Genomic DNA, 568,253 nt, shown 5'->3' with positions numbered 1-568,253 from the left:
AGTTAAGTGGGTATGGGCTTCTTTTGGGGGTGATGAAAAAAATTCCAGATTTAGATAGTTACACAACATTCTTGAATACACTAAAAACTACTGAATCATACACTTAAAAAAAACTAAACTACAAAAATAGCCCAATTGCCAGTTGTTTTGTATTTAGATGTCTTCCCATCTTAGCTAACCAGCAGCAATGAATGGATTTTAGACAGCAGTCAGAGCAGATTCTGAGGACTTGGGGGATTTTGCTTGGAGTAAATGGTAGTTATTTCTATTCTTAGGAGGCTTGGTCTTTGTCCCCAAATTGTAAAAAAAAAATGGTCTCAAAGCATAGAAATATTGGGGCTGGGGTTGTGGCTCAGAGGTAGTGTGCTCACCTACCATGCATGAGACACACTGGGTTCAATCCTCAGCACCACATAAAAATCAAATAAAGATATTGTGTCCACCTATAACTTAAAAAAATATATTTTTTAAAAAAAGAATAGAAATATTTTAATTCAATTCAAATTATTATTATTATTTTAATAATATGTGGCCTGCAATTCTGTATATGAATTCAGTTGGAAATGAAAAATATAATCTAATCTGCAGGTTGGTGTTGTATGTAACTGCTGGAATGGGTGACAATTGTACTTTTAACCAAGGTATTTAATCAAATGTAGCTCTGAATCTATAATTTTCATTTAATTGTTTGCATCAATGTCAACTATCCTAAATAATGCATTTATTTAGAACCAGTTTGCATAAAAACATTAGATGAAAACTGATGCTTAATAAATCAAATCAAATTTTAAGATATTCATTTGACTAAGTTCGTTATCCTATTCATTATGCCTAATAGTTGTGAGGAAGGGGAAGTCATGGGCCATGGTCCTTGGTTTTTACAGTTTGGATGATCAGACCTGTGGAAAAAGATGCTGGTAATTGTGGACCAGATACATGAAGAAGAAAAAAGAGAGGCTGTCATCCTCAGCCTTGGAAAGATCTTATTGTTAATCAAGCCATTGCATTCCATGAAGACAAAGGATTTTATTAAAATGGGAATGAAAATTTAGGCTTTATGTCCTCTGGCAATATGGAAACAGGGAAGCAACTTGCTTTTCAGCAAGAAAGAGTAGGTATTGGAACACAGTATGGAAGACTTCTGGCCTCCAGAAATGACCCTGACTACAGAAATAAATTTTTCTGCAAATTTATTACAAAATTAAAATATAGGAAATATGCTGTAGGGTTGAAGAAAAAATAGCCAAACAATAAAGTATAATAAATAAAGCTCTGAAAAAATAATAATAGCCTAGAAGACTGTATGAATTATCTTCTATGATTATATCATTTCAATATCACCAGAAAAGTGGTCATCTCTTGCAATACATCTGATAAGAGTTGCCTACACTGAACAAGTGTCAGGCAGGGGGCAAGTCTGATTCCAAGGCCCAGTGGATAGAAAAAAGTGTCCATAACTCCATTTTGCATTTTCTGCATTGTTTTTTTTGTATCCAGATTTCAAATTTTAAATTTTCTAATGGTTGAAGTAACTTCCTTATACACACGACTTTGAAAATTGCAATGTTTTAATTGGTTCACATTAAAGACTCTTAGAATCTTGAAAAAAGTCTTTCCAGATGAGCAAGAGGTTGGATAAATGTAATGACATATGGTTTGTTTTTTATAGCTACAATATGCGAAAAATAGTAGCATAACACATGTATTCAATGATATATATGTATTTATACATATAAATATATATTCTGCTTATAAATTATGACATAAGATTCTTTTGTACAAATGTGATTTTGTTTTCTTTCTCCTTCTTGTTCCCTTTAGGAATAAAAATAACAACTGAAACTTAGAACAATTTTAAACATCTCATTATGCCAGAGATCTTGCAAAAGATAAAATCAACGAATGCAAAGCCACGATGCTGCACTATCTCTTGCACAGACTCGAAATCGAGCTCAGCTGTCAACAGGGTCTCAGAGCCTCAGGGCAGGAAGACTGTCCACTGATCCTCTGAGAAACCTCCCCTCCCCCAGCAGGCTTCCTCCAATCATTCCAGATGGATGGGTCATGGACCAACTCTTAAATATCTCACTGGAAGGGTATTTCTCACATCCTCTGGCTTCCCCTGGAAATTCTTCCTTTATTGCCCCTGAATACTTGAGCCCATCAAGTCAACGCAGAGATGTGAAGGAGGGCATCTGATGATTATATTCTATGGACTCAGTTTTGAATTTTCAAAAGACATTATTAAGTGAACTCAGAGCTTTTTATCTTCAAAGCTAAAATTAAAATAAACCTCAATTGAGGCAAACATTTCCCTCAAATGCTGTATATAATTTTTTTCTGTGATCTTTTTTTTAATCTTTTGAAGGTTTACACCTATTTTCAGAAAACCCTTGTTATACAGAAGAGTGTTCTAACCTAAAAAGAGCACTGCATATTGCAGTTACCTCCAAGAATAAAAACTGGACTGCAGACTCTTGAGGAAAGTTTGATCCCTTCTGTGGATTTCTCATATAGAGCAGAGGTGTAGCAGAGATGAGCTTTGTGTAATACAGAGAAGGAAGCTGCAGCCTGAGTTTCATTACCTCTGAATGGTGGCTCACTCTTCCACTTTCCCCATGACCTAGGTCCTGTGCTGTGCTTCCAGTTTACTTGCCAGCTCTGTTGCCACCACATGTCTCTGAACTGGACTGACTTTGCCTACCTTCTATTTATTAACTGAAAGGTCAGACTTTTTAGCTTAAAAAGTGATAACTGATTCATTGGTGCCACTCCTCTATCCCCATAATCATTTTATTGTAGTTCATTTTATTTTAACTTTTTAGTATAGAAAGTTTCAAACATACCTAAAGAAAGCAGAACCAGATAATAAACCCTGTTTACCCATCAGTCAACCTCAACAATTATCAGTATTCTGTATTTTCTATCCTTCTATAATCACATTTTATACTCCTCTTTTAAAACTATTCCTTTTTTTTTCTTTTAGGTAAAATTTACACAAATTGAAATCACAAATCTTAGCTTTGCTATTTTGACAATTGGATAAATCTGGCAGCACATATCCTTATCACAATATAGAATATTTCCATCTTGCCAGAAAGTTCCCTCTCAGGCAATCCTCTCCTATCCTCTTCCAAGAAGCAACCAGAGCTCTGATTTTTTTTAACCTTAATTTTGCCTGTTCTTGAACCTCTGTATATGATGCACCGAGCATGTAGTAGTTGCTTTGTGTGTCTAGCTTCTTTCATGCAGCATGATGTCTGTGTGATTTGTCCACTTTGTTGCCTGTATCTGCTGCTAGTTCATTTTTGTTGTCTTTAAGTCGTGTTCCATGGGATAAATTCCTTAGCACTGTTTGCTTATTCTTTCTCTTGCTAATGGAGAGTTCAGTTGCTTCCAGTTTTCAAATGTTGTAATAAAGCTTCTTTGAACATGTTATACAAGTTTGGGGAGACACATATATTTATTTCTCTTGGGTGAAGTAACTAGAAGTGGAATTGCTAGATCAAAGGGTAGTTGTACATTCAGTTTAATCTCTTTTTCAAAGTGGTTGTTTTGTTGCTTTTCAAACTGCAATTTTATTGAACAGGTATTTCAATTAAATGATCAAAACTGTCCAATAATATAAGATATGTATATATATATATATATATATATATATATATATAGAGAGAGAGAGAGAGAGAGAGAGAAGTATTTTTGCATCCTGTTCCTGTCCACTCACTGTCCCTCAGTGCATGCTACAGGTAAGCACTTTCATCAGTTTCTTGTATATTCTTCTAATTTTTAATGTAATTATGAGTAGATAAACATATGTTTGGACTCCTCCCTTTTCTAGCACAAAAGATAGCCTCCTCTGTACAACCAGCCGGCACCTTCTTTTTCCAACAAAAACATATCTTGAAGTCTTTCCATATTGAAAAATAGAGAGCTTTCTCATTTCTTTTTCTAAATAGTAATCAACAGATGGCCTCTTGGATTAGTCCTACTTGTTACTATTATATATGGTACTGCGGCAAAGATCGTTGTACCTGTATCATTACATAAATATGTAGGAATATAGGTTGTATAATTTTTCAGAATAGTGCTTAAGCCTTACTGGGCTCAGAAAAAGGTATTTCTAATTCTCCTAAGTATTACTAAATTGATTTCCAAAGAGCTTGTAATGCTTTGTACTCTCACCAACCATGCATGGTTGCCCATAGACTTGTCACCAGAGTGAACTATGAGTGTGGATCCTGCCATTCTCAAACACTTCATTCTTGGTATCTTTAATGACTACAGAAAACTAAGGTTTTGTGAGGTGAGGTTCTATGCAGAACCTGCTACATATTTATGGTGCCAAGTTGCAACATCATTGTCTAAAAAATTAGAAAATTTAGACTTGTCTAAAAATTATTAAGAATTTAAGATGGTACAAACAGCATTAAGGCAAGCACAGACCCTCTCAGTGTGGGCCTCTGTGCAAATGTGCAGGTTTGAACTCAGGGAGGTCCTTGGTACTAAATATCATAAAAAGCACAAAAATCTTTGAATAAGTAGCTTATTTTATCTTATTATTGATGTAAATTTTTGCATTGTATTCCATAAAACAAATTTCTTTTTATATTATTTTCATCAAGTCAAATTGGCATAGCACAGATTTTATGGGGCAATATCCATTGGAAACTTGGGTACTCCCATGCTTCCTGATGCAAGAACTTTAGACTACACCACCCAGAACTTCACTGCTTCTGGAACAAGCTTTGTATCATCGGTAATATAAATTCAGGGCTGCTACCATTCTACTTCTCATCTAAATAACCAAACAACTGTAACCATGAGCATTGAAGGCCAAGTAGAGCCTGGCATTAAGACAGTTATGAAAGACCTGCACATCCAATTGCACTTGATGTTTGTTTTTATTTCTGACAACAACTTGCCATTAAGAAACCAACTTGTCACTCTTAGGATGAAGAGCAGTGTACTTTCCCTTTGAGTTCTTAATGTTTCTTCATTCTCAGAATGCTTATCTGCACTGTGTTGGGGCCCAAACATCAGTGTTATTGGACTGGGGATGAAGTTAGAGGAAGATGCCTGAAAGAAGTTGTGATAATTACTTCTGAAGCAGTAGAAACCAAGCATTGTGGAAGAGAAGAAAAGTGTTTGGTAGTGAAATGTTGGCAGAGGGTACTTACTTAGATGCTGGTGCTGTGTTGAGGGTCTTTATGTATACCAGCTACAGAGCTCCCCAGTGAGGGCTGCTCCACAGACAGGTAGTCTGACAAAGGAAAGAGTGAGGGAGAGGAAGAGGGAGAAGGAGAAGGAGAAGGAGAAAGGAGTAAATAAATGAGTAAATCTCAAAAAAAAAAACACCAAGAAAAAATAAAGCGGAATGTGTCAAAACATTTCACTAAAATATAGCCATTATGCTCATAAAGATTGTAGTCAGAGAAAGGACAATTTAATTATATATTAAGCCAATCCACACTTTGAAGCCATTACTGCATTCATGTTACTCCAGAGGGATCTAAGGCTTGATACCTTTCTCTGCTCTTTCGCCCCCTCTGCTGGTAGTGCCAAGAAGCAGTCCTCAGATCAACCCACCCACAACACCAGCAAGCAGGTGAAGAAAGTGAGATAGATCATTTATACAGCTCTATTTCTCAAACTTTAACATACGTATGAATTTCCTATGGATTTTCTGGGTATCTCTTTAATTTAAGGTTCCAATTCAGTAATTCTGGGTGGGACCATGAAATTCTGCATCTGCAACAAGTTCCCAAGTGATGGCTGGTCCTTGGACCACACTTTGAATAGCAATGCTTCATACCATCACTAATCAGCACAGAAGCCCCTCAGTGGGGTTTCCCAATTTGACATGATGCTTTTATATATTGCCTTTATGTAGCTCTACATCCAGCAGTTGGTCTGAGGCACAATTTGAAAAGCTCATTTGGAATATTTCTTTAGTAATTGGCTTCTCAATGATTGACTTCCATACATGTCATTGTCATATAATGTATTAGAATTGTGGAATCTAGTTACAAAATGTCACAATGATTTTGTCTATGGAATATCAAGTTTTATTTTCAAAGGGACATTTAACCACACCTCTCATTTTACAAATCAGTAGCAGAAGCACAAAGAGAAAATGTTACTAAACCAAGGTCACACAGCTTGTTGATAGCAGCAGGAGTAAAATTATGCTGATGGGTTTTTGTGCTGTCTGACCACATTGTTCTGCATTTTTCTTTTCTCTGATATGACCAGAATCATATTTGGGACATTCTATAGATCACTATGGGCCTATATGGCAAAAGCATGAAAGTTTGGAAATAAGACAATAAGCATCTCACTTCAACAGCTTTTCTCACATCTCATTCTTTTGTAACCTAGTGATCCACCTTCCTATCAGTAAAGTTAGGCCTTAAATATTCAGTCAAAAGAAAAAGAAATACTAGATCCTATATAATTAACATCACCTATATTTGATGTTTGGTCCTTATTTTTTCCTTTATCCTCTCTGCCCAAACCCAGTTTATTCAAACAAGACACATTAGGTTGTAAATGAAGCTCTTTCAAATTCCCCACAAAAGTAACACAGATTAATTTCATATAGCGGGAAATGCCTTAAGTGAATTATGTGTTATTTGAAGAGAAGAATGAATGATTGATGATTCAGGCAAATTCATCATGGCTACGGAGCAAAAGAAGGACTTGTAAGACCCTCAATTGAGGCCATGGTCCTCAATAGCAAACTCACTTTAGAGATCTTAAGTGATTTTCATGCTTGACCGAGAAAATGAGTTTTCAAAACTGCCCTTTCCATTTCCAACAACAACAACAAAAAGGCACAAGAGTAAATAAAAAGTTTCCGGGTCTCTCTGAGGTCCCAGTAGGATGCAGATGAGTAAAACGAGTGGGCGAGGGAAATCATTTGTAACAAAACCTCATTATTTACAGATGAGAAATTTATATTGTCAGCATAATATCTGTGAGGCTAAACAGCTGGAGAGTATATAAAAGCAGAGCACTTGGATGCCAAACAGCAGAGCTCAGGGCACAGAGCACATCCAAAGTTCCAAAGAGGGCCCACTCTCTCTCCACCTGCTCTGCCCACACCACTCCATCAGAAGGTAAGATTCCTGTTGGATGATTATCAAATTCTAAACCTGTTTTGGGGAAGTGTTAAGTATTTTTAAGAGAGCAAAATGTTGTGAATTGCCTTGATATTCTTCTTTGATTTTATTACTAATAATACGCAGGCTAGAATTGAGATAAAATGTGATATCAAATATATTTGTACCTACTTTAACAAAATGAAGCCACAAAGTGATTCAGAGAAATTATCCTATGTGAGGATAGAAAATAAAAACAAAGACTCAGATGGATGCACTTGTTACAAGTCTTAACTGTTTTAAGAACTGCATGTTCAAATAAGTAGAAATATTCTGGAAAATGAATACTTGTCCTTGTATTTGATAGATGTGTGAACAGAAGGTGCCTTTTAAACTCAGAAATGTGTCCATTACAGAGGCTATAACAGTAATTGTTCCTTATCAATTAAAATCTCTTGTTTTCCAAAAGAGCAGTTTCAGTATCATCTTTCAAATATTTGAATTTCTGATGTCTGTCAAATAATCAAAGTCCATGAAATCAGTTGTTTGTAAATAAGACGTAACATAGCTGGTGCGGAGAACAAGTATCATTTATTATTGTGGATTTATTTGAATGGTTATGATTAAAACCATAAATTAATAATTAGGTACTAGGTATTGAGGACCAATAGTAATAATAAAAACTCAAGTAGCTATACTCTAAAATGAAATTTTAGAACATCTCTTTAGAAAAAAAATCAAGGTACTTATTTAGACTCTCAAAGAAAGAAAATAAATTTACAAAGATCCTCAAGGAAGTAAATGATTAAGTAGTGTGTTTTTCAGTACATACTGGGGTTCTGTTGTGAACCAACCAGTTTTAAAAGTATTTATATGGCCTAAAAAAATCAATATATTTAGGAATGTAATACAATGTCTTCTTTCCTAAGTCTAAAAGTCTTCCTAAAATGGAATATTATTATTACCATATTTCCTGTTTAAATTTTGCTCTCAAAAAGCAGCATACTCTGTACTTAGGCTATATACTGAGGGGGAAAGTAATCCTAAATTTGTTTCTTATTAAATAAAATTTTGATATTAAAATAACAATATTTAATTTCTCAACAATGATGTTCAAACAGTGAAATATCTCTATTTTTTAACAATTCTGTCAACTTTCTAAAATGAATGAATGAGATTTTAAAAGGCAGTTCTATCAGTAGAACTCAATATAGGATAGCATTATAGGGATTTGAACACTCCTTTCTGTTTCCTTCTTGTTCCATCAGCTCCCACGTTGGTAGAACACCACATGCTCTAAATCTGCCCCAATAGAAAGTAATAGGAGACATGGCAAAACCTGTAGGGACTTTGGGTGAAAATCATTTACTCAAAACTAAATTGACAGTTTTCAGTCTTTTACATGAAACTTTCCAAAAGAGGTATAATCCTCTATATTAAAAGGTGGTGACTTTAAGTTTTAAATATTCCTGAAAGATATTATAATTGAGAGTTATAATCAACACTAACTAAATAGATGGCAAAGTTTCTGAGGTTTGCCAACTGGTTAAACTGAAATATGGCAAAATGCCAAATTAGTAATTTAATGCTAATGAATAAGAAGGGTGAATGCATAATTCCCATTATGTTGCTTTGTCTAATTGGCTGCCTAATATATAAGTACTAAATATTTCAGAGAATAAATTCACCTCTGCAGGTATTATACTCTCTGTGTTTTAGTGCCAGAGATAAATAGTAAATATGGCAAGAATGTTAAAGAAAAGATTGATAGTTTAAAATGATAATATTTGTAAAATCCTTATTCCAAACCAAATGTCATTTGCTAAAAATACTCATTCAATTTATTTATGGATAAACATAATGAATCTTGGATTGAAATCCCCTTTTCTAGAAAAAAAAGGAAAGAAAGAAACATGGTTAAGTTTGAAAGAAGCAGAGAGAGGTTCATGACAAATAGTGGACTTGAGGTTTCCATTCAGAAAGTAGAGGCTCTTGCTCCACAGGGGTATTCTGCCCCATATTTGTAAGTGCCTGTCCCCATTCACACCACATCACCACATCCTTGGCATCTTATGGCTGGTGATATAAGGATCACGAGGCATCTGCTTGTGATATAAGGATAAGAAGTCTGGTGTGTCCTACAATTAGGGCTTTGGTGTCACCGATAGGAAAAGTTATGTCCTGGACTGAATCCAATTATGAAACAACCTGGGGACTTCCAAGACTTCAGAAGCAAGCACTAATTTCCTTTATGATACTAATTTCTTAGTTTCTTAGTTGTGATTGTTCAAGTTGCTAGAAGCATTAGTTCTTGTTGCAAATTGCTTGTCTTTAAAATGATTTTTTCCCTTTAATTTAGAACAGGTCAAAGCACCCTAAAATACCTCAAATCTGTTGGCCGCTTTATAATTACAAAGTCTAGACCAAGTTACACTATTTAAAATATAAATGAATAATACATCTGAACCGACAGCTGGTATGCCAAGTTGTAGCCTGAGGCTGCTTTAAGATGGTTGAAATGCAGTATAATGTAAATGCTTGGAAGTGAAGGACTATTAATTGAAAGCCAGACTGATAGTGAAGGGGGTAGCATTATGGATAAGGTGCCATTCAGGCTAACCATATGTGGCATATCATCTACAGTGGGAATTTTAAATGTTTATTGTGGACATCTTTTATTTCAAGTCTGGAAATGAGCCTTTTAATCATTAACAGAAGTGTGCTACATTAATGAAAAAGCTTAATGAAGGAGCACATTTTTTTATATATATATTCTTTTTTTGCCTCTAAAAATCTAGGGAAATTTTAAGATTATTTGGAATTAAGATAGAATTATAATCAGAATAAAATTGATCAGATTAGCTTTTCTTTCTTCTTATAATATTTGGTGAGTCGAAATCTAACTCCCCTGGCCTGACATGTTTATATAGGGTTGCCTGACCCTGCCCTTTTCTTCCCTACTCCCTGCTGTGTCCTGACAGGCAGCAAAGATGAAGAACATTTACTTTGTGGCCGGATTGTTTATGATGCTGGTGCAAGGAAGCTGGCAACGATCCCTTCAAGACACAGAGGAGAAAACCAGGTATTAAATCCTTACACTTTAAGTAACATAGTACTGTGGTTAGAAGAGAGACTGGGAGAACAGGACAGGTGAGTGGGATCTCTGGAATTTAGAGCACATATCCTCCATACTTTTCAAATGCTTTATAGTATGATGGTGATAAAGACAGTCTTTTCTGGAGTATGGATCAGAATATGTGTTGTTTCACAATCAAAGGGGTGAGGGACCTGGAAAAACATCTTCAGGGAAAATTACAGCTCTTTGAATTCTTCAGATGATCCAATCTGATCTATCCATTCATTATCCATGTACTGCACAGTAGATTATTTTAATTATTCTCACTAACTCTTTTCTCTTTTTACTCCTTTTAAAAATAACATTGTTCTTTTCTAATTGTAAAAATCATACATGTTCATGATGGAAAATTTGAAAACTATGCAAAAAAAAAAAAAGTTAAGTGCTCAAAATTCCACTATCCAAAGAAAACTATTCAAAATAGAGAAAAGTGGTATATTGCTTTGGGTTCTATGTATATTGTATTTAAATATCTCTCAACTTATATGGTTTTGTAGCATATTTTTTTCATTTAACATTGTGTTGTTAGCTTTTTCTTCTGTCATTAGAATATCTATTAAACTTATGATATTTAACAGTTGCATACTATTTCACCCAAGAAATTTTCAACCTTTATTTAGTTATTTCTCTTCTATTGGACACTTAAAGAGACCTTCAAGTTTTCTCGTGAAGAGTACTACAAATAACATTTTTGCATATACACTTTTTCCTGAGTTCCTTATTATTTTCTGATGGTAGATTTGTAGTAGAAGAATTATTATGTTCAAGCGTTTTAATGAGTTTAAACCTTTTTTAGTACCTTGCTAAGTTTCCTTCCAGCAAAGCCATATACATGTGCATTGCCATTAGCAATATAGAAATATTTTATTCTCCCTAATATTTAATCAAAGCTAATTTGACAGGTAAAAACAGTATTCTATTCCTGGAGTACCAATCCCATTGAATAGTTCCACATATATTTGCCATGCCAACCAACTGTTGATTACTGGCATAAGAATTATCCACTATATAGTTTCAAATTAGCAAGTGATCTTTTTTCATGTCTGTCTCTGAACTTTTAATTTTCTTTCTTCCACCATTAGCTACCACATAAATAGGTGATTGAGCTATATTTTTGTATTAATATATTCAAAACAAGCTTGGGAACATAAATGTGCTAACCAAAACAAATGATTTGTGATTCTTTACTCTTTTAAAATATTCAAGTCACTGTTCTTTTCTGTCATTATTAGCATTACCATGAGTACATTCATTAGCTGAAAAGGGATTTATTTGATCCCATTTCAGAAAATTAATGAAGTCAGTTAAGAAACCTGTTACTAGAATTCAGAATAAGAGTGTATTCAACTATGAGATTCCCATGAGAAGCAAAGGTCTCACTGAAATACCTATTGAAACAGCTGCATATGACTCATGTGCTTCTCGAATAAGCCTACTTTTGGAAGGTCTTGTGATACACCTTTCTCTGTTCTTCACAGATCCTTCCCGGCTTCACAGACAGACCCTCTGAATGATCCTGACCAGATGAATGAAGACAAGCGTCATTCGCAGGGCACATTCACCAGTGACTACAGCAAGTACCTAGACTCCAGGCGTGCCCAGGACTTTGTGCAGTGGCTGATGAATACCAAGAGAAACAGGTCAGAATCTAAATCTGGTCCAAAATTTATACACAAATGTATGAAACTTGTCCAAAATTTTTTTTCATGACCTTTTAAAGTCATCACACTTTTCTAGTAATTCCCAAAAGCCCTTTCAACTTTGATTATTCTCAAGTTTGGAGAGACTGTCCTTTGAATTAGACGTCTAAATGTCTCACTCTTCACCCCTCCAAATGCCTTACCCAGACTCCAAGGGCACAGAGACTTTATTTTCCCAACTGTGGTCTTAGTGATATTTACTCTCATTCACTTTTACCTAAAGTTGAACATGAATTTCTGTGGACCTGCAAGGTTAGGAATTTAATTTCTGACAAAAGAGAGAGCAAATTCCATACTCCCTTTTGGGGTTCAAACCCATGACTGTGATCACATTAAAATGATCCCCCCGCCAAGTTAATCGTGGTAAGGAATGGAAACAGATGCATTCCTTTTCTTGTAAAAGAAAATCCAAGATATGCATTTAAAATTACAGCCTAGCTAGCTGCATGGCATAAAGAGAGAAGGCGGCAAATAAGAACACAAACCTATCGTAAGGCATACATTTTAATGTTGGATTTTCTTTGACGAGTGTTGGGGTTTTGCTGCTCCTAGGCTACTGGAGAAAATTATCCACATGGGTTTCACAGAGATGGTAGAATTTCACAATTTCTTTGGAGGATGGCCCACAAGGAGAAGGGAGTTATGCATACAAAGTAGCTGAAGGAATCTTAAGAATCAGGAAAAGGACATAGATTTGTCTGGATGGAAGGAGAAGGAAGAAAGGAGTGAGAGCAGAAGAGAGAACACAAGCAAGTAGGAGAAATAGGAGACATAGAGTTGTCAACCAAAGTTAACCTTCAATGGGAGGGTCCAACTGCAGGAAAGTCCGCCGTCAAGGTCAGGGGAGTCACTGGAAGACATCTCCGTCGAGGACTACATGTAGAGTTACGAAGAAATCTGAGAAATCACAGATTTAAACAAACGAAAAACACTGTCCTCTTTTTCTGTATGGAAATGCCACAACTTGGTAAATTAAAATATAACAATCCTCACTCTGCGGTGTTTGCTATATGTTTAAGATGAAACCTTCCGGAGGCAAATTGCATGCTGGACAGACGAGAGCAGCAGATGCCTCCTCCCCAGAGTACTCTGCACAAACTTGTGCCTGATGTGGGATTATCTTCCTTGTTTTCCTCCTAGAAGATCACACATTTTCTTTAATCCATACTGTGTGATTCTTTCCATGACATTTGGAGATGGTCCTTTGCTTTCCTTTGAATCAATCAACTAACGATGACCCTGTACATACTAATAACAAATACCTAACTTGCTGGTGAGTAGCAAAGCACAGTGGATAGCCTACATCTATTGAGAATAAAGTAACAAATAATGCAGCTTTAATCCGCAACGGCACAGGTGAGCAGGGGAGGTGAGAACAGGTATACTGGGAAGGAAGGTCATGCTTTGGTCATTTCCTAAGTGCCATTGGCCCTCTCCCACTAGTCTTCAATCCAGATCATGAATATAACTTCAAAATGAAACCCCAGCCACCTGAATCTCCCAAACTCACTAAGCCTCTATGTTCATCAGATCCTAAACCTGAGGTTGCCACTGCTTGTAAGTGAGAACCATATTGCCAAAGAGACAAAGCTTCCACTTAACTCACATTTCTTTCAGGAATAACATTGCCAAACGTCATGATGAATTTGAGAGACATGCTGAAGGAACCTTTACCAGTGATGTAAGTTCTTACTTGGAAGGTCAAGCTGCCAAGGAATTCATTGCTTGGCTGGTGAAAGGCCGAGAAAGGCGAGAGTAAGTCTGTACATTCTTATCTGACATTTTTTTCCTTGATGCAGAAAATTTAATAGTATAGTTATCTATATATGGATCTGGATTAAAGAAGCAATTAGTATAGTCTCATCAACAAAGACCATAACCTATATTGATAAGGATTAATATAAAAATTTTGCAACAAGCATTAATAATGAGTACAGTAGGTTACATTTTTATTCTCCACTACTATCATGTATAATTGGATATTGACTTTCCAGGTGAGGACAGAAACATTTGAGAGTAAACATTATGCTTTTGAAAACCTCACTAGAACAACAAATTTAAATGAGTACTGTCCCAGGAAAGCTGAAGATAAGGAAAAGAAACACATAGTACTGAAAACTTAAAATATTTCATTATTTGAATAAAATTTTTATATTTAAAACTTGACTTGAAGTAGTTACATATATACATATGTGATTAACATATATTCACGTATGAGCAGATATTTGGATTAGTGTGTGATAAAAACTAAAAACAACCAAACATAAAATGCTAATAAAATGACACTCAGGGTACAGAAATGTCCATATATTTAAACACATACTTAGTTTTTTGATAGGATTATCATATAGATATCCATTAAATCAAAATTGAAAATGGAACTAGGATCTTTAGTTACTTGCTTAGATCTTACACCACGAAGGACCCCTACACTCTTTGTGACTATTTTTTATTAGCATTTGAAATATAAGAGACATGAAATTTATGTTCAACACTGATTTTTAAATTGAATTTGGAATATAGATCTTAAGATAAAAAGGAAATAGTATGTGGCTAATTTTTAAAACATTAGCAACCAAACTTGCAAAACCAATGGTAAATAGTTGTTCTTGAGCGTATTTAATAGTGTTATAAGGGATATTAAAAATTCTACTATGACAAATAAGAAAAAGAGAAAAATTGGAACCTTTAATACTTACCTTTTGCATAGCTATCTTGACAATTGTTGCTTTTATAAAATGTAATATATCTTGTTGAATCGTAGACAAGTTAACAGTCTCAACAATAGCTCTGTGTTGCTAAAATCTTTTAAACTACCTGGAATTTTTAAAAAGGGCATAGAATTATTTGACTTGATTTCAAATCCCTACTCTGAAACCTTCTACCTTTCCATCAGTCACCAGCTCACAAGCATCCCATGAGGGGTTTGATAGTAGGCCCTCTACACATAGATTCCTGAACCATATTCTAAACAACTCTCACACGTGTTGCTGGTAGTAGGTAATCCATACACATTTATTTAAAATATCTATCCAAACACCAACTTTAAACCTTGTTTTCTTAGTTTCCCAGAAGAAGTTACCATCGTTGAAGAACTCCGCCGCAGACACGCGGATGGCTCTTTCTCAGATGAGATGAACACAGTGCTTGATAACCTTGCCACCAGGGACTTCATCAACTGGCTGATTCAGACCAAAATCACTGACAGGTGACAGCTCGTTAGCTAATTCTGACAAGCATTAAACCTTTCATAATCATTGATCATCATACTGCTACAAGTTGTTTCCTGTGTGAAGGAGAGTTTGACTCTCCTGATATGTGATAAAATTTTGTATTTTTAAATTAGTTAAGAAAACATCATTCTGTTTTTCATCATTATAATTTTTTATCCACTAACTCATTTATTCCAAAAACCTTTACTGCCTATGGGAGTTAGAAGCACAGATATGAATGAAACATGGAGATGTGAAGTCACATATTAATGTAACAATTGCTATATGTCCAAATTGTCACATATGCTGAAATTTTAGCACAAAAATAAAATGTCAGTATATGTGGTGTTATTTGCTTCATTTAATAAGCATAGTAATAACAATTAAATGCAAATAACCACTAACTTGGTAGATTTTAATTATTTCTCTAATTTTTCATAAATTGTTATATTTTATGATGGGCAGACTTTAGATAAATCATCTTTAAATGAAAATATGTCATGTGTCCAAAAGATTGGGGGATTCACAGATGAAGGGATCAATAAACAACTTTTATCAAAAATCATTAAAATGTTTTCAACATAAGTTAGCTATGTCTTCTGATTATGATAATATGTTAAATCATTGTTTTTATTTTTTATCTGTAGGAAATAACTATGTCATTATTCAAGACCATCTTCACACCATCACTTGCCAGCCACTTGGGATGTTTGAAATTTTAAGTTCTGTAAATTTAAGAGATGTATTCTGAAGCCATATTGCTTTGCATGCCAATAAGTGAATTTTCTTTTAGTATTGTGTAGCCAAAAGATTGTAAATGGAATAAACTATTGTCAGAGTATTGCTAAATTATCAGCTTTAAAATATAAAAGTACTAGATTCTTTTATTTTCTTCTTATTTTGAATGAAGAACCCCCACCCATTTACATTTAGCAGTGCAATTATTTTTCTATGATATAATTTGTAAATGTAAATTATTGAAATCACAACATATCTGCATCAGAATAATAAGAGAAGAGACAATCTGGCCACAGTGATGAAACTGAAAAGAGAACTTCCATCTTGAAGCCTTCATCATAAAAATGTTCAGCTTTTAATGTATCAAACATAGTTATAAATAAAACTTTCAAGCTTCTTTACCATTGTCTTTATTTCTCTATCCGCCTACTTCCAACACAGTTTCTGCCTAAGCTGGTAACCTAAAATTCAAAACTAATGCACAAATATGACTCCATGTTTTGAATGATTGCAGGATGCTTTAACATTTTGAGCCATCATTGAAAAGCCAATGCTTTTTATATATAAATATTCATTTCTGGTTTATCTTGAAATAGCAGGTCAGCAGGCAGTATTAGACTCAAAAGGCAAATCTCTCCAAGTGCTCTGTAACAGCTGACACTTTCTAAAGATTCAGCCTGTCCCCTGTTCATTACAGTGGCCCATACACATACATATGCATACACCAGCACACATCCTATCTAGATTGGATATGCACACCTAGTCACTTACCCCCAGCCCACTTTATAAACCTCATCTCCCAGTAGACACTCAAGTTTGTCCAAAATTCCCTATACCCTGGTTTCTCTATTCTGCAAGGGCCAATATCTTAGGCCAGCCTGATGCTGATTGACATGCCCATGGTTATTTCCATCTGTCTTTCTCTATCTCAATAGCTCCCATAAAATTACCCACCAATAAGATTCCAAAGTTAGTAAATTTATTTTTATACTTTTATCAGCAGTAGTGAACTTGAAGTAATATTTTAATATTCATTTTCACTCATTTATATATGATCAACCTTTCCTGAGTTGAATGGAAAATTTAAGACTAGAATTACCTAAGTTAGTCTAGTGCTAGCTGAGGATCCTGCACAGTTTAAGTTCTTTGAGTCTAAGTTTCTTATGTGAAAAAGCAAAATTAAAACCATCTCAGCACCATCATATCTTATAAACATCTTTATTCACAACCCTGCATTTGCTTCACCATGAGGTTCATTAATAACAGGATACTAAAGACCTAAACATGAAACTTCTCAGGACAAAAAGTACCTTTGTATGTGTCAAGATGTGTCAGTCTCTCCAGACCAAACCATGTCTTACTCCAAAGCATTTCAAAGGGGGAATCTAACAAGCTACATAAAGTAATATCATTTTAAAGTAAAAGATGGCTATGCTGATTGTTAAGGCATTCAACGGGTAAGATCAAATCCAGAGGCAAGAAGTCCAAAGGTAGACATGTCAGGAATAGCTCATGATCTTTTTCTTTCTGGTCTGCCATCATTAACAAATGGTTTCCCCCCATGGCTACCTCAAGATTAAAAGATCGCTGCCCCTTCTTCCAGCTCCTGTCTACTTTCTATGGAATATGAAAAGGAAAAGACATAAGAATGAGTAGAAAGGGAAAGATAATATAGAGGGAAAAGAAAAGAAGAATAGGAAAGAACTAACAACCAGAAAAGGAATGCACCAACTTAAAGAATCAACAGATTTTGAATTATGTTTTTTTACTGGTTCTTTTTAGTTTATACATGATATTAGAATCCACTTGACATAATAATCAGAGCATGGAATATATCATGTTCTATTGGATGTACTCAATGGTAAGATTCACTGTGGCATATTCATGTAAGCACATAGGAAAGTTATGACCAATTCATTCCACCATCTTTCCTTTTGGCCAGAAATATAACCCATGATGCATTCTGACAACAAGATAGGCTGATAAATGCTGTATTTCAGCAGGATATATTGCATCTCTCACAAAACCAAGACTCTACCAGTAAGGAAAAGGGAAAGTGAATATTATGTAGGCCACTAAGATCAAAAGGCATATATATTACCACAGTCAGGACAGAGACCCAGAATTCCTTTTACTATCACCCTTTGTAGTATGGAGCTATTTGGCGTTATTTAAGTTCAAACTGCTTGACAAACCCTAGACTCGCTCTGAATACAGTGAATAAAGGTAAAATATCCAACAAGAAACATGTTGGAGAGTATTCAGTATGAGACTGATACAAATATTTTATATCTTTAACTACAGAACTAAGATCAAATAATTAGGATAAAGAAGTAAAGGAGGCAGGTGGAATGAGCATATTGTGTTTTGTTAATGGAAAACACTATGTTAATATTCATACTTATATAAAACAATATTACAAAATTGAGGCTAACAGAAGTCATATCAATTAGTATAAATGGATTTTAACCACGTATTAAGAAAAAGATTACCAGAATAACAAATAATGCTAAATTCAGATAGATGCATGCAGTATTCTAAAGACACACCTAAAACAAAAGATACAGAAAGATTAAAATGAAAGTATTAAAAATAAGTGCGAAAAGAAACCAGTCAGTTGTAAATATCAACAATGAGGAAAGTTGGTTCTTTGACTAGATTAATACAATTAATAAATCCCTAGCAAGACTACACAGTAAATAAATAAATTACCAAAATGCTTTTATTAAAGTAGACATTCCTAAAGTTCTCATTGACAATAAAGCATTTATAAGAATATACTGTATTGGGGTGGCTGTAGTTCAGTGGTAGAGCACTTGTCTAGAAAGCACAAAGTCCTGAGTTTGATCTCCAACACCTCACAACAAAAGAAAAAGGCAAAGTCTATGTAAAATTTTATAAAAAACTGACACCAGTAGATATTTTTTTTAAAAAAATTTACATAAACCAGTTTCCATAGAAGAAATGGAAGTATTAAGGATTATCCCCTGAAAAAGCACCATGTCCAGATCTTTTCATACCTAATGTCTACCACACTTTTCAAACCCAAAGTTTGAACACTTAGATTAAATAGACAAATTCCTCAAAAAATCCATTTAAATAAACTCACAAAAACAGGGAAAAATAATAATCTTGTCTATTATGGAAATTGGTTTGTTATTTTTAAAACCCTTTTCAAAAAAGATCTTCATGCCCAGATGGCTTCACAGGTGAATTCTTCTAAACATTTAAGAAATAAATAATACTAATATTACATAAACTCTTTAAAACAAAGGGAAAAGAAGGAGTATTTTCCAGTTCATTTTACAAAACCAGAATAACTTTCATACAAAAATCTGATAAAGTTTTCTCAAGAAAAGAAAACAACAGGTTAATCTGACTCATGAATATAGATGAAAAATCCTCTATAAAACACCACCAAATCAAATACATCACCTTATATAAGGAAAAATACAGTGTAGATAAACAAGTTGTATGCTAGCAATTCTGTGGCAGTTTAGCATTTGCAAAACAGTTTGATGTAATTCACATTACCAGAAATAAAAAGAGAAAATCATGGGATTGTTTCAATAAATGTTAACAACACACTAGTTGGCATTCAAAACCTATTTATGATTTTTTAAAGCTTTCAGAAGCAGTAATGAAGGTAAAAACAGAATTAAATTAGAAAACAAAGCAAAAAACAATAGGACTAATAAATCAAAAGTACAACTTTTAAAAGAAACCACAAAATTACTAGCTAAGAAGAAACAATCTATAAAATAAAGAGAGTTGGAAAACAAACTGAAATAGGAAACTAAAACAAGGTGACTGAAAATTCTCAACAAATACATTTGAAAATCTAGAAGAAATAAGTAACATTTTTAAGAAAATATAATTTTTTAAAAATTGACACCAGTAGATAATTTTTTTAAAAAATTTACATAAACCAGCTTCCATAGAAGAAATGGAAGTATTAAGGATTATCCCCTGAAAAAGCACCATGTCCAGATGTTTTCATACATAATGTCTACCACACTTTTCAAGAGTGGTAATTACAATGCTATGTGAATTGTTCTAGAGGCTAAGGCGGAAAAGAAAATAATATTCTAAATACTGTGTCCTCATAAAGTGAGCATAACATCAATAGCTAACTTGATACAGATGGAAGAAATATAAAAAAGGAAAGTTATATGGACTAATTTCACCTATGTGTAGTAATTTTTAAATTCCAAAAATAAATGGAATACTAGTAGAATTCAATGGCATGTTTAAACCATTAATAACACACTATGACCAAATGCAATTTATTTCAAAATTGTCAAGGGTGTTCCATATAAGGAAATCTACTAATATAATATAATGTATTAAGAAATCTTAAAAAATATTTTATAAAATCCATGCAATGTATATGTGTTTGATAAAAATCTATACCTATTCCTCATAAAATTCTGTAAAATGGAATTAATGCATTATATGTTTATATCAAATATGCAAAGGAAGAAGACTAAATGGTGACAAGAACATGAACAATTGGAAGTCTCATATACTCTTGGTGGTAGCATAAAATGAAACAAACACTTAGGAAAATAATTTGGCAATTTCTTACAGTTAAATGTATATATACACTTATGTATGTGTAAAATAGAAATATGTAAACAGATATGTGTTAGATCCTCAAGGAAGGGCCCAGGGTTGCATGAACTCTTTGGCAAACAGCCATACTTGACAATCATCTACTTCTCTAGACACAGGTTGACATTATCTGTTGATGGAATATATATAAAATACAGATGTATACAGCAACCTAAGTCACCATGCACAGGATATTGGTTAAAAGAATCAAGTTAAATGGACAAAATGGAGACTACATTTTCATTAAATTATTTGAGCAAGGATGTCTTTAGTTGTTTTCATACTAGCCAAAAAATTGGAAAAACAACCCTAATGTCCATTAACAGTAGAATGGATAGAAATGTTTGTATGTTCTTTAAGTCAGGTTTTTCATTGCTGAGACCAAAAGACTTGATGAAAATGCTTATTTGGTTTACAGTTTCAGAGGTCTAATCCCATAGATAGTTGAGTCCAAAGCTCTAGGTCCAACGTGAGGCAGAATATCATGGCGGAAGCTGGTGTAGAGAAAGAAAGCAGCTCTGAACATGGCAACAGAGAGGAGGGGGGGGGGCAGGCACTGTGTTCACCAAGGACAAAATATAAACCCTCCAAGGTTTAACCCTATTGACCAACCTCCTCCAGCCACACCCTACCTAACGAACATGCCTACAGTTACCATTCAGTTAATCCTTATTAGTGGATGAATCCATTGATTAGATTACAACCCTTATAATCTAGTCATTTCCCCTCTGAACATTCTTGCATTTTTTGACACATGAGCTTTTGTGGGACACCACATATCCAAACCATAACATATATTCACACAGTGGCATATTACCCAGCAATACAATAATGAAACAACATGGATAAATCCCACAAATAACATGTTTCAGGAAAGAAGCCAGACACAAAATAGAACTTACTACATGATTCTATTTATATAAAGTTTAAGAATAGTACAAACTAAGCAATGGCTGCAGAATAGCTTAGTGGTTGCCTCTGGGGGAGGGAGGTGTAGAATTTGAATAGAAATAGGAACAAGAGAGCATACTGACATGGTGGAAATGTTCTGTTTCTTGATTAGGGTGTGCTGCATACATTTATCTAACATCATCTAAATGAACACTTAAGATCTGTGCATTTCACATTATATAAACGATGTCTTATAAATGTCTTATAAATGCATTCAAGAATGTAAAATATTTGAGTAAAACAAAATGAAACTTCAGTGGGATATCATTTCTAATTTAAAAGCTTAAGAATACCTTGTGTTGACAAGGATATGAGTCTACAGAACTTTTCAAACATGGCAGATGAATGTGCAAAATATTACTATATCTCTTACAAAGGGTAATTTGATAGTATTTACCAAAACTACTCAACAGCACCAGTTCTAGAAATGCATCCTATGAATTTCTAACACATCCAGAAACTAAAAACTACATATAAATTAGTTTATTCTTTGTGGATATTGATCATCCACTGTGAAAAATCAGAAACATCTTAAATACCCTGCCATAGAATACTGGTTGAATCAATCAAGTTATATCTACTAAAATGAAGAATTATGTAACCATTATTTAAAAATGAGTATCTGTTCATACAGTTCCAATTGCTTTTAAGTATCATTATTGATATGGTAACTTTGAAATTCCTTTGTGTGTGCTGTGGAAGAGAACAAATGAGTAAATTACATTTGAGTTTGTAAGAAAACAGGGTTCTCATTGTACAAGAAGGTAAAAACCAATATGGAATAGGAAAGGTGAGGAAAGACAGCACAAATTTGAATTGTAGATATAAGTATAAATATGCATGTACATGAATATATGTGTGTTTATGTACTTAATATATTGCATTATTCCATCACTGTGACATAATACCTAAGAAAATCAACTTTAAGAAATACAGATTTATTTTGGCTCATGGTTTCAGAATCACTTGACCCCATTGCCATGGGTTTGTTGTGATACAGGGAACATGTGGTAGAACAAAATTGCTCAATTCATGGCAGTCAAGAAAGAAAGAGACAGGACCTAGGGATAAGATATACCCTTTAAGGACATTTCCCCAGTTGACCTATTTCTTCAAATAGACTGTACTTCCCAAAGTTTTTACCACCTCCTAATAGCCCCACCAGCTAGGGACCAAGCCTTCAACACATGAGCTTTTGGGGGACATTCCAGGTTCAAACCACAGTGTGATATCACACACACACACACACACACACACACACACACACACCTTAGTTTGAGGTACTATTTTTTACTAAAAAATCAGAAACTCCTTGAATAAATGCTCAATCTAATTCCTCAATTACATAAAGGACAAGGTTAATTTGAAACATTTTGTGGTGAGAGAAAATAAAATGACGGGGACAGGTACAAATAGGATAATATTACTAATTGATGGACCTAGAATGAACACTTCTTAGAACTCTTCTTTCAACTTTTTCGTTGATTCTAGTTTTCACTATCTAAAAAATTCTTAAATACTCATTACCACTTGTAATTGCTAAAATATCAACTCATTACTCTATGATATGACAGATGTGGGAAAAGAAGCAGGCATATTTTAACTTTTTTGGTACCAATTGTTATTCAGAGTAACCAAATCGTTGATAAGAGACAGATTTTTTGATAGGATTTCAACTAAATACTAAAAATGAAATTATAGAATTTTAAAAATCAACATTTTGCACACTCTAATAAAATAATAGAGCTTGGGGCTGGGGATGTGGTTCAAGGGGTAACACACTCTCCTGGCATGCGCAGGGCACTGGGTTTGATCCTCAGCCCCACATAAAAAAAATAAAATAAAGATGTTGTGTCCACCGAAAACTAAAAGATAAATATTAAAAAAATTCTCTCTCTCTCTCAAAAAAAAAAATAATAGAGCTAGACAGTTGTGACTAAAAGTTTCTAGAATCATTAGGGGGAAAAATGGATGAGGAATTCAGACTGGCCACATGGGAACCTGCTAATGGTTACATTGTGTGATAGAATGTACCACCCAGGCTACTCCTGTCTAAACAATCAAAACTCAACCCATGACACCTCTCAAACTAAATATGAGGTAATAATGAACATGGGGAGCTAGGAACCAAATGCAAAATGTGCTATATTCTACAAACAGTTTCCCTATCAGACAATTGTTTAAGCAAAAAAAAAAAAAAAAAGAACAGATTTGTTATAGAATAAGAGACACAGTAAAGACATATCAATCAAAGGAATTGTGGACCTTATTAGGAACCTGTTTCAAACTTTATAAACTCATTTTGATCAAACTGGAGACATTGGAAAATAATTTGGGTGTTAAATGATATTAAAGAATAATTGTTAATTGTTTAGGGTGTAAAATGACCTGATATAGGTATAAAAACATACATATATGTGGGATATATGGAGATAGATGCATATTAGGAATTAAGAAATTATATAGATTTGCTGTCAGTTACTCCAACCAATCACTGCCTCCGAAACAAACAGCGAGGCAGAGTAGATAAGACAAAGTTGGCAAAACGCTGATACTTATTGAAGTTGGTTTGGGTGGTGAGTGATCTCACTGGGAACATGGATTTGGGAAGAGAGGTGTACGGTTGCCTTTCCCCTCAGTGGGAGCCCGAACCAGAGCACAACAGGATGAGAAACAGTGATGGATCAAGGATGACTCATGAGTCTTCAACAGTTGGGTAGAATAGTCAAGGTGCTACATTAGGTAAGTGAGAGTCTTTACAGTTTCAACATTAAAAGTAAAGGTTCATGAGAATGCAAAAACACAAATTTCAGAATAGCAGTTAACCTCAGGTTGGGAGTCAAAAGGAGAAGGAAGGGAGACTAAGTACAGGGTTTTAATTCTTATGGTATTTATTTATTTATTTTTAAAAAATTGTTCTAATCGGTTGTATATGTTAATAGAATGCATTTTCACACAACATACATAAATGGAGTATAACTTCTTGTTCTTCTGGTTGTACATCATGTAGAATCACACTGGTAGTGTAATCATATATGAACATAGGTAATAATATCTGATTAATTCTACTATCCTTCCTACCCACTCCCTTCACTCCCCTCTGCCTAATACAAAGTACCTCTATTTTTCCCTAACACCAAATCCTCTTATTGTGAATTAGCATCTGCATATCAGAGAGAACATTCAGCCTTTGGTTTTGGGGGATTGGCTTATTTTGCTTAGCATGATATTCTCCAGCTTCATCCATTTACCTGCAAATGCCATAAACTTATTCTTCTTTTAGGCTGAGTAATATTCCATTGTGTATATGTTCCACATTTTCTTTATCCTTTAATCTGTTGAAGGGCATCTAGGTTGGTTCCATAGTGTGACTATTGTGAATTGAGCTGCTATAAACACTGATGTGGCTGTGTCACTGTCGTATGCTGATTAACTTCATATTTTAGGGTTAGTGGTCAATAGATGGGTGTTTGTTTAATTATGTCTTTATCATCTTTTCTCCTTCTCCTTCTTCTTCTTCTCTTTTCCCCTCCCCTTCCTCCTTCTCCTCTTCTTCTTTTTCCTTCTTTTTAAGTTTAATCAATAAGTTCTGTTGCTTCCAAGATCAGAGAAACCCATTATCTGGTAGCTTAAAATTATGAATCCAATGAAGAGCATCTTCAAATTTGTGTTGATATTTAAACTGTTTTGTAATTTAAATCACATTTAATGTTCACTCAAAATAAGTTTAAATGTAATTTATGATGGAAAATTACTTGTTTTTTCATTGTTAAAGCAATAATAAAAATGTTGATAAGCTAAAGTACAAAATAAAAATATAACACAAATTATTACCTAATGTGAAGATATAATGTTTTGTTATATTTTCTCTGAATTTTTAACTTAAAATAGTAAGCAAAGCATTAGAGTTTCAGCAAATACAGCGTATATTTAATCTCCATATCTACTTTTTCAATCCTTCCCAGGAATTAAAACTACCCCCAAAATAGTGTTGTAGTTCCCATGAACCATTAGTCTTTAGGTTACATATATGTAATATAAACCTACACACCATAATATTTTGTGTCTTTTAAGATTTTACATGAATTGTATCCAATTTTAACTGATTTATATATTTTATGTTGCTGGAATCATGCCCAGGGTCTAGGTAAGTGTTCTACCACCAACATATACCTGTACCCCAGTGTCCTATTTTATCTACAATTTCAAAATCTTTAATATGTTAATACTTCCTTTGATTTTAAATCCTCAAATCTTTATTCATTATGACTCATAAATATGTACTTTCCATTCATGGAAATAAATCAGTTTATTCTCAACATCTCTGCCATTACAAACAGTGAAAATACAAACAATAAAAAGTTACAAATTCACAAGTTTCTCTAGACTATACATCAGCCAGGAAATTGCTGATGTATCAGGATTGCTAATCTTCAATTTCCTAGGTTCAATAAATGTCAAGGTTTCGTATTCACATTGAGATACCGAATATATGAAACTGCACACAAATAGCAAAAGGACAGATATCTAACAGAAGGTTGCCAAAGAAAGTTAAAAAAATATGTAGAAAAATAAAATGAAACATCAATTATTATTATATTACTGACAATCAGACAAATGTGGATTTTAACAATGATATTATTTATAGCAAGATATTGGCAAAAAGAGGAACCTCTAATGGCATCAAGGCTGGTGGGTTTTGTTTGAAAACAGAACATCATACACAACTAATGGGAATGTAATGATCTCCATGTCTGCTTTAATGTCTTGAATGTATCATAATAAATTACACAAGAAATAAGGAACAAACAGAGAGAAGCAAAGGCTACCAAGTTCCAAGCTGGTCATGAAATACCCATGAAGGCAGAACAATGGTAACAATAATTGTCTGTGATTTGTAGCTGCTCTGGTGATTCCAGGGACACTCATAACAACTTAGTTCCTCTCATCAGCATGAACACTCTCCTGGTATGATAGATGCCTACACAGGTTGTATTTCATATATTTATGTTTAATTTGACTTTAATAATCTGCAGGTTGGAGTGTTTAACAGCACATGGGTCCACACGTACTTTAGAGCTGCTACCGTGATCCTTGCGTCTTAGTTCACATCTTCAATCTTATTTCAACCTCTCTTACCATCTTTTTTACTGCACCCATCTCTCCCTTCTTCTGTTACCTGAGAGGAACAGTTAATTTCATAAAACAATTTTGAAGATTGAAAAAAAATAGCAGTTTGGGGTGTTTCCCAATAATTCATTTGTAAAAAGATGAAAACTTGAATTAAGAAACAAATAGAATCAGGAAGGAAGAGGCAGGCAAAACGTTAAAAAGATGGATGGACACAAGAAGGGAATACAGCAGCTACATCTTAGATTCCTGGTTCAGCATCTAAATGGTGTCATGTATCAAAGAATAAATACCAAATAAGGAGCAGTGTTTAAAGGCTGGAAGGAAAACAGTAAGTTTAGTTTAGCACATATTAAAAAAAAGTTATATATCACTTCCATCCCATGAGAGTGATTTTGTTTTGTTTTGTGAGAAGTCTTGTTGTCTCTTATGAAAGAATGGCGGAACAGATAGGATTTTAGTGGACTAAGAAGAGACAAGAAAGTGAGGGTGCAGGTAACAAGAGGACTACTGTGGTCCTTCACAGTGTGCCAGGAAGAGAGGGAATGAGGGCAACAGTGAGGTTTGCGCATAAGAGGAACACAGGGCAGTGGTGTGCAGTAGAGAGGTGGGTAGAGAAGCCATACCAGAAGATGAGACAGCTTACGAATTGCTCAGATCAAAGTAAATAGCAGGGAGAAGTTGATAAACAGAAGCAAGGGGCAATTGTTTGTTAACTGAATATTTGTTGGTTGATTTAAGATGAGATGAAGAGAACAAATTCGTATGTTCTCTCAGTCTTGGCAGACCACATGGAAAATTAATTGGAAAAAAAATGAACATTAAAAACAAAATTGTACTTTCTCTTCTTGCAGAGAGTACCAAAACAGGGAAGAGAAGCACAGAAGTCATAATCAAATAGCATCCCTCCTGGCCACATATGTCAAATTACGTGGGTGACAAAATTCTACTTTAAAAACAATACAATGTCAGAGACTTTCATAGGGCATAATAAGAGTTTCAATCACACCATGCTGAACACTCATTTAGGAGTTTTCTCTTTACACATGATTTCCCCCAGGGAAATTACAGGTTACTGCCAAGACAGAGAGAGCTTGTATCTCTTCCCACCCTCCCACAAGGTTTTTTTGAGTGATCCCTCTCACTTTTCTAACAATTATAATTTTGTTCTTGCTGTTTGAAAGCATGTTCCTCTGACATCTGGAACAAATACACGGCATTTCTAGGAAACCAGCCTTTTTTTTTTTCCAAGAAACTTACATTTATAGTAACACATCTTCCTTGAAAAATGCATGACACTTCAGTTTCTTCCATCTAGAGAAATTGAGCATGGTACCACAGCAGGTCAGCATGGCAAGATAGAGATGAACTTTAAAACCTGGCAAACTGGGGCTTGAGTGTCAGCTCTGCCGGCAACTAGCTGTGTCCTTGCACTACTCCAAGCCTCAGGAAAGTGGCACAATAATCCCTGCTTCTGGGTTTGTTCTGACCAGCAGTGAGAAAGCACCGTCCAACCTCATAGTGCAATACCTGGCACAGAGAACCCTTTTGATAAATGAAATCCTCCACGACATAAATTATATTAAGACAACTAATAAGAAGTTATGTTTCCATTGCAGTTTTGCTGAGGCTTTGGATGATAGGAACCTAGTTCTAGGAAACCTTTATAAATCCAAAAAAAAAAAAAAATAGCCTATTACATAAAACCAGTACATTCAAGATGAACACAGTTATCTTCATTAATAAATGGTATCCACTTTTTTTTTAACTGTTGCTGTACAAATCACCACAAACTGAGTTGTTTTCAACAGTACAAATACATTACCCTACAGTTCTGCAAGTCAGAAATCCAAATGGGTTTTTGTGGACCAAAAATCAAGATGCTGGCGGGGCCATGCTCTCTGTGGGAGTTATGAAGGAGAATCCACGCCCACACCTTTTCCAGATTCTAGAGGCAGTGTTATCTGGCCCATGTCAGCTGTCCTCAAAGCCTGTGACTGCAGTCTCTGTTCCCTTCTTTTCTTTCTGGCCCCAGAACCTCCCATGTCCATTTTATAAAAACTTTTCTGTTTACATTGAGCCCACCTGGATAATCCAGGAAAATCTCCCCAACTCAAGATCCTTCCTCACATCTTCACAGTCCCTTCTCCAGGCAAGGAAACCCACCCACAGTTCTGGAGATCAGGACACGGACTGGTTTGGGAGGGGCTGGGATCCAGCCCACCCAAGACAGAGTACACAGACAGGACATAGAGAAAGTAAAAGTTTGACGGTAAACAGCGTAAGACATATCGTAGAATGTCATCTACACGAGAAACAAAAAGGAAATGCCGTGATTTAAACTGCAAGCATGATACTGGAATAAGATAAGAACCAAGTTTTGCTGTTTATTTACAGCTGATCAGGACTGGAGCAGAAATGCAATTACCAGTTTTACAAAGTGAAGTAGGGGATGGATTCTGTGGAGCAAATATTTAAATTACAAAAATAATAGAGAGGGAAAATAAGTCTGAAAAATAAAGGAATTACAACTGTGTCGCCTAGGAGGGGGGAAATAGCATAGATCTTAATAATTAGTTGCAAGGGTGTGAGGTGTGGGCCAGAGATAATTAGCAGGGAAGGTTGATCATGTACTCTCCATGTTCACAGAGAGCTAAAAAAAAGAGGAAATGAGCCAAACTGCAGTGAGAAGCTGGGCTTTTAAAAAAGGAAGTTCTTGACCATGAAGATCAGACTACCAAGGGAAGCTGTGTAATCTCCATCCTTAAAGAGCTTTAAAAATAGTATAAACAGCCATCTGCACAAGATGATTTATGCATTGACCTTCAGGAGGCGGGCCCGATCATCTCATGAAGTCCCTTCCAAGTGTGGGATTCTATGATTTAATCAGTATGTGATTTTTCTCAGCTCTACATTTTGTGAGATAACCAGCAGATGGAAGCCACAAATTCCCCAACATCATACCAAAATCATGGTTCCTCACACTGGTAGGGCCCAGTCAAGCTTGCCAAATTGGCATCCATTGTAAAAATCATTGAAGGACCCACCTCAAACATTTATTTATCTCCTCGTGGGTGTCTGGACCACCCAAGTCTGCAAAATATAGGTAATCCTTATTTTGATTTATGTGCATTTAGCTTTGACATGGCATAAAATGAAAGTTGCATGCATTGAAAGTATTTATCTGGTTTTGGAACCTGAGATGGCAGCTCTCAAAAAAATGTTATCAGAGATTTACAAACCCTAGTCTAAGCAGAAATGAGGCTGATTGGACACTTACTGTGAAAAGATTTACGGCTCACTGTGCCTTAGTGCTTCTCACTTAGATAACAGATGCAGCTCTCTGTATATGTTCATTAGTTCATCGAACGGATATTCGAGCGCTGACTGTATTCTAGGTTTAGTACAAAGCACTGGAGAATGCAGCCATGGGGCAAATACTGTCCTTCCCTCACAGAGCTTAGAGTCTCTTCCAAATGGACAAGCCATTTTGATGCAGTAGTAAAAGCTGTAATGGTATTAGGCACACAGTGCTATAGGATAACGCAGGAGCAGCCACCAACGCAGTTTCAGTGGACCTGAGGGGATTTTCTGGAAGAACTGATGCCCAAGTTGAGATCCAAAGGATCCTGCGAAGCAATTTCCAGGAGAAATGAAAAGTGTAAAAGTATTTCACAGAGAGGGTACAGCCTGGCCCAGAGGCTAGAATGCTAGGGCATGGGAAGTGTAGTCATTGGATATAGCTGGAGCGTGGAGAGTGGAAAGGGAGCATAAAAGGCAGGTGGGAGAAAAGAGAGCAAAGGAAAGTCAGGAAGGGAGCTTCAGAGGTCATGAGAATCCTCGAAGACTATGCTAAAGCATTCCGGCTAGATATGAAAGTAATAAGCAGCCTTTGAACATAACAGATAAAATTCGCCCTTTCAAAAGGCTTATTATGACTCTTTTGAACTCAAAAGAAAAACATTTCCATCTGCTTCAGTAAAATGAAGGGCTTATCGGAAAGATAATGGAAATCCAAGTAGCAACTGAACACCCGAACAGAGTAAAGCAACATCCTGGGAGAGGAATGTCGGGGTCCTTCTTGGTCCATCTCTCATTGCTGCTCCTTTGGACTTCATCCTTCCTGTTTTTCTAGCTTATATTGATGGGAACCCAAAATTCTTGAATTTTAAGCTTTCAGGCTTGACTACCCAGAGTTAGACTGGCCTGATTCTCTTGTTCCAAAATTCAAAATCCCAATGAAAGGAATTAATAGATGCAGCTTCAATTTGGATGCTCCTTTTTGGACCAAGGAGCAAAAGCCGGAGAGCAGAGGTATACAGCAACAGAGAAGCTACACCTGCAGCCACCTGGATGGAGAAAGGGGCTCCTTCTCAGAGATATAAGGACTGTCTTGCAGATTAGTCTGCATATCCATGCAGCAACCTAGGTTTGCTTGATGGGGGAGACTGTAGGCAGGGAACCAGCATGGGGATGGATGTGGGTGTGCAGCTTGTACCTGGGTCAATGAGGAGGGTCTCCACTGAGCCCAAGAATTGCACAGCCTCACTAGCCACAGCCCAGGGCAAGTTCTGCACTTCCATCAGGCTCCACAATCCAGAGAGCAGGTTTCTCCAATTGTGTTCTTTATTCAAAACTATAACTGCTGGCAGGTTCTACGCTCATATATGAATTTTCAATCAGCAGGCTCTTATTCAAATGGTTCTTTTGTTTCTTTGTGTTACTAAAAAAAGTATGACAGGTTGGCATGCTTGTTTATGTGAATGTCTGGAACTGAAATTTCTCATACTATGGATCACTTTATAAGCTACCATATATAATGTTCTGTGAAAAAGGAAAATAATCTTATACTTGTTAAATTTTTCCTTAAATTAGTGTTGGTACATGATGTATAGACCTTTTTATTAATGAATAATAATTTACCTCCCTCGAGTCTTCAGCAGATTTTAATTTCTGCCAATAGACACTAGGTTGAACCGTATTATGCAGTTATCCATTTATCCACTAGATGGCACCATACATCTTTTCTTCTAATTTTATCTAGCTAAACTAGCTTTTCAGAAATGAGATTTGTATTTTTGTTTTTGTTTATTGTTTTCCAGAGAAACTATGGCATTTTTGCACCATTTATTGAATATCCATTAGCATCACTACTTACTTGTGATACTTCTTTGCATCATATGCTGAATTTTAATTTATGCTAGATTTTATTTCCAGGGAATTTTCTTCCTTTATACATTGATCCTTATTAAGAACCCCTGCTATTTAAATTTTTCTTCTTTTACAATACTTTTCAATACCCAGTGTAACCACCATTCTTCCTCAAGTATCTCTTCATTTTCAAAATATTCCTTATCCAATTAATTTGTTCAAATAAAATGCAAGTCCATTAAATATTGTTTAAAAGGAAAGAAAGAAAGAAAAAACACTGGCCCTTTTATTGAAATTGTCAATAAGCTCAACAATAGCAATAACAATAATAAATTTATAAGTTAGTTTTGGAGGAAGTTATGTCTTTATATTTATTTCCTTCAGTAAAACAAATATTTCTGAACCAGTGATATAAATATACAGAGTTCATGGTATATGTGTATGCACATGCATGTTCATGCAAGCAGAATAATTGCTATAACAGGAGAGGCATATTCAAACATTCTTTATAAGAGGAAAATGAAGAGTCTTTTCATATCTATAGCATATTGCTTAAATATATTTATATAATCCAAATGAAATATTCTACTCCATTTAATACATTTAAAATGATTAACAAATGAGAAAATACTCATAATAAAAGGTTAAATAGAGTTTATGTAAAATTATACAAGACAACAATTTTGTTTAAAAAATAGAAGAAATATACTAACACTTTCTTTTGAAGGCACAATTATAACTGATTCATATTTTCTTTGTACATTTCAGGATTTTTCACATTTTCTACAGTGACATGTATAGTTTTTCTACAATCAGAGATGAAAAACTAAATTCTCAAATTTTCAAATAATTTGGCTTCATAGAGATTGTAAAAGATATGACATTTTCTTAAACAGAGTAAATCATTGCTCAATTTTTAAGAATAATTGTTTATTAAATAAATACTCTAAGTGATATTCAAAGTAAGGAAATCTTGCATAGCTTAAAGAGGAACTATCTCTGATAGTTTTTCTACCCACGTTCTCCAGTATTGGCCTCTGGGAAATTATGTGACTTATGCTGGGTCACAGTTATCAGAAATGCTCATGTAGGACATTCTTCCTCACGTCCAACCTGTCAGACTTTCCCTTGAAAGAATCTTCACCTTTCAGAAAAAGACAAAATTCATAAGTCCTTAGAGATTCTGCCATCAAGACCACTTTACCCTCTTAAAAACTGCCACTATTCCAAAACATATTTTGTTCATATGGATTATATCTATGAATATTTAACATATTCAAAGTTAAAACAAATTTCTAAATAAGTTAAGAGAATAGTCCAACTAAAGGTTAGAAAAAAATAATAATTTTTATGAAAAAGACCATCTTTTCCAACATGGGAAAAAATATACGTAAAGGTAAGTGGCATAGTTCACAATTTTTGAGATCTCTAATTTCTGACTTGAAAGAAGTTAACTGCATCCCCAAGTCAACTTCTGTACTCAATCTTTATGCTATTGTATGTTAGATAGCTTCTGGAAAACTCCACTATACACTTGCTTGTTTGACAAAAGCAAAAATGGCAAATGACATCTTAGTATTGTTATGAAAATAGTTATAATCAGAAAAAGATCTTGGGGGAAACTCAGTGATTCTCAGATCACACTTTAAGCTTCATTGCTTCACTGAATTAAACTTATTACCATCACCCCCTGTTCTTTCTTTCTCTCTTCCTTTTTTAATATATTGAACTAAAACTGAAACATAATGAGGAGAATAAGAACACTAGCATAAAAATCATGGTCCTTGCCAACATGGAACAACTGGGAGAATATGTAAAGCTATATCAATATGTTATTCGCAGGCAAAGAGGCTTGTTGAGAGTATCTGTAGACCAGCACTACTTGGTTGCTCCTTGTTATGTTTTAAGAAAATTAGCTTAAAATTTAAAAGAGATGCACTCTTTCTATTTCTCCCTACTTCTTGGTGAGTTTGGGATCTCCATAGCTGATGCTTTCCAGTATCTGCTTTCTCAAGCCCCAGGAAGAGGGGCTTCTTCTAATTATGTAAACCTTCCCTTCACTTTGCTACCTCATGCATTTGAGTATATTCTTAGATTTTCACCATAACTACTAACCCGGCATAATCTCAATTTTAATTTATTTAAACATAAATTTACTTCTCTGTCCAATAACCACTATTTTTTTCAATTCATTTCCTGTACCTCAATTCCAACAGCCACTTTACCCTGCAACAAACACCCTCAATCTATCAATCCTGCAAGATTTCCCTAGTTTTTTCCTGCAATTTCACTCCCTTCCCCCATTATCCATCTTAAATTTGCCTCCAAATTCTTTGGCTCTTGTTTTATTAAATTCTATTGGGTAAAGTTCAATCTTGGATAAATTTCAATCTTGGCTAAATTCAACATTCTTTTGAGACTATCCTGGACAACATAGTGAGATTCCTTCTCAAAATTAATAATAATAATAATAATAATTAATAATCAACTTTCTGCCTACTCTGTGCCTATACTTGCATGGATGACCATTTCTCATCAATTATTTATATCAACACAGATGCCTGACCATGAACACAATGAGGGCGTTGAACATGCCCAGTGATTATATTGAATTTTTCTAAGTCGTTTATGGTTCTACTCCCCCATGAAACTTTTCTACCTTCTCTGTCCTCAAATTCCAATACCCCACTCTCAGTTGATGACTTTTCCTCCTGCGTAAATAAGAAAACTGAATCAACCAGAAGACACCTCCACATCCACCCACCCACCTGCGTGTGTGCATGTGTGCTTCACTCCCTTTACGGACTATGGTTGAGCCATCCATGTTTCTAAGGCCAACCCCTGCAATATGTGCTACAGTCCATCTGCTCTAACCTATTCAAGTCATAGCTCCAGAAATTCTCTCTACTGTCTCATCAATTTATTTCTCTCTTTTATTTCTCTATTCCTTCATTTAAAAAAAAAAAACTTTCTTCTTCCTATTTTTCAGCTATTGCACATTTTTTTTTCTTTTCCTTAAGAAAAAAAAAAAGAAGAAAACAAAAATCTCCTTGATAGAACTAGCTACACTTGACCAACGGACAGTCTCTAATTTATCTCTTCCTGACCTCTACCGAACCTACTCTAATCACATTTTTGTTTTTATTTTGTTCTCCAAATTTGCTCTTTCCGTGTTCATCAGTAACCTCCATATTGCCAAATCCATGGGTCAATTCTCAGGCCTTGTCTACCTGGAGCTATTGGCAGCATTTGGCAGAGTTTGTTTTCTCCTTCTTCAAAATAACCTCCCCTTGGATTCCAGATGCTCTGTTGTCCTGATTTCCCTCTGTGGGGTAGCTCTGAAGGAAGCAAGGAGAAGAATGTTGGTTGAACTGGAATTCTACAGATCTCTGTAGTCACTCAGAAGTCATGTCAGGGAGAAAAGTAGTTAGAGAGGTTCAGGTGGCTCACCTGGGATTGAAAGAATAATTGACCTTTGTGTGTGAGAAAATATCCCTGGAAGATACTGTGGGTGGACAAACAGATACTAGCATTTAACACATCAGGCTCTGATGATCAGGGATCCAGGCAAGAGGCCAAGGGGTGCAGTAATAGTAGGTAAGAGTAAAAATCAGATTGGAATGTGATCGGAAATCCCAACTTTAGTTTGCTATCAGGATTGGACCAATGGTAATACCACACATGTATTTACTACCTAACTTTTGTAAGTGACTTTCCACACCTATTATTTTATTTCTTTACAATAGCCCTGGACAACATAGTTACTTTTTGTCCCAACTGCATGGATGAAGAAAATTACACAGTTTTTATCAGAGTTGAGACTAGAATCCAGATCCAAGAAAACCAAGAAGCAGCTCTTAGGCAGCATCAACGAAGGCACTAATACAAAAATCCCAGGCAATGGAGTCAGAAGCATCAGATGGTTTGGTCCAGAAAGACTGAGGAATCATGAGATCTTGAGACTGGGTGCCAAATATGACTGGGTGTAGGGCTGCGTAGGATTAAGTACCAATAATGATAAGCCAGTGTCAGTGAAAGGGGCATGTCCCAAGAGCCAAAGCTCAAGTAGAAGCAGATGAGCCGAGCTGAGTTCAGATGGCGAGAGCAGCTTGGTTCATATGGCTGAGGGGACCCTACAGAAGTGAAGGAAGCTGAGTGATTTTTGACAATCATCTCAGTATAAATGAAACCACAGTTCCCTGTAGAAGCTCTGACATTTACCTCCTGGAGTCTTGGCCTCCAGCCTAGGGAAGAGGCAAATATTCAACTAATAGGATGGTCATTAGAAGCTGAGTGAGGGATAGGTAAGGTGGAATACTTTCCTGTTTATCTCGATCATCTGAAAGATTTTAAATAGTTCATAGAAAGCACACAGCCTTTTAAACGTAGAGCAAAATAATCAACACAGTTATTTCTTTATCATGTCATTGTGACTTCTTCTTGGAGCAGGCTACTTGAAATTTCAAGCATAGCAGGTACATTGGACAAGCGTGACCCATGATGAAATCCTAACACCCCTGTTTTTGTGACTCACCCCCCTTTCACATGTGTTCAGCACAGTTGACATTCCCTCTACCAGTCCTTTGGTAGAGCTTTCACGAGTAAGTATCTCAGGACTTTTCTAGACTTGTTCAGATGACTATGTAAGGACAAGGACAAGTCCCTTTAGTAACAAATAAATTCAGTAGCTGGAATTCCTTGCCTAATCAGAAGCTGGAACTGATTCAGCACTAAGCCTCCTCCCGCCCTCTTGCTTTCTCTGCTCTACTGTGGACCACTTATTCTCTACTTCTCCATTTTTGCTTTCCCCTCCTAACGTGTTCTTCACAGCTTGCTAGTCAGTTTCTGGTCTGGAGCCAGAGCTTGAAGAGAGACATAGTAAGGGGGCTAGAAAAAGTCCTTCTCGAACTGGCTTTGAGCTTTCTGAGCCTGGCCAATGTTTGCAAGGTCGGTCCTTCATTGGCAGTTTCATAGGTATCCTGAAGGGTCTCTGCTGGGCCCCTCCTCTCTAATCCTGAAGTCCTGGGAAGATGCATCTTACTGTGGGTAATCAAGGTAGGGGACTGACCGTCCCAGTTTTATCCAGAAATATGCTAAAGCACTAAAATACCCACATTCTGGGAAACCTCTCAGTTCTGGGTGAACCAGAATGGCTGGTCATCATACTTGTGAATCCTTCTACAGCCCATAATTACCTGGCATCATCTCCAGCTTCTGGCTTCTGATCCTTCATCCTTTTATGGTTCCATTGGACAAACTCATGTTGAACTCACACTGACTCACTCACTAAAGTGCCACACACATCTCGCCCACAGATAGTGTTTCTTCGTTCTTTGAATCCTGGAGATGTACAGTCTCCATCCTGCCTGGATTCAATATTCAACATATTCAACAATGTGATCCATAAGCACAGGATAAGCAGCTCCCTGTCCTCTCTCACTGCCTCTTTCATAGAGAGTCTCAGGATTGTCCTGGGCCCTATAAAATGCTCTCCTTACCATAGCCTCTGAGAAGATTCAGCAATGGCCAAGGGGATTTGAGGGACATCCAGTTTGGGATTTATGAGAAGATGCATATTCCTCATATATGTGGGCAAGTCTACTGAACCCTTTATGATATATCTGGGGAGCCCATGAATTACGCAAACCAGGCAGTAACCTACCTTGCCTGGTCTGCTATATACTGAATGAAAATAAAGACTTTTTAATTAAATCACCTTTAAAAGAATTAATAATTATAAAATAAAAACATTAAATAAAAAATAATAAATTTTAATTAATTAAAATTTTAAAATAAGGATAGTACTTTACCATGTTGTCATATCTTTAACTTTTTAAAGATACAAATAGGGCCCTAGTCCTCTGAGAATCCCAACCTAACTTCAGCATGTTTCAGGACCCATCAAAAAGATCCATGGAGGTCTACCCTTATTAAACCTGGGATAAAATAGGATGGAGCAACTATTCCTTCCAAATAAATTATTTCAAAATTCTCCTGTTCATCACGTCTTCCCATTCTGAAATTGGCTGAGGTGATTTGAGTCATGGGAAGAGAATTTTGCATACTGCGATCTGGCTATGGAATCTCACATCAATTCTATCTTGGTGTCTCAGTCTCTAACTTCAATTTTAACACTCTATTACACAAGAAACAAAATAAAAACTAACCCAGTAGGTGGCACCTGCAGAAATATATGCAGAGCATGTGTGGCAGATTGTATTTTCCAAAAATGGCCATAGCAATATTTATGTTCCCACATACTCTCCCAGAACCTTGACATCCTTCCATCAAGCAGTGGAATCTATTCTCTTCCCTTTGAATATGGAACACCTCAGCTACTCACTTCTAACAAAGTGCATGTAGTAGAAGTAATGCTCTCTTTACTTCCTAGATGAGGTTTTTAACAGCAAAGGGGAAACAATATTGCTTCTGGCTGGTGTTTCTCTCTCTCTCTCTCTCTCTCTCTCTCTCACACACACACACACACACACACACACGTTTTTAGGACCTAGTACAAGATGAAAATGAGCAGCCCTCTTTTCAAAATTAAGACATCCAAACCAGTAACAAACCCAGGACCCTCAAACATGCACAGATCACAAACTCATGAAGCCAGCTCTGCTTACCCTTTAAAACAAGCCTTCATGTTGAGAGGAAGCCCTGGCCAAATGGACAGGGTCAAGTTGGTTGAAACCTTATGATATATCAGGTGAGCCCACAAATTACCTTAGTCATGTGCAGCTATCCAGTGATAACTGCCTTAGCTTGTGCTGGTATAACAAAATATCATAAAATGGATGGCTCAAGCAATAAACATTTATTTTGGAGTTTCAAAAGCTCAAGAGGGTCAGGTTATACTGATTACCCTGTTCTTGTTTTACAGAAGGTTATCTTTTTATGTTCTTAGAGATTGAGGGTGAGCTAGCTCTCTGACCGCTTCTTATAAGTAGGCACAAATTCTATTCAAGTGTTCCACCATTTTGACCTAACTATCTTTCAAAAGTGACACCTCCAAATGTCACCATGTTGGGAATTTGGTTTCAGTGTTGGGGCATGAACAATCAGTAGCCTCAGAAATACCCTGAGCCAACAGCCAACAGCCTATGCATGAGCAAGCACTCAGATGGTAACAGGAGCCCCAGACTCACTTTTCTGGGTGGCATTCCAAGCCTCACAGAAAAGCTTTATCCAAAGAACCCAAGAACATGATGAATGGTTCCTTCTGCCGTATTGAGGCTGTTACACACTATTGTAGCTAGAGTAGCAGATTTTTTAGACATGACTTAGACACACAGTGCCGCAGTCTGGCTGGGCACAATCAGGAGCCACTTGTCAAAAGAAACTAACTTTATTTTTAGAACCACACACGCCAAACAAAACAGCCTCTCAGGAAAAACCCTCAGAGCCTCAACTGCCACCACTGGCTTTCCACAAGCCTCTCTCTCCCACACCCTCCTGCTCTTGAGGCCGATTGGCTGGGTCACGTGGGCGGAGCCAAAAAAGTCCCCCAATGAGCAGCTCCGTGGTCTGAAAGGGCAGGGAAACAGCCCAATGAGCATCACCGCAGAGGAGCCAATCAGCTAGATGTTGCTGGGGCCGCTGTGAGCCAATCATCAGCCGGCAGCTGGAAGTTTGCTGGGGCCCCTTCGGCTGTGGCTCTCAACAACACAGCCCAGTCAAACCTGTCCTTTCTCTGCTACAGGATCATCTGTCCACTGGTGCGTCCTTCAATAATACCTATGTCCTCTCCAGTGTTGTTGGAAAGTTCTGAGTCTCTAGATTACAACACACTAGCAACAAAATCCAATTGCCTCTGCACCCTCTACTGCCTAAAACAGCCTCTTCCTCAGACACAGCATGGAACCACCAGAGTCCTCCACTAAAGGCTCTGCAGCATCTCTCACAGGACTTGAGCTACAGGACATGAGGACCATTGAGATGACCCAGCCCTGATTCCACAGATAACCTTTTAGATACAGCACCACTGAAATGAGTCCCCAGTTTCACATTGGGAGTTATGCTTTCTGCATACGCATCCATTAAATTGGCCAGATGGAGTAGACACAGAGCTTATGCCTCATCTATATTAGGGTTTCTATGAAAATGAGAGTCAGAGTCCCAAACTTCAAAGTTATGAAACCCAACCTTTTCATTAATAAGAACCACAATCCAATCTGTGATCACATACACTCCTTTTGACTTAAATAGCTGTTGGAAGTCCATGACTCTGTCCCTTCTGCTCGCTTTTTCCAGTGCCTTTGGGAGTCGTATCTTTTGGAATTTAAAACACTCAACCCAAAGCAATTTAATATGCCATAGCACTCTAGAAAAGAAGTATAAAAATAAAAACTCTAACTAGAAGGTTAGGCATTTTTTTTAGGTTTTACAAATTATGAAACCATGACCACTGAAAGAAACTCATCCATTATACAAAATGATGTTATGAGTTATTTTGAAAAATGTAGGAATGTTCTCAAACTAAATGATGTTCTTACCATAGTGAACTTATTCCATGCAGCAACTTGCTGAATTATCTGCTCAGTTCTTGTTAGTTCTCCAGATCAGCTACTCCTAAGTAGCCATTTTCCCTGACTTTTCCTTTCAGACATATACAAGTTCCTAGGCCATGTAAAAATTAACTTACATAACACACACTTTTTAAGAACCTAAATATTCTCAAATCTTAAAAATATCTCTTCCATTTTTCTTTGGTATCTAGTTGCCAAACAAACTCAAATTCAGACTTCTATGAACCTTGTTTTCTGTACCCAAACCACATCGATCTTCCCAAGGGATTATGTTGAATTAGTTAAAAAAAAAAGAAAGAAGAAAGAAAAGGAAAAGAAAGAAAGAAGACGTTTTGCACTGCACAGCTCTTTTCTCTTTTATTTTTCCTGAACCATGACCAAAGTAAACCAAGCATGATCATAAAGAAAGGTCATCGAAATATACTTCCCATTTCTTAAGGGATCCTTCATATTGCTGTAATATTTCAAAACAGGAATAGTAGTGTGTTGTGAAGAAATATAAAGTCTTATCTGGAAAATCCAAAATCAAAGTGTTAGAAAAAAAAAAACAGACACTGCTCTGTCCAGTAGTGTACAAGAGCTATTAGTCAACTAAATTCTGTTATGAAATAAGTGAAAATATTTTTAAAGCACTTTGGAATGTTTTCACAGTACTTATCTCTGAGCAGTCATTCAGTTATGTTTATTAAATAAAGTAATATAGCTTATCTCTTTTTTTTCCCTCCTCAACAACCTTTCAGGTTGGGCAATACCATTGCTATTACTCAAGAGAAATCCTAGAGTTATACAGCCACCACTGTGTCCAATGTTCTCCAAACCTCACATACCTGACATGATATTCACCCATTAATTCATCCTTGAACTCTTCAAAGCCAAACTTTTTGTGAAAAATGTATCAAGGAAAGCAGTTTAAAGGAGAGCTAAGCCAGATAACTCAAACATGCTCTTACAGAGTGAGTGATAGAATAGAGATGAACTGCTATGGAACTAACAAGGCTTCCTGGTGCAACTGATCCTTACCCGAACCCTTAAACCAGAGATTACCTGATGAAATTGTTTTAATCCAGTGTGTCTAAATCAGCATTTCACAAACTACTCTTAAAGGAACACTAGTATATATCTTAGTAACAATAAATTTTCTGTGATGACAGTATTCCAAACCACAGCAATTGCTCTGTGGTTTGACCTCATATTTCATTCACTGCCAATCATTTAATTTGGCCCACTGTTTCACCAATGAGCCTGTGAATTTGGCCATTCAGAATTATACTGTCATCCTTTGGCTCATATATGCAATGAGACCTCACAGGTGGCCTGGTGGGTGAATAATCTGCCTGTGGGACTCAATGACAAGACTTTGGAGCAGAGAAAATACCTGAGAAACATTGCATTACATCACAAATTCACCCTTGCTGTTGTGAATACCTTCGGTGGTTTTTCTGAATTGTTTTAGGAGAAATTGGACATTCTTTGGATGGATATAGTAAGTGCAATTAAAAAAAAAAAGAATTAATTTAAAAAACAAACCAGAAGTGATAATAACTTGGATTGTTCCATATTTAAGTAAGAAACCAAAACGAACTTATCAAAGTGCTTTTTGAAGTTGTACAAGGCAAAATCGTCTCTTCTCTAGGGTGAGACCAAGTAGCACACACTGTGGAAAGCCACTCGGCTCCCACAGCGTCTAGAAGAACAGAGAGGAGTGCCAGTGGGTTGTCTGTTTAAAGTAGATAATCCGAGAAAAGAAATGTTGAAAGCTGAAATCAGAATTAGGTTAGTTTTTTTTAAAGTGTAAATCAAGAAAGAGCCTCCCCAGGTATCTCCCATGGTGCGCAGCAAGCAGCCAAGGCCTGATAGCGACCTTGAGAGAAGTGCACTCCTTTGCGAATTAGAAATTTGGCAGCAACCTACGCAGACCCACCTTTTTAGTTTGTTTCATGTTGTTTTTATAGAAGTCTTAAATTGGCACTTAATAATTTCTACCCCCAAATTTTCCCTCAGGATAAAACTGTGGTCATGGGAATACTTCATGGGAGTTCTAGGGCTCTTTATGCTTTCTACCTTTTTAAATGTTTGGAGCAAGACAGCACATGTTCGGAGTGAGAGGGTGTCCTGAGAGAGTGCCCTCTCCAATAGGATGGGTCCGTCTCTGGGCCTTCTCCAACACCTGAATGGACTTTCATATTAAATATCATTGAATGTTCTTTATTTTAGATATTTTATAGGTGCCATTTGTCTCCTTAAGACATTATGCATCTTTGCTATGTTCACACTGAGGCTTCTACAACCAGGAGTCTGCACACAGATATACCAAATATTTGTTGAGCCTTTGCCTCACACTGGCCTCCCATGTTACTTATTGGCTACTTGGCAGAGCACTGGGACTCTTGTTTCTCAAGTACCAAAACCCTGATGGCCACGCCTGAAACTCTGACCCCGCTGCACCTGGCTCAGGACCAGAAAGCACTGCTGTGCCCCAGCAAAAGTCCCAGTTCTCTGCTGCAGCTCACAGGAAGGTGACAGCCTCTTTCTCTTTCTGCCACACTTCTCTTTTGATTAAAGAGGGAACCAGGGAGAGGGAAGGAGAGCAAACAAAGGAGGAACAGAGAAACAGTGCTAACTTGTGATGGCTGCAATGTTACTTGGAAAAAAATATAAGCTGCCAGAGAGTAGCCCGTTCCTTTGCTCTTTGTTCCTTCATCTATACTTCTCCACCTTTATTTTCTTGGCACTTTTCCTAAACCACCTTTTTTTTAAATTTCACAACAGGGTAAAGAATAACCTTGGGCAAAGAATGTTTGGAAAAATTCTTGTTCTTTTCATCTTGCTTTGAGTCCCCCAAACCACATGAAAGCATACTTTTCCCACACTCAACTTACCACCTCATCAACTGCCATAGGGGCACTGGCCCATGACACCTCTGTTGCCACACTTCACCAGTCCTCCTGGTGCTAAGGTGGAAACAGGAATAAGATCACAACACTATTTTCATAGCCTTGCAACTGGGAAAATCAATCTCTCTCTCTCTCTCTCTCTCTCTCTCTCTCTCTCTCTCTCTCTCTCTCATTCTGGAGTTTCAAAGTAAGACCAAATTATATTTATTTAAAATACAACTTTCACGATTTCAGTAACAAAGGATATTGAAAGGAAATTTTTCAGCCATTTTTGGCATTTTGTTCCATTGTTTCATACTATCAACCTTCACTGATTCAGTCTGGCGAAGAAGTAATAAGTGATTCATTTTCTTAGCATTTTAATTATAAGAAAATTTCATAATTGTACACAATTTCATGATTGCATGCAGGCAGGTAATCTTGTAATTGCATTTACTCACTTAACAAGTGTTTTCCAAGCATCTCCAATATACCAAGTATGTCAGGCTCATTTTAGGTACTAAGGATACAGGAGTGAATATGATAGTGTTTTGCTTATCTATTGCTGAAACACAAATCACCCCACAACTTAATTCTTTAATACTAATTTGCAGTGACCCCTAAGAATTTAGCAGTTTAACTGGACTCAGCTGATCAGTGCTCACTTGGGATGATTCAGGTAGTTACGATTAGATAGTTGGCAGCACAGTCATAGGAAAGCCTGACTGATCTGGATGTCGAATTGGCTTGCTTGCTTATGCCTAGAATGACTAGGGGCAGTCCAGAAAATCAAACAACTCTTTCTTCTCCCCCCAACTTCCTCCCCCCACCCCTGCCCCAGTATGTACTCTGCAGACATTACTAACTTGGGCTTCTTACACCCAGGCAACCCCAGGTAATTGGACTTCTGAATTCCTCCAGAGCTCAAAGAGACCAAGGCAAAAGCTGCAAGGCTTCTAGTTCCAGACCTAGTTCTACGACCTAGTTCCAGAAGTAATGCAGCCTCACTTCCATTGAATTCTATTAGCTACATAGGACAAGCCCAGATTTATTGTAGGAGAGAATGACCCAAGGCCGCAAAAGCAAGATAAAGTAGTTTGTTGGGGATCATCCTTAGAGACTAACTAGAAACTTTTTAGAGGTTAAATAAACACTGGACTCACAGTTGTAATCCTGATGACTAGTTTTGGCTTGCACATGGTTGTTAAAGTGATTTTACCTTTAAATACTAAACAGCAGGAAAACAACTGAAATCACTATTACAGAGGATTTTTTTAACTTATAAAAGAAAGTTATATTTGAGTTACAATTTGGTAGTTGAAAAGTATGGGATTTTTAATGGAGTACTCAACTAAATACTATGCATTAAACAAACTGATTCTGAAGAATTTTTGAAAATAAAAAGGGCTAAAGTGGAAAGCAGAGCACATAGTGATATATATAAAATATTCATTCATACACACACACACACACACACACACACACATACACACACACACATTTGTGAAAATAAGACCAGAAAAGAATACCATGAACATGGTTAAGATGGTTGGGATATGGATAAATTTTTTTCCTTCTTTGTCCTTTTTTCAAATACAATGTGCTTGTATTGTTTTTATAACAAAAATTATAATATAGCTGGACACAGTGGCGCATGCCTGTAATCCCAGTGGCTCAGAAGGCTGAGGCAGGAGGATTTTGAGTTCAAATTGCCTCAGCAATTTATCAAGGCCCTAAGCAACTCATCAAGACCCTGTCTCTAAATAAAGTATAAAAAAGGACTAAGGATATGGCTCAGTTGTTGAGTGCTCCTGGATTTAATCCCTGGTATGTAATATAGCAGATAACAGATATAACATTCTAAGAGGAAAGGAAAGTGAAGAGTTAACTTTTACATTTATTTCTGGAACTTAGGCTTTCTAAGACCATCACAAGAAGCAAATAACCTTGAATCCTAATATAATACTTGGTTGAAATGAAAATAGAGGTTTCATAGTGGCTAGAGGTGGGGTTTATAGAACTTCAAACACTGACAATCTTGTAAATGAGGAGAAAGGCAACAGGGTATTTCCTAAATTCTCTTCTGGGCCGAAACTGTACCTCAAGACAGAAAAGAACCCAAGGTTCCTGGGAATTGCCCTGAAACAATAATGTTCTTAAAATAGAAATGCTTCTGTCATTGATACTTACATTGTGCCATTTGACTTACATTGTGTCAATTCCAAAAGAAGTTGTCCCAAATTTTCCAAAAAGATGTATATAAGTAAAAGAAGGTGAAATAATAAATAGAATCAAATATGCCGATCCTCACAATATATGAGAACAAAAAAATCAAGGTTATCCATTGGGAAATTCCATATCTTGCAACAATGTTGAGGAGAATATGCTTTCCTGGATCACAATGGTTTTATAGATGGAAATAGGAAGGTATTTCAGTTGGAGGAGCTCATGGGTGGTAACCGAAATTAAGAATTTAGTGAACACTGTACCAGTTAGATGAATACTGAGCCGTGGCTAATCTGATTTAGCCTAAAACCTATGTGACAGACAATGACATACAGTACAGAAACCAAGATTTCAACTCACACTATTCACTTCATTTCTCAGACCATTCAAGGCATTAAAGTATAGTTCACAGCACCTTCTCAAGATGCCTTCTTAGGGATGTCTGTTAGTCATGCACTCCATTTCTTCCTCAGAAGTAGAACCTCTGATTTGGCTAGACACCTGGATGGAATAAAAGAAAACATTTCCTAGGTGTGGCCGTGTGTATAAATTCTGGGCAATGAGTTTAGTGGTAATATTAGAGCAACACCTGGCAAATGTCCTAGAGGGAGGCAGTGTGCCTTTTTTGTTCCTTCCCTTTTCATGAAGCAATAATATAGATGATTTAGCAAGAGCTGAAACACCTGTTTTGGACCATGGGTGGGTAGGCTGACAGTGTGGGACTAAGAAGAGACAAAATCCTTGTTGATCATGGTGCTTCCTTAACAATGACAAACTGCCTGTGTCCGGACTCTAACCTGATCCAGAAACGACCTTCTGTCTTACATCAGTTACAATCATTTGGAGGTTTTTCTGTAGTTGGAAGCCAAATATACCTAAACCTGATTCAAAGCCAAATTGCTTACATTCTATATTACTAAATCCTCCTTTTCTAAAACCCCCTAGAAAAACTCCCTGCTCCAGGAACACTGCTCCAAAGGGATTTTCTTTCCTTTGCAAGAGAAAACATTTCTACTCCCCAGTGACGAGCTTCTTGTCACTCCACCCTCTCCTTTCGGCCCGACCCTTAGGCTCCAGCTGCTTGTATTCTTTTTCCACGACTGGCTGGCCATGGTGGGGCCTGTTTGGAAGGCAAGAGGGGAGGAAACCAAACAACCATGTCCAAACGTCTCTTTAGGAGGAAGGGATCAGGAGCAGAAAACAGTGGAAAACTCATATATCAGAAACTTTTGGTATATCACACAACTTTTGTTGGCAGTGAAACAAGGCATTTTTTCAATTTGACAAGATGCCTTTTGACATGTGCAAATAGCTTTACCAGAAATCCTTTTCCCCCCTTAAGATTATTTCCTATATTGAATAAAGAATTAAAGAGGGAAAATTTGCACAGCTTTGGGGAATAACATTAATTGAGAGAGAGCAATCCTGAGAAGTCTTTTCTTTCTTTTAGCTTTCACATGTATATGGCATTTGAATGCGTGACTTCAGTTTATCTTCTGAACAAGCCCCTGATGGCAAACACCAATTTCAAATATAAGCTTTAGGAGTAGTTCTTCTACCTTCTTCTCCCTGTGCAGTTGAGCCATAGCCACAATGAATTACAATGGATTTGTAATCTGAGCAAAAACAAAACAAAACAAAACAAAAAACTCTCATGTACTTCAGGGACATTTGTTCCTGTCATATAATTTAGACGAAGGTGACTGATGCACAAAGCAGTGGAATAGAAAGCATGGAGTTAAAAGTTCACCCCATTCAGTGCAACATTTTTTGATTACCCTGATATACTAGCAGGATTCAAAGAGCTGCAAGAGTGGCAGGTACCTGTCTACCTCTAACCCAGCCTCCTTCTTGCGTGGTTGGAACTTCTTCAGTCTACTGGGGCCTAGCAACCTATCATCCCAGATCAGCAGGGCATTATTGATGTTTTTCCAGAGAGCCTGTTGTCAGGCCATTCTAGCTGTAACAGCACACAGCCCATTCATGGCTAGTGCCAGTACCTCTGGGGGTCCAGTCTGCTGCAACCTTCAGCTGTATGAAGACTACCCTGTCCACCAATGGGATCTCACTCTCCCTACCACAAATCCAGCAACTGACTCCACAGATGCTGAAGAAGGTTAGAAGAACTTCTCTGGAGGCTTCCTACTTCCCCCCTTCCCAGATCCAACCCCTAAACTGGAGTTGAGTGGGTTGTAATTAGGCATATTGCTGTAGTTCTAACACAGAAGGCATAAGTCTAGCCTCACAGAGTAAATTACTCAAATCTCAGTTGAATAAAAGGCTAGACATTAACATATGCCTTCTCAAGATGCAACCAGAACTTTAGCCATCACAAAGAAAGCCAAGATCTGGTCCAGAACAGTACCAAGGCATCAACAGTGACCACCATGATTGCTGAGTAGCCCTGAAACCCCTGATACCAATTCAAGGGAAGGACACTTGGGAGCTGGGCAGCAGGGGCTTGGGAGATTCTGGAGTCCCACTGGCCATCCTCTCCAAGGTGGATATGGCCTGAGAAAGTACAGTTTGCATTTCATTTTGCACAACACATACACTGACTATATTTGTCATGAAGCGTACTTCCTGCCAAAAGTATTTTTCCACCACCAAGTGTATGGGTTACTTATGACTTTAAGTATTAGAGTTTCCCCATATCTTCTTACCAATAGAAGCATTTTAGTTGCTATAAAAGGCTAATAAGAACATTTCATCATCTACAAGAGGAAAAAAAATTTGCAAATTCCAGCTTTTTTGTATATATATATATATATATATATATATATATATATATATATATATAAAAGCTGTCAATGGACCTTTAATTAATTAATTAATTTATATGTAGTGCTTAGAATCAAACCCAGTGCTTCACAAATGCTAGGTGAGCGCTCTACCACTGAGCCACAATCCCAGCTTTTTTTTTTAAGACAACTACTTGTGCTTAGTCTTTTTATTGTTTTAGAAACCCTGTTTAAATCTCATTAAAATCATATTTTCCATGAGGCTTACAATCAAATATTTACGAGAAAACTGACTGGGAAATATATCTTTACCTTGACAGGAAATGTGAGGAGATGGGGGAGGAGACAGGATATTTAGAGAAAGTCTATAAACTCATGAAGCTCCTCTTTAGCTCAGCAGTGGATCTACAGTTTAGGACTTTGCCCCAGCCCTACCTCTAGAGAAAGCCAAGCCTGAGGGAACCTGATCAGAGAAAGCACAACAGAAGATTTCCCAAAGATATAAGGAACTTCTGACTGCAGTTTTCCAAACAGGTTTGACCTGTCTCACAATAGTGATAGGGTCAGGGCTGTCTGGACCTCTTTGGAATAAATTAAATGTGTCTTGTAAAAGCATCTATTTCTACGTTTATATCTTCTGTTAAAGTCCTGAGCATATATGTGTACATGTGTGCATGTGCATGTGTTTCCCAAAAGCTAAAAGAAGAGAGGATCATTTTTATTTGGGTAAAGAAAGCTCAGGATATTTGCTGCAAGTGGCTATTCCTCATGGTGTCCACAACCCTTCTGTCTGGACAGCCAGTGAAGATCCTCAGGGAAGAACATGGCGCTGGCTGTTATAACTGAATACTGCTCCCTTTGTACCACTTGCACATTGCTCTTACTAGGCATTAAAAAGTCTTCTTTTTCCTCTGTATCATTGGTCTACATGTCTATTTTTTTTGCCAATATCATGCCATTTTTGTTATCATTGCCCTGTAGAAAATTTGATCAAAGACTTAAACACTAGAACAGAGACCCTGCACCTAGTAGAGGAAAAAATAGGCCAAATCTTCATTATTTCGGCTTAGAACCTGACTTCCTTAACAAGACTGTAAGCACAAGAATTCAATCAAGAATCAATAAATGGGATGGATTCAAACTAAAAAACTTCTTCTCAGCAAAGGAAACAATCAATAACGTGAAGAGAGAGCCTACAGAATGGGAGAAAAACTTTACCACATTATACCTTAGAGCACTAATCTCCAGGATATATAAAGAAATCAAAAAACTTGACACAAAAAAACCCCCAAATAACCCAATCAATAAATGGACTAAGGAACTGAACAGACACTTCACAGAAGAAGAAATACAATCAATCAATAAATATATGAAAAAAATATTCATTGTCTCTACCAACTAGAGAAATGCAAATGAAGATTTCATCTCACTCTAGTCAGAATGGCAATTATCAAGAATTTAAGCAACAATAAGTGTTGGTGAGGATGTGGGGGGTGAGACTGCTGGTAAGACTACAAATGGGTGCAACCACTATGCAAAGCAGTATGGAGATTCCTCAGAAAACTTGGAATGAAACCATCATTTGACCAAGCTATCCCAGTTCTCAGTTTATACCCAAAGGACTTAAAATCAGCATACTACAGGGACACAGCCACATCAAGGTTTATAGGAACTCAATTCACAATAGACAAACCATGGAACCAACCTAGATGCTCCTCAACAGATGAATGGATAAAGAAATGGTGGTGTATATATATATATATATATATATATATATATATATATATATACACACACACACACAGTGGAATATTATTCAGCCTTAAAGAAGAACAAAATTATGGCATTTGCAGGTAAATGGATGGAGCTGGAGAATATCATGCTACATAAAATAAGCCAAACCCAAAAAACCAAAGGGAATGTTTTCTCTAATAAGCAGATGCTGATCCATTAAGGGGAGAGGGTAGGGAAAAATGAAGGAACTTTGGCTTGGGTAGGAGTCGGGGGGAGGGGTGTGGAAAGGACGGTGGAATGAGGTGGATATTATTACCCTATATTCATGCTCCATTTGTGTACAATGTGTCAAAATGCATTCAACTGTCATGTAGAACCAATTAGAACAAATTAAAAATAAAAACATCTTCTTTTTCATGTGATATCTGTATTTTAACACTCAGATCTCCACCTGACCACTTTTTCACTTCCTTTATGTCTTGCCCAAACATTGCTTTCTCACTGGGCCTTCTCTGATCACCCTATTTAAACCAATATTTCATCTCTTTCTAAGCTGTTATTTCCTATTCTCTCCATTTATGTTCTCCTTAGCACTATTTCATTATCATTAAAAATTTAATATTTGATATATAATAAAGAATTCCCATAATATATATGTTAATTTTAAAGCATAATAGCAAAATAAACATCTATGAAATCCCTCACCAACTTGAGAATGAAAACATTTTAAATGCCATTTTCTTTTTCTCATAGTATCCCTAACATGTGCATCAGGAGAATGTTCATTGTGATAGACATAATTATAACATAAAACTGAAAAAAAACCCACAAATACCTATTAACCAAAGAATGATTACATGAATTGTAATATATTCACCCAATAGAATACCCATCAGTGGAAATCAATGAACTACAGCTATACACAGCTGAGCCCAGAGAAATCTTAGAAATATAATCAGTGAAATAATTAAGTCCCGAAGATTAAACAGAATTAATACCATTCATATAAAGCTCTAAAACAATGTTATTAACATTAAGCTGAATTAATTTTAGCACTAGGAGACACATTCACCAGCATTATCTTAGTTTATTTTTCAGATAGGACTCTTCCAATTTCAACATATATGTACATACTATATTATAATTTTTTTAAAAAAACTACTAGTTATTAAGCCTTTTAAGTCAAAAAATTGGGCCCAAACTTAACATCTTTTGTTCCTTGCCTTCCATATAGAACTAAGTCAGGTAACTTTGTCTTTGGATATGCCTCTTGGATTTGGTTCCAATTGCCACCCTAGGCTCTCATCTATTGTTTCTTTAGACCAAATCTTCAACCTTGAATTCTGGATATTTTATACTTTACTAACTCACCTCACTCTATCCATAGAGCATCTTTCTCTGAGTTATCTAACAGAATATTGGTTTGATATTTATTTCAATGATGGACATAGTGTAATTGATTTATCAAATAGTTTGAATGTTAGGAGTTTAAGCCTGAATTCAATGATCTTGAGATAAATCTATCTTTTTAGTTATTTTTGGATCAGTTCTAGAGTCCAGTCCATTTTTATATAGTTAAAACTTAATTCCCATAGAGTCTCCTCTCTTGTTCATAGTTTATGCTGCTTGATCAGTGGACTGAAACCTGTATGGCAAAAGAGGTGCGATCCTCCCCTTTTAATATCTCCACCTTCCCGTGAGTAGGATGGATGGAGGAATAAGGATTATAGGAAGGAATGAGAGTCCTACTTAATGCATGTTATTATGGTTTGCTTGGTTACACTGATTATTTATCCACTCACTCAAGGTGGTAGGAATTCAGATCCTAGCTCTTTCGGACACAATGTCTTCTTATGGGAGGGCCCACTCCCCACATGCTTCTGGGAATATCTGATCCAGACCAACTTATTCCAGTGCCTTCATTCAGCTGTATACTAGAGATGGTTCATACCATCTCTAAAATTTCAGAAATTTAATGAGCTGGTTTTTAATCCATTGATATCTTGAAATCAGCCATGGAAGGAGAATTCCCACTATAAAAATTGTCACAAGGCTGGAGTTATAGCTCAGTGGTAGAGTGATTTCCTAGCATGTATGAGGCACTAGGTTCAATCCTTAACACTGCATAAAAATAAAATAAGTGAATAAATAAAAAATAAAATAATTTAGGCTGGGGTTGTGGCTCAGAGGTAGAGTGCTCACCTAGCATGTGTGAGGCACTGGGTTCAATCTTCAGCACCACATAAAAATAAAATAAAGATATTGTGTCCACCTATAACTAAAACATAAATTTTTAAAAATAAATTTTTACAAAATGTCACAAAATTTGTAACTCCAGTCTATTTTTTCTCTCTTATATTGTTAATTGTTAAACTTTTGCTAGTATTTTCATTTCTTCTCCCAAGTGGGAAAATATATGAGTACAGCACATATACTATATTTACTAAAACGTCTGCAGCTTTCATCTTCTCTTCATCCCGAAGCCAGCCCTTGGGGTGTGGTACTAATAAGATGGATGAATTCTAACTAATGTACAAAGTTTTCAAATGATTCAGAGGAAAATCACCCACACTTTCCTCACCCAAAGTGCATGTGCCAACTACAGTACTGCTACCCCTTCACTCTACCTTGTCATCTCTAAATCTTTTCTCTTTCTGCTCCAATTAAGATAGTAGCCCTTCAGTAATGAACTGCCTGAGAACCCAGGAAAGAAATGTTCATCTTCTTTTCTCACTTTAGCACACCCTTGACCTCTGGAAGCAATTCTCTCATAGCCCCCTTCCAACTCAGAGGGGGGAAGTACTAACATCTCATGTAGACATCCCTCCCAAGACCGTGTCTCTCTGATGATTGTTCTGGGGCCCCAGTTTTTAAACTATTTTGGACTGAGGAATCTTTGTTCTCTTAAAAAACATTTAGGACCCCAAAGAGTTTTTGTCTGTTTGGGCCACATTTATTTAAATTTACTGTATTCAATATTAGAAAGAAATGTTCTAAACACAGAAGCAAATGTTCTGTTAGAAATCACAGTAATGACATCATATTTTAGGCGGACTCTGGAAATCTCCCCTGACATTCATGAGAAAGTGAGAGTAAAAACAGAAAATAACTATACAGTTTCAGCCACATGAAGCTCCCATTGAAGTTCTTACATTACTTTAGAATCCCCTATCAACTGTTGAGAGATAATCTCCCATGATTCTCATAAGTTTCTGCTTGCCTTGCAAGCATAGGCACCAACTGTCTTTGATCAAGATTTATCTTTTCAGCTCCATAAACATACATTGGAGAAAAGATAGCCTCTTCAACAAATGGTGCTGGGAAAACTAGAAATCCATACATAGCAAAATAAAATTTAACCCCTATCTGTGGCCCTGCACAAAACTCAATTCAAAGTGGATCAAGAACAAGACCCTGTGCCTACTAGAAGAAAACGTAGGCCCAAATCTCCACCATGAAGGCTTAGGAAAGAAAGTCCTCAATAAGACTCCTAAAGCACAAGATATAAAATAAAAAATCAATAAATGGGTTGATAACAAACTAAAAAAGCTTCTTCACAGCAAAGAAAACAATCAAGAATATGAAGAGAGAGAGAGCTGACAGAATACACACTGTACATGCAGATGTCCATTGATTTATTCATATTGCCATGTGGGAATTGCGGTTTGGTAAACTTAGGGCAAAACTGATGATTTTCTGGCTACTGTTATAGCTGGGCATAATAGATTGTTCTTTGTTTCTGATCTGGGAGTCTCATATCTCCTGACAGTATTTATGACTGTAGTAAACTAACCTATTAGCTTCATAGCTTAGCTTCAAGAACTCCTTCATAGTTCTTGATATCCATGTTTTGAGAACCATGGTCTTAAGAGATTGTTCTGTGTTTGATAAACTCATAAAAATAATATTATCCCCATGTACAACACTGAAGAATTTTGGGAGTCTGGGGGTTTGTACAAAATGTATTATATTTTCTTTATATTTTGCCATTGTGTTGTGATAGAAATATAATACAATGTATGAAGAGTAATACTAGATCTTGAATTTCCATAAAAATTTCAAATAAAATATTCAGAAATTTTTAAGTGAGAAACTTAAACTGTCTCACTAGTACTCCCTGTCACTGAGGCTAGAATAAGTTTTTTTAAAAAATTTTTTTACTTGTCAATTAACTTTATTTTATTTATTTATATGAGGTGCTATAATCGAACCCATTGCCTCACACATGCTAGGCCAGCACTCTATCACTGAGCCACAACCCTAACCTTAGCTCTAGAATAAGATTTTTAAATGACTATTTCTTCATACTCTTTGAATTTGACAAGAAAACTTCATTCTCTTAAGTAGATATAAATTTTAAATTATTTACTTAGTACTAGGCAAGTATTTCCAAAAATTGAAATTACAAATAAAGAATCCAAAGGCTTTAGTGAATCAAATATTAAGATTTTATATGAAAATTTTAGATACAATTGAATTTTCCATTTTATGCTAATTATTGATTGATGAGTAACAAATTATCCCAAAACTCAGTGACTTAGAAGAAAAATTAAAATTGTCTCCCATAGTTTCTGTGGGTCTATCATTTAGAAATGGCCTACCTTGGCATTTCTGGGTTAGGCTTCTCATAAGATTGCATTTGAAGGCTCTATGGAAGAGAGAGGGCCTGTTTTCAGGGTGGTTCATTTATATAGTTGGTATGCTACTCTGCATAATGGCCCCCAAATATGTCCATGTTCTAGCCCCTCAAATGTATCAACAAATTGTCTGACCTGGAAAAGAGCCATCTTACTTTGTGGGATGTGATTATATTAGGATCTTAAAATAAGAGATTATCCTCGGGCATGTATTATCCATATAAAAGCATTATAAGATCTCATATAAAAAGGAAGCAAGAGGACTGGGATGAGTAGAAGAAAATGTGAAGACAGATGCAGGAGAATGTGGCAAGTTCAGAAAAGGATCATGAGCCAAAGAATGCAGGTGGCATCGAGCAGCTGAAAAAGGCAAGGAGACAGCTTCTAGAAGGAATTACCCTGTCGACACCTTGACTAGCCTAATGAGAATGATTCTGGACTTTTGATCTTCATAACTACAAGATAATACATTTGTGTTGTTGTAAGCCACTGTTTGTAGTCATTTGTTATAGCAGCAATAGGAAACATAATACAGTAGCAAGTTGGTGCTGGGCTCTGGCAGGGACACTCAGTTTCTTGCCATCTTGGTGTCTCCACAGGGCTTCTTGAATGTCCTCCTGGCATGGCAGCTGGTTTCTCCACAGCAAGTGATCTACAGTGTTTTTCATGACCTAATCTTGAATACAACACTTCAATATTTCTGCAGTATCCTACTGTGCCGCAGTCTGGCTGCAGCAAAATAACCGGGGGGTGACGAACAACTTGAGTAGATTGATACAGCAGGAGTAGGAGCCGTTTATTCCAGGACAGGAGCAGTATTTATACATTCCACACAGCTTATCTAATTAGCATAAACTAGATACATCAGTCAACCAATAAGGAATCTCCACACTTAATGGCTCGCTTTTGTTACTTCTCAAACCACTCCCTCTGGCATTTTGCCAGGCACCATCCAGACTTGTTTACGAACTTTAACATTCCCCTGGCAAAATGCCAGGTGTTATTTTGACTTGTTTACAGACTCTAACACTACTGGTTACACAATGAGCCCTGCTTCAAGTGTCAGAGGACAATGGAAAGCATGACTTTGAGGAGACAAGAATCATTAGGATCCATTCGAATAATAGTTCCCACACTAAATTTCTTAAATGATATTGAAGTTCCAGTTTACAAGCACTTTCATGTCTTATATAACAGTCACCTTGTCTATTTTCCATGCCACTGAACAGCACATCAGCCAGAAATAGACACCAAATATGTGAAGAAGTTTGGGCCTATAGATCTCAGGTGCCCTATCCAGGCTTCTCTGACAGCAACCCCCTTTCCCTTCACTGTTGGCCTGGAGTTGGACAATACTTTTTTAGCACCTGCAATATGAATTCATCCAGCAATTCCACAGACCTTATCATGGTCTGTATTTCCAATAACCAAACCTGAGATAAAGGCTCATGTGCATGTAGCTTATTTGAAAAGTGAGTCCAATTAGGACCCGAGAGAAGGAAGTAAAAAAAAAAATAGTGGAGGGGAGAATGGGGAGTCAATAAAAGGATATATTTACAAATTGAATATCATTCTGAGTAACTGCTGTTCAATTCCACAGAATCTTCTGGGGACTCTGTAAATGCATCTTAGAGAGTACCAGGTGATAAGAAGAGCAAGCATTTATTCATTGTTCCCACCACCTTGGTGAAAGATGACTCCATGGGTGTTCATTTTTCCACACATACAGGTTGAGCACATTGAAGAGGTCAAGCTGGTCGTCACAGGAGCCCAAAGCCATGAGGCAGGAGAGAACCCTTGAGGCAGGAAGCATGAGGCACAGTAGAGAGTCTGAAGGCACGGTGCTGTCAGGTTGCACCTGTGGGAAGCTGTTAAGTCTGTGGAATTTGTTAACATTATAGTGACTGAAAAGGTGGCCTGAGAGGATTTGTAGTAATCTAAAAGTGGGGTTCAATATTGGCTCTTTGCCAGGATGGGTGGTCTGTAACAGACTGGTAAAGTAGAAATATAGAAATATAGATGTCCAGATGGCAAAGTGCCACCTTGTTCATGCTGAGCATGCAATGTGGTTGGCAGAGAAGCAAGTGCTATATGCTTCTCCATGGGGAGCTCATGGGTCTCTGTCTTCCATGGAAAGCAGAAAGGAAAGTCGTTTAGCCACTGAAGACCTAAATGGTACACTGAAATGTCTTAATAGTGAATCTGATAAAATGGGAGAAATTTACTACCACATTTGTCCTCAGTTTGGGGGCCTCAATTGCAAATTTTAAAGCCTAAAAAGACAATGCCAGTTATTTTTCTGTCAATAAGCATATTCTGGATCATCCAAATTGTGTGTGTGTGTGTGTGTGTGTGCATTTGTATGTGCACATCTGATTTTCATGGGAGCTTTAAAAGTGGCTGAAAGTTTTTTGATATCCTTTCCATCAAGAAATCAAAGGGTGGGCTCCATACTTCCTTGCCCTGAATCTGAGTTCACTTTGTCCCATTCCAGCCAATGGAATATAGCAGAAGTGACATCACATGGTTTCTGAATCTAGACTGGAAAATGTGAGGCTAGTTCTACTTTGCAAGCCAGGAAACTTGGAAGCTCCGAAATACCATATAAACTTCCATGCAAGAATCTGATCACCCTGAGAATCCCACGCTGGGGGATTATATGGAAAATCATGTATAGAAGCACTGTTGACAGCCCCAGCTGCAGTTCCCAGGAACAGTCAACATCAGCAGCATCTGTCTTTGCAGCGGAGCTCGAGGTATCCTGGAGAAAAGATAAGTCATTCCCACTGTGTTCAGTGAGAATTCCTGACTCTGAATCCAGAAACATAATGAAATGAGAGAACTTTTGAAGGAAACAATATGTTAAATGAAGGAAAAATGACATCAAAGCATGTTGTAAGATGAAAGATATACAAAAAGAAGTGGGAGGGACTGGGATTGTGGATCAGCAGTAGAGCATTCGCCTAGTACGTGTGAGGCACTGGGTTTGATCCTTGGCACCACATAAAAATAAATAAGTAAAATAAAGGTATTGTGTCTGACTACAACTAAAAAAAAGTTGTTAATGCTAAGTTGTGTTTTAGAGTTCAGATGGTTTTGGTTTTATTTATTATGGAAATTAATTTGGGTTTCTTAGTTATATAAAACATAAGCAAAAGGAACTTAAAACTGATAAATACCATATCCTTATTATAATAAAAAAATTTAAATCAATGCTGATAATGTCCACAAAAATATTGCAGTCAAAGGTGTACTTAATAGTCATATATGAGAAAATGCTTTTTAAAACTCTTTTCAGCTACCTCTTGCTTAAGAGCCTGAAAAAAAAAAAAAAAACCACCATACTGTTTATATTCTTTGAATTAAATTCAAATACAACTGTTGGAAATATAAGGTTCTTCACAATATACCCCCAAAATCTTGTGTCTTTTTTTTTTCCCTTCTCTTTCACCCATTCATTCTGTGTTCTGTACTAAGCTTCCCTTAGCTTCTTCCCATATCCTCAGGAATTTCTACTACTCTATAAGGACCTTGCTCCAGGGCTACTTTCTCTGTGAGATCTTTCTGGAATCACCATAGGATTCTGTGGTCCTATGATGCATCTGCCAGGAAACAGATGAGACATCCAATTGGCTGACTTGAAGACCTTACTGGAAAGGATCTGTGACTTTTGGTAAACTAATACAGGTTTTGGATATAGCTGGGGCTCTCAGCACTCTACCTCACACTTCTCCCCTCCTCTGATCTTCTAGCAGGGTCCCCATTGGCTAAACCCAACCAGAAGTCAAAGGGAGGAACTGTGATGTTTAATTTTGCATTAGCTTGAAGGGCTAAGGGACACCTCCTTACCTGGTAAAATGTTACTTCTAAATGTGTCTGAGAGACTGTTTCTGGAAGAGATTAGTGTTCAAATCAATAAACAAATAAAAAGTTCACCTTGCCAATAGAGGTATTTGCTCTCTGCTCTGTCACACCCATCTTCTACTGCTCTTGAACATCAGGACTCCTGGTTCTTAGGCCTTCAGGACTTAGACTGGGACTTACACCATTAACTCCCTGTACCACAGCTTTCTTGAGTCTGGGATGAAGACAATAGATCATATAACCTCAGCTTCTATAAGTGTGTGAGCCTATTCCTCATAATAAATGTCTCTGTATTTATATCTATACAGACACCCAGACATCTAATTAAAGCAGTAATGATATCTTCATATAGGTATAGGTAGATAGGTAGGTATATAATATCTGTTCCATTTTTCTGAAGCACCCTGGCTAATACAGGAACATATAGATTAGCAGATACAGCCCATATAGATCATCTCTCTCAGGGAAAAATGAAGTAGAGAAAGATGGAGAGTAGACACAGAGGTTCAAAAGAATGGAAGACTCCCAGACTTCCATTTATACTTCAATGACATTCTGTTGTCAGGATCAGTTTTCATGAGTGTTTTCCCCTGGGATATTTGTGACCCTACCATCATTAGCTCCACATTCTCTCAGTCAACAAAGAGTTTGGAACAAAACTTAATGTCTATTGAATTAATAAATTAATAAGGCAGTGATATGGATATACAAAGAACATAAATGATATTATTGAATGTTCCTCAATTTTTATTTAAAAATTTTCTCTTCAGTTGTTTCATCCCTATCTTTGGGAATCCAATCATTTTATTGGTATATATTAATACAGTACAGTGGGTTTCATTATAACATATTTATACATGTGTATAGCATAAATTCATCAATTTCATACCTCATTATCTTGTGATTATATCTTTTAAGAAAAGCCGCTATTTCTATTGTATTTTTGTTTGAGTCATGTCAATGAGGTTTTATTAATTTCGTCTAGTTAAGATTACATCTTATAAGAAGTTTGCTTTAGTCTTATTTTGAGGGCAATTCAATTTACAAAATATGGTACATTTGTGGCAAATAGTTTAAAGTTTTCCCTTCAGTTTTGTACTGATTTCCGAAATTCCTTTACACTATTTATATGGATCTTGTCAATCAAATTTTTTCTGTAAAAGAGATTAATAGAGGAATGCTTCATTATAAGCCTTCCAGTTTCCGTGAATGATTTTTAGTATTCTGTAACACTTTTTTGTAATTAAGATTTAAATACCCAATCCCTCAAGATTTGCCATACAGAGAGCTGTCAATCAAGGAATTGGCAGGCTCTATGAACTGCATGATGAAGTCTTTATCCCTACTCTCTGATGCCTTCAAGACCAGCTTTTTTGAGCTGATCCTTCATTTCACATGTCTTAGAACTCACTCACACTTCTTATGCTTGGAAATGTAACACACAAAGTGACAACGTAATCCACAGCTAATAAGTTAGCGGCTATAAAAATGAACATCCACATTAACTTGCCAAGCATGGAGGATGGAGGTGTTACACTGTACTCGTGTATATATGTCTGCCAGGGCAATAGTACATATGCCTTTGGAGATGCTTCTAAGTTATGCAGAGAAGCTGACAATAATTCTTGAACTTTCTTGTCAGGATCCAGTTTCATTTAAGAGCGAAACCAACACCATCAAAACACTTGGCCATGATTAGCCACAATTCAGCCGGAAATTGAAAACATGAAAAACTAGCCTTTGGGTTGTACATTTTGGGGAAATAAGAGTGTATCAGTCCATGCTGTGATGTCCTTCTTTAGGTATAAGCTTCCCCTCAAAAAAAAAAATAATAGCACTGAATGAGCTCAGAGATCTTTTCTGCATATTTCAACTCATTAAGTGGTGAAGCAAAATGAATTAGTTACTATCATTATTTACGGAAAAAAATTTAATCTAAAATATGTCATTAGTTTAAGTTTAAATACAATTCAAAGTTTTCATTTCCATTAGAAATATAAAAAATTTAAGATTTGATTTAAATAAATATAACTAATAGTTAAAATAATAACAGGTCAAAATTTGAACTCCATACCATAAAACGGAAACTCTGCCCATGGAAATCTAATTTATTTGTTTATTTTTTCTTTCTTTTTTCTTCATAGCACTGAGGATCAAAACCAGATCCCTTGTATGTGTTACACAAGTAGTCTACAACTGAACTACATTTTGAAATCTAATTTGAAATTTACTTATCCCACAGAGTAGCACAAAATATTTTATGTGTATATTTAAACATTTGTAATTATATATATATATATATATATAGTGTATAAATCTATATATTTTATATATAATATATGTCAATATATATTATTTCAATGTATTATAATGGCAAATATTGTTTTTATAAGCAACAATAATCTTACCCTCTTCAATAGGATTTTTTTTTTTTTTTTGGTACCAGGGACTGAACCCAGGGGCACTCAACCATTGACCCACATCCCCAGGCCTATTTTATATTTTATTTAGGGACAGGGTCTCATTGAGTTGCTTAGCGCCTCACTTTTGCTGAGGCTGGCTTTGAACTCACAATACTCCTGCCTCAACCTCCCAAGCTGCTGGGATTACAGGAGTACTCTGCCGTGCCTGGCCCAATAGGATACTTTTTTTAATCATGTAAGCCTGTGTCACACAGGTGAGGGAGAAGCATCTCAGTCCACTGGTGAGGTGAGTAGAGACTTGTGTGGAGTGGAAGCAGAGCTGAGTGTTGGGGAGGAAGAAAGCCAACATCTTAAGTGATATAGTACATATCAAATGATGCTTGTTTAAATATCTGGAAGAACCCCTCAAGGTAGCTATATTATTTCCCCATACTGATCCATATGAGAAGACTCGGGAAAGCTAAATAAATTATGTAAGTTGACAAGGCCATTAAGTTGTAAAACTTGGATATTAATCCAGAGCTAATTAAAAATGTGTTGTTTATTATCCCAATCTTCTAATACACAGAAATCAAAGCAGACTATAGTTTCTGCAAAGATAAAAGGTGTGCCCACAACACTATTGTGTGTATATTTAGTGTCTATTCGGAACCAGGAAGGCAGTGTGTTGGGTTCTGGGAATATAGTAGGGAACAAGACAAGGGTTCCTACCCTCATGGTGCTTGCAAACTACAGAAGTTTGCAGAAAAGCAAAAAAGCAATGATAATAAGTGTGTCAGGGCTGCTGGGAGAGAACGGTGAAGGTACTAAGGAAAACCAGATTTGGGGAATCTGTGAAGGCAACTTGGAGGAAGCTGCATATAAGCAAAGACTTTACAATTGAGCAGGATTAGTCTAAGTGCAGGAAATTGTAGATACTGTGGGCAGAGGGTAAGTAAGGTATTAGTTAAATAAGATCTAGAGAAGGTAATAGAGTAAGCCTTGGGCATTTGTTGGGGCAAGAACATCCTAGGCAGAGCAACTGCTCCTGAATGAGCAAAGGCCTAGAATGAAGGGCAGGGTGGTATTAAGAAGGTAGTGGGGCTGCTGGGGAGTGGAAGTAACTCTGCAAAGGAATTTACATATGAACGCAATCAAGGAGTTAGAGATGATAGGATCACACTTGCATTCGAAGACTTTTTCTCTGAGCAGAGTCTTGAGAATTGATGAAGAGTTGGGGAATGATTCAAGTATGGAGCCTGGAGTCAAGAGCTCAGCTCCCAGCAGTTGTAGCCTGCAATCCTAAGGCACTAGGGACTGGGAAGTGGAAAGGTGTCCAGAGCCATTCATGGGCTGTGTATGTGAACTATGAGCATTTGAGTTCTGGAGGGTACTGGACTGACGTTGCTGCTCTGACTGGGCTATGCAATGTATGTGTCTTTTTCTCTTGCTCTGCCTATGATCCCCATACAGCACCTGAGATGGGTATGGCTTTCCAAGATGTCAATCAATCTGCTGACCACGAGATGCCACCAAGCAACCCCCTGGAACCAATCCCTTGCTTTATTTGGGTAGAACTTTCTCTAATGTCTTCCCCCCCAATAAATAGGAGGGTTTCAGGCATGCTCTCTCTTTTTTGCCTGCCTCTCTTGCCTTTCTCTGGCCTCCCTTGTGGGAGCTGAGGTCAAGGAGCCATCAATGAACCCCATAAAAGGTATTTTCTGTATCTGTGTGGTTATTCAGTAGCCAGCCCAATTCACCTAGAATGACCCTGACTAATTGAGTTGTATGTCGTGGCAGGAAGGCCAACTCTGGGGACTGGTTTGAAGGAAGGAGAGCGCAGTGTAGACTGCTGGAGAGTATTCCAAGAGGAAAGCATTGAAAGAATGCAGATCAAATCCCATCCATGGAACTCCCTGGGGGCATATTACCACCCGCCCACACCCTCCTGATGAAAACAAAGACTTATTATGAGCCCAGAGGTATAACTCTTCCCTTGAAAAAAAAAAAAAAATGGCAACATCCAGAGGGGAATTACCTAGTAATAAAGTGGTGAAGAATTGTAAGGAGTTTACCTTTGAAGGGGTTGGGAGCCCTAAGAAGCCATTCTTTTCTCTCGGGTTGCAGTCCTTCTGTGATTTTGTGTGGGTTTTGTTGTTTTTTGCTTTCTACAAAATGAAATTTACTGTGTGATTAATGAGCCTGTTAGGCTTCTCCTCAGGTTTGTGCTGTACCATGCCATCAGCTGCTAATTAATTCCTTTATTAAATCTGTCTATTAGAGGCACACAAGTTGAAGAAGATTATTAGCTCTTTAAGATAATTCAGAGTTGTGAATTTTACTGAATCTGAGACCAAAATATAAAGGCAGGGGTGATACCTTTGGGGTATTATCCATAACTTTTTAACCCCCACCCCAAACGATTCATATATGTTTTAGAATTCTCATTGTCACAATTAATTTAAATTATTGTCATTCACATTTTATTAATTCTATATGATAGCTCTTTCTGTTCATGTATAGGGTAGTTTAAAAATTCAAAGAATTTCTTGTTAAAATATTGAAATGAACTAGATATTTACGTCCCCCCAAATTCATTAATTGAAACTTTCATCCCCATATGCTGGTATTTAGAGACGGGACTTTTGAGACGTAACTGGGTCATGAAGTTGGAACCTTCATGAATGAGACTAGGGCCTTCTATGAAGGGCAAGAGGCCTACCCCTTCTGCCATGTGAAGATATGGTGACAAATCAGCAGTTGCAACCCTGAAGAGCACTGTCCACAGAGCATGTTATGCTAGCACCCTAACTTTAGACTCCCAGCCTCAAGAACTTGAAAAAATTAATTTGTGGTTTATAAACCACCCATTCTGTGAAACTTTGGTACATCAACCCAAACAGACCAAGAGAAACAGTCTTCAGTGGGATAAAGGAAGATTTCCTAAACCTCCTCAGAGGAACTCACCTCCTACACAACACAATAAAGAATTGTTTCATAAAATGTCAGGAACTTCGGGTTTTCTGATAAACTAACATATTTTTATAATTATAAGGTTTATATTTAACAACTGAGTAAAAATAATATAATTACATCTTCTTTCATCCATCACTGGTTTATCATAGTATTTTACAGCTTATTTTAAATAGCTGTAAAATATTAAAATATTTTTAAAATTATTTTAAAATAATTTTTGAAAATATTCTTAACTGCTCTCTGTCACTATTGCAATGTCAAATTTGTATTTCACATAATACTGAATATGTTATTTTATGAATGGACCCTAGTAATATTAATTGTATTATATTTAATTTTCATTTTTGTAAGTTAAAAGTGATGAAGGACCAGTAATATCACATGGTTTGACTATATTCTTTCAATACATGTTTTCTTCCCCTTATCAGGAGGGATCAGTAGTGACCACTCAATCATTAAGTTAAATGCCTAAAGCAAAAAAAAAAAAAAAAGTATTCTTTAAACATTCATTGAGAGTCGTTCACCAATCTATAACTTCACACATGGATGGCTAGATAGATCAGAGGGTCAGAAATTAAATTTCAAAGGGCTACAGTTAAATATAAATAAACTATTTACTAATCAATGCTTTTCAAAATAATAGGAAGGAGAAGATTACTACTGAAAACTGTTCTCCAGCAACATTTATTAGAGTACAAAAAAAGCACAGAATATTTATGGAAATCAGGAAGATCTACAGATTTTAATCCAAGAAACACTTTCCTCAAAAGTGAGAACACTTTGGAGGCTCCTTTTCCAAAACAGGAGGGGCCAGCAGGACCTCAGCAGTAGAAGTCCAGGCACTTCGGTTTGTGAGTCTCTGAGGTGAGAAACAGGTTACACCAGCTGAGAGCAGAGGTCCCCAAGAGGCTAAAGCTTGCCATGTTCTGCACTTAAGCTAGCACACCAAGTGTTCCACAAAATCATCAGTATGAACTCTCACCATTTACACTGCTTATGAAATATATTTATATAAAACTCCACACATATTTAGCAATACAAGTAGTTAGAATTTCTAGTTTTCTTCTATCCATATGTGCATTCCTCTTGAAAACCCAGAGAAAGAAAAAGAAAGTTATAAAAACAGAAGAAATGGACTTTGCCCATCAAGGAAGTATATTCTTTCTGGGAAGAAAAGATGAACATACATGAAGAATTTGAGAACAATTCCCCTCCTCCCTGGGGTCATTTGTTATTACAATATACTTCCTTTTCCAATAACCCAAACACTGGCTGAGGAACACTGTTGAATAAATACTTCTCATAATCTCCTTGTAACAAATGAGTCCATCTGGGTAACCAATTTAGCCCCTTCATCCTAATCAAAACTCTTCTGACTTTAGGGTCTATTTTAATCTAGTTTTTTTATGACAGGGCAACACGTTAGAAATTAAGAAAATAATGCTAATGAAAAATTATGCAAATAGCAACTCTGTTTATTCATTGAGCCCACCATGTTCCTAGAAGTAATAGTTTTAGATATTTTATGCTTTTTCAGCTCTTACAACACTGCTTGCAAAATGCTTCTCAAAGAAAATGTTGAGGCATAGCCTGAATAAACAAACTTCTAAGGTCACAAAGCAAAGGGGACCTTGAGCCCATGTTCTACTACACCAATGTGGCTCTCAAATGTTACTGACCTGATAAACCAGATATTAGAATCTGAGCATTGTTGCTTTGTTTTTGTTTTCATGACCATAAAAGTCTGAAATATGCATTATCACCTAAAGTTTTCAAGCTTTATAGAGAAAGTTTACAACATATTTTCAATTTTAAGTGTTTGCTTAGAAGAGAAAAATTCATAATGCACCTACCACCCAGGAAATACCATCAGTACATTGCACTCCCTTCTGCCTGGATCACATAGAATTGACAATTCTCTTTCATGTTTTGCAAAACAAGCTGTTTTATTCTGGTAAAGTTGTCCTCATTCCTGGTCTCAGCTCCTCAAAGGGCATCTAGAACTATTGACCCTAGGCCAGTGAGCATTTGTCCAGCTTTCTTCAAATGGAAGCCCATTCATGCACAGCTTTCCAGGACACTGGAATGTTGGTCCATGTCTTTTCCTCTCCAAGATACACTGTAAATATTTTTAGACTCTGGGTCATATTTTTCAATACTTTAGTCATTTTTGTGCATGTCTCTGCTCATTATCTTCCTATTTCTCCATGTCGTGTAATATTCCTTTAAGTTATCTTTTTCCAAGGAACTCAAAGAACTTGATGATTCAGCCCTCCACCCACACATCTGCAGGAGGCAAGAGATCTCCTCCCTATTTTTTTGAGGCAAAAATTGTTTGGCTCCAGAGTAGCTCTGTTTTTCCAGCTGTCAAGCAGCAGCTGACCAGATTTTTTTTTTCCAACTCATTGAAAATTGACATGCAACAAAGTGTGTATGGCATGGCAGGGTAAACGCTAGGTCTCATGAGAGCACAAAAGCAAAATGGAATCTGGAAACTCATAAATCTCATGAGTGGCAATGGATCTAGGTAGAGAGATGGTCTTAACAATTTTACTATGTGCCAGGTAGTAGGCTATCTCCCAGGAAGAAATGGAATAAACCTAGTTTCTGCCTCTCAGGAAGAAGAGACACAAATGAGTCAGCGTATATTCCTTTGGTGAAGCTGTAAGCACTTAATAAACAGCTCTGATGCACCAAACATTATTCCAGGCCCTGGAAGTACATCAATGAGCAGCACAGACAAAATCCTTGCAGATTATTAGATATGAAAATACAATATAGTTAATTATATGGACCCTAGAGTCAGTCTCCAGAGTTCAGTTTCTGGCTATGTAATACTGGGAACATTTACCTTTCTGTGCCTCAGTTTCCTCATCTGCAAAATGGAGGTGAAATTGGTACCTACTGCATAGTGTTGTTATGAGGATTAAATGAAATTATACAAATAACGAGCTTGGAGGACTCTTTAGTACACATTGGGCCCACTGATTTTGGATATTACTTTATTACACAGTAATTACATTCTATAATTCGTCATTACAGAATGATGAATGCTTTATTAAAAACAAATGAGAAACAAAGCTTTTGGAGAAAACAGAGTCAAAGTACCTGGCTAGAACAGTGGTGCATGAGGTTTCTCAGAGAACATGGCACCTGAGTCCTCCATACCAATGAAGACCTAGCCCAATAAAAAACAAACAAACAAACAAAAAACAGAATTCTTAGCAGGGGACATATTGTGTTTGAAGATTCAGAAGCAAAGAAGAGATTGCATTTCAATTTTCAGAAATGCAAATAGCTTAGTGTAGGTACTAAGAGACTGGACAGGACCTATGAGAAAGAAGGCTAATGAGTTTGGCAGCCATGCTTTATTAATGTTTGTATTTTTAAAAACTACACCAGTGCTGGGCTAGAGTAAACCCAGTCAAAGCTGGCAACACAGAGACAACTGCTTCTTCCAATAACTCAACAGATAGAGGGTTTTGGACATATCCTGCAGCAAGGGAAGCCACTAGTTTTAAGCTGGAAAGTAGAAGAGGTTGCCCTGGAGTGCAATGGCTAGGTGACACTAGTCAGAAGAGGTTGGGCAGAGACCTGGACTGCAAGAGATGGAGGCCTGAGCAAAAGTAGAAAACAAGCATCAAGGGATGTGGACTGAGAAGGACATACTGAAGAAGTCAACGTGTGGAATAAGGTGTGATTCCTATAAAGGAAGACTGCTGAGTTCCAGAGGTGGGCAATATAACTGGTGGTTCTTTTCACTAAGGAGGGGCATTATAAAAAAAGATCAAATTTCATTAGTGGGGGAGGGATTAGTCTTGGTAATGATTATCTCACTCTAGCTAAATTGCATTTGATAAGTCTCTGAGTCACAGGTGGGAACTTCTAGGAGACTCAGATTCCAGACTCGAGATCCCAATAGGAGAGACACATGGAGAAGGCATCAGTGTATAAATTTATTTGAAGTTCTGGGAGTAGCTGAGATGACTCAATTCTATCATATTATTAAATCTCCACAACTCTGTGAAGCAGGTTGTGTAAAAATGAGCCAAGGGCATATAATGACTGGATGGCAGAGCCAGGCTTGTCTGACTATAAAGTCTTTACTCATTTTTCCCTACTGCCTTCCAGGTGGCATGGTGAGTTATTGGAAGAGGCAGTTGTCTGTGTGTTGCCAGCTTTGACTGGGTTTACTCCAGCCCAGCACTGGTGTAGTTTTTAAAAATACGAACATTAATAAAGCATGGCTGCCACACTCAAAGCAAGATAAGAAAGACAGGAAGTCCCTAGATCATTCCAATGAAATATGTTCAGGGCAGAGCCGAAAGTATGTGCAGGGCATATTTGGCACAACTTTTAAAAATCAGGAAGGATCTCTTAGCCTCAAAAGTCCTGATAAAAATGCATACATCAATCCTATCAACCTCTCCTCAAATTTGCTTAAATCTGAGTAGATGAAGTTTGATAGTACATAAAGAGAGGAAGAGGTTGAGTCTTTGCCTGAGAGGATTGGTTTGAAGGAAGTATTATAGAATGGTACAGTTGGGTATAGAAGAGACATTGATAAAGAGATAACAAGACCTGCAGGAAGGAACTCATGAGAAGCCAGGAAGACAACTACACTCTGAACATCAGACCTGTACCCCAGGGGATTACTGTGGCTACCTGGAATTCTAACTTATTTCCTCAATTCTCCCCCCCCACCCAATGTTTGGGGGAAGGTCAATGAAGGCTGATTATCTCTGATATTTGATCTTGAACTTTGCTAAAAAAATCTTGGGTGGATTAGCAGCTATAAATGAATTTGTAAACTATGATCCTGGTGATATGTCTGACTTGTTCATCCAGTACACTGCCTTGCATAGTAAGCTTTGCAATAAATGTGGGTCATCCTTCAGATTCTCTTGAGGTCATTTTGAGTTTGTTTGCCAACATATTAATGCTAAAATTCTGGTGTATGTGATAGAAAGTGTTAAATAGAGACAAACATTTCTAATGAAATCTTCAAAAAGTAGCCATCTGAACATGAATGGTTTTTCTGGACCCCACCAAAGTAAAGTTAACAGATAAGCATTTAAAAAAATCAATAATAAGGTCTTTTTAAAAGACTGCCTAAGTCTTTTAGCAATGGCCTGCATTTCCAAGCATCATTGCATACTATGACTACTATAATCAAATAGTGGAGAAATATCATTCAAAATTATTAAGAGTATGTGGCTGATAAAATATGACATAGTTTGGGGGCATTGAATAACATAGAGACCAACAAATGAGCCATGCTTACTGCTAAAACAACAGAGTAGGGAAATGACATAATTATTATCAAAGTTGTCTGAAGACGTGTTTTTCTCCAATGGCTGCATCCATATTCTGCATTGTGGAGAAAAAAAATGAATAAAACCCAAATGAAAGCAAACAAACTCATTTTTTTTTTTCATTTTACTCTAGCAAGGGATTTAGCCACTATCACATGGCATTTGACACAGGTAGAAGAGAGTGGGCAAGCTTTATAAAGAAAAAGAGGAAAGCTTCAGGTCTGCTTTGATTGGAATCTGAAGACATGGAGACACAGCAGGTAGGCTCAAAAGAAGCAGTGAATCTTACAAGATTGGTGTGGGAAGCTTATAAATCTTTTCTGAATGTCCTGATTGGATGCAAGGATTTTTTAAAAAAATAGGGGAATCTGGGGTTGTAGCTCAGTGGAAGAGTGCTTGCCTCGCACGTTTAAGGCACTGGGTTTGATCCTGGGTTCGATCCTCAGCACCATATATAAAAATAAATAGATACAAATAGGGATGCAGGCAGTCATTGACCGATTCTTGACCATTCTGGCCATCACATTGCTAGAAGTTGTAGATCGGGGTCCAAAGATCAGATATGTTCTCGCCATTGTCTGTGTGCATATTTGATTCTCTCAGTATTAAGATTTCAGAGAATAGCTCCCCCAGAGTGAATTCAGTATTTCTATCCTATGCTGGAACCATCCCTCTAAAACATGTAATGATATTCTGCTGATCTGGAGTAATGTGCACGTTCATGTTGGAATTGTGTGTATCTGTACTCTCATTAGAGCAACACAGTCTCCAAGGAAATAAAAATTGATTCTGGGGGCAAGAAAATATTATATATAATCTTCATACATAGAAAGAATTTGTGTGTGTGTGTAAATGTGTATGTGTGTGTGTTACATACAGTACATAAACAAATAGAGTATATTTGTAGTGTTAAAATTTTGTGACAAGTAGTTAAGGAAAACATATCTAAAAAAAGACTTGAGGCAGTGGGATTAAAGTAGGGAATAAAAAATAAAATTGAGTAAAATACCATACTACCTATGTAAATACTACCACCTAAAAATAAAACAAGGTTTTTCAGCCAAGAAGTCAAACAACATCTGACCCTTCCTGTTGACTTGCGTTTGCCTTGTAGTTCCTGGCTTTTCAAACATCCTCCTCTGGGGTTTGGTTTCTGTTTGAAGGAATACAGCTATTATTGTTTTTCCTCTCAAAGCATGAGGAATATCACCGAAGAAAGGCATCTGCATATGCCATGGCAAAGGCTGCCATATGGCTTCACTGAGAAGATCCAGTAGTCATGATTTTCCATCCTGTACCTCTTTTCTGAAGGGAAACTCAGGCAGCAGAAACCAGACACCAGTCCCAAAATTGTGTGATGTAGTAGTTCAGTCCTACTCCACCATCTTGCCAAGAAAAAGAAGAGTCCTAAAAGAAAAAAAATTTCAGGTGAACATTTACTTCACTAAAATTACCATGTAAACTTTGTAATACTCCAACTGAAAAATAAATAACCAGATATTTTTAAATGGTAGGTAAGATGGTACATTTTGTATAATATGTATTTTGCCACAATTTTTAAAAAATGAAAGAAGTGATAGACTTATTTTTCACAATAGGTCAGTAATATGAACTTTCTTACCTATTATCATTATTCATAAAACAGCATTTAATAAAATGAGGATAAGGCCCTCTCACATATGATTTTCTCATTATGTGATTCACCACTCAAAGGAAAATACTATTGGTCCCTCCCTTGGCAAATTAGAGGTCTCTTTTTGGCTTAGTTTGGGCCCTGCCTCCAGTTTTTCTACTGGTCCTCACTATCCTGAATTACAGCAGCCACAGCCTAGCTCTGCCACTCCATTTCTAATCCAATCCCTCTCTCATAAACATCCACTCAGCAGCATATCTACATGTGTTTACAATTTGGAAAACACTAAGAAAATGTCACCAGAGCTACAGCCACTGTGTAAGAATCAGCTCTAATTATTTTATTCATTTCCTCAATCCATCATGTATTTACTTCATAAGTCAGGTGCTAATATGAGCAAATTTTTCAAATTAAAAATAACCCCACAGATTATCCAAAGGATATCATCAAAAGAAGGGTGCAACACTCTTTTTACCCCTTGGCTGGTGTCTGTTCTAACCAGTAGGAAAATACTTGTATTGAGCCCTGAGTGTAAGAAGAACCCTGACTTGGTATTACTCATGGTAGGTCAGGAAAACATTATGACCATAGCTGGGAAATAGTGTTCATAGAGTTATGTTTACAAGTATAAATAAACATGATGAATTATTTTACAAGTTGCACATAGAGACACACTTGCCCAATTAATTTTGCAAAATAATTTCGTGTAAAATTAGCTCTTCTCTTTTTCATCCTGTCTGGCAGACACTATTATCTGATTCTTATACCAAAAGTTCAAACTAAAAGTTGGATTTCCTTTCCAGGAAAAATTTTCAGTGGCTCTCTGCTGCATCCTCATTATTGGAGTTAAATTTGAAGAAAATTTGCAGGGCCAAATTTCATTTCCCAATTCTCTCTAAAGTCCCTATATTCCAGAAAAACTAAACTAACAGAAATTCTCTAAAGATCCTCTACCTTTCTTACTCAAGTTTTTGTGTGTATGTTATGCCTGGAGTCTAAAACTTTCTTTCACATAGTAGAACTCATAGGATTGTCTAAGGTAGCTATCATCTAACATCTATGCATGTAGAAATGAGTTTTATAATAAATAGGTTCAAACCAGAGCACAAACATGATAATCTTCCATAGTGTGGTTGGTAAATAAAAGAGAATTGAACAGAAACAGGTGGAGTCAATGTTGAAGATGATCTCAAAGAGGTGAGTTTCATTCTGAAGTCCAAAAGAAATCAAGATATGGAATTTGGTCCTAGGGTATCAGGAAGTCATTTCCACACAGGAGTTGCAGAGTTGCTTAGGAGGAGAGTAGATGTCTTGTGTGGAAATACACACACACACATGGAAGTATCTTACAGCCTTTACTTGTCCTGCAGAGATGAGGGACTCCCCAAAGTAACTCCTCAGCAGCTGTAAGGACCCTTCCTTCCCTTTTCTTCACATGTAAGGTCCTATTTCTTCCAGGCATTCAAAATTCTAGTTCCCAAGAGCACAGAAAAGACTTGATGTTGTTAGATTTTCTTCATCTATCATTTTAATTTTTACTTATTCCATGACAATTACTGACTACTAATATGTTCCCAACACTTTCCTAGGTACTGGAGACAGAAAAATGGCAGAGAAAGATGAAGGGATAAATGGAACTTTTGTAATCTCCATAAGGTAACAGCTTGGCAAATATGTACTATAATGGAGTTGTATATTTTCCCCCATCCATTCTGCACCCTTTCCTTTTTGTAGGATGACATTAGGAGACAAATTTGCAGAGAGCATTCTTTATCATCCAGGTTTCTTTGTTTTCTGTCCTCAGTTGAGCTCAGCTAATGACAGTTACCAGCACTCTAAAGAAAGGAAAGAAGAGGAAGAGTCTGCAGTAGTTGTTCCTTCTGCTCTTGTCTGCTTTGTTGTGCAGCAATCTGGCATTGGGTGCATTCCTCCAGGGCCATGGCTCACTCTGGGTAGTACCAACTCCAAAACTCAGGTTCTCAAAAGGGGCAGTTAACATAAACAGTTATAAGTGGGCAATGTGGTAATTTGAGTGTTTGACCTATAATTATGGTGGTTAATTTATCATGAATGTATTAGTTAGCATTTCATTGCTATAACAAAACACCTGCGATAATCAACTTATACTAAGGTTTATTTTGGTTCATAGTTTTGAAGGTTTTAGTCCATGATCAATGGGCCCTATTGTTTTGGGCCTATAACAAGGCAGCACATCATGGCAGGAAGCATATGGCAGAGAAAAACTGCTCACATCATAAGAGGAAGTAAAAAAGAGGGAAAGAAGAAGAAACCAAAGTCCCACAATTCCCTTTGAGGTCAGGTTTTTAATGACTCCACCTCCTCAAGAGTGCACCACTTCCCAACAGCACCACAGGAGACACCAGGCTTTTCACACATGGACCTTTGGAGGACATCCAAACCATAACTATGAAGTACTTAAGAACAGAGTAGATGTGCAATCTATTGAATTATGGTTTGATTTAAGTACTCAAGAAATCTAACTTAAGTTTTCATAATAGGAATTCATGGCCTCTGTCTCAGTCTGTTTTCTGCAGCTAAACAAAAGTAACACAGACTTGGTAAACATAAACAATAGGATATATATATGTCTTGTGTGGAAACACACACACATGCAAGACCAAACAGCCATGTCTGGTGTGGTCTTCTTGCTGCATCATAACTCAGTGGGGGGCATCACACAGCAAAGGAACAATCAAGGAGTGAGGAAGGGGACTGAATTCCCTGCTTCTTGTATAATAAACACACTGCTATGATAACTAACCCACTCTCATTCACGAGGGCAGAGCCCCCATAACTTAATAGCCTCCTAAGGACCCCGACTCTTAATGCAATCTCAGTAGCAATTAAATTTCTTTTTTTAAATTTATTTATTTATTTATTTTTTACCATAAGATTTATTTATTTTTTTTAGTCCTACATGACAGCTGAATGTATTTTGACATATAATACATACATGGAATGTACATACATCAATCATATTGTCTATTCTATTCTGCTGCCCTTCCTATCCTCCCTACTCCTCCCCTCCTCTCCCATCCTTTCTCTCTATCCAATCTAATGTGACACACTTTTTTTTTCTTTTTCTAATCACGACATCATATATGTCTTCTGTATAACAATGAGGTTCTCCTTCCATCTTCCGTGCAACTCCCCTTCTCCCTCTTTTTCCCTCCCACCTCTCTTCCCTATTTAGTGGTAGTCTTCTTCTCATGCTCTTCCTCCCTATCCCATTTTGAGTCACCCCCCTTATATCAGAGAAGACATTTGGCATTTGTTTTTTAGGGATTAGCTAACTTCACTTTGCATAATCTGCTCTAATGCCATCCATTTGCCTGCAAATGCCATGATCTTGTTATTTTTTAGTGCTGAGTAATAGTCCATCATGTATAAATGCCACATTTTAAAAATCCATTCATCTATTGAAGGGCATCTAGGTTGGTTCCACATTCTAGCTATTATGAATTGTGCTGCTATAAGCATTGATGTAGCTGTGTCCCTGTAGTATGCTCTTTTTAGGTCTTTTGGGTATAGTCCTAGAAGGGGAATAGCTGAGTCAAATGGTGGTTCCATTCCCAGCTTCCCAAGGAATCTCCATACTGCTTTCCAAATTGGCTGCACCAATTTGCAGTCCCACCAGCAATGTATGAGTGTACCTTTTTGCCTGCATCCTCACCAGCACTTATTGTTGTTTGACTTCATAATGGCTGCCATTCTTATTGGAGTGAAATGGTATCTTAGTTTTAATTTGCATTTCAGTAGCAATTAAATTTCAATCTGAGTTTCAGAGAGAGAATTCAAAACGCAGTAACCTCTCACCAAGTTCCCAGACTCAAGCTAATTAATAGACCCAGAATGCTTTGTTTAAAGAGTCAGATATTTTTGAGGAAGGACCCTGAAGTGCTGTCAGAGTACATACATTAAGTTTTCTTCTAAGCCTTCCCCAGATAGACACGATATACAGCTAAATTTGAAAATGCCCTGTGATACGGGATATATTCAGACATTCCTAGAGGTATTAAATAATGGTTCTGGGTCTCTGTTAAGTTCTGTGGTGTTAAAACACCTCAGTGTGTGTTAGTGTGTGTTAGTTCCCTTTTGAATTGAAGCAAATTACCACAAACTGAGTGGCTTAAAATAACACAATTTTAGTATATTATATTTATGGAGGTCAGAAGTATTAAACATGTTCAACAGGAGGCATCAGTGGGCACCATTCCTTCTGCAGGGTCTAAAAGAGACCACTTCCTCACTTTTCCCAGTTCCTAGAGACTCCCTGCCTGCCTTGGCTCCTTTGTTCCATGAATTACGAAAAGATACTAAGGCAGGAAATGCCGAGTGGATGGCCTGGTAAGGTACCTCCACATCAATACGGAAAGCTAAAGTGGTGCTGCTTTCCTAAGAGCAGAGATTAGGGCCACTCTCCGAAAACTGAAATAGGCAGTTAATTGGATTCCTATCAATTAACTTGCTGTTCAAATTGTGCAAAAGTAAGATGGATTATGGAAAATGATGATGTTTCAGTCTCAGCTGCCACTCAGATGTGGTAACTTTATTGTGGATCAAAAAATATGATTCTAGCCTTTGGAACAATAACCTGCACACTTCTTTCCTTGAATGTAAAAAACAAAACGTATGGACAGCAGTGTCTTCTCACCATTTTTTTTTTTCAGGGCTACACAACTCTTTTACTCTCTGTCATAAAATAGTTTCCCAGGACTTTGATCACCTTGATATCCCACATATCATCACATTGGTTCATTGTGCTGGTAATACTATACTAAATGTAGCTGGTGAACATGTTTCTTACATGATTTAGTAAGACAAAGGCACTCAATAGAGGACAAAGCTTATGAAAATGTAGCAAAATTTCAAAGGATTCCATGGTCTACAACATGTTAGGCCACCTTTTCTAACATGAAAGATGTCACTAAATCATTTACATTCATCCATCATAAGGAAGAGCAAGATTTGCCAAAACTCTGAATTTGATAGACAGTATATATTAACATTGGGTTCACTCTTCCAACCACTGCTCAATAATCTGTAAGGTAGTCTGTTTTGAGTGGAACCTGGAGTGAAAGAGGGCTCTACAGCTCTAAACTCTAGTGCAAGTTGTCCCGCTACTTAAAAATTATGACTTAGCAACACAATGTTATTAGGAGTAGCAGTGGAAGCCAGGGATGCTGATACACTCGGACAAGCCCCAACAGGAGAGTCACAGATCAAGGATCTTAGAGCAAAGCCATACCCTCTTTGCCAATTTATTAATTATCTACAATTATAATAAATTATACCAAAACTTTGGAGGCTGTCTTGAAAGTGAGCTACAATAGCCAACCACTATTCACTATTTCATTTGCAGCCTGTCTTGTGCTACCTGGCTCTGTAGAGCTTGAAGGCATGATCACAAAACACCAGGTGCATTAGTGTGAGAGGGCTGCCATAACAAATTACTACAAAATGGGTAACTTCAATACAGAAACATATGTCTCACAGAACTGAAGGCTAGAAGTTTGAAATCAGGGTGTCCACAGAATTAGGTCTTCCTGAGGTCTGTGGACAGAAAGTTCTACTACAAGCCTTTCTCCTTGACCTGTAGATGGCCATCTTTTCCTTGTTCCTTTTTACATCATATTCCTTCTATGGGTACCTCTCTATGTTCCTAAGTGTTCCCTTTTTGTAAGAATACCAGTCACATGGTGATAATGAATTCATTTTAACTTGATTACCTCTGTAAAGAGCCCATCTCCAAATAAGATTGCATTCTGAAGTCCTAGGAGTTAAGGGTCCAATATATCACTGGAGTGATGGGGGAGGGGAGTAGAGAGAAGCACATAACATCAACATCAAGTAACTACATAGTCTAGCTACCTGAAATGAACAGAACTTGACCCACCAAAAAAATAAATAAAGTTGGGCATGTGCAGAAAATTTTAATTTTTTGGTGAAAAGGGTACCTGGTGGGAGATGAGTCTACCAGGTCCATAGGACATGAGAAAATCATTGGCACAGAGACTCCATAGTGCCTTCGATTATTGTGCTAGTGTCTCTCCCTTGATACACTCTATAGCCCCTTGGAGCATTCCCTGTAATGGGCAACCAGGGAGGTAGAAGAATCAGCCTTTGCAAAGAAATCTGGCACTAATCATTAGTGGATGGCTTGTACACCAAAGCCACTCTCAGGGATGTCTGAAGTCCAATGGAAAGGAAACCTTACTAATGGACAAAAATCTGCTTTTGTTTTGCATGGAAAAAGAGATGGCGTGATACAATATCCACAATGACTCATAAGTAGTGGCTAATGTGTCGGCCAGCTGGTTTCTTAAGGACTTAGGATAAACAATGTTGAGAGACTGGTGACATGAAAAAGAGAAGTATGTGATAGTCTCTTGAAATGGGCATAAAAAGTGAAGATATTTGTGTCCTATGGAATGTCCCCAGAGAACAGGATGTCAACCAACCTCCCCTGAGCTGTCCCAAGGCTTGCTAAATGTTCAGTGCTATGGTGCAGGCATGCAGATTAAGCACAGGCTCTTGATGCACCTTCCTCAGCCACTGGAAGAGAGAGGCAGAAATGGATCAAAGATATTTGTGAAACAAAATTGAAAGGAATTTGTTGCTCTCTTAATCCATTTTGGGTAGCTATAACAGCATAGCACAGACTAGGTGGTTTATAAAGTGATTGCTTATAATTCTGGAAACTGAGAAGTCCAAGGTCAGAAGACTACATGTGACAAAGGTCTTCTAGCTGTGGCATCCCACTGTGGAGGTGGAAGGGCAAGAGAGCAAACAAGCAGGAGGGGACTAAACTGACTTTTATTACAAGTCCACTCTCCTATTACTCAACCCACTCCCAGAATAATGACATTAATATCTTATTGGCCCCCACTTCCTAACGTTGTTGCCCTAGAGATTTAAGTTTCCAACACATTAATTTGGGGAGCCATATTTAAACTATAGCAGTGACCAAACAAGTGAATGTAGCAGGAGACTGAAGAAAAACGAAGATGTTTGAAGTGTTTAATTTTTGTGAATTCTGAATGGAGATGCTTTTAATGAAGACAGAGGTTATCAAAGAAGGGTGGAATGAGGCTGATGAAGAAGACAGAGTTCAGTGTGAGCTCCTGGAGTTGGGAGTGAGTATATTTATGAATCATAATCAGCTAGTTGGCAAGGGGGAAAAATGCCTGAGTTCAGATGCAAAATCTGGTTCGGAAAAAAGGAATGGAATCTTGAACTTCTTCATAATCATGTGTTCATGACCCACAGGACTTTGCACTTTCAGTCTTTTATCTCTAACATCCAACAGACAGCTTTTGCTTTTCTGCAGTGAACAAGCTGGAGAGGCTTAGAGGAGAAAGGAGTTCTTATTCTCATGAGAGAAAGAAAAATAGAAAAAAAAAAGGCAAAACTTGTGTATTTTATACTGAGAGAGTTTAGAGCACTGATATTATCTGTCTTGTCTACTTTATCTCCACCACCTAGAAGAGATTTTGTCAGGTTGTGACCACTCCAATATTAGTGGCTAAGTGGAATAAATGGGAAAATGTGAGAATCAATAGATAAATGAATGAATGAATGAATGAATGAACGAAAAACCTCCAGGGCACAAGGTGGAAGCAGGGTAGGAAGAAACAGGTGACCTTTTCTCTGCTCCAAAACTTCTTTACAAGACTTAATGATGAGAGGTTGTATAGATTCGTGGTTAAGAACCTGAACTCTTAATTGAGATTCCATATCTTCCTAGCTGAATAACTTGGCCAAATTATTTAGCCTCTCTGTACTTAACTCCCTCCCCTGTAAAATGCTTGGTAAACACTTAGCGTAGTTCTTGGAGAAAAAGTAAGTTCCACATAAGTGGTAGTATTACTTTTGCCATCTTGATAAAAAGGTAAGCCTACAAGACAAGAGGAAATTTCCTGAGGAGGTTAATTAAATACAGATATGGAGTCTCTACCTGGTATTCAAAAGTCAACAGTTACCTCCTCTCCCTCTTTACCTTCCAGATTGCATTAAACACCACTATTTTTCGGTGCCCGGCTCCTTAGCAAGAAAACCTGCAGATCTGAGACCCTTTAGCTGGGCAAAGGACAGAGGCCTGGGTTTTCCTTTCAGCTACTAGCAGTGAGCTGTGAAGGTTTGCCAAGCCCCATGTCCTCTCTGGGCCTCAGTTTCCTCCTCTGTCCAGGCCAGGCGGGGCTGCAGGAACTGATCGTCAAAGTTCTTTTGGGCTAAGATGTTCCGCTGTGCTCCATGTCGCCAGTCTCGCGTTCCCCCGGCGGCTCCGGCTCACCGCGTCCGCAGCGCTCACCCTCACCACTTGAGCTGCCGCCCAGCGCCCCGCACTGCCCGGGAGGTGCCTCGCGGGCGCCCCCGGCCGGAATGGCAGGGTCCCACGTCCGCGCGCCTTCTCCCGCGCCCTCCGCCCCGCAGCCTGCCCGTCGCGCCTTTATACTGAGCGGGCTGGAAGCTCACTAATGTTTAACTCGGGGCCGAAACTTGGCGAGCGCAGGGTGAATCCGCGGCCCAGAGCAGGGGAGCAGGACGTGGGTCTGAGCAGCTCGCGGTGACTTCTGCCTGCGCTCCTGCTCCGAAAGCTCAGTTCCGAGCAGACGGCGACCATGAAGGTGAGTGATTAGCACGTCTCCCACCTACTCAGCCCCAGGGTCGAGTCGTAGGTGCTTCTTAGCCAGACTCTCCCCAAACTGCCCAGAGGTTCGCGGAAGAGGACCCGGGACTACCATTAGGCAGAAATCCCAGGACCGCTCTAACAGGTGAAGGGAGGTCCCAGAGCTCTGGCTTTGCTCTCCGATCTGCAGGTTTTCTTGCTAAGGAGCCAGGCACCGAGCCCTGGAAGTCCCAGAGAGCCACCCCAAAAAAATGCACGCTGAAACCCTCACTTGGCTTCAGACCAACAGGGAAGAGAAACCCGCACTAAAGTGTGCAGAATCCAAACATTCAAGGGCGCCCGCCTTACCGAACTCCAAACCCTTCCAGCTCACTGTCTCCCTCTTCTAACTCACCCACCTGTAAACCCCGCCGCCGCTTAGGCAGCTCGGGCCCCGATCCTCCTACCCAGTCTGGGGCCAAACGCTTCCCTCTAATTGGACGTGATCTGACCGACTTGCAGACACCATGGAAGGTTCTCCTGGGACTGCTGGGTGCAGCTGCGCTTGTCACCATCATCACCGTGCCCGTGGTTCTGCTGAACAAAGGCAGTAAGTTTGAAACTTTTGAAAAAGATAAGACAGTTGGAGACCTGGATCAGGTTTCCCGGGGGGCTCAGACAGTGTGCCAGGGCGTCGCTAAGAAGGCTTCCGGGGTTGTAGCTGCATCTAATCTAGCGACAAGATTCACTTCAAAGGGTCTCCAGAGTTTCGGCTGGCTGTGAACCTTGCAGCTGCCACGTTTTGTTAGTTTTAACAAACGCATACTTCCTGAAATTAGGAGAAAGGCAGGATTTCTTTTTATTAAATTTAAAAATCTTAAATTTAATTTTTCAAAAGGTTTATGATTATGATCTTCTAAGAAAACAAAGTAGTGTTTAAAGATCCCAAATGTTGCAACTAGATGTCTTAAGGGGTGGAAAATTTAAAAATGAAGCCAAAGACAATGCACAGGGAACCCATTTTTGTTGTTGTTGTTGTTGTTTTATTTTTCTCCTTCAGGAATGATGAAAATTTCATCAATTTGAGAATCCGAATGTGACTATTTCACCAATTTAGGAATCTTGAAGAGCTAAATTATAAAGCTGGTGTGCATGACAATCTTCAGAGGGATCTGGTATCAGTGATGTTTTAGTGTACTATTCCCTTTAAAGTCACCTGTTTGTCTTTTTAGCTTGCCTCAGTGTTCCAGTTTAGGCCTAGATTTTGATACAAAACATTCAAATAATGAAATACACACGCTTGAATACAATCACATGATATTAACTAGCTTGGGTTTCCTCTGGCCCTTCTTTTTCTTTTAAACGCTTACTTTCATTTTAGCATTATACATTTACTAAATTAGTCAGTCAACTGAAACATTCTTTCTGGATGGTTGAGTCAATGAGGAAATGTAGTCAGTGCTTGCATACAAGGGGTCTCCATCCAGATTTCAAGGTAACAATTTAGAATTACTTTGTAAAACTATGAAAAATATGCTGCCCTGCAATTGAAGCAAAGGTGCCAGAAATTAAATAATAATAAATTGACCTATTGCTAATGACATTTACTTAAAGAAAGTAGTGTTTAAATTAAAGTGGTTACTTTAGACTACAGAGGGACAGACTTCAGTCCACTTATGTTTGATTGTTTCTGTTGCATTATTAAGTTGTAATTATTTTCATGAAATGACACTTTTGTATATTTAAACAACAACTCATGCAAAGCCTTGTGGGAAAAGGATAGCTCATTCATATCAATAAATATTTATAGGACTTACACATTATGTTCCAAGACTGTGCTAGTTGCTGCAAATTTAACAATCACATTTTATAGACTACTAGAAATATACAAATGACTTGTGTGTGTGTGTGTGTGTGTGTGTTTTGTGTGTGTGTCTAGCCTGTTTGTCTCCAAAACATCATGAAGGCATTAAAGCATCACTGGAAAGATGGATAAAACTGTAATTATTGGAACCTCCCTTAAGTGAAATTAGAGGGAATGTTGTACTTTGATAAGCCACTTGAGATGGGGAGTGAATTTGCCGAGGGCCCTTCATCATGCAGCTGCCTTCCATGGGCTTCTTTGAGTTAACTACCAAGATTTTCTTTCATTGAGTAGTGTATACAGACCTGGGAGGAGCTGTCTCACCCTAAACAGCACCTAGTCTCTCCTCCAAATAAAATTACAAGGATGTTTTCTTGAAGAGGACTTCTAGAGAGACTCAGGTCTCCACCTAACTACTCTAATTTAGGGTTCAAATTATAGAATGCTTGAACAAATTGATCAAGATTTCCCAGGAGATTGGGCACTCTCCTGGGAAAGCCAGGGAAGACTTCTCACAAGAGGTTTCTTTTGTGGGGAAACTTTAATAGTTAGAAAATGTGAATGACTGTGTGACAACACAGAGACAAAAAATCATATCCTCAATTCTTGGATCCTAAAAGGATCCACAGCCAAAGAGGAGGGTAGATAGCAGGAAACGGAGTTGGATTTTAACCTGTAGATGATGCAGAACTGCTGGAGAATTTTGAGCATGACTGGACTGTTAGGCATGACATTTGGAAAGTGGGTTGAAATAGAGCAAGACTAGAAGGAAAAACAAGGGAAATGGCATAGGACTCTTAGGGTATAGATTGCAGTACTGATTCTATATAGCTATTCAGAAATGTGAAGGACTAGACTTATGTAATTGATTAAAGATAAAGAGGTAAGGGGGAGAGTAGATAAGGACCTCTCTTAAGGAGGAGATGTGGTTTCATGGCGGTTTATATAAACTTCCCATTTTGCTTTCTTGTGTTTCTTAATTTCCGTCTATATATGTTTAGATACAAAACGGAAGTCATTTGTTTCAACTCCTGCCTTATCAGAAGGGACAGAGACAAAAGCTCAGGAGTGCAGCATTTTCACTTAATCAGCAATACCTTTCCTGGGCGGTGCCATAATAAGAGATTCTTATAGAGAATCCATAACCAACCATCAAGAGATGCTTCTCATATTATCTATCAAGTTTTAAGCAGGAAAGGGAGAAAGAAAGAGACTGGGGATCTATAAAAGGAAGGAGAAGGGGAATGTAAGGAAGAGAGAGAGAGAAGGAGGTTTAATAGAAAAAAAAGACCTAGATGATGTGAAAACAAAGAATGAAATTGCTAAAAGGAAGGAGAAAGATGCAACCCCACGCTCTTCCTCTGAGAGGTTAATTTAAGAGAAGGTCAAGTGTTTCCATAGGAAATGCTGAGTTTAGTTAGCAGAACTAACACACCGGAACAGGAGGGAAATGTGGACAGCAGTTGAGGAGAGGCAAAAACTACTGGTATTTTTTTTTTTTTAGAATAAAAATGTCTTGAGGTTAGAGGTTAGAATAACAACTGCTTGCATTTCTCCAACATATGTACATGTGTATTACTAAAAGCATATACATATATATATAATCATCTCCATTTGTATATTTACACATATATACATATATATATATATATAACTTTTAGTTACATGTATATAAAACTTTTAGTTTTATATATATATAACTTTATATATAATCATAATTTTGTTTTAAATTTTTCACTTATTATAGATGAAGATTGCCTATTTGAACATTCAGGTTCCCTGAGAATTAGCAATAAAACAATTGTATGGAATTATAGAAATCCTAATAGCCTAATGATAAACTCCCCCTCACTCAGTATTTGTGATTCCTTTACTTCCCTTTTTTGCATTACATGCTGAGATTTGAAATACTTGGTTGCCAGATAGTTTTATTATGGAGTTGTATTATGGAGTTGGGAAGTATCGCTATTCTTCTTTTGTTCTTTTGTCTGCTTTAGTAGTAAATTTCCTCAATACCTTCTTTCAGTTCATAAGAAATTTGCCTGCTTACCCACCCACCAGTAATAAAAGAAAACCCAAATGTGAGGAGACAGGAATAATCAGAGAGAGAAAAGATAACATCTATGAAGTTTGCCTGAGAAAGTCCAGGATCGATTCCCAGTTGAAAAGCACAGAAATAAGTCTGAATGAAAGCTTTGTACATGTGGAGGACAGCTTCTAAACAGCGTGGTCTGTGAAAGCTCTAGTTGATTCCGGGGAGCTGCTCAGTTAACTATTGTCAACTTTTGTGAGCGTTCCTGCAGACAGGCCAATGATTTCGGCTTTTGGTTCCCTAGCCATAGTATGCGCCTCAACTTTCTGTGTCTTAGAAATCTTTGCCTGTCTTCTCAAAAGGGTCCAGAGAGGCAGAAAGGGAAGATTGTTTGCCCAGTTAATGGTCAGAGAAAGAGCATAAAGGGACTTCCTAGAGCTGGCTCAGTGTCCTTCTACTTTTATGACTTAAGAAAGTGCTGAGGCCCAGGGGGGAGGTGCCTATAAATAACCTGTAGGAGCAGCTTCTTGGTGGAGGGGAAGGAATGTGAGGACTTGATAGTATTCAACAGGTTTTCACTGTGTGCCAGATATCGATTGGGCTGAGGGGCTTCAATATATTCCCCCATGTAATCCTTAAAATAACTCTTGGAGAGAGGTGCTATTATCATCTCCATTTGTACAGAAGGTTTGTAGAAACTTTGAGAGGATCAATCACTGCATAACAAATTACTCCAAAGCTTAAAACAATATTGTCTCATATTTTGTGTGGGTCAGGAATTTGGGAGTGGCTTAGCTTGGTGTCCTGGCTCAGGATCTCTCCTGAGGTTGCCATCTAGCTCAGCTTCCTGTTAACTGAAAGCACAGCTGGAGCTGGAGGACCGTGTCCAAGCTCACTCACAGGATGCCTAGCTAGAGTTCCCACCCACCCACAGCAAGGGCCTCAGATAACAAGGGAGCTTCCTTCCCTTGGAATGAAGGAGCCAAGAGAGGATCTAAGCAGAAGGCCCCAGTGTCTTTTATGACTCATCCTCAGAAGTGGGAGCTGTAGCATCCCTTCTGCTGTGATCCCATGGACCAACTCTACATCACATCAATGCCAGGGGCACTACACAAGGGTGGATATCCTTGAACCGTTTTTGGAGAACAGCTGCTAAAGAAGTTAAGGAACTTGCTCCATATTCCACAGAGTTAAGATTCACACTTGGACATTTTGACTCTAGAGCTGATACCTGATACTGATAAACTTCACATCATTTTGTTAGCTTGTGATCAAATATAAGCTTCAAATATATGATCAACTTGGTCCTATTAGCGTAATTGTTTCAACTTCTCCTTTACAGTTATATGATAATTTCGTGATTGCTAATCCTTAAACTTTAAGTGTTTTGAAGAGAAGAGTCTAGCACTAGTGCTTATATTCCTATATAAAACTGTATACAGGCAACAAATTTCAGCCTAAGAATGACATTGCATGCTTTTTCGTTTTCATTTTCTTATTATTTACTTATTAATTTATATTTTAGTAGTGCTAGGGAGTGAACCCAGAGTCTCACGCATACTCTAACCCTCTGTCTACACCACCAACCCCCAACATTCCATACTTTCAGTAAACTTATTAAGTAGTATCCATATTTGCTTTCATTGTATTAAATTACACTTTTCTTTCTGATGCAAAATATTTTATTTCATTCGGTCTTCCCAGAACATACACTTCATAGACATATATTTTTTTTTTAAATTTTTATTTGTTCTAATTAGTTACACATGACAGTAGAATGAATTTTTACACATCATACAAAAATGCAGTATAACTTCTCATTCTTCTGATTATACATGATGTAGAATCACACCAGTCATGTAGTCATACACACACATGAGGTAATAATGTTCCATTAATTCTACTATTCTCCTTTACCCTCTCCCTTCCCTTCACTCCCCTCTGCCTAATCTAAAGTACCTCTATTCTTCCCTAGTCCCCGCTAATTGTGAAAATTGGCAGATTATTTGTGTCTTGATATGCAAGCTAAGATGAAGTCACCCACTGGTAAAAAAAAAAAAAAAAATGGTGAGCCCTGTTGACTGCTGTCACAGCAATCAGTAGGCTCCACGCACACAGAAAGTCAGCCCTGAAAAAGAGAAAATATTAATAAACATATCAGAGAAAATATTCAACCTTTGGTTTTTTGGGATTGGTTTATTTCACTTAGCATGACATTCTCCTGCTGCATCCATTTACCTGCAAATGCCATAGTTTCATTCTCCTTTATATACTTGTGTATATATACCACATTGTTTTATCCATTCATCTCTTGAAGGGCACCTAGGTTGGTTCTGTAGTTTGGCTATTGTGAGTTGAGCTGCTATAAACATTGGCATGGTTGCATCACTGTAGTATGCTGATTTTAAGTCCTTTAGATATAAACTGAGGAGTGGGATAGCTGGGTCAAAATGGTGGTTACATTCCAAATTTTCTGAGGAATCTCCATGCTGTTTTTCATAATGGTTGCACCAATTTACATTCCCACTAGTTATGCATGAGTGTACCTTTTCCCCATATCCTTGCCAACATTTATTGTTGCTTATATTTTTGGTAATTGTTCTTCTGACTAGAGTGAGATGAAGTCTCAGAGTAGTTTTCATTTGCATTTCTCTAATTGCTAGAGAGTTGAACATATTTTCATATATTTTTTGATCCATTGTACTTCTTCTGTGAAGTGTCTGTTCAGTTTCTTAGCCCATTTATTGATTGGGTTATTTTTATGTTAATTTTTAAAGTTATTTATATATCCTAGAGATTAATGCTATATTTAAGATGCATGTGGTAAAGATTTTCCCCCATTCTGTAGGCTCTCTCTTCATGTTATTGATTGTTCTTGTGCTGAGAAGAAGTTTTTTAGTTTGAATCAATCCCATTTATTGATTCTTGATTTTACTTTGTGAGCTTTAGGAGTCTTGTTAAGGAAGTCAGTCCCTAAGTCAACATGGTAAAGATTTAGGCCACTTTTTCTTCTATTCTAGTATAGTTTAAGGTCTGGTATTATGATGCCTCCTGCTTCACTTTTCTTACTAAGGAATTCTTTGGCTATTCTGGGTCTCTTATTTTTCCAAATGAATTTCATGATTGCTTTTTCTAGTTCTATAAAGAATGTCATTGGGATTTTAATAGGAATTGCATTAAATCTGTATAATGCTTTTGGTAGCATGGCCATTTTGACAATGTGAAGTCTGCCTATCCAAAAGCATGTGAACTCAGGGGAACTCAACCACTGAGCCACATCCACAGCCCTATTTTGTATTTTATTTAGAGACAAGATCTTAGCATCTCACTTTTGCTGAGGCTGGCTTTGAACTTGTGATCCTCAGCCTCTCAAGTTGCTGGGATTACAGGTGTACACCACCATCCCAGTTTTTTGGGTTTTTCTTTCTTTCTTTCTTTCTTTTCTTTTCTTTTCTTTTTTTTTTTTTGAGGCTATTTTGAATGGGGTAATTTTCCTAATTTCTCTTGCAGTAGATTCACCACTGATGTATAGGAAGGAACAAGTTTGATTTATGGGTGTTGATTTTATATCCTGCTACTTTGCTGAATTCATTTATTAGTTTTATAAATTTTCTGGTGGAACTTTTTGGATCTTCTAATTATAGAATCATGTCATATTCACATAACTATAGTTTGAGTTCTTCTTTTCCTATTTATATCCCTTTAATTTCTTTCTTCAGTCTAATTGCTCTGGCTAGAGTTTCATGGACCATGTTGAATAGAAGTGATGAAAGAGGGCATCCTTGTCTTTTTCCAGTTTTTAGAGGGAACGCTTCCAATTTTTCTCCATTTAGAATGATGTTGGCCTTGGGTTTAGCATCTATAGCTTTTACAGTGTTGAGGTATGTTCCTACTATCCCTATTTTTTTTAGTGTTTTGAACATGAAGGGGTGCTGTATTTTGTTAAATACTTTTTCTACATATATTGAGATGATCATATGATTCTTGTCTTTAAGTCTATTGATGTGATAAAGTCATTGTTGTAAATTGATTTCTGCATATTAAGCCAACCTTGCCTCCCTGGAACGAAACCCACTTGATAGGGTGATACTACTTTTTTAATAAGTTTTTGTATACAATTTGCCAGAATTTTATTGAGAATTTTTACATCTATGTTCATCAAGGGTATTGGTCTGAAGTTTTCTTTCCTTGATGTGGCTGTGTCTTGTTTTGGTATCAGGATGATATTAGCCTCATAGAATGAGTTTGGAAGTGTGGCCTCCTTTTCTGTTTCCTGGAATAATTTGAGGAGTTTTCATGTTAATTCTTTTTGAAGGTCTTGTAGAACTTGGCTGAGAATCTGTCTGGTCCTGGGCTTTTCTTGATTGGTAGGCTTTTGATGGCATCTTCTATTTTGTTGCTTGAAATAAAATAAACAATTATTGCATGCCAGATCTGTTTATATTGTGTGTGTCCTCCTGATTTGGTTTGAGTAGGTCATATTTCTCTGGAAATATGTTGATGTCTTCAAGATCTTCTGAAATGTGACATGTATTATTATCTTGACTTTTTATACTTGAGGAAGTTTAAGCATAGGAAGTTTAGGAGCGTGCAAGTAAATACTGGATCTAAGCAATCAAAATCTGACTTCTATCCTTTCCTGAACCTGCTGGTTCTCATAAATAATTGAACTTAGGAAATGCTTTGATTGTAGTTTTTCTGAAGTTAATGTTTAATCATTGCTTTATGGCTGGATGATGATCCTTTCATTGTTGTAAATCAATATCTTGTAAATATTTTTACCTTTAGTCTTCACAGCTCCATTATGACCTCCAAAAGAAGGTGCGCCTCTCAGTTTGAGAATAACCTGAAACCACAAAGTTAGGACTTCTGAGCTAGATGTTTTATTGTTTTCCAAGTATTGTATTTTCAGTTTTACGTTGTGCTTCAAAAGTACAAATTCATAGGAAGTTTTTTGAAACTTAAATATAGACTGTTTGCTTTCTTCAACTGTACACATTAATGTACACACTCCTTAGTTATTTGGTTTGCTGGGTAAACAAATAGAGCTATGAGCTTAGGCCACTTGTTTCAGTATCTAAAGCCCAAGAAGAAGTCATTTAAGGCAGAGCCAAAGCCATCAGGGATTTTGTTCAGGTATTCTGTGAGCCATGGAGGTTTAACTGAGGAAAAAAGGGAAGGAGGGGTAGAGTTCAAGTAGTACCTATCATCCATCCCTTCTCTGATTAAGTCTCCTAAAACTAAACCAGGTGAATCTTGTAGCCCTAATCCCATCTCTGTGGTAGGGACCTGCTTTTCTTAAGTTCAGGACTATGAGTTTCATGGGTGACTCATTTTTCTTTTATATTTCTTGATTCTTTTGCTCCAGACAGGAAAACTTCTTCAGTGTGAAATTTAAAACCCCTTCAAAACTAAGGTCTTATAGTGATGAAAGGAAGTATTTGTCAATTCAACAACATTTTTTGAACAATTATTGCATGCCAGGTGTTGTTGCAGGTGAGAGGAAAATGGTCCTCAGTGGTTCAGGTGAAAAACCTGCTCCCTTGGGCCTTACACAGTCCATGGGGCAGTCGGATGATGAGCAGAAACAATTTTGGATGATAATAAGTGCTACGTCAAAAAGAAAGTGGGTTAGAAAGAACTGAAGGATTTTGTCTTCTCTCTTATTCCAAGTATGGTTTTGAGCTACCAGAGAATTTAAGCCTAAGTGTAGCATGATCTTATTTATATGTCAAAAATAGGTCTCTGACTCCTATATGGATAATGTTTGGGGATAAGGGTTGTCTAAGTAAGAGATGATAGTGACTTGGACAAAGGTAGTAGCATTGGAAATAGAAATCTATTTTTTTAATGGGATATATTTTGTAGGTAAGACAATGTATAGGAATATGAAGTAGGAGGGAGGGAGAGGAGATAAGTATGACTCCTTGAACAGCTGGCTACCTATCCAAAGTGGAGGATTTTCTCTAGCTCCCATGGCCATGCTTCCCATAAAGGCTAATCTGCAAAGGTTCTGCTCGACTACCTCCCTCATCCTACCACATCAGGCTTCCCCTTTCCAAGACCAGGCTCAGGGAGCCCTCTCTAGTCTATTCTGCTAACACAGACTTGTCAATGGATTGTAATTCTCCAAATCAGTAGGTATGTATTGAGCTTTTAGTATATGCTAGGCACTTTGTCCCTACAGATATAAAGATGATAGTTATGGCCTTGTTCTCAAATAATTCATTATATTAAAGGAAACATTAACTACAATCAAAAGAGTTAAGTGCCCTTCTAGTAAGTGAGCAAAGTGCTACAGAAGCATTCACAAGCAAATGATAAATTCTGTCCAGGAAAGTCTTTATAGAAACCAACCAAGCATAAAGGGTTAATAATTAATGGGCCTGAACATCATCCTTCCAATCCTCCAGCTGCCACACTGGATCCCAGGCATGAAGTTCACCTACATGTTCAGTTCTCAGCAATTTACAGCCCCCTGATTCTATACAAAGATGTTATCAGCTAGCGTGTTTTTGGATGCAAGTAACAGAATACCGAACCAGAAAGTGTTTAGCTATAAGAGTTTATATTGTTATTATTAGCATTTATACAATTGTAAAGTGAGTACTTTTTGAATCTGTTAATGCAGTGATCAAACATTATCCTCAAAGACCCAAAGGGACTCAACTCTGCTATCCTCAGACTACTGATTTGTTCCCAAGCTTGTCCTCTCATAGGTGGGCATGGCTGCTATAGCTCAGCCCATCACTTGTTCACAGGGCTCTTTCACAAGGAGGAAGCGGATGCTCTTCCTCATTCATGGTTTGCCCTATTGGAGTGGGAAGACCATTTCTAAAAGTCCCCTGATCTAAGGCAGAATTTCCCTCAGGTTTGCTTTATTGGCTGAATTTGTATTCTTTGTCTGTTTCTAAATTAATCACCAACATAAGGTATGTGTCATCATGATTAGACTAGATTAATCAGGACTCACTTTTCTGGGTCTAAAGAGGAAATTCCTTAGCCCATAGAAGGGGAATTGAGACTTTTGAAAGTCAGAAAGGGGGTGGTCTGTGCAGGCATATCACATATCTTTAAGTTAGAAAGATTTGATTTTCCAGAAAATGAACAGGCATCAAAGTAGCTTTTATCTCCAGAGACTTAGAAACTTTAAGTCTCTTCTTCCTTTCTTTCCTGTCTATCTAGGTTTATTGCAGAGTTGTGTTTTTATTTTATTTCAAGAGCATTTTGATCCCAGTATTTGCTTTCTCTTACCATTCAAAGTGATCAAAAGTAGGAAAGAATTGAATGCATAATATTTAAGACTCATGCCAGGTGCAGTGGCACACACCTATAATCCCAGCAGCTTGGGAGGCTGAGGCAGGAACATAGCAGGTTCAAAGCCAGCTTCAGCAAAAGCAAGGCACTAAGCAACTCAGTGAGATCCTGTCTCTAAATGAAATACAAAATAGGGCTGGAGATGTGCCTCAGTGGCCAAGTGCCTCCTGAGTTCAATCCCCAAAAAAGAAAAGCAAATCTAAGACAATTGAAGCAGTCAGAAACATATGAAGGGAATTACTGTCAGTTTGCTTATTAAACTACATGTAAAAAAATTAAAAAAAATAAACTACATGTAAACTATAGTATTTTATCCAATTCATAATGAAGAAAAGTGGCTGAAACAGCACAAAATGGAAAAAGGTTTTTAAAAGATGATAAAAATTAGATCTGTAGAAGGTAACTCAGGAAAGTAGGACCCGAAATAATTAGTGGTCATAAAAATAAAATAAGAAAACAAATAAAAACAAAATATCCACAATATCTAGAAGATACAGTTTAATCTTATAATGATACTAAAATCTAATGGATGACTCAAATTATTGTTGACAAATTTCCAGGGGAAAATTAATCTGCCTGCTGTTGATTTCATCTCAGTAAAAGTGGTTTTACTGTACTGAAGGAAAATCTAGAATCTGACATCAAGTGCTCCCTTAGTTATGCTTGGCAATGCACCAAATTATTTCCACTGCTCACTTGGCCACTCTCTGGGTGGATGATTCCACATATTCCTTTCCATCCAAATCCCCTTCCACGTGCTCATTCTCAGGTGAGGAACTTGCTTTCTGTTTGAATAAGAAAACCATTTGAAAGAGCTTCTTCAGCTCTTACCAGCTCACCTGTGCACTCATGTGCATCTTCCTCTACTCAAGACAATGAATGAACCACCTAGTGCCCATCTAAGGCCAGAGTCTCTATTTGTGCACTGGATTCCATCCCTTTTGTTTACCCCAAGACAGTTCTCTGTTACCTGTTGCCCATCTCTTTTTGATCATAAACATGTTATAATCTGTCACATCCTTTAAAAAAGGAAGGAAAGCATCTCTCTACACCTCACATTTCCACTATCCTATCATTCCCTCTATTTCTTAATTGCAAAACTTCTCAGTTTTCTGTTATTATTGTCTGTACTCTCTTCTTTGTCTCCCTTAAACCCAAAAGGATTATTTCCACTGCACCGATAAAATAGCCCTGTTCCTGTCATGGCTCCTACTTTTCTCTGTGTTGACAAATTCAGCTCAGTTCTCACTCTGTCCGTCATGCATGCTCATCAGTTGATCATCCTTCTACACTTCCCTCTAGGTCTTAATTTTTCTTCTACCTCACTGTGTGCTGCATTCCAACCTTTCTTAAGGAGCTCCTTCCTCATGTTTCTGACTTCTATCATTGGACTACTCCAAGGATCCCTCCTAAGGCCTCAGTTCTCTTCATACTAGATGATATCATCCACTCCCACAGCCTAAAATACCATCTGTAATCTGACAAGTCTTAAATTTTGTCTTCAGACCAAACTTCTTTCTTAAACTCTAGATGCTTATATATACAACTACCTACTTGACTTCTCCTCTTGTATATGAAATTGGCATCTCATAATGACAGCTCTCAAACTTCTTTCCCCGCTAAGACTCACCCCCAACCCTTACTACATCTTATCTGAACAAATTAGCAATTTCAGTTTTGCTATTACTGAGGCCCATATGCATGCAGTTTTCTTTGATTCCTCTCTTTCAGTCACAGGTAACTTCCTCTTGTCAGAAATCCTATCTTCTCTATATTCACATTTTTTCAGGGTTTAACTATTCCTTACCACCTCTACTGATACCACCCTGGTCTCCAAAACCCCCACCTTTCACCTGAATTAGAGCAAATAGTTCTCTGTTTATTTTCTTAATTCCTTCACTGTAACAGACCAGGTGATTGTGGTAAGCAGAATTCTAAGATGGCCTTTAAGACTTCCTTTACTCGACTCTTATGTACTAATCTCTGAGATTGTGAATTTGATGGATTCTATTCTTGTGGTTGGTTTTGTTATATGATACAACCAACTTTAAAAGAAGATTATCTGCTTGGTCCTTACAGAATCATATAAGCCCACTAAAAACAGAGTGTGTAGCTGGTTATAGAACACGCAGACAGAGACTTCAGGGATGGGGAGGATTTGACATGCTATTGCTGACAAGGAAGATGAATGGGGCCATATGGCAAGGAATGTGGGTGAGTCTCTAGGAGATTAGAGAAGCCCTAGCTCATAGTCAATGAGTGGATGGAATCTTCAAAATCACAATTTCAAGGCACTAAATTCTACTAACAGTCTTAACTTGGATGCAGACTTTTCCCCAGAGTCTTCAGATAAAAACTCAATTTAGCCAAAATCTGATTTTAGCCACAAAAACTTTGATATTCCCTGAGAAGAAGATCTAGCCATGCTGAGCTAGACTTTTGACCTATAGACTTCTGAGCAAATAAATGGGTGCTGTATTAAGCCACAAAGTTTGTGATAATTTGTTGTGCAGCAATAGAAAATGAATATAGTGATCATATCTAAACATAGGTCTTTCTCAGAAGAGAGCCATTCAGTGGCTTCCCATATCTCTAAAGTCAAAACCAGAGCCCTCATAATGACAAATTGTGAAGTTGGAGCCCACCACCTGTCTGAGCTCCTGTCCCACTTTGTAACAGCCTCCCTCAGGGGCTTTGGACCTGCTGATCTTTCCGCCGAGATCCTCTTCCTATGGACCTGCATTGTTCACTTCCTCCCTATCTTTGGGTCTTGGCTCAGATGCTCGCGTATTCATAGGGCCCTTGCAATCATCCTGTTGAAACTGGCAACCTCACCAAACTCTTCCTTACCCCATTTATTACCTCCATAGCACTTATTTCTGGCTCCTATGCCACTATTGATTTTTTTGTTCACATGTCTCTCCTATTTGCATGTAAGCTTTATGACTGTATTGACTAGAACATTAAATATGTTCAGTAAATATTTGGTGAATTCAAGAAATTGTCTTAATAGTTCACACAAGAAAAATAATTTGGATAAACATTTTTCAACATTGCAGCAATTCTTATTAAAATGCTTATGTTCATAAATAAAAGGTGAATCATCCAGTGCTAGATCGTGCATGCCTACTATTTATAGAGTACAGTGCGAGCTGCTGTTTGATAAAGATATGATACATTCATCCTCTTGGCTTATATATCATCTGATTAAGAAACAATTTCAATTAAGTGTTTAAATAATGATATAAATTGCCTGATCAATTGGTCGTATCTGGCATAGAAAATAAGCATCACTGAGTGCAGTGACATATACCTGTAATCCTAGCTACTAGGGAGGCTGAGACAGGAGAATCGAAAGTTCAAGACCAACCTGGTTGTCTCAGTAACACCTTATCTCAAAATAAACAAGTGAGGGCTGGGGATGTGGCTCAAGCGGTAGCACGCTCGCCTGGCATGCGTGCGGCCCAGGTTCGATCCTCAGCACCACATACAAACAAAGATGTTGTGTCCGCCGAAAACTAAAAAAAATAAATAAATATTAAAAAAAAATAAATATAAAAAAAACAAGTGAAAAGGGCTGGGGATGCAACTCATGGCACTGGTAAAGTGCCACTGAGTGTTGCAAAAATAAAAAAAAATAAAATATGAGGAAGAAATAAGGAAATAAGTAAGGACTAAGTAATAAGGGCATGTAATAAAGACTAAGTAATCAAGAGGCATAAGAAGGGGTGGTGAGGAAATGAAGACCACACATAGAAATTCCTTATTTTAAAAGTTTGTCAGTAGCATAATAAGAAAAATAAGAAATGGCTAAGGAAGGCACCAAGATCAGGAAACTGTTTCTTTAAGATAGGCACACCCTATGCTGCACTCTTTGGACAGGGCAGAAGTAAGCAGTGGAAAGATGGAAGACTCTTGAAAGGGTAAAAATGAAATGAAAAGGAATTCCCATGGAAATCAAGAAGCCAGGGATCCGAGGCACAGGCGGCAGAGGGGCGATCAGGAGGAAGTCAGCCTCTCCCTGAGTTCTAAGCAAAGGGTTAAACAGTGGCAGGAAGGATAGGTACCACAGAAATGAAGAACGTGGTAGAAGATTGGCCCCTGAGGTGGCTTTTGCTGTAAAAGCAATCACTGACTCTTTGTGTTGGATACTTTATCATCTTTTCAAAATGGATACAGCATGGCCTGCAATTCAGTACTGTGTCCTGTTTGGAATCTAGGGAGTAGGGGATTAAAAAAAAAAAAAAAAGGAAGGAAAAAGAGATTTGTATTAAGGCTTACCTGACTATATTTTAATGAGATTAGGGGAAAGATGATGAAAGTTACTGGATCTATCATGGAAAAGAGAACGAGAGGGATACAAATTGCCATCCAGGAAACCGCAGGGCTGCCATACTTAATGCAGTCCAGAGTGAAAATTCTAGAGTTTTTAAGAGAACTGACACCCTTTTTGACTTCAGAGTCCTAGAACAAATTAAATTTCAATTTCTATTTAAATTAGTTACAAAAGTTAAATTCACACTTGCATAAAATCTAACTCATCTCCACCAATTCACAAAGGACTTTCAGCATAGCATTAACAGTTACTCCCCTAGGTACTTAGAAAGGTTTAGAAGGTTGTGAACACTGGCCTCAGATTCACACTGCCTAGTTCAAATGTAGTTTGGTACACACTAATCATGAGACTATGGCTGTGCCAGTCTGTGCCTTAGTCTCATCTGCAAAATGTGATGAGAGTAAGAATAATAAATCAATTGAGAAAAATATACAGTGTCTAGAACTGCCTCCACTCTATAAGAATGAACAAATATTATTCTTTTTTTTTTAAATTTTTTATTGTGGGTTGTTCAAAACATTACAAATTTCTTGACATATCATATTCCACACTTTGATTCAAGTGGGTTATGAACTCCCACCTTCACCCCATACACAGATTGCAGGATCACATCATTTACACATCCATTGATTTACAAATTGCCATACTAGTGTCTGTTGTGCTCTGCTGCCTTTCCCATCATCCACCCTCCCCCCTCCCCACCTCTCCCCTCCCCTCCCCTCCTCTCTCTCTACCTCCTCCACTGTAAAACCCTGAGGGTCTCCTTCCATTACCATGCAATTTCCCTTCTCTCTCCCTTTCCCTCCCACCTCTCATCCCTGTTAAATGTTAATCTTCTTCTCCTGCTCTTCGTCCCTACTCTGTTCTTAGTTACTCTCCTTATATCAAAGAAGACATTTGGCATTTGTTTTTTAGGGATTGGCTAGCTTCACTTAGCATAATCTGCTCTAATGCCATCCATTTCCCTGTAAATTCTATGATTTTGTCATTTTTTAATGCAGAGTAATACTCCATTGTGTATAAATGCTACATTTTTTTTATCCATTCGTCTATTGAAGGGCATCTAGGTTGGTTCCACAGTCTTGCTATTGTGAATTGTGCTGCTATGAACATCGATGTAGCAGTGTCCCTGTAGCATGCTCTTTTTAGGTCTTTAGGGAATAGACCAAGAAGGGGAATAGCTGGGTCAAATGGTGGCTCCATTCCCAGCTTTCCAAGAAATCTCCATACTGCTTTCCAAATTGGCTGCACCAATCTGCAGTCCCACCAGCAATGTACAAGTGTACCCTTTTCCCCACATCCTCACCAGCACTTGTTGTTGTTTGACTTCCTAATGGCTGCCAATCTTACTGGAGTGAGATGGTATCTTAGGGTGGTTTTGATTTGCATTTCTCTGACAGCTAGAGATGGTGAGCATTTTTTCATGTACTTGTTGATTGACTGTATGTCCTCCTCTGAGAAGTGTCTGTTCAGGTTCTTGGCCCATTTGTTGATTGGGTTGTTTGTTCTCTTATTGTCTAATTTTTTGAGTTCTTTGTATACTCTGGATATTAGGGCTCTATCTGAAGTGTGAGGAGTAAAGATTTGTTCCCAGGGTGTAGGCTCCCTATTTACCTCTCTTATTGTTTCTTTTGCTGAGAAAAAACTTTTTAGTTTGAGTAAGTCCCATTTGTTGATTCTAGTTATTAACTTTTGTGCTATGGGTGTCCTATTGAGGAATTTGGAGCCCGACCCCACCGACTGTAGATCGTTATATATTTTTTTAATCCTTTTGTTTCTTAACAGTCCTAGAGGGCAGATACCGTAATAACATTTACCCTACATTCCCAAAAGGCTTGCCTAGCAAATACAGGAAAAAGGTTAAATTCTGTGGCACTTTTGATGTGCAGCAATTGTTTTTCCTTGTATCCTGGATGGCAAACATTTATCACAAAGGATAACCTTGTAAATTTTATATTTTTATAAATATTTCTGGAAAGTTCTTCAATGATTCAATCTGGAGCTTTCTACTTCCCTAAATGCTGACACTCTCTCATCAATTTTCTTTTGAACACCAGCAGATCATTCCTAGCTTGCTGTAACACCCTGCATTCATGTCTCTACACCTATTTTTGAGAATTTGTCATGAGAAACCAGTCCTGTGCCAAAATAGTTGCATGTTTCTCAAGCTTGTGGGTCACGTATTGTACACTTCAAGTTTCCACCTTTCAACTGTTTCTCATCATTTTGGATTATGCTGGCCCACTGCCAGGTCCTTAGTGGGGCATAAATATCCTAAGAATTAGTTTGAGCCTTTATTGTTACTTATTTCCAGAAGAGAGAGTCCTATCAAGGGAAGAGGGAGTGACTATAATCAGAAAAAAAGTTCTGTTTTGTTTTAATTTCAAAAAGAAATGAAGCAATCCTGCCACCTTATTCAGGGCTGACTTCCTGCATGCATGGAACCTCCTGATTGCTGTGACAGCAGTCAACAGGGCTCACCATTTTTTTTTTTTTTTTTTACCAGTGGTACAGGTGGTTTCATCTCAGCCTGCATATCAAGACACGAATAATCTGCCAATTTTCACTTTCCTGCTCTGTATTTTGATATTGTTTCAAGGCCATCCAAGTTTCAACAACATCTGTCTTTTAAAATCAATCTTGAGAATACTTTTTTTTTAATTGCTCACAATTTTGAGGAGTGCCCAAAATACATGGGTCATTAAAATACAGCAAGGGTTGGCTGCCTGGTTTTATAAGTAAAATTTTATGGGAAAACAACCCCACTCACTTACTTATGGGTTGGCTGTGATGGCTTTCAAGCTTTAAGGGCAGACTTGAGAAGCTGTATCCAGAGACCACACAGCCCACAAAGCCAAGATGTTTGTCATCCAGCCATTTAAGAAAAAGTGCATCTAGTGTCCCAGATGTTATCTCAATGTAATGTCCTCCTACTGTCCTATTAAGAATGTTTGCAATTATTTACATAGTGAAACTTAATTGGCAATTATTTTATTGTGGTGAAATTCTTGATCTTCACATCACTGTTAGGTGCTCTGGGGAAGAGACTCTTTAAATATATCTTTGTATCCTGGTTGGCCAGATGTTGTATTCTTACAACAGATAGAGACCTTCTTATTTATAGGCAAGGTGTGTCAGTTCTTATATCATTTAGGATACCGTGGCAAAACAAAGGTCACATTGGATATTTCAGCAAAGGTATTTAATATAAAATTTAGGTTTTTAATATAAAAATTGGTTGCACAGATAAACAAGCAAAACAGTAATTCTGAGGTAATCCAGAGGCAGTAATTGCAGGAAGGAGCTATGATGAGGGCTTGGGAACAAAGAGAAAGAAGAGGAACACAGGCCATCTGAGCTCAAAACTTTCAGGTGTGTGGTACAACCCATTGCTTCTGGTTCCACTGATAGGCAAGCTGAAGCAGGTTAAATGGATATTACAAAAGACAAAAGAAGGTAGATCCTGGCCAGGTGCTACTTCTGTTCACATGCTGGCAGGACCAGCAAGAAAAATGGGGTCTTTTATCTTCTCCTATTAGTGTCTGATCTTTTTCTATTTTTCCACTGTTGATAAAACGAAGCCTGCAGACTCATAATCTTGGAAATATAGCTGCAAGTCTCCTTTTCAGCATTATTGGACAAAAAAAAAAGGCATATCAACGACTAAAAGCACAAAAATGACTGGCACAGGCTTAGAAAAGTGAGCTGACCCTATGGAAGGCAGACTGGAGGAGCTTCCATCCCCAATCTATCTAGAGCCATCTGGCCAGGCCTGCTGTTCTCCTAAACCAAAACCACTTGGAGTTCACATGTTGGTGCTTGAAGCTATTGGTTCTTGTTTTTGTATTGTCCTGGTATTTATCCTTTTATTCAACAATTATTTATTGATCATCCATATGCCAGGCAATGTTCTATATTATAGTAATATAATAGTAAATAAAATGAACAGCAACAAATCGGTGCCCACATGGAACTCTCCTGCAATCAAGGGAGGCAGACAGTAAAGAAGGGAATAAGTAAACTATATGCTACATGGTATCACTGCTAAGGAAAAATATAAAGCTAGAAGGAGCAGTAGAGCATGTCCTAGGAGAGGGGGCTGTACACTAGCCCACAGAAGGAAGGCATCAGTTAAGTAAGATCTGGAGAAGGTAACAGAGCAAGCCTTGAGCATTTGTTGGGGCAAGACCATTCGAGGAAGAGGATCTGGTAAATGCAAACTTCCTCAGGCAGGAGTGGGCCTGCTGTGTCAGAGGAAGAGCTAGGAGGTCAGGGTAGCTGAGTGGAATGATAAGTGAGTAAGAAAAGAGGTGAGGCTAGAACTGTGCCTGACTGCCCCATCAAGTTGTTCCCTTTTTTCCAGACTGTTGCTTATCTGGAAAATGCACCTTGTACCGTTTGGCATTTCAGATAGACATTTGAAAAGACAATGTTCACATTCCCAATAAAAATTTCATCATCTAACACTCTGGTTCTCAAGTACATGTTTATAGTACACAGTTCCCATATTTACAGATTCTAGTTAAGGGCAGCACATTTATCAGATGTCACTTGATGAACCTGATTTTTTTAATTATTATTATTGAGAAGGTAAATCTGCTGATTGTGACATTATTCTGAAGTCCTTTATATATAATAATCAGAGAGGGCTGGTGTTGTGGCTCAGCGGTAGAGTGCTTACCTAGCATGTGCAAGGCCCTGGGTTCGTTCCTCAGCACCACATAAAAATAAATAAATAAATAAATAAATAAAATCAGAGAAACATCATTCTTCATAAATCCTCTAATTGTATTGTCAGTGTTTCCCTTCATTCCATAAACTGCTGCCTTATACAATGGATGCAATGGATGGTGTAAGGCATGTCAGAGAGAAGATGTGATATTCATTAACACCTAGCAAGTCATTAGATTGCACTTGTACTGGATATTTTCTCAGTGTAATGGCCTCCTACTGCCTTATTAGGAATGTTTGCAATTATGAACACAGTGAAAGTTAATTGGCTATTATTTTATTGCAGTGAAATTCTTGTTCTTTACATCACTTCTAGGTGCTCTGGGGAAGAGATTCTTTTTTAATTCATCTTTCTATCCTGGTTGGGTATAACACATGCTTTGAGCAAAGCAGTAATACATACTATAGCACAGATATAGGGCTTGCTAAATTCTAGGTCCTGAATTAAGCACATTGCAAACATTATCTCATTTAATCATTTCAGATCCCTGTGTGCTTAATAATGCTATTATTTTTATTTTTTTAAATTAATAATTTGAGACTTTAAGAGTTCATCCTAGTCCATTTGTGCTGGTACAACAAAATACTGCATATTGGGAATTAATAAACACCAGAAGTTCATTTTTTTTAATAGTTCTGGAGGTTAAGAAGTTCAAGATCAAGGTGCCAGCATTCAGTGTCTGAAGAGGGTCTTCATGCTATGACCTCACATGGCAGAAGAACAAAAAGGCAGAAGGAGCTAAACTAATTCCCTCCAGTCATTTTATAAAGCACCAATCCGTCCATGAGGGCAGCAACTTCATGACTTAATAACTTCCCAGAGCCTTTCCTCTTAATACCAAAACAGGGATTAAGTTTCAACATGAACTTTGAATGACATTCCACTACTTGTCCCCTCACATTCATGCCCTGATGTGCAGGAAAGACTCTTTCCATCTCTACAGTCCCCAGAGTCTTACCTCATTCTAGCATCTACTCAAAAGTCTGAAGTCCAGAGTTTCATCTGAATCACAAATGGGTGAGACTCAAGATAAGATTCATCCTGAGGCAATTTTTTCACCAATTGTAAGCCTGTGAAATCAAGAAAGTTATTGCTTCCAAGAATGTCTTCCCTGTTTTTGTAAGCAAGAAGAAAGACATAACAGATCCCAGGTGAGTCCAAAATCCAACAGGACAGGCAACAGGAAGAGGGTATAGTAAATACAAACTTCCTCAGACAGGAGTGGGCCTGCTGTGTCAGAGGAAGGTTTGAGAATAACCTTTGACTCCATGTTCCACTTTTCAGACACACTGGGGTGGGTCCCCAAGGCTTCGCAGAATCCCACCCCCATGACTTTGCTAATAAGCACAGCCCATGCTGCAACTCTCATGTTGAAGTCTTGTGTCTGTGGTCCCCAGGCTGGCACTGCACATTCATAGATCTGCAGTTGTGAAGTCACTTGGGAAAGTGTGTCCCAAAGGCTCCAGTAAGCACTGCCCAAGTTGGGGCTTTCTGTAGTGGTCTCACGCCTGTGACACTTCTCTGCATAGACCCCAAGTCTCTCTGAGGCATCCTTTGGAATCCGGATGGCAGTGGCCATGCCTTCCCAGATCAGGCACTCTGTACCTGCAGAAGTAGACTAAATGCCACCAAGGTTTAAGGCCTGTATCTTCCAGAGTGGTCATCTGAGAAATTGTTAGGTCTGCTCAAGACACAAATAGGGCAACTGAGGAGCAGAGCATCACAATTCAGGGAACTTGAGTCAGTGCAGGACAGTGGATGCTGAGGTACCATGGGCAACCCGAGGCCCGTCTTTTGATACAGTTCTATCCCCTAGGCTTCAGTGTTCTGGATCAGGAATGGGAGGCACCAATAATTTTCAAAATGCATTCAGGTTTATTCTTCGTGTCTTATTGAATAGTGCTATGGTTTGAACATGCCTCCCAGAGTTTATGCTTAGGAAATTTAATCTCACTGCAAAAGTGTTGGATATGGGACTAAAGGGAGGTGTTTGGGTGATGAGCACTCCATACTCATGAGCAGGTTAATGTTTTATTGAAGGAAGTGGTTTGTTAAAAAATCGATTTTGGCTCCTCTTTTTCTGTCTTGTATACTTTCTTGATATCTGATGCCTCTGTCATGTGATGACACAGAAGATCCTTCTGAGAAGTGGTCTCTTGATTTTGGACTTTCAGCTTCGAGAACCATAGGCCAAATAAACTTCTGTTGCTTAAAAATTATCTAGTCTGTGGCAATATGCTATAGCAGCACAGAGAAGACCAAGACAAATAGCATTTGTCTTCCTTCTATACACACTACTCTCTTTATCAAATAATTGCTTGGCCACACCCTTGGTATTCCAAACATGATTTTTTCCTAGCAAAACTGACACTTTTCCAAATCCTTAAATTTATTTCCCTTTTGATTATAAATTATATCTATAATTCATTTCACTCTTCTCATATTTTATAATAGGCAGTCAGAAGAAATCACAGAACACCCTTAACAATTTGCTTAGAGAATTCTTCAACCAAATGTTACAGTTTGTTCCTCTTAAATTCTGCTTTCCACAAAGCCCTAGAGCACAGACACCATTCATCCAAGTTCTTCCCTACTTTGTACAAGGGTCGCCTTACCTCCACTGTCCAAAACAATATTCTTTTTTTTTCTGCCTAAACCCTCATCAGAGTGACCTTTGCTCTGCATATTTCTACCACCATATTGATCGTGACCACTTATAATAACTTCTCAGAAGACTGAGGCTCTCTCTACAGCTCCCCTCTTCTTTTGAGTTCTCACCAGAATCTCCCTAAATGCCCCATTCATAGTGATACTGGCTTTGTCTAGCATGTACTTCAAAACTGTCCCACCTCTACTCATGACCCTGTTCCCAAACTCATTCCACATTATCAGGTATGTGTTTATAGCAGCACTCCACTTCTGTGGTACCAATTTCTGTCTCAGCCCTTTTGTGCTGCTATAACAGACTACCTGAGACTGGATAATTTATAAAGAACAGAAATTAATTTCTTGACCATTCTAGAGTCTTGGAAGTCTGGGAAGTCAGGTTCCCTGCCTACTAACATCCTCCTCCATTAAAGGCACCTTCTTGCAGCTGCTTTCTCACATGGAAGAAGGTTGAAGGGAAAAAAGACCTAAGCTAGTTTCCCCAGCCCTTTTTAAAGGGACTAACTCATTCACAAGGACAGTGTCCTCAAGATTCAATTCCTTCTACAAAAGGTTGCACCTCTTAAAACTACCACAATGGGGATTAAGTTTCAACATGAATTTTGGAGGAGATATCATCACTGAAACCATACCAAAGGTTTAGTAATTTTTCCTAAGGCCCTAAGGCAATTGAGTGAGCCTGTATCCAGATTCTCTGATTTCAAAACCTCCAGCTACTCAATCCCTTGTATTTTTTTGAATCATCAGAGATGAGTAGTAGTTTGTACATGTTGCTGGGTAATCCAAACACAGGATCTGAGAATCCTTTCAATCAGTTTCTTCTACTACTGTATGGATTTTTCTGCCTCTGTCCTCATGTCAAGGCTAGTTTGATAGCACAAATTCTGAAGTGACACCCATTTTATTTCTTATACCCATCATAGATAAACCATCAATGTGGAATGTAAAACTGATTATCATAGGGAGCACAGGGACTCCATAACCAGATATTTTTTTGTCTGTTTTTAACAACTTTATGCTTGTATGAGCTATAAAGAGCACATTTCCTGTTAATGTATTTTATTAGTCTTTTTTTACCAAAAATATTTTATCTTTGTAAAGTAGAAAGATTGTAAATCAGAGTTTAAGACAGATTAAAATATTTTTGTATGAATGGACATATGAGTATTCAAAATCTACTGTAATTACTCAGTAAATAATTGATAAAAACATGAAACTACATTACTTTCATATTTGGGCTTTATTATTCTGGAACTTCTTTTACTCAGAAGTAATTTTGATCCTAAAGCAAGGATTTGTTAAGATACCACAGTTTGATGAGAATTTATCATGAGGTTAAACACTTTAAATTATGTTAGTTACCTTTTATGTCTGATAAAAATGTTCTTTTTTTATGGTTCAATGAATAGTTGCTCTACCCCCCAAAAAATAAAGCATACTGTTACTAACCTTTTTCTTTTAATTTTTAATTAAGGAAGATTTGAATCTAAGATTTCTGCATGAGATGATGGGTAACATATGATTAACTGCTTTACTTGGCTAGCACAGTGCTTTGAACTGATAAGTCAAATGAACGACATGTCCCAGGCCGCACCAGGAAAACCACACAAGCAGCCAAAGACCTTCATCTGTTGCTGCAGCAGTGCCCTGTCAGTGAACAAGTAGACGAGGAAGAAGAAACATGAGCATGTCCTATAAGAGTTTGACAGGATAGGTTGGAACTTGGCAGCAAACTATGAACTTGCTAAAGGTCAAAACCTGGACTTGGCACTCACATCTCACAGAACTCGCTTATCTAGATGTTTCCAAACTGTCTTCCAATGTGCCCTGCTTATCAAATGGCAAGGCAAAAAAAACAGGGAACATTTGTTGCTCTACTTGCTCCAAGTTAGCCATGCTGCTCTGGGACTAGGTAGCTAATAGAGAGAAACCAGGTTACAGGGTTACTGTAAAGCAGTCGAATGAATCTGACTCAAGCCAAGGTAGGCGTAAACCTCACAGGATGCCTTGGCCTTAACAAGAGTGTGCCATCAATCGTCATAACTGGGACATTGACAGATGGATGCACAGAGGCCATCGTGAACAGAAGGGAGCCAACTGTGGTAGAGATGATGGTGTAGAAAAGCCATGGGCTGGTGAGAGAAAAATCCAGGGACATCCCAGGAGGGCAGGAGAGGTAAATGCTCAGTGAGGAAGGCATTGTGAGTGCAAAGTGCAGCCCTCTGGGCACTGGGCGACGTCATGGGAATTTGGCCTCAGTTTTTTCCAGATGTAAGTATGTTGCCATCAAAAACCATGGGCAAGTATAATTGCAGCACATAGCACTCAAATGAGATAGTACATGTGTGATCTGTTATAGCTGTTCAGTTCATTCCCTTCTCACAAAGTCAAGAGCCAGTGAGAGGTGTTCTATGTTGACATGTCTGTTTTGTCATATGTTCATATATGTATGCATGTACACATAGATATATTGTTCTCTTTTCTGTATGTTCAGGTAGATAACTACATCAATAGATGAGAATAGAGTTGTGAATGTCTATGACCATCTATACCTCAATTTATACTAATTTGGATTGTGTTTTTTGTCTATTTTAGACTAACAGTTATTAACAGCAGGGCATTTTTCAATAGTACTTACCAGATAATACTTGTTTTATAATCATTAGATGTATGAAAAAATATCTGGGTGCATGCAAACAGTTGAGGGCATCAGTGAACAAATCCAGTTTCATGGTTACTAGCCCCAGTGTGAGTTCAAATAATATTTTCTGTAGCACAAATACTTCTTTACTTCTTGTTTTGACAGTTGACAAGCCCAAGTGCTGATTTCACCCACTTTCTGTATTTCTGCTAACTAGCATAATACCTTACTTTCAAACTTCCATAATGTATTTAACAAACTAGGCTTAAGCAAAATCAACAAAGTGATCAAGTGAAATGTAGCAACGTTATCTATTGAAGCAGAAGGTTTTATAGGTAGGTTCAAGACTATTGCCAGATAAGGTCTATAGGGATAAAATCTCAAGACTACCTTTTGAAAGAACATTTCCTGTTAGAGAATTACCTTCCCGAAAGCTGTGAAAAATTAATAAGACAAGGTGCTATTGTAGTAGATATAGGAGAGCTATGATGGGGCCAATTGTGGGAGTGAATGTTATATATGGGAAAATTCAAAGATTTGGGAAAAGACGTTAAGCTCTTTGTCAGCCTCTGGGATTGTGGAAGAAAAATCACATTGGTTCAATTGTGCTTGTAGGAAGAAATCCTATGTTAATCAACTAAAACTTTTTTTGTGTGCCTGCACACTACATCATTAAACTGTGCTAGGTGTTGAGAATTGATGCAAAAAAAAAAAAAAAAAAAAAAAAAAAAAAAAAAAAAACCTGTCTTAAAAAATATACAGCCTAGCTGAATAGAATACTCAAGCAGGCATGGAAAATAGTTATCAATATAAGTCATGAAATAACAGTAAAAAAGCAAAAGTCAGAGGAGGCAGAATTGAAGTCTTCATGAAAGAGGTAGGAGTCAGAGGGTAGCTGGTGGTGACAAATAAGAGAGCAGTTGAAGACATCGCAGAAAACTGACTTGGGACAAGAAGTAGAGGTGAGAAAGGGGGAGAGGGTCTCCTGGGTTTAGTGTGCAAATCATGAGCCAGGACAAGAGTTTCTTCAGGGAGTAGACATGAACCTAGAAGAGAGAAGCTTGTTGGACGGAGGAGGTTGCCTGTTTTAGTCAGTTTTTGTCGCTGCTGTGACTAAAGAATCTGACCAGAACAACTGTAAAGAAGAAAGAGTTTATTTGAGGGCTCACGGTTTCAGAGGTCTTAATCCATAGAAGGCCTTTCCACTCCTCAGGGCTCCAGGTGAAGCTAAACGTCATGGCAGCAGAGGGTGGCAGAAGGATGCAGCTCACTCACATCACGGTGATAAGAAAATAGAGAGAGGGACTCCACTTGCCAGATACAGATATATACACCAAAGCCATGCCCCAGTTCCCACCTCTTCCAGTCACAGGCTACCACTCCAGTAAATCCCATCAGGGATTAACTCACTGATTAGACTAAGGCTATAACCCAATCATTTCTCCTCCAAACTTTCTTGCATTATCCCACGTGTGGGCTTTCTGGGGACACCCCATGTCCAAATCATAACACTGCCAGTGCCGGCAAAGGCATTTCTGCCTTCCTATAGGCAATGGAGAAATATGGAGATCTTTGAAGGAAATAAGCACCAGGTGAAAGTGATATAAGAAAAATGTCTCCAATGATGATGCAGAGGATGGATTGGAATGGATGAAGCTGATGGCAGGAATACCTGGAAATAGATTTTTCAGGAAGAATCGGTAGGTTCAATTAGATGGAATTGGTAGGAAAAGAGAAGGAGATATCAAACATGTTTCAGATTTTGAATTTAGGTCCCTAGTAGCAGAATATAGAACCACACAGATGCCACCAAGTTCAAGGAAAAGCAGTGAGACAAAGAAGGATATCTGAAAGGTCTGATCAGAATGTCTTAAAGGTCTCTGAGGAGCAAGAGGGCTTGGAAATGGACCTCAGGGACTCAGCAGAGGGTTATCTAGTCTGTGCTATCCACTAGAATACTTAGTTCCATGTCCACATGTAGGTATTGAACTTGAAATGTGCCTAGTCAAATTGAAACATGCTGTGAGTGAAAACTCACAGGTTTTAAAGAATTAATATGAAATAAGATTGTGTAAGAACTCATTAATGAAATTTAATATTGATTACATGTTGAAAAAAATATTTTGGATATATTGACCTAAATAAAATATGCTATTATGATTCATTTTATCTTAAATGTTTTTCAAGTGTGGCTCACATTTTGTTTCTATTGGAATTTGCTAATCTAGATGTTCACATTGAAGCTTATCAGTACTGTGAACACATACATATGCTTTATATGTATGTGTTAATTTTTTTTTTTTTTTTTTGCCATACTGGGGACTGAACCCAGGAGTGCTCTACCACTGGGCTACATCCCTAGCCCTCTTTATTTTTTATTTTGAGAAAGGGTATTGCTAAATTGTTGGGGCTGGCCTCCAACTTATGATCTTCCTGCCTCAGCCAACCAAGTCACTGGAATTACAGGCATGTGCCACTGCACCCAGCTTAGTTAAATGCATTTTGGTATCAATCATCAAGTATGAAATATTTCAAAATGTGCCTTGCATGAGTGTATCTCTACATTTTCATGAGCACTTATAGAAAAGGAATTCTATCTCTTCCTTTGATATTATAGAGATCCATTTGTTCATTTTATCCAAAGCTTAGGTTATTACATAGTATTGAACATTGCATTCTTTTTTTTCCTTCAACCAGCCGATGACGCCGCAGCTGACAGTCGCAAAACTTATTTGCTAACTGATTACTTAAAAAATACTTACCGAGTGAAGGTTTACTCCTTGCGGTGGGTTTCAGGTAAGAATATTTTTTAATGGAGGTGCAGATTTTTATGCTTATTTTCATCCTGGTTAGCTTGGGTTGTGGGGTACTTTTATGGCACTGAGAAGATATAATTCTTGCTTTTAAAAACTCTCTGGAGAGTATTTTTTCTTCTACTTAGGGTGCAAAGGGAAAGAAACAAAGAATTTCTTTGACATGGAGTATCAAAAGTTAAATGCAAATTAAAACCTTGACATTAATGATGGAAGAACGAACAAGTACTAGTGTAATAGTCACCATTTATGTTTTCCCAACCTAGAGATATCTAGTCTTTTTGTGAACCAAATTTTTAAAATTTATTGCATAGTTTTTAGCTTAGGCAAATGTTTGACAGCAACCTGAAATACTGATGTGGCTCTTTTCTCTCTTCAGATCATGAATATCTCTACAAACAAGAAGATAATATCTTGCTATTCAATGCTGAAAATGGAAACAACTCCATTTTCTTGGAGAACCGTACAATTGTATGTTTAACCATATAACTAAATCATGCATGAAATTCTGGGGATTTTTTCATGAATTCTATCTTGTTTTCCATGAGCACTCTCCTTTCTCATTCTGTTGGACTTTCTGCAGCATACAACGCAGTGGATCTTTTTCACCTTCAAATGCTCCCTGTCTTCGCTACTTTTTAGTCTCCTTTGATGATTTCTTCTCCTCTGCTCATATATTTACATGTAAGTGCTCCTTACAGCTGTCTTTACTCTCTGGCCTCTTTCCTCACTTTGTATCTGTTTGGGGTGATTTCATGCACTTCCACAGCTTCTGTGTTCTTCCCTCTAGTTTTTGACACTAACCTCTTCCCAGGATCCAAATTTCAATTTCCAATAGCTAGCTGGCTCCTTCCCAGGGATGACCTGCAGACCTTTTAAATTCACTATCCCAAGCTTAACTAGTTATCTCCGCTTCACTGTCAAAAACATCTTATTTCTTATTCTTATAAAAACATCTTATTTCAAGTTTCCAATCTTGGTAAATAACCTCTTAATTCTCTTCCCAGTCAGTTAAACTAGAAACATCAGATTCGTCTTTGACTCTCCTGACATGCCCTATAATTAGCTACTCAACAAACCCTATCAATTCCCTGTCCAGTACTTCACAGATTTCCATTTCCTCTTGATAGTCTTGGTTTAAATCCTCAGTTAATCTTATGGTAGTGAGTACTCTAACTTGTGCATATCTATTCTGGAGACCAGATCACATAGCACTGCCCCAATCCAGCCTGATACAAGTCCCCTGCATGTGTTATTTTAGACATTGTGTCATGATTATCTTTAAAAAAAATGATATTATCACTTCCACATACAAAAGCAGGTCATAGTTCCATGTCTTATATTTAAGTCTCAACTCTTCCTAATTTGATGCCCTTGCTCCTTCCACTTTGTGGGCACACCCCATGCTATATTCAGGTTACCCATATCCCTTAAACATTCCTCAAACCTCCATACTCTTCCCCACACCTTGGGTTTTGCTCATGGTGCTCCTCCTACTGAGGAAGTTCTCTCTCTGCTCCCAATCCCCACCCTCACAGCCATCTTTCCTTGGTTAGATTTAAACCTTTCTAACACTGATCACTTGCCCACCTCATATTATGGTCTTCTGTGTGGGTTACTGTGCCATCTCTCCTGGGTGCTCCCAAGGCACACACCATGTGTCTAGAAGAGCACCAACTATGTAGTAAGTGCTCAGTGATGGTGGTTACATTGTTCAACTTTTCTTTCTTCTCCTTGATTGACAGGAAGAGTTCCCACATTCCATTAGTGATTATTCAGTATCTCCTGATGGGTTGTTCGTTCTCTTAGAATACAACTATGTGAAGGTAAAAAAAAATGCTTTCTGTGACATTTAAAGAGGTGGATGAATACGTTATTTTGTAACTAATTTCAGTGTATGCATGTTTTAAGATGGAAACCTAAGTAATTTACTTGTCACCTAAAACTCATTAATTCAACACCAAAAAATTGTTCTTATTCATAAAAGACAAATCCAACTAATGTTTCAAAAGAAAAAAATATTTTCATGTTTTCAAATACTATGAAGTATAATTAATATTGAATTGTAGATACTTATAACATAAGTTAGTAAAATTTAAAAAGGCATTTATTGTATAATTTTAAAGTTAGTATACATGTCTGACTTGTACATTGGTTGATGTTACTCCTTATATCTTTTGTCTTAGCTTTACATTTAAGATCTTCAGGAAATATTTACTTTGAAAAGTTAAACCACTCATTCTCCGGCAAAGACTCTAAGATGCCTCAGACCTCCTCCCAGCCTTCACATTCCACCATATACAACCATTCTAAGGAAGAGAGCCTCTAATCTGACCACAAAGGTCCTACCAAAAGCACTCAGTCTGCTCCAGTCACTCATTCAATGTGGAATTCTCACACACTCAGGAAAAGCCAATGCTTGATCACACCTCCTCTTTATGTTTAGCATTAAAAATAATCAATGATAACTTTGCAGCTTTTTAGTAATTCATGGAGTTGACAATAGCTGTCAAGGATAGGAAGTTTTAAGACATGTAGGAAAGATTGGAAACCTGTAGAGATACTCTGTATTGGAAATGAAATACAAAGCTGGGAATTCCCACCCCCGACTTTTACTCTCTGGGACAAATAATATCAAATGTCCTTATCTCACACACCAACACTGCTGTACTCGGGCCAAGCAAAGCGTTCCATACTCCATTTACCATCTCAGGATGGAGACTCTCAATCATAATATTTACCGTGCATCCACAGTGCTGAGCTCTGTTTCCTGGATATGAAGACTCTCTGATTATATTCTGCTAAGTCCATCAGCTATAAGCAAATCAGAATCCTATGGCAACTTCAGCATATCTATTTTCAATTAATGGATTTGTTTGTGTAAACCAGTGCTTCTTATAACTACCCATAAGATAAAGTCACTTGAAGAACTTTTTAAAAATTCTCAGTGTCCGGGTTCAATACCAAGGTCAATAAATTGCAGTCTTTAGGGTAAATCTGGCATCAAAATTTTATTTAATGTTATAGATTATTCTAATGGGAAACCAGAATTGAGAACCACTGAATAACAGTTGTCCGTGTTAAAGACTAACATTTGAATTTAGTGCATTATAGTTATACATAATAGTAGGGTTCATTTGACATATTCACAAAGGCATGTAACATAGTTTTCTCCATTTTTACCTCAGTACCACCCCTTTCCTTCCTGCCTTCCCCTTACTTCCTCTACTCTACTAGTCTTCCTTCTGTTTGTTTAACAGAGTTTTATGGGCAGCATAAATGTCTTCATGACGAAATCTCAGGAAACATATTCAGAAAAAAGAAAAGGCTGATTCTATTACATTTCCTTGGGGCTCACTCTCCAGTGTTCTTTTGCCTTCTCCAGGATAGACTCAGTGCATCCAGAATTATCGATTATCACTTCTAGGTAGTGACCGCAAATACATGAGTCATAAATAACTGAGTAAATGGGTGTCATCCTCCAGCCTGACATAGAGGCTATCCCAGCATCTCCTCTCGTTAGCTTGTGCTCTAGAGATTATAAGTGTCTTGTCATCTACCACATGCGTGCCTTACTTTACACGCATTCTCATGGATCTGAGACTGTTGCCATAGTTATCCCCCTTTTCCTAGAAAGAAAATGGAAGTTTAGAAAATAATCTTGCCTGATGTTACACAGTAGAGACTTAAATACAAGTTAGAAGACTCCAAAGCCTTCTCTTAAACATGATTTTCCTTATCTTTACATTTCAATTTCTCTTGGATACCATGTTCTTTGGCCCATTCTCGTGGCAGTCTCCACTATGAAACTCAGCCCAAGACCCACTTTTTTACGTAAGCCTCTCTCCCTCCCTGAGACCTGATTTATGATTCCTGCTTCTCCTCACTGGCTTCATTATATCTCTTCGCCCATCACACTGTGATTCCCTGATGGTAGTTCACTTGCCCATATCCCCCACTGCACGAGGAGTTGCTCTGGGAGAGAAATGTCTAGAAGATAATAGCTGCCAGTCTTCACAGACTAAATAGACTGATGAGTCTGTTTAAGAGATGAGGTAAACATACCAAATATTTTGCATTTCCTTTTATACCCACGATAGTTTTGTCATTCCAAAATGATCTCAGCCCTTAATATTTCCAGCCGATACCACACCTTTTGGCTTAGCAACTATTATGCTCAAGGTTGCCTGGAAACAAGTATGGGGTGTTTCAGAATAATCCAAGATTCAGGGCAGGGGGGAAATGTGTGACGTACGAGAAGGGAAATTTGATGAATAAATACTTGTTAACATGGGAACATAAGGGGAGGAGAAATGACTAGTAGTTATGGGTAGGAGCCCTAACCTTGTGTCTCAGCTCTGCTATCATGTAGCTAGTTGTCCGTGAGCTGGTTGCTTATTTCATATATCTCATCCTCAAGGACACTGTTTGAACTTTATTGTAATTTCATTTATTTCTTTTACACCTACCATGTAGCTCACACTAGATTCAAGTTATGTAAAGATACGAGTAAGACCCAATTTTTACATGTAAGAGTATGGTGGGGAGCACAGACATATGGACAAGGAATTTCTTTTAAAATGTTTTATGTTTATTATACACATAAAGATTATAATTTTATGAATACAAAGATCTCATCATATACAGACTCTTTTATCTTCAGTCATTTCCCCATTTTTTGTTTGGCTCCCCAGAGTCTAGTGTATATCTCTCCATATTTTATATTTTTCTCCTTGTTCATATAACTGTGTGAAAGTATATGGGGATTCTTTTAGTTATTGCTTATTTTACAAAAATAAGATTCTATTTCCATTCTTTTATGTAAGTTGCATTTCTTAATGATACCATGTGGAATTCCTTCCAAATCATAGCTCTAATTTATTTTCTAAAGAAATTAATAGGCTTTATATTTTTAGAGCAGCTTTAGGTTTCCTGAAATTAAGCAGAAAATTCCTAGATGTTTCTCATCCCTTCTTCTCCAGTTTTCCCTACTATAGACATTTTGCATTAATTATGGTACATTTGTTACACCTGACAAGACATAGCAATACATTATTATTAACTCAAGTGAATAGTTTACATTAGGGTATGGTCTTTGATTTGGGTAAATGTATGATGTGAATCACCATTATAGTATCATAAAGAGCAGTTTCACTGTGCCAGAAAGTCCCCTGCCTTCAACCTATATGTCCCTCTTTATCCCCTTTATCTCAAGCAACCACTGATTTTTTTTTTCCTGGTTTTGTCCTTTGGTCTTTTCCAGAAAGTCATATGGTTAATCCAGTGAACAACATTTTGCATTGGCCATTTCACATAGCAATATGTGTTTAAGGTTCTTCCAGTCTTTTTTTGTGGCTTGGTAGCTTATTTCTTTTTTGCTGGTTTTTTTTTTTTTTTTTTTTTTTGGTGGGGTGAGGGAAGGGGGAAGTTCCAGGGATTGAACTCAGGGGCCCTCAACCACTGAGCCACATCCCCAGCCCTATTTTGTATTTTATTTACAGACAGGGTCTCAATGAGTTCCTTAGTGCCTCACTGTTGTTGAGGCTGGCTTTGGATTTGCGATCCTCCTGCCTCAACCTCCAGAGTCACTGAGATTATAGGCGTCTGCCACGGTGCCTAGGTGCTCATTTCTTTTTATCACTGAACAATATTCCATTGTATGAGTTTATTACAGTCTGTGTATCCTTTCACCTATTGTTGAAGAATATCTTAGTTATTTCCAAGATTTGTCAATCATGAATAAACTTTCTGCATATGTTTGTGTAAAGGTTTTTCATGTGCGCAAAAGTTTTCACTTATTTGGATAAATAACAGGGGGTGCACTGGAAAAATTATTTGGGAATTAGTGTTTTATGTTAAAATTTCTTATTTATGAATTCAATTTGTTTATAAAATGTAAGATTTCAGACTTTTATATCACTTTTATTAAGTTTTTTCAAGGAATTTTTTATAATGTATTAGCAAAAATGTTCCAAATATTCTCATGGTCTTTTGATGCCTGGAGAATCTGTTGTGATGTCCCATTTTTTGTTTCTGATATTGGACGTTTGCATTTTCTTTCCTTCTCACTTTCCCTATGTTAACCATTTTACTAGTCTTATAGAATCACTTTCTGATTTTATCGATTTTTCTCTATTATGTGCTTTCTATCTAGTTATTGCTCTCAAATTTATTTCTTTTCTTCTAGCTACTTGGTGTTTAGTTTGATTTTCATTTTCACTCTCTGCAGATGGCTGTTAATAACTTGATGATACTTGTATTTTAATTTTAGTACATATTACTAAGTAGATTTCAAAAAATCTATAGCACTTGGCATTTTCACCATCAATCTATAGAAGTAAACATTTTTTTCCACGCTGCTACCGGTAGAATCATGTCTTGTAAATATTGTGCAGGTCTGTTGGGTAAAAAGTGACAATTTACATTTTCCTAAAGAGACACTCTTATATACTATGCCAAACGCTAGGGCTAATGTTGTGCAACAATTGATATAGCTCACTTATTTTTATCACTTTGACACTTTGGTCCACTGTGTTGCTGGAAAGGCTCCTTGGAGGAGAAGATGCCAAAGCAAGGTTATAAGTGAAGATCAGAGAAGTTTGTACCAGATGGCTCTAGGATACTTAAAAACTCTAAAATTCTAGGAATCTAAATAGAGAATTATAATATTAGTGAAATTTGAGAGTTACATACAATAACATCTTACCATACCTGTCCTCTTAAGCTCCCATAGTAAGTGACCAAACTATTAAGATGTGCACAATCCTGAAATGTTTATTTTCTCTTTTAGCAATGGAGGCATTCCTACTCAGCTTCATATGACATTTATGACTTAAGTAAAAGGTCAGTGAAATTTCTCCATGAAATCTATGAGACTTTTCTAGTGTACTTTGTTTTTTTAAAAAGGAAATCCCACTGTAAGTTATTCTTTTGGTAATATTTCCTTTTATCTTTTTTCCAGACAGCTGATTACAGAAGAGAGAATTCCAAACAATACACAGTGTATCACATGGTCACAAGAAGGTCATAAATTGGTTAGTGAATCTCTCCTGACATCAGAAAAATATTGACCCCAATATTTCATATGCAGAAGTCACTAACCCTGACATAAGGCAGACACCTTAGGAAGCCAATAATTCACTATAAAATATAGTGCTATTACCCAAGACAATATTTTACTAATCTGACATAATAAATACAATTCATGAAAGTTTCCAGATTCCTATTAGAGAATTATTTGTTCTCTGGAAAAATGCTCATTGAACTGAAGTTCTAATTGTCTATTGTGCTTAGATATTGTTTGAGTGTCACACCTGCTTTCTGCTAGTTTGGTGAACTTCTGAGTCACTCTAGATATCTTCATATTCTGTGGTGCAAGGAGAGTGTCAGAAGTCCCCAAAGAATTTAAATATATAGATGAAATTCTTATCTGCAGCGGAACTTCCCTCTCCAAGAATGCAGCTGCACTCCCCTGCTCCCACCCAAAACAGAAACCCACAAGCTCATATCATATCGTAGAAGAGGTCCAGTCTGCTACTTCTCTGCATACTTTAGCATGCAAATTACAATATTTGTAAGCTTCTTATTTTTAACACATTAAGAATGTTTTTAGTATTATTTGGGGATTATGGTCTGTGTAGTTCTCATTTAAGAATGGGACGGAGGGAGTAAATGTCTCTTGCTCAAATTGACTAACTATGGCAATCCTTAGACTTCTATAGATAAAAGTATTTTTAAGACTCCAGGATAAAATATAGCATGTTATTATTGATACCCAATAAATTTTCCCATCTCTTTTAGGCATACGTTTGGAACAATGATATTTATGTTAAAATTGAACCAAATTTACCAAGTCAAAGGATCACATGGTCGGGAAAAGAAGATGTAGTATTTAATGGAATAACTGACTGGGTTTATGAAGGTAGGGACTAACACTTTCTCAAATCAGAAAACCTATAAGTTTTTAAAAATACTTAAACATTTTTTTTAAAGTCGAGGACACTTGATGGGATTCAAAATAAGCTGCATTTTTTAAAATGTCATGAATCTAATTTAGAACTCACAATACCAGGTATCTCACGGACCAACAATGTCTTCACAGTAACCAGGGCTGCCTCTGTCCCAGTGGTCTCACAATGCTCCACTTGTCTTTGGTTAACTGTGACAAAGGGCCTTTCTGTGTAGGTAACTTTTCTGGCTTTAATGAGGCACAAAAGTTCCAGATTAATATCAAATGTTTCTCTAGTGAGACCAACCTAACCCAGAAGTTTCTAAGGAAAAGTAATACCCTCGTAACATTCAAAAGGATGCAAAAATACTGTCTGGTGGTTGGCAAGTATCAAGGAAGAAAGAGTCTGTTTTATAGAGAATCTGTGTTCACTTGAACTTGGACAAATTGTGATTTTTCAATTTTAAAGAAGAAAAAAGTAATTAGAAAGGCTTAGGAAAAAATGAGTAAAAGAATAAAACTAAAAGAGTTTAAAAGTAACATTCTGTTTTCAGGAAAAAGTTTTAGAAACTATTAGGAAAGCATTTGAGAAACTTAGAAAATATTAGGAAAACATTTCCACATCTACAGTTGCCAAGATAAAAGGCATGTTGAGGCTGTTCCAAACTGTTCATGAGGTTTCCTCATACTTATTAGAAAGACTCATCCTTATTTCATCCTATTATTTCTTCTCTTCACGCTTAAAAAAATATAGTTTTAGTTGATGATTTAATTTTGATGCTTATCCTGTCCAAGTCAAGTTTGATTAAAGGATAACATTATAAGAACAACCATAAACATTATTAAAAGAAAGATAAATTTCCATTGTCCAGAAGGAAGTGTTTGAGTAAAACTTTTAATGAAATTTACTAATACTAGCTATTAAGGGTTCTTTAAGAGTTTACATAGCATGGCGTAGGTAATATAGCATGGTGTAGGTGCTGTGACCCTCCCTCAGGAAGAGCTGGATTCTCTAAGATAAGAACACAGATAACATGCAACATTCTTTCTTTTTGATAGGGTATACTGGGGATTGAGGTCAGGGGCACTTGACTACTGAATCACACCCCCAGCCCTGTTTTGTGTTTTATTTAGAGACAGGGTCTCACTGAGTTGCTCAGCACCTCGCTATTGCTGAGGCTAGCTTGGAACTCACAATCCTCCTGCCTCAGCCTCCCAAGCTGCTGGGATTACAGGTGTGTCTCACCACGCCCCGTACATTCTTTCTGAGGTAGATAATTTTTATGTATTTATAACTAAGCCATTACGTATACAAGAATGACTTCACAGCTCCAGTGTGGCCCTTTTTCTAAAAATGGCTCTTCAGTCCACAGAGGTAACTCATTATCTTATCAATATGGAAAAAGAGCCCATACTGTGGCACCCGTCTATAATCCAAGTGGCTCTGGAGGCCAAGGCGGGAGGATCAAGAATTCACAGGCAGTTTTAGCAAAAGCTAGTCACCAAGCAACTCAGTGAGATCCTGTCTCTAAATAAAATACAAAATAAGGTTGGGGATATGGCTCAGTGGCCAAGTGCCCCTGAGTTTAATTCTGGTAACACACCACCCCCCACCACCAAAAAAAAAAAAAAAAAAAGAGAAAAATATATTCTGCCTTCCAAATAAATAATAGTTGAAACATCACCTGTACCTATATGTACAAGTAATTTTACAAACCAAAATCATGCTTTAACTGTACTGATTTTTTGCCATTGAAGCTGTATTGTAAACTAGAATCAACAGGTAAAAGATGAGGAATGAGATGTCAACTCAGTACATGAAGAGGTTCTGAGTGGAAACTTGACTCAGTCAAAAGGCCTGCATTTTTAGGCAATTTACTAAATCTCTTGAAGCCTCCGTTTCCTTCTTTGTTTAATGGGTTATGAACAGACTCCTTGGGGGATCTCTGTGAAGAACAAGTTAGTTGTGTTTTATAAATTGTTAATGACTATAGGAATGTAATTCAGTGACACAGGCATGAAGCCATTAAAGAGGGAACAGGCTGCCTTTCCAAAGGAGAAATACAGCATGACTCAGATCTGACCTGGGTTAGTTCTTGCTTCTACTAATTATTGGCTTTGTGACCACAGGCAGGTTTCCTACTCTCAGTAAGCCTGCCTCATTGTGTTCATCTGTACAGTGGGTTATTGTGAAGATTACCTGGCACAAGTGCCAGTGGTTATCAATGTCTGGTACATAGATAGCACACCAAATGTCAACTGCTCATCAAAATAATTCTTACAGTTTATTGTTACAATTTTGACTGCTACTGCTGCTATTGCTATTATTGAAAATGCATTTTTTAAATATTTATTTTTTAGTTTTGGTGGACACAATATATTTTTTATTTTTTATTTTTTATGTGGTGCTGAGGATCAAACCCAGTGCTCCACACATGCTAGGTGAACACTCTACACTGAGCCACAACCCCAGCCCTGAAAATACATTTTTAAGCAACTTGTAAAGATGTCTTGCCGTGGTCAGACAAGTGATTGAGATACAGAATTTCCTAGCCATACATTCTAGTTTCTGTGCTTTTGCGTTTATGTCTGCATTCATATCATCACATAAGACTTGTGGGTTAAAGTAGAAGTCTCCATTCAGTTTACCTGAACCTTCCATTTCCAGCTGGTGATAGAGGGTTAGACATTTTAAGAGCCAGAGATTGAAAATCCCCTGAGTCAACCTCATTACTACAAGGAGGAGCTGCCTCTGTCAGATACTAAGAACAAAGCCAACAACGTACTGCAAAGCAAGATCTTTATTTCACTTTTTTCCCTTATGACCTTCCTCCCTCACCCACCAGCATATACACCAAAGGAGGGTGTGAAGCCAAGGGAGTCTTCAGTTTCTAAGCTGGGCAAAGGAGATGTTTCTCAGTAGGGGTCTCATGGAGCTCTTGCCATTCTAAATCCATCCTTCCCACACCTTGTTTGTGCCAAGAGTAGTAAGCTCTGGGTACCATATTGGTTTGATAGCCTGGAGCTATACACCACCCACCAGTACCCTGCGGGCTCAGTACAAACTCAGCCCAGTTGGGGAGAGTATGCTGGCATGTTGACTGTTTGAAAATTAGAAAGGAAAATCAGCCTCCTGTGTGAAATTTACTTTTAGTATGTTTTGAGGCATAAATTTAGAGGATTACAAGATAAAGAAAAAATGTAGAGCTTATATTAAATATTGCATGCTAAAATATTCTAAAATGGTCCAATGGGTTACTTATTTTTACAATCCAGATATATCCTCAAAGATTTTGTTTTCATTCATTTGTATTACTCTGATTTTGGAAGCCCAGCAAAAGCAAAATGCTTCATTAGTTGAACTCTACTGTAATTACTAAAGCTAATGAGAACAATATTTTGAATGCCAAAGCCAATTTATCAGCTACTTCTTGTAACAGAACAATTTATGTCTTTTTTCAGAGGAAGTCTTCGGTTCCTACTCCGCTCTGTGGTGGTCTCCAAACAGTACTTTTTTAGCATATGCCCAATTTAACGACACAGAAGTCCCACTTATTAAATACTCCTTCTACTCTGATGAGTCGTTGCAGTACCCGAAGACGGTGCAGATTCCATATCCAAAGGTCTGTGCTCCCGTTCGTTCAGTGGTTCTGTGATTTGATGGGAAGAGAATGGTTGCATTTAATCCCTTCCTGCTAATGAAAATATTGTCAGTCTCTCTTCAACAGCTTGCTGTGATTACTCTTGCTGTAGTCAACAGCATCTGGCAATTTTAAAGTATTTTTATTATCCCAGGAAAGAGTGTGATTTAAGGTTTTGTAATTTCTCCAAAAACTTTGAGAAATGACAAGCAGAAAAAGATGGTGAAAATGCTTTTGAGAGAGGTAGGGGGATGAAAATGTTTGAATGAAGGAAAAGAGAGGCTGTAATTGAATCAGAAGCTCATCTCATTTGTGGAAGTTGGAATGTGCCCGAGATGAAGTTGAAAAGCTTGGTTATATATCAGATTGTATTACTAATTAACGGGCTGCAGTACATGACTAGTTTTAGTGATTCTGTTATAGATTTGGCACTAATGTAAGTTTTGCACATCCTACATTTGTAATAATAGTGTCACATCTCGATTTTCAAGGCTCTTCTCCACCATCTAGCATGCCTGTTTATTAAAATTGAGAGCTTGGTTAAACAGTACAAATCAGGGGAAGGGGAGGCTAGAAGGGAGCCAGGGATTCTTCATTAGTATTATCATAATAATGGTCACAGTGTCATCTATCAGAAAATCTAATAAAGTGATTTTGCTGTAAGCAATTTGGAAAAAGAGATTTTTATTTTTACCAACTCACTTAATTTGCTTTATGAAAAGCTGCCATTTTAGGAAGGGAGAGGAAGTTAAAAGGAAAAAAGATCCGAGACTAAATATGGAGATGTGTTTTCAGTGGAATGTTATTTTTTGATGAGCAAAACTGGCAAAAAAGAAAAAAAAACACCATAAAATGCTCTCACTATAAAAAAAATCATATTATTTCTAACTAATCTGTCAATAGGATATCTGTGTGTGTATGTGTATATTTAAAAAGACTTTCTAAGCTTTGTCATAATATTGACTATAAGACTCTAACATGATGAACCTGGATGTGGAGTAGAAATGGTGGCTGCCTAATTAGCATCATTGGCTCAGGTACTAATTTTACTTGGTGGACTGTGTCTTTGGCAGAACACAAGGTGCTCTTCATAGAGACCACCAAAGACATTTTGTCCTAGGGAGTCATGGTATATTTGCGAATGATTGAATTGATTTTAAGAGATTTATTCTTGCTTACATGATGTACATAACTGATGAGTGTATAAACGTTCATTATTTAAATGGCAGAGCTTTGGACCTTCAAGTTTTACACATACACACACACACAAGTACATAATATGTTTCTGCCTGAATATGAAAAGGTTCCATCTCCTGACTCTCCCTTATGTTCATTTTATTCACATTAAATTGCTTTAAAGTGTCATTTGTTATAATTTTAGGGCCATAAAGCCCAGCCATTTTTGTGTAGTTTTAAGTTCTGTAATGACTGTATGCATGTGTGTGTGTGTGTAAATATGTGTGTGTGTTTGTGTGTGTGTGTGTGTATATATATATAGTATATATATACCAATTCCATGATTATTCCTAGGCAGGAGCCGTGAATCCAACTGTAAAGTTCTTTATTGTGAATATCGACTCTCTCAACTCCACCACCAGTGCCATTTCCATGGAAATCACTGCTCCTGCTTCTGTGTCAACAGGGTAAGGCTCTTTGCTTCCACACTTGGGCTGGGGACAGTTCCACACTTCCTAGGAACATGTTTCAAACATGAATGGCAGACTCAGTCGCAGCATCCCTTTGTGTCAGCCAGACTGGCACTCATTCATTCTTCCACTGAGGACTCCTTGTTGAATCCCTCCTCCATGCCTTCAGGCTAGGTCCAGTTCTAGTGGTAGACATGCACAGTGAACAGGGCAGTCGGAGTAACAGGTGTTGTGCAGCCCACACTCAAATTAGAAGAGGCAGACAATAACCAGATAAACAAATAACTATAAAATGCCAGGTGGTGATCAATGCTGTGAGGAAAACCAAGGCAGGGCAAAGGCAATGTGCTGGGTGAGAGGAGGTTTAGGAAGATCCCTTTGATAAGGTGAACTGTGAGCAGTGATTGAAGAAAGGGAGGGATTGGTCCACATGGATACCTGGGGATGCAGCATTGGGCAGAGGGAAAAGCACAAAGGCCCCTGGGGCAACACAGTGGGGGGCCTCAGAGGAAGTGCAGGGAAGCCAGTGACTGGAGCCTCCTGACTGAGCAGAGTGTGGTAAGAGATAAGGATCTCACAGAACAGTAGGCCATGGGCAAGACCTGAAGCAGTTCAGAGAAACTGGATTCAATTTAGGAACCCCCATGACCATATCGTGTGCCCCACAATGTCATTGCTTCAGTGACCCTGGAACTTTGAAATATTGCCATTAAGCATCTTCAGACACATTTATTTTCCTGTAAAGAAACAATGCTGGGTGCAATTTGTGGCTACCTAGTAAGTTTTTATTTATTCCCATTTTCGTTATGTATATTGGCTTTGTGATTGTTTATAAATAGGAGCTAGGATATATTGAGTGCTCACTGTGGGCCAGATGTAGGACTTTATCACATGCCAGATGTAGGACTTTATCTCTCTTTCCAACTGTTATTACTGTATGCCTCTTTTACAGATAAGAAAGTGAAGCCCAGAGGTTAAAAAAAAAATGGCCAAGTAGCACTCTGTATTCAAACCTGTTTTTCTGGAGATATTACATACAACTCCTCCCCCGGCCCCAGTGAATACAGATAGTGCCCTCAGATTCCTGAAGGCATTATCAGAGCAACAGGGAAGCATCTGATTTCTCTGGGGTTATGTTAACTATCAGACATGCTACGATTGTGCTCTCTGATTAGTATTCTTTAGCTTGGATAGAAATATCTGTATACACTTATTTATTCCAAGAGGGGACTCGATTGCCAGTAAATTAAAAAAAAAAAATCCCTGACTTTGTTCAAAGGTGTAAAATTTTACTCAACAGTTCTAAAGTTGACTGGTTCCATCCAGGGACCTCTTCAACACTGATTGAAGACTACTATTTACAATCCCAAGCATGTGCAGGGAAAGTCTGTGTCCTGCTAGCTCTTATAATCAGGGACAGATATAAAACATTCAGATAAATTTCTGCAAGAGTGAGGTGACATAACATAGGCTGGAGGCATTCCAAGGAAGGGAGACAGGTTTTCCATGACCCCCCCGGGTTCAAGGAAAGCATCCTGAAGAATGCACAGATGGAGCAGTTATGATTCCAGCAGGGCACAGAGAAGAGGAAGGGCACCAGGGTGGAACTAACAGAGCGTGGGAATCATGGGCTCTCTGGGGAAAGCCCAGCAGTGCCTGGTATGACCTCTTGATCTACAACCAAAGTCTGTCTGCAGAGAGGATAGATAAGCCATGGGCTCCTGCTAAGAAAAATATTCCATCTGGAAGAAAGTGTAGATCTCACCAGTTTATAAACTTTTATTTAAGGACTCGGAAAGCTTTGCTCCCGTGAGATATTATTAGAAATGCACAAAAAAATAAATAAATAAAAATGGACAATTGCCACTTGTGCTGGTGAGGCTAACCTTGCCCCCCTCTCCTCCTCTGGGAGTCCCAAGAGATGAGGTCAGTAGGACTTGGAGGAGTCCCAAAAGATGAGGTCGGTAGAACCTGGAGGAGTCCCAGAACACAGTCAACTCCACTGTGAGAGAGCTGAGGCTCAGACAGGCAAAGTCATTGGCTCAACTCTCACAACAAGTTATTGTGGGAAATGGGAATAGGACAGAGGTCTGTGCTTCCCAGGATCAAATAACTAAATAGTGGAGTTAAAATATATTGAGCGCTTGTGGGCCAGACTAAGCTCCGTGTTCTGCCCTTACTCTCTCATTTATTCCCCGTGAACAGCCTAAGGGGTCATTTTACAGCCATCTCATAGATGATCCCACTTAAAAATCACTTTCCAAAGCACAGTTTGTGAAGTGCTGAGCTCAGGAAACTTATCCAACTTTAAGGACTTATTTATTGCCCTCAATGAATTAATCATTAATTCTTTCTGCTTTGTAGTTCTTTAAGCCTGGGGCTGTCTTGTTCACTGTGAATGTTTTATGTGCAGGACCCAGGGAATCCATGAATCCATGTAGGTTATGCCACCTAACAAACTGCCTAGCCCTCTCAGCTGTGTTACCCCCTCATTCACTAGTTCCAGGAATGGGTGGCTTTGCTAGGACCAGCATTGTCCTTTCTTCCTCTATCCATGTTTTCCTCATTCAGTTTCCTGTTATCCGTGTCCCTTTGTCAAAAGAGCTTCCAGCAAGTGAACCCCTGTAGGAGGATGAGACTGATTGTGGTTTTGATAGAAACTAGCAGAAGTAGGTAGAAATGGGTGGATGTGTTACTTCTGTGATAACAAGTGAGAAGGGCATCAGGTCACTTTTCCAAGAACACTGGCAAGCCTCTCTGCTACCCTTATTGGTTTAGTGCTAAGGTTGATTAGTTAAGCTGCTAATGTGTACTGGGAGTTTTTAGAACTCAAAATATGAGAGGAAAAAGCATATAATGAAAAATTATAAAACTCCTGTTTTATTTAGAGCAATACTTACATTGCCAACTAACGTAAGACAAGTTCAACAGGGTAGGAACCAATTTTAAGATTTCCAGTGCCTAGCAGGGTGCCTAGGACAAAGCTAGTACCCATTTGATATGTGTAAAATAAACTATTAGATGTGTGGATGGATGGATAAGGTGGGTTTTCCTGGTGACTTTGTTTGTAGAGCTTATGAGAATTCCTAAGCTCCAAAGACAGCCTTCAAAGTGACTTTGCCTAGCAATCCCTCTTTTCTATCTCCCCCCAAACATCTGTAAATTCTTTGACTTGAGAAGGGTGTGTTTTACTGAGGCAACCCCACCCAACATCTGCCAATGGCTCTGGAGGCCCATCTAACCGGGATAATGACATACCCTACCAGTGTTCTCTCTGCGCCTGGGGGACACAGTAGATAAAGACTTGCTCTCTGGAATAGTGGATGACCTTTGGACTATAAGGTCATCAACTCTGAGATTGTCACTGGAGGAAAACTAGTTCCTGGAAAACTATAACACCTGCAGGAAAGGAGGCAGATTAGGGCTTGAAGGCTACCAAGGCTGCATCCCTAATATCTGCTGTGTTCCACTAGCCCCACCCATTCCTCTTCTCAGTGATTTGTCAGCAGACCCAAGAGGGTTGGCATCCTTATCAGAGCAGAGGGTGGCATGGAGCCTGAGGCCAGCACTGGCAGTACGCCTGCTTCCTCTGGTGATTCACTGAATTAATCACTCCACGATTTAAAGTTGCTCTTAGTAGCAATTTTCCCTCCAATATCCTTTCCAGTTAGTAATGCATACCTTATTTTAAGTAGCCTTCATGTTTCCTAAAAGAAACATTTACACAAATTAGGGGCATGAATATCACCTAAGAGACTTTATTAAATGCCAACACTTTGCAAGGCTTTGTGCTAGGACAGTCACTCTACAAGGAGAGTCCCTGTAAGTGTGATATTCAAAATCAAGTCCCTCTCCGTGAATGCAAATGTGATTTGCTTTATCCAATTCAGTCTACACCCAACTTTCTAGTATAAATAAATAAATAAATTTCATTGAGTGAGGAATGTTATGCTGAAAAGGAACAATGAGGTCAAGCTAACCAGCAGTTTCCCAGAGTGTCAGGCAGAGCCTGTGCCTTGGGAGTGAGCGTGAACAGGAAAGCCAAAGCCAGCCCAGCCACTTGATCTGAAAACTGACTCCAACACTCTGCAGTTGGGTGATCTTGGGCAAGTTACTTAACCTCTCTGCACTTCTATTTCCTCATCTGCAAAACATGAACTACAAGGACACAGGTGGTCATGGGTTTTTGTCAACCACTTAGAACATTTTCTGGCTCAGAGTAGATACCATATGGGTGTGAACTCTTATTGTTATGTCCAGAAATTACTCTGTTGCATTAGCATTTAAATCAACCATATTCCCCTCGGACAGATCCAGCTCCAGAAGTTTGAAGAGCTGTGGAGTCACTGTGTCTAACTCTGGTAAACAGTCCAGGCTTCGAGGAAGCCGCACCTGCAGCCCCTCTTCCTCCCTCCCCCAACCACTATAGAGAGAAAATATGCTCAATATTTGCCTCTTTCTCTTTGCAGAATAAAACCAGCACGTAGCATGTAAAGCGTAGTTGAGAGTCTGCTTGTTGAATGTTTCTGGTGTGAAGTGGAGTCTTAAACCTTTCAGTAAAAAGTTCAGTTGAGCCATTGGTTTATATCTTTTTCATGACCCTGATATCTCAGCCTGGCATGATCTTGGCTCAGGGCTGCAATTGAAGAGAAGTGTGTTTAGAAGAAAAGTCAAAACTGACTGTTTGTTCCACTGATGAACTGCCTTTGCTGAGCACTCACAGGGTACAGAGTACACCGTGGGCCGTGGAGAGTGGCAAAGGTAGTAGAGGATCCAGGGTCATTAATCTTTATCTAGAAATGGGCAGGAAAGATGGTTAATGCACGTGAGTTTCCTGGCTGACTTCCCAAATTCCACTACTCAATGTTTTCAAATAGGAATGGTTGTTTTACAGTGCTTATTTCTAAACTGAGGTATAATTTATGGCTTTTAGTAGATAAAGCCACTTAGTACCAGTGACTCACTGACCATGGAAAAGTGTTCCCTTGCCCCCCCCCCCACCCCACCTTCCTTTTCTTCCACCAGAACCCTTTGAAAGGGGAAAAGTGTTTCTGGATCCCAGTTTCCTAATCTATGCCCATGGAATCCTACAGAATTTTGTATATGGTAATAGAAAGCCTTTTTTTTTTTCCTTCAGAGTGAGAGGTATATGATTTTAATGATTATATGAAAGGTTTTTGAACAATTGTGTAGAATTCGGGTTAGCCCACTAGGGTCCATGGGCTAAATCCCATCTTCCACTTGCTTTGTATCATCCATCCACAAGAATATTATTATGTTTTTTAATGGTTAGGAAGAAAACTCAAAGCAAAAATATCTATTTCATAGTGTGAAAAGTATAGAATAGTTACATTTCATCTTTTTTTGGAAGCATAGTCACTCTCATTTGTTTTAAGTATTGTCTGGGCTTCCATGCTACAAAGACAGAGTTCAGTGGCCATGACAGAGAACATAATGATTAATACACTTACTATCTAGCCCTCAGCTAAAATTTCCTTACCCCTGGTCTAGAAAGTTAATTTCAATAATCTTCATTTTCTGTCTTCTTTTTCATTTTTCCATTTTTCTTTGCAAGGATTTATCACCTCCTGGATAAGATTTATTTGCCTTCCCATCCTCTCTTTGATGCCTCTATGTTGTGAACACAGATGAGTTAGATTTAGACGAGGCACCCTTACTCCCAGGCATGCAAAGAGGCACTCTCTGGTTCTACAGCCTGGCAATTTGTGATAAGCTCTGTGAGGCTGACATTTGGTATGGCAACAGGGGTTTCCAAGAAAACATCATTGACCAGGGACACTTAAGCTGAGACCTGAAGAAATAGGATGTGACAGTCATTTCAGACAAATGGGAAGAGGAAGAAGGCTGCAGAGCCCCTTAACAAGCAAGAAGAGGGCTGAAAGGGGAAGGAGTTGCTATGTGTGGAATGTGACCCTCTGCTGCATGAAGGGCTTTGGTCTTTCAGTACCTGCAACCTGCAGAGGGAGAGGGTGCAGGCACAGTGACACCAGGAGCATTAACCCATGGAGTGTCCTAGAGAATCTGGGAGGGGCCTAAAGTGCTTTATCCTAAGGCCCCCAGTGCTCATATTTGTTGTGTGATTCAGTGTCTGTGAAGGGCGTGGAGACAGGAACCCATCTCTGTGAGTTCTGAGGAAGGACAGAGCTATTTAGAACACAACTCAGGAGAGGTGGGTTTTTTGTTTTTTTGTTTTTTACCCTTGGAGGGCTGCATTCCACAAGAATATAGTCTGTTTGGAAAGCCAGCTGTCCAGAAGAGAGGACAGGCACCACTGGGTGGGGTTAGAGCAAGCAGAGCATTTTAGAAAGTTTGGAGTGGACCAGGCGCTAGAGAGGAGTGATTTGTGAATAGTCATCCAAAATCATACTGGAGGAGGGGCAAAAAGGGAAAATTAAAGAAACTATCCAGAGCACATAACGTTAGGGAGTCTAGCAGCACAGTAAATTATGAATTCCATGCATTTCACTATAAATCAGAGAGGGGTTCCAAAACTGTTTGCAGGTATGTGTTGGGGAGGATGCATTGCTAGAGCTATCTCTATTTGTATAAATTTAAGTTGAAATATTGCAGGGCTTCTTAATTTCTTCACAAGGTTCATGTTTTGACTCTTGAAAAAGGCTTTTATTTGTTGTCATTTTGGGGGTTTTAGTACTTTTTTTTAAGGATATAATTCTTAGATTTTCAAAGTTCATGGAAGTGTGAGTCAATTTTTTTTCTCCATTTGAAAATGAAGTTGAGAAAAGGGTCAGCTGCAGTTTCACACTAATAGGAAGAATTTTCTGGAGATGCACGTCAAATTACCAGAAAATACTCACATCTCAGCCAGTGTATTGTTCCCTCAAGACAACAGAGAGGAGAGGAGAGAGATCACCCTCGACTCCCTGGTACCACCAGGGCCACATTTAAGACTCAGTTAATCCTGAGCATATGGTTCTAGTCGAGTATGTTAAACCACTGTGGGATTTTGCTACAACTTTTCTTGTGGGATATATTTTAATTTCCATTCAAAATTAAATTGCACTTTAAGCTTAAGGAAAGGTAAAACATGATGGTATTGAATGGTATTCTTACCCACTAAAAGTTCTAATTCCCATTAGGATTGATTTATTTTTACTGAGTAAAATGTTTGTATCAAGGTCTGGAACAAATTCATTCTGTGTTATGTTTCTCCCACCACCACCACCCCAACCCTCCTTCCTTCCTTCCTTCCTTCCTTCCTTCCTTCCTTCCAGGGATCACTACTTGTGTGAAGTCACATGGGCTACACAAGAAAGAATTTCCCTGCAGTGGCTCAGGAGGATTCAGAACTATTCTGTCATGGATATTTGTGACTATGATAAGAACAACCTTAGATGGAATTGCATATTGGTAAGATTGGGTCAGGATACTCTGCTTGTCATCAGTGTAGACTTTAAACTCGAGTAATGAATGGGAATCAGGAAATGAAGTTTGATTTTCTATTCTCTCTGACTCCGTGTTCAGCCCTGAGGCAGTGATCAGTTTGATGATTAGATCACCTGATATTCATTAGGGCTTCTGTTTCACCTTCCCTCTCTACCCATACTGTTCAGTTTGGGTTTGATCTCTTGGGAAAGGGAAAGGAGGTGACTGGAATGCAGAAGGTAAAATCTCATGTCAGTATTCAAAAATGCAAAGAGGACTGGGGGCTGCAATTGCAACAAAGTGCATTGGAACAGAGAAATATAGGATATTGAGAATGACTGGCTGGATATGTAAGAAAAAGAAATATTGAGGCAGGAAATCCATTACCATAAGCAGGAAACAGCTTTAGAACTTAAATAAATAACTACCAGCCTGACAGGATGGCAACACTGAGGCAGACTTAGGGTTGATTGACCTTGAAGTCCTGGGTTTCAGGGGGAGTCCCGGCTTAGGAGACCGTGAGCAGAAGACCATGAGTCAAAGGGAACCATAAAGCCCCTTTGGAGCCAGCAGCCTCAAGAAGGGTAGAACCCAGACAAGATTTGCTAGCATATAACCAGGCCTCTGCAAGCCTCCCTGTCTGGTCATGGGCCTGTGCCTATGCACCTTCCTGCCTGCTCCCCTTCCTGGCTGAGCACAGGAAGATTCTCACCTCAGAGAGCTTGAGCACCCCATGTCTTGACTCACTTTATTCATTTATTTATGCAAGAAACATTGAGTGCTCTCAAATGTATAATGTTCCAAGCTCTGTGCTAAGCCATGCATATTTTAAAAAATGATTTAGACAGCATTCTTGTCCCTAAAATGTTTCTGTTCTGGTAGGGAATTCCATTACAAAAATAAATCATAAGGTAAACTGTTTATTGAGCACTTATGTCATGCCAGGCACTGTGGAGACTGAGGCTCAGGAAATTTAAGGAGCTTGCTCAGGTCACAGGACACAGCTGAAACTCAAACAGCAAAATCCAAGCTCTTTGCTTCCTGCTCATTAGATCCCTGTAATGTTAGAATATTGTGCCATAAAAGCATCTAATCAAGGTATAACCCACCTGCCCCCAGTAGAGACATCCCTCAGGCAGGCAGGGTGGGACAAGGAGTAACATAGGAGAGACATAGAGGAGTCTGGAATAAGATGCCATATATGAGTAGATAAGGGCAAAAGGCTTATCTACACAGAGGGCTGTGCTAAGTATCTAGTGTGAATAAGTTGGGGCATAAGGGACTGTGGTATTTATGACCAGGGGCGGGGGACAGAAACAGGGGTGGACATTGAGGATAGAGATACACACGCTCAGACTCAGGTACGATTCTGAGTTTGGACTTACTTGGTAAGAAATAGGGACAGTGTAAGGTAATAAATCAGAGAGTGTCATAAAGATAATATCTGTTGCCAAATGCGGTCAGCTGGAGGCTTAGCAGGGTGGATAGTAGGCCCGAGGGAGAAAAGATAAGCAATGTCCAGAAGATCATGTCAGTGGACCAAGGAAAACCTGCCAAAGACATGAACAAAGGCAGTCATGGTGGAGAAGGTCAGAGAAGTCAAAGAAAGGGGCTGAGGAGGTTGACTGTGAGCAGTGTAGTAATCTAGAAGTCCTCCCAGGTGTCTGGCATGGGTGGGTAGAAGGATGGAGGAACATGAACAGGCTGGTAGAGGTGGAGAATAGAGAAGGAAATTACCTTTGGTTCTGTACGTGTTGAACTTCACACATCAGGAGGGCAGTGTAGGGGGTAGAGCTAGGACAGAGCTCTAGGCAAGAGAGGGAAATGATCTAATGTAATTACAAGAAAAATACTAACATAAAGGAAAATAGGTGAATGGAGATAGTTTTCAATTATTTTATTAAGTGTAATTTTGTTATATTACCACAGATTATGGCTAAAGAATAGATGACATCATCTCACTCCTCTCTGAAATGCTGTCCTTGTGTTTTTTCCCCTTTCTAGGCACAGCAACACACAGAAACAAGTTCTACAGGCTGGGTTGGAAGAGTAAGTACTATGAGTTACAGGATTTTATGTGTTAAGGGCCAGCTATGCAGAGCTATTTAATGGGTAGGCATTGTACATTAGGGACCTATGTTATTTGCTATTAATAGAGATGTCAGTTGACCTGTTTCTTAAATATTGGAGATGGTCCCTACAGAGCTATCTCTTTATGAAGGATATAGAGCATACTGAGTTGGAAAAAGTAAGGGGACAAGTGAAAAACCCAGAGCAGAGCAGGCAAAACAAAACACATACTCCAGGCAAATTGTAGCTCCCAGTCAGTTAAAAAGCAACCATTGCTGAAAGGCAGCCAAGATGCCGAATATGCTTGTTGACCTCATATTTGAAGTTATGTGCTTTAAAGGCAGAAAACACAGTTTCCATCCCAGCCTGGACAAATGCCTAAGGAGATGTGACTACAACTAGCAGAAACTCAGCACCAACCACACAACGCCCGCTACGCACCTCTCTTTGGAAGAAATTGTGCTCGTGTGAGTTCACACTTTATTAGGCACCCAGATGCAGAGCTTTATCCAGGAAAGCATGGTGACCCTCGGAGACTTCTCATGCTTCCCAGTCCTGCTGCATTATATGCACATTGCTCAGAATTACCAGCCACATATTGCTCGAAACCATGGAATGGAACGCGTACATGAAGGAGCTCTAGCCATCGAGACACCCCATGTGAAAGATGAAGACTGACTCGCACCTAATTTTTGTGACCACTTCTATAAATCCTCCTTGGAGAGGGAAACAAAGCAACACAAAAATGGAAAGATTTCACAACTCTTGGGTCATAGAGGAGAGGGCCCAGTTCGGGAAGATGAATCCTTCCGGGGGGCTCAGAGCTCTGAAGCATTCACATGTCCTTTTTCTTCAGGCATTGATTGGGCAGAGGGGAGACGTTTGCCAACATGAAAAGTGGTTTCCTCCATGGCAAGAGACACGCTACACTTCCTCACGACTCTTTGAAAAAAATATGTTTTTTCCTCTCTGTATTTAACCAGACAGATGCCACTTTTCACACATTCCTACTAGGCACAACTCCATCCAGGGGAAACAGGGAAATGTATTAAAAAGATAAGGCTGTGAACACAGGTCTAGAGAGGGGAATGTGTTTCAGAGCTCTGTAATGAGAACACCAAGTGTACTGCACGCCTCAGCTTGCTCCATAAATGAATTCACTTGAATCACTAAATAGAAGAGGGAAGCGTGTTTCTTCCTTCCCAAAATGGGAGCTGATGAGAGAGGAAACATCGAGGGCGAAGTGAACCAACAATTTTAAAAGACCATCTCCTACCTGCTCTCAAATGCAGCTAGGAAACAGAAATCGTAAAACAACGTACTCCTTTCGGGCTTGGAAAGACACTCTTCTACTTAGGCTACATTATATTCTGAGCACTATCTTTAATTGAACAGTAAAAAAAAAAAAAAAATGAAGATTTTATTCTATATTTCTATGCAACCTTTTTTGGGTAAATTGTTGATCATACCTCACAAAATGAAAAGGCTTATAATAAAAAGAATTCTATGAATGCTTCCACATGAAGTATACAACAGGCATTCCTATGGTATCTCGTCTAGAAATGGTTAAGCCTGGATTTCAAAAAGAAATATGTGTAAAAAGAGGAACAAAAAATTCCCCCAAACTACAAAACCCCTCCAACCTGAAGCAGGCAAAGAATAATATGTCAGTTTTAGGAAAGCACCTTTGTGACACTGAGGAAAGTTACATCTTGAACAAAGGTGGATGCTGGGAACACACTGATCCTTGGAAGTCACTGTCCTTTACGGAGAGAGGATACCCTAAAATAACAGGAGCTATTTATATTTATTGAATGTCCTGTGCAAATGTCTTTATATGCATTCTCTTATTTACTCCTCACCAAAAAAAAATTACTTAGGGGTTTGGTCTTTTCATCCATATTTTATAAAAGAGACCTTCTAGCTGCATTTGGGTTGTAAATGAAGCATGGGATTTTGAGCATAGGTTAAGAAAGGACTTTGTGAGACTAAAGTTGGTACTCAAATAATACTTCTGCAAAGTAGATATATATGTGGTGCTTTAATGTTTAATTGCTGTCAATTATTTTCTAGTTTAGGCCTTCAGAACCTCATTTTACCTCTGATGGCAATAGCTTCTACAAGATCATCAGCAATGGAGAGGGTTACAAACACATTTGCCATTACCAAATAAACAAGGAAGTGAGTATTCTTGTGTAATTTGTTTCAAGTTGACCACCTTGTTTTGAAAACTAATTTGAAGAAGAAATCATTTGGTAAAGTCAATTAATGTGGACAAATAGTCCAATTTCAATTCTTTTGTATTAGAGTGAGGTGGAATGGGACGTGGACACCCCAAAAGAAATCTCATTCCTATTTTAATTCCTGACATAAATTATTTAATCCTCTACTTACCTGTAATCAGAGAGAGAAAGAGTCTAATAAATCTCTTATTTAAAAAACCCCATCAGGCCTGCACATTTATTACAAAAGGAGCCTGGGAAGTCATTGGGATAGAAGCTCTTACCAACGATTATCTGTAAGTATGCTAATAATTGATAGGATATAAATCCATTCATCACAATCTAGCCCTCTTTGCACAGAAGTAGGGGAAAAAAATCTCTGAAAAAAATACAGAGTAGTCTATCTGGAATGTGTTCAATACTTTTTTCTTTTTAACATACGGAAGCCTTAATGATTTTCACATATGCGCAGCAGATTTGATGCCATGCCACCAAGCAGCTCTACCTCTTGCTCTTACCTGCTTTACATCTCAAGAGCTGCAGCCTCTTGCTGGATCGTCCCTGTGCACTAGCACTCGGCGTTCTGTGAGCCTTCAGCTGGCACTGAATGTTTGGAAGGCTTGGAAAGGCAGTGTTATCTGCCCATGCCTCAGCCTTTCTCTTTGGTTCATGGAGAACTTTGCTGACGCTATCCACTACCCTGTGAGCTGGTGGCAGAGGGAATGTTATTCTCCATTAGAATCTTAGGCACTTGTATGGTTCTTTATTGGCCTCATTAACGGAGGAATTTTGCCACTGCCCGAAGTAGTTTCTAAAGCCCCTTTCCAGAAATGGTTATGCCACTCTCTGGAAAGATGGGGCTCCTGACATCTAGAAGTTGATGGCATAAGACAGAAAATATGGAAAACAGGACTGAAAACAGGGTTTCAATTTCAGGCTGCTTGTCCAGTTGTATTTTTTCCTAAAAAAAAAAAAAAAAAAGATTATTTTGAGCCTTCACTTGTCATTTGACTTAAAGAAGAAATCCCAGGATTAATTTTGCTCTGTTAGGAAAAACATGTCCTTTGACAGAGAGGAGGGCTTCTAGGTGGGGGGCAAAGATGTGAGGATGGCTTGTGAGCACTCTTGGGCCTGCTGCTTGACCTCAGGGGACGCTTCTGATATTTTTAAAAAGCAGAATTGATATGTATTTCATTTGTTTTTTTTCCAGATACTACATTAGTAATGAATACAAAGGCATGCCAGGAGGAAGAAATCTCTATAAGTAAGAGCTCTGTCAAGTTATGGACTTCAATCATGTTTTGCCTATGAACAATTTGTAGACTCCCTTTAAAAATTTTTTTGTCTTGTCCTAATATTAAATTAGAATTGCTGCCAACTATTTTTATTCTCTCATAAATCAACCTGCGTGTCACTAAAGAGAATGAGTTTATTAGCTGTTTTGTGACATTTCCAAACAATGGGAGATTTGAGGTTATTACTAACTCATATAATTCACGTTAAAAAAAAAAAAAAGAAATTGGAGGATGGTTTTGGTGTTCTGAATACTCTAAATCTAGAGTGTGACATTATTCAAATTTTTTTCCTCTCCTTGGTCCTTTCATTGAGCACTTACTTTCCACTGTTGGTTTTACAGAATCCAACTTAATGACTACACAAAAGTGACATGCCTTAGTTGTGAGCTGAATCAAGAAAGGTGTCAGTACTATTCTGTGTCATTTAGTAAAATGGCAAAATATTATCAGCTGAGATGTTCAGGTAAGTTGACGCCCACTGAAAGGTCGGGCAGAGGCTGCAGGGACTCGTGGTCCTCAGGAGTAGCTCCCTCCACTCCCTCAGCTAAGGTGACCCCTGTCTCAGGGCTTCCCTTTACCACCCTCCTGGTCCCTTCTTCCCATGCCCAAGATATTCCTTCCAATGTCCAGTTTGTAAACCATTGTTTCTTCTCTGCTCAGTCCTCTCCTTTTGAACCCCGGGGGGCTGTTGTAAACACCTCAGTCCCTTTTTATCCACTCACATTTAAGTGGTGAGTTTAAAACCACTTTTACTTTCCCTTTGGAGACTTACTTCCTATATATTCCTTCTTCCTTCTTATATATCTTCTATATATGTCTTCTCTACAGATTGTGCATTTTCAAATATTTATTTTATGAACTCACCCCTTTAAATGAGAAGCCATGACTAGTGCCTGTCACTCAGTGTGCTCATAGCTTTATCTTCTGTTGCTATTGCTATTATTATTTATTTATTTATTTTACAAATGAAGAAACTTGGGCAAGGAGAGACACAGCACCTAGTGTAAGTTGCACAGCATCTATAGAGGATTCACACCCAGGCCTCTGCCTCCTGAGCCCTCTTTCTTTTTAAAATTAAAATTATTATTATTATTATTATTATTATTATTATTATTATTATTATTATTATTATAGTTGTTAATGGACCCTTTCTTTCTTTCTTTCTTTCTCTCTTTCTTTCCTTCTCTATTTATTTATTTATATGTGGTGCTGAGAATCAAACCCCAGTGCCTCACACATGCCAGGCAAGTGCTCTATCACTGAGCCACAACCCTGGCCCCTGAGCCCTCTTTCTAAAAAATTGAGTGAGGCTACCTCTTAAGTGAGAGAAGGAATGTGGATATTCTGAAAAGAATTGTCAAAATGGCAAAAAAAAAAAAAAAGATGACTCTGAACAGTTTTCTGAATCTTTCTTCCCAAGTGTATTTTCTTTATTATTTATTTCTGTGGTTCTTCGCCATCGCTGTTTCTTGTCCCCCTTTCTTGGGTGTGTACTTTATACTAAGCACTGTGCTAAAAGCTGTATATTCATGATCTTGTTTCATCCTTAAGAAAATTGGGCAAAGTAGATATTATCATCTTCTTCCTTTTTTTTGTAGTGAGGAAATTGAAGCATACATTCTGTTGTCTATGTGACTTAGGAGGCACAGGGCAACTCAGCCAGTATTCAAACCCAGGTCTGGATAGTGTCTTCACTGTGGTTTCAATCAAGTATGAAAATTAATATTATCATCCAAATGCATCAGAATTAACTAGCTCACAAAATAGCTTTTCTATACATTACCTTCCACTCTGCAACTACCACAGTTGGGATAAATAGTGAAGATATGGGCTTGTGAGAAAAACACTTTTCCATGCCAGAAGGAAATCGCTTATCCAAGTCAGGCACTGCAGATGTGCTTCCTGGCTCCGGGACTCCTCAGGAGTGGGCATGATGGGGGACCCACCCTCCTTCAGGTGCGGCTGGCTCCAGAGCTCGGCTAGCCTGCTGCCCAAAGAGTGCAGGGTCTGGAGCTGCTAAGATCAGCAAGGTTTCAGAGTTTCAGAGTGGGGAGGATGGCAGCTCCCATTTCAGCTCAGTGACAAGGAAATGCAGCACAGAGGTGGTAACATACTCAAGCCCAGCAGGGCAGAGGTTCATTCCCACCTCATTCTACTGAGCCCTGTTCCTTTGCAGTAATACACCTTGTATCCAATTGCAGTTATTTTAAGGATCAACTACCACCATTTATTAAGTTTCTTATCCACTATGATATTTATTATGTCTTCTATCAAAGGTAAATGGTAATAAAAGAGAGATTTAAAAAGTTATGTATGGGGCTGGGGATGTGGCTCAAGTGGTAACGCACTCGCCTGGCATGTGCGGAGCACTGGGTTCCATCCTCAGCGCCACATAAAAATAAAAATAAAAATGTTGTGTCCACCGACAACTAAAAAATAAATATTAAAAAATTCTCTCTCTCTCTCTCTCTCTTAAAAAAAAAAAAAGTCATGTATGCTATTCTCATCTAAAACATATTTTTCCCTGATTGTGTTAACAGGCCCTGGTCTGCCTCTCTATACTCTGCATAGAAGTACAAATGATCAAGGTAATTTCTCATACCTCACCCTTCATTTGCTTGTAGGAAAGTGCATGTGAAGAGGACTAACATGTCCTTAGCATTGTGTGTTTTCCCTTGGCTTTAAAGTATCTTCACAACAACCTGAGCAAAAGGTTTATGACCCAAAGTATGTACAGTTCAATCCGCGCATTTTGTGTTTGCTGAGTATTGCATTGGTCATTATTGCATAATCTAAATTCTTCACCTTGCAATGAATTTCTGTTGCTTCATTTATTTACTCAGTACTAAGAGTCCTGGAAGATAATTCAGCTTTGGATAAAATGCTGCAGGATGTCCAAATGCCTTCAAAGAAGCTGGACTTTATTATTTTGAATGAAACAAGTAAGTTAAATTTCTCTTGGAATAATACTTTTCATGGAAACACCAGTAAATATGACTACTGTGATAATCTGAAAATATATCTTTTATATCATATAAATATAATTTAGAAGTTTATTTTTCCAAAAAATGTTCTGACACAGATCTACTACTTTTGAATTTTTTCATCGTAAAAAAATAACAGCACCTTATATAAAATATATTTTGTCAAGAGGAAAGATGTTTGGAGAAAATGCACTACTATTAATTCAGTTTTATCCTGCTAGTAACTATTCTACGGGTAGCTATACATTTAATTAATGTCATCTTAATATGTTTCTCCTTTAAACCAATAATTGGAAAATATCTGAGATGATTATAGTTTCAAATTGGGGCTCTCTATAAAGGGCTGAAATTCAGTCTCAAGAGAGAAATCTTTATTTTTTCTATACCTCCTCCCCTCTCATAGTTGTCATATGACTGGGCTTGGTCGACTAATCCTGGATCCCATTCACTGAGAACAGTAGGTTTCTTTGAGTAGGAAATTGTGTTTGTTGGTTAGTTTTCATTTCTCCACTAAGGGCTAACAACTTATAGGGAAGGGAAGAATCCATCTGGGTTCATTTAGCCTGGATGCTTTTTATAAATTTTGCATATAATAGGAAATATTCAACTCATTTCATTTTAAGGACAAGACAGGCCCTTGAGAGTGTAGGTACTTCTGAAGAATATCTTAGGATAGGGGTGCTCAAATAAAACATGCTTGTGAGTCACCTGGGAGCTCGTTAACATTTACATTCTGGCCCTGCGAGTCAGGTTGACTGTCCAGGTTCTAGCATTTAGAGTAAGCTCCTAAGTGATGACGGTGTTTTCAAACCTCTAAGTCATAAACTTAGAGCTTCTCAATGCTGACAAGGCCTGGTGCAGAAGCGTTGAGTACTGGATGTGACATTCTATTCCAGTTGGTAAACAGTGGGGATACCTGAAGGGTTTAGGATCAGGGAAGCCACATGAAAGGGAAAACTGATAGGGATTGCAGGGTAGAGCTTTCAGACAAAAGAGGGTCTGATAGGAAAAGAGGGCTAAAGGGGGCATTCAAGAGAAGCGAGCAGGGAAGGTGGAGCTTTAAGATTAGAAAGATACCCTCCCCTCAAAGAAAGGACCATCTCTCTGCACAAAGGTGGAACCTTTGTGTCTCAGCATCTTCTAATGAGTGAGTGCTGACTCACAGAGCCTCAATCAAATATAAACATCATGGGCAGCCAATAATTTGATATTTCATTGAAATTATATTATAAATTAACTTCAAATTTTGTTCTTATAAACATATTAAATTAGAAAACAAACATATTCAGCAAAATAAGAATTGAAGATTAATCTACTTGTATATTTTATTCCTAAATCTTTCTTTTGTCCTTAACCAAAATAAAATCAATCAAAATCAAAGCAATAAGACAAAAAGGAAAATAAATGTAGGAAAGAGCTCTAGAGATCAGGAATTTTTCATTTTTGGCCCACAATTTAAATCTCCCAAAGCTATAAATAGTCATTAAAATCTGGAAAAACGCTTAATCTTTTAGATTTGTTAGAAAAACTCATCTTTCATTTGAAAGCAAAGGAAACCAATTCATTATTTAAGGACAAATCTTATCAAACTGACATTAAATCAAGCACAGGGAATCAAACAGATCCGTGGGAGATCATACAGAATGTACTCAACAGTTTGCTCCACATAAGCCCGATTTCATTCTGTGAAATACGGAGCTGAAAATGGGAACGCAGCTCTGCGGTCTGGGATGGCAATAGGAATTATAAAAATGTTATTAAATCAGAATTTTAAAATAGAGTTGGGGCCAACTACAAATCCTAAACAGCTTCAAGGAAATTCAAGAAGAGGAAAACATTTTGGAGGAAAACTTAGAACATAAGCCATAAACAAACTAGATAAGTAGATCAGATGCCAAAGAACAGAATCATAAAAACAAAACATTAGAAATTCTAAGATGCACTTTTATTTTACAAGGCACCAATGTATTCGATAGATACTTTAAAGACAACTTTATTGTCTTAATATTAACGAGTATTTTAACCTGACAGTGTTTTTATATCTTAAAAACATGCTGAATCCAAGCAGCTCGTTTTCTTTTTTCTATTCTAATTTAGCAAATTGTTAAACTCTAGACATGACATCACTGACAGAGATAAGGAAAGAAATCTTGCACTAATAATTGTTCTTATCTCACTAATTGATTTTTTTTTCTTTTTAGAATTTTGGTATCAGATGATCTTGCCTCCTCATTTTGATAAATCCAAGAAATACCCTCTGCTATTAGAAGTGTAAGTTCAAGAGGAGAGAGCAATTTAGTCTTAAATGTCGCTTTTTTTTTTCCCTTTGCCCAGTACAGATTACTGAAACACAGAGCCAAATGCAATCTTTCTTTCTCCCCAAATCACTGATTACTGTTTTCACCTTCATTTTGCATCCACAGACTCCAACCTTGTATTTTCTACTCTCTTCTTAATAGGCAAGACAGACACTTTTCTTCTATTATAATAGCATATATTTTTTTCTTATGATTTGCTTCCAAAAATCCAGGGGAGTTCCACAGGAATTCTCAAGTTCCCATGCTTGTCCTTAGCTCTATACATTTGAACAAGCAAGAGATGGTATTAACAGATGTCCCAGACTTACCCAAACAACTCCCATTGGTCGCCTTTGACTCTTTTAAGACTTGAGCTTTCTCTTTTAGTTCCTGAAATTTCACTGCCAGGCATTGTCTGTTCCTTTTTATAATTTTTTATTTTGTAAAGAGGAGGAATGACGTAGCAGAGTGTTCATTATGATCCTAAAGTCTTCAAGTCTTAGAGAAAGTTCTGGAATCATGTTTGTGAGTTCTGAATATGACAATATTGTAAAATGTTTTTATTAACTGCTAGGTATACACTTTAAAAGTGCCCTGGTCTCACCCTTAATGCCACAGTCTTCCCATCATAGCATGTATTATTTCCTTTATAAAAAACAAAAGTGCTGGGGCCTGCTGTGAGCCAGGTGCTTTCTGTGACTTACTTTATTCATACAACAAACGGATGTGGTGAGTTCTGTTGGTCTATCATATGGAGGAGAAAACGAAACTCAAGGGAAAAAAATTTCTGTTGTCACTAGAAAAAAAAGCACAGATATTAATATCAGACATAGCTTTGTGTTTCTCTATTCACAGTTTTATAAAACTGAACATAAAGCACACACACAAAAGGAAAGATGGGTATTTTAAATTTCTGATGTGCTATTTGACTTTCTTAAGCTTAATTTTGGTTTAATGAATTCAAATTCATCTGTGACATTGATTTATATTAGGCTATATTTACAATTCTGAAAAGCATCCTTTAAAATATAATAGTGATGTTTCTCTCTCTTCTTTGACATGCCTGTAAATAATTAAGAAAGGTTAAGAATAAAACAAAAAGGTCAAGTTAGCACCCGTTTTTGGTCAGTTACTCTCCTCCTTCTCTTTTTTAAGGTCTTTTTGTTGTTGTTTAATAATTTGGTCTAATCTCAGGGGTAGATAACTCTTCAAGTCTTAAAAGACTCAAGGCAACCATTGGGAGTTTGGGTAAGAGGCAAACTCTTAATCTACCAAATTTAGCATCATTGACAGGACCAAGGCATTTCACATGTTACTAAAAATGGCTGGGTATGGTAGCATGTGCCTGTTATCCCAGCAGCTTGGGAGGCTGAGGCAGGAGGATTGCAAGTTCAAAGTCAGCCTCAGCAACTTAATGAGACTCTGTCTCAAAAAAAAAAAAAAAAAATTAAAAATTAAAAAGGACTGGGGACCATGCGGTGATGACATGTAAAGGAGATACAATGTTCTATAGGTACTGCCTCTTAATTAACAAACAGCAGCAAAAGTGTTCAATAGAGACTGTCCACCCAGCTGTGAGTGGGGTAGACTATAGTCTGTGAATGTTGCAAATATGAGGGAGTTAAACTTGTTACTAGAAAAAATGCCAAATAACATAACCTATTTTCCAATACAAGTTTGTATTTCTTTCTCCTTTGGACTTTTAGGTAATAGCATTTGTGCCTACCTTGATTCATTCCACAGTGATGTGCAAAACCCTAGAGTGAGAAACTCTGCTGGGTACATAGGGAATTCCAAAGCATAGGGTGTACAGAGTCCTCACGGAAGTTGCAACCTAGGAAATAAATAAATGCTTCAAGTACTTTAAGCTGAGATGGAAAAATATAGTCAAAGCTGCATTTATTGTCATCATTGTTAGGTTTTCATAACAAAATTTCCCTATCGCCACTATTAGAGAAATTATTGTGTAATACTTTAAAATTGTTGACTTCTGAAATCTGGGTTTGATAACAATCTTCAAAGATAAAACTAATGGCATCTTTGAAGGAAGTACACAGGCATTCCAGACATGTTGTCAAGTTTTAGAGGAACCATTCTGGATACACCAGTGGCTGGCATGATTTCAGGTTCACAATGGGGAAAGATACATGCATCTCCTCTACAGGGAAGACAAACACAAGCTTTTGATTTGATCTGGGGACTTTTGACTTTGAGACTCTTTATTGAATTTTGGGTCTTTTCACAGCTACGCAGGCCCCTGCAGCCAAAAAGCAGATGCTGTCTTCCGACTCAACTGGGCCACTTACCTTGCCAGTACAGAAAACATCATAGTAGCTAGCTTTGACGGCAGGGGAAGTGGTTACCAAGGAGATAAGATCATGCATGCAATCAACAGAAGACTGGGAACATTTGAAGTTGATGATCAAATTGAAGCAGCCAGGTGAGTGACTAGGAGATCAATTCAAAGGACTTCTGACTTCTTCCCCCTCGATTTATATTTTGAAGTTGTAAAGTGTAAAAATTTAAAATGTGCTGGGATAAATTTGTAGTCTTTTATCCTTGTGGTAAAGACATTATGCTTGGGAAAAGAACAAGGTATGTCATTATAGATTTATACGAAGGCAAAAAAAAAATATTTCCTAAATATCTCTTTGTAAGTGATGCTAGAAAGGAGTTGGCATATGTGCTACTACCTTCTAAGAATGGAGATTTGAAATTCATCAAACACACTGAGGGATAAATGTACCTGAGCAAGCCTATCCCTTAAGAGTCAAGGATAAAGAGGAGGTCAGTGTGCTTTGACATTGTAGGGGGTCACAACTATGAAGTCCTTGGAGTATCTTCCAGAGTCTGGATGAAAGTGACTCTTCTGTTTTGAGATAAGTATAAAGCATACCCATCAGGGTCACAAATATGAAGGCTTCCTTAAGTAGGAATCACATCTCATTTTTGGCCTCTTATGGGGTTATGAATTGATGTGATCCAGCTTACGAGAGATTTTAACCATGAATGATGAGTACCCCATGATCTGCACGTGATGTGGGCAGCGATTTACCCACAGCTTTTGTAACTGAAGCTGCATAACTGTCCTAGGAGGTGGGAGTTCTTACCCAAATTTCAGGTGAAGAAGTGGAGGCTCTTAGATTAGGTAACTTGTCAAGGTGAAAAGATTTGAACCCAGTTTTATTCCAACTCTTTTATTCAATTACATTCAACTAGTAAATGGGAAATATAATCTTTGAGTTTCTATAACCAACTGCGTGGATATCTGGGGAAGTCTGATAAGTGGTGGAATTTGAGATAATGTTGTGAAATCATGGATCAGGATATGCAGAAAGATCCTTGAATGATTAAAGGGATAGGGAAAAAATGCCTTTAAGAAAAGTAACAAAGAAAAAAAGAGAAAATGGTAAACAAATAACTAACTAAATAAAATACAATAAATATTTTCATGAGTGAGGCATTGACATTTTAAAAATAAATTTGTATCAATCCACATGTACTTTATATGTGAGAGGGCATATAAAGGGCCTCTCAAATCTGACCTACAAAAACCCTAATATTGCAGAATTACAGAATTGAGTTTCCATAGTATGCAACTCAAGTTTGAAAAAAATGAGATGCAGTATACAATGGAACACTATTTCAGCAATTAATCACAACTAGAGTAACATAGATGAATCTCACAAATACACTGTTAAATGACAGCAAAGCCAGACACGAGTGTACATCCTGTATAATCCGATTTATGTGACGTCCAAAACCAGGTACAAGTTCACCAACAAAAGGGTAACATTTCTTTTTGTCCTTTTGGAAGGAGGGAAATGATCTGGAGGCTGTGGCCATGCACAGGCCATGATTTCAAGGGCATGGTCCCTTAGAAAGCTTTATCAAGCTGCACACTCATGATTCAGTGAACACATCTGCATGTCTGAGTTCTTCAAGTTTAGAGAGTTTGACATACAGAAAATGAGTTGAAAACTATTTTTATGTTCCCTAATGTTGCATAACTCAGAGCCTAGGATATGTATCATCAACTGAAAACAAAAGAGCTCCCAAAGCCACATGCAAAAGCCCCAAATGTTCCATTTGCTAGATTTTTTAATTTAAAAAGTGCCTTTTGATGTAAGGCTAGGATTGAGGAATAGAGGCAAAAAACATATTTCTCATTTCTTTACTTGGATTCCAACGCTGAACACAGTTTAGTGGCAAAAAGACATCTTAATCCACCAAGGAAAAATTGCTTTCTTTTTAATGGTGCTGAGCTAACTAATCAACACCCTGCATAAGAAGAAAGTTATTAGACAATGGTGTTTAAGTTCTCAGGTGGGGGCCCAGATATATTTCTAAGCCATACCCAGATGTTCTTCATGCCCTTGTCTTTCCCCATTGTAGGGGCAGATGCTCTCAAACTGAAAAACATCTGGAGAAATTTAAATTCAATTATGTAAAGAAAAGTGCATCTGGGCTGCAAATTTTTATATAAAGCTGTGAAAAAAACTGCCAAGATTTGTTTTCTGTGAATCATACACACACACGCACACACACGCACGCACACGCACACACACACACACACAATTTTTATGGACTCCACTCCAATGAAAGCAAGCTGTGTTCATCTGGGTCTTAAGTTAGCATGGCAGGCATTTGTCTCAGGTGGTTTTTGATTGCTGGCAATGATCCATCTTAGTTTCAAATAGACTGAAAGAGATAACAAATGGCTGGTCTCACATTTGCGTAGTTATCTTTGTTTTCTATATACATGGTATAAAATTGATGCATAGACTTCTTGTGTTTCAGACAATTTTCAAATATGGGATTTGTGGACAGCCAGCGAATTGCAATTTGGGGCTGGGTGAGTAGTTGTTGGGTGGGTGAAGTGGTGTGCATTCCTTAGTGGATATAACCCAGAGCAGGTTCATTTATCTTTTGTATGCAAATATTTGGAGATGAAAATCGTGTCTATCAAGTCTTGTATCTCTTGACAGTAATCCTCTAGAGTCTCTCCTGAGCTAGGCTTGCACCTTCAGCTACTGTGTTGAGGGAGGGAGATGAAAAGAGAGGAAGGGAGGGAAAAAAATGAAGAGAGGAGGAGGGAGTGAGAGAGGGAAGAAGGGAGACTTCTTCTCATGAGTCAGTTGTGTTTATTGTTTTTATTTCTTTCTTTTTCTTTAATTGGCACTACCCAATTACCAGCATCAGCAAATGTCCCATGCTTTCCCCCTTACACTTACCAAGAAAAGGCACCGGGGCTCTGAAAGTGTAGACTTTAGATACTGCCCAATTAAGGCCAATTTAAGCCTCCTATACCATGCTTTCCTTCTCTAAAGAGGCACAGTATATAAAGATGTGAGAAATGTGGAAACTGCGACTCGCTTACCATATGTCCTTATTCCTTTACCTCCATAAAAATAACTGTTTCCATTCTTTAGTCATATGGAGGGTACGTAACCTCGATGGTCCTGGGATCGGGAAGTGGCGTGTTCAAGTGTGGAATAGCTGTGGCACCTGTGTCTCGGTGGGAGTACTATGGTATGTAATTACTGTCAGATACAAAGAAACAGCAATTGTTAAATTGCTTAATTTTTTCGTAACAAAATCATTCCTTTTAGAGTTTCACTCTATACAGCAAATAATTTGAGTTTCAGTGCTTCTGCCACAAATAATAGCCTGATTCATCTTAGAGGTTCTTCATGGATAACTATAATAAGATGATCTCATTTATTCTGCTCTTATGTAAGCTTGAGTGATATTATGTATTATCTACCCAATTAGTTTCTTATCTACAAATTCTGTTTTCCAAATTGCAAAACAGCCTCATTGCTACATTTCTCAAATAAACCTTTCTTTAACTTCTTATTTTATTTTGGGACTTCCCATATTAGCAGAATAATGAAAGTGTGTGTCTCTTTCCCTTTGGGTAAAAGTCAAATAAAAGCTAGGCTTTAGATAGAAGAAGAATAGGACACAAGAATTTCCAGGGTTTTTCCCCCACTATCACTTAGTAGGAGAAAGATATTGTAGACTATTATCTTCATCGATGAGAGAATATTATTCTAGAGGGCATGGTAATCTGTAAGATGATAATGGACAATGAAAGACTAGATCTTCCTCAGAAGTGGGGAGATGTAGTATTTTCCTGGATCTCTTTGTCCCCATCTCAAGCCATTTATGTAGTGTAAGAATAGAATCACTGATAATAAATATGCTTGTTAACTATTTCACATTGTGATATATGATAGTACCATCAGACCTGTGGAAAACCCTTTTTCAAAGTCTCACTCAGTCAATGGAAGTCAATGGACAAAATGCATCTTTCTGTTAAAAGAGTTGGAGGGCATAGTTACTATTTGATCTGCACACAATGGAATTGTTTTCATACAACACTTTTCTCCTTGAGATTGGTTATGTTAGATGGCTTGTTTTTGGAGACCTCTGGTGGTCAATAAAAAAATAGAAACAGTCTGTTGAGTTTAAAATGTATTACAACAGACACTAGTATGGCTGTATTAATAAACGTGGCTGTATAACCAATGTGATCCTGCAATCTGTACACGTGGAAAAATAAGACTATGTACCCCATTTGAATCAAATGTATGATATGTCAAGATCATTGTAATGTTTTGAGCAACTAATAAAAAAATTTTAAAAAAAGAAGAAAAAATTTTAAAAAATGTATTATGTATTAATGATATAATTATGTATTAATGATAACAAACAACTTCATTAAGTGTATATGGACCAGCCTAATAGAGAGGAACTCAATAGTTTTTATATGTGTGCAAATTTGAACAAGTTTATTTAAAGATTGGATAAAAGGAATACGTAAGTGGTATTTCAAGGCATATTTCTAAAAGTTACGCATAAATTTTAAATGTTATTTTAAATTTTAGGCCTTCCCACAAATATAAACCTGGTCAGCATAAATAATAAAGGGGTATTGTGTTCTAAGACAAGCAGAAATGAAGTCTGCCACTGTTTGGGAAAAAATTGTTTTGCTCTTAAAGCCCAATAAACCCTTATCAAACACACAACCTAAGTTATTAATATTTAAATGTTAGAGTTTATAAAGATATTTTATGAAGATCTTATATTTTAAAATGGCTTTTTAAATACTGTAATTTTACAGCTGAGCATGGTGGTGCTTAACCTGTAAACCCAGCAGCTCAGGAGGCTGAGGCAGGAGGATCATGAATCCAAAGCCAGCCTCAACAACTTAGCAAGGCCCTAAGCAACTCAGCAAGACCTAGTCTCTAAATAAAATATGAAAAAGGGCTGGGGATGTGGCTCAGTGGTTAAATGCCCCTGGGTTCAATCCCCAGTACAAAAAAAAAAATTATAATTTTACATGAGTGTCCTCTAAATGAATAAAATTACATATAGTCTGTATTCATTTTAAACAAAATAATAAAACGTTTTACTCATTTCTAAAAATATAAGGAAAATTTTTTTATTTTAACAGAAATGGCAAGAATACATGTAGAACAACTAATATTCTGCAGTGTAGTTTTTAATCTACAATGTCAACCATTCAAAAAAGATTAGCATGTTAAATTTTGATGATTTAATTTAAAGAATTAACAGAATCAATATTTATATACTTGTGCAGTTAGAGGACCTTTAAGCCATTAACCTACATAGCACAATGGCAATAGATCATGCTTATACTTATTTACTGTAATCTGGTCACTTAAGGAGGCAGCTTTCCAAACAGTTATGTCAGACTTCTAAGGTCATACTGGAATTTGGCCACACACACAAAAAAAAAAAAAAAAAAAGAAAAAAAAATTCTCACTGATATCTTAGGGCAAATACATATAATGTATGATTTTATTTTTTTAATTGGGCAGGAAATATGTTTAATTATCAAAAATCACCAAACCAATTATGCAACCTGTTTTTCACCATGTTTATAGATAAAAGAGCTTATGTCATTCGAGCAGACAGATATTAATGTAATCTGTTTCATAATACTCAAGTGTTATCACACGAAATTGAGACCTCTCCACAAAATTAGAAAAACCAAATGTTTAACTTGCATTGTGATAGAGCAGCTAAGCCAATATGGGACTGATAGCTGAACACTTTCTATTCATTATAGTGAATACCAACCTGTCAAAACATATATATGATTTAAGCAACCAACTAGTAATTGATCATTGTTAGGGTATTCCAAAAGGATTTGTCTCACAACCAAAAAACCGAAGGTGACTCTTCGAGCAAGTCTTACTTCACATTGACTTTCTGCATGTGAGTTATCGATTGAAGTAAATATCATTTAGTTTGCTTTCTCTCTGCCTCCATCAGAGGACTGTGAGTGGGTTAGGGATGAATCTGAAGAGGGCTGAATCTAGGTGAGCTTTCTGGGAATTAGTGTCTCTGGCTACATAACAAGCCAAATCTGGAGGGATTAATTCTGAGGGAAACTATATATATACACACACATAAACACATATATCTCAGTACTTGAGTTACGATATAGGAAAACAAACTAACCCAATAAACGGGAAGAAAAGTTATTACTGTAGGAATTAGTTGTTTTTTTCCTTTCACTCACAGACTCAGTGTACACAGAACGTTACATGGGCCTCCCAACCCCAGAAGACAACCTTGACCGTTACAGGGTAAGAGATGTGAGCTATGCACATTTTATAACCTATTTATAAGTGGATTAAGAACTGTTTAAGTGTATCTATTCTGGAAAAATATAATTTTTTTTAAAATTTCCAACAAAATTCTTGTTAAAAAGAAATAACACAGGTGGTTTAGAGATAATCCAATAGCTTCCTCTACTATATTCTGCATAATTACAGTCTTTATCGTATGCTATATAGGTCACAATATGCATTCATTTAGAAATACAAAGCAACACCAGATAATTACTTTAATTATAAAAATTTCAGTTTAGAAAACATATCAATTTCAACATATTCCTTTAGAGATCGTAAAACTCTTTAAACCTTTAGCTAAATATTAAAATTTCTCATAGTATTATCATAATTAAGACATATCTACAAGCCTATAATTTTCTTACTCAGAGCCAGTTATGTACACTTTTTTTAAAACACAAGATTTGAGTAAAGCAAATGAGGGGTTGATACAGTTGGGCAATACCCTGGAAAACCCTGACCATAAATTACTGAAGAGCATCCAATAGGCTGATTGCTTAAAGGCAGAGCCAGTGGGCAGGTTTCCCTGCAGATGAGCCATAGCATTTGAAATACGGTCTGGCAGCAGCAATCACTGGCTATCATTGCTAACAGAGACAATGCCAGCAAAGCCGGAGTGTTCTCTTTGGTGCCACCTTGATGCCACCTGAAGTATGAGCTATTAGGTATGCTTCCAGCATTTGGATCTTTCCAAAATTTTTCTGATTCGATGTGTCACTTTCCTTGGTAAAAAACAAAAAAAGGAAAATAAAAAAGAAACTAAAACTTACAGATGACAAGGTAAATTATCTCTAATGCTCCCATTCTCCAAAGAATGTTCAAAAGGCTTCCTGAGATAGTGAATTAGAAAGAAAGACAACAATCTGAGGAGATCATTTCTGCTCATCTGTGTCATGATTCAATGCATGACTCTCAAGGTATTGAAACATTGCTTGGAACACTATTTGTCCATTTTTTGTAAGGCGGCATCATTATTACTGTGTATTCTGAAACCATCTGATCAAAATGTAATAATATTAACTCAAAGTCTTTAAAAGTATAGACAAACTAGTTGTACCTGTTACTTTCTACTTAATAAGCAAGTCTGTCCATCGGGTGGGTGGAAGTGTGTTTGGGGTTCGTGCCTGCAGATGTTTTCATCTGTATTTGTCAGTCAAGATAGAAAAGTGAGGCACACAAATCATCTTTCCCTACAAGGCAGTCCCATAACCAGGTTTTCCCCATTTCTGTCAGTGCTCCCATCTGATACTTGACACTCAATTTCTTCCCACTCTTTCTCCTCCACACAGACACCCTTTCTTTTCATAACCGCCTTGCAGCTGTCATGTGACCTCGCTCCTTTTATATCAGAAACCCAGCTTGTTTCCCCTTAGCTTGTCTTTCCACGTCAGTCAGTGACCCTTTCCTGTGTGCACAACTACATCCAGTCCCCGCTCTTTGGCCAGGTGGTCAGCCCCCTGATTACAGTGATCTGGTTTATATGGAGGCTCACTGCTCCATTTCTGTAGCTTTCCATTTTGTGACAGTGCCCTCTGCCCCTTATGTCTGATCTGTCATTCGCTCTCCATCTCCATCTGTTAGGGAACAGTGGAGAAGCATCTGCTTTTGAACCCTGGGTTGTTTTCTTGTATATCTTTTAATCCCCACTTGATTCTCTCTTGACTTAATCCTTATTTTGTACAGGATCTTCCCCCTCTGTAGCAAGGTTATTCAAGGTTTTCCTCAACATGCTATTCTTTGGATTCCCCTGTATAAAGTACAAAGCCCCAAACCTTTTCTGATTCACCATAAAAACTTGAAGGGAAACATTGTGATGTAGGTTTCATTTCCCATCACTTCTCTCATTTTATAGCTTGACTTTTTTTTTTTTTTTTTTTGTAAATGGCCCATTCTGAATACTTAAGTTTGATTGCCAGAAGACTTAAACTTGATTATCCCAAAGTACTAAAAGCTTCTGAAACATTAGAGGTTACTTCCTAGATCTTGCCCCCAGACTCTAGAATGAGAAGTCAAAAGTTTATTTTGATGAACCACATTCTTAGGGGACATTGAACCCTGAAGCCCAGGGTCAAGTCTAAACCCTGACATCTAAGGAGGTACCTCCGTGGCACCTGCCTTCCTTCCTCAAAGCACATCAGGCCTGCAGTGTATTTTCTCTTAACCAGACTCCCTATATAATTATATAGGGTAATTAGTTTTCATCTGCCGTTTCAATCTGTATTTTTTTCCAGTATTTTCTATAGGCTCTCTTTCCCATTCCAACCCCCCTCTTCCCCCCACCTACCCCCCATGGTGGTGGCCATTTTCATCTCTCCCCTTAGGTGTTCACTGCATGAGGTAGTCATGTAAATAGAAGTCACTTCCTACTGCCAATGGCAACACACGCACACTGGGTGCACAAAGTCACTCTTACACTTCACTGCACAGATGGCACCCGAGGACTGTTTAATCCTTCCACGCCAGGAGTCGGGTTTTCTTGGCACGAAATTTATTGCTGGCAATGGACACATTAAAACTGCCAGTACCAGGGAGCTAAAGGTTCCCAATGTGTTACTCAGAGGAATTATCTGGGAGGGTGATAGTTAAGGTGGGCAGGAGAAAGTGAGGCAAATGCATTAGCGGAATTGTCTCCACTGTGGTAAGTTGCTTCCTCCGAATGTGGAGAACTGAATCTATGTGGAGGAACTGAATCTAAGTTCCTATTTTTGGTGCACAGCAGGCTTTAGAATAAAGCTGCCCTCCTTTGTTTTTTAAATGAGCCTGTGCTTTTGTCTCTGGCAAGAATACATTCAGAGATTCTATTTTCCTCCAAGGCCCCAGCTGCCCCTCTGGACCCCATCTTTTACTTTTCTTTCCCAGGTTGCTTCTCTCTCTCTCTCTCTCTATCTCTCTCTCTCTCTCTCTCTCTCTCTCTCTCTCTCTCCCTGCTCCCTCCCTCCCTCCCTCCCTGAAAAGACAAAGAGGACAATTTCTTAGAGGCTTTTGCCACCCTGTGCATTTCTTCAGGTCAGAAGGAAATGTTTTGAAAAGGAGACCCCTTTAGTCTGGAGCAGTGACTCTCTTCAGTATATTGATGATTAGACATGTCCAAAGGGTGCAATCAGCAAGGCCTTGATCTTCATCCATGTTCTGGGTTAAAAACCAATCAATACAGCAGCCAGAATTAGAACCTTTGAAGGAGAATGCAGTCTTTAATAAAACTCAAATTAGGAAAAGATTCATGATGAGGTCATTAATGACCTAGATTTGGAAGAATGTAGAGAAACCTACATCGATGAGAGGAACATGTCTTGTGAAATAAAGGTCCTATTTACTGTTGAGGAAAAGGAATTCTGAGGAACCCTTCACACAGCTGAATGCAGCAGGCAGAGAAGCTGTGTGATGCTGTGAGCCAGCACCCATTGGAGGCTGCCCTGCACTTCAACTGCTAAGCATTCAACTGGGGCTTAGTTCAACCACAGGGAGAACCCTTTCCCATTCTTTCAAAGCTGAAATATAGATAGGGGACTCCAGGACTAAGGCTTAGATCCAATGCAGTGGCATAGCAGAGAGTCTATAAGACTCTTTGGGATCCCTTTTAAAGGATACAAAGAGCTCAAAGAAGAAAGAACTTCATCTCCCTAAAGCTCCAAGGAGCTGGTCCCAGAGGCTCTAAATTGTCAGCCAAAGCAGAAGAGTGACAAATCTGAACTAATGAGTAGTGTAGATCTGTGGACATGTTTGTGCGATCAGTCTCAGTCCAAAACAGACAGAAAGTGTGACAGATCCTAGCAAAGGATTCAAGGGAGGCAACTCACTACCAAACAGCGGGCTCAGCCACCTCTATGAGTGAGCTCCTGAGTAGCACTGGTGAGTGCTGTCTTAGATGGCCAATCATCACAGTCATTAGCCAAACCTGCAAAAGATATTAACATTCACCCATTTAGGGTTCAGTTTATCCCTTGTAGGTAAAGAAAAGCCAAGACTTAGGGGAGATGAAATAAAAGTAGGTAATAAAACATGAGCTTGAATATGACAAAGTAGCCAACGTATGTGAAAAACACAATTGTGACTGTGGAGGCCCAGGAATTTCATATATAATTCTGTATGTCAGGAGCATGTAGGGAGGGACAGGGGAGTAACCAAGAAGTTATGGTTTCATTTTACCTCCTCTCCAACAGAGGGCATCCGGTTCCAATCACTTCATTCATTCTTTTAATTCATTTATAAAGTGCTTCTATGGCCAGACACTATTCTATGCTCTTTATGTGGATAATCAGGTTCAACTCTCCCCTAAATCCTTTAAGTATTCTAATTATCTCCATTTTACTGGTACAGAAACTAAGGCACAAAAAAATGTTAAGTAACATATAGATACAGAGGATTAGAAAAGGGAGATGGCACCATCTGAATCCAGTAGAAAAAGATGGAAGAGGGCAGAGAGAGGCTCTCAACAGATTCTGCAGAGGGGAGAGGCCGAGCAAGGAAGTAGACAGGTGAGTAAGAAGTGGAGTGGTTTTCCAGGGACACAGAAGAAGGGCTGAGGGAAGAGCAGGCCAAATGGTGACCAAAAATGCAGGACATAAAACCAGGGAGGAAATGGGTTTGCGAGTACTCTGAGAGAGAAGTGCAAGATCAAGGGCAAGAGAAATGGGGCCCAAGTCCTGAGCCTTGTTGCCAAGAGAAGAGGGCAGCCTGGAACACACAGAAGGGACTGATTTAACTTGTAGAGGAGATTTATTTTGCATTTTGCTCAAAATTTGATAGGCTTTTGGCAAGTGTATGAAACAGTCATAGATTTGGCAGTCTTCTGCTAGCAGATTTGAAATGTTCAATCCTTAAGAACTGCTGCATCGTTAGGTTATGCAAAACAGGGTGCAATTTTGTAAATATGCCATCTTGTACTGATTTGACATTTGTTCTATTATCCCAGAATATGCCAAAGGGAGAGAGACCTTCAGATTTAAGCCAAACCTTAACTTGTTTGTGGAGTGCTGATAAAATGTTGACTGCTGTGTGATCTTTAAAGAAGCCAGTGTTGCTTGTGAGGCCTGAGGTAGAGCCCCCTGTCTGGGGTTGATGGGAGCTCTTTCCTTGGCATCTCATGGGTGCAGTTGTTTGATAGATGTAAACAAGTAAAACATCTGATATAGTGGGTTGAATTCACTTTTTCGTAAATGTTTTCTGTGGTCTCTGCTGTGGCATTAATGATGCTTCCCAAATGGTATCATTTAATATTATTTATGGGGCATTGATTGCAAGTTAGAAGAATTCATAGAGCAAACCAGTAAATCCAAGGTAATATCTTCCTGAACTGGAGGGTTGTTGTTCATTAAACCCAGTGACAAGAGCCTAGGAATGGCAATGAGCTTTTTGGCCATGATGTGAAATGACAATAGAATATGAATATCAGGGATGTGGACTTTGGAGTTAGAAAGATCTGTACCCAACTTCTGTTTCCTCAACTTACCCACAGTGTGAACCTGAGGAGGTCTCTGCACCTGAGTTTCTTCATCTGGATAAAGGGAATTATTAGACCTACCTCACAGGGCTTTGAAAATGATTACCTGAGACCCCCATGCCTGCCATGAAGCAGCTTTCAAAGCGTGGCAGCTGCTACCATTCCTGTCCTCGGGAAGCCATGTGTCCTCACGGGTCTAGATGGCACAAGGAGCAGCTCACAACTTGTTAGACCTTCTATTTCTCGCGGTGCTTTCCTACTTTCATCAGCTCTTTCTTTTATTTCAAAAATACAAAGATTTATTTGTTGGAAGGTAACTGAGGAACCAGCATGATCCAACAAGCAGCTACAGATGGTTCTTCTGGGGGATTGAAGGAAAAGCTCCTCACAGAGATGCTGTGGAATCGGCACTGCCACTGGACCAATCCTTCCCACTTCTCTTTGCCAGACTGTTGCTGGCAGCGGGGCTCTCCGGAAGTTTCTAGCCTCAGGAGAGCGCCAACTGCACCACCATTGCATCCTTGCCCATTTATCACTCTGAGCTTCCTTTTTAGTAGTTGGTGATAGACTATTCGGCTTCTAACTTAGTCATCCATTTCCTTTTTTATTTTTGTTTCCATGGATAGGCAAAGGGGGATCATCCTACTTGGGTGGGTTAAAATAGCACCATTAATTTTTCATGATCATTAATCATACCTAAACGAACACATCCGATTCTTTCACGGGCTTTGTGTGTTACCTTCACAGCTTAAAGTGTGCCATACAATGGACAGTGGAGTCTTAACTGAGAAGCCAGAATATACAGTCCAATAGGGAAGGATCGATCAGTGGTTCCAGAGTCAAAGTAACATAGCTGCATTTTTGTGGGGGGAAAAAATATTCTCTGCAGCCTGAAAGCTTGTGTGTGTGCACCTCCCTGCTGCCTATCTGCCTCTCAAAGGTCCCTCTGGAGGCCTCTCCCAGTGAGCAGGGGAAATGTGCATTTGAAATGGCACACTTATCTTGCAGTTGCAGGGGAAGCTTTTGTTTTATTTTTCTCCTGCTGCATTAAAGTATTTGTCTTTCTTTCTTTGTAGTGTAATATTGTTAATGTAAAACAATTTGCATCATGACACTTTTATCACAGTTTTCGTCTTTTTCTCAGTATGTTGCATTTCTCACCATGTCTAGTTCATCACAGCTACAGTGTGTACATCACAACATTTATCTTAGGCTCAGGGTTTTACTTGTTTATAAAAATTGTCTTCTTTCAGCCTGTATTCACTCCATTTAAGAAAAAAAAAAAAGGCAGCCAGAAACTGTTTTGGTCCAAACTCCAGTAGTTATCACATTCCTTGCTAAGTGTCCTGCGTATTTATATGTCTCCTAACTATTACTCTGTGTTTCAATGACATTTCTCAGTTTCATGGCACAGGGAGGTTGTAGGAGCAGCTTTTGCTGTTCATGCTGCCAAGCAAGGCAAGCCCGTGAGGCTGCTGGAGGTGAGGTGAGGTGACACAGTGTATATCTGGGTCATGTCTCAGTGTTGAGGTTGACTATCTTCTGTGAGCAACAGCTAGATTTAACTTGGGGAGAAAGAAGGTGGGAAGAAGTCTGCATGGGCTGAGAGCGTGACTAGCAGAAAAGATCACTGCAGAGGACACGAAAAGGACACCTGGTCTAGCAACTCCACATACTAATGTTCACTGCTAAGATGCAGGACTCAGCCCCTCTATTTTCAGCTTTGAAAGGTGTGCTACAGTGTCTCTTAGGGAGGTTTATTTTGACCATTTCCTCTTGGAAGGGCAAAAAAATTGCTCAGTTTTATTGCTACATTAGGTTATATATCACCTTCATAGTCAGAAAATTTGCCTCCCAAATCTCAGCTGTGTAGACCAGACTCTCTTCCAATTATTTCAATGTAAGAAGGCATGGTGTTTCATGAGCCAGGGTATCCACTATTATTATGTACTTCAAGTTCCAGGACAGTTAAATAACATTTTATTTCACACTGTTCCTTTGCTGGGAGATAAATCATAAGCAGCTTGGAATTTTAGAAGTGATGAAGTGCAACACAGAAAGTAAAGGGGGTTTTGCTATCAGACTTTGTCCAGTTCTGACAGTTCCCATATATGTATCCTGATGCAAGTTACTTACCTTTTGAATTTCAGTGTCTCCACCTATAAAAACAGGGTTGATAGGAATCTGTTTCACACAGGTATTGTGAGGATTCAATATAACAGTGCTTTCTAACTCCTTTGTAAAGCTTAGCACAGTGACAGGCACAGAGTAATTCCTCAATGGACAATACCTATTATTACTAATGGCTATCTCACTGAATTTAAAAATGAGAATAATTTACTCTGCCCAAATTGGCTGTTCCCACTGACTGCAAAACAAAGTGGAAAAGTTCATATTAATTTTGTTTAATTATTTAATTGATAAATATTTAGTACTAGTTAGATGAAAGGAATAAAGTAATTAGTAATATAGAGAAATTCCTTCAATTGCAGATTTTATAGTTTAGTGGAATACAAGTAAATATTGATTGACTAGATGAAAGAATGAGTGGATAAATGAATGAACAAATGATGGATAAGTGGATGGATGGATTTATACATGGACAGATTTATATGGGACATCTCACCAAGTGAAAAGTTTCTTAGAAGTAAGGTAAATTTAAGGTGTACCTTTTAATTAGTTCCAGGTGTTTGTTCTAGAAGTTTGTGAATACATTCTCAATTTGGGTCAGAAATGGAATATGTTCAGGATGAGTGGGGACTAGCCTGCACAGAAGTGTAAGGGCATTTGTTCTGAGCTAACCAGGACAGGATGATCTTGACACAGTTTGGGTAACTCTGCCTGAAAGTTGTAGACAGAATGTCTTTTACCAGAAACACTGTGTCACACGATTCTCACATTAGCATCAGCAATTTAACCTAAAAAAAAAAAAAAATCTTTTACTATGCCTCTTGATTCCTTATTTCCATGAGGGAGTAAGAGGAGTTATTCTTATTTCCATTTTACAGAAATCAAGGCTCAAAATGCAGTTGCACACCTCTCTGATTTGAAGCTGAGACTAGAATACAAACACTCTGACTTCACCCCCATCCCCTTCCTGCTTGACTACCAGGACTCCAGTCAATAATATTAAGCTGGTATTAGCTACAAAAATATAAACTTTGGTTCTTATAAAGTATCACCAAAGTGCTGCAAGACTTGCTGGCTGATTTTAAACTCTCTCTCTCTCTTTCCTTATCCATCCCATCACAGGACAACCAAAGTGGACTCTGGCTCCCCCCTCCCTACCTCTGTCTGCTATTTTAATCTTCATCTCCACTTTGTAAATAGCCCCAGAATAGAACCAGATGGCCAGTTCTCTACCTCCAAAGAGTTTTTCATCAAAAACCTCTTCATTCTAGAAGCCCTAACTGACACAAGTCATGAAGCCATCTTCAAAAAGCTGATCTTCCATTTTTTTTTTTTTTTTTTGGTCCTATTTCCCTAGCTGACTTAGATATGACTTGAACTAATAGCAGCATTTCCTGCATTACAAAGAATGAAGCAGACAACAACAACCCACTGATTTTCCAAGGCCATTCTTGATCTTTTTCACCCTTTTCCCCTCCCATATGGTACATTTGTCTAGGTTTTAAACATCTGTTCCGAAAGAGGTAATGTTTGCTTTTCATTCAGAACCTAGCAATGTGGACCAAAGTTCACATGACATATTGCAGAGTATGTTTAGTTGCAAATGCTATGTACAGGCTCTTTGAAATGTAGCATGTATGGCACCATGTGACACATGGTTGCCATGGTAATACACTTTTTGGCTGAACTACAGCAGAAGCCCATGGAACATACATTGCTAATATGAGGCTCTGCCCTGTGCTAATGCATAGGACACAGCCAATCTGCGATCTGGGACTCAAGGGGTTTTGCATGCAGCCTGGGTGGCAGGTGCCCTCTTCCTGCATGTGCAGGGAAGATGTAGCATCCTCCCTTTCCAGTCCTGTCTCCCAGGCACAGGGCATGCTGTGCATTCTGCCATGCATGAAGACAGCATTTGCTTGAATATCGGTTTGCTATATTTTGTATCAAAGGGGGCCCCAGCTGAAAACATTTTATTTTGTAAACTTAAGTGAAAAATCAGTTTATGGCAGATCCTTTTTTGAATAATGACATTCTTTTTCCCAATTCCAGAATTCAACAGTCATGAGCAGAGCTGAAAATTTTAAACAAGTTGAGTACCTCCTTATTCATGGAACAGCAGATGGTGAGTTTCAGTTAATTAGACTTTTTAGTATCACAGACAGGTTTGCAATTTCACTACTGACAAAACAAAAGCATGAGGGGCAAGACTGTTACATTTACTTCAATAAAACAGTGTTGCTTTCCACAACTCACTTGTCTTGGGCTAAATGGGATGCTGAGTCCTAGAACTTTAAACAGTCCCTTTCTTCTGTGTCTTTCCCACCCTTTGGTATCAGAAACTGGAGAAGCTATTAGCTACTTGATGTTTCCTTTCTCTTCTTGCAGATAACGTTCACTTTCAGCAGTCAGCGCAGATCTCCAAAGCCCTAGTGGATGCTGGAGTGGACTTCCAGGCAATGGTACAGAAAACTTTGTTCAAGGGGAGCAAAGTGGCTGGTGGGATCTAGTTTTCTCTTTGGAGGATACCTCTTCCCAAAGACATCCCAGGAGTCAGGGACAGAAAAGAGTTTTTATTTTTCCAATGTAAAGTCAGAGAAGTGATATGCCTGAGTCATACATAGAGTGATGTTCAGTGGTATTAGAGAGTGTGGGGTTGAGAAGCACAATATTGCATATCCTGGGAGTGTCAAAACACTGCTCTCCTGTTCCTGTGATTGTTCAGTCTCTCCCTGTTTTGATTCAAAAGTAATCACTTACTCAGTAAATGTGTGGCAGAGTAATTCTAAAGTGAAACCAGCATGATAATAGCTCAGCTCAAATATGAAAATCCATTTCTGTCTAGTATGTATTACTAGCCTTTGTAACAACAGTAGGATGTTAATAATCAGCATGCTTCAGATTTTGTGATTGCTATGTTATCTTTTGTTGAACAACCACAGACAATAAACAATGAGGCTTGTTTTACAAAGTCAGAAATGGCTAGAGCTGTTGTCGCCTGTACAGAGGATGTTTCTAGGTATTTAGTCAAATTCATTTTCTGCATTAGAGATTTTCAAATTAAGAAGAAATACATATGCATACATACATACATATACATACATACCTATGCTAAATAATTTGGGTAAAATGCAATAATTTAATTGCATAAAATAATTTAGGTAAAATGCAGCTTTCTCATCTATTGAAAAAAAAAGGACTTCTTTCTCTCTCTTCTAATATACATGATTTTCTCTGTGCTCAGTTTGAATGGTGCCTGCTATATAAGAATGGGACAGTTAAGGAATACAGAGAAAAACTGGCATCTTTTTGGCCAAATTCTCCTAAGAGGTTGAGCTTTATTTTTCTACTATTCAAAGCAAAACTCATGATACTTACAGCAGTTTTTGAGAGTTAACTTGTATCTCCAAAATATATGTTTGCCTGGCAATGACTTCCCAATTATTTAATAAGGTGATAAATTTTGCCTCAGGGGCTGGAGTTGTGGCTCAGTGGTAGAGTGCTTGCCTAGCATGTGTGAAGCACTGGGTTCGACCCTTAGCACCACATATAAATAAATGAATAAAATAAAGGTTCATCAACATTTAAAGAAAAATTTTTAAAAATGTGGCTCAGGTCAGAAACTCCTTCTATATAAATGTTAGATTTTTTTAAAGGCCATTGTAATATCTAAGTGTTTGAAAATAACCCATTTTATTTATTTATTCATTCATCCATTCATTCATTCATTTATTTTAGATGTTGATGAACCTTTGTTTTATTTGTTTATTTTTATGTGGTGCTGAGGATCGAACCCAGTGCCATACACATGCTAAGCAAGTATTCTATCACTGAGTCACAACCCCAGCCCCTACTTTTGACTTTTGACTTCATTTATGTTAAACATATAGTTCTAATATTGAAACAGATTTTTACCAGTTCCTTAGTGACATATATTAGGAAAGTTGCCTTTTAAATTTTCGTTTAATATAGTTTATCTTGATAGAGTATAGAAAAATCTGACACTTGACAACAAATAAAATAGGTGGTCTTAATGAGTATATATGCCTGCATTGGGTGATTTAAGTGTCCTTTGAGTCAAACTTGAAAGTGGGTTTGGATATTTTAATTAGAATTTATATTTGCTTAAAGTACTATTCAGTTAAGCCAAATGCACAGTAGATTTTCTCAGCACCTGTTAAAGAGGATCAGAGACTTCTGCAGGACAGAACAACATGACTTGGGAAAGCTCTGGAGAAAAATTAGACAGTTTTTGTGATCATAATTCAGTTTATAAACTATTTCAGGCATCAAAACACCCTGTTTTCTACCACGTATGTTCATGAGAGCTCTTTTGATTTTTTTTTTAAATGGATGACTTCCTAATTCTGACCTTTTTCTTTCTTTCTCTAGTGGTACACCGATGAAGACCATGGAATTGCTAGCAGCACAGCACACCAGCATATATATACCCACATGAGCCATTTCATAAAACAGTGCTTCTCTATACCTTAGCACCTCAAAACAGCATACCATTTATAGTTCATTAAAAAACATTTTGTTCTCATTATCTCAAAACTGCAATGTTAAGATGATAATCTTTAAAAATGCACTAAAATGAAGAAAATTAAGGTTACCTTTATTTCCAAATTTCATACTTATGTTCATAAGTAAGGACTTCTGTCTTCATGACAGATTATTACCTTACAGAAATTTGGATTATTCATTCTGGTTTTATTTATCACTTAAAATCATTTCCATGTCAGCTGCTGAAACAACAAATATAAATTATTTTTATGAGAGCTTTGCATAGGTCCCCTGGGTAACGTTTTCATTTTTTTCTGGCTAGTCCAAATCTTGTTCTTTTTTTTAAAGGGATGACAAGATGTGGGCAATGATGTCACTAGTGCAGGGACAAGAGTAGAGGGTATAGGGAAAGGAGCTAGCAGAGCATGGCTACAAACCCAGGTCCAAGCACGCCAACCCCACAGGATACTGTCAGCTCCCCTCCGAGAAGAGCTGTTCGCAGCCAGACTGGCACAGTTTCTGAGAAAGACTATTCAAACAGTCTCAGGAAATCATATATGCAAAGCACTGACTTCTAAGTAAAACCACAGCAGTTGAATAGACTCCAAAGAAATGCAAGGGAAACTGCCAGCAATGTAAGGCCCCCAGGTGCCAGTTATGGCTATAGGTGCTAGGAAAACACAGCAAGGGTGATGGGAAAGCATTGTAAATGTGCTTTTAAAAAAAAGGACTGATGTTTCCTAGTGAAAAGAGGCAGCTTGGATCTGAGATGTGAACACATCAGCTTGCCCTGTTAAAAGTTGAAAATATTTGTATTTCAAATTCTAACATGAAGGAGTTCTTGCATCAATTTTTCTTGTTTCATCTCTTTGAGGATTTTAATTGAAAAAAAACTTAATTTCCTCGGATTCATTTTTTTTGAATGGAAAATAAACTAGAACATTTGTGTTATTATTATTTCCATTCTATGTGCTGTGGAATTTCTCCTGGTCATTTAATAAATGTACCTTCATTTTTCAGAGGTTATGAGTTGTGTTTTATATCAGATCTAGATCACAGTGGCATATGGACACATTTATCCAGAAGGTTCATGTTTATTTTGTTAACAATCCTGGACTAGCATGTAAACGTGGAAAGAGCTCAGCTTTTATTAAAAAAAAAAAAAAAAACTGTATACACATAGTAAAGTGTTATATTAAGCATCTCATACAATTTTAATTTAATACATACAAAATTTCTGTTATCACTGGGCATAGAGGCATATACCTGTAATCCCAGCAGCTCAGGAGGCTGAGGCAGGAGGATAGCAGGTTCAAGGCCATCCTCAGCAACTTACTGAGGCCCTAAGCAACTCAGTGAGACCCTGTCTCAAAACAAAAAAGGGCTGGGGATATGACTCAGTGGTTCAGCACCCCTGGGTTCAATCCCTGGTACAAAAAAAAAATCTATTATCAAAACACAAAGCTTTTGAGAAATAAATTTAAAATCATATTGGTCATTTATATAATACATAATTTATAATTTCATTCTATGGAACTATGAGGAGGCTCACATTAAAAAAAACAATATTAATAATATAACCATACTAGTTCTGACAGCTCAGTAAAAGTGAATAAAAAAAAGAAGCAAGTTATCACTTAAGTATTTGACCAGTTTTTTGGTTGAAAGAATTATAATAATGAAAGTGTCAATTTAAGATGCCGAATTTGATCTAGCAATGTCTATATAACTGAGAAAACATTGTTTTTTGTTTCAATTATCTGCAAAACAGCCTCATTTTAAAAAGTAAAAATTACTTTATGAATTTAAACTCAGCTTCGGACCAATTTGTTAGATAAAGTTATCTCAGAATGAGCTATAGCATAAAAACCTAAAATGGAAAAAGCCTATCAATTCAACATGAGATTGGTGAGTCATGCATACGAAATAGAGGATCTGAAATCCAGCTTCAACTATATTTTCAGAGCATGCTATCAAGTCACTTTACCTTATCTCCTAAGTCCCACTCATCCCTTGGAACCATAAACCAACATTCAACTCTGTGGGTTTCTTGTCATTATTCTATTTTTTAATATATCTCCATTATTATGAACAGCTGGGACAATCTTTGCAGAGTTCTATATCAAGGAAGACCAGTGATATGTTCACACCCTGGACAACATTAATTCATAAAATCAAATTTATTAGAAATTCTCCTTTTATCTTAATTGAAAATTACATATTATACAATGACAGATACTATATTAATATCTAAATCAAATACTGTGTGATATTTGTAAAGTATCAAAATTAAATGAATTTATTGTTCTCTTCATTTCTAAGCATGTTGAACATTTTTTTCCTTGAGCCCAGAGTTAATAAAAAAAAATCACAACACATATTTTTCAGGCAAAGGGGGCTATACAAGTGCTAATGATGTGAATAAATTCAAAGAAGTTTTTATTTGACCTTCATAGGATAAGTTTTACATTTTAGTAAGAGTTTCAAATTTGCCTATTGGAAAAGGAAGATGAGGAAATTGATAGATTCACTAGACCCACTTAACCTGAGGACAAATGTGAAACAAGAACTAGTCATACCACTAAAGATGTGCAGACTTGTCTCCGGTTGACAACTGCAGGCTCGGCAAACTAGTGAGTGACTAAGACTTCTGTCACCAACAGCCTGTGAGAGTGCAACAGAGTCCAGGGGTGCATGCACCAAAAGAAGGGAGAAACAGTTCACGTCTCATCTGTAGATACAGGCTCATTTTTAAAGTTTCTATCAAAACTTTCAGAAAATCACTTTAAATTATTTTTGAACATTTTTTATTGGAAACTTGGCTAAAAATAATTTCATATCTTTATGCTTTCTTAAATAGAAGGCACAGAACATAATTCGATGCATTCAAGATGACTCAGAGCCGCCACCATAAAGATCAATCATCACATCAGGCTGTATGATATCCTGAGGGTATATTTCCTTTCATATTCACAGGCTATCAGTTCCACCTTTTGGCATTTGCTGCTTTTTCTCTAAGTTGATGTGAGAATACTGACTTATAAGACTACTCGATTTGTAAAATATTTAAGATTCAATAAATTCTAAATCAAAAACATACCAAAACACAAGCATGGCTTTTTCCATAAAGGAAGAGAATTTTGTTGTGCTAACTTTATGACAAGTTATTTTAGCAGTGTCCAAAAATCTTTTTGCATGCATCCTTAGTGACCTGGAGTATGTATTCAGGATGTCTCTGGGTTACAGATGGTTGAGAATGAGAGAGAAATGAGAGATATAAAGTATAATGTCACTCACTATCCAAAGAAAAGCTCAGAGCTTGGTATTAATAAAATCAATGTTGTGTTGAGTAGGAATTTATCATCTATGCACATCATCTTTCTGTGTAATATTAATATTTGACCCCAAGAATTTAATAAAAATAGAAATAACTTTCTTGCTATTGAGAAGGGAGTTTTTTCCTAATGTTTACAGGCTTTAAACTTCAACAAAATCAACATTCTTATTCTACATAGCCTTTCACTGAATCAAGTCTATAAGTACTTCAAATTGTTGAAAGAGCATGTATCAGTATGGTGAGATGTGCAATCATCTGACAATCAAAACCCTTAGTTACAGTCATCTCTTGGTATCCACAGAGGATTGGTTCCAGATTTTCTCATGAATATAGGTATCAGACTCTGGGGATATTTAAAATACTTTATATAAAATGACATAGCATATATAGTCATATATTCCTATATACTTTAAATCATCTCTAGATCACTTATAATACCTAATGCAATGTAAATATTACGCAAATAGCTATTATACTACATTTTTAAGGGACTGGTGAAAAGAAAACTAAGACTGTGCCTGTTAAACATAGACACATTTTTTTTTTCCAAATAGTGTTCATTTCAGATGGTTGCATCCTCAGACGTGGAACCTGAGGATTAGGAGGGCACCTGTACTTCTTGAAACCTCTTTTATCCAAAGCCATGACATTTGTGAGTAGGAAAAAAAAGGGGAGGATTTAACTGGGTAAGTTTGCTTACCAATGATAACCTCAGAGAAATGGGTGGTGAAGAAAATATAGCATATTGAAAAGAAATATTATTCGTCTTAACCTGATTTTGATTTTGGTTCCATGAACCAGAATGAATACTCCATAAGGGGGAAGATAGTCCCATCTAATGTCTTACTGGACACGCAGCATCCTGCAGTCAAAGTCAGATGAACCAGGGTTAGATTATCAGTAACTGATGACTAGTGAAAAACATTTAAAGGACATTACTAAGACTTTTTCAACTCTAGCACCAACATACCTACCTCAAACGATTGTGCTTATTGAGATTTATGTATCTGCAATGTCTAATGCTCTCCTTTCATGTTCTCCTTCCTCCTAGTGACATTTATCTGGTGCTTCTCCCACCTTGATAGCCTCATGGATTGCATAGGTTTTTGCCTTAGGCTTCTATATCCTTGGGCACTGGACTCATAAAGGTGCTTAATAAGCATGGTTTTTGTTCTGATACATGTCAGTAAGAATCCATTTTGTTTTTTTAAACTAAGCCGAAGCATCTTCTGACACATTTTACTTTTGTTCTATCAACAGCTTGTGCTAGCTGGGTAAACACCAGAATTAGAAAGAGGGGTAAAATACCACTGCTACCTTCAAGGAGCTTAAAAACAAATGGAAGAAATAAGTCACATAGCAGAAACCACATGATCCTACACACACCAATAATGAAGAAGACCTAGAACAAAGCAAAGTGCACAGTAAGAATAAATGATATTGTAGGCAGAGGAAGGTGGCTTCTGAACTTTCATGAGGCAGACATTGGCTGAACTTCATACCACACTTAGAATTATTTAATAGTCTCAGGCTTCTGTGCTTATGCCATGCTTTTCAGAACTTTTTTTTTTTCAAATACAAATCTCTGTATGTGTGTACATACATATATAAAATCTCCATGTATAGAAGTTCTACAAAGAAGATATTCCAACAAAACTAGGATATCTGGACTAATTCATTAAGAACCCCAGGAGCCCATTTGATTTCAATACTAATAGAAATTTAGAAACTATTCAGAGAGAGTCTATTTGAGACTATCTGAGAGTCATTTTAGAAGCAGGATCCTCAAAGGAATGATTCCATTCTTTCCTCCACTGTATTCTCTACTGTGCTGTCAGATTAATCTTTTCAAAAATTCATGTCTCTCCATTACTAAGAGCTTCTTAATGGATAAAGTTCAAATATCCTAAAATAGAATTTGACATCATTTATAATGTCTCCATCTTCTGTTTTTACCTTTTTTATTTTTTCAAGTCTCACTACCTTCCTAACATTGCACCACCCTGGCTCCATGTACACTACACATCAACTATGCCAGGAGTAGTTACTGCTACCTAGCTTTACTGTTTTATCTTTATTTCAATATTGACATGGGGCTGAGAATCTCTGCAGTTACTGAGTGTACTTCCTTCCCCATTTCCATCCTAATTCATATGCTAGCTCTTCTATAACATTTTATTCAAACCCTGTCCTGCTCAAAGTTCCATCCTTGGGTTATATATCATTTTAATATACCACCAAAATAGTGAAAAATTACATTTTATTATAGCCATATACCCAACTTACCCTTAGAAGCAAAGGTCATAGTCCTGTTTTCAAAGTTCCAGAACACACAATAGTGCTCAGTATACTGACAACCAAATTGGAGGGACAGCATATCAGCTGGCTGCAGCTTTCTGTATAGAATATCTAAATAAGATCTCTAAAGAAGTATCAGTAATTCTTGATTACTAGGCTTTTGACTTGAACTACCCTCTCCAAGTAGATATTTGGAAACTTGTCATATTACTTAAATTACTTTCATAAATCTTTCAAGTGGTTAAAATCTCAAACATTACACTGCATAAATATATAATATAATAGAGACATACTGAACAAATTGTAGAGCAATATTACATAATAGTAGAATAAGTGCTCAGGAGTAAATAGGCTAAAGTTAAACAGAAACAGAGGTAGGTCAGTGCAGATAGGAATAAACCACACTTCTAAGAGTCTAGAAAAATCCAAAAATACCTAAGGAGGGTCCTTTAACAGATTATGGGTCTAAACTACACCAAAAAGACATTCCAATTATAGTTAGGAAAGACTTCCCGATACTGTATGCTGTTTAGTAGTAGAAATTACAATGTAAATCCAATAGTCAAGAGAGAAATACTAATGAGCAGGTAAAGTTCTGAATGTACTGATCACAGTACAGTTCCAGATGACTACAAAAGATTAACGGTCTGATGTGAGCTTTATAACAAATTGAAGGGAGACAAATTTCAGGAAACTCTTCCTCATGGATTTAAAAAAAAAAAAAAACACAGGATTTAAGGAGTTCCAATATGGGAAATTCTGATAATGACCTTGAAGCCTCTTTCTGGTTCTAACAGCAATGTCATTTGCACCCAAGACATGGTACTCCAGGAAAATGAGAAAATACATTCTTATATAGTTCTCATTGTTTTTTGTTCATAAGTTCAAATTATCTGACTATTCTTGAAATCTTTACATCACCAAGGTTTCTTATACTTGGGGATGTCTAAATTTAAATATTACATTCAAACAAATAAAATGTTCTACATGAGCCATGTGTGGTGGCACATTCCTATAATCCCAGTGGCTCCATAGGCTGAAAGCAGAAAGATCACAAGTTCAAAGCCAGCCTCAGCAACTTACCTAGGCTCTAAGCAACTTAGTATGACCCTGTTTCAAAGTAAAAAATAAAATAAAATAAGGGATGGGGATGTGGCTCAGTGATTAGGTGCACCTACATTTAATCCCCAGTACTATTCCAAAAAAGTTCTATTTTGATTTTGCTGTTAATATGAAGGAAAAACAAAGACAGGACACATTGCATCATAATTTAAAATATACAAGGAAATTAGTTAGGATAAATATTTATTTCCACATAACATCTGTTTTGAAAAACAATATCCTAGTCACATTTACACATTACTTAAACTTTGCAATAAATTACATTCAATATATTCAGTAATTCTGACCAGGAATCTGAAATTAAGAGTAAATATATAACACTACATTTTTCTTATGTTTTATATGATTTCAAAATATTAGGATTAACATAGAGATAGCATTAAAATTCACACAGGAACAAAATGACTATAAAAATACTCAGAAATACAGAATTTCATTGAATATGATTGCTTATTCAAATCAGTGATCACATGAAGTTTTTAATTCACTGTGATCATTTTTAACTGAACAGTTAGTAATATATTAAAACACTAGGAGACTGCTTTTGGGACTGGCTGGTTAAATCATAAAATAATGGAAATGTTTACAGTGTATATCAGTATTATAAAATACAAAAAGGCAACCTATTTAGAACAGAAAGTTTCTGTATTTTTTTCTTCAGCATTTATAAAGACAAACTTTTTAAACTGCAAATTCTTCTTCCCATAATTTTTTGACTCATGTTCCATTTTTAAAAAATGACTCCTTCAAGGATTGTGAGGAAAATGTTTTTAGAAGGTATCAAAATGTGAAATCTATTGGAGGATTTGTTGCTTTTTCCCCCTTATTAGCTTAATCACAAAAAGGAATTTATTCTACTTTTCGTGTGCATGTACAGAGTACATGATTAATAGTATATAAAAGCCAAGGGGCTCAGAAATATTGTAAAATTGGACATTGAAATATTTTAAGTGTGATGACCACTGATTACTCAAATTTAGTTTTTATTCATTTCACATTCATCTAAAATGAAATTAAATATTACATTTTTTTGTAATGCTCAAACCCTTAACTTTCCTTCCTCTTGCATAAGCTTATTAAATATGGATTATTTCATATGGACTAAAATATCTACAGAAACTTCTCAAACAGAATCTGAAATTTTCACTTAAAAGATTGTTTTTCCACAACATGCATTTAATTAAAAAGTGGAAAAGAGCTTTGCAGAAAAAAAAATTACAATTGGAGACCTTTTGGTCTTCATTAGAACATGATTCAGGACCAACATTAAGCAGTACATGACCATTAGTAGCAGAATAACTGTACAGAAGTGGAATTTCATGTATAATAATTTATCTTGTGTTACTCCACAAGTATGTATTTATAGGTTTATTTGGAAAACATCTCTTGTCAACGGGAGAGAAATTTAACAGCACATTTCTGATAAATCCCACAAAACCATTACAAAGTTTTTCTAAAGCATTTCATACAAGCCTAATATTTGATCATGTATTCACAACTTGAATTTTAAGCAAATACTAGTTGACTCATTGCATTAGTATCTGATTGTTTTTAACAAGCTGTGAACAGGTTATAGATTTTTTTTTTCAAATGACTGTAAGTTTTGGTTACATATAAATTCTTAAGTATTAAATGTTTCATATTAAATCAAGGAAGTGCATAAATATTATTATTAAAAATGCTTTCAAACTAACTGTTTGATTGTTTTTTTAAGTAAGTCACTAATGCTAATCTATAAAAATAAAAAGAAGTAAGACTACCTTTCAAAATTCTTCTGAATGAAATTATCAGGCATCTTCAGGTTACTAAAGTAGGAAAATACAAACTAGGCAAATATGACTTATCTCTTTAAGAAAGCTATTGCTCTCATAAAGCTGACAATGAGAATTCAGTGTTTATAAATGTCTTACAGCAAGGAACACAACACGGATTCTTGCATTAGCTATTGTATCTGCTCACAAGGTTGTCTCACTTGCTCAGAAGGTTAAACACAGAAATGAAACAAGTATTGCACTACTTACAGTATGAAGGTGGATTGGGGATGAGAAACAGAATTTACAATACATGATCAAAGCAGTTTTATTAATAATTGTGACACTCTCCTCATATATATGAAAAAAAATAAATTGAAGATCAAGTCATAGACAAGTCTCCCTGTCAACACCTTTCCCTGAGTCAGCTTTCTTCTCTTTTCGGCTTTCAGTGCTACAAGGGAAAAGAAAGAGAAATTTATTACTGTAATCCAGCATGGCTACACTGAGATTTGCTTGCTTTACACACAAAACCCATCAACCCCCAAGCAACACAAGAGCCTGTAGGCATTGCTCTCTCATGCTTCGAAGCAACAATTAAAATCCTCTGCACTCATTGAGATAGAAACCAAGAACTGCAGAGAGGGGGAAATTCAAAAACAGACACAAAAAACAAAACCCAGACATTTTAAAACAGTTCTAAAGCATGCAAGATTAATAACATGATCTACTTTTAGGAAATGAATCATTGATGATTGTTGAAAATGCCAGTCATGTCCCATTTTAAGATAGCACTAACACCAGTAAATGACACAAACAAGATGCTGCCAGAGGTATTTCTGGACTCTGCATGTGGCCCCTCCGTTGCTTCGCTTCACTTCACTTCTAGAATAAACTCATTCCTGAATGGTTTCTGTTTAATCTCACCTTCTAATCAACTTTACTGATGGTAAAGCTGGTAATGTAACTCTACCATTTTTGTCTATTAGGTCAATATTTTCTCACTGTATATTTTTCCTACTCTTCCAATGAAGTGTTCATGGAAAATTCCAAAAACATGCTCAAATACATGAAGCTCACATAGAGAGTGCTTCCAGTAGCATGGAATGCTTATTCCCCTAGTACCTCCAGTGCACAGCAGAGCCCTCTTAGTGGAGGACATCTCTGTGCCCCTCGCCACTGATGACACAGGATAACCTACAACCAGCCTCTGAAGCCCTAAATTGGAAGAATCCACAGCATTTTATGGTTAACTTCAACCCTTAATATACATTTATGAATCAGTTGAAGGGAAGACATCCTGGGGTTTTATAACTCTTCTCCAAGTTATAAAGTAATCAAACTCTGTATTTCTATGGGTCTTCCTATGCAGCTTTCTCAGTGGTCAATAACTTAGACACATTCTAAGAGTATGTTTTTAAAATTGTTTTTCCTCCAATTCAAGCTAGAAACAGCCCTTCTCAGTTGTCACCACCACCCGGCACCATCAGGTAAGAAGTGCCGGAGCTTCTGCCATCTGTGGCACGCTGCCAGTGCTCAGAGCTGGTGTGAGCGAGTGTCTATGGCACCCGGGTTTATGCCTGCCACACTTCTCAGCACATACTCCTTACAGGTCAGAGCAAAGCAACTTTTTTTCCCTTTTCTTTTCTCTTTCCATGAGAAGAGATGACAGTGTGCACATGATGTGTTGAGAGTCTTAACTCTGTATTTTTAACTCCTCTATCTGTATGACTCACTTTCTTCTACTTTAAATTTCTTTTATATGACAAGTGTCGGATATCCTGCTTTCAACATTTAACTTTTCCTTGGGCTTTACCTGGCTCCCAAATTCTTCTGCCAAACAAAGCCAATGTAAGAAGGCAGAATGGGCAGTGCAGGGACCCCTGGGTTTGGAGTTGGAAGATCTGGGTTCAGTTCCTAGAAGCTAAGAATGAGCTGCATGACCTTGTGACAGTTATTTAATCTCTCTGAAACTCAGTATCTTCATCTATAAATTTGAGTTTTGTACCAATGGCCTCTAATTTCTCTTACAGCTCAATTCCAGCATACTGACACTGGTATTTCCATTTCCAGTGGACTCTGCCTTATGAAATATTTAACAGGAACTTGTGAAGGACAATTGTACTGGCCTCTACAACTGTACAATTCCTATGCATATAATACTTTGGAACATAGGAGGCGGTCCATGACCTTTTGATAAATGAATGAGTTCTCAATGGCACTGTTAGTCACCAGGCAGTGAAGAAAAAAAAATCTGATTATCAACTTGATCCACAGATGAGCTTCCTTCTGGTCTGCTTCAGTTATATTGAGTCTTTTGGTTATAAAAGACTGTTTTTCCCTCATTAAAATTATTGGTTTTGCTATCAAATTAGATTTCAGCAAACTATGAAGCAGAAATTTTATAACTAGTTCAAGACTTCTGTGAAAAATATTCTTAGTTTGAATTTTCTTTTTGTATGGCTCTCCAGATTCCCTATTAAATCACTGTTTAGATGCCAGTCAATTTACTGCTTTAATTATTACAGATGCATATTACATATATATTATGTATTATTGCAAAAAACATACTGCATATCTGTTATGTGCCAGACATTCTGCAAAGACCTAGGAATACAATATAGATAAGACTATCTTTGTACTTGAAGAGTTAAAATTTAAAATGTAAGCAAGTAGTATTTCAAGAGAGGAAAAAGTGACCCAATACTGTCATGCTGCTAAGAAATCTATGAAGCTGTTACTTTTTGGTTGTACTAAAAGCAGTTATTATGAACAATATTTACTGAGCAGTGATTAGAGAGACTAGGCCTAAGAAATCAGAGCAAAGGAGAAGAATCCAGGATAGAATAAGATTGTGGGGAGTGCAGGGGTAGGCTGGGGAGGGAGAAGCAAAAAGAAGTTGCCCCAGAGCCCACCCTCTGCCACCAAGGCAAAACCAATGTTCCTTTCCTAGCATTGACAGGTACCTTCCCATGAAAAGTTGATTGTGGGCATCAGTTTTATAAAACACAGCAGTTGCTCACCTATTCTGATGCAATGTGGTCTTTAATGAGACCTATTTCTACCAATCCATCACATAAGCTTCAGAGGAGCTAGTATGTATGGGACTATTAAACTAAGATCAAAAGGAGACATCCTATGGATGAGGTAGAACTTGTGTTTCATTCTTAGACTCTACTTGTTGTCAAACTAGGTAAAATATGTTTGGCAAGTGTGAATGTTAATGAATGAATGAAATAATAAAATATTGATGAAATAATTACTGCTAAACTTTATTACAAAGGGTACCTAAGCTTCTCTGAGTCATATTATAGCCAGGGACAGGAAGGAAAATAACTGAGGGGACTGGATCAAAGGCTGCATTGAACCAGCTTAGGTCTTGAGAGATACAGGTCCTGGTAACTTGACATCTTAGGCCTCTTTTTTTTTTTCTTTTGGCCAATGAATACTCTAACAGGTACCCACTTTTCCTAGTTTCTGGTTGTTATACTTTAGTGCCTTCAACAGATACCAAGAGAAAGTGGTAGTTTTGGCACCATATTCATTTTATTAGGATTGGTGGTTTTAGGATTTCTGAAAGCCACACTCTGTTACAGTTCCCACAGTTAAAAAGATGAAAGATGTTAACCACTCAGAAAGAGATTTTTCATGAGAAAAGCCACAGATTGTATCACATGAAAAAGTAAAGATATCTGGGTAAACGTTCATTCCATAATAGTTTGAACCTCAAGTCAGTGGGAGTGTATATTCAAAGAATGAAAAGTGGTTCTATCAAGTGGTTCTATCAAGGTTTAAAGGATGATCTATTTAAAGTTGGACCTACTAAAAGCACATTACACTGTTTACTAGAGTTAATCTACTTCTGAAGTAATCAAGACATATTTTAAAAAATATGACTAGGTTTCTCTGGTGGAAAGCATAACTTGACTTTAATACTTAACTTTAAGAAGTACTGAAAATTCATGCCATAAAACCTTTTACTTGAACCAAAGAAAAACAGAGAAACAATTTGGGACACGCATCTTTTTAATTCAGGAAGAAAAGCAATCTACAAGATTATTTCAAATTCTACAGATATTTCCCACAGCTGGCATTTTACTTCTTACTTTGAGCTCATCAACTTGGATTTCTTTGTTTTGTTTTGGTTTTGGTTTTGGTACCAGGGATTGAATTCCAGGGCACTTAACCCCAGACCTTTTATTTTTTATTTTTTACTTTTTATTTTTATTTTGAGATAGGGTCTCACTAGGTTGCTTAAGTCTCACTAAGTCACTGAGTCTGGCTTTGAATAAGCAATTCTCCTGCCTCAGCTTCCCAAGCTGGCCTGGATTTTGTATTTTAAATGTATATATTTTCTTTTTATTCTAAGACTATAGCAGATATTTGGGGGAAAGGATGATAAAGCATGTTTTAGAATAAAACACTGTTGCTGCTTGACCCAAGCAAATAAATATGTGGTGGTTTTGAAGCCCTGTTCAAAGATATCAACCAAAGATCTTGGAGACATTCCACTGAGTAATTTATATTAATATCCTATGGAGTAAGTCTTGGAGGAGTTGAGAGTCAGAGAGACAGAAGAAGACAGAGACAGAGAGAGGACTGCCACCCAGCCCCTGGGGTGAAGACTCTTCTCATCCACTGTTTGTCCTATTTATTCTGTCTGGTGTAGAGGTGACACTGAAGCGGTATGACATTTTGGGGTGACAAAAGCCAGCAACAAGAGATATATTCTCCAAGAATAAAGTAGTCTTGCTTTCTAGTCCATGTTTCCAATTATGACTCATGAAGTCAGGTAAGACTTGAAGGTGGGAATGCTTCATGGTAACATAAATGGAATCTCTGAGTTTCCATTTATTAATTTCCTAATTAAAAGGACAAATTTTCTATTCCCAATCTAAAAATTTAATGTCAGTACTAAATACAGTTCTGTGAGATTTATTGGTTTATATATGTTGCATTTGTATAAGTTGTGGATGGAACAAAGTTTATTCAAGTTTCAGAGCCACTTAAAGAGCTGACTAGTAACAGCAGCAGCATAGAACTCAGTCTGATACTAGATCTGAGCCCAAGACTTTCTATGTCTTTTGCCTCCCCAAAATTCACACAGAAGACACAGGCTGATCGGGTTTCCAGAAGACACCATTTAACATAAGTAAATGCAGCCAAGGAGTAGGTGTAAGGGAGAGAGTCTTACCTTTGGGGAATCAGCTTCTAGAGTGATTAGGAAGGGGAGCTTATGACAAAATGTAATATAAAAATTAAGTAGAAAAAGTTAATTTAAAGTTATGAGAATAAAGAAACTTAATAACCATAACACCATCCCAAATTGCTTCAATTGCTTTCTAATAAGAAACACTAGCATAGCAAAGGAATTCCTTTTTCTTCAGATTAGCAACTGAGAAGACAGGATGGTATAGTTTAGATTCTTATTTATAAATTCTGGAAAATTCAATAGAACATTTCATTACAATTCTTGATATCTGAGGACATACCTATCCCTCTGCATGCACATAAAATCACCAGAGACAACTCTAGGGGTTGTTCGCATATTTATAAATAAACAAGAATGGGTAGAACTTTTGAGAGCCAAAAGTTTCAGGGTAAGGAGGTGAGTAAAAATTTTCAGGGACCTGAGATAGGGGACTAGCAATATACTGAACATAAAATCCCCACTGTATGTGATATCTCTTTTCAAAAAGGAAATAGGAAGTGGGAAATGTGGGCACACATCTGAGGGGGTCCAGGGTGGGTGATGATGGAATACAATAAAATCATACAGCAAAAGAGTAGGCCAAAATAAATGTCCAAAAATGCCATGCATTAGAACTCACTTATACCTCCATTTCCCCCCACTGTGCTAGTTTTGGAGTGAGCTTTTTATTTTCAAGTGAAATGTTGGAAAACATAATAACATTTGTAAAAAAAACAATTTTGACCATTTTCAAAATGAATTTTCTGAACCATTTTAGATATAAATTTGATAGAAACCAATATCATTCTTTCGCTAGTAGATTGATTTCATAAAATAATGAGAAACAGTACACCTCATTATCTTAAAATTCAAACCTTTTAGAAGGAAAGCTTGACTCCTTATCTTTTGAGTTATCGGCAGTTATCAAAAGGTTCCTCCACAAGGCAGTCTTTGACATTTCATCGGAAATATTGATCACAGATGGATCATCTCTAGTTAGGAGTTTACCAAAAAATGAAATAATAAACATTAAATAAGTAACTGGGTTATTCAAGGACAGAAACTAAATATAGGACAATTTTATGTCTATATGAATTTTTTTCCATTTTTATTATGGTTAAATACGTGTAATATAAAATTTACTATGTTAGCCATCTTTAACTGCACAGTTAAATGTTATTAAATACATTCATAACATAAAACCACTGCCCCTATCCATCTTCAGAACACTTTCCATCTCTTAACACTGAAATTCTATGTGCATTAAACAATAAATCCCTGTTCCTCCTTTCCCAGGCCTTAGCAACCACTTTCTGTCTCTATGGTTGTGACTACTTTAAGGGCCTCATATAAGTTAGATAAAACAGTATTTATCTTCTTGTGTTTATTTCATTTAGCTTAATGTCCTCAAGGTTCAGCTATGTTGTAGCTTATGTCAGAATTTCTTTCCTTTTAAGGCTGAATAATATTTTGTTGTACATATGTACCAAATTTTATTTATTTTACAGGATTTTTAATAATCAAAAATTAAGAAATATGGAAAGACTCTCTCAATTATTAGAAAAACTCAAAAGATCTAAAGAAAAGATTCTAATTGTAAAAATACAGGTTTGGGCTGCAGTTTCTTTCTTTTTTTCTTTTCTTCTTCTTTTTTCCTTTTCTTCTTCTTTTTATTTTTTTATTTGGTGGAACTGGGGACATGAACCTGGGGCACTCTAACACTGTGTCATATCCTCAGTCCCTTAGTTTCTTTATTTTCTTTTTATTTGGAGATGTTATCTCTAAATTGTTTAACCTGTGATCTTCCTTCCTCAGCCTCTGGAGTCTCTGGGATAATAGGACTAGGACACCACACCTGACTGGGCTGCAGTTTTTAAAAATTTGTTTCACATAACAGATTAGATTCTACATGTGGACTGCTTAGGCTCTTGCACCTGGCATTTACTGCCATGCAGATCCCTGGTCTGCAGGTGTGGGCCCTGCAGTTGCTCCCACTTACTCAGTAAGCACTGAGTTCTCACAATGATCCATATCGAGCTTTATGCCCCCTCAACCTCTACTTCACCTCCTCCATCTTGCCCTGGCTCATTCAGCCACAATACAATGGCCTCCTGACCACTGTAGAACACTAAAGGTTTTGGGGCCCCTTGTTCTAGATCTTTCTTCTGCCCTCACAAGTATTTCATCCCACTATATATAACTTCCCTCTCTTTGTTCCAACATCACCTTCTCAGGCTCTTGTCAACCACTCTAATTAGAATTGCTATTTCCATCTCCTCATACCACACCCATCCCTTTTATTTGATATTTGCCTTCACTGCAGTTTTCACCATCTGAAATACTATATTATATTACTTGTTCATTTTTTTAATGTTCTGTCCTCCATTTCTACTCTACTTTAAATATAAATTTCATAAGGATGTGATTCTTGATCATTCATTCATGTATTTGGTACTCACTTACGTGATAACTGTTTTTTAACAGATGAATGCAGCCTGTATCTTTGGCAGAGCTCTTTCTACATATCTAGGGTAACCTACAATATCAGAGCCTGTACTATACCTGATGCTTTTATTACATTTTAAAATGGCACCAATTATAGGTTACATCCAGGATGCTGCAAAACATCCCCAGGGGTAGAAACAACCAAATGGCAGTAGCAATTAATTATCTACCAAGTGAAATAAAGTTTCTATAACAGAAAATATCTCTCTTTTTGCTATGTGTAGGTAAAACTGCTATGACAAAAATCATGTCCTATAGAAGTCCTAAGCTGACCTCACAGGAACCAAATCAGTGGTTGCTCACAAGAGGGCAACAACTCAACACTGAAGATGGAAAAAAACAAACAAACAAACAAAAAACTTGGGTCTCTACTTTACCCAATCTAGAAAGGTGCTCTTTAATTCCTTTAATCTGCCTGGAAAGAGAGCTTCCTAGCAACACAAAGCATGAGATCAACTAATTTAAAAAGAATCATCATGTGAAACACAAATTTTTCATGATATTACATTACAAGGGGCTATGAGCAAGAGTTTAGAAAGTGCTAGATTAGACAAAGTCAAACTTCATTTTAAAAATCCAGTACTACTTAGATTAGTTCATATGCAGTTGTACATTGTGAATTTTCAAACTGGAATGCAATATGGAATGTTTTCCAAACTTATTTCATTATCAGGCTCTTCTGGGAGTGTTACCCCATGAGACTAGGTTTCCATAGAATACATTTGGAAATATACTGGTTCCACTAAATCAAGAGGATTTTAGATTTTAAGTGTTGCAGAAGGAAAAAAAAAGAAAGAAAGTAAAAATGCCTTCTATACTTATACTCACTCTTAAGTGCTATGTAATTTTATTTAAAACTTTTTAGGAAATATGATTTTAGAATATACCCTAAAGCTCCAAAATATTCCTATTTTGTCTTTAACACTATGACAAATTCCTCCCTCAGTGGAAATTATCCCCTGTTGGTTTTTTTTTTTTTTTTTTTTTTTACTGGCAAGCCTTAAATTATCCTTAAGAACACTGAATCCATAAAATTGGGTATTAAATGGTACTTAAAATAGAATTTACAAGAAAACTAAACTAAACTATAGCAAGAGAGAGGGAGGGGTGAGTGGAGCAGTGTGTGTGTGTGTGTGTGTGTGTGTGTGTGTGGAGAGAGAGAGAGAGAGAGAGAGAGAGAGAGAATATTATTGGCCAAATACTTGCAAAAATGTTTATTACAACTTATAAAACATTTTTTTCCTATTGTATGTAAAGAATATTACCATATTTGTGGGAATTGCATAAATCTTTCATAAAATGATTAATAGAACTTATTCCTCTAGCTCAAGAAATAGATTTAACTTTTTATTTTAAGGGGTAAATTCCCAGAGTTAAAATATTGACCGGTGATCAACTTGGTGAATACCTATCTCATTTAGTCCAGAAGTGAATCTTACCCCTGTCCTCTATTTGCTCCTTTCTAAGACTATGAAAGGATTCTTTTATAAATATCATAAAATATGAGAAGAAAATAGTTCAGACAACAGCTCCTACCCCACATCATTTTATGCTACTTGGGTATAGTCATCCAGTCAGTATGGGCAGAACTTAGTATTGGAACCTGGTTAATCGAATTTCTCGTTTCAGTCTCTCCTCTAATACAACTTCAGCAAACATCTATGAGCATCCACACAGTGTGAAATTCTTAGAGTACATATCAACATATTCTATTACTGACATGGATGTGTTTTTAAATGTATATCTTACCTATAATGCCCTTCCAGTGGGAGCTGTACTGTGCCCTCATCCTCCATAGCTAGCATACTTTGTTCCTCCTGGAAAGACAAATGTAAAGTATATAAAGTGAACCTGATGAATCTCCATTTTACATTAAAGAAGAAACACAGATTAATGTTTCATTATCTCATTAACCTCAAGACCTTCCACTTTGTTTGCATTTATTAATGCCAGCACAGGTCCTTTCAATAAAGCTTAGCTACCAAGAACATAAGTAATTAATGAGAATCTCATAACACAAAGTAATTTAAATGCTAACAACAATCTCCTTCATGTCACTCAATGTAAAACATGGTTAATTTCCAAACAGACTTTTAAAAAATTAATCTAAACCTTACAAGGACAAAAGTGCGGGTAATATAATCAGTTTTGTTGTTATAAAGTTGAAATTACATCCCAGAATGCTTTATTAGGAGGAGATAAAGAATATATTCAGAGCAGTAGTTCTCAAACTCTACAGTAGAATTACCTGGCAAGGTTTTTAAAAATACAGATTGCTGGGTTCTGCCCTCATATGATTCTATAGGTCTGAAGTAGAGAGGGCAAAAAAATTTACATTTCTAATGGGTTTCCACTTAAATTTGACTATGCTAGTCTGGACACCACACTTTAGAACAAATGCTACAGACTTGGAAGGATATAATAGAAAATATCTTCCTATAATATATGCATCAAAACATAGGTAAGCTTGGTGGCAAAACAAATTGAATAGTTAGACTCCAGTCAGATGCATCTTTAGCTTTTGTTTATGCTTCATATTTCTTCTTACAACAATAACATTTCACCTTTCTCCAAAAGGTAGAAATGCTTTATTCACAAAAGTATATCTTCATATATAATATTCTAAACTATATCTTTGAAATGAGGATAATCATATGGCTACCATACTAAAATGTTCTCATTAAATTTTCAAATAATGTTATCATTAAACTTTTTCTCTGTACCCAGTAAGAAAGTTGTCTATAGATTACAGCTCTTATTTAATGCTCTTAATTACAGCTCTTATTTATTTTCAAATGGGTCAACTGGAATTACTCCAGTTCAAAGAATTATTTAGAATATTTAAAAATATTAGGTTATTTTATTCTATCTTCAAAATGGATTTTAAGATGTACAGACATGAAGAAGTAGGTGATCCTCCCAAAGTGGGAATTGATGACAAAAAAAAAAAAAATACAGATACAGATGGCCCTGAAGGCTCTTCTCCTTTCCCCTTTCAGTAACTTAGGAGAGCTAAACTTCCTTAACCCAGCTTAACCTATAATAGCTGCCAGAGAGATATAACCTTTAGCTGATGCCATTATTCCTGGAAGGCAAGGTGGTACCTGGGGTTCTTTTATTCAAATCTTGGCCCTTCACTTGCACAATCTGTAATCTGAATGTCATATTCCATCTTTCTTGTTATTTATATAGGCAAAGTGGTTTTTAGTGACTCTTCAGCTAACCTATGAATATGTCATGTGATGTGGGGATAGGCCTCATTCACTCTTGCATCAGTCTCCCAACCTACTGGCCAAGGTAGGGCCCTCTCTGCAGGGGCCTTGGTTGTGGTGCATACAGAACCTCTATGCCCAGCCCAGGCTACGGAGCAATGGAGAGGCCAGGGTGCTGCATAAGCTCTGCCATGCCTCTGCTTATACATTCCCCCTCAGACACTTTATGTTATATTTTTACATGGTGGGGCTAATGGCATAACCCTGTGCATTCCAAGAACCAATTCTATTCTCTTTCTCTACTGTTTTTAAAGTATTTTTTTATTTTAAGGCCCTTGTATTTTATTACTTATGTTTTACACATATTCTCCTTGTCATTTGGCAGCACTATTAAAACTAATTCAAGATGAGTACAATCCTATTAGTTTAAAGTAACCCATTTAAGCATAAGCAGAGCTAATCTGCAGCCTAGAATGAGATATGCCTTGCAAATGCAATAAAAAGATTGTATGGAATACAATACATATATCATATTAATTTACAAGCACATCCTGGAACCCATGGGCAGAGCATATGTATCCTTTCAGGTAGAAAAGGTTACTTCCATGGGAGAGGTTACCTTAATGCACATGGAGGAGCCTAAAGAGAAGACATTCAATGATTCCATAGGCTATGTAAAGAAAACCAAGATATAAACAAAAGGTAAATCTGTCCTTAGTTGTCCAATAAGAGGTTAAGACTGTCACATAGTATCTTTTCTGGCCAATTCAGAAAAGAATGTCAAAAAGCTAAGGATGTTTAACAAAGAATAAAATGCAAATAAAGTTTAAGAGAAGAACAGGTTCATCACCATGTAAGCTACCTGGCAGCAGAAAAATGAAGAATCACTATTCAATCCAACAGCAAAAAATTGGGCCAAAGCATTATGAACAATTTTGGTTTTTCTTCAGATGATTTTCCACTTTTCTCTCAAATTGCTTTCAATAATTATTTTGCACTCTGTGGCTTGTTAGCATGTGTGGGCTTTATACTAGTCATAATTCTATCCAAACAAAAACTCATCACCTCTAAAGATAGCATTTCCAAGCCATGCTTATCTGAAGAGAAGGGTGGCAGAGCAGCCGCTGCCTTCAGTGCCAGAAGGGAGCTGGGTGGGCCCTGGAGCAGGGATGGAGGGCCGGCTGCAACCCAGGCAGCACTCTGAGGGAGCCAAAAATTGTGCCTTTCTGGGGAGGAGCAGTCAAATCAGGCACCAGTCATCACGACAATCACAACTCAGGTTATGTCAACCATGCAAGCAGAGAGAGAATAGCATAAAGCTAACCAAGTATCCACCACAGACACACCTCAAAATGAGTTCTATTCAGCATTTCTTTTATACGGAATCCATCAAGAATATGCTGAGTTCTATGTCGTGGTAGAACCCAGTTGTGCGATGTTAAAAGGATGAAGACAAAATTTACCCAAGAACATTTGAGGGGTTTCTTCAATTTGATTAAAGAAATATTTATAATGATTTAAATGTCATCTTTTGATTAAGATAATAAAAGAATTTTCAGACACAAAATAAGTGAACTGCAATTAATGCTATGTCCAGTAAAGGGAAGGAAAAGTTAGGCTTAGAAAAAAAAAATCTACTCACTAGCATCCCAACATTTACTGAGCATGTACTATGCTCTAGTCACCCAGTGAACAAGAATCATCCAGAAACCATTAATAAATTCATTAAATGAATATGTGTTAAGCATTATCTACGTGATGGGAAGTCCGATAGGCACTGGGTTACAACCATGAAAAGAAAGATATAGACCCTACCCTTAGAGGATATGAAGGCTCACCATGAGAAGTACAGGAGCAGAAGTTGTAGAATGGAAGAAATTGTAGGTAGGAAGAAATAATGTGAACCAAGCATAAAATGAAGGAATAAATAAAACATGTTTTCATAGTAATGAGCAACTAGCCTGGTTAGAGCCAAAGGTCTGTGTTGAGTTCAAGGGGAAAATAAAACAGGAGTCAAATTGTGGTGTATTTTGATTAATAGGAGGATATATATCAAGTTATATCATGAATCTGAATTGTATTTCATAAAAACATAAAAATTCTTATTCCCATATTGTGACACCTAACAAATTCTCTATCCTTTAATTATTTTTTTACCTTTAATGAAGTAGTAACATCTCTTATTTTATCCATTTTTCAGCAAAGTCTGTATCTATGTAGGAGGCTTCGAATATTCCAAATTACAAACAACAAAGAACAAATAGCAACTCTAAGTATCTTTGTGAAGATGCTTACAGTACAGAAGATAGAAAATATTCAGCAATTTTGTAATCTATATATCTTAAGAAATGGAAGAGATTTCCAAATTCAAGTTCAGTTCCTTTATTTTATCCAAGAAGAAAACAAGGCCTACAGAATATAAGAAGCATCTAGACATTTCCTTTCCCAACTAACAGAATAGGTGCTACAAACATGTGATAACAATGTCATATTTATAAGGATTTTTTATGATTTCCAATGTAGAGACAAGCCAATACATAAAATACTAACAATGAAAGCTTAGAAGGAAAAATGGGAGGATTAATATAGAATTCATATCATATAGAGAGACAACATATATTTTTCATCAAAATATTCAATTCATTGTCTCTATATATGAATTATTATAAATACTAAAGTGAAAAATTCTGTAGAGTTACCTTGTACTTAGAATTTGAGTATATTCTGGAGATTCAGATTCTGTAGTTTAGGAAAGGGCTTATCTCAAACTTTATCATGAATCAGAATCCCCTAGAGGTCTTATTAATACAGAGCACTGGCCCCTCTACTCAGAGTTTTAACTCAGTAGGACTCGGGTAAGGCCCAAGAATTTTTATTCTAACAAACTGCCAGGTGTTGGCTGGTGTAGCAGAGGTTGTGGAATCACATTTTTGAAAAACTACTGCTTGAAGAAGGAGAATAAGCTTGCCACATCTTAAGATTCAATTAGAAAAGATATTTGTATAATAATTAGTTATCCATGCTTTCTAAATCCACAACCCATCCTGACCCTTCTTAATAGTAAGACATTTTCTGTAATTTGCTTATTGCACTTGTTTTTTTTTTTTTTTTTTTAATTTCTTGGAATTTTTCATGAACCCATTTGATACAAATCACAAAGCCCTACTTGTCTACTTTTTCTAACAGTGTATGTGTTAGAGTGAACCCTCAGTAAATCAAGAAGTCTCAATCTGATACCTTCTGCCAAATTGAATGTCCAGGGTTTAGCTAAGCTTAACCCCATCACCCTCTCTCCAAGAGTAAACATTCTGTGGAGTTTTCTGCTTTTAACAATAGTCCTTTTGTCAAATGTGTACAATGTCCTAGAGAATATTTAAGTAGGAAGAAAGGCATGTTGGTACTCTGAGCACATTTGGACATCCAGAATTTGATTCTGCAGTCTTCCCTTTACACAGAGCAATGTGCAAAATGTCAGGGTTCCAATATTCATTTCTACCCTGATTATAATCCTTTCTTTCTAAAAACTGAAGCATATGCATATGCATATGCATGAAGTACATGAAAATTTGGAACAGAAGCTCTGCGACCTTGGACTGGCCTGTGTAGCTATTTATTCTGCTTAACTCATTATTGAATTTTAAGGTCAAATGAATGCTTTTTCAGTGCCATAAGACCATAAATGGGCTACTGATAGGAAAACCCTAGAGGATAAAGGTACAAACTTGTAACTATCACCAAAAGGACAAGAGGTGAGCTCACTTTAAATTCAACTCTCAGGGAGCTGAGACATTTCTGCTATTTACTATCTTGCCAGATCATGATCAAAGTTACTCAATTAATTTGAGCAATTGCAGAAATGAAACAGTTCTGCAGAACTTGTCCATTTGCCACCTTAATGCAAAATCTCCTGGAAGACTGGGCCTTGGTACAAGATGCCATAGTTAAGAAGATCACATCCTCTAGTGGAGTCCTTAAGCTCAAGAAATAAAATATCAAGATCTAGGCAACCAAGTAGAAAATCAACCAGAGATTTAACTTTTAGTGTCATCCTCCTTAAATCTTCCTACTCTCTTCCCTGATCCTACTTTTTAAATGCTAATCCCAGGTTAGAACATAAACATCTATAAACTTTCTTTTCTCTCCCCAGTTTGATGCAGAATTATTTGCCTTTGCAATAGTGAGAACTACATTTTAATGTTCAATTGTAGTTTATTTTTTGACTATTATTGATTTTCTTGTTTCTTTCCATGTAATGAGGATCACATGGAAGTCTCACTATATTTATCTATTTGAATTTTAAAGATCCATAAACTTGTCTGATGAATGTATTACAAGATTTTTTCCCCTCTCAACTTTGGAGCTGAAGGATTTGGCCATAAAATTATCCCAATAAATCTTTAATCTATTTTTATATACTTGTAGAAAACATGAGTTCTAGGAAATTTAGGGACACTAGTTACTTCTAGAATTTTTCATAATCAGAAGAGAGTAAATACCCATTAGATTATAGCAGGATATAATGTAAAAAGGTTAGAAACTAATTATATAGAATTCCTACCTAATGGGATTAATAAATTGCAAAATGGATATAGGGCACATAAATACAAATGCCAAATATTCACAGCTTTGAAAGTTGGGCCGTGGAAATAGCTAATTCTATGAAGTTTATTATTACCATCAGCTTTGTCTATTCTATTTCAGAGACAAAAGGAGAATCTGAAACTTTCAGTCATAGTAGGGAAGAATATTAAAGATAACATAGGAATTACACAGCATTTTTTCGTTTTGAAAGTTCTAAATTCTAAGACTGAAGTTCTAAGAGGAGCAAAAATGTCTCATGATGTGATGTGGCCTAAGATGAATGCTAGAATGCAGTGATTATACATAGCTGGGAATATTGCTATCTAGTTCCACCAGTAGCAGTAAAGACAAGGCAGGTAAACAAAGTAAGAAAATACAGTCATAGTAAATTTTAAGTTATTGCCTGAATGTATTTAATAATAGCAAAATTATCAGAGAAACTATAGAGAAGCTTGTGGCCAATAAGCTTTTTTAAAAATTCAATTTATACATTTAAAAAATTTTAAACCAGTGTATTTTAATTGTACATTGTACTGGGATTCATTGTTAAATATTTGCACATGCACACCTTCTCTTCAAAATTACTTTCTTTGAAAATTTATAACTTCTTAGAAATTGTTTTCAATCTTAATAATTTTAATTACATCAACTATGAATAATTTAAGACATTAAAATTTCAATAGTCTGATGTCCATCTTATTTAAATTTAGCTTGTGCCAAATTCTGTCATATTTTTCTTGAATAATACCTGAGGGTAACACAGACATTTACTGACACTCTAAAAAGAAACAAGAGATCCAAAATATACTAGTTAAAACATTATTTTTAAAAAATGTCTAATACTTAAATCAGAATACATTAAACTTAGAAAAATAGAGAACTAATGACAATTTTATAATATTTAATATTATATTAATATACTAGAAGTATGATTCTATATATGCCTTCTATACATTTTGAAAAATTGAAATATTTATACAGAAAAAATATATCATCGTGATCCATCTATGTGTGAAAATCTATTGACTGCAATGGAATACCATAAAAAAAGAAAGGAATTATTATTCACATTATGTAGCCATACTGGTAGAAAATTCTGAGCAGAAACTTCATTAGATTTGTGGCTTAATCTGAGTTCACTAAATGACTAAGCAAAACTTAAAATTCTTGAAACATTTACAAATGAATTACCCAATGGAAAGAACATATCTAAGACTTTAAAAAATATTCTATAATTAAAAAACTGAATACATTTATTAACCACCTATAAGAATATTGAAATAATAATGTTCAATTCTCACAAAATATTCCTTAAATCTTATTTATATTTACATAGAAATTTTGTTTTACTTTTACAATCTATGAGCTCAATCATTCTGCTAAATGTTGTATGAGTTCTCTCTCTCTCTCTCTCTCTCTCTCTCTTTCCATTTATACTTTGTAGTTTTTATATACTTTTAAAAATGTTATGATTAGTCTTCAAAATAGATCCAAGCTAACATATTAACTTTATAAGTGCCCTAAAACTTACAATAAATTGTTTTAACATATGAAATAGAATCAAATAAGTAGTTCATGAAAATAAATAGAACCCAAAATGTTTCTCAAACATTATTCAATCTTAAATCACTTTGAATGCAAATCATTTTTCCTTTTAAGCATTTCATCTATTTCAAACCTAACTGATTTTTCACTAGAATCTTCTGATTAAAATTTTGTTCCCTAGAAAATACCATCAGTAATAACACATCTCTGTTCTTCTCCCTCTCTCTCTCACTCACTCATTTCTCTCTGTCTTCACATTTTCAACGAAAACATAGTTATTGCATGACCATAACTTGTAAATGGTGAAGCATCAACAACTTTATGCCATCTATAAGTGAGAAATAATAATCCTTATGATTTGGAAGTTAATTAAGCACAAAGTATTTGTATATTTCATACAGATTGGTTTCCTAAGGTGAGATCTTGGTGCCCTCTGTCTCTGGTTAAATCTTCATGATTTTAAAAACTGAACTTCCGAATCTGTCCATCATGGTTGTTTGTAATAACTGTCTAATGATAACTATACTAATTTAGTTTTGCAAGGAGCAACTGATTTTCTTTTCTTTCTTTTATTTTTCTTCTTCTTCTTTATGAGACATTGCTTTTTCTCTGACTTACTTCTTTTTCAGCATCTTCTAGTTTCTTTTTCTTACTCTCAGGCATTAAATCATCCAACCAGCTGAGTTCTCGTTTGGTAAATAAGAAGTCCATCAACTTTCTTACAAATACCAGGGCTAACACCTGAAGAAAATAATAAAACAGCTTAAGATTTAAAGAATAAAAGTGGGAAATATAGATTCAATTATTTTTGGTAGAAATGAGTCAGTTTGATTAGGGCTGACATTAACCTTGAGATGAATATGTATATTCATGTTGAGAATTTTAAAAATTACATCATTAAATTCACTATAGTTTTTGAAGTATTTGAAACTTCTTGGAAATATTTAATTAAATTTCACTTAAAAATGCCCCTGATGCTAAATTTTGAAAGTTTATATTTTTTCACCTAGGGTAAATTACCTCATATTATAACAAACATTCAGAATAATATAGACAAAACTAATATGAATCAAATTCATGATCATTTTCAGTCCCTATCTTTGTCACTAATTTTAGTGCCAAAGTTTATAGTAGGGTTTCCAATGGTTGTTCAAACCCCATACTAAGGTTTCTAATCAGACTCTTTTGTTCCAATTTTAGTTCATGTGTTTCCAAAGGGACCCCAAAATCAGAGGAAAAGAGTGGGTACAAGTTTCATACCATCATGGGAAAGACAATAGCAGCTCTTGAAACTTTTATTATCCACAGAAGGCCAAGGCAACTCATCTGAATAATTGTAAAGAGATGAACTTTTCGGAGTGGTACATGCCGTAGATATATAAAATCTGGTTGATGTTTTGCAGGCATCCAGAAGAGCTTTATCCTATCAAATAACTAAAAGATTAAGCAGACTAAATTACATTTAGTAATAAGACAACAATAGAAATAGAAAGGCAGATATTTAATACAGTCCCCAAATTTTAGGTTGACATAATGTATCTGTGATAATTGGACATCAATGAGATTGATACACCACACTGAAATACTACAATTTTAGTTTACAACCGCACAGGTTGTAGAGTATAACAACAGTAATGCCAGTGCTAAATGCTAAATAGTAAAGCCAAAGTCAGTGCTACCTTGGAGAGTAGAGTCCTGAGGGCAAAAGGTCATCTTTATTCTTGTCACATCACAATCTCCTCCTTTTCCTCCACAAATACTGGGGATTCCTGTACTCCCAAGCTCAGTTCTCTTCTATCCTCAGTTCTCATCTTTCCACTTTAACATACTTCCTGATGACTCCCAAACTGGCTGTCTCCCTCAGTTACCTCTCTGAGTTCCAGACCCCACCCAGATGCTGTGGAGGATGTTCTGAGTTCCTTATTTGAACTCTGCTCCTTTTGCCACTTAGATCCCCAACAATGGTTTTGATGCTGTCTTTACAAACACAAACTTTTTAACCATAAATATTTAACCTATATAAGAGACAAAATGATTGGATTATGAGATCTGTGAGCCAATCAGTGGATTAATCCTCTGATATAGATTAACAGAAGTTAACTGTAGGTAAGTAGGATGTGACTGGAGGAGACAGGTCTTAGGGGTCCTGCATTTGGGGTGAGCTCTCTTTCTCTCTCTGCTTCCTGGTACCATGTCCTGAGCTGCTTTCCTCTGCCATGCCCTTCTGCTATGATGTTCTTCCTCACCTTAAGCCCAGAACAACGGAGTGAGACCTCCAAAACCATGAGTACTAAATAAACCTTTCTTCCTCTACAGTTGCTCTTGCCAAATCTTTTGATTATAGCACACACACACACACACACACACACACACACACACACACAAACTGACTAAAAACCGAGGAGGAAAGATAGTAAAGGATTCAATAGGTTGTATCAAAACAGAAAAAGTACTAAGTGCTAGTGTTCTAAAACACAATGAGGTGACTATAGTTCAAAATGACCAACTATATATTTTTAAGAATGGCTAGAAAAGAAAAGTTCAAAGACTCAAAACACAAATGATAAGGGGATGAAAATGTTAATCACCCTGATTTCATCAGTGTGTATTGTATAATATAATCAACCTCATATAGATGTACAATTTTGTGTTATTAAAAATTTTTAAGGTTTGGCCATTCAAAATTCACAAAGTTCTTGGTGACAGAGATATCCAAAGAGATCATTAAGATCAGGTTTACTTATATTCATAGTTTAAATTGTTTTTTCCATATTGGGTATGCTTATCCTCCATTAGCATTCACCCCAAACCTCCAGTAAAATCTACATATACAAAAGAAAAAAAAAGATTTAATCTATATAGATTTTTGTTAAAAAATTGTTTTCCAGAGAGAATTTTAACTTCTTGACTAATATACTATATTGCACTGTCAAACCATTTATGGTTTTTAATCATATTTTATTTGAATTATTTTACATAAATCAATGTTATTTTCTGTTTCAATTTTGCCATGTAGTAGCATTATTTTTGACTGCATTACTGTTGTGCTTTGACTTTGAGGCCATTTTTATCAAGCACCCAAGTTAATAAATTAAAATTTCACCAGAAGCTTAAATCTTCCTTACATTTTACTTAGTAACACTTTGTAGTGCATAGTAATTTTATTTTGTGGTGGTCATTTTAGTTTTTCTGAAATTTCTGCCATTTTCAGTTTCTGGCATGAGGTTATTATTTAGAAAATACTATGACTTTCAATCATAGTCACTGTTCTTCTTTGTGCCATTTCTACAATAATATATGTGTTGTTAAAAGGGTAACATTAAAATTAGCAATATTCTTAGTTAACTTATAAGAAAGAACTAGCAGTTTTCATCATATATTTCAAAATTACTCAAATCTGCAGAGGAACAACTGACCATAGTCAAACTGTTAGGGTCCTATTTTACCAAACCCTATTTGTTCATATACTAGAAATTCCAGACTCAATATATACCTCTGTCCTTCTGTATTCTATCTTACAGAATGCAGGACCTTCCTCTGCCCATTTATCTAAACCAGAATCTTGTGCACATTAATTCATCCAGTGTCCATTCATTTACCTTCCAAAATACTTATGGAAACTTTCTATTAAGAGTACTAAGTGCTAAACTCATTCCTGGTTCATCTCTCTCCATACTGTCCATACACATACCATTAGGTCTCTTTATTTAATACTTCTCAAATACCTCTTAAAATTAGAAATCATTAAGCATACAAATAAAACTTTGGGCACAGTGAAGATAAGAATAGGGGAGAAATAAAATCCTTTGGCTTACAACTGAAAATTTCCATTTCTATACAACTAATTTTCCCTAACTACCATTTCTCCATTTATGAAGCTATGTTATTGCATAAGTGTACTTCAGTGTGTGGGTGCTTCAATTGTTATTGTTTAAGTGGCACATTTGCTTTACTTTGGATTCCCAAAGTGTTAGAATGAATATAGATGTGGTTATATATCTGAATACGGAAACAGCGTTCATGAGAACACTGTGATCTGTTTTTTCTGCCATGTTTCACATTGAGAAACCTACATAAAAGTTTCTTAATATTGCCCATAAGGTAATAGATTTCTTCAATGTATAGGGTAACAAAGTAACATATTCCTTGAACCATAGCTATTTAACACATTTAATTATTATTACTCATGATAGATGTATTTTAAGTTTTGCATTTGGCTTTTATTATATCATAATGTCAATATTCCATTTCCCTGCCCAGTTAGCTACAATTCCCATTAGGAATTTCAACTGCTGAGTGTGGAGCTCACTTAAATTTTCACTAAGCTTGTTTCTCAGTGTGAGATGCTATTTGTCCAGGTGTACCCTGTTTTGCTGTTCATTTGTGTATTTAAAACTCATTTTACTTAACTCATGGGGCTTTGTTAATGTTTTCTTCAATTTTTATTTCAAAGAATCACTTCCCAAATAATTCCAAACTTGACATTCTTGTTTAATTCTAAACCACATGGGTATAAAATCATATGAGTTGAATTAGGGGGGGAAATCTGTTGAAACCTATCAAAATGATTTTACTTTGTTTAACTTCTGCTGTTGTATTTATGTGAGCCTGGGGCCTAATAATAAATACTTTTCACTTACAGATGAAATTAGTACTCATGGAACTTTTGCCAAAGGCAATTTAAAAAAAAATCAGAAAAACAAATAAATAAAACCTCTTCCATACTCTTCTTTATCTGCCTTACCAATTCAGTTCTACCAAAAGATACTTTAAAATGAACAAATGAAATTATATCCCAGGAAAATTTAAACACATAACACTTCTCAACCATCCCCCTCTCCCGAGTTAATTTTACCCAGAGTCAAGATGAACAAAGACATACAATCTTTGTGTGTTCAGTGATTTTATAATGACTTTGCATTGAAGTTACACCTCAATTCTGTTACCTAGCACTATCCAAAGGCTTACATGCTGCTATTCTCAAAGTCAGAAACTGGCCATTCACTCAGGAACAAAGACCCATGGTGCTGTTCCTCAGTCAAGTGACTGTTCTTCTGTATGTTCTGAACAGCAATGGGACCAGCTATGTCATAGAAAAAGCTGTAATTTATATTTTTCTCTTAGGTAACAAAAAAATAAACTACTCAGTGAATAAGGCTTGAATTTAATCTCTTTTTCAGGAATATTGAAGTGGTTTGGCTAAATAATATTAAGTTATAAAATAAGATTATTCAAAGGCAAAATTAAGTAGAAATCTGTATTCGTTTTTTGGAGCTGCCATAACAAATTATCACAACTTTCTGGTTTAATACAATAGAAATTTATTCTCTCAGAGTTGCAGAGGCCAGAAATCTGAACCAGAATGTTGGCAGTGCCATAATCCTTTTGAAGGCCCTAGGGAAGAAAATTTCCTTTGCCTCTTCCAGCTCCTGGGGCTCCTGGCATTGTTGCCTTATGGCAGCAAACTTCCAATCGTTTCTTCCACCTTCATGTAGCCTCTCTTTCCTGTGTTTCTGTGTGTCCTCTTCTCGGCTTATAAGGACCCCAGTTATTAGACTGGGAGTGTACCAAGTATCTGATTACATCAGCAAAGACCCTATTTACAAATAGGATAATATTCTGAGATTCCAGATGGATGTGAATTTTGAGGGAACATTCACTATCCAACCCATAAAACATCATAAAAGAAATAAGCAGGAAGAATTTGCCAATAGCATCCACAATTATTTAGAATACACTTATAGAGGGTTTTAAATGTGTCCACAAATTCTTTGATACTCTTATCTTTGAAAGATAACATCTTAATTAATTTCTCTGTGCTCAAAGCTAGACTTAGAGTGTACTTACCTTTAACAAATAGAAAATGTGAAGCATGACTACATGCAATTCTGGAGGGTAAGTCAAAAGTCATTAGAACTTCCTCTCTCTGGGAGTTAGCTTCCCTGTTGTGAGCACACTTAAGTATCCTATGGAGAGGCCCTTGTGGCAAGAAAACTGAAATCTCCAACCAAAATCCACAAAGGAATGATGCTTCTTGCCCATGCCCATGTGATATGTCATCCTGAAGTAAATCTTGAAACACTGTGGAGGCTCCAGATGTCTGCAGCCCTTGACAACATCCTGACAGGCCCACATGAGTCATCTTGAACCAGAACCACCCAACTAATCTGTTCCTGAATTCAAGACCCCCAGAAACTGTGAGCTTATAAAGATTTGTTGTTTTGAGCTATGGGATTGTAAAGTAAATTTTTGCCAACCACGGAAAACTAATACAGTGCCTAACACGATAATTTAACCAATATTTTAACAATGTATAAAATTTCTTTTATATTTGAAACTGCCTTACCCTATATCTTAAAAAATAATTCTATAGATACAGTTGTAATAACAGAAAAAAATATAAAAGGAAAACAAATCATCCAGGATCTCACTATCTTAACACATTTTTTCCTCCACCTTTCATTTTAATCCAACTCAATCTATTAGCTTTATAAACATATGGTAGGTACTTTTTCACTTTGTATTACATCATAAGTATCTTTATCATATTACCTTGGTAGGCATCATAATTATCAATGTTCAGTGACTGTCTAATTGCTTACTCATTTTACTGCTATTGGATAATAATAACATGTATTAGAATGAGCATTTTTGTGCATATTTTTCTATTGTCAGGGATAGATGTCCATAAATATGATTAAAGTGTCAAAGACTATAAGTATTTGGATATATCTTGAAAGGTACTGCTGTTAATATCAATAAAAGGTATAAATGCTAAACTTCTTAAAATATTAATATATTTATGGTAAATAAAAGTACCCTAAAATTAAGAACATTGGATGCTGAAGAGGGTCTTTTTTAACTTTTGCAACTCTGAAAAGTTTGAACAATTTAATTGTGGTCTGAAAACCACTCTTCAGATGATGTTGTTTTCTCAGCTGTCATATGACACAACATCAACAAACCCTAAGATAAGTCATGACAGATGTGCCTGTAGTACTGTAAGTAGCTTACCTGAATTCCCTTTAGAGATGAAGCACCCATATAAAGAAATACTCCATATAGCACTGGCATGGGAATAAACTGTAAAAGAGCAATTAGAGAAAAGGCACAAATTATTTTCCAATACATTGGCATGCTGTTTTTCATTTAGCCAAAAGTGGGGGTGGAAACAGATACAAAATGTATTTTTGAAGCAATATAATACAGAACCAGAAGACATGGATTCAAATCAGACCTTTAGCACTTTGGAAGCTTATGTAAATTATTTAAGCTCTGTGCATTAGTTGTTCACTATCTAAAAAATGATGATAACAATAGGGTTCTTATCAATATGTAATAGGTGAAAAACTATTTCAGAAACCACATTACGCACAATAAATAAGAGTTTTAACAATTATTAATATTTTTATTTAACAATAAAAAATAACTGATATGCAACTTGAAAGACAATTTAAATTTTATTTCACAATGGCAAGATAATTGGATTAAAAGAGGAAGAATGGATCTTACACTGAAAAGTTGTTCCTAGATTATAGTAGATATTTGTAATCATGTGTTGTTCATACTATCTCTTTTTATTGAAATAGCTCATCATCATCCACCTTTATAATTACTTACACGACATGAATTAATTCTTGCAAAAATTTCAGTGATTAAATACAAGTAAACTTGTGAAAATTATTAAATAATTCAATTAAAATTTTCAAATTACAGGCAACTAAAATTAGTTATAATTTATAGTGAAATTAACATAATTCAGAAATATCTGCCAAATTACATGACAAAATAAGTACTATGTAGTGCTCTTCAAAATGAATTAAAATATTTTAAATGTAAAAAAGTAAGTATATGTAATGATGATGTCCATGCAATAGTATGATGGAGCACTTAAAGTATAAAACTGGATATTTGACCACAAGCATGGCTATGCTCATTTCTACACAGCTAACTTATAGCAGGTAATATTAGTTGCTAATATATCTTTCCATTGATAAAAAATCAGAAACTTCAGTTTGTGAAGTACCCTAAAAGTGAATTCAGGTCACAGTCAATCAGAAATGAGTGATGTTTTTCCAAAGCTTGATCATCATTTCAAAGTTATTATAATAGTTTACACAATGATTTTTATTTTGCCATTGAAAATCTTTATATATCTAAGGATTCTAAACTATAGGACATAATTTCTTCCCTTCAGTTTAAGAAGAATTGCATAAATATGATAAAAAAATTCATCACTTTCATCACATGCCATACAATATTTGTAATATGTTCCTTAGATTCAAGTGAAATCTTTAAATATGCATTTTCTGCTTTCTCTCAAACTCATAAAAACATTCCATTACCTTCAGAATGCTGGTCATAAAGACGGATGATCCCATGAGAATAAAAATCATAAGCCCAGTAACCCTTTGTTCCCGAATGCCAAGAAATTTGGGTTGTTCTCCTGGAGCTGAACATTCTGATTCCAATTTCAGGCTGTTGACATGAGTGATGGAAAGGACTGTGGCAGCCACAAACCATGGCAAGCCCATGATGGAGCATACTCCAAGCATGACGGCCACCATTAATAGATCCAGATGGTACCCACAACCTTTCTGTTAAAAAGCAGAAAGAAAAGAAACCATCAATAAAACAGCTAAAGGATGGCCTGATTGTGAATAGAATCCTCATCCTGATAATATCCCAAAGGCCCTCCACAGTGGATCTTCTCCAGGTAAACTCTTAAACATTCTTCCAGTTGCTCTCTGATATCTCAGTGGGTGGCTTTCCATTGGGAAGAGTAATATCATAGAACCAAGGCTCCCTTTTTATGCTCAATTTATCTCAATATAGTGTGATCTAGTTCAAAAAGTTTTTCTTTCAGCACTAGAAAAATATCAGTCTTTCTTAAAATGCTAGTTTTTATGTTTTCTATCTCCTCTGTATTTCCATTCTGATGTTACTAATCTCCTCTGTATTTCTACTCCACTATCATTAACCTCCAGGTGTTGCAAATTTAAGTGCTTCACAGAAAGTTTAAGAAAGGAAAATAAGTGGGATAGATATGAGGAGGCTGATATCAATAGGTGATTAGGTCCATTCTCTGAGGGAGAACTCGAGGATGGGCAAGAGCACTGCTCCCCTCTCTCACTGGGTCCTGCAGGAACTTAAAGGGTAAAACCTCTGAGGTAGCAAAGAGTTGGCCTATTTTATGTTCCAATTCTTATTTTTAATTTTGCAAAGATACCACTGTATCAGAGGCAGTATAATAAAGTGGTTAAAAGAATAGGTTCTGGAGACCAATGGCCTGGGGTCAAATGCCAGCTCAACCAATGACCTTAGGTATATCTCTTTGTCTATTGTGTCACCTATCTGAAAACTGGTGATGATAACAGAAAGCACATCACTGGGTTGTCATGGGAATTGAATTATTTAGTTTTGAAAATCATTTAGTATTATGTATGGTCTATGGAGAGCACTCAATGAACATTAAGTACCATTGCATTCTAGCAGTTGGACAACACATTTTTCTTTTGTACACATTTTGTTTCAATGCTCCTCAATAAAACTATGTTTCTTAAGAACAGATAATCTGTCATATAATTTCTCAATATTTCACAGTTTCTAGCACAATAATTAACACACATGAAGTAACCAATAAAAGTTACAGATTGACTTGTTTTAAAAGGAAATATATATCATTGAAACTTCTCTTAGAATTAAACTTAATTATTTTAATTATAAAATAAGATATAACAGTTAAATTTGGTCTGACCATGAGCAGCAGTGACCAATTCTTCAATAAAACAACTTTGGCATTTTTGGAGGCAGTTTTGTCAAACTACAAGCAGCTTATAGTTAATACAAAAGCTCACAGAGTCTAAAGTATGAATCTTATTTGTTGCATATCTGTCATAGTAGCATTTTCTGTTATTTTGTTTTGTTAATTATTTTCTTTTAAAAAAGATTCTCAAAGTTACTGGTACTTCCTTTCTTTTTTGTTTATCCCTGCTAAATCATTAAAAATGACAAAAGGGGGGGGGAATCCACCTAACCCCCCCCCCCCACATCCCCATGTTGTCACCAGCTCAGTGAAGCACTTCCTTGAGTCAACTGATATCTGGGGCAATGCTACAGTTCACTAAAATGTTCACTAGAACTATTCCCCTGATGTATATGATTCTGGAAACTTTCTTTTGTAAGCAATGCAGGGAAGATTTTCATTAAAAGATTTGGAAAATGGGAAGAGAATCCTGGTGTCAGCATAACCTAAAAGGCAGTAGGAAGGTGTTTTACTAGGGCTATAATGTGGTCCCTTGACCCTTCTGCAAACATTTTGGAAGATGTGCTTCTGTCATATAGAAGTCAAATTTTGATTCCTTTAGAGTTTGCCCTAAGCAGTTCCAGAAATGTTTTGTCTTTGGGACTGAGAGACAATGATAAAGGTGAGTGAAGGATCTACCTCCTTAAGGCCCTAAATCTGAAGGAATGGTTATGAATGTGCCCCTAAAGCTTGTAGCAAAGCTGTGGTGCTGCTAGGAGAGGATGGAGGATGTAAAAAGTTCTGGAGGCCACAAGATGAATATCAGAGTCTAGTTTGTGCTTTTAGCACATCCTGGACTTGCTCAGGAACCATGTTCACTACAATTTAATAATGGGAGGAAGATCTTCCTTATGATGGAGATTTTCTATAACTCCTATTGAGTGATTTTATAATGTGATACAATATGAACAGTGTAATTCTGGAATGATGAAAATGGACAAAACAATTTTTTCAGAGGGAATAATTTCCTTTTAAAATTTAGAAAGCTAGCTTTGTTATATACAAATATATCATTAAAAAAAAAAAACAAGACAACTTCCCCCTCATTATGCCATACAACAATGGGGGCATCTTGATTTTATGCAAACCAAAGGAAATAAAGTTGTTCTGGCACTTCCACTAATTAATCAGCAACTTTATTCTTGCCTTTCATTAGAAGTGCCTTTAAAAACTTGGTCTTTGTAACCAAATTATTAGCTGATAGGCATGCCAGCCAAAGGGAACTATCCCTTTGTCAGAGAGAGAACTCTGCACCTTCTAACATATTTCTGTAGACTTTTTTTTCTCAAATAAAGACAGAACTGGAGTTTTTATTCTCACATTCATCCATGAATCATGGAAAATGGACATATGGGAGGAAAAGGGAGCATAGCAACAGGTGATGCTACACCAGACCCCACTAAAACCAACATGCAGCAAGACAAGAGGCCAGCCAAAAGGACCATCTGATACCCAGATGCCACTGCTGAAAAAATTCATTTCAAAGCTTGGCAGCAATTTCCTGCATCTGTCAAGTTAACCACATAAAAGACTATAGATTGACATGAAGAACCAGGCTGACAAAGAGGGCAAAAAAGAACATATCAAATGCCATAATCATCAAGAGAATGTGGTGCCAAATGAATGTTGCAAACGCATTCATTTACTCAAGTGATCTGGGATTGTATTGCTGTTTATTAAAAATGATGTCAAGAGAAGCCTGAACTGTCTACAGAAACATGTAGAAAAGCCCATAGTTGTATCTTAACAGAAACTTTCTTTTCTGCAAGATAATGTCTTTCTCTTTACACTTTCTGAGAGTAAGCTTAAAAACAACAACAACAAAAAAAAAAACAAGCTGTTACTTTCAATGCTTTTTAAAGAGATTCCATTAACCTATGCCTATCCCACTTCTATGAGGAAGAAACAAACAAATATACAAATGCTGGAGATGATATGGATTTATATGTATAACTATAAGTAATATATGATACTTTTCATTTCAGATTTTCACACTTGCAGCTTCTTTCACTCTTCATATGACCCAAAGGATCATAAGATGCAATGAGTTAGAGTTTTGCTTATTTTGTTCTCCCTCATTCTTATTGCAATGAGTCACTTAGCCAGTGAGTTAGGCTTAGCCTATGTAGATCAGCAAGGTTTGTATATGTAGTAACACTTATGAAATGATTTTTTTTTTACTGGCATGAGAAACATTGTCTAAAAGAAAACTAACTACTAGTTCTGATGATGAAATTGAAAAGATCTAAAATATGTTTGGAAGAGATAAAAACAAATTAATTCTGGAGTGACTTAGAGTTATGATATAGACTTAGATAATAGGATGTAGAATCTACAAGGTGCTTGGTATATTAACTAGAAAGGTACAGTAACTAGAAAACAAAACTCATTAAAAAATTTTCAGGGAATGTTCCAACCAGAGCAAAAACGTGTTTTCAGGTAAAAAAAAAAAAGAAAAGAAAAGAAAACTTACGAAAGCTGAGATGTGGTGAACTTGTGGTCTGGAAGTATATTCAAGAAACATTTTTTTTGTGTGTGTGAAAATGTGGTTCAAGCCAAAGTCAGGAGTTTTTGCAAATGTTTCAGTGAAGCAGCAGGAAGGGAGAGCGGCCATGAAACCAACTGTTTTTCTAAGTAAACAGTGTTCTAAGAGGTGATATTTTTGTTGTTGTTAACAAGAAATCAGCAGCAAAGCAAAGTTAAAGAAGACAAGGGTTATAGAACAAAATTAAATGTTCATTGTGGATAAATCATGTATCCAATGGAAGAAACTTGTTTTGAAATTATCTACATCCAAGAAGGACAGGGTGCTCAGGCTCAGAGTAACCAAGACCCCACTGACTCCTCTACTGATAGCAATACCACAGAGCTCAGAGTCAAGCCAGACTTGCTCTGATACTAAGTCCAAGTTTCTGATACTAAGTTTCTGATACTAAGGGGTAAAAATATGAACCTTCTGAATACAAAGTTACTTATTTACATAATACAAAAAGTTTAATTATGTAGCTTCAGGTTAATTTCAGTGACAAAAATATTAAATGTTTTAGTTCTGCATTTCCATCCTGTCAATGAAAGTATATGAAAGGACCACTTGAAGAATGTATTACTATATTCTGGTTATTCTACACTGTGTGTACAAGGGGGAGAACAGTATGTAGATTTTGGAGCTGTGATATTAAGGGCCTACAATAGGCTGATGAAGAATTAGGAGCAAGAACAAAGGCTAGGCAATTCATGAGGTTGAGAAACCTCAAAAGGGCCAGGATACAGAATGGCTCAGAAGGTAATAACACAGAAAGCAAATCCTCATTTACTTCCAGTTTGTTTTAATATGACTCCATTAGTACTTGGAGAAAATACTGTCTGAATCAGTTTAACTGATAACCTACACACAGGGTAATATTTCAGCAAAATCAATGGAATTCTACCCTTATTATAAGGGCTAAAGCAAACTTCTTTTGAAAGGTAATCAATGACTGAATGGCCTACTTTCTGCTTACAATATCAGTCTTTTAGTTTATTTTTTTTAAATGTCATGTAATTATATGCCGTCACTAAGAATGAAAAAAAATTACATTGCTGAAATGGGATGATCTCCACAATAATATTCTTCCATGAAAAAAAAATGAATATATATGGTATGAAAATACATACTTAAAGCTGGGGCTGCAGGGTTTGGGCTCAGTAGTAGAACACATACTTATCCTGTGTTTGATCCCCAGAAAAGAAAGAATGAGAAAGAAAAACAGAAAGGCGGACAGATGGAAGGAAGAAAAAGATAATATCTACTTAACTATATATCAAAATGTAAACAATATTATCTCTAGGCCATAAAATTATAGTGTTTTTCAACTTTGTCCTTTAATTTTTCATATTATCTGATTTTAAATCAAAATCATGTTTTAATTTAAAATCAGAAAACAGAGATGCTTTTAGTTTTTTAAAAAATAAACAGGTGTTTAGTATAAAATGTTTTCCTACATTTTAGAGAATTGCAGGATAACACAATGTTTAACATAATGTTCTAAAACTTGTTTTATAGGTCTACTCAAGTAACTATGTAACATTATAATAAAAAGTCCTGGTGATGCTTGATTTTGTATAATGCTGGTATTTTTAAGGAAATGTTTTAAAATTATTGATATTAAAAAATGACACTATTAAAGGCTACTCAGGAGGCTGAGGCAGGAGGATCCAGAGTTCAAAGCCAGCCTCAGCAACAGTGAGGTTATTATCCAAAGTACAGGTATGAAGACATGAATTGATGTGAATATACTGTATATACAACCAGAGATATGAAAAATTTTGCTCTATATGTGTAATAAGAATTAGAATACATTCTGCTGTCATATATAAATAAAAAAATCTAAAAAAAAGTGAGATGATGAGTAACTCAGTGATATCTTATCTCTAAATAAAATGCAAAATATGGCCGGGAATGTGGCTAAGTGGTCAAGTGCCCCTGAGTTCATTTCCTGGTAACAAATAAATAGATAAATAAATAAGGAGACTATTAAACCAATCCATCTAAACTTATGAGAGCAAATTATTTAATTTTAAAAAATTTTCCTGTAAATGGGATAATTTGACTTCCTTCTTTCCTATTCATATTCCTTTTATTTCATTCTCTTGCCTGATTGCTTTGGCTAAAATTTCTAGTACTGCATTGAATAGGAGTGGCAAGAGAAGACACCCTTGTCTGGTTTCTTAGAGAAAATGCTTTCAGATTTTTCACAATTCATAAGATTTCAGTTGTGGGTTTATCATATATGATTTTTTTAATTGATGAAGTATGATCCTTCTAAATTCTTCAAAGCTTTTATCATGAATTTTATCAAATGCTTCTTTTGCATCTCTTGAGGTTAACTGATGTGTTAATGAAAACAAATAAAAATTTAAAAAGTAGAATTTTCCTGCCAGTTTATGTCCCACTGATAGTTCAAAATGGCCATGTTGGGAATAGTCACACTATGGAAATCAGCACATATGGTAAATATGGGTCTCCTTTTTTTACATAAGAGAGCTGGTTGTTCACCTGGTATTAAACTAGACCAACACTCCACTGGTCTAGTTCATAAGATTTTATGAGATGTTTTAAAATATATTTCGTTAATAATTGAATATTTTATTTAATAAAAACCCTAAGTAAATTGAATTAATACCTTTTAAACATTCAGCATCTTAAGTTATTTTCTACAAAGAGAATGAAGAAAGCTCTTTAAGATAGATGCACTTCCTTAGTAAGATTTATTACAAATAATTATGCTTTCTTATCTCATTACTATATTCACCAAAAGTCTAATTTTTTAATCATTCTAATATATTTACAAAATCCATGATTTCTGTTACTCTGAAAATGATTTTTCCCCCATAGAATAAGTGTATGTGAGCTGGCAATCTCCAAACCCCAATGATACTAAAACAAAACAAGATTGAACATGTTCTCTTTTTACAAGGACTTATTTTGATTATTTTTAATCATTCAATGACTTAATTGATTTTATTTAACTCATTCCTTTAAATGATAGTACTCATATCACATATCTAAGAAAAATTGAATACCAGTGAAAAATGGTTGTTCAAAGTAGCAAAATGGTAGGGTCAGAATATTGTATATAAGATATATCCAAAATTAATTATTCTCCTTGTAAAAAAAAGCTATCAAAATTTTCCATAGAATTAAAACAATATCACTTAAAAACTATTAATATTTGTGACTGAGTTTTGTTGTTATAGGCATTACAAACAGAATAATGATTAAAACGAGAAATATCTGGACATGTAATTTGTTCTACTAATTAATGCAACGCAATTGCATGTAATAGGCATAGTTAGGATCAAATAAAGGAACAGAGAATCCCAGATGTAAGATAAGTTGTTAAAGCTGTACTTAACCGAAATTACTTCATTAAAGTATGTTAAACATGCTAAAATTAGAAAATTGACAATGTTTTTTTTTTTCCTCAGTCCTGAAGGTAAGATTCTAAGACTAATGCTTACCCAAGTGCTACTAACAAATTTTTCATTGTATTTTAAGATAAAGTGTCTTGCAAAACAATAAAAATTATGAACCCCAATGGTCACAGTGGCACTAATCCAGCTGCTCAGGAAGCTGAGGCAGGAAGATCAAAAGTTCAATGCCAGCCTCAGCAAAAGCAAGGGGATAAGCAACTCAGTGAAATCCTGTCTCTGAATAAAATACAAAATAGGGCTGAGATGTGGTTCATTGGTCAAGTGCCCTGAGTTCAATCCCTGGTATTCCCCCCAAAGTTATGAACCCCAAAATATGATTTTAGTATTTCAATGTGCAAATGAATACAGAATACAGGCAAAGTTGATTACTATCAGTTAAATCAGAATTACTTATTTTGAAATTGATGTTAAAATATACCTTTAGCTTATGCTCTTTTCTGTTGATGATGACAGCTGTAATCTGTTGGTCCATAAAAATTAGAATAGTACAAAGCAAAGCTGGAATTATAGCAGCTATTACTGTCCACCATGGATTTGGACCTAAAGGTGTAACAAACCAGCCACGATCATCTCTGGTAGGCTGAGGAAAATAAATGAGTGTACATATTAGCAGCTGGATTAATAGATACTGAATCAAATTAAGTCTTAGAAATACTACCAGGAAATCCCTAATTATAAACTGGCAAACTGAGTGGCCCATAATTAATATTCATGGTATTCATGAAGCATTTATAAGATAACAGTCATCACTCTAAGTGCTTTAACTATTTTAACTCATTTTTTTTCTTCACAACATTCTAAAGATGATTAAAAAAAAATGAGGCATACAGATCTAGTAAATTGCTCAAGGTCCCAAAGTAAGTAACAATAAGTAATAGAGATGGAATTTAAACTCTGACAAATTAGCTCAAAAATCTATATTCTCAATCAATACCTGCAGTAAAAAAATCAATATTTACCCTTTACAATTGGAAATTTTATTTATTTTAACAAATAATACATTGACTACTCTTCTAAAACTGATACACAAAGATAACTAGGTCAGAACCTTCTTTCAGTTTAGAATCACCGAAAGACATATAAACAAAATATTTCAATAGAATGTAGTCATTTATTTTAGATGTAGGCATAGGCTATTGTGTGAAGATGGAGTAATAATTTTGTCACATCAGAGGCTCGGGATAGGGTTCTAAACATGAATGATGCTGAAGAAGAGTCTCAAAGAAATTCATTCTGGCAACAATACTATGAGGAATTTCCCACCCCTGTTCTACAAATGAGAAAACTGAGGTTCAGAGAGGGTTAGTAACTGGCTCAAGGCCAGAATTCTGTTCTAGGCCTATCTTAATCTATTTTTCAAGCCCTACTCACTGTCTCAAGATAATGCATTTCCCTTAGCTTCAAAATCCTTCCTGATCTTTTAGAGTGTTGATTTTATGGAAGTTGACAGGAATTTTTTTCAAGCAATCCTTGGGTTTTTATTTCTATGATTACTATTTATTTTTAATACTAAACCAAAGTTTTAGACATACTACACGTAGCTAATTTACTGCTCTACTGATGTATATTATATATTTTCATGAAAATAAGAAGTGCTAAGGTTACAGACTTCATCTTGATGAAGATTGAACCTAGAGAAAGGGAGAGATAGATGATAGATGTTAAGTGCTATGATAAATTCACCTTGAAAACACTTGGTACTTGCAGTTTTGGAGATGGGATCCCAATGGCATAGTCTATTAAAACCATACACAAAATTGTAAGAAAGACAGCAAAGTCACTCACTATGGATCGAACCTAAAAATAATAAGAACACTTGTCACTTGAAGGAGCTATAAATACCAATAAGTACTCAGAACACAATCTAGAGTCACACTTTATAAACACTTTATGACATAATATCATAATATATTTCATGTATACTATAATATTACCATTAGGTCTGTCAGAACCTGAATATATATTTATGTATCTCTGTCATTTCAGAGAGTACACACTTAACATTTCCAGAATAAAGAATTATGGAATAGATATAATGGTGGTTGTGTTGTTAAAATACCTACTTAAAATCTAACTTTATTATGAACCTGGGTGTGTAAAAATTCAGAACACAGAATAAGGTTGCATGGACAAAATTTGACAAAATTTTAGGACTCCTTTTCAAGTCCACGGGAAACATTTTAATATGATTAGTCAAAGGCATTGTAAAATAAAAGTATCTGTTTTTATTGAAGAAGCTCAATGTTTTAGTTTATCTGTGATACAAGTATGGCACTTAGTTTATCTATGATACAAGTATGGCACTTGGTAATATAAACAACAGAGGAGGCAAATTTAAAATTTATTCAATTTTAAATGTATTCTGCATAAGCCAGTTTTTCAAGTTATTTCTCTTTTAAAAATCCATTTTTGAGCAAATATCCTTACACAATTATTAATAAGATCTGTTTTTTTCTTAGGATCTTTATATACACAAATAATTTTTTAAACACTTAAGATTACTGTTTAAACTTACAAAAAATAATTTTGTATTAATCAGATTAAGCTTAGTGGGAAGAAATTAATCTTCCACCTTAGGGAAGAAAGAGACTAAAACAGAAGCCCTTTCTGAAGGGAACAGTTCTTGAAACATTTTCTCAGAAGAATTTTTATCAAAATCTATAGCTCAACCATAAAAAGCTTGTTTCCTTGTTTCTTATACTTTTTTTTTTTTTTTGGCGAAATCAGACATTATAGGTGTTACTTTGCAGTGTTAAATATTGAACTAAGCTGTTTCTCTGTTTACTTTCCTTTCCAAATATGCAGATGCAAACATGGAGGGTTAGGGGGAGGGACTGACGCTTTAAAAGCCGAAAAAGAGAATAGTGTTCCAATAAGTCTTGCAGGGGCTTCCCCAATTAGAGAATGTAAGAGTGGTTCCTCTGAGGTATCTGTCAGGTTGGAATAGTTCCCACTGTTCACTGGGCAAGAAAGTGACAATCAGTAATGCAGTGTGTGCTTTGAATTTCCAAAAACCTAAGTGGGAAAGTGGGCGTTGATCCTTGAGGCTGGCAGGAGAAAAGCCTGCAGGGCTGGTGCCCTCCTTGGCACCTGAATCACAAAATGCTTCCTTATCACCCCCTCACCCCACCCCGCCTCTAACCTGGCATGCCATACAAAAGTCCTTTTATAGCCCCTTTCCTTCCATCACTTGCTCTTTCCTTTGTCCTAAAACATGTAGGACTCCATAACATGCTGTATATTGGCTTACATTTGGATTAGGAAAATTACAGTCAAAGTACCTTAGTTGGAAAATACCGGCTAGTCTTGAACTGCTTCAGAGTGGCTGACATTGTAACTGTGGAAAAGAACAGTATCACTGACCAGAACAGAACATCTGGCACATAGGGGTGATCATGGCCACAGGCTCGTCCAGCATACTCTCCATGCAGTGATTTGCACTCCTGCCACAGGAAATAAGGCAAATGGGATGTTAAGAAAGAGCTGGGCATTTTTTCTTTCAGAAAACAACATCTCCCAATCAGCAGCAGCTTAAAACAACTGAAGCTTTTCGCCTGTGATTCTCACAAGGATTAAGCAGATATTACAGATTCTTTCTGATTTCCGTTTGGATAGATAAAGAGCAATATCAAAGACATAGTATGTAAAATTTTAAAACAAACTCCTTTTAAAATGTTTATTCTTACAAATTTAAATTTAAATCTGCAAGACTACTGATTCATCAAATTTCTTAAACCTAATATCTACTAAGTTCCTGACACCATATTTATTAAGAATATGATATATTTGATAGTGAATAGTTACCAACATCAGACCCAAGGCCAAAGCATTTGAGTGCCTCAATTTAATTAATTGCACACCTGCCCTATAGTATATGTAGATGTGATTATTTGTACTTCATTATCTGAGGAAACTGAGGTATAGAGATATTAAGTAATTTGTTGTGGCCTCACTGCTACTGGGTGTCAGAAAAGCTGAGATTCAAATGAGATTCTTGTAATGGAAATGATCACATATTAAAGAACAATTATTCTGAAAAATTACCTACTCTACAACCACCTGGAAAGACAAGCAACAACAACAACAAACTACAATACATAATTATTAAAATGAAATTGTGAGTCAGAGATAGGATTCAATTTAGATTAAAGAACAAGTGAGCAAAAAGTTACTTGAGCAAGATAAACTTCATTTTTACTATGACTTCCCCACAATCTTTATTTCTGCTACTGTATTTCCATAAACCCCTGAAAAACCATTTCTAATTTCGGCCTTAGCCATGAGGTGGCAGCAAAGTCAAAAAATTTTTCCTCAAGAAAAACAGCATTTTAAACATCAAATATTTTGAAAGGAAAAAATGACTTTAAAGAAATTTGGGTTTTTCCTATTTTAATTTGATAATAATCTTACTAAATTATATTTTATTTTAAGAATAAAGATAAATAAAGAGAAAAAAAAGTTAAATGCTCCAGTGACCTTATTGGTTCTTGAGGTATTCTGGTCCCTGAACAGAAATTAAATTGTGCAATAGTACAAAGAGATCTTAGAGAAAAATATGGACTGATCGATGGATCAGCAACAGAGTCTTCACAGTGAAACAAACCTCAAATACTGGAATCCTTGCATAGCAGAACAAAAATACCTTTAAAAGATTCTAGAATACATCACAAGTAGCTACAGTGTCATCTGAAAACAAGCAAACAACAGCAAAATCTACTGGAGGGTAGACACCTGATCCTAACAATCCTGAGAAATATGATTGAGACACTTTAAACTGTCTAAAAGAGTCTGTCCCCTATTCTAAACTAATTGTGGATACCTTTCTTGCAAGCTGAATTCCAATTATCATGTTAAGCTAGTACAGAACACAATAACTTGGCTAATTGAAAAAACCACAGAAAAATCCCCCAGGCCTTAATTATAGCTTTAATTTCCTTTCTCTCAAAACTCTATAAAAATAGATAAAGTAGCAAAAATGAATCCCTGTGTTTTTTTCAGTCTATGCTTCTGCTCCTGTCCAGAAATGCTGGAGAGCAATTACTAAGCAACATCATGGGTAAGCAGAATGGCTAAGCACAAAGAAAAGCTAAAAGTTCCATTATAAGCACATTATCTATTGATTTGTGAGCATTTGTGGGCTTTTTGCAAGTATAAAAGTCTTCAAAATATTCCTTGGATTTGGCCAGGTCTTATCCTCAATTCTTAAAACAGATTCCATTTAAAGGATCATTTTTCTCTCTTATAATCCATAATAAATTGCAAAGACTGGTCTCGTTATTTTAATTCAAAGAAAATTTGAAAATATTATTTATTTTTTTCTTGCTTTCAAGGAGACAGGATGCTAACATAAAATATGCAATTATGAACTACTATGTTCAATATTTATTTTCAGCATTATATCAATTGTACTCTCAACACACATGCACACACACACACACACACTCACTCACTCACACACTCAGCAAATTCTGAAATTTAGAAGTCAAAACCAATTCCAAATCCTGCTCTCTTCTTTTGAGTCTAACATATGGTTTCACTTACAATGGGTTCTCAAAAAATTCTTGTTGACAAACTGATTTCCACTAATTACTCTTCAAACACATTCTAAGTTTCAACAATTCTATAAGTTGGCAAAAAATAAGTTGATAAATTATTAAAGCTGGCATGAATGTCCTACCCCTAATATATGTACAAACTACATATGTAATTCAGGCACAAAAACATTTCTTAACCAATTGCTAGGTAATTATTTATGAGTATTGTAAACTTGCAAAGGGATTCCTTAAAATGGCTGATTTTGATATATATGTCAAACTCAGATATATACATATATGTGTGTATATATTTTAGCTTGCCCATAAATATTTAAGATAGAAATATTTTTTAAAAACAATCATCATATATTTATCAAATATTTAAACCTTAGTCTACATATAGCAGTTTGAGATAATCAAAGAAAAGTCCTTTGACTTTTTCTCTTGCTTAGTTAGCAAGGTATAGATTATGATTCATGAGGTATTTAACAACTCAAAAATAAACAATATGGGACTTAGCAAATGAATAATAGGTAAATTTAATGTTATAACACTACTCATAAAATATAATAAACTTTAACTGCACTTTATTAATAAAATTCTTTGATGAATGTCATGATTATACTGAGGAAAAAATCAGTATAAGACAAATTTTAATGTTCTTCGCTGACTTAAAAATTACAGGTTTTTGTTTTGTTTCCCTCCCCTCCCACCACCATTATATAGCATTCTTTTTGGTGATAAGAGCTATAGCTGGTCAAGATTAGCAATTACCCATTGTAAAACTGCTTTTAACTAATGAAAAATAATCTGAAAATTCTGCCAGAATGTTAATACCTAATAAAAAAACTTCTTCAAAAATAAAAAAAGAAAAACCCACCAAGTATTATCTTTGCTTTGATTGCAAAAATATTTTTCACCATATTCCACTTGATCAGAAAACTTCTAGTATCAGACAGTAAGGAATGGCTAGTCACATCAATTGTGCTGTAAATCTTTTAGAAGATTATTATTTCTGATTTGCTAATATATAGAATGAATTTTATTATTTAATATTAAATTATTCTAATAATATAAAGCACGTTAAATAATTCAGAGGTGGGATTATTTGGATTTTCTTGTTGAAGAGAGCATCAAGATAAAGGACACAAACAAGGGGCTCTTTAGATACAACACAGTTTACAAAACAGGAATGCAGATTGAAGAGCCACTGCTGAAAAAATCCACCATGTTCCCATGCCTAAATTCTGAATAATTCTTGGTTAGATCATCCTTTCTTTTACTGGCCAAATTAAATGATTCTGAGCAGAACAACCTGGCAATTTTTTTCCTCATAAAAAAATAGATGAAAAGGAATAAACGTTAACTGACAATTACAGAAGAGAACAACAAGAGTAAGTACAGGCTTATTCTAGAGAAAATAACTATCATAAGAATAAAGGTAGTAAAATTTAGGTCAAGAAGAATTTTAAATGGAAGATAAATAATTTGATTCTGAAAGCTCACATTTAGTGTTTTAGAAAATTGAGAAAATAGACAAAAGGTCACATAAGAATCATGTTTTGAGTTTTGTATCTGTATAACAACAAATAAAGATTTCTATGTTCCACTATCTGGCCCACTTACTAAAATAGCATGTGTTTGATCAAATGAACTAGAATTCATGCAGTTTTGTGTTGATGATCACAATGGAATTTGAGCTTACATAGGGAGGTAAAGTGGCTAAAGCTTTGGATTGTAATGTTTGTAAATGGGAAGAATTGAAAAGAAACTAGAGCTTCTCAGAGATTTTAATGCTTATAAAAAGCAGGACACTTTCAGTTTTTCAAATGATAAGATTTCACTGAATAGAAGTAAAGAATGCAAATATAAATGTAAAAAGAGATGCACAAACATTAAAATAGATAAAGAAGAACTAAGAAATGCAACTGAGAAGAAAGCAAGCAAAGAAGGCTAAGAAAATAAAACAAAGGCATAGGATTTAACACTATTGGTGAAAAATATGTTGGTCACCTTTCTTGAATAGAAGATGAGAATAAAATGGAAACAAGAAAGCTCTGTGGAGGGTAGTAACAGAATTCTGTTAAGAAAAGTGATTTTGTCCACCCAAAGTATCCCTTCCCCCTCTATATATTCTGAGCAGCTGGAGCCGTGTATCAGAGTAAAGTAAAAACATTCTGGGTTCTTTACATGGAAGGCAGATTGAGTCATGCCATGTGATTTCATTTAGGTCAACAGCACTCATATTTAAAGTACTTTCAATTCATCACATGACTTAAATATTTGATAAATATATAATGATTGTTTTTTAAAAATAGTTCTATCTTAAATATTTATGGGCAAGCTAAAATATATGCACACATATTGTTCTTTTTATGTGTGCCTTCAGAGCATTTCAGGCCTACAAACTATTAGAAAAACCTTTTCATTTGATAGTGGGTGAAACCCCGGCTTACTGATGGATACCTAAAATGGAGGAATTTAAAGTTATCCCTTTCAAAATTTTATGCATTCAAAACTTTTACTTTACTGGCAATAATTGATTCAGAATGTCAATCAACAAAAATAAGTGATTCAAGATAGGATTTATTTTTCAGTGGTTTACTTACTGACACAGTCAGGTTCTCCCAAATTATGTCAGAGGCTGAAATATTGGATTCCCTCCATTCCTTCAATGTATCATTGCTGGGATTATGTGGCTCCACACAGTTACATCTGAAAAGACAAAATAAGGTCTTGTCTGAAATAGCTTTTTGTCACAGTACCCAAAACACATATGAAAATGGTCCTTTCTCCCCACTCACAGAATTTCTCCAGCTGACAAGCAATTAGGATTGACTATTCCAAAAATCAAGACAGATATATTTCTGTGATACTCGACCACTCTATAGTATTTCCTGGAATGAGAGGCCCTAACATAACCACTTGCCTCTAAATTATACATGAAAAAATTTTAAGCATCCAAATCTATTGTTATACCACTTACCCATTATAGTTAATATTGTATAGCCATATCAATTTTAAAAATATAAGTAAATCATATTGTCAAGATAATTTATAACTGCTATGAAATTCAAAATTAGAGCCTGAATTAAGTCAGAACCATAGCTATCTCAGGATGTACTATTCTTTGTGAAAAGTGATAACCCTATTAAACATCAAATAATCAATAAACAATTTTTTTTTCTGAGTGCCATGAATACAATGCCATGATCAATACTAGATTCTTTAAAAAGAAAGATTTGAGAACAGTTGTATTTTTATGCCATATAAAATACAATTCTGGAGTGAGATGAAATCTTAGAGTGGTTTTGATTTGCATTTCTCTAAATACTAATGATGATGAACATTTTTTCATATATTTTGTTGATTGATTGTATATCCTCTTCTGAGAAGTGTCTGTTTAGGTCCTTAGACCATTTATTGATTAGGTTATTTATTTTTTTGGTGTTTAGCTTTTTGAGTTCTTTATATATCCTAGAGATTAGTGCTCTATCTGATGTGTGAGGGGGAACCAACCTAGATGCCCTTAAATAGATGAATGGATAAAAAAAAATGTGGCATATATACACAATGGAATATTACTCAGCAATAAAAGAGAATAAAATCATGGTATTTACAGGTAAATGTATGGAGTTGGAGAAGATAATGCTAAGTGAAGTTAGCCCAATCCCCAAAAAAGCAAAAGCCGAATGTTTTCTTTGATATAAGGAGGCTAATCCATAGTGGGATAGGGAGACAAGCATGGGAGGAATAGATGATCTCTAGATAGGGCACAGGGCTGGAGGGGAAGGGTTATAAATGCTGGTGGAATCTGATGATCATTATTATTCAAAGTACATGTATGAAGACAAAAAATGGTGTGAATATACTTTGTATACAACCAGAGATATGAAAAATTGTGCTGTATATGTGTAATAAGAATTGTAATGCATTCTGCTGTCATATGAAAATATAATCTGACCACATGTTATTTATAACTTTATAAGCTATTGAGAGAGAATATAAGCAAAGACAACTAACAAAAGTATGGCCTTCTACATGAACCTCAATTAATGAATAGTTTGTTTTCCAAAAAGTCATTCATATTCCTGCTATTTTGCCATTCAGAATGCATTTTCTAAGAGAAACATTTTGTAAATGGTGGTTGGGCTCCAAGATAATCCACGTATAGTACCAAAGATGAAATTTCATTGGAATCCTGTTTTAGTTGTTTTGATATAACTGTATAATCTAACCACTATTGCTAATATTATAGCTGTGGGGAAAATTTTATAATTTATACTTGGTAAACCTCTGTGTACCTTAGCCACAATCTCTTTTCATCATCCATATCAGGAAGTTTGGCTGTTTTGCTTTTCCACCATTCTTTCATGCTTCTCAGAGTAGAGGGACTATTATTTTGAGAAACTCTACTTGATCTGGGCAAGATGGACAGGCATGGTTCTTGCTCTCATTAAGGGATATTAGAGGATTCTCCAGCTGGGCTCACTTGTTGATGGGTATCAGAGGCCAGAGGAGTGAGGAAGTTTTGACAAGGGTTTTAAAGGAATGGAATACACAGGCTGTAGCTGCTACAATCAGCTGCACCGGCCTGTGTCAGCAGAAGGGAAACAAAGACACTGGAGATGTCTATTACTAGCCTAACAGACATTGATGAATGCAAGTTGTGCCCAAGTGCCAGATTGGTTGTACATAGTCACAGAACACAGGATTTTGTACTAGACAGCTCTATCATTTACTGACTGAGACCATGGGCAACTTACTTAACCACTCTAAATCTGTTTCCTCATGTGTGAAATGGAGACAAAAAAGCTTACCTACCAAAACTGTTGTGAAAAATAAGTAACATGTAGGTACCTCTGGAACTATGCCTGACATCATCATGCTCATCATCACTACTATTTTCTGGTTCATTCTTCAGTCTTGTACAAAATATAAAACTCAACTTTCATCTTGATGTAACATAAAAGGAATCCTAGTGCTTTCTGTAATATGCTAGCACTCTCTTTGCTTTGCTTCAAAGTAAATATATACAGTGAGCCCTCCATAAAACAGGTTCTGCATCTGCAGATTTAGCTTAGCCATGGATTGAAAATATTCTGGGGGTGGGGACTGCCTCTGTAACTGAACACTTACAGACATTTTTTCTTGCTATTTTTCCCTAAAGAATACAGTATAATAACTACTCACATAGCATTTACATTGTATCAGGTATTATATGTTACAGAGATGATTTTAAAAATACAGGAGAATGCAAGTAGGTTATATGCAAATATCATGCCATTTTATGTGAGGGAGTTGAGCATCGGCAGATTTTAGTATTTGTAAGAGGTCCTAGAACAAATCACCCAAGGATACTAAGAGATGACTAAGATGTAAAAGAGAGAAAATATGGCCAGTTTATTGTAGAGGAAACATAATAAGGGAGAAAGACAGCACTATAGTAAAAATGAATACACCCTTGTGCAAATGGGTATACACACATACATATGATTTCTGTAGCTACTATCTGTATATATAAATGTCATGCATATAGCTATATGCATGATAGGAGGCACTTTATGTTTTCTAGGCTAATAATTTAATTTCCATATGATATTGAGGGAAAACCTAAATATTTGGTAACTTATCCAAAAGCCTGTGCTGATAGAATTAGATTTGAATACATCTCTTTGACCCTGTAACTCCTGCTCTTTCAGCTATAATATGATGCTTCTAGATGTGACTTGGTGCCATTTCTAACAGTATAGTTAGAAAGTGAGGAGACTTGAAACAAATGAAGCAACCTACGTTGTGCTATGTGTTTCTCCTTGTTTTGTTTTTCAGGACCTATGTGTCCTCCAAAGCACCATGTAGCCTTGCCTTCATATCATGACAACTATTTCACCCCCACCCCCCTCAGTCCTGATGTCCAGTGTCATATTTCTCTTAACCCCATATAAACCTGGTGATATGGCTTTCCTTTCACCTTGTTTGTCATGTGTACCATTCCTCAGGCCATGTTCTCTGCTGCCCAAAGTAATCATATGTGCTAGTGGATAAAAGGGCATAATGTGTAACTGTATTCCTGGCTGTGTATTTACTTTTACACTTTAACTGACTCAATGAAAGTGCTAAGCTACAAATACCATGTAAAAATGGCAATCTCATAGGAGAGACATTTTTGCACAGCTAGGTGTTCAAGTGGATGTGGGTTATTTACGCCTTTATCAAGACTCTCTCTGGCAAATAACTTTCCTCATTTGTAAGTCAATTCCAAACTGGAAAAATATGTTTTCATCTAAAATATTTACTTTGTATATCACAGACATCAAGGATAGCCAAGAAAGCCACTGTTCCTTCCTGAGTCAACATATCTGATAACTGGAATCAGTGGACAGTTCTCAGAGGCTATATGATTGTGTGTAAAGTTTAAAAAGATCTCTGTGCCAATCCTTGGTGGCCCAAAGAAGGGTCCTGACTGTTCAGTTCTTATGTTTTTAAACATGAGAAGCAGATATTCTGACTCCATAAATTAAAAATGAAATGAGAAAAATATCATTTTCTATCATTTTCTGTACCAATAAACTTGGTCCAAATTATTCTAATTCCAACTATAAAAAAGGAAGAAAAGTACATTAGAAATAACACATGAAAAGATGGAGTTTGAGTTCAGAAAAAGTTCTTCTGCTAATCTCATCCAAAATAATTTCTAGTGATTCTCACAATACGATAGAAGAATTAACACGTGCACACACACGCGCGCGCACACATACACACACACACAAATTCTTTAGGTGCATACTGTCACTTAGGATACCAGGGCATCCAACCAAATTTCTTATGTTCATTCAACTAAGTGATTTTGTACAAGTAATTTAAGCATTCTATGCTTTGATTTATCTATAAAGAGGTGATAATGATAGTAGTCTACTTTACAGGGTTATTATGAGGATAAACGAGTTAATACAGGTGAAAATACATATTGATTAGGTTTTAGGTATCATCGTTAAACATTACAGTTACCATTGATTATAAGGTAGAAAGGGAAGTATCTGTACTTCACTGTTTTTACTTTATTTTACTTCTCCACATTTTTTATAAACACCAATTTAAAATGCCAATAAGTGATATTGGATCACTTGGCTTAAAATGCACTTTTTACCAAAAACATCCTCTGCTACCCTTTACTACCCACGGAAAAGCATGTGCTCTAAGCCATCTTGTTTGTCTAAATGGCTGCAGAGTGATTAGATAAACATTATAATTAAATGCCCTCATCCAGAAGTCTTTGCTTTGGTTTCTAGGCTAATGGAGGTGATCAGTCTTCCTTACACAAGAGAAGCCTGCGGCTGCCTTCTGGAAATACGGTTTGGTAAAACTCCCTTCACCACTATTACTAATTTTAGTCCCCGGGTTGCAGATGCTCTCCTTTTGCCTTTGTGGTTATTAATAGTACCTTCCTGTGTGCACTGAACAGTAATGGTTCGTGATTCATTTTTTTTTCAAGCCTCTTTATTGACTAAATTAGCTTCCAGAGTGCTGTGTAGCAAGTTAGGAATGAATATAAGGCATAAAATCAGAAAATCATGACCTATCTGTAAAGTCAAACATGGCTTTAAAATGATTTTGTTTTGTTTCAAAAGTACTTTGAATTACAAAGAATAACAAAACCACACTACAGAATATAAGTTAAAATAAAAAAAAGAAAAAGAAATCTCTGATGGTGTTCCATCACGACTACTATATTTTTTGGTATGTTTCTTTCAGTAGTTCTTCTTATGTATATTTTCAAAATATTTTTATAAGCATACAATTTTTCTTTTTAATAACATGCAACGTAGTTTACTTATTCATCTATTATTAAACATTAATTTGTTCTATTCAGATTACTATTTAAATAATACAGTGTCAAGCATTTTACAAAAACACCTATTTCCATATTTCAGATTGTATTCTTTGAGTGGATTTGCTAAGTACCTATACTTTTTTTTATTAGAGCTTTATAGCTATACATATAAGTTGAGTTCATTTGACAAAATCATACTTGCATGGCATTTGATTTACTCCATTGCAGTTATACTTTTTAAGACATCATTCTGATGTACAGCTGTATCATATCATGAGAAAAGTAGCTTTAGCTTTTTAAAAATGTCACATAACTTTGTAAAACACTGCCACAACCAGCTAATACTAAAAACAAACATACTAGTTCCATTAAATTCATAAACTCTCTCTTTGAATTTCATTTCCATACAAATGGCACATCTTCTCCTTGGCCTCTAAATACATAACTCTGGCAATATTTTCCACTCTACACCTTTGGGCACCCTATACCTTTATGTGAAAGCACATAGGTCAACTATAATTAAATATTTATTGTACATATAATGTCATTATGTAAGGACCCATAACAAAATATTTTTGGAAAATGTTTTGTACATCAATTACTGTCATATTCATTTGTTAAAACTCATTTAAGGGCACACTTAAAATGGGCTAACTTTATTTTACCTATTGATATTTCAATAATCTTTACGGTAAAAACATAAGTAAATTGTATAATATGTTAGGAAAGGGAGGGAGAGGTATTGAAATTTTAGATCAAAATGTTCTCAAGTGCATGATTTTGAAGAAAGGGGGAAAAAAAGAAGCCACATAGGAATCTGAGGAAAGATATTCTAGACCAAAAAAAATTACGATAGCAAATGTGCAGGCCTATGGGCAGAAATACCCCAAGGAGGTTGAGCAAGCATGGAGACCAGTGTGTTTGGAGCAGCAGGTAAAGCAGAAGAAGCAAAGGGGACAGGTGGGGCAATACCCTGCAGGTCACAGGAAGCCAGCAGTGGGCTTTGAGAAGCAGAGTGATCTGTCCTGGGTTTCAAAAGAATGATTCTGTCTGCTTTGAGAGTCCAGTCTGCTGTGGAGGCCAGTCTTGAGGTTCGTCTTGTCCCACACATAAAATTGGAGACGGCTGTTAGAAGGCAATTGCTATAATCTAGAAAAAAAAAATGTGAAGAAAGGGCAGTAAAAAAAGAAAGTGTCTGAATTCTGCATATTGAGACATTAGAATCTTCTGGGTAATCTGAATATGTGAGAGAAAGTAGTCAAGAATAAATCTGTATTTATTAGTCTGAAGTCTGAAGAGTTAAAAGAAGGAAAAGCCTGTAAGAGTTTCCTCTCAGAACTCCAAACATAAATAGGGCTCAAATATAAGTATTTATTCAGTGTATTTGTTTGCTATATCCTCTATAACAAAATAATATGGACTTGGTGGCTTAAAAGGCAGAAGCTTATTTTCTCACAGTTCTAGAGACTTAGAAATCCAAGATCAAGGCATTATCTGGATTGGTTTGCTCTGAAACCTCTCTCCAAGTTAAGCAGAGCACTGCCTTCTTGCTGTGTCCTTACATGGTCTTTTCTCTGTGCAAACACATCTATAGGGTTTCTTAGTAAGTCCAGATTTCCTCTTCTTAGAAGATACCAGTCAGATTGGATTAGGACACCAAAAATGGGGAGGGGGCTTAATGCATCCCCTAATACTTAGTTATATGATTTCAGAGTGGGTAGGAACATCCCTGCTAGCCCCTAAAATTCTGCTTTTATAATTGAAAAGAAAATTCTACCATGAACTATTTATTTATTTAGATATCACGATGTGAAAAATTTTGGAAGAAATAAAACTAGCCTCTTAATCAATTCTAGAGAAAGTTCTGATAGACTGTGAAGACTCCTATGTAATGAAGAAATGAATGACATAATGGATGAGTAGAAGAGAACTGGCCTGTATACAAACTTTATTGATACTGGCAATGACCACTCATTTTTAGAACATATTTTGTGACACTTCACATGATATTTGAATAGTCTTGGAGAGAAAGTATTAGTAATTTGGTGATTAGCATATTAAAATGTTGTACCTGCAACTGAGAGCTATAATATAAATGTCTTTCTTTTGCAGAATTGTATATATATTTATCTTGATATTTTCCTGTATGTTACAACAAATATAAAACACATAAACTTATATTATAAAGAATACAACACCCTATGTTATAAAAAATGGCATTTATAAAAAAAATTTAAGCTACCTGAATTTGACTGGTTCTATAAATATCTAGTAAATATAGTGTTCGGAGCAATTAAAATATTAATTTCCATAGTTAAATGTAAATGTTTCTTCCACTAATAGAAGTTATTGAAATGTCTCTAAACATGACTAATACAATCAGGTATGTAGTAGCTGTGACACTTGAAACATCCAGCAAAGCCAAGATGAATGTATGTATAATGCATCCACATTTTCCATGAACAAGAAAAATTCGCTAGAAATGTCCCAGTAGGAATGGCAGTTACTTTGAATGAAATTATCAAATTATATACAAAGTACCAATATTGGCATTACATTAATTTCATAAAGAATCTGTGGCAATTTGCCCAATCAACAGGTAAGATAAAGTTCATTAATGAAAAGAGATCATGCCATCTAATTAGAAAAAATATTACATTGAAAAACTGAGTTTTCTCTGTGCTTCATTTAATTATCAGTAAATCTTAAGTCATTAAAACCTGTTCCATAAGACAGACCTTATCTGCTCCACAAGATTTCAGTAAATAAAAAGTAAAATAATCAAAGGGACTTTGAAAATAAAAAGTACTATTTTCTTTGAAATTAAAATATGAGGTCTGAACTTATTTTAACTGATACTTTATAAATAAATAGCTAGATAATTACTACAGCAATGGTTCATAACTTTTATAACTACATATTTCTATCAAATCTGTCAACTATCTATAGACTTTCATTATTTATTCTGTTTTTCATTTACAATGAATTTTAAGGATATAAAAATCCAGTGAAATTGTGTATGAATATTTTTATTACAAATACTTGCTTTTAAAAAATAAACTGTGTTGACGATTTAAATTGCTTTACTTAATGGTTCCGAAACAGTGCTTTAAAAGAAAATTTTAAATTCGAGCAGTTGAAAGAAATATTAAAAAGTTGGATAGACTCAAAAATTATGCCCCAATATATCTCAGAAAGGTAAGGATGAGGAGTACAGGTTTGTTTTTATTTTCTAGTAATGCTCAAAGACATATATTAAACAAACTTTCCTTAAAAATAAAGGCAAAAAACATTCCTATAACTTCTTTTATCAGCTAATTGAATCTCCACTTTTTCTATTTTATGTACTTTGACTTTATCTTGCATGAAAAGTTCATTCAAGGATGATGTGACAATGCTCCATAATCAGGACTCAGGTACTGTTCTCAGTAGGTGGCCATTGCCAAAGATGGCTGGACACTTTTGATTAGGTCTTGAGTACAAATCAGGTCTTGAGTACCCTCCGTAGGAGTTGAGACTGCACAATTTACTAACTAGAGTTTTATATCCTTTTTTGGCAGGAGCAGGGATATCATAGTCAATCCATGTTATCTGGATTACCTTTAATTTGACCAGTACATTTCAGTAATACTGACTAACAAGTCAGTAATTATGTCCACAGAAATCCATTTTTGACATTCAGCAGAACCTCATTGTTGGCTGAGATGTGGCTAATACCCACAGAGTTTGTAGGAGCTTTTGCTAGAATGCAGCTTCTGCTTTAACACTTGCTGTACTTTGTTCAGAGCATAGCTGCCCATGACTAACATATACATTCTCACAGTGTCTGTGCTGAGGTATTTTAATGTAAATTAAAATATTACTCCATTTCACTTTAAATATTTCAGAATATATCCTTAAATCTAGGTCAATTCAAGAAGCAAAGAGAAATTGGGTCAGTACTTCATAGACTGTCACCTCTGAGAACAGTCATCACATCTCACCAAAATATGGTTCTATATTTTAGCCATTCAGTATATCTTTATGCAATAAATCAGGAAATCACTGATTCCTGCTTAGCATTCTCCTTTCAACATTGGATGTTCATGTAAATTACTGCCTTTTTGTTGATATTTAACAAGAATAAGAAATACTAGTAGATAATTGTATTTAAAATCTATAATTCAAAACTATAGTAATATAAAAGGAAAACAGTAATTGAAAATGGATCTAAAGAGTAAATTTGACAAAGGCTATCAGTCTTCTACCTTTCTGGAAGCGAATAGACAAAAAGATAAAAAAAAAAACATTAGGGACAGTATCACTGAAACAGTGAATATAAACTACTCTGCTGGATACACTGCTATTGGAAACAAGATTTATCATTAAAATAAGATTGAGTTCATGTAATACTTAATGCAAAAGAATGCAACTAGAACCTCTATCCCTCATCATATGAAAAAACCAACTCAAAATGAACTAAATATCTAAATATCAGACCTGAAACTATGAACCTCCTAGAAGAAAACTGAGAAATGCTTCAGGACATGGAAATGGGCAAGTGTTTTTTGGATAAGATCCCCAAAGCACAGTAAATGAGAGTGAAAATAGACAAATAGAATTCATCAATCTGAAAAGCTTTGGGGCAGCAAAAAAACAATCAACAGAGTGAAGAGACAATCTATAGAATTGGAAAAAATGTTTGCAAACTACCCATCTGACAAGATGTTAATACCAGGATATGTAAAGAACTCAAACAACTCAATAGCGAAACAAACACATAATCCAATGAAAAATGCACAATAGATCTAAATAGATGTTTTTTTCCCTCAAAGAAAACAATACAAATGTGAATAGATACAAGAAAAATGCTTAGCAGTAAAAAATCATCAGGGAAATGCAAAACAAAACCAAAATGAGATGTAATCTCACCCCAGTAAGAATGGCTATTATCAAAAAAACTAAAAATAATAGTTGATGTGGAGAAAAAGGAACCCTTTCATACAGTAAATGAGAGGGTAAATTAGTACAAATGTTGTAGAAAACAATATGCAGGTTCTTTGAAAAATCAAAAACACAAGTACCATATGATCCAGCAATCTCACTACTGGGTATGTATCCAAAAGAAATAAAACCAGTCTGTCTAAAAGACATCCGCACTGCCATGATTATTACAACATGAATCACAAGAGCCAAGGCATGAAGACAACTTAAGTGTCCATAAACTAATGAATAGATAAAGAAAATGTGATATGTATATACAATAGAATATTGTTCAGCCATGAAAGAGAAAGTTCTTTGTGACAACAGGAATAGAACTAAAGGTCATTATGTTAAGTAAAATAAACCAGGCATAGAAAGAGACAAGTACTGCTTGATCTCACTCTTATGTAGAGTCTGAAACAGTTGATGTCATTGAAGTGGAGAGTAGAATAGTGTTACCAGAGGCTAGGTAGAGTGTGTATGGGTGGTGGGGAGATGGCAAAATGTTGATTAATGTGTACTAAAATCATAATTAGATAGGAGCAAGAAGTCCTGAAGTTCTATCAAGAATGAAGTTGGTTGTAAGAGGTTTGTTTACTCAGTGTACTTATTTATTTGATTTTAAGGCATCAGATAATCAACCTTCTTAAATTTAGCTTTTTTGGAGAGGAAAAACTTTATGTCAATATGCATATCAAGCTTAAGAAGCATGTTCAGAAATGTAAAAACATGAACAAACATGCTCATATCATATGTGCTAATTGTTTTGCAGGTAGAGAACGCAAAGGTGCACATAGTAGTCCTGGGCCTGCCATTAAGGGGATCAAACTAGTGGAGGCACATAGGCATTACTCAAACACATAAAGATATAATTACAAATTATGCTGCAAACAATTCTGAATTAATTTAGTTGATATACATCTAAAAATGTGATTTTAGAAAGTTGAAGTGCAGAGGTTACCCTAAATGTACTTTATGCTTTATTTTTTTCCCTTTTATTTTTCAAGTCCTAAAAGGTCCATGAGCCATAAAAACTTCTCTTTCATGTTCTTTCTCCCCGATCCCTGATCAGTTTTTGAAGTACTGCAAATTTTAGTCCTGCTTCACTGGGTTCTGGGTTCATCATATTGGCACCTTGTCCAAATTTTCAGTCAGAACTAACTTTCTGATATAGGTTTATACATCTTTATTTCATATTAAGAATTTCATAATCTGTCAAATTTATTCAAAGTTTCTGGATGAAATCTTTATGATAATACTAAAGATAATGTGAACTAGCACAATTGTCTTTACTTGTCCAACAAGACAGGCCAGGTTATGTCAATTATTTTTCAACATGATTAGTTAATAAATATGTATTAAGCATCAATAGTATTATGCTAGTACTATGGGGGATAAAATTGTTACATGTTTTGTACTTTACAGGAGACTCAAATCTACTTGGAGATGAGAAAAAGGATATTAAATATCATCATTTATTCAAAACAGATCACTATCCTGGATTGTGTAGAGGGCTGAATAAAGTATTGGAGAAAATAAGAGAGGAAAAAAAATAGCACATCACATAGTAGTGAGATCACTCCTTTGACATCTTGATAATTGTTATATTTTATTTAACTCCAATCTACATGTATATGGAAATTAGAGTAATAGATCTTGCACTTTGCTTTGACCCAACCATTTGCAAAACATCCGTATATCCTTAATCTTTCTTTAACTAGCCATATTTGAGAACTTTAGATTATTATTATACACTGAAGGAACATTTCATCTTACACAAGCAGAACATTTTATTCTATTTTTGCCATTTCTGAAAAAAATCAAAGCAAAGAAGAAAAATTATTCGCTTAAACTCATTACTTATTTCTAACTTGACATATTCAGTTTGATCGTCTGGTATAATATATATATTCTCAAAACTAAATAGATTATCTTGACACTTGCTTTTGGCACAATGAAAGGAAAGTGTGCATCTTCAAATGTAAGGTCTACATATTACCACATTATGAGGTTAAGATGCCAGGGGAACTAGAAAAGTATTTTTTTTTTTTTACAAATCAAAAACATTTTGTTATTTGATTGGTAAACTATGAATTTAAGGAAATCTGCATATAGCAGGCCCATTTACAAAGAATATCTGAAATGAAGATCCTGAACATGATGGCTTTTTCCCCAATATCTTACACCTCAATAAAATATATGACATATAATAGCTTATATATACAATTATAGGTATATTCAATTTACAAAAATTGCAATCTCAGATATAGTATGTCCAGGCTATAACATTTTCTAAAATTTTTTTTCTAATAAAATTTGTGAAAGCATGAGTCCAACAACATCTGAAGCAGAAACTTTAGATAGGCATTAAGATAATGACACTTAACATTTATTAATATGAAAAGGTCAGAACAAGCAAGCAACTACAAGTGTCATAGGAACTTCATGAAACATTAAATGTTTTGTGCAAGTATGCAATACATTAAAATGGTGTTATGAGCAATGACTTTTGTATTTTATTTAATGCACATAACTAAAAGTATGCTAATAAATATATGTATACATAACAAAATAAAAAGATTGGTTTTGCTTTTCCAGAAAGCAAGTAATGGCAATTCCTGATCAAATGCATGTACACAATATGAAAATCTGTCCAGTCCAGAACATGAATTGCTAATGACACATGTGTGACATCATTCTTAATCAGAAGCAAGGAGTCACAGGATAGAAACCTGACCTCACCCCGTGGTTTTCTCTTTAACTGACACCTCTGATACTTCTTCTTATTTTTTTTTTCATCTATTGATTTACAATTTTTTTCATTCTTCTTCCCTCAAGCTGTGAACATTATCCAGGGTTCAATTCTTCTTTTCTAAACTTCCTCTTTTCTAGATAAGGGGATATCAAACTGGCCCCTCAGTCTGAAGTCCCTGAAAAGCTGCCACTGAGGCTGACAGAACATCCAGAAGGGTGGGTAATTGGTGCCTTCCCACCTCTTCAAATAAAACCATTCTGCTTTTACCTATTTTATTTGTTCTACATCATTTCTTTTGGAGTGCTAATTTGTTCATTTTTAGGATTGGTGTACTAAATTATGTCAAAGTAATAAAACCTGGATTTTGTTTTGTGTTTTACCACTATCCATCTGACTTCAGACAAATATTTCAAAGCTTCAGTGAATCTCGAACATTCATGCCCTCTGTCTGAACCACTTTCCTGCCCTATTCCTCAGCTCTTTCTAACCCTTATTGATTTTTTTATTCTATGGACTTCCTCTAGAAAGGCTTTTCTGAACCCCAAATCTGGGTGAGATACTCTTCTGAGGTAGTACCTTGGCAATGTCTTCACACAGCACTCATCTCATCATGTTATCTGTCTCTGGTGCCTTGTAAACTGGAAACTCCTGCAGGACAGAATATCTTTTTTCATGATTTCCCCAGCACCTAGCATAGTACCTGCCATGTATCAGTTTGAAAAAAATCCTACAGAAAGAATTGTATATCCCAACAAAGATAACTAAAATCAAGTATACTGCTCTCTTTTTAAGTAAAGATAAATGAAAAGGCATGTATCAATTTTATCCCTGGTTCTGGTTAATTGCTCTTACAATCTGCCTCTTTCTGAGTGTCCCAGACACCTACTCTTATTCCCTTCTTAATACTATTCATACTATTTTATATATTTTTATTGGAAAGTTATTTTACATTACCCCTTTGGTTCTTGTCTAAAAATAGGGATGCATGCATTATTTAATCTATCTCTGAAAACCAAGAAAAAGTTAAAGAACCATTTTATTTTCAACACTGTATCATTAGATAAATGTATCATTAGATCATTCTTAACAAAATTATAACATTCAACAACTAGTAGTAAATAAAGACTCAAGAAGCTTGAGGCCACCCACATCTAAGCAGTTCCAAGGATAAACCCTGGTGATTGATGCAGAAGTTATAAGTGTCTCAGAAAGAATATATTGCTTCAAATACTTGCTGTATACAAATCTATATATAAATGCAATCGAAAATTCTAGAATTAAATGAAAGAGTTATTTAATGGCCACATATACTCTACAGGAACAACCTGAGAAATTTCCAACTGCTGGTATAACAAAACTAGAAAGAGCAATAGGTGCAATCTCATCTTTAATCCTCAACGATAATATAATTCAGTGAGAAATTCCGGAGTATTTCTACCATGAATGCCATATACTGCAATATTTCATTTCAGTAATTTTCACTTACATTTTTATCATATTTTCAAACATCAACCTAACACAAATTCAGTGAGTTTCTTTTACCTCATTGCTTTATGTCTGAAATCTTAGATTTTCATTACTATGTTATAATACATTGAAAAGAACTTAAAAGAAAACCAAAATAACACATATTTTCCAAAGTCAAAATCAATGTAAATTAAAATTGACTTGTTTTCTTATCTACTTATTTTAGGGACTACTTGAGAAATAGAAATTTTGGAAGATATTCTTGGCAGAAATGGTATAATAAACTCAATAATTAGATGAGTGACTAATTAATTGACTTTTAGAATCCTATTCAACTCTGAAAGTCCAGGATGTAGGTCATGAATCAATTTAAGGCATAGCTTCTGTTGAGTAAGTTCCTCATATTTCTTATAACAATGACAATATTTGTGAAAAGAAAAGTTCCACAGACAACAGGGCAAATGGTACTTACGCATATTGTGTCAGCAGTTCCAAATCATTATGCATGTTGATTGGATATGCTTCACCAAGTTCAAACAGCTTCTCCAGAGCCTCATAAATGAAAATGATACAAATCAGAGAAGCAAAAGCTTCTTCAGTAAACCGGGTGATATAGCAGACGAGGGAACTGGCATCAGTGGCCACAAGTATGATACATAATGTTGCAGTCCAAAGTCCAATACTGGCTCTTAAAGATAAGTATGATAGCCCATATTCTCTAGGAGGAACAAAAGGAAATAATAGTGGGAAGAAGGTCATTTTACAGCCTGCCACCATATAAAATAAGTAGAAATAAGCCTAATTCAATAAGCTTCATATCCCCAGTAATGAAACTCAAGACTTTGTCTAAAGGGAACAACTCAGGGACAAAACTAAAAGAGGTTCCTCAGTGCTTAGAACTGAATCTTAGTTTTTATTAACATTATATAACAATATGCATAAGTCTTTGACTTTCCCTCTGTTTCCACTGAGACAGAAATGACAAACTGGATCAACTCAGCTGCTTCCAACTTTCTCAACAGACCTTCAAAATTGATGTTAGGAAAAGAATAAACACAGTAAAGAAAAAGAGAGGGACTGAGGGCCAGAGTATGTAACACTTACTTGCAAAATTTAAACAAAATCTTTTCAAACACCAAAACTGGTCCTGTACTGCCTAATATGGTAAGAGGTTGTCCACCAAAGAGAGAATAGGCTATCCCGGTCATGGATGCTCCAAAGAGAGATTCGATTGCACTCTGTGTAAAGATATAAATGTTTCCATTACCTAAACTGTACAGGTGGCCATTGAAACTAGTTAAGAAATGTTTAAAATATACAGGTTCATTCTTTTTTTCTTCACTATGCAAAGCCTGGCAACTCTGGGAAGAATATAGAATAGGAGCAGGGGAATGAGCCAAGAGGGGCAAAAATGAATGGTAACAAATGGGAAGTGTCCTCTCTACCTTCCTGCCTCACTTGTCTCTTACCTCACAGAAAGTTTGAACATATTTAGAAATAGTGTCTAGACAGAAACATGGCTCAGATATTTTAGAAATGGACTTGTGAGGTAAGAACCAGAGCCTAAAACTGGCCTGGTACTGGGGACAGGGATCAAGGGATCAGTCAGAAATCTCATGTAGGACTCAGAATTAGTTATTCTGAGATACACCATTCCTAGTTTACCAGTTCCCCACTACTTGTCCAGAAAAGTCATACATGAGTTTTATCGGTCACACCACACGTTAAATCTCTCCTTATAACAGAATCCAATATTAAAGGTTCACTTATCTTACTATTAATCTTACAAACAAATCAGTTTCAAAGTTCAGAGAAAAGATAATACATACTATACGACCTTCAGTTGCTTCTCCCAGCAGTCCTCCAAATGTGATGACAGGAGACATACAGGCGCAGTAGAGAAACAGAAAAGATGCTAAGCACTGCAGGCTGAAAGCATCTCTGAAGTCACTCCAGAAGAATGGAGCTTTTCTTTTGATATCTAAGATAAGTCCCCCAAAAATCCTAGGACATGGGGGGAAACACAATAGTGAAACCCAAATATAAAAAAATATATAGAAGTGCTCACTTGCTTTGTTGCCAGGCCACAGTATATGTTTTCCATCAGCAGAGTTGAGACCCACAATAACCTGCTACATTATGTTATCATGATCTATAGGGATGGCTTTGTACCACTATGTTATCTCGATTCTTAACCAAATATTGTGTCAAAAACTAAAACTCCAAGACTCTTTCAAGGCTATTCATCAATCAACATTCAAATATTGGGATTCAAGGGTTACTCTACTCTCTGTGCCATTTCTATATCAACCTACACCATTCTAAACTCAGGCCTACCACTCTCAATCATTGGCAGTATTTTGTAATTGCTTACATTCCATTTAGCATAACAGAAGTGAAGGGAGGGAGGGTTAACTGACTTTTGTACACACCGATACTGAACATCACCTTAGAGAAAAAAATGCAGTGCTTTACCATGGCTTCACTTACCTAGTCTCTCTGGGAGAAAACAAAAAAAAAATTCCTCACCCCTCACCACATAATGTCCAAACAGACATCTAAATGGCCTTGTGTTGTGCATAACAGCAATACTTAGTAGAGACAGATAGATTCAAGGGTTGTTGGTATTTTTAGGAAACTAAAGAACAAACTGATAATAACTGAACTGGATAAACGTAATTTTGATCCACTATTGCCTGAACATATCCCAACATCTATCAAGATCCCAGTAGGTATAATTCCATACAAATATACCCCAAACCCACACTGGAACACTTAATAAAAAAAATTTTGGCAAGGGACTATTAAATTATGAAATGATGCTTAAAGTTTGAGAACTATTTTTTTTACTCTATTAGGAATGAGAACACTAATAAACATTAATGTTAGGTATTTTAATTCTTTGAAATTTAATAATGATATTCAGACTTAACGTTGACTGCTGAAAGATCTGTGTGCTTCATGGAATAAAGATGTGATAGTAAACTGAGTAAAACCACATTGAAGTTCCCACATGAAAATTTATGGTGAAAAACCTCATTATATTCCAAAGTTATGTCAGTATGCTAAATATACTTGGATCATACAAAAATGTCAAACTTTTGTTATTCATTTTATGAATAGGATTATTCATTTGGCAGTCTTAGAATCATCTCAAAAGTAATTGTTCTCTTGAGAAGTAAATTCTAGTTGGCCTTGGAATATGTATATATTCAGAATTACTGAAAATTTGACTATTTTCTCTAACTTCCTTGACCTGATGTAAACAAATAGTTTCAATTAATAACTATTTTATGATTATTTGAGCACAGAATCACTGCTTTCCTAGTGATTTCTTCCATCAGGAAAAGGTTGAAAAGAATAAAGTTTTAACTGGGGGAAAAAAAAGGACATTAGAAACTCAGAGAAGCTTGTCTGTGAAATTTATACACATAAAAAGCTCACCTTAGGTTCCTCTGCCTGTGTTTGTCAAAATATATGTATATTTAATTTTGAGTAATTTTTAAAAATTTCTGAATACTTTGTTAAGTCACAGTTCAAACAGTGTTACTCTACTAGACTATGCATTCATTTATGATTTATATGCTACCTAATCCCAAAAAAGAATTTGAGGTGGTTATAAGCTATTAATTAGTAATTAATATATAGCTATTTGATATTATTTATAGCTATTTATATTATACCATTGGCTTCTAATTAATTACTTATTAGAGCATACATTAGTCTGACTAGCTATTAAATAACTGTAATAAATGTGCTTTTAGCATTAAAAAATCTAAATCCGGAAGTGGGAATTCATTACAGAGAACAGTGCAAGAGCAGCCCAGATGTACACCAGCAACTCCAGGAGAGCAGATGAGTAATGGATACTTCAAGTCATGTCAGCAACAGAATCTGTGGAAGAACTCTGGAGAAGCGAAGATACCGGATATTGGTGACCTGGGAGGATTTAGGAAGCAGTAAGGAAAAGTGAACTCGAAAAAAATCTAAGCTAAGTGGTATGTTACACCTGAGAGAGAAAGAAAAAAATACCACCAAAAATAAAAGGACTGCATTTGAAAGTATGAAAGTGAACAGAATGAGTTACAAAGCTTCCACTGACGGGAGAAAGAAAAAAATTAAACCATCTCAAATTAGGTATCGAGCCTAAGGAAGATGTTAAAGGACATTTCCTCAGAGACAAAACATAGATGAAGGGAAAGAACACAGGAGAATTAAGATGCACAGAGTCGTCAGGAACTGGAAAGCCAGCTTAGAGGACACATTGCAAGCAGTACAGAAAATGGCCTTGAGGGGCGGGGGCACCAGTCCTGTGGGGCCTTTGCAATTGCCTTTAATTATAGTGGAGGCTGTACACACAAATTCCCTGAAGACAGACCCACCCAAGGGTTTCTGATTTTCTGCTCACACATTGCTTGGAGAGAGACAAGCTGTCAAAAAAACATAAAGCACCATTTTATGAAATAAATTGAAGCTTTCATCTCTTCAAAGATGTGTGATTAGAAAAATAAATCATATAGCTCTTTCAAATCACAGCCATAAAAATAACAAGTACCATTATATACATCCTGCTTGCATTTAATGAGATAAGGTCTACAAGACTGAATTATTGGTATTTAGTTTCATTTCCATCTTGAACTTGAAGCTTTCAACAAGCTCTTTTGGAAGAGTCAATTGACAGTTTTCTTATTCATTCACAGGATCTGTGAATGCATATGCACAGCAAAATGAAAGATTAGGTAAGATAAAATGAGATGGTGTATCCATTGTTCTGATTTAACACTAATGATAATCATTAGTAACTGCAGAGAAATCAAATAATTGACATTTTCACCCCCAAATAGTACTAAAAGTATGAAATAAATTAGATCTCAAAATAACAATTCCTGACAGACAAGAATGATATGTCATTTGCTCCTTGAAGTCCCATACAAGTGATTTTCACTCACCTTCCAGTTCGCTGGAGTTCAGGTCCACTATGTCCCCCGTGAGGCTCAGGTTCCCCATGAGCTGCTGTTCCATTTGGTACAGCAGGAATCTTCCTCTTTTCCTGCAGGAAGTTTTTGTTTTGTTGTTTGTTTTGTTTTGTTTTAATTCCAGGTTAATTGCAAATAACAGTATTTTTTTTTTCTTGAAGCAATAAGCAGAGTGGCTAAGAACACAGGTTGTATGACTTATAGTCTGCTTGACCTCTGAGAAGTTATCTAGCCTCCTAAAGATTTAGTTCCCTCCTCTATTTATTGGTGGTAACAATAATACCTATCTTACAGTATCACTGAGAGAATTAAATGAGGTAATGGGCATTTATTTATTTATTCTTTCCATTAATGTATATTCTGTGCCTAATGTGTGTCATTAATTGTTATTAACGCTAGAGTTGCAAAGGTAAGGAAGAAAAGACATCCTAAGAGCTATGGATATAGCTCAGGGGTAAAACACTCACCTAGCATGCCCATTTTCCTGGGTTTGATCCCCAGACCATAAAAGAGAAAGAAAGAAAAGAAGGAGGCAGAGGTAGAGGAGGCAGATGAAGGAAAAAACTAAAATAAAAAGCATTCTATTGATGGGTATACAATAAACTTGTAACATGAGGTAAATATAGGAGCTACAAAGAAAAGTGAAATACTGGAAAAAGAGAAAGACGGGTTGATGGGGTAGGCTAGAGTAAGAAGGTGTTAGGCATGGTGGTGTTCTATGCATGGCATAGTTTGTTCAATAAACACTACTATCTGTTAATTTTAAATTGTATTTCCCTCCTTAATTCCAGCTAATATCTTTGTACCCAAGGAATAATTGATAAGGCTTTCTGATTCATATACCCAAACATTATTATAAAAGAAAGCATCTAATTGAACCAATGACAAATTAATGGAAGTTTATGTGTTATTTTCCCTTAGATTTATTCCACCCACCTTTATCAGGGAGAGAAGTTAAAAAAAAAAAAAACTGGAAAGCCCTATACATAATCCCACCATGTACAGTACACCAATGAGTTCAAAAGCACTTGAAAAGATAGTTTAAAAAAATTAAGTGGTACAATTAAAAATTGTACTTGAATGCCATTCCAAAATAGTGTAAATGTGAAGCACAAAAGTGACTTATCAACTGGTCTATGCACAATGGGAAATTTAGAATGGTTCATGTTTAAAACATGAGAAAAACAGATTTTTGTAATGAGCACAATAGAGAACAGTTCATTGCTTAATGTTTTTACATTTTCCCTGGGCATGTGAATAGATACAATGAGACTAAAGTATGAATATAAAATATCTATCAACTGATGAAAATGTCTTCACAGGTAAATAGGATACATTTAAGATTAGCAAGTTGATAGTATGTTATATGGTAATAAAAAAAGATATAATACAGAACAAAGGGATGTAAAAGTGGTCCTCAAGATCTACTTCCTAATTACCTAGGGAAATTTTTCATAGCACCCACCAGTAGTAGAAAGCAAGTGATAATATTTGGTCTTCTGGGAAAACTATCCCTTCTGGATAAGTTAAATCATCGTTTTACAGTTTTTAAAAAGCCATACATTGATGAAAATAAATGATAAATCATGAAAGATATTAACCATTCTAAAGTACATGTTTCCTCAAAGAGAAAGGAAAATGGCATTTGAAAAAAATGTAATGTGTATGAATAATACCAATACTTATTCTGAAGGAAATATAGAAAATGTTAAATGATCTGAAACAGAAGTATTTTGATATTTCAAAAATATACTAGGCCCTTGGAATATACCAGTGGACAAATTGGGTCTATGGAGCTTATATTCTTATGGAAAGGCAGACAAAAAATTAAATGAGTAAATTAATTCTACTGTGTGTTAGAAAGCAAGAGCTACGGAAGAAGAAACATATAGGGCAGAGTTGGGGGAGTCTGGGGTATGTGGTGGGTAGGTGAAAGTCTGGCTATAATAAGTAGAGGGGTCAGGCAGGCTTGGTGACAAAGGCTCATTTGTGAAGAACTTGAAGGAGATAAGGGCATTAGCCAGGAGATAACCAGGAGATATCCAGATAAAAAGAATAGCCAGTGGGGCACTCATAATGGGGAGAGTGGCTGGAGAGCTTGAAGAACAGGAGCAAGGAGATCTTGTTGGAGAGAAATGAGAAAGAAAAAAAAATGGCAGAAAGATATTTCAGATGTAAAGAGAAGTCAGATAGTGTATATTATTGTCCATTGTAAGGGTCTGGCTCTTATTCTCAGTGAAATGAACATTTGAGGAAAGGAGTGGCATAACAGAACTTAAGTTACTTTGGCTGCTATGTCAAGAACAGATTCTAGAAGCCCAGGGATGAAACAATGAGCCAACCAGTTAGGAGGTTATTTCAGTAATCCAGGAGATGATGGCAGGATGAACCAGGGTTGTAACAGTAGCAGTAGTGAAAAATAACATAATTATGGATAAATGTTGAATGTTAAGGCAATAGAATTTCCTTACAGAATAGAAGTCTGGTATAAGAAAAAAAAAGAATTGATGATTTTAGCCTGATCAATGCTAAGGATGTAGTTAGTAGTTAACCAAGGTGGGGAGGTGTGAATGCAACAGGTTCTGAGAAAATATCAGTGGTTTTTATATACTTTGGGAAACATTATATTGTCTTTTTCTAAAATCATAAATGCAAAGATGTATATAGGTATAGAAACAGGACAATGGACAAATCAGTTCAAACTTTCAACATGTTAACCTGTAGATATATAGAAGACACTGAAGTAAAGTCACATGATAGGCAGTTGGATAATAACACTCAAGTGCAGGGTGGAAAATGAATTTCAGGAAAGTTTAAGACTCTAAGATAAGATGATATCCTCATGAGAATGTAAACAGAAAAGAGAAAATGATTAAAGTCTGAGCCTTGTGTCATTTCAACATAAAAAAAAATCAGAAGAAGAAACAGAGAAGGGGTCTGAGAAGGAGTGATCAATGGGATTGTAGGAAACTAAGAGTGTGATGATTGGGGAGTCAAGCAAATCTACCAAGGGAAAAAAATTATCATCAACTCTGTCAAATACTATTAGTTGATAGGTTAAATAAAATGTGGACTGAGAGTTGACCGTGGGATTTAGCATTATGGAGATCATTGGTGACCATCATGTTAAGTATTTAAGTGAAGTCAGGGCAGCAGGGGGCAAGAGTTTTATTGGAGTAGATGTTGAGAGAGACTTGGAGGAGAGGAATTTCAGGCAGGTGGTACAAAGAACTCTTCTGTGACATTCTGTTGCAAAGATAAACAAGAAATGTAACTTACTGGCAGAGGTAGTGGTAAGTGGTATCAATAGTTATTTTTTTAAGATTGGCAAGTTAACACTATACTGTATGCTAATAAAATGTAACACAGAACAAAATAATTCATGATATACAGGAGAAAGATAATGGTAATGTCCTTGAGTAGATGTGAAGAGATAGAATCTAATGCACAAGTAGAAGGCTGGCTTCAAATAGTTCCCCAGGAGTAATATGTAAGATGGCAGCACATGTGGATACCACTGTTGGCATACAGGTTAAGTGTGATGGCAGGAGTCATTGGAAAATGCTTTTTGGTTTTCTTGAATTTCTCAGGAAAAAGCAAGTCAACCTATGAGAGTGAGGGTCAGGAAAGATATGATGAAGATTTGAGGAGAGAACAGTTGTGAAATCATCATCTAAAGAGAAAGATTGGACTTGAGAAGACAAGTATGATAAACTTGCAACATTAACAGTCCTATTGAGGTTGTGGTCTTGAAATAATGTAAGAACTGTCAATGCAATTATACATTTTCCTTCAGCTTCAGCTATATTGTACAGATACAAAGTAAAGATTCTAACAGGATTGTGATTTTGACAAGCAAGTACGTGGCATGAGAAAATATAAAAGTTTTGGGTACATAAAAGGGAATCGTTAGAATGAATGACACAAAGTTCTAATGAATATTTTCAGGGTTATTCTTTGAGGTGGCAGGTTATTCTTCTTTTAACTGAATGAAAAAAGTATTTAAGATGCTGTGATTTGCACATTTCAAAAGAATAAAAACTACAGAATTTTTTTTCCATCAGGGAAAATATTATCTGAATGAGTATGAAGTCAGGGTGCTTAATATATGTTCATTCATGTTACTACATCTAATAGAAGAAAACACAGATTCATATTATTACATAAACATAACATGCCTTTGAAAATATTAACATTGAAATGAAGCATTCAGAGTATTTCTGATTCAAACTCATTATATAGAATTTTGCTGTGTAATATGTTAGCCACTAACCACATGTCTATATGAATTTAAGTTAAATTAAATAAAATTTCTGTTCTTCAGTTGCAGGAGCTACAATTTCAGTGCTCAATAATGGCTTAGTTATTTTGTAGCATAGATTTAGAACATTTCCATCATTGCAGAAAGTTCTTCTGGGCAGCACTGATAACAGAAGATCAGAAAATAAAGTATTTGTTCAAGGTCAGACAAATGAATAATGGCAGAACCCAGATGTCTGGATTCTTAATTCAATGTTCTTTGAACTTTTGTCTCTCAATACTCAGAATTTACTAATTAATTTGTATTTTCTCATACAAATAATGGAAAGTACAGACCTCCCATTCTTGACTTGCCTCAAAAACAGGGTATTTAAAAAAAAAAACATTTTACTTCAACTTTAATGTTTGAGTAACTAACTGGTGTTACAGTGACTTTTAAAGTCACATTTTCCATGCTTTTATATTATCACCGAATTTATCCAAATGACATCAATTAAAGAGTTTTTTTTAATTAACTCAGAGAGCATAATCTTGCCTTTCCCAAATCATTAGTGGGAAGATGTATACAACACAGAAAAAGGCAATCCTTACAATTATTCCTTAAGAAACTGCTTTTATTTTAGTAGTAGAACAACTGAAACTATGTAATAGCAGTTATAAAATCATAAAAATGGTATTGTAAATGAAAGTGAATAGTCTTTAATAATTATAGAATGACTTCAGAATAAAAATATAGGGATAAAATATTAATATATTTTCTTTAAATTGATAGTAAAATCAAGATGACCTTTATACATACTCATTGTTGAGTGATACACCTGCTCATTTGCCCAATTCTGACTAACCCAAGACTGTGTCAGTCAGGCCACCTGTCACTTGAACCAGAGCAGCAAGTCAGACCAGGCGGGACTCCCTCAGGGCAAGAACCAAAGGCAAGGCAGAGAAAAAGGATATTGTTGGGGTCATTTGAAAGGCTTATCCCCTAGGAAATAGGTGGCAATATGAGGAGGGGGACTTGTAAACATTTGGCTACCACTCTCAACAGTCATGCCTATAATAAAAAATGACCCAAACAATAGCAATATCTTTCTGGAATGTATGATGGATAAAATACATATTCAAATTTTATAGGCAAAAATTTTACAACTTTTATATCACAAATCTACATAAAAGTAATAAAAATATAAGAATTACACTAAAAAATTCTTCCCAATTTTCACTGTGGCTAGTAGTAACAGGAAGTTTTCTGTATAAAATCATTAAGCCATGCCTTGAAATTTTCCTAATAATTGCCAAATTCAAAGTAATGTATCCAGAACCCCAAAGGACTGGTAAGCTTTATCCCAGGCCATATTTTATGTTGTCATTAAAATTTTAATTTTCTTCCCATGTAAAATCCCTTTCCAGGAGCATGAGACTGATTTAGTGGCTTGCATTTGAAATGCTAAATTTCTGCAGAGTAGTATCAAGAAAGCTTTTGTAAATTCATGCTTCAGCTATTTGAATCTTTCTGAAGGGTTATATTATTTTAGGACATATATTTAAAGGAAAACAAAATTATGACATTTTAAAGAGTGTTTTCAAATATACATACCTGTGAAGGAACATTCTTGGGAGGCTCTATTCGAATGCTGGGGTCCCATTCTCCAGGAGGGAGAACTGTAACCTGATCCAGAAATTCATCAATCCCTGATACCAAGTCATTGCGATCTTTAGCTTTGTAAGCAACATCATGAAAGACCTGTACAAGGAAATACCACTTGTAGTTTAAAAATTATAAACATCTTAATGATTTCAGTATTTTCATTTCCCAGGATCCCACATGTGATTATAACATTTTGAAGAAATAGGCAGCTCTCATTCTAATGTAAAATATTATACATTATTTTATGATTCCACACAGATTCCACACTATTTTTCTCTGGATGCTAGTGTGAATGGTAAAATTTCTGGAGGTGAGGAGTAAGGGAAAGGAAAAGTAAAACAAATGAAAACTCATTAAACTACAGTTAAAATTTTAAGCTACATAAAGGTTATTTATATGTATTTATATGTGGAGGAACTCCTTGCTTAAAAATAGAGAATAAAATTTGTAAACTGTATTAGAAATATTATAATTATATCCTGATATACATAAACTAATTTAAAAGGTTAATTTTATTCAATTTTGAAAATAATAATGTTATAAATTAGTACTTTCTGGCTGTATATTTAAAAAGAACAGAAACTATTTTCCATTCAAAGAATGAGTTATATTTTCAGCCTGCCCATACATGTGCAGTCATTTTGGCTGTTCACAGATCTTCCAAGCCCTCTCTGAGACACATGGTAGGATTAGACTTTTTTGCCTTCTTGTCATTTGGATTAGGTGTGGTCAATTTAGGTGCACATTTGTCACCTTTGACTAGAAGTTATGAGCTCCAGTGTGTGACATATTGCATTACCTCTATCTGATTAGGAACTGAAAAACACAGGTCCAGGTTGAGTTTCTATGAGCCTGAGTGCCCAAGTGACTAATCAGCAGAGCCCCCCTGCCAGCCTGTGATGGCCATTCAGCACCATGTAACGTCTGCTGTTTTAAGACACAAAGATTTTAGTTGGCTTTTCCCTCAGCATAACCAAGCTCCTCCTGACTGACATGCAGGACAATACACTCAACACAAGTGAGAAAAAAAAATAAGGAGAAACTGGACAAATTCATTTACATTAAAAATAAGATACACACTTCTGACAAATTTTTGCATTTTACACATGAGAAAACAGAATATTTGAGGTTAGGGATTCCTATATTATTTTTTACTGGTATGTATTAAAATGACCAAATATTCAATGCTACTCAATGGCAAGTGCTGTGGACAAACAGCAAAGGGGAATAAGGAAATGACTAGGGGATGCTGAAATTTTAAAAAGAATGTTAAGGAAGGTTTCGGTCAGTAGCTATTACAGCAAAGACCTGAAGTTAGCCAATCCCAAAAAAACAAATGCCAAATGTTTTCTTTGATATAAGGAGGCTGATTCATAGTGGGATAGGGAGAGGGAACATGGGAGGAATAGATGAACTCTAGATAGGGCAGAGGGATTGGAAGGGAAGGGAGGGAGGAGGGGTTAGAAATGATGGTGGAATCTGATGATCATTATTATCCAAAGTACATGTATGAAGACACGAATTGGTGTGAATATACTTTGTATACAACCAGAGATATGAAAAATTGTGCTCTATATGTGTAATAAGAATTGTAATGCATTCTGCTGTCATATATAAAAAAAAGAATTCAGTATTTTTTAAATATACTATCAGAAAACAGAGAAGACAAACCACAGACTGATAGAAAACATTTGCAAAGAACGTATTTCAATAAGGACTATTGTGTAAACTGTATAAGAACTCTTAAAACTCAACAATAAGAAAACAGCCTAAAAAATGGGCAAACATCTGAGCAAGTGCCTTAATATGGATACATACAGATGACAGATGAGCAAATGAGAAAATGTTTCACATTAAAAAATTGCAAACTTAAACAATGATATACCACTATATACACTCCAGAGTGGTTAAACTCCAAAACATTAAATACTGGCAAGGACGTGGAGCTACAAGCAATTTCAATCAATGTTTGAAATGTAAAATGGTTCAGCTACCTTTGGAGCCATGTGGCACTTTCTTAAGAAACTAATCATGCTTTTACACATGACTCAGCAATTGTGCTTCTTTGTATTGACCTAAATAAATTCAAACCTTTTATTTGCACAAAACAGCACAAAGGCGTTTATAACAACTTTATTCCTAATTTCAAAAACTTGGAAGCTACCAAAATGTCCTTAAGTAGGTGAATATGTAAACAGTGATGCATTTAGACAATAAAATATTATTCAGTGCTCAAAAGAAATGAGATATCATGTTCCCAAAAGACGGGTAAGAAATTTAAATAAATATTATTTAGAGAAAAAAATCCTATCTGAAAAGCTACACACTATATAAAAAAGAAAAGAAAAGAAAATTCTGCTTCAAATATTCTATTCCACTTTCAGACCATTTGTTTCAATTTCTGGTTGGACACTTAATCTAAACTGCTGACTGGATGATCCTAATCAGTTTTAAAGGCTATTTCTTGACTTTCCATCTAATAACACTTCACAAAACATCATTGGTGTGATAAACATATAGTCTTCACTTATTATAATATGAAAACATCAAGTTATATAAAGGGCTTAGCTATATTTTGAGAAAGAGATTTTTAAAATATAAAAACACAGAGTTCCTTGCCCCAAGACACTGTTTTTATGGCTCAGACTATCATTTTGTTTCCGAACTCAAAGTGCTTGTATAAGCTACAAATACTCACACATAAAGATCTTTACCTGGCCCTGAAATCCAATCTGAACACTTATAAATTGCAAATGTTCATAATCTTTAATGAGAGTTTAGCTGCTCTTCTTTTCTTGCTACTATCAGCTCTTTTGAGATCTTTATGTGATCTCACTCAATTAAAAAATTGCTTCAAGAGGTCACATGATCCTATATCCTGCTTTAGACAGATGAATGTCCAAAGCAGCTGATTTCCTATTATTTAAAACTCCTCAAAGATAGACACTACTCTTTATTTGATTTTAAATTATAAACAGTATGTGCCAATTTCCCAAGTAACTTAATTACTTTGAATTGCTCATCTTCCTTCTCTTTGTCTAACAGATCTAAGGGCACACACACACACACACACACATACACATCTGACTTCTCAGAGAAGCCTTTCTTGATCCCTTCTCAGACAAAATTAGACATTTTTTTTAATACTCTCATAATACTTCTTCCTTCTTGATAGCTTTCTCTGTAATTATAATGCTCTAGTAGAATTTATTGTTAACTGTGTATTTAGTAATTTAATGTCTTTTTGCTTTTCAAACAAACTCTGAAATTTCATTCAATAAAGATTTATCCGAACTCTTTAGGTGTTAGGTGAACAAACCAATAAAAATCCATGTTTTATGGAGTTTAAATTCTAGTGAGGGGGAGAAAGAAAATAAATAACATAAAAAAATTTTGACGGATAATGGCAAGTGCTGTGGACAAACAGCAAAGAGGAATAAGGAAATGACTAGGCAATGCTGAAATTTTAAAAAGAGTGTTGAGGAAGATTTCAATCAATAGCTATTATAGCAAAGACCTGAAGAGTGCAGACTGTGTAGCTATTGGGAACAAGACTTTCTTGGCAGAGGGAACTGCAAGTGTAGACCATTCATGTCATTTTTTAAGAAGCAACAAAGAGGCCAATTCTTGGAGCTGATAAAAGCAAGAGGGAAATAGTAGGACTGAGACATAAAGTGGAAGAGGCAAAGTCCTGCAGGATTAGCAGGGGCATCGTGGCACATGCCTTAATCCCAGCTAGGCTGAAGCAGGAAGATCACAAGTTCAAGGCCAGTCTCAACTACTAGGCAAGATCCTCAAATAGTGAAATAAAATAAAAAGAACTAGAGATGTATCTCAGTGGTAGAATGACCCTGGTTCAGTCCTAATAATAATAATAACAACAACAACAACAACAACAATATTTTTTAAAGCCCTGCAGGACTTTGTAGGTCAACATAAGAACTTTGATTCAGTGACATAGGGAACCACTCACTCAAGGGTCTCTAACAGAGGAGGGATTACTCTAGTTTTTGCATTGATAAGAAAATGAAGTGAAACAAGTACAGAAAAAATAGCAAGGAGGCTCTTTCAATAAAAGAATAATAACAGTGACATGGACCAAGTGACGATGAAAACTAGACTATAATAGAGTAGAAAGTGGGAAGTAGTGGGATTCTGTGCTTTTACACTGTGAAAGCACAACCAGGAAGCTTTACTGACAGATCGTATTTAGGGTGTTAAAGAAATAGAGGAGTCAAGGATGACTACAAAGTACAATTCTCTACTCAAAACACTCCATTAGCTTCCAACTCAGTGTCCTTGTATGACCCACAAATGCCCATGGAGACTGCCCCTGCTGCCCTCCTGACTTCATGCCTGCTGCTCTTTACCTTCCTCACTCCTTCCCAGCCATTTTGTCCTCCTTGCTTTCACCTGTTATTTCAGAAACACTCTTTCCTCAAAGCCTTTGCCATTGTTTATTTTTTTCTTGAAACACTCTTCCCATAGCTGTCTGCACAGGCTGCTCTCTTTCCTCCTTTAGGTTCTTGGTTGAAATGTCTCTTCAGTAAGTTCTTCTCTGACCATTTAAACTGGTGCCACTTTCCACCCAATTCTATCTCCTGTCCCTCCTTCCATAGTGTTTACCTCCATATGCCATATGTTTTAGTTCTATGTTGGTCTGTCTTTCCACTAGAACATTGGCTTAATGAAAGAAAAGGCTTTTGTCCATTTTGTTCACTTCTATCCATTTTGTTCACTTCTATCATTTTGTTCACCCACCATTTCTGTCAGAATGCCTGATAAATATTTATCCAATACATACTTATCAAAGGAATTAATGAGGAACACAGAGACTGGTTTTACTATAGTTCAAAACTCTTTATAAAGTTGTTTTATGTAAAACAGTGTGACATTAGCATCAAAGTAGATTTTTTTTGAAAGGCAGGGATTGCAAAAAAAAAAAAAATGACACACTAGTCAATTAATGGTACTGAGCCAATTGTTAATCTATCTAAAATGAAACTATATTTCTATCCACATATCACACATAAAGCAATTCCAGATATGCTGAAAAAAAACATATGAAAGCTCAATAAATACAATGTAGCAGGATAATTGATAACCTTGGGGTAAACAGTAACATTTCAGACATTTAGTATCAAAACAAAGCATACAATAAATTTTAACTCCTTTTCATGGGGGAAATATAAAACAAGAAAAAAAGTGGTATTCAACATCAATCTGAACATTCAATAGTATACAATAAATTTTAACTCCTTTTCATGGGGGAAATATAAAACAAGAAAAAAGTGGTATTCAACATCAATCTGAACATTCAATAGTATATTTGTAAATGGTGACCTGACTGGGAGCAGTTTCAGTAGAGTGTTAGTAGCAAATATCAGACTGCAATATGTTAGATGAAGCTAAAATATTCATGACCAAGTACACACTGCTGTTTCAAAACTCTCAAGAGTCAGATTTTGAAAACACTTCCTCAATGCTAGAAACTATTAAGCAGTAAGACATTTACTTTTAGGATAGGAGAGACCTGGATATTCATTTCATACATATATTTTAAGTAGCTACCATGTGTTGGGCATGTTTGCTGACTGCACAGAGCCAGTGTTGATTTGAGATCTAAGAAAGAAAGAAAACTGTTTGAAAATCCAGAACAAAAAAGGCAAAACTGTACCATTTTTAGTAGAAAATACTTTTGGTTTTCCGATTGCTGTGGTTTTCATAAAACTGTTATGTTAATATATAATGGCTTTACTATTATTTTAAAATAGATTTTAAAATGAATATTTTTAAAATTTCTCAGTTTTAAGTTCTATGATGATACATAACAACATATCTATATACATAATATTTTCAAATGTAAAGGGATGAATAAATGGGTAGCAGTGCTGATAAGCACAATCATTTGATATTCTCTAGTAAAGCTCAACAGCAATGAAGAAAGTGATTATTATTGATTCAAGATATTGGCAGGATGAGTTGTACATTCAATATTGATTCATTTTAAATTTTATTTGTTCTTTTTATTTTTTTAACAAACGTATAACTAGAAATTTAATTTTCATAAATGTTTTGTTGAAAAGAGTATCAAAATATTCTTTTTAGATATACATGATAACAGAAAAAGAAAAAATTATTGACCCCTGACACAGGGATCTATGCTGAGTCTGAAAATACAAAAGGATTTGAAAATATAAAAGATATGTTCTATCTATCAGAACCTCCCAATACAGACAAAGGAAAAAAAAGAAAAGGATGAAGTTCACTTCAACAAGTCTTTATTTGATCTCTGGCAAAATCAGCTGTTACTGCTTTCACAGAATTTACAGTTTTATAATACAACTAATCATTTTCTTAGCAAGTTAACTCTATAAATCAACATATTCAGTTTCATTCTTAATGATTAAATTATTATAGACTTCAAAGCAATTAAATAAGCACCTGGACTTTGAACAATAACCCATTGTTTTTCTTTTTAAAAGTATTTTAAACATACTAAGAGCAGGGGATATTGCTCAGTGATAAAATGCTAGCCTTACATGTGTCAGACCTGGGGTTTGGTTCCCAGTACTAAAATAAACAAATAAATAAATGTATTCAAACAGGTTTTTCATATTCAATCAATATTCTATTCAATTTACATGCCCTGGTATAATTAATAATTAATAATTAATAATTCTTATTGATATGGGTAATTTTCTGTTGGGCTTTCTGCTTCTTTATGCCAGTACACACAAAGAATTACAAATTTTCCTAAAGCTAAATTCAAAACTTTCAAGTCTAAAGGATTCATTTCCAGTCTTCATTAGAAGGCTAATGTATGTTCTCAAATTAGGTAGTCTCATCAATCAAGGAAACTGGAGGAAGCCCCTTCTCTGATCTCATTCTAAATCTAAAATTAAACATGAGTGTTTCCCTATTGTTCAGAACCAACATTTTCCTCTTGAGAAAAATTTTTTTTTCATATTTCATTATTTTTTATTTAACCCACACATTCCAGTAACTTAACTGATTCTAAAAATTCTTTTTTTAAATTTTTTATTGTTGGCTGTTCAAAACATTACATAGTTCTTGATATATCATATTTCACACTTAGATTCAAGTGGGTTATGAGCTCCCATTTTTACCCCATATACAGATCCTCTTGAGAAAATTTTGATTCACACTTGGGGAAAAGGAAGATGAGAACTAAAAAGACTATACCTGAGCCTTTCAGGATATACTACACTCCTTTCATATTATAAAATGTGGCATACCTCACAACTCTCTTATGTAGTGACCTAAATGTCTTAGATGGAGAGAAATGCTGTCCAAAACATAATAAAACTTGAAATAAATGTTCATGAAAGTGATAATATACTTAATTTATAAAACACAAATCACAATATAATTTATTTAACAATACTGTAAAATATTAATTTGGAAACACTAAAAGTTGAGATACTATGAGTTTTCTCAGAGAGTTCTACCAATAGAAATAAGGGTTATTGAAGATAGAATTTACAGGTAAGAATATAAAGATGAAATTTTAATTTAAAGGTAAAGATCTCAAGATGAAGTCATCCTAGACCTAGCTGGGCCCCAAATCCAATGTCAGATGTCATTGATAACAGAAAATGGGAAGACATAGAGACATGGAGAAAAGCCCATGAATGTAGAGACAGATATGGAAGTTCTGCCATAAGCCAAGGAATAGCAGGAGTCACCAGAAATGGAAGAGATAAAGAAGAACCCTCCCCTAGAGACTTATAAAGGAGTGTGGCTCTGCTGACATGTGAACTTCATACTTATGGCCTCAAAAAAAAAAAAAAAAAAAAAAAACCAGGAGAAAACAAATTACTTGTTTTAAGCCATCCAGTTCATGGCAATTTTTTATAGGAGCCATAAGCAACAAATACAGTCATTAAATTGGCTTTTTTAGAAAATTGATTTTTAAAACGTTTTTCCAAGCTTTTAGTTGCCAATGTATAAATATACATCGTTAATTCATATAAAACTTAATTTTAACAGATAGAAAAGCTTATAATGTCAAACCCCAAACATAAGTTCAATTTTTCCAATTTCATAAAGTTAGGAAAAGTAATATACAACACTAATTGGCTCCTTTTATGAAATTTTCAAGTATTTGCATCCCTGTATTCCAATAAACACATTATTATATTATTTAGATGATATTCTAGATAATATATAATCCCATTTGTTCATTTAGTACTGAATTAATGCCCCTTCTGTGATCTTTCCCATCTGCTCTTTCCTTTAACAATAAGAACAAATTTCCATACTGTGTGGGGAATACAAGTCAAAGAAAAGTTATATCATACAAGTTTTTATGTTCTTATTTTAAGATCTTACTTTTTGAGACATACATCTCTTTGAGAAGTTGATGAAAGCTTTTTCTAGTCCAAAAACGAAATTTACACACAATTTTTTTCCACACAGAAAAAAATTGAGCACTCTATGACAGGGATAACAAGCCCCTTGAAAATCTATCTATAGGGCCTCTAAAAGTCCAAAAAGTCTCTTAAAACATCTTCATATATGTAAAGTAACTGCAGAAAAATGACAGATGTTGCAGGGCTTTTTGGTGTTATGTATACTATTCAAATAACACACCATTGCTTTTCATTTAGACCTTAAAATTATTTTTTCCCAAAATAAAATCTGCAATGATAAACAGTGATGCTTACGTTGGCAGGAATATAATAAAGGGAATATAAACCAATATAACTGTCACTAAACTAACTCTCTTTAGAATATGGTATTTTAAAATATTATATTCTTGGGTGTTAATCTACAATCTCTTTTGAACAATTTTTTCTCAAGGAAATTTGATAATGGATACATGATAGAATGAAATTCAGTACAAAGAAATCTGAATTGTAGCAAACTGTCATGGAAAGAGGAGCTAGTGAAACAAACTTGAATAAATACCTCATCTGTCATGAGTGTTGCAATTGATCTGCCAATCTCATGGTACTGTTGACCCTTTCCCAGGGGTCCCAGAAGAATGAACAAAAATCTGTAATTAAGAAGAAAAAAAAGAGAAATGCTTCAGGGTAGAACAGAAACACACCTCCCAGTGGAATCAGTGAAATGAGAATATCATTGTAAAGTAGTTCCACAATTTTTCATAGTTCATTATTATTTTGAAACAATTTACAGTGATTGACTCTTATGCATAAGGTCCTTGAGCAATGAGAATACACGATCATTTTTATCTCAGTATTTCCCCATTGAGTTATCTGACCTACACAGTCATTCCTAGGAATTTTAAGGATTCTATAATCCTTAGAGGACAAAGGTAGAAAAAGTAAAATTCATTAAACCTTTCCAAATTAGAAGGAAAAAAACCTTGTTTGTATACAAAATGGAGAACAGTTCAAAGGGGTTAGAAAATAATACAAAGGTATAAAGAAAGACAGAACATAATATTAATACCCTGTAGATATATATAAAAATATAAAAAATATTGTTAAAAATCAAAGATCATTTAGGCAGAAGAAAAAAGAGTTAATATTCTATTAATTCCAATGCTAGAAGAATAAAAATAGCAGCTGCACTATAATACTCCATCTAAACAAGGTTGAAGGTCTGGCAAATTCATCATCATAACTGGTGCTTTTAAAGAAATCAATACATGCTCTGACTTTGGAGGACTGGTAATTGCCCTGTCTATGAGAAGGTCAATGCTACAAGGAAATTGTGAAAATTAAAGAATGTCCTATATTTTGCATTATAATTCTTTGGTGTTAATTTGTTAAATGGTTTATATGAAAAATGAAGACCAATGGCTTTGTAAGGTATACTGAAATAGTCACTGTAATTCTATCCTCCATTCAGTTGCAGACTTTAGAGATTGTACATGTTTTTACATAAATCATGTTATACAACCTTACAGGATCCAACTTATAAAATTTTTATGTCAATTGTAACTGAATTCAAGTCAATTTCTACTGTATAGAAAAATCCACTATATATTTAAAACATTAATATTGGAATGTGGTGCCAGAAGCTTTATCAACCATAATACTTTTGAGAAATGTCCTAACCTATGTGCATCTTGCTGTTTTTCAGGTTTCCATGAGCTATTTATAAGGTCTTAAAATATTTATTTTTTGACATATTCTACTATGTGTTGCTCTTATATTCATGGTGTGCCCTTTTGACCTCTTAAGAAAGGATAATTAGGAATCCTGAATGGCTTTCTTTATTCTCTTTGTCTAACTAATCTTCTTCCATTTTTCACTTTTCCTAACTAGTCTAGTCTTTTGAATCTCTCCTTCTTTGATGGCTCCACAGTGCCCCTAATTTTTTCTCCATTGTTCACTGCACATATTTTGCTATGTCAGTATGAAATGAGGTCACCTAAACCTGACAGTTTTCAAACTGAGGGTATATAATCTCATTATTGCTTTCCTCTACTCCTGGGAATTTTTTTCTTTAAAATACAGGAATTATCATTATCATAAGCAGCAATCATTTACTCATAGTTCACCAGATAGCTTCCTAAATGGTGGAAATTGCTGGGACAACTGAAAAGAAATTTTAAACTGCCAGAATATTATCTCTACAATTAGTAAGTTTGATCCCTCGAATCTGAGCCCCAGTTTCTCAGAAACTCTGCTTTGATTATAAGTGGTGCACAGAAATTTCAGCCTTAATCAACCAATCAGATGCTGCTTTAATATGGTGAGTTCACCCTTCCTGGTTTGTTTGTTTGTTTGTATAGTACTGGAGATTCAATTAAGGGCTTCACACATACCACACAAGCACTCTGCCAATGAACTTGCCAACCTTCCTCCTTTTTAATAAAAGTTGGTATGTATCAGAAATATCAAAAAGCCATCAACCATGATAAATAGAAACTTTTTCTATAACTTGAATGGTAACTAGGTATTATAGTCTGGATATGAAGTATTCCCTAAAAGCTCATGTGTTGAAGGCTTAGTCACAAATGCAGCAGTGTTCAGAGGTGGAGTCTTTGGGAAGTGATTGGATCTTGAAGCCTCTGACCTCATTGGTGGGTTAACCCATTAAGGAATGCATACTTCAAATAGACTATTGGGAGGTAGTGGAAAGTACAGTAGGTGGGATCTAATAGAAATGAGTGTGCCTTTGGGGGCTTGCCCTTGGGTACTATTTTGGAGACTATATCTTGTCCTGGGTTCCTACACACACACACACACACACACCTCTGTACCTCCTATCACAAGCTGAGCGGCTTTCCTCTGTCTTGCCCTCCTGCCATGTTTCTGCCTTGGAGTCAACTGACTAGGGACTGAAACCTCTGAAACAATGTACCAAAATAAAGTCTTTTCCCTTTTAAGTTATGTTATTAAGGTTGTAATCATGATAAAAAGCTGATAAAAACAGTAGATTTCTCCCTAAAACCACAGAATGAGACTAGGAACTCCAACATTAAATCCCAATTTAGTCAGTTGAGCTCTTATAAAATGAGACCTCTCCTGGCTGCACTATTCCATATTTCTGAAATATTTATCTGTACTCAAAGTATGAAGTGATATAATCTGCTGTGTTTTGAGTTAAGGGCAGAGGTCTGTGGAGGAAACATATTTTCTAAATCTAGTTGCCTCAGAACTTCAACTTTCATCATTTCAACCTGACTAGGCATTCCATGTTTGCAAGAGGAGGAATACTAATAGCATCTGAGGAGTCATGGTATCACACAAAGAGCAGCAGTCACATTGGAAATGGGACCTTAGGTATCATGTTTTGCTGAATAAAACCAGAGTGAAAGACAATCTATCCTTAGGAATAACATTTGATGGGACAAGCGGGAAAGAAAAGAAGGTCCTTGGATAATTGTGTGCTAGGAACCTAGCATGTTAAGGTCAATATTTTATTATATATATGCAATTTTATCCAGGGACAGCCTATAAAATAGGGATAAATGATAACACAATTTAGTTTGAATTATCACTAAGATATTTATGTATAGTCAAATGAGAAACAAATTCAGGTAATCAGGGGCTGGGGGTGTGGCTCAGCAGCAGAGTGCTCACCTAGCACATGCAAGGCACTGGGTTCGATCCTCAACACCACATAAAAATAAAAATAAATAAAGGTATTGTGTCCAACTGCAACTAAAACTAATAATAATATTTTTTTAAAATTCAGGTAGTCAAATAGAACTTGTACTTTTTGATTCAGATTGAACTATATTTCCACTATGCTGTTTCTAGTGATTCTTCAGACACCATGGATGAGAGGTACACTGTGCCTAGCACTGAAATATACAGTACCTTTAATATGGCAGAAGCGCTCCTAATGATGGCACTTATATTTATTTTTAAGGCCTACTCAAACACAAACCAAATCTTGGAAATTTTAATCTTTTTGAGCTTGACCACACTCCTATACAGAATCTTCTCTTTCTTGAGCACACCATTTAATGTAACCTTTGAGAAAAGTCTAACACTTAGTCATTCCCCCCAAAAAATGTAAAATAGGTTTGTATTATTATTATTACATAGACAGGGTACCCAGGGACAAGGAACATGTGTAAAATAAAACATAGAAGTTGGAGGAGGAGGAAGAGGAGGAAAGGACAGAATAATTTTTAAAGCATTTTTCTCTCTTACAAACAGGAAACAGTTTTGTCGGTGACACATTGGTTTCTTATCAAAATTCTAAGAGGAAATTATATTTAATTCTCTCTCTCTCTCTCTCTCTCTCTCTCTCTCACACACACACACACACACACACACACAAATGCTTCAAGAAAAATGTAAAAGATGCTCTGATGTTTTATACCTGGTTGGAATTGGGACTTCAGCCAGTCCTTGAAGCAAGACAGCTGGAGACAACCTGACAAATGCAACCACAGTTCTATCTAAGAACTCCAGTTCTCCAACTAAGATGTTTGAAGCTTCAGCACCTGGAGGAATCTTTTTCATAAAATGCAGATCAACCTGTGATCATCACAAAGTAAATAAGGTAAATCAAAATTGGAACAACATGGTGAGTAATAATTTAGAACACTGCTTCATATATATTATCAATAAATACAATTCAAATAATACAGATGTATATCTCATTTGCCCTTTTTCTATAATAAATTTCTTTATTTTCTTTCTTTTTTTTTTTCAGTACTAGGGGAAAAAGACCCACAGGTGCTCTGCCACTGACCCACCTTCCCAGCCCTTTTGATTTATTTTGAGACAGGATCTCCCTACATTGCTGAGGCTGGGCTCAAACTTGCCATCCTCATTCCTTGGCCTCCTAAGTAGCTAGAATTACAGGTGTGCACCACCACACCATGCATGACGCTTTTCTTTACTTGTAGATGACTTTGTCATCAATGAGCTAAATATTTCATTTTTCTATTCAATATTTTTAAAAGATTTCTTAACATCAGCAATCTTTAAATTTGGGGAGGAGTAGTATATGTACTTAAATTTATTGTAACCATATATCAACTAGCATTTGTCAACAGACTCAATATTTTGTGCCAGATTGTCTTAATTTTACATAATACGTTTTTATTAATTAATGCTCAACATATGGCTATTTCAAAAGAAATATAATCATGCTTCTTCTTACAGTATAAATTATGACTTTAGTCTTCATCTTTATTCTAATTGTTCTATATTATTCATGTTTTATACTTGGCATGCTACTTCTTCAATTTAATTTTTTATTAAGGAATTTAGACATAACAGAATAGAGAAAACAAGAAAAAAAAAGTATCAACATTAGGCATTGCTAAACATCTATAGCTGAATTTCAAATATGAGATGTCTATGACTGAATGAACATAAAAAAAGTGATCATTAACAGGAAGAAATGCTAAAAGTAGAGTGGTGTCTGAAAAATGAATGTAAAAATCTTTAAGAATAAATATCAATTTTTAATACAAAAGATTTTGGTGAAAACCAAGCAGGGACTTTATAGTAAAATTACAAGGCCTATTTCTTTTTTTATTCACTTGAGTTGCTTTTTATGGAACTATGATTTTTTAGGGGAATAGTTTATCTTCTCTAGTAATTGGTTTTATACTCTCCTGTTAATGAAATGAGGGCCAAAGATCAAAGTGAGAATAACCAAGAGAGAGAGGAAAGAGCTCTGGCAAACAGAGTGAGGCTGAAAAGATATTTTTAGGCCAGACAGTTGTTGTGCTGGTTAATAATTTGAGGACTTTTTCCAAGAAGTTGAAGGTAAAAATATTTAAAACTTCTAGGAGTACTTTAAAAAAATTCACAGCCACATTTTAGTGACCATATTAAATCTGTTGCTTTCTTAAATTAAGACTTCAGTAAAGCTATTTGGTAGGTTGAGAATGAATTATCTTTCTGTAAGACAAGGATTTCAAAAACAAAATATCCAGTATGTACAGTATTAATTTCATATAAGGATTAAGTGTAAAATTAATCTGTACTAGTTTATAAAAATGTCAAATAGAACCAATATCTTATTTAAGAAAAGGGAGAATGATTTAACAAAGTAAAATTGCTTATAAAAGAAATATTTGACAAATATCATAAATTCCAAAGTTTTTACCCCACAAATATATTTCCAAATATAAATTTATAAGCTTATTTACATAAACTTATCGTAAATCATACAATATAGAATATTGCATGGTAAATATATTTCTTTTATAGAATTTAACCTTCTATTATAAAATCTAATTTATAGATGACAAAGGAATTTAGTTAATAAGAAAGTTAATTTTATGGGATTTTCATACTTAATATTTCTAGCTGATAGGTACATTGAAACTTCTACAAATTAATAATGTTTTACATTTTTACTATACTCTTAAAATCTTAAGAATATGGGAATAGGAGATTTGCCATATTAGTCCTATGAGGAAAAACATAATACGTTGTCCTCAGTCTTTCAGAGCTTGTAAAAATGAAGTTTCAGTGATAAATATTAATACACTAGGACAAAATTTAAAATGAGAAAATAACTTTTTAAGAAAATCTATAATTGTAATCAATATGAGGCATATTAAGAATTCCTGAAATTTAAATTCCACCTAGAAAAAATGTCTTTAAACTCATTTATTATTTAATAAATGCCATAGTCTTTCCTATAAAAATCTGTGCTTCAGGCAATTAGCTATTACAGATTAAACTTAATTAAATCAAAGAGTTTATAGTATGCTAAAATAGTTTAATTTTCAAAAACTTATGGTGCTTATACATGATTTAAAAAAATTTTGTAATACCTACTATATCATTGATACAGTTATTTAGAAAAGGCATTAAATACACAGAATTTAATTGCAGATTAGCAGGTTTATCTTTCATTTTGAAATGCAATAAATTATAGTTAGGTGTACTATATTATATTCATTACATTATATTATTCTTGGAGTAGACATGTATTTCAGGGATAAGAAATTATATGTTATAATAGTTATATTATTATGTTATTCCTGGCCTAGCCCTATATTTTTGTATTTGTGTTATGTATGATTCATAAAAATATCTTATTTGGCAATATCCCTACTTATTAATATAAACAAAAAAATCACATCTGAAGAACCATAAATTATAGCTACCTAAAAACAGCTCTGGGGATCTAGGTTGACTGAAATTCTTAAGACAATTAATTTTCAAGTGGATTCCAATATTTGAAATGGATAGAAAGAAATTCTGAAAGTTTTTGATCCTCCCAATGGAATCTTCCAGGAATGAAGCTGTATTTTCTCGGATTTATTTTCTGGATTTACACTCATGTTTCTGGGCTCTTTAGACTTCACTCTCATGCTGAGGGACAGATCCTTTATTCTGGGCATTTGGTATGTAAGCCATGGATGAAAAACAGTTCGTAGGGAAGAAGATTGGACAAGGCCATGGCAGAACCAGAAGAATCTAGGCAAGCTCCACACTGACAGAAGAAGGGAAACTAGGCAGAAATTTGGAAAGAAAGCTTTACATCTTGAGCCCTTATAGAAAGCACAAGAAAGTCAATAGAGAATCTGATGAGGAATCACTATTTTGACACTAACTAGCCAACAATCTCGAGTCCTTCTCTTAATCTCTCTGGGATTCAGCTTCGTTGTCAGTCTCAAATTCCCTATAGTTCTAGGATTTAATAATCCAACTCTTTGTAATGTGTGTTACAAACTAAAGATAGATGCAAAAGATGTTTTTTTAATCCCCAAACTAAATTATATAAAGCCTTCTTTGGTTTATTTGAAATAAAAGAAACACTACTGACATATATTCTATTGTCAGTTTATAAAAGAAAGAGGTATATAGTGGGGTTTTAAAAATTTTTTTAGTTGTTGACGGACACTATACCTTTATTTTATTCATTCATTTTTATGTGGTGCTGATGATAAAACCAAGTGCCTCACCTGTGCTAGGCAAGCACTCCACCATTGAGCCACAACCCCAGCCTGAGGTACATAGTGTTTTGACAAATCTTCTTTTAAAAGCACTGTAGAAAAAGCTAAAATCTGGCAATTCAGATTATATTCTAAATTACTTCTTCAATGAATAAATTTGATGGTCCTATCCGTGGATGAATTAAAAATGTGCAGATTGAAGGTAGATAGAATATAAAGTCAGGTCACATGAAGCAAATAAGTAAACGACCATTTTTTTTTTTAACATCTCAGAATTTTACTAGGGTTTAGAATCTACATATTAAGACTTAAGATATTTAAATAGATATAATAACCTGGATATTAGCTGAGCTTTGATTAATTTACTATAAAACTGATATCATTAGGCTAAAAGAAAAATCTTAACTCATCTACCTGTAAAATCTGGCACTAAAAGTTGTTTCTATAGTGATGGATAACTTCTGTTCTCTCCAAACCCTCCCAGGTTATAGAATTAGGGATGTTATTTGTTTTTCTTATTTTTTTCCCTCTTTCTTTTTTTTTTTTTTTTTTTGTGTGTGTGTGGTGCTGAGGATTGAACCCAGGGCCTTGTGCATGCAAGGCAAGCACTCTACCAACTGAGCTATAACCCCAACCCTCTTGTTGTTTTTAATCCCAAAACTAAAGGTTTAGATTATTTTGAATCTTGTAGGTGAAATTCATTTAACAAATACATCCCAGCCTTATTTAAGACTTAAAGAGTGCATATCTACCAAAACATTAAAACCTGGTTTGTTATTTATTTGGTTACTTCCATTTCTACTAATATTAATATAGCAATAATAATAGAAGCCACTTTTCTTGAGCATCTACTATATGCCCAGTTCCCTGCCAGGTTCACTGTCTCTCTCATTGAATCTTGTAACAAAACCACAGATATGTATTACTATTATTATTATTATTATTATTATTATTATTTTATAAATGAGAAGACTGGAGTTCAGAGAATTTCTCAATGATCAGATAATTTATAAATGCTAGAGTCAGGATTCAAGATCTCAATCCATGTTCTTTCCAATGTACTATTCTAAGGACAAGAACCTGAGAAACACAAATGACAGGCACTAAGTAGAGGGCTCTGAAAAATTTAATTTCCCTATTAAATGGACCAGTGAATGGAAATGTGATGATGAAGAAGAGGATTAAAGGAAAACATTTATTTTTTATTTTTTTCTAGTCCCAACTGTTTGAGGAGAACAGAAAATAAGACTACTGTCTTCAATTGTCAATCTTCATATTCTTTATAGGTGATGATACATTTTTGAAGGTTGTAAAAATAGGTCACATAACAAAAACCAAAATGACATGGAGATATATAAAAATTCAGTATATAAGTGTTACATTATTTTAGAAAGTTAAAAGGTAGTTAATTTGAAAGGATGAGCTATAGAGTTTATAATAATTATTTTTGAGAATGTTAAATATGCCCTTGTTATACTGTTAATGTTTGCATAAATGAATAATCAATTTTATATGTCATGACTTTTAAGATATTATTTCAAATTAAGAATATCACAAATTAAGTTATAGCAGTTTGTGACAATTTTATTCCAACTTTCAGATGAATGAAGATGTAATGCCTTAAAAGATAATTTTTAGAGTGACAAATGGAATACATTTGAACTGGCTGAATATTTGAATCACATGCCTCCATACAGTGAAATGAGCTCTGAACCACTGTAGAAAAGTAGCCCGAGGAAGCCCTCACCTCTCTCTCTTGCTGGTGTGGAGGTCCTTTTTCATGCCTTTGTTTCATCCCACATGGACTAGTGTGCCCCTTTTGCTGGCCTCCCAGTCCCTGCACGCATAATTAACAGACTTAAGCTGGTATACCAGGCTCCCATGAGACTCTACCAGGCATCAGAGGAGAACATGCACTTAACTAGACTTAGATCACTTAGGCATTATCACAGCAATGCTGAAACAGAACTGATTCAGTCAACTTCCTCCACTGCAAAGAGCCTCCCATTCCCATCTCAGACCACTCATTCACTATTACAACCTTTGCCAGCACTAAGGACTTTATCAAAGTATTAACTCAGTTATTACTGTTTCAGCCACTTAGATAAAGAGCATTGTTTGCTCTTTTTATTTTCCATGTATTACAATTTCTCTTTTTGAATGTTAGTTTTGATAACTTACAATGGCACATATCAGTGTCAGGAATTTGCCAACCTAAATCACATTATTTTCACTGACTCCTTATTTTATTAGAATATATTCAAATAAAGGATTTCTTTTAAATTGTCTCCAATTAGATGTATCCATCAACACAGTCATCTTTAGTGTGCTTTTATTCAAAACAGCTCAATTTCACCATGTCCTTCTAGGATTTCCGTACACTAATGACTCTGAATTATGACAGTAAAGCTTTATAGTATATGATTTGTTTTTCCATAAATATCATAAAAGTGAGTTTGAAAAAAATACTAGTAAAATTTTTTAAACATCAAATTAAACTTATGTTAAAATCCTTGTGAAGTCCAATTATTTCTTTTATTGAAAGAAATACATTATACCAAGTGGCTGAATACTGAAAATTGTGCATAAAACTCACATGTTCAGTTTCTTGAGTAAGCAAAACAATATATGTGCACTTAATGCTAACATTATCTATAACAATTCCAAACTTTGACTGAAAGAAAACCAAAAAGTGCATGCAAAAAAATTATGTCAATACCTCCTAAAATAGGTAGTAATTTCTAACGGTAATTGAGCAAACTTCTTAGATGAGAGAGAGAAAGAGAAAAGTTTACCTTGCTAAAGTCAACAGCGCTGTTTTCTCTGCTAACATCATTTTTATTTTCAACACAAGCAGGAGCAGACTGAGGAGAAACAACCTGACCTGCTGAAAGAAATTGTTATTACAAAATACAGAAAATTATTTACATAATTCTGGATATACAGAGTGAAACATCAACTTCAATTAAACTAGACTAACAGATTTCTTTTAATAAGTTTTGTGATATAAACATGAAGGATCAATATAAGTAGATCTGGATCAATACCAAATTCTTAACAGTTACAGATAGAAATGGGAGAAATCAGTCAATAAAATTTAAACCAATTCTCAACTTAAAACTCTAGAGATTATTCTCTCTGAAAAAAAATGTGCTTACAAAACCACCTAAATCTAACCATGATTGTGAAACAGCATTGATTTTCAAATATCAATCCAAAAAATGGTATATTTTTAAAAGACAGCTATCTATTAAGATTTAAGCCTAGACTACAGAATTTCAAACATTAAAAAAAAGATGAATGTTGATTTAAAAATTACCTAGCACTTTTAGATCTAATCACATCTAAAAAGCCAAACCAGTAAGTTTTTCAGCAATAAGTTTTAGAGGTTTCTATATTAGGGTTTCAGTTAGAAATATCTTTATTTTATACAGTATAAAAATAATAAATATAATTTTAATGAATGTGACTATTCGATTACATAAGCATACTGATATTGGGCTTCTATATAAGAATGATCAATAAACGTGAGTTGTATTAATCTTCTTTTAACACTCACCAAAACTTAATTCTTTTGTAGTTCTTTTCCCTATTATAGTGAAGATTACATTAGTTAAGTACAGATCAGAGCTGGGGATGTGACAATGGATGGAAAAGGTTAAATCCCATCATTCACTAACTACCAAATATTCTTTGCAGTTATAAGTCATTTAAAATCTATCCATAGTTCACAATTAAATGACAAAGTGCTGGGAGCCATTAGCCAAGTAAGTATGACAATTTCCTTGCCAGCGTACCCCATGTTGCAGTGACATTGAATGTACTTAACCTTGCTCAAGGACCAAGGCAGATTAGGGTGTTCCCGGTTTTAAGATAATCTTGTTTAGGGCGTTCCCAGTTTAGGTTCCAGGTTTAAGGTTTAAGATTATTCCTGCTGGGAATAGGGCGTATCCTGCTGCCTGAGTTCCCCTTGAGTTCTCACGGGATTCAGACAGTATATTTTGGAGATAGAAGCCCAGTGGAGGTGGATTTGGGCAGAGAACGTGGATTTGGGAAGAGAACGTGGATTTCCCCAGAACGTGATTGTAGACGGCTGGTGTGAGTTCGGGAATAAAGAGTTGCTGTTTGAATCTACAAGCTGTGTGGTGGCTCGTGATTGTGTGCCCAGCCAGACTGCGGCATTTGTGCCCAGCCAGACTGCGGCAACAAAGGTTTATTTAACTTCTCACTTATGTCTCTTCTTCCTCAACTTCTTCCCATCTAGACTCTGTGAAATGAGTGATGACAACCCAACTTTGAAGATTTGACCACATTTATGACCTTAACTCAGTGACTCCAAAATATTGCGCTCACTTTCATCAGTCTGAGACTTCAGAAATACTCTCTCTACCTAGCTCTTCTTTCTACCTACTTAAATCTCAATTTTATTCCAAACTCCTCTTTTCATTCCCCTCTTCTCCAATTATTATGGTCTTTATTTGAACTTCTATAATTCCAATAGTACTTACAAAAGAAAAAAAAAACTTCCCTTTTAAATTCTCTCCTAAAACCTAACTTATTCTTTGTTACCTAGAAATCACCTAGTGTGATTAAAAACACTATCATTTTTGGAATATTAAGCCTCTCAGGTAGGAGTCAGTTACTAATAGGAACAATTTTATGATTTAACATTGTTATAATGTCAGAAAGCAATAGGGCTTAAGACACTTTTAGAGCTTAAATGCTTCTCTGCTTTCACTAAACAAAATAAAATACAATATTTGGCGAAAATAAAATAAGCAACTTTTAAAAGCAAATTCACCTCAATCCATGTATGCAAGTTCTGATTATAGCATATTTCAGGAAAATTTATAAAGTTCAGAGAAATTTCAGACAAAGTACATAAAATATTTCCATTCTCCCATTTCTAACTGCAATATGCAGCTCTCACTGTGAACTGTTCATTAGCAGCCATTCAATTTACCATTCTCAAAATAATAACTGTAATTTTTTAAAAAACCTTTTACATAATGCATTTGTGCTACTAACGGATGTCTTCAATCACCAGTTTCACATCATTTCTCCATATTTTCATGAGTTATAACATTAGATATATTTCAAACTAAATTTATTGAATGTTCTATAAAATTGAGTGGTGAAACACAAGTCATGGGAAAATTAAATAAACATGTATCTGCTTTCTTACAATAATTAATTTCATGTGGTATAAAACTACATTGAAGAACAATTATTTAATTCTCTAAGTATACACGTACAAAAAGAAAGTAACCCCATGCAAAATCATCAACTTTGAAGAGATTGAATCAAATGGAAAGTATGTTGAAACTTAAAATTTAAAGAAAATTGAATATCTTTTGTTTTCTTTTGTATATTTTCAGAACATTTCACAAATTATTTTAGTTCATGCAATATGTTTAAAACATTAGCATCTATATTTATACTCGCAAAGAATTTTAGTCATAAATGTTAATAATTTTAAGATATTTTGTAATTTATTGTTCTAGTCTATTCTTGTTCCAAGATGATTAAAAAATTTTACAAAACATTACCTTATAAAGTTGATATTAAGAAAGTGATTTAGGATCTATTTTCTTTGAATATTTTAAGTGGGATTGATAATGATCTAGTTGAGAATATTTAGCAGGAATCATACTAGATGATAATAAATTCCTTGCTATTTCTAGATTCTAGATGTGTGCACAGAATATATGCTAATACAGGGGGGAAGGCATAAAAACTATCAGCCTATGAGACAGTAATATAAACCACAAATTTTTTATCTTTTATATTTTGGAGATATGGTAAAATGTACTTATCATGACAAAGGTCCTGAAAATTTTAAGAAGCATTTGAAATCTTAGTATATTATTTCTTAAAACTTGCATTAATTAATTATTTAAGACAAAAGAACACATTAAATGTGTATATCTTCAGAACAGTTATGACAAGCTGGCAGAAAATAGAAAAATGTTCAAGTACTATAATTTAAAAATTAATAAGTTTGGTTTGGGTTATTTGTAAAAAAAAAAAATAGAAGCCTTTAAAAGTAGCTCAAATTTTTATTTGATATATTTATAAAACTAAAATCCAAACATGATTTATAGTCCATTGAATTACTAGAACTCTCATATGTTGAAGAAATTTTTATAATTCTGTTGTGAATCATAATCTGTCTGAATATTTCTTCAGTTTATTCAAATCATTACAAATTTTCAAAAGAAATTGATGGGCTTGAATATCAAAGTAGATTTCTTGAACTAAAAAACTATTATATAAAAGTAATCCAGCTAGGCGTAGTGGCGCACACCTGTAATCCCAGCAACTCGGGAGGCTGAGGCAGGAATATCATGAGTTAAAAGCCAGACTCAGCAATGGTGAGGCACGAAGCAATTCAGTGAGACCCTGTCTCTAAATAAAATACAAAATAGGGCTGGGGATGTGGCTCAGTGGTTGAATGCCCCTGAGTTCAATCCCCAGTACCAAAAAACTAAACAAAAAAGGTAATCTATACATCGAGATTTTGAAAGAGAATCACTATCTTTCTTGCTGACTTGCTGATGTTGAAGGCCATAGTTTACAAAATGGCAATTTTTAAGTGCAGAATTTATCCTTCAACCAGAAGAGAATGTGTTCTAAATAGAATAACAAATAATTTGCTAGGATATTTTCTGTATCAGGAAAAAACGATAGTATTTAGTTTGAGTTTAGCACTCACATATTTATGGAAGCTTTATGAATGCTACTTATTTATTATAACTTTCCTAATCATTATATTACAATGCTTGCAAACAGAAATGTTTTAACTTGTTTCTTTATTGTTACCTTCAGTTTGTCCACTGATAACTTTCCATATTTATATCACCTATGAGTGAATGTCATTGCAATGATTAACAACCTTTGTTATTATAATATCTAAATAATTTTAAGACATAAAAATGATTGTAAAAATAGATATTTATTAACTTGGTAACCTATTACATTCAAAGTATTCAAAAAGTGATGGAAAGTAAAAAAAGCATTAACAGTAACCAGAGTCTAACTATTTAAATGTAAACACTGATAAGCCTAACACATCATCCTCTGTCATACATCTATATTTTCTGTTACACTTGAAGAATTCTTCACTAATCCCAATTCTAATATTTGTTTTACATCTCATCTAAGTATATGCAATATTCATATGAACACTTGTTTGAATTAATTTTCTTTGAATGATAAAATGATTTTTCCCTCTGGACTTACATGTAGGAATCATATAAAAATATTATAGTTAATGTATTTTTCTAGGGCCAAGCACAGGATAAAAACTGACAGCAATTCAAGTGACCACTGCCTGAAAAATGGAAGCTCTGCTTCTCTGCTTGTCACACCATAAATTTTTCATTAAATGTTTTGTAATACTGGCATAGCCATTTCCTTCATTATAATATTGTAGGATGGGAACAATAGATTACATCAGAAGTACTATTTCATGATTTCAAGTCATGACAGTATCATTAAAATACCTCATCATTAAACACAATGGTAAATATGTTCTCAAAAAATATCTTGAGTACTACACTGATTCATTCAAGTCTTTACATATAGTTCTCTCCCTCTTTAAGTAAATTGTGCACAGAAGTATTGTAAAATAGCAGCTTTTAAATTTTTATTTGGCCAAATTCAAATCAATACTGCTTAAGTGTATCATTGTTTAGTATTGCTTATTCTACTGTAAATCATGTGTACTAGAAGGAAACTGGGATGAAGACATGGAAATACATTACTATTAACCTAGAGACCAAGCTGGTTACACTACCTCAGAAAACGTCAACGCATTTAGATACCCAAAGGGTAGGAGATGAGGGAGGTACAGAGATGAGATGAGCCTGTTAGAGACAGACACAAGACAGAGCAAAATAAAGAAATATAAAGATGAATGACAAAGTTACGTACATGTGTAACAATACATTTATTCATGGGATTAGAAAACATGAAGAAAGAAGGTTTAAATATTTAGAAAATGTTGACTAGGTGAGATATATTTAATAAACATGAGAGTATGCATATAATTAAACTTGGAGAAAAATTAGTATGCCTGAAAATAATTAATGTAATATAAGAAATAACAAATTTAAGCACATCATCATAGAACTAAGCTTGCTGTTAAGATTTAGTCTTGAGTTCAAAACTCAACTACAACAATATAATATTGTTGTATACAATATAATATAATCCCTGAACAGACCCATCAATTTTGTCAACAATACCATCCTGGTTTTCTTTCACCTACATGAATCTTTTAATATGCTTTCTGTCAAGAAATTCTAATAAGAAATATTCTATCTTTACCTTTTTCTTCCTAGATAGAACATTATGAGAGATAAATATTACACCATAGATATCTTATTTATGAGACCACAACATTTAAAAAACAACAAAACATGTAAATATCAAGACACATAAAGGCATCATGCATTTGTAAATAAAAAGTACAGCATTTGTAAAATAAGTGATTATAAGGCAATAAATGGGATTTCCAAAACCACAAATAATAATAATTCATAGTACATATGTATACAGTGCTTCAAGGGCTGGAATCTACCTAGGTCTAAAGAATCAACACATATCCCAACCTTCCACACCTAAATGTTCTTCAGTAATTATGTATTTGAACAAATACTAGAGACTTTCTGCTTTGCAGTTTGTTTTTGAGATTCTAAATATGAAACACATAAAAGAGAGGGACAGAATTAGAAATTATTAGTAAAGGACAGAGTGGATTGAAGATACCCTACATCTAAGGAAACTAAGAGTCTCAGATTGTTTTCAAAACTACAAAAGTTATCACAAGGATAATAACATTTTGAAATTGACTTGCAATTCAAATTTCTCAGTAAGTGAATGTATGACCTAAGTAATAAATGCAAATACTAATTTATTTTGCTATTTTGATTATTTTAGTCTTGTTTTTAAAACATCTTCTAGTTTCAAGAAAGTATCTGAATATTCTTGATATATTTATTTTTAGTACTTTCCATCCATACCATTTTCAGGGTTCTAATGTCAAAGTAGATATTATTTTTCTATTATTTTTGCTGTTGTTTTGCCAAATGTAACTGTCACTTTTTATTGAAACATCAGAATCAGACATTTAATTCTCACAGTTTTGATGCTTAATGAAAAGTGAAAGTTAAACACAGCATGGTGGCATTAAAAATGCATGGTGAATCCATAGCATCCTGCATCTTAGCCCATGAGAATATGCAGAATACCAAGAAAAAAATTATACAAAAAAGTACAGTGTATTGGGAGGTGGAGATTGACAAATTATCACAAGTTACTAAAAAAGTATGAACAAAAGTGTAGACATGGGAAGGAAAAGAGCAAGGAACTACACTATCTTGTTAATCTAACCTTTAAAACTAGAAAGACACACATTCACAATAGCACCTGGATATTTAACCTTTGGAGTAATACTGTTATAGTTTGGATATGTGGTATCCCCAAAAGCTCATGTGTGAGACAATGTGGCAAAATTTAGAAGTGAAATGATGAAATTTTTATGGGATATTCAACCCAACCAGTGCATTAATCCTCTTGAATGTGTTAACTGGATGGCAACTGTAGGGTGTGACTGAAGGAGGTAAGTCACTAATGGGCATGCCTTTGGAGTATATATTTTTTGTCCCTGATAAGCAGAGATCTTTCTGATTCCTGGTGGCCATGTCCTGAGCTGTTTTCTTCCACCACACACTTCTATTGTTCTGCCTCACCTTGAGCCCAGAGCAATGGTGTTGGCCATCTCTGGACAGAGACCTTTGAAAATATGAGTGCCAAATAAACTGGCTCCTCTAAAATTGTTCTTTTAGGTCTTTTGGTCACAGCAGTGAAAACATTGACTACAATAACTCCCAAAGTAGCATGCTCAAGGAACGATTCAATTAAGGGAGTAGAAAACTCATTCTAAGTAACTCTTTTAAACATCTTTACATAATCATCAGTCCATTTTTTAGGGCATTTCAATTTCTTTGCCCCTAAAGCAAAAGCACATTAAATAAGAAGAGAGAATTTATTTCCATATTTATGTTTTGAAAGGAAAACATGTTCTGCCATCAAGTTTCTGGAAAATGCTCCCTGCTTAATTCTTATTCTATAATCATAAAAGAAAAAAGTGAACCTTTTTGGGTGAAATATATTACTGAAGAGATTTTTAGATAAGAAAATATTATTTTTATTCTTTTTGATATTTTAAAATCCTTTTGCATCTCCCTGTACTACTACACCAAAAAATTTGAACCTCTATTGGATGTTTTGAAACCTAATGTCAAGTCTATATATATGGCTATGAATTTAAATTTGTTTGTTTATCTAGACTTTGTCAGTTTTTAGAGTTCATAAGTAGATTGAGAACCTTAGTAGTAAAGGTCTTTCACACTTTTTTTCACTTCTGAGTAGAAGATTTATTTCTAAATTGGTAAAGTCTATACATATTTTCAGAATTCTCAGCACACATAATTATGTAAAGTGTGTGAGAAAGCAAAACAGAGTCATAAGGAGGTGTTATAAGCCTAGGCTTAGAAAACTACTTCTGACAGCATACTCTACAACAATACTTAATTGGATATATGAATCTTATTACAAGTGTTTCCAAGTTTTTATTACCCTAACGTATGCCCTGAAAAGATGCGTGTGTGTTCAGATAAAGGCTGATTTTACAGATGGCAACAGAATCACTCAGATACTACTTTTTGGGAACACTAAGCCATTTCCTGAATAAGACAAAAAGTAAGCTCTCAGAAAACCTTGTTATCTATATCTATATCTATCTATAGAGAAACTTGTGACTCATGGCTGTAATTCTACAGCTATAATTCTCACATCCTTTTTTTTTTACGTTTGACAGAAGTTTAAAGCAAAAACAGTAATCTAGGTCTGCATGATATTATAATGGTCAGTTGATCCAGTAAATTCCATGCTCTCTTCCCTCAGAAAACAAAAACAAAATTCAATGAAATTTTTGTATAGTAAACATTATTGCAAATGAAGTTTGAGGTTAAATTATAGCTAGTTCACAGTCTAAGATCATTGCCTCTTTGAAGAAACACAAACTTTTCTTATAGATATATATATTTTACTGCCTGGTTTTCAGTAAAATTGACAAAATGAAGGCAATAGTTTAATTTTTCAAAATGTATATAAGTTCTTGGATAATTAGTTCCTGGGTATATTTTCATAAGGTTTGTGAAATCCTGTAAACATAAGCTCATACTTGAATTAGTTTTCTTGACATTACCAAACCAAATTAAAAATACTAGCATTATAAGAATAATAAAATTACTACATTTTTATCTCTCCAATCATAACTTCATTTTCTCATTAATATGTATCATATAGCTTAAATGAAATTGTGATTTAGAATATAAATATATGGCATAAAAGATTTGAATCAAAGAATGTTATCTATCTTCACAATATTCAGTGGAATTTGTAATCTTAAGTTGCTATAAACCATAAAGTGCTCATTACAATTTTTGCAAATTTTATGTATGCACAACTATAGATCCTTCTATACAATAACAATGACATCTTCAGTCATTGGGACTTCTAAAAATAAGTTTCTTGCTATTGGAAACTAGACCTATATTCTGAAACAAAATTGAGTGATACCTTAGACCATTTCTTCTGTATTTGTTTGTGTATATTTGATTCAGTAGTATGAAAACTGGTGAAAATTTCCATACAGAGCAAAGTCTAGAGAAAACTCAATTTCATACATTTGTGTTTAAGACATCACTAAAGATTTTGAAAAGGAATGAAATCACACAAGATTTAGTCCATGCTGTCAACACATGTGCTTTAGTACTTTTATAGCTGATGGAAGATTAACAAAGTCATTTTTATCTCATGGTAACTCCATTTACCCTAATGAGACTAATGGAAAATAAATGATACCGAAATTTCTAAGTGGCTTTCTTAGTGTGGTCTATGTAAGATTAAATGGATGGAAGGGGAGAACAAAGAATACAGGAGATAAAACAGTCTGAAGTGGAAGTCAAAGTAAGTCAATGATTTCTGTAAAATAATAGTATGTGAAGATGATCCATGAGGAGGCTCCACTGAAGATGCCACACAGCACACAACAATGAGCCCATGAGTAGAAATGAGGCCTAACATAGGTAGAATCACATGCAGCGTGCTGGTGGGCTTTCAATTGCTAACTCTAATGGAATTCAGTGACTGTGAGCAACATGAGGCCAGCATCTTTTTCCACAAACACTAAATGGTAAGCATTATTCATTTTAACTAAAGACCACCTTTGGCATTAAGTTGAAGCATTGCATTACTTGTTTAAGATGCCAGAGATGCTCCATTTATGTTTGCTGCATTCATATGTGTAAGTTCTTATTAGATATATTTTCTTTGCATTCTTTCATGAACCTTTCAAGAAACTTAAATTCCTTGTTAAAATTTCTACAATTTGATACTTGATAATAAGACTGCATATACAGTATATGCCTATGAAAAGAAATAATTCCACTATAACAATATGAATTGTAATAAAACATTTTCAAGTGAAATATGTTTTAAAGATATAGAAGCACTGATAGTTTAGAGACCTATAGTAGATATAAAGAGCACAATAAGGAAACATTTACCATTTTTATCCATGGAATTTGGTTCTGATTGTTTCTTGCCAATATCAGCAAAGGATCGAACAATGGGAATTCTGTTGGTAAGTTTTTTCTGATTTTGGTGGTGGTGCTGTTTCATCAGTGCCTCGTGGACCCTGTGACGTACATCTTCATTCAGCTGACCTGAGCTCACCTGTTGGTCAAGGACCATATCTGAAGGAGGGAAGGCAAGAGAATATGAGCATAGCTTTCCTGTTGTACTATGCTGGCAGTGGACCACTGGGTCCAAAACTGTAAACCTTAAATACTAGTTTTGATCTTGAAATAGGAATTAATTCCTTTGAAAATATATAGGTATGATATTAATAAGCAGAAGTCTATCTTCCCATATAGAATGCTGAATAAGAAACACATGCATTTTTGAGCATAAACCATTTAATTTTTTTTACAAAAAAAATAAGAAAAAGGTTTTATTCTCAAAGTCTGGATTGTTTCCAGAAGGAAACTCCTCTAGAATTAATTAATTTTAAATATGTAATTCTCATATTTTTTCCCCAAATGACATAGTTGTATTGAAAAAAAAAAAGTTATGTTCTTTGTTGTTTGCACTGATGGGAGGGAATATTTGTAGGGGTAGCATCAAAATAATTTGTATGTCTGAAATTGTGGTTTTATACTTATATTTTAATATAATTTAATATGATTTTCTTCCATTTTATTGTTTCCTCTTTAAGTGAAAATATAGTGCATGGAGGTCCAGGCAACTGTTTAGTTGCCCACATTTGGAGAATAAACAGTTCAACTTCAAATTGACATAAAATCATTCCTTTCTCAAACTTTTCCTTGAAAATATGTTTAGATAAAAAGACCTATAACTTAAAAAAATAAAAAAATTAAAAAAGACCTACAACTGCAAAACATGGTAAAATTTCAGAAGGCTGTCACTAAGGAGATTGACATTTACCACACATAGTATCAGAAATACCCATAAAAGAATTGGTTAGGTAAAGGCATTTTGAGTTAAGTAGTAATATAACCGATCACCTCAATAAATCTCAATGCAATTTGTTTAAGATTATCAAATATAACTGTGATTAATTTCTGAAGCACTAACTCTTTATGTAAAACACATTACAATGAATCATTTCCACTGCCTCATTGAGGACACTGAAGGTTTCAAAATTAGCAGAATTCTCCCTTATATGCTATTGTTTTCTTTCAATGTGAAAGGAAAAAGGATGAGGGAGATAGACCTGGTTCACTCTATCACATTCCATCTGTGTGACCTTACAAAATTGAATATGCTTATTCATAAGGGGGAAGGTAGCAATATCTCATATTTTTGCCAGGACTAATGACATAAAGCACCTGATGCACCAATTGGAATATTGAAGCTATTGGTAAATAATATTTCCAAATACAAGATTTTCTTTGTAATAATCTTTAACTAGGCTATGAGTCCCTAACTTGAAATTTGCAGTAGTTTTAATACATTCATATTTTATTATAGTATATGTTATAGAGAAAAAGCTGGGCTAGCTGATAATAGAAAATACATATCAAACGAGCTAAAATAATTAATTTTGTTGGTTCACATAATAGGAAGACTCAAGTTAGGCTGGCTTTGATTCCATTCCTCTGTGGTTCTGCCTGCTTCTCTCCTCTACATGTAAGTTTTAACCTCCACCTGGTGTTCCTTATGGACGTAAGGTAGCAGTCAGCAACAAGGAAATATATGTCCTTGCTCATATCCAACAAGAAATTTGATTAACTTTTTGTGATTGTCTCTTAAAAGGGTCTTCCCCCAGACGGGAAAAATTCTCCTAGGTCCAACTGACAAAGCCCTGCCCATCCAGAATCAGTCATTTGCAATGAAACCAGGCTTCACATAATTAGTTTAGACTAATTAAGAACTGCCCTTCACTGAAGAGTCAATTCTGTAAACCAGACGTAGACACTCTTTTTCTGAAGTGAGGCAGATAATAAAAATTTTAGGCTTTCTGGACCATGTGCTCTCCAGCATAACCACTCAACTCTGTCTTCATAGCACAAAAATAGCCACAAACAACATACACAAATGAGCACAGATGTGCTCCAGCAAAATGTTTTTATGGTTACTTAAATTTTTATTTCACATAATGTCACATTTAAAAATACTAATTTTCTTTTTTTATTATTTTCAACCATGTAAAATGTAATCACCATTTTTAGCTAAAAAGCCTTATTAGATAGGGCTGCAGGCCACGTTTGGAATGTGGGATATAGATAGTTTGCTCTATTGATTTACTATTTCCCATGAAAAGAGGTGAAAATAAATATTTGGTAGTCAGCCTTAATAAATATGTGAAATATTCAGATTTCAGCCACTATAACTATCTCAAAAGGTCACTTTCAATTATGAAGATATATAATATTAAGATAATATTTAAATCCATCTGTCAACTCTTTGACGATCAGTAGTTATAATGCCCCTAAATTACTTTAAAATAAAAGATCTGATAAATATTCAAAATATATGACATTATACTGAATCCTTGCTAGGATGGAAAAAATATGTATAAAATATGCTTATAATATATGCTTCATGAAATAACTTAAAATAGATTATTAAAACACCAATATGACATCATTATAAGGCAATTTCATCCGTAAGCCATGGTATGATTGCCTATTTGATATTCTAATTAATCATAAAAATTAATTATATAATAAACTGTGAACATATTTATAATTTTTCATTTCTAATAAGCTACAATTTTTTTCAGTTTTGAGCACTACAAAGATTCATAGACTGCTAGCTTCACAGTTTCTCAGCAATGATGTCTTTATTTTAAACAGTTACATAAGAGAAAGTAAATATTTTAAAAAATACTTATCTGCTCATTAGTTACACAAAATATACAATAAACTCCTTTGAGGTATAACATCATCAAATAACCCATTAATGAAGTAGAAAAGCTAATCTTCTTGTTGATGAATATAACTTATACTAGGGTGAGATTTAAGTACCAATGGGAATCTGATTCAATAATCACTTACATTGTTCTCTTCATCACTATAATATATATCAGAATTAACTTGAAAAGTAGGAAAGGATAATGGACCATAATCACTTTGGGCCCAGAGTCAAGTCCTGCAATCTCAGCAGGCTATGATGTCTAAATGATACAGTCTCGCCTGCCAAAGCACAATGCCAGGATCTTGATAAAGGAAGAAGCAAGAAGAAAAAGGATAAATAGGTCACCCTATTCTATTGTTAAGCAGGTGCTAGAAAAACTACAATCATTTATGTAAAAAGGCCTCAGAAAAAAGAAAAATTATTTCTCCTCCTAATATCAGGCACTCATCAGTCCATCCTAACTACGAAATGCTCTTAGAGATCAAAAGATTTTGCAAATCCTATATAAATCTATGCCTCTTTCAAGATTATCATATAAGTACTTTGAAAACCCATTGTCTTTTCCTTAAAAAAAAAATTGAGAGAAGAGTAGGGAACATGAAATTTTGGAATTCTAGCTTTTGGTTGCCAGCACTAAAATCATAAAAATATAAACCACCATAGAACACTTACTTCACAGACCAAAGAGTTTTATAATACAAATGTGTTTAAAAGTATACGGTTAGTCCTATATTCCCAAGTCTGCAGTTTATATTCAGTGGAACAAACTTTGTGGATTTATATTTCAATAAAAGATTCTAAACAACGGAAGTTACTTCAATGAGTTGAAAGCTATGATTGATCATTTGTTCATGGTACTAACTTTAGTTTGGTTCTAATTTCTCTGTAACTTTCATTGACAGAATCAGGATAAAGTATTCACGCTGGAAAGAGCATATTTTCATTTTTAATCTTTATAAAGCTGAACTTCAAAGAGATTAACATAGATCATTAAATTGTCTATAATGTATATAAATATAATTAGGAAGTATTTTCAATAAAATTAGCCTCCACATCAGAATAAATCACAGTAAGAAAATATGTCTGGGGGAATTTTGGATTTGAAAAGGTTAAGTAATGTTTTTAAGGTTGAAGTTTAGATTTATTGAGTTCGCTGAAACACTGGGAAATAGATACATTTTAAATTAACTTTATCCAAGAGAAAATCCAACTTTAATTATACCAGAAATTCTTGACAGACCTGCCAGATACAAATGGGATTTTCTGCTCCTAATTCTAACAAAATCTCTTAAGGAATTATCTAAGTCTGTCAAAAACATCAAAACACTGATATAAAAATCCTTGATCGTTCCAAAACAATATCTAGGGCATATTTCTCTACTAGGAAACATGTAGAAAACAGTACTTCAGAGCCGTGCATTCACAAAGTACTAGGGCCTAGCGTCCTTGAAGATAAACTTTTAATCTAACTTTTGGAAAAGGAAAACAATCGACTAATATATGTCCCTAGTTTATAACTGCCAAACAAATGGAAAAAGTAATGATAAACAGGAGGAGGGAAAAAACTTCCAAGTCTTATTGTTAATGATTCTGATCACAATTTATTATAAACAGAACAAAAAAAAATCTATGATTATGGGTTGATCAAAAGAAATTATTTCCATCTTAAAAAGGGGCAAATAGCCTCTTTCCTACTTCATAAGGTTGTGAAAATAAACTACATTAATGGATATGAAAGTTCTTTGCCAAGTCAGAAATCCTAAAAACGTAAAACAGACTTACTTATTACACACTTAGTAATGCAGCTCAATTGTCATAACATGAAAAGAGCAGTAAGTATAAACAAGAAGAAAGTGATTACAAGCTGTAAGGAGAAAATAGTGAGATTTTATTGAGGGCAGAAATAAATAACTTTTAATTTAAATAAAATTAAATTATGCTTACTAGGTGAGAAGAAATTTCTCATTAAGAATTGAAAAGGAATCTAAGGTAAAATGACCAAAACAAACATTTGTACCATTATTTTCTACATGATGTTAGGATGTTAGCTCTAAACTACTGACATATCCTGAACAACATTTTACAAGGTGCTCCTCACTGAAAGTGGGACGTTCAAGTTGGGCTACTTCAGAGTCAGAAAGACACTAATTAGAAAGGCAGAAAGAATACTAAAAAAGCTATTTTAGGGTATCAAGCTTCCATTGAACTACTTTCATTGTAAGAATAGACATAGAGAATGCAATTTGCTTGAAAAAGCTAGATTTAACACAGCTAATCTTCACATATTCTACAGAACTAACTTAGAGAAGGAGGCCAGGGTAGGGAAAAGAAACATAATTTTAGACAGTAAAATTGAACTAAACCGATGAAATGAGCAACAGAGCTTTAGTCAAATTACTGGGAAAAGATTTCCTGGTAAGAATAACTTCCTGAAAAAAGCATTAGAAATTATATGCTTTAAGAAATTTAAAGCCTGGTAAAGATATATGAAGAGTATGTTACCTGAGGCTTATTTTGACAGATTGAGGAATTTGACGATTTCATTAATAAAGCCAATATAAAACTTATTTGGATTAGTCAATTTCAAAGATAATGCCATCGGTAAGTGAAGCAGAAGAAATGAACTCCTTAAGGCAAAATCTTTTAACTTTCAGATTATTAGTGTCTATATTTAAGAAATAAGGCTAATGATAATACTAAACTACAAGTTTGTTATGAGTATCTCAAAGATTATATACAAAGTTTAGAGCTTCCTAAACTTCAAAGTTTAGGAAAAGCCACCATTTTAAAATACAAAAACTGTTTATTGAATATCAACAAGACCTAAAATGTAAAACTAAGAAATTGAGGGGAATAGCTACTATTCCTACATTCTTAGGTTTGCACATTTCTAAGTTGACCTTTTTAAATCTTGATTTAGTGTCAACCATCAGTATAGCCTGTGTTTTTCCAAAATCATACTCTAAATTCATATAGTCTTTCAGCCTCCATATATGTATTTTAAAGGGTAACTTCTTTATATGTAGTATATTCTTAGGGAAGAAGGCTTATTTTTCTTGATTTGAGGTGGTTCAATATATGCATGTCTATCACCACAAATGACCCAAATCAATAATTCATAAAATGGTTAAACCACCATTAAAATGCAGGCAACATCTACTTCAACATCTACTTTTTCTTCAGACAGCAGTTTAATATAAAAGAAAGAACACTGGGCTTAAAATCAGAGGCCTTTTGATGGATCTGGGCCATGGAAATTTTAGTTTCCATTTTCTCACTGAAAACTGGGCATCATTCCTACTTTATGGGCTGTTCTAGAAATTAAATTAGATACCTTATTTTTCTAATATGATGATTAAATACCAATTCATTTTTCTCTTATTTGTGATTTTTAAAACACACACACATAGTTTTGGGAGTTTTTCCCCATTTCTGCAATATAATTAACATATTAAAGCCTCCTTTAAATCTTTCTATCTCATAAATAAATCCCACGTAAAAATAATTTTATTTTTTCCCAAAGTAGGAATTTAAAAGAGCCTGCCTTATTCTTTTCTTTATTTTTATTTTTAAAATCTTCATTAATCATTTCATTTATACTCTTTCAAAACTGATTTCTGTATTTTTTGTATTATTTTATTCTGTTACACCGTGTCTTCTTTCTTTGACTCTATTTCTGAGACAGTGATACATTTCACAAATACAACTGATGGTGCATAAAGCCATAATAGAATTCCAGTACAAATCATTTGTCCCAGAGTCTAAACTTAGTGGTAAATTATGAAGCATGGCTGCAATACTTGGCTTTCTCTAGAATGTAAAAGTTTTAATTCAATTTAAAATAAATGGCTGTATCTTTCTGTGCCCATTCTAATCCAATATTTTTCCTAATTATTGAAATTTTTCATGTGGTTATTTCATATTTTGGAATATTGGAAAAATTAGGGTTTTTTTTCTTTCAGTTTTCTAATGGTGTTAATCTAAATACAAGTGATAAATAAATACTAAATGGGGGTCAGTACCTCTAGGTTCTTGCCCTAGAGTCATCACTAACCATCTAGACTACATTTATCTGAGATTCTTTTTTTATTTTTTTTACCTCAAGTTAAGGGGTAGAAGATGACTTGTAAGGCCCCAGACATTGATCATGAGAATTTGTTTTCCAAAGTTCACATGAATGGAATTACTCATACAGGTATAAAAAGGAAAAGAGAGTGATAAAAATCAGCGGAATCCACAGAAACAAAATAGACAAAGGAGAAAAGGATATACCTGCAATTTCCTCTAAAGTGTTGGCATGCATGTCCAGCAGCACAGTTCCATTCAGAATGCAACTTCTCAGCTCAAACAAGCTGTGCAATGAAAGAGTAGCCACATATGGTTTGCTCCACCTTTCCCCTCCATCTTCCACATCTTCTTCAAACTTCAACCACCTATACAAATAAATATTTTTATCAGCACATTGAATTTTATATTGTAGATGAGTGATCCTTTTTGACAATTATATAAGTTATAAATAGAAAGATAATCATGTTTCCAGGCATCATGGCAGCTCAGGAGGCTGAGGCAGGAGGATCACAAGTTCAAAGCCAGCCTCAGAAAAGCAAGGCCCTAAGCAACTAAGTGAGACCTTGTCTCTAAATAAAAAAATACAAAAGAGGGCTGGGGATGCAGCACAGTGGTTGAATGCCCCTGAGTTCAATCCCTGGTACCAGGGATTTTTTTCATGCTTCTTCTTAGTTTCATGGGTTTGGGAAGTAGGTAAAATCTCATTCAAGTTACTCATTTTAGTTTCATTAAAAAACATTCATTTTGTAATTGAAAGATTATTAAAAACAAAGGAAGCTCTTATTACTTTTGTTAATTTTTCTAACTCTGAACAACCAGTGGTCACCATGAATCTGATATAGGGCTAAAAAAGACAGCATACTTCTTCATGTAAAGATAATATTAATTGAATAAGAAAATAAAAAAATACAATATTTAGTTTAGTGGAAGAAATTAAGCCTAAATATTTTAGTTCTTGATAATATTCCCATTCAAATTTTAGGGAGGCTATTATAATTTGTTGCCTATTCTGTAGGAAACGTTTTTATTAGGCTTGTTGAATGAAAATTAGTGAAAGAAACTTCCTAGGCTCTGAACATGTGAGAACTGAACTAAGACTCCATTCCCTGAGTGTTCCTTCCAGGGAAGCAGAAGAAGAGAACCATGATACTGTGATGCCAAATGAGGCACTACTGCCTTCTTAGAGTGAAATGAATAGTAATACCTGGGAATGGTTTGTAAGCAAGATTAGTAGAAGAGATAAAGAGAAACCAATGATTTTACTACTTTGGCAGCAACCACTCAATGCTTTAGGGTCTTGCTCTCTAATCTAATAGTTCACCAGTTTAATTCCTTTCTAATGAACCCTATCCTAAATTGCCTTTCCCTCAATCTCCCACCATTTCCTTCATTCCATCTGTCCTTAGTCATTTGGGCCCTACATCCTCTCATCATGCAATATCACAGAAGTTCTATATATAATATTATACTGATATTTTATGTAATCAAATGACCCAACTCCACAGATGACAAATGTGTGGTAGTAACTAGACAGGGAATCAAATGGAACATCTAAAAGTAACTAACCAATGAGTTTTTCAGAATAATTAATGTGCAGAGTAGCAAGAGAGATCAATGAGTTCTTAGAAAGAAAAGAAAAAAAGAAAAAGACAGCTTTGCATCTGTGTCTGGTGGTGTTTAGGAGGGAAAAAAAATGGTCAGGAAGTGAAAAGGAAAGCAATAGTGAACAAGAGCCAATCCTGCAAAGTTTGCAGACAGGGAGGAAGAGCTATGCCTATAGAGAACATATTGAGGTTGGAAAAAACTGACATTTCAGCCCCAAGTCACTGAAAGTTATCCTCTTCTAGGTTGGCAATTTTATAGATGTTTTTATTTACACAGTTAGAAATTTTTCATGTTAGTGATTCTTAAAGCTTTTCAGCCCTTAACAGAGCCACAATACCTCACACATCACATGAAGAATATTACAATATTGCTCATGAACTGTAACTGGTTCTCCCCTTTTCCTACTAAAGAGTAGGATTTTACTACCTGGCTCCTTTTTAACCAGGTGAGAGCATGTCACTGTGACTAATGATGGTGAAAATGATTTCTGGTCAATGAATTCAGAGAAGAAATTATGTGTGCCAATTCCATATTGGAGTATTTTCTTGCTGAGAGCCTCTGAGCTCTCTTTTATCCTGGGCATGAAAACAAACAATGTTTGAGACAGAGGTTTCTCTATCAATCAGAGTCTTTAAGTAACTATAATGAACAGAGGAGCCTCCACTGATCCCATGATGCAGATGAACAATGAGCCATTAAAACAAACAAACTTGTAGTTTAAAACCATTGAGATTCATTATATTTTTAGCATAATTCAGATGATATCAGTTGATCTAGATGACCATTTTAGCTATTCATCTAGCATAAAAATCTTAATTAGAATTGTTGGTGAGAGTGAATATGATTTTAATAAATATAATAAATTAGAATTAGTAAGTATTATTAAATTATCAATAAATTACTAAGGCCATGGTCACATTATGAATGTCAGCATCATAAAGAATCAACCTCTTGATGGACAATTTGAGGCAGAATTGTTTTGTAGAATGTTTCTTGGACTTGTTGAGAATAAAAATAAAGCTAGGTTTGTCCATATTCTACAATTAAGCTACCATGTGACCAAGGAAAATTCTTTCAACTTCTCTGGGTTACAATTTTCTCATCTGAATAAAAATGTGATAAACTCAGCACATTAAATTATTTGTCCAAGATCACCTAGCCAGTGATCTTGTCAAAGCAGGATTCAACTCCAGGATGTTGTTAATTTTATTTTTCCCAGTCTGTGCATATTTCTCACCATAATATAATTGCCTGTGTTGAATTTATTATGGTTCTTTTCAGCTCAAAGATCTTATGTTAATTCTTATAGTACAAACTGATTGAACATTTAATTTTTGTCCATGTCTAAAAACAATCTCAAGTTGAAAAATGTTCTTATTTTCTCCCTTTCTTTTTTACACTGACTATATTTGTTTTCTTTATTACCTACTATGCTAGAAAAAAATAGATATTTTTCCTTTGTAAGAACCAAATATCCTATTCTGTGTAATGGACTATAATGAAATGTTCCACAAAATGGTGGCACCAAAGGAATAGATGCAACTTTTATTAAGTCTTCTGTCACCTTATTTATTTCTGACATGATGTGATTTTCAGACAAAACGAGCAAAAGAAAGACTATATAGAGGTACTTAGGCTAGTGCTAATTTGATTGAAGAATCATGTTGGATTTTAAATCTAGTTTCTAATATGTTGGGTGGCAAAGAACACATAGGGTTATGAAAGGATATTAATCGTGTTTGAGGTGAAATAGATTTTTTTTCCTATGAGAAGATGGCCTCCATTTATTATTTCTGGAGTTATAGCACTTTCTACCATCCACATGTTAAAAAATTGCTTCTAAAATTTTGTCTTTAAAATTTTTATTCGAGTGGATACCTGAAGAGTGTTTGTACATGACCCTGAACTAAAAATCATGTTTCCTAATTTCTTAATTACATCAGTAAAACTGACCCATACAATAGTATTTTTTGTAAATTGTAATAACGTTTTATTTTTTTAAATATTCATATGCCTCTTCATCCATATAAAATGGTCTAGCCCTTTCTTAAAAGGAAGTTATAGTTAAATTTTACTTCTAAATAATAGTAAAAACAATTAAATAAGGGACCAAACATTTACATCATTTCATTTGGCTGTTTTGAAAGTAAAAAATTCAATTTTAAGAACCCTGATAAGAAGGGATGGAGTCTCTGGAAGTTCCAAGCAGTTTGGTAGTTTAAATTACCAAATATGTTACATGCATGGATGGTTTGATGTACCCATAGATTTTATGAGTATTATAGAAGACAGAAGGTGCTTTCCATAAAAAGGAACCCACAAGTAACAAATATCACGTTACTAAAGATACTAAACATTACACGATTCAGTAACCCCAGAATGATGCCAAAAGTTTTAAGAGACATTTAAACAAACACTTTTAAAGAGACTATAAAATAATATATATGTCACATGAGTATGTCTCTCTTTTCTGTTTTTTTATCCCATAAACAGGTTTGGAACACATTAGGTCTATTTAGTCCCTAAATATACTATGAGTTGCAAGATGTCTGATTGCAGTTAATGACCTTAAGTGCTGCAATTTGTTCCAGTTTTCAAATAAACTCTGCTGACATTTGTTTGAATAGCAAACCAAAGCAAATAGGAGTCTCAGAGCATGAATGTGATGTGATGGATGATACAAAAAATAAAAAGCTGAAGGCCAAATACATGACATTTTCTATATGGGATGGGAGAAGATTTAAACCCTGAGCAGACTATTTTAATTTCTTCCAGTATGTCTAGATCTGTTTTCATCCATGATTAGCACACCGAAGTCTCTTTCTACTAAACATTAAATAAGTGTTTCATGAATTCTTTGAGGATTAAGTCAATGACAATCTGCTGTACAATACTTGAATTGAAAATATACAAAAGAAAATTCTTTTTCCAGATAGAAATAAATGTTTTCTAGAGAAGTTAACTCTTCCTGTGTATGCTATCACCACCAACTCAGTTCAACTTTTCTAGGAATTTTTATTCTCTGATTATATCCATACAGAAAGAAGTTCCTAGATCATCCAAAATTATAGCTTTGGAGGAAATGAAACATCCTTTCTTAGGAGAGTTAGGGCACATGGAAGGAGGTGGATATGGTTAGGGTGGAGCTCGAGAATAACATATATAATCACAGAACACCTATACCTCTCTTAAGGAAAGTGAAACATATCTAAGCCCAATGTTCTTAATTCACATGATCTTCACATTTCACATGCTGCTAAAAATTCTAGATTACTTGAACATTTACTAAATTTTGAGTATCAAATATCTTCGCTACATCAATAAAACTGTTTTGATGTAATATTTCTTTTCCACACTACCATGTATGTATCAGAGGCTAAGTGTACCCCCTGCCTGGCTTCCTCTGAGCTCATCTGTGGGAAGCATTTTTAAAGGGCAACCACAGTGAGTTGAACATGTTGTCTCCATCACCACACAGCTGTGGTGGCTTTACTCACTTTTCTATTAATAACATGATATACTATTTATATGCATGACATTGTAATTGTGTTGATTTCATTAGCCTCTTCTTATGCTTCTTTTAGAGTTTTAAAAAGTGAACAGCTGGTTTTCAGAAACATCTATTAAATAATTATGATTCAAAAATTAAACTTCAAAATCTAAAAGTTTGCCTAAGTTTCACTTGGCAATAACAGTGGGCATAAATTATTCAAGATGTGATATGTGACAGGTGCAGTGTGCTGATAAAATATTGCTTTTATTTCCACTGTTAGGATAGACAATTATTAATCCCACCTGGAATATTAACCAAAAGAAAAAAAAAGTGCTTCAAATTAATGCTAATGATTGATTAGAATGAAACTGCATTTGAAAAGTCAGATGGATTCATGAATTAACCCAAATTAGTCCTTTTAGAAAAACAAAATTACTTCTGCCACTTTAAAACCACTAAATTTCTAAGTTCTCAATAAATATATTCTGTTTACCCCTAAAGTGTTGTATCTCAGCCAAAATTCATCTACCCTCCTCTTCAATGTCTGTTACTATTTTGACTGCTCATCAGATGTCTCCCTGAACCTCAAACAGCTGTACCATTAAGCTTCCAAAAGCATGACTACAAACATTGGTCCTTCTTAATATTGTTAAAATAATTAACTTTGCTCTTTATAGATAAGCAGTAATACTTTTTCTTCTATTAGATGTAGGGTCTCTGGTTTTATTCCTAAGTCCTTGATCCATTTTGAGTTGAGTTTTGTGCATAGTGAGAGATAGGGGTTTAATTTCATTTTGTTGCATATGGATTTCAAGTTTTCCCAGCATCATTTGTTGAAGAGGCTATCTTTTCTCTGATGTATGGTTTTGGCACCTTTATCTAATATAAGATAATTGTAATTTGGGGGGTTAGTCTCTGTGTCCTCTATTCTGTGCCATTGTTCTACTAGTCTGTTTTGGTGCCAATACCTTGCTGGTTTTGTTACTATTGCTCTGCAGTATAGTTTAAGGTCTGGTATAGTGATGCCACTTGCTTTACTCTTCCTGCTAAGGATGACTTTAGCTATTCTGGGTCTTACATCGATGTTTATAGCAGCACAATTCACAATAGCTAAACTGTGGAACCAACCTAGATGCCCTTCAATAGATGAATGGATTAAAAAAATGTGGCATATATACATAATGGACTATTACTCAACAATAAAAGAGAATAAAATCATGGTATCTGCAGGTAAATGGAAAAGTTAGAGAAGATAATGCTAAGTTAGCCAATCCCAAAAAATCAAATGCCAAATGTTTTCTTTGATATAAGGAGGCTGATTCATAGTGGGATAGGGAGGGGGAACACAAGAGGAATAGATGAACTCTAGATAGGGCAGAGGGGTTGGAGGGGGAGGGAGGAGGCATGGGGTTATTAAGGATAGTGGAGTGTGATGAACATTATTATTCAAAGTATAGGTATGAAGACACAAATTGGTGTGAATATACTTTGTATACAACCAGAGATATGAAAAATTGTGCTCTATATGTGTAACATGAATTGTAATGCATTCTGCTGTCATATATAAATTAAAAAAAAGATAAGTAGCAATACATTGTGGTGGTTTAGGATAAACAACTTCTTCAATGTAATCCTCTAGAGAATGATACAATACTACCTGCTCAACTGTGACAGAGTGAAAAGCTAGATTCTTTTTTTTAATGTTTATTTTTTAGTTGTAGTTGGACACAATACCTTTGTTTCACTTATTTATTTTTATGTGGTGCTGAGGATCAAACCCAGGGTCTCGCACATGTGAGGCGAGTGCTCTACCCCTGAGACACAACCCCAGCTCAAAGCTAGATTCTTGTATTGCTTCTGTCCCTTCCCAGCTTTATGAGGATGGAAAAGTTACTGGAAAGTTTCTGGTTAAAAGAAATGGATCACCATCTGACCTAGAAGGTGAAAATCACCAACCATTCCAAGAATAAGGAAGTTACTATTGCCAAAACATATTCCAATTTTACTCCTCAGTTTAAGGATGAAGTTAAAGAATAGAAAAGCTTCCAAAATATAAGCCTTAACAATAACTTCAAGTGAATCCAAGTAACTAGAGTTTTCTACTCATCAAAACCACCACATCTTCCTTTAAGTCATCAGGGTTAACCTGTTTCCTATAACCAGTGAAAGACAGATGCTCCCAGCCTTAAACACGAAGGTGGGCACCTTATCTTCCTTATCAATAACTTTATTCATGAAAGAGCAAAGGTTCTATCACTTAATTGTGGAAAAGATTATTATACATTGCTTTCCTGCCATCAAATAAAAATTTTGAGCACATATATATTTTAAAGCTCCTTTGTAGTTAGTTTTCTATATTGTTGGAGAATAAAAATAAAGTAGAAAGTTCTTAATCTTCAAATTGATGAGGTTAAATAAAAACTTTTAAACAGCTATTTTTAAAATATTACAATAAAAATTATCATAAGTAAAACTGGAAAGTTTCTGGTTAATTCATGTAAAATTTTCATTAAAAGAAGTAATAACTGGCCGGGCACAGAGGTGGACACTTTTAATCCCAGTAGCTTGGGAGGCTGAAGCAGGAGGATCAAAGCAGTTCAAAGGAGTTCAAAGCCAGCCTCAGCAATGATGAGGCGTTAAGAAACTTGGTGAAAACCTGTCTCTAAATAAAATATAAAATGGGGCTAGGGATGTACCTCAGTGTCCAAGTGCCCCTGAGTTCAATCCCTGATGCAAAACAAAAACAAAAACAAAACCCAGAGGTAATAACTAAATAACATATCACCAATTTAAAGTATTCAAAAAGGCAAATAAAATAATGAATGATTTGACACAAAAGGGTAAAAGGAATGAACAATAAGTACACCAGAAAAAAATAAAACATGAAAAGATATTGAACCTCTCTAACAATTAAAGAAAACCAATTAAAACAATGAGATTCATGTTTTCATATATGAAATAGGAAAAAATTAAAACGGATGACTTAGCCTGACAAGGGTTTGGGGAAATAAGTCACTCTTCATACACTGTTGGTGGATGTGTAAATTAGTAAAACATTTTATGATGGTAATTTTGCAATATCTAAAATGTCTGCTTTCTTTGGTACATAAAATTCTACTGTTACAAATTTACCCTATATAAGTACCTAAAAGATACATGTGTAAATAAACATTATAACAATTTTATGGGGGAAAAACTCAGTCTACATGTCTATCATGATAGGTTATATAAAGTTTTTCCATACAGCTGAATGCAGAAAAGGTATGTCTAGCCAGGTGCAGTGGTGCATGCCTGTAATCCCAGCAGCTTGGGAGGCTAAAACACGAGAATCTCAAGTTCAAAGCCAGCCTCAGCAATGGTGAGGTGCTAACCAACTCAGCGAGGCCCTGTTTCTAAATAAAATACAAAATAGGGTTGAAGATGTGGCTCAGTGGTCAAGTGCCCCTGAGTTCAATCCCTGGTAGCCCCCCCCAAAAAAAAAGTATGTCTATGTTGCTGATACAGGAAATGTTATAAATATAAGTGAGAAAAATAAAGTATGAACACCGTGTGTTATATAATTCCTATTGTAAAAACTGAAAAAGGGCATTTTGGAATTTGGATTTTGGATTTTGGAATCTGAAGTTTTTTGGGAATATGCACAACACTGTTAACTAGTTGCCTTTGAAGACAACTACCTGCATACAGGTAGAGGGATACCCTGGGTTTTCTACTATGTTATACTTTTTAATGTCAAATATTGGCAAATATTAGCCATTTTTATAGATGTCAACATGGATGAACTAGATGTTAGTCATTTTGGTTTTCTTCTATTTAGTATTTTTTAAATAAGAGAGAGCTGTAAAGGCCACTGTATCAAACAAAAATTATGTGGGCCCTTATTATTCATAATTCATTACCATGATTATATGATCAATTCCATATTAATTCTGATGTGATATCGTTAAGACAATAATTAAATAAACCTACAAGTTTGACATGATCCAATAGAGTTCTGTAACTTTCAGAAAACTATTGCAATCTGAGGTCCACTAATAACAGAAAAAAAAATTAATAATTAGAGCTGTCTGGCCATGGAAAGGATAGCCCCACAAAACAGGAAACCCTGAATCAATAACACACCATGTTCCCCTCCTCGTATACCTGCTCCTCTGCTTTTTTGCCCAGTTAACTTCAAGAGTCGGCTGAGCAATAACCTATGCCAGGGAAGCTATCCAGCTCCCCTTTCCTTCAGCCCTGTGGTTTAGATACTTGCTACACATGTCATCAACTGGGAGCTCATTAGAAAAGCATGACCAGACTCCATGCCCAAAACCTACCAAATCTACATTTCAAACAAGATATCAGGTGATTTGTATTCACATAAAAATTAGAGAAGCACTGGGTAAATGACAACCCTAGCTGTGCCCACAGTTCCTTTTGTATACCTGAACCAGAGCATTCATTTACAGCCTTTACAATATTTGTTGACTTAAGTTAGACTATAAAATTGTTAAGGGAAAGACCTAAGGTTTTGTTGTAGTTGTTTTATAGCCATTACACCTAGCATATAATGGATACTCCATAAATGTTAAAGAAGCAAGAATGAGTTAAAAGCAAGCAAGAAATTTCATTCATTAGTTTTTATACTAATTCATTAATTATTTGGCAGCATACAAAGAGGAATTATAAATTATAGAAAAACCATTTTGATAAAACACTCTGTTTAAATGTATTCATATCTTATAAACATATTACGAAATATTTTATCCTCACTAAATAGGACATGAAATCCAGGCCTATACCTAAAGCCTCTTATCATAATATTTGCCCTTTCTTAAAAAAAAAAAAAAAAAAGCCCACACTCAAATTATCATGTAATATCACCAATTTGGGTTCAAGCCAACAGCTGAAAAGATAGAAATAAATTACTTTTAGATTTCTATTGTTTTGTTGATGACACACAAATTATGCTACTGTATATCTTTAAGACTGCAGCTGTTGCTGGCTCTGCGTCACTGTTTACTATAATTACTGCCTTCAGATTTCATTCTGACCTATATCCCATTATAGGATATGCCCAGGCCAGATGAGCAAGTTCAGAAATCAGCAGTAATCACTGATGTTTGTGAAATCGTTGAAGTGGGAAATTCTTTTTCCAATAACATAAAAATTCTTTAATATGCCTTCAACCTTCAACCAAAATCCTCACCTGGCCGTTTCTCGCCACTCAGCTTCCTCACCTTCACGCCAGCAAATCTCATCCAGTTCTGTGAAAAGGTCATGAGGAATGTGTTCCTCGTCATCATCCTCGGTTCCAAGAATAAACTGTACTCGCTGTGATGGAGTGTCTATGAAAAATCAGAAACACGAACAAATTGCATGTTCAACAAATCTTATGTCCAGAATATATAAAGACTTCTCAAAACTCAACAGTAAAAACAATTAAAATGGGCAATGTATTTCAACAGACACTTTGCCAGAGAAGAAATATGGACTGCAAATAAACACGTGAAAAGTTATCAGTGACTTGTCATCAGTTTAATGATGCAAAATTATCAAAAATGTTTTTTTTTAATCATTGTTGTTTAGGGGCATTTTTTCAGGACTGGGAATTGAACCCAAGACCTCACAGATACTAGGCTTTTGATGTTGCTATTGTTTTTAATCTTTTTTAAAGGAGAAAATAAACTTGCTCAATGATTTCAGTTTTGTTCTGTAACAACCAGGTTACAATTATTGTGACAAATCTCATCTTCTTTAGAAACAACTGGAAGTTCAAAAAATACAGTCAATATGAAAAGTAAGTTTGGTCTAGTACACTGAATTTAACGTTGACTTTTTTAAAATGCATGGTAAAATAATGATTAAAATGTCTATATTGGTATTCAAGACGTATTGTATAGGAAATAGAATTAGTTAGCTATACTAATAAGGAAAACAAAATTCTTCAAGTCAGAGAAGGGTAGATATGGATATTGAATATGGAGAAAATCCTTCCCTGACTCAATATAATTGCCCTCATTTTGCTGCTGTTGTTATTTTGGTTTTAGGTTTTTTTAGAATTTATTTATTTATTTGTTCTAACCAGTTCTACATGGCTTGTTTTTGTTCTTATACATTCATTTGTAGCATAAAGTTTCAAAGCATTTAGTATACTTATGCCAATATTTACATGCATATTTTATATAAAGAAATACAGAAAATAAGCAAAATATCCTCAATGTATTTTTACAACATGGGAAAACATTTCCTTTTTGCAATTAAAGTAGAATTAATTCAGTGCAAATAATATTTAAAAACACAGTGGAATAAATTATAAGAATCAGATGGTGAGATTCATGAGGTTCCTAACAATTTTGCTATCTTATTTGTCAAAAGAATCCTGTGACTGGGCAATTGTTAAATGGTGGGAAAGTAGTCAGGTTTAAGATTTGTGAAAAGGAAGAATCAGAAGAGGAAGGCACAGATATGAAAAAAGGACAAATATTAAAGAAATATTTAATGATACCTTCCTTTCATCAAGTACTGTTCTAAACAGGAAATAAGTAAGACAGATGTAAATGGAAAAATATTTCTGCCCTCATTGAGCTTTCATCTGATGTGGAAAATAGTGTGTCAGGAAACAAAGAAGACAATTTCAAACAGAATAAGAAGCCAATAATAATATCAGATGCTGTAGAGTGGTCATCAATGATAATGGAGTGAGAGCAAGAGGGATTTGTCTGTCCTAATTTTAAATAACAATGGAAGTTCAAGTAACATGTATTACTTTTATAACCATAAACAAACAAATTAGCTATTTTCATTTGGAATATAGACTGTATTTTCAACAAATGGTTAGTTATAAAAATCAAATTTAAATAATTATACTATTTGACAAAAGCCAGTAGTAGAATCATAACTGGAAATAAACAAATTCCTTAGCAAACTCTCATCTTTGCATTATCAGCTGTTTTTCATACTGCTTTAATTACTCACATACTAATTAACCAGGGTCTTCAGTGGATTGTTCCCAATAATTAGTGAAAATAACTTTCTTTTCTGTAGACCTACCCCAAAATTCTCTATTTTAGGCCCTTTCTGAACAAAAGTTAACATTTATGTTGACAAATAAATTTTTCATGTCACTATAACAAGAATAATGACAGAAGTGAATTTGGAAAGTTCCATTTTCATATGAGGTCTTATTGTCATGAAATACATAATCCGGGTATACTCCCAACATTCAGTTTAAGGAAACAGATTCACTAAATGTTTACCTGTATTTCTGGATCACAGAGGCTTTCCTTCCTCTTTATCTTTTCTATACTTGAGATATAAACTGGTATTCAGATTATCTATCTTATGAAATCAAGAAATGATGGCAAGTTAGGTGGTTCTGTTTCAAATTCATGTCTCCAGTCTCCTTGAAGCTCAATGATATTTTCCATTTTTAGTTGAACTTTAAAATTTTGTTCATGTTATTTGAATGTCATACACAATCTGTTCATTTGAATTCTATATTTTAATTCAATTATATAATTGAAATAGTCTACTTTTATTGATGCTAATTAGTAATCTTATTGCAAAGTATTAGATTGATAAAAAGAATTTTCAGCTGAAGTACCAAGAACCAATAGATACTTCAATTCAAAGGGCAATTAAGACTACATGCAGCATTTACAAATTGTGTTTCTGAAAACCTAGTTATATGGCTCTAACTCTTCACCCACAGTGAGGCAAATAGGAAACAGTGGACTCATTTTCAAATAGATTTCTCCAGAGAGATCTGAGATGTGAGTCCCAGTCTTTTTACTCCACTAAAAAGGCAGGACAGTAAGGTATCTGCTTTTCTGTCAAGCCAATTGAGTGGAGCTCCCAGGGAACCAAAGGAGCTTTCATTCTCTAGGCAATAATAGGGATACTATTAGGGACCCTGTCTAATTGTCTACCTAGCTACTGAGATCGCTGCTTTGAAGAACATGGTATCTGTGGCCACATATGGGCCACACCTGCAAGAGAAAAATGAATCAATAAACATAGAATGTGGGGTCATCTTAGATGCAGTTTAAGAGGCTGTCACAGAAATGAAGAAACTTTAGCAGAGAGACTCTACCACTCTGAGTATCTAGGGGATAAAGAGAAATATTCAATAAGGCAAAATAGAGTGCCAGTTAGAGACTCTCTAGGAGAGAACGAGCAAACTCAAATTTTGCAAAGCCTGGAGAGTGTGTCATCAGCTTGCAATAGTGGTAGTGCAGTAAGAACATTCCAATTTCATACCCATTAATTCCACCTGTTTCCTATGCTCCAAATCTGGAGGGATCAAAAATAGTGTTGAGAAGATAATAGAGTCTCTGGAGTAAAGGAAAAGACATCCAAGATAAGGAAAATTTAAAAGCAACTTCATCCCTTCCCTCAATTACAGTTATCCCACCTATAACCAGGCCTGGGCATTAGAAGGCAGAAAAAGACTTTGGTCATACAAATTCAATGATTTCACTACTAACATAAGACTAGAGTTTCTAATTACTGATGAGAGGACTTGAACTAATCTAAAAGCTATTTTATGATGAGATATCATGAATATTGTCTGCTCAAAGTGAGATTTATGCGCTGGGGATGTGGCTCAAGGGGTAACGCACTCGCCTGGCATGCGAGGGGCGCTGGGTTTGATCCTCAGCACCACATAAAAATAAAATAAAGATAACGAAAACTAAAAAATAAATATTAAAAAATTCTCTCTCTCTCTCTCTCTCTCTCTCTCTCTCTCTCTCTCTCTCTTAAAAAAAGTGAGATTTGCAAGTCTTACATGATCACAGATCTTCTATATACATAAATGGGTGGGTTTACTATATGATTCTCTGTTTTATTTAAATAGTAATTGACTATAGTGATATTATAAAAACGGGAAAAAGATAAAACAGACTTTTAAAAATATGTTAATTTCTTCTATGAGTTAGGTGTTTACATACACTGTCTCTTGTTTGTGTCACAATAACTTGATCAAAGTGCACTAATATTTATTAAGGTTAGACACAAAAATAAAGAAACTAAAAATTGGACATCTCAGCTTTTAAAGGTGAATTGTTCCCTCCAGCATGCAGCACTGCATCTTACATATGATTATATATATATATATATATATGTATATATATATTCACTAGATAAGAAATTTGAAAAAGAAACATTCTGTAGAACACTAATAATATGGGACCTAATATTATTACAAATATTTCATGCAATTTGTCAAAATAAATTTTATAGCAAAGGGAACAATAATTGAGTCAAGAGCTAAATCCCAAGATTTACTACCACTTCAAAGGAAAATGACAACTTACTGGATGAAGCATGAAATTTTTTTGAAATAAGATTGATGAAATCCCCAAAATATCAGATGTACTTAAAAAGATCAGTAGTATATCATATACATTTCTGATCCAGTTTATCTGATCCATTTTTTATTTCTGGATCAGAAATAAAAACCTAGTGCCATCTTATCCTAAATGTGTACTATGTGGGTGATAGTTATCTAATGTTTCCTCAATCTGATTTCATCAGAATCAAATAAATTATCACTAATTAGCCTGTTATCTCTGCAACTAACTGCTGTAGGGGGAAAAAGAACTTCAAATAGTCATTGGAGATACTTGGGCAATGAAATTAATCAAGTTATGTTATGTGCATGAATAAATATATCACAATAAATCCCACTAGTTTGTATAATTGTAATGCACCAATAAAACGCATTTAAAAAGCACTCATACACTGCTGGTGGGACTGCAATTTGGTGCAGCCAATATGGAAAGCAGTATGGAGATTTCTTAGAAAATTGGGAATGGAAACACCATTTGACCCAGCAATCCCTCTCCTTGGTCTATACCCAAAGGACTTAAAAACAGCATACTTCAGGGACACAACCACATCAATATTTATAGCAGCACAATTCACAATAGCTAAACTGTGGAACCAACCTAGATGCCCTTCAACAGATGAAGATGAACAGATTTTTAAAAATGTGGCATATATACACAATGGAATATTACTCAATAATAAAAGAGAATAAAATCATGGCATTTGCAGGTAAATGAATGGAGTTAGAGAAGATAATGCTAAGTGAAGTTAGCCAATCCCAAAAAAACCAAATGCCAAATGTTTTCTTTGCTATAAGGAGGCTGATTCATAGTGAGATAGGGAGAGGGAGCATGGGAGGAATAGAGGAACTCTAGATAGGTCAGAGGGGTTGGAGGGGAAGGGAGGGGGCATAGGGCAATTAATGACGGTTGAATATGATGATCATTATTATCCAAAGTACATGTACGAGGACAAGAATTAGTGTGAGTGTACTAAGTATACAACCAGAGATATAAAAAATTGAGCTCTATATATGTAATAAGAGTTGTGATGCATTCTAGTATTATATATAAATAAAAAAGAAAGAAATAAAAAGAGAAGTTACTAATTTGGCTCCATGGTAACTGCTGGCAGCGGGAAGGAAGAAAGGGGAGAAGAAGCTAATTTGCCTATAACAGTGAAAGAAAAAGCTTCTTTTGTGTGAACTCTGCAGACTGTAAACTTCTGAGCCCCTCCCCTTACATGCTTGGTATAAAGTTCTGAAACTATCTGAATTTGGAGTTCAGGAGAATTGATTGATTACAGCGAGCCTGACTAAAGCTAAATAAGCCTGATTCCTGTTCCTACTTGGTGCCATCCTTCCCCTGTGACAGAACCTCCATAGGAAATGGAATATAGTCCTTCGTTTCTACTGTTTAACATTATGTTTTACTCATTTCCGTGTTCATAGCTCCTTTATACTTACTGATTTGGGGCTCTTACTGAAAGAGGCATGTTAACATTTCCACAAAAGACTATAGATTATGTTATTATTCATTTAATTTTTGCTTGATGTATTTTGAGGCTATGGTATTAGGTACATAAAACTTGAAGTTATATGTCATCAATGGACATTTTTATCATCATGAAATAAATATACCTTTATATTTCAAAAAAAAAGCACAGAAATTATTAGAGTTACACTAAGAAATCAGTTCAATCTCTCTGTTGGACTTACCCAATTCAGGAAGACATAGCTGTTTTGTGTTTCATGACACAGCTGTTCTGACTCTCCAATAACTTGTCATAGGGCACATCTCACAGTAACCATGCCTCAACACTGGTATTATGTTCCTCATATCTCTGAAACACTTTTTCTCATCACTGTATCCAGATATTTATTTCAGTTTATTCTGCTTCAATAGTTTGGATGTCTATAATACCAGGCATTCAGCCCTCAAAACTCGGTTGCTATGTCCATGATCCTTAAACATGACCCATATTCTCACAATTGTGAGACTTATTAGTGTTTCCTCTTATAAAAGCATGAAAATTACTCATTACACACCTTTAAAATACTAGTCATAAAATAAACTTGAGGAAATAACACCCTCACCATTATGAATAAAGTGGACTTGAAAATGTGAGACAGAGTGTCAAGTATTCAAAAGACTTCTCTAAGACACAATGATAATAACAATGGTATAGGAAATGATAATTTATTAAAGTAGGATAATCTATTCAATGACAGGATGTATTTTTCTTGGGTTCAAAATAACATATGTTTCCATGTCTCTGATTATTCATTCTTTAAAATAGAAATAAACTTTTGGTATTAAGACATGTTCATGGGGCTGGGGATGTGGCTAAAGCAGTAGCGCGCTCGCCTGGCATGCGTGCTGCCCGGGTTCGATCCTCAGCACCACATACAAATAAAGATGTTGTGTCCGCCGAAAACTAAAAAATAAATATTAAAATTCCCTAAAAAAAAAAAAGACATGTTCATAAAAATCTTTTCATGATCATCCTGGCTAACATATTTTTAACATCTTAAAGAGGAACTCAGACTATGTCTCAATATAGTAAACATTAAAGATATGTTATTCAATGCCTATTTTTTCATGTCTACTGAAACAAGACACTTCAAAATAGTATGATATATTATATAAGTTACAGTACTATCAAATCAGAAAAAATTCTATAAGTTAATATAAATATTTCTCCTATACTGGTAAATATTTTATTTATTTTTGTGAAAGTCACTGAACTTACTGGGCTCTGTAATGCAACTGCAACCAAGAATATGATGGTCAAGATAGGGTTCTGTGTCTATAGTAACTAAAACATACAGTGGAAGTAAAAATGACAACATAGAGAAGTCTTCCTAGACAATAACTGTCTTAGCCCCTTAGCAGTCTTTTCTGAAATCTGTACAAACACTTCAAAAGACAGCATTAAGAGGGTTAAAAGAGTAGCCACAATTGTAAGAAGATATTTTGAACATATAAAACCAACAAAGGACTCATATCCATGATATGTAAAGAACTTTTATAAATCAATAAGAAAAAAATCCAATTAAAATAATGCACAGCTTTGATAGGCACTTCATAGAAACAGGTATTCAAGTGGTGAAAATCACATGCAACGTTGGTCAACCTTATTGGCAGTCAAAAAGCATAAATTAAAATTATGAGATATTTATATATACCTTGCCTGAATTGTAAACAAAAAGACTGAAATCACCAAGTGTTAGTAAGGATGTAAAACAAAAAGCTCTAATGGCTTGTTAGTGGAAATATGGACCTAATTATTGAACATTATTTGTCATTATCTATTAAAGTTGAATATATACATGCTTGATGTTGTAGCAACAAATAATTTCATTCCTAGGTATGATAAGTGCATATATGCACTAAAAGACACATATAAAAAGGTTCATAGTAACTTTATTCATAATAGCTTCTTAATTTTTTATGCTCCAAATCTTCCCCAATAGTATAATGCATGGTATATGGAAGCATAGTATATGGAAGAAAATTAATAGATTAAAGGTATATCAAAAGCATTGGTGAATTCCACAAACAGAACATTGAGAAACAAATCCTTCCTGGATGATTCATTTACATAAAGTTTAAAAACAAGCAAAACACTCAAGAAAATGACAGGCCAAGGATCCTTTTGATGAGGAGAGAGAGTACTGACTACAACTGAGCAGAAACAGGGGCTCAGAAGTGTTAGCCCAGGTGGTAGTTACACTTCTGAGTCAAATCAGTGAGTTGTATGTTTGTTTCTATGGTTTAACCTTTGTGAATATTGGTCTTATGCTATACAATAAAATAAATTTTAAAAATCACTTTGACTTTTTCTTTTTTTTGGCAGGGGTAGGGGGGTCTATTGGGAATTGAACTCAGGGGCACTTGACCACTGAGCTATATCCCCAGCCTTATTTTGTATTTTATTTAGAGACAGGGTCTCACTGAGTTTCTCACTTTTGCTGGGGATGGCTTTGAGCTCACGATCCTCCTGGCTTAGCCTCCTGAGCCTCTGGGATTACAGGCGTTGGCCACATTATGTATCACCCAGTTGGGAGTTAAAATAGGACAAAAAACCATTGACTATCAAAACATAGCTCATTGAAGTCATGTTTTCTATATTTGCTTCATTTCTCCTGAATTATGTGCACAATTTACTATCTAAGCCCAAAAAATCCTATGTCTAATTCGTGGGTTGTGCTAATTTATACAGTACATTTGTATACCATATCTTAAACAACTGTTTAATACTCTAGATTTTTGTTTTAGATTTGATTCTACTGCTTATAGATTAGCTAATTGCAACTGACATAATCCTATCATGTTTCCTGCTACATTCTTTGCTGGAAAGCTGAGGGGAGAAAAAATCAATATTAATTTGTTCAGAATTTCACTCATCTTTAATATTATCATTGACTTCATGCTCATGCTTGATGTAGATTATTTTTAAACAGCTCATCCATGTTCCCAGTTAAAAACATAATTTCAAATTATTCAAGGTGAATAAAAGATAACATTAAAAAATAGAAAGATGCAAAATTTTAGCATTTTTTATTAGGAAATTGATGAAATAGAAAGGAGAATTAACTAATCATTATCAAATTCTTACATGCAAATTATTATATTGATTACAGTAGAAAAAGTATGTAGGATTTATTTGTGAGTATCAAATTTTTTTTTGAATAATCAAAACATCATCACCACCACTATGATACAACCCCAAAATTTGGGTCTATCCTTGAACTCACCTAGGAATTGCATCCCAACTACTAGATCTGGTGGACTGGACCTGTCATTTCATGTCTGTGACATAAGCATAATCTCTTTTTTCTCTTACCTGAATGCAGGATTAAATCAGGTTCCTAAGGACACTATATTGCTTATTGAGTAACATAATAAATTAGGATTCCACTGATATTGCTCACATATTGGAATAATAAAACATTAAAAGTGTCAAAATTTAAACATTTCTCCAAAGACTTTTTGTTAAGTTGGTGTCTGCTCCAGAAATTTGGGCTCAAATTATTCCATGTCTTGACAAATACATACTCCAATTTACAGTATAATTTACAGTATAAAACTTCCAGATTCTTAGCACAGGAACTTAATGCTCTCTTGAATTGTTTTCTTTTATCTCTTTGGAATTTAATTCTGAAGAATTTTGAGGCACCTGCAGTAATATCTTCAAAAGACTTTCTTTGGAATCATTCCAAATAAAATAAATATTTCTTAAGTGGTTAGAAGTTTTCTTTGAAGTCGTGAGCATAGAAATTTCATATATCCCCACAATGCAGAATAACAACTCACAAATCAAAGGGGAGGGTGTTGATAACACAGTTTAAGTCTCAGTCTGTGACTAAATACTGAATTATCAAGGCAACAGAACTGACTGTGAAGTAGGGACAATGATAGATGATTACTCCTAAAGAAACTAAAAAACGTGAAGTTCTGCTGCTTAGAGATCATTGGGATGCCAAACAGTTGTCCCTGATAAGAGAGATCTAAGTTCTAAATGTCAATAAAGATCCTCAAATTATTAGAGGAGGAAGGAGGTATGGGATCCAAAAATAGTGACTGACACATGAGAGGGAGTATCTGAGCCACCTGAGTTATTTCCAAGTTTCACCAAAGACTCAGAACTTCTTAGGATTGATGGCTCTTGATCTCAGCTTGGTATTAAATCATGCGTGAGTATTTTTAAAAAATATCAGTCCTTATGGAAACACCCAGGATTAAACTAATGAAATCTTTGAAGGCAGGGCCCAACATCAGTCTGGTTCCTTTTAAAATTCCTCGTATTATTCTAATATGTAACATGGCTTGACAAGCAATGGTTTAAAGCATTGCTTACCAAAATTTTAACATGCATACAAGGCACCTGAGAGCATCGATAATATACAAATTCTTATCCAAAAAGTCTGGAGTAGGACTTGAGATTCTGATTCTAACAAACTTAAATATGATGCCAATATTTCTGGTTCATTGACCACAATTGAATAGCAAAGGTTTTATAACAGATTCTCAGCCTTAGTTGCAAAGTAAAATCTCCTGCGGTACTTTTGTCTTTTTAAGTAATCATGTGGGCCTCAAGCACAGAGATTTGGATTGTGGCTTGGTCATCAGTGTTTTTAGAAACCCCAAGTGCAGTCAGTATCAAGAACTACTGTTCGCGGGGGGGTGGGGGGTGGAAATGACATGTATGTGTTCATCCGTGAAATAAAAGAAGTCAGAAGCAGAGAAAGTGAGCAAAAGATAATACACTTAACTTATTTTATTAAATGATTCTGAGGTTATATGAGTATGTTTTCTGAAATACTAGAAGATGATAACTCATCTTTAAAGCTTAGTCTAAAAGATAAGCCATTTCCACAGTCTAAGAGAAAGTATTTATTAACTATAAGCAGATGAAGCTTAAAAAATATCTACTCAACTGTCTCTTTCTTATACTCTCAAACATCACCTCATTAGACAGAAAACACCTGAAGATATGAGATACAATTTACACTCTACTCTCTGTCCACTGAATCAGAGACAACCACCTTTCTGTCAAGCTGGGATGGACTACTTCCATTGTGTGCTCTGCCACCAGTTACCATTCTACCTCTGACAGAAATACATGGGGTCTGGAGAGATTTAATACCTATCACTATACAAGTGAAGGAGTCAGGGAGCATATTGGTAGCAACCTTTCTAAGCAAACTTAAAACATAGATGCATAGATATGGAATGGATAAATCTTGCCAAGTTTAAAAATGAGCAAAGAGAAAAAACTTGGGTGTCTATAAAAATACTACAAATCAATGGAGAATAAAAATAATCTTGACAGATCAAAGGAAGACCATATCTCTGAAAATTGCCTACTTCCCTATAAGAGGACATGTCTAGAAATAGCTGAGGAGTCTCAGTAGACTATAAAAAAATAAAATCAAGAGAAAAATAAAAGTGATTAGGAAAGGACAGGAGAAAGTGCAAAGAAAATAGGGTAATATTAGAACAGTTCAAGAAAACTAAAAATCAATTTAATTCTCTCCCTTGTTTTTTTTCCCTTTCCCCTCACAACTTCTTATATGTAATTTTGTATAACAATGAGGGTCTCCTTCCATTTCCATGCAATTTCCCTTTTCTCTCCCTTTCCCTCCCACCTCATGTCTCTGTTCAATGTTAATCTTTTCCTCCTGCTCTTCCTCCCTGCTCTGTTCTTAGTTGCTCTCATTATATCAAAGAAGACATTTGGCATTTGTTCTTTAGGGATTGGCTAGCTTCACTTAGCATAATCTGCTCTAATGCCATCCATTTCCCTGCAAATTCCATGATTTTGGGAGAGAATTAAATTACAGCAGATGGGATAGAGAGAGAAGATGGGAGGGGAGGGGAGGGGAGGGGAGGGAAGGGGGGATAGTAGAGGATAGGAAAGGTAGCAGAATACAACAGTTACTAATATGGCATTATGTAAAAATGTGGATATGTAACCGATGTGATTCTGCAATCTGTATACGGGGTAAAAATGGGAGTTCATAACCCACTTGAATCTAAAGTATGAAATATGATATGTCAAGAGCTATGTAATGTTTTGAACAACCAATAAAAAAATTTAAAAAAAGAAAACTAAAAGTCAATAGCAAATTAAACCTATCCTGAAAATAATAAAATGCAGAATTGATACCGCAGATGATAAAAAGGTACCATAGGAAAGTAACTTTCAACTACAGAGGAAAGGGACAAAAAGCAGACACTGGAAATATAACATGCAAATAACTAATATTCAAAATGAAGAGATCAAAGCAAATGGAATAGAATCAATAGAATAGGAAATTTTTTCCTAAGTGGAAAAATATCAAAGTATGTAAATTGGAAAGGCTTTTTTAGTATACCTACTATTAGATCTATCTCTGCAAGTTTTCTTAATTAAAGACACACAGAAAAAATGCCTATAAGCATTCAGATTTAGAAGGCATGAACTTAAAAGATGAAAAAAATGCAGCACTTAAACAGAATTTTCTGTAATATTCAGTAAAAACAAATATTGAACAAAGCAGTATCTATAGCTTTTAAAAGTGAAAGTATTACCCCAGATTTTTATGCAGTTAATTTATTTCATGTCTGAATTACTAAAGGGAGAATGCGGGCTAAGGAAGGTTGAGAAACTATTTAAAACAGGAGAGGTTCCTGTTTAAAAATGTGCTGAGGACTGGGAATGTAGCTCAGTGGTAAAGTGCTTGCCTCATATGCACAAGGCTCTAAGTTCAACACCCAGTGCTGCAAAAATAAAGTTGAAAAGGGAAAGTCAATTAGATTATAAATTATATACATTTCTAGAAATTATGAGAAAGAATTAAAAGTATTCTTTTGTTTATTATAAGAAATGAGGTTGGTTGTGATATGGACATATAGGTCTGAATATTTAATAGAAGGGAAGTTAAGTGAGTTCTTTTGGATGATAGTTTTTCTCTCTGAGGTAGAAGACAAGACAATCTGCTAAATGATGGTGAAAATAGGAGATGCCAGAAAATGGTGAAGGAGGTAGAAAAATAATTATTTTAAACACCAAAGAAATGCAATAAAATTGAAAGGAGGTGTTGAAGGTTCCCTTGAGTCAAGAATATATAATGGTTACTATCTTCCCTGATGAATTATTATTTTCACCATGCTCTGTCTACTTATGAATGCAGAAAGGAAGTAGGGACATGGGGGAACTTCAACATGAGTATGGTTTTTAAAAGGGAATAAAAATATGAATAAAACTAAAACAGAGAACCTAAGGTATTTAGAATAATGGCATAACTATCGCTAAAATTATAAGCTATGAAACTGGAATAGTATAAGGAAAGAAGAATAATTTGTGGATAGAAAAAAGTAGAGCGATCAAATTGTTGCCCAAGAAAACAAGAAGTAGAGAAACTATAGTCAGTGGCTGAGTTAAATTAATAACTTCAGAGATGGAGTACTTATAGGTGGGTTGGTGAGCTTAGCACAGTGGTGAAGAAGATCAGAAGGCCATAGGAGTTAGAAAGGTCAAGGAACTGACAGCCAGACTCTTAGTTATGTCATACAAATGGGTTCTCATGGCACTCAGGAATTTTTGAAAACTACAAAAAGTAATACTTTGGCTATATGTACTTTGGAAGGATAAATACTCAAAATATTCAGGTCCTAAGAGTAAAATTTGGGTAGCCTTACCAATAGTATGAATGGGAACTTGATATTTTCGCCTGGATTTTTAAATGACTTAGAGCAATGGCCATTCTTTATATTAGTTATCCAGGTTATATACAACTAGAATTGGGGATGTAGCTCATTGGTGGGGTGCTTACATAGCTGGGCAAGGGCCTGTGTTGAATCCCCAACACTGTAGATAGATAGATAGACAGATAGAAGATAGATGAACAAGCTTTACTACTTTATTTTATTATCTATATCATAAAATTAATTCAATTTTCAATTTCACAAAGCAGATTAAAGTGAAAAACAAAGATCAAGCTTGTTCCCTTTTCTCCCCATCCTCCCAAAGTCTTTAAAATAGTATAAATGACTTTATGAGTATGAGGAATTACTGCTAATTATGTATTGCAGAGCAAGTACATTATTACAATCACAAATTCAATAAAACAAGAATGCTGCTTACCAAAAGAAGGTGACTCCCGTCCATCCTCTAACCCTGAATCTCTCTCTCTATCTCTTTTTCTGTGTTTGTGACCACGATGCCGATGACGTCGATGGCTTTTTCTTCCTCCCAGGGGCACATGAACTCCAATAAACAGTGTTCGATGACCTTCATTAGGAAGCAAATGCACACATTAAACTTTATACTTCTCCAGAACACAGAAGATGATGATTTACATGTTAATTGAAACCAATTCAATCAATCCAACAAATCATTTTTGTGTTTATGACATATAATCATTGGGCTTGTTGCTGTATTTTAGCATTACATTTAAATAAGAATACCATGGCTCTATCACAAATATTTATAATACTCATTATTTGGTTGTATATTTTGAACCATCATTAATTTATTAACTATCTTATTAGTTAAGATAGTCTACTTCTGATACTTTTATCATATTCCTTTTGTTAGGAAAAAAAAATCTATTCTATTTGCTCCCTACACTCAAATAACTTTGTTTTCTCACCAATTCTCTTCCTTTCAAAGTCAGTGTGTTAAAAAGCCACTATCTCTAATTAAAAAAAAAAAAGATTTTGCTCATCCTTCTACTAAGCCAAATCCTACAGAGTTTTTTCGGTTCTACTGTTTCTATCGGTGGCACTTGAATCTCACTGACTACTCTCCTCTCTGTGACATTACTTTCTCTTGGCCAACTCCCTCCTCAGTCTTTGTTTAACTCATATTAAGTCCATTGCCAAGGCTTATTCTATTCACCAATTTAAGGTTTGGGATCTCAAGGATTCTGTCCTCAACCTCATAATTATAACTATGCTGCATAATCTAGGACTTCCATCTTAACTTCTCTCTTGGACTGGCAACCTATATATCCTCTATCTACTAGACATGTTCATCTAGACATCCTTCCTACATGCATGTCAAATTCAACATGTCTTTCGAGCCCATCCTTGTCTGTTTTCCAAGTATCAATTAATTTATCATCTATCTCAGTAAATGTACCTGTCATTTCAAAGCCAACCCAACTTATTGCCAGGTCTTGGTTCCTAAATATCTCTTTCTGATTTTTGAATGAATGCTTTCTTGCTATATCCTCACATGTCAGAAAGAATATCATCTCTCTCACGTCTCAGCTTTAGGAGCACTAATTTCATTCATGAGGTTCTACCTTCATGACTTAGCTCTCAAAGGTTCCACTTCCATATTAAACATATGAATTTTGGAGGGGCCACAACATTTAGTCCATAGCATTCTGTCCCTGGCCAAATTCAAGGTCACCTAGACTTTCTCTTTTCATATAAAATTTACAAAATAAATTTTCATAGAAATTATATAATTTTGTGATTTTCATTTAGATCTCTGATCCATTTTGTCTTAATTTTAAAGAAAAATGTAAGGTCTGAGGCTAGATTCTAATATTCATTATATATTTACTTAAGTGAGTTGAAAATATATGTCTACTGAAAAAAAAATACCTGCACACAAATACTTACAAGAGTTTTATTCAAAATTGTCAAAAATAAAAGTAATCATGTTCCTTCAATAGGTGGATGAACATACAAACTATGGTACATCCATACAATGAAGTATTATTAAGCAATAAACACAAATGAGCTGGTAATCACAAAAGGACACGGAAGAAGCTCAAATGCATATTAAATGAAAAAAAGATAGTCTTAAAAAGCTAAACAACAGAAGCAAAGATGGCGGCGAGGGGAGTGCATTGCCCCCGTGTGCTGCTCCACTGCGTGGGAGTATGACAAGTCAGGACGGCTAAAGGATATCTTGTTAGGAATTTCCAGCAATAGTGGGGTGCTCCGGAACCTGGAGGAAGGATTTCCATCGCACGAGGATCGGCTACGGGGACTCAAACGCGAGAGGTTTGTCGCACGGAGGGTAACACTGCTTATTCAGCAAATCGCCCCGCGGCTAGAGTCTGCAGCGCGCGCTGGGATAGAGACGCAGGGTTACAGCGCTGCAGTTTCTGCCAGCCGCGCAAGCACCGTACTCAGGGCTGAATTCTGGGTTCGAGACGGGGGAAGGAAGCGGTCCATCTCGGTTCTCCACACCGGTCAGACCACAGAGGAGGCCAGCAGCCACCATGTTGGTAAACTGACGTCACCTTCCCTGTTTTCGACTGACCACAGCTCATTCAGCCATAGAACAGGTAATTTCAGGCTGCAATTCGCCTGCGGCTTGCAGACAGATTGCTAGGGTTCAGCGCCTGGGTGCTTCTTAGAATCTGATCTTATCGGAGCAAACACTGAGCGCGGGGCGGCCGAGCTCCGGCTCCCGGAACCGTCCCGGAACCGCCCTGGCCCAGGGCTGCGGAGCCTGCGGAGGCTGCTTCTTGGACCCTGCTACTATCAGAGCATACACCAAGCACTAAGCGGCCGAATTCCGGCTCCCGGAACTGAGCCCGCGGGGACTGCTTCTTGGAGCCTACTCTTATAGGAGCTTACACCGAGCACGGAGCGGCCGAGTTCCAGCTCCCGGAACTTCCCTGGCCCGGGGCTAGGAGCCCGCGGAAACTGCTTCTCGGTCCGGGTCCTGCTGAGGGCCGGTCAGGACTCACCCGTTGCTTTGGTTGCCCGGCAAGGGGAACGAAATGCTGCCATTCGCATAGGATACCAACATGGCAGAGATCTGATGTCATCAGAAAGCGGCGGAGGAGAGAACTTCATCAATACCAGCGGCGACATAAACAGTTGGTCTCCTGGTAGGGGGGGTGAGGCACAGACACCCGAGTCTCCTCAATTTGTCGTCGAGCCAGAGGGGAGGAGCCGGGCCGCCACCAGCGCCCGGAGCAGGCCCAGCGGCTCGCCAGCGTGGTGACCGCGTGACCCCAATTGGAGAGGGGGCGGAGCAGAGCCGCCACCCGCACCCGCAAGGTGGGCAGACCCGCAATCCAGTGGTACATGGGCGTGGTAGGAGGGGCAGGGCAGAGCCGCCATTCACGCTTGCAAGGTAAACAGACCTGTGACAGCCTGGCGGGTCAGGCCCAGTGGCCTGCCAGTGTGGTACACACGTCACCCCAACTGGAGTAGGGGCAGAGCAGATCCTTCTCCCACGCCTGGATCAGGCCCTGCCGGTGTGGTGGCCACGTGACCCCAATTGGAGTGGGGGCAGAGCGGAACCGCCACCCGTGCCCGCAGGGTGAGCAGAACTGTGACCAACCTGCAGATCAGGCCCAGGGGTCCGCAGGCGTGGTAGGAGGGGCAGGGCAGATCCGCCGCCCGCGCCTCCAAGGTAGGCAGACCTGCAACAGACCGGCGGATCAGGCCCAGGAGCCTGCTGGCGTGGTACACACACCACCCTAATTGGAGTAGGGGCAGAGCAGAGTCGCCACCCGTGCCAGGAACAGGCCCAGCGTCCTGCAGGCGGGGTAGTCACGACACCCCAATTGGAGTAGGGGCAGAGCAGAGCCTCCACCCGTGCCCGAAAGGTGGGCAGATCTGCGACCGACCAGCGGGACAGGCCCAGTGGCCTGCCGGTACGACAGACACGTCACCCCATTTGGAGTAGGGGCAGAGTAGAGCTGCCGCCCGTGCCTGCAGGGTAGGCAAACCCGCAACCGACCGGCGGATCATGCCCGGTGGCCTGCCGGCGTGGTACACTCGTCACCCCAATTGGAGTAGGGGCAGAACAGAGCCGCCGCCAGCGCCCAGAATAGGCCCAGTGACCTGCCGGCGTGGTAGCCACGACACCCCAATTGGAATAAGGAGAGAGCAGAGCCGCCGCCCGCGCCTGCAGGAAAGATACGCAAGCAGTATGAAAAGACAAGGAAAGAAAGGACCACAAGCAATGCAGGTCAACGCAACTTTAGAAGAGGTAACAGCTGCAGCAGATGGAATGTCAGATAAAGAATTCAGGATATACATGCTTCAGATGATCTGGAGTATCAAGGAAGACATTAAACAGCAAAATCAGACAATGAAAGATCACTTCGACAACGAATTACGCAAACAAATCCAGGAAGCAAAGGATCAACTATACAGGGAGATAGAGGTTATAAAAAACAAGCAATCAGAAATCCTAGAAATGCAGGAAGCAATAAACCAACTTAAAAACTCAATGGAGAATACTACCAGCAGAGTAGAACACTTAGAAGATAGAACATCAGACAATGAAGACAAAGTATTTCAACTGGAAAAGAACATAGACAGCTCAGCAAGACTGTTAAGAAACCATGAGCAGAACATCCCAGAAATATGGGATAACATTAAGAGACCAAACTTAAGAGTCATTGGGATACAGGAAGGTACAGAGCTCCAAACCAAAGGAATGAGCAGTCTATTCAATGAAATAATACAAGAAAACTTCCCAGACTTGAAGAATGAGACAGAATCCCAAATCCTAGAAGCCTACAGGACGCCGAATGTGCAAAATCATAAGAGATCCACACCTAGACACATTATAATGAAGATGCCCAACATACAGAATAAGGAGAGAATTTTAAAAGCTACAAGAGAAAGGAAGCAGATTACATTTAGGGGTAAGCCAATCAGGATAACAGCTGATCTTTCAACACAGACTCTGAAAGCTAGAAGATCCTGGAATAACATATTTCAAACACTGAAAGAAAATGGGTTCCAACCAAGAATTGTGTATCCAGTGAAACTAAGCTTCATGATGGAAGATGAAATTAAAACCTTCCACGATAAACAAAAGTTTAAAGAATTCGCAGGAATAGGTATAAATGAGATTACCTATAGAGAGAATCGAATATGAGAAGATAGGAGTGTCTAATATCAGAGAGAAAAAAAAAAAAAACAAAAAAAAAAAAAGAATTCGCAGCTAGAAAACCATCTCTTCAAAACATCCTCGCCAAAGCATTACAGGAAGAGGAAATGGAAAATAACAATGAAAACCAACAGTGGGAGGTAGGAGAGTAAAGGGGGGGGAAATAATCAAAGAGGAAAACAAACCATGTTTAGTAACAGAAATAAACAAATATGGCTGGAAGAACAACCCATATCTCAATAATAACCCTAAATGTTAATGGCTTAAACTCACCAATTAAGAGACACAGGCTAGTAGAATGGATCACAAAACAAGACCCAACAATATGCTGCCTACAGGAGACGCATTTGATAGGAAAAGACATACATAGGCTGAAGGTGAAAGGTTGGGAAAAATCATATCACTCATATGGACTTCGGAAACAAGCAGGCGTGTCCATACTCATATCAAATAAAATAGATTTCAAGCCAAAGTTAATCAAAAGAGATAAAGAGGGACACTACATACTGCTTAAGGGAACCATACACCAACAAGACATAACAATCATAAATATTTATGCCCCAAACAATGGTGCAGCTATGTTCGTCAAACAAACTCTTCTCAAGTTCAAGAGTCTAATAGACCACCACACCATAATCATGGGAGACTTCAACACACCTCTCTCGCCACTGGACAGATCTTCCAAACAAAAGTTGAATAAGGAAACTATAGAACTCAATAACACTATTAATAACCTAGACCTAATTGACATATATAGAGTATACCACCCAAAATCAAGCAGTTACACTTTTTTCTCAGCAGCACATGGATCCTTCTCAAAAATAGATCATATATTATGTCACAGGGCAACTCTTAGACAATATAAAGGAGTAGAGATAATACCATGCATCTTATCTGATCATAATGGAATGAAACTGAAAATCAACGATAAAAGAAGGAAGGAAAAAGCATACATCACTTGGAGAATGAACAATAGGTTACTGAATGATCAATGGGTTATAGAAGACATCAAGAAGGAAATTAAAAAATTCTTAGAGATAAATGAAAACACAGACACAACATATCGGAATCTATGGGACACATTGAAAGCAGTTCTAAGAGGAAAATTCATTGCTTGGAGTTCATTCCTTAAAAAAAGAAAAAACCAATAAATAAATGATCTCATACTTCATCTCAAAATCCTTGAAAAAGAAGAGCAAAACAACAGCAAAAGAAGTAGAAGGCAAGAAATAATTAAAATCAGAGCTGAAATTAATGAAATCGAAACAAAAGAAACAATTGAAAAAATTGACAAAACTAAAAGTTGGTTCTTTGAAAAAATAAACAAAATCGACAGACCCTTAGCCATGCTAGCGAAGAGAAGAAGAGAGAGAACTCAAATTACTAGCATATGGGATGAAAAAGGCAATATCACAACAGACACTTCAGAAATACAGAAGATAATCAAAAATTATTTTGAATCCTTATACTCCAATAAATTAGAAGATAGTGAAGGCATAGATAAATTTCTTAAGTCATATGATCTGCCCAGATTGAGTCAGGAGGATATAGACAACCTAAACAGACCAATATCAATTGAGGAAATAGAAGAAACCATCAAAAGACTACCAACTAAGAAAAGCCCAGGACCGGATGGGTATACAGCAGAATTTTACAAAACCTTTAAAGAAGAACTAATACCAATACTTTTCAAGCTACTTCAGGAAATAGAAAAGGAGGGAGAACTTCCAAATTCATTCTATGAGGCCAACATCACCCTGATACCTAAACCAGACAAAGACACTTCAAAGAAAGAAAACTACAGACCAATATCTCTAATGAACTTAGATGCAAAAATCCTCAATAAAATTCTGGCGAATCGGATACAAAAACATATCAAAAAAATTGTGCACCATGATCAAGTAGGATTCATCCCTGGGATGCAAGGCTGGTTCAATATACGGAAATCAATAAATGTTATTCACCACATCGATAGACTTAAAAATAAGAACCATATGATCATCTCGATAGATGCGGAAAAAGCATTCGACAAAGTACAGCATCCCTTTATGTTCAAAACTCTAGAAAAACTAGGGATAACAGGAACATACCTCAATATTGTAAAAGCAATCTATGCTAAGCCTCAGGCTAGCATCATTCTGAATGGAGAAAAACTGAAGGCATTCCCTCTAAAATCTGGAACAAGACAGGGATGCCTTCTCTCTCCACTTCTCTTCAACATAGTTCTCGAAACACTGGCCAGAGCAATTAGACAGACGAAAGAAATTAAAGGCATAAAAATAGGAAAAGAAGAACTTAAATTATCACTATTTGCAGATGATATGATTCTAAACCTAGCAGATCCAAAAGGCTCTACAAAGAAACTATTAGAGCTAATAAATGAATTCAGCAAAGTGGCAGGATATAAAATCAACACGCATAAATCAAAGGCATTCCTGTATATCAGCGACAAATCCTCTGAAATGGAAATGAGGACAACCACTCCATTCAAAATATCTTCAAAAAAAATAAAATACTTGGGAATCAACCTAACAAAAGAGGTGAAAGACTTATACAATGAAAACTACAGAACCCTAAAGAGAGAAATAGAAGAAGATCTTAGAAGATGGAAAAATATACCCTGTTCATGGATAGGCAGAACTAACATCATCAAAATGGCGATATTACCAAAAGTTCTCTATAGGTTTAATGCAATGCCAATCAAAATCCCAACGGCATTTCTTGTAGAAATAGAGAAAGCAATCATGAAATTCATATGGAAAAATAAAAGACCCAGAATAGCAAAAACAATGCTAAGCAAGAAGTGTGAATCAGGCGGTATAGCGATACCAGACTTCAAACTATACTACAGAGCAATAGTAACAAAAACAGCATGGTACTGGTACCAAAACAGGCGGGTGGACCAATGGTACAGAATAGAGGACACAGAAACCAATCCACAAAACTACAACTATCTTATATTTGATAAAGGGGCTAAAAGCATGCAATGGAGGAAGGATAGCATCTTCAACAAATGGTGCTGGGAAAACTGGAAATCCATATGCAACAAAATGAAACTGAATCCCTTTCTCTCGCCATGCACAAAAGTGAATTCAAAATGGATCAAGGAGCTTGATATCAAATCAGAGACGCGCCGTCTGATAGAAGAAAAAGTTGGCTACGATCTACAGTCGGTGGGGTCGGGCTCCAAATTCCTCAATAGGACACCCATAGCACAAAAGTTAATAACTAGAATCAACAAATGGGGCTTACTCAAACTAAAAAGTTTTTTTCTCAGCAAAAGAAACAATAAGAGAGGTAAATAGGGAGCCTACACCCTGGGAACAAATCTTTACTCCTCACACTTCAGATAGAGCCCTAATATCCAGAGTATACAAAGAACTCAAAAAATTAGACAATAAGAGAACAAACAACCCAATCAACAAATGGGCCAAGGACCTGAACAGACACTTCTCAGAGGAGGACATACAGTCAATCAACAAGCACATGAAAAAATGCTCAACATCTCTAGCTGTCAGAGAAATGCAAATCAAAACCACCCTAAGATACCATCTCACTCCAGTAAGATTGGCAGCCATTAGGAAGTCAAACAACAACAAGTGCTGGCGAGGATGTGGGGAAAAGGGTACACTTGTACATTGCTGGTGGGACTGCAGATTGGTGCAGCCAATTTGGAAAGCAGTATGGAGATTTCTTGGAAAGCTGGGAATGGAGCCACCATTTGACCCAGCTATTCCCCTTCTTGGTCTATTCCCTAAAGACCTAAAAAGAGCATGCTACAGGGACACTGCTACATCGATGTTCATAGCAGCACAGTTCATAATAGCAAGACTGTGGAACCAACCTAGATGTCCTTCAATAGACGAATGGATTAAAAAAATGTGGCATTTATACACAATGGAGTATTACTCTGCATTAAAAAATGACAAAATCATAGAATTTACAGGGAAATGGATGGCATTAGAGCAGATTATGCTAAGTGAAGCTAGCCAATCCCTAAAAAACAAATGCCAAATGTCTTCTTTGATATAAGGAGAGTAACTAAGAACAGAGTAGGGACGAAGAGCATGAGAAGAAGATTAACATTAAACTGGGATGAGAGGTGGGAGGGAAAGGGAGAGAGAAGGGAAATTGCATGGTAATGGAAGGAGACCCTCAGGGTTATACAGTGGAGGAGGTAGAGAGAGAGGAGGGGAGGGGAGGGGAGAGGTGGGGAGGGGGGAGGGTGGAGGATGGGATAGGCAGCAGAGCACAACAGACACTAGTATGGCAATTTGTAAATCAATGTATGTGTAACTGATGTGATTCTGCAATCTGTGTATGGGGTGAAGGTGGGAGTTCATAACCCACTTGAATCAAAGTGTGGAATATGATATGTCAAGAAATTTGTAATGTTTTGAACAACCCACAATAAAAAATTAAAAAAAATAAAATAAAATAAAATAAAAAGCTAAACAATATGAGTCTAACTATATAACATTCTGGAAAAGATAAAACTATGGAGACAGTAAAAATATCAGTATATACACAGGAAAGTTATAAGGGTGTAGGTGAAGCACAGGGCATTTGGAGGGAAGTTAAACTACCCTGTCTGATACATGTCATTACATATTTGTTAAAACCCACATAACTATACAATGCAAAGTGAACTTGAATATAAACTATGAATATTAGTTAATGATGATTTATTACTATTGATTCAACTCTAACAAATGTACTGAACTAATACAAAATATTAATAGGAGAAATTATGTACAGAGGGAGAGGAAATATACAGGAACTGTAGGTACTTTATGTGCAATTTCTCTGTAGACCTAACACTGCTCTAAAAACATAAAGTCTATTAATTCTTAAGAAGTCAAGATTCATAGGTGCTCATATCACAGAGTACCGAGAGAAATTTATAAGAAAAAAAAACAATAAGCAAATAAGGAAATATTTGTGTAAGTCACCAAATTACATATGAGACAATTGTATGGGGTTCTCTTAAGAAAATAATAAAGCATTAGTTTAAAAAAAAAGACTCATTTTCTCTGCCAAAGTGAACAAAATGCTGTAACAGATTGTTTCTCTCCCCCAACATTCTCGTGTTGAAGCCCCAACCCTGACTGTGACTGGATTAGGAGACAAGGCCTTTATGTAAGCAATTAACTTTAAAGGAGGTCAATAAGTGGCCTGGATCCAATTAGTGTTCTTTAAGGGAAAAGAGATTAAAGAGCTCCCTCAATTGCTTTCTCTCCCTGCACACAGAGGTACTGTGAGGACACAGCAAGATGGATTCCATCTATAAGCCAAGAGAAGAGGTCTCAGAACTAAACCTACCTTACTTGAAAGCATCTTGATCTTGGATTTCCCACCTCTAGAAATGTGAGAAATAGATTTCTGTTGCTTAAGCCATCCAGTCTGTGGTGTTTTGTTATGGCAGCCCCAACCAATTAACTCAGCAAAGAAAGCCTAAACCAAACTTCTTTTAAAAGACATATCATTAACATCATGAGATTTCAGGAATATTCAATACATATCATTGAGGCTGACAGTTTTTCTTCAAAGAGTAAATTAATTTTATTGTAACGAATTTGCCTTCCTTAATGGCCATGTTTATACTTAATCTATGTAATTTTCCATAATTCATGAAAAAAATAAAATAGAAAATACTTATTTTTGTGAGGCAGGATCAGAATACTTCCAAATTCTAGTAGGACTGGAAGTGAAATTGGCATTCTTCTAATCCTAGAGGAATATCTGATATTATACATATTTTAGTACAGGATATTAATCCTTTATAATTCTGAAGATAATTATAGCTCAATCCTCTGGAAAACTACAAGCTGAAAAATAGATTCTATATTCAGGTTTCTGTCCTGTATCCATGTAGGCAAGTGAAAAAAATGGTTATTGGTTCAATTAACTTAAAACGTTCTTTACTAATAACAAAGGCTATATTTTGGACAAGGAAATAAAGGGAAGTGAACTGATACCTGGTATCAGTATCTGGTCCTGGTTATAATTTTATTTATCACAGTATTACATTATGTTATATAAGAAATATATAACTTAAAAGTAGTAATTTAAAAGTGTAAAGTGCTCACTTCTCAATCTTGTTTCTACTATACATATAACTTTAAAAAATTAACTTTATATTTCTAAGCCAATGAGATCATGGATAAAATGAAAATATTCATATCTACATCTTTTATAAAGTATTTTGTATAATTTGTAAAACGAAAGTTTCAAAACAGTTAAGTCTTATTTTAAGTCGCACAATTAAGGAATAAATCTACTCAACCCCATTTAGAGTTTAAGCAGATCAGCAGAGCACAGGGAGTTTGGGGAAGTAACCACTTGCCACCTCCCAAGTGTTGAGGAAGAAACTGTTGGAAGTGTAGGTGGCAATGTTAGCATCACCCGGAGAAAACATTGCTTCCCAGAATCTGGAAAACTGCCTTTCCTCCTGCAGCTCCTTTCTGGCTGAAGCATTTCTTGTCTAACATAGCACTGCCTCTGTGATGGCACACTGCACCTTTCCACCCATAGCTAAAGAGAAGTGCCAGGGGCAGGAATGCAGTAGGTGGTGTGATTTCAAAATAAGATGAGAAAAATAATAAAGGCCAAAAAATTAACAGGAAAGAAGGTGACTGAGAAAAGATTAAGGTAAGCAGGGTATGAAAGGATATAAAAATAATTTTAAAAGAATAGCAAATTATAATAAGGAAATATATGAGTAGAGAATAAATAAATAGCTAACTTTTATGGAAAAAAGAGGAAATATAGAACAATAATTACCTGTGGCATCCTTATCTTATCAGGTCAAGAAAGAGAAAAGGTAGTATGTTTCATTATTTTTACAAGACATTTAATATATATGAAGCTGGTAAATATTGTCTTTGTTGTTCCGTTTTCTACCCAACTACTGAAACCCTTCCAGTGAGCCAAAAAAATCACTTCTGCAAGCACTCTTCACTTTTCTTGTTCAAACACACACCTCTTATTCTGGAGGACACTGCTGCTCTACATACTCTCAATGAGAGTTCTCCTGCACTGTGAAAAGTGCCTCTCTCCCTCCTGCCTCTAGTTGGGTGAGTGGAATAGGTAAGAGGGTGCCCCTTTGTTCAGACCCTCTCCTCTACCTTCCCTGAAAGCCCTCAGATTTCAATTTCATGGTATTTCTTATCATTTACTACACAATTCGCCTCATGGTTGCTGTAATCTGCTAAAGTCCAGGTAAAACACATGCTCCACAAAGATGTGAGCTCCTTCCTTGGTGTCATTTTCTCCAGCATAACCCCTGCCTTAATCTGTCAGATTTCCAAGCACACGTAAAGGATTCTGTGACACTCTTGACCTTTCAGCTCCTTGAACACCCACTTTGCAATGATCCTGCAGTCCTACAACACCTCAATCTTACGCATTATACCACCTCCTTTCTTTATAACTCATAACCTGTGGTATCCTCAAATATATTTCAATCTCACTAAGACCTCATAAGAGCATCTGGAATATATGGAGTCTGAAGTTTTATCAGACTTTTTAAGAAAAATAATACAAAAATGTGAATATAAAATTAAGTATGGAAGTAAATTTAGACTGTTTTAGAAAGTTGACACATGACCCAAATCTCACACGATCCAAAAAAAAAAAAATTAATATTTCTCTGAATTAACTCTCCTTATAATATTTATATTTTTTGAGCTTAGGTTGTAGGTATTCTTACTTGCATGTGCCTCATACAAGACCCTGCAGCAGGCAGGACATGTGTACATGTATGTGTGCTGTGTTCTCATGATCATACATTTTAGGAAAACATGTGTATATAAGATAATTAGCCATTAGTGCCTAAAAGCATTGTCTTTTTTCATTTCTCTTCTTTCACACTTCCTTTCATGTTGGGCAGGGCACAACAGTGTCTGTGGATATTTCAGAGAACTAAGAGGAAATAGAGTTGGAGATACACTTAGGTGAGATTTAGGGGAGCATATTTATGGGATTCACAGTCACTTCCATATGTGATAAGTTATTCTTAGGTATCTCAGAGTAGAAATAGCTTCCAAGAATACTTGTATCCACTGTGCCAAACAGTCCACTGTGCCAAACTGCCCTGATATTGTGACACAAAGATATGGGGCTGGAAGTGGTGCCACAATATGAGGAGGCATCACAACCTCCTAGCATTGGATGCTTGTGGGTAGTGAAGAAGAAGCAAAACTTGAACTGTACAGAGCCAAAAGTCAGTCAGTACAAAATTCTGCGAAATATTACATACATGCAACAAGTTTCATAGAATTATCTTAAGTTTTGGGACAACTCTGAAATTTTTCATGAAATTATAACTAAATTATAAAAACAAAAGAAAGCTTTTAAAACTATAATTCAATAAAAATAAATTTCAATCACTCCTAATAGAGGAAAGACTAAGTATTTTCCATATTATCAACAGAAAATAATATTACATAATAATTGGCATCCAGGTAAAAAAAAATATAGGGAAAAAGCATTACAGATGTAGGTGAGGCCGTTAATTGAAAATATTATGCTCTTTTCCAAATTTTATGCTCTTATGCTATTTCCTCATTCTAAATAAATATTCAATTCTTTTTCTTGGAGAGAACCCTCAAAATTGCACAAGCTTCAGGTCCACAAACCTTAAATCCACCCCCAATAAAAATCCATGTTTGAGTAGCTCCCACTTTTCCATCTCTAGCTCAAACATGTCTCAGACGTATCCAACTGCCTACTCGACTCCATATCTAATAGACAACTCAAATCCAAAATGTTCAAAACTACACTCCCAATCCTCCCCAGCCCAGCCCTCTCCAATAAACTGTTCCCCGTTAACCATCCAGTTGATGATAAAACATTCTCCTAATTACTCAGACCAGAAACCTTTGAATTATTTTAGATAGCTCCCTTTCTCTAATCCAAATACTAGGAAATCTATTAGGACATCTTTCAGCACATATCTAGAACTGAGACACCTGTTGTCATTTTACTGCACCATTCTGGTAAGGGCCACAGTCATAGATGTGATTTAGATGATTTCAGTAGCCTCCTAAATGTTCCTGAGTCCACATTTCACCCCTACATTCTGCTCTAAACACAGAAGCCAATGTGATCCTACTAAAAATGCAAGTTAGATCATGCCATTCCTCTGCTAAACCTTCTAATGTGTCTGCAATTGACTCAGAGAAAATGGCAAAATTTTCCCAAAGTTCTACAAGACCCTCCATGAGGCCCCATCACTTTTAGGTCCCTGATTTCCTCTCCTGCAAATCTCCTCACTCCACTTCACTAGAGTTACATTGACCTCCTTGCTGTTCTCACTGTCACCTTGGGGACTCTACACTCTTTTTACTGTCTGAACTGTTCTTCCTCACCTCCTTCAAGTTTTGCTCATAATTCACTTTCTCAGTGAAGCTTACATCTATCTCATATTAAACCCTATTTTTTTCTAAGCCCCACTACCCCTCATTCTCCTCTACTGATATATCTTCTGTAGCATATAAATACCATGCAATTTACTTAGGATGTAAATTTAAGAAGAAATCTTCGATTTATTCACTGATATTTCCCAGGAACCTAGAGCAGTGCTTGATAGTTTTGGATGCTCAAGAAATATTTGTTGAATAAATAAACTTTTTCATAAAAAGGATGATTTTAAGTAAAATGTATAGACAGCAGGCATAATAATGCATTATGCTACTGAACACAGTAAGAAAGGGGTGGAAAAACTAATGGCCACAAATCATAGCAACAATACTCCAATATGGAATTGTAGAGAAAATATTTTCATGTTTATGCATGGTTAGGGAATTCAAAAACAAAAACAAACAAAACAAAAAAACTGGAATCCGAGTTAAAGGTTGACCTGAGAAATAGAAACACTTATCTCCTAGTTTACATTTCAAAGCAGAACAAAATCCCAGAGATAATGGCTTATATTCTAAAGGGTTTAAACTGAGGACTTTTCCTTTCTCTTCACTGAGAGGATTTGTTTATCTGTGGGAGATATTCCCTCTCTCAGGAGAGGTGGAGACAGCCATATAGTAATTCCTATATAAATTCCCAGATTCCTCATTTCAGGGCTCCCCTCCTTTGTGCACAACCATGTACATCCTTTTCTGATGAGGGCATGGATAACCAATGTGGCTATGACTATATGTAATAATAATAGTTTTCCTGCAGGGCACAGTGATGCATGCCAATAATCCCAGCAGTTTGGGAGCTGAAGCAGGAGGATCCTGAGTTCAAAGCTAGCCTCAGCAAAAGCAAGGTGCTAAACAACTCAGGGAGACCCTGTCTCTAAATAAAATACAAAATAGGGCTGGACATGTGGTTCAGTGGTTGAGAGCCCCTGAGTTTAGTCCCTGGTACCAAAAAATAATAACAACAATAATAATAATAATTAGTTTTCCTCTGATACAAATCTGAATGCTTCCTTTGAAGACAAAATAAATAAATACAGCATTTAAAACTTACCAGTGGATTCAAGAGATTTTCTACAAAGATTATATAAGATAATATAATAGGTATAAATATTAAACATAAACACAATATCTGTCATTCGTAGATATACATATCAGTCTTTCCCTTCACACTACTAATCTTATGTGGCTTAATAGAAAAAGAAAGGGGAATGAAAATTTCTGTCCATTTTATTGTCTTCCTGCTTCTCTCTCTATTACCAAGTTTCCTATAATGACCCTTGCCAAAAAAATTAGAGAATCGCTTTGGATCCTGCAGAACATTGTATACACGTTTCCAGAAGAGCATTACTATGTTTTTTCCTACATTATATCCAAAATTGAATTTTTCATCCTGGTTGATTCACTTAAGAAGACAAAGAACACAAGAAACTAATGATGTCATTGGACTGAAAGAACTTAATAATTATAAATCCTCATCTGAATTGATTTTCAAGATTATATAGCGAACAGCTGTTATAAATTTATAAAGCAAAAAACTTCATTCAAAGAGGGAATACTTTCAAATGGACAAATCTTAAGTCAATCAAAATATTTAAAAAGAATTAACTTTGTATTTTATTAAAAGCCCCAAAGTTAAAAATACAGTTATATCGATATGAACACATTTTGAAACATTAGTAAGCATAAAACACTGCAACTAATAGAAAATATTTTGAGACAAGTACAGAACACTAGAATTTATTCAAAATTTATCCTGCAGTTGAAACCATTCCTAAAATTTTGACTTAAAACTAATAATGAGATTATTATTTTCTTTTATCTTGTAAAATCTTATTTAGTGCCTTGTTCAAGTAAGTTAACAGTTATCATATTTCTCTCTTGTCTCTGTTAGAAGGCAAATTCCATTTCTCTGAAGCTTACTGAGAATTCACAATGAATTCTGAGAAAAAATAAATGCAGTTAGAATACAGTCATGGAATGGAAAATATCCTAGAAAAACCTCAGGGACTTTTCTAAAAGTTAAGATATGTCAGTTGCAAGAAAATACAATTTCTCCACAAAGAAAAACAAAGGGTTCATTAAAGGTAACATTGCTTTCTTAGAACAAATCTTATTAGCAAATCCTGTATTTTTGACATGTTCAAATAACTATCATGTTAGAATTACTATAAATATTTTAATTATATAACAAATATCAGTACTGAAACATTTCTTGATGTGGCATTGGTCATAGCATGTGAAACATTTACAGAATACAATAAGGAAAGAGGTGCATTTGTGACTATGCTTAATAATAGTATTTATAAACTACTTTATTTAGCATGCTCAGAGGGGGTCAAAATATCTACTTTCAAAGAGAAGTGTATCTTTTATTCCATGAAATGATATGCCACAGCTGGTGCATAATTACTAAGTTACTACAGCCATTTAGATGTGTCAGTCACTGGAAAAGGTCAAATAATTAAGCTGAATAAGCATGTGATCTTTAATTCCAAGGAGACTCCAACAGAGTCAGAAAACATAACAAGGCATCATTTATCAAAATATATCAAAGAATTCTAAGTCCAACTGAAATTCTCTGCCAAAGGAGAGCAACACATAGAAAAAAAATAAAGACCAAAAAAAGTCTCAGTGAGTGTACATATACAGCAAATAGGTACTATTAGGCAACTGTACTGTTGATCTTTGTGTTGTTTTGTTAAAAGCAAAAAGAAATTGTTAAACCAGTGCTGGTCACATTCACTTGGGGGTGCTCTGGGGCCATATTTGTAATAATTACAAAGCAAATGGCCTCATTACTGATTATTCTAGGTAAAAAATAGAAATGTTGAAAGTCCTGCAGTTGCTCATTTTAAAAAAGGGGGTGGGGGCTTAGTCCAAAATATCCTACAAGTTTAAAAGGTACTGGGGCATGTTTTCAGACAGACTCCTTCTTACATGTTACACCATCTTAAGCAAAACATAGCAATTAAACCAACTTTGTAAGTTGACATAACAGTGTTATTTTCAATCTCCGAACATAGTAAGTACTCAACATTTCTTGAATAAATAAATGAATCCTAATAACTTGTTTTCTAATTTTAAAAAGACATGATATTTCTCAACTTTGGTAGGTTGTAGAAGAGCTTAATGTTCAATGTTTACAGTGCTCAGAGATTCTAGAGCTTCAATTGGTCAAAATACTGGATAATAAAGATTGCTTATAGGACATAATCTCTGCAATTAAAAAAATGATAACCATCCAGGGGCTGGACTGGAACTCAATGGTAAGAGCACTTGCCTAGTACATGTTAGGCCCTGGATTTCCTTCATAGCACTGCAAAAAAAGAGAGAGAGAGAGAGATAACAATCTACTAATTGGAGAATTAAGTATGAAAATTGACAATGAAAACACTGCCAAATAATACAAATTTGAGTGCAAGTAAAAAGCATTAAACATTATTACAATATGAAATGAAGCAAATGTTATGTGGTACCAGTCATTAAATGCTATTAAGAGTTCATAATAGTCAATCAAAATCACCTGGGCAATTAGGAAAAGTTCCATGAAGAAGGTGGACTTGAGTTGGTCTTTAACAATAAGTAAGTTTTGGATTAATAGAAAGAGGAATTGAGAGCTGGGGTTGTGGCTCAGCGGTAGAGCGCTCGCCTAGCACATGCAAGGCACTGGGTTTGATCCTCAGCACCACAAAAATAAATAAATAAATAAAATAAAGATATTGTGTCCAACTAAAAAATAAATATTAAAAAAAAAAGAGGAATGGAAGTTTAGAAAAAAGGAGATAATGTGAGCAAAACTAGAAGAACAATTTGAGAGAATAATGTGAAGTTCTTGTTCGAACAAGAAGAAAAGACAAGGTAAAATAGAGCATATTTTATAATCAAAAAATCTTGCACTTTCACTAGTATTTTAAAATATTTATGTTTAGGGCTGGGGTTGTGGCTCAGTAGCAGAGAGCTTGCTCAGTAGCAAGTAGCATGTGTGAGGCACTGGGTTTGATTCTCAGCACATGAAGAAGGCAGGAGACAGGAAGCAAACCTTGGATCAGCAGGCTTTTTTTTTTAGCTGTGGATTCAATTGGTGGAACCCTGGAGTGGCTTATTTTCAGGGCAGAAAATGGTGGCCAGCGGTCTGGATTATATAGGCTTCCTTTAGGGTGGGATAGGAGGGCAATTCCTAGATCCAAGTATTGGGGTCCTGATGACCCATTAAGGTGGGACAGGAATGTGACTAGGGAATTTCCTGGGGCTTATTGTATTGGCACCAGGTGACCCTTTAGGGTGGGGGATCAGGTGCCAGTCAGGTGCAAGTTCCTTTTATGTTCTTTCTTCTGGCTAAGGCCTAGGATTTTAAATGACAAAAGCTTAGGGGAAATGTCCTTGGACTTGTTTTCCATAACTTTCAGCTTATAAATAATTTTTTAACAATTAAAAAAAATTTTGAAATACATTTTATTGTTTTATTTTTCAAGGAAGAGAGAGCAAATAGATCAACATATGTTCTGAGATACTTAAACAATGAGTGCAAAAGAGAATATGAGAATCAGTATTTACCCACACCCTCAACCCCATTTTAATTAAATTATGATTTCTCAGCATCCTGCCACTTTGCTCCAGGGGAATTGGTTAGAAAATGAACAAAAAGGTAAAACGATTAAAATTTTCCAGGTTTAGTTTTGTATTAATTCAAAAGACATGTGCACGGGTAAAAAGGGCTCATTCTGGGAATAATGGTAATTAAGGACAGAAGGGCTTGTTTGGAAAAACAGAGGAGTCATTGAGGAGGAAACAGGAGATTTCCAAGAGGCATACTGATGGAATTCAACTGGGAAATTGAAGGGATAAAACAAAGCAAAAATAAAACACTTAGCATTTCTGTAAAGATGTTTACAAATAAGAAATAGTTAATGTGGTAGATTTTTTTTTTTAAGTGCCATGGTGTTTCAGTAGCTTCTTCCATCAGGAGGTGGATTCTATTCCTCTAACTCTTGACTCAGGACTTGGATATATGACTTTCTTTAACCTATGGGACATTGGCAAATGTGACACAAACCATCTGAGCATGTCCAGACTAGCCTGCTGGATGATGTGAGATCATGTAGAGAGAAGCCCTAGTTGACAGCCGCTCTGCAGAGGACTTAAAGCAGCCAACCTCGGCTGCCTAATCATCTGCTCCCTGCCACGCAGCAGCCAGCTGACCCAGATCAACAGCATTAACTAGCTGAGCCGTCCAAATTGACAACATACAGAATTTGTGACCTAAATAAAATGGTTGCTGTTTAAAATCACCAAGTTTGGGGAAGTTTTGCTGAGAAAGCAAAATTATTTGGAAGAAAAAATAAGAAATTGTAAAGGATGGATGGACAGGATATAAAGTAGAGCTGTAAAAGAAACAGGAAAATAATTCTAATTAGAAAAGAACAGGAAAATGTTAACTAAGGAGAGATATACCAAAAGAAGGTAAGTTAACAAGAAAGAATCAAAAAAGTATTGTGAACAGTATTGATAGGGATAAGAAACTGAGTAAGAACCTGTGTAAAGATACAAGCTGAGGATTCCAGAAATGGCATACAAAAGGCAAAACTTGTACTACCAGCAATGACTCCTGCCTTAGGCTGAGGGGCAGCAAGCCCTCAGGATTGGAATGTACAGTGTTACAGCTGAGGGCAGCAGGAAAGAGGTCACAGTGCCAGCATCCAGGGCTATCAATAGCCCCACCAATAAGGCAGGTGGAAGAGACTCTGGATAGACCAACAGCCTACTATGGCTCAAGCAGCATAAGATCCTAGAGATGCTGTTGGAGGAGGACAAGGAGATGTTAAAAGCTCTCAATTACTTTTAACCTTGTTTCTTGAAAACAATTTGCAGACTTGGAGAAATTTACAGAGATATGAAAGGCAGAAGTTTAGCCATCAACAAGCATTTTCAAGAAAGTAAAGGAAGAACTTGGAAGCATAAATGAAGATGTTGAAGCAATAAGCAACTCTCGTCAAGATATGACAAGTCATCTACAGGTAGCAAAGAAATAGTCTCAAGATTTAATAGTAAAACCATTAAGTTTCTGGATGAAAGTCAAATTAAAAAATAAGAGCACAAGTTGCAGATGCCTTCTTATACAAGTTCCAAATGACTTCTGCTGAAATAACTCAAGGAACAGAGAAGGACTTATTATTAAGGATGTTTTCAAGGCATTGGAAAGAGTAAAACATTCATAAGTATGTCAAAGTTTACCTGCATATCAACAAACATCAGATTTAGAAATTATGGAACAGAGGGCCTTGTTTCAAGAAATGGCTTGTGAAAGACTTCATCAGTGGACTCAAATGAAGAACCTTGATGATGAAGAACCTTGACACAAAAATCATATGAAACACCTCTAGCATTAACTAGGACAATGGAAGGCCTGCCAGGTATACCTTAGATGAATTTGGAATAGCCAGAGGAAGTACAGATGTATACGGGTTTACTGATGTTCTTAAAGGAGGGGGACCAAGGAGGTACACCTAGATCTATTGAAATCCACTCACATGACCCTTTGAGGTATGCAGAAAATTTGTTAGCTTGGGTTCATCAACTTACTGCTTCTGAAATGAACTACTTTGAATCTCTCTTAAAGCATGTAAATACACAGTTTTAAAGAAAATATTCAAGAAGTTGCTGAACATATCACTAAGGGGTGTGTGCAGGCCTTTAAAGGTTCAAATTGAGTAAACTTGCTAAACTTGGGGAAGTTTTAGTATATAAAATTTCCAATCTTCTGAAATTTTACCAGTGGCATTGTTGTAAATAGTGCAACTGCATTGTTGACACTACTCTTTGCTGGACAAATAGGAAATACTGAAATATTTCTCAATATGTTAGTCTTCATACCAGTAAATTAAAGGACAAGGTTGAACTCTCACCACTGAACTTTGCACCAAATTGGGCACTCAGTCAGACACTCAAGTTGCTACATAAAGTTTTGGATGTTTCTTTGGTCATACCCTTTAATGCTCAAAAGCTAATTTTGTGCAGGTTTTATCATGTGTCTTGGATCCTCTCTGCCAGATATGTGCTTGTATCAGCCAGCAGTTTAGGCACAGATAATACAGTCACTTCCATGGTCAATGCCCTATTGATAAGGACAACATTAGTTCTATTTGAATTCATTGGCAGATACAAAACAACTAGCATCTGGAAAGGTTAGTTTCAGACTGATGTAAATTTAGACACTTATAAATGAGCAAGCCTCTTATATTTTAACTAGAATAGGCTTGAATTATATCTACAACACTTTTCAGCACCCTAAACCTAAACAGGGTTTTTTAGCCAATATGCCAAACTTGGATTCTGTGTCACTGAGGGCTACAGTGGTTCAGTTTACCTGCCAGAAAATATGTTAATGCCACTGCTGAACCTTGTTCTAAGTACCACAATGAAAGAACAGATGCTAAAACAGTCTACAGCACTAGTCTGTAGGGCCTGTGGTGAAGCATGTACTGCTGTGAGGCAGTCAATAAACACAGAGATCTAGAGAGCCTCCTATGCTGATCACTGCAGCATCCACAAACACTTCTCTCCTAGTTATGTTATTTGATTGTGTTAGCAAAATATTGCATCCCTAAAATATTGAAGCCTGAATTATTTTTTAGCCTATTAAATCTTTACTTAGAGATTTGACAGAATTTTCTTTACATTGTAAATTTGTAGGTCCCAATTAATTTCTTTCAGTTTCAATAACATGGAAATAAGTAACATATTGGACTGAGTTAGTATTGCTCTGATCTGATTTATATAGATTCTTTGTTAGCCACCTCTCTAGCTCTGCAGTTTCCCCTTTATTTTGGAACATAAATGAAAAAGTAGTATGAGAGTTTTGAAGTATTTTTTACAAGAATAATTCTAAATTAACAGCATATAAAAATTTTGTCAAAATTTAAGAATTAGTATAAAATGTGACCTAATAAATGCTTCTTTACCTAAAAAAAAAAAAGGAGACAAAATTGAAAGCAGAATATAAATAAATGCCAAGTCATGTGGAACTATAAAGGTTTAGAGCCCAAAAAGAATATAGCCCTTTGGGGAACCTATAATGCACCATCTACTATGTTAAATGGTTTGTTGACATTTTCTCATTTAATTTTTACAAAATTCCTGTAGATTCCATTTACAGATAAGGAAACAGGTTCAAAAAAGCAACTTGCCAATAAATAGGTTGTGGAGCTTTGCTATACAGCATAATGCCTATTGCTACTTAAATTTTTCTTAGATCTTATGTTCTGATCACTAATAATAATAATAATATAATACAACAGGAGGAAACTTTAGGAAGTGATGGATATGTCCAGCAATATCCAACATAACTGCCAGTATACCCTCTCTTAGCACCTTGTCTAAGCACTAGTCTATAGGGCCTGTGGTGAAGTTTTAGTATATAAAATTTATAAACTTTATAAATTTTCCAAAATCTCAATTAAATGGCATTATATAATTAGGTATATATGTTTATATTCCCAGGACCTGGCATACTAAAATCTTAATAAGTGTTTCTTGGATGACATACCAATATAAATTTTTTTCACAGCATTTTATGCTGCAGTAGGTTGAAATATTTAAAAAGTATAGTTCACAGAAGAGAGGATTTGAAGGAAAATGGGACCTGTATTGGCAAGTGAAAATAGATTGCATGACTTATAAAGGGAGGTGCAGGAATACAAAACAGAGATACTGTATTTGCATCCTTCACCGGTTCTTGGCAGAAAGTACACAGAAATTTTATTTCCTTAAACATCAATCGTAATAAATGAATATAAAAAGAGATTTTTTTATCTTTCAGTGATTTTTACAGAATATAGTAGATGAAAACAGTGGCTAGTGTTCTCCCACATACAACCCTGGCAATATTGGTGTTAGTCTTATGCCTGCTCACCGGAACCAGTGTGCACCTCTCTTCCTAACTCTGTGCTCAGTGAAAACACTTTAGCAGTATGAAATTAGCCACAAAGAAAGCACATAACCACATAAATTAGCAAATGGTACAAATCAAAAATATTGGGGAGGTGGGAGGGCAGAGAAGGAACAGAGATTATAGAGTATTGCTGCCTGGTGCCTGTGGGGACATACAGGTGGAACTTCCTAAATTTTCTCTTTTTTATAAGTTATTGAAATTTTTCTGTACTCAAAAGTAGTCTGATCATTTCATTATAATAAGCTTGACTTCACTTTCTCAGAAAGATTGCTTGAGTAGTTTTATGAAGAGAGTAAAATAACAACCTTGGACAAGGCAAAAGCATGAGATAAAAGGTCGATGTTGAAAGTGAAGTTAGGGGTCATATTCACTCCTGCATCTATTTTCATCCTCTAATTTACATAGGCCCCAAAGAGTATTTTAGGAAGAAGGGAAACTAAACCCTAATCTTTTTTTTGGTGCTGGGGATTGAACTTCTAAAGCAGTATAGTTCCCTAAATGAAGAAGGCAGGCAGGATTGATAATAACCCTCCACCAGCAGCTCCCATCAAGAACAAACACCAAGGTAGAGAGAAAGGGCTGGCAATTTCCCAAACTCAGTAGCAGCCTTTACATTATCTTGTGTGCATGTGTGTATGCATGTGTATGCACATGTACACATAAGTGGATGTGTGTGCATATAACTGGTTCTAAGTCCGTCATGTGATAAATGCCAAAGACCTAGATACTAAGGAATTTACCTTGAGTAGAGAGAGGATGTGTACATGTGCCTTAAAATAAAGAAGATAAAAGACTTGGGTCATTGAGAAGTATGACACTTAAGACTCACTCAAGGCAGATTTTGCTTTGTATATGCAGAGGGAGAGGTTATGGGGCTGTGTAGGAACACTAGATAGATAAGCTATAGAAGAAGCAACAGTTTTAGTGGACATGGCCTTATATGTATGATGGCAGGCAGGCACATAACTCTAGTGGCAACTTGTATCATTTCCACTGCTCTAGATGCTACCAGACTTCTACCTGACAGTAGAAGAAACAAAGTTAATTGGCTAGACTATCCATTAGTAAGTATATATTTAGGTTAAACTTGAGAGCCATATCTAGTACATGATCTTCAAATTTTTATCTCTTTTGTTCACTGCTCTATTTCTAGTATCTGGAACAGTGTCTGGCACTAACAACAGTCACCCAACAGAGTTTTAAGAATGGCTAAATTAATGGATCTGAAATTCCATTCTTCTCACCAAACGGGTTATATATCATAAACTTATCCAACCCTTTAGACTAAAGTAAATCTAGAGACCCTTGGGAGGAGAATCCGAGGAGGAATACCATACTTCTAGAGAAAGGCACAACCTCTGAGTTATTGTACTTTAAGTGTGAACCAAGGCCTGGGAATATAGCTCAGTTGGTAGTGCACTTACCTCACATGTACAAGGCCCTGGGTTCAATCCCCAGTACCACAAAAAAAAAATAAATAAATAAATTTAAATGTGAACCAAATATGAACAAATTTTGTATCTCAAGATGATAAGACTAACATACTCTAGTAAAATTAGCAAGTCAAATTTGATGGCATTTTTTTTCATATCTACTTTAATTTGAACTGCTTTTTTCCTCATGAAAGGTATAAAACTGCTCTCTGTGGATTTTACAAGGCATAAACAATTTATATAACATTTTGAACACCTTCATCTATATAGAGTAAGGAATCCTTTCTAATTTCAAAAGTAATAAACTTCTATTGTCAGTGCATGTGAAAACTAAAAAGCTTTAAGCATTTCATCTTTAAACAAAGCTAATTAGGAACTTATTTTTTTTATTGGTTGTTCAAAACATTACAAAGCTCTTGACATATCATATTTCATACATTAGATTCAAGTGGGTTATGAACTCCCATTTTTACCCCAAATACAGATTGCAGAATCACATCAGTTACACATCCACATTTTTACATAATGCCATATTAGTAACTGTTGTATTCTACTACCTTTCCTATCCTCTACTATCCCTCCCTCCTTCCCCCCCCAAGGGAATGAGCAACCTGCTGAATGAAATAATTATAGAAAATTTTCCAGAAATAAAAAAGGAAACGGATATACAAATTGTAGATGCATACAGGACACGGAGCATACAAAATCACAGTAGACCAATGCCAAGACACATTGTTATGAAGATATCCAATATACAGAACAAAGAGAAAATATTAAAAGCTACAAGAGAAAGGAAGCAGATTACATTCAGGGGTAAACCAATAAGGTTAACAACGGATTTTTCATCATAGACACTGAAAGCGAGAAGATCCTGGAACAACGTATTTCAAACACTGAAAGACAATGGATGCCAACCAAGAATTTTGTATCCAACAAAATTAAGCTTCAGGTACGACAACGAAATAAAAATCTTTCATGATAAACAAAAGTTAAAAGAATTTGCAGCCAGAAAACCAGCATTGCAAAGCATCTTGAGCAAAACACTACACGAGGAAGAAATGAAAAACAATAACGAAAACCATCAGTGGGAAGTGCCTCAGTAAAGACAGAGGGCGGGGGGAAAGCTAATCATGGAAAAACAAACTAAATTTAAAAAAAATAAATAATCAAACATGGCTGGAAGTACAAACCATCTATCAATAGTAACTCTAAACGTTAATGGCCTAAACTCTCCAATAAAGCGACATAGGCTGGTAACATGGATTAAAAAAACAAATGCAACAATATGCTGCCTCCAGGAGACACATCTGATTGGAAAAGACATACACAGGATGAAGGTGAAAGGTTGGGAAAAAATATACCACGCACACGGTCCTCATAAGCAAGCAGGGGTGGGCATCCTCATATCAAATAAAATTGACTTCAAGACTAAATTAATCAAAAGGGATAAGGAAGGACATTATATACTGTTAAAAGGAACCATTCACCAACAAGACATAACAATTATCAATATTTATGCACCAAATAATGGTGCTGCGACGTTCATAAAACAAATTCTCCTCAAGTTCAAGAATCAAATAGACCATAATACAATAATTATGGGTGACTTCAACACACCTCTCTTACCATTGGACAGATCCTCCAAACAAAAGTTGAATAAAGAAACTATAGAACTCAATATCACAATCAATAACCTAGACTTAACTGACATATATAGAATATATCAACCATCATCAAGTGGATATACTTTTTTCTCAGCAGCACATGGATCCTTCTCAAAAATAGACCATATATTATGCCATAGGGCAACCCTCAGTAAATATACAGGGGTGGAGATAATACCATGCATTTTATCTGATCATAATGGAATGAAACTGGAAATCAATGATAAAAGAAGGAAGGAAAAATTCTACATCACATGGAAAATGAACAATATGTTACTGAATGATCAATGGGTTACAGAAGACATAAAGGAGGAAATCAAAAAATTCTTAGAGATAAATGAAAATACAGACACAACATATCGGAATCTATGGGACACAATGAAAGCAGTTTTAAGAGGGAAATTCATCGCCTGGAGGTCATTCCTCAAAAAAAGAAAAAGGAACTTATGTTCTAAAGTATACACTAGAAGTTCATAGAATTTAGAGCTGGGGAATGCTTTAGAAATCACTGGTAGAAACCTCTCATTTTATTTTTATTTTTTTTTATTTATTTTTTATTGGTTGTTCAAAACATTACAAAGCTCTTGACATATCATATTTCATACATTAGATTCAAGTTGGTTATGAACTCCCAATTTTACCCCAAATACAGATTGCAGAATCACATCGGTTACACATCCACATTTTTACATAATGCCCTATTAGTAACTGTTGTATTCTGCTACCTTTCCTATCCTCCACTATCCCCCCTCCCCTCCCCTCCCATCTTCTCTCTCTACCCCATCTGAAACCTCTCATTTTAACATGAAATAAACTGAGGTTGAAGAAGTTAACTCAGCATTTCTAAAACCAAATATTGCTAAGTAGCCCTTTTCCATTATTGACAATTAAAACAACTCAATCATTTTTTTTCTAACATGGAATTCTACTATTTCTATTTAACAAAATTGAAAGTATATACAATCTTCCATCGAACAGATTTTCAAATACTTTTAGTAGTCATGTTCTTTCTAAGTATTTCGTTAGCATTTTCCTCAACTAATATTTTGTTATTTTATTACCTCTACTGCAATCATGTTGAATTCTTCAGCGTATCTACCTTAGTTGTATCCAATGAAGGGCTACAGAATACACCTGGGGCAATTTAGTTTTGCCAATACAGGTACCCACAGCACTTATGGGTGAAAATAGCATTCCAGAAGTGAATATCCAGGGACAACATGAAGAAGAATAATTTTAAAAAACAAAGACAAGTGTGGAGAAAAATCAATGTTTAAAAGAGAGTTGTCAAAAGTTTAAAGAAATAAATAGAAGCTCTCACTATGTTAATAGGAATGTGTAAAGGTGCAATTATTCTGAAAAATGATATAAAAACATATATCAAATTTTCAGCTTTAAAACATTTGGAAGAGAATTTACATCTGTAAGATCATCAAGTGCACAGAATATATATACAACAATATTTGTAGGAGTTTTGTTAAGAGAAAAGTGAGAAATAAACAAAATGTGCATTAATAAGGGATTGATTAAATAAAAATCAAAGTACAACCATGCAATGACATGTTCTGCAGCAACTCAAATGATGACATCTACATTATTAACATGAAAATATCCTGATTTTTTTAGTTGAAAAAAGAGCCATTTAAAAGGTCAAACATGTACCATAATTCCATTTATATATAGTCTAGTTATAATTGTTTATGACACATGATTAAATTAATGTTCTATTCATAATATTAATCCTATTATTCTTTTTCAGAATATTTATAGTAATAATTTCTGAGTGGTTTGTTTGCATTTCTGAGGTTGCTTTGTTTGCTTTCTTTATGCTTTTGTATACAATTTGGAGATTTTTAAAATTTTATATGTATTTTTTAAGTTGTTGATGGACCTTTATTTTATTTATTTATATGCGGTGCTAAGAATCAAACCCAGTGCCTCACATGTCCTAGGCAAGCGCACTACCACTGAGCCACAATGCCAGCCCCATCTTGAAGATTTCTAATTGTTTATATTATTTTAATAATTTTTATAATAATAAAGTTATTTTTATTTCAAAAAAATCTAAAAATTTCAGAAAGGGTAGAAAAATCAGTGGAATAAAATAGAAAAAAAAAACAGCAGGGAACATGGTGTGAGAAGATAGGAAGCCTAGGCAAGAAAGATGAAAGAAAAGAGTGATCTAAAAAGAAAGGCACTGTCAGAAGTTTTAAAAGCCACAGGGAATTTGGGGCTGAGGACAGAGGGCTACTATATCTGGCAATTCAAAGTACTTAATAATTAGATAGAAAGAAGATTAAGAAACCTAAAGAGAAAGATCAATGAGACAATATGAGAGAAATAAGGAATTCATATTTAAACAATGTCTCAAACTTTGTAAATAGGTCTTTTGTTTTCATGATCAATATTATGACTAATTTCATTGGCAGTGTGGCACTATAGCTTTGGATTCATCAAAAAATGCTTTCTTACTATAGAGTTATCTACTGAAATCAGTAATTTATCCCAACCACAAACTGTTACAGAAAGAAAAATAAGATTTTTTAAAAAAATCCTTTTGCTAAGAAGCCTGTAGTGTTTTTACAAGGTATTTCTAAGGTAATTTAGAAAGTTTGAAAGTAATAAAAAAAAAAAACAACACTCATAATATTCTCTCCCCAGAGGCCAGATGAAAGCTTATTTTATCAGCATAAAATTAAAATTTTACGTTCTTCTCATCATGATTTCAATCATTTTGGATTCCTTTATTATATTCCCACCTGAAACTCATTAAGGGGTAGAAACGCCAGAGGAGCGAAGCTAAGAGAATCTGTTTCTTCCATCATGTTTTCAGTGGTTGGACCATGGACAGTAGGAACACCTAGGGAGCCAGGAAAGAGGGAAGATGGGATGAGGGAGGAAACACATAAACCAAGCGTGGAATGCTGGTCACCAGGGGATGGAGGCAGAGGGGGCCTGGGGTGATGGTCATAGAATAGAAAACTTCACTTAGATAGGAAGAGCAAGTTCAAGAGAATCATTGTACAACATGGTAACTGTAGTTAATAACAATGTATTGTATTTTGAAAAATACTGAGAAGCACATGTTAAGTGCCCTCACCCAAAAGTAATCTACCTGGCCTGGTGCAGTGTCACATGCCTGTAATCCCAAGAACCCAGGAGGCTAAGGCAAAAAGGATGACAACTTTGAGGACAGCCCGGGCAACTTAGCAAGACCCTGCCTCAAAATAAAAAATAAAAAAGGCTGGGGATGTATGTTGCTCAGTGGTTAAGTGCACCTGGTTTCAATCTCAGTACCAAAACTAAAACCAAAACTAAAACAAAACCTATGTGAGGTAAAGCATATGATTTCATCCAGATTTAGTTATTCAACAATGTATATACTCTTCAAAGTACCATGTTGTACATAGCAATTACATACAATCTTCTCTGTTAATTTAAAAAATAAATTTTTAAAAACAAATAGAGGAGCAAACAATTTCATTCACTGGGCGAAAATATAAAAGAGAACATTTCAATCTCAGAATGCTGGACAGCTGAAAGGAATTAATTTTATTAAGGTTCCAGTGATTTTAGTACTGCTAAAATTATGGGTGTATACTAGCCCCTCCAAAATCAAGAATATCACCATTTTTAATTATTTAATACTTGTTCATTATTACCAGTATTTAAAACAATTGCTGTATTTAATGTGAATATAAATAGGTGAAGTGGCCACAGTAATTTTTTCCCCCAATAATGTCTAGAACTTAAGTGTCTCAATGACAACACTAATACCTAACCCTCCTTAGGGAAGGAAGAGCACAAAACACAAACTTGGCTCAGTGTCTTTACAGCTAGCCTCATTATCTGATTATCACTTAAATAATTATTGATAAAAGCTGATGAATTCCCCAAAAAAATTCAAATGGACTGGTCATTTTATTAGAGGACTCTGTAGAAAGAAGATACCCTGTAGAGGCTGTGTGTCCTACACAGTTGACAAGCTTTCAGGATACCTCTAGGGGATTAGCAGCCAAGAAATGGACTAAGTTGACATACTTTACAATGTCCCCTTCACAGTACTACTTCCACATTTTAAACTGCATAACTAAAGAATGAATACACTTAAGTCTTGGATGTCTAGAAAACTCAACAAAAAGTATAGTGTTAATATAAACCTATATACTAGATATTAAGAATCTTTGGTCGCTAAGTGGTTTGTCTTCAAAGTATTGAATGTTTTCCAATAAAAATATTAAAGGATTAATGGAACAATTTCTTTGCTCTAAAATTCCCTTTTAATATTTCTAGGATTATATTTAATGTAACAAAAAGGAATTTCTTTTCATCTATTATATTTCTGAAATGCTGACTGATAGGAAATGTTACATATTCAGAAACACACACACACAGAGTTCTCATTTACAGAGATTATGGCATATGTCACATTAAAAAGCAAATACCCCATACCCAAATACTACTGTGTCTTTGATAGGTAGAGAATAGCAATAAGCAGAGCAAAATGAATTTATGTGAGTCACATACACAGATTATATGAGATAATTAAAGGAAGAACCATAGTATATGGTGTATCATTCATCTGAGAGTTAATTTTAGGAATAAAAGTGAATTTCATTATTAAAGGCTTTTATTATCTTATTTAATTATTATTACCAGAATACCCATAGGAAAATAGAACAGTTTATTATGAAATGTAAATAGCCATTAAAGATGGCTCAATAAATAATTGAAATTTACTGCTGGCTATTCCTTTTTAAAATGTCCAATGTTATCCTCCTTAATTTTCATCTTCAAATGTCCAATGTGTTTGGCAGGCAAAATGTACAATTTTAAAAGATTTTTATGTAACACCACTACTTATTATCTGCTCACCAAATACCACTTAGAACTATACCATCAGTTGACCCTATATCAACAATACTAAATAAATTATTAATTTGTAGTGCAGCAGAGAATTTAAAATAAGAACATTAGGCTGTAATAAAAACCAGACTCCAATGAACAGTGTCTTTCCTATTGAGGGAATGAATTCCAGTCCAGTGGGAATTTGATAACTATAAAACATTTCAAACTCAAACAAAATTATTTGGAAAACTATTATGGTATGGGTACTAACTTAATTTAAATGCCTTATTGCTTAATAATAGGACAGTGTCAACATTTTAAAACTAGTCATGAAAAAGTAAGTAAATTTGGCCAAGTCTCCTTGTGGATTTGAATCTGTGTCCTAATAGTTATTAGTCATTTGATCTGGGCAAGTTGTTTAATTGCCTGTGCTTTAGTTTATTCCTTTGTAAAATGAAAATAATAATGGAACTTGCCTCATTGAATAACTACAAAATTAATCCATTCTCCATTATCTGACCTAACTCATGCAAAAATTTAAACTTCATCACCAGTCACATTTTATGTGCTCCCACACAATCTCTGATTTAGCCAAATCACATTTGCCATTCCCAGAATATAAAAGATCCTTTATTCTTTGACTTTAGAACTCCTATTCATCCTTCAAAGCACACCCCTATCTTTGTGAACCCAATGTTTGTTTCTCCTAGCAGAATCCACTTTCTGCTTCTATTGAAAATTTGCATATTCTTTATTATAATGAGCTATACTTAAATTTATATATATACATACATATACACACACACACACAATTATACAATTTGAGAATAGATTGCAACTGCCTAATATGTATCTTCATTCTTACAATCTAAGTCTATAGTGTGTACCTAAAGACACATGGAATCTATATAACCATAGCTTATGAACAAGTCCTGATATTAACTAAAATTTCAAAATTCCAGCTGAGCATGATGGCACATGCCTGTTTCAATAGTGACTCAGGAGGCTGAGGCAGGGGGATCACAAGTTCATGGCAGCCTTAGTAACTTAGCAAGGCCCATTTCAAAATTTAAAAATATAGAAAGGGCTTGAGATGTTGTTCAGCAGTAAATCATCCCTGTGTTCAGTCCCTGTACCAAAATAATAACAATAAAATTTCAAACTTTGGTATCTTCAATATAATTTTGTTAAGTTTTGATGATTAGTGATGTTGGGCATGTTCACTTATCCCCATGTGCCATTTGTTTGTCTTCTTTGAAGAAATATCTATCTATATTTAGCTTATATTATTAGTCATAGGAGTTCTTTACATATTTTGGAAATTAACCCCTTGTCATATATACGGTTTGCAAATATTCACTTTCATTTCATAAGTTGCCTTTAAATTATGGTTATTATTTCCTTTGCAGTGCAGAAAGTTCTTAGTTTCATGGAGTCTCACTTGTTTTTGCTTTTATTGACTGCTGTTGGGTTTATATCCACGAAATCACTGCCAAGACCACATTGTGAAGCGTTTCCTGTGTTTTCTTCTAGTTTCATACTTGCAGGTCTTAGTTTTAAGTCTTTAATCTACTTTGAGTTGATGTTTATAGGTCCAATTTCATTCTTCCTCATGTAGATAACTGATTTTTATTGAAAAGACTGTCTTTTCTATATTATGTATTTTTTGGCACTTTTTTTGATGATCAACTGACCATTAAACTAAACTGTGGCTTTTCTTCATGGCTCTCTATTCTGTTCCATTGGTCTATGTATCTGTTTCTATGCTGGTACTGTACTGTTTTGATTACTATAGGTTTTTGGTGTATTTTGAAATCAGGTAATGTGATGTCTCCAGCTTTGTTCATCATGCTCAAGAAGGATTTGGCTATTCCAGGTGGTTCTATATGAATTTTAGGATTATTTTTTCTATTTCTGTGAATAATGTTTGAATTTCAATAGAGATTACATTGAATCTATAGGTAATTTTGATAATATGGACATTTTTATAATATTAATTCTTCTAATCCATGAACATAAATTATATTTCCATTTGTGTTATCTTTAATTTAATTTGTCAACATTTTATCGTTCCCACAGATCTTTCACCTCTTGGTTAGATCCATTTTAAGTACTTTTATACCATTATAAATGAGATTGTTTTCTTTTTCAGACACGGTTTTAAACATTGTTAGTGAATAGGAACACTATGGATTTTTATATATTAATCTTTATTCCATAACTTGACTAAATTTATTTATTTGTTCTGAGAGGTTTTTTTTGGTAGAGTCTTTACAGGTTTACATACAAAATCTTAATTCTTCTTCTTCAATTTGGGTGATTTTGTCCCCTTTCTCTTGCCTACTTGCTCTGCATAGGACTTTCAGTACTTGATTGAATAGAAGCAACAAGAGTAGTCATCTTTGTCTAGTTTCTGATCTTAGATGAAAATCTTTCAACTTTTCATCATGGAGTATGAGATAAACTGTGGGTTTATCAGATATGTTCTTTTTAGTCTTTAGTCACATTCTTCAATAACTAATTTGTTGAGAGTATTTTCTTTTTATAAAAAGGATGTTGAATTTTGTCAACTGCTTTTTCTGCATCTAGTTAAATAATCATACCATTTTTGTCTTAATTCTGAATTTTGTCTTGATTCTTTTGTCCTAGATCCATGAATATGGTATGTCACACTCATTGATTTACATATATAGAATCCATCCCAGGGATAAACCTTTCACCACAGGAGTAAATACTACTCTACCATGACATACAAAGTATCTTTTCTTCTGCTAACTTTTGGCCTTGTTTGTTCTTCTTCTAGTTCCTTCAAATGTAAAGTTTATTTGAGCTCATTCTGGTTTTTAGTTTTTGGTACTGGGGATTGAACCTAGGGCTGCTTAACCATTGAGCCACATCCCTAGAAGACGACGACATTGTCGTTGTCGTCTTTATTATTATTATTATTATTATTATTATTATTATTATCATCATTATTATTATTATTATTTTGAAACAGGGTCTCACTAAGTTACAGAGGCTGGCTTTGAACTTGTAATCTTCCTGCCTCAGCCTTTCATGCTGCTGGGATTATAGGCATGAGCCAACTTACCCTGTGTTATTTTTTTTAATGTAGACATTTATACTATACTCTTCTCTGTTGCGGAATTTCATAAGTTTCAGTAAGTAGTATTCTCATTTCCATGTCTCAAGATATTTTCTAAGTTCCTTTTTGATACCTTTTTTGACCTATTGGTTGTTCAAGAATTTTTTGTTTAATATCCACATTGTAATACACTTGTAATTGTTTCAGTATTTATACTGCTATTGGTTTCTAGTTCCATCCTATTGTGGTCGTAAAAATTATTTGGTCTGATTTTGATCTCTTTAACTTCCATAAAACTGGTTTTGGGGTCTAAGATTCTGTAGAATATTCTGGCTTCCTTGAGAAGAATGTGTATTCTGCTCCTATTAAGTGGAATGTTCTGTATATGTCTATTAGGTTCATTTTGCCTAGAGTGTTCTTCAACTGCTATTTCCTTTTGATCTTACTTTTAGATGTTTTACCATCACTGAAAGTGGGATATTAAAGCCTCCTACTATTATTGTATTGCTATTTCTATTTTCAGTTCTACTGATATTTGCTTTATTTATTCATGTGTTCTAATGTTGAGTATATAAATATTTATAATTATGATGCCTATGCCTACTATATCAATTATTATAACTATTCTGGTGAATTTATACTTTTTCCATTATAAAATGTCTTTGGGGGGAGCTCTTACAATAGTTTTAACTTAGGTGTTTTGTTGGACACGAGTGCAGCCACCTCTGTCCTTTCTTTACATATTCATGGAATAGTTTTCCATCCTACACTTTCAGTTTATGTATCCTTAAATCAGAAATGAGCTTCTATTAGACAGCAAATAGTTCAGTCATATTTTTTCATCCATTCAGCCACTCTTGTCTTTTGATTGGGGTGGGGAGCAGTTACATGCATTTAATTTTAAGGCAGTTTTTGACAGAGAAGAATGTACTGTTGCCATTTTGTTAATTGTGTTCTTTTAGTTATTTGGTTTATTTTCCTCTCCTACTGTCTTCCTTTATGCGTTGATTTTTTTTTTTTGTATGCTTATATTCCTTGATTCTTTTCTCTTTTCCTTTTATGTAAACCCTGTAGGTATTTTTGGTGACTACTATGGGGCTTAGAAATTTTATAAAATATAAGATCTTATAGTTAAAAGAGCCTATTTTATTCTCATAAAAACTTAGGCTCAATCAAATAAAAACAATTCTGAATTCTCCCTCCCACTCTTATTTTATGGTATTGTATCACAACTTTGATCTATTTATGTAGTGTATCTATTAACATATTTCTACCTATTAAAAGTATTTTTACTACTTTTAACATTTTTACTAGAATTACAAAGATTTACTCACCATTCTTACAGTTTTATCTTTCTGTATTTTTCTATATATTTACCTATATTGGCAATTTTTATAGTTTCTTATGTTATCATGTTACTATTTGTTTCATGTTGAAACCCTTCCTTTAGTAGTTCTTATAGGCAGATCTTATGGTGATGAACATTTTCTACTTTTGTTAGTTGGTGAAATATTTTCTCTTCATTATTAAAGAATAGTTTTATTAGGCACATTGTTCTTGATTGGCAACTTTTTCTTTCAGGACTTTGAATATAGCATCCTACCTGCTTCTGGTCTGCAAGGTTTCTGCTAAGAAATCTGCTTTTCATCTTGTAAAGGTTCCCTTGTACCTAACAGCTTTGATCTTCTTTTGCTACTTTTCAATTCTCTCTTTAACCTTAATGTTTAACAATTGTGTTATAATTTGTCTTGATACAAAAATCTTTTCTTTTCCCCAGTACTAGAGATTAAACCTCTACCACTGAGCTACACCACCAGCCCTTTTTATTTTCAATTTTGAGAAAGGATCTCAAAATTGCAATCCTCCTGCCTCAGCCTGTTGTGTAGCTGGAATTACAGGTGTGAGCCACCATGCCCAGCGACTTTTCAGTATTTTCTTTCTCTTTGTGAAATTCTCACTTTGTTTCGGTAATGTTTCTCTAACCTCAGATAATATCTTTATGACAGTTACTTTGAATTTTCCATGAGGTACCTCACATATATAGATATATAGCTACCATATATATTATTATATTGTGTGTGTGTGAATGTGTGTGTGTGTGTGTATGTGTGTGTGTGTATCTCCATCCATTTCATTAGGCTCATTTTCTAGAGATTCATTTCATTCCTTTGAATAGAATGTATTTTCATGTTTCTTCATTTTTCTTCACTTTTTGTATTTTGTTACTAGATTTCTCACAAACGAAATTTTTCTGTGACTTGTTCCCAAATGGTATGTCTATGGAAGAGAGGAGGAGGGTTCATGACTTCGTACTCTGCCATCTTACTGACATCAATCCTCTGTATTTTTTTAATTGATTATCTGTATTGCTTCAAGTATCCCCAATTCTTCAAACAGCTTTTGTCACCAAAAACTAGTAGTATTGAACCAATTTGTTTTCTCTTGGCACATTTCCTCTGCTGCTGTAATCAAACAAGATTTCACTACTCACAAACAGCACCATTTTTCAAACTTTGTTAACAAATCATCCATTCAGAAATGTACGTTGGTTGCAGCTTCACTGTCATTTTTAACTTTGTAAGGAAATTCTGCTGATATCATATTCCACTTTAACTTTCTAATTTATTCTGATTGATACCTTCTGAGTCACAGAAGTTTTTATGAATATTTACTCTGATTATGGCAATATCTATTTTATTCTAGCATATCAATAGTTTCATTATATAACAAAATGTTTTACTATCTAATTAAATAGCAAGAAAAAAATCTACATACACTGTGCCAAAAAAGCACAGCATTCAGAGTCTACTTCTCCCTTATTTTCTTGTTCTGAAAAGTAATAAAAATAAAATCTCATGGTATAGTGATATACATCATACTAAAACTCCATGATTAATGCAATGAGTAGCAGTGTGATACATAGAACCACAAACATTCGGTCATTATTCTGCCATTGTAATGCAAAAGTATCTATAGATAAAACACAATTGATGAGCATCTCTATGCTCCAATAAAGCTTTATTAATAAACATTGTTGTAATTTGGATCTGAAATGTCCCCCCAAAACTCATGTGTTTAAGGTTTGTTCCAAAGTATCAGTGAGGGGGATCCTTTGTGAGAAGATTGGGTCATGAGGGCTCTGACCTGATTAACTGATTAGTCCATTGGTGAATTCATACATAATGGGCTATCTGAAAGTGGTGGAAACTTTAGAAGATGAGGCCCAGTTGGAGGAAATAGGTCACTGGTGGTATGCCCTTGAAGGGTGTATTTTATCTTCAGCCCCTTTTCCTCTCCCTCTCTCTTCTTCTCTCTTTCCTAGCTGACCTGAGGTGAGCATCTCTGCTGTATCATGCACTCCCCACCATATTGTTCTGACTCACCATCAGCCTATAAACCATGGAGTCAAGGAACCATGGACTAAAACCTCTGAAATCATGAGCAAAAATTAATCTTCTCTCTTTTAAGTTGTGTACCTTAACAACTTAAAGTATTTTATCACAAAGATGGATAGTTGAAACAAACACTGAAATCTTAATTTCACGGAAATTTTATGTCAGAAATATTACTATTAATTCTTCTGATCTATCTCTAGCCTCCCTCCCCTGAAGTTGATTAGTACATGACCTTACTCTGAAGTGATTGTGGTAAGTAGGATTTAGTATCTTCTCTCAAAGTGGTGCTGATACTGGGAATGGTAAAGGACACGAATTGAGTCAAAGTATCAATACACTGTGGCCTTAGGAGAAATAAGCTTACTAAATGTTCCTTGCATAAAAGAATAAGCAATGACCATCCCACAGATGTGTAGACATATAAGCAGCTTGCAAAAGTAATTGAACAAATTTCCTCAAACTGCCCACACTTCAACAACTGATCCCATTGACACCAAAGTGGAGGCAATGTTAGAGAAAGAATTTTAAAAATTCATAGTTAAAATGTTCCATGAGCTAAAAGAAGATGTAGACAATTATCTTAGAGAGCAATGCAGGAAGTGAAAGACCATTTCAATAAAGTGATAGAGACTCTTAAAAAGAACCAAACAGAAACCCTGGACATGAAAGACTCAAAAATTCAAATTCAAAAATTAATAGAAAGCACCAGCAATAGATTAGACCACTTAGAGGGCAGATTCTCAGACCTTGAAGACAAAGTATTTGATCTTGAAAATACAGTCTCTGATATTGGATTCTAACCCACAACAAAAAAAAGGGAAGATTAGAAGTTTATTGGATTAGATAGAGGAATGAAGAAAAAGGAGGAGGGATGGAAATAGAAAAGACAATAGAATGAATTGGACATATCTTTCCTATTCTTATATATAAATACATGACCAATGTCACTTCACATCCTATACAACTACAATAATGGGATCCTAATTGGAACAAATTATACTTATTCCATGTGTGTATAATATATCAAAATACATTCTACTGTCATGTATATATATTTATATAAACAATTTTAAAATTTTAAAAAGTAATGTCAATAATAAGTTAATAATAAAGAAAAATGTTCAGAGACCATGACCAACACATTTAAGAAATCTGGGATGACATTAAGAGACCAAATTTAAGAATCACTGGTATCCAATACACAAACTGAAGGAATACACAATTTTTTCAATGAAATAATAACAAATTTTCCCAAGTTTTAGGAATGAAATGAAAATCCAAATACAAGATACATATAGAACCCCAAATGGCAAGATTAAAAAGGATCCTCTCCAAGACACATTATAGTAAAAAATGCCTAATATACAGCATAAGAATAGAATTTTAAAAACTGCAAGAGAAAAATGACAAGTCACATTTAGAGGTAAACAGATGAGGATTTCAACTGATTTCTCAGCCAAGACTAAATGCCAGGAGGATTAGGAATAATGTATACCAAGACCTGAAAGAAAACAGATGCCAACCAAGATTACTACATTCAGCAAAAGTATCCTTCAGAGGAAATTAAAAACCTTCCATGATAAAGAGAGATGAATGTCACCAGAATAATAGCCAGTTAAAGGAGAATCAAGTATGAATTAAGCATTAGAAATAAATCAAAATGACAGGAAATAAAAATAATCTCTCTATAATATCACTGAATGTAAATGGTCTAAACTCCCCAATCAAAAGACATAGATTGGCAGATTGCATTAAAACACAAGACACAACTGGGTTATATGTTGTTTGAAAGAGAATCATTTAACAGGCAAAGATAACCAAAGAAGTAAAGGGATGAAAAAAAATAATACCGCATGCAAATGGAAACTGAAAGGAAGCAGGGGTAACTATTCTCATATCAGACAAAGTAAACTTCAAGCCAAAATTAATCAGAAAAAACAAAGAAGGTCACTTTAAACTTGTTTAAGGGAAACATCCAACAACAAGATATGATGATTATAAATATTACATATTTATAAGTATTATATTTATATTTACGCTTAAACCCAAATAATGATGCATCTATGTATGAAGAACAAAACATTTTCAATATAAAAATCAAACAGACAACAATAAAATACTACTTTTAACATATCTTTCTCACCATTAGATAGGTCATCCAGATATAAACTAAGTAAAGACTCTTCAGAACTAAAAATTATTAATAAAATGAACCTAACAGATACCTATAGAATACTCTGTCTAGCAACAATATAATTCATTTTATTCTCAGCAGCACATGCAACTTTTTCTAAAATAGATCATATTTTAGTGCACAAAGCAAACTTAGAAAATATAAAAATATAGAGATAATTCCTTGAAATCTATCAGATCATAATGTAATGAAATTATAAATCAACATAAAGATAAAAAACAGAAACAATATTCTAACACCTGTATATTAAATAATACACTTTTGAATGAGGAATGGATCACAGAAGAAATAAGGAAATCAATCAATAAATAAACAAATAAATAGATTATAGAAACAAATGAGAATAGTTATACAAGATATTAAATATCTGTGACAGTTCTAAGAGGCTGTTGTAAGAGGAAAATGTATTGCACTGAATTCCTACATTAAAAAAATATATATACCAAATGAATGATCTGATGTTATACGTCAAGGCCCTTGAAAAAGAAGAATAAACTAATATCCAAACCAGCAGAAGACATGAAGTAATTAAGATCAAAGCTAACATTAATAAGATTGAGAATAAAAAATATACAAAGGACAAATGAAAAAAAGAGTTGGTTCTTTGAAATGATAAAATTGATAAACAGCCAAACTAACAAAAAAAGAGAAGACCAAAATGAACAAAATTAGTGATGAGAAGGGAGATATCTCCACAGATACTTCTGACATCCAGAGGATCATTAAAAACTATTCTGAAAGTTTACACTCTAATAAACTAGAAAAATCTTGAAGATATGACAAATTCCTGAAGATATATTATCTACCTGAGTTGAACCATGATGCTATAGAAAGCTTCAATATACCCATTTCAAGCAATGAAGTTGAAGCAGCTGCTAAAATCCTTGCAACAAAGAAAAGCTAAGAAACACATAGATGCTCAGACAAATTCTACCAGACCTTTGAACTAATGTCTAGCCTCTTCAAATTATTCTATGAAAAAGAAAAGAAAGGAACACTACAAAATTCATTGTATGAAGCCAGTATAACCCTGATAACAAAAGCAAAGACTCACTAAGGAAAGAAAACTTCAGACCAGTACCCATGATGATCATAGATGTAAAAATTCTTAAAGAAATATTTCCTTGGCCCATTTGTTGATTGGGTTATTTGTTATCTTATTGTCTAATTTTTTGAGTTCTTTGTATACTCTAGATATTAGGGCTCTATCTGAAGTGTGAGGAGTAAAGATTTGTTCCCAGGGTGTAGGCTCCCTATTTACCTCTCTTATTGTTTCTTTTGCTGAGAAAAAAACTTTTTAGTTTGAGTAAGTCCGATTTGTTGATTCTACTTATTAACTTTTGTGCTATGGGTGTCCTATTGAGGAATTTGGAGCCCGACCCCACAGTATGTAGATCGTAGCCAACTTTTTCTTCTATCAGACGCAGAGTCTCTGATTTGATATCAAGCTCCTTGATCCATTTTGTATTAACTTTTGTGCATGGCGAGAGAAAGGGATTCAGTTTCATTTTTGTTGCATATGGATTTCCAGTTTTCCCAGCACCATTTGTTGAAGACGCTATCCTTCCTCCATTGCATGCTTTTAGCCCCTTTATCAAATATAAGATAGTTGTAGTTTTGTGGATTGGTTTCTGTGTCCTCTATTCTGTACCATTGGTCCACCCACCTGTTTTGGTACCAGTACCATGCTGTTTTTGTTACTATTGCTCTGTAGTATAGTACAATCAATCAACAAGTACATGAAAAAATGCTCACCATCTCTAGCAGTCAGAGAAATGCAAATCAAAACCACCCTAAGATACCATCTCACTCCAGTAAGATTGGCAGCCATTATGAAGTCAAACAACAACAAGTGCTGGCGAGGATGTGGGGAAAAGGGTACACTTGTACATTGCTGGTGGGACTGCAAATTGGTGCAGCCAATTTGGAAAGCAGTATGGAGATTTCTTGGAAAGCTGGGAATGGAACCACCATTTGACCCAGTTATTCCCCTTCTTGGTCTATTCCCTAAAGACCTAAAAATAGCATGCTACAGGGACACTGCTACATCGATGTTCATAGCAGCACAATTCACAATAGCAAGACTGTGGAACCAACCTAGATGCCCTTCAATAGACGAATGGATAAAAAAAATGTGGCATTTATACACAATGGAGTATTACTCTGCATTAAAAAATGACAAAATCATAGAATTTGCAGGGAAATGGATGGCATTAGAGCAGATTATGCTAAGTGAAGCTAGCCAATCCCTAAAAAACAAATGCCAAATGTCTTCTTTGATATAAGGAGAGTAACTAAGAACAGAGTAGGGACGAAGAGCATGAGAAGAAGATTAACATTAAACTGGGATGAGAGGTGGGAGGGAAAGGGAGAGAGAAGGGAAATTGCATGGAAATGGAAGGAGACCCTCAGGGTTATACAAAATTTCATACAAGAGGAAGTGAGGGGAAAGGGGAAAATAATACAAGGGGGAGAAATGAATGACAGTAGAGGGGGTAGAGAGAAAAGAGGGGAGGGGAGGGGAGGGGAGGGGAGGGGGGATAGTAGAGGATAGGAAAGGCAGCAGAATACAACAGACACTAGTATGGCAATATGTAAATCAATGGATGTGTAACTGATGTGATTCTGCAATTTGTATACGGGGTAAAAATGGGAGTTCATAACCCACTTGAATCAAAGTGTGAAATATGATATATCAAGAACTATGTAATGTTTTGAACAACCAACAATAAAAAAATTAAAAAAAATAAAATTAAAAAAATAAAAAAATTTAAAAAAAAAAGAAATATTTCCAAACCACATCAAAAAACTTATTTAAAAGATCATGAACCATGATTACATGTGTTTCATAACAGGGATGCAAGTTTGATTCAATAAATGTAATTCACCACATAAATAGGTGTAATGGCAAGAATCACATGATTTTCCCAACAGATGGAGAAAAAGCAGTTGACAGAATCCAGCACCCATTCATGTTTAAAACACCAGAGAAACAGGAATAGAAGAAACTTACCTCAACATTATTAAGGCTATATACGATGAACTGAAGGTCAACATCATACTAAATGGAGAAAAAACTGAAAACATTTCCTCTAAAAACAGAAACAAGATAAGGATATCTACTCATAGCACTCCTATTCAACACAGTCCTTGGAACCCTACTCAGAACAATCATGCAAGAAAAGGAAATTGAAGGGATACAAATAGGAAAAGAAGAATTCAAGTTATTTCTGTTTGCTGATGACAAGATCCTACATTTAGAAGATTTGTAAAACTCCACCAGAAGACTTCAGGAGGAAATAAACCTATTTCAGAAAGTAGTAGGATATAGTATCAATATACATAAATCAATTTCTTTCTTATACTACAATAGAAATCTGTGGGAAAAGAACTAGGATGCTATCACATTCGTAATAACCTAAAAAGAAATTAAAAATAAAATAAAAATAAAACTCTTAGGAATAAATCTAACCAAGGAGGTGAAAGACCTCTACAATTAAATTGTAGAACATAGAACACTGAAGATATAAGCTGAAGAAGAGTGAAAAACCTCCCACGTTCTTGGACAGGCAGCATTAATATTATCAAAATGGCCATACTACCAAAAGCAATACACAGATTCAATGCAATTCTATTAAAATACTAATCACATTCTTCTAAAATTCATTTGCAAGAATAAGAGACCCAGAAAAGCCAAAGCAATCCCAAGAAAAAACAGCAATATTGGAGATATCACAATACCAGACCTCAAATTATATTACAGAGTTATAGTAACAAAAATGGCATGGTATTTGTAGCAGAACAGACAAGAAGACTAGTGGAACAGAATGGAAGGCAGAGAGAAAAATCCACACAGATACAGTCATCTGATATTTAGCAAAGGTGCCAAAAACAAACATTGGAAAAAAGACATTTTACCAACTGGTGCTAGGAAAACTGCATATCCATATGTAGAAGAATGAAACTTGATCCCACTGGGTATGGTGGTGCACACCCAGCATCTTGGGAGACTGAAGCAGGAGGATCACAAGTTCAAAGCCAGCCTCAATACAGTTAAGAGAGGCCCTAAGCAACTTAGTGAGACCTTGTCTCAAAACTTAAAATATAAAATAAAAAAGAGGTCTGAGGATGGGACTCAGTGTTTAGGTGCCCCTGAGTTTAATCCCTGGTACCAAAAAAAAAAAAAAAACAAAACTTGATTCCTATCTCTTACCCTGCACAAAAGCCAACTCAAAGTGGATCGAAGATCTAGGAATTAGACCAAAAACTCTGCAACTGCTAGAATAAAATGTAGGCCCAACACTCCAATACACTGGCACAGGCACTGGATTCCTTAATAAAACTTATAAGCACAAGAAAAAAAATCAGTAAATGGGATGGCATAAAATTTAAAAACTTCTGCACAGCAAAGGAAACAATTAGGACATGAAGAGAGAGACTATAGAATGGGAGATCTTTGCCATCTGCTTCACTGGCAAGAGATTAATATTCAGATACATAAAGAACCCAAAACAAAAATAACCACCAAAAACAACCCCACAAATAATCTAATTAATAAGCAGGCAAAAGTACTAAACTATACAGATACTTCTCAAAAGAAGAAATACAAATGACCAACAAATATATGAAAAAATGTTCAACATCTTCAGCAATCAGGAAAATACAAATCAAAACTACATTAAAATTTCATCTCACTTTAGTCAGAATGGCAATTATCAAGAATATAAATAAATATTGGTGATGATGTAGGGGAAAAGACACACTTATACATTGTTTGTAGGACTGCAAATTAGTACGATCACTCTGGAAAACAGTATGGACATTTCTCAAAAAAACTAGGAATGAAGCCACCATGTGACCCAGCTATCCCTCTCCTTGATTTATATCCAAAAAAATTAAAATCAACATACTATAGGGACACAGTCACATCACTGTTTATAGAACTGCATTCACAATAGCCAAGGGGTGGAACCAGCCCAGAAGCTCATCAACAAATGAATGGTTAAAGAAAATGTAGTATATATACGTAATGGAGTTTTACTCAGCCATAAAGAAAAATAAAATTATGGCATTTGCTGGTAAATAGATTGGAGAATATCAAGCTAAGTTAAAAAAGTCAGAACCAGAAGTCAAGAGTCATATATATGTGTTTTTCTCTCATGTGAAGAATCTAGACCAAAATAAGTGTGTGTGTGTGTGTGTGTGTGTGTGTGTGTGTGAGAGAGAGAGAGAGAGAGAGAGAGAGAGAGAGAGAGAGAGGTGGGATTGCATGAATACAGAAGAGAGATCAGTGAAGTAAATAAAGGGGTTTGAGGGGGAAGGAGGAGAGACAGGGAAAGGGAGGAACTGTAGAATGAAACCAACCAAACTATCCTATATACATACACAAATAAACCACAGTGAATTTCACCTTTATGTATATCTGTAATGCAGAAATTTTAAAAATACTAATTACTAAGCAGGTAAAAGAAAGATCTGTAGAACAGCCAGTAGTACATGCCTACAATCCCAGTAGTACATGCCTACAATTCTCAGGAAGCTAAGCCAGGAGGATCACAAGTTGGAAACTAGCCTTAGCAACTTAGTGAGACCCTGTCTCAAAATAAAAAACAAAAAAGGCTGGGGATGTAACTCAGGGGGTAAAGAACTCCTCCATTCCATCCCCAGTACAAAAGAGAGAGAGAGAGAGAGAGAGAGAGAGAGAGAGAGAGAGAGAGAGAGAGAGAGAGAGAGAGAGAGTTAGTTCTGTAGAATAGAAGAAAGGGAAAAGAAAGAGGGAGGTACACAGGACTGAACTGGAGCAAATTATATTTCATGATTGTATAATATGTCAAAATGAACCCTAATATTATGAATAACTACAATGTATAAATTAAAATACTTTAAATATTACTATTTTCTTGGGGGGTTACACTTTTAAATTTTATATTTTTACATTGTACATTTTTAAATGTAAAAATCATTCTTCGTTCATAGGCCATACGAACAGAGATGGCAGCCATATTTGGTCCCTGGGCTATACTTTTTGCTGATCTTTGGCATAAAGTTTTAGAGGTAGAAGTTTTAAGGTAAAAGTCCATCCCTAATCTTTAGGTTTTTCTTTTCTTTATTTTTAAACTAGTTTAGTCCTAAAATACCATCTCATGATTATATAATCAATACTTATTGTTTTAGATTTTTGATGAAAAACACTTTTAAAATCATATTAATTGGGGTCAAAGGACAATCTTGATTCTCTTTCAGAGCTTGAGAATGTATTGGGTGAAATAAGGAAAGCAGAAGTACCATCTCTGACAGAGCTAAGTTGTGCAGAAGCTTTATGCTGGGTGTTTTATTTATATTATCTTTGGACTTTGGGTCTCTAATATATTAGGTAGCCAGCAAAGGAAATACTCAAATAGAATTTTGTTTTTCCCAAATGGAATACAAAACTAATGTCAAGATAGGAATATAATTTTATCTGTAAAATCTTTGACATATGTATTTTGATATTTACTAAACAGCAATAAGGTTAAAGTTATTTATTTAATTAACAAAGCCAGAATTAATAATTCATTTAACTTTTCAATTAAAATTATAAATTTATGAATTCCTGAATATCAGATTAAAATGCAATTAGATTAGACAGGCATGAGAGTACATGCCTAGAGTCACAGCGGCTTGAGAGGCTAAGGCAGAAGGATTGCTTTAGCCTACAGGTTCAAAACCAACCTCAACAACATAATAAGATCCCATATAAAAATAATAATGATAAGTGAATTAAATAAAATGTAACTAGATTTATGTTAATATAGTGCAATATAATTACTCCTGTCTTTAAATATTAAATATTTGAAAGATAATTAAATATTTGATAACCACTAATTATACTCCTAAATTATATTGCATAAATTTGTTATATTATTAGTGATGTATCATTGAATTATATATAAATAAAATTCAACACAACATATTGTTTTTAGTGCCTATCTAGTTTAGATGCTAGGGGAAAATACAAAGATGTTTAAAATGAAAATTTTTCCCTCAAAGAGCTTCTAATCAAATAAGAAAGATAAGATTTAAAGATACACAGATGTGTACAAAACAATAATATAAGAAAACGTACAAAATCAGAAACAGAAGTTTATAGTAGGAAGGCAACTTCTCTCCTGGGAGGGATCAGGTAACACTCCTGAATGGCCAGATTGAGCATTCTATATCTATAGAGGGAAACATTAGCAAAAGGAGGAAATGAGAAAGTATCATTTTGGTATAAAGCAGCATCAAATGTTTTTGAATAGGAAGTTAGCAATAATGTTCCTAAGGTTTTACTAATTTACTATGTTCTTATATTGTAAAAAAAATAGCAGGAATTATGTTGGAAATGCTTATTAAATTCATGAGAAATGGCATTTTCTTTCTCTGAATGAGTCCTTTGTAAATCAATGATTTGGGGGAAATTGAACCCATAGGTAGGACTGCGGGTTGTAAGAGGTGTAATGTTAGGAAATAAAGGAATATGTTAGTAAGAATACAGTCATCTTTACTATATACAAACATTAACTTAAAATGGTTCAAAAACCTAAACATAAAATTCAAAACTTTAAATCCCTTAGAAGAGTCAGGTTTAGTGATACACTCCTATAATTCAGGAGGCCGAGGCAGAAGGATCACAAGTTCAAAGACAGCCTGGACAACTTCGTGAGATCTTGTCTCAAAATAAAATTAAAACAAAAGACTGAGATGTAGCTTAGTGGTAGAGCACTTGCTTAGCATGTATAAGGTTGTAAGTTTAATCCCCATTAGCCTCCCCGTTATAATTTAGATATTAGGTGTCCCCCAAAAGTTCATGTGTGACAATAGAAAAAAGTTTAGAAATTAAATGATTGGATTATAAAAGTTTGGCCTAATATCAGTGCATTAATCTTCTGATAGGGATTAATTTAGTGGTAATTATAGGCAGGTAATGAATGGCTGAAGGAGGTGGGTCCCTGGTGGCATGCCTTTGAAGTTAATATTTTATCTTCATTGAGATCTCTCTCTCTCTCTCTCTACCTGCCTCCTCCCCTCCTTTCTCTCTCCCTTCCCTCCCTCTCTCCCTCGCTCCCCCCTCATGGTGCAATGTCCTGAGCTCTTTTCCTTCACCACACTCTTCTGCCACGATGTTCTGCCCCATCTTGAGCCCAGATCAATGGAGTCAGCCATCTATGGATCGAGACCTCTAAAACTGTGAGCCCCAAAATAAACTTTTCCTCCTCTAAAATTGTTCTTGTCAGGTCTTTTAGTCACCACAGAAAACTGACTAAACTATTTTCCCCAAAACCAAAACTTCCTAAAAGAAAACATAAAAGTTTTACAATATTTATTTTCAAAAAATTCCTACATTTGACACCAAAAGCACAAGAAATAGAATTAAAATGTATAAACTGGACTGCATCAAAATTAAAGATTTCTGTGTAATGAAAAATACAACCAAGAGTGAAAAGGCAATCTACAGAATAGAAGAAAAGATTTGTAAATCATATATCTAAAAATGGGTTATAAACTAGAATATATAAATAACTTCTACAACTTAAAAATATAAAAACTACTTATTTTTATATTTTAAAATTTTCAATAGGGTTAAATGTCTATCCAAGTCAAGTCCTCTGCCTATTAAAAATATACAAAAAATGTGAATAAACATTTCTCCAAGTTGATTTACAAATGGGCACCAAGTGCATGAAAAGATGTATAATATCACTAATTTCAGGGAAATGCAAATCAAAACCACAATGAAGTGGTACTCCACATCCAATGGGACAACTACTATTAAAACACACAGGGCTGGGGTTGTAGCTCAGTGGTAGATCACTTGCCTTGCATGTGTGAGGCACTGGATTCAAATCTTAGTACCACATTAAAAAAAATAAAGATATTGTATCTATCTACAACTCAAAAAAAAATTAAACACACACACACACACACACACATCAGAAAATAACAAATGTTAACCAGCATGTGAAGAAAATGGAATTCTTGTGCACTGTTAGTGGGAATATAAAACGGTGTAGCTACTGTTGAAAACAGTATAAAATTTTCTCCAAAAAATTTAAAAATTAGAATTAGCACATGATCCAGAGATTCTACATTTAGGTATATATTCAAAAGAATCAAGAGAATGACTTCAAAGAGATATTTTCATATCCATGTTCATAGCAACGCTATTCACAATAACCAAAAGGTAGAAGCAACTTAAAAGTCTATCAACAATTGAACAGATAAGCAAAATATGGCAAATACAATAAAATATTACTTAGTCTTCTAAAGAAAGGAGATTCTAAGATATGCTACCGTATAAAGAAAACTTGGGGACATTATGTTAAGTGAAAAAAAGCCAGTCACAAAATAACAAATATTATGTTATTCCAATTGTATAAATAGTCATATTCACAGAAACAGAAAGTGGAACAGCGAGTTATTTGTGTATAGTTTCAGTTTTGCAAGATGAAAAAGTTCTACAGACCAATTGCACAACAATATGAATACACTTGTGGTGGTAAATTGTACATTATACATGCATTTTTGCCACCAAAACATTTTTAAATGATCCAGTTGATGGACAATATTGCCTTGATTGGAAATTGATTAGTTCAGTCAAAATGGCTATGATGATATACTATCACATTCAGCTATTGAATTTTCTTTATGATCATCTAATTAGTTAATAGGACTTACTACTTTTAATGACTTCTTCATTAGCATTCTCTTATGCCTGAGGAAGATACAATAGCCAAATCTGAAAAAATAAAATACTATTAAATATTTTCAAAGTACAGGCATCTCTTCTGAGAAAAATCAGGCCAAGAAAGAGCAATGAAGGGAGAACTGAGGTAAAGAAGATTAACTGAGGGGGAATTTGGTTATTTCTATTGGGCCCATGTGTAAACTGCCTCCACATAGCCACCCATCCACGCTGGAGTTTCAGGCTCAGTATAGTTTTACACGTCCTTTCATGTTCTTTTAAATTATTTACTGGGAAACAGATTCTAGATTTGTCTTACCAAGACAAATCAATAGATTGAGCTACTGTGATGTTCTGCAGAACATCAGAATCCTTTTAGACTCTTAGGGAAAAAGATAGGAAAGTAAATATAGTCTGAACAAGAACTTAGTGTATACTGTACTACTTCCCTGAGGCTTTTGTTTCCCACTTCTGGTACTCCTATTGATAGTAATAGGGGGGATGTATGTTCCAGATCAACAGCTAAGGCCATGTTAATCTACTCTAGCAAATATTCCACATCTTATACAGCAGCTACAATTGTGCTAAATTTGGTTGAATCCAAAGTAGTCCACTATCATCCTTCAGCATTTAACAAGTTTCTGTTGTAGCCAGACTGATGCATACCTCATGTCTTTAAAGGTGGCACTAATCTCTGAAATTCTCTTTCTGATACAATACTGATTTTAATTTACTGTCATAGCCAAATCAAATAGTTTTAGAGTCCTCTAACACACCATAATGTTTCTTAACCCCAGGGCTAAAGAATCAATGCCAAAATACCAACTGTGTCTGTTGGTACCACTTGGGTACCAGGGAAATGATCAATGGGAGGATCAGATCCCCCAGAAAATGTACTCTGAGGCACAGATTTCTGTTCAGGGAGTTTTTGTGAAGAGAACTGTGAACAATAATCCCTGTGAGAGATAGAGGATATGGATTTGGTATGGGGAGAAGCTGAATTATACTGCAATTACAATAAGCCTTCAGTTGGTTCCACAGGGAACCTTAAAGTTGGGAAAGCCCTTCAGAGTTGTCCCAAACTGAGGCAAAGGGGCCAGGATTTTGTGCCATTGCATTGAACATTCATTGAATTCAGTATGTCACAGGGGAGACTTCTTTCATACACAAGAGTCAGTATAATTTCAGCTGAAGGTAATGCCTGGAAAGGAACTTGAGTTTGAGGCACAAGCAAGCAACATCACTGACAATGGAAATAATAAAAGCCCAAAATCTTGAAAGGGAATATTAATGATGCATTCTAAAGTCCATTACTCTGGTCTCCATATTTTGCAGTAAAATAATAGTAAATAAAAATATTGCAGAGAATATACCTATTACTATTATTCATTATAAAAAGTTGTCTATTGTTTATATAAACTCAAGTTTAACTAGGAAACCTGCATTCTATATCTGGCCACACTATCCCTAGAGAGAACATAAAAGAAAAGCTAAAAGAGTATTAATGTATTTCTCTTTTATAGTATTATACTGTGGATAATATGAAAACCTGACATGGGAGCCCAATGATAAAAAATTGGTTAACCTCAACAACTTTCTCTTTGTTCAGAATCCTCAGGTTGTCTAATTATAGGAATTCTATGTCCTTCACTACATTTTACCACAGGAAACAGAAATAGGCTTACATAGAACATTTCGGAAATATTAAGGAAACTGGATTGGGGGAAAGACACAGGACATAGCATACATAAGAGAAAAAAACTGGAGCAATAGGAATGGAAGGAAGGGAAGGGGAAGAGATCACTGAGAAAGATTCAGAGAATTTACTGACTGCATGATGTACAAAAATAGAAAGTGGACAAAATCTAATCAAATTGTAAGCTCTTGATTTTAGGTTATAGACAAAATGAAGATGGTATAAGATATATGTTAAGCTGGGCGTGGTGCTGCATGTCTGTAATCCCAGGAGCTCTGGCAGCAGGGGCAGGAGGATCCCAAGTTTAAAGCCAGCCTCAGCAACTTAGTGAGATCCTAAGCAACTTAGTGAGACCCTGTCTCCAATAAATAAAAATGACTAGGAATATGGCTCAGTGGTAAAGTACCCCTGAGTTCAACCCCCAGAACCCATCCCCAAAAAATAACATATAAAACAAACAAAAAAAAAGAAATAGATTCAAAGGGAGAGAAATTATACATGTCATGTCAATGTCATATCATTCATCAGAATATAATATATGTGAATAAATTAACTAATATATAACACCAAGCTGTTGTTATTGAGCAGGTGATCATTTTCCACTAAATATATTACACCTGAGACTTTATAGATATTTTTAACCACCTGGCATTTCTACAAGCTGTACTCAGGATGTTAACTTACACCAGGAAGAATTATTAGCTAAAAATATAGACACACTCTGAGAAATAAAATTTTTCAAATTTAGAATCTTAATTGAAAGATTTTATATTTATTAGAAATATTTGTCTACAAAAGGCAATTCCTAACTCAATTTCATTTTTAAAAATTATTTTATATTGTCTATATTACTAAAGATCTTTTTGAAATATACTTTTTAGTTGTCAATGGACTTTTATTTTACTTATTTATATGCAGTGCTGAAAATCAAACTCAGTGCCTCACAAATGCTAGGCAAGCGCTCTGAGCCACAACCTCACTGAGCCACAACCTCAGCCCCCTAAAGATTTTCTTTTTAAGTAGAATTTCTCTGCACAAAAGGAAAGCTTTCCTTACTGGCATTCTCTCACTTGCTGGTCTTAGATTAAGTTACCAGTAGATATCCTAAACCATAATGCCCTTCACGTCACCCCTACATCATTTTCTATTTTTATTAATCAATCCAGAGCCACCAACAGATCCATTAAATCTTTGTACATTCCAGAAGATCCCTTCATAGCATCCTCAACAGCTAGATGTTTATATAGTACAGTCTATGGACAGAAAAATATAAGGAAATATAAATAAGGCTTTTCCTATGTTCATTCAAGATTCTAAAATGTAATGCTACATTTGCATTTGGTAGATAGTTCAACTATCAGTAACTTAGCCACAGTTATTAGCTGTAGAGGTTAAAATATCCACTACAGACATCAGTGAACAAAACAAAATGCAGCTCATCCAAATGTCTTCCAATCAGAAATCCCTCTTAATAAGTATTTCACACCATCTCCTGTATTCCCTAACCATGCCCAGCAAAGAGAAATGTATGTAATACATGTAGCTATGCCATTTTAAGAAATCTTTTCTTTTAACTATGTATTTTCCATCCAAAAAGACCATTCAATTTTCCACTATAAGCATTTACAAATTATTAAGTGTTGACTTTTATTTATCTGTGTGTGCATTATCCATCAACCTTTTAACCCAAGATAGCTTATAGCTGCAATTGAGTGTATTTCCAGACTAACTTCTTGCTTTATTAGGTTTTTTGGTGTGTGTATAGGGACTATAAGAATAACTTGTCATGGCATGACACAGTAGAAAGGTAGATAAATATGTTACTGGGGGAAAAAAACGTAATATAATGGCATTTCAACCTCAGAGAGAAATTATTTTTACATTATATATTACCAGATTAAATTTTTCAAGTTTTTGCTGACTTCTGTTTATATAATAAATATGCATGGCATAGCAAATCACTACACTTATCTAATAAGTACAACTTTCTTGAAACTAGGTGTTTTCTATGTGCCAAACAAAATGTCAGGCACAGAATATGTATAGTTGTTGAAAGTTTTACTAAATATTATATTAACTCTCCTGTTATGTAATTATTATAGCTGAAGGAAAATGACTCTAATTATAATTTAATGGTTATATTACAATGCTTAAAGTGAAAAATCATTTGCTTCTCAACACAGTGAATTATTAGGAGCTCTCCCTGATAACTTGTACTTAAGATTAAGTGGGTTTCACCATTTGACCCTGCTTATCCCACTCCCTTGTCTATACTCAAAGGACTTTAAAAAAAATACAACAGTGACAGAGTCACATCAATGTTTATAGCAGCACAATTCACAATAACTAAACTGTGGAACCGAACTACATGCCAATCAATAGATGAATGGATAAAAAAAATGTGGCATATATACACAATGGATTATTACTCAGCAATAAAAATGGCATTTTCAGGTAAATGGATGGAGTTAGAGAATAATATATTGCTAAGTGAAGTTAGCCAACCCCAAAAAACCAAATGTCAAATGTTTTCTCTGATATAAGGATGCTGATTCACAATGGGGCTAGGGGAGAACATGGGAGATTTAGACAAAGTCTACATAGAGCAAAGGGAAAGGAGGGTAGGGATGCCTCAAGAGGGTAGAAAAAACACGGTGGAATGAGATGGACATCATTACCCTAAGTACATGTATAAAGGCACAATGGTGTGACTATACTTTGTGTACAAGCAGAAATGTGAAAAATTGTGCTCTATATGTGTGATATGAATTATAATGCATTCTGCTCTCATATACAACAAATTAGAATTAAACAAAGAATAATAAAAAATGATTAAGTGGGTTTCACTTTTCAATTAAATATGGCAAATACTATATACCTTTATCTCATTAGTAAAAATTACAAGTTAAAAATAAAAATAAGCTAATGCTATATATACCTTTAACTGGGCTATAACAATAATTGTCAATATTTTTGTAACTTTTATTCCAGGTACTATTATAAGCATTTCCCTGTTGGCAGCAGGTCCACCCTGGCCCCTGGAGCCCTACCTCCACTAGTTTGTTCTGCATGCCAGTGTGGCCAGCTCACAAGGCCATGGCGAACTTGCGGTTTTTCTGTTCCTGCTTATCCGTCTGAGACATATGTGTCCCACGGGAATGCCTTGACCTTTTCTGGTCTGATGGACTTATTGTTAAGGGAGGTTTCGGTACCTGACAATAATAGATGTTGAAACTAAATTTCTTCCCCCCTCCCTCCTGCTTTTGGGTAGTTTTCCACTTCTGCTGCTTGGGGTATAAAAAAAGGTGTGTTAGCAATAAAGATTATTGACTCCTGGATGAAGAACCTTGGTGTCCTGTGTGTCTTTTAACCTCGCCGTCCCTCGCCGGACTCGACTCCCTTGGCCGGACGCGGCATTTCCCCTTAATTCTCATTAAGACTTTAAAAAATACCTATTATTATCAATATTTTCACAGTTGAGAAAAATGAGATACAGAGGAGGTAACTTAGTGGCTGGAAGTTTCACAGCAACTAGGGACAGAACTGATAACTGAACATAGTACATTCTGGTGTCAGAGTCTATACAGTTAACCACTAGACCACACTATCTCCCAGTTGAATTATCTGCCCTCTTCCTATTAAAGAGAACACACATAAATGGTGCTCCGTGTTTCTCTCATTCATATCTGACTAAAACCAGTATATCAATTGTCTTTAACTCTCTATCAGTGACAGTCTACTCTGTAGGTAGGTACCCCGCCTGTCCTATATTCACCTCCCACGTTGCACTTGATATGCTGATCTATCATTGTTTTTTTTTCTTTTTGTTCCCGATTGATTACAATTCCTTCAAGCAAGGATTATTGAAAGATTGGCACACAACACAGGCCTAGAATACAGTATGGGTCTAGTAAGTGTCTGTTACATGAACAAATGCTTCTCATTGTTGCAGATCTGCCTATTGGCTCTCCAGAACTGTCATATCTACCCCTCTACCTACACACCAACATCACTTTGACGTCAACTTTTGCAATTCTCCACAATGCAACAAACTTCACATTTGTCTTTGAAATACTTTGGAAGGTACAACAATAACTGTTCCAAGAGAAACAATATCTTACCTTCTAAATCTTCTTTCTCAAAGTGTGTTTTGAGAATAGAACGAGTACCGCCTCTATCCACAACTGCTTCTTCATCATTTCTCTGTAGATTGGGGAAAAAGAAGATTAAGTAAATATAATTTATCTTATAATTTATCTTCAAAAAATAAGACTTAATATGATCTAATATTTAGAGGCTTAATTCAGTCACTTAAATCCATTTGTACATTAGTAGCCCATTAGATTATCAAGTGTGGATTTTAGAAAAGAGACTAAAATATATTTGACCATATATTCACTCTGGCGTTATCACCAGAGGGTGTAAGTGTCCAACCAACAGCACCACCTCTACAGGAGACTGCTACTAACACCTTTCTATCACCAGAGGGCGTAAGTGTCCAACCAACAGCGCCACCTCCATATGCTGGGAGGCCCCCAACCCCCGCAGTTGATAGTTGGGATCCTGAGACAAGGTCTCAAATATTAACATGCCCTGTATTTGAGGCAGGAGGGCAGCGATTTTACCAAGTTTTAAATTTCAAAACAGTGAAGCAGCTAAAAGAGGCTGTAACAACCTATGGTCCTCAAGCACCCTTCACTGTAAGCTTGGTCGAATCCATTAACAACTTGAACATGACGCCAGCAGATTGGGCTAATATGTGTAAAGCTGTGCTAAATGGAGGACAATACCTGTTATGGAAGGTTGCCAATGAGGAATTTTGCAAGGAGACGGCTAGGCGAAATGCAGCAGCTGGTTATCCTCAGAGAAATCTAGATATGTTGTTAGGAAAGGGACCTTATGAGGATCAGCAGCAACAAATTGCATATGATCCTGGCGTATATGCACAAATTGCTGCAGATGCAATTAAGGCATGGAAGACTTTACAAGGACATGGAGGTTTACAAGGTCAATTATCTAAGGTAATACAAGGAGCTAATGAACCTTATGCTGAATTTGTAGATAGGCTTATTCAAACAGCTACCAGAGTTTTTGGGAATACAGAACAAGCAATGCCATTACTAAAACACCTGGCTTATGAGCAAGCAAATCGTTGGTGCAGAGATATCATTAGACCATGGAAACATGAAGATTTAAACACATATATTAAATTATGTAGAGACATTAATGAACAAGAGCAAGTCGTGGCAGCTGCAGTAAAACAGGCTTTAGATGCCAGAGACATTAATGAACAAGGGCAAATTGTGGCAGCTGCAGTAAAACAGGCTTTAGATGCCAGGCCAAGAACATGCTACAATTGTGAACAAACAGGACATTTTAAAAGGAATTGCCCCATTGGAGGAGGGTTTAACAAAACTAGGTATCAAAGGAGTAGAATACCAGGTATTTGCCCACGATGCCGTAGAGGGAGACATTGGGCTAATGAATGCCGTTCTCAAACCACCATAGAGGGTACTCCATTATCAAAAAATGAACAAGGACCAGGTGTTTATCCACAATATCGTGGAGAAAGGCATCGGGCTCCATTGCCAAAAAACGGACAGGGGGGCCCAATGCTCCGGGGCCCAAAACCACAAATATACGGAGCACTGGAGGAACCCAGCAACCCCATCAGGGTAGTGCCCAGGACACATTGTCCATCAGATCCCTCATCAGACAAACCAGAGGGAGCGCAGGGTTGGACATCTGCGCCTCCGCCAGAGCAGTACTAACTCCAGAGATGGGAGTTCAAATCATTCCCACAGGGGTGAAAGGACCTCTTCCCAAAGGAACAGTAGGCTTATTATTGGGACGCAGCTCTTCTACTCTAAAAGGACTTATGATAAGTCCTGGGGTAATTGATCCCGATTATGAAGGTGAAATAAAAATTATAGCCAGTTCTCCAAAGGGTATATCAGTAATTTCACCAGGAGATAGAATAGCACAGTTACTAATAATACCCAGCCTACATGATAAATTTTCCAGTCGTACTGTAGAAAGAGGTTCCAAGGGATTAGGCTCCACAGGTGTAGATTGGGCTATGCTTTCTTTAAATTTAGATTCTCGCCCCATGCTAAAACTAAATATTCAAGGACATGAATTTAATGGGCTACTGGATACAGGTGCAGACCTTAGCATCATCTCTCGTCAAGAATGGCCAAAACATTGGCCATTACAACAAGCCACTCAAACGCTTCGAGGCCTAGGAGTAGCGACTAATCCCCATAGAAGTGCAATGGTATTAGATTGGAAGGATCCTGAAGGATGTGAAGGAACTATACAGCCATATGTATTGGATCATCTTCCCGTAAATTTATGGGGACGAGATGTCCTAGATCAATTAGGTTTGACATTAACAAATAACATCAACCAAAATGCACCCACTATTATGACTAGACAAGGTTTTAGGAAAGGAAAAAGATTAGAAAAACAAGAACAAGGTATAGCAGCACCAATACAAATAGATCAAGGAACAGACAGACATGGGTTGGATTTTCAGAAAGGGCCACTGAGACAATAAAAATTACTTGGAAATCAGAAAGACCAGTATGGGTTCCTCAGTGGCCCCTGACTAAAGAAAAGATACAAGCAGCCCATGACCTGGTCAAACAACAATTAGCAGAAGGGCATATACAACCTTCTGTATCTCCCCATAATACTCCCATTTTTGTCATCAAAAAGAAATCTGGTAAATGGAGATTATTGCAAGATTTAAGAGCCATTAATAATGAGATGGTTATTATGGGACCTGCTCAATCAGGGATTCCTCAGTTGTCTGCTTTGCCAAAAACCTGGTATGTTTTAGTTATAGATATTAAAGATTGTTTTTTTTCAATTCCAATTCATCCTGAGGATAGTCCACGTTTTGCATTTACTATCCCTGCACTGAATCATGAAGGTCCTGATCAGAGATATGAATGGAAAGTACTCCCTCAAGGGATGGCTAACAGCCCAACTATGTGTCAAATTTATGTTAACAAAGTAATCCAGCCACTTAGAAATCAAAATCCTGAACTACAAATATTTCACTATATGGATGATGTATTATTAGCACACAAAGATAAAAACACATTGCTAGAATGTTATGCCACACTTACAAACTTATTAAAAAATTATAATCTAGAGATAGCAATAGATAAAGTACAATTAAATTTTCCAATTAATTATTTAGGAGTTCTATTATCCTCAACCATGGTCCGTCCACCAAAAATTCAAATACGAGTAGATCAACTCAAATCACTTAATGACTTTCAAAAGTTATTAGGAGACATAAATTGGATAAGGCCTTATTTAGGTATACCAACAGGAGAGTTGGGACCTTTATTTGATATCCTACAAGGTCCATCAGATCCAAATTCACCCCGAATGTTAACGCCTGAAGCAAGAAAGGCATTAAAAATCATTGAAACATATATGGAAAATATGCATTTGGATAGAATTGATATAAGTTTGCCTTTATTATTTATTGTACTACCAACAAAAAATATTCCTACAGGAGTATTTTGGCAAGAAGGTCCATTATTATGGATACATTTATCTTATTCTCCTAACACTATTCTTACTAGGTATCCTGAGGCTGTAGGACAATTAATACTCAAAGGAATAAAAGCAGCAAAGGGAGTGTTTGGAATTTCTCCCAATAAAATTATTACTCCATATACTATGAATCAAATTGATGAGTTAGCTAATGAGTTAAATACTTGGGCAATAATCATGTGCAAATCTAATGTTTCATTTGATAACCACTTACCATCTAATCCTTTATTGTCTTTTTGGTCATTGCATCCTGTAATTTTTCCAAAAATGACAAGAAAAACACCTATCATGAATGCTCCAAATATATTCACTGATGGGTCAAATAATGGTACAGCAGCAGTCGTTACCCCTGATCAAACTTTTACATTTTTAGTACCCAAACAATCAGCTCAAAAGGTAGAGCTTAATGCAGTTTTACAAGCTTTTGTGATGTTTAAAGATTCTGTATTTAATTTATTTTCTGATAGTCAGTATGTAGTTAATGCTATAGTATCTCTTGAAGATGCTGGCAGGATTTCCCCTTCTTCTACTGTTTTCTCTTTGCTTTCCACTATACAAAGTCTAATCTGGGACAGAAAAGATCCATTCTTTATAGGACATATCAGGGCACATACAGGATTGCCTGGAGCCCTTAGTTTGGGCAATGATTTAGCAGATAAAACTACACATGACATACATATTTTCTCTACACTAGAAGAAGCTATAAATTTTCATAAAAAGTTCCATGTCAATGCTAATACTTTACAAAAGCGTTTTAAAATAACTAAGGAACAAGCTAGACAAATAATAAAACAATGTCAAAATTGTGTGACCTTTTTACCACAAGTTAATCTTGGAGTCAATCCTAGAGGATTGATACCTAACCATATTTGGCAGATGGACGTCACACACTTGCCAGAATTTGGAAAATTAAAATATTTGCATGTTACAGTTGATACTTCTTCTGGATTTTTGATGGGCTCCCTTCATGCCGGAGAAAAAACTAAAGATGTTATAGCTCATTGCTTACAAAATTTTGCCACTGTGGGTGTTCCAAAACAGTTAAAAACAGATAATGCCCCTGGTTATACTTCTACCTCTTTTAAACAATTTTGCTCAACATTTGGCATTACTCATATAACAGGAATCCCATACAATCCACAGGGACAAGGCATAGTTGAAAGAGCTCATCAAACTATTAAAATGTACTTATTAAAGCAAAAAGAAGGAATTGGGAAGGGGTATATATTCCCCAAAGATAAACTTAAAATAACCCTTTTTACTCTAAACTTTTTAAATTTGGATTCATCAGGACTTAGTGCTGCGGAAAGGCATATGTGTCCAAAAAATGTACATAAGCCCAAGGTACTTTGGAAGGATATTCTAACAGGACAATGGAAAGGTCCTGACCCAGCAATTGTCTGGAGTCGAGGGTCTGTTTGTGTGTTTCCACAGGGAGAACAGCAGCCGATTTGGATTCCAGAGAGATTAACCAAGGTCCTGACCCAGTGATTGTCTGGAGTCGGGGGTCTGTTTATGTGTTTCCACAGGGAGAACAGCAGCCGATTTGGATTCCAGAAAGATTAACTAAAGCGATTTCTACAGACCAAAAAGAAGATGATTTGGCTCAAATCCATAACAACTGATATCCAAAACTCCAGTTTGGCTATTCTTACATCTGCAACAGAACCAGGATGCTTTTTTCAATATCTATTTTATTATTGCCCTTTGCCATATCATGAAGTTCTATTTTGTTTTTTGAGCTCATACAGACCTAGGTTAATGTTTTGCTGATCAGTTCTATTTTTTGACTATAGAGTTTTTAAACATTGCAATGGAGATTTCACCTGTAAAAAGTTATAAGGCCTTTACTACAATGTTATGTGTTGTATGTATTATATTATGTGTGCACACTTGTGTTTTGTGTTATATGTTTGAATGTACGTATGTCCATATATCATATATGATGAGCGCTCATGATAAAATGGATCCAAATATTTTTTTTTCACGTGATTTATATGGTTTAATTTAAATTGGGTAAACAACTGTTGAGGATTGTTTTAATATGTAAACAAAAAAGAAGGTTAACAGATCTGTTTGTTTACTTTCACCTTTCCTTTTCATTATATTTAATAATTCTCTTAAAGACAATGTAAATTGTTAAGAAAATTGTTTTCTTTTAGTGCCTTCTGGAATGTTACATAATTTTTTCTTTAGCCATTATTGCCAGAATTCCTATCTTCATCCCAGTGCCGGTGAAGACAATGTAAATTGTTAAGAAAATTGTTTTCTTTTAGTGCCTTCTGGAATGTTACATAATTTTTTCTTTAGCCATTATTGCCAGAATTCCTATCTTCATCCCAGTGCTGGTGAAGTCAAAGATAAAACCAATCTACAGCTTCTACAATAGCCATCGCTGAACTGCTTGCAGAACTTGCCTGGACACACTGTGAGCTCACCTGTATGCATTGTGAACTATCTGTTGGTGCAGTGACTTGTGGTAGTGTTGGGGTATTTTTGCTGATGATGTCACCGGTGGTACAATTTTTCAAAGGAGCCCTCAATTGGCTTAATGTCATGGCATTTTGCATCCTCCTCTACTAGTGATGGTCTAAAATTTGGGGGCCAACAGAGGTGAGGCAAAGAACCTCACCCCCCCACTGGTGCAAAGGCCTATCCACAAGTATGGCTGTATGCTGGACCGGTAGTCAGTGACGGGTATGATCCAATTGCAGTGGTACCAACCTAAGACAGGAGGCTGACGCCTAGAGGTCAGTTCATCCGATGACGGGTAAGGACCATATGTTGAATTGGACTGCCTAACAGGCACGGTCCCTAAGCCACATGCTTGTTGTTTAAACAGAGAGGGGGAGATGTTGAGAGCCACAGCCAAAGGGGCCCCAGCAAACTTCCAGCTGCCAGCAAACTTCCAGCTGCTGGCTGATGATTGGCTCACAGTGGCCCCAGCAACATCTAGCTGATTGGCTCCTCGGCCCCAGCAACATCTAGCTGATTGGCTCCTCTGCGGTGATGCTCATTGGACTGTTTCCCTGCCCTTTCAGACCACGGAGCTGCTCATTGGGGGACTTTTTTGGCTCCGCCCACGTGACCCAGCCAATCGGCCTCAAGAGCAGGAGGATTGTGGTAGGTGGAGAGAAGCTTGTGTGGGAGAGAGAGGCTTGGGGAAAGCCCTTGGTGGCAGTTGAGGCTCTGAGGGTTTTTCCTGAGAGACTATTTTGTTTGTCGTGTGTGGTTCTAAAAATAAAGTTAGTTTCTTTTGACAAGTGGCTCCTGATTGTGCCCAGCCAGACTGCGGCAGAATATCATCTGATTTTTCATAATATTGGTGGTATACAAACATTCCCATTGGCATCATTTGCTAGTGAAATGAAAAACAGGAAACAAACAGCTATCCCATCAATTTAGTAACATACATCTTTATCTCTGATAAAGAATTCTTATTAACAAGATCACATTTTGAACCACACAAGGAAAGTATGAAAATCATTAGTATTAACACCATTAATGCTATGGCAGGGTGAAATGATTCCACTGCCATTAAAAATTGATCTAATCCCTTGAAAGCAATTAGTAGACAATTAATAGGTAAACAACAACTCTAATTACTTTGCTTCAGTATAATGCTTTTTATTCAAACTAGATGGTGAATTATGATGAAGTACATTAAGCCTTCATTTAGTTTCCATATATACTTTTACCAAATTAGAATGGCTTGGCAAATGCTATGTCTTCTGAACATTCGTGATCAAAAATAATAAACTCACTAACTTGATACTCAGTAAAGTAATGGAGAAAGCATTATGTTAGTACAATCAATCAGTACAATCAATTTGACCATAGAGGATGTTATGGTTTGAATCTAAAATGTTCTCCTAAAGTTTATATGTTAAAGACTGTGTACCCAATGCAGCAGTGTTCAGAGTTGGGGCTTTTGGAAGGTGATTGAATCATAAGGGCTTTAAAACTTCATGGATTAATCCATTGATGGGTTTATGATTTAATGTGCTATGAGGTGGTGGAAACTTAGGAGGTGAGGTTTAATTGGAGGAAGTAGGTCCTTGGGGGTGTGTCCTCAAAGGCTAAATCTTGCCCCTGGGTCCCTCTTCTCTTTCTGATTCCTCCTACCATGAAGTTTACCCTACCATATGTTCCCTGCATTGATATTCTGCCTCACCACAGGCTGAGAAACAATGGATCCATGCACATAACCATGGCTGAAATCTCCAAAACCACGAGGCAAAATTAACCTTTGCTGTTTTTAAAATTATTTCTTTCAGGTATGTTGTCACAGCAATGGAAAGCTGACTAACACACAGGAATAAATGGAACTAAAAAATACTAAAGGAAGTGAAATATAAATTATTTTTTACTTTTATCTGGTTGTGAACATCCATGTAGCAAATGGTTTAAAAGTGAACAGTGAGCACAACAGGAGAAATTAAAAGATAAACTAAAGATGAACAAAGCTTCCAGCATCTAGTTCTATTTCCAATTCTATTCTAGTATATGATTATTTTAAAAAAGTATTTTTTTTTCTTCTTTGAAATCCAGAGTATGCCAAAGAAGAAGGAGAATAAACAATCTTTTCTTCTCATCAGTAAACTTGACACATCAGATCCTATGGACATGCTTTCACTGCATTAAGAAAATGACTTTTGACTGAGTACCACAATGCATACTACTGAAAATAGGAATTATGGGAATCCAGAGATAAAAAAGAATAATTGCTCATTTAAGATCATGAACAAAACAGACAGGGAGTGAAAACAAATGAAAAGCCAATGTTTCAAGCTTTGGGAAATTTGTGCCAATAAGATACATAAAGAATAAGAGTAAGGAGACTGGAGATGTGGCTCAAGTGGTAGCACGCTCGCCTGGCATCCTGGCATGCGCAGGGTGCTGGGTTCGATCCTCAGCACCACATAAAAATAAAATAAAGATGTTGTGTCCACCGAAAACTAAAAAATAAATATTAAAAAATTCTCTCTATCTCTCTTTAAAAAAAAGAATTAGAGTAAGGGGAAGAGAAATAAAAGAAGAACCAAATTGACAAGCTATATATATTTTGAAAAATGAAACAAAATTATTTTGCAATGTTTTTGTACTTAAACTATATGATCAGTGATAACCTCAAGAAGGAATACATATAAGGAAAATTTCAAAATCAAAACCTAACCAAGTGAAGTAAATGAGGTAAACTATTGAGAATAAGTGGAAGAAGAAGAGCATATCATGCAAGACACTACAGATTCTTCTTAGGACCCTCCCTTATCAACTCTCTTTGCTTTTTTGGCTTATAATGAGATTTAAGGCCCAACAGGTCCAAAAAAATGAGATATAAAACATGACCCATGGCTGGGGTTGTAGCTCAGTGGTAAAGCACTTGCCTAGCACACGTGAGGCACTGGGTTTGATCCCTAGCATATAAAATCTAAATAAACAAAATAAAGGTTCTGTGTCCATCTAAAAACTAAAAATATTTTTTTAAAAAATGACCCATGAACATTTGAGCTATACTCAAAAATAATTGCAATATTCTTCCAATTTGCACCAACAGAAATCTAGAGAATGTGTGTGGGAATGGAAATTTAGGATTGGGATAATGATAGAAGGAATATGGAGGTAGCTTGGATTCAATTAATTCATTCAGATGCACTAAGAAAATTCTATATTCAGTGTTAAAGTTCCCAGGGTTAGAAAGGGCTCTAACAGTTTGGTTGATTGACTAAAACACACTAAATGAAGTTAAATGACAGAACAGCTTCAGCATACTATTGAGGAAAAAGTGCCTGATGGCTTAGGGGGAATAGAATGTTGGACTGAATTTATCACAAAGCCCTGCTCACATTTCCAGGAGGTTCCAGAGGATACAGTTTTTACCATGACTACGAAAAATAAATTTGTGAGGTGAATGAAGCATCCTTGAGCATAACTGTGGTCTCTCACCATAGGTTAGAAATTATAACAGGAACTGCATTGAACTGTCATTGATACCTAATTATGATGGAATAACTAGATCCCAGGGCAAGAGGATGGCAAAGGCCAAGTAATAGCAATTAATCACTAAGATAAGATGGGTGTGGTTACCATATGGACAATAGAATCAAAACAATAACAGTATGACTCAAAAAGAACAATGTTACTGGCTACTTGATTGAGGTATCCCTACAAGTGAAAGAGATGGACTGTCTACTAAATTTTTATCTGTATAAGCCAAAAGTTTCTAAGCCAAGTGAACAGAAGTCTAATTTGAATCATCAAAACAAAGAGTCAGCCTTTCAATAAATTACCATATGGGAGCCAACTTACAAGCATAGAATCCCATATAAGGGAGAGAGGAGAGATCCACTTGAGGAAGAACCCTGCTACACTGCCAAAAACTTACAGTATTTTTTATAGCTCTCTCCAGAGGGACTTCTCACCTTTTACCAAGGTGGCCATACATTGGGGATAAGGAAATAATCCAACTTTGGGGGGATTTCTGGATACTCGCCTTGAATTAATATTTACCCCAATAGACTCAAATTGTAACTGCGGTCCACCAGCCAGAGAGGGCTAATCAATGGAGTTTTAGCTTAAGTCAGTCTCATCATGGATCCAATGGGTTGCTAGACATATCTTGTGATTATTTTCCCTCTTCCAAAATGAATAATTGAAACAAACATGGGTTACAACTACAGGAGTTTTCAAAATTAAATTGGTGTTTTTTTTCTTTTCAAGTATTTAGATCTTTGGCATATGTGATGGATGAAAGGAAGGTACCCGTTCAGAAAAGAATGAAGATGCTAGGAAAGAAAGAAATTTTTTAAAATTGCCCTGTGCTAAGTATCAGAAAAGATGACAATGATCCAAGGACTTAGCCACCAGCATTATAGATAAGAACTCTATTTTTCTGAGATTTAAAGGGAAAATCATAAGAGTTGTTGTTTTCAGAGATATTCTGAAGAAACAAAGAGAATGGCAGATGAGAAAACCTCTATTAGATGGCCTTGTTTTGGGGTAGTGAGGATACTGAGAAATGACATCATTTTCCAACACTGACAGAGTGAGTAAATAAAGGAACTGAGTCATTGAGAAGAGTAAAATACTTGAACTCTCATGCATACAAGTTTAGAACATTATATGTTTCCCCATTAATATGTAAAATTTTTATGTTTTATGTACCAGGTAAATTTTCAGAAATTAGAAAATAAAAATATTTTTTAAATCTACTTTGAGACTGGCATTATAATCAACACTATGAAGGTATCTATTATGGATAATCCAAACCGAAAACTATTCCCATAAGCTCTAATTTGAAGTGGCCAGGACAAAGGATTCTAAGAGAAAAAAAATCACAATATTTTCTAATTCCTTTTCATAAAATACTAAAGACAGTTAAAATCCTGTAAGAACAGATCATAACAAGTTACACCATTCACACCTTAGTATCATGTTTCCAATTAGCTGTTCTGATTAGTTTAATAATCTCTTAGAAATATCATCAGAGGATTAGGTACTGCACTAGTAAAAGAAGTGAGAGGAATATAGTTAAATATTTTCCTAACTATCAGGATAAAATGAATAGCATTGTTGAAAGTCTAAAGAGATATTATAGTCAGGTGTCTGAAGTGAGGGACAGTGTATCTAACACATATTGTTTTATACCAAATAAAGTTAAAAATTCTATGTTGGTGAAAATCATAAATTATTTACATATAAAAATGTTTTTAAATTCTGGAACATAATCTTGATAAAAATTAAGACTCCATGTTTTACAAATGTACTTATTTTCAGGAAAAAGATAATAGACATATTTCAACATAGGAAAATCGGGTCTCATGTGCTTCACACACAGACAAATACACAGTGGAACAGCATATTTTTTAGCTTGAGGCCTTGTGTCTTTCTGACAAAATTTTCATTGACATGTCAGGGAAAAATGTTTGAAATCACAGAAAGAATTGTATACTTGAATGAGAGAATATTAGAGAAAAAGTATGAAAAGATAGGATTCTGAAGAGCAGAGGCCATTGTCTGCTCTTTGGCAAAGTTTTAAAAACTGTTGTTTTGAGCAATAAAAGTAACAGATAAAACTAAAGATGGGATTTATATAATTTTCCTGAACCAGCAAATGCAAGTTTTAGTCTACTTAGCATCTGATATTGACACATTTACAAATTAATTCATCATCTGTGCATGATATATTCATATATGTCATGCTAGAATACATCCCTGCCCTCTGGGATGTTTTTAGGCAGAATGCCAAAAACTGAGTCAGGCATCTATTCAAAGGTCAAAAGGAACTCTTTTCTACCGTATCTGATGATGGCAGTCTCTTAGAAACAATTGCAAAGGGGGAAGCTTTTTTTGTAAGATAAAATGATTTCCCCTGTATAGTAAAACATCCCATTTTTATTTTAAGGACCTTAAATAAATAGAATACAACTTATACAAAAAGGGTTTCCCCTTATTTGTATGAGGCATACATGCTCTCAAATCAAAGATAATTTAACTGAATTACCAATGGAGAGATATTGAGGTAAAGTAAAACTTTTCAGAAGTAGAAATAAAATCCAAATAAATAATTATTCAATTGCTATACAGGTTACAATTAGAAACACAATTAGAAATATTTGTTTTCTTGTGTTCCCACCCCACCCACCCCCGTGGTTCTGGGAGGTTGAACTTGTCCTCATGCAGGCCAGGCACTGAGCTATAAACCTAGCCTCTGAAATGACTTAATTTTATGTTTCTTTGAAATAAATATTAACTAGAAGTGAAATATGAATGTAATTCAGTGGAGTAGAAATGTCTCATTTTAAAGCTTTATATTCATTATTCCCTTTAAGTATTTCCTCGATGTTCCATAGATACCTAAAATATATGATTGTTTAGGTTGAAAATTCCCCAAACACAAATTAATACTAAGACATACTTAAAGTCTTCAACTTTGGATATAGCACAATATAGTCAATATTATTCAAGACTTTTAATACAGCACTTTTCCCCTCATTACCAAGGGCAACTGAACATGCGGCACGAAGCAGGGAAGATAGATTATGTCACCGGATACCACACTTCATGGTTACCCCAAAATGCCAGTAAGATAAATTTTTATTTCATTTTATAGTGAGTTACTCTCTTTATATTTTTTGAACATAAAACACATTAATATGCCCTAATTTCAAGTATTTACCATTTACAAACAAATTTTAGCACTGTATGAGAATAGAACACAAATGCATGACCCTGTCCCTCAATACATTTTTTAAAAATATTTTTTTAGTTGTAGATGAACACAATACCTTTATTTTATTTATTTGTTTTTATGAGGTGCTGAAGATAAAACCCAAAACCTCACATGGGCTAGGCAAGCACTTCACCACTGAGCCACAACTCATCCTCACAGAAATCATTCCTTAACTCCATCTATATAGAATTCTAACCAACTTAACAAACTATAATCCATTACTTTCCAGGAGAGCAATGCTTTGCTCTTGCTACATATCATCCATGCCTTCAAGGGGAAGAACAAAGAGTATTATCCCCATCCCTGCTCCAGTTAAACCTTGTTTATAGCTAAATAGAATTTGTATTCAGCTATTTTAAAGTCAAACTCCATAAAATTGGCATGAGCTAAAAGCATTGTATTGCTTTCTGCATTTGATGACTTCTAAATAGTAAAACATTTCTGTTTTGAATCCAAATACATATAAATGTAAATTGGGAACATCTGTACCTTCCCCCCAAAAAAATTAATGAGAAGAATTTTTGTTGTTATTGTTTTTGTTTTACAACAATAAAAATATCTAAACAAATGTTAGAGAACTATAGCAGAAAAAAGAGCATTCAACCCAGCTCTCACATTTGAAGTATAAGGTGCACTCTCTTACAGAAGAGTAACTGTAGGCAGCACATTCAATTCCTAATTTCAGATAAAAATATCAACAATCTCTTAGAATTCTTCGTGAATATCATTAAGCACTCTATAAATATGTTTAAAATGCATTATTATGATTTACCATAACTCTTTATCAATACACTTCAATGAAATATAATTTTACTTTTTCACAAAACAAAAATCTAACAGTAATGCCATAGGCAGGAAAATTCAAATTTTTAATATTCATCCTTTCAGTAGTTCTCTTTATATTCTAGAATGGATTAGTAAAAACCAAAGCAGTTCATCTTCAATTCAGAATTCTTTTTTCCCTGGAATTATTTCCATCCCTGTCCCTTTACCTTGTTCCTTTCCAGTCTTAATTTTTATTGGGTTACTATTACTATTACTTGGTAACATAAACAAGTGTTCATATTTTATATAAACCCCTTTCTTAAACAAAGGAAGTATACTAGGAACACTCTTCAGTACTTTGATTTCTATGCTGTCAATTATTTTACCTAAATATATAGAGATAATTTTTATTCATTTTTATAGTTAGATAATACTCCATTTTATGGATACATCATAATTCATTCAACTAGTTTGGATTGCCTCCATTCTGTTGCTATTAAAATTAATGAAAATGTATATCCTTGTACATATACCATTTTGTATTTCTGGCAGTTTATTTTTTGAGATGGATTCCTAGAGATGGAATTGATATGTCAAAATTAGATGAATTTTCCATTCTTCCAGATGGTCCACATTTCTTTCTATGAGGTTCATATACTCCTACATTATTTATCTTACCAATTTTTAAAAACTGTTAACCTTTTCTGCCCTTTTATTAGATATTAGGATAGGATGAGGTGCTATATGTTCTCTTCTGATTCTCAAAGTTCCACTTTCCAGTATTCTCCACTATGTTCTGTCCTTATAGACTTTATTATCAGATTCTTTGCCTTCGAGTTTCTGGTTGAATTTAACCAAAGAGAGATTCAGGCAGAGAACTGGAGTAAGAAGAGAAAGACATGGACCCTCTTGGGTCATGGGGGTTGCAATGGGACAGTTAGTGTAGGTGGAAGATGGGGGCTGGTTCAAAGGAAAAGAAATAAACTGCTAATACCTTCAGGACACTTCCCCCTCTCCCTCAATTTGTTGCCAAGGTTACCTGCTTTCAGAGAATTGTTCCTTCCTGCAAGCAGTTGTTAATGAATGCTTCCCAGGCTGCTCCCTTCCTGTCTATACCCCTGGATGGCTTTATTCTTGGCCTTGAATCACTCCACCTTTTGACTCACCTTTTGGTCACTAGTCACATACGTTAGATAAGAGGGCATGACAGATAGGTAGGCATGAGAACAAAGGAAATCTAAAACCTACAAAAAGGGCAGGACACCTCCATTTCCTCAGAAGCTAGGCTCTGGGACCACTTCTCTTCGAAGAAGTTTATCTCTGTTCTATCCTTTAAATAAAACTTGCTTTCTACACTTGCCTTGGCATTTCTTGGGTGTTCAATCTTCAACATTTCAGGAGAATGGGCCCCAGATCCTGATTGATTCTGAACATCAATATCAATAGTTTGGCAATGAATACATTCCTTCAACAATGACCAAAGGTCTTGTCAATGACTCTTCTACAGCTATAGATCTTGCAAGTCTTCAATAACTGCTCCCACAACCTATTCCTTTAGGACAATACTGCTGTTGCAGGTCCCTGGGATTTTACTTCCCACTGCTCACGTTTACAAACAGCCCCTTCATTAAAATCTTTTATCATCCCTTTGAGTGACCATCTGTTTCCTACTATAACTATGACCTACACATGCATCATATTTATTTTAATACCTAGAAATCCATGACTTTAAATTTTGTAGATATGGACATGTACTCAAAATGGAACTGACATACGTGACTTTGATAAATTTTTAAAAAATACTGTCAAATGAAGGGTAGAATAAAAATTGGTGGAAGAGAATTTGGGTCATCAAACTCTCAAAAGCATGATTAACTTTAAAAAAAAAGCTTAATGAATGGCAGAAATGAAAAAGAGAATATCTTATAAACCTCTGGATATGTAAAAAGGAAATGAACAAAAGCAACAAAGTCTAAGTATGGAAGCTTTCAAACTAGAGTCCCTGCAACTCAAAAAAAATGTATCATCTTTCTCAATCTACAGATTAATATCTTGGTTAATATTTTCTAATGAATTCTAATGTTAATTTAAGGAGTAATAGAAATATATGGACATATATGTTTTCTAAACACAACCTAAGAAGTAGTTTTAAGTGTGTATTCTTTCCACAGTCTCCAAACTGGTCAACTTTCATTAAACTACTTCATAGAAAACTAATATTGATCTTAGTCATTTCAGTATGCTAAAACATGTATTTTCCAGGTTTGTAACATCTACTACTTGACTTTCATACTCATTTTTAACAATATTTTGCTACTGTTTTGTTTAGAAAAATTCAGATATTAACTTTACAGTTTTCTTAATCATCTTATTACTTTTAAGTTGTTATGAAAATAAGAAAATTGAATATTAATATTGACAATTTTTAATACTCAACATATACATTCATTATTTAATCAAGTCATTTTATCTTTCTCATTAACATGTGAGTAAAAATACAATGCAAATATATATAAAATCAATTGCTTTGCCTCCAATAGTAGTAAGGTATTTTAAATAGGACAATATATATGAAAACATTAGCTCAGGAATTGACATGTCATATAATTTAAATTGATACCAGCTAAACTGAAATCAAAAGCACAAGTTGAGCCAAACTCTTAATTTTATTGAACATATCATGGTTCTATAAAACATGAAAATCTAACTCCTTATTAGCATATTACTTTGAAATTAGGCTTTTAACATTTAATATGCTATTCTAATCTTGAAATAGACTATTACCACCTCATGATAATAATATAAATTAAATCTATGTCATAGACCATATTAATTAATCCATATGAAACAATTTCTTCTAAAGAACATCAATATTTTCTCTACAGATTTTTTATTAAGGAAGTATTTCAGTTTCCTTCTAAAGTATCTAATTGAGGAACTGTGTACCAACAAATTAAGTTTAGTTTATTTATGTAAAGTAAATGTGTTGTTTCATCTTCTCATATATAAGAAAAAAAAATAAAACTGAGAATAGGAATTGGAGAGTAAACTCCTCTGTTAAAGGAATTATGTTACGAAGTCACAAACTAAGTCATCAGGTACAAAATCTCAAGGTCTTTCTCATCTCATTTACTTGGAAAACTCTACCCATGAAAACTTGAAAGATCAGTTAGGGGACCAGTTTGGTCAAATAGGCTCTGGTATTGAAATGATAGTCCAGAGACAGGTTGAGGATTGAAAGGTTCAGGGGTAGAAGTTTTCCAATTCTAGAGCTACTTCTGGATCAGTTTAATTTCATCACAACATACTATATTATACTTGTGACTGCTACTTTGATCAAAAGAATAATCTCTTCTTGTGGCCCTAGTTTCTGATAGATAAAAGGTGTTTGAGAAATTAAAAACAGTTTTAATTAGTCAGAAGTATTTTAAAGATTAATGATATTTTCATTCTTTGCCTACAAGGCTTGTTTATTTCAATTCTGGACTTGATTCCTGACTTGTTCTTAAGAGTCCTTCTGGAGTCTCAGTTCTGCCTGTGAACCCAATTTTGTACTCAGAACATGATATTAACCGCAGCTAAGCTTCCTTATTGCTGACTCACACTGTCTCTACTCTTTTCGTATTGCTTGCTCATAAATGCCCTTCCACAAGCCTCCATCTGTCTTGCAGCCTTCCTTCATTTGTCCTACAGTGTCTGTTGCTAAGCTTCTGCCATATCCCTCATGAGTTTATTTGATACCCAAGTTCAAGTCTTGACTGATATGAATTATACTTCTGCTGCTGTTTTTCACATTCTAGGGACTATCAAAAAGGCAATGTTGGACAGGCACTAAGAGTTTATATGTATGGCCATATAACCTCTGGATTCAAGTCTTGTTTCAAAGAATTCCCCACTGTGTGGCTTTGGGCATCTTATGTAATTTCTCCATGTCTCAACTGATTATTAATAATATACATAAAGTTCATGAATTTTCCTAGCATATAGTTAAGGTTTTGATAAATATTATTTATTATTGTTGTTATTTATATTATATTTTGTATTTGGGGCCCCAATACAAAATCCAGGGACTCCAATTAGACATGGCTCTTTCTCTGACAGACCTTACAGACTTCATATAACTATAAAGGTACAATGGTATCATGAAAGAAGTATGTACAGTTAACCCCCAACCATAAAAGTTTTTTTTTTCCTTTCTCTAAAAAATTGTTGGTGGAACTACAGACTAGTACAACCACTGTGGAAAGCAGTATAGAGATTCCTCAAAAAACGAGGGGTGGAACCACCATATGATCTAGCTATCCTACACCTTCTTATTTTCCCAAAAGATCTAAAGTAGGCATACTACATTGATACAGCCACATCTATATCTATAGCAGCACAATTCACAATACCTAAATTATGAATCAACCAAGATGCCCTTCAAGAGATGAATGGATTAAGAAATTGTGAAACACACACACACACACACACAATGGAGTTCTAATCAGTCATAAAGAAGAATGAAATATAGCATTTGACAGTAAATGGATGGAAATGGAGAATGTTGTGCTAAATGAAATTAGCCAAACTCAGAAACTCAAAGGTTGAATGTTTTCTCTCATATGTGGAAGCTAGAGTAAAGAAAGGGAAAGGGGAGGGGAAGACTAGGATAACTTAAAGCAAAGGAAGGAGAATATAAGAGGAGAAGGACAATGGGAAGGAAACGGGGGAGGGGGGTGGGGATTGTGAACTGTAATCGATTTTGATGCATGTATGAGTTTGTCAGGATGAACCCATCTACTATGTACAACTCTAAAGCTCTAATAAAAACGAAAATAATAATAATTTAAAAGATGAGGATAATATGAGGAAATCACATTCCTAATGGGAGTTTTAGAAGATAAAAATAGAGAAAATGAGGGAGATGATCTATTTTAAAATAATAGGTAAAAAAAATTCCAGGACTGATAGAAAATAAATACTCAGATTCAGAAATCAGAACTAATCACAAACAGAATAATTAAAAGAAAATTCACATCTACAAGTATCATGTAAAAATTCAGAATGACACAATTTAAATGTAGCAGAGAAAAAGAGATTACCTACAAAAGAATGACAAACTAACAAAAGTAGAAATCAGAAGACAGTAAAATAATATCTTTAGGATACCTAAGAAATATTTTTGTTTATCTAGAAATGTATACCCAGCTAAGCTATTGTTCTAGAAAAACACTTGATCTGCACAACAAAGGAAATAATCAACAAAATGAAAAGGCAACTTTCAGAGTAGGAGAAAATATTTATAGGCCATACATCTGGTAAGAGATTATATCTAAAATATTTAAGGGACTCACACAACTCAACAGCAAATAAACAAAAAAAAAAAAAAACTATTTTAAAAAACAGGAAAAAGACCCAAATAGACATTCTCCCAAAGAATATGTACGAAAAAGTATTCAATATCACTAATTGTTGGGGAAATACAAATCAAAACCATGAGATATCAAATCACACCTCTTGGGATGGCTCTAATTAAAAAAAAAAAAGTATTGGTGAGGGCATGAAGAAATGGAAACCCTTTTAGACTATTGGTAGAACTGAAAATTGATACATTATTTTGAGAACAGTATAGATGTTATCAAAAAATTAAAATTATAACTCCCACATGACCCAGCAATCCTTCTGGGGAAATACCCAAAAGAAACTAAATCAGCACTTCTTAGGGATATCTGCATCATGTTCATTGCAGCATTATTCACAATGGCCAAGATAATACCCAAAAGAAACTAAATCAGCACTTCTTAGGGATATCTGCATCATGTTCATTGCAGCATTATTCACAATGGCCAAGATATGAAAGCAATCTTCCCATGCTCCCCACTGAATTACATCACAAATCAATATCCTTATATGAGAGAAAACATTCGGCATTTGGTTTTGGGGGGATTGGCTTAATTCACTTAGCATTATATTCTCCAACTCCATCCAATTACCTGCAAATGCCATGATTTTATTCTCTTTTAATGCTGAGCAATATTCCATTGTCTATATATACCACAGTTTCTTTATCCATTCATCTATTGAAGAGCATATAGGTTGCTTCCACAGTTTAGCTATTGTGAATTGTGCTGCTATAAACATTGATGTGGCATCCTGCTATTATATATAATAAATTAGAATAAATAAAATTTTTTTAAAAAGATAGTAAAACAATCTAAGTGCCAAAAAACAAATAAAGAAATTGTGTATGGCACAGTATGTGTGTGTCTGTGTGTCTGTGTGTGTGTGTCTGTTTACACATGATAGAAAAATATTCTGCCTTTATAATAAAAAAATAGTAGAGATGGTATTCAAAAGTTATCCATATTTTCCAGTTTCATGACAACATGGATAAACCTGGAGGACATTATGCTAAGTGAAAGCTAGACACGGAAAGGAAAATACTGCATGATCTCATTTATATGTGTTATCTTTTTAAAAAATATAGTCAAACTCACAGAATCAGAAAGTAAAAAGATGGCTGGAATGGGGAAGAAGTAGGTTAAAGGGTACAAACTTACATTATGAAGAAATCTAGAGATCTAATATACAGTACGATGGCTATAGTTAATATTGTATACTAAAATTTTCCTTAAAAGAGCATATTTTATGTGCTCTTAGCACACACAAAAGGTAACTATGAGATATGATGTGCATATAGATATGTGAATTTGCTTGACTGTAGAAACCATTTCACTATGTATCCATAAATTTAAAAACACCACGTTGTACACCTTAAATATATACAATGAGTACATAAATGAATGAATAAGAAACCAGAAAATATGAATAACTTTTTGAATACCACCTACACTACTGATTATATATATATTCTATTTTAGCCCTATTTTCACAGAATTTTGACAGGAAAACCATTTAGAAATAATAAAGTTTTAAAAGTAAAATGCAGAATTCAAACCATGTATATTCTAATGACATAGGTTTGAAATCCACCAGAAATCACACAGATTATTTTAAGAAAACAAATCATAAACCTGATTTATTCCATCTCCATGTTAGACATGTTGATTCCTATTCACTAAAATTCACTTTCTTGCAAATAAGTTAAACATTATTCAAGTTAAACCTACAAATATTCATTCCTAACCTTATTTTTCTAACATTATTTTTGTCACAGTTGTACAAGGATCTAAACTGAAAAAACAAATAGTTTTGCAGGGTTGCTCCAAAGAAATCTTCCCCAATAATTCTTCCTCTTTAGAATGTATTTCCAATTTTTTTAACTTATGTTTTTTTTAACTTATGTTTGGGGTACTGGGGATTAAACCCAAGGGCATTTTACCACTAAGCTACATTCCTAGACCTTTTTATCTTTTATTTTCACAAAGGGTCTCACTAAGTTACTTGAACCCTCACTAAATTGCTGAGGCTAGTCCTGAACCTGCAATCTTCCTGTCTCAGCCTCCCAAATAGCTGGGATTACAGGAGTGTAACATGGTATCTGACAATAACTTGTGCTTTTAATTTACCTTCTAAATGACATGAAATAATATGTGTTTACTGCTATTCATCTTCTAATTTATGAATTTTAAGCAATAAGCCTTCCTCTAAGTATAGCCTTAGCAGCAACACAAAATATTTTTTCCTAAATAAAACATTTTAATGAGCATTATAAAAAACTATTCAAAAGATCAGTGGTACATGGAACCTATGAAATGAGTTAAATTTAACTACTTTGTTATTTCTACAAAGTGAATCTCAATCTCATGTATCAACATTTGTACATGGAATAACAACCATGAACCAGGCACTAAAAAACATTTTAAAGAAAAATGACACTCTCTTTTTTAATAAAGGCATTGTTGGCTAAATCAAACAACCAAGCTAAAACAATTTCAATTCATAACAGTATTTATTAAGTGACTACAAATATACATCTTCATGATTCATCAAATGTTATTAGATTTAGGATTCCATTATTGTTATCTACCTGTAAGTACTATATGTCAACATGCAAAAAAAATAAAAATTTTCATGTGGCAATTTTTATAATTCTTTGCCAATTATTATGAATATGGTTTAAAATCAGGTTCAATGGTATAATAGATTGTCCATGAAAAACAGTGCTGTGCCTCAAGGTGTGGTTCTGATTCAGTTTTGCCAGCATTAACATTTCTTGTTTTTTCTAGTGGGAAATTCCACTGTTTTGCTTCCAGGCAGACTCTTAAGAGGATGTCTAGTCCAATGGCTGATCTTCTCTTGAGAAAATCCAATGATAGGAAAAAAACTGCATGAGGAAATCCAGGAAATGTTTGGAAATTTATAATCTTTGGAGATATTGTAAGATTACCTTTGTATTCTCAGGATTTATCACAATGAAGGTAGGTAGGTAGGTAGGTAGGTAAGTAGATAGGTAGATAGATAGTTTTTTGAGTGAGTGAATGAACAAATGAATTAATAAATGAGAGCAAAATCTGCTTCTCTATTATTTCAACTCATTTGTTTTTTCTCCCCACTCTGGATCTGTACAATTGATTCTAGTTTCTCTTCTATTTGATGATGTTTTAAATATTTGAAGATAACACTATTAGTCCTAAGTCTTCCCTTTGTGAAGTATTTAAGTTTTAATGGAAAAGAATTAATTATGTTTCTTTCTTCTCTGAGTCAGAGATGAAAGTGTAAGATGGTAATCAAACTATCATCCATTATTAATTTATTAACACATTGTTCTGGAGAATACAACTTAGACCTAAAGGCTAAAATGTTTCTTTTACGCTTTCCTCTCCTGTGAGACCTTGTAATCCATATTAGACCCTTTGAACCTTCAGAGCATTCAATAACTTAGCCAGCCTTATCTTTTTTTGGGGGGGCGGGGGGTGGGAGAGTGGTAATCAGGGATTGAACTCAGGAGCACTTGACCACTGAGCCACATCTCCAGCTCTATTTGTGTTTTATTTAGAAACAGGGTCTCACTGAGTTGCTTAGTGCCTCACTTCCATGTTAACTCAACACTATGGATAAATGAGGACCTGTAAAGCCAACTCTCATGATCTCACCAGTCATTTCTACTTCTTGTCACATGGAAAAGATCTATTATTGAAAGGGGGTAAAAAGTCATCAAGAGTTTCCTACTAAAAGTTTCTGATATGGAACATTTTTTAGATCTTTTGCTATCTACATTTTCTCTATTTAGTTATCATCATTTTTTAAATGTCAGACCTAAATCTGATAACAATTTTCTAGTTTTGATTGAAGTGTTAAGGAATAGAAAGGTGTTACTTCCTCTATTGAAAAATATCCTGTTTCTTTTTTTCTATCTAAGTTTATATTGGCACTTTTAGTATTAAAATATTTAGTTATAAAGACAAACCAATAAATCCCCCCTTCTCTATAAGAACAGATCTTAAACCAGTTCTCCAACACTTTGTACTTGAGGTAAAAAACACATAACATAAAATTTGCCATCTTAACCACTGTTAAGTGTCCAAGCATCAATGTTAACTGTATGCATGTTGCTGTGCAATGATCTCAAATTTTTTTCTTGAAAAATTGAAATCCTATACCCATTTTCAAATTTCTTACCTTTTTTCTTCACCCTGCAATCACAATTCTACTTTCTGTTTCTAAGAGCTTGACTACTTTGTATACCTCATATTGGTGAACTGCTGCAGTACTTCTCTTTTTGTGACTTATCCCACTAAGAATGATGTCCTCGAAGTTCATCCATACTGCAGCAATTGTCAAAATTTCCTTCTTCTTGAAGACTGAGTAATATTCTATTGTATGTACATAACAAATTTTGTCTATCCATTCATCTGTTGAAGGACACCTCTTTGGTTTCTTTCATCTCTTAAATAATGTGAATAGCGTTACATAAGCATAGTATACAAATATCTCAAAACCTCCTTTCAGCACTTTGGTGATATTTTCAGATGTCAGCTGCTGGATCATAAGGTGATTCTACTTTTAATTTTTTTGAGGAACTCCCATATACTGCATTTTTTGCACGTATTCTAAAACCTATAGTCAGAATTTTGCATTTTTACTATTATAATTCACTTTATAAATCATACTCTTCACTTATAAAGAGTTTTTGAAATGTTGGTGTGTAGTCTACAGGTTTTATCACGTGTAGACAGATTCCTATAAACATCATCACAACCACGATGAAATTGTATCAGACCCATGAAATTCCTTTATGCTATATATCCTTTCTTAAGCACACAGTTTACATTGATATCTGACCTTGTATTCCAGAATCCTTGCTAACCTAGTTTTATGAGTTTTTGTTTTGTTTTGTTTTCAAGATTTATTGGCATTTTCTACATAAACAATTATGAATCTGGACAGTTTTATTTCTTCTTTTCCAAGCAGTGGTGCCACTGTGCTTGCTAAGTCTTCTAGTATGGTGTTGAGAGTTCACACCTTCGCCTTGTTCTTTAACTTACGGGGAAGCATTCGGTCTTTCACCATTGAGTAACATGTTAGCCACAAGTGGTTGGAAATACCTTCTGGGTTGAATTTGACTTCTATTCCTAATTTTTTGAGAAATTTTTCTTTTTTTCTGGAATCAATGTGGAATTTTGTTGAATGAATTTTCTACATCAATGATGATACATTTAGTTATCATCATTTTTTAAATGTCAGACCTAAATCTGAGATTTTTTTCTGATTTGGTCTGATTACAATGTGAATTACTTTGATTAATTTGCAAAAAAAAAAAAAAAAAAAAACGAACCAGCATTGCATTCCCATTGGTCATGATGTATTATTTTTTACATGGACTGATTAACTTAATTTGTCAAGGTTTTATTGAGGATATCTACTTCTTTGTTCATGAGGGATATTGGTCTGCACCTTTTCTTGCATTGCCTTTATGTAATTTTTGGTATCATGGTTAATTCTGGGTCCATAAAATCAGTTGGAAAGTGTTCCCTCTTCTTCTACTTTCTGAAATAAATTGTATAGAATCTTATTTCATCCTTAATCTTTTTCACAGAATTTTCCATGAAAATCATCTTGGTCTGCATATTTCTATTTTGAAATGCTTTTAACCATGAATTCACTGTATTTGATCTCAGAATGAGTGTATGTGATTTTCAGAGAATTGGTCCATCATTTAGTGGACAAATTTACATACGCAGAATTTTTCCTAGTATTCCCTTACTAAATTTATAGTGTCTGGAGGGCTTATAGTAATATTCTCTCTTTTATTCCTGATGTTGATAATTTGTGTCTTCTGTTTTTATTTGGCAGTTTTGATAGAAGTTTCTTGGTTTCATTTCTGAAAGGTTTTGGGATCACTGTCAACTCAGTCATCTGAAATTTCATAATAATATGTCTTGGTCTGAGACTATTTCTAGTTATTGTGAAGGGAACTTGGTGAGCACTTTAAATGTTTACACATATGCTTGTCTGTTCTCATAATATTTGAAATTTTATTTTGTATGTTTCTTTTCCTTCCCCTATGCTCTCTTTCCGGAACTGCTATGTCATATATTAGACCTGTGTCTTCCAACATACTCTGTCATATTTTCCACTTCCCTGTCAGTTCTTTTGGAGATTATCCAATCTTTACCTTCTATATTTTGTATTAAATTTTTCATTAGAGCTATTATTTTTAATTTCTAATAATTTACTTGTTTTCTCAATGTCCCTGTATAACATCACTCTCTATTTGTTTATTAGATTCTATATCTTAATTTTTAAGGGTATTAGAAATAGAATTTGGAAATTTTTTCTTCTTCCATCCTATTCTCTGTTCCCAAAAGGCTTCTTTTTTCTATTCGTCTTGGCTTTTATCTTTTGTGTTAGAAATTTTCTTCAGATCTTTCATAATCTTTTGTTTACTGCTTATATTTAAGAGTATGAAACAAAAAAGATAATTGTAAAGAGATTTGGTTGGGCTACTTCTTTGGAGAACCCTAAAGTCAATATATTTCAGGCTTTCCCGTTGAGCTATTCAGATTCCACAGGAGAAAAAAAGATTGTCAAATATGTTGCCTGGAAGCTTAAGGCCTGCTGCTAGTTGTTTAGGGTAAAATGAGAAAAGCAAGATGGGAATCACAGCATTCTCATTGCATCCAGCTGTTTTTAGTTAGTGCTTTCTGCCCTCAACTCTACCTGGGTCACCTAGTTCAAAGAGACTTTGTTTAATCCTCTCCAAAGTATAAAACTTCAGTCTTCTGTTGAAGTTGGGGTTAGATGTTTGTCTGGTAGTCTGCAGTGGTGGAGGTAAGGATCTGGAACTGTGATTGACTTTTAAATGAATACGAATACTCTTACTGTAAGGTGATGGAACCCAGGGCCCATGCTTGCTAGGCAAATGCAGTAGCATTCAGCTATACCCTAGCTCTCTTTAATTTAGATACCTTTCAGAGGTAGCCGGTGACTTTTCAGGATACTTCAATGTAAATTAGATTAGTTTTCAACATTTGCCATTGCTAGTTTACAATTTTTACAATTCTGTTTTCTCAGTAGAATAAGATACATTTTCCTTCCACATTTCTGCTTACAAAATTGTTTCTTTCCCTTACCTATTCTTTCCACAGTCATTTAGTCTTGGGAGAGAGAAAGGATAAAAAAAAATACCCTTAGTTTTCTTTTAATAGTATTTTTGGAGAAAGAAAAGTAGTTGTGTATGTTCTGCTAGTTTTACCACAGTCTCCTGATTTTACTTCATCTCTCTAACTTAAATATATTTTCAGAGCAACATATCAACCAAAATAATATTTATTCTCACACTACTGTTCTTTCAGTAATGTTTATTCACTGTTTATTCAACTATTATTATTCACTACAATACCTAACCCATTTTTCTAGTACCCAATTCACAGTAAAAAAAACTCTAAATGAGCTTTGGAAATTTTCCTTTTGTTGTCTTAAAGCATTTTTTAGTATTCTTAAATTTATAAAACATGATCTATTTATTGGGCCAATATGTACTAGTCAATTAACATATGCAAGAATATGTACTGAATTGAAAGACACTTGCCTTCTAAGATTTCAAATTCTAAGGGAGACAGCATGCAAGTACCTATTCATTTAAATGGTAAACATGGTAAGCACTATTATAGGAAGCAGGCTTAGTATTCTAGGGGATGTATAAATGAGCACTTAATCCCACTGATTTATGCTAAAACCGAGTCTCAAAGTACAAACAGGATTATCAGCATGGAATAGGGGATTCCAGACAGATGACAGAGTATGTATAAAAGAATAGCATTATCCTTGATTTCAAAGAATATGAATTCCCACTTTTTAAAATTTGACAGGTGTTTTTTTCTTTAGACATCTCAAACAATTATACTATCCTGTTGAGGAAAATATCAACACTAGTACTTTTACTTCAATTTGGAGGAGAAACCTAGATACATTTAAGCCAAGAGCAAAGCTAGAATTAGAACTAAAATATTGATTTTTGAAAGCTGAGTAGTCAAATCAGAGGGGTAATTCTGATTCTACATTCTGAAACTTGGTTTCTTCACTGTCTGGTTTTTCACAGTGTTGCACATAATTGCAGTAATAATAAGAAACATTCATTATAAGGTTTATTGTGTGCCAGGCAGAGTGCTAAATAACGTACAACATACATTACCTATTAAAGTCTTCAAAACAAATAAATATTCTAAGACTTACAGAGACTAAAAGACTTTTCCAGGGACATTCAGCTACATGGGTATAGATATAATCTGTTTTTCAAACAGTAGGTTACACCCATGAGGGAAGACTGAGCAGGAAGAATATGATAATAAGAAACAACCACAACTTACTGAGAACCTATGGTAGGAACTGTGCTAATAGCTTTACATATGTTGTTTCTAGTGGAAGGGTAGCCAGAAAGAAGGAAATTATGAACTCAATGAAAATCAAGTCACACCTGTTCCATGAAGTCTTCCATGGTAGTTTTCTGTTCACTTTGAGATCTCTTGTCTCAGTGTGGCATTTAGAATATGATCATTTTATACATGCCAATCTAATTCAGAGTATATAATCTGAAGTAATCTAACACAGCAATTAAGAGAAATGGCTCTTTAGCTATGCTTCCTGTTTGGATCATTCTATCATATCATTATAGATTTGAAATCATTCTATCATATCATTCTATCATTGCTGGCACTTTTGATCTTAGGCAAATTACTTAATTTCTTCTTTTAGTATATTACATATGCTTAAAATAAAAGGTCTATCTATATGTATACTATGATAAATATTTCTATATGTACAATTTAAATATATGTGTATATATATATGCATACACACATATTTGTATTCTCAGCTTTACCTAGTTTAGTGTAGATAATAATAGCTAATATTTATTAAGCCAGGCACTACTTCAAGTATTAGTTCAAGTGATTCTCATTACAATTATAGAGATAACCATGTTAATGGTTAATAACCATTTTACAGATGCTAACTCTGAGGAAAAGACAGATTAACTCTCTCAAAATAAAAACTGTAAATAAAGTAGAAGGTATAGACTCACATAAAGGAAGCCCAGCTCTAGAAGCCTAACTCTTAACAACTATGCTATAGCACCCCACTCCAAAAGACTCAATATAGTACTATGAGCTTGAATTGAATTTAGGGGAAAAAAGGCATGGATAGAAATAATGATGTACACTTATATTCAGTTCATGTTGTAGTGTATTATATTGGAACTAGTTTCTACCACCTTTTAGAAAGAGGAGTTTGATAAAGAAATAATTATCTTTTTAACTTATTTTTCTTATTGATAGTCCTATATTACTCTTAAAGGGCTTGGGGTAAAGAGAAGATTCTTTCTCCCTAAATGTCCTTTATTTGCATTTTGAAAAAGAAAACAATGTTTAAATATTTAAAAGTCTTTTAAAGCATTCAAAGCCTGATGATCGCCAAGATATCTTCCAGAAGTGGGTCTTTGTTTCTAAATCAAGTAATAAAAATGTGTATGTCTCTTTTCCAAGCAATGTGAGGTCACAGGGATTAATAAGAACAACCTGCAAGAACTTCTGAAAAATAGGATTTTCAAATAATGCAGAACTCTACAGGAAGAAACAATATTCTCAATTACACAGGTTTGCTATTGTTCTAAACACAGAGTCAGAGGAGTACCCGTGTCTGGCTTTCTCTCTACTCACTCTTGTGGATTCCAGAGTTTAGCTTCTGACATACTTTATGTGGATGTTGACTAAAAACAAGAGTATTTGATTCTAATTTTTTTCAAAATTTTCATATCCAGATGATAATTTCTTGGGTCTGATATCAAAAGGTACATCCTAGCTATCATGTCTATAGAAAATCTAGTCTTAGATTTTACTCAGCTTTTGTATTATCCTCAGGCAAAAGCCTCTGAAGTGTGAAATAGAAGATTTAAAGGTGATATTAAAAATATTAGCAATGATGGTTTACTTTATTATTTCTAAATGAACAAAGAATAAGCTTAAAATATTTAGTGGCTTCCATGGTTGTAAATAGCAATTTCTATTTCCAACTTTCTCTAAGACAAATTCCTTTTTATCCAAATATTCACCATAGTGACATGAGTATTCGCTGTATTAAAATGATCCCACTAGATTGTCCTTGGTCTAGGAAATGTCAAAAACAAAGCCAAAGCTAAATCAGATTACCTGACAATAAAACACCGTTTACATCAGAGACAAGCAGGAGGTCTCTTAGGATCTGAAATCTAGGACTTTTGACTGCTTGTGTATAGACTGAGAAATTCTCTCACGTGCAATTTTGATAAAGAATTTTATTAAAATCCTTCATTTTGCATCTACCCCCTACCTTGTCTACTAACTACTAAATCTACTCAGGAATTTAATTTTCATTTTCAAAGTCTCAAGAGGGTTAGAGCTCTTAAAATCATTTCAAAATATAGAAACTGCTCTTTTGTTTTTTTATTTTATTTTCCCCCAGGAATAAGTAGATCTGCAAAGAAGTGTTCCCAGTTGGTATCATAATCTAACATTCAAGACTGTACACTATCTGCTCCCAACAAACCTTGTCTGTAGTCTGAACTACCCACTAATTATACCCAGGATAGACTACTGCATTCTCTCCTCACATTTTCTTTCTGCCTCTCTCCCCTCAATAAGCTGTCTCCCCTCTCCAAACCAGTGTTCAAGATCTACCTTTTCGATATTCCTTTCATTCCCCATCAAGCTCTCCTCTCCTTTCCTTACTCAGCCTGTGGTCCTTTATACCTTTGTCTTGTACTGTGCTTGCTGTAACTGTAGGGTTCTCTGTAGTAGCTTGGTTGTTTGTTTGTTGTAACTAACTGCACTATCCTGAGATTCAGTTGACCCTGGGCCAACTTTTGGGAATAGCTGCACACTGAGGAAATTGCTCAAGTGAAGAAAACTGAAATTCAGAGATGTCACAAAATGTTACATTTAAGCATTTAAATTTCAGTCGAATAAACTACTTACTCATAGTCAGAACTTTATCAACAATTTTTAAGCAGATGTGTTTTATATTAAACAATCATAAGAAATTCTGAATATTATACTATCAAATGGAAGCTTTCATTATTTTACTCATATATATAGTATTGTATTTATAATATATTTCACTTAGATCTTTCATCTAGACTAAATATTTTTATTAATAAATAAAACTACTAAAACAAGTTTTGTTTTATTTTCAGTAAAATTTTGACCTAGATATTTTTAAAACTATAAAAATAATTCTAAGCTTACTAAATCTAAACTATATAAATTTGCCCCTATTATTTTCTGTAAATCTTTTTTAATCTCTTAATTTTAAACTTAAATTGTAACCAAGAAAGATTTAGAATTGCTGTTAAATGTACCTAAAGGCCTAGTACTCATTCTTTCATGAATGAAGTTGTTGGCATAACATTGGAAAGCAAAGGATCTGCACACATAGAATCCAGTGCAGTAGTTCCCCCTTATCCATTCAGATATACTTGAAGATCCCCAGAAGAAGCCTGAAATTATGACTAGTACCAAACTCCATATATACTATGCATTCTCCTACACATCCATACCTATTGTAACTTTATAAATGAGACATAATAAGAGATTAACAATAATGTTAGTAACAAAATAGAATAATTATAACAATATACTATAATGTTATTTAATAAATATGATTTGTTTACTTCTGGAATTTTCCCACTTAATGTTTTCAGAATGAAAGTGACTACAGGTAACTAAAACCATGAAAAGTAGAACCTGACATAAGGCAAGACTACTGTAGAGTTTAAATCAACCTGGTGAGCAGATGCAAGAATACTTAAACACAAAATATTTCAGTTCTAAATTCTGATTGTCAAGAAATGTTAGAATTTAATCAAATGTAGCATGTTGTTCTTTGCATTTTTATTACCATCTTTATTTCAGCGTAGAATATGTTTTTGGCCAAATTTCTTATTTGGAGAGTAAGGGAAAGGGAACAAAAATATGCACAATTACTGTTACAAAGACTAGCCAACAACCCATCCTGGCTTTTAGAATATATAATAAATCTCATCAACAAATAATAGTAACAACAATGTGCCTGATATATGCCACATACTAGTACAAATACTTAGTAGTGCACTAATACAACATCTCTTCTATGTAGGTATATACGAGATTCAAGATCATATAGATAGTAACTTGTTTTGCTACCTAACCACCATATTAGACAGCTTCTTCCTGCAACCAGTTGTTACAAACCAGGAAAATGTAAGTCAATTCTCTCTTGCTCTAACACAACAAAACAGGCACTTTGGAGGCACTATTAGGCAGCATGCCCAGTTTGGGATTCTGAGGAAACAAGGGTTTTTTGTCTGCTTTGACCCACCTTCCTGCTATTTTCAGCAGGTATACTGATATGAAAGAATAGAGTGAAGCCCAACTGACCACCATCCAGCATCACTCTAGTTTCTCCCAATCCCTTTTCTTAGAGCCTGAAGTGACCTATTCCCCCAGCACTTCCATCATATGATGAATCACAGAATTTCAACATGACATAGACATTCAGATCCATTTTATTCAAAGGACTCCCGAAATGACCTAGTTAACATCAGGTACTCCCACACTTACTACTCTTTATTTCCAAAATGTTATCCCTATCTGTCAAAACCATCATCCATAATACTCATACTTAACTTAATTGCCCACACCTAGCCTAAAAATAGAGTAAATTGGTCACATCCCTATTTTTAAGCTGATTCCAGGGATCCCTGCTTCTGTTAATAGGCTCGGTAACACATAAAGCTATTTTATCAATTTATAATTTTAATTCCCTGTTATAACAAATTATGCATACTAAAAGAATTTGATGCAGTTGTCAGTGCCATCATAGAATGCATAATTATAAAGTTTGACCCAAAATTTTATTTTTAATACCAATACATTCATATGGGAAAGAGTTATGTATAACTCATCCTAGGATTCATCAGTTTATACACTAAAGTTAAAATTTATGTAGCATATACCTTTGAAGTCAATTCAAAATGTGCGCATAGTTTATTGTAGATATTTTTTCATAATCTTGAAAGCAAGAAATGACTTTTTTCTTTTTTATATTTGTCACAACCCTAAACACAGTACCATGCAAATGATTGGTTTTCTCACATTGTTTGCTGAATGAATAATTACATGAACAAATGCTTATGAACAACTTATCTTTAGAAATTTTAAGATGTATGATGAAAAGCATGTGTAAATTAGTACAGAGGCACTTTTGTGAAAAGAAGATGACCAATCATTACTAGGCAGGTTTACAACCAATTTCCTCATTGAAAAGGTCAAGATTTTCTTGCTGCACAGGAAGAAAGGTTGGCATTACATTTAAATGTCTGCTACATTTTAACCAGACTTTACTTTTAATGTCTTTTGACATAGTAACAGAGAGAAATTTCTCTCTGATTTGTAACAGAAATGACAATTCTAAGATAGTGATTTTTCTCCTTGAAAAATTATTGATATATTCTCATTTAAGTGTTATTAAAAGAACATTAACAAAAATCTTTATGGTTTGATTCTTTTAAAAGTTCATAAATACAAGGGAAAATAGCAGAATGCTGTGAAACCAATGCCTAGAGGAATCTCAAAGCAATGCCAAGAAACAGAATGTACTCATAGTGACTAATACATGCAAATACTGGAAATAAATTCTAACAGATTAAACAGGTTTTGTAGCAACTAAAAGGTATATTCAAATCATTCCAAAATTAATCAAGCTTAAGAATATGGCAATCTTCCCTACTAATAAGAATATAAGCTGGCTAAGTAGCCTGGATAACATATAAATTATAGCCAATATCAGTAGGCAGAATTTTTTCAATGTGTTTTTAATTAAAAAGGAGAAACTTAGCCCTTAACTGAATCAATTCACTGTTTGACTTTAACTACCATTCATTTTATTTAATACTACGTCATCTCACCCTGATGAGGGATTAAATAATAATATGCTACAGAATCACAAAGGCAACACCATATTTCTACTGAGAAACTGCAACATTTTTTATCTCCTCCCAATCATTTAACATGGCATATCTAAAAAGTTATCTAACGCTGAGAAAGAAATGTACAATATTTTAAAAATCAAATGTAGTTCTTTCAAAATTGGAATGTCAAGCACAGGTAGTTTCTTACTCAAGAATATAATTTTGAGGATAGGTTGCAACAAATCAAAGTTAAATCTATTTTAACAAAATAGTTTGAAATAAATAGCAGAGTTTCAAGACAAAATATGTATATAAATCCATGCTGTGAAGATTCTCTACTCTTTGTACTTAACATGTTTAATGAAGTCAGGTTTTTTCCAGTTTGAAAATGAAAGTAAGCAAATGCTGAACCTCTCTGGGCCAAAGTTTCTTCAACAAGCTTAAATGTTACAAGCTTTCTTTGTTGAAATCAATTAATTAAACAGATTTATAGTCTGCCTTCAGCTATAAGTAATGCCTTAGCAGAGATCAATATTAAAAGCAACAAAGCATCAGAACTTCAATAGATCTGAGAAATGGTTAAAACCTATGTCTTTTTAAAATATTTCAGATATTTTAATATAAATTTCAAGGAATTAGCTTATAGTCCAGAGGCAAGAAGCACAACTCTAGCCAGCAAACTTTTATTTCTGTGCTGCACATTACAATAGAAGCAGCATTAATTTCTATACTTAAAAAATTCTATATAACAAGAATTTTATAATATATCACCATATGTAAGCTGCTGCTGATATTCTTATCAGTTTGATCAATTTATGCTATTTTTATCACTTGAAACAAAACATGCAATTTGACTCTAATCAGATTTAATCTGGAAAAACCTAAAGAGCTCAAACCCTTGCTTTTAATCATACAAATAATCTCTTCCTTTACTGCCCATTTCCCCTAGAGACCAAAGTAACCATTAATACACACATTCTCCCTCTCTCTTTCTCTTTCACACACACACACACACACACACACACACCATACTTCTACAATTCATGTTGTTCGGCTGCTATTCATTACTATAGATTTTACTTGTTTAAATACCCAAAGGAAAATCTGATAATTAACAATTATGTTGAGTAATAAATTCTAAATTACTAAGAACAGAAAAACAATAACCCTACATTCAAATACTGTCATCATAATTCACAAGGTCATACCTGGTGACTTAGAGATTGGAAAGGCTCACAGGTTCCAGAATGCATGACCTTTCTATTTCCAGAAACCCTTAAAAGATTGCATTTCCTGTCTTACAAAAGATAACTAGAGCCATCTCTCTCAGCATCTTCGGGGCTAGAGAAGAAAATATCAAACGGCAGATCTGTCCATCAGTATCTGTTTAAGCCAACATCAATAAATCAAATCTCATACACTGTTTATCGTCTCCCCTGCGCAGTTACACCCTGTACTAAGAAAGGCTGACACAGTTGTGTTTGCTGATGCTGCTAATGCTGTCTGAAAACAGTAAGCTTACTGCTTAGAGCAATTCTGCATCATCCAGAGAATCAGTCACATCCTTCAGGTTTCCCACTTCTGCTACTATACAGATTTCACTTGCCAAGAAGAGTTTGATTTTTTTCATCAGTCTTTTAAAAATAAGCAATGCTCTGTTTAATTAAGTATCCAATATGTCTGTTACAAATACCATGTTAAAATGTCAATTCTTAATTATTAGGTGGCTTTCTCCATACATGACTAAGCTTCAACATAATGATTTAGCAAGTAAAACTGTGCTTCCTTTTAAAGGAATCTTCCCTCCAAACCATGTATATTAACACACATCCAATCCATCAAAATTAGAAGAGCCTAAAATTGAAGAATTTTTATTCTGACAATCTTTGATGGTTGTATATAATCATTAATAGATAAATGTTTATTCACTTTTTGTATTTCAAGAACCTCATTTTCATTTCATATTCTTTCAGCCAACATGCTTCAAACAAAAATACTTTTTATGTTTTTATTTAAACTTTTTTCTAAAAAGCTTAATATACAAAATATAACATGCTATTACCAAATTCTAAAACTGCTTGATGAAATCAAGGAATGAAACCTATATAAAAGTCATTGGGAATTTTATTATGAATTGTCATTGTTTATAATATCAAGGTTCTAATAATGCTTTCTTTTACCACAACACAGCAAATTCGGGAAATTTTAAGATTGGCATAGTAGTCTGATAATAAAGAACCAATATTCTGAAGGTATAATTAGAAATGCTTTCCTGTTACCATGTGACAAAAGGCTGTATTTTAGAAATAAAACCAAAAAAGGTTCAAATCAATTTAAATAAAATCAAAATTACTACATGAACTACAACTTCTTATCCCAAAACAGCTCTCAAATTATATACAGTCTGAATTAATGACTCTATGGAAAAAAAACACCCAGAGATTGTAAGTTTTTGTTTATTTATATACCTGTGAAATAAACCAATTGAAATCTGATGATAGCAAAAATGTGCTATACAGAAAATGTTTTAGATAAATGTAGACAAATAATAAATCAGTAAATTTCCCTTCTCCCACTCATATTTGATGAGCACAATATGTATAATCATGCAGACTAGTTAAAATGAGCATTAAGAAATTAGGTTTCTTTAGTAGCCTGATCCACACATGTTTTCGAGAAAGTACTGCCTCTATCTGCGTAAGTTCAGACATAGGACTTGGTATTTTGACTGTATTGTATATATGACACATTTGGATGAAAAACCATAGGCAAACTATGTTCATTCTTTTCATATAGAAAATATTAAACATCATCTACAGTCAGATACTTTATGGATGCTAGGGATAGGTGCTGGGGACTCCTCAACAAACAATATAAAACTCATCTTCACAAAAAGCAAATAAATAAATAACTATGTTTTGTTATGATAGAAGAATAAAAAGAAGAAATGAGAGCAATAGTAGGTCATCCTACCCTAATCTAGGAATCAAAAAGGATATTCCCAGGCAAGTACTGTTAAAATTGAGAAGATCCTGAGCAAGGCACATTCAAGAAATGATAAATACATGGTTAGGCCATAAAGTGTATGAACAGATGGGAGAGATGAGAAGCCAAGGACCAATTACAGGAAGCCTCAGGAGACACTAATATTTTGAGCTTTATTCTCAGGCGAATGAAAATCCACCAACATAATCAATTTTGTAATTTTAGATTATCCTGAATACACTGTGGCCAATCAATTAGCCAATCAATTGAGTAAAACAAAACTAGAGTAAGTTAAGAGTAAGGATGAGGGTCTAAATCAAAGGGGTGGCAGCAGGCAGAGAGAGAAATTCATAGATTCCAGATATATGTTTTGGTAAGCAAGAATAGAATTTCAAGACTGATATGAGAAATGAGACAAAGAGAAATGTCAAATTTCATTCCTAATCTCCTATGCTATCACATATCTCATTTACAATCAGCATGCTTTCATCAGATCCTCTGGGTTTTGTTACTTATCCATTTCAAGTGCATATGTGTCCTTTTTATAAATTAGATGGAAAGACTTGAGGAGGAACATTTGGTTTACATTCCTTCTGTGTCCTCTCTAGTATGCATATCTTGAACAAAGTTGTTGAATGAATAAATAAATGAGAAGTAACAAAACTGAACTTTTTTCAGATATTTTGTCAGAACATAGGTACAAACTTGGGTTTTATCATTCTCTTAATGATACTAACTAGTATATATTACCAATTTCCTCAGTGTTTTCTTGCCAATACACTTATTGTTGTGTTCAATAAACCCATCAAACCTGGAGTGCGTAGAAGCTCTTAATCTATTATCTAGTTGATAAAATATTTTAATCAAAAATTATGTATTTATAATACATTATTAGACCCACTTAATAACAATTTAACATAAGGCAATTAAAACTGTAAGAACCCTATTTTTTAGACAGCTATTGCTCTGTTTAAAAAATTTATTCAGACAATATGCTACTCATACTGATGTTCTTAATGTTGATGATAGTGAAGCACGGTGCCTCTAACCTTCCCTGAGAGGTCTATCCAACATATATTTGATAGAAGGGATGAAGAGTAGACAACTTTGCAGAAGAATCCCCTTGTACTGAATGAAGAGAGATCCAAAAGGATGTGTTTCAGTCCATTTGGGCTGAAATAACAAAATTATAGAAATGGTGGCTATAAACAACAGAGATTCATTTCTCACAGTTCTGGAGGCTGGGAAGCCCAAGATCAAGATAGGTGCTGGCTGATTCAGGGACTAGTTAGAATTTTTTCTCACAATAACTTCACATGGTAGGAAAAAGAGGCAACACAACTCTCTGGGGCCTCTTTTACAAGTGTACTGATCCCATTCTAGAGGGAAGAGCCATGATTTTGGTGACCCATCATTATATTTATGATTGGTTCTCAACATATGAATGGGGAAGGAGTAAACATTCAGGCCAGAACAGAGCACAAAGCACAAATCCAGAGGGATTTTATTTACTGATTTGCTGAATGTCCAATATCCCAAAAAGGAACAATATCTTTTTTTAAACATTTATTTTAGTTGTAGGTGTACACAATGACCTTTATGTTATTTTTATGTGGTGCCGAAGATCAAACCCAGAGCCTCATATGTGCTAGGCATGAGCTTTACCACTGAGCCACAATCCCAGCCCAAGGATCAATATCTTAAAAACAGCAAGGATATCAGAATTATCACATTTAGCTCTTGATTTTCATGCCCAAGGTCAGTCAGTAGCAGTGCCAAGACTATAATTCAGAATTCCTGTTTTCTAGTTTCAAAGTTTTCTCCAATATAAATCATGGTCTTATAATTTTATTTTTGTAAAAATATACTGTATCTTCAGTGATTAAAATGCCATTCACTCTAATGTTGTTCCTATGTTTTGTTAGATTGAGAAATAGTAAATTATTCAGGAAAAAAAACTCACAAGATATATGAAAGTTTATTTTGTCATAAAGCATTTAACCTTTATTTCATATAAAAGTATTCTACTACAGAAAATATCTGAGATATTGTCTGAAAAAAGTAATCATTTTATTTTATATACTAATGCTTTTAGAAGTATAAATTAGGCCAGACATGATTGTGGAAAGCTATGATTTAAATTATGGCCTGATGCCCTTATGCCTGCATTGCACTGGGAACTGCCTGTGTCAAGTTGCAGGTCAAGATGGCCCAGTTGCTATGGTGACACTGGCTGAGGAAACTCTGCAAAGGATCAGAGTTGGTAGTTGAGGCCTTGAGTTCAGACACCAACTCCAGGAATAGGAATTCTGAACATATCAATATAACCCTAATGTCTCTCCAGTCCAGTGTCCTTCAGATTGCCTGCTTTGCTAAAACTTTCCCCAAAATAACCTTTGGATGAAACCATATACTAAACATGCTGAGTTAGCTATGGGTCAGTCAAATTCCATCAGAGTTTGGCTGCCCACCTTGCCCCACCTTTTTCTCTTTATGTGTGTCTGTCTGTCTTTTCTTCATCCCCCATGGCCCCTCATGCAGTATCTTTCCCTGAATTAATGGACAGGACTGAAAGCAGAGGTGAGATAGCCATGGCAGATGGCACCCGAACAGGGCACAGGAGAGGCCCAGGCACACAATGGTGAACTCCTGTAATTCCAGCAACTCAGGATGCTTAGGCAGGAGGATCAAAAGCTGAAGGCCAGTCTTGGAACCTTAGTAAGACACTGTCTCAAAGAAAACTAAATAGAAAGGGCCAGGGAAGTGTAGCTCAGTGGTAAAGCACCCTTGGGTTCAAACCCCAGTACAGGAAAAAAAAAAGAATGAAAAAGTGTAAATTAATTTAAATTTTCAAAGGAAGTTGGCAAAGTCTATCAAGATTCTTAAAAATATACAATCCTTTGCCTCAGAGTTCCAGTTTGGAAGATTTGTCTAAAGGTAATACTGCAGATTAAATATATGCACAAAGATGTTAGTGCTATATTATTCAGGATATGCTTTTGTTTATTTGGCAGTCCTAGGGATTGAACCTAGGGCCTTGGGCATGCTAGACAAGTCCTCTACCATTGAGTTATACCCCCAGCCCAGTATTATATTATTCAGAAGAGAAAGATTAATTAATTATGGTGTATTAAAAAGTACAATTCCATGGGACACTGAATATTATAAATAAAAGATATTACTACCAAAGTAAAATATACTTCATAACAAAATAATAAATGAAAATCAAGTGTGTGTGTGTGTGTGTGTGTGTGTGTGTGTATGGAGTACAATATCAATTATGTAAAATATACACTGAAAAAATAGGCAAAATATTGAATTTCTAAAATATCCCTGATTTGACTGATCTTATAGATATATATCTACAGACTTTAAGCTTTTCTTATCAAAATAGAAACTAGTTTCTGAGAAGTATTTTGATAGTTGAACAAATACCCATTTCTCATGAGCTTTTACTTACCACTAAAAATTCTGCCTTAAATTTCAGTCTTTCTAATGTTTTACTTATATCTCTGATCTGGTTTTATAAAAATATTCAAATCTACTTTTTAGAGTATCCAAACTTTTAAAAATCATTCTTTATGTACCTTGCACATGATGCATGTGATTGATTATTTATTTTCACACTTTATTTATACTGGGATAAAGCTAATTATGACTATTTTTGACAAAATTAGCTCAGCTCTTAAGCCAATTTTAGTATTATATGAAAAAATTGTCTAATTAGGCATTGTGGTTTGATCTAAAGTGGTTCTCACAAGCAGGACAAGGGGAAGCACGGTTTTATTTTCCATTGTATAAGGAATATGGTTGAACTTGGAGACATAGGTCAGCAAGTACATATATTGTATAGCAAAAAAAATCAGGAAAGAAGACCTAATAGATGGTGACAAAACTGACCATTCCTATTAAAATTCTAATTATTATTATAAATAATCACTGCTACCTGGTATATTGTGGGTATCAGAGTACAAAGGATTAGTTCAATGAAATGTTCAGGCCTTTAAACACACAAACTTCACCTGTCTAAACAAGAGATGGTATTTTATTCATCACAGTAATGGCAACACCGGATTCAAGTTTTTAACAAATCCCATATTTTCTAATTTCATAATCATTCTACTAGTTCCCCTAGCAAAATCAAAAAGTAGGTCATACACTAGAAGAAAATAAAATATGTAACTATTTGCTGGACAATACTGACTTTGCATTTGGCTTTTTATACCAATTACAAAAGTATTTGTATAAACATACAGAAGATCATTGAACAAAGATAAATATTATTGATATTTTGCTTTCAGTTTTTAATTAGTATGCACTTACAATTATATTAAATAAACTCTGCCAAGTATTATGTTATAAATATTTCTGTAAGTCAGAATTTTTCTGCAATACAATATTTAATGGCTAGATGGTATTCCAGAGAATAACATTTTTAATTTAATCATTCCTCTATTTGTAGACATTTTTTTCATTTCAATACTATAAAATAACAATATAATAAGCATCTTTGGGCACATGGTTTTATACATACCCTCAATTTTCTAAGGATAAATTCGAATAAGTGAGTTTACTAGATCAAAGGATATAATCTTTTCAATACTTTCTGTACTGGACAGATATGAACATTTTGAGGTTTTAGATAAAAAGTACAAATTTCTCTCTCCAAGGGTTATATCTATTTACAATCTTGAGCAGAAATATCTTTTGCCTCACTGTTTTGTCAAACTGGATTATCATATAGTCTTTGTGTAGGATAATGGTTTAAATATAAAAGTTTGAAAAAGGCATACTTTAAGAAAAAAGGAAAGTACATGAAATAGAGTTATCTTTTTAAGTTTTCTAAGAACAACAAAAATTTACACTAAATAAGCCTTCCTTGTGCTATGCTTACAGACTAGGAAATAATAACACTGGTTCCTTGGGAATATACCCAGGATTATAAACCCAAACAACAAACTTTTGAACTGGTTACTAAAAGATTGCAAAAGAAACCAAGTAAAAACCAATAAAAAAATAAGATCTAGTCTACACTTTTTTTCTCTGTGACATCTATGGAATGAAGAAACCTAGAGAGGGGAGTCACTCACCCAGATCAATGGCGTTTTACTTATTGAAACAGAAAGAGCCCTAGGAAACCTTCCAAATGGCTATCAGATATGCCTGCAGCCAAGGAAACACTCAGGAGACTTAATCCAAAATATCATGTGTAAAGGTAATATATTTTCATGTGTAAATTTATTCTAAGCACCATTCCAGTACTAGTAAATGAGAAGATAAATAAAAATTCACAATGTTTATTCTTTAAAATCTCTCATTATTTTTTTAAAAAATAATAATTCTTTAAGTGAAGTTTTCTGATAGCTTTTATAAAATGCAACCTTGAAATACTAGACACTCTTATCTTCAAACATGTTCCAGGATCCTCACTAGATGCCTGAAATCACAGATAGTACACACACACACACACACACACACACTCACACACACACACATATGAAAATATACATATATGTAATGCCTGGTACAAGTATTGAAATACATATATATTTTTATATGTATTTTTTCTGTGCTTACATACATATGATAAAGTTTAATTTATGTTAGGCAAGTAAGGTTTTAACAATAAATAGTAAAATAGAAGAATTATAACAACATACCATAATAAAATTTATGTAAATATGGTCTATTTTCAAAATTTTCCATTTTTAAATAAAAGTTATTCTTTGAAAAAAATAATATGGGGTACATTTTAGTAATTCAATACATTATACACCAGATCAGGGTAATAATCATTTCCATCTCTTCAACCGTTAGTCATTTCTAGGAGTTGTAAATTTCATACTCTTCTCATAATTTTGAAATATATCATAGTTATTTGGCCCAATACCTACTCTACTGTGCAAAAAAAAAAAAAAAAGAACCAGGAGTGATTCCTCTACTCTTTTTGTGCTCTTGTTTAATTTCTTTCTGTCCCTGCTCTCCCCTATACTCCCCTGTCTCTAGGGACCACTATTCCATTCCATTTCTTTACATGGTTGACTTACTGGTTACTACAAATGACTGAGAACATGTGGTCCTTGTCTTTGTGTGTTTAGCATATTTCACTTAACATAACGCTCTCCAGTCCTATCCATGTGGCCACAAATGGCAGGATTCGATTCTGTTTTATCACTGAAAGTTTCCGTTTAAGATTTTTAGACCATGGTTGACCAGGGGCAACTAAAACCATGTAAAGTAAAACCATAAATAAGGGAGGACTACTGTACTTAGATGATAGGGAAAACGGAAGACAGGTTTTTCTTTTTTCTTTAATTCTAATGTGACAGGGTCACAGATCATAAGTAAATATGATTATAACAGAAAAAAACACTGGAAAGAAAAAAAGTAAATATACCTCAAAAATTACCCTTTATCTGGATAAAGCACTCACAAGGTCTGTAGTGAAAAACAGGCTATGGAGGCAGGCTACCAAGTTCAAATCCTGAGTTTGTCTTTGTAGGTACTCAGCCTCGTTTCCTCATATGTAAAATGATAGCCCTAGTATGGTTGTTATAAGGGTTAATGAAATTAATAACACATTTAGGTAAGTAATTCCTGGTACAAATACTGAATAAATGTCTGCTATAATCATTTTAAGATGAGTTGACTTGTTAGAGTAACCAAAAGAAAAAGATCTATATAAAATAAGCACAGAATATAGAGGTATAAATAGAGGTATATACATGATTAAGAAGGAATTTCTAGGATCTCAGGATGGCAGTGTAGACCCTCCAGACATGGTAGAGTAGAATATTTGTGTTTTTTTTAACTCAGCCTTAAAACACAACTTTTATACTATAATGGCTTTGAAGTTTAATTGTCAAAGACAAACATTAAATCTTGAATTTATCCATTAGTATTCATGAGCAATTTACTTGAGTTCCTAACCTCAGTATCCTCATTTCTAAAATAGTTAATGTTGTTTACTTCATAGTTATTTTGAGTGTTAAATAAAATATACATAAAGCAATCAATACAGTCTAGCACATATAAGCTCAATATGTGATAATCATTATTTTATTATTTTCATCTTCACTGTTGAAAAAATAATCAATGGATGATTTAAAAAGTTAGAAAGTCAGAAGTAGGAGAGAAAGCACATGTTGGAAGACAAACAGTTTCTTCCCTTTACTGCATCTAGTGGCCATTTCTCTGCCCTCATTGTCCACTTTGGCAGCATTTGCCTCATAATCCTGGCATAGAGAAATGACTAAATGTATTAATGCTGCATTAATGACACCAGTTAGTTACTAAACCAGCAACCTTTTTAAAAAATCTTATTTTCAGCTTGTCTGAAGCTACTGTCACTACCTGGTCAGAAACTCTCTATGAATGTCCTGTCCTAGTATTTGATGACCCCCATAGCTAATTCTGACAGACCTCTCATTATCTACTATTCCCCCTTATTTATCTTGTAACCCATCTAACCAAATAGCTCACTATTCCCAAAAAAATTTTGTGCTTTAGGCTCCTAGCTTTGTGTATATTATTACATATGGATCTTATCAACATCTTGGTTCTGCCATCTATTATATGTGAGATGTTTTACAAGTTACCAAACTTCTATGGACTTCAAGTCCCTACCAGTAAAGCAGAGATAATGTTCCTTTAAAATTAGTTGAATTGGAGGGGATCCAACATGGCGGCGAGAGGGGAGGCAGCGCTTTCAGTACCTCCTCAACAACGGGGTCAGAGAGACGCATGGATACGCTTAGATTCGACCTGCTGAGAAACTCCTAGCAAAATTCCACTAAAGAGAGACCAGCCAGGAATCGGTAGGATTTTTGGAGGTGAGAGTTTGCGCTAGAAGAGTGAATCTCCGCCACGCAGTGCAGAGGTCCAGACCCGCCAGCCGCTGCCCGCGCGACTCGGCGACTGTCGGCTGCCTGCACCGGCCCCCGCGTCAGGGCGGATAGCCTCCGAGGCGCAGCGCAGCAGGAGTGGTGCAGGGACTCTAGGAAGAGGTCTCTCGCCAAGCCTTCATGAAATAGCGAACCGGGAGCTGAAACCAACCAGAGACAGACCAGTCCCACCCCTCCCTTCTGACACTCCGGCAAGGAGCCTGGGGCCCGCCATAGCAGAGAGGTGACATCACCAAAGTTCCGCCGGCAGAATTCCTTCCCAGCGGAATCCACGTTAGCAGGTGTGTGACTCCCACCCCCTCCAGATACAAGCAGCCAGGAAACCTCAGGAATCTCTCCGGGGGCGTGTCTGTAGGGAAGCAGAGGGGATTCCAGATCCCCACCTCCCCTTAACACCAGCGGCGACACCCAAGATCTTAGCCGCCAGTTTCTGGGGGTGTGCCCACCAAAGGGGTCTGGAAAAATTAAACTGTTGGTTCCCAGATCACCCCACCACAGCACTGGGGCTTAGATGAATGACAGAGAGGGTGTTCATCGTTCGGGATATAGGACACGCGGTGGGGCTGCAAGTGTAATCAGATCCTTGGGGAACCGCCTCTGGTGAACAGGACCTGGCTGGCTGGCTGGGAGGAGGAACAGGGGGAGGGGCCGGATAAGTGAAAGGGCTCTGGACTAACAGGATTGAGAGACTCCCAGGAGCCACCATACAGGGATTTCTGTCAGCACATAGAAGGCAGAAGCTCGGCTCAGAGGGCACAGCTCCGCCTATTGGAAGAGAAGAAAATGGGATTCAGCCATAGAACAGGGGATGCCAGCATGGCAGAGATCTGATGTCATCGGAGAGCGGCCAAGGAGAGAACTTCATCGGTGCCAGTGACGACGGAAACAGTTGGTCCCCTGGTAGGGAGGGTGAGTCACAGATACCCGAGTCTCTCTCGCTTTGTTGTTGAGCCAGAGGGGAGGAGCTGGGCCACCGCCCGCGCCTGCAAGGTAGGCAGACCTGGGACCAACCTGCAGATCAGGCCCAGCGGTCTGCAGGCGTGGTAGGAGAGGCAGGGCAGAGCTGCCGCCCGTGCCGGCAAGGTAAGCAGACCTGCGACAGACCGGCGGATCAGGCCCAGCGGCCTGCCAGCGTGGTACACACTTCACCCCAACTGGAGTAGGGGCAGAGCAGAGCCTTCGCCCGCGCCCAGATCAGGCCCAGCGGCCCGCCTGTGTGGTGGTCAAGTGACCCCAATTGGAGTGGGGGCGGAGCGGAACTGACACCCGTGCCCGCAAGGTGGGCAGACCGGCGACCAACCTGCAGATCAGGCCTAGCGGTCCCCGGGCGTGGTAGGAGGGGCAGGGCAGAGCCTTCGCCCCCACCTGCAAGATAGGCAGACCTGCAACAGAACGGCGGATCAGGCCCAGGGGTCCGCGGGCGTGGTAGACATCTCACACCAATTGGAAGAGGGGCACAGCAGAGCCCCCGCCCGCACCTGCAAGGGAGACTTTTCAACTATACAAGAGCAATATAAATATATAGGGGGGGAAAAAATTTCAAAAACACAACAGTTTCACCAAGAAGAAAGAAACGCAAGCAGTATGAAAAGACAAGGAAAGAAAGGACCACAAGCAATGCAGGTCAACTCAACTTTAGAAGAGGTAACAGCTGCAGCAGATGGAATGTCACATAAAGAATTCAGGATATATATGCTTCAGATGATCTGGAGTATCAAGGAAGACATTAGACAGCAAAATCAGACAATGAAAGATCACTTCGACAAGGAATTACACAAACAAATCCAGGAAGCAAAGGATCAACTATACAGGGAGATAGAGGTTATAAAAAACAAACAAACAGAAATCCTAGAAATGCAGGAAGCAATAAACCAACTTAAAAACTCAATTGAGAATACTACCAGCAGAGTAGAACACTTAGAAGATAGAACATCAGACAATGAAGACAAAGTATTTCAACTGGAAAAGAACATAGACAGCTCAGCAAGACTGTTAAGAAACCATGAGCAGAACATCCAAGAAATATGGGATAACATTAAGAGACCAAACTTAAGAGTCATTGGGATACAGGAAGGTATAGAACTCCATACCAAAGGAATGAGCAGTCTATTCAATGAAATAATACAAGAAAACTTCCCAGACTTGAAGAATGAGACAGAATCCCAAATCCTAGAAGCCTACAGGACGCCGAATGTGCAAAATTATAAGAGATCCACACCTAGACACATTATAATGAAGATGCCCAACATACAGAATAAGGAGAGAATTTTAAAAGCTACAAGAGAAAGGAAGCAGATTACATTTAGGGGCAAGCCAATCAGGATAACAGCTGATCTTTCAACACAGACTCTGAAAGCTAGAAGATCCTGGAATAACATATTTCAAACACTGAAAGAAAATGGGTTCCAACCAAGAATTGTGTATCCACCGAAATTAAGCTTCAGGATGGAAGATGAAATTAAAACCTTCCACGACAAACAAAAGTTAAAAGAATATGCAGCTAGAAAACCATCTCTTCAAAACATCCTCGGCAAAACATTACAGGAAGAGGAAATGGAAAATAACAATGAAAACCAACAGTGGGAGGTAGGACAGTAAAGGGGGGGGGGAATAATCATAGAGGAAAACAAACCATGTTTAGTAACATAAATAAACAAATATGGCTGGAACAACAACCCATATCTCAATAATAACCCTAAATGTTAATGGCTTAAACTCACCAATTAAGAGACACAGGCTAGTAGAATGGATCACAAAACAAGACCCAACAATATGCTGCCTACAGGAGACGCATTTGATAGGAAAAGACATACATAGGCTGAAGGTGAAAGGTTGGGAAAAATCATATCACTCATATGGACTTCGGAAACAAGCAGGAGTGTCCATACTCATATCAAATAAAATAGATTTCAAGCCAAAGTTAATCAAAAGGGATAAAGAGGGACACTACATACTGCTTAAGGGAACCATACACCAACAAGACATAACAATCATAAATATATATGCCCCTAACAATGGTGCAGCTATGTTCGTCAAACAAACTCTTCACAAGTTCAAGAGTCTAATAGACCACCATACCATAATCATGGGAGACTTCAACACACCTCTCTCGCCACTGGACAGATCTTCCAAACAAAAGTTGAATAAGGAAACTATAGAACTCAATAACACAATTAATAACCTAGACTTAATTGACATATATAGAATATACCACCCAACATCAAGCAGTTACACTTTTTTCTCAGCTGCACATGGATCCTTCTCAAAAATAGATCATATATTATGTCACAGGGCAACTCTTAGACAATATAAAGGAGTAGAGATAATACCATGCATCCTATCTCATCATAATGGAATGAAACTGAAAATCAACGATAAAAGAAGGAAGGAAAAATCATGCATCACTTGGAGAATGAACAATAGGTTACTGAATGATCAATGGGTTATAGAAGACATCAAGGAGGAAATTAAAAAATTCTTAGAGATTAATGAAAACACAGACACAACATATCGGAATCTATGGGACACATTGAAAGCAGTTCTAAGAGGAAAATTCATTGCTTGGAGTTCATTCCTTAAAAAAAGAAAAAACCAACAAATAAATGATCTCATACTTCATCTCAAAATCCTTGAAAAAGAAGAGCAAAACAACAGCAAAAGAAGTAGAAGGCAAGAAATAATTAAAATCAGAGCTGAAATTAATGAAATCGAAACAAAAGAAACAATTGAAAAAATTGACAAAACTAAAAGTTGGTTCTTTGAAAAAATAAACAAAATCGACAGACCCTTAGCCATGCTAGCGAAGAGAAGAAGAGAGAGAACTCAAATTACTAGCATACGGGATGAAAAAGGCAATATCACAACAGACACTTCAGAAATACAGAAGATAATCAAAAATTATTTTGAATCCTTATACTCCAATAAATTAGAAGATAGTGAAGGCATAGATAAATTTCTTAAGTCATATGATCTGCCCAGATTGAGTCAGGAGGATATAGACAACCTAAACAGACCAATATCAATCGAGGAAATAGAAGAAACCATCAAAAGACTACCAACTAAGAAAAGCCCAGGAACGGATGGGTATACAGCAGAATTTTACAAAACCTTTAAAGAGGAACCAATACCAATACTTTTCAAGCTACTTCAGGAAATAGAAAAAGAGGGAGAACTTCCAAATTCATTCTATGAGGCCAACATCACCGTGATACCTAAACCAGACAAAGACACTTCAAAGAAAGAAAACTACAGACCAATATCTCTAATGAACCTAGATGCAAAAATCCTCAATAAAATTCTGGCGAATCGGATACAAAAACATATCAAAAAAATTGTGCACCATGATCAAGTAGGATTCATCCCTGGGATGCAAGGCTGGTTCAATATACGGAAATCAATAAATGTTATTCACCACATCAATAGACTTAAAAATAAGAACCATATGATCATCTCGATAGATGTGGAAAAAGCATTCGACAAAGTACAGCATCCCTTTATGTTCAAAACTCTAGAAAAACTAGGGATAACAGGAACATACCTCAATATTGTAAAAGCAATCTATGCTAAGCCTCAGGCTAGCATCGTTCTGAATGGAGAAAAATTGAAGGCATTCCCTCGAAAATCTGGAACAAGACAGGGATGCCCTCTTTCACCACTTCTGTTCAACATAGTTCTCGAAACGCTGGCCAGAGCAATTAGACAGACGAAAGAAATTAAAGGCATAAAAATAGGAAAAGAAGAACTTAAATTATCACTATTTCCAGATGATATGATTCTATACCTAGCAGACCCAAAAGGCTCTACAAAGAAACTATTAGAGCTGATAAATGAATTCAGCAAAGTGGCAGGATATAAAATCAACACGCATAAATCAAAGGCATTCCTGTATATCAGCGACAAATCCTCTGAAATGGAAATGAGGACAACCACTCCATTCACAATATCTTCAAAAAAAATAAAATACTTGGGAATCAACCTAACAAAAGGGGTGAAAGACTTATACAATGAAAACTACAGAACCCTAAAGAGAGAAATAGAAGAAGATCTTAGAAGATGGAAAAATATACCCTGTTCATGGATAGGCAGAACTAACATCATCAAAATGGCGATATTACCAAAAGTTCTCTATAGGTTTAATGCAATGCCAATCAAAATCCCAACGGCATTTCTTGTAGAAATAGAGAAAGCAATCATGAAATTCATATGGAAAAATAAAAGACCCAGAATAGCAAAAACAATGCTAAGCAGGAAGTGTGAATCAGGCGGTATAGCGATACCAGACTTCAAACTATATTACAGAGCAATAGTAACAAAAACAGCATGGTACTGGTACCAAAACAGGCGGGTGGACCAATGGTACAGAATAGAGGACACAGAAACCAATCCACAAAACTACAACTATCTTATATTTGATAAAGGGGCTAAAAGCATGCAATGGAGGAAGGATAGCATCTTCAACAAATGGTGCTGGGAAAACTGGAAATCCATATGCAACAAAATGAAACTGAATCCCTTTCTCTCGCCATGCACAAAAGTTAATTCAAAATGGATCAAGGAGCTTGATATCAAATCAGAGACACGCTGTCTGATAGAAGAAAAAGTTGGCTACGATCTACATACTGTGGGGTCGGGCTCCAAATTCCTCAATAGGACACCCATAGCACAAAAGTTAATAACTAGAATCAACAAATGGGACCTGACTTACTCAAACTAAAAAGTTTTTTCTCAGCTAAAGAAACAATAAGAGAGGTAAATAGGGAGCCTACATCCTGGGAACAAATCTTTACTCCTCACACTTCAGATAGAGCCCTAATATCCAGAGTGTACAAAGAACTCAAAAAATTAGACAATAAGAGAACAAACAACCCAATCAACAAATGGGCCAAGGACCTGAACAGACACTTCTCAGAGGAGGACATACAATCAATCAACAAGTACATGAAAAAATGCTCACCATCTCTAGCAGTCAGAGAAATGCAAATCAAAACCACCCTAAGATACCATCTCACTCCAGTAAGATTGGCAGCCATTATGAAGTCAAACAACAAGTGCTGGCGAGGATGTGGGGAAAAGGGTACACTTGTACATTGCTAGTGGGACTGCAAATTGGTGCAGCCAATCTGGAAAGCAGTATGGAGATTTCTTGGAAAGCTGGGAATGGAGCCACCATTTGACCCAGCTATTCCCCTTCTTGGTCTATTCCCTAAAGACCTAAAAAGAGCATGCTACAGGGACACTGCTACATCGATGTTCATAGTAGCTCAATTCACAATTGCAAGACTGTGGAACCAACCCAGATGCCCTTCAACAGACGAATGGATTAAAAAAATGTGGCATTTATACACAATGGAGTATTACTCTGCATTAAAAAATGACAAAATCATAGAATTTGCAGGGAAATGGATGGCACTAGAGCAGATTATGCTAAGTGAAGCTAGCCAATCCCTAAAAAACAAATGCCAAATGTCTTCTTTGATATAAGGAGAGTAACTAAGAACAGAGTAGGGAAGAAGAGCATGAGAAGAAGATTAACATTAAACAGGGATGAGAGGTGGGAGGGAAAGGGAGAGAAAAGAGAAATTGCATGGAAATGGAAGGAGACCCTCAGGGTTATACAAAAGAACATATAAGAGGAAATGAGGGGAAAGGCAAAAATAATACAAGGGGGAGAAATGAAGGTCAGTAGAGGGGGTAGAGAGAGAAGAGGGGAGGGGAGGGGAGGGGAGTGGGGGATAGTAGAGGATAGGAAAGGTAGCAGAACACGAGAGTCACTAGTATGGCAATATGTAAATCAATGGATGTGTAATTGATGTGATTCTGCAATCTGTATATGGACTAAAAATGGGAGTTCATAACCCACTTGAAGCAAAGTGTGAAAGATGATATATCAAGAACTATGTAATGTTTTGAACAACCAACAATAAAAAAAAAGAAAATAAAATTAGTTGAATTAAAAAAAAATACTTAACTCACACAATGCTAGACTAGAATTACTTCACAAATGTTGTTATCATCATTTTTGTAATGAATGCCTTTCTAACTTGTTTCCATAGGTCTAAATCCTATCTATAATCAAAGTATAACAAAACATATCTTCCATGAAACTTTCCCTTCATTACATGTTTTTGGTCTTACCTCCCTCTCTCATAGCTCTTTAATCTTCAATTTTAACTTTCTGACCTTTCTGAAACATTTGCACTTTCTCTGAGGTTTAATCTTATCTCTCATTTTCAATTATAAAGATCCTTAAGACATAATCTATGTATGCTTCATTTTTATTTCCCCCTACTGCATCTAATATAATTCTCAGAACTCAGCATGTTTTTGAAAATATGCATTGAATCAGTATATGGGTCATCACTTTTTTCTTCTTATTGTTTTTTAGTTATACATAACATTAGGATTCATTTTGACAAAATTATAAAAGCATGGAAGATAATTTGCTCTAATTCAGTCACCAGTACTTCCCCTTTCCCTCCCCTCTACTGATTTTTCTGCTATTCACTTATAGTTTTTTTTTAATTAGTGTCTTGTAGATATACATGATGGAGAGATTCACTGTGGTATATTCATATATGTACATAGAAAAATTATGTCAGATTCATTCCACTTTTCTTTTCTTATCCCATCTCACCTCCCACCCTTCAATCCCCTTCATCTCCTCCACTGCTCTTTCTTCTATTTTTTATTCCCCTCGTCTTATTTTGTATTAGCTACTGCATATCAGAGAAAACATTCAACCTTTAACTTTTGGGGTTTATTTCACTTAACATGATAGTCTCTAGTTTGATCTATTTACCAGCAAATGCCATAAAGTCATTCTTCTTTATGGCTGAGTATTACTCCATAATATTTTCTTTATCCAATCATTATCTGTTGAAGGGCAGCTAAGTTTCTTCTATAGCTTGGCTGTTGTGAATTGTGCTGCTATAAACATTGATGTGGCTGTGTTATTGTAGTGTGCTGATTTTAAGTTTGGGGGATATGTACCAAGAAGTGGGATAGCTGTGTCATATGGTAGCTCCGTTCCTAGCTTTTTAAGGAATCTCCATACTGCTTTCCAGGTGGTTTCACTAATTTGCAGTTCCACCAACAATGAGAGTACCATTTCTCCCACATCCTCACCAACATTTGTTATTATTTATATTCTTGATAATATTCAAAATAAATAAATATTACAAGTTCAGTAAAATCAGCTTCAGTCTGTGGAATGGGGCAAAAAACTTCAGAAACATAGAATTGAAGGAAGAAAGATAAAAAAATCTTTGTTCTATTTAATTGACCTTAGGATTCCCTATTTCTCTGTATTTTAAAGTCATAATATTTATTCAGTCTTCAGATATCTTATTGTTATTACTTTGAGGACAAAAAGTAATTACTACATCATATTCACAGACATAAATGTTTTTCCTAAGTTACGATTTTACATTCAGTATATTTCATGTATAGATTCATAAAAAATTTCAAAAACATTGAAATTTAGCCTAAGATCATAATGACTTTGACTACAGGACACAAAGATATAAAAAATTATTCAGTGTTGGCAAATAGATTTTTAAAATAATCTATCTCAATATCATTAACATCCAGCAGTAATTTTAAACTAAAATAATAATTACAAAAGGAAATGTGTTAATATTTCTTCCAAAGAGAACCTCTGCAGTTTTTGTTGACTAATGGTTACCTTTTAAATTTAAAATTAGATTTCATCCCTATTTATATCAATTAGGTGAACTACCAAACTCACATCAAACCTGCTTCTTTCACAGAACATAAATGAAACAAGGATCTGTATTCTGACCATTAGGCTCAAATAAGATAGTTTGTTATGTCTCCTTGTTTCTCCACTTCAATCCTTGAACCTTACCTTCTTTGTTAGTTCTAATGTGAACTCTTTTCTTTAAAGAGGTATGCACAGAAACAGAAGGCTCTAATCGTTTTTTAAAAACTAGTTTCTGAATTTCATTCATTTAACAATTTTATAATGTTTCTATATTAACACTGTAGTCTTTGACCTTAGTTAAATTTATCTGAATAAAGTTATGTTTGGGGGGAAAATCTTGTATATAAATGATCGCACAAACTTATAAGTTATACAGGCAAGTTTTATGGGTTAAGGGGTCTGAACCCTCGTGAGATCTTTTAGGATCGACTTCTAAATTCAAAAATATGTTTCTCTGACCCAATAATTTTAATTTATTTACACTAAGCAGCTATGAAATCTGGTCAGATGTAATAGATGATATACCTTAAAATCCTGTGTTCTCAACAAAATTACAAGAGAATGTAAGTGAAGTGAGTACACAAAGAAAAGGGATTGTTACAGGGGAAAGTCAGCTGTCTCTCAAGAGATTGGCATTACTTTTGTCAATATGCCAAAAGTCTCTTAAACTTGAGCTTCTAAGATATACAATTTTGGTATGTGAACTTCCATGTTTATTACAGCATTATTCACAACAGCCAAAATATGGAAAAAAACTAAGTGTCCATAGATATATCAATAGATAAGGAAAATGAGGTACCTACAGACAATATTGTTTAACCATGAAAAAGGAAATCCTGCCACTTGCAACACATGGATGAACTGGAGGGCAGTAGGCCAAGTGAAATAAGCCAGGTAGAGAAAGCCAAATACATTTATTTACATGTAGAATACTTTTTAAAAACAAATTAAGACTCATAAAAACAGAGAGGAGAATGATGGTTGCCAGAGGCTGGAGCTAGAGGAAATGGAAAGACGTTGATCAAAGAGTACACACTTCAGTTATTAAATGAATAAATTCTGAGGATGTAATGTTCAGCATGCTGAATATAGGTACTACATTATATGCTTGAAATTTTCTGAGAGAGTAGCAGGGAATAAAAAGGTAACTGTGAGGTAATGGATGTGCTAATGAATTTGTGGTTGTCATTTCACAATGTATTTTAAATCAACACATTATACATTTGAAATACATACAATTTTATTTGTCAAACTCAATAATTATAAAAAAAGGTAAAGAAAAAAATAAATTTTTTTCTGGATGAATACATTATAAATATAGTGGCCTACAGGATTCTAGAAAGTGGATAACAATTCAAATTTCATCACACCTGAAATTTTAGGTTCATATTTTAATTACAATTTTAATTTCTGTCATTTTGGGAAAATTATTGTTTGGGGAATGCTGGGGGTGAGATTTGCTTTACACTAATATCTGAAATGTTTAAGTCACTTAAAATGAAAAACAGCTCTAGAATGTCTGGCCAATTCCCATGCCCCAGGGCTTACCAAAGCCATGCACAGTAATATCGCCAGCAAGTCGCAAAGACACTATCTTTCTCCCTTTAAAGTTTTGAAATTGTAAAGATGTTTTGTAATACATCTTTGTAAGGCATCTGTGGTTTAAAATTATAATGGAAGTTAAGCAAAATACTACACTAACTGCCTTCTTCTCCAGTTCTGAGAGAATTCTCTTCAACCTGTCTTCTGATACAAAAGGAGGCATGGAAATCATCCACAAATCACTATTATTGCAGTTTAAACAATTAGGAAATTAACAGCTCTTTTTCTACATTGTTGTAAAAAAAAAGTATTATTTTGCTTGTTCACCGGGATTTGTTAAGTTATAACATATGGCTGCGAGGATACCAACCCTTCTCCAATGCACCACCAGTGTGTTTTGGAGAGCCAAATTGTAATTAAAAGGCCATTTTGTGATATTATCAAACCGAGATGAGCTAATCAGTTAGGATTCAAATAACTGATTGTATAAAGTAAAGTTACTCCAACTACATCCATGCACGTCGTTAGGGTAAGGGCTCAGTTCTCCACCCTGGACATAGGAATGCACTCATCCTTCTCCTCAGTAACCCTTCTTTGTCCATGCTCTCCTGGCTGCTGACCATTCCTCTTTTTCATTAACAATTTTAACATTCAAAACAGTTTTAATAAATGTCTTTCGGTTTTGAAGTCACCTAATCTCTTTTTTAAAAGATTATATCTCTGTATAAGTATTGACTTATTGATTCTTATAAGGTATTCTTACTAACCCACATTCAAATACTTTAGGATAAAACTCACTCTAACAAAATTCTATAAAAATGGAGATAAGGAATATCTAGTAAATATAAAATGAATCAAATATATTCAACATTCAGCCCATAGGAAAATGTATAACATATAATTATTACTAAATATTTTTTCTTTGAATAATTATATAATTGTATATTTCTACATACCCACATAAAATTTTTAAAAAGTCTCTGGAAAATGTTAATTTATGAAAAGGCAGAAGATTGTATAACCATTTCAATATGAGGAACCACATGTTTACAGATCTCTCCTGGAGTACCCACTATCACAGTCTCCACTTTCTTTTTCAACTAAGCTCTGTTTTATTAAACGTATTCATTGGCATTTAGTCTGTGTTACTTTATTGACACCTTTCTTTTTATGCATGTGGCCCCCAAATGCATAACATTTTATTTGAGCTTCCATTATGCTAGTTTACCACTTGCACACTTGTTTCTTACTATTTATTTACATGCTTCGTGTCTTCCCTAGTATGTAAATTCTTAAAGAGAAAGGAAATTAAATTTACATATATCAACATTCAGCAAATGTTTGATAAATTAAAAGCTGAAAGGCCTGTCTCCTCAATGAAATTATAAACCTCCAGAGTTCAGAAGCCATATTTTATGATTCTTTAACATTGAGTTGAGAACTGAGTGTATAAGTGCTCAATAATATTGTTTCCTTAATAACAATATTAACTCTATATCCACAGGAACATAATTTATAATTTTAAAACTAAATCCAAAATCTCTCTTTTTTAGCCAGGCTCAGTGGAGCACACCTGTAATCCCAACAGCTCGGGAGGCTGAGGCAGGAGGATCACAAGTTCAAAGCCAGCCTCAGCAAAAATCAAGGTGCTAAGCAAGGCTGGGGCTGTGGCTCAGTGGTCAAGTGTCCCTGTACAATTATACTGGAGTTCAATCCCCAGTACACTGCCCCCACACAAAAAAAAAGAAAAGAAACTTATCTTTTTAAAGGAATAAACTATTGGGTTAATTCTGTATGAATGTATTTTATATTTTTTAAATGTACAATGAAACTTCATACTCTGCATTATATTTATATTTATATCATATTTGACTGTACTAACTAAAGCACTATTTTAAATATGAATACATAAATATGTACTTATAGTCTCTGTATTAATGTAAAAGCCAAATTAATAACTATATTATAGTCTATAATTTGGCCACCACCTCATTCCAGTTTAAGAAAACTCACTCTGTGGTGAAATCTCAGATCTATTAAATATACAAATCGCACCTGTTATGATATAAAAGAAGACCTAATAGGTTCTATATTAGTGTACTTGAGGACAGAGCAGATGGATTGGCCAAGCTCCCCCTATGGTGCTTGCATTTTTCAGCATCAACTGTCATTCCATAAGAGCCTTAATATGCCTTGCTGGGTTAAGAAATTATGTTGGATGGAACTTTTAAATCCATTTTGAAGATAAGCATATACCATGAGTCTACTACTTTCTTTGAAGAATATGAGAGTTTTAAACAGTCTGGGAGCCTGGGGTGCTCAGGAAAGGGCATGCCAAAAAAAAGATTTTGAATAAAGAATTTGAATGGAAATGCACCAAAAGAAAGGGTGAACGGTCCAAAGATATGTTTGTTTTACTTCATAATTTTGCCAAGAACCTACTATTCTTACTGAATATTTTTCTTGCCCACTAAGGTGTTGATTTAACTAGTAAAAACCTTGGTACCCAAAACCATTAATAGGAAATATAATATCTGGAGAAAAGACCTGTGTGTGTGTTTCTTGGGGAGTCTCCTGAGTCTCTGGGCTTACAGATGTGTACCACCATGCCCCAACATAATCTTACCTTTAAAGACTATGATTTTTAAATCTTATTTGCTAGAAAACCAAAAACCTGTGGTAGGATAATCACCTTACTTATATTTGTGATTTTTCCCATCAATGAAAACCAGATACCAAATTACATTAACAAAATTACAAATATAAGTTATTCTTTATTTTTAAGTGGGAGACTAAAGAAAGGACATAAAAGCCAAAAGATATACTTAGTTGATTACTACCCAACAATAACAAAACTTATTTTCCTTAGCTTTAAAGAAATAGTTCTAAAAACAACTCTTTTAAATATTATAAAGCAGTTTTATGAAATAAATCTACAGAACTATCAAAATAATGATAACAACTGTGGTCTTAACTATCAGACCTCAGTAAGTACTAATGCACCTTGGACTCTCCAAAACAGATGCTGGAGTCCAGTCATTGAACCAGAAATATTTTTCATTATTCTAAACCAAAGAGGAGGAAGAGGAGGAGGAGGAGGAGGAGGAAGACGAAGAAGAAAGAATTCTTTAAACTATAAGATTATAAGAGACATCAGACAGCAAGAGATCAAGACAATTCTGCCTCAATGAAGATTAACATCTAACCCTCTAAATTATATGATTTTTCCCATCCTATTTTTTAATCAAAATAGAGAATGAAGAACTTTTCCTTGGTAACACCATTTATAATTTAATTTGAAGATAAAAATCTTTTAACAATTGCATTTCTAAATAATTTTCTTACTATAATTTACCATCATTTACTTTTATTCTGATCACTAAACAAAATATAACTATATTGCTATTTATTCATTAACAATACACATAATTACATTGATGGACCAATAAATATTGCATGACTGTGTCTTAATGTACAGACCTTGCTCAAAAAATGTCTGTAATTAAAGGGATACGAATAGGAAAAGAACATAAACTATCACAATTTACTGATGACATGATTCTATATTTAAAAGACACACACCAAAAAAAAAAAAACTCACAAAAAAACTCTACACACACAAAAAAAAACTGCACTAGAAAATGTCTAGAACTAACAATAGCCTCAAAAAAAATAAAGTAAAATATTTGGGAATCAATCTAAAAAAAAATAAGTAAAAGACCTCTACAAAGAACACTAAAGAACTCTAAAAAAGAAATTGAAGAAGACCTCAGAAGATGGAAAAACCTCCCATGCTCTTTGATAGGTAGAATTAACTTTGTCAAATGGCCATTCTACCAAAAGTGCTGTATAAATTTAATGCAATTCCTATTAAGGTTTCAATGATGTTCTTCATAGAAACAGAAAAAGCAATCATAAAGTTCATCTGGAAAAATAAGAGATCCAGAATAGCCAAAGCAATACTTAGCAAGAAAAGTGAAGCAGGAGGCATCACAATACCAGATCTTAAATTATACTACAGAGCTTTAGTAACAAAAACAGCATGGTATTGGCACTAAAACAGATATGGAGACACTAAAACAAATGTGGTACAGAATAGAAGACCATGAGACAAACCCATATAAATACAGTTATCTAATACTAGACAAAGGTTCCATAAACATACACTGGAGAAAAGATAGCCTCTTCAACAAATGGTGCTGGGCAAAACTGGAAATCTATATGTAACAAAATAAAATTAGAGGGTTTTGGCAAGATGGCAGAATAGAAAGGTCTCTTGCCTAGCAGCTCCATGGCATGAACCAAGAAAAGTAGATAGGCACTTTGTCAACCAGGAAACCTTCAAGAACACTATAAGTCTACAGAGTAGAAACTATACTGCCTCAGATCCACACTACTAGATGGATAGACACACAAGCAACATGGAAAAAGAAGGAAAAAAATCTCCCCAAACAAACCAATATGCTCCAATAATAGAATCCATTGACAACATGGTAGAAGAAATGTCAGAGAGGAGTTTAGAATGTACATAGTTAAACTGATCCATGACATAAAGGATCATGTAATGAATAAAATCAGAGATCAAATTTGGGAGGTGAAAGACCACTTCATTAAGAGAGAGAGATTCTGAGAAGAAATAAAACAGAAATTCTCAAAATGAAGGAATCAATAAACCAAATTAAAAATTCAATAGAAAGCATCACCTACAGACTAAATCACTTAGAAGACAGAATCTTGGGCAATGAAAACAAAATATATAACCTTGAAAATAAAGTTAACCACGGAGTGAAGATGTTAAGAAATCATGAACAAAACTTCCAAGAAATATGGGATAACATGAAAAGACCAAATTTAAGATTTATCAGGATAGATGGAAGCACAGAGATATAAACCAAAGGAATGTACAACTTTTCTCAATGAAGTAATATCAGAAAATTTCCCAAACCTAAAGAATGAAAGAGGAAATCAAACACAAAAGGCTTACAAGACCCCAAATGTACAAAATTACAACAGACCCACACTAAGGCCCATTAAAATGAAAATGTCAAACACACAGAATAAGGATAGAATTTTAAATGCTGAGAGAGAAAAATGTCAGATTACATTTAGGGGGAAACCAATTTTGATCTCAGCAATTTCCCAACCCAGATTATCAAAGCTATGAGGTCTTGGAATAATTTATACCAAGCTCTGAATAAAAATGGATGCCAGCCAAGAATACTATACCAAGCAAGATTAAGCTTCATAACTGACATGAAATAAAAACTTTCCATGATAAACAAAAGTTAAAAGAATTCACAACTAGAAAGCCTGCACAATAGAACATTCTTAACAAAATATTCCATGAAGATTAAATTTTTTAAAAAAGTGAAAACTATCAAAGGGAGGAACTTCACTAAAGGAATAGTCAATCAAAGGAGAAACCAATTCAAATTAACAACCATAAATAAGCCAAAATGACTGAGAATATAAATCACATCTCAATAATAACCTTGAATATAAATCAAAAGACATGGACAGGCAGATTGGATTAAAAACAAGACTCAAGAATATGTCAAAGTTAATCAGATGGGACAAAGAAGGACATTTCATACTGCTTAAGGGAATTATACATAAACAAGCTATAACAATCGTAAACATTTGTTCTCCAATGAAGCACCTATATACATCAAACAAACTCTTCTCAATTTCAAAAATCAAATAGATAACAATACAATAATACTGAATGCCTTTAACACACCTCTCTCACCACTGGGTAGATCCTCCCAATAAAAACTAAACAAAGAAACTACAGAATTAAATGATACAATTAATAAATTTAGACATATATAGAGTATTTCATCCATCAATGAGCAAATATACTTTCTTCTCAGCAGCACATTGAACCTTCTCTAAAATAGACCATACCTTATACCACCTAAACAACTCTTAGTAAATACAAAAGAATAGAGATAATACCCTACATTCTATCAGATCATAATGGAATGAAATTGGAAATCAATGATAAAATAAAATATAAAAGCTACTCTAACACCAGCAACTAAATAATATGCTATTGAATAAACAATGGATAGCAGGAGAAATCAGGCATGAAATTTAAAAAAAAATGTAGAAGTAAATGAAAATAGCAATACAATATATCAAAATCTCTGGGACACTATGAAGGAAGTGCTAAGAGGAAAGTTCATTGCAATGAGCTCATTCCTCAAAAGAAAATAAAGTCAACAAATAAAGAGCCTAATATTGTTTCTCAAAGCCCTAGAAAAAGAAGAACAAATCAACACCAACAGTAGTAAAAGAAAGGAAATAATTAAAATCAGAACTAAAATCAATAAAATTTAAACAAAAGAAACAATTCAAAAAATTGATGAAATAAAAAGTTGATTATTTGAAAGAATAAATAAAATTGATAAACCCTTAGCCATACTAATAAAGAGAAAGACAGAAAAAACTCAAATTACTAAAATTCATGATGAAAAAAGGAAATATCATGATGGACACTACTGAAATACAGAAGATAATTAGAAACTATTTTGAAAATTTATATTCCAATAAAATAGGAAATCTTGAAGACTCTGATAAATTTCTAGAGACATATGACCTACCCAAACTAAATCAGAAGGACAATTTAAACAGATCAATTTCAAGTAATGAAATAGAAGACACCATCAAAAGCCTACCAACTAAGAAAAGTCCAGGACCAGAAGGATTCTCAGCCAAGTTCTACAAGACCATCAAAGAAGAATTAATAGCAATACTCGCCAAATTATTTCATGAAAGAGAAAAGAAGAGAATCTTTCCAAACTCATTCCATGAGGCTAGTATCATCCTGATACCAAAACCAGACAAAGACACATCAAGGAATGAAAACTTCGAGTCAATATCACTGATGAACATAGATGCAAAAATTCTCAATAAAATTCTGGCAAATGGAATTCAAAAACATATTTAATAGATAGTCACTATGATGAAGTGGGATGCAAGGTTGGTTCAACATACAGAAATCAATAAATGTAATTTATCACAGCAATAAAGACAAGAATCATGTAATTATCTCAATGGATGCAGAAAAAGCATTTGACAAAATACAGTAGCCCTTTATGTTCAAAACACTAGAAAAACTAGGGATAGTAGGAATATACTTCAACATTATGAAAGCTATATATGCTTAGCCCAAGTCCAACATCATTCTTAATGGAGAAAAATCGAAATCATTCCCTCTAAGAACTGCAACAAGATATGGATGCCCTCTTTCACCACTTTTATTCAACATCATCTTTGAAACTCTAGCCAGAGCAATTAGACAGAAGAAAGAAATTAAAGGGAAACGAATAGGAAAAGAAGAACTCAAAATATCACTATTTGCCAATGACTTGATTCTATATATAAAAAATCCAAAAAATTGGGGCTGGGATTGTGGCTCAGTAGTAGAGCAGTCACCTAGCACATGTGAGGCCTTGCATTCAATCCTCAGCACCACATAAAAATAAAATAAAGATATTGTGTCCAACTACAACTAAAAAATAATAAATATCTTTTAAAAATCCAAAAAATTCTACCAGAAAACTTCTAGAACTAATAAACAAATTCAGCAAATAGCAGGATATAAAATCAATACCCATAAATCAATTGTGTTCCTATACATCAGTGATGAATCCACTGAAAGTTTAATTAGGAAACTACCCCATTCACAATAATCTCAAAAAAATATATTTGGGAATCAATCTAATAAAAGAGATTTACAATGAAAAGATCTCTACAATGAAAACAACAGAACACTAAAGAAAGAAATTAAGAAATTAAAGAAAGAAATTATAGAAGATGAAAAAATCTACTATTCTCTTGGATAGGCAGAATTAACATTGTCAAAATGGCTATACTACCAAAAGCATTATAAAGGTTTAATGCAATTCCCATTAAATCCCAATGATGTTCTTCATAGAAACAGAAAAAGTAATCATGAAATACATCTGGAAAAATAAGAGTTCCAGAATAATAAGGATAAACAATCCTTAGCAAGAAAAGTGAAGCAGGTGGTATCAAAATACCTGACCTTAAATTATACTACAGAGCAATAGTAACAAAAACGGCATGGTATTGACATTAAAACAGACATGTAGACCAATGATACAGAATAGAAGACCCAGAGACAAACCTACCTAAATAAATCTATCTCATACTAGACAAAGGCCCCCAAAAACACACATTGGAGAAAAAACAGCCTCTTCAACAAATGGTGCTGGGATAACAGGAAATCCATATGTAGCAAAATTAAATTAAACCCCTATCTCACCCTGCACAAACCCAACTCAAAGTGGATCAAGGACTTAGGCATTAGAACAGAGATATTGAGCCTAACAGAAGAAAAAGTAGGCCCAATTCTCCATCATGTGAGCTTAGGAACTGACTGACTTTCTTATCAAGACTTCTAAAGCACAAGAAGTAAATCAATAAATGGGATGGAATAAAACTAAAAAGCTTGTTCTCAGCAAAGAATACAATCCAGAAAATGAAGAGAGAGTCTACAGAGTAGGAGAAAATCTTTACCACATGCACCTCAGATACAGCATTAATCTTCAGGATATAAAAAGAACTTAAAAACTTAACACCAAAAAATAAATAATCCAAATAATAAACAGGCTAAGGAACTGAACAACCACTTCACAGAAGAAATACAATTGATCGACAAATACACAGAAAAAATATTCCACATCTCTACCATCTAGAGACATGCAAATCAAAACTACACTGAGATTTCATCTCAGTCCAGTTAGAATGGCAGCTATCAAGAACACAAGTAATAATATAAATGTTGGTGAGGATGTGGGGAAAAGGGTACACTCATACATTGCTGATGAGCCTGTAAAATGGTGCAACAATTCTGGAAAGCAGTATGGAGATCCCTCAGAAAACTTGTAATGGAACCACCATTTGATCCAGCTATTCTCTTGGATAGGCAGAATTAACATTGTCAAAATGGCTATACTACCAAAAACATTCCTCAGTTTATACCCAGATGACTTAAAATCAGCATACTATAGTGATGCAGCCACATCAATGTTTATAGCAGCTTAATTTACAATAGCTAAACTATGGAACCAACTTAGGTGCCCTTCAACAGATGAATGGATAAAGAAACTATGGTGTATATATACACAATGGAATATTACTCAGCCTTAAAGAAGAATGAAATTATGCCATTTGCTGGGAAATGGATGAAACTGGAGAATATCATGCTAAGTCAAATAAGCCAATCCTAAATAACCAAAGGCAGAATATTTTCTCTCATGTGAGAATGGTAATTCACAATGTGAGGAAGGAGCTAGGGAAGAATAGAGGTTCTTGGGATTAGAAAAAAAGGAGTGAAGGGAGAGGGAAAAAAGGATAGTAGAATGAATTGGACATTATTACCCTATGTATATGATCACACAACCAGTGTAATTCTACATATATGATTATACGACCAGTGTAATTCTATATTGTGTACAACCAAAAGAATAATAAGCCATACTCCATTAATGTATGATGTGTAAAAATGTATTCTACTGTCATGTATGACTAATTAGAACAAAATTTTTAATAGTACCAAGAGAAAAATGAAATTAGATGTCTATCTCACCCTGCACAAAACTCAGAGACCCTATGCCTATTAGGGGAAAAAAAAAGTAGGCCCAACTTTCCATCAGGTCATCTTAGGGAACCAAATTCCTCAACAAGACTCCTATATCTTGTGAAATAAAATCAAGAATCAATAAATGGGATGGAATCAAACTAAAAATCTTCTTCAAAGTAAAGGAAACAATCAAGAACGTGAAGAGAAAGCCCACAGAATGGGAGAAAAGCTTTGCCACCCTCACCTCAAACAGAGCATTAATCTCCAGGATATATAAAGAACTCAAAAAACTTAACGCCAAAAAAAAAAAAAAAAAAACCAATCAGTAAATTGGCAAAGGAACTGAACAGACTCTTCACAGAATAAGAAATGCAATTGATCAACAAATATATGAAAAAAATGCTCAACATCACTAGCAATAAGAGAAAGAAAACCTGGAATTGGAACCGCCATTTGACCCAGCTATCCCACTCCTTGGTTTATACCCAAAGGACTTAAAATCAACATACTACAGTGACACAGCCACATCAATGTTTATAGCAGCTCAATTCACAATAGTTAAACTATGGAATCAACCTAGGTGCCCTTCAACAGATGAATGAATAAGAAAATGTGGTGCATATGCACAATGGAAAAAAAACTCAGCTTTAAAGAAGAATGAAATTATGCTATTTGCTGGTAAACGGATGGAATTGGAGAATATCATGCTAAGTAAAATAAGCCAATCCCAAAAAACAAAGCCAAATGTTCTCTTTGATATGAGTATACTGACTCACAACAGGAAGGGGTAGGGAGGAGAGAAGGTTCAACAGATTGGAAGTGGGGGAGTGGGAGGATGGAAGATGAGATGGGAATGGGAAAGACAGTGGAATGAATCGGACATAACTCTCCTGTGTTCATATTTGATACATGACCAGTGTAACTCCACATCATGTACAATGACAAATTTGAGAAATTATACTGCATGAATATATGACATATCAAAATACATTCTACTGTCATGTATAACTAAAAATAACAAATAAAAAATATTTTTTTAAAAAAATGTTGCTGGGCTGGAGTTGTGGCTCAGTGATAGAGCACTTGTCTGGCATGTGCAAGGCACAGGATTCAATTCTCAGCATTGCATATAAATAAGTAAATAAAATAAAGGACCATGAACAACCAATAAGAAAAATATTTTTTAAAATGTTGCTGGGCATGGTGGCACACGCCTGTAATCCCAGCAGCTTGGAAGACTGAGTCAGGAATAACAAAAGTTCAAAGCCAGCCTCAGAAATTGAGGGAGGCCCTCGGCTAACCAGTGAGGCCCTGTCTCTAAACAAAAATATAAAAAAGGTCTGGGGATGTGGTTCAGTGGTTAAGTGTCCCTGGGTTCAATCCCTGGGACCAAAAACAAAACAAAAAAATGTCTGGATGATATTTTGTATTGGAAAGAGTATAGATTAGAGGGAAAAGACACTGAAATTAAGAAGAGAGATAATAGAGTTTTAAATTGTCACAATTCACTTAATTAGAATAATTAAAATGGAAGACATTTCCAGAATTGATTCATAAGATCATTCCATTTTGTAATTCCAAGAGCTTATGTTTTTTTCATTCTTAAAATAATATTTGTTTATTACAGAAAGTGTGGAAAACACAAAGAGCACGGAAGTTACCTGAAGTTTCAATACTGAGAAAGTCACAGGATATATTTTAATATAAGGCCCTCCAATATTTAAATGCATACAGAATCATGATGTATCTGTTTTTGTAGGCTTTTTTTTTTACTAAGAAATTCATCATGCACATTTCTGAAATTTTCTTCAAATGTCTTCTACAACCTAATGCTAATGGCAGGACATCCACCTACATTAAATTAAGGGTACAGATAACTAATTAACCAGCATGACTTCAGCACATTTCAACTGTAAACAGTGCTGCAACACAGCCCCTATATATAATTTTGCTCAGAATTCTGATTTATTTCCTTTGAATGGATTACTGAAAGTAAAACTTATCAGACAGAAGAAATTAATCTTCTAACACATGTTAGCAAAGTTTCCTCTAAGAAGGGTGAAACTGTTTAAACCATACCTGTAGGTAAATGATAGTACCCTTTCTTTATCCTTGCTTCATTAACACTAATTATTATCAATCTTTTATAACCTTTAACAGATTGATATTTGAAAAAACATATCTCTATTTTAAACTATTTTGTAGGTTTATTACTTTTGAAGCTATTCACAATTCTTTTAAGAACAGCTTGTTTTCTTTCTTCATTCATAAGGACATTAACGATGTGTTTTGAAAACATCCCCTCTAAAATCAGTCTAAGGAATTTTATTTTAAAATTATTCATAAATATAACTTGCCTATGTTCATATTTGAATACACAACCAGTGTAACTCCACATCATGTACAACCACAAACATGAGAAGTTATACTGCATGTATGTTATGAATGACAGTAATTTATATACTGAAATATCAACACTTTGAGTATTATATATGCTGCAAATATTTTTTCCAAGTTTCTCATTTGGTTTTTAATGTTATTTATTTTATTTTCAATCATTTCCCCCCAAAGCACAGGCAACTAATGTTCAACTGATTCTCCTCTAGCTTTCCTCCCCACCTTCCTGTTGGAGGCTAACTCCTCTCATCCCACAGCCTTGTGATTTATTATAGCATTTGCTTATCTTTTCTTGTCTCTATACTAGTACCTGCTTGGAGGTAGGAACTGCACCTTCTATGCAACCTTTATACTCTCCAGCAGATATCTAATATTTATTAGAAGAATGAATGAAATAATATGCCTTTGCTCTGGCACAATTTCCAAAGAGCAACTTTGTCATAATAGTGATATTACCTGAAAAATACAATATTAAGTGACTTCATAACATCCTCTTCAGACTTGGCCACATCATCTTTGACTTTGAATCACTGACTGTATAGTACCTCTCTTTATAAAAGTTTGAGAAGTTCCATAGATTATTTTCCTCCTCTAAGAGTAAATTACCATTAACTCATGATCCTTTTTTTCATTTTTGACTTTCCAATTATACTTTTATATCTAAGTAATTGAAAACCTTCTTGATAAATTCTATGTAAATATATTTGGAATCAAGTCAAATAATCTTGGATGGTAGTTATCAGAACATGAAAAGAAAGAAAAGTCAAATTTGTATAGTTATTAAAGTCAAAGCACTTGTAATCAAATACCAACTTTATCACTTACCAGTTGTGCAAGACTCAAATTATTTAGTTTTAATAAACTTCAACTATATCATCTTTAAAGGGGAATTGGTAATGGCACATGCCTCAGAATGACTGTGATATAACCAAGATCATATCTGTAATACACTTACTAGGAGTCTAAGACATAGTAAAAAATAAATGGTAGCTACCACTAGTTTTTAACTGAACTAGCCAGTATTGCTTAAAAGAATGATTAATCACAACTGAATATCTAAATCTGGCTGGTATTTACCCTGAATCTAGCAAAATTGAGGTGCCCAAGTAATAAGCAAATCAATTGCAAATCAATGCCTACAAATAGCTTGTCTGACATCATGTCTATGGGGTCAATATGCAATCCTGTTGCTTATGCTCTCTTCCACAGCATATTAATACACATATTATGTGACTCTTGACCTGGTGTTGTTTTGATTCATCAGAATCATCCTCTCTGGAAGAAGACTGCTGTTTTGGCCATAACAACCCCAGATCCCTGAATGTCTGTGGCAAAACCTGTATTTTAAGTTACAGAATCCAAAGCATTCAGCGTAAATTTGTGAAAACCCACAAGCCAGTTTTTCAATGAACTGTGAACACTGACTCACAAAAAGACCCTTCATTTGACTTATTAAATTCCTTTGGGCCAAACACTTTTAATCTCTGTAAGACATCTGATAGATAGGTAGATTTTAAAGTTGAAAAAACTGAGACATAAACAGATCAAGCATATAGCCCAAAGTCTTTCAGCTACTTAAGTGGCAAAATGCTTTCCTTTCCTTTCTAAAAATCCTAACCCCAGATACATATTATCCTCCTCTTTAAGTCCTTATTCAAGTACTTCTCCAATCACAAGAGAAGGATAGCCCTGCTTTCTGCCCATAGATAGGAATAGGTCTTTCACTAATAGCTCCAGATCATTTTTTCCATAAGCTTTTCTGAATGAGCAGCACTGGAAAAAAAGGAACATGGAGAATTTAAACAAAGTACAAGAAGAAGAAAAATGCAAAATCACTATGGTCATACAGAAAAAAAATCAATCATATAATCAAAAGATGGAAACAACCCAAATTTCTTTTGCAGATAAATGAATAAATAAAATATGGTATATGGAATATTATTCAAGCTTAAAAAGATATGAAATTCGGATGCTACAGAATGTATGAACCTTGAAAATATTAGGCTAAGTGAAATAAACCAAACAAAAGAGAACCTATACTGGTTCCACTTGTAAGAGGTACCTGGAGTGGTCAAAGAAAGTAAAACGGTGATTGTCAGGAGCTGAGGATAGGAGCAAATGAGAAGTTGTTTAATGGGTAGAGAATTTCAACACAGAATAATGAAGATGTTTTGGAAATGAATGGTCACACAACAATGTGAACATACTTGCTACTGATTGTTACACTCAAAAAGATTTAAAATGATAAAATTAGTCATATCCATATTTCACCAAAATGATAAACACTGGAGGCGATTTTCACTTCTAATTTAATTATAACTCTAGAGTCTATATTTTTCTGATCTTATAATTTTGTTCTACTTTGCTTTTTTCCTGGATATTGTTATAGATTTTACAGAATGATAACCTTTTACAAACAAAAATGCTATAAGTTAAACATTGTTTCTCTTTTGTAATTACCATAATATAGATTCACTAGAGCCATTATATGGAAAGTACCTAAAAGAAAAATCTCTAAAAATATAACCAACAAAAGAAGACAGAATAAAGAATGACATTTGCAACTTCAAGGGATGCTTATAAAACCCTTTAGGCTTTTCTCCTCCCTATTCTCCTTGACTTGACTTTTCTGCTACAATAAATACTATCATTCACCATCCTGTCCTTTGAAACTCTCCCTTTGGCTGGTTCTCTATTCCCTAAATACCCTCTCTGCGAATCATTCCTGAAGAAAAGTTCAGTATTACCCTTTTGTTTCTTCCATATAAATATATATTCATCTATTACACAAAAGTTTATTGAATTCCTCTTAAGTACCTGGCACTGTTCTAAGGGCTAGAAATATAATAGTAAACCAAATGCAGTCCTTGCTTCAATGTTCTAGTGTGGGAAACAGACGTGCCTTCTAAACAGAAAAAAATTAACTCTTCTTCAAGCTGAGCTATTTTATGTTCTATTTGCTGCATGGCATCTGCTGTATAGTGGCCCCCAGCCAACCATACATCCTGTATTGACACTCCCCAGTAGTGTCCTCTCTAGAATAAGCTAAGCCTGTGACTTGCTTTAAGTTTTTTTTCCTCAAGATGCAAAGGCAAAATAAGATTTTTCTATAGGTATACTGTACTTCAATAAAATGTAGAGAAAAATAAAGAACAGCAACTCAAAGTAGAATGAGCATGACATACTAAGAATCAACAGCATGAAATTATAGAGACTTGTGTCAATATTAAGTCCATAATACTTCCCCCCCCCTTAATTTTACCTTCATTCTAGGAACAAAAACACAGAAATTGAAAAGACAGAGCCACAGTGATCACATCCAAAAATTAAAAGATGACAAAGCTTACTATATTCATAAAAAGGTGTTTAAATATCTAAGAATACCCTACAGACCAAACAAAGAGTTTTATGTTATCAAAGGCGTTTAATGCAATAAAGAAGCTCCTGAAGTCAGTAGCTCCTAAGATGATGAGTTTATTCAATGAATACAGGGATGCAGGGAGCAAAGTTACTAAGTTTTTTTTTATCTAAAAAGAAATTGTTCATGTTTTTGAACATAAAAATTCAAGGTTACAAAATATATCTTGATACAATAAATAGAAAGTATACTACACTGAAATTCAAAAAACTTAGAACTAGCTAATTATGTTATATTAGATAAGTCAACTTAATATTTTTGATCTCCAATCCTCATCTCTAAAATGAATGTAAACTATACATTCCCTTCTGGTTTTGGAATTCTGGGAGCCTCTGATTCTAGGTGGATCAATGCCACTTGATGATTAAGTCTTAACAGTGCGGGGTTGATGCAAAGTGGTGACAGTGAGGAATTCTGAGTCATGAGCATGAATATTGGCAGTCAACAGCAAGGAAGGAAAGATTGTGAGCTTGTTATGTTTTCTCCTATAGTTATAAATGGATTAAGGTGGATAGTAAGCGATAATGAGGATTTGAAATATATGGAATTAATTGCAAATAAGATGAAGAGAAAAGGCTGTAATTTGGTATTTTTAAAAAAGCACTGGGTAAGCCAATATTCCCAACTTCTTATGAACTAAGGAGAGCTAAAAAGATGAAGTTATGTCCAGCCTATTCCTAAGTCACATTAATTTATCCTTTAAGGTATTGCTTGTCTATTTCTTTTCTATGTCTGTACTGTCATTACCATTATCTATGTTCTTATCATATCACCTAGGTTATCAGGAAAGCCTTATATTTGATTTCACTGGCTCTAATCTTTCTTCTAAAATTCTTTTTCCATAAATAGCTATTAAGATAACATTCCTTACTCATTTCACCATGTACACATATATCAAAATATCACATTGTACATTATAAATATATAAAATATTTATCAATTATACCTTAATAACATGTCAATAAATAAATAATACTTCATAAAACTTTCTTTCATCACACTGCTCCCCTATTGAAAACCCTATAACTCCCCCTCTTGCTACCCATATGAAGCTATAGCTCTCTACCAGATTCTCAAGGCCCTCCATAATCTGACCTCATTTCATATTTTCATATTAACATACACTAAGCACTTTAGTCAAGTATTTCCAACCCAAGGCTATTGTTCCCATACAACCTCCCCCTCAGCTTATTTATTGCTCTAGTACATACAATGCAATTCCATCTCTATGCTTTTGATATATGTTCTAACTCTTAGAAATATTTTATCCCATCCTGTTCATCTATGAAAATTCTATACATGTGCCAACAAATGTGACCTCATTTATATATTACTGTCAACTAAATATGATAGCAACCCTATTCTTAAGACCAGAATCCAATATGACTATGAGTAACTAAACCAATTACAATAACTTGTGAGCAGAATGCATGGAGTTTTATGACATCACAGAGAATGGACATTGAAACCACAGCTGGTGAGGGGCTGGAGATACAACTCAATTGGTAGAGTGCTTACCTTGCATGCACAAGGCCATGGGTTCAATCCCCAGCCCCATAAAAAAAAAAGAAAAACATAGCTGGTGGATGAGAAATGGCTTCTTAGAACAAGTGAATCTTCACCCAAGTCTTTAACGGAGAGAAACACAAATAGAAATAACATATGTGAAGGCATAAAATGTCATAATGCATTCAGAAAAATGAAAGTAATTCAGGGTCTACAGCAAATTGTATGAATACCTGTGGGAGATAGCAAGATATGAGGCTAAAAATACAGCCCAGAGCTAGAATAAATTGAATTGTTAGGTAACCTGCTATAGAGTTTTGATTTTACCCACAAAACAATGGGAAACAATGGAAAAATGTTAAGTAGGAGAGTGACTTCAAGTGATGAGACTCAGTTTTTAGAAAGAACATTCTAAAAGAATAGAATAAATAAAGTTTCAAAATAAAGGCAAAGAAGTAATTTGGAAGACAATTTTAATTGTGTGTGACACAAACATACACATACAAATGTAAAAAAAAAAAAAAAAGAAAGAGATTCCAGAGATGCAGAAAACAGAAATGATAGCATATAGCTTCTGAAAGTTACCTGAGAAACACCAAGATCAATTCCTTCTTCCTAGTCTACCTACATGCCACATACAGTTAAGATTGCTCGTTTCCTATACATTGCTTTTACCTCCCAATCAGACTGTACCATTACTGAGGATAAGGACTAGACTTCCACTTTCACTTTTTATATCTTTCCCACCTAAACATTCTGCTAAGTACCTCGAAAGTATTAATAAATATTTACTGAATAAAGATGTGTTTTCCATTAAGCAAAATATGACTTACTGCTTTAAACTATGCCTGCACCAAGTACATTAGAACACACTGAGCACAATAATCTTGAAATAAATATTTGTTGAACTGAAAAACAAACTGAGTATCCAATTCTAAATTACTTCCTGTGCGTAAAATATGTATGCCACTAAACACTTACCAGGATGACTAAACTTTAAGACTGACAATACAAAGGGTTGACCAAGAGTTACCAAGTATGTGGAACAACTGGAACTCTTATATAATACTGGTAAGAAGGTGAATAGATGAAATTACTTTGAAAACTATAGAGAAATAGGCACTAAACTAATTGTATTCAGATACAATGACCAAAAAAATGCATTTAATTTGGATATAAAATAATAGTTTTACATCCAAAAAAGTCTTCATATGTCAATTAAAAAGTGTGATGATACTTATATCAATTTTATCCATCATAACCAAAAATGGAAATAATTCAATGTACATTAATAGTAAAATTGATAAATAAGTAACCTATGGTATTTTCATATGTTGGAATGCTACACACACACACACACACACACACACAAGGTAAATTAATGCAACATACAAGATCATAGATGAATCTCACAGACATGACGATAAGAAGTCCAACACTAAAGAGTTTATACTATATGATTTCAATGTGGACAAAGTTCAAGATTAGGCAAAACTATTCTATGGGAAGAGACATTGGAATAATCATTACTACTGGGTAAGAAAGGCCATTGAGTAGGAAGAAACATGAGGAGTCTTCTTGGTTGACAGAAAAGTTGTATATTTTGGTCAGAGTAACAGCCAGATAGGCACATGTATATGTGAAAATTCACTTATCGTACACCTAAGACACTTAAGAGTAACGCATCAATTGTGTGCATAATTCAATACAATTTTTGAAGTATCTGTGTCCAACTTTATTTTGTCATTGGGTTATTTTGGCACTGGATTGACCTAAAATCATTTCTGAGGGGAAATGCTGGGCATCTCCTTTCATGTGTACAGTACTTCATTTCTATAAACAGCAAAAATGAATAAGATTTTAAGTAGGCAAAGCAATTTCTCCATCTCTTAAGAGGTATTCAGAAGTCTTCGGAGCTCAAACATAATGTTCTATTGCCATTTTGTACTTTCTCTCTTCCCAATTCCCCAGATTCATTATCTAAATAATCATCCAGATTAGGAGAGATTTGGGTCCTCTGAGGAATTCACTTGAGCCTAAAAGATGTCAGGTTATGAGGAAAGATGTACTGGTCTAAAATCGACATTTTAAAATGCAGAGTGAAAAAGATAAAAGAAAAAAGGTGAGATGGCTAAAAATAATGTGGGGGGAAGCCTCCATTTTTAAGACTTTAAAAATTGAGAAGACCCAAAAGAAGTGCAGATGAGAAAAGGGAAGACCAAAAATTGCAGGACACATATCCAATCTTCCCTGTGTCTGTGAGCTCCTCTACAAGTTATACTGCATTGCCACGGAAAGAATCAAAATTTTGAGGGACAGAAAAGCCCCATGTGCAACAATGGAACTGTCCAGGTTTATTTCTGATTATACCACTTTCACACTATGCCAAATCTTACCAAACCATCTATTTCTTTATGAATCAGTTTTCTTCTAATAAAATGAGGATAATAGCACATATTTTACTGTGAGAAAGATTAGATGAAATAACTGATGCAAAGCACCAAGATAGTAACTCGTGCAATAAAATGCTTAACAAATGTTTCTTACCACCACTTGACCAAAAATTTATAGTTTGTGGAAACTTCCTGGGTGTCTCCCTATCCATTAAACTGAACTGAGATGCAGACCATGAAGAACATTATATACCTTAAGAAAAAGATATCTTGGGCTGGGGATGTGGCTCAAGCGGTAGTGCGCTCGCCTGGCATGCGTGTGGCCCGGGTTCGATCCTCAGCACCACATACAACAAAGATGCTGTGTTCGCCGATAATAAAAAATAAATATTTTTAAAAATTCTCTCTCTCTCTCTCTCTCTCTCTCTCTTTAAAAAAAGAAAAGAAAAAGATATCTGGTTAAGCCCATTTGCAATAATTTCCTGGTGTTCTTCAGACTAGCCTGAACAAATAATAATAATTTTAAGTTGTGTGATCAAATAATCAAAAATTAAACCGTCACTGTAGAGTTTCTTAGAAACTTTAATGGGCTAAACAAATAGATAATTGATAGATAATTTATATAGATATAAATAAAGATATTCTGCATTTACCAAAGACCATCATACAGTACAACCCAAGATGCACCAATTATATACACTACAAACACTAGTGCAGAATATGGCAGCCCTGCATTTTCCAAACATGTCTGAATAATTTTCTGTGAAGCAACCCAAAATACAAGTGATCCTCAGAAATTCTGAATTAAATTCAATCAGCTTCTAATAACATTTTCAACATATAGATATCTAAAAATAAAGCTCTCCAAAGTAGGGAGAGACCATTCCATTTTTTACTTCTTCTTTAACAACTTATATCAATATAGGTCTTAAAAATTAAATGCCTTAGCCTCTAGGATAAACAATTTTATTTAATTTATAACATAGTCTTCAAAAACTGAGCTGGCTACCATGTGAGTTTCTTAGACAGCAAACATAACCAAACATTACCAGATATAAATATTCCAAAGACACGAAATAGAGAGTAAAGAAAGGAAATAAGAAGTGTGACATACAAACACCAGGCTTTTTTTAAACTAACAAAAAATGCCATGAAGGACTTTATTATTTTAAATGGTATTTCATCATCTACAGCCATCATCCATGACAGAGCCCACAGCCTACTCAGAAGAGCCATAAGCCAGACATTCCTAGCCACCTTGATCCCTGATATGTTATAAAGGCTACAAGAATCTCTTATAAGAAACACTTTGTTGCAATCTGCCTGATACAGAAAGCAGGTCTTAATTCTTGGCAGATATGGGTTCCTTGGATAATCTCATGACACTCTCTGTTCACACAACTATACAAGTCACATCTACAAAGTGTTATTCCTACCATTTCAAGCGATTTGTGAAACCTTTCAAACTTATCCACAGACTTTGGTTCTCAGCATCTAGTCCAACAGTTTACAATAAACGGAGTGTTCGCAGCTTGCTGGACTTAAAAAAAAAAAGACAGAATTCTAATTTTGAATAACAATTCCAATATATGTGTTTACTTCATTGAGGACTTCAAATACATGTGACAGAAGAATAAAAATAGACATAGAGCGGCAAAGTCAAAATATATAGTCTATTTTTAAATAATTTTTTAAATAAACAGCACACACTTGACATGTTTTCAATGATTTTCACTTAAGTGAAGGAAAAACTATTTTATATTGAAAAAATAGCTGTTTTATAATTAAAATGTAGAAATTGTTTCTTAAAACTATAAAAAGGATACTTTGTAATTATAAAAGTATAGAGTTTCTTGGGATTGAAAAAGAAGCTAAGAAGAGATCTAGTTGAGTCCTCTTATTTTTAAAAGAACCCCATAGAGGTTAAGAGCCTGGCATAAAGTCAGAGCCAACAAGTGGAACATATATGCCTTCTTGACTTTTATACCTTAGTTTAAAACCTCCCATAACTGTTTTCCAAAATTTAAAAAAAAATAGATAAAAACAAACAGCAATGAAGCTGATTTTTTGATTCTTGAGGAAATTGTTTGAAAAATGCTCCCATGGCAAGACGGAAACAGAATGCCTGGGTGCCATTCCTGTGCTGACACTCACAGCCCCCTCAGCTGGGAAAACTCTGGACAAGCTTCAGAACCATCCTCCCTCTGCCAGATAGTCCATAAATTAATGAAGGTCATCTGTGGCATCTTTGGAAGATAATATACAAAAACAGAGTGAAAGAAAATTCAGAAGGTTTCAAGAAGGCCTCAAAGACACAATTAAGTCAGTGGCCAAGTAGGAGATGCCCAATCATCACATAACTCAGGCTCTGGCCTCACAGGCCACTGTCACACAAAATTAATTACAGCTACAGTGAGCTGGCCCAATTGCAACTTCATGGTTCTAATCTGGAAGTAAATTTTATTTTCTTAAGATCAGTGAAATGGGATAGGTCTGCTATGTTAAGAAGTTTTTATTAAAGTCCTATTAAGCTGCTATAACTTGGAAAGAGAAACAAGTACTAAATGCTTGTCCATTTTGAGAAATGTCATGCTTAAAGGTGTTTGTTTTGGCATTTTAATTTTCTATATTTGCATAACTTAACAAAATTAGTTCCCTTAGTTCTTCGTGTCTGTTGTTCTGACTAACCTGTAAGCTCTTTAATAGCAACAATTCTTTCTGTCATGGAGACTGCTATATCCCTAAGACATATACAGTAGCTTCTATCAGCTAGGTACTCAACCAAAGTATATTTGTCTAAAGAAGGGAGGAAGATGATTTTCTTTCTAAATCAGGGTAAATCTAAATAGGCTCTTCCTTTGCTTGAGCTCAATGCTAACTATTTCCCATTGTATTATGAAACTCACTTTAAGATTATATCACTTTTGATACAATTTCAGATGACCAGCTAGCTATTATTATTTTCAAAAAGAAAGTAAAGGAAATTCTTTTCTTCAGAAGGATAATTATTCTGAACCACTAGCACAGTGTTTAGCAGCAGCAGCAGCAATGGAAATTATTAAATATCTGTTATAATATAACCTGGTAATATAATATTACCAGGTTCCATGTCAAATACACTATCAATAATCTTCACAAAGTTATGAAGTAGAAACTTTCATCCCATTTTACAGACAAAGACATTGAACTTCAAAGAGGTTAAGATATTTCCTAAAGTCACACTTCCAGGAGTTTCAAAATCAGACCTGCTCAGACCTTCCACATCAATTCAGTGTACCATACTGCTTTCTTTGGAGATAGCTAATGAGTAATTGTCCAATGAATGAAGTCTACAAGCATGTTTTTAACCCTTTCAGCTGATAATAAGTGTGATCATTATGTTGAAACATCTATTTTTAAATACTGGTTTTATTTTTTAGAAATGTGCTGAACAATAAACATTCTAATCCTCATGTATTGCTATTTAAATATTTTATACCCCAGATTCATTCATTTGTTTCAAGGCAAACTTTAATTTTTATGTGGCACTTTAACAAAACAGAGAAGCAAAACTATACTGTTGGTTTAATCTGTTTATCAAAGTAGATCATATTTATCACTGCTATGAAAATCTTACCAAGTTGCTACTTGTATAAAATACTGGGGAAAAAAATAGTTTATTCTGCCCTTCCTCTTTCCCCCTTCTAGTCATTTAATTGAAAATTAACATTAATTCATCTTTTTAAATTACTACTAACATCAGAACCATTATTAGAAACTCACTCAAGCTTACTGTCACATATTCACAGACACTTGAACCTGATGAGACTAGCCCTCAGAACAAACCCATCCTCCCCCAGAATGAAGGCAATATATTGTGTGATTGATTGGAGAGAGGAGCAAAACTCTCAAGGTTACATGGCGAGTTAGGGAGATTTCAGATACAACCTCAGACTCTTTCAACACCCAGCTGAGAATGTAGCTAAGTTCATGCTGCTCATTCTTAGTTCTATTTCACTACTTCATCAAGAGTGTCAGCTGGGGCAGGTGTGGTGGTACACACCTGTAAATCCCACGGGTTCAGGAAGCTGAAAGCAGGGGGATCACCGGTTCAAAACCAGCCTCGGCAACTTAGTGAGGCCCTGAGCAACTTAGCAAGACTCTTTCTCAAAATAAAAAATGGCCTGGGGATGTGGCCAGTGGTACCTTGTACCAATCAATCAATCAATCAATCAATAAATAAGTGACAGCTGAACATTTAGTGTATCAGTATACAATTCCCTCCTCAGCTTCCTGACAAAGATGCTTTCCCAGTCAAATAACCCTACATTCATATACTTACATGATAAAAGCGTTGGCCTGAGACTCAGCACCAGAATAGTCTGACATTTATTTGATGACCTAAAATAATTGTCCTCATTTTAAAAACTGTACCATCTCAAAATGTGTTTCTTTTACCTTGTATCCTTAACACACGTTTTTAAGTAGCCAAAATAATGACAATTGAATGAAAAAATTTAACTCCATTGATAGCATTCTTTATACTTAAAGAAGTATAAAATTAGACACTGTTATAATTTAGAATTCAGATTTAATATTGACAGAATTAGATCAACAATTTGAATCATGACATGTCAGTGTTTCATTTTGCTGAATTGTGAATTGATTACATATAATCTCAACAGGATAAAATCTACACACAAAAAGTTAAATACTGCTGCATAAAACATTTCTATATTCCTACCACTCCTAAAAACTGATGCAGAAAATCAGTAAGGAAAAGAAAGAATTCAGTCAATTAGAAAGATTATTGTCTCTAATTTTAAAAAGGGGGAAGAAAATATTCCTTATTTGAATTTTGTTTTAAAAAAAATTAAATTTTGAAACATTTCTCAGGTTTCTAAAAATACATAAAACAGAAAATCTAATTATTATTAAGTTTCATTTTCAAGTCATCCAAATGGTATTTCATCTCCAAAGAGGCCATGAAGACTGTTGTGCTTATACAGTTTGGACCATGTTATTTGACTTCTCAAAGTCATCAGGTCTTTAATGAACTGACCCCAAACTATTTCCCCCAGTCACACTTCTCAGTATATCCCCCATGTCCTGCATTCTCATGACAGCTATGCACACCCCATCTTCTTTCTCCCCAATTTCTTTCACGAGTCAAAGCTCAGTCCAAATGCTACTCTCTTGATGGAGTATCCCCTAATACACCCTGTCAAAATTAAATATCCCTTTCCTCAAAAAACATTTCCTGCCCACTCTTTAAGAACCAGTTTTATTCTGCCTTGATTTGTGTTTTATTTTTTCCCTCTTTTTCAATTGCAAATACCTTTAGATCAGGGAAATTTTTAGCTATCCATATGTTCCCCTAGTACCTAACACTATGACTATAATTTAAATGCTATAAATTCCCTACACTCTGAAATGCAATGAAGAGATTTTAAATAGTTGAGTTTTCAGACAATTTTTGAATTTACATTATATTCAATACTGAAATATGTCATATGAAAGAACTGCTCTTGTGTCAACAAATCAAATCAACTGATTGTCTCAGTATATTAGTGCTGCTATAACAAAATATACAAAACTAGAAAATATATAAACAAAAGAAATTCATTTTTCATAGTTCTGGGGACTGAGAAGTCCAAGATTAAGGCAATGGCAGGTTCTATGACTAGTGAAGACCTGGACTCTCTGTTCCCAATATGGCACCTTATTGCTGCATCCTCTGGAAAGAATGAATGCTGTATACTCACATGGCAAAGTGGCCAGAAAGGAATGAACCCACCCCCTCAAGTCCTTTTAAAGAGTCATACTACAATCCATGAGGGCTCCACTTTGATGATTTACTCACTTCTTAAAGGCCCCACTTCTTACTACTCTGCCATTGGCAATTAAGCTTCAACAAAGGAATTTCAGGAGACACATTCTGACCATTACATTGGTATTTTCCAATGATATATTGTCATCGTACCTGTTCAGTACAGTTCTGGGAAGAAGGATGAAAAAACTAATAATAAAATGTTTCTTATATTAAGATGGCACTAAGTAAGGACTGTGTCCATGACTCAGACCAATGCAACAGTTTCTTAGAGCAGAAAGAGACATTTTACACTTAGAATGATCCTAGTAAGCTTTACAAAATAGTAAAATTTGATCTGGACCTTGGAGAACTGATTTACTGATTATAGCAAATGTTGTCGCCAAGAATATATGAGCAAAGGTATGAAGATAGACAAGCAACACAAGAAATAAAACAGATAATTTTTGTAAAACTAAGGAAGAGAAATTGAGATGGGCCAAATTGTAAAAACAATGCAGGGCTGGGGTTGTGGCTCAGTGATAGTGCTTGCCTAGCACGCTGAGGCACTGGGTTCGGCACAGTGGTTCCCCAGTACCACATACAAATAAATAAAACAAAGGTATTGTGTCCATCTCCAACCAAAAAAAAAAAATCCATTAAAAAAAAGAAAAACAAAAAAACAATTGCAGCAGAGTTATGAATGACCTTAGTCATTATCTGTAAACAATGTTGGTAGGGCAGAGACACTTATGTAAGCACAAGACAACACCTAGCCAAGAGCAGAGGGAAATCAAACTGTGAAAGAAAAGAAGAGTTAAGAGATGAAGGATTCCAATTCCCCTACCATACTCATTCTGGAATGGCTGAACCATTCAAAGAAAGCTGCCTTGTAGACCAGTACATTTTTCATACTTAATGAACAAGGAAAATGAAAGTTTCCTCCCCTAATATCCAAAGCTTACAGCATAATAAATGCTTAGTAAATGCCTTAGATGGAATAAAGAAGAAAAAGAAGAGATAAGAAAGGAAAGAGGAAAGGGAAGAGGGAAGGGCAATAGGACTCTGAGTAACAAATTAAAAAGCTCCTTCTTAGAAAATTAGATACTATAAAACACCCCAGAGACTAGAATAATACTGCTCATATTATTTATTACTGTGTTCCAGACAATGATGTAAGCACTTCGTATTAAATAATTCATTTAATCTTCACAACAACTCAAGAAATAGGTATAATTATATAACAAAATTATATAAATACAAAAACTGAGAATCAGAGTCACAGCAAGAGATACAAAGACAGTAAACAATGGAGCCAGGATTTTAACACAGATCATCTGACTTCAGATCTTGCATTTACAGTTCTGAAAAGGAGGCCATGGTTTTCCCCAGCTTTTAGAGAATATATCAAACCATGGCTTCACAATGAGTATCATCATTTCACTAGTCACTCTCTAAAATAAAAATAAGAGTAACATATTTTTATCTGCCTACAACAAATAATGAGAGTAAATCACACTTTTAAATATCAACAGTACCCTCTGCTTACATGTCACATGATATTATTACCATGTTAATATTTCAAAATTTTGCCTATTACTATAAAATGATCTAAGTCCAAATACATTATATTAGCATTATATGTGCCTATATATGTATGTCAAAATAATTGCATGTGAAGTAACATTGACACATTTATTTATCAATTAACCTATTTAGACTTGAGAAGAAGCAAAAAAAAGAGACACTAATCTGTATATGTACAATGTGTGTTATTTGTCAGGGGGGGATATCCTCAAAGAAATGAAACAAACCAGGTGATTTTTCAATGTTCCTGAATAAGAAATGTTTATCCGCAAAGGCCACAAATGCTATGTGATCCCATAATTCTAATTTCATAAAAATAAAACATTAAATTTAGCTTGTTTCTTCAACAAAAATAAAAGGCAGTCAAGTGGTGGGCTGAAAACAAATAGTTTCATCTGGTATACTGGAAATTGTTTGATAGTCATGCAATTTGTGTCTAGCATTTCAAATGATATTCAGAAGCCAATTTTTCACAAATACTGACAGAAGGCAAGCTTCGACATGAAACTATATAAACTAATTCTTTTTAAGAGGGAAAAGACCTTCTACACAAAATTCTTAGCATAAAACTTGAAAAGCTAGAACTTGATAGCATGACACAAGGCATGTTGAATGATGAATTAAGGCATCCTGTGGAACATTTGAAGTAAGGGAAATTGAAAGGTAAAAATGCGGCCTTCGTGCTCTCTGCACAAACTAAATATAGAGGATAAGGAGAAATTAATCCATGTACAAAGCATTACTTTATAAAAGACTCCTCTGCAAGGGGAAAATTGTACCTATTCATTTTACTTAGGAATAAAAACAAAATCAAGTAATGGATCCCAAAAGACTGTACCATAACCTGAATAGATTCTAAGATAGTTGAAATACATGCACTGAAGTTATAGATTCTTTAACACCAGTAAAACTTATTTTGAAAAGAAAAATCTTCAGACATCATAGGATCAAAGAGTTGTTAAAATGCTATCATCCCTCCTCCATGTAATCAAGAAGTGATCATGTGTTCTCGCCTTGAATACCACTAGTGATGAAGAATTCACTACTACTTAAGCTGCCTGCTCCCTTTCAGGACAAACTGTTTCTCTATATAATCCACTCTTTGGCACTAGTTTTGCCGTCCTGTAATACACACAGTAAACTTAATTCTCCCTCATGAAAGTCCTCCAGATAATTTCCAATAGTTATCATACCCTCCCAGAATTCTCTTTTCTCCAGGCTAAATTTTCAAGGTTCCTTCACCCATTTTTAGTGGCATTTTCAAGTTTCTTTCCCTCTTCTCCCCGTTAACTCTACTTTTCTAAAATGCAAAAGTCTGGGTACATAGTTAATCCAGAACAGGACTCGTGAAAATCTGATATTGCTTACTCCAATCAGTGTAATATTCTAAAGTTTTGAAGATAGAATTATTTATAGTCAACTAAAATATACATTCTGTGACTATAAATATCCTGTTACTAAAGCAACTTATATTAGCATTGCTGATACAAGTGCAATGAACTTTGATGATACTTTTTTGGAAACTACTTTTAAAGTCAGTTTACAAGTATAGAAGAAAATTGGACTCGTTATCTCATAACCACACTCTTATTTGACTATTGTATCTGCTGTTCTATATTATTATTATTTTTAAACAACAAGAATGATTTTATTCTGTTTAGCTGTCTCATCTGACATACTGTGTTCTGGGTAATTTCTGACTTTTTGAAAAGCTAAGTCCACCCTAAAAGCATGATAATTTGATACCACAATCAAAACAGTATACCATAGGCCTGAAGACAAGTCCAAAAGAAAAGTTACATAAGTAGTGTGAATAAAGTCCATATTAACTGAATACATATAATATATACATATGTAAGCACATATATGTTCAATGCAAAAATGTATTTTCCCAAAGAAACTCATGTGACTCATGATGATGGGACATTTTGATATGTTAAAAAATCAACAACATCAGCCTATGGTTATAGAGCATACTGAATATGTGGTTGAAATGGTTAAATGGGGATGTCACACTGTCTTCCCAGTCCAACTTGTGCCATGTTAAATTAAAGCAACTTCTTGTTGCTAAATCATAAGAGATTAAATGTTAACTTCCTTCCCAGCTCTGAATTGTACTTGACTGCAATTTTCTTTTACATTTTATTTAAGGGTTTTTTTTTTTTTTTTCCCTCCCTAGACCAGTCTTGTCTCCTCTATCCCCCATGTCTTTGATTTACCACAGAAACCAAATTAGTATCCTGAAGACTTATCCTGATTTAGAATTAATCTGTTTACTTTACAATCCTGTCAATGTGTTCTCTATTCTCTTCATTTCCAATAGATGGATATTAGCTCTAGAAGCTTGAGTAGTATCATATAGAATTTTAGCAAGAGAACTTCTCTGTGTGCTTTTTATTGTATCACAATAGGAAATAGTGTCTGCCCAGATTTTTAGTGATGCCCACCCTGCCTAACATAGCATATAGGGAAATGGGACTCCATTTCTTAGACCCATTTTAATTTTAATTGGTGCATTATAATTGTACATAATAATAGGATTCATTATGCCATGTTTGTATATGCACATATCATAATTTGATCATTCTCATTCCCCAATACCTTTCCTTTCCCTCCCCTTCTTCCTCCCTGATCTGGTTGTTCTACTTAACTAATCTCCCTTTTGTAACCATTGCCACTGTTATTATTTTAGTTAGTGCATTATATGTATATATGTGTACATGTGTGTATATGTACAAATATATATATGCGTGTGTATATATATATATATATATAAACAAGATTCACTGTGATATATCTACACATGAACATGACATAATTTGGTAGAGTCCATTCTCCAGTACCTCCCAATCACCTCCCCTCCTCTTTCCCTCTCCATACCCTTCCTCTGACTGTATTTATCAATTAACTTGTCTTCCCTATCAGACTCTAAGCCCCTTGAGAGCAGATATGTTGGTTTTCATCTCTGTCTCACCAGTTCCCAGAGCAGCACTTGAAAGAGTAGTAATATATGGTAATATTTTTAATATTTGCTAAAATAACATCATAAAATTAGATAATTTGTCTATATTCCCTGCCCTTTTTTAGCAGGGATGAAGAAAATGAAGAGGATATAGATCCTAACACCTATACATTACCTTGGGACAAGGTGTTTAAAATTCTCAGATCTATTATATTTCCCAATGTAGTGGCAAAAGAAATGCTTCACATTGATATAAAAACATAAATTATGTCTTCACTTATCAATACAATATCAATAGTGATTATCGAGATTATTAATACTTTTCCAACTTCAACTGTTCAAAAATTCAATTTTTTATGTAAAAAATATTTATTCTTCACATACATTTAAAAGACTTTGTAGACCAACCCAGTAGTATCAAAGTAAACAAATCTAATTATAGAATATAACTCACAAGCAGTGAGCTTTACTATTAAATGGTTCACTGCTTTTTAAAATCATTAGCATGAACTGAAATATATTTACATAAATTACATTGTTTCTTTCAAGCTATTATTAACTAGAACATGCATTTCAATAGCTTGCTGAAAAGTGTAATATTATAGTCAAGTAAATATATAGCAAATCTTTAACTTCTATATTAAATGTTTCATACTCTTTATTATTTATCTGAGAAATATTAACTCATGAATTATTCATAAAATCTAGCCAGATCTGTTACATCAGGTGTCAGAATATAGAGGAGGTAGAAAGTGCTGAGTTTTACATAAAGTATTCATTGAACTTGGCGAACTCATTAAAGTATGTTAATTAGGTAATAGACAAAGGAACTTGGTATTTGGTAGAGATTGGGCACTGTTAATACCTTGCTTTGTGTTAATACCTTGGCTGCAGTTTTTCCCCCTTTAATGAGCACAGGGAAAAGCTGATTATTCCAAATGCAGGGGGAAAAAAAGAATCACATGTGTTACGTGTTGGAAAAATTGCCCCAGGTGACACAAAGAAACACATACCAAAAGAACTGGCATTCTAACAAAGAGGATATCATTTCAAAGCTTCTAATTTTTCTTTGATACAATATTCTGTCATGAGAAAACTACAGGTTAATTTTGATATTATCAAAAACATTTCATTGTTAGAAATTACTGTTTGACTAATACAGCTTTTATCTCAATTCAGATTGCTCTGTATCACAAATATTTGATGCCTGTCCTTGTTTTATTATTTTAGGTTTTTTAACATAAAAAAATTTAAATACCTGAGAACATGTGTGTTCACTTGTAGTAAGACAAAAAATTATAAATATATATATTTATATAAATAGTCTCATTTCAATAAAATAATTTCCCTACTAAATGACAGCTTTTCGAAGACTATATAATTTTCCATAATAAGACCCAGATTTGAACATAGAAATAACAAATATGGAGTCTCATGGCACACCGACACACAAACTGTATTGAAAAGATGGCCTTTGGGCTTTCCAGTTTTATCTAGCTACTTCAACCACATATTACCACTGAAATCTCGCAAACTAATTTCTAAGGCTCAGTGTTATATATGAAAGTGTGCTTTTACAAAATGGAGTTTATTCTTGAAAAATAAAAATTAGTGCTTCTTTCCAGATGTAAACCTCTTTCAAGTTCACCCTTTTTTGAGAATTGAGGTCCAAAGTTTCTATGACTATATAATCAGCCCTTAAATGAAATCTTAATATCCCAAGATAAATGGTGAAACCAATATTCAAATATGTTTTTATTCATAGGCCTTCACCTATCTTGTTTTTCCCATTTTCTTTTCTTTCTATAAAAATAATTGCCACTTCATACAGAATTTCAATACATAAACAAAATAATTTCATCAAGATTAGAACATTAGTGTCACATTTAGTTAGTGATCTGGAACACCACAGCTGGCTCCATTCAAAATATGATTCTATCCATGCCAGAGGTCAAACTAAAATATTAATCTTTAGTCTTCATCATCTCTGCATACACAGCCTCTCAGATATATTATCCTGAGAATTCAAATAAATTTAATAAATTAAGATAACCTCTTTTGAAAAGTTGAAGTGTGTGATTATTTTATTTATCATCACTTCCAAGGGGGAAAATGTACTCATTCACAGTAACATTTATCAAAAGCTACTAGTATTTTTGGAATGAACCCATCTTTCATAGGATAACTTCACTTACTCTCCTGCAATTCTACTTACAGAAATACATTCTTCAATTTGTAAAATAATTTGCATATTAAATGTCATGCAAGACTTTTCTAGGAATATATTTCAAAATTGTAACATTTGTTAAGGTAAAGTAAAATAAAATATTAAATAGAATTTTTGGTGTTGCTCTTGCTTCTTATATTATGTCTCAAATCTTCAAAAATTCACACACACAAAAAAATACATTCACTAAGAAAATCATGTATACATATAAATAAAGAATATGAAAATCAGGCCAACAAAAAGGAATTAACTTTGTGCATAAAAACAATTACAATATTCTCTAATGCTATATAAACTGAACACCCTAAAATTTTAGAAAGATGAAGGGAGAAAAAAAACCACTAAATACATACAATAAAAAGTCAATATTGTCTACATATGAGCATTGTCATTCTCTCTCTAAAACATTAATATTATACTCAAGGCACATTTTAAAAAGAGCATTATAATAAGAAAATAATCTGTCTTAAAATATGAACTACACATCTAAGAGACATAACTTGGCCTAACAATGGATACCATAACCTCTAAATGTACTAGAAGGTTTCATTTACAAGAAGCCACAGTCATGGAATCCACAATTGGTCCTTCATGGGTAATTATTTATCTCTGGCTGCAAAGTATAAAAATGCTTTCATTTTAGTTTATTCATTAGATATAAAATATTCAATTCTACTGTGCATCAACATTCTATAGTTCACCAAGGTTTAAACACAAATGCTATTCTGATCATCTGGTAGCCCAATTTACTTTCAGGTACTAATTCAATGATAGCCCTGAATAAAAAGTTCAACCATTTTGCTCATTGCTTCATATTAACTTTTTCCACATGGGCATAGAGATACCTCGAACCATCATCCATTTTATTAAGGAAACAGTATTTTGTGAAAGATCAAAAAGGAATCATCAGAGTTAGAATTCCAGAACTCCTTATTTCTAGTTTTTTTTTTATTTCTAGTAGACCACAGCCACTATTAAAAATGCTTCCTAAATGAAGCCTAAAATTTTGCTAGTACAATAAACCAAATCTAACTAAGAAACACTCCTCAAGATCATGTTTATTTGTCTCAGAAAAATTTAAGGCAAATGGAAAACAAATAAATAATAATAAGTAATATGTTAACAAAACTCATAGATTCCTCAGTAAGAGCCTCTACATAAATACCAAGGTCTCTTATCAAATCAGCTGCTAAATAAAGTAGTATAGCAATAATCCAACAAGATTATATTGGAAACAAATGAAACAAAAAAATACACAGAACAAATTTTTAGTGCTACTCCAATGTTATAATACCATGCAACACAGATAGTGTAATTATATATTCAAAGAGAATGTACTGCTTCCTCTTGGGTACTGTTCACCCAAGTGAGGAACTGTGAACAGTTACATGATGTTATAATCTCTCTTCTAATTTACAAGAGCAATTTACCACATTATCTAATGGGACTCCCACAAGGACACAGTTGAGCAGGTGGGATAATACACTCTACCCAAAACACCAGGTTTCCATTATCTTTACTCTCAGTTGGAAGTTGAAGAGAAACAGGTTGGCAAGCTTGCAGTCATCCTCAGCAACCATTTACTCTTATTAATATCTACTTCAAAACACAATAGACATTTCCAGGAATCTCTATTTAGGACTTACAGAGATAGCAATTGTCTGGCAGCTTAGTAACTAACTGAGGGTATATTTGCTAGTTCAATTCCTGGGTTTAAAAAAAACCCCTCTGGAATATGGATGTCTTAAGGCCTGGAGGTAAATTTTTAAATATGCATATGACTTTGGAAGATCCTGCTATGGACAAACCTAAAATGTATTGATTTCAACTTCAAATATATGGGCACTGATCTAACTAGCAAATCCTATAGAAATCTGATTAACCATGAGTCAAAATTTCTAAGGGGAAAAGTAGACAAAATCACAAGTAGATTAGGCACAAATAGAAAGTACTAGTTTTTTTTAATTACTATTATTGTTGTATTATATTTGCAATACAATCTACCTACTCTGAAAAGATAATATAATTTCTAGTCACAGGAATTATTGGCAGATAATTTTTAATAACAATTTAAAATAATTTAATTTAATTATTTTAAATTAAATTTTAAAACTTAAATTAAATTAAATTTAAAATTTAAATTTTAAATTAAAAAATAATTTAATTAAAAAATTTTAAAAAATAATTTTTTAATAATTGTTTTTTTAATAACAATGAATATTAAAAACATTGTTTTTTATAAACAATGAATAAAGAGATTTGGTTACTTTGAATACAGTTTTCTTTTTGATGAAAGCTTAAGCAATATCTTTTGTACCATAAAAAAATAACCTTCAAAACAACTTAAGAAAATCTACCCAGAGATAAGGAAAGAATCCAGATGATTTTTTAGAGTCTCTTTACTAATGATTTATGATTTGAAAAAGGTATACACCACTAAAACACTGATTTTAGGTAATAGCATTAAAAAGAAATTAAGGAGTCCATAAGATTCAGGATACTATTCACTTTAAAATAATTATTAATCAACTGAATATGTCCATAAAGGTTCTTTGTTGTTTGTTTGTTTGTTTGTTTGTTTTTGGTTCTGGGGATTGAACCAGGGATACTTTACCACTGACCACTGAGCTACATCCCCAGCCCTTTTTATATTTTTGAGACAGAGTCTCACTGCGTTAGTTATCCAGGCTGCCCTCAGACTTGAGGTTCTTCTACCTTATCCTCCTGAGTAGCTGGGATTACAAGCATGTGCTACCATGCCTGTCATAAAAGTACATTTTTTTAAGATCACCATTTTTACTTTTAAAAGATATTAAATCTCATATTTAGTTTATAAATATAAAATTTTAATTCAAAATCCATTGCCTGAAATAATGTATCATAAACTTAAAGCTATATAATTAAAAAACATAATTTTTTCCTGAAAGGTTAACTTTCAACATTTTTACTGCATGCTCGATTTTTGGACAAATCATGTTAACTATATGGTTTGAATAATTCAGTCTGCAAAATGGGAATAAACCAGCAAGTAGAAAGACTAAAAGTATTAATGAATTCCTCAGAGATCCATAAGCAAACAATGCTAAAGGACAGAGCAGTACATTTTCAGAGAAAAATACCGTAAGAAAATCTCACACAGTAAAATTCCATAAAGCATTTTCAAACAGAAACCACGTTGCAGACTTCCCTAAAGATTTCTACTCTGAAATAGTCAAAAGAAAGACTTCCATTCATTCTGTTTCATCAACATTGTCATTAAACATTATTCTTAACTCGCCTTTCTATGATGTTAACATTACAGTAGAAGAAAAACAAATTAAATTGAAATACCCTAATGAGCAGCAGTGGGAAAAGAAAATTATATGACTGTAAAGGTAAAATTGTTAAGGCTACAATTTTACCTTGACAACATGTGATCTTGGGTGTTCCTAAAATCTTATTCACTTAATCAGAGCTTATATCTAAATCTAATTAAATAGAAAAAGGTACCACTGTATTTAACGAATACACAAAGTACTTTTGTCCTTACTTTTCAACCAAGAGGATTGTATGCTGCTTTGGGCCAAATAAGGTAGAAGTCCTGGACAACAATAATGTACTCATGTAGTTCTATTGGTTCTTACTAATACATAATTACATTTTTCAAACTTGGAAACTCACGCCTTAGCAGATATAACATGCCAACAATAAAAAGGCTCAGAACAAAGTCAAGCAATGTAAGGACAGCAGTAAATAATTTGGTTGTATTGAAATGATAAAATACCTTGCTAATCCATATTTTAGCAATTTTATTGCAATATAATTTATATCCCATACAATCCACCCATTATCCAGTGTTTATTAGTTTGTTCACTGTGTTGTGCAGCCATCACCACAATTGATTTTCACTACCCACTAAAAACCCCATGCCCATTAGAAATCACTTTCCTTCCCCCACCAACTTTCCTCCCTTCTTCACTCTAGGCAAACTACTTTCTGTATCTGTGGATTTGTCTAATCTTGAAATTTCATATATAGAGAATCATACTATATATAGTTTTTGACTCACTTATTTCAATTAGCCCAACTTCAATGAAGTTTATTCATATTGAGCATGAATCAATACTAGATTCCTCTGTATTGTCAAATAATGCCCATTGTATGGATATCCAACCTTTTATTTAACTGTAAAAGTTGATGGGCATTTGGGTTTCTTTTTTACTTTTTGTCTATTATGAGTAATGTTCCTCTGAACATTCCGGTACAAGTTTTTCTGGGGGTGTATGTTTTCCTTTGCAATTCCATTTTTAAATACACTTCAAAAAGAAATATGAAACTATTTTCTTAAACACATGGTAAAAAATACTTTATAAAACTCTAATACCTTCTGCTGGTGGTCATAATCATAAATGAAATGTAAGTAAAGGTTACAATAGTATATGAAAATGCAGTTACCTTTCTATTTTGCTGATTGAGTTCAGTGGAAACTACTGTCTAATAAACTGATCACCATATTTCAGTTTCAAGATAAACAATACCAATAACTTTTCAAGATTTCTTATCTTCTGCTTTCCATCAAGGAAACTAAAAAGGCACGAGCCTATTAAACAGCAAAGCAAACACCACCATTTATTTCATTTCTATTCATCTGGATACTTTTAAAATTTTTTATCTCCTCCACTGAGGTTCTATGTTGACTCTAAAAGATAGTGATTCAGACAAAACTGTTTAGTTTAAAATTTCAACACACATTCAGTCAGAAGTCCTTGTTTGTTAAATTAGTTATAATTGGACACCCCCCCCCGCAAAAAAAAAAAATCAGTAATACAGTCAGCAAAATTCTAAGATAGCCTCCATGATTCCCATCCCTTTGTTATCACATCTGTTTAATCCCCTCCCCCAGAGTGTGGACAGAACCTGTAACTTGCATCTAACCAAACTAATTTGAAAAAAGTGATGCAATATATCTCCCATGATTATATTATGCTACATAACAAAGTAAAGAGATTTTATAGGTATAACAAAGGTCTCTAATTAAAAAATTGATCAAAGAGAAATTATTCTAGAAAGGTCTGGCCTAATCAAGTGAGCCCCTAAAAAAGGATCCAATAAATAAATTAATAATTGGTTAAAGAGTCTAGAAATGAGAAACTCAAAGTAGCGACATTGCAAAGAAATCTAGCATCTACCCAACTTCTATCAAAAGACATGCTTCCTCATGCCTGCATGAGGGCAAAATCAAAAAGTAGGTGAAGAAAAATAAATGCTTAAAGTTCTAAATAAACATCCACTATGTAATAATAGTAAGAATTCTCTGGAATCAAACTGAAGATATCTCCAAGCACAAAAGCGTCACTTAGCACCTAACTGATGGTCTTTCTAATATAGTGAACATTTATTGAAAAGTACTTATAATTATTCATGATGGAGAACATAAAGTGAACAAGGTGAGTCTCCATTCTTCAGCAGCTCAGCATTTATTGACAGAGTCAGAAATATACAAGTAACTATAGTACATGGCATGTAAGCTACAAAAAGCATTAAAACAAGAACATCGTAGTGCAAATAGGGTAGATATAATGACTAAAGAAATGGAACCACACAAATTGACCAATGGTCATGGAGTAGATTTCTAATGTTAGTACATACAATGACAGCTAGCACTTATGAAATACCTGTGTGCCAGGCACTCAACAAGGCTCTTTCAGAGAGTATTTAATTTACTTCTTACAACTCTGTAGTAGAAATATTGTCTTTAATTAATAATAATACTTCTAATCAGACAGTTTAAGTAACTAGATCAAAAGAGAGGGTAATGCCAGCACTTACACTTAGGTCTAATTATTAAGATTGTATAACATATTGCTTCTCATAACTATTTAATAAAACAAAGCTTGACATTGTATATGTTTTCAAAGAATTTTCAAAAAATATGTCAGCCTATCCTGAAACAACCTTGTAAGATAGAGATACAGGTATCATTTCCACATCATGGGTATAGGAACTAGTATTTAGAGGTTGATTTGGCACTTAATTTGTGAATTACGACCAAAGCCTTGGCCTTCTGACTCCTCGTTTCCTGTCTTTTCCACATACAATTCTCTATGATACTTCAGATAGAAGACAAGAAGAAGAGAATTTTTTATAAAGGGAAAAGTAAACACATCTGTAACTCTGACTGCAGCTATCTTCTATCAGTGATGAAGTCCCATATTCTGCCATCGAGCATCTAGTTAACTCCATCAGCTCCCAAATTCTCTCTTTTCATAGTTTATGCTGTCCATTCATCTTTAGTAACCCCCCCAAAATGATACACAATTCATAGGTACAATGTCACCTGAAGGATTTATCAGTATACTCCTTGGCCTTTGTTATTCTCTATTCCTTTCCAATCTTTCTGAGCTATAGATCTCACTGTCCCCATTTTTCTACTCTTCTTCCACCTTCATATGCTTTTGCTAATTCTTGCTCTTTTACAGCTGTCTTTAAACATTTCTTCTATTTCCTATGTATTTTCTTCTAACTTTTCTTTCAAACTTCTTAAGCCATTACTTTCTCCTTATACCATATAAGGAATCAGATTTCTTTGTTATGGTACCTGGTTCTTGAAGCCCCACATAGATATCTAAGAGGCACATTATTCATTTATTAAAATATGTTAGCTCAATATTTTTCTGAACAAAAAAGAAAGAAAGAAATAAAAATAAATGGGTTGTTGTTAAAGGGTACATGGGTTTTGGAATTTTTAAATGGTAAATATTTCCCTGATGCCTAAATTTGTACAGACTAAACGTTTATCACATTAATACCACTTGCTAATCTTTTCCCTTTATGCCATATTTGGTTTCCTACTCACTGATCCCCATTGAAAGTACACAACATACAGAAGTACCACGGTGGAGCAGACCTTCCCAAATCTCTCATTGACTTTACTTTTGCATAAGGTCATCAGTAAAATCACTCCTTCAAGTGAAGACAGGTGTTATGATCATATAAAACCCTGTTTCAACCTAAGTACATGGTCATGACATGACCCAGGAGAAGGAAAAGAGGAGCACAATGTCTGGCAATAACTGAGGAGGCTATATTTAAAGATATAAGAGCCTCAAAAGCCTCTAAAAGCCAACAAATAGAAATTCCCAAGTACCAACTAAAGATATATTTCCTTCACTCTTACCTTCTGCCCTGATACCTATGAAATTATAAAATATCATAAAAAATAAAACCATATTTAAATATGTGACTAAATACAGCTTTTTATAGAAATTGATCATGACTTTGACATTTTAGTTATAATGCACATGGATGAGTGCTGTCAAATGGAGGAAGAAAAGTCAAATTGAATGCCTTAGATGAGAACTAACATTTTAGATCTTTTTATTAGACATAATCTAACTATTGTAATGCTGTTTTCTGACACATTACATTATTTCATCTTTAAAAAGTTTCAGAGCAAAGTAGTTTCAAATCAACATCCAATTTTAAATGTTATTAATTTTTCTTATAATTGAAGATCATGGCAATCTATATACTCACTAATGCTTTGCTTTAAAATTTAATTATAGAAAATATGAATACTTCTAAAATCTATTTTATATATTACCATTCACACTGAGACACTCTCAATAAGAATAGATCCCCATTTGAAGAAATAAAAATAGTCATCATGACTTGTTTTTAGTTTTTAATACAGAATAAAATTTTAATTCTATATCCATGTTTTCCTTCAAAGAACCACTTAGAAATATATTTTGGTTTCAATATAAACAAGTACTGTGCAGTTTTGGTAATGGTGAACTAGACAATCCAGACCAAGCCCATCCCACAAATAAAATCCCTATGTAAATTTTCACAAAAATGCAGATTAAGTAGAAATAACATCTTTCTAAGAGCATAGAAGAGCTAATGAGATAGCAGTGAATTACTGGAGAAAACCAACAAGCAGCACAGCATTTGGTGCCACTTGCTGTTCTGTGCTGACTTGATCTGGTGGAGAGGCTGAACATTTCTGACAGCCTCCTGGGGCTAGAGAGCAGGATTTTGAGAGTACATGGTTATGATGAGAAATCAAAGGCTGTTAGATGGAAGGATGAACTAGAACTAAAACAGCCTTCACATTGACTTCAGGCATATACTCAATTATTTAAATGACACAGAAAATCTCAAACATTGAAATAAGACTAAGATAATATAGAATTGCTGGATCTCTGGAGACCCGGTTGTACCAGCAGGAAAAAAAAAATCATCTCAGGAAGATTATAACATCATCATAAACCAGAAATTATCTCTGTGAATAATTTTACAAATACAGCATTCAGCACATGATGAAACCTAACCAGATCAAAAAGGTGTGGAGCTGTGGTAATATAAAAGCCATCCTAAATAATAGAAAACAGAAACAGGCATCAGTTGCCCATGTAGAAGAATGATTAAAGATGAAGTGTTTTTTTAAAAACAGCCCGTGCTTATGATAGTTATGGACATAAAAACAACTTTATGCTTTTCAGCAAGGAACTAAGTCTAAATACTACAAAAAACAACACTGCAGATGTGTGAAACAATCTACCAGAAATATGAAACTAAAATCTATCATAAAGACTTCAAGGATGAGGGATAGGCCAAAAGAAATTATCTAGAAAAAAAAGAGTGGAAAAGCAATCTTTGCAAAACACAAGAGAAAGATTAGATGATATACATGATATGATAAGAAAGTCTAACTTACATTGAATTGGATTCCAGAAGGACAAGAAATAAATATGAAAGAAATAATTGAAAACATAATTGCTAATGGCTTGCCAAAATTAATGAAAAGCACCAAGTCACAAATTCAAGAAGTCCAAAGAGACTTGGAACCAGAGGAAAGAAATACTAAGAACATAGAATCTTTGCAGGACACCAAAAAACAATGTAAACATATGTAAAGAGTGACACTATCTTCTAAAAGAACAAGTCAGTTAACATATAAAAGTCAAAAACTGTTTGAAGGAAAAGAATAAATAAATAAGAAATTATAACATGAGCTCACCATAAACAGAAAAAATAATGTTATTAACAATTAAAATATTCTGTCATTTACTGTCATGAATGGAGATTTGCATCTTTGTTCCTATATCTATCATAATTCCTCATTTTAATTTTTTGGACTATTTCTTCAATTTAATGGAATGCTCTAATTTGCTACCCATGTTAATAATTTTCAAATGATAAAAACAGCTTTAACAAACTTATCATAGCCACCATAAGTACTATAATTATATATAATAAAAAGTTCCTATTGTTATAATTTCTAGATAAAACATGTTCCCTGACAATTATGGACATTTGCTGCATTGTAATAAAAAATACAAGAGAATTCTGATGAATTTTTTATTCAGTCTTCCTAGATATTAACTGTAATCTAGGGTAGTCAAGTATTAGAAGGTTATATGCCTTCACTCAATTAGTAGCTGAACTCAAAAATAAGATCTGGGTCAATAAATTATGAAATACTTTTTTAAAAATGTATCTGATGGACCACAAAAGGAAGAAATTAACATGTGTGAACTTATTTATGTTCCAGGCTTCATACTAAATATCACTTATACATTACCTCATAATCCTCAAACACACAAAAAAATGTAAAATCGGCACTATTAATTTCTCATGTAATATTTTTCAGATAAATAATTAATCTTGTCAACACTCAGAATCCTTTACTTTTTTATCCAGTATTTATATAGGTCAACTAATTACAAACAAATATTCACAGAAAAAATAATTTACTCTATAATCCTATAAATTTGTTGTTATTCTTTTGTTGTTTTTCTTTTTAGGCATACATGACAGTAGAATGTATTTTGACATTCTTCACTTAATAAACAACATTTTGATAATGATAAATGGAGTAAAAACAAATTATCAAATAACTCCTAAATAACTTCTGAAATTTTGTGCCTTAGAATCTACTCAATTATAAATCTTGACAAGTTTGACTACATTGGTACAATTTCTTCTTGTTTGTGAAATTTCTATTCCCATAACATTCTTAATTTTTATCTTAAATGAGTTTTATTTTTTTATCATGCAAAATCACATGTAATAAATATCTATATTTGCTGAGAACATATATGCATTTCACAATGTAGCTACAGGATTTTGAAGCATATATTTTTAATTTCTATAAATGAGTCTCTAATTCTCAGGGCTATATTACATTGATATGAATGTTAGACTACCTAAGAATTTTAAAATGACATGTAACTGGGCTGGGGATGTGGTTCAAGCGGTAAAGCACTCGCCTGGCATGTGCAGGACACTGGGTTCGACCCTCAGCACCACATAAAAATAAAATAAAGATGTTGTGTTCTCTGAAAACTGAAAAATAAATATTAAAAAATTCTCTCTCTCTCTTCTCTCTCCAAAAAAAAAATTTCCTTTAAAAATATGACAAGTAACTATCACGCTCAATAGTATTTTAAAGTTATCACTGTTATGTAAAAAGATATTATTCAATTTCATGAGTTATATTTGTATTTTTATTCATATCATTAGAATGTAGTTTTAAATTTGAGATTTTTAAAACATTTTGAATAAATAATGGTTAAGTAGTGATCACATTTGTTACAATGGTATACTTCCTATCTTATGTGAAAATAATCATGCAATTGATAAATATAGTCATTTTCTTTATTTCATATTTGTGAATATTCTAAATATAAGTTACCAAGCTATACAGGAGACAAGTCACTCACTAATATTCTGCCACTAAAAAATAATGATTAGACAATAATAAGTGGAAACTACTTTATGAAGAGAGGCTTCTCAAAAGATACAGGAACCCTAAGAGTTTTTATAAGGAAAGGGTATTGAATTTTGTCAAATGCTTTTTCTGCATCTATTGAGATGATTATGTAGTTTTCTTCCTTCATTGTTAATGTAGTGTATCACATTTATTAATTTGTGAGTGTTAAACCACACTTATATCCCAGGAATAAATATTACTTGGTCATGGTATATCAAGGTGATATTGAAGTGTGTGTATGTGTGTTTAGCATTTTGTTGAAGCTTTTGCATCTACATTTATCAGGAATATTGGCATGTAGTTTTACAGTGTCTTTATCTAGTTCTGGTATGAGAGTAATACGGATTTCATAAAATGATAAGAAAATGTTCACTCCTCTTCCATTCTTAGAATAGATTCTTCCTTAAATATATGTAGGGATTCAGTGAAGCCACATGGTCCTGATCTTTTTCTGATGGGAAATTTCTGATCATGGGGGCATTTATTCAACATAAGAAAGTCCATAAAAGCCCACATCAAACATCATGCTCGATGCTTAAAAATAGTAATCTTGAGGGGAAGGAAGATGGCGGCGAGGGGAGTGCATTACCCCCATGTGCTGCTTCACTGTGTGGGAGTATGACAAGTCAGGACGGCTAAAGGATATCTTGTTAGGAATTTCCAGCAATAGTGGGGTGCGCCGGAACCTGGAGGAAGGATTTCCATCGCACGAGGATCGGCTACGGGGACTCAAACGCGAGAGGTTTGTCGCACGGAGGGTAAAACTGCTTATTCAGCAAATCGCCCCGCGGCTAGAGTCTGCAACGCGCGCTGGGATAGAGACGCAGGGTTACAGTGCTGCAGTTTCTGCCAGCCGCGCAAGCACCGCACTCAGGGCTGAATTCTGGGTTCGAGACGGGGGAAGGAAGCGGTCCATCTCGGTTCTCCACACCGGTCAGACCACAGAGGAGGCCAGCAGCCACCATGTTGGTAAACTGACGTCACCATACCTGTTTTTGACTGACCGCAGCTCATTCAGCCATAGAACAGGTAATTTCAGGCTGCAATTCGCCTGCGGCTTGCAGACAGATTGCTAGGGTTCAGCGCCTGGGTGCTTCTTAAAATCTGATCTTATCGGAGTGAACACCGAGCGCGGGGCGGCCAAGTTCCGGCTCCCGGAACCGTCCCGGAACCGCCCTGGCTCAGGGCTGCGGAGTCTGCAGAGGCTGCTTCTTGGACCCTGCTACTATCAGAGCAAACACCAAGCACTAAGAAGCCGAATTCCGGCTCCCGGAACTGAGCCCGCGGGGACTGCTTCTTGGAGCTTACACTTATAGGAGCTTACACCGAGCACGGAGGGGCGGAGTTCCGGCTCCCGGAACCGTCCCGGAACCGCCTGTCTCAGGGCTGCGGAGTCTGCAGAGGCTGCTTCTTGGACCCTGCTACTATCAGAGCAAACACCAAGCACTAAGAAGCCGAATTCCAGCTCCCGGAACTGAGCCCGCGGGGACTGCTTCCTGGAGCTTACACTTATAGGAGCTTACACCGAGCACGGAGCGGCCGAGTTCCGGCTCCCGGAACTTCCCTGGACCGGGGCTAGGAGCCCGCGGAAACTGCGTCTCGGTCCGGGTCCTGCTGAGGGCCGGTCAGGACTCACCCATTGCTTGGGTTGCCCGGCAAGGGGAACGAAATGCTGCCATTCGCATAGGATACCAACATGGCAGAGATCTGATGTCAGCAGAAAGCGGTGGAGGAGAGATCTTCATCAATACCAGCAGTGACATAAGCAGTTGGTCTCCTGGTAAGGGGGGTGAGGCTCAGTCACCCGAGTCTCCTCAATTTGTCCTCGAGCCAGAGGGAAGGAGCCGGGCCGCCGCCAGCGCCCGGAGCAGGCCCAGCTGCTCGCCAGCGTGGTGACCACGTGACCCCAATTGGAGAGGGGGCGGAGCGGAGCCGCCACCCACACCCGCCAGGTGGGCAGACCCACGACCCAGTAGTACATGGGCATGGTAGGAGGGGCAGGGCAGAGCCGCCCTTCGCGCTTGCAAGGTAAACAGACCTGTGACAGCCTGGCGGGTCAGGCCCAGTGGCCTGCCAGTGGGGTACACACGTCACCCCAACTCGAGTAGGGGCAGAGCAGATCCTTCTCCCACACCCGGATCAGGCCCTGCCGGTATGGTGGTCACGTGACCCCAATTGGAGTGGGGGCGGAGCGGAACCGCCACCCGTGCCCGCAGGGTGAGCAGACCAGTGATCAACCTGCAGATCAGGCCCAGGGGTCCGCAGGCGTGGTAGGAGGGGCAGGGCAGATCCGCCGCCCGCGCCTTCAAGGTAGGCAGACCTACAACAGACCGGCGGATCAGGCCCAGGAGCCTGCCGGCGTCGTACAAACACCACCCTAATTGGAGTAGTGACAGAGCAGAGTCGCCTCCCTTGCCAGGAACAGGCCCAGCGTCCTGCAGGCGGGGTAGTCACGACACCCCAATTGGAGTAGGGGCAGAGCAGAGCCTCCACCCGTGCCCGAAAGGTGGGCAGATCTGCGACCGACCAGCGGGACAGGCCCAGTGGCCTGCCGGTACGACAGACACGTCACCCCATTTGGAGTAGGGGCAGAGTAGAGCTGCCGCCCGCGCCTGCAGGGTAGGCAAACCTGCAACCGACCGGCGGATCAGGCCCGGTGGCCTGCCGGCGTGGTACACTCGTCACCCCAATTGGAGTAGGGGCAGAACAGAGCCGCCACCAGCTCCCAGAACAGGCCCAGTGACCTGCTGGCGTGGTAGCCACGACACCCCAATTGGAATAAGGAGAGAGCAGAGCCGCCGCCCGCACCTGCAGGAAAGATACGCAAGCAGTATGAAAAGACAAGGAAAGAAAGGACCACAAGCAATGCAGGTCAACGCAACTTTAGAAGAGGTAACAGCTGCAGCAGATGGAATGTCAGATAAAGAATTCAGGATATACATGCTTCAGATGATCTGGAGTATCAAGGAAGACATTAAACAGCAAAATCAGACAATGAAAGATCACTTCGACAACGAATTACGCAAACAAATCCAGGAAGCAAAGGATCAACTATACAGGGAGATAGAGGTTATAAAAAACAAGCAATCAGAAATCCTAGAAATGCAGGAAGCAATAAACCAACTTAAAAACTCAATGGAGAATACTACCAGCAGAGTAGAACACTTAGAAGATAGAACATCAGACAATGAAGACAAAGTATTTCAACTGGAAAAGAACATAGACAGCTCAGCAAGACTGTTAAGAAACCATGAGCAGAACATCCCAGAAATATGGGATAACATTAAGAGACCAAACTTAAGAGTCATTGGGATACAGGAAGGTACAGAGCTCCAAACCAAAGGAATGAGCAGTCTATTCAATGAAATAATACAAGAAAACTTCCCAGACTTGAAGAATGAGACAGAATCCCAAATCCTAGAAGCCTACAGGACGCCGAATGTGCAAAATCATAAGAGATCCACACCTAGACACATTATAATGAAGATGCCCAACATACAGAATAAGGAGAGAATTTTAAAAGCTACAAGAGAAAGGAAGCAGATTACATTTAGGGGTAAGCCAATCAGGATAACAGCTGATCTTTCAACACAGACTCTGAAAGCTAGAAGATCCTGGAATAACATATTTCAAACACTGAAAGAAAATGGGTTCCAACCAAGAATTGTGTATCCAGCGAAATTAAGCTTCAGGATGGAGAATGAAATTAAAACCTTCCACGATAAACAAAAGTTTAAAGTATTGGCAGCTAGAAAACCATCTCTTCAAAACATCCTCGCCAAAGCATTACAGGAAGAGGAAATGGAAAATAACAATGAAAACCAACAGTGGGAGGTAGGACAGTAAAGGGGGGGGGAATAATCAAAGAGGAAAACAAACAATGTTTAGTAACAGAAATAAACAAATATGGCTGGAAGAACAACCCATATCTCAATAATAACCCTAAATGCTAATGGCTTAAACTCACCAATTAAGAGACACAGGCTAGTAGAATGGATCACAAAACAAGACCCAACAATATGCTGCCTACAGGAGACGCATTTGATAGGAAAAGACATACATAGGCTGAAGGTGAAAGGTTGGGAAAAATCATATCACTCATATGGACTTCGGAAACAAGCAGGCGTGTCCATACTCATATCAAATAAAATAGATTTCAAGCCAAAGTTAATCAAAAGAGATAAAGAGGGACACTACATACTGCTTAAGGGAACCATACACCAACAAGACATAACAATCATAAATATTTATGCCCCAAACAATGGTGCAGCTATGTTCGTCAAACAAACTCTTCTCAAGTTCAAGAGTCTAATAGACCACCACACCATAATCATGGGAGACTTCAACACACCTCTCTCGCCACTGGACAGATCTTCCAAACAAAAGTTGAATAAGGAAACTATAGAACTCAATAACACTATTAATAACCTAGACCTAATTGACATATATAGAGTATACCACCCAACATCAAGCAGTTACACTTTTTTCTCAGCAGCACATGGATCCTTCTCAAAAATAGATCATATATTATGTCACAGGGCAACTCTTAGACAATATAAAGGAGTAGAGATAATACCATGCATCTTATCTGATCATAATGGAATGAAACTGAAAATCAACGATAAAAGAAGGAAGGAAAAAGCATACATCAATTGGAGAATGAACAATAGGTTACTGAATGATCAATGGGTTATAGAAGACATCAAGGAGGAAATTAAAAAATTCTTAGAGATAAATGAAAACACAGACACAACATATCGGAATCTATGGGACACATTGAAAGCAGTTCTAAGAGGAAAATTCATTGCTTGGAGTTCATTCCTTAAAAAAAGAAAAAACCAACAAATAAATGATCTCATACTTCATCTCAAAATCCTTGAAAAAGAAGAGCAAAACAACAGCAAAAGAAGTAGAAGGCAAGAAATAATTAAAATCAGAGCTGAAATTAATGAAATCGAAACAAAAGAAACAATTGAAAAAATTGACAAAACTAAAAGTTGGTTCTTTGAAAAAATAAACAAAATCGACAGACCCTTAGCGATGTTAGCGAAGAGAAGAAGAGAGAGAACTCAAATTACTAGCATACGGGATGAAAAAGGCAATATCACAACAGACAATTCAGAAATACAGAAGATAATCAAAAACTATTTTGAATCCTTATACTCCAATAAATTAGAAGATAGTGAAGGCATAGATAAATTTCTTAAGTCATATGATCTGCCCAGATTGAGTCAGGAGGATATAGAAAACCTAAACAGACCAATATCAATTGAGGAAATAGAAGAAACCATAAAAAGACTACCAACTAAGAAAAGCCCAGGTCCGGATGCGTATACAGCAGAATTTTACAAAACCTTTAAAGAAGAACTAATACCAATACTTTTCAAGCTACTTCAGGAAATAGAAAAGGAGGGAGAACTTCCAAATTCATTCTATGAGGCCAACATCACCCTGATACCTAAACCAGACAAAGACACTTCAAAGAAAGAAAACTACAGACCAATATCTCTAATGAACCTAGATGCAAAAATCCTCAATAAAATTCTGGCGAATCGGATACAAAAACATATCAAAAAAATTGTACACCATGATCAAGTAGGATTCATCCCTGGGATGCAAGGCTGGTTCAATATACGGAAATCAATAAATGTTATTCACCACATCAATAGACTTAAAAATAAGAACCATATGATCATCTCGATAGATGCGGAAAAAGCATTCGACAAAGTACAGCATCCCTTTATGTTCAAAACTCTAGAAAAACTAGGGATAACAGGAACATACCTCAATATTGTAAAAGCGATCTATGCTAAGCCTCAGGCTAGCATCATTCTGAATGGAGAAAAACTGAAGGCATTCCCTCTAAAATCTGGAACAAGACAGGGATGCCCTCTCTCTCCACTTCTCTTCAACATAGTTCTCGAAACACTGGCCAGAGCAATTAGACAGACGAAAGAAATTAAAGGCATAAAAATAGGAAAAGAAGAAATTAAATTATCACTATTTGCAGATGATATGATTCTATATCTAGCAGACCCAAAAGGCTCTACAAAGAAACTATTGGAGCTAATAAATGAATTCAGCAAAGTGGCAGGATTTAAAATCAACACGCATAAATCAAAGGCATTCCTGTATATCAGCGACAAATCCTCTGAAATGGAAATGAGGACAACCACTCCATTCACAATATCTTCAAAAAAAATAAAATACTTGGGAATCAACCTAACAAAAGAGGTGAAAGACTTATACAATGAAAACTACAGAACCCTAAAGAGAGAAACAGAAGAAGATCTTAGAAGATGGAAAAATATACCCTGTTCATGGATAGGCAGAACTAACATCATCAAAATGGCGATGTTACCAAAAGTTCTCTATAGGTTTAATGCAATGCCAATCAAAATCCCAATGGCATTTCTTGTAGAAATAGAGAAAGCAATCATGAAATTCATATGGAAAAATAAAAGACCCAGAATAGCAAAAACAATGCTAAGCAAGAAGTGTGAATCAGGCGGTATAGCGATACCAGACTTCAAACTATACTACAGAGCAATAGTAACAAAAACAGCATGGTACTGGTACAAAAACAGGCGGGTGGACCAATGGTACAGAATAGAGGACACAGAAACCAATCCACAAAACTACAACTATCTTATATTTGATAAAGGGGCTAAAAGCATGCAATGGAGGAAGGATAGCATCTTCAACAAACGGTGCTGGGAAAACTGGAAATCCATATGCAACAAAATGAAACTGAATCCCTTTCTCTCGCCATGCACAAAAGTTAATTCAAAATGGATCAAGGAGCTTGATATCAAATCAGAGACACGCCGTCTGATAGAAGAAAAAGTTGGCTACGATCTACATACTGTGGGGTCGGGCTCCAAATTCCTCAATAGGACACCCATAGCACAAAAGTTAATAACTAGAATCAACAAATGGGACTTACTCAAACTAAAAAGTTTTTTCTCAGCAAAAGAAACAATAAGAGAGGTAAATAGGGAGCCTACATCCTGGGAACAAATCTTTACTCCTCACACTTCAGATAGAGCCCTAATATCCAGAGTATACAAAGAACTCAAAAAATTAGACAATAAGAGAACAAACAACCCAATCAACAAATGGGCCAAGGACCTGAACAGACACTTCTCAGAGGAGGACATACAGTCAATCAACAAGTACATGAAAAAATGCTCACCATCTCTAGCTGTCAGAGAAATGCAAATCAAAAGCACCCTAAGATACCATCTCACTCCAGTAAGATTGGCAGCCATTAGGAAGTCAAACAACAACAAGTGCTGGCGAGGATGTGGGGAAAAGGGTACACTTGTACTTTGCTGGTGGGACTGCAGATTGGTGCAGCCAATTTGGAAAGCAGTATGGAGATTTCTTGGAAAGCTGGGAATGGAGCCACCATTTGACCCAGCTATTCCCCTTCTTGGTCTATTCCCTAAAGACCTAAAAAGAGCATGCTACAGGGACACTGCTACATCGATGTTCATAGCAGCACAGTTCACAATAGCAAGACTGTGGAACCAACCTAGATGCCCTTCAATAGACGAATGGATAAAAAAAATGTGGCATTTATACACAATGGAGTATTACTCTGCATTAAAAAATGACAAAATCATAGAATTTACAGGGAAATGGATGGCATTAGAGCAGATTATGCTAAGTGAAGCTAGCCAATCCCTAAAAAACAAATGCCAAATGTCTTCTTTGATATAAGGAGAGTAACTAAGAACAGAGTAGGGACGAAGAGCAGGAGAAGAAGATTAACATTTAACAGGGATGAGAGGTGGGAGGGAAAGGGAGAGAGAAGGGAAATTGCACGGTAATGGAAGGAGACCCTCAGGGTTATACAGTGGAGGGGGTAGAGAGAGAGGAGGGGAGGGGAGGGGAGAGGTGGGGAGGGGGGAGGGTGGATGATGGGAAAGGCAGCGGAGCACAACAGACACTAGTATGGCAATTTGTAAATCAATGGATGTGTAACTGATGTGAATCTGCAATCTGTGTATGGGGTGAAGGTGGGAGTTCATAACCCACTTGAATCAAAGTGTGGAATATGATATGTCAAGAAATTTGTAATGTTTTGAACAACCCACAATAAAAAATTAAAAAAAAAAATAGTAATCTTTTCCTCTAAGATTAGGAACAAGGCAAAGATGTTTACTCTCAACATTGTTATTCAACATGTTACTAGAAGTCCTAACTAGAGCAAATTGGGTAAGAAAATTGAATAAAAGACACCCAAATCAGAAAAGAAATGAAATTTTCTGTTTGCTGATGACATGATCTTATTCATAGAAAACCCTAAAGTCCTCACCAACAAACCTGTTAGACCTAATAAATTTGGCAAAATTGCAGGATATAAAATCAACATATAAAAATCAGTAGTGTTTTATATGCCAATAGTAAATTATCCAAAAAGGAAATTAAGAAAACATCATCAAAAAGAATAAAATGCTTAGGAATAAATTTAATCAAGAAGCAAAAGACCTACACACTAAAATCAACCAAACATTGATTAAATAAATCAAAGATTAAAAACAAGTGGAGAGTTATTTCATATTCATGAATCAGAAGACTTACTCAACTAACCAAAACCATGTACAGATTCAATTCAATCCCTATCAAAATTCCAACAGCATTTTTACAGACATAAAAAAGAGTTCTATGAAACCACAAACAACCCCAGATAGCTAAATTGATCTTAAGTAGAAAGAACAAAGCTGGAGGTATTGCACTTAACACTTTCAAAATATATTCTAATACTTTAGTAAAATTATATTACATACTTATCCTACACCATACACAAAAATTTACTCAAAGTGTATACTTAAATGTAAGACCAGAAACTGTAAAACTCCTAGAAAAATATACGGGGATAGCTTTATGACATTGATCTTGGCAATGATTTCATGCGTATGACACTACAACAACACACAACAAAAGCAAAAATAGACAAATAGGTCTACATCAAACTAAAAAAAGGAAACAATCACCAGATGGAAAAGGCAACCTAAAAACTGGAAGAAAATATTTGCACACCACATATCAGATAAGAGAATGATTTCCAAATTTGTAAGGAACTCCTATAATTCAACAGCAAAACAAAAGAAAAAGAGCAAATTACTCAATTTTAAAATGGGCCAAAGATTTGGAAAAACATTTCTCCAAAAAGACATACAAATACAACATTATATGAAAAGATGCTTACAGTCACTATCAGAGAAATGGAAATCAAACCCGATGAGACACTCTTTCCCACCTGTTAGGATGGTTATTGTCAAAAAGGCAAAAGACAATAGTGTTAGAGAAGCTATAGAGAAATTGGAATATTTTTGTATACTGTAAATGGTAATTCCAAATAGTGCAATAATGAAAAATAATAGATTCCTCAAAAAATTAAAAGTAGAATATGATTTGGCATTCCAACTTCCCACAGAAGTGAAATCAATATCTTGAAAAGACATCTGCACTCCCATGTTCACAAAAGCCATGATGTAAAGTCAGCCTAAACATCCATCAGTGGATAAAGGCATTATTATAACATGGTATATACATAAAATGAAGTATTACTCAGACTTAAGAGTAGAAAATCCTGCAATATATGATAACATGGATGAGAGTATGATGCTTGAGAACATTATGGTAATTGAAATAAGTCAGTCCTGGTAAGGCAAATGCTACATGATTCCACTTATAGAAAGTATCTAAAATAGTAAAACACAGAGGAAACAGAGTGATAATTCCCAAGGGTTGTGGGAGAGAGACATGAAATATTGCTCAACAGTCATAAAAATCTTAATTATGCAAAATGAAAAAATTCCAGAGATCTGCTTTACACTATTGTCTCTATAGTTAACAATATTTTACACTTAAAAGTTTATTAGGCAGATAGATTTGTTAAGTTCCTTCCCACAACATGTTGTTTTAAAAAAAAATTCTGAAAATTTGAATGTCCTGATTCACTTTTAAGTATTATTTTCAATCAATATATTTAAAAATAAGTGTATTTGGATGTATTATACTGCTGAGGTTTTCTAATTCCATGACACTCTATCTTTTATCCTTTCATTTAGCATGATCTCTCTCAAAATGAAAATTTTAAAAAATATTATTAGAATCCAATCTGAAAGCTCCATATACCCAAAGCTATCATATGTGCAACAAAATAAATAAAATAGCACTAGGCTATAACCCAACATATAAAATAAATATGGATGGGTTCACACTGATATACAGAAGTAACTAAATAAACAGATAAATGGGAGGAAAGGACAATTTTTTACAGAATAATAGGTACAAATAATAAATAAGTAAAAAATAACATATATAGATACTTCCTTCCTGACAGGAGGTAAAGCTTCTCCTCCTCTTGAATATGGACTGGATTTATTGAGTGGGTTCTGAAGAACACAACATGAAAAGAGTAGAAAATTAACTTTAGTGGACAAGACCAGGAAACATGACTTCAGCCAAGCAATTGAGTTAACATCACCAGTTGTGTATTTATCATGTACCATCTGATGTGATGTAAAGAGAAAGACACTTGACTTCTGTGATGTTCTTCTCCAAACCACATAATCATGAAGAGAACATCAAATGAAGTCGAGTTAAGTGAAATTCTACAAAATATCTGACAAGTATCCCTCAAAACTATCAAGGTTATAAAAAAACAAGAGAGGAAACTGTCACAAATCAGAAGAGACTAAGGGGACATTTCTAATAAATTCAAAACTGTATCCAAAATAAAATCCTGGAACACAAAATGGCCACTAGTGGATAAACTGATGAGATCTGAAGAGAATTCACAGTCAAAAGTAGTGCACCATTTACTATTTCTTATATTCTTGATAATTGCCATTCTGACTACTAGAGTGAGATGAAATCTCAATGTAGTTTTGATTTGCATTTCCCTCACTGCTAGAGATGTTGATCATTTTTTCATAAATTTGTTGCCCATTTGTATATATCCTCTTGAGAAGTGTCTTGATTAGTTCTTGTTTAGTTTGCCCATTTGTCAATTGGATTATTTGATTTTTTGGTGTTAAGTTTTTTGAGTTCCTTATATAATACAGATATTAATCCCCTATCTGAAGAGCAGAATATATTCTCTCTCTTCATGGTCTTGTTTGTTTTGCTGTGCAAAAACTTTTAATTTGAAGGGGAAAGAGTGCACTCTTACATTGTAGACAGGACTACAAATTGGTACAACCACTCTATAAAGTAGGAGATTCCACAAAAAACTAGGAATAGAACCACCATGTGATTCAGCTATACCACTTCTTGGTATGTATTCAAAACATCTAAAATCAATACAATAGGAATATAGTCACATCAATGTTTATAGCAGCTCAATTGACAATTCCAAGTTATGGAAACAGTCCAGATGCCCATCAACAGACCAATGGATAAAGACAATGTGGTATATATACACAATGGAGTTTTAGTCATAATGAAGAATGAGATTATGGCATTTGCTGGTAAACAAATAGAACTGTAGAACATCATGCTAAGTGAAATAAGCTAGACCCAGAAAGTCAAAGGTCAAATGGTTTCTCTCATGCAGAAACTAGATCAAAACAAGGGTAAAAAATGGAGCTGGGGGAATGCCTATGAAAACAGAAGAGAGATCAGGGGAGTAGAGGAAAGGGGTTGAGGGAGAAACAGGGAGGATGGAGGGAAGGAAGGAAAAGTGGAATGAATCTGACCAAATTTTCCTATGCATATGTATAAATATGCCACAATTTCAGAAAATAAAAATTTAAAAAGTAATGTACCACTATTAAATTCCTTAGTTTTGACAAATGTACAATGAATGATGTTAATATTAGAGGAAACTGATGTTTGGCGAGGGCTCTATATCTTTGCATATTTTCTATACATATCAACTTATTCCAAAATAAAAAGATCAGTTTTTTAAGTCATTAGGTTTGAAGCAATAAAGTAAGATACATGTCTTAAAGTACTAGTTAAATTAAAGATCTTTAAAATATTGTACATGTAGAATGCATTTGTAAACTTGAGTAAAAAAGAAAAGTAACAAGTGAAAAGTGAAATTACTAAATCACAACAAAATCTTCTATTAAAAAACACCACAAACAGGCAAAACAGAATAAAATTAATAAAATAAACCTGGAAATGCACAATATAATTTATAGACTAAATTTTAAAATCCAAAGGTTCTATGAGAAATAGTCTATTTTTTTATGTTGAAAAGAACATGAATAGGCAATTCCCAATATGACAGAAAATATATTCTCAAGAAATACAGATTTTAAAAATATTTACATATTATTTGTAATCCATAGAGTGGAAAAACAACATTTTATGATAGTACAATTCAAGGAAGTCACAAGTTAACAAAAAAATCTCAAAGACTACATATAAATTGGGTAAAAGCCAATCTAGAAGTCAATTTTCTAAACATCCAACAAAAGAGAACATACATAAAATTGTCACTGCGGCATTATATGCAGAAGGAAAAACATAGGTAACAATTTATATAAATGTCTATCATACAGAGACTATGGAATATGCAATAGATAAATAATCAGGTGGATCAATCATCAAAATATACAGCTCTCAGAAACATACTACTTAATTAAAAACCATTAGTAGAATGCTAGTTTGGTAAGCACCTCCATTATGTATTGTCTCTGGGCACACACCAGGTCTAGAAGCATACTCACTAAACTGAGAACAGTGGTTAATTCTGGGGAGGGTGAAGGAAACAGCACTCAGGGTGGTGATCAACTGCTTACGAGTAAACTATATTTATTGTTAAGTATCAGGAATTTCTTTATTTTAAATAACATTTTTGTTTTGTTTATTACTTAGTAGAGTGTCAGTAATAATAATACTCCAAAAAATAACACATAGATCCTTTCAATAGCACACACTGCATGTTTCCAAAAAATATTTGAATGATAAGTAACAATGTAAGATATTTGTCTTGAAAAATACACTTATATACTCAATGAAGAAAAATATGAGAATGCTGCCATTTCAAAGTAACAAAAAAAATGTTGAGCAAATTAAGAATCAAGACACTTATGTTCTAGTTATGGTTTTGCCAATAACTTCCTGCATCGTGGTCAAATTACATACCACCAGATGGGCCTGATTTTGTTCATTATTTTTTCTGAAAAATAATGCTAGCTGCCCTACATTCTTCACAGAGACACAAGGGAGAAAAGGCAGAAATTAGATCATAGATACAGCAATATTTTGAAAAAAATGTATGGATGCTATAATACTAATAAAAGAACTTTTGAAGAGTTTTTAAATATAGCATTGTGCTGGTTAGCAGAGTTTGGGATCTTCACACTGCAGCAAGTACTGGTAGGGAGTGGTCCATGAAACTGGACTCATTTCTCTAACCCAACTTGTCAGAAAGATTTATGATGTAAAAAATCCATAAATTCACAATAGCTAAGTTGTGGAAACAAACTAGAAGCCCTTCAATAGATGAATGAGTAAAGAAAATGTGGTATATATATACAATGGAATATTAATCAGTATTAAAGAGAATAAAATCATGGCATTTTCAGGTAAATGGATTGAGTTGGACAATATCATGCTAAGTGAAGTAAGTCAATCCCAAGAAACCAAATGCCAAATGTTTTCTCTGATATAAGGATGCTGATTCATAATGGGGATGGGGTGGGGGAGCATGGGAGGAATGGAGGAACTTTAGATAGGGCAGAGGGGAGGGAGGCAAAGGGAGGGGCAGAAGGGTAGGAAAGACGGTGGAATGAGATGGACATCATTACCCTAAGTACATGTATGAAGACACAAATGGTGTGACTCTACTTTGTGTATAACCAGATACATGAAAAATTGTGCTCTATATGTATAATATGAATTGAATTGCATTCTGCTATCGTGTATAACAAATTAGAATAAATAAAATAAAAAAGTGGAAATTGAAAAAAGAAATTACCAATAATTCAATTTTAAGGAAATAGAATTACAATAATGTCATGCATGCTAATACTTTTATATTTAACTCAGTTAACCTGGGTTTCTCACATGCTGTGCTTCCATTTCCTTCCAAGAGTTCTTTTCTTAAAGAAATTAATTTGTACATTCTAATGTGGTCTTGAAAATGACTTCAAATTTTGGTGGACATCTATACTACTTTAAAAATACAAATTATTCTGTATTAGATGCTCTAAACTATTCATCAAGCATAATATCAAAAAGTTACTTTTACCATTTCCATTATGCGTATAAAACTGAGACTTGTGCATTGTCTTGAACACATTATCTTGATTATAAATTAATATTTCAGATTCTTTGTGTTTCGTTTCTTCTTCTAATTTGGATATCAAAATAAATATGTTCCTTGACAATCACTCTGACAGGCTGAAATACCTGAAATTAATGTGTTCAGTTGTGTGAAGAATTACAACACTATTAAACATGATAGGCATGTAAGTGTTATTACCATGTGGTCACAAAAACATCTGAGGAAATACCTAGTTTCAAAGTTAAAATTAGGATAATTTGGTTTCTCCAAATGAGAACAACCACAACAGACTTCATTAACAATCTTTAATTAAGAAGATCCTGTATAATCATTCTAGAAAAAGAAATAGTTGATTTTTCAAACACCTTCTCTAAAATCTCTGAGCATAAAGAATACACCACAGCTAAAAGAATGGTACCTATTCTGGAACTGAATAAATGAGGAAAATGTTATAAATTATGTTGTCTTCTAAATCTCTTGCTACCTAAGAAAATGAAAATTCCACAAATAATACCTGTATAAAGCAAGCTAAAGGGAGGATTTTCAACCGATGTGAAATGCTTTTATAACTCAGTAGGTAAGTTTTCCATAAGCATTTGTCAATATATCAAAGATAAAAATATATATGCCTAATTTTGAAGCAATCAATTTATAAAGGATAAGTCATTTGCTAAAGTTTTAAAGCCTTATCAGCAGTGCTGATTGCAAAATATATGTACTTACTTATTTAGACATTTAAAAATATGTCCTCAAGATATGGAGGTAAATGTATACTCATACATTGTATATAGGACTACAAATTAGCACAACCATTCCAAAAAGTAGTATGGATATTCCTCAAAAAACTAGGAATAGAATCACCATATGACCCAGCTATCCCACTGTGTTATTTATTTGAAAGATCAAAATAGGTATAGATACACAACCATATAGCATCATGATTCAATTTTCCAAGTTATGGAACCAGCCTAGATGCCTATCAACAGATTAATGGATAAAAACAAGTGGTATAAATACACAAAGAAGTTTTAGTCAGCATAAAGAAGAATGAAATTATGGCATTTGCTGGTAAATGGATGGAACTGTAGAACATCATGCTAAGTGAAATAAGCTAGACCCAGGAAGTCAAGGGTCAAATATTTTCTCATATATGTGGAACCTTGATCAAAATAAGGAAAAGGAGAAACTGGGAATCCCCTGAAAACAGAAAAAAGTTGTTTGGGTAGAGAAAAAGGGTCATGGGGGAAGGAGGAGGATGGGAAAAGGAAGAAACAGTGGAATGAAACTGACCAAATTATCCTATGTACATACATGAATATACCACAGTGAATTTCAGCTTTATGTATACCTAAAATGCACTAATTTGATTTTTTAAACTATAAATTAATATAAGAAAGATAAGTAGAATAGAGGAATGGGAATGGGGGAAGGTGGAAAGGGGAAGTAAGGGAAAGGGAAAGTACTAAGGACTGAATTGGAGCAAATTATATTCCATGCTTGCATAATTACGCCAAAATATTTTAGACAGGGTCTCTCTAAGTTTCTTAGGCTGTCATTAATCCTGTTATTTTCCTTCCTCACCTCCCAAATTCCTGGGATTACAGGCACGGACCTCTGCATCTGGCCTCAAATTTCTTTTGGCTCACACATAGACTTTCAAGTCAATGGGCTATGCAAGAATGAATTTGAGGTCTAAATGTGTAACTATAAAGACTTCCACAGTATCTAAAAATCATGGTGTGAAAATCATTAATTTATTCTGTTATTGTTTGCTTCCCAGCAACAAAACATTTCCTATTCACTTGGTTAAAAACAAAGAGAAAATCTTGTATTGTTTTATTTTTAGCATCCTAAGAGTCAATTTGTTTAAAGGCATTATCAAGTAAATTTAAGTTTCTCAAATTGAAGAATGTCACAAAATAATCTAGCTAGTCTATAGTGGGATTAAGCTAAGGGGTCCAAACAGAGGATACTCTATATTTTTATTGTGAGCCATAACCTTACTTAACTTTCATGCATCTCTAGCCTGATTTGGGACCTCTTAAGGAAACTTAATGTATCTCTTTGGCTACATTTCAAACAGAGCACAAAATAACATAGACTTTTCCCAAAAAGCCATTGCCATTAGAAGCTATAAACTTTTGTTGCAATAGTCAAATTTTGCACATGTTTCGCTATTAAATTCAGTGGAATTTTAATCTTTTGTCAAATCTTTTCTCAAGCATCATCTAATTTAAACTAAAATATTCATATGCACTAATATAAGTTACCTATCACCTTTTCCTTACCCATAGGTAAACACTGCCTAATATTAAAGAGAGCTCTGTATATAATACAGGTCCCCAAAAGCAAATAAGAATTAAGATGAAGTTTCTGAACACACCCTTATCATTCGATAAATGTTCACTGCTCAGTATTTTGACTGGCTCTCAGCTTTATGTAAAACTACTTTACTTGGTTTTCAGTTTGAATGTTCAGCCAACACTAAATTCTTTGGGAATATTACATTTTTTAAAAAGTCATAGCTTCTTGAAAATATTACAGATTCCAAACAACACAGTGTTTTCTTGTGAAGGCTTTGTCCAAAATAACTAAAGATGAACTCTTGTATCTTTAGTCACATAATATAAAACCATTATAGTCGCTTTTGAGAAAGAAACATGAAATTAGAAAGTGATATCAACATTAAAATCACCAATTCACTTGAGGAAAACCAAAATGGGCAATGTGTTCTCTTTCCTATACATTTCTCATCATTGAATTTGTTGTAATAATCTATACATATATAAAGGGGTAGGTATGAGTATATTAGCTATGGGCAAATATTATCATAAGATGCTTGTAGTATGAAAAATATTACTGGTGTATATCTGGAATTTTTAACAAATTTCCATCAAAGCCCAGAGTCTCAAAGAGGCTTAAAATCTAAGTGAGAATAAAGCTCCAGCACATGGATGCCAATAAATAAAGTGAGATGTTCACATCTGGCCCAACAGGTACTTTTTTCTATTTCTTTTTAAGGAAAGTTTATGGATTCATGTAGCATAAAAAAAACAGTCTCTTCCAATTCTCAATTGCTTCTGAATATTAAATATTAAATACTATTTCTGAAATCAAAAGGTCTCTTTGTTATGCCTCATAACTTACTGTATGAAGTATTAGGTAGATTAGATCCATTTCTTTTTTGTTGTAAAATTGTAATTTCAAATTATACTCTAAAGGGCATCTAAAATATTTGAATAAATAAATCTTATTTTGTTTCACTTATGAATTTGCTTTTTCTTAGAATAGTGGATAGGGTAAATGTTCCTATGAGGAATTCTAATAGAAGCTTATAAGTACCTGCAGGATATCCCAAAACAAATGATAAGATTATAAACACTATTCTAAGGGTTATTAATTTCCTAATTTAAATAAGTATACTTTGATTACAGGTATGAGGTCATCAAAATGTTGACTCAGCCTGAAACCTTGCTACAAAACAAAAAATGGATGAATTCAAATGTTTACATTTATTCAAATCCTTTAGTGGAATTAATCAAAAAACTGAATTTCTTTAAAAAAAATGGTAAGACTTTACCACAGATGAGCAACTATTTCAATTCATTAATTTACTAGTTACTAGTCATTGTGACACGTTATCTTGTATTCTATATACACATTATACACATATTCTATATGCACATATAAGTTTCTAACAAGTTTGTTAGTTTAAAAAAATACATTAAAAACTAGAAGGAAAGAGAGAGCTTTGAGAGGCTTGGGGTGTCAGGGAAGGTGGTACTATAAATTAAACCCAGAGGCACTTAACCACTGAGCCACATCCCCAGCCCTTCTTATTTTTTATTTAGAGACAGGGTCTCACTAAATTGTTGACGAACTCACTAAGTTGCTGAGGCTTCCCTTGAACTTGTGATCCTCCTGCCTCAGCCTCCTGAGCATCTGGAATTACAGACATGCACCACCACACCTAGCAGGAAAGATTATCTTTGTATAGTACATATCAACCAAGACATTTAAAAAGGTAAATAGGCAAGCACACATTTGTGTTTCCATATACAAATGATAAATTGTTTTATGGTATTAATCCTGAAAATTGTATATAAAACAACTAGTTCTTTTATAATGTATAAAATATACACTGTTTCTATGTAAAAATATATTTTTGAACATGATATTTAGATGCAACTTATCATTGAAAGTATACATGCTACATTTTAAGTAAGTAATTGCCAGTCAAATTGAAAAACAAATGGCCTAAAGCGCTAAATATTTAGTGGTACATGTAATTCAAATTCAAATTAATTTATTTTCAAATTCTTTAAAGGAAATTTATGCTCATTATGAACTAATATTCAATAAATGATTGATTTTTTTCAACTGTTAACTATCCAAACCATACCAATAATAAAAGCCTTTTGACCTTTTCTTCCTCAAGATGACTGGTTTCTAGTTACTTCACAGCTCAACAGCATATATTTCACTAGTAAATTCAGTGGAAATACAAGCTCCTATCAAACTTTCAAATAAACATGATTGAATTTCTAGAATAGTCAGATGCATTAATAGGAGATACAAATTCCATATCACCTTTTCCTCATGCCCTAGTTAGAACAGTTACAAATATTAAAGATAGTTTCATATACAGGTCTACAAAAATAAATGATAATTAAGCAATTCCATGAGAAATTTTATACCTCAAGAGAGTTACTAATTGTAATCCAACCAGAGAAATAAAACCTTAAGTCAAAGAATAATTTCTATGATAATCTTAGTAAATGGTATAAGAGACCACTGGCTAAAACAATTGACTTAAAAAGAGATTCTAAATTAACCTTGAGTATTATTTATATGGGCTGGCCTTATTCTCTCTTTATCATGAATCATCTGCACAAAGATATTATGATCCAAGCAGTACAAAATGTTTTTTATGCCATGACTGGAACTCCATTAACCCTTCCTAAAAGGGTTGAATTTCATCACATTTCTTAAGACAGAAGAGTCACTCCTATACCCCACACCATATTTGCTCAATAAAACATTATCATAAATATAATTAATATAAATTAATTAATTAAAAATTTATATTAAATTTTATATTATTAAATTATATGAATCATCCATATTTGAATTATTGTTCTAAACTTCAATTGCAAAAAAACATGCCTTTTTCCAAATTATTTTCAAACTATGCAGGTATATTTTAAGAAAAATACAAATGGGTTTATAAATTATTGAAATATCATCATCAAATCATTGTCTTATGGAACAATCTGAGATTCAATAAACTTTGAAGCCTTTCCATTCCCTTTTAAGATATTTTCTGAACCAAAGAAAACATCAGCAAAGTGTATTTTTCCAAGAAAAGGTGATTCTAATGCCCAAAGTTTCAAAGTAACCATGGAAGTTAAGTGGTAGAATTTAATCTAAAATACTGGATTTATTTGACATAGAAAGGACTCCTTAGCTAACTAGATATCTTTATATTGAGATACAACACTAACGCAGGAATAAGGATCTATGTGTTCCTTCTATTTTCTATACTAGGCACTGCAGTCATCTGCAAAGATAGGGCAAATCTGTTTAGATGGACAAGAGAGGTAAGGAATTTTAAATTATATTGTTAATAGTGAGGGATAAGTAAGTGGAAAGAACTGGAATAATGTTTTTAAATAATAAAAGGGAATGGGCAAAATTATAAACTATAAAAGTAATTTTGTGGAAGGTCAATCTTTTTCAAGCCACATTCAAGGTTAGGTCAATGTGTTTTAAATAAATTTGCATGATCAGAACTTCCTAAATTACTGAAACAGCTTTATGGATTTTTTTAATGAACAAAGTGGATAAGTTCACCATTTCTTGTCCTTAAAAAGATTTAAATATCATTTTAGCTTACATTACACAAATGTTCTTTACTGGAGATTTTGATTCCCTTTATTGACTAGCACTATTATCAAACCAATATCTAATGTCAGACAAAGAGGATTGATGTTTTTCAGTTTTTATAATAACATTTATAATGAATCTTTATGGTAAAGAAAAGCAAAGTACTATCATATTCACAATACCGTAACAAATGTGAAACAATCACTATTATGTAACTCCACCAAAATCTCAATTTAAAATAGATTAATCCTAATCTCTCTTCTTAAGAATTAATTATTTTTTCAAACCACATAAAGATAAAAGGAATAATTATTAGATAAGAGCATTATAAGGAGAGTTCAAATCATTTTATTTAAGTAACAACAGACAAGTATAGAAACCTCACATTTGTCAAGTTTGTCATCTTTCAGGATCTTCAGGCATTTCTTCAACATGGTTTTGATGACAAAATTGTGGCTGAATAATTCAAATAAGAGTGCCAGTCTCTTCATAAGGAGTGATACAGACAAAAGCAATGTACATAAAACCCATCTCAAAACAACAAAAAAATGTATGTCTATATCTAGTCTATCATAGAGTAATATGAAAGGGGAAGACATTGAAACAACTTGTTAATTGGCCCTCTCTCAACTTTATTCAGGAAAAAAAAACTTTAAAATAATATCTGAGGTTTTTGAAGAAGCAGGGAAATCAACACATTCATCATTCAAAAAAGATTTAAATTTTTCATGGCCAAAATGGTACCTAGCAAAAATCTATGATGATAGCACTAAAGGTGCTCACTGCACAGGGGAGCCAGGTATACAAGAGATAAGCTGGAAACTGTCATATGCAGCACTTCCATAATACCTCTAGAAAGGTGAACTAAACAAAGGGAATTTTCACTAAATTTCATTAGTTCAATGCTTCTTATGAACTATTATTTTTCAAAATCTACTTCATAACCACTAACAGCAAAGTCAGAAACAGAAACAAAAGAAAGGGTTAATAAAATGTTACCAGCCTAAATGACAATGTTTTTAAAAAATACTGGTGAAGTTTCTAGCAGAAGTAAAATGCAGTATATGATCTTTCTGGAAGGAATTTTTGTAATATTTATATACTCCTTAGAGATGTGATTGATTCTAGGACTGAGGCAGGAATACAAGATAAAAGATAATCTTGGAAAACCTAATGATACCAGAGAGTTAAAAAATTATTATAGCCACTCACTGAGCTTTTCAATGACCCATCCAAAAAGGATGGAAGTATCATAGAAACACACAAGAGCCAACTCCCATTTTCAAAAGACGAAATAATTTGATCAACAAAAGAAATGAAAGTATGGTACTATGGCCTAAAGAATAAAATAAATGCCTTTAAGCCCATAATGAAATAAACAAGCAACTGAATAAATAAAGATATAAATTTAAAAATGGGAGAGAAGCAACAGTTCTTCCTAAATTTTAATTTCTAAAGGCAGAAAGAGTAGAAGATCACCAGGAGGCAAGCACCCTAGTAAGAACTCCAGGAAACATTCACCCATGAATGCTAGAATCAGTCTGCAAATGAAGGAAAAAGAACATGTGTATGATGTCGAAGACTCTCCCCCAAGATGATATTACAAAGGGAAATTTTATAACTTTTTAAAGGAAAAATAATGACACCTCTATAATCAAGTTTAACAACACCAGAAATAAAATATCATGTACCATATGATATGATGCATGGAAAAGGAAACATCACCTCTGTGATGTTCCTGACAAACAATGCACACTTGCATCTTAGGAAAGCCTCAGACACACACAAATTGAAAAAAAGTGACCCATGCACTTCAAGAGTGACAAGGCCATGAATGCTGAAGGAAGACTGAATAACTGTCACAAATTGGAATTAAAGAAGCACAACATCTAAACAGCATGGTATTCTGAATTGTATTCTTACACAGAAGAAAGATAGTGGAAATATTCAAATAAATATGGCCATACCATTAATATAATTGCATCAATGTTAGCTGCTTAGTTTTGAAATCAACTACAATTATGCAAGATTTTAATATTAGGGTAAGGAGGATAAAATATATATATATGTACACTCTGTACTATTTGTGCAATTATTCTTTAAGTGCAAAATTATCTCAAAATAAAAATCTAAAAAAGTAACAAGTGTTTTCTTTCATGTTACCTTCTTGTAAGATATCTTCAAAAAACAAATATTGATTTATAATTTCTATATTACTGCCAACAGAATAAATCAAGTTACTGAGCAAGCATTATTACACCAATGATTAAATAAATCATGTGCATCAAGCATAAGAATCTTTTTTTAAAATATATTTATTTATTTTTATGTGGTGCTAAGGATTGGACCCAGTGCCTCACACATGCAAGGCTCATGCTCTACCACTGAGCTACATCCCGAGCCCACATAAAAATCTTTAGTATAAGGATTTTCATTCAAAAGGAAAAATACTAAGCCAATAACAGTAATAGTAGTAATAGTTGTTATTAGTGAGTAATTAATCTGAATAATACATATATACATATATTACATTGATTCTCACAAATCTATAAGGTAGATCCTTCCATTGCCATTTCTTTTTATAGATAAGAATTAAGTGAAATTTTGAACACCTATGTAAATTGCCAAAGTTAGCAAAAATCTGGACAACAAATTTCTGTTCTTTTGATTAAAACATCTAGGACTATACAACTCAAAGTTTCAGCTCTTAACAATTAATGTTTATTAGTATTGCTACTTAATAATATCACCCATGATGTGTTCAAGAAGGACTTATGTGCACTGGGCTCTGTAAGAGCAGCACAAAATTATCTAAACTAGACTCTGTTTTCAAGATTCTGGGACTCGCTAAGAGAACAAGTTATACATGTATATATTTAAATTTAAGGAAAATAGTTAATATAGATAAATATATATGAATATGTACAATACTGCAAAGTAGTACATAATAAATACTAAGTAAGTAAAATGGGCAGTAGGCACTTAATATTCTAATCTGTTATGATTTATTTTTAAAAATTACTCTTATAGCAAAACTTCTTTTTCCAGTGTTCTCACAGCTAAAATAAATTTAAAACACGATGATTTTCTATTTTCTAAGACAAAAAGTCTCAAACTTTAAAGTACATAGAATCAACTAGAGAGATCTTTAAAATTTTGGTTTCCTTGTACTACCCTTTAGTATTCTCAGTTTATAGACTTGAATAAGTCCTGGAATTTGCATTTTTAACTAGCCCTCCTGATGACTCTGATGCAATTGTTTCTGAAGTCTAAGATTTTCAATAATCTTTTTGTTTAGGAAAAAAACTAAATTTTTGTATGTGATAGAAGTGCTGTCAACTATACAACATTAGATGATTTAACAGATATTTATATTATAATGTTATATGTTAATAAGGCACAAAAGCATATGGTACGCACTCAACAAATTCTATTCTATATTAAAACTATTTCTATTTGTTGGAATTTTTTACCTTTTCCTTTCCCCCCACCTTTTTTTTAACCATATTCCTATTTCTGAGCAAAGCAGACTTTGGATAGGGTTATTCTCAGAGAAACATAAATATCAAGAGAAATTCACCCCTTTGTTTATAAAGGAAGCAACATGCATCCAAGAATGATGAAATGTGTTTCATAAGCAAAGCTATATTTTGAGCCCTTCTGCAAGTTGTTATATACCTAACTTCTTTTATGGAACTTGCTTTCTGAAATTTGACTAGATCATCATCTTTGATATCAAAGACTAATTAGTCAAAAAGGGGGAAAAAAGTATTTAGAAATAAATAGCCCTTCTCTAAATAATTTTGGTTTCTCATAATTAGCAAGAACAAGCAGAGTTACAAATAAATGTTGGAGAAACTCCAGCAACCTAACACATTCAATATGATTTGAAAACTTAGTTCTTGTATGTTTATAGCATAATTTTCACAATGAATGAGCAAATCTTACTGATCCTGGTCTAGAAATTTTTGTCATTGATTCAAAAATTTACAGAGTTTTGGATTGTAATACATCCAATTCAGTCCATAGATTAAACTCCATTTCATCCTCTGAAGGCATGGCAGGAATTCTGAACTATTTGGAATTCAACCCGAATTTAGTATCTAAGACTACTGTAAATCACTATATGAATGGGACTTCAAGAACTTTCATGTCAACCCTGATATATTACATAGAAGTTCTGACTAAAACAAAACTACAAAACATTGTCATGAAAAATTAAGATCTAAATACAAGAAGAGACAATTTACCTTTGTATTTAAGAACATTCAACATTGTCAAGATGACAATTCTTCCCAAATTGGTCTCTAAATTCAAAGAAATCCATAACAAAATCCTTTCAGGATATTTACAGAAATCAAAAAGCTGATCTTAAAATTTATGTGGTAATGCATAGGATTCAGAATAACCAAAACAATTTGGAAAAACTATAAAACTGAAGGACTTGCACTACCTGATTTCAAATTTTACTATAAAGCTTTAGTAATCCAAGATAAGTCAGTATTATATCAGGATAAGACTAGGCATAAGATGAACTGAACAGAATACAGAATCCAAGGAAAATTCCTTTTAAAGAAACTGATCTTCAACAAGACTGCCAAGAAAATTCATTCAGGAAAGAAGTTCTTTTCAAAAAGTGATGCTGGGACAATGAGCTATCTCTACCCTTCCTCCAGTTCCCCCCACCCAAAGAACTTAGACCCTTAAAATTCACACCATACACAAAAATTAACACAAAAATTGACCAGTGATTTTATAAAAGAGCTAAAACTGCAGAATCAGAAGAAAACTTAGTAAATTGTTGTGACCTTGTAGATAACACAACAAAGGCACAATCAATAAAAGAAAAAAATGATACAAATGAATTTCCTCAAAATTTAAAACTTTTATCTCAAAAGTCACCTTTAAGAAAGTGAAAGAAAGGTCAATGTGAAAAATGTTTGCAAATCATATTTCTGATAAAGAACTTATATCCAAAATATATAAAGAACTCCTGAAAACCAATAAGAAAATAACCAATTTGAAAAGTGGGTTGAAGATCTAAGTAGACATTTCATCAAAGAAAATATACAGACAGTCAATAAGCATGAAAAGATGCTCAAAATCCTTAGGAAAAATCAATCAGAATCACAACATACCACTTCACAAGCATTAGAAAAGCTACATCAAAAAGACTTTACCCAAGAGAAATGTAAGCATAGGTACACGTGGAAACATGAAAATTTATAGCAACATTATTTGTAAAAGCCAAAAATTAGGAACTAAATGATCATAACTTAACAATAACCAAAATATTATATATCCATATAATATAATACTTCTTTAATTGATTTTATTTTTAAATACATGACAGCAGAATGCATTACAATTCTTATTACACATATAGAGCACAATTTTTTATATCTTTGTATATAAAGTATGTTCACACCAATTCATGTCTTTATACATGTACTTGGTTGTTTTTTGTTTTTTTTGCATTACAATTCTTATTACACATATATACCACAATTTTTTATATCTCTGTTTGTATATAAAGTATGTTGACACCCAATTTGAGTCTTCATACATGTACTTTGGATAACGATGTCCATCACATTCCACCATCCTTGTTAATCCCCTGCCCCTTCCCTTTCCCTCCCACCCCTCTTCCCTATCTAAAATTCATCTAATCCTCCCATGCTTCCCCTCCCTACCCTACTATGAGGCAGCCTCCTTATAGCAGAGAAAACATTCAGCATTTGTTTTGGGGGGGATTGGCTAACTTTACTTAGCATTATCTTCTACAACACCATCCATTTACATGCAAATGCCATGATTTTATTCTCTTTTATTGCCAAGTAAAATTCCATTGTGTATATATGCCACATTTTTTTTATCCATTTATTTACTGAAGGGCATCTAGGTTGGCTCCACAGTTTAGCTATTGTGAATTGTGCTGCTATAAACATTGATGTGGCTGGTGGGACTGCAACTTGGTGCAGCTAATATAATACTTTCCAGCAATGAAAGGAATAAACTTCTGATACATGCTACAAAAGGTTGGACCTCAAACACATTTCACTTAAGTGAATCGAGGTACAAAGGACTATCTAGTGTATAATTTCATTTATGTGAAATGTTCAAAAAGGCAAAGTTTTAGAGACAAAAAGCAAATAGGCCGAAAGTAAATCAGTCATTGCCAAGACTAAGAGTGAGTGTTAATTTCATATTGCTGAAAAAAAAATGGAGGACAATGAAAATTTAAAAGTAAACATTGTGGCAACTGCATGTAATCCACCAACTTTGGAGCCTGAGGTAGGAGGATCACAAGTTTGAGACCAGCCTGGGTAACTTAGCAAGACTCTGTCTCAAAACAAAATTTTAAAAGGCTGGAGGTGTATCTCAGTGGAAGAATGCAATTGGGTTAAATCTCCAGTATCATAAACAAATAAATAAATAGATAGATAATTAAAATACTGAGGTAATAAATAAATACTGAAAATCATGGAATTACACACTAATTAGGAAAATATAAGTGATATTTATTATGTATTAATAAAACTTAAAAATAAAAGTAAATGAATAAAAAGCAAGAGTTCCCAGTTACTAGATGACAATGGACATGATCACATGGGTACACAGGACTTGTTATTTGTGATTGGGCTGATACATCTAGAAATTATTAGCGAGCCTTCCACATGTAGCTGGTATTGTTTTATTCTTCATTAGTTTCAATAATATTAGAAGTTATGATATCTAGTCCTATTTAAACAGGACTCTAACCCCAATGAAGTATGATTATAAAAATAGAAAATTCTGCCTAAAACATTAAATGCCTTTTTATGGATTGAATTGTGTCTCCAGAAAGTGATGCTGAAGCCCTAAACCCAATCATCTGTGATTATGGCCTTATATGGAAATAGAGGTCTTTCCTGGTGTGATCAAGTTAACATGAGGTCATTAGGATGGACTGTCAAATATAATTGATGTCCTTATAAAAAGAGAGGAGACACTGAGGGAGGCCTGCCAAGTGAAAGCAGAGGCAGAGACTGGAGCTATTCTGCTCAAGCTAGGAAATGCCTGAAGCTACCAGAATACAGAAGAAAAATGGAAGGATCCTTCCCTAGAGGCTTTGAAAGGAATAGGTTCTTGCTGATAACTTGATTTGAGACTTCTAACCTGCAGAACTATGGGACAATATATTTATGCTGTTTTAAGCCATGAGGTTTTGTTTTTTGCTATGGCAACCCTAGAAAACTAATACAAACCCCACCTCCAATAGCTGAATAAAGAAAATAGATAATTAAATATCATAATTATGATATATAGTAAGAAATCAATTATCATGGCCATTCAATTTATTAAAAACTTTCATTAATATACTTTTAATAAATTAAAAGTTTAGTAATAACCCCAGAATTAAATGATTTCTGATTATTGCAAATATCTGAGATAGTATCTCCTGCAATGCTAAACTCCTTAACAAACTCTTTAATAAAATAAATCAAGTGAGTTCTTTTTTATGTTTTATTTTCCTTTCTTTTTGTAGCAGAACATGAAATAAGTATATCTATTTACTAAATTGATGAACAAATCCATTAATTTTAAACAATTTTTTCTGAGGATAAAATCATTAAAAAATAATTTTCACTTGCTGCACACTTCAAAATATTCATTTTTTTAAATGAATTGATATATCATTAGTAACTATATCTAACCTTCAAGGTAAAGCATAGAACATTTCCATTATCCCCAAAATTTCCCTCAGGCTCTTCACAGATAACACCCACCCCCAGGCATAAGCAACCACTATCTGCTTCCTGCTGATTTATGTCTGCTGTCCTTTTGTTTTTCCCTTTAAATTGTTTGAAGGACAGACAATATTTTATTTTTAAAAATGCTCCTTAAGTCATAATATCTTTGAAGAAATTTAAAAATATAAAAATCAATATAAAAATATTAATAATTTGGAGTTGATCTACTGTGCTATACTCCAAGAGGCTGGACCAACACTTGCCTTTAAAAACTACTGGCAACTAAAAAAGTGAGATTTATTTTTGTAAAGTAACTTTTATAAATTTAGTTGCTGTTATATTTCTTGCATTACAGCTTAAAAAATTATCAAAAGAAAACTCAGATTTGGAGAAAAAAGTTGACCTAAGTAAAGTAGGTCTCTTCCTCTCTTGTATGTAGAATGTGCAATATATTCTCTCAACTCAGCTTTCAAGTTACATCCCAAAACACCTTTTTAGGTCAACAAATAGTTTGCTAAAATTCTTGTCAACCTAAACAGTATCTTCACAAAGAGAACAGATCATCTGGTAAAGAACATCTAAGGGTGTAGATTCCTAAATAAGGGGCCAGGGTTGTGGCTCAGTGGTACAGCATTTGCCTAGCATGCATGAGGCAGTGGGTTTGATCCCTGGCACCACATTAAAAAATAAAAATAAAATAAAGATATTGTATCCACCTACAACTAAAAAAATTTTTTAAAAAAGAAAATCCTAAATAATTACCATAAAACTCTGGAACTAATAAATGACTCTAACAAGGTTACAAGATACAAGGTTAATATATAATAGTCAATTGCTTTCCTAAATATGACCAATGAACAAGTAGAACTTAAAATTTAAAACATAATGTTATTTCAATTGACAAAGCAAAAAATATTTAAATATAAATCTAATAAAATATGTAAGACATAAACAAGAAAAACAATAAAACTCTGATGAAAGAAATCAAAGAATTAAATAAATGAAGAAACATTCCATGTTTATGAATAAGAAGATTTGGTAATGTGTCAGTTCTTCCCAACTTGATATATAGATCTAATATAATTGAAAGCAAGAAGAAACATCAAGTTATTTTGTAGATATCAACAAAGTGATTATTAAGTTCATATAGAAAGGCAAAGATCTATTAATAAAGGAGAGCTGATACTATCCAACATCAAGAATTATTATAAGGCCACAGTAATCAAGACAGTGTGGGATTGGCAAAAGAACAGACAAACAGATCAATGGAACAGACTAGAGAGCCCAGATATAGTCTCACAGACATGTTTTTGACAAAGTGATCTTTGAAAAGGAGCAAAGTCAATACAGTGGAGAAATGGCTGTCTTTCTCACAAAAGACTGGAACAACTGGATATTCACATGCAAAAAAAAAAAAAAAATTCTAGACACAGACCCTATAACCCTCAACAAAATCAACTCAAGATGGATTATAGAACTAAATGTAAAACATGAAACTATAAAACTCTTAGACTACAACACAGGAGAAACTAGACGATCTAGGGTTTGATGATGACTTTTTAGACATACAGCAATGGCATGATCCATGAAAGGAAGAATTATAAACTACATTTCACTAAAATTATAATGTTCTGCTCTGCAAAAGACACTGTTAATAGAATGAGAAGACAAGCCACAGACTGAGAGAAGATATTTACAGACTGAGAAGGACTGTTACATGAAGAACTGTTAAAACACAACAGTGGGGCTGGGGTTGTGGCTCAGCGATAGAGTGCTCACCTAGCACATGTGGGGCCCTGGGTTCGATCCTCAGCACCACATATAAATAAATAAAAGGATTGTGTCCAGCTACAACTAAAAAATTAAAACACACACACACACACACACACAACAGTGAGGAGCACACCTATGATACCTGCAACGCAGAAGGCTGAGGCTGGAGGATCACAAGTTCAAGGCCACTCTCAGCAACCATACAGTACCCTGTCTCAAAATTTAAAAAAATTTAAAAACCTAGGGATGTAGCTCAGTGGTAAAGTAACTCTGGTTTCAATCCCCAGCACTGCAAAATGATAATAATTAAACAAATCTTTTGGACAAGTTTGTTCTATAGCTTCAAAGTTATGAAAGCTAAACTTTACCCTGGACTTGGAAGAATGAGTGCCCTTTTAATCATGATTAGGGCCTACAAAATGCAAGGTTAACTAATTTAGTAAGAAAAGTTATATTTGAAGCTTTCTAAAAATTATTGGGAAAAAAAGAAAAACATTTAAGTGCCTCTCCCATCATACTATTCTTATTTACTTTATATACCCTAAATAGAAGTAAAGCTTGGGAAGATTAATGAGAATCTTCTATTTCACTTGTATCAGAATCAATACATTCACTCATTTGACCAACTTGTCATTCTTACGGCTTTTCTTTCTCTCTCACTTCTTATCTACCTCTGACTGCTTTTGTCCCAGACCTAATCTTTGCTTTTAATGTTTTTCAAATTGGATTTGCAACCATCCAGCAATTTCTATTGTCATAACTAAAAATCCTTACCTTCTACTTCCACTATCCAATCTTTTTCAGTGTTCCATTTTCTATTCTTCCTCCTTAGTAGAAAGTAATGAAAATTGACTCTCAGAAAACTCTGAAACCTAGAATTCATCTCAAAATCTATATTTCGGTCTATTGAGCTCTTACCTAAATGCTGGGAATTTTACATAGGTTATTTCATTTACTCATCACATAATCCAGGAGATAAGTATCATTTCCTTCCCATTGTTCATTTGAGGAAACTAAGGCATAACTTCCCAAGATCATGAAGCAAGTAAATGACAATGCTAGATTTACTAGACTGTGTTCTGAAATACTGTGCCATATTGACTCACATGTTATTTGAAAAGCCATCCAATTAATTTTCTAATCAAAGCCTAAATCTATTCCTTTCTCTATTTTCCGATCATAAAAAATCCAAACCAGGAATTTTTAAGGATTTAAGCCTGATTAAGAACACAATTTAAAATATATCAAATTCTTTTTTAATTTCTCAACTAGTTTTCAAAAACCTATATTTTAGTCTTAGCTTCATCACTCTGTGACCTTAAATGTTATTCAGACTTGTTATGCTTTAGGTTCTCATCTTTAAAATAAAGATAAAATGTGCTTTATATAACACACTTGTTTTGAGACCTAAAGAGAGTCACAAAAGTAATTGAAGAAGTTGAAAATGTTATACAAGTTAAATTGGACCAAAAATTCAGCATCTTTCCAAGCTTCTCAGGCTTCTTTTTCTTATAATAAACTGGAAGCATGGTTCTGTCTTAACATTAAACTGTGTAACTATACTGCACTATTATTCCTATAAAATGAAAACTTTTGACTCTGACCTTCAGAAATTTCCAGCAAACTTACTATAGACTTTCTTTTCTAGACAAATTGTATTTTCTCTGCTCTTTTAAGTCACAAACTGGTTGCCCATCTAGTCCAATAATGTCATCCGTTTCTAAATTCCTCCAGTTAATCCTCATCTGGTCCTAAACCCTTTAACTGTTCCCCACCAGTGACAGTTCATAAGCCACATCAAACTGGTTTCAGCTTGCTTTTCTAGGACAAGTTCCAACCCCCTGCTCCCCCATTATCATCACCACCAAAAAAGCCCCCTCCCCCGTCTATATTTAATCTTTCTTAAATCTCCATACCGCTATTTCTGTGTGTAGTTCCTCCCTCTCCTCCAAAGAGTAATAGTTTCCTGGTATCTTTAACACTATTCTGAGTAAATATAGAACCCTAATTTATGTATCCAAGTTTGGGAAGACAGACAAATCTTTTACTCTTATTTTTGTCTAATAACTCCACTTTGATTCCACGCAAAAAATAGCTCTACTTTAAAGTAATCAGGCTAAATGGCATTCCTCCTCCCCCCCCCCTCTTCTCTGACAGGCTGCACCTGCCCTTAATTAGACTCCATTCTTGGTGGTGACTCCAGCAATTCTTCCCGTCTCCCTGTTCCCTCCCTGCCCAAACCTGGCGTCCTGAGGTGAACTGGGCATGCTCAGTTGCCACAGCTGATTCCGGGATGGTAACGAATCTTTTTGCAGCTTATGAGACCGGCAGGAGAGGTAATGCTCTGAAAACTGTGGCCCAGAATTTGCTTACTCCTCCTATGGTATCCTTTCATTTAAAGATATGTACAAAGCCTAGGAATGAACTCGGAAATGGACAGCTTACCGCCAGTCCCTAGTCTCCAAGGTGGGTTACCAACCTGAGTAGCAGAGAGCTGAGAAACAGCCTCTCCGTCTGGTTTGGTGCAGGGAGGGGATTTCTGCTGTTCTGTGAGAACGCTGATAGATGGCTGGAAGCTAGCATTTGGCATCTCTGCTGCGTCAAGAAAATACTGGGGTTTTTCTCTTTTTTTCCTTCAGCACAACAACATGAGCTGCTCCAGACTAAAAAAGATGTTGCCTGAAGATCTCCAAGGTCTGTGAGCCAGACAGAGAGATTGTGGAGAGGACAGAAGGCAAATCAATCACTTATCCAAAAATTAAATCCAGGGAGGCGGCTTAAGGACCCAGAGATAAACAGATGGGCTATTTCCAAATGACAGTTCAGGAACCTCTCAGATATTCAAATCTGAATCGTGTGCCTGTCCCCACAAAATGCATACCTTCTTTGTACATGAACCGTGGCATATTTCCCTTTGAGAAAGAAACTGACAGATTCTCTCTCTCTCTCTCTCTCTCTCTCTCTCTCTCTCTCACACACACACACACACACACACACACACGCCTTTCCTGTGGTTTCTGAGGAGACTAAATCTCGCTGCCACAGCAGTAGATTCCCTCACCTCACTGCTTCAGGATGAGGCATGGGAAGAAAATTTATCAGGAATTAAATGGGATAAAAGGGGTTTCTTTGCAGGGGCTTGAGCCTCCACTGCACAACCTGAGAAACAGAAAGATAGGCAGTAACAGACAGGGAAAGAGACACACAACTGCCCCTGCTGCTAAAACCTAGCTATTTCTTCAAACAGCAACAAACATGAGACATTTCATCACCATAGTGCATCCATATTGAGAAGGGGGAAACAATCATGTGCTTTGCTCTATGCAGTTCAGTCTCCGGAGATGGGAGGAGACCCCTGTCCATATGTGGAGGAAGCTATCCACCACCCCAAAAGTACACTCACTGCACCTAGCTAGCAGACCACTTGCCTGACAGGTTTTGCAGCAAAGCAGTTAATCTATTTGACAGCAGGTAGTCTCTTACCGTAGGCAACAGCGGCTCCATTTGGGCTCCCTGGTCTTTAATCTCCATGTTTTGTAATGCCTCTGGAATAAGCACCTTGCTCTGCAGTGTCTTCAGTGTCTTACACTCAGCCCGGCACTCGCTCTGCTTAGTATTCGGATCAGGTAGCTCTGAAGCAGGAGGCAATTGCACACTCCAACTCACCAGAGTCACATGGCTCCTACTCAATCGGGCTGCTGGCCAGGTTTTGCACTGAATGCCTTGGATCCCTGGGCCGGTAAGAGAGATCCCTCAAGCCCTGTTATCACTGCCCACACCTGGCTACTGGTGTAAAATACAGCATGCAATATTTCCTAATGGGCATTAAGAATTTTACCAAGATGCTAACTTCTTATACAGACAAGTTCAATCTGGCCTCAACCAGCTGGGTCTGATTTGACACTTTGAGGCAATTTACTTCATTTCCAAAATCCCATATGAGACATAGTTCAAACAAGATGCCATTAACAGGTTTACTAGGTGTTCTGCTCTAAGTACCTGAGGTCTTTCAAAACAGGTAAGGTGTCCTCAAAATTAGTGTGTCTTAGTGAGACTAAAGTATTCCTAAAAAAAATAAAATCAAACATTTAAGTTACTATTGACTCAATAAGAATTGAACAGATATTTTCAATATATGAATTATGAAAAATATATATGTCATATACAATTAAAAATGAAATGTTTTTTATGATTTTCCAATAAAAATTATAGGGACAGAAAATATTTTGATAATAGCAATAATCAAGATATATAAAAACATGTTAAAAAAACATTAAATCTGATAAGAGTAGCCCAAGTATGTACCCTTTGCTTTAAAAGAGTACCTGAGGTCTTTTAATTCAGGTAAGGTATCTTCAAAATTAGTATGTCATTTGATTATCTAGTTAGTATGTCATTAGATTATGTAATAATCCATGGAAGGGAAAGAGTCAAAGAAGATTTTCTGTATGGAAGAGTAGTTAATGATGGTCATTGGGTAGCTACACATTATTTCCTAAAATTGCCTATGGTTAAGAAATGAAACCCATATATCATTGAACCACAGTACAAGTATGGGGTTACAAATGAAAAGGGGTAAAAAGCACTTATGAGTTAAAAGAGAATGACTGAAGTTATAATGATAACTTAAATTTTAACCATCACTGATTGTATAACCTTTAATCAGCAGGAGTGAATATTAAATAATATTTAACAATACACAAAATTTTTCATAGTGTTTGATGTAGGTAGAATTGCAGGTAATTTTTCTTAATTTATTTTAATTAGGTGTATATGACAGCAGAATGCATTTTCCTGTCATATACAACTGCTCCACAACTTTTCATTTCTCTGTACACAATGTAGCATTGCACCATTTGTGAAGTCATACATGTACCTAGGGTAATAATGTCCATCACATTCCACCATCTTTTTTCCATGCACCCTCCCCTCTCTTCCATCCCCTTTGCCCAATCAAAGTTCCTCCATTTTTCTCATGCCCTCTCTTCCCATTATGGATCAGCATCCACTTATCAGAGAGAACATTCAAGTTTGGAATTTGGGGATTGGCTTACTTCACTTAGCGTGATATTCTCCAATTCCATCTGACCCAGCTATCCCACTCCTCGATCTATACCCAAAAGGACTTAAAATCAACATACTATAGTAATGCAGCCGCATCAATGTTTATATAGCAGCTCAGTTCACAATAACTAAACTATGGAAGCAACCTAGATGCCCTTCAATAAATAGATGAATAGATAGAAAAACAATGGACTATTACTCAGCATTAAAAGAGAATAAAATTATGGCATTTGCAGGTAACTTTTATCTGTTTTCATTTTCAGTACAATTCTTACAATAGGCTATGAGAAAATATTTGTTTTTCATGTCATAATGATTACTATATTTGTGAAACTACTTTGTGCACAGCACATCAAGATAATATCAAGGACTTAAATGACAAAATTCCCACTAGAAATTAACTGATTAGGGCCCAACTTGACTTTTTACACAAACTAATGACAATAGCCAGAAATCACAAATAATTTATTAGAACAAAAATGATAACTTCTTTTTAGGAATGCTATTCCAAAAACTACAATCAAGTTCTAAGTCATTAGTTATATTTCTTCTAAATGAATTTAAATTATAAGTTGTAAAAACTCTTTATTCCAAGAGTCAAAATTTAAATAAAATTGTATTTAAATTACTTTTAATCTGTGTTTTTCTATAATACATTATTATAATATATTATTAACTATAATATTATCTATAATATATTATGAATCCATGGAGGTACTTTCCTGGAACAACTATTGCTTAGGTGCCTACTACATGCCAGAGCTACTATTTCTACAGTGTAAGAGGACTTACCCAGATTACTACAGACCATTTACTTCTAAAGATCAAGGAAGTCCATTATTTCTTAAGGTCTCTGATCCAAGATGTCAAATAGTAGCCTGGCAAAAAAGAAAGTGGAGAAAGGGAAAATGATCCTTATTTAACTTATCACCTCTGTCTTATAAAATACCTTAGAATTAATACCTATACTGGACTGGGGTTGTGGCTCAGCAGTAGAGTACTTGCCTTGAATGAGTGAGGCACTGGGTTCAATACTCAGCACCACATAAAAATAAACAAACAAAATAAAGGCATAAAAAAATTTAAAAAGAAGTAATGCCCATACCCTGAGAGAACATGTCCATATACTAAGCAAATCCCAATGGAGATAACTATAAAACAGATTAACATCTAGGAAAAATCACCAGACAGTGGAAATTTTACTAAGAAACTGTAGAATACTACTGCTCAACTTTCCCAATGGTTTTCAAACTTGGAGGTGGAAAGAAAAAGAAGAGAAAGGGAAATCCAAGTTGCATGAGAAGCATTCTTTCATGTACATATTATCTGCCTTGGAGATTCTGGTGCATCCTTGGTGGAGGCTAAGAGAGAATTTGCTGGCAGTATACTTCATGAAAATTACTCCAGGTAAATTTTCTATTATTCCCAGTCTGGAGTTTTTTTCACTACAGTAAAGTTTTCTTGGGGCCTAAATAATTAAAAATTATTTGGATTAGATTAGGCTGGGTTTGGTGGCAGAAGCCTGGAAGAGTGAGGCAGCCTCAGCAACTTAGGGAGGTCCTAAGCAACTCAGGAAGACCCTGTCTCTAAATAAAATAGTAAAAATGGATGGGGATGTGGCTCAGAGTGCCCCTGGGTTCAATCCCTGCTACCAAAAAAAAAAAATTGGATTGGGTATCTCTGAAACAGGAATCAACTACATACTCCAGCTCACCAGAGTCACTATTGAGCTGCTCTCATTTAGAAACCCTGTGAGATCACTTCAGTATAATTTGACATCCATGATTTCAAGCATCACGTTTAATATTACAAAACTGAATTTGTCCAAGGAACTATGTATTCTACGCACCCTACTGGAATGACAATAGTCTGATTTTCACTTGAGTCAATGCTACTATGTGTGAGGTACTATGCTATTAATGTTATTTACTGTCAGAACCAATAATATTAAAGTGGAATTTTCCTCTCTGATGAATTAAATAAGAGTAGGGATTGGCCATAAACCAACCATACAGACACAGAAACTGCAGAAAACACTAAACAGAAGAGCCAACTTCCTCTCTAATTACCCAAGTTATGACCAATGGGAAAGGAACATAGCCACCAGGGTGTGTGTCCTTCCTGGATCCATCCTGCACCCTGGAACTCCAGCTGACCTCTATTTTAACTAATTCCCAAGTGTACATATCAGCATGGATTCAACAACTACTTTATGTTCCTGCCTTCTTTTGCTATTTGAAGCCCTAAGAGTTAAGATATGCACATTAATACAATGTTTATCTTAGAGAAAAGGCCATTTAATATTGATTATATTTGAAGAAAACAAAAATTATTGCCAACACTGATATTGAAAACCAAAGTTTTCAGTCCTGGCTTTTTCAGGAGTATGCTTCTGGCTTAGATCTCAAAAGTTCTTCACTTTGACCTTTTTAATATAAAATAAACATTTGGTTGGCAATGAGTTTTAAAATATATTCTGAACACTAATACTATGTTAATGATGATATTACTAGCTCAAAATTAATATTTCAAAACATTACTATTTTCACATATGAAAATATATCACAGCACTGTTAATAATCATTTACATATGTTTTATATATCACAGCATTGTTAATAATCATTTACATATGTTTCATCCCTTTGTATCTTTAGCCATGAGGACCTCTACAAATATTATGAAAAAATTTAAAGCATATTATGTAGATTTGGCAGATATGTCAATCCAAAAGTACTTCATTGGATTTGACCAACTCAAAAGATACCAAAAATGCTTTCTTGACAGCTTAAAAATAGTTACACTTTACTACTAAGGAAAAGGGTAAGAATATCCATCCCAAATCTGCAATATACAAAGGGACCTCATTGTGTAATGCTATATTTGAAGGTGGCAAATTATACACATTTAACAAATGCTCTTGGCCCTTAACCTGATAATCTTTCTAGCTATCAACTACCAGAAAAGCAACTCCTACTTCTCTGAGATCATGAATCCTAAAGACAAGGACTTAGTTTTCACTCTTTGCACCAATTTACTCCTAAAGGAAACACGTACAGTCTACTCTCTAAATTGAGGACTAGAGGGCAGTACCTTCATCCAATTTAATTCAATTTAAAAAAAAAGTGATTCCCTACCATGTGTGAGCGACTTCACAGAATAAATAAAACATAGGCCCTGTACTCAAAAAGGTAGTGGCTTTGAAGAGAAGAAATAAAATATTGGGCTGGGGATATAGCTCAGTTGGTAGGATTGCTTGCCTCGAGTGCTACAAGGTCCTAGATTCAATCCCCAGCACCTACAATAAAGGAAAGTATTTATTGACAAAGTGCTTAAGTAAAAAAATGTGCAAAACCCAGAGGTAGACCAGAAGACAAAGTGACTAACTTTTAATAGCATTTTTCTCACCCTTACCATAGAGATTTAAAATCCTTAAGGGATTTCTTTTGTGGGGGGAAAAAAACTAATTTCCCCTTCCTTGTTATGTAAACAAGAAGTATATGCATGCCTCAACTTATTACTTCTCCAATTATCAGCCTTTAAGCCTAATTATCACTGTCTTTGCTAAATGGTCCTGAATGTATCATTTCTATTCCTAACTTGAAAATAATCAATGTCACACTTATTACAGAGTTAATCTTGTGGTAAAATAATCCTTAACTTTTCTATACCAACTTATGAAGAATTACACCAAAATAATCATTACCCACAGTGTCCCATGTGTGAATTTTACTATACATCCTCAAATTCTGATAAACAAGAAAAATCTCTGTGTTTACTATGGAATTTGCACTCTGTCAAAGAAAGATGACAAATATCACAGGAAAAAGAGAAGAAAAAAATGAAAACCCATGGCAATTTCTCAGCTTCATCATAAATAACCAAACTATTAGTGAACAAAGAGTATTCAGATACATTTTAAGTATGATGTTCAGATACTCTGTATATTGTCTGACATTGCCTAAGAGTCTTTGTTTTTTTTTTTTTTTTTGACTTAAACAATAAAAATTTTATTTTCTCACAGCTCTACAGGCTAGAAATTCAAGATCAAGGTAACAGCATGATCAGTTCTGATGAGGGCTCTCTTCCTAGCTTTGTATATGTCTTGTGGTCATCTAAAAGACATATACATCTCCTTGGAGAAACTTTTACTACATCTTCACATGGTGAGAGTATAGAGAGGTAGTTCTCTGGTGTTTCTTTAAAGACACTAATCCCATCATGAGGGTCCCACCCCCCAAGTCCTCATCTTAACTCTAGTTACCTTCCAAAGGCCTCATCTCCAAATATTATCACAGTGGGGATTAGTGGTTTAACATATAAATTTTGGGGGAGGGCACAAATATTTAGTATATTAACATTTACTAACAGAAAAATTGACAATGGTTCCAAATCATTAAATCAATACTAAACTGATTAAAAACAACCAATCAATACAAGTCAACTAAAAACAACTTCCTGAGAAAGCTTCCCTTTTTCTTCCTTGTATAGCAATCTAATTCAACAAGAAAGGAAATTCCTAAAAAAATTTATGAACTCAGTAATTTAAACCAAAGATAGAAACTGAAACATACATGGTTTTGGTGAACACTGAAAAACAGAGCATTAATCTCTCGTTGTGAATATGTTTAATAAAAACAGCTATGAATGTTTTATACCTAATTCCTATATCAACTAAATATTTTTTTGCTTAAAAAATTTTTTATTGACACATAACAATTGTACATATTTATGAGGTACTAAAGATTATTAAAATAATCTAAAGCATTTAGATGTCCTTGGAAAGTAATATAATGTACAATAACATTTCTACATTACATTTTCATAGATATTATTAAAAGGAATATAGAAAACTGAGCTGGGAAGATAGCTCAGTGGCACAACATGTGGTCTGCATGTGCAAGGCCCTGGCTTTGATCCCTAGCACCACACACACAAAAAAAGAAAACTGAAATAGTGAAACAAAATCGACAAAGTTATAATTGGTTTGTGTTGGATTTCACCTCAACTTTCATACAATGACTTTTACTTTTAGTACATAGTACATAAATTTGAGGGTATAAGAAATGTGTTTTTCTTAATTGTACACATTACTTCATTACAAAATAAAATGTATATAATCTTTAAAGTATGGTTTAAAAGGCTTCTTTAATGATCATCAAGTGAATAAACAAGGATTTTTAAAATACTTGAGTGGAAGGATGGTAGAAAACAGGATAGAGTGACTGAGCTCTAGAGTTTAGGTGACTTGACAAGGTCATCTGATTAGCATGTTGCAATTATTTACGGGACCCAAGATTTTCTTATCTGAAAATGCTATACATTAGTATATTCAAGAGACAAAGGGGCAAAAAATCTAATTATAGTCCAGGTCATTTTATACCACAAAATAGCTGTAGGAACTAACTTTTAATTTCTCAAAACTCAATTAGGTGTGTGTATGGTCCATTGGTATCTAGCTTTAATACCTGCCTATTCCCATAAGTGCCATGTTCCACTACAACCCCAGCTTCAGCGCACTTACTGTTTGCAGCTAATTCTTTTTCACAGAGAGATACAAATAGGGAATAAAGTTCTAACCCTTCTTCTTTTCCACAGTTGGAGTGATACTGCATATTTCTTCCTTTTACTCTACCACCAAGGGTGGCTTGAGGGATGATAAGAATGTCTCCAGGTAGATCCAGTACAGAGACGTGCTTGCCATTTTCTGTCTCACTTAATTTCACATTTTTTTTTTTAATTTTTTTTTATTGGTTGTTCAAAACATTATAAAGCTCTTCACATATCATATTTCATACATTAGATTCAAGTTGGTTATGAACTCCCAATTTTACCCCAAATACAGATTGCAGAATCACATCGGTTACACATCCACATTTTTACATAATGCCCTATTAGTAACTGTTGTATTCTGCTACCTTTCCTATCCTCTACCATCCCCCCTCCCTCCCCTCCCATCTTCTCTCTCTACCCCATCCACTGTAATTCATATCTCTCCTTGTTTATTTTCCCATTCCCCTCACAACCTCTTATATGTAATTTTGTATAACAATGAGGGTCTCCCTCCATTACCATGCAATTTCCCTTTTCTCTCCCTTTCCATCCCACCTCATGTATCTGTTTAATGTTAATCTTTTCTTCCTGCTCTTCCTCCCTGCTCTGTTCTTAGTTGCTCTCATTATATCAAAGAAGACATTTGGTATTTGTTTTTTAGGGATTGGCTAGCTTCACTAAGCATAATCTGCTCTAGTGCCATCCATTTCCCTGCAAATTCTATGATTTTGTCATTTTTGAGTGCTGCGTAATACTCCATGGTGTATAAATGCCACATTTTTTTTATCCATTCATCTATTGAAGGGCATCTGGGTTGGTTCCACAGTCTAGCAATTGTGAATTGTGCTGCTATGAACATCGATGTAGCAGTATCCCTGTAGTATGCTCTTTTAAGGTCTTCAGGGAAAAGTCCAAGAAGGGCAATAGCTGGGTCAAATGGTGGTTCCATTCCCAGCTTTCCCAGGAGTCTCCATACTGTTTTCCAGATTGGCCGCACCAGTTTGCAGTCCCACCAGCAATGTACAAGAGTACCCTTTGCCCCACATCCTCTCCAGCACTTGTTGTTGTTTGTCTTCATAATGGCTGCCAATCTTACTGGAGTGAGATGGTATCTTAGGGTGGTTTTGATTTGCATTTCTCTGACTGCTAGAGATGATGAGCATTTTTTCATGTACTTGTTGATTGATTGTATGTCCTCCTCTGAGAAGTGTCTGTTCAGGTCTTTGGCCCATTTGTTGATTGGGTTATTTGTTTTCTTATTGTTTAATTTTTTGAGTTCTTTGTATACTCTGGATATTAGGGCTCTATCTGAAGTGTGAGGAGTAAAAATTTGTTCCCATGATGTAGGCTCCCTATTTACCTCTTTTATTGTTTCTCTTGCTGAGAGAAAACTTTTCAGTTTAAGTAAGTCCCATTTGTTGATTTTTGTTATCAACTTTTGTGCTATGGGTGTCCTATTAAGGAATTTGGAGCCCGACCCTACAATATGTAGATCGGAGCCAACTTTTTCTTCTATCAGACGCAGAGTCTCTGATTTGATATCTAGCTCCTTGATCCACTTTGAGTTAACTTTTGTGCATGGCGAGAGGAGGGGATTCAGTTTCATTTTGTTGCATATGGATTTCCAGTTTTCCCAGCACCATTTGTTGAAGATGCTATCCTCCCTCCATTGCATGCTTTTAGCTCCTTTATCAAATATAAGATAGTTGTAGCTTTGTGGATTAGTCTCTGTGTCCTCTATTCTGTACCATTGGTCCACCCTCCTGTTTTGGTACCAGTACCATGCTGTTTTTGTTACTATTGCTCTGTAATATAGTTTTAAGTCTGGTATCGCTATACCGCCTGATTCACACTTCCTGCTTAGAATTGCTTTTGCTATTCTGGGTCTTTTATTTTTCCATATGAATTTCATGATTGCTTTATCCATTTCTACAAGAAATGCCGTTGGGATTTTGATTGGCATTGCATTAAACCTATAGAGAACTTTTGGTAATATCACCATTTTGATGATGTTAGTTCTGCCTATCCATGAACAGGGTATATTTTTCCATCTTCTAAGATCTTCTTCTACTTCTCTTTTTAGGGTTTTGTAGTTTTCATTATATAAATCTTTCACCTCTCTTGTTAGGTTGATTCCCAAGTATTTTATTTTTTTTGAGGATATTGTGAATGGAGTGTTTTTCCTCATTTCCGTTTCAGAAGTTTTGTCGCTGATATACAGAAATGCCTTTGATTTATGCGTGTTGATTTTATATCCTGCCACTTTGCTGAATTCATTTATTAGTTCTAGTAGTTTTTTTGTAGACCCTTTTGGGTCTTCTAGGTATAGAATCATGTCATCTGCAAATAGTGATAACTTAAGTTCTTCCTTTCCTATTTTTATGCCTTTAATTTCTTTCGTCTGTCTAATTGCTCTGGCCAGTGTTTCGAGAACTATATTGAATAGAAGTGGTGATAGAGGGCATCCCTGTCTTGTTCCAGATTTTAGGGGGAATGCCTTCAATTTTTCTCCATTGAGAATGATGCTAGCCTGAGGCTTAGCATAGATCGCTTTTACAATGTCGAGGTAAGTTCCTGTTATCCCTAGTTTTTCTAATGTTTTGAACATAAAGGGATGCTGTACTTTGTCGAATGCTTTTTCTGCGTCTATTGAGATGATCATATGGTTCTTATTTTTAAGTCTATTGATGTGGTGAATAACATTTATTGATTTCCGTATATTGAACCATCCTTGCATCCCAGGGATGAATCCTACTTGATCATGGTGCACAATTTTTTTGATGTGCCTTTGTATCCGGTTCGCCAGAATTTTATTGAGGATTTTTGCATCTATGTTCATCAGAGATATTGGTCTGTAGTTTTCTTTCTTTGAGGTGTCTTTGTCTGGTTTCGGAATCAGGGTGATGTTGGCCTCATAGAATGAATTTGGCAGAGCTCCTTCTTTTTCTATTTCCTGAAATAACTTGAAAAGTATTGGTATTAATTCTTCCTTAAAGGTTTTGTAAAACTCCGCTGTATACCCATCCGGTCCTGGGCTTTTCTTGGTTGGAAGTCTTTTGATTGCTTCTTCTATTTCATCTATTGTTATTGGTCTGTTTAAGTTGTGAGTATCCTCCTGACTCAGTCTGGGCAAATCATATGACTTAAGGAATTTATCAATGTCTTCACTATCTTCTATTTTATTGGAATATAGGTTTTCAAAATAATTTCTAATTGTCTTCTGTATTTCTGTAGTGTCTGTTGTGATATTGCCTTTTTCATCCCGTATGTTAGTGATTTGAGTTCTCTCTCTTCTTCTCTTCGTTAGCATGGCTAAGGGTCTGTCGATCTTATTTATTTTTTCAAAGAACCAACTTTTAGTTTTGTTAATTTTTTCAATAGTTTCTTTTGTTTCAATTTCATTGATTTCCGCTCTGATTTTAATTATTTCTTGCCTTCTGCTACATTTGCTGTTGTTTTGCTCTTCCTTTTCTAGGGCTTTGAGATGAAGTGTGAGCTCATTTATTTGTTGGTTTTTCCTTTTTTTGAGGAATGACCTCCAAGCGATGAATTTCCCTCTTAAAACTGCTTTCATTGTGTCCCATAGATTCCGATATGTTGTGTCTGTATTTTCATTTATCTCTAAGAATTTTTTGATTTCTTCCTTTATGTCTTCTGTAACCCATTGATCATTCAGTAACATATTGTTCATTTTCCATGTGATGTAGGATTTTTCCTTCCTTCTTTTATCATTGATTTCCAGTTTCATTCCATTATGATCAGATAAAATGCATGGTATTATCTCCACCCCTGTATATTTACTGAGGGTTGCCCTATGGCATAATATATGGTCTATTTTTGAGGAGGATCCATGTGCTGCTGAGAAAAAAGTATATCCACTTGATGATGGTTGATATATTCTATATATGTCAGTTAAGTCTAGGTTGTTGATTGTGATATTGAGTTCTATAGTTTCTTTATTCAGCTTTTGTTTGGAGGATCTGTCCAATGGTGAGAGAGGTGTGTTGAAGTCACCCATAATTATTGTGTTGTGGTCTATTTGATTCTTGAACTTGAGGAGAATTTGTTTTATGAACGTCGCAGCACCATTATTTGGTGCATAAATATTGATAATTGTTATGTCTTGTTGGTAAATGGTTCCTTTTAACAGTATATAATGTCCTTCCTTATCCCTTTTGATTAATTTAGTCTTGAAGTCAATTTTATTCGATATGAGGATGGCCACCCCTGCTTGCTTACGAGGACCGTGTGCATGGTATATTTTTTCCCAACCTTTCACCTTCAGCCTGTGTATGTCTTTTCCAATCAGATGTGTCTCCTGGAGGCAGCATATTGTTGGATTTGTTTTTTTAATCCATGTTACCAGCCTATGTCGCTTTATTGGAGAGTTTAAGCCATTAATGTTTAGAGTTACTATTGATATATGGTTTGTACTTCCAGCCATGTTTGATTATTTATCTTCTTTTTTTTTTTTTTAATTTAGTTTGTTTCTCCATGGTTAGCTTTCCCCCCACCCTCTGTCTTTATAGAGGCACTTCCCACTGATGGTTTTGGTTATTGTTTTTCATTTCTTCCTCGTGTAGTGTTTTGCTCAAGATGCTTTGCAATGCTGGTTTTCTGGCTGCAAATTCTTTTAGCTTTTGTTTATCATGAAAGATTTTTATTTCGTTATCGTACCTGAAGCTTAATTTTGCTGGATACAGAATTCTTGGTTGGCATCCATTGTCTTTCAGTGTTTGAAATACGTTGTTCCAGGATCTTCTCGCTTTCAGCGTCTGTGATGAAAAATCCGTTGTTAACCTTATTGGTTTACCCCTGAATGTAATCTGCCTCCTTTCTCTTGTAGCTTTTAGTATTTTCTCTTTGTTCTGTATATTGGATATCTTCATAACAATGTGTCTTGGCGTTGGTCTACTGTGATTTTGTGTGCTCGGTGTCCTGTATGCATCTACAATTTGTATATCCGTTTCCTTTTTTATTTCTGGAAAGTTTTCTGTAATTATTTCTTTCAGCAGGTTACTCATTCCCTTGGTTTGAATCTCTGTACCTTCTTCTATCCCAATGACTCGTAGGTTTGGTTTCTTTATGTTATCCCATATCTCTTGGATGTTTTTCTCGTGGTTTTTAACCAGCCTTTCTGAGTTGGCTAGGCTCTTTTCAAGATGATATATTTTGTCTTCATTATCTGATGTTCTGGCTTCTACTTGCTCCACTCTGTTAGTGATACTCTCAATTGAGTTTTTAATTTGGTTTATCGTTTCCTTCATTTCTAGAATTATTGTTTGGTTTTTTTTAATAATCTCAATCTCCTGATAAAGATGCTTAACTTCTTCTTTTATCTGTCTATGTAATTCATTTTCAAAGTGTTCTTTCACTGTTTGGATTTGCTGTCTCGTATCTTCTTTAAGGTTCCATTCCATCTGTCTAAGGTATTCCTTGAGTTCTTTATATGACCATTTTTCTGCTGACTCTAGGTCCTCCTGAATATTTAGGCTGTCCTTCATTGTTTGTACTCCTTTTCTTCCTTGCTTTTTTATGCTGCTCATGTTACTTCTTGTTCTGTTTGACTGCTGAGTTTCTGTTTACTCTTATAGATTTATTTGATGCTTGAGAGGAAAGATATTAGAAGGGAAGGGAAGAAGTCACTAAAGAGAATGAGAGTAGGCAGGTAGAATTCAAGGAAGGGGGAATAAGAAGATTGAAAAGAAATGAAAAGACAAAAGAAACAAGAATAATAAAGATTAGATAATAAAGAAAGAAAGAAAAGATGGAAAAAAAAATTTTAACAAAAATAATAGTGATAATAAAAAATGAAAATTAAAATTAAAAAAAAATAATAATAAAATAAAAAAAATTAAAAAAAAATAGAAACATTGAAAAAAAATTAAAGAACAACAACAAATAAAAATTGAAAATGAAAGAAAAAGAAGAAAGAAAAAAAAAAAAGAAAAAGAAAAGAAAAAAAAATAATAATAATAATAATAAATGCAGTCCTAGAGTTCTATTAACTTCTCTTCCAGTAGGTGGAGCTGTGCCCACTGGGCCAAGCTTCTCCTCTCAATAGGTGGGAACCATTCACTGTGCAGCAGCTCTTTCTCCTAGACTGGGCGGGTCTCCAATCCTGAGTGTCTAGGGCCTTGTCTTGTGTTTCCTCAAGCCAGGCCGTGCTCACCTGTGGCGCTCACCACAATACTGTCTACACGCCAGGTCTGCTGCTCCTGGGAGCCCTGTTTTCATGAACACCTGGGCTCACTCTCCCTGTTTGCCTCCCTCAGACCCTAAGTTTGTAGAGCTTGGGGCTGAGATCCCCCAGCGAATTTGCTTGCCCTCCTGTAGCCACGCCCCCGGTAGCTGGTGCAAGAGACCTCAGTTGTCAGCACTGGTGGGAGCGGTAGCCGGGAGTTCCGCGCCGCGAGTCCTGCGCCACTCCTGGTTCCCTCGGTCTGGTTATTGCGTTCACAGGAGAGCTGGGAGTGGCCCTTAAGGTTTCCCCGCTGTGTGGAGAGAGATGGCTAGGGGATTACACACCTGTCGCGCTGGTTTCACTGCAGTTATCTCCTCCGCCCATGATGCCATTTCTCTGCCATGGTGATATCCCATGCAAATGGTGACCGTTTGTTCCCTTTGCCGGATGACCAATGCAACGGGTGGGTCCTGACTGTCTCTCCCAATCCCCGTTTCAGTCCTGTGGCCACTGCCTATGAAGGCTCGGTTGGCTTTTACCTCTGTAAGTTCCTAAGGGCCGGCCAATTATTTCAGCGGGATCGTTAGTGCTGAGTCACACGAAGCAGGCGAACCGGAGCTTAATTGCCTCCGATTCGGGCTCTGTGTGTGTGTTCTGAGGGGCCCAGCCTGTACACCCCAGATCCACGTCAGCTCAGCATTGCCTAGTGATCCTGAGCAAACAGCATTTAGACAGTTTACGGCTCCCTATGCCCTCACAGTTGAAGATGTCAGAGACTTGATCTCTCTGCGCCTGCCACCATGTTACATCTCCTCAGTAATATTCATGTTGCCCTTACAGCTTCCTGGTATAAGCAAGTTCTTGGGATTATACAAACTGCTGCTTCTGTTTCCAGCCCAGATTTCTAGAAATGAAACTCTGGGCCGCGCTGACGAGCGTCCGCGCTTGTCTGCGACCGTAGCAGAGCCGCCCTGGCAAGCGTCCGCGCTTGTCTGCGCCCGTAGCAGAGCCGCCCTGGCCTCCGCAGCTCTTCAGCCCGGTGCCAGGCCCCAGGGGCCCAAGCGGCTGCCGCCGCGGCTCTCCGTCCCCCTCCTCCGGAGCACGGGTCCCCTGGCAGGGGGGTGCAGAACGACCCCAGAGCAGGCTCTGCCCGAAGGTGCAGCGGCGAACAGGCCACAGAGACGCTCGAGGCTGCAGTCCAGCCTTCGGAGGACAGGGCTCGGCACGCAGCCCAGCTGCAACCTCTAGGTGCGGCTGCCGGACAGTGTATACGGAGCCATCAAGACAGCAAGCAGAAAGCAAATGGCGGCTCCCGCGGAGTGGATTTTCGGCACAGAAACCACAGCCCCGCCAGCAATCCCAATCCACAAACTCTCCCTGTATAAAAAATATTCAAAAAAAAAAAAAAAAAAAAAAGGCGGGGCGCACTGAGCTTTCTTTGCCTCGGGTACTTACAATCCACTGCTGATTGCACATTCAGCTTCTCCGCCCGGAGCGAAGCGAAAGAGGAAGCAAATGGGAGCAAAGCGCCCGCGGCTCTGAGCAGCCAAGCGTCTCTTTTTCGATTTCTTTGTTCTTCCTGCTCCTTGGCAAAGTGGTCCACTACAGATTAACGGTGAAAGGAGCTTTAACAGACTGTGCGAAATCTCTATTAAAGCCGCTGCTTTGAGCACCACGCTCAGCACTTCAGCAACCCCCGTACGCAGCGGCCATCTTCGGATGTCACCTTGATTTTTATTATCTAATTTCACATTTAATAGTGTATTAATAATCCAAATAATGGGTGCTGTCCCTCAATCTTCGGAATAGCTCCATTATTTCATATCCATTTTTGGAAGAAGTTCTTTATCAGCTCCCTTGAAGAAGCACACATAGATCACTAATCCTCTCTGAACCTCCACCCACTGGGCCGCAGCGTCCCCCTCAGCTGGGCGAACTTGTAGTCGTGCGTGCAGGCACTGCTGCAGAAGCGCCCAAGCCTGAGGCGTCCGTCAGCCGTCAGCCATGGCTCGAATCCGGGTTGCTGTCCAGAGTCTTTGTTTTGATTTCACAAAAATTTGTGGGGAGTTCCACAATTTGTTTTTCCATAGTACTTATTTATAAACAGGATTTTTTCATTAGGAAAAAAAAAACCTTCTCTGAAACTGTAATTTGGACAAACCCTTGAAGTAATATTATGTTGGCCTTTATTATTAGTCAATTTAACAAATATTTATTAAGCATTTATTTTGTACTATGTGTTGAAACAAAGAAAAATAATCTATGATCCCTGTCTCTCTAGAAAAGAAAACAGATTGTTATTCCTGTGTAATACTATAGTAATCAGAGATTAAGTTATCCAGAATATTAAAGTCACTTCAAGGGAATTCTGCCTAAATACTGAGTTAGTAAGGGGGAGGTGAAACCTAAAGTATAAGTAATGCTTTGCCAGGCAAATCAAGGTGAAAAGCCATTACACTATGGAAATTTTTCAAAATTTGGTGTGGTATGAAGGCAGTGAAAAGCAACAGTCACTCACAATCCCACCAACCAGAGATAATCACTGTTAACATTTCAGTATTTTCATTATTAACTCCTTTTGAAAATCTGAGTATGGGAGTAAAAATTCCTTTGTATTTCTTATCTCTATCATATTTAAAGCAATGGCATTATGTTATAAATATGAAATGGAAATCCTGATTTAAAAGATATAGTAGCCAAGTGACCTATTGAGTTCGGTCTTTTATTATTACTAAAATATATCTGTCCTACTTCTACCAGGCTGCATTAGGAATGAGGGGAATGTCCAAAACCTCTAGATACTTCCAAATTCTACAGACTTACCTAGATTGTCCCATCATTTTCTCTCTCTCTCCCTTCAACTCCAAACCAAGGCTCAGCCAGTGGAGAAAGAACCCAGGACCCTTTCTCAACAGTACACATCTCTTACTGTCTTCCAATTCTTTCTCTCCATTCCAGGAAACATTTTTTAGTATGGATAGCATGGTTCTTCATCTTTACTCACAATACTATTACTCAGAACCAGTGTCCTGGATTTAAGTTTGCTCCTGTATCTTCTCCTTAGACATTAAACAGCAGTGCTTAAGCAAGGAAATGCAAGGCTCTTAACTATCTTAACTTGGTTAAGATAGAAAATTTTTGTCTTTGTTTAATATTAACCACACAGGGAAAAAATGAACAACTAAACTTGGTCTTCTATTTCTGATGATAAAATTAATTTTTATTTAAGTCTTTGAATTCAATGCCATTTCTCAGGAACACAATCATCTCATATGTGGAGAAAGGCAGTCAAAATTGATTTATTTGCTTAATAGACATTTACTGAATACTTCTTATGGACCCAATATCATGCAAAGAACTGGAAAACACAATCCAAGGAGTACATAGTAGGGAAAAGAGATAATCAGACATGTGCAAGGATGTGTGATAGGAATATGAAAGAAATAAAAAGGGTCCTGATCCAGACCAGGGTGGAGACAGGGCATATCAGAGAAGACTTTACAGAGGATATGATGTCTAAGATTAACTTCACAGTATAGAAGAGGTTTGCCATATATAAAATACATATGTAAAATAAGGAGGACATTACTAGTAGATGGAATAGCATATACAAAAACAGAGAATGCATTACCATGTTCATATAGCATGGATATAAATACTAGCTGTTGCCCAATGCAGAATTCAGGAGCAAGGATAGATTGAAGTTTGTTTCTAGTTGTTTTGCTTATTTATTTGTTTTTATTTTGTTTCTGTTTTAGAGTTCCAAGACTATAGTCTCTAAAGCAAAACTAAATAATTAATGCAGCCAAAATACCTAAATACTTGAATTTATTGCAAATATTATTTTAAATTGAACATTAAACTGTAATCAGAAGTATGTTTTATCAAATAAGATTGAAAATAGAGTTAACAGAGGAATTAATTCATATGACCTTGATTAAGGAAGAACTTATCCATTTATTACATTGTCAGTATTTGAGGATAAGTAGGTTTAGTAGAAACTACTTCATATAAGAATGTTTAAATGTTTAAATCAGTTAACCATTTTCAGTAAAACATGTGCCTTGTAGATAACTATTTCTAAAGTTTATCCGTGGTCAATTTACATCCAGGTAACATTGGATGCTTTTGAAATGTCGATTCCTTGGTCCCATATCCAAAGATTCTAATCTAGTTATTTGGGTTAAGGACAAGGATTCTGTATTTTTAACAAGAAACTCTAATATAAGTGGCCTGAGTTCATTTTTCCCAAATTTGATTTACATACTTTATTACTCTAATTGCTGCATTTATTTTTCTTAAAAAAGTTGATTTTAATATCTGTATTTAGCAGACAACATATAACACTATATAGAATATATCTTAAATAAACTAACATGCCATCCACTGTTTTAAAATAAAAAACTAACATTTACTTAATATTTGCAATATGTCAGGTACTATGTCAAGTGTTTCATGCGATTATTTAATTTACCCCTAATATCAACCCTAAGAAGTATATATTTCACATCCATTTATATATGAGAAAACTGCAGCACAGTGAAGTGAAATAACTGGCTGAACTTTACACAGCTGTAAGAAGTGGCGTGAGAATTCCAACTCAGGATATCTGCCTCCAATGCTCTTACATTTTGCACTATGTTATAACTAATCTCTAATTTGTTCAGGTTGCTAGACGAAATGTTTGCCCCAATTCTCATTACCACAGAGAATAAGAACTTCACATCCAAAAAGCATTAGTATTATGGCCAGAAAATTATTTTTTTAAATGATCCCAGTCTAGTTAAAAATAAAATATTTCTAGCACCAATGATGCATGCAAATGCTGCTTTATATTTAGGCTTCTTCAAACTCATTCAGAAAAGAATGAGAAAGAAGCATGTGATTCTGGTTCTTGACGGAAAATAATTGGAGTGATAACTACTGTATCAGGGTGAGAAACCCTGCAGTGGTGATGACCTGAGCCAGGCAGTTTGTCTTTCTTTGGCCAAACATATAGCATGCTTTCACATCTTCTACTATCTTTTCTATAGATATAATTCACATATTTCCAACAAATTCTGATTTAGTGTCAAAGGCAGGAAAATAATTATCCAATTGCTTTTCTTCTGAAGATAAAAGTGTTCATTAACTTTTTAAAAAATACATATCAAATGCCTCTTATATGTGGCCAGGCATGGTGGCACATGTCTGTAATCACAGCAACTCAGGAGACAGAGGCAGGAGGATCATGAGTTCAAAGCCAGCCTTATCAATTTATCCAGGTGCTAAGCAACTCAGTGAGACCCTGTCTAATAAAATACAAAATAGGACTGGGGATATGGCTCAGTGGTCAAGTGCCCCTGAGTTTAATCCCAAGTACCCGCTCCCCCCCCAAAAAATGCCTCTTATGTATCAGCACTGTGCCAGACCCTTGAGTGGAGAAAGAACTCTATCCATAAAAATTTTATAATCTAGAAGGAAATAGAGACACAAGATTAACTGCAATAATCATGTACAGATCCCATAAAGCTGACACAATAGGAACACAGTATAGGAGAAAGCACTATAGCACCTTTTAATAAAAAGAATGCCAGGTAATATCTACCTAATGCTTACTATGCAACAGTACTTTGTAAGACTTGCCTTATTTAATCTTTACATTAGCCTTATATGAGTACTTTTCCCCCATTTTACAGATAAGACTACTGAATTTTCCCAAACCAGGAAGCCAGTAAATATCAGGGCTGGGATTCAAATCCAGGCGGACTCGACTCTGCTTTTTAGCTCCTATACTACACTCCTTCTTAGCTGTGGGGAAAGTGCAAGATTGTAGTTTCAGTCCCTTAGTAGCTCTGGAACAATGGAAAGATTACTCTTCTTCAGGACTTACTTTCTTGGTTAAATAAGAGGACTGGACTAATGTACTAACTGGTATATTCTCTATTCTCAGAATACTAAAATAGGTAAAATTAAGCATTATGGTTCAAATTCAAGCCCTAATTAATTGGTTGAAGAGCTTAAACAAGCCAGTCAATTACTTCAAGCCTCAGTATCCAAACCCATTCTGTATGCTATCACTAAAAAATATTCTGGAGTTTCTAAATATATCATACACTCACACAAATCTCAAAACAAAATCAAGAAGAAAATTCTTCCAACTATATGCCTCTGTGTGAACCAATTGAATCAGACAGCTGTCTCTTCTGCTTTCCTCAATTACTTGGTCTTTGAAGAGTTTTCCTTCATTAGCAAAACCAAATATAAACCTACAGATTAAAGAATATATTTGTGTGTCCATCCATCCATTTATTCATCGATTACTCATGAATCATTAGATACATTATGTGCTATATATATAAAAGAATATAAAGACTTTAAAAAGGAAATATATTAAACCATAGAGCTCACAGTGTACTTGGAAGTGGGGAAAGACAAACATTTACTTAGCATTCCATAAGATAATTACTGTTATAAAAGTAAGAGATTGTATGGAAGATTAGAAGAAAAGTATTCCAGGAGGGGGAACAGTATATGTTCAAGAACTACAAGTTCTCTATGGCTGAAGCAAGAGAAATATAAAAGGAAATGGCAGGAGAGAAAGATGGAAGTGAACAGGACCCTGATTATGAAAGCCCTTGTTCAACATACTCAGAAGATTGACTTAATCCTACAGGTGACAGAAAACCTTTTAAGGATCCTAAACAAAAATGTGTTATGACAATACAAGCTTTTAGAAAAATCACTTAAACTGTAACATAGAAAATGTCAGAGCAAAACTATTGGCTGAGAGAGCATCTAGAATCTGATAAGAGATTATAACAGCTTGTATTATGAAGCTGTAATAATGATGGATAAAGAGAAACAGTTCCAAGAGTTATAGGATTAGATATGACTTAATGAAAATTCAGATTTAGGGAATGAAGAAAAGTAGCATGCCGAAAACTCTGGCTTGATAATAGAGGTGCCATTCAATGATACATGAGAAAAAGTAAAAGAAGCAGTTTGAAGAAACACTTGAAGAATTCTCTTTTGAAAGTAATAACAGTGGTTAAGAATACAGATTTTTAAATCCTAGCAACTCAGGAGGCCAGTTCAAAGCCAGCCTCTGCAAATAAATGAAGTCCTAAGCAACTTAGTGAGAACTTTTCTTAAAATAAAAAATAAAACAAGCTAGGGAAGTGATTCAGTAGTTAAGCAGCCCCAGATTCAGTTCCTGGTACTTAAAAAAAAAAAAAAAACCAAACCCACAGGCTTTGTGGGAGTGTAGCCCAGTGGTAGAAGACTTGCCTAGCATGTGTGAAACTCATTCAGTTCCTAGTACTGAAAAAAAAAAAAAAAAAAAAACACCCAAACCCACAGGCTTTGTGGGAGTGTAACCCAGTGGTAGAAGACTTGCCTAACATGTGTGAAGCTCTGAGTCCAATTACTAGCATCGCAGGGGTGTGGGAAGGAATCATATATAGGCTTTGCTCTCAAAAGTGTCAATTACTATCCATGTGAACTTAGGCAAGTTTCTTAAACTACTGAAGTCTCAGTTTCCTCATCTGGAAAACTAAAGTAACAAAAGAACCAACTCAGAATTGTTCTGAATAATAAATTAGCTAATGCAAATGAAACACTTAGAATACCATCTAGCTAATGTTAACCCATCAACAAATAGCAGATGTTATCATTCTTCCACTGAATCTGAAGTGGCTAGATAATGTCCATATGCAGAGGTTCAGAAGAGAATTGGAAATATGGTTAGGACTAGAAGAAAGTCTGTGTGTGGATGATGTTTCATTAAGAGGTTATTATTGAGTTAAAGAACTCACAAATACCAATATTTAAAAGTCTTTCAGACCCTTCATTGATCCATTTATTGTCTTGTTTGAGCTATTTTTGAGTCCAAGTATACAACTCTGAAATATTTTCTCAAACAAATCAAACCATCCCCAAATCTTTCATAAGTATACTTACAACCTATTTTTACTGTTTTTTTAATTTCTATAAATCTGTTAATGTTCTATTTTTCTATTTTAATTTTCCTAGAAAACTGTAATATCCTTTAGGACAAGACTAAGTAATGCTGCACATATATTAAAATACTTCTTCACTGATGCACAAATATCATCCACATATAACAGAAAAGTTATTAATGATTTTTTATTTGTGTACTGTATAGAGTTATTAAGAAGACCTATAGGAAGTGCTATTTCCAGAACAAAAACTATGACCAGGTTCTTGTCCTTGAATGACACTGATGACACTGCTTGCCACAATCTGTCAGAGCTCTCCTTCATTTTACTTAAATTACCTAAAAGTGTTTCTCTTGTTAATACTTCCTTTCCACTTAAGAAATATTAAGAGGTAATATCAGCACTTTCTCAAGACATATGACAATACTTTTCAGGCCCAAAACAAGAGTAATCACAAAAACAGAAATATATGCCCTCAAAAAAATAATGCAATACTCAACTATTAAGACACTACTGAACTGAAACAATAGCACAAAGAAAAGTCAAGTTATCAAGTGATTATATGATAATTAAGATATCAAGATATCACTGCCCCATTCAACTCTGATTCCTATAAAAGAATTTGTAAGATTGGGAGCTAGGTGTGCAGTGTGCCATTTCAAAACAATTCTCACATTAATAAAAAGAAAGATCTAAAACTAAGATTTTCTATTTTAATCCAAATAAGTTAAAGTCACACAAAGCAAGAGTTTTTGTAAGATTAATAGTTTGTTTTCATATGTAGTTTTTATTTTGAAATTGCCATTAAATATAAAAAGCATGATATCTTCCCTCAGTAAACTAGAACTACAGAAAACAACAATTGAAAAAATTGACAAAACAAAAAGTTGGTTCTTTGAAAAAATAAATAAAATTGACAGACCCTTAGCTATGCTAATGAAGAGAAGGAGAGAGAAAACTCAAAATACTAACATTCATGATGAAAATGAAATATCATAACAGACACTACAGAAATACAGAAGATAATTAGAAATTATTTTGAAAATAAAATAGAAAATATCAAAGGCATCAACAAATTTCTAGAGTCATATGATTTGCCCAAATTAAATCAGGATAATATATACAATTTAAACAGATCAATTTCAAGTGATGAAATAGAAGATACCACCAGAAACCTACCAACCAAGGAAAGCCCAGGACCAGATGGATATACAGCTGAGTTCTACAAGACCTTTAAAGAAGAACTAATACCAATACTCTTTAATTTGTTTCAGGAAATAGGAAAAGAGGGAGCACTTCCAAACTCATTCTATGAAACCAATATCACCCAGATTCCAAAACCAGGCAAAGACATATCAAAAAGAAAGAAAATTTCAAACCAATATATCTAATGAACATAGATGCAAAAATTCTCAATAAATTTCTGGCAAATCAAATACAAAAACATATCAAAAAGATAGTGTACCACAATCAACTGGGGTTCATCCCAGGGATGCAAGTTTGGTTCAACATACAGAAATCAATAAATGTAATTCATCACATCAATAAACTTAAAGATCAGATCCATATGATCATATAAATAGATGCAGAAAAGGCATTTGATGAAATATAGCACCCCTTCATATTCAGAACACTAGACAAACTAGGGATAATAGGAACATATCTCAACATCATAAAAGCTATCTATGCTAAGCCCCAGGGAAACAAGGATTTAGACTGATTTAGAATGATGTTGATCATTCTAAATGGAGAAAAATCAAAAGCATTCCCTCTAAAAACTGAAACAAGACAGGGATTCCCTCTCTCACCACTACTTTTTAACATAGTTCTTGAAATACTGTCCAGAGCAATTAGGCAGATGAAAGAAATTAAAGGGAAACGGATAGATAAAGAAGAACTCAAATTAGCACTATTTGCCCACAATATGATTCTATAACTAGAAGACCCAAAAAATTCCACCAGAAAATTTCTAGAACTAGTAAGTGAATTCAGCAAAGTAGCAGGATACAAAATCACCACCCATCAAAGGCATTTCTGTATATCAGTGACAAATCCTCAGAAAAGGAAATAAGGAAAAGTACCCCATTTACAATAGCCTCAAAAAAAAATAAAATACTTGGGAATCAATAAAAGAGGTGAAAGACCTCTACAACAAAACTACAGAATGCTAAAGGAAGAAATTAAAGAAGACCTTAGAAGATGGAAAGATCTACCTTGTTCTTGGGTAGGCAGAATTAATATTGTCAAAATGACCATACTACCAAAAGCACTATACATATTTAATGCAATTCTAATTAAAATCACAGTGACATTCCTCATAGAAATAGAAAAAGCAGTCATAAAATTCATCTGGAAAAATAAGATACCCAGAATAGTTAAAGCAATCCTTATCAAGAAGAGTGAAGCAGGTGGCATCACTTTACCAGAACTTAAACAATACACCAGAGAAATATTAACAAAAACAGCATAGTATCAGCACTAGACTTGTAGACAAATGGTACAGAATAGAAGACACAGAGACTAACCCATGTAATTACAGTTATCTTATATTAGACAAAGGTGCCAAAAATGTACATTGGAGAAAAGATAGCTTCTTTAACAAATGGTGCTGGGGAAACTGGAAATCCATATGCAACCAAATGAAATTAAGCCCCAATCTCTACCCAAACACAAAACTCAACTCAAATTTGATTAAGGACCTAGGAATTAAACCAGAAACACTGTGTCTATTAGAAGAAAAACTAGGCCTATATCTCAATCATGTTGGATTAGGCCCAACTTCCTTAACAAGACTTCTATAGTGTAAGAATTAATATCAAGAATCAATAAATGGAATGAATTCAAATTAAAAAGCTTCTTCTCAGCAAAATAAATAATCAGTGAAGTGAATAGAGAGCCTATAATTTGGAAATAAATTTTTACCACACACACATCAGATAGAGCACTAATCTCTAGGATATATAAAGAACTCAAAAATCTTAACACCAAAAAAACAAATAACCCAATCAATAATGGGCCAAGGAACTAAACAGACACTTCTCAGAAGAAGATTTACAATCAATCAACAAATATATTGAAAAAAATGTTCAACATCTCTAGCAATTAGAGAAATGCAAATCAAAACTAAGATTTCATCTCACTCCAGTCAGAATGGCAGCTATTAAGAAGTCAAACAACAATAACTATTGGTGAGGATGTGGGGGAAAAGGCACACTCATACGTTGCTAGTGGGACTGCAAATTGGTGCAGCCAATATGGAAAGCAGGATGGAGAATCCTTGGGAAACTGGGAATGGAGCCACTATTTGACCCAGCTATCCCATTACTCGGTCTATCCCAAAGGACTTAAAAACAGCATACTACAAGAACACAGCCACATCAATGTTTATAGCAGCACAATTCACAATACCTAAACGGCATTAAAATAGAATAAAATCATGGCATTTGCAGGTAAATGGATGGAATTGGAGAATATAATGCTAAGTGGAGTTGGCCAATCCCCCCAAAAAAACAAATGCCAACTGTTTTCTCTGATTTAAGGCTGCTGATTCATAATGTGGGGGTGGGGGGTCACATATGGGAGGATTAGATAAACTCTAGATAGGGCAAAGAGGAAAAGAGGAGAGAGGAAAGATGGTGGAATGAAATGGACATCATTACCCTAAGTACATGTATGAAAACACAAATGGTGTGACTCTACTTTGTGTACAACCAGAGATACGAAAAATTGTGCCTATATGTGTAATATGAATTGTAATGCATTCTGCTGTCATATGTAGCAAATTAATACAAAAAAAATTTTTAAATGTTTTATTTTTTAATTTTTTATTTTAAATAAATATTAATCTTTATTTAGAAAGAAAGAAAACAAATCTATTTTAGACAATTATTGACCCAATCGAAAATTATCCTAATAACAACAAAATATATTCCTTTTCCACAGATTATTTTTTGTACACTTTCTACATGCTAGGTACTTAATACTGTCCTAGGAAATGGGGATATAACAGAGAATAAGACATTCAAGTGTACTAGTTTGTAAGAAGAGGATTAGGCAGTCAAAGAGGCAACATGTCAGTAAGCAAAACACACAGTATGAGATAAGGAGCACAATGAAGAAATAGAATGCAGTGAAGGAGAATAAAGAGTGTCTGGATTTGAAATGTTCAGGTGGCCAGGAAGTATCACTGGTTAGGAGTAGAAGAAAGTCTATGTATGGATGATGTTTCATTAAGAGGTTATATTGAGTTAAAAGAACTCTGAAATACCCATATTTAAAAGTCTGGTATTTGTGCATCAGTAAAGAAGTATTTGAGTATATCTATAGCCCTATTTAGTCTTTTCCTAAAGAATATTATAGGAAAATTAAAATAGAATATTTCTAGGAAAATTAAAATAGAAAAATAGAACATTAACAGATTTATACAAATAAAAACAGTAAAAATAGGTTATAAGTATACTTATGAAGGGTTTGGGGATGGTTTGAAGTGATAGTTGAGTAAACACCTGAGGGAAATGAGGTGGTAGGCAACAAGGCTTTGGGAGTGAATCCGTTTTCCAGACAAGGAGAGCAAATAGCTAGAAGAAACAGAGGTGATCAAGAGAGAAAGCAGAGAAACCAGATAAGAAGCAAGATTAGTAAAGGCTCAGAACAGGTGAGAAATGGTGGGAATCTGGGCCTGTTTCCACAGGTAGAGCCAACAATGTTTGCTGAAGATACAATGTGAGACATAAAGAAAAGTAGCAATCAAAGGTGATGGTTTGGGGCCTGAGCAAGCAGGATGGTATGTCCACTATGCAGGACAGCTGAGTGGAAGAAAACTGAGTTTATATTTAGCAACAAGAAAGTTATTGGATTTTCACAAAAGCAGTTCAGTGAAGTAGTAGAGGGGAATTTACAAAACAACAGGAGGAGAGAGATGGAAAATGAATGATTTCACTCCAGAGTTGGAAAAGAGGATTGAAGAAATAGGACAGGAGCTAAGAGAGAAGTATGCTCAAAAAAAAAAAAAAGTCAGTTATTACATACTATGCAAACTACAGAAGGTACCTTATCTTTACAAATTATTTTACCATAACCTATTTGACCTCTTTCCCTTAGAGTAGCAAGTTAAAAAATAAAATGAAATAATTGGATTCATTCAAGTCAATAATAACGTACACTGTAATAATGTGTAATGCCTCAAAGTAATCATAAGAACATTCATAAAATAAGCAGCAAATCTTTTATTCAGAAGAGGGGGGGTGAAACATTCACTGGGAGAAGTTAAGTGACTTGATCAGCAATAAATAAAAATTATTTCCTTTTTAAAATGCCTGATTACATAAGAAATGCACAAATATTTTTAAACTGTATCATGGTATCAGTGCTCTCACCATGAAATTGTAATCCCTGTGGTCTGGTAGACATCGATCTGCTGGAGACAGGAAGCAAAGAATGACATTCAGCTAAATGAATGAATGAATCATTATGGTAAACTAGATATAATTCCCAGAGTCAGGTCAGGACATCAGGAGTAACAACAATGTGGCTCTCTTCATAAGAGCATGGAAGTTTTTGGTTATTTTTTTTCCACTAAGAGTGAAAAAGATACTGATTCAGGACTTCATTCAAAAGATTCCACTAGGGTCATATTCCGTAACACTATGGACTAAATTTTTCTTGTTCCCTCTTTTGCCATGGTCTATCATGGTGCTGAATGTTTAAAAAGAATTTAATGAATATTTTTGAATGAATAAGAGAATGAATGGAAGCATGCAAGAATCAGTTAAGTAAATATATGAATAAATATGATTTTTAACCCTATGATACTCCAAGAGATAATAAATCACAAGTAGAATTTCGCCTAATAAAACACTTGTGCAATAAACAACCATCCCACCTAAATCTTCTTTACCACAAATATAGAACACTTTAATATTGCACATGCATTATCAATTTTTATTATTCAAACAAGACAAGACTAGCTTCATTGATGTGCCTCATTAATAAAAAGTTAATTTGGCTTTGTTTGTTATAGGAAATACTAAGTAGGGAGTTCCTAGCAGCTACTGCTCTTAAGAGTAAGAGAATCATCTTGGAGAAAACTGTGAAGACACAAAAGACAGTATGAATGTTGACAAAAATTCAGATCTGTGCTGTTTAAACAACATACACTGGATTCTTTGGCCTGTTTTCTTCCAGAAAGAAGAGAAATATTTCCTACATATATATGTTATTGTCAACTACATGGTGTTATTTATGAGTAAATATCATAGGCTTTTAAAAATGCTCAATACTTCAATTTTCTGGTCTTGGTAATGGTGACTCCTACCTGTGATTGGGAGTGAGAACTGCCCTAAAAGATTTCCATCAAGCATCCTAGGGCAGGCTTTAGACTGGGCGTGAAGAGGGCCCTAGCCCAGGATTCCTATAGATTCATTTGGTGAGGAATTAGCTTTTCCTGCCACATGATGCCACAAGGGAGCAAACTGATAGAATGAAAAATCCCTTGAAGAATTAAAAGACTGACTTTACTCCTGTGGAATAACAATGATTCAGAGTGTGGACAACTGATAAAAAGCATAAAGAACCAACATGACAGATTAGTGGGCAATAGAAAAATTCCTGCAGTAGTCCTACCCATTAACTGGGTGGAAAAAAAAACTAGTAGAAAAAAATACTTAACTTCCCCATGTGTGGGATAGAATCTTATAGTCAGAATTTTGAATATCACACAGGGAATCTATTATTTTGCCTGTCATGAAGAGTACTCCTTTCCTTCTCTAGAAAATGTCCAAACTAACCTTTCAGCTAGAGTTTTTAATTCAGGGATGGGTGTCAGTCAGTATCCTTCCTCTTGATCCTTAAATTTGATATAAAACAGGCCTGGCCTCTCTAGTAGAAGAAAATTAAGACATTAGAAAATTTAAGGCAAAAGAAAAATGCCTCAAGGCGAATAAATTTAAATTCCAGAATAACCAAAAGAAGACATAATGAGTGACAAATAATAATTATTCCTAAGATCTAAATACAATACAGTACTTCCTGTGGTTTGATTACTAAAGAGAATAATTCTTTTTCCTAACATAGTTTAGATTGGTTTTCTGTCTCTTACAATTAAAAGATTCTTGACTAATAGAAGCATTAAAAGAAATGTCCCTACATTTTATTGTCACAGGCTGGCAAGGTCTGGAAATGTACTGATTACATTTTGATAGAAAAACTGAAACTCAAAGAAGTGCCTTCCTCAGGGTTAAAAAAAAAAAATTGAACAGCAATGCTGAAGCTTAAATCTAGATATTCTGATTCCAAAGTCAGTCCTTTTTCACTAACCACTGTCCCTATGCTAAAATTGCTACACTATGTGCATCTTGACAGCTACTAGATTATTTATAAAATACAGTCAAAATCTTGACTACTGATGAGAGGAATTTTACAGAAGTACTCTACAAAGCAAATGAGCTAGTCTTACATAACTACTTACAACTACTTAGGTTTTTATCAACATAATTTTTAATAAATTATTTGTGTTAAATGGAATATATGAACTGAAAACTTTTCATTCACTTAAGAAGTACTTAGTGTAAGAACTCTGTGCCAAGACAAAACACTAAACCAACATTCTGTGCCTGTGACTCATTTGGGAAACTTGCTAAGTGCATATTCTGGTTCAGTAGATCCTTTTTTTATATTTTTATTAGTGCATTATAGTTTTACATCACTGTGTGGTTCTTTTTGACATATTCATAAAGGCATATGACATAATTTGCTCCATTTTAATCCCCAGTGCTACCTGCTTTCCTCCTCACCTCCCTCCCCCAGACCACCTTCTTCTAGTCTATTGGTTATCCTTCTATTAATTCATTTCTTAATTGGTGCCTTGTAGTTGTACTTAAAAGTGAAATTATGATATATTCACACATGAACATAGCATACTTTGATCACCTTCATTCTGCAGTTCTTCACCTTTCCCATCTCTCTTCCATCCCAATCAGTCCTACCTTTACTCGGCTATTCTCCCATGTTCATGAGATTACCTTTTTTTTAACTTCCTTATTTTTCTGTAGCTTCCACATATGAGAGAAAACATTTGACCCTTGGCTTTTTGAGTCTGGCTTATTTCACTTAGTTTGCTGTTCTCCAGTTCCGTTCATTTCCAGAAAATGACATAATTTCATTCTTTTTTATGGCTGAGTAAAACCGTTCCATAATTTGATGACTGCAAATTGTACTACTATAAATACTGATGTGCCTATATCACTATAGTATGTTGATTTTAGTTATTTTGGATAAATACCAAGATGTGGAGTAGTGGGTCCATTCCTACTCTTTTGAAAAATCTCCATACTGCTCTCCAAAGTGGTTGTAGTAATTTGTAGTCCCACTACCAATGCATGAGTGTACCTTTTTTCCTCACATCTTTGTCAGCATTTAATGTTATCTGCATTCTTGATGATTACCATTCTAATTAGAATAAGATAAAATTTCAGTGTAGTTTTTTTTAATATTTATTTTTTAGTTTTTTTTAAGGTGGACACAGTATCTTTATTTTATTTTTATGTGGTGCTGAGAATTGATCCCAGTGCCTCACGCATGCTAGGTAAGCACACTACCACTTGAGCCACATCCCCAGCCCCCTCAGTGTAGTTTTGATTTGCATAACCCTGATTGCTAAGGAGGTTGAACATTTTTAATATATTTGTTGGAAATTTGCACTTCTTTTGAGAAATGTTTGTTTAGTTCATTTGCCCATTTATTGATTGGGTTGTTTTTCTTGTTTGTTTGTTTGTTTGTTTTGACATTATTTGAGTTTTTCATATGTTCTGGACATTAATCTGTTGGGAGAATAGCTGGCAAAGTTTTTCTCCCATTCTGTAGGTTCTCATCACACTCTTGTTTCCTTTGCTGTATAGAAGCTTTTTAATTTGAAGTCATCCCACTTATTGATTCTTGATTTTATTTCTTGAGCTTTAGTAGTCTTACTAAGGTTAGTCAGTGCCTGTGGCAATATACTAGAGTGTTGACTATTTTCTTCTGCGAGCTACAGTGTTTCTGCTCTACTTCCTTAGTCTTTGATCCACTTTGAGCTGGTATTTATGCAGGCTGAGAGGGATCTAACTTCATTCTTTTACATATGGATATCCAGTTATCCCAGCACCATTTATTGAAAAGCCTATCTTTTTCCAATGTATGTTTTTGGCACCTTTGTCAAAGATCCAAAGACTCTTTAACTCTGTGTCTTCTATTCCCTTCCATTGGCCTTTATTTTAGTCAGCATTTTTGCTGCTCTGACTAAAAGACCTAACATAAACAATTTTAGAGGAGGAAACGTTTATTTCCAGTTTTAGAGGCATTAGTCCATAGATGACTGACTCCATTGCTTTGGGCCTGAGGTGAGGCAGAACATGATGGTGGAAAGGTGTAGAGGAATAAAACAGCAATGGAACCAGAAAGCAGAGAGAGACTTCTCCTCTCACCAAGGACAAAATATATACCCCAAAGATACATTCCAATGACTCACCTCCTCCAGCAACACCCTACCTGCCCGTAGTTACCACCCAGTTAATTCCTACCAGGGAATTCATGCACTGATTAGGTTAAAAGTCAAACAGACCAACCATTTCACCTCAAAACTTTCTTGCATTGTCTTACCACATATGAGTTTGGGGGAGATACCTAAAACTAAACCATAACAGACTTCATGTCTTTCCAGGCTAATATCATGGTATTTTGTTTTTTTAGTATAGCTCTGTAGTGTAATTTGAGATAAAGTATTATGATGCTATCAGCATCACTCATATTGCTCAGGAATGCTTTGGGTATTCTAGTTCTTTTATTCTTCCATAAGTGGGGCCTGAGATTCTGTATTTTTCACAAACTCCCAGGTGATACCAATGTTATCAGTCTGCAAACCACAAACTGATAAATAAAGTACTATAAATACCCTAAGAGATAAAACAATTAATGTGTATTTCCATCCTCTTAAACTAAAATGGTATAAATATTGTTAAAGTACATTTTGAAAAAAAGACATTTTTTCATTTGGGTACAAAATAAAAATTTTGTTATAGTAAAGGACTATTATAGTAAAGGACATTTAACTAGCTGGATGGAAATAAGATACAAGATATTATTCATAGATGGAAAATAGAAGTCAGTTTTATTGCATACATTATCTAAATTCTAAAGAAAATGTTTTTACAATTTATATACATCAAAATGGCCACTTCAAACTGGCTGTATCAAAATGTCTTGCTTCAGAGATAGATATATATATATCAATAAGTATAATATATCCGTTGAGCAAAAAAAAAAGTTATTAATTCTCTACACAATGCCAATCACTGTTTGAGACAATGAGGATATAGAAGAAAACAAATAACAAAACTATCACAATATAATTAGTATAAAAATGGGTAAGTGTTGAGGGTTTAGGATCCTGGGTACAAAAAAGAAAAATGCTATATGGATTCAGAGGAATAATACATCAGTTTTAACTGAGATTATCCAAGAAAATTCCATGAAGGAAATGGCAACTAGTCTTAACTTAAAAGGACATAAGATTAATGATGGTGGAATGTGAGGATCATTAGTATCCAAAGTACAGGTATGAAGACATGAATTGGTGTAAATATACTTTGTATACAACCAGAGGTATGAAAAATTGTGCTCTATATGTGAAATAAGAATTGTAGTGCATTCCGCTGTCATATATAAATAAAAATAAATAAATAAGGAGATAAGATTTCTAAAGGCAGAAATAGATGAATAAGTAATTTTAATTTAGGAGGCTCACATGAACAAAGAAGGAAAAATAGGGGCATAATTAAGGGATTGAAAAGAGCACAGGCTGTCTGAATAGCAGGGAAATAATAAGGCCATTACAATGTGAGGTTAAAGAGAGAGGGTAGAGTCAAATCTTTAACTCTAGATTTAGAGCATTTGCACTAGCCAGATTTTTACCCTATGCCAGAATTCTGTTTCTCCACATCCTTGAATGTCTTGCCCCTTTTGATCATGCAAATCTTACGCTGAAAGATTATCCTCAGACATGTCTATCCTGAACATTCTCCAAATGTGAATTTACATTAATCATCTTTTTTATTAATTTATTTACAATCTTTTCCTCCTACTAAATAAAGCTCCACTTCCACTCCCAACCTTCATAGAGTAAGCACCCTGCATGAAGCTACAATAAAACCTGGACAAAATATATGAAACAATGATTTCTAAACATTTGACCTTGGTCTCTGCAGGATAGTGATCCCTGAGGGAGAGAAAGTGAGCCCTTTGAATGCCCTAAGCACTGCAGAGAGAATGACTGTAGGACAGTAATGGGAAACCCAGACAGAGTTTTATGATTTCCTTGAATTGAAGAGATGAAGTTGAGAGTCCAGACAAGCCAAGGTAGCTGGGTTAATAAAGGAGACACCAAGAGAGAGATGCACAGAGAGAGAAAGATGCAGGAGGTCCCTCCAATCTTCAGCTGGATATGATTAGCACAAACATGTGAACAAACTGCCTGAGGCAGAGGGGGAAACCATCTGAAAGGAGCAGAGGAATAATCCTCAGGACTCAAGCAGAACCAGGAATATTACATGTTCCCATGAAACAGAGTGAGAAACCCCACAAATCACAGAGTGGTGGTTAGAGTACTCAAATGTATTGCCTCAGTAGGTGAGAAAAATTAGCCCTGATTTAAAGACTTTTTCATTCCTATCTAACCAAGCCCAAAGGCAAAGTTTACAAAGATCAAACTGCTCCCAGGTCACTTAATCATGGTTTGAAGAAAAACTCAATAATATTAATAGGAATAAAAATTTTTCAGTACTATTACAGTTTGGATCTGGAATGTACCCCCAAAGGTTTATATGTGTTGAAGGTTTGGTCCTAGCTGATGGTGCTATTGGGAATTGGTGAAAACTTCAGAAGGTGGCATCTAGTTAAAAGACATAGGTCACTGGAGGTGTGCCTTTGAAATGTATATCTTGTCCCAAGTCCTCTCCTCTCTGCTTCCTGACTGTCATGAAGTAAGTAGCGTTCCTCCACCATGCCTGTCCTCTTTGATATTCTGCTGCACTTCAGGCCCAAAGCAACAGATCCAGTTGACCATGGACTGAAACCTCTGAAACCATGACCCGAAATAAATGCTTCCTCCTTTAAGCCATTTTTTCAGGTATTTCCTCACAGCAATGAAAGCTGACTAACACAGGTACCCAGCAGAGTAAAATGCATACTGTCAGCTTACAAAAAACATTGTCAGGGGGCTGAGGTTGTGGCTCAGTGGAAGAGCACTCAACTAGCATGTGTGAGGCACTGGGTTTGATCCTCAGCACCACATAAAAATAAATAAATAAAATATTGTGTCCAACTATAGCTAAAAATTTTTTTTAAAGTTTTCAGGCATGCAAAGAAGCAGGAAAATATAACCCATAATAAGGATTAAAAATATGGGCTAGAGATAAAGCTCAGCAATAGAGTGCTTGTATAATGATATACCAGACATGTAAAAGGCCATGGGTTCCATCCCCAGCAACAAGAAAAAAGAAAATCCCTCCTTATAACTTGTAAAATAAATTTTTAAAATAATCAAGTAGGAAAACATAGATCCAGAAATAAAAATGGTAAGTAGAATTGATAGACATGATAAAAAAGACTCAGGAAATTAGGAATGAAGGATTGATTATTCCGAGTCTCCGTTTATTAGCTTGTTATGACAATATTACAGTACTTGTAATAAGAAAACCTTATTTTACTTAATAATCATACCCAAATGCACCAGCAGTGAGGCAAAGGAGGCAGTGTGGCCTGAAACATGGAAGGACAGATGAACTATGGTACTATCTGGCAGCAAAGCAATCATTATAATGTATTTCATACTTCCAGAAGGCAGAAAGTATTGAAATGTTTTCAGTGAGGGACATGGACCTCACTACTAACAGAAATTATAAGGGATTAGTATGAACTATGATATATATTAGGCAATTAGATTAAGTGGATATATTTCAAAAACGTAAATGACTTCAAGGATGGCTGATGTATAAAATACAAATTTGAAAACCACTCACATTGTTTTCTTTTTTTTTTAATTTTTTATTGTGGATTGTTCAAAACGTTACAAATTTCTTGACATATCATATTCCACACTTTGATTCAAGTGGGTTATGAACTCCCACCTTCACCCCATACACAGATTGCAGAATCACATCAGTTACACATCCATTGACTTACAAATTGCCATACTAGTGTCTGTTGTGCTCCCCTGCCTTTCCCATCATCCACCCTCCCCCCTCCCCTCCCCTCCTCTCTCACTACCTCCTCCACTGTATAACCCTGAGGGTCTCCTTCCATTACCATGCAATTTCCCTTCTCTCTCCCTTTCCCTCCCACCTCTCATTCCTGTTAAATGTTAATCTTCTTCTCCTGCTCTTCGTCCCTACTCTGATCTCAGTTACTCTCCTTATATCAAAGAAGACATTTGGCATTTGTTTTTTAGGGATTGGCTAGCTTCACTTAGTATAATCTGCTCTAATGCCATCCATTTCCCTGTAAATTCTATGATTTTGTCATTTTTTAATGCAGAGTAATACTCCATTGTGTATAAATGCCACATTTTTTTTATCCATTCGTCTATTGAAGGGCATTTAGGTTGGTTCCACAGTCTTGCTATTATGAACTGTGCTGCTATGAACATCTATGTAGCAGTGTCCCTGTAGCATGCTCTTTTTAGGTCTTTAGGGAATAGACCAAGAAGGGGAATAGTTGGGTCAAATGGTGGCTCCATTCCCAGCTTTCCAAGAAATCTCCATACTGCTTTCCAAATTGGCTGCACCAATCTGCAGTCCCACCAGCAATGTACAAGTGTACCCTTTTCCCCACATCCTCGCCAGCACTTGTTGTTGTTTGACTTCCTAATGGCTGCCAATCTTACTGGAGTGAGATGGTATCTTAGGGTGGTTTTGATTTGCATTTCTCTGACAGCTAGAGATGGTGAGCATTTTTTCATGTACTTGTTGATTGTATGTCCTCCTCTGAGAAGTGTCTGTTCAGGTCCTTGGCCCATTTGTTGATTGGGTTGTTTGTTCTCTTATTGTCTAATTTTTTGAGTTCTTTGTATACTCTGGATATTAGGGCTCTATCTGAAGTGTGAGGAGTAAAGATTTGTTCCCAGGGTATAGGCTCCCTATTTACCTCTCTTATTGTTTCTTTTGCTGAGAAAAAACTTTTTAGTTTGAGTAAGTCCCATTTGTTGATTCTAGTTATTAACTTTTGTGCTATGGGTGTCCTATTGAGGAATTTGGAGCCCGACCCCACAGTATGTAGATCGTAGCCAACTTTTTCTTCTATCAGACAGCGTGTCTCTGATTTGATACCAAGCTCCTTGATCCATTTTGAATTAACTTTTGTGCATGGTGAGAGAAAGGGATTCAGTTTCATTTTGTTGCATATGGATTTCCAGTTTTCCCAGCACCATTTGTTGAAGATGCTATCCTTCCTCCATTGCATGCTTTTAGCCCCTTTATCAAATATAAGATAGTTGTAGTTTTGTGGATTGGTTTCTGTGTCCTCTATTCTGTACCATTGGTCCACCCGCCTGTTTTTGTACCAGTACCATGCTGTTTTTGTTACTATTGCTCTGTAGTATAGTTTGAAATCTGGTATCGCTATACCGCCTGATTCACACTTCCTGCTTAGCACTGTTTTTGCTATTCTGGGTCTTTTATTTTTCCATATGAATTTCATGATTGCTTTCTCTATTTCTACAAGAAATGCCATTGGGATTTTGATTGGCATTGCATTAAACCTATAGAGAACTTTTGGTAATATCACCATTTTGATGATGTTAGTTCTGCCTATCCATTAACAGGGTATATTTTTCCATCTTCTAAGATCTTCTTCTATTTCTCTCTTTAGGGCTCTGTAGTTTTCATTGTATAAGTCTTTCACCTCTTTTGTTAGGTTGATTCCCAAGTATTTTATTTTTTTTGAAGATATTGTGAATGGAGTGGTTGTCCTCATTTCCATTTCAGAGGATTTGTCGCTGATATACAGGAATGCCTTTGATTTATGCGTGTTGATTTTAAATCCTGCCACTTTGCTGAATTCATTTATTAGCTCTAATAGTTTCTTTGTAGAGCCTTTTGGGTCTGCTAGGTATATAATCATATCATCTGCAAATAGTGATAATTTAAGTTCTTCTTTTCCTATTTTTATGCCTTTAATTTCTTTCGTCTGTCTAATTGCTCTGGCCAGTGTTTCGAGAACTATGTTGAAGAGAAGTGGAGAGAGAGGGCATCCCTGTCTTGTTCCAGATTTTAGAGGGAATGCCTTCAGTTTTTCTCCATTCAGAATGATGCTAGCCTGAGGCTTAGCATAGATCGCTTTTACAATATTGAGGTATGTTCCTGTTATCCCTAGTTTTTCTAGAGTTTTGAACATAAAGGGATGCTGTACTTTGTCGAATGCTTTTTCCGCATCTATCGAGATGATCATATGGTTCTTATTTTTAAGTCTATTGATGTGGTGAATAACATTTACTGATTTCCGTATATTGAACCACGCTTGAATCCCAGGGATGAATCCTACTTGATCATGGTGTACAATTTTTTTGATATGTTTTTGTATCCGATTCGCCAGAATTTTATTGAGGATTTTTGCATCTAGGTTCATTAGAGATATTGGTCTGTAGTTTTCTTTCTTTGAAGTGTCTTTGTCTGGTTTAGGTATCAGGGTGATGTTGGCCTCATAGAATGAATTTGGAAGTTCTCCCTCTTTTTCTATTTCCTGAAGTAGCTTGAAAAGTATTGGTATTAGTTCTTCTTTAAAGGTTTTGTAAAATTCTGCTGTATACCCATCCGGTCCTGGGCTTTTCTTAGTTGGTAGTCTTTTGATGGTTTCTTCTATTTCCTCAATTGATATTGGTCTGTTTAGGTTGTCTATATCCTCCTGACTCAATCTGGGCAGATCATATGACTTAAGAAATTTATCTATGCCTTCACTATCTTCTAATTTATTGGAGTATAAGGATTCAAAATAATTTTTGATTATCTTCTGTATTTCTGAAGTGTCTGTTGTGATATTGCCTTTTTCATCCCGTATGCAACTAATTTGAGTTCTCTCTCTTCTTCTCTTCGCTAGCATGGCTAAGGGTCTGTCGATTTTGTTTATTTTTTCAAAGAACCAACTTTTAGTTTTGTCAATTTTTTCAATTGTTTCTTTTGTTTCGATTTCATTAATTTCAGCTCTGATTTTAATTATTTCTTGCCTTCTACTTCTTTTGCTGTTGTTTTGCTCTTCTTTTTCTAGGATTTTGAGATGAAGTATGAGATCATTTATTTGTTGGTTTTTTCTTTTTTTAAGGAATGAACTCCAAGCAATGAATTTTCCTCTTAGAACTGCTTTCAATGTGTCCCATAGATTCCGATATGTTGTGTCTGTGTTTTCATTTATCTCTAAGAATTTTTTAATTTCCTCCTTGATGTCTACTATAACCCATTGATCATTCAGTAACCTATTGTTCATTCTCCAAGTGATGTATGCTTTTTCCTTCCTTCTTTTATTGTTGATTTTCAGTTTCATTCCATTATGATCAAATAAGATGCATGGTATTATCTCTACTCCTTTATATTGTCTAAGAGTTGCCCTGTGACATAATATATGATCTATTTTTGAGAAGGATCCATGTGCTGCTGAGAAAAAAGTGTAACTGCTTGATGTTGGGTGGTATACTCTATATATGTAAATTAGGTCTAGGTTATTAATAGTGTTATTGAGTTCTATAGTTTCCTTATTCAACTTTTGTTTGGAAGATCTGTCCAGTGGAGAGAGAGGTGTGTTGAAGTCTCCCATGATTATGGTATGGTGGTCTATTAGACTCTTGAACTTGAGAAGAGTTTGTTTGACGAACATAGCTGCACATTGTTTGGGGCATAAATATTTATGATTGTTATGTCTTGTTGGTGTTTGGTTCCCTTAAGCAGTATGTAGTGTCCCTCTTTATCCCTTTTGATTAACTTTGGCTTGAAATCTATTTTATTTGATATGAGTATGGACACTCCTGCTTGTTTCCGAAGTCCATATGAGTGATATGATTTTTCCTAACCTTTCACCTTCAGCCTATGTATGTCTTTTCCTATCAAATGTGTCTCCTGTAGGCAGCATATTGTTGGGTCTTGTTTTGTGATCCATTCTACTAGCCTGTGTCTCTTACTTGGTGAGTTTAAGCCATTAACATTTAGGGTTATTATTGAGATATGGGTTGTTGTTCCAGCCATATTTGTTTATTTCTGTTACTAAACATGGTTTGTTTTCCTCTTTGATTATTTTCCCCCCGTTTACTGTCCTACCTCCCACTGTTGGTTTTCATTGTTATTTTCCATTTCCTCTTCCTGTAATGCTTTGGCGAGGATGTTTTGAAGAGATGGTTTTCTAGCTGCGAATTCTTTAAACTTTTGTTTATCGTGGAAGGTTTTAATTTCATCTTCCATCATGAAGCTTAGTTTCACTGGATACACAATTCTTGGTTGGAACCCATTTTCTTTCAGTGTTTGAAATATGTTATTCCAGGATCTTCTAGCTTTCAGAGTCTGTGTTGAAAGATCAGCTGTTATCCTGATTGGCTTACCCCTAAATGTAATCTGCTTCCTTTCTCTTGTAGCTTTTAAAATTCTCTCCTTATTCTGTATGTTGGGCATCTTCATTATAATGTGTCTAGGTGTGGATCTCTTATGATTTTGCACATTCGGCGTCCTGTGGGCTTCTAGGATTTGGGATTCTGTCTCATTCTTCAAGTCTGGGAAGTTTTCTTGTATTATTTCATTGAATAGACTGCTCATTCCTTTGGTTTGGAGCTCTGTACCTTCCTGTATCCCAATGACTCTTAAGTTTGGTCTCTTAATGTTATCCCATATTTCTGGGATGTTCTGCTCATGGTTTCTTAACAGTCTTGCTGAGCTGTCTATGTTCTTTTCCAGTTGAAATACTTTGTCTTCATTGTCTGATGTTCTATCTTCTAAGTGTTCTACTCTGCTGGTAGTATTCTCCATTGAGTTTTTAAGTTGGTTTATTGCTTCCTGAATTTCTAGGATTTCTGATTGCTTGTTTTTTATAACCTCTATCTCCCTGTATAGTTGATCCTTTGCTTCCTGGATTTGTTTGCGTAATTCGTTGTCGAAGTGATCTTTCATTGTCTGATTTTGCTGTTTAATGTCTTCCTTGATACTCCAGATCATCTGAAGCATGTATATCCTGAATTCTTTATCTGACATTCCATCTGCTGCAGCTGTTACCTCTTCTAAAGTTGCGTTGACCTGCATTGCTTGTGGTCCTTTCTTTCCTTGTCTTTTCATACTGCTTGCGTATCTTTCCTGCAGGCGCGGGCGGCGGCTCTGCTCTCTCCTTATTCCAATTGGGGTGTCGTGGCTACCACGCCGGCAGGTCACTGGGCCTATTCTGGGCGCTGGCGGCGGCTCTGTTCTGCCCCTACTCCAATTGGGGTGACGAGTGTACCACGCCGGCAGGCCACCGGGCCTGATCCGCCGGTCGGTTGCGGGTTTGCCTACCCTGCAGGCACGGGCGGCAGCTCTACTCTGCCCCTACTCCAAATGGGGTGACGTGTCTGTCGTACCGGCAGGCCACTGGGCCTGTCCCGCTGGTCGGTCGCAGATCTGCCCACCTTTCGGGCACGGGTGGAGGCTCTGCTCTGCCCCTACTCCAATTGGGGTGTCGTGACTACCCCGCCTGCAGGACGCTGGGCCTGTTCCTGGCACGGGCGGCGACTCTGCTCTGCCCCTACTCCAATTAGGGTGGTGTGTGTACCACGCCAGCAGGCTCCTGGGCCTGATCCGCCGGTCTGTTGCAGGTCTGCCTACCTTGGAGGCGCGGGCGGCGGATCTGCCCTGCCCCTCCTACCACGCCTGCGGACCCCTGGGCCTGATCTGCAGGTTGGTCACAGTTCTGCTCACCCTGCGGGCACGGGTGGCGGTTCCGCTCTGCCCCCACTCCAATTGGGGTCACGTGGCCACCACACCGGCAGGGCCTGATCCAGGCGTGGGAGAAGGATCTGCTCTGCCCCTACTCCAGTTGGGGTGACGTGTGTACCACACTGGCAGGCCACTGGGCCTGACCCGCCAGGCTGTCACAGGTCTGTTTACCTTGCAAGCGTGAATGGCGGCTCTGCCCTGCCCCTCCTACCATGCCCATGTACCACTGGATTGCGGGTCTGCCCACCTTGCGGGTGCGGGTGGCGGCTCTGCTCCGCCCCCTCTCCAATTGGGGTCACGCGGTCACCACGCTGGCGAGCCGCTGGGCCTGCTCCGGGCGCTGGTGGCGGCCCGGCTCCTCCCCTCTGGCTCGACGACAAATTGAGGAGACTCGGGTGTCTGTGCCTCACCCCCCCTACCAGGAGACCAACTGTTTATGTCACCGCTGGTATTGATGAAGTTCTCTCCTCCACCGCTTTCTGATGACATCAGATCTCTGCCATGTTGGTATCCTATGCGAATGGCAGCATTTCGTTCCCCTTGCCGGGCAACCAAAGCAACGGGTGAGTCCTGACCGGCCCTCAGCAGGACCCGGACCGAGAAGCAGTTTCCGCGGGCTCCTAGCCCCGGGCCAGGGAAGTTCCGGGAGCCGGAACTCGGCCGCTCCGTGCTCGGTGTAAGCTCCTATAAGAGTAGGCTCCAAGAAGCAGTCCCCGCGGGCTCAGTTCCGGGAGCCGGAATTCGGCCGCTTAGTGCTTGGTGTATGCTCTGATAGGAGCAGGGTCCAAGAAGCAGCCTCTGCAGGCTCTGCAGCCCTGGGCCAGGGCGGTTCCGGGAGCCGGAACTCAGCCGCCCCGCGCTCGGTGTTCGCTCTGATAAGATCAGGTTCTAAGAAGCACCCAGGCACTGAACCCTAGCAATCTGTCTGCAAGCCGCAGGCGAATGGCAGCCTGAAATTACCTGTTCTATGGCTGAATGAGCTGCGGTCAGTCGAAAACAGGGATGGTGACGTCAGCTTTCCAACATGGTGGCTGCTGGCCTCCTCTGTGGTCTGACCGGTGTGGAGAACCGAGATGGACCGCTTCCTTCCCCCGTCTCGAACCCAGAATTCAGCCCTGAGTACGGCGCTTGCACGGCTGGCAGAAACTGCAGCGCTGTATCCCTGCGTCGCTATCTCCTCGTTTCCCAGTGCGCGCTGCAGACTCTAGCCGCGGGGCGATTTGCTGAATAAGCAGTGTTACCCTCCGTGCGACAAACCTCTCGCGTTTGAGTCCCCGTAGCCGATCCTCGTGCAATGGAAATCCTTCCTCCAGGTTCCGGAGCACCCCACTATTGCTGGAAATTCCTAACAAGATAGCCTTTAGCCGTCCTGACTTGTCATACTCCCACACAGTGAAGCAGCACACGGGGGCAATGCACTCCCCTCGCCGCCATCTTCCTACTCACATTGTTTTCTGAGAGTTATCTTGAGCAATCAAATCCCAGTGAAATTAGCTCTTTTCTAGGATGAAATAACAAAATATTTAAATCTATAATTAGAAAAGGATTGTCTTTAAAATGTTGAGAAATATCTTTAAAATTCTTAACTTTTGTCTCATGTTAACAATAGGCAAAGAATAAAATGATTTATATTATCACACTAAATATATATCAAGAATACGGCTTTTTATACTGCAGGCACACTCCTACTCCTTTATGTTTAGTCATTTTCTACTTCTAACAATGAGTCTTATAAAAGTCAAAACACTGGTTTTTGAATCAGTGGAAGCTCATGAGAAGCACATCATCCTATCTCAATAATTTGCTTCAGAATGAAGGCCAGCCATTTCTTCTCTGGCACCTATGAATGATCCATCTGTCAAGACTAAAGTAACTGGCCCGAGGAGAGCGAGGTCATGGCGTGAAGGGGTAGGAGCCGCCGCCGGTGCCGCTCGTGAGGGGCCGAGGTGCCAGGCCCGCCGCCATGGCCTACTGCCAGCAGGAAGGGAAAGATCGCATCATATTTGTGACCAAAGAAGACCATGAAACTTCCAGCAATGCAGAGTTGGTGGCCGATGACCCCAATGATCCATATGAGGAACACGGCTTGATACTGCCAAACGGAGACATTAACTGGAACTGCCCGTGCCTGGGGGGCATGGCCAGCGGCCCCTGTGGGGAACAGTTCAAATCAGCCTTTTCCTGCTTCCACTGTAGCACAGAGGGCATCAAGGGGTCAGACTGTGTGGACCAGTTCTGGGCCATGCAGGAATGCATGCAGAAGTACCCGGACCTCTATCCCCAGGAGGACGAGGAGGAGGAGGAGGAGGAGAAGAAGGCAGCGGAACACGGAGAGCCAACGGCTCCCCATGAGGCCACTGTGACCAAAGACGGGGTGGACTCCAGCTAATGCAGGCCCTGAGGCCCCGGGTTCTAGCTTTTCGTCTGCAGAGTGACGTGGACCTTCTGCAGAGAGCCTTTGAGTCACCCACCCTCCGAGAAAGTGTCTTTCCTCTCCTGCTGTGTGCACTGTAATGTACAAAATGACTCATGTCGATGATTGGGGTGACCTGGCCCCCTGACACCATGGGGTCCCAGAATTTTCTATGATAAGAAGTTTCAGAATCAGGAAAAGATATCGTAAGAAGGTAAAGAAAAATTTTAAACTGGCTAAAGTCTCATGAGAGAAAAGGAAACGCGTGCTTTTTATGCACTGTATGAGATATTTTTGCTCATTGATATGTTTATGCTCATAATATATTTATGCTCATTACTAACGAAGGAAATAAGATGAGACACAACTTGAGACTCACAAGATGGGGGAACGTCTTTGGTCACAGTCTTGACTAAAATGAAAACACACACCGCCAGTCTAGGAGGTGAATTTATAGAATCATCTGGGGAAGAAAGTGGCATAAACAGATATAAATAAACACAGGCATGATTTAGGAACGAGCAGATGGTCTCAGTGGTAGGCACTCTAGAGAAGTTATCACCCATGACCAGGAGATGTCCAAAGGACCCTTGTCTCCAGGTTCATGGTCTAAAAGAGTAAACTCAGATTCCTTGGGTTTTGTTTTGGAACATTTGTAGGGTACTGTGGGGATAGGTGCATGCAGTACTGCATACGTGGCATGCTATGGGCGTCTGAGTGGCAGGCCACTCCCCTGGTGCTGGGCATGTGAGTGGCAGCCCTGGGCATGAGGCCATGTGTGGCAGTCCCTGCACTTCTCCACGGCCCACTCCTCGATTGGTCTCTGCAAGGACAGTGAGCAGACATTGCATTGGTGGCTGCCTGTAATCCGCTTAGCTCCTGCCTGAGTGTGTATACATGGTGACTGTGCAATAAAGTCAGACCTCTTCCTGCTTCCAGAGGACTTTTGAGTGACTTTGCCGCCACACTCTCCTCTACCATGTTCCGTGGATGAGAGAGGGTCCACGCAGGGGGTGGGTCCAGCTTCGGTTTTTCCATGTGGATAGCCAGTTCCCCACCATGTTTGCCGCTGTTCAAGGACTGTCTCCACAACAGCACTCACACATGTGGGCGAACCTGTCTCTGGGCTCTCCCTGGGTGTCACTGGTATAGACCTACATGGACGCCACATGGTTCTATTTACTATAACTTGAAATTACACTTGATACTTTTGTGCTCTCATTGTACTCTTCTTCTTTTCATCTTCTCCTTTCCCTATTTCTTTCTCATTTTTCCTCTCTCTCCAATTTTCATTGGTACTCGGGCTCATTGTTATTTGGCATTTATTTCAGATCCGATTGTAAATTTCTAGTGATAGCTGTTGGATTTTGGTTGTTTATTAATTCAGAAGAGATTTTTTTTTATCCATGAAGATAGTATACCTCTTAGTTTATTTCCGTCTTCATTTATGTTTCTATTTTCTACTTAGTTTTGTAAATATCTGTACTAGATCCCTTGGAAATTTTTCTACTAGTATGAATGGTATTATTTTTTAAAATCAGATTTACCATCATCTGCTTGGTAGAGGATAAGATCATTGCTGATTAAGTGTTTATCCTAGCTGTCTTGTTGAATTAATCCATTATTTCTACAAGTTTCTCATCTCTTCTGTTAAGAGAATCTTAGGAGGTGAAAAAAGAAATGAAAAATGTGATTTTTCCATTCTAACGGATTTAGGTTTAAAAAAATTTTTTTCTAGTATGTTTACAAACTCCCTTACAATATTGAATAATTGTAAGGGAGTTTGTAAACTCCCTAGTTTTGCTGATGACTTTATTTATTTTTCTAGTAGTGGGGATAGAATCCAGGGGTGCATCCTCAGTCCCTCCTCATTTTCATTTTGAACCAGGGTCTTGCTAAGTTGCTGAGGGTCTCCTAAATTCCATTTTTGGGGTAGAAAATGGCCACCAGTTACAGAAGGGGTCTGTGTAAAAGTTTACAGTGAGTGTGGCTTAGTCATTGGATATGGAAGCAGAATGTGTTGGTTTGGGCAGTCAGAAAAAAAGTTGTAAAAAGTCTGAAACTCATTGTTACTGGGAAGGGATGAAAGTGCAGAGCCTGGTGCCGATAGGACACCAAATGTACAAAGTTACAACAGATCACACCAAGACACATTTTCATTATAGTGTGTCGTGGTGTAGATCTGTTGTAATACAGATCTAGAATACAGAATAAGGACAGAATTTTAAAGGCCATAAGAGAGAAAAATCACATTACCTATAAGGGAAGACCAATTTGGATCTCAGCAGATTTTTCCACCCAGACTCTCAAAGCCTGGAGATCGTGGGCAATATAGACCAAGCTCTAAAAGACGCTGGATTCCAACCAAGAATCTTACATTCAGCAAAATTCAGCTTCAAGTTTGATGGTGAAATAAAAACCTTCCACGATGAACAAAAGCTAAAAGAATTTGCAGGAAGAAAGCCTGCACTACAGAACACTCTTGGCCAAATATTCCACGAGGAGGAAATGAAAAACAACAATGAAAATCTGCAAAGGGAAGAACTACAACAGAGGAAAAGCCAACCAAGGGAGAAACCAAGTCAAACTAAATACCAAAAATGAACAAAAATGACAGGTAGTATAATCTATGTCTATTTTAACCCCTTTTAATAAACTTTTACACATAGATTTTAACAATATCATCTTATTTTTCAGGGTTTTGCTTATTTTGTATTTTTTTTGTTTTCTATGTCTCTTCACAAAGTTTCACAAATATTTTCTTTAAAAGTTTTAGAGTTTTATATGTTATATTTTAATATATAATTAATCTGGTATGTGTATATACAGTGCCTGTGATAGGAGGTGAGGCATAGTTTACTTTATTATAATTAAAAAACTTTAATTATAAGAATGTAAAATCTTTTTCATTCTAGAATGAAAAAGATCAATCAGGTTAAAAATTTTTTTTAGAGAGAGGATTTTTTAATATTTATTTTTTTAGTTTTCAGTGGACACAACATCTCCATTTTATTTGTATGTGGTGCTGAGGATCAAACCCAGCACCCCGCGCATGCCAGGCGAGTGCACTACCACTTGAGCCACATCCCAAGCCCAGGTTAATTTTTTTTTTAAATAAGGTACTTATAAAGTTAAGGGCAAGGTTGAGGGAAACCAACACATTTTGTGAAGCCCCTTTCCTTCCATAGACTTGGAGAGGTGGGAGGTGAAAGAAGAGAGAGCCATTATGAAAACCTTGTAGGAGAAGATGACCTAACTAAAATTATTCCCACCCAAAGCATGAACTCCCAGTCTAATAGAGTCTTACAGGGAGGAGTGAAACACCTCGCTCTCCTCTGGTACATTCTAAGTTCATCTCTCTGGTGTCCCTTTCTGATGGATCTCAACAAGAAACCATATAAAAGGGGATTTTATCATGCCACCTACAGCATATGTCTCACCAAAAGGCATATGCATATGGCAGCCACCGTTACTTGAAGCCACTGAGTGTTTGAAATGTGTCTGGTGTGAGTGGAGGTGTGCGATGTGTTCCTAGACATTAGATTCCAAAGAATTTCGAGGACAAACAAAATGAACATGAAATATCTTAGCTACTTAGTTAGTCGCAGTATTGGGACTAACAATGATTTTCTTTGCAAATTTTGTTGGTAATCCATTGGGTTAAATGAAAATATATTAAAATTAATTTCTCTATTTGTTTAAAAAAACAGAAGTAAAGGAGACCAGGGTAACATGTTCTGTATCTTGACTGTAGTACTCTGTATCCACATATATGTATGTTGTCATTTTTTTTATATTTGTGTGATCAAAATTCATATAACTGTAAACTAAATAGGGAAAATTGTACCATATATGAATTCTATTTCAAGAAACGTGACTTTAAAAAGAAAGTAAAAAGAAATTTAATACAAAAAAAAAAGACTAAAGTAACTGTCTTATCTACTAGTACTTCATTGTCTAGTTATGATAATATGTCTAACTAGTTTCAGGGGTGTTTGCATAGTGTTGTGCTTTTCTCTAATATCCAACTGTTACAACTATAATCTGAATTCTGCCTGCCTGCTTCCTTTTGGATTCACTTCTTCAGCTGGAGTCCTAATGCATATGTGCTTCTAAAATCCCAATTTGCCTTCAGGTACATTATCTAGTAAACCCAGTGATGTTTTTTAGTTTTCAGTATACAAGTATTGCACCTTCTTGTTTAAGTTTATTCCTAAGAATTTTATTCTTTTGGATGTTATGGTAAGTGGAAGTTTTCTTAGTTTCCTTTTCAGATCATTTTCTGCTGATGTGTAAAAATACAAAAGATTTTTGCATCATGTTGTGTTTCTTCTATCCTGAAATTGCTGAATCCTTTTATTAACTTGAATAAATTGTTCTGAATTTGTTATGATTTTCTATATATGGGATCAAGTCATCTGAAAATAGAAATAGTTTTATTCCTTCCTTCCAAGTATGGATGTCTCTCATTTCTTTTTCTTGCCTAATTACTCCAGTTAGAACTTCTAGTACAATGTTGACTACAAATGGTAAAAGCAAGAATCTTTGTCTTATTCCTGATCTTAGACAAAAAGCTTTCAACTATTCAATATGATATTATCTTTGGATTCTTCATAAATGCCATTAGTCATGTTGGGGAAGTTCCTCTGTATTCCTAGTTTCCTGAGGTTTTTTTGGTTTTTGGTTTTGGGGTGTTTTTTTGTTGTTGTTGTTATGAAAGGGTGTTAAATTTTGACATGTGTTTTACTACTTTTACTCAACTGTGATAATCATATGAAGTTTTTTTCCTGTATTCTATTAATGTGGTTTATTATATTGATTTTTAAATATATAAATCACTTTTGCATTCCTGGGGAAAATCCCACTTAGATCTGGAATATAATTCTTTTAATATGGTGCTGGATTCAGCTTATTAGTAGTACAGTAGTCCCTCCTTATCTGTGTATGACATATTCCAAGACCCTCAGTGTATTCTTGAAACTACAAATAGCACCAGTCCCCTGTATATACTATATGCTATATTTTCTATATGCCCCACACCATTACCACATAATACCAGAGTTAATCTGTCTTTTCATGTTTTATGTTATAGTTCCTCCTTTGTATCACTACACTTGCATTTTGGTACCATTTATTCAGTAAAATAAGAGTTTCTTAAACACAAGTACTATAATACCTTGATAATAGATCTGATAAACTGTAATGGCTATGCAGTGACTAAAAAGCAGGCAGCATATAAAGCATGGATATGCTGCATAAAGGTATGATTTACACCTGGATGGCTTGCAACAGGATGGTGTGAGTTTCAAGGCATCTATAAAGATTTTTAAATAGCTTGCAAAATTGTGCATGTATGTGTGAATGAGTTTGTTTGAATGATTAAATCATATATATTTAAATATTATTTATGATTCATCATTTTGTATATGAAGCCATTTACCTGAGTAAATAGATTCAGTAACTATCTCACTTCTGACCCAAACTTTGGAGGACAAGAAATTTTTAATAATTTCCATGAATCCTTCCTCATATTTCTCACATTGTTCTTCAAATTTATCTTGAAAAGTAATCAGATTTCTGAAATGCGATAGCTAAGTGAGTACATGTATATAACTATTCTTCCTTTAAAACAAACAAAAATGTACAGCTGAGTGCAATGACACATTCCTGTAATTCCAGCAGCTCAGGAGGCTAAGGCAGGAGCATCTCGAGTTCAAAGCCAGCCTCGGCAAAAGGAAGGCAATAAGTAACTCAAGGAGACTCTGTCCCTAAATAAAATACAAAATAGGGCTGGGGATGTGACTCAATGGCAAAGTGCCCTTGAGTTCAATTCCCGCTACCAAAAAAAAAAAAAAAGTCCATTTAAGTGAATAAAAATAAATTATAAAAAATGAATCTATAGCCAAACTGAGAAACAGGAAGGGGGAAAACACTAGATAAGAAAATTTGAGGATTTTCTGGAAGATAAAAACTAGCAGAAAAAAATGGGAGGTATCAATGCAGAGAAACCACAACTAAAGTAGATGCAGGTGAAGGCTACTAATGAAGTTACATCCTTAAAGATTTCCAACCAGAATTCTGGATTAGAATCCTGGGCTAACTGCTTGTAGAGCTAACATGGGGCTGTCAGGGGCTCTACCTTTATTTCCTAGAAACATCTATATTGTTACTGTTATATTTGGTGGGAGAAGTTTGAAATTCAATATTTGAACTGCTGACTATTTACATTTTTTAAACCTTGACACACTGAATTATTCTTCCCTCTTTGTCTGATGGGGAGAATCCCAACATGCCACTGTGCCCTCCATACTGTCCTCACTTATTTCTTCTGTCCTCACTTGGATACCAGAGTGCAGCCATGTCAACAGTTATGCCAGCTCTAGCCACCATACCCCTTTTTCAGTAATTGCTTTGAACCAGTGTGCAAAGTAGGCTGTGGCTTGCTCTGATTTATTCCATGATGAACAGAACAGCAGTTTTCAGTCTGTGCCTAACTCTTGAGTTACTCCTCTTTGTAAAGCAATAGTTTACTATGAGTTATTCCATTTTGAATACAAATGCCAAGACACAATAATTCCACACCTTTTTTGTACCATCTGCACAGTACAACCATAAGATACAAACTGATAAATAAATTGTGCAACTAAAAATGACCACTCAAGAACTTTCTAATTAAGTCAAGAGCACATGGATGCATGGGCATATCAGATTTCTTAATCTCACTAGATGTAATCCCCTCATCTTAATACATAAAGGAAGCACCCCAAGACTGATTGAGGCAGCACACACCAACCCGTCACCAAACCATCCAGTGAATGCATCATGAGGTAGACAGGCGACCCTTCTGACAGTCTATCTCTAGGCTTTGAATCAGTTTGATCTCCCTGCTTTATGTGGTGCACTTTGAGGCTCCCTGAAGTACAGACTCTAGCCTACAATACATTCCATGCTCTGTCAGCTCTGCACCCTGAACAAGTTCTTTGGGTGGTTCCTGATCTTATCTGATCACCTGTAGTGACTCTCCCATTTGATCTGCTCTCTTCCTTTACTCTCAGTGTAGCCCCCTAAAACCATGAAGCCACTTCAACCCTTTCTTAGCCTTTCTGTAACCAGTACATATCATTGTGTCAAATGTACTGTGTGACTTGAATATTGCAGACATTCCAAATTAAGATTGGATACTAGAACCTGTGATTGCCCAAGTTATGTATAACAAGTGACCCTGAATACTCAGTGAATTAAAACCTTCAAAACTGAGGTAACTTGTGAATCCACTGTAATTCAATAAATTTTAACATATAGAATGACAAAAATGTGTTTGGTCTGTTAAAGGCATAAATCACTCACAGCCAGAATATCTCCTTACTACCTCATCATAATGTCAAAACTAATGCTAGTGGTAGAGATGGACCCCTGATCATCAATCTCTGTTACCATTTTTGCTTCTTTTTTAAATGGAAATGCTCTGGAGGGACATGCATATGATATAAAACTGGGAAATTGCACTACAGCTATAGTGTAAAGTGCCCTGTATATGCCAGAGAGGAGGGAGGTTGGCAGCAGCTCCAGATAAAAGTTGGTGATGACTGGGACAGTGGAGGACAAAGCAAAGGCTCATTTCCTCATCACATTTGGCTACTAGACCTGTGTGCCTGTGTAAAAAATTCAGTGCTCACATTTTGTATCTAAATATTAAAAACGATTACAACTTTTTAAAAGAATTCCAAATTAACAATCAGAGCAAAAGCTGACTGTGGACAAGCCAGGACGTCTCAAACCTTAATCACTCAAATATTATGGAGTTTTCATTAAAATATAAATTCTTAGATGATACCTGAGACCCTGCACTCTAACAAGTTCCCTTGTGATATCAATGCTTTTACTCCATGTATAACACACTTTGACTTTCGACTCTCAAGGAATAATTTGGTACACATTAAAATTCACCTGAGGACAAGGATGTGGAGGAAAAGCACTCTCTTACATTGTGGTGGGACTGGAAATCTGAAAAGCAGTATGGAGATTTCTTAGAAAATTTGGAATGGAACCACCTTTTGGCCCACTATCCCACTTCTCTGTCTATACTAAAAAGTCTTAAAAACAGCATAATGCAATGATGCAGCCACATTAATGTTTATAGCAGCACAATTCACAATAGCTAAACTGTGGAACCAACCTAGATGCCCCTCAATAGATAAATGGATAAAGGAACTGTGGTATATATACATAGTGGAATATTACTCAGCATTAAAAGAGAATAAAATCATGGCATTTGCAGGTAAATGGATGAAGTTGGAGAATATCTCTAAGTGAAGTAAGCCAATCCTCAAACACCAAAGGCGGAATGTTTTCTCTGAGAAGTGGATGCTGATCCATAGTGGAATGGGGAGTGGGGGGTGGGGGGCATGGGAAGAATGGAGGAACAATGTATAGGGCAAAAGGGAGGGAGGAGGTGGAAGGGGGTATGGGGATAGGAAAGATGGTGGATTGAGACATAATTAACCTAGGTACATATATGATGACATGAATGGTGTGACTCTACTTTGTGTACAACGAGAGAAATGAAAAATCATGCTCCATTTGTGTACTATGAATCAAAATGCATTCTGATGTTATGTATAACTAAGTAGAACAAATTAATTAATTAATTAAAAATAGAAAAATTCAGCTGGGGAATGTAGATCAAAAAACACTTGCCTATCTTGCACAAAGCCTTCTTAGATTTGGTCTCCAGCACCACAAAAATAATTAATTAATTAATTAATTAATCACCAGGGGAGCTTTTAAAAATTCTACAGGTTCCAGCCTTTACCACTTAAGTCAGAATATAGAAAGGTAGAAATATAGAAGGGTAGAATCAGGTATAAGTATTTTTCAAAGATCCAAGTTTAGTCCAAAGTACATAAAAGTTTAGGAACCACTAGACCAATCAATGGTAAATTAAAAGACTGCAGGATCTATTGTAACTAAGATATACTCCTCTCCCCACCTCACTCTTCTCTGAACACAAGGCAGCTAATTAGAACATTTTCATGTAATAAAGCTATGATTATTCTTTTAGAGATCCACCCTGTTGGTGAGAACAAGAAGAAAGAGGGAGACATGGCTCCTGGTGCATATACAAAAGCTGGAGAGAAAATCTAAACAGAAAGTGATTCCAAATCAAAGCAGGGTTTTGGGAGGAGGGACTTAACCCCGAAATGAAAGACCTAAAAATGCTTCATCTCCAGAGACAAACCTTCCTCAATTAATACTTCTCTGCTCACATTCTATTCACACACATGACTGCAATTAATCTTATGAAAATATTGCCATACATTACTGACAAAGAAATTAATATTCAAAGATATTTTTAAATCCTAAAAGAGGACAAAAACATTTTTTTAAATGAGCAAAAGGCACAAACAGGAATTTTTCCAAACGTGAAATACAACCATAAATATAAGAAAAGCTGTACAACCTTGTTAATAATCAAGTAAATGCAAATTAAAACTATAAGATACAATATTTCATATCCACAGAAGCAACAAGAATGTTTATCCTTTACTATTGACTATGGAGGTGGCACGATCTTTGGAAAAGAGTAAAGTTGAATTAGTTAATGTTTATCATTAAGAATATACAGTAGGGGCTGGGGATATAGTGAGCTTGCCTCACATACACAAGGCCCAGGGTTCAAATCCCAGCACCAATAAATAAATAAATAAATAGAAATATACAGTAGAGAGCCTGTGATTCCAGAGGCTTGGGAGGTTGAGGCAGGAGGATCATGAGTTCAAAGCCAGCTTCAGCAAAAGCAAGATGCTAAGGAACTCAGTGAGACCCTATCTCTAAATTTAAAAATTAAATATATATATGTATATATATACATATATATATATATATATATATATATATACACACACAGTAGAGAGACTTTTACACAAGTGTGTCAGAAGAAATGTACAAAAATGTTAATAGCAGCAAAATTCATAAAAGCAAAAATTGGAAATAACCTTTATGTCTATTGATAGAATACAAATAAAAGTAGCAATAATAATAATACTAATAAATATCTGTGAAGCTATCATTATTTGCCAAGAAATACCGTAGTGTGTGTGTGTGTGTGTGTGTGTGTGTTTAACCGATTCTCACAACTCCATGATATAGGTACAATTATTATCTTCATTTTAAAATGAGAAAACTAAAGTTGAAAGAGAATTACAGATATGCCCAAAGCATAAACCAGGTGAGTCACTATTTAAACATAAGCCTGAGCTCTCACTCACAAAGTAATGGATTAGAATTAGCAGCTGCTTTCATAGTGTGACCCCACACACACACCACACCAACATCATTAGCATCACCTGGGAACCTGTTAGAAAAAGGTGGAACCTAGCAATTTCTATTTTAATAAGACTTCCAGATGATTCTGATGCACAGTGAAATTTGAGTACCACTAAACTATACCAGGATTTATAATATGAAAAATACATAATGATTCCAAATAGATGTTTTACTAAATAATAATGAGCTATTTTTTAGATTAATAATAATAAAGTTGAATTCTTATTTCACTTCTTACATCAATACATATTTCAAATGAAAAAGATTTAAATATTAATTAAATATAAATTAAAATGTTAAATATTAAAATATTAAATACTAAAAATATTCACAAAGTCATTCATATCCAAAGAAGAGAAAACCGAAAAGTGAATGTGTTTATAATGTCTGGATAAAACACAAAAGCCGTAAATGAAAAAGACTGATTCATTTGAATATACCAAAATGTAAAATATTTATGTGAAGGGGAAAAATCTTAACACTTGCCCCCAAAAGAGGAATCAGTTATTATGACATTAAGATGGCTATCAATTTTCAGCACATTATACTCTGACCTCCCCTAAAGAGTTTCCTAAACAAATATCTGAAAGACAGAGAACTCTTTCCCTTTATCTCTAGTTTCCAGCTCAAACTTATAGAGTATTCATAATCAGCTGGCAGTTACCATTAACTTCAAATTGTTCTAACCGCTTTCTCCAGAATCCTCCACATACATACAACCAGCCCAGATGATTTCATAAACCTACTCCAATAGGTAATTCATAATTATAATTAGGATGTCTCTGAATTTGCCAACTTCCTATGGCCTTCCCCTTAGTAGCCAAATTAAATGCTTCAAGTTCCCATTCCAAATAATCATGTGAAGTATTCTACTCCCACTCTAATATTCTCAAAGATTACCAGTGGAGATAAGAAAGCTTATCTTCTACTCCTAATCACATTTTGCTCTGAACTTCTGAATTCTTATTGCTCCCTCACTATCTTCTCTCTTACAATTGCTGTTCACTTTTCACCCTGATCGTCCATGAGAAACTGTCTAACCACTATGACTTTGCTCTCAAAAGCATGGTAACAGGCTGATATTGATGTTTTGGTTATCATAGAGGATATTTACAATAGCAAATAATCTGAATTTGAATGTCAGATGAAAAATTATTACAATACTTTATCCACTTCAACCACAGAGAATATATTACTATCTGCCTCTTCCCTGGAGTACTGACTGCCATTTTTTATGAGATCCATTCTCCTTCTCAAAGTTCTTATTTCATCTCCATTACTCAAGTCCAAAATAAGTCCTTCATCCATTGTCTGGCTAGCAGCTCACAATGAATTTTTTAATTAGCTCTTGAAAAAGTAGCTCTTTTTACCCTGTATTCTTCAGGAATCGTGAAAATTTATATGTTCTATGTCCTTTAAGTATGGGAGAGAAGAAAAAGTCCTAATATTTTAAATGAGTATGAAATTTCATCAACTGTAAAAAATGACTCTAACCCCTCTTTCATAAGTTTTACTCTTTAAAAAAAATTGTAGCATGGATCAATATGGATCTCTGGCCCCACTGGCCACTCCCACAGAAATCACACTAGGCAAGAATCACTACATAAATACCTCAGAACTTGACAATGGGCTGAGACATAACTTTGTAGTACCCAACCAGGGAAGACAGCCTGCAATTGTGTCCAGAGTCAATTATATTCCCCAACCAGCAACTCTGGCTGACAGAAGATTGCAACCAGTGGTCTCACCAGACCATCGAACACAGCTAGCAGTATCATTCAACACCAGAGCACAAGAAGCAATCCAGCACAACTAGAAAACCAGACACCACGGTCTGCCATTACAGAATTACCACCAAATGGTCCATCCAGAATCCTAGGTTAAATCAATAGTATGCTTCCTTCACCACCAAAGAACACTTGCAAAGGCTGGATGAGGTGGCCATTTCCTCAAATACACAGACATCAACAAGCACATACGGATTGTGAAAAAAAATCAAGGATTTATGACTCCAACAAAAGAAACTAAATAGCTCCAGTAACAGATTTGGTAGAAATGAAGATCTATGAAATGACTGACAAAAAAAAAAAAAATCCTCTTAAAGAATTTCAAAGAGGGCTGGGGCTGTGGCTCAAGCGGTAGCGCGCTTGCCTGGCATGCGTGCAGCCCGGGTTCGATCCTCAGCACCACATACAAACAAAGATGTTGTGTCCATCGATAACTGAAAAATAAATATTAAAAATTCTCTCTCTCTCTCCCTTTCTCTCTCTCACACTCTCTTTAAAAAAAAAATAACAATAAAAAGAATTTCAAGGAATTCTAAGAGCATGTGGATAGAAAACTGAATGATATCTGGGAAACAATTTATGAACAAAATAAGACATTTGACAAATAAATATAAAAAATAAAAATCCTACAGATAATACAATATCGAGTGAGAAAAAAAAACAATAGAAACCTTCAACAGCAAACTTGAACAAGTAGAAAAAAACAAAATGAGCTGAAGGTAGAAATTTTGAAATTACCTAATATGTAGGATATTTGAAAATTCTTAATCCGAGAAGCAAAAATGAAAAAAATTAAAAGGACTATGAGAATTACAAGAAATCATAAAATTGTCATATACACAATAGGTATAAAAGAAAGAAAAAGACTCAAAGACTGAAATTTTCCCAAATCTGAGAAAAGATGACAATGTCCCTGTGCAGGAAGCTCAGAGATCACCAATCAAGTTCAAACCAAAGAGAAGTTCACCAACCAAAAATGAAAATATACCAAAACATATGGTATGCGGCAAAAGAAGACCTAAAAGGAAATTTATATGAATAAATGCTTGTATCATAAAAGAAAGAAGGCCAGGCATGGTGGTGCACACCTATAATCCTAGCAGCTGGGGAGGTTGAGGCAGTAGGATGGCAAGTTCAAAGCTAGCATCAGCAACTTAGCAAGGCCCTAAGCAACTCATCAAGACCCTATCTCTAAATAAAATACAAAAAGGGGGGGGGGATGGGCTAAGGATGTGGCTCAGTGGTTAAGTGCTCCTGGGTTCGATGCCTAGTATTTAATAAAAAAAAGAAAGACCTCAATATAGCATTACACTCCAAAGAACTAGAAAAATAACAGGAGAAGGAAAGAAATAAAGTTCATAGCAGAAATAAGTTAGAGACTATTAGACAAGATGAAGAAATAATACTGAAAGCAGTAAGAAATAAAACTATATCACATGCAAGACAGCCCTAATCCAGCTTTCAGAAGATTTCTTTTTTTCTTTTTTTTTGGGGGGGGAAGGGGGGACCAGAAATTGAACTTGGAGGCACTCGACCACTAAGCCACATCTCCAGCCCTACTTTGTATTTAGATACAGGGTCTCCCTGAGTTGCTTTGCACCTTGTTTTTGCTGAGGCTGCCTTTGAACTCACAATACTCCTGTCTCAGCCTCCTGAGCCTCTGGGATTACAGGCATGCACCACTGTACCCAGCCAGAAGACTTCTTAACAGAAACCCTGCAGTCCAGTAGAGAGTAGGATAATATTCAAACTCTTGGGGGTGGAAATCCCAACCCAGAATATCATACCTGGCAAAACTGACCATCAAAAATAAGGGAGAAATAAAAACTTTTCCAGACAAGCAAAAGCTAAAAGAAGTTCATGGTCTTACAGAAATTGCTAAAGGGAGTTCTTTAAGATGAAACAAAATGCTGCCATTTATTAAAAGATTTCAAAGGAAAAAAAAAACAATGTTATAAGTAGTACTAATCATATGCAGAATTCTAATTCTGTAACGGTGGTGGGTAAAATAATTTTATCACTATTAGAAAGATTCAAAATAACCATTAAAAACAACTATAGCTACAATAAATTGTTAAGGAATACAAAATTACAAAATATATAAATTTTGACATCAAAATCATAAAAGGTGGGAGAGAAGGAATGAAAGTGTACTTTTTGTACAAGATTAAAGGATGTTATTACCAATTAAAGTAGGCTATTTTGTGAATAAGACCTCATGTAACCTCATGGTAACCAAAGGGTCAAGCCTAAAATTGCTTAAAGTATAAAAAGTGTAAAGTTTAAAAGAAAGGATTTAAATATACCCACACCCAAAATAATTAAACCACATATGAATACAGCAATGGAGAAAGAAAGAAAGAAAGAGAGAGAGAGAGAGAGAGAGAGAGAGAGAGAGAGAAACAAAGGACTAAAACAAACAAACAAAAAATCAGAGATCAAATTTCAAAATGGCAGTAGCAAGTTCTTACCTATCAACAATGACCTTAGATGTACATGGAATACATCTAATAAAAAGACACAGAATGATTAAATGAATTTAAAGGCGGGCAGAGTTCAGACCACAGGTCACATACAAGAGATTTGTTTTACAAGTAAGGACACACATAGACTGAAAGTGAAGGGACAGAGATAGATATTCCACACCAATGAAAACTGAATGAGCAGGGGTAGCTATACTTACATCAGACAAAATATACTTTAAGTCAAAAGCTATAAAAAGCTGGGCTCAGTGGCTCACACCTATAATCCCAATGGCTCAGGAGGCTAAGGCAGAAGGATAGCAAGTTCAAAGCCAGCCTCAGCAAAAGAGCCAAGCAATTCAGTGAGACCCTGTTTCTAAAAAAAATACAAAATAAGTCTGGGAATGTGGCTCTGTGGCTGAGTGCCCCTGAGTTAATCCCCAGTACCAAAAAAAAAAAAAAAAAATCTATAAAAAGAGACAAAGAGGTTCATACATAATGATAAAGGGTTTAATTCACCAAGAAGACATAACAAAAATATATATGCACTCAACCTCAGAGCACCTAAATATATAAAGCATCTATTAAATGATCTGAAAGGAGAGATGGATTGCAATACTACAATAATAGAGTACTTCAAATCTCCACTTTTATCAATGGGCAGATTATGTAGACAGAAAATCAATCAGGAAATATTGGACTTGAATTATATTTTAGACCTAACAGACATATAGAGAGCATTTCATCTAACAGCAGCAGAATGCACATTTCTTTCAAGGGTAGGTACACAGAATATTCTCCAGGGCAGAGCATACATTATGCTACAAAATTTAAGAGGACTGAAATCATACTATCAAGTATCTTTTTGAATCACAATGGCAAAACTAGAAATTAATTACAGGTGAAATCTTGGAAAATAAACAAATATATGGAAACTAAATGGTATGTTCCTAAACATATAGTGGATCACATAAAAAAGCAAAAAGAAAATTTAAAAATACCTTGAAACAAGCAAAAATGAAAATACACCACAATTTATGAAATGCAGAAAAAAAAAGCAGTCCTAGAGGGAAATTTATATGGATAAATGCTTGTATCAAAAAAGAAAGAAAGGCAGAGAAGCTGAATGTGTAATCAGCAGTGGATTGTAGGTACCCGAGGCAAAGAAAGCTCAGTGCGCCCCGCCTTTTTTTCTTTTTTTTTTTTTTTTTTGAATATTTTTTATACAGGGAGAGTTTGTGGATTGGGATTATTGGCGGGGCTGTGGTTTCTGTGCCGAAAATCCACTCCGCAGGAGCCGCCATTTGCTTTCTGCTTGCTGTCTTGATGGCTCTGTATACATTGTCCGGCAGCAGCATCTAGAGGTTGGAGCTGGGCTGCGGGCCAAGCCCTGTCCTCCGAAGGCTGGACTGCAGCCTCGAGCACCTCGGCGGCCTGTTCGCCGCTGCACCTTCGGGCAGAGCTGCTCTGGGGTCGTTCTGCACCCCCCTGCCAGGGGACCCGTGCTCCGGAGGAGGGGGATGGAGAGCCGCGGCGGCAGCCGCTTGGGCCCCAGGGGCCGGGCACCGGGCTGAAGAGCTGCGGAGGCCAGGGTGGCTCTGCTACGGTCGCAGACGAGTGCGGCGCTCGTGAGCGCAGCCCAGAGACGGAGCGACGGCGGCAGGGTTTCATTTCTAGAAATCTGGACTGGAAACAGAAGCAGCAGTTTGTATAATCCCAAGAACTTGCTTATGCCAGGAAGCTGTAAGGGCAACATGAATATCATTGAGGAGATCTAACATGGTGGCAGGCGCAGAGAGATCAAGTCTCTGACGTCTTCAACTGAGCGGGCATAGGGAGCAGTAAACTGTCTAAATGCTGTTTGCTCAGGATCACTAGGCAATGCTGAGCTGACGTGGAGCTGGGGTGTACAGGCTGGGCCCCTCAGAATACACACACAGAGCCCGAATCGGAGGCAATTAAGCTCCGGTTCGCCTGCTTCGTGTGACTCAGCACTAACGATCCCGCTGAAATAATTGGCCGGCCCTTAGGAACTTACAGAGGTAAAAGCCAACCGAGCCTTCATAGGCAGTGGCCACAGGACTGAAACGGGGATTGGGAGAGACAGTCAGGACCCACCCATTGCATTGGTCACCCGGCAAAGGGAATGAACGGTCACCATTTGCATGGGATACCACCATGGCAGAGAAATGGCGTCACGGGCGGGGGAGATAACTGCATTGAAACCAGCGCGACAGGTGTGTAATCCCCTAGTCATCTCTCTCCACACAGTGGGGAAACCTTAAGGGCCACTCCCAGCTCTCCTGTGAACGCAATAACCAGACCGAGGGAATCAGGAGTGGTGCGGGACTCGCGGCATGGAACTCCCGGCTACTGCTCCCACCAGTGCTGACAACTGAGATCTCTTGCACCAGCTACCGGGGGCGTGGCTACAGGAGGGCAAGCAAATTCGCTGGGGGATCTTAGCCCCAAGCTCTACAAACTTAGGGTCTGAGGGAGGCAAACAGGGAGAGTGAGCCCAGGTGCTCATGAAAACAGGGCTCCCAGGAGCAGCAGACCTGGCGTGTAGCCAGTATTGTGATGAGCACCACAGGTGAGCACGGCCTGGCTTGAGGAAACACAAGACAAGGCCCTAGACACTCAGGATTGGAGTCCCGCCCAGTCTAGGAGAAAGAGCTGCTGCACAGTGAATGGTTCCCACCTATTGAGAGGAGAAGCTTGGCCCAGTGGGCACAGCTCCACCTACTGGAAGAGAAGTTAATAGAACTCTAGGACTGCATTTATTATTATTATTATTATCATTTTTTTTCTTTTCTTTTTTTTTTTTTCTTCTTTTTCTTTCATTTTCAATTTTTATTTGTTGTTGTTCTTTAACTTTTTTTCAATGTTTCTAATTTTTTTAAAAATTTTTCTATTTTATTATTATTATTTTTAAAATTTTAATTTTCATTTTTTTATTATCATTATTATTTTTGTTAAAATTTTTTTTCTTTTTTTTTCTTTTTTCATCTTTTCTTTCTTTCTTTATTATCTAATCTTTGTTATTTTTGTTTCTTTTGTGTTTTCATTTCTTTTCAATTTTCTTATTCCCCCTTCCATGAATTCTACCTGCCTACTCTCATTCTCTTTAGTGACTTCTTCCCTTCCCTTCTAATATCTTTCCTCCCAAGCATCAAATAAATCTATAAGAGTAAACAGTAACTCAGCAGTCAAACAGAACAAGAAGTAACATGAGCAGCATAAAAAAGCAAGGAAGAAAAGGAGTACAAACAATGAAGGACAGCCTAAATATTCAGGAGGACCTAGAGTCAGCAGAAAAATGGTCATATAAAGAACTCAAGGAATACCTTAGACAGATGGAATGGAACCTTAAAGAAGATACGAGACAGCAAATCCAAACAGTGAAAGAACACTTTGAAAATGAATTACATAAACAGATAAAAGAAGAAGTTAAGCATCTTTATCAGGAGATAGAGATTATAAAAAAAAAAAAAACAATAATTCTAGAAATGAAGGAAACGATAAACCAAATTAAAAACTCAATTGAGAGTATCACTAACAGAGTGGAGCAAGTAGAAGCCAGAACATCAGATAATGAAGACAAAATATATCATCTTGAAAAGAGCCTAGCCAACTCAGAAAGGCTGGTTAAAAACCACGAGAAAAACATCCAAGAGATATGGGATAACATAAAAAAACCAAACCTACGAGTCATCGGGATAGAAGAAGGTACAGAGATTCAAACCAAGGAAATGAGTAACCTGCTGAAAGAAATAATTACAGAAAACTTTCCAGAAATAAAAAAGGAAATGGATATACAAATTGTAGATGCATACAGGACACCGAGCACACAAAATCACAGTAGACCAACGCCAAGACACATTGTTATGAAGATATCCAATATACAGAACAAAGAGAAAATATTAAAAGCTACAAGAGAAAGGAGGCAGATTACATTCAGGGGTAAACCAATAAGGTTAACAACGGATTTTTCATCACAGACGCTGAAAGCGAGAAGATCCTGGAACAACGTATTTCAAACACTGAAAGACAATGGATGCCAACCAAGAATTCTGTATCCAGCAAAATTAAGCTTCAGGTACGATAACGAAATAAAAATCTTTCATGATAAACAAAAGCTAAAAGAATTTGCAGCCAGAAAACCAGCATTGCAAAGCATCTTGAGCAAAACACTACACAAGGAAGAAATGAAAAACAATAACCAAAACCATCAGTGGGAAGTGCCTCTATAAAGACAGAGGGCAGGGGGAAAGCTAACCATGGAGAAACAAACTAAACTAAAAAAAAAAAAAAAGAAGAAGATAAATAATCAAACATGGCTGGAAGTACAAACCATATATCAATAGTAACTCTAAACATTAATGGCTTAAACTCTCCAATAAAGCGACATAGGCTGGTAACATGGATTAAAAAACAAATCCAACAATATGCTGCCTCCAGGAGACACATCTGATTGCAAAAGACATACACAGGCTGAAGGTGAAAGGTTGGGAAAAAATATACCACGCACACGGTCCTCGTAAGCAAGCAGGGGTGGCCATCCTCATATCGAATAAAATTGACTTCAAGACTAAATTAATCAAAAGGGATAAGGAAGGACATTATATACTGTTAAAAGGAACCATTCACCAACAAGACATAACAATTATCAATATTTATGCACCAAATAATGGTGCTGCGATGTTCATAAAACAAATTCTCCTCAAGTTCAAGAATCAAATAGACCACAACACAATAATTATGGGTGACTTCAACACACCTCTCTCACCATTGGACAGATCCTCCAAACAAAAGCTGAATAAAGAAACTATAGAACTCAATGTCACAATCAACAACCTAGACTTAACTGACATATATAGAATATATCAACCATCATCAAGTGGATATACTTTTTTCTCAGCAGCACATGGATCCTCCTCAAAAATAGACCATATATTATGCCATAGGGCAACCCTCAGTAAATATACAGGGGTGGAGATAATACCATGCATTTTATCTGATCATAATGGAATGAAACTGGAAATCAATGATAAAAGAAGCAAGGAAAAATCCTACATCACATTGAAAATGAACAATATGTTACTGAATGATCAATGGGTTACAGAAGACATAAAGGAGGAAATCAAAAAATTCTTAGAGATAAATGAAAATACAGACACAACATATCGGAATCTATGGGACACAATGAAAGCAGTTTTAAGAGGGAAATTCATCGCTTGGACGTCATTCCTCAAAAAAAGGAAAAACCAACAAATAAATGAGCTCACACTTCATCTCAAAGCCCTAGAAAAGGAAGAGCAAAACAACAGCAAATGTAGCAGAAGGCAAGAAATAATTAAAATCAGAGCGGAAATCAACGAAATTGAAACAAAAAAACTATTGAAAAAATTAACAAAACTAAAAGTTGGTTCTTTGAAAAAATAAATAAGATAGACAGACCCTTAGCCATGCTAACGAAGAGAAGAAGAGAGAGAACTCAAATTACTAACATATGGGATGAAAAAGGCAATATCACAACAGACGCTACAGAAATACAGAAGACAATTAGAAATTATTTTGAAAACCTATATTCCAATAAAATAGAAGATAGTGAAGACGTCGATAAATTCCTTAAGTCATATGATTTGCCCAGACCGAGTCAGGAGGATACTCACAACTTAAACAGACCAATAACAATAGATGAAATAGAAGAAGCAACCAAAAGACTTCCAACCAAGAAAAGCCCAGGACCGGATGGGTATACAGCGGAGTTTTACAAAACCTTTAAGGAAGAATTAATACCAATACTTTTCAAGTTATTTCAGGAAATAGAAAAAGAAGGAGCTCTGCCAAATTCATTCTATGAGGCCAACATCACCCTGATTCCGAAACCAGACAAAGACACCTCAAAGAAAGAAAACTACAGACCAATATCTCTGATGAACCTAGATGCAAAAATCCTCAATAAAATTCTGGCGAATCGGATACAAAGGCACATCAAAAAAATTGTGCACCATGATCAAGTAGGATTCATCCCTGGGATGCAAGGATGGTTCAATATACGGAAATCAATAAATGTTATTCACCACATCAATAGACTTAAAAATAAGAACCATATGATCATCTCAATAGACGCAGAAAAAGCATTCGACAAAGTACAGCATCCCTTTATGTTCAAAACATTAGAAAAACTAGGGATAACAGGAACTTTCCTCAACATTGTAAAAGCTATCTATGCTAAGCCTCAGGCTAGCATCATTCTCAATGGAGAAAAATTGAAGGCATTCCCCCTAAAATCTGGAACAAGACAGGGATGCCCTCTATCACTACTTCTATTCAATATAGTTCTCGAAACACTGGCCAGAGCAATTAGACAGACGAAAGAAATTAAAGGCATAAAAATAGGAAAGGAAGAACTTAAATTATCACTATTTGCAGATGACATGATTCTATACCTAGAAGACCCAAAAGGGTCTACAAAAAAACTACTAGAACTAATAAATGAATTCAGCAAAGTGGCAGGATATAAAATCAACACGCATAAATCAAAGGCATTTCTGTATATCAGCGACAAAACTTCTGAAACGGAAATGAGGAAAAACACTCCATTCACAATATCCTCAAAAAAAATAAAATACTTGGGAATCAACCTAACAAAAGAGGTGAAAGATTTATATAATGAAAACTACAAAACCCTAAAAAGAGAAGTAGAAGAAGATCTTAGAAGATGGAAAAATATACCCTGTTCATGGATAGGCAGAACTAACATCATCAAAATGGCGATATTACCAAAAGTTCTCTATAGGTTTAATGCAATGCCAATCAAAATCCCAAGGGCATTTCTTGTAGAAATGGATAAAGCAATCATGAAATTCATATGGAAAAATAAAAGACCCAGAATAGCAAAAGCAATTCTAAGCAGGAAGTGCGAATCAGGCGGAATAGCGATACCAGACTTAAAACTATATTACAGAGCAATAGTAACAAAAACAGCATGGTACTGGTACAAAAACAGGCGGGCGGACCAATGGTACAGAATAGAGGACACAGAGACTAATCCACAAAGCTACAACTATCTTATATTTGGTAAAGGAGCTAAAAGCATGCAATGGAGGGAGGATAGCATCTTCAACAAATGGTGCTGGGAAAACTGGAAATCCATATGCAACAAAATGAAACTGAATCCCCTCCTCTCGCCATGCACAAAAGTTAACTCAAAGTGGATCAAGGAGCTAGATATCAAATCAGAGACTCTGTGTCTGATAGAAGAAAAAGTTGGCTCCGATCTACATATTGTAGGGTTGGGCTCCAAATTCCTTAATAGGACACCCATAGCACAAAAGTTGATAACAAAAATCAACAAATGGGACTTACTTAAACTGAAAAGTTTTCTCTCAGCAAGAGAAACAATAAAAGAGGTAAATAGGGAGCCTACATCATGGGAACAAATTTTTACTCCTCACACTTCAGATAGAGCCCTAATATCCAGAGTATACAAAGAACTCAAAAAATTAAACAATAAGAAAACAAATAACCCAATCAACAAATGGGCCAAAGACCTGAACAGACACTTCTCAGAGGAGGACATACAATCAATCAACAAGTACATGAAAAAATGCTCACCATCTCTAGCAGTCAGAGAAATGCAAATCAAAACCACCCTAAAATACCATCTCACTCCAGTAAGATTGGCAGCCATTATGAAGTCAAACAACAACAAGTGCTGGAGAGGATGTGGGGAAAAGGGTACTCTTGTACATTGCTGGTGGGACTGCAAACTGGTGTGGCCAATCTGGAAAGCAGTATGGAGATTCCTGGGAAAGCTGGGAATGGAACCACCATTTGACCCAGCTATTGCCCTTCTTGGACTTTTCCCTGAAGACCTTAAAAGAGCGTACTACAGGGATACTGCTACATCGATGTTCATAGCAGCACAATTCACAATTGCTAGACTGTGGAACCAACCCAGATGCCCTTCAATAGATGAATGGATAAAAAAAATGTGGCATTTATACACCATGGAGTATTACGCAGCACTAAAAAATGACAATATCATAGAATTTGCAGGGAAATGGATGGCACTAGAGCATATTATGCTTAGTGAAGCTAGCCAATCCCTAAAAAACAAATACCAAATGTCTTCTTTGATATAATGAGAGCAACTAAGAACAGAGCAGGGAGGAAGAGCAGGAAGAAAAGATTAACATTAAACAGATACATGAGGTGGGATGGAAAGGGAGAGAAAAGGGAAATTGCATGGTAATGGAGGGAGACCCTCATTGTTATACAAAATTACATATAAGAGGTTGTGAGGGGAATGGGAAAATAAACAAGGAGAGAAATGAATTACAGTGGATGGGGTAGAGAGAGAAGATGGGAGGGGAGGGAGGGGGCATAGTAGAGGATAGGAAAGGTAGCAGAATACAACAGTTACTAATAGGGCATTATGTAAAAATGTGGATGTGTAACCGATGTGATTCTGCAATCTGTATTTGGGGTAAAATTGGGAGTTCATAACCAACTTGAATCTAATGTATGAAATATGATATGTCAAGAGCTTTATAATGTTTTGAACAACCAATAAAAAAAAAGAAAGAAAGAAAATTTTAAGTAAATAACCTTACATTATACCTCAAAGAACTAGAAAAAGAACAAAGTTAAGAAGGAAAGAAAGAAAATTTGGAGCAGAAATAAATGAAATAGAGACTATTATAATGATAGAAAAATAAACACAATAAAACAGAGTTTATATTTTTCAAAAGAAAAGCAAAATCACAAATCCTAAACTAGGACTACTAGGAAAAATAGAAGGATGACTCAAAAAATATCAGAAATTAAGAAAAAGACATTACAACTGATACCAAGAAATACAAAGGATCATAAGAAATTACTAAAAACAATTGTTTGTCAACAATTGGTTTATTTTGAAGAAATGGGTAAATTCCTAGACACATATAAACTGGCACAACTGAATCATGAAGAAATAGAAAATCTGAACAGACTGATAACAAATACAGAGATTTAATTAATGACAAAAAGTCTTCCAGGCTGTATTGTACAAATGAGAATAAATCTAGTTGATAATAGCTGTTAAAACACTGGCATATCTCACTGGGCATAGTGACACATGCCTGTAATCTCAGTGGCTGGAGAGGCTGAGATAGGAGGATCCAACGTTCAAGGCTAGCCTTAGAACTTAGCAAGACCCTCACCAACTTTGTGAGACCCTATCTTAAAATTTAAATTTTTTTTTTTAAATAAAGAAATGGGGATGTAGCTCAATGGTAAAATGCCCTATTGTCCAATCCCCAGTACCAGTACCAAACATATATATATATATATATATATATATATATATATATATATATATATATATATATATATATATATATTTGCCCTGAAAGCCCTGAAACTAAAACAAAGGGAGAAAGCTTCTCAATTTTGATCTTGCAATGATTCTGCCCAAAATCACAGGCAAGTAAAAAACTTCTGCACAGCAGAGGAAACAATTAGAAAAAATCAAGAGACAACCCACAGAATGGGAGAAAATATTTGCAAACTATAAATTTCATAAGGAATTAATGTTTAAAGTAAGTGAGGAACCACAACAACTCAACAACAAAAAAACAAATAACCTTATTTTTTAAATGGGGAAAGGAGCTAAACCGATGAGATGTCTTCTCAAAAGAAAAGACAGAAAAGTCTAATAGGTACAGAAAAAAAAAGTTTGGTATCACTAATCATGAGAAATACAAATGAAAACCACCACAAGATATCTTCTTATACCTGTTAGAATGGCCTTTATCAAAATGGTGATAAGGACGTGGAGAAAAGAAAACTCTTGCACATTGTTGGTGGGATTGAAAAATGGTACAGCTATTATAGAAAACAGTACATAATTCCCTTAAAAATTAAAAGACATGGGGCTGGGGTTGTGACTCAGTGATAGTGTGCTTGCCTAACATGTGTGAGGCACTGGATTCAATTCTCAGTACCACATACAAATAAATAAAATAAAGGTCCATCAAGAACTAAAAAATATTTTTAAAAAATAAAAGATATACTGTATGATTCAGCAATCTCAGCAATTTCTGTGTACACACCCAAGATAATAAAATCAGTATCTTAAAGAGATACCTGCACTCTCATGTTCATTGAAGCATATTCACAATAACCTGATGTAGAATCAACCTGAGTGTCCATTGATGAATGAATGAACAAAGAAAATGTGATATGTACATGTTATGGAATATTATTCAGCCTAAAGAAGAAAGAAATATTTTCATTTTGCAACAACATGGATGAACCTAAGGACATTATGCTAAAATATGCCAGGCACAGAAAGACAAATACTTCATGATCTCAGTTGAGATAAAACTCAAATAAAAGCAGAGAGTATTGCCAGACAAGGACACGGGGAAATGGCACACATAAAATTTACTGTGAAAGAAGATCTTAAATGTTCTCACCACAAATGAACAACAACAACAAAAAAAAGATGACTAGAAGTGATGGAAGGAAGGGTTAATTACTTGATTATGTTAATAATTTCACAATATATACATACATTAACTATGTACGATTATGTTAATAATTTCACAATATATACATACATATATATATGTTACTGCACATATATATATGATTAGTATTTGTCAACTGTGCCTCAACAAAACTGAAACAAAAATGGTAACTATTCAAAGTGATGCAGGGTTAATGAGCTTGATTGCAGCAATTATTTCACAATATACATGTTCTGTATATCAAACAATAACATTTTATATCTTAAAATACAAAAATATTATTTATCATTTATATCTCAATAAAGCCTGAGAGTTTTAAAATTTAAAAAATCAGAGAACCAACAAAACAGAATGATTTTTCTCTCTTCTCCAAAATAACCAAATTCTAATTTGTTTCAAACTTAAATGACACTGACACCTCCAAAATTCAGAAAATGCATAAACACACATTTATATGTATAATTAAACAGTCTCTAAGGATGCTTGAGTTCAGAAATAATGTTTACTATGGTGCCCAGGAGCTTAAGGATCAACATACTTATGGGTGTATTCTACCTACAAACCTTTTTATAAGAATAGATATCTCCTCCTTACAAAAAACAAGGGGAAATATACAAAAATAGATTATAATGAGGTTAACTATTTTGATCATTTCAAGAGCAGTTTACTTCTTGCTTGCAAATAATTTGCAAATTGAAAGCAGTAGAGTTTGGTTTAATACCAGTGCCGAAAAAAAAAAAAAAAGAATGGTTATCAAACTAACTTTTCTTTCTTGTTTTTCTCTTCTTTCTCCTTTTTTTTTTTTTTGCTCAGAATACTTTGACTAATCCTTTTTGCACTATCCAAAGCCATTTACCCTTCAATAGACCCCTGAATCTTTTTAAGTTTGGGATCAATATTTCATCTGTGACCTAGGCTTTAGTGCCACTCAGTGTTCAAATCAAAGAACTGCAGCAAGTCAAACCACCAAATATGTCTTAGTTTAGTTTAATTGCAACCTCAAAATATTTCCTCAGGATTTAAAGACATGATGTGAAGTCTCTAATCCCTGACTGCTTTACTCTGCCTGACATATGAACAAGATGGGGAATCCACTATACACTACTTTACCTGTTGGGACTTCACTTGGGGAAGAATGGGAAATGAATGCGAAATCTGGTTTTGTTCTTCCTTAGTTTGAATCATCTAGTACTGTGCCATATCTCCAAATATAAATTGACTTGCTGAAGGCAGAGAAGAAAAATGTCCAACCATTGAGGAAAAATATCCTAACTGTAAGTCCACCACTTACAGAAAGCCAAAACTCTTAGTGGAAGTTTATAAACAAATACTGAAACTAAATTATTAATTATTGGGAACTAGGTTATATAATCTTAATGGTTAAATAGTATAAGATAAAATAAGAAATTTGTTGTCTTACATTTCTCACAACTAATCTATGACAGTAGAGTGTTAAAATTTTCATTGGGTGAAAAAAAAAGAAAAAATAAAGAATTTAAAGATGAACACTGGATGATTATGCTTCAAAAGAATGAAAAAAAAAGAAGAGAGGTATTTTACAAAAAAAAGAAAAAGAAAATACAACAGAAAGAATAGCAAATAGAAAGGCAAATATTAATGTAGAGAGGTAAAAGAAAAGCAAAAAAAAGGTAAAATTGGACAAAAAATGAGATGAGAAAATTGACATAAAAATTATGAATAAAACAATCATTCTTTCAAGAGTTTACCTGATACAAAATAATGTTTGTTTATTCAAAGGCAACTTCTTTCAACCATATGCAAATAATAAAAGTTATTTAAATTAGGGGCTTGGGTTGTGGCTCAGTGGTAGAGCACTTGCCTAGCATGTGTGAGGCATTGGGTTCGATTCTCAGCATCCCATATAAATATATGAATAAAATAAAGATCCATCAATGTCTAAAACAATTTTTTAAGTTATTTAAATTTAAAAAAATACCTGAAAATAATATTATTGATATTCAACAATATTGAAAATAATATTATTGATAGTTCTCAATTGGGACCAAAATAATCATCCATGGTGTTCCATTCGTTAGAAGTTGGAGGAGGATTAAAGGATCAAAATTTCTTCTTAGTAAAATTGTAATGATGCTTTAAAAAAAAATCTACATGCATCAAGAGGAAATTTTATACTAACTTTTCTTGAAAAAGTTCAAATATCTATATTGTAGAAAATTAAAATAAACTCTACTCATATTCCCAGTAACAGAGAAAACTGCTGTTAACACTTTGGTATAAACCTTTCGATGCATGAGAATGAAGGGAAGTGCAGCTTACATTTATCACTAATGTAAGACCTCTCTATGCATCAATTTATCTGTAAAATAAACATGATAACAGTACCTAGTTCTTTAGAAAAAATGTGGACTGGCACATACTGTGTTCTCTTTTATACTTAAAGGCTCTTCAGAAGAGGATCTTCACCCTGGGTTCACCATATGTATTATATATACCATTGCTCCCAGTTGTCAGTTGCCTTTTAATCTTGTTTCTAGTGGATTTTGGCAGACAGAAACTTTAGGATTTTTTTTTGTAGTAAATCTATCACTCTTTTCTTCAGGATATTTGCCTTTGGTATCATGCTTAGAAAGGCAACAGATTTAAAGAAGGAGTAAAGATAGTACAACTTTTTCAGGAAAGCAAAATATATCTGGCAACTGTGTTATGAAATCTAGCATTTCTCTCCTCATGCACCTCTACTAAGCACGCACCACTTTTAAGTAACTTCATCTGAAAACAAATGCATACAAATCACAATGCCAAATCATCACCAAAAAATCTTCCAATGTTATGGCCTGTTGATTTCCCTGGTTTGTCTGGATCTTGGTCTTTGACTTAAGAAATTATAAATCTATGTAATTATAGATGTGCCATAGTAAATGAAAATTAAATTCCTCTTTTTCATCAATTCCCCACATGATTGTGAAATGTTATAATAATACTAATTATTCTACAAATCCAGGAACTTACAGAATCACTCATAACTCAGGAAATTTGGCTTGTTGAGTTCAAATTCCTTCAGCAAATGTAACATGAAGACTTTCAAGCTTACTTTAAACAAAGTAAATCACTAATAAGTTAGCAAGATGCTGATCATTTGAACTAGGATGACATTTTCCATGCAGCAGAGGACAGTACACATAATCTTACATTCTAAACTATGAACTAGTTCTTACACGTGTCTCACAAGATGCTATTATTTATCATGGTCTTGTTATACAGATAGTATGTAGTCAATAAATAGATATGCCATAGTAAATGAAAATTAAGTTCCTCTTTTTCACCAATTTCCCCATGATTGTGAAATGTTATAATAATACTAATTATTCTACAAATCCAGGATATTTAATTACTGAATTTAAAACGTAAGCAGAAAATTATCATTGAAATTTTATAATGATTTTTCAAATTTAAATTAATGCCAACTCAGTTTTAAATATCTAAAATGTTTTAATATCTAAGGCACTTTATAAGTAAATGTTCAGTTCAATATTATGTTTCTAATTATCATTCATATAGAAGTTCAAACCAAAAAGTTACCAGGAGCCATAAAGAGATCATGCGTTTTAATTTTTATAAGGAACTGAATTCTAGTGAGCCACTTTAGAAACATTAACAGTAGCAATATTTTATGCTACATTAAAAAACCAATATACTACATTTAAAATATTAATATTCTTATCACATGATATTAGAGGTGATTTTCCCTATTTTACAGTTAAAAATTATTTAAAACTCAGAATTCACAGACAAGACTACTGTTTTTTTTTTTCAGAATCTAAACAACTAAGCAACAGCATATCAGTGATAAATTTTTTCTTAGTCTGCTACTCTATCCACCACAGTATATAATTTCTGCCATAAACATCTTAAAATATGTAGAAAGTCATAAGAATTGCTAATACTACTTTTCAGCACTGTCATATTTTGTCCGCTGAGCCAAACATACCAGATGTCTTTAAATAAAAGATTTAGACAGCATAAAAATAAAGTGTTATTGTATATGGGCTTTTTTAAAAATATACCAATACATTAGGGATACCATAAGGTTTGGATATATGCTATTATAGAAGAGGGGAAGAGTTGGCCAATACTAATAGAATACCTACAGATAAGGGGAGACAGTGACCACAGGTATAGAGGATGAAGAAGAATACAATTTAAAAAATCAGTGTAACACTTGGCATGATAAAAGATATATCTAACATAATGAGCTAGAACCATACATTCCCATTTGGGAGAGGATATGAATATTTTGTTTCCAAAAATTAATATATTCCCATCCTGCACAATTCTAGATTCTATGAAAAAAACACTGTTGTCGAATAGGCTGAAATGATTATAAAAGGGTGAGTGGATGGTGAGGTGACCATTAAGCTTAACTGGGTGCTACTCTATTCAAGCACACACACATTCTCATGGCTAGTGAAGACAAACTGTCTGTGAGAACAGATTTGCAACAATAGCTTCATCCTGGGCAGCACTCGTGCATCTGTTACATTTACACATTTCTATCTAGTAACTGGAGATGTTTAAGCAAACATATCTTTCCCCCTGCTTCTAACCACAGATGATCACATAGAAAAAGGTAGAAAAGACAGATGAAAGCCAAGCAGCAGGTCTTACCATCCACTTCATGTATTATAGAATACAGATAGTCGTGGATACAAACAAGAAAATGCTCACTCAATAGCTTAAAGATTACTCTCCATTTCCTACATAAGTGTTAAACCTTTTCAGCATGGCAAAACATACTAAAGCCCTCCCCACTCTGGTCCTAACCAATATCTTCAGCCTTCTCTATCATTCACACACACAAACTCCTCTTTTCACATCAATGCCTACCATTCCCCTAAACCGACAAAAAAAAAAAATTGTTTCTCTGCCTTTATCAAACCATTTATTTTGCCTAGATAATCTTCTCCAAGTTAACCTAGAGAATTTCTACTAATGCTTTAGGACTCAGTTTACCTATCATGTTATAATTATTTCCTTATTTGGGTTTATCCTCCACTGCTCTAGACTTTTGAGCTACCAACAAGCAAAAATCATCTTATTTTTCCTTATATTCTTAGCACCAATACCGTGTTAGTCATAAATGTTGCCTAAATGCTTAATGAATGAACAAGAATTCAATTGGGACTCAGATTTCTTCTTTCTTTTTAGTAGTTCCAAATCTGTTTCCCTTTTCTCCTTCTACACCACTACCCCATTCTTGTCCGTAAGAACTCTTAACCTCAGCAGCAAATTTTAAGACATTAAAAGACACATTATTCAAGGAAGAAGGAGTAAATTTCCCTATTCCTCCCTCTAAGTACATCTAAAAACGCTGGACCTTATATAAAGCAAACAGATTCTGAAAGGTGGAGAGAAGAAAGAAGACTGGTTAGAAATATCAAAACCCAAGGGATCACACAGTATATGCTCCTTGAGTTTTTTCTTTTGCCTCATATATCCCAGACTGACAGCTAAAAAAGCCAGAAACATGAAAACATCAATAGATACAATGTAATAGCTCCCCAAAAAGTTTGCTCTCTCTAGCTAAAATCCCAGGAAAAGGACTGTCTAGTGAGATAAAAAAGTGTTGCTCTATTCTAGCCATGTAACAATAGAAGGGGAAAATACTATATCTCCATTCCCATCCATGTCCACAAAGACCAAGTGGGGAGCCTAGACTTCCGCCCTTAGGAGACAGTAAAGAGGTATTCCAACACCCTCAGCAGAATGTGTCAAAGAAGGCCAAGGATGGTGCCTGCTGGCCAATAATGTGATCTTCCCTACAATGTGAGTAGAGACTCCATGAGTAGCCAGGACTTTCACTAGCACCCCAAAATAAGGAGGTATCCTTCCCACCCTGCTGGGGTATTGTTAGAGGAGGCCTAACAGAGAATCGGGACCTTCACCATCACCTAGCAATAATGAGGCCACCCTCACCACAGTGTCAGTGGAGACCATGCTGGGTTATGCTGGGCATGGTGGTGCATATCTTAATCCCAGCAGCTCAGGAGACAGGTACAGTGGCACTCACCTGTAATCCCAGCTACCTGGGAAGATGAGGCAAGAGAATCATGAGTTCAAGATCAGCCTGGGCAACTCAGCAAGACCTTGTCTCAAAATAAAAATTAAAAAAGGACTGGAGATATAGCTCAGTAGTAGAGCACTTGCCTAGCAAGCACAAACCTCTGAATTTAATCCACAGTATGGCAGAAAAAGCAAATGTTAAAAAGGGACGGTCTTTCAAACATAATCAATAATCACACCAAATGTAAATAATAAATACACAAATTAAAAGAATTTCTGAGTACATTTTAAAACATGACCCAACTATATACTGTCTATAAGAAAATCACTTCAAACAAAATACAGACAGATTGAAAGTAAAAGCAAGGGAATATACATCATGCAATGATAATCAAAGAAAGCAGGAACAGTTATATTAATATCCAGTAAAGTAGTGAATTTCAAAACAAGGAATATAATCAAAGAGAGAAAGAGGAAATAATTGTGAAAGATAGACATGATAAAAAGGGTCAATTCACCAAGAACATAAATCCTAAATGTTATAAACCAAACAACAGAGCTGACAGGAGAAATAGAAAAATCCACAATTATAGAGAATCCAACACTCCCTCTGAAAACTTGATACACTAATTAGAAAATTAACATATGCGAAAGAACTCACAACACCAACAACCCATAGGATCTAATCAACATTTACAGAAGACTCCAACTAACAAGAGCAGAATATACATTCTCAAATGCCGAAGGAACATTATACCAAAGAGAACATATATACTACATATTTGACCATTAAACAAATCTCAATTTAAAAATGAAACCATACAGAGTTATGTTTTCTAACCACAATAGGACCAAACTCAAAACCAAAAACATGATGATAGGAAAATTTCCAAAAGTGTGGAAATTAAACTATAGATAGGTTTCTACATAATCTCTGGGTAAAAAAGTACATCTCAAAAAAATAAAATTCTCATACATGGAAATGAATGAAAATGAAAATATAGCATATGAAAAGTAGTTGAACATAGCTAAACAATGATGAAAGAGAAATTTATTATTATGTTTTATTTGTTCTTTTTAGTTATGAATGACAGTAAGTATATTTTGACATATTTATACAAACATGAAGTATATCTTATTTTAATTAGGATTCCAGTCTTGTGGATGTAGATGATGTGGATATTCACTGAGGTGTACTCATATATGTACACAGGAAGTCATGTAAGATTCATTCTACTGTCTTTACTATTCCTATACCCCCTCCCTTCCCTTCATTCCCCTTTGTCTAATCCAATGAATTACTATTATTCCCCCACCCCTTGTTGTGTGTTAACATCCACATATCAGAGAGAACATCTGACCTGTGGGTTTGGGAATTGGCTTATTTCATTTAGCATGATAACCTCTGGATCCACCCATTTACCACAAATGTTATAAAGTCATTCAGAAAGAGAAATTTTTATCTCCAGATGTATATATTAGAGAAAAGGAACAATCTCAAATCAATCATCTAAGTTCCAACTCAAAAGCCAAGAAAAAGAAGGAAAAAATAAACACGAAGAGCACAGAGGAAAGAATAATAAAGAGCAGAATCAATTAAATTGAATGAAAAAATAAGAAGACAGAATTAATAGGGGGGGGGGAGGCTGTTGTTTGAAAAGATTTATGTAATTTCAAATGTCAAGTGAAAAAGCAAAGAAAATACACATCACCTATATCAGGAATAAAACTGGAGATATCACTACAGACACTGCAAACATCAAAGAATAATAAATCAATACCATGAACAATTGTACCAAAGTAAATTTGAAAACTTAGATGAAATGAAGTAATTTCCCAAAAATCTGTAAGTACCACATCTCTCCCAATATGAAATACATAATTTAAATATCCCTATAACTATGAAAGAAATTGAATTTTAATTAAAAGAAATCTTTAGGCCCAGATGGTTGCACTGGAGAATTCCACCAAATATTTGAGGAAGAATTAACACCAATTCTACAAAATCTCTTCCAGAAAATAGAAAAGGAAGAAACACTTCCCAATTCATTTTATGAAGCTAGTATTACACTGATGCCAAAGTCCAAGATAACATAAAAATAAAAAATAAAAACTACCATGATCATGAATTAAAAGGCTAAAACATTAAAGGTACTAATTGTTCCCAAAATGATATGTAGGTTTAATGCAATTCCTATCAGAATCTCTAAAGATTATTTTAAAATGTATATAGAAAAACAAAGAACTAGAATAGTTACAACAATTTTAAAACAGAAAAATTAAGTAAGAATCACTTGTCTCCCTGATCTCATGATTTTATTATAGAGCTACAATAATTGATACTATGTGGTATTGGTCTGTAGACACATAGAGCAATGGAATAAAACAGAGAACACAGAAACAGAGCTAGACAAATATGCCCAAATGACTACTTTCAAAAGTACTAAAATTTCTGACAAAAGTACCACAACAGCCAGGGATGGTGGCATGTACCTATAGTCTGAATTGAAGAAAGAGGTATGTGAGTTCCAAGCCAACCTGAGCAACATAAGCAAAACCATCTCCTAAAAGAAAAATGAGGGACTGAGGGTATAGCTCAGTGGTGGAGCACATGTTCAAGGCCCTATGTTTGACCCCAACACACACACACACACACACACACACTCACATACCAAAGCAATCCAACGGAAGAAAAATAACTTTTCAACAAATGGTACTAGAACATTTAGACACCCATAGGCAATAAATTGAACTTCAACCAAATCTCACACCTTACACAAAAATTAAGTCAAAATGAGCCATAGAATTAAAAATAAAACATAAGTTTTTAGAAAAAAATAGGAAAAAGTCTTCAGGATCTAGAGGTAGGCAAAGTTCTAACATTTGATATAGAAAGCACACTCCATAAAAGGAAAATTAATAAATTATACTTTAAAATTTTAAATGTTCACTTTTTGGAAAACCATATTAATAGGATGAAAAGGACAAGCATAGACTGGGATAAAAATTCTCAAACCACATATTTGACAAGGGACTACTATGTAGAATACATGAATAACTCTAGAATCTCAGCCATTTAAAAAATCAATTAGAAAATGGGCAAAAGGAGGCTGGGATTGTGGCTCAGTGGTAGAGTGCTCACCTGCACATGTGAGGCCCTGGGTTCGATCCCCAGCACCACATGAAGATAAATAAATAAAATGGAGGTATTGTGTCCAACTACAACTAATAAATAAATTTTAAAAAAAGAAAATGGGCAAAAGGTATAAAGAGAAATTTTACTGAAGAGGATATACAGATGGCAAATAAGCACATTAAAGATGTTCCATATAACATTTGCAATTAGTGAAATGGCAAACTCAAGCCACAAGATACTATCACATAGCTATCAAAATAACTAAAATAAAAAATAGTGGCAAAACCAAATGCTGATAAGGGTGCAAAGAAACTATATCACTTATACATTGCTGGTAGGAATGTAAAATGCTATAGCCACTCTGAAAAACAATCTGGCACTTTCTTAAAAAGCTAAGAAAACTATATTATTTCTTATAACTATAATATGAATCCATAATTTAAAAAAAACTGAAATGGTTATCTCACTAGTCAACATCTGTATTAAAATGAAGATTGACCAAGAATGTCAAAATGACTAGGCAATTCCTATTGCCCCAAGCTTTATCTGTGGACAGTACTGTTTTGGCCTTGTCAGTAATTAAAATCCAATTAAATATCTCTATTTGTGTCCTGATGAGTACTGAAAGTGTTATAGGTTTGGATCTGGAATATCTCCCAAAAGTTCATGTGTTGAAGATTTGGTCCCCACTGTAGCAATATCCAGGAGTGGGGCTTTTAGAAAGTTATTGGGTCATGAGGAGTGTAACCTTATCAGTGGGTTAATCCATATTGGTGGATTTATAATTTGAATGTTCTGTGGGGATGGGGTAGAAATGGTAGGCAGGTGAAGCTTAGTTGGAGAAAGTAGTTTGCTGAAGGCTTGCCCTTGGGGTCTGTATTTTGTCCCTGGTCTCTTCCACCATGATATTCTACCTCATTTCAGGACCAAAGCAATAGAGCCATACAGCCATGGACTAAAATCTCTGAAACCATGAGCCAAAATAAACATTTTCTCCTCTAAGTTGTTTACATCGGGTACTTTGTTCACAGCAATGAAAATCTGATTAACACAGCAAGCTTAGTATTTAAGGTCAGAAGAAACCCAATTCAATTCTCCCATTTTGTAGAAGAGATTGAGGGCTAAAGAGATGATTTAGATCAGGGTTAAACAACACAGAAATGGTAGAGGAACTAGGACTAAGCTTCAATTCAGCAATACATCCTTTTCATCATAGTACTTGGTTTATATATTCCCAAGAATATTGACATATATTAACTGTACAAATTAATGGGATTCCCTGTGATATTTCCATGTATGGATACAGCATGTGTTCATCATCTTCAGTTCTTAGTAATCACTCTTCTATATTCAGGTCAATTTTTTTTCCATATGTGATACTTGCCTTTCTGTGCCTTGCTTATCTTGCTTAACATGATGATCTCCAATTCCATCCATATTGCCATAAATGATATGATTCCATTTTTCTTTATGGCTAAATGACAGTGTTCCTTCTCTCTCTTGTGTTAATTCATATTCTCTCTCTCTCTCTCTCTCTCTCTCTCTCTCTCTCTCTCTCTCTCTCTGTGTGTGTGTGTGTGTGTGTGTGTGTAAATTCTCTGTTCTCCCTCTCCCCCTCCCCCTTCTCTCCCTCCCTCTACCTCAAAGAATCCTCCAGCCTCAGCCTGCAGAGAAGCTGGGATTATAGACCATCACAATGCCTGCCTTTAAATGTGAAACTATTTAAAGAACATGCTTTATAGTATCTGAAACTGAATTCCAATTATACACTACCTGGATAAAATTATCTCTCTTATAAAGGATGAATTATCTCCCAACCCATATCTCAAAGATATCATTGATACTTTTCAAAGGAAATATCAATTGCCTGGAAGCTCATCATCCCTCCTGGACAAGCACAAAAGAGAGCTCCACAAAGGGTGGAGAGTCTCCCTGCTCTCAAGGACAAGAATTTCAATATTTCTCTTTCCTCTAGCTGTATTCTAACATTCTGGCACCTACAAACAATGAATATGTAATAAGCACCTATTACGTGGTAGGCATTGTGCTAATTCTAGATAACGGATAAAATATACAATCCCAACCCTCAACGTGTTTTACATCTATGAGACAGACAGCTACAGGCACTTACAGTACACTAAGGATTAGGAGCACATCCACAATACCCAGACAACACAGGAGGGGCATCATTCCCCACTGGGCAGGCAGAGAGGGAATTAGTGGAAATGTGAGGGAGTTAGTGGAAAAAGAGAGCATTCAATGTGGCCAGTGAGTGGAGAAGTAAATTGATTTATTAATTTACTCAACTGGGAAAGTATCTAAACAAAACAATTATTTTGACTGTTTGGGAGGATATGTGGTTTACATTGAGGCTTTAGTAAATGCTTTCATAAGACTCATAATCATTCTCTTAACTTGTTTTGTAAAGTCAGCTTTTTACATACTGGATTTACTTAAGAGACTCCTCACTACTTACACAAAACTACTATATCACTTCCCCCTCTCCTCACTCCCTAATTAAGTTCTGTCAAATTTTTTTTTCATTATATTTGTTTTGGTACTTAAAAAAAAACCAATATGTAAGTCAAACAACATGGTTTACATTTATTTCCATAACTGTCTTGCCATATTTTGTCACACCCACTAATCAGATATTTTCCACTCATCTCTGTTGTATGTGAAGCTGGCAGAAGACAATATTCTAAATTGCTTTCCAATCGCAGTACCTCAAGAGACTTTAAAAACACATTAACCTCAGGCAAAATAGCATGCTTTCATTTTGCAGGAAAATAAAACATCAATTATTGTCCCAAATCCTTCCCTAAAGGTCAAAAATAAATCCACAAATGTAAAAAATTGAGGGAAATTTTTAACCTTAAAGGGAAAAAAAAAAAACCCTCCTGATATTGGATGAAACATTTAAAAACCTCATTAATTTAACTTCTGTGTGCCATAGTACCAAAACAAAGGGGTTAATTAAGGATACAATAATCATGTGTCTGGGTCTTTTATTTATTTTTTTCCTGTCTCATAGTTTTAAGTCATTTATCTAACTTAAGGAATTTGTTCATATTTCAGGTCAAGAGATATATGCCTAAAAGAAAGCAAGCACCTCGAACAGTACTCTTAATTAATACCTTAACTATATTGTTACATATTCTTTTAGTAAATTGAAATCAACAGCAAAAATGCCCCATTTATTTCAGTAGGATTGAAGAAAATTTTAAAATTTATGTAGTAAAAACAATATGTGTGAGCCACCTGTTTGCTTTTTAACTAAATGGATTGGTATGGAATGACAGCTGCTGCAAAACCAACAACACTTCAAATAGTATATATTACTTTGCCAAGAAGACTAAATTTTGGTATCATTTACTTTATTACCATGGGACATGTTAATAGAGATTCTTACAGAAGAACACTGTAATGAGTATTTCTAGCCACTAAGTGTCACTGTTCATTTAAAATTTTTTTAAACTGCACTGACAGGGGCATGGTGACTCAGTAGAATCTTTTGAATGGGGTCAATCAGGAAAAAAAAAAAATCTGAAATTATATAACACACACTCAAAGCAAAACGCAGGCACTCCACCAGTAAACTGCATAAGAGGAATTCCTAGAGATAGAGGTGTTGCTCTCAGTGGAATGCCAACTGATCAAATCAGACATTTTGCAAGCTTAAATAAGGTTTGAGCTACACTAAGCCTTGTAATCTGTTTTTACCAATATAAATGCCAAAACTGAATTGCCACTATAAAGTCTGCCAAGTTTCTTTGTATTGTATGTCAGTATGCTGTTTTCCTTGATAGTGCCATCAATAAACATGTCTGGGGATCAACTGCTTGTGATCAGATATGCTACTTTCATTGTTTCAAGCTGAGCTGAAACTGTACAAAATGCCAGTGCCAGAAAGGTTCCATTCAGGCTTGAACATTTGAGGGAAATGTAAGGCAGTCTTCCCTCTACCCTGCATTCAAAGATTCAGGTTAATGTAAGAATTTTCCAAAGCTCACAAGTTAGAGACCTCATTTCCTAGACATGCATAAATTTTAGACTGAAGCATAGCACTCTGTGCCTTCTTGCAGGTATTAATTTAAGAGTCCAAAAGGACATGTTTTCAGCCACACCGTAAGAGGATGGAATTTCATTAGATCTAAAAGTAGAGAGAGAGCATCCCATGCAGATGGGATGGTATGAGCAAAGACGCTGAAGCAATGTATTTTGGAGAAAGTGAGTAGAACAGTTTGGCTGGATCATGGATTTCATATAAGAAAGTAGTAGGTATAAAGATTAAAGGGACTTTTGGAACCAGACTAGAATGAAAAACATAAGGTCAGTAAGTTTTAACTCATACAAACTAAGAAACAATGGGATCCATTAAATGTTTTAAATAGGGGCTGAGGTCACTGCGGCTTAGTGGTAGAGAACTTGCCTCACATGCCTAGGGCACTGGGTTCTATCCTCAGTACCACATAAAAAATAAAATAAAGATACTGTGTCCATCTACAACTACATTTTTTTTTAGTTTTTAAAGTTTTGAACACAATAATTATATATTTTTAAAATAGCAGATTCAAAAGATTAATCAGATAAGAGTGCGCAGAAAACTTTGAAGGTAGCAAATTACAATTTTTAAATATTATTAAAGATACATATTATAGGTATTTTAAGATTCTTAAAAATGTTTAATGTTCACATCTGATCAATTCTTTTGTTGAAAATATAATCCAAAAAAATAAAATAAAATAATTTTAAAACCACAAAAATTACAGGAGCATTTCTAATTTTTAAAAATAACTCCATGACCAAAATTGGGGCCATTGTGACACTTTTTTTTTGTATCAGAGATTGAACCCAGGGTTGCTTTACCACTGAGCCACATCCACAGCCCTTATTATTTCTGATTTTGAGACAGAGTCTCGCTAAGATGCTTAGGACTTCACTAAGTTGCTGAGGCTGACCTTAGACTTGCAATCCTCCTGCCTCAGCCTCCTGAGCTGCTGGGGTTACAGGCATGTGCCACCATGCCTGGCATGACATACATTCATACTAAAATATTATGTAGTAGTTTAATAATTATGAAGTCTATGTAAATTACATGGAAAAATGAAAAATATGAAACATAAATAGAATATCACTAACTGCAACTCCCAGAGGAAAAAAATGTCCCAAGAGGGCAACATGCATTTAGCTAAGCCATCAGTAAAAAGGAACAGCCTTCAGTCAAGGTGGCTAAGACCCAGCTACCTTCCCACTTGACTCTTGGGAAACGCACAATCCCTTCCTTAGCCTAATGCGAGTGCAGTCAGCTCCACATTGCCCCACCCATGGTGCACTTTCTCTCCAGTTCTCCACCTTCCTGTTCAGGTAGATCACCAAGTCTCCGGGACCAGGATACATCAATTCAGGGGGTCTCAGAAGCATTTGTGAGTAAGCCCACTTACTTGTCCTTAGGGATGCTAAGCATACTCTCAAGGACAAAAAAGAAAAACTAAAGCCCTCTTTCCCTAGGCAAATAACACACAGCTCCAGTGCTTTCCCTTTTTTCCACCCTAGTCTTCTATTTTCCATAGAAGGAAAGGAAGAGAGGGGAAGGAAAGATAAAGTTGGTGCTGAGGGGGTGATTAGGAATAGTGGAGCCTATTTACCTTCTAATAAGACCTGTCGGGTGCAATGCTATCCCCCAATTGTTTTATGCCTTAAAACTTCAAAGGTTGCCTTTACGCCTAACCTTGTCATTAGGTTCCTTGTCAGCAGGAAAAGTCCAACTTAATACTCTATTAAAAGAAAATGGCTGGAAGAAAACTCTGAACTGCAACAAAAGTCAAGGAAGCAAAATGCTGGATACACTTAGAAATATGTTTCCTTGGTTGAAACACTAATCCTGAACATAGAATTATAGCCTGATTCCTCTTTCCTGGGAATCGGAATGTGTCCTCAGTTGTGCTCAGAAGAGCACAAGTAGAACCCAAATGCCAAATACTGCAGTTTTCAGGGGCCAGCTCAAGGTTCACACACCTCTTCCCATTGTTAAAACTGGTCTCCAAAGTGTTTAAATCAATTCCAGGAATCACTACCTCAAAAATTCAGAACTATGACCACCACTTCTGTCATCCACCCACATTCCCACTTATATCTCACTCTATCCACCATTCTCACTTCTCTAACCTACCTAAGTAAAAGATTTCTTCCCTAACCCTGAAAAATTCCCCTACCTTCAAATCACAGGGAACACCATTTTCTTTTTCTCATCTTCTTGAAATATTGCCAAGAGTTTTCAGGTGCACAATGATCCAAGTGTAAGAGGGGCCTTCTTAAAAACAGTCTTTCTTTTGTAACCTCTCAAAACACAAAATTTTTAAAATCCAAAACTCACTAAAATAGCTCTCTTTTGGGTTTTGTTTTATATTGAAAGATATTGTCCTAGGCAAGACAGAAACTATTTGTAAATATCCCCCATTTTATATGGAAGAAGCAGTAAGTTCCCAAGTCATACCTGTTAATTCACCCCAATGGTGACAGTTTCATACAAAAGAACCCTTGTCCTTTTGGAAATGCTGTCACTATAATCAATTACACAAAATGACTTATATCATGTACCACTTTTTATAAATAGAAACCTCAGAATTAGAGTAAATTTAAGAAAGCTTTTTTGGGGAATTGTTTAGAATACCTCAACTATAAATTGCTACAAAAGACAGAGTGTTGCTGTGAACCCTAATAATGTGCATTTACTGTGAAATTGTAGTAATGGGGTCAGCTTTTGTTTTCCAGGGTGGAATAGAATAAAATTTGATGAATGTAGCTCACAGGAAGAAAAATCTTAGAAACATAATCATGAAGTGAGGAACAAACAAAAATACATTTTTAGTAAGCATTGCAGTCCTACATGATAACATCCTGAGCCTAATTCAGACCCTTTTCCCTCAGATCATTACCATAGACTAATCACATACTTCATTAGACACTAACTTTAACAGCACAGCCCCATGGAACATATGTGCTGTCTGCATGGGAGGTCTGAGGGCTAAAGCTAGAGCATGCAGCAAAAAAAATGTGCGAAAATCAATGTAGTTCTATAATGTTTTACTGAATATTAACATCCATTAAAAACTTTCTTTATGTTGTACACTATTCAAATCTTTCCCATTTTTCCCCTCCCTTGTCTGTATGCATTTTAAACAATTGATATAACTAACCAGTTCTCAGGTTAGTCACTAAAAATAAGCCTACCACAATTTTTTTAGTAAGATGTAGTCTATGCACCTAGGAGTAGAGAGGCTTCCCACAAAATCTAGAAATCAGAGAAATAAGACAGCCCTGAGAGAGTAAAATTCTTATTTCTACTGGACCAGAGTACAGATGCTTAGTCACCTTAAAAGACAAATGGAAGCCAGACCTGAAGAATGGTTGCTATTTGACTAATTATATTACAATGCATTATTAAATGTGTCAGTCAAAAGGGAAATTGGCCAATCAAATATAAATAGAAAAAAGAGCTTCCGAGAACTGCACTTTGGCAGTGCTCATCCAAGCACTTATACACAGGAGAATCTGAGCCAAAATGAAATCTACTGAAAAGACTGTTCTTAGGTTCAATTAATCTAATACTCCTTGTTCTAATTAATGCTCCACAATGGACATTATGACTTTACTTCCATGTAGGTGTGCCTTTAATGAGAAGGCCAAGTCACATAGATTTCAGTATTTTAGTTCGAATGGTTGTTGTATTTCTTATTATAAATCAATAAGTTGCAGTTTGGATGAAGATTTGGCTTCTCAAATAGCTCACCTACAAACATCAGGAGCATCTGGAATTCTTCAGTCCCTATTCCAGTTAAAGTTCTCGGTAAAAATCAACAAATATACTTAATGAGCCCAGTTAATGTGAGTGCACCCATGATATATGGATTAAATGAAAAAAAAAAAAAAGGACTGATCCCAAGGTGATGAATTCCAGTTTTTGAAAATTGAGTGATAGCTTGCCCTCATTTCCATGTCACAGAAATCAACTGTACTATCATTCATATGAATGACTTACTGGAAACACCTATAAGATGTTCCATAATTGTTTAGTGATTTTTATATTTGAACCATAGAAAAAGATGACCCTTAGAAATTCAGACTGAGACACATTAAAATACATTTGAAATTTCATTACTGACAATAAAGTTATTTTTAAATATAAAAATGCTACTTTCTAAAATACAGCAAATGTAATTTATAAATTTCCATCCCATATGTTTAGAGTTCTAAAGTAGTAAGGTATTTCAAACAAGCATCCATGTCATTTCTTTCCCATCTCTGTCCATGACAGACATCACAGCACTCTTCCTTCTGAACCTAGTTGCAGCCTCAGAACTATCCCTAACATAATCTTCTAAGCAGATAGGCAATGACATTGGCATGTGAAGAAACCTATTTGCCATCTCTGGAATTTATATTTCACAGTCTTTTTAAAAGTGTATTTTGAGTTGATCTTATTTGACATAATGTACTGTGATGAAATTTCAAGGTTAAAAAAAAATAGTTTTTGGTTGCGAGGGATCAAACTCAGGATCTTGTTCGCGCCAGGCACAAGTTCTACCACTGAGCTACACCCCTAGTCCTGCAAAAAATCAAATATTTGTTACTGAAAAATTGATGAAGAGTAAAAGATGTTATGGTGTTCACATTCACATTAGGCTTGAATTCAAACATTTAAGAGAAAATTGTTTTGATCTTAATTATTTGAATTTCCCTGTAGTAATACTCATCATTTTTTTCAAACTTTCTAAAATCTGTACTGTAATTTTGCATCCTATTCAATCCTCTATATCCTAAAGAAGTTCACACCAGTGGTACAGCATGACCACTTCAGAGATTAAAGGCACATAGCCAGCTGGCACACGACTTGGAACAACATAGAAGAAAGTGACAAAAGCTTAGCCAAGAGCCCTGAGAGATAGTAATTCTGCTTTTTTAGTTGTATCTTAATTGCCCATAGAAAATACATATTATCTTACTTTATGGTAGAAACTGAGTGATATTTTAATAGCAGTCTTAAAACATGGGAAAAGTTTTCACATTTAAAAAGACTGTTCCTTTGTCCACGTCTACTCAAAAGCTAACAATGTGAATTGAGTTCAAGCTCCTGATGAAAGACTAAACACAAGGCGAACTTTCTTCATTTTCAAAATTGTAAATCAGAAGGGGAAACAGGACTCTTGGTAAGTGTGCCAAAGAAAAGCATATTTTCATTGCAATGAAGGCTGAGAAGATGGGTGAAAAAGACCTGGAAGAAGCAAAGACACTGCCCAGGCCTGATGAGCCCAGAAGAATTTGTAGAGAAGCTTTTATAGAGAAAAGAGGGGGGAAAGGTGAACAACTTCTAACTAAAGTCAGGAATAAATCTCTGCTCCTTTTTGTCGAATTTATTTTAGCAACTCAATCAAATAAAATAAAATTAGAATGGAAGAAAACAACTATTTTCATATGACATGATGAAATTCCTGGAAAAAAAACAAGAAAATCAACAGAAAAACTGCAGCAATAAAGTAGACTAGTAGGGTTACAGGATAGAAAATTATCCTACATATCAATAGCTTTCATACACAAGTTATAAGGAATTATATGATAACAGAAGGCCCCTAAGCTGAAATGTTTAAACCTATATATAAAAGGTTATAAAATTATGGTTAAATACAGGAAAATAAATATGAACAACAGAAATATGTATTATGTCCTTGGGAATATAATTTTCTCAAAGTTCAATTTAGAATCTTAACAACAACAAAAATACCAAGTTTTTATATCTAAAAGTTTCTAGTAAAAGTAAGACTAGCCATAAAAACGGCAGCAAAACTGAGAATGGAATGGGGTGTCAGTTAGCCTTCCTGGTTCTTAAAAACACTACACTGTCTTTATTATGACATATAAATAGAAGGCTAAGAGGATGAGTGAGAAAGACCTAATAGTAGCAAAGATACTGTCCAGGACTGGTGAGTATAGAAGATGTAGAAGCTTTTTAAAAAGAAAAAGAAAAAAAAGAGAACAAATTCTGATATAAGTTTAGAAACAGACTCATGCACATATCAAGACTTCATAAAAGTGGCATCTCAATTGATTGGGGAAAAGAATTTTTAATAAATGATGCTAGGTGTTATGGTTTGGATGTGAGGTAAACCCCAAAAGCACACGTATGAGACAATGCAAGAAGGTTCAGAGGAGAAATGATTGTGTTTTAAGAGTCTTAACCCAATCAGTGAATTAATCTCCTGACAGGAATTAACTAAATGGTAACTAAAGTGCTAGGGTGTGGCTGGAGGAGGTGGGAATTGGGGGTGTGGCTTTGGGGTATATATTTGTATCTGGCAAGTGGAGACTCTGTCTCTGCTTCCTGATAACCATGTGAGCTGCTTCCCTCTGCCACACTCTTCTGCCATGATGTTCAGCCTCACCTGGAGCCCAGAGGAATGGTGCTGGACTTCTAAGAACTGAGTCCACTGAAACTATGAGCCCTCAAGTAAATGTTTCCTTCTCTACAATTGTTTTGGTCAGGTCCTTTAGTCACAGCAGCAAAAAAGCTGACTAAAACACTAGGACAATTGGTTAAACATGGAAGAAAATAAAATTGGATCAATGTATCACACTGTGTACAGAATAAACCTATGATAATATCATAGGTCTAAGTACAAAAAAAGAAATTAAATCATGTAAGTGCTTGGATGTGAGGTGTCCCCCAAAAGCTCACGTGTGAGACAATGCAAGAAGGTTCAGAGGAGAAATGAATTACGACTGAATGCCTTTCAATCTGGAAGTGAGAAAGCCTTTTCTAATTGTGACTTAAAACTAAGAATTCATAAATTTAAAAAAAAATAGATAAGTTGATTTTATAGCTAAAAAATAAATTTGCATGGCAAATTTTTGTGTGTGTATGGATAGATATAGATATATACAAAAAATTCTAGAATATAAAAAGAAAATAACTAAAAATCTAACATAAAAGTAAGTTAATATTAGTTAACAACAAAAAAAGCTAATAAGTCTAAAACAGATTAAAATATGATGTACCTATGTAATGCTAAGAATGCAAACTAAACTACACTGAGATTTATTTTTTACCTATCAGTTTGAAAGAAATCTAAAAGTTAGGCCATACATTCCATTGTTGAGATTATAAGGAAATTAATTCAGACATCTGACTTATTTGTAGCTGGGATGCAAAATGTTGTGGTCCCTATTGAGGATAAGTTGGTAATACTAAAAAAAAAAAAAAAAAAAAAAACTGTAGATATATTTGCCCTTTGATCCAACAATCCCACTTCTAGCAGTCTTTCCTGAAAATACACTTCAAGAAATATGAACCAGCATATGCACAAGGTTTTTCACTGAAGCATTGTTTGTCACACCAAACACTTGAAAACAATTCAAATATCCTTTAATAGGGATAAGTCAAGTGTGCTATGGTTCATCCACAAAATAAATAGATACCATCCAGCCATAGAAAAGAACAAAAGAGTTCTCTAATGTAATAACATGGGATGATTTCCAGGATATATCACATGAAAAAAAAAGTAGGGCATAAAACATGCCACCCAAGAAGAAATACAAGAAAGTTTGTGTGTGTGTGTCTGTGTTTGTGTGTGTGTATTTGTGTATTTGCCTAGTGTGTAAAAGAAACCCTGAAAGGAAAAACCAGAAACTAATACAAATTGTA

The 568,253-nt window shown here is 35.4% G+C and overlaps 4 protein-coding genes and 2 pseudogenes across 14 annotated transcripts; 4 read left to right on the top strand and 2 right to left on the bottom strand.

Moving 5' to 3' along the window:
• The first annotated feature begins 6,991 nt into the window (after positions 1–6,991).
• Positions 6,992–16,283, top strand: Gcg (glucagon). 2 transcript variants are annotated; one of them, XM_046462238.1, is made up of 6 exons: positions 6,992–7,118; positions 10,082–10,182; positions 11,715–11,876; positions 13,554–13,691; positions 15,001–15,144; positions 15,796–16,283. In XM_046462238.1, exons 2-6 carry the CDS (start codon positions 10,091–10,093, stop codon positions 15,800–15,802), a joined length of 543 nt encoding a protein of 180 aa, XP_046318194.1. In that variant the 5' UTR covers positions 6,992–7,118; positions 10,082–10,090; the 3' UTR covers positions 15,803–16,283. The 2 variants fall into 2 exon arrangements, with proteins under 2 accessions (XP_046318194.1, XP_046318195.1); XM_046462239.1 differs by lacking the exon at positions 15,796–16,283 and having other exon boundaries at positions 15,001–15,148.
• A 62,885-nt stretch (positions 16,284–79,168) lies between these two features.
• Positions 79,169–160,963, top strand: Dpp4 (dipeptidyl peptidase 4). The gene is made up of 26 exons (XM_046462249.2): positions 79,169–79,309; positions 79,813–79,900; positions 107,577–107,675; positions 108,072–108,163; positions 109,438–109,518; positions 114,483–114,535; positions 114,654–114,726; positions 115,493–115,613; positions 119,103–119,263; positions 120,812–120,924; positions 128,181–128,316; positions 130,336–130,380; positions 132,475–132,582; positions 132,852–132,919; positions 133,834–133,887; positions 134,260–134,381; positions 136,459–136,506; positions 136,762–136,860; positions 139,104–139,173; positions 141,445–141,639; positions 144,000–144,054; positions 144,632–144,731; positions 147,759–147,823; positions 157,491–157,563; positions 157,827–157,900; positions 159,831–160,963. The coding sequence occupies exons 1-26, from the start codon at positions 79,304–79,306 to the stop codon at positions 159,930–159,932; spliced, it is 2,301 nt and encodes a 766-aa protein (XP_046318205.1). The 5' UTR covers positions 79,169–79,303; the 3' UTR covers positions 159,933–160,963.
• Positions 160,964–168,113: 7,150 nt separating this feature from the next.
• Positions 168,114–480,223, bottom strand: Slc4a10 (solute carrier family 4 member 10). Of its 10 annotated transcripts, none has more exons than XM_058584953.1 (29): positions 480,165–480,221; positions 479,649–479,896; positions 478,645–478,861; positions 349,897–349,978; positions 294,649–294,795; positions 280,892–281,030; positions 270,807–270,967; positions 263,660–263,848; positions 253,817–253,908; positions 252,769–252,858; positions 247,472–247,629; positions 243,629–243,716; positions 234,644–234,790; positions 228,763–228,863; positions 225,643–225,817; positions 224,918–225,051; positions 224,286–224,531; positions 209,408–209,513; positions 204,546–204,707; positions 202,948–203,061; positions 201,683–201,844; positions 193,832–194,083; positions 192,501–192,569; positions 186,747–186,920; positions 186,105–186,227; positions 177,898–177,965; positions 174,519–174,635; positions 173,647–173,663; positions 168,114–168,906 (listed from the first exon to the last, which is right to left on the bottom strand). In XM_058584953.1, the coding sequence occupies exons 3-28, from the start codon at positions 478,753–478,755 to the stop codon at positions 173,657–173,659; spliced, it is 3,414 nt and encodes a 1,137-aa protein (XP_058440936.1). In that variant the 5' UTR covers positions 478,756–478,861; positions 479,649–479,896; positions 480,165–480,221; the 3' UTR covers positions 168,114–168,906; positions 173,647–173,656. The 10 variants fall into 10 exon arrangements, with proteins under 10 accessions (XP_058440936.1, XP_058440935.1, XP_058440934.1 ...); XM_058584952.1 differs by having other exon boundaries at positions 173,647–173,685; positions 480,165–480,219; XM_058584951.1 differs by lacking the exon at positions 173,647–173,663 and having other exon boundaries at positions 253,817–253,905; positions 480,165–480,223.
• On the top strand, positions 314,701–316,373 carry LOC124105171 (conserved oligomeric Golgi complex subunit 6-like; annotated as a pseudogene).
• Positions 480,224–485,212: 4,989 nt separating the features above from the next.
• Positions 485,213–494,970, bottom strand: LOC124105167 (D-aminoacyl-tRNA deacylase 2-like; annotated as a pseudogene).
• A 26,828-nt stretch (positions 494,971–521,798) lies between these two features.
• On the top strand, positions 521,799–522,413 carry LOC124105176 (mitochondrial intermembrane space import and assembly protein 40-like). Its single transcript, XM_046462304.2, has one exon. The coding sequence runs from the start codon at positions 521,830–521,832 to the stop codon at positions 522,253–522,255; it is 426 nt and encodes a 141-aa protein (XP_046318260.1). The 5' UTR covers positions 521,799–521,829; the 3' UTR covers positions 522,256–522,413.
• Positions 522,414–568,253: the final 45,840 nt, after the last annotated feature.

This window comes from Marmota monax, unplaced genomic scaffold (genome assembly GCF_021218885.2).
Source record: "Marmota monax isolate L192 unplaced genomic scaffold, Marmota_monax_Labrador192_F-V1.1 WCK01_AAM20220418_F8-fsc00129, whole genome shotgun sequence".
In the NCBI taxonomy this organism is placed as follows: domain Eukaryota; kingdom Metazoa; phylum Chordata; class Mammalia; order Rodentia; family Sciuridae; genus Marmota; species Marmota monax.
The sequence above is the reverse complement of the archived record's forward strand: the minus strand, read 5'-3'. Positions and strand labels throughout refer to the sequence as shown.

Coding starts and splice junctions, on each gene's coding strand:
- Slc4a10 (XM_058584950.1), bottom strand. CDS start 478,755: ATGCCAAATGCTAGCTTCCAGCCATCTATCAGCGTTCTCACAGAACAG. Junction 281,031..294,648: donor ACGGGAGTCACCTTCTTTTG/GTAAGCAGCATT, acceptor GATTTTTCATAG/ACACTCCATCACAGCGAGTA. Junction 186,228..186,746: donor CTATTGTCTTTCCCATGATG/GTATGAAACTTG, acceptor TATTTTCTTCAG/GTGTTAGCCCTGGTATTTGT.
- Dpp4 (XM_046462249.2), top strand. Junction 114,727..115,492: donor CACAAGAAGGTCATAAATTG/GTTAGTGAATCT, acceptor CATCTCTTTTAG/GCATACGTTTGGAACAATGA. Junction 132,920..133,833: donor GCTCTTACCAACGATTATCT/GTAAGTATGCTA, acceptor TTTTTTTTCCAG/ATACTACATTAGTAATGAAT.
- Gcg (XM_046462238.1), top strand. CDS start 10,091: ATGAAGAACATTTACTTTGTGGCCGGATTGTTTATGATGCTGGTGCAA. Junction 11,877..13,553: donor ATGAATACCAAGAGAAACAG/GTCAGAATCTAA, acceptor CATTTCTTTCAG/GAATAACATTGCCAAACGTC. Junction 13,692..15,000: donor AAAGGCCGAGAAAGGCGAGA/GTAAGTCTGTAC, acceptor TTGTTTTCTTAG/TTTCCCAGAAGAAGTTACCA.
- LOC124105176 (XM_046462304.2), top strand. CDS start 521,830: ATGGCCTACTGCCAGCAGGAAGGGAAAGATCGCATCATATTTGTGACC.